Source organism: Anolis carolinensis, chromosome 1 (genome assembly GCF_035594765.1).
Source record: "Anolis carolinensis isolate JA03-04 chromosome 1, rAnoCar3.1.pri, whole genome shotgun sequence".
Taxonomy (NCBI): Eukaryota; Metazoa; Chordata; class Lepidosauria; order Squamata; family Dactyloidae; genus Anolis; species Anolis carolinensis.
Window position 1 is genome coordinate 355,257,310 of NC_085841.1, and position 507,949 is coordinate 355,765,258.

Here is a 507,949-nt window from a genome sequence, read left to right on the forward strand (position 1 = left end):
ATGCATCTACACGATAGAATTAATGCAATTTGACAACCACTTTTTCTGCCACAGGTCAATGCTATGGAATTTGTCATTTGGGATTTGCACCTGCACTCTTTGGCAGAGAAGGCTAAAGATATTGTAAAACTACAACTTCCACGATTCCTTAGAATGTGCCATGGCAGTTAATGTGGTCTCAATCTGCATTAATTCTCTTATCTACACCCTTAACGATGTAACCACTTGTGGAATTTATTGCATGGTTTTTGTACCTGGTTTTTGACTCCTGTTTTTATACCGGGCTGTGGCGCAGGCTGTTGAGCAACCAGCTGCAGCCAGCTGCAATGAATCACCCTGACCAGGAGGTCATGAGTTCGAGGCCAGCTCGGAGCCCCGTGTTTGTCTTGTCTTTGTTCTATGTTAAGGCATTGAATATTTGCCTTATATGTGTAATGTGATCCGCCCTGAGTCCCCTTTGGGGTGAGAAGGGCGGAATATAAATACTGTAAATAAAAAAAAAATACTTTAATATTATAATTATTTGCCATACCTACTTGTAAAGTAGCCCACAAGAAAGTGGTTCACTAGCAAAACCAGCAAGAAATCGGTCCATTAAGAGTACCTAAAGCTCTTTTAAAGAGATATTTCCCCCTTAAATATTCTTGCTGGTAGTGTAGAGTCCTGTTGCTGAAACCTGTTTCCATGAGAACAGGGGCTGAAGTTAGAAACCAAATTGAGAAATTGTTGAAGCAAAGAGCTGAAACCGTGGAACAAAAGGAAGATACACCAGCCGGGCCACTGAAGGCTATGCGGGCCAGTTCAGACATTCAAGCAGATTCAAAGGCTACATTTTGCTTCTCCCTTGATTTTAACATTTTGGGCTTCAGGGGTATAATAAAAGTGTTGCATTTCCCCCTACAACACACACCCATACACCAATGAACCTTTGCATGTAGAAGAACAAAGTAGAGTTTGGTTGAATGGGTTACAAGTTGCAACATATAAGGACTATATATGATTCAGATCCAGGGTGTATCTTCCTATATGCATCTAATTAGGATCTGGGAGGTGCATCCACGTTGTAGAATAACTTTAGTTTTATACCACTTTGACTGCCCTGGTTCTAAACTACAAAATCCTGAGAATTGTAGTTTGGTGAGACACCATCACTCTTTGGCAGTGAAGGGGAAAATACTTGTGAAACTACAACTTGATGATTCCATAGCAGTATTTTATTTATTGTGTCAGAAACGAACTGAGGGTACAGTTGTAATGTATTTAAACAAAGTTTAAAGACTTGGCATTATACTAAATGTCCTTTGATCAGTAGCTGGCCACTTGGAGTGTCTCTGATGTTGCTATAAGAAGGTCCTCCATTGTGCATGTAGCAGGGTTCAGACCACATTGTAGTAGGTGGTCTGTGGTTTGCTCTTTTCCACACTCACATGTTGTGGACTCCACTTTGTGGACCTATTTCTTAAGTTGGCTCCGCATCCCATGGTGCAGTCTGTTCAGTGCTTTCCAAGTCGGCCAGTCTTTTGTGTGCCTGGGGTGGAGTCTCTCATTCTGTATCAGCCATGGCTTGAGTCTCCGTAGCAGTGAGCAATGGTCATTCAAGTGGTGTCAAGCTGCATTAATTCCACAGCATAGATGCATCCAGAGTCATAGTCAAATTATCAAACCTGCCCTTCTGCAATGGACTATTAAAGATGCTGAAGTTACTTGGGGGACAAAGCTCTTAGTCTTGTGTCACTCCTTTAAAGTTCAGACTAAAACTTGGTGTTGATTCAGTGATGCAATGGAACGGAAGCCACTGCTTTGAGTTGTAGTTCTTTCCTTCCATCCTTGCTTCGCTTGACTTCATTTCTTTCTAGCTGTCTTCTGGAAGTTGGGTAGAACTCTACTTTCCTCACAAGAATGGGAAGACAGTCAATGGTACCTTTTATAATTACTGTAAGGCGTCTTGACTCCCAATCTGGGAGAGAAGTGGGGTATAAATCCAATAAATACATTTGCCAAATGACATCGATGAGAGCAAAGACTTCAAGGGCTATCTCCCTAGGCATGTGTCCTCACATCCCAGATTTGATTTACCGTATATACTCGAGTATAAGCTGACCTGAAGCATTTATATTCTGCCCTTCTCACCCCAAAGGGGACACAGGGTGGATCACAGAATACATACCGTATATACTCGAGTATAAGCCGACCTGAATATAAGCCGAGGCACCTAATTTTGCCACAAAAAACTGGGAAAACATTGACTCCAGTATAAGCCGAGGGTGGTAAATTTCAGAAATAAAAATAGATACCAATAAAAATTACATTAATTGAGGCATCCGTAGGTTAAATGTTTTTGAATATTTACATAAAGCTCAAATTTAAGATAAGATTGTCCAACTCTGATCAAATCATTATTCTCATCTTCTTCAATGTAAATGTGCTTATGTATCCTTTTAATAATAAAAGAGTAAAATAATACATGTAATAATAAATAGAGTAAAATAATAAATGCAATAATAATAATAATAATAAGATCAGAGTGAAATAATAAATGTATTATTAATAATAATAGTAATAATAATAATAATAATAATAATAATAGAGTAAAATAAATATAATAGTAGCAACAATAATAGAGAAAAATAATACATGTAATATACCAATAATAATAGAGAAAAATAATAAATGTACCATATATTCTTGAGTATAAGCTGACCCAAATATAAGCCAACCAGGACCCTCACCCGAGTATAAGCCGAAGGGGGCTTTTTCAGTCTTAAAAAAAGGGCTGAAAAATTAGGCTTATACTTGAATATATACAGTAATAGTAGCATTTTTCTTCTCAAGAATCACTGGTACTTCTCAGAATATATACCAGTGTGTGTGTGTGTGTGTGTGTAGTAGAGCATTCTCAGCAAGCCCTTCAATTTACAATGCTCAAGATTCTCTGGAAAAAGTGACCAAAGTTAACACGTGTATAAAGCTAATACCATACATTTGTGGTGCCATTATGTCTATTAGCTACAAAGACAAATCTGCCTTTTACAGATTGTTAGGGAGATCTCCAAAGAATTATGGCAATTTAGTTTTTCAGAATGTACCAGGATTGTTTATTAGAGATCCTTCATTGTTGTTATATATATATATAAAAAAATGCTTCCCCACATATATTTCATGAAATCAACCTGGGTGGGTTGAGAAGAGGATCAAACACATTCCTCGATGCGGGCTATGAGCCAAGTATGAGATTGTTGTTGTTGTTGTTGTTGTTGTTGTTGTTGTTGTTGTTGTTGTGTGCATTCAAATCATTTCTGACTTATGATGACTCTAAATGCAGAATTATTTAGAGAGGGGCTGTGTTTCCATTTCTCTAAACCCAAGAGAGTGTGACTTGGCCAAGGTCACCCAATGAGATTCCCGGCCAAACAAAGAGCCATGTTTACGTTTGTCACTCCAGGTAAGCTTTAGGACCTTGGCCAGGCCTTGTGGCTGGAGGTGTGCTTCTCTGGGCACTTTCCGGCTTTCAATAGGACAAAATAGAGCTTTCACCTTGTTTCTTTTAGACACAACAAGCCAACTCACTGAACTATGTCACCCTCTTTATATTCCCTGTAATGAACAAGGAGGCTGAAACCCTGATATGTTGAACCACAAGAATTGCTGGAAGGAAGAAGGAACACAGAGCATGGCAACAGTTGAATCCAACTAGTTATTTCCAAGCTATACTTAAGCTTTGCTAGATAAGGGGAATTTCAAAATAGAGTATAACTAGCTAGGTTTAAATATAACTAGTTATTTCCAAGATCTATTACATCTACCCATGTACCTGCTTACCTATCTACCTGCATACATGTATTTTAAATTAAAATAGGGATAACTCAGTGCAACATTGCTGGGAGAAATACATATTTCCCGAAATTAAGGAAGGAATAGAAAAGATGGGGGTTGATCAAATAGTCTATGTGCAAACCCTGGCTGCTCTTTGAAAATTTCAAATATTGCTCAAAACTACAGTGTCCCTTGGTGTCTATTTGGGTTTGGTTCCAAGTCCCTGCCAGGATGCCAACATCTGTCGATGCTAAAGGCCTCTTATATACAAAGGTATAGTAAAATGCCCAGGTGGTGCAGTGGGTTAAACTGCTTAGCCGCTGAACTTGCTGACCAAAAGGTCGGCAGTTTGAATCTGGGGAGCGGGATGAGCTTCCACTGTTAGCCCCAGCTTCTGCCAACCTAGCAATTTGAAAACATTCAAATGTGAGTAGATCAATAGGTACTGCTCTGGCGGGAAGGTAACGGTGTTCTATGCAGTCATGCCGGCCACATAACCTTGGAGGTGACTATGGACAACGCCGGCTCTTTGGCTTAGAAATGGAGATGAGCACCAACCCCCAGACACGATTAGACTTAATCTCAGGTGAAAATCTTTACCTTTAGTAAAATGATGTCCATTATACAAAATCAAGGACTACCTTTGGGATTTTTTTTAAAAAGCCATGGAAGATTGAATTGATGAATGCAGAATCCATGGAGGGCCAACAGAAATGTGGTCACTTTCTAGTAAAGCCTGTTCCACACATTACAAGATGAATTACCTGTAAAAAAACTTAATATGTATAGGAGCATTGCACACTAGTAGAGTCTATACTTAGCCGATTCAGTTTCTTCCCTGATGTCTTCATCTAAAAGGATGAAGCAGCAGGTGATCAGAAAAATCCCAGCCTGAAATCCTGAAGATCCACTGCCAATCAAGCAGAACAAGAGTGACCTTCTTCGAAGATCTTATGAACCAAGAAAAATTGGATAGCTCAGTGTGCATGGATACCTTTACATTTGTCCAACCATTTGGATGGGTGGTGTCAGTGGCAGTGCGGTCGCAAACCTGCTCTGGGTTTTAGTATGAATAAATGATTTATTCAAGATGCTGAATTCTGTATTTGAAGAAAGTTCAACTCATTGGGTGGCTACTTTAAATTTCAGTCCAAAAAGCAAATCACTTGCATTGCAACCACCAGCCTCCACTGCAATGAAACCCCCCTTGTTCCATAGTCTTTTTTGTAATGCAGATTGAAATCCTACCACCCAACCGCTCCAAATCCAAATAATAATAAAAAAGAAATCTACAGTTTCTGATAAGGCAGAGCAGATGCCAGTTTTGCAGTCAGAAAGTGCCTACAGCTTGTAATAGATGCAATTTCTTGCAATCACAAAATGTTCCTGACCTTTTGCTGGTCATAAAGCAAATGTACCTTTACTTATGTCAAGTAACATCAAATTTTCTCTCCTGTTGACTTAGAAGAATGAAGCTATACACCATCCAGACTAATAGGAAATTTGAGCAAAGTATTTGACTAGAACGTCGCCGTTTAAGGCTTTAATGGCCACAGCTCTGTCTCAATTTTCTTCCTTAGTGTCTTTTTTTTTCCTTTTTCTTTTTTGTCACATTCACATTCAAGGATTCGTAAACAAGCAGAGAGGGAAAATGTTCTGTATATCAGCTGGAAAGGAGACATTTATAATGATGGACTTAAAGATGCACTGCACAAACCATATATCTGAATACAAATGCTCTGCCAGCATAAATACAACGGAAATGTAGAAATATATAACTTAAATGTACAAGTTACCATGTGCCGAGGAGGACAGAAACTTGGGTTCCCTGATTGTTCTATCCTTGTGTTGTCTCCTTGGTTGCTACCCTTTCTGTAGCATTCTGTACCCAATATGCTCAGCATCTCGTCATTTCTTTCTATATATACCTTATTTTTTAGGATGTATCTACAGTTTTGAGAAATGAGAAAGAATTCTTCTTCCAATATTTATTTTCTTCAATCTCCAAATTTCTAGCATCATAGAGAATGACGCGCTCAAAAACAGTCATACCTGAAAGGTCAAAGGAAGATGGCCAAGATGATCCAATGATCCTCAATGCTTTTTTCCTTGAGAAGAGTTCTGCTCTTAGAGTCCTAATGGAAGTAAACACATTCACAACTGTGACATCCAATTGGGTGTGTGCAACTGAGCTCCACTTGATCTCTTAAAGCAATGGCAACTTGATAGGTAAATTGCTATTCTTGAGATTACTTTCTTGACCTTATTAAGTACTTTGTTCCCACTGTGTTACCAGCATACTTGCATGCATATCCACACTATCTGCTTTGAACTGGATTATGTGAATCTAACTTTTTGTCTAACTTTTGTTTTGTGTATTGTAATATGTATTTTATGGAAATATGTTTTAATATGTGTTTTTAAATGGTTATGTGGTTTGATTATGTATTTTAGCAATGTTGTAACCCGCCTCAAGCCATGAAAATAGGCAGGTAGTAATAATAATAATAATAATAATTATTATTATTATTATTATTATTATTATTATTATTAATTTTTAGCACTGATTTCCATATGGAGTTTGGTTTGGACAAATGTTCAATAGTGGCATTGAAGAAGGGAAAAATCATTTAAAGTGAGGGCACAAATATGCCTAATGGCCAAACGATAAAGTGTCACCAGCTAGAGGCCTATAAATATCTGGGCATATTGCAGCTGAACAACATCAAGCATGAACATGTGAAAACTGTGGTCAGCAAAGAATACACACAAAGGGTCAGAAAAATTCTCAAAAGCAAGCTCAATAGAGGCAACACCATCAAGGCCATAAACACCTGGGCCATACCTGTCATAAGATATACTGCTGGCATTATAAATTGGACACAGGTGGAACTGGAAAATTTGGACAGAAAAACAAGAAAACTGATGACCATTCATCATTCACTGCACCCTCGCAATGATGTTGACCGGCTCTATCTGCCTAGAAGATCAGGGGGCAGAGGACTCTTACAAGTAAAACAAGCAGTCAAAGAAGAAGAAAATGCCCTGGCAGAACATGTAAAGCAAAGTGAAGAACCTGCTTTGATTGAAGTCAAAAATCAGAAACTCCTCAAAGCACAGCAGACAAAAAACCAGTACAAGAAAACTGCACTACAAACTAGAGCTGACAGCTGGCACAACAAAACATTGCATGGAAAGTTCCTTGACAAAATTGAAGGAAAAGCTGATAAGGAGAAGACCTGGCTGTGGCTCATGAATGGGACCCTGAAGGAGACAGAAGGCCTGATCCTTGCAGCCCAGGAGCAAGCCATCAGAACAAAGGCAATTAAGGCCAAGCTCGAAAAATCAGTTGATGACCCAAAATGCAGATTGTGCAAGGAAGCTAACAAAACCATTGGTCATATCCACAGCTGCTATAAGAAAATTGCACAGACAGACTACAAACAGGCACAACTATGTGGCCCAAATGATTCATTGGAACTTATGCCTCAAGTACCACCTGCCAGCAGTAAAGAACTGGTGGGATCACAAACCTGCAAAAGTATTGGAAAATGAGCACTCAAAGATAGCGTGGGACTTCCGAATCCAGACAAAGTTCTGGAACACAACACACCAGATATCACAGTTGTGGAAAAGAAAAAGGTTTGGATCATTGATGTCGCCATCCCAGGTGACAGTTGCATTGACGAAAAACAACAGGAAAAACTCAGCCGCTATCAGGACCTCAAGATTGAACTTCAAAGACTCTGGCAGAAACCAGTGCAGGTGGTCCCGGTGGTGATTGGCACATTGGGTGCCATGCCAAAAGATCTCAGCCGACATTTGGAAACAATAGACATTGACAAAATCACGATCTGCCAACTGCAAAAGGCCACCCTGCTGGGATCTGTGCGCATCATCCGAAAATACATCACACAGTCCTAGACACTTGGGAAGTGTTCAACTTGTGATTTTGTGAAACGAAATCCAGCATATCTATCTTGTTTGCTGTGTCATACAATGTCATTGTGCCAATAATAACAATAGTTATGATTATTATTACAATTTCATATAATCCAATTCAAAGCCAATAATCTGAATTTTATATGGTAGTGTAGATCCAGCCTAAGAAAATTCTAAAGGTGCAAATAATCATTCATATCCTCCAATCCTAATGACATCTCACTTTTTCAGATGCTTTTAAAATGTCCCAGCATTTTTCTCTTCCTCCCACTTTCCCAACTGCTCTCAGTTTAGTTCGTTAGCTGGAAATTGAACTCAGAAGGAGGAGGGGAAGGAGTCCTTCTCTTCCCAGTTGGCTCAGACGGCACAAACAACTCCTAGCCTGTGTGTTCTTTCCCATTAATGATGTTTGCAATTTTGATGTTGCTTCATGACACATCACGGTTTGTACTGGACACCAAAGTCCAACTTTTTCTCCACCATGGAAAGAGAAAATTATATTTTATGTGTAGACTAGCTGTGCCCGGCCACGCATTGCTGTGGCGAAGCATGGTGGTATGGGAAATAAAGTATTGAGGAATTGGTGGTAGTTAAGGTAAAGTGTAAAGGTTTATCCCTGACATTAAGTCAATTATAAATGGGTTATATAGCTGTGTGGAAGGGCCTTGAGTGTACACTGCCATATAATCCAGTTAAAATCAGATAATCTGTATTTTATAGGCAGTGTGGAAGAGGCCTAAGTGAGGCCTAACTCTGCCTGTCCCCTGGGCTGAGTGGGTTGCTAGGAGACCAAGTGGGCAGAGCTTAGCCTTCTAACTGGCAGCAATTGGATTAAAATAATTATTCCTCTCCTTCTAATTAGGACTTTATTTTTCTTTTCTTTGTGTTGTATGAACGTAGAGGCATGGATGAGGGGTTGTGTTGTCAAGTTTAGTGTTTCTGGGATGTGCAGTTTTGTTGTTTTGTCCTAGGCCAAAATTTCATTACCCTTTTATATATATAGATTTCATATACAGTAGAGTCTCACTTATCCAACATAAACGGGCCGGCAGAACGTTGGATAAGCGAATATGTTGGATAATAAGGAGAGATGAAGGAGAAGCCTATTAAACACCAAATTAGGTTATGATTTTACAAATTAAGCACCAAAACATCATGTTATACAACAAATTTGGCAGAAAAAGTAGTTCAATACGCAGTAATGCTACGTAGTAATTACTGTATTTACAAATTTAGCACCAAAATATCATGAAATATTGAAAACATTGACTACAAAAATGCGTTGGATAATCCAGAATGTTGGATAAGCGAATGTTGGATAAGTGAGAATCTACTGTAATCCAATTCAAAGCCAATAATCTGAATTTTATAAGGCAGTGTAGATCCAGCCTAAGAAAATTCTAAAGGTGCAAATAATCATTCATATCCTCCAATCCCAATGACATCTCACTTTTTCCACAGCTTTGGAAGCCACTGCTTCTGCCCATGAATGGTACCCACCCAATGGATATTATGTAGGCACCAGCCAGCTCTGCGTGGAAGCACTTCTCTTTGGAATCACAGAATGATTGCTTTCGCTCCCTTTGGATTGAGGTCCAAACAATGAGGCTTGATGGTGTCCATGTCAATCAGGAAGTGGCTACATTCTGGAGCAGAGTCCAAATTTCTGGGACTGTCCAGGGTGCTGAACACTGTCCCACAAATTAAGCAGTGCACCTTGAAGAGCTTCTCTAGATCAGTGGTTCTCAACCTGTGGGTCCACATGTGTTTTGGCCCACAACTCCCAGAAGTCCCAGCCAGTTTACCAGCTGTTAGGATTTCTGGGAGTTGAAGGACAAAACATCTGGGGACCCACAGATTGAGCACCACTTCTGTAGAGTTAGAACTTAAACCCAGAATGGAATGAGCACTACCACTCTCCCATAAGGTCCAAGAAGAGAATTTTTTATATTTTAACATTTTGGAATTAAATCAGAGACAAGTTGTGTTATTCTCTGGGGCAGGAGGATGGAGACTATAATATGTTAAGGCAGCATTAGCTGATAAGGTGGCCAGTTCGAAAACAGAACTTGATAGAATAAGGAGAAAGAAAATCTATCAGGTACTGCAAATGGCTACTAATAGGCTTCTCACAGAAAAAGGAAAGGGAAGAAAAGAGTACTTCAGCTAGCAGAAAAAAGGGGGGAAAGTCTTTCATACCTATTTTTTCTACTTTCTCTCCTCTGCTGAAGAAAATCATTAAGGTCTTTTAAACAATCCTTAAGCATTAATTACCTCCCTCCCTCTCTCTCTCTCTTTGCTGATTTGGGTACATAAACAGACTGAATTTTTGCTCACAAATTGGCGGTTTAAGGAAAAAATTGTGGGGAGGGGGCACAGAAAGAGTGTGAGTGGCTAGTTCTTTGTGTTGTTGAAGGCTTTCATGGCCAGAATCACTGGGTTGCTGGGAGTTTTCTGAGCTTCCAGAAGCATTCTCTCCTGATGTTTCACCTACCTCTATGCCAAGCATCCTTAGAGGTTGTGAGGTCTGCTGGAAACTAAGCAAGAGGGGTTTATATATCTGTGGAAAGTCCTGGTTGGGAGGAAGAACTCTTGTCTGTTTGAGTCAATGTTGCAATTGGCCAGCTTGATTAGTATTTAAAGGCCTTGCAGATTCAAGGCCTGGCTGCTTCTTGCCTGAGTGAATCTTTTGTTGGGAGGTGTTAGCTGGCCCCGATTGTTTCCTGTCTGTATTTCCCCTGTTTTCTGAATGTTATTCTTCATTTACTGTCCTGATTTTAGAGTTTTTTTTAATACTGGTAGCCAGATTTTGTTCATTTTCATGGTTTCCTCCTTTCTGTTGAAATAGTCCACATGCTTGTGGATTTTAATGGCTCCTCTGTGTAGTCTGACATGGAAGTTGTTAGAGTGGTCCAGCATTTCTGTGTTCTCAAATAATATGCTGTGTCCAAGTTGGTTCATCAAGTGCTCTGTTATGGCTGATTTCTTTTGCTGTGCCTTTCATGTAATAATAATAATAATCATCATCATCATCATTATCTTTATTTCTAGACCATCCTCTCTCCCCAAAGGAACTCGGGGAAGTTTATAGACACAAAACAAAGAGGCAAACATTCAATGCCTCAAATGAGTACAAACACATCAAAATAATACAAGATAATGTACAGTAACAACAGTAATCTTACAACCAAAAATTAAGAATTGAGATGAAAATAATAAAAAACAATGTTCCTCGGTTCATCTTTGGACAATGCTGCGTTTGATAGTCCCTCTGTAGACTTGCCCACAGCTGCATGGGATACGGTAGACTTCTGCAGAGGTGAGAGGATCCCTCTTGTCCTTTGCTGAACGTAGCATTTGTTAGATTTTCTTCGTGGGTCTGTAGACAGTTTGTAGGTTGTTGTGTTTCTTCATCAGCTTCCCTATCCGGTCAGTGGTTGATGTATGGTAAGATGTATGGTTATTGTACATTTTCCAGGCTGTACAGCCATGCTCCAGAAGCATTCTCTCCTGATGTTTTGCCCACATCTATGGCAGGCATCCTCAGAGGTTGTGAAGTATATTGGAAAACTAAGTATATAAGGAAAACTAGGCATTAGGGGTTTATATATTTGTGGAAGGTCCAGGGTGGGAGAAAGAAATCTTGTCTGTTGGAAGCCAGTGTGAATGTTATAATTAATCACCTTGAAATCCACAAACATGTGGACTATTTCAACAGAAAGGAGGAAACCATGAAAATGAACAAAATCTGGCTACCAGTATTAAAAAAAACTCTAAAATCAGAATAGTAAATAAAGAACAGCACTCTGAAAACAGAGGAATTCCAGACATGAATCAATCAGGGGCAGCTAACATCTCAGAACAAAGGATTCCCCCAGGCAGGAATGATGCTTACAATGCTATTTTTACAATGCTATTTTTTTGTGTCAGGAGCAACCGGAGTTGCTTCTGGAGCGAGAGAATTGGCCGTCTGCAAGGACGTTGCCCAGGGGACGCCCCGATGTTTTGATATTTTACCATCCTTGTGGGAGGCTTCTCTCATGTCCCCGCATGGAGCTGGAGCTCATAGAGGGAGCTCATCCACGCTCTCCCCGGGTGGGATTCGAACCTGGCAGCTTTCAAGTCAGCAACCCAACCTTCAAGTCACAAGGCTTTTATCCCCTAGGCCACCAGAGGCTCCTATTAATGCTAATCAAGGTGATCAATTACAACATTCACACTGGCCTCCAACAGACAAGATGTGGGCAAAACGTCTTCTAAAAACATGGCCATACAGCCCGGAAAATGCACAACAACCCAGTGATTCTGGCCATGAAAGCCTTTGACAACATATGGTAAGAACACTTTTCCTCTGGGTAGATTTTTGTCTTTACTTTCAAGACACTAGTTCTTTGTGTCTTGAAGACTGGCACCTTATTCCTTAAACCAAAAAATGTTATTTGCACCCTAAAGATATCTGAGTGCTGCATGTTTTCCCACAAGAACAAAGCAGACACTTCACAAGAAATATAAGCAACATTCATATTGTGGAAATACGTCTTCTTTTATCCAGATCTTACTTGGGGGGAGACAGATTAAAAGGTGAAAAATACGGAACAGGTTAATTAAACACTGGCTTTGAAGCAGATAGCTATTTCTCCCTAAAGCTGCTCCTCAGAATGCCCTTCGTGCTTTCATTCCTTGATCAAAATTGGGAAAGCATTGTGAGAGAAAGTGATATCTCCCCACACTATTGTTACAGCAATTTTTCTTTGGGTTGCTTGTTGACTTTATGCTTCCTTAGAAACTATAGCACTTTCTTTGTCTCAGGAAAGGAGGTCCAGAAGTCAATTAAATCCAACTCCTACCAGCCTGTAAGGGCTTTGCACGTAACCTTTAAAGAATGAATAAAACCTCCTTGTCATTTTGGAACCGGAATTGAGAATGGGCAAGTTGAAGCATAGTTGTTGCTTCTTCAAAAAAAAAAAAAAAGCAAATGAGTGAAATAGTGAGGCAACAAGTTTTCTTAGACATTTTCTAGTTATATCACTAGATGTAGGCTGAGCATCCTTTATCCAAAATACAGGGTGTTTGAAAAATAACTCCCTAGTTTTAATGTAAAACACATTAAAACCAGGGAGTTCTTTTTCAAACACCCTACAAAACTATCCACATCGCTGGCTCAGATAGTGATAGCTTTGCTTTCTGATGATTCAAGACACACAGACTTTGTTTCATGCACAAAATTACTTAAAATGATGTATAAAATTCCTTTCTGGCTACATGTGTAGGAAGTATATGAAACACAAATGAATTCTGTGTTTAAGTTGGGTCTCATCTCCAAGATGTGTGTATGTGCAAGTGCAAGTATTTGTAAATCCAAAAATTAAACTCCTAAATGCTAAACACGGTCTCAAGCATTTCAAGAAAGAGATACTTAATTTGGTCAAGCAACTAAAAACATTATAAGAGTCATACTGGATCAGATGGAAGGTATATATAGGGTCCTCCAGGTGTTTTGGACTTCAACTCCCACAATTCCTAACAACTTCTTTATCTTCTCACATTTGCACGTTTTCGAACTGCTAGGTTGGCAAGGAGCTAGGGCTGACAGACGGGAGCTCATCCCACCTTGCAGATTCGAATTGCCAACCTTCAGGTCAGCAGTGAGCGGCACAAGGGTTTAACCCAGTGGTTCTCACCCTGGGGTTCCTAGATGTTTTTGGTCTTCAACTCCCAGAAATCCCAACAGCTGGTAAACTGACTGGGATTTCTGGGAGTTGTGAGCCAAAAACATCTGGGGACCCCAGGGTGGGAACCACTGGTTAGCCCATTGTGCCACCACAGCTTGTAAAACTACAATGACAATTATTCCACCTATGTTATGGGGTAGCAACTACCTAGGAAGAATGAGGCCCATTCTGTTGGTGATTGTAATATGGGTGAATGATGTTTTCATCAGATTTGGGAGGTTTAGCAGTAATAATAGTATTTTATGTTGTAATAGTGGTTTTTCACTAAACTACAAGTCCTAGAATGGTATAAGATGGAACCATGGCAACTGAAGTTGCTATAACAGAATAGTCTGGACACACTCAGAATTTTCACAATTCTGAACAGAAAATCACCCATTTGGAAGTGCCAAGAAACCCCAACCATTTGTATGAAGATATTTACACCAGTGTAGGGACGCACAAAGATTTGGGCCAATAGTTGATCTATACTGACAATTATCAAGAGATTTAACAACAGAAAAGATGGCCACTTATCAGCACTTGTGGTTTTGTACTGAATCATCAGGATTTGTTGTGTGTGATGACACAAAATAATTCATTTTTCTGGAGGAGACAGACTCCCCACTTCTGATTTGGAGCTTAACGGATCTTGGCATCCTTTTCCAATGGACACAATATCTTTTTGAACACCTTTTACATCAGTTTTATTCTGAAAAAAAGAAAAAAGGCTTCTTTTCACTCCAAATTCAGCTAAACTCAAGATATTTCAGCCACTCATTAGATGTGCTATAATAAGACCATTGGCATATTGTTGCCATTGACAATCATTCACACCTATTATCTTTCTATTGGCTGAAAATATGTTCTCCATGGAGGGTCCTCAGACTCAGTTTCAAAGTGTCTGGTGGATCTGAAGTAGAAAATCATCATTAATTAATGTTGGAAGTTTAAGTAATTAATCTTCCCGTGTTGTTCAGCAATTCCCCTCCCATGTCGTTCCATAATTTCACCCCCAAAATCAGCACTGAAATTTTTGAATCTTATCAACCAGGGCCTTTTTATAATGCCTAATATTTTTATAATCATGTTTGGTGCTTATTTAAAATATTATTTCAAAAATTCTTAGAACAAGGTGATGTGATAATTTTGTATTATTTTCTCCTTATTAATGTGGTGTTGAGACAAATAGGTGGAAAATCTGATCATTTTGCCTTAAATCCTCATCTGAATTGGGTTCAAACTTTGCATTTATTCTTCTCCAAACAATAAGATTTATAATTTTGGGTAAATTGATTGCTTGGTGCTGACAACTGCATGCCAAGATGAGTATTTTCTTTGGCTCCCATCCATGGAGCAGCAAGTGAGCAGGGATGATGGATATTTTTTACTATTCTGTGCAGTATTTTCAATTTTCAGAGGCATGCTGCCATGGAGGAAGAGACAATTGGAAAATCTGTTGTTGAAGGCTTTCATGGCTGGGATCACAGGGTTGTTGTATGTTTTCCCGGTTGTATGGTCATGTTCCAGAAGTATTCTCTCCTGACGTTTTGCCCACAACCTCTGAGGATGCCTGCCATAGATGTGGGTGAAACGTCAGGAGAGAATACTTCTGGAACATGGCCATACAGCCCAGAAAACATACAACAACCCAATTGGGAAATCTCTCCCCAGAAAAAGGATTTCAAGATTTTATCTAAAAATCTTTTTATGTTAAAGGTCTTGGAATGGAAGCTTCATGCAATATAAAAACTTTTTTTCTGGCTCACTTTGATAAGCTGGGCAAAAGCCCTACCCTGTTACCACTACTGGCAAGGCCCTGCTGGTTTCCTATGAGGAGAATGGCTCTACTGGCTCTTCCTCATACTGATACCATAGGAAATTATGGTAAAATTTGCACTACATCCCAAGTAGTCATAGAGTGCATTTATGCAATAGAGTTAATCCAGTTTTTTTATATAATGTTTTTTTATTGTGGTTATAAGTAATATATACAGTGAAAGCGAGGAAAACATTGGTGTAGGGATTGAGAGATAAGAGTATGAGATGAAACAAAGGATTTGAGTAAATAGAAGATCAAGTTGGCAAGAGAAAAAAAAAGAGTTAATCCAGTTTGACAATAATTTAACTCCCATGGCTCAATGCTGTGTAGTCATGGAAATTGTAGTCTTGCCAGTTGTAACCTTCTCTGTCTCACAAACTACAATGCCCATCATTCTATAGTATTGACCCATGGCAGTTCAAGTGGTGTCAAACTGCATTGATTTTATGGTGTTGATGCCCCAATTGTGTTCCATTTCTGGGCTCAGTCCCCCTTCAGTGTGTACAGAACAGTAAGACCCCCTTAACTACAGAACCCATACCTGCCCTAAAAGGCCCCTAAAAGGCCCACTGAGCAACCTCTCTTCTTTCCTATAAGAATTATTGTGCAAACCTTAACTGATTTGCTGATTTAATACTCTGAGTCAGTCTATCTGTTGAACTAGTTGTCATCTATTTTATTTTATATTTCCATCATCTGCATTATATTAAACTGCAGAACCCATACCTACAATTTCACATACCTGTCCCCAAGGAGAAAATATCTCTCTAGGAATTTACTAGATGAGCCCCCAGTGGCACAGTGTGTTAAAGCACTGAGCTGCTCAACTTGCAGACCAAAAGGTTGCAGGTTCGAATTCGGGGAGCAGAGTGAGCGCTCGCTGTTAGCTGCAGCTTCTGCCAACCAAGCAGTTCGAAAACATGCAAATGTGAGTAGATCAATAGGTACCGCTCCAGCAGGAAGGTAACAGTGTTCTGTGCAGTCATGCCAGCCACATGACCTTGGAGGTGTCTACGGACAACACCGGCTCTTCGGCTTAGAAATGGAGATGAGCACCAACCCCCAGAGTCGGACACGACTGGACTTAACATCAGGGGAACCCTTTACATTTTACCTTACCATGTGATTCTATGGCATACTTCCCCAAAAGTTTAGAGTTGTGTTGAAGGCCCTAGCAAACTTCTGGAGGAGCTATCTCTTCAGAAATCTCTAGGCTCTCCCATTCAACTCAATGGTGCTCAGTTATATCAGTTTCATGTAATCGTGGTCCAGCCAGGAATGCATTTTTCATGGAAACAGAGTTTTTCCCAGTTAGTCACACTGAGGAATCATTTTATGCAGAGTGGTAGGAAAATGTCATAAATGAACTAATATAGAGTTTCTTGAAACAGAGGATTTAATTTTCCTCCAGTCTTCTTTAACAAGGAGGGGGCACAATGGAGCCATGCAGATGTAGTTGGATTGCAAATCCCAGAAGCTAAAATATCTTTTAGGAATGAATGTTGGGACTTGCAGTCCAACAGCTTATGGAGAATTACAGTTTGCTCCCATCTGTTCTATTGAATGCCAAGCTAGAAATGGTGATAAACATCCTGTTGTCTCTTGAGGGACTGCTGTATGAAACCCCCAAAGAGGGACAATTTGGGCCTTTCTTGAGCTCCAAACATGGAGCTCAGGAACTGTATTCAAAACCATTTGGGATGGGAGAGAGGGAGAGAGGGAGAGAGAGAGAGAGAGAGAGAGAGAGAAGTGATTTTGAAAATTATTTTCTGACATTAATAGGGAGAAGGTAATAAGCCATTGTCCTTTCCTTGTGCTGGACCCAGCTTTATACTGTGATCAATATGGCAGAAAATAAGATTTCCTTGATTACTCTTTGAAGCATAAAATAAGGCCTCTTACTAGTAAATTCAGAAGTTTCTTAAATAACTGGGTAGCCTTTGTGCTCCTTCCATTTTGGATGTTATTGGGTAGTTTAGAGCTGTTTTAGCTTAATCATTTTTTGACAAGGTAAAATACCACTATTACTGTTGAACACTTTCTTGACAGAAGGCTCTATTTCACAAATTAGATTTTGGATTACATTGGTTGGTCAGCAAGATATGTCAGGCATTCTGCCCTCTCCAAAGCAGCACACACAAACCCATATACATACCAGTACACACACATATGCAATTAAAATACAAGGATGACATATCGTGCAAAAGTATATTAATTGTTATCCATGTCTTTCTTGTTGCTCTGATGATAAATCCTTGACCATTCTACACTAATCTATTATAGGACTATGATTCCACCTGAATTTCCTTGACTGTATCCTATGGAAAATAACATAATAATCTCATTCTGTCAGATCTTAGAGTCTGGCCCTGAATCTCCAGCTTTCATGAATCATTTCCAAGTGAGGTAAGAGTGTGCAAATTCTCTCTTTTTGGTGGACTCACCTGCAGGCAAGTAGAAAGGCAAGTGTGCAAGCAAATATCTAGCTTGCTACAATACACAAGGCATTACCGTCATCAGATCCTCTGAAGATGCCACAGATGCAGGAGAAAATGCACAGATGCAGGAGTGATTCTGGCTGTGAAAGCCTTCGACAATACATAACTGATCTAAGTATTTTGGACACTATCAAGTAGCATTTCCTTATAGTTAGCTTCTCTCTTCCCTCCCAATCATTGTTGCACCAGGACTCTTCTTCTCTCCTCTGCATCCAATTTTGGGTCCTTCCTTATCCCACCTGCCCAAATAAGTTAGAACACTGCACTCATTTCTTCTTAATCTGGGGACATTTGCTTTTGTAAAAAAAAATTCTCTCTTTAGTAAAGATTTTCAAACAGGAAAATATGTGGAGATGTCCCTATTTTTCAGGGCCCAGGATAATCCTAAACCAGTAATCTTAATGACAAGCAATACCTACCTAAATTCGCTCTTCAGTACAATGAATGGCGCAAGAGTCCTGTCCCTTTCTCACTTACCCCCTCCAGTTGGCTCAGTATACATCCAATTTAATTCTAAAACATGTCCTTAGGGGATTTTAGGGTTGTTTGCTAAGGCAGTTCAGAGGGAGGGTTGAAGATGTAACAGAAGAGGAATTAATAGGAAAGAACAGTAAACCCATCCATGATTTGGCTCTAATCCACATAGTAATGTGAAATCTAACTTTGTGAGATCATATTCTTTAACTAACCTAGCCATCTTGGTGTAGTGGTTTCAGTGCTAGACTAGAAGACTGAGTATTATTGAAAAATTGACCCCCTCTAATAATAATTACTATAAATTTACAAATATTTTTAGAGCTTGGCTGGGTTTCAGCTAAGCTCAGCCCCAGCCTAACCCCAAACATTCCTGGGAGAATTAATCTAACAATTTACCAAGCCTAAAACTGGTTTTGACAGAAAACCCCTCAGGCCATTATCTGCTTCCTTTCTCTCTTTTCCCCTCTTTTCCCTCTTAATCAATGAGATCAATGATATCATGTTTCCCATGACTAGTTCAAGAGCTGTCATTTTTGCTTGAGTATCTGTATCTGAAATGCTTGGGACCAGAAGTGTCTTAGATTTCAGATTTTCTCCCCAGATTTTGGAGTTTGCATGCATTCATATTTTGGATAGCCAAGTCTATACATAGAATTATCTTTCATATGCACTTTATGTATATAGCCAGAATATAATTTTATACAATATTTGAATAATTTTGTGCACTGAACAAAAATGTGCATACCATCAGAAACCAAAGGTATCATTATCCCAGACAATTTCAGACTTTGGAATAATTCCAATTTTGGAAATCCAGATAAGAGATGATTAACCTATAAGATATTAAGGTTTAGAATGGTGGAATTTGGAGGTGATGATAGTGGAATTCCTTGCAATAAAAAGTACTCTTGTACCCTGTTATTCCTTAGTGAAAACTGTAATATGTGAAGGAGAGCTGCCGATATAAAGATATGGATCTGGTAGCTGTAGTCAGTTATTATTAAATATCATGTATTTTCAGACATGTGTTCCTTCCTCCCCAAAGGTTGTGGAGGAGTCACATATTGGACAAATAAGAACTTGTCTTTTTTCTGTAATCACTGGAGAGATGCTGAGCCAAACATTTGTGATTTCTAGCCCTGCGTATGTTGGTTTTTGTACAAGGGGGGGATCTGACAATCGATAAAATCTTAAAGGCGTTGAAGAAAGCAATGAAGTAGGCAAGTGTTATCTCCTGTACAACTCAACTTCTTGACAACAACAACAAAGAAAACACTTGTTTATCTCTCTTCAGCCCCAACTTTTCTGAAAGCAAACCACTCCAAAGCTAAGTTGTTGACAAGTGTTTGCATTGAGCATTGAACAAAGCCGGGCTTCTTCAAGAGGTGTGGGTGGGTTGGAAACAACTCAGCCACTCCATGTGTGGCTTTGCAGCTCTCCTCCTTGTTCTCACCCGGGTAGTATCATATCCATCCTGAACTTTTCCTTTCTAATCCGAATGACATTAAACTTCCTTTAGTTGAAGAGTTTTGTCTAAGAGGAGTGATTATACTGTCTGTATAGACATTCAGTCAGCCAGCTGTCCAGAAAAAAAGAGCTATGAGATTATTTCTTTTGAGTAGTCAGTTGAAGATGGTTGAGTAAAAGATATTGGTTTATCTTTTCATGTTCTTCAGGTAGCATTGCTCAGTGGACACAAACTTGGACAAAGAATGGCAGATGGCTTTAATTCAGGGGGGAAATGAAAAGCGGAGCTAGAGGATGAGTGATCCCTGGCTCGACAGTAGTACATTTTGAAAGGATCTAGGAGCCTTAGTAGACTACAAGGTGAAATAAGACAGCAATGTGATGTGGCCACTAAAAGTTGATGGGATTCTAGCCTGCATTGATAAGATCACAGTGTCTGGAATGAGGAAAATAATGGTACCACTGATTTGGTCAGACCTCACCTGAAAACAGTGTACAGTTCTACGTACCACAATCCAAGAAGGATATTGAGAAGCTGGAAGGTGTCCAGAGAAGGTTTGGAAGCCAAGCCCCATGAGGAGCAGCTTAGGGAGCTGGGTATGTTTAGCCTGGAGAAGGCTGAAAAGGGGCATGATAGCTATGCTTAAATATTTGAAAGGATGCCATACTGAAGAAGTATCAGGCTTGTTTTCTGATGCTTTAGAGCCATAGGACACAAATGGAGCAATGGATGCAAATTTCGGGAAAAGAGATTCCACTTGAACATTAGGAAGAACTTCCTGACAGTAAGAGTGGCTCAACTCTGCTGCCTCAGAGAGTTGTGAGCCTCCTTCTTTGGTGGTTTTTAAATAGAGGCTGGATGACCATCTGTCGGGGTTGCTTGGATTGTGTATTCTTACATGGTAGCAGGTTGGACTGGGGTCTCTTCCATCTCTAAGAATCTCCTCCTGGTTTTAGTCTGAAATTTTGAGGAGCTATGCAACATGTTGAAGCCTATCTCCCAAAGAGATAATAGCTCCTTTAAAGTTCTGACTGAAAACAGTATCAGATTTACTGTCCATCAGCCTTAGATAAGAAAAGAAATTGTTTTGCTAAACATAGTAGCGAAATGGTAAATTTTGAAACAGAAGTCCCCTCGATTATATTTTCTCCTCATGCTGGTGCTGAGTCAACCAGCCTACTGTGCAAGTTTTCATTATATATACCCGTGTTTCCCCGAAAATAAGACAGTGTCTTATATTAATTTTTGCTCCCAAAGATGTGCTAGGTCTTATTTTCAGGGGATGTCTTATTTTTCCATAAAGAAGAATTCACATGTATTGTTGAACAAAAAATGAACATTTATTATATACTGTACAGTAGTTGTCATCACAAACCAACATAACCAGACAAACTCTGAATCCTTGTTACTACCATTATTTCCATGTGCAACTGGTATGTACATTTACCAATCCTACATGCTCTGGTGTTCTGTTCGGCGGGCATGCTTCCAAACAAAAATGTTGCTAGGTCTTACTTTCAGGGGAGGCCTTATATTTAGCAATTCAGCAAAACTTCTACTAGGTCTTATTTTTTGGGGATGTCTTATTTTCGGGGAAACAGGGTATATATAATGTGTGTGTGTGTATATATATATACACACATATATGGTCGCAGGTTCAAATCCGGGGAGCGGAGTGAGCGCCAGCTGTTAGCCCCAGCTTCTGCCAACCTAGCAGTTCGAAAACATGCAAATGTGAGTAGATCAATAGCTACCGCTCTGGTGGGAAGGTAACGGTGCTACATGCACGTGACCTTGGAGGTGTCTACGGACAATGCCGGCTCTTCAGCTTAGAAATTGAGATGAGCACCAACCCCCAGAGTCAGACATGACTGGACTTAATGTCAGGGGAAACCTTTATCACACACACACACACACACACATATATATATCCATAAGGCAAACCTTTTTATTGCCATTTTATTTAATGGGACTTGAGCATGCACAATCCTGGGGTTTGTGATTAGATAACAAGTGACTCTAAATTCTTTGCCAAGGCAACAAAGTACTTTACCAAACTACAAATCCTAGGATTCCATGGAAAGGTGTCATGGCAACTAAAGAGGGGTCAAACTGCAATATGTGTGCTGTGCAGATACATTATTTAACTTTAATCTATTGCAGTCTTGTATTAGTTCACAGCAGTTTAACATTAATGCAAAATGTGTTAGAGTCCAGAGAGAAGAACGAACACCAAAATACAGGATTGCCTCTTTAATTCAGGCACACACACACAGACATACACACAAAACCCTGAAAGTGGAGGTAGATAATGTTATCATTCCTGCTAATCCTAGACCAATTACAATTTCTAGCATTTAACATTATTAAATTAGCTATTCTATTGAACCTTCCAGACCTCAGAAATGATCTATCTTATTCATAGGGTGTGAAATTGCTAAATAGTGTTTGGGGAGAGCAGGCCAAATCTCTCTAACAGTTGGCAAAAGTATTCTCTCTGAAATGTTGGCCCAGTTCAGTTTTGACAAACAGTTACAAAGTTTGGCTGGCTTTATGAGTTGTGAAACTTTGAACTGAAAACTTGGCAAAGTAGGAAGGATGGCAGGAGATCCATGGGGAATCTCAGCTTCACAATGACAACCTCCTGCCTCCTTTGCTCATTAATTAATTAATTAGGGGTACTGATTTTGCCGTTTTGTTGCATTTAAAATGGCTTTTCATGATAAATTATATTCTTATGTTGGATTAATACACATATACACACATATATAGTGTGTGTGTCTGTCAAAGTATTATGTGTGTTGGTTTGTCTGGTTTGTACCACAAAGGCTCCTCCGTGACTTCATGGATCTGGACCATGCGTGGCACACAATCCCTTCATTACTCAATTTAAAATACCTAATTGAGGAGTTTGAACTGTTGTATGAATGCATGTCATTTGCACTCTTCCAAAAGTGAATGTCAATATGCTTGTAACACTATTTTACCTATCAAGTCTACTCAAGTTTACTACTAACCCGAACCACACCTTTTGAGCCCAGAGCTGTAATGTCATGAATGCAGAATTACAAAAAAAAAGTTAGCGAATTGCAGATATCCGTGAAGAATTGAACCTAACAATAGTCCTAACTGAAAGGTAAAGTGAAAGGAAAGCGAACATTTTTTCTTTAGTTGGGAGACTATGACCACTCCATACTGGACTCTACAAAATGGAACATTATTTTACACAGAGACAGAAATTATTATTATTATTATTATTCCTAGCATATCATTTTTGCTCTATAATTGCCATCTGCTAAACTGTCACAGTGGGGATGGTCTCTTTATTGGCTGCAAGCTTCAGATTTAAAATCTTGCGTGATTCAGAGCGGAGGATGGACAATATCCTGCCAGTCTTCCATCTCTTGCTAATGTGTTATCACGCTTTTCCTAGGGGGAGAAGCCATCCATTTATGACCATTTAGTATTTATTCATGTGGCTTACTTTCCTTTGAAACACTTTGTTCCTATGTTCAATATGGGGCAGGCTGGCTTTAAATACATCCTTTTCAGTAACATCATTTTGTCTTCAAGCTGGTGAGTTATTTCTCTGTCCTGGCCTATCTGGTTTAGCATACGCTCTCCGGGCGCAGACTCTCTAACCGCGGTCCTGGCGAAAATCACTACACTAGGATTCTATACCATTGAGCCATAGCAGTTCAAGTGGTGCCAAACTGCATTGATTTGAGAGTGTAGATGTGCCCCAGAACTCAGAACCCTCTCCATCCAGTGATCACCAATGCAAAGAGGGATTGTTACAGGGATCTTGCTTTCAAAAGTTCCTGGTTGGAATGTCAGTCTGCATTGAACTGTGCTGACCATAGAATGCAATTTCAAACTACATTTTATGGCAGTGCAGATGGGGACTAAGACTGAATCTACACTGCCACACAATGCAGTTTCAGAATGCAGATTAACTGTATTGAACTGGAGTATAGGGTTGTTGTGTGTTTTCTGGGCTGTACGGCCATGTTCCAGAAGTATTCTCTCCTGACGTTTCACCCACATCTATGGCAGGCATCCTCAGAGGTTGTGGGCGAAACATCAGGAGAGAATACTTCTGGAACATGACCATACAGCCCAGAAAACACACAACAACCCTGTGATCCCAGCCATGAAAGCATTCGACAACACATTGAACTGGATTTTTTTTTTCGTGTCAGGAGCAACCTGAGTTGCTTCTGGAGTGAGAGAATTGGCCATCTGCAAGGATGTTGCCCAGGGGACGCCTGGATGTTTTGATGTTTTACCATCCTTGTGGGAGGCTTCTCTCATGTCCCCGCATGGAGCTGGAGCTGATAGAGGGAGCTCATCCGCGCTCTCCTCAGGTAGGATTCGAACCTGGCAGCCTTCAGGTCAGCAACCCAACCTTCAAGTCACAAGGCTTTTTATCCTCTAGGCTACCGGAGGCTCCAACATGAACTGGATTATATTTACACTGTCATAAAATCTAGTTCAATACGATTAAACTGCATTATTTGGCAATATGGATGGGACCTCAGTGGCAGCTGTTTACTTTCATGTCAGTGGGATAGTGGCCTATGTTAGTCCCAGTTTCAAAGGCACTTAAATAGGGTCAGACTTTGAATATTGCCTATTGGTCTAACACCCAAAATGGACTAACTTCCTCCACGATCAACCTGCTGATAGAGAAAGCAGAGCAATATAGAAATCAGAATATCTAACAGGTGGAAAATAAGAGCCTTTAAACCATGATTTAGAACTGCTGTTCTAAACCATGATTTATGTTGCATTGGAAGAAGTGGGGTCCATGAAGGCTTCTGCTAGAACAGCGTTTCTCAACCTGGAGGTAAGATCCCTGGGAGGGGGTTGTGGGGGTGTTTCAGAGGGGTTGCCAAAGACCATCAGAAAGCACATATTTCTGATGGTCTTAGGAACCCAAATCCCTCCAGTATTTTCTGTTGGCCTTGGGGGTTTTATGTGGGAAGTTTGGCCCAATTCTATCGTTGGTGGGGTTCAAGGGGCTCTTTGATTTGACCATATGTGTCAGTGCCGAGGAAAATACAACAGGCACTTTTGTGTACTTAGGACTCCCTCCATTCTGATACCAAAGATCATTATCTGGAGCTTTCCATGTTCTTCATCTGAGCAAGTCAAACTGTTCCCATTTTCTGTATTTTAGTTTCTTTAATGGGTTAGAAATTAAAAAGACACAACCATAGCTAAAAGGTACAGGGAGTTCTCCCCTGCTCCCGCACAATATCCACATCTACAATTGCCAGACTCATATGTGCTAATATTGTGCTCCTCCAAGTTATTGTCAACTTATGGCGACCCAAAGGCAACCCTATCACAGAATTTTCTTGGCAAGGTTTGTTCAGAGCTGGTTTGACAGAAATCAGTCTCAATCAATCGACTTCAATGGATACTCAAGAGTGCAAGTCCAGTCAGCCTTTCTTGCCTCATTGTGCTTTTTGTGTAGGTTTTCAAACATTTAAGAGTTAAAAACGACCCATATATATGCATACACACACACACACAATTTAAATGGGCATATCTAAAAATCTAGATCAATGACCCATACATATTATCAAATTTTTAGAAACTACATAAAATACCTTAGAAGGCTTTGCTTCCAAATCTTTTATGATTGTGGTTACCCTTCTCTTGCCAGTATCCTTCTTAAATTGTGGTGCCCAAAAATGGACACAGGAATATTCCCGGTGAGGTTTGACCAAAGCAGACTATGACTTCCCTCAGTCTAGAGCGGGCATGGACAAAGTTTGGTCCTCCAGGTGTTTTGGACTTCAACTCCCACAATTCCTAAAAGCTTAAGTGGCTGAGAAGGAAAAGGAAAGGGCCTGAGGCTGTTAGGAAACACCTGGAGTACTGAAGTTTGCCTGGTCTAGACACTAGATTCCTATGCAGGTTAGAAAAGCATTGACTTTTTAGCCGCTGCTTCACACTGTTGACTTGTGTTCAGCTTATGGTCCACTGTGACTCCGAGATCCCTTTCAAATGGATTGCCTGAAGTAACCTGTCCTATATAAGTGCATTCATTTTTATTGCCTATACATTTTTCTCCCTGCTGATATTTATTTTGTTAAATGTGTTGCCAAAGTCTTTCATGGCCGGAATAATTGGATTGTTGTGAGTTTTCCGGTCTGTCTGGCCATTTTCCAGAAACATTCCTTCCTGACATTTCGCAAAGATCTATGGCAGGCATCCTCAGAGGTTGTGAGGTCTGTTGGAAACTAGGCAAACGGAGTTTATATATCTGTGGAAGGTCCAGGGTGGGAGGAAGAACTCTTGTCTGTTTGAGGTAAGTGTGAATGTAGCAATTGGCCAGCTTGATTAGTATTGAATAGCCTGACAGCTTCAAAGCCTGGCTGTTTCCTACCTGGGGGATCCTTTGTTGGGAGCTGTTAACTGGCCCTGATTGTTTCTTGTTTGGAATTCCCCTGTTTTCTGAGTGTTTTTCTTTATTTACTGTCCTGATTTTAGAGTTTTAAACAAATACTGGAAGCCAGATTTTGTTAACTTTCATAGTTTCTTCCTTTCTGTTGAAATTGTCCACATGCTTGTGGATTTCAATGGCTTCGCTGTGTAGTCTGACATGGAGGTTGCTAGAGTGCTTCAGCATTTATGTGTTCTTAAATAATATGCGTTGTCCAGGTTGCTTCCTCAAGTGTTCTGCTATGGCTGACTTCTCCAGTTGAATCAGTCTGCAGTGCCTTTCATGTTCCTTGATTTGTGTCTGGGCAATGCTGCATTTGGTGGTCCCTCTGTAGACTGGTTCACAGCAAAGGATTCCCCCAAGCAGTAAACAGCCAGACCTTGAAGTTGAAGGGTTGAGTGAATTTTTTGTTGGGAGGTGTTAGCTGGCCCTGATTGTTTCCTGTCTGGAATTCCCTTGTTTTCAGAGTGGTGTTGTTTGTGATATTTTATGTGCTTCTACTGTCTGTGGCCCTCAGAAAACAGAGGATTTGCCAGACTTTGATGATGGGAATACTTTGTTGGGAGGTGTTAGCTGGCCCTGATTGTTTCCTGTGTGGAATTCCCTTGTTTTCAGAGTGGTGTTGTTTGCGATATTTTATGTGCTTCTACTGTCTGTGGCCCTCAGAAAACAGAGGATTTGCCAGAGTTTGGTGATGGGAATACTTTGTTGGGAGGTGTTAGCTGGCCCTGATTGTTTCCTGTCTGCCCAATTTTTTGTTGGGATTTGTTAGCTGGCCCTGATTGTTTCCTGTCTCCCAATTTTTTGTTGGGAGGTGTTAGCTGGCCCTGATTGTTTCCTGTGTGGAATTCCCTTGTTTTCAGAGTGGTGTTGTTTGCGATATTTTATGTGCTTCTACTGTCTGTGGCCCTCAGAAAACAGAGGATTTGCCAGAGTTTGGTGATGGGAATACTTTGTTGGGAGGTGTTAGCTGGCACTCTTTATATAGATTGTTTCCTAATGTTCACATCAACATCCTTCTAGAGCTAGACAGTTTTCTCCCTGCTGATGTTTACTGTGTTAGTTTTGTTGTAGGCTCTATTCTTTGGCTAGTAAAATAAGACTACGTCAAAGGGATCGCCATCAGTTGACAGGCGACTTGAAAGTCCCCAGTAAGCAGGGAAGAAGTGGCCAAGGTGAGGCTCAGGTGCTCCCAGGCAAGGAGGATGCCCAGGTTGGCAACCTTTCCCTCCTCCCTGCTTGTGGCCACCAAGGCAGAGTCTCTCTCCTCTTGGGCATCGGGGCTGGCACTGCCAGGGAGTGAGTCACGCCAGCCTCCCCAATTTATTACGGCAAAGAGGAGGAGGAGGAAGAGGAGGAGGAACTTAAAGCAAACTCCTGCCTTCGCTGGGAGGGATGGCGAAAAAACACGCGCGTGGGTTGCGGACGCGCGTGTGATGGTCGCGGATCCTTCCGAGGCTGTGGGGCTTTGGGAAGAGACGGGGAGGCATCAGCCACGATCTGGCCCTTGGGGGGAAACAGCCAGGAAAAGGCGAAAGAGGAGAAGCTGAGGAGGAATCCTGATGCGCCTCCACTGCGCACTCCCAAGCTCTCCGGTAGTAGGTAAGTCCTTGCTTCGGATTCCTGTTGGGTTCCTCTGTGATTATTACACCAACGACTTGGAAAAGATCCCTTTAAAATCATTAGGAATTGAGATTCGTTTTGGAATAACGTAGTGCATGGATTGATTTTTTTCCCCCAAAAAGCGCAAAGTAACCTTTCCTCTGTTTTGGAACTCTGCTTTTCCAGAAAGGAATCCTGGAAAAGGCGCAGAAGTTTGTTTCTTGCTTTGCGTTGAGCATTTCTGGGTGGCAGGGGGTTGGACTAGGTGGCCCTTGTGGTCCTTTCCAACTCGACCATTCTTTGGACTCCAGGGTGTGAGTGCGATTTATTTTCCCCTTGAAGAGAAGGTTGCATGAAGATAGCAGATGCGTTTGAAAACGCTGGCCAAAATGATGGAGAAACTGGAGAGATTGGGCAGCTAGTAAAACTGGGTTCGAGGAGCCCCGGTGTCGAAGTGTGTTAAAGCGCTGAGCTGCTGAACTTGCAGACCGAATGGTCGCAGGTTCAAATCCCGGGAGCGGAGTGAGCGCCCGCTGTTAGCTCCAGCGTCTGCCAACCTAGCAGTTCGAAAACATGCCAATGTGAGTAGATCAATAGGTACCGCTCGGGCGGGAAGGTAACGGCGCGCCATGCAGTCATGCCGGCCACATGACCTTGGAGGTGTCTACGGACAACGCCGGCTCTTTGGTTTAGAAATGGAGATGATGAGCACCAACCCCCAGAGTCAGGCATGACTGGACTTAACGTCAGGGGAAACCTTTACCTTTACTAAAACTGGGTTCATCCTAAGCTCTGAGCAACTGAGCCTATCAATGTCTTGTGGTGGTGTTTTGTCCTCCTGTGTTATTGGCAGCCCCATGAAGGAAAGACCCCAAAATATGTACAGTAGAGTCTCACTTATCCAACATAAACGGGCGAATATGTTGGATAATAAGGAGAGATTAAGGAAAAGCCTATTAAACATCAAATTAGGTTATGATTTTACAAATTAAGCACCCAAACATCATGTTATACAACAAATTTGACAGAAAAAGTATGCAGTAATGCTATGTAGTAATTACTGTATTTACAAATTTAGCATCAAAATATCACGATGTATTGAAAACATTGACTACATAAATGCGTTGGATAATCTAGAACGTTGGATAAGCAAATATTGGATAAGTGAGACTCTACTGTACTTAGAATAAACCCCCTTGCATTCTGTGGGACTTACTTCTGGGAAAGAATCTTTAGGATTTCAGCATGAGCCACAGATATTTCTTGGTGTCTACAGTCCACTCTTTTTAGGAATGCCACAAAAAAGATTAGTATAATTGGCCTGCTGTGAGTTTTCCAGGCTGTTTGGCCATGGGCCAGAAGCATTCTCTCCTGACGTTTTGCCCACGTCTATGGCAGGCATACTCAGGGGTTGCGAGGTCTGTTGGAAACTAGGCAATATCTGTGGAATAATGTCCAGGGTGGGAGAAAGAACTCTTGTCTGTTTTGAGGCAAGTGTGAATGTTGCCACTAATGATCTTGATTAGCATTGAAAAGCCTTGCAGCTTCAAAGCCTGGCTGATACCTGCCTGGGAGAATCCTTTCATGAAACCATGTAAATGAACAAAATCTGGCTACTAGTATTAAGGAACTCTTAATTTAGGACATAAAGTAAATAAAGAACAACATTCTGAAAATGGGAATTCCAGACATGAAACAATCAGGACCAGCTAACACCTCCCAACAAAGGATTCCCCCAAGCAGGAAGCATCCAGGCTTTGAAACTGCAAGACTTTTCAATATTAATTAAGGTGATTCACTGCAACATTTACATTTGCCTCCAACAGACAAGAGTTTTTTCTCCCACCCTGGAACTTCCACAGATATATAAACCTCACTTGCTTAGTTTCCAATAATCCTCACAACCTCTGTGGATGCTTGCCATGGATGTGGGCAAAACATCAGGAGAGAATGCTTCTGGAACATGGCCATACAGCCCAAAAAACTCACAGCAACCCAGTGATTTTGGTTATGAAAGCCTTCGACAACCCATTAGTATAATTGCTTGCTTAATTATTAATTTTATCAATTGCCCTTACATCTATTTATGTCTTTTCAATTTCTGATGCTGCTATATGGAAGTGACATCCTGTAGTAACCGATAGTAAGAGAGTGCTGTGCATGATCCATCCAGTGTTATGCACTTTGTGTAGTAATCCTATAGACACTTAACTGGCAATAAACTTTGTTGATCCCAATGGGTTTTATTTGAAGGGACACACACATGATTGCACTAATTTCCAGTGATTTTAATGGGAGATTTAAGCATTTGTTTCATTCTCATCCAATGAGAGCAGGATTCAAAGCCATAGCCATATTAGTCTGGATTATAAGTATGCAAAGGGATCTTCGGGCACCTTTGAGACTGAGAAAAAGCAGTTGGTAGCAGAACCTTTTGCAGACTTGAGTCTACTGCATCCAGTGCAGAATCATGCACAGCTACAAGATCCCTTTGCATTTTATTCAAAAGAGTAAACTCCAAGTGAATCATGCTCATAGGACTGGATCTAGAATTTGCCTTCTGTTCGTTGAATTGTTTTGCTCACAAAAAGCGGTTTCCACTGATTTTGGGGATGCTTGCTTCCTCTGTGTATCACAATCCACCATTGATGATTGTATACATGTTTTTAGGGTCTAAAGGGGAGGAGGGTCCTTTTTTGCCAACCCAATTGCATGTACCTATATCTATATCCAAGAGCCAGCATGGTATGATCAATTGAACATTGGACGGTGACTCTAGAAACCAGGGTTCAATTCCCTGCTTAAGAACGGAAACTTTGAATGACTTTAAGCGAGTCATACATCCAGAAAAATCCCTGGCTGTACATTCACTTTAGGGTCATCACAAGTTGGAAACATCTTGAAGGCAACAACAACAAACATCGGGATCTAAACTCCACTGTATAATTTCTAATGAGAGAGTGGCACACTGGAATATCCTTTCCTTGACACTCTCATATCTGAATTTCAATGTGTTTTGCTTGGCCAGACCAATTGAAAAACTCTTTGCCCATGATAAGAATTCTCATTTTGATTACAATTCACAAAGCAATGGATTGGAACTAATGAAAAAGAGGTTCCACCTAAACATGAGGAAGAACCTCCTGATGATAAGAGCTGTTTAACAGTGGAGTATGTTGCCTTGGAGAGTAGTAGAATTCCTTTCTTTGAAGGCTTTCAAAAAGAGAATGGATGGCCATCTGTCTGGAGAGCTTTGCTTGTGTTTCCCTGCATGAACAGAATGAAGATGAACTAGATGTCCTGTGCAGTCTCTTTGAACTCTGTAATTCTGTGATTCTATATTTCTGGCTTGGAAGCATTAATCGTATACACTTCACAAAATAATATTTTGACGTTATCTCTCAGATTTATTAATCACTATGTGTTGTCGATGGGCAAATCTACCATTTTCACTTTCTCCCATTTTTTAAATCTTAGGCTTTTGATGTCTTGATGGCTTGTTCGTGAAGAAATGTGTAGATTTTGTCAAATAGTGATTTTTTAAAAAAAGAAAAGGAAGTCCTTCAAAAACCTCTAAAACAAAACAACTATTTTTTTTTCTCTGTGAAGGGGAACATGATGTACTTCCCTGACATGCAGCTGTTAAGGACGAGGAGACTATCATGGGAAAAAATACAACCCTAAACCATCCCCAGAAACTCGGTAGACTACACAGGGATTCAAACCCAATCTCTACAAAGATAAGCGTCCAAAGCTTTCTGCCGATCAGATGGTCGGTTTGGCTTTCTTCACCAGTCAACGTTTAAAATCTTTAAAATAGGGCAATTAGAGAATTTTGAAAACTTCTAATGAAACAAATCGTAATAAACTCATTCCTATAGTTTACTACGGTGGTGACAGTCTCATATTGAGAACATTTAGTTTCTTCCACACAGCCATATAACCCAGATATCAAGGCAGACAATCCAGAATATCTGCTTTGAACTGGATTATCAGAGTCCACACTGCCATATAATTCTATTTTATGAATACAGTAGAGTTTCACTTATCCACCATAAATGGGCTGGCAAAACATTGGATAAGCAAAAATGTTGGATAATAAGGAGGGATTAAGAAAAAAGCCTAAACATAAAATTACATTATGATTTTACAAATTAAGCACCAAAACATCATTGACAGAAAAAGCAGTTCAATACACAGTAATATTATATAGTAATCATTGTATTTACAAATTTAGCACCAAAACATTGCAACATTTACTACAAAAACATTGACTACTAAAAGGCAGACTGCGTTGGATAATACAGAACACTGGATAAGTGAAGCTTGGATAAATGAGACTCTACTGTAGATACAAGGAGTTCCCCAAGTAAGGTTTGTCTTTTAGTGCAAAATATACTCAGTATTTATTATTTACCAGTTTGCCCTCTAATAAAAATATTCATTCTGGAGTTTTTCTTCAGTCTAAAGCAGGCATGGGCAAACTTTGGCCCTCCAGGTGTTTTGGACTACAACTCCCACAATTCCTAACAGCCGGTAGGCTGTTAGGAATTGTGGGAGTTGAAGTCCAAAACACCTGGAGGGCCCAAGTTTGCCCATGCCTGATCTACACTAATTGCAATCAAATGTTTGCCTTTTCAATTATCCCATTGACTCATTGAATCATAAAAGGTAGAAATAGAAATGACAAATGACAAATAGCTGAGTAGCATTTCAAAAAGTTTGGAGAAGTCTGAAAAACAGTCTCCTTGGAATATACCGCACAGGATCAAACGCTATTTGGCAAGATATCATGAGAAAACAAATGCATTTCCTCAGCCTAAAATCAGCTTGTTAGTTTTCCTGATTTAAGGAAACAAAATAAAAACTGGTCAAGTACAAGAAAACAACACATTATAAGGTTTGCGTTATACACGTTGAAATGCCAAAATGTGCCCTCTAATTTATTTGTTTGTCTAAGACACTACTAAACTGCCCTTGGAGGCAATATCTCCAAGGCAGTTCGAATAGAAATATCTTGGTTTAAATCCAATTGCTAGTCAAGTAACCCCACAAAATCAATGGGATTTACATAAGTGATAATGTAACACTTCAGCAATCAGCGAATGATCTAATGGCCATCCTCAGTTGGATTTATCGATTGGATTTAGTCCATTAAACACATCATTTATGTAGAATGGGTTAAAGGACATTAAAACCTTTAATCTGAATTTTATTTCAGAGTTTTAGCTTTGCTATTTTTTTTTTCATGTCAGGAGCGACTTGAGAAACTGCAAGTCATTTCTGGTGTGAGAGAATTGGCTGTCTGCAAGGATGTTGCCCAGGGGATACCCGGATGTTTTGATGTTTTTACCATCCATGTGGGAGGCTTCTCTCTCTCTCTCAAAAAAAGCTTTGCTATTTGCTTATAGGATCAGATTGCTCTCTCTGAGTTATCTTTTAAATTAGGTTATCGAGCAATATATGTATGATTTTGAAACCTCATCTAATAATTTTACATCAACAAATCCAAACCCTAAAGAAAAATATAGTTGGTGATACTAAAACCTGTCAATTTTTATCAAATGAAATTGCCAGAGATTTTACTCACTTGCTTTTTTAACAAAGCAACAAAAAATACTGTCCAAAGAAACACATTCATACACACAATTTAAAACTAACTTGAATTCTAAGTCATGTTTATTCAGCAGGCATTCTTACCATATATCAAGGGAATCACTGACCACATAGGGAAGCTGATGAAGAAACATAACCTACAAACTATCTACAGACCCACTAAGAAAATCCAAAAAAATCTACGTTCAGCGAAGGACAAAAGAGATCCTCGCACCTCTCCAGGAGTCTACCATATACCACGCAGCTGTGGACAAGTCTACAGAGGGACCACCAAACACAGCATTGTCCAGACATGAAAGGCGCTGCAGACTAATTCAACCAAAGAAGTCAGCCAAGCGGAGCACTTGAGGAACCAACCTGGACACAACATATTATTGGAGAATGCAGAAATGCTGGACCACTCTAACAAACACCATGTCAGACTACACAGAGAAGCCACTGAAATCCATAAGCATGAGGATAATTTCAGCAGAAAGGAGGAAACCATGAAAATGAACCAATCTGGCTACCAGTATTTAAAAAATACTCTAAAATCAGGACAGTAAATAAAGAACACAACTCAGAAAATGGAGGAATTCCAGACATGAATCAATCAGGGCCAGCTAACACCTCCTAACAAAGGATTCCCCCAGGCAGGAAGAAGCCAGGCCATGAAGCTGGATTAGCCATTAATGCTAATCAAGGTGATTAATTACAACATTAACATTGGTCTCCAACAGACAAGAGTTCTTTCTCCCATCCTGGACATTCCACAGATAATATATAAACCTCACTTGCTTAGTTTCCAACACACCTAACAACCTTTGAGGATGCCTGCCATAGATGTGATTCTGTTGTGATATCATCTTTGCTATCTAATTTTTTCTTTCCTAGATGCCTTTGTTTAGTGAATGCTATGTTAAAGATAAATGACGTAGCTCCTTGACATTAAAAAGGAAAAAAAACCCTACTGCCTCTCAGATTTTTAGAAGCTGAATATAGAAAATACACAATATAAGTATTTCCATTATATTTTGCTTTTGAGTCATCTTCCTGGCTGCTGGGACCTTACTAGGATTGACTGAACAAACAACTTCATTCATTATGTCTGTCTCTTTAAATGTCCTTGATTTGCCTATGTATCTGACTAACTTTACTTTTATATTTAACTTATATATAAACAATTGTCGAGGGAAAATATACCAGTCCAGAAGACATAGTTAAAAAGACCAAAAAATAGATCCCAGAACAAATCATTCCTGAAGTAAGGATCACTAAAGTGAGGCTGTCATACTTTGGACATATCAGAGCAGAAAAAATGTAAAAATGTAGTGAAGTGAAAAGTTGTAACAAAAGACACCAGATCTGAGACACCAGATTGGATCAAGGCCATGTTCTCTTTGCTAGACCATCACCTCGCTGTCTGTATCATCACTGCCACATCAGAAGGCCATAGAGCATCATCTGAGCTCCTGGCCAGTGCAGGTGCCTCATGAGGATATCAGCAGGGGAACTTGGGTGACCAGGACAAAGGAGGGAACCTGGCTCTCTTTTTTCTAGTCATATGGGCATGTCATGCCCCGACAGAGGCATTTTTCTGTTTTCTTCATTGAGCCTCAGTTGTTCCTTTAGTTAAAATGGGTTTAATATGTTGTCGAAGGCCTTCGTGGCCAGAATCACAGGTTTGTTTTGTGTTTTCCAGGCTGCATGGCCATGTTCCAGAAGTATTCTTTCCTGACGTTTCGCCCACATCTTTGGCACGCATCCTTAGAAATTGTGAGGTACCTCACAGCTTCTGAGGATGCCTGCCATAGATGTGGGCGAAACATCAGGAGAGAATACTTCTGGAACATGGCCATACAGCCCGGAAAACACAAAACAACTCCTAATGGGTTTAGTTCCTTTTTGTATATTTTTCTGTGGGATGTAACCTTTATTAGACTCTGTCCCTTTAAGAAACTCCCCAGAGGTGATGATTGCAGTCCTCCTCAGCAACCCTTTTGCAGTTGGGCAGTCTAAAGGGGCCAAGGAGCCAAGAGGCTGCGACATCTTCTACGTCTAAGGTTTAGGAAACTAAGTCAAAAGTTAAAGAAACTCAGTCAAAGTTTAAGAAGCAAAGGTTGAATAAATTAAGTTTGAGACTTGGAGAAGCAAGCTTGAAGTATTAAGGGACCAAGTCTGCAGTTTAAAGAAGAAAAGAGACTTAACGGGAGGTTGTCGGCGTGGGGGTGTCAGTGTGCATGCTGATGGGTGTTTTCAAACTCCATTGATCATCTTCTCCAGCACCCTGATGAATTGGTTGCAATCGGCTGCCACACCAATTCCTCTTCAATGTCAGATTCAAAGACAACTGTAGGCTGAAGTCCAAACATTTATTTCAATATCTATAATACATATTTACAAAGCATAGCAAAAGCCATCGCTCTGAGCTGGCATTCTTCTATAGCCTCTTGCCTCGGCAAGCACCAGCTCAACACACTGAGATAAGAAAGCACATTCCTCAGTCCGAAGGAAGTTCCGACCTCCAAATGCCGGAAATCATGCCTGATATAGCAGACTGTCAGTCAAAATTAGCCTGCTGTTAACTGTTTCATTACTGAAACACACACTCTTGCAAAACAGCAGAAAACACTTGATTTACATTTCATACACATACATCCATAATCCAACAGAGGTGATAAATAATAATAATAATAATAATAATAATAATAATAATAATAATAATAATAATAATAGTAATATAATAAAGGGGACTCAGAGTGGCTTATAACAAAGTTAAAGCCAGACAAAGGACACAGAAAAGAGGCTAGAAAAAAAGGATCTCTTTGGAAGAAATCATGAGAAACCCAGTTAAGTTCCAAGCTTCCATCTGTTCCTTCAAGTAATTGTTAGTCAGACCCTGGGAGGAGTTAGAGTACTGATCTTCAATACAAGTAAATTATTATTTTTGTTTACTGTTACACCTTTTGTTGTGAATTTCCAGCTCTGTCTTTGCTGAGAATAGGGCACCTTAGCTCGGGGAACAGAACAGGGCACCTCTCCTGATTGCAGCACAGAGCATCCACAATGGCCAGAAGTTCACAATCTGTGGCCAACTGGGATTGGCAACACTGGCAAAGGGGATTTAAGCAGTGCCCCATGTTGACAGTGGGCCAATCTAGATGGGAACCAATCCTGCAGTTTACATTGACCCCAAGCTATGGGGTTCTGACTTCTACTAATGTGATGCTCAGACAGATTGACCCAGTTTAACCCACAATATTTATGGGAAGCAGAGAAACATTGTGGTGACAGCCAGGAACTAAGTCGGGGTGATACTGGGTTATAATGCCTGTGTAGATGAGTCCTGAAATATTTTTAAAATATGTGAAATAGTAGAACGGTGGAATTTTTATTGGGATTATCCCAGCCAAACTGGGAAATTGGAGGCCATGTTGTATTTGTGTGTTATGGACAGGTCCTTACACTCTGCCAATGTGTAGGATCGTGATTAAAATGATCTGCCAGTGTTTGAGTACTATGATGTTTGAACTGGGTGAATGAGTGGGACACTTCGTTTTTCTACTTTATTCAGCAGTGTCTTGGAGATGGTTACGATCCTTGACATACAGCCTCCTAGGCTTTGAAATTCTATGATTTGGCAAATCCTGATAACTGTGTTATATCTATTACAAATTTATTTAACTCTGTTCAAATAAAGAGATGTCCCTTGTCCTGGATGTGAACTTTCTAGCCACTCTTTCTTGCAGTTTTTATTGGGCTTACAATAATCACTGTGTGAATGTTTGTTCAACAGCAAAGTAATTCCTCTGATGATAAGGGTCAATGTTATTATGAAAGCAGTGTGGACGTCTTGGCTGGGTCAAAGAGAACAAAGTCTAAATTTAGCCAAGTGTGTTTGCTGGTTCAGCTTAATGTGTAGTGTTGGTGTCTTGCCTAAAAGTTCAAGAAAAATAGGGAACAACTAGGGATATCTATATGTTAGGAACCAATTCTGATATTACATCCTCCTTCCTTCAATAAAGACTTTGAAAATTAGGCAGATAGAAAGCAAACAGAGACAAAATCCTGGATGCATTTTGGAAGACGTTTGGAAGTTCAACATGTTATTATTTATATAGGCAAGTCTGACATGTGGTCATTTCATTTCACTTCTTGTTAGTTTTGAATAACAGTTTGCTGAGACATGCTCTGTCCTTGTTTCTGGCACTGCTGACAATTTTTTTGTTCCAGAAGTAGTGCCCAAGAATGTATTTTCTTCATTCAGTGAGTTATAGCTGTATTTCTATTTTAGAGCGAATTGATAGTGCTCCATGACCTGAATGGATATAGATAATCCATTTGTGCCACCATTCAGGTTGTGTTGTCCTGAGGGCCCAGATCAAATAACAGCGATTATAATCCACTGGCTTGTTGAAATAAATAATGAATCCTTGAACCAGATCTGCGTGTTTTGTACTATGCCATGATTAAGGACACCCAGATTTAGCTGCAAGAGGCAAATGCCTCACGTTTCGCATTGTTATTGCTGTTGTGTGCCTTCAAGTCACTTCTGACCAATGAGGATCCTAAGGTAACCTTGTTAAGGGATTTTCTGGGGCGAAGAGCGCATGACTTGCCAAAAGTCACCCAGTGGGTTTCCATAATTGAGCAGGAAATTGAACCCTGGTCTCAAGAGTCAGCATCCAATGTTTAAAGTACTCTGCTGCATTGGTTTTCATTGCACCATCTCTCAACGTAAACCATCATGAATGCTACAAAATATAAAGCCAACCCAAAGTGTAAAATGCAAAGCCAGGATGGAGGGGGAAATAATTTCACACCACTAATGTTTATGTTTTGCAGATTAAGCATTTTGGGATGACTGTTTGAAGAAGAGACATAGGTATCTTTCTCACTCCAGCAATGTCCCTCTGTGCCTCGTCTCACAAGGAATGTTCTCACTTGCTACCGTCGCTTCAAGGTCACGGATGTAGCAAAACGGAAGTAAAGAGCTCCTTGTCCGAGCTTGGCTCTCCTGCCATCCCTTTCAGCTGCAGCCCTTCTGCCCTCACCGTCGAGCACAGTCCGATTTACATCCCTTCCTCTTACATGGAGAACAGGCATGACTATTCCGCCATGGCCTTCTACACCCCGGCTGCCATGATGAACTACAACATCCCTGGCAACTTCAGCGATTCAGAGAGCACGGCCCTGAGGCAGACAGCAAGCCCAAGCATGTTGTGGTCAGGCCCTGGCCACATCTCTCCTTTGACCTTACATTGCCAGTCCTCAGTTTTATATGCTGAGCAACCCAAAAGCCCATGGTGTGAGGCAAGACCCATGGATCATGTCTTGCCTATGCACAGGTAATTTATTTATTTATTTATTTACAGTATTTATATTCCGCCCTTCTCACCCCAAAGGGGACTCAGGGTGGATTACAATGAACACATATATGGCAAACATTCAATGCCAACAGACAAACAACATATATAGACAGACACAGAGGCATTTAACTTTTTTTTTCCAGCTTCACGATTCCGGCCACAGGGGGAGCTGTTGCTTCACTGTCCACTAGTGGCTGTACTTCCTCATTCCTTTCCTCGTGTTTTGCTGGCAGTTTTATGATGTTGTAAATTAGTTAAATTAGCTTCCCGCATAAAGCGTACCTAAATTTCCCTACTTGACAGATGCAACTGTCTTTCGGGGCTGCATAGGTCAACAGCAAGCCGGGCTATTTAGTGGTCGGGGGCTTAACCCGACCCGGGCTTTGAACTCATGACCTCTCGGTCAGTAGTGATTTATTGCAGCTGGTTACTAGCCAGCTGCGCCACAGCCCGGCCCTCCACAGCCCGGCTATAAAAGGTAAGGTTTTTTGATCAACAATTGGTCTCTGTTTTTACCTAGCTCGTTCCCAACCTGTCATGCTATCTTTTCCAACCTGGTGCCCTCCTGGTCTGTTGAGCTAGAGCAGTGGTTTGGGGGCTACATTAGCCCACCCTTGAGACCTTGGAAGACCACATCTCTCTGTTGCACTCCTGCCAAAATTACACTTTTTTGCCCACTAAATGATCTCCAGTGGATGAGTGGGGCACAATTACTGCATCTCACCCTCCGTCTCCTTAAAGTCTAGGATTTTGGAGTGTTAGTAGACCACAAGCTGAACATGAGTCAACAGTGCGATGCCGTAGCTTAGAAAAGCCAATGTGATTGTAGGCTGCATCAATACAAATATAGTGTCTAGATTGAAGGAAGTCATAGTACTACTCTTGTTCAGCTTTGGTCAGACTTCACCTGGAATACTTTGTCCAGTTCTGGCCATCACAAAACCCACATTGATCAATTGTCTCATTCAATACATTTATTCAAGTAAAGAGAAATTAAGAAACAAGTATCCTGTTTTTAAAATAAAATTATCCAATAACTAATCTCAGGATCTTAGGAGTGATTCACTGAAACATTTTTGAAGCAGTGTTTCCAAACCCTGGTCTTCCAGGTGTTATTGTTTGTTTGTTTATTTATTTATTTATTTATGGATTTTGTTTTGGATTTCTGCTCAAAGAATCCCTGATGACTAGTCAAGGCAGCTGATATTCCTGGGAGCTGAAGTCCAAAACACCTTTACGAATCACTGTTTAAAAGGAAATCCCCTTTCCTGGCTCAATACCCATGGTGGGATTGGGTTGCCTCTACATTATTTGTAATTTTTTTTACATATAACGCATTTGAGAAAAGTTTAGAGTGTTTGTAAAATTTACTTTTGGACTAATTCCGAGAAGCCTGAAACCAGCATAGACTTGCTGATTGGCAGATTCAGTATCTAGAGTCTGGGAAAGCAACATTTCCAACTTCTAAACAGATCTTTGTGATCTATCAGAGTGGCTTTGGGCCAATTGCTTTTAGTCTAATGTCCCTTACAGGGTTGTTGTGAATAGAGGTGCTGGAGGTGAGATGTTATTGACACAAGTCAAGCCCTCCTTGGTTTTGCTATGAGCTACCATTTTCTAAAAATCTCGGTAAATCAGAGAATACAGATAATTTGTCTGAACTCTTCTTCTCTCCTTCTTCTGAAGGAAAAGTGCAAAAGGTCCTCTCATATTCTTCCAAATGATCCGCCAGCACACTTTCTCCTTCGCACTGGCGCTTCTCCGTCTGTTTCATTTCTTGTGGTGGTGTCTTAATCCTGTGTTCATGACATTAATTTATTGCCATGGAAACAATGATTGTGGTATTGAAAATTCATGAATTATAACTTAAATGAAAGTTCAAAAGATGTGAAGAGTATGAACTGTAAAGGAGCCAATCCCTCCTTTTCCTTGATTAAACGAACATAGGCTTATATTTTATCCCCCCCCCCCCTTTTTCAATGATGGATTTTTGTTTCAAATATGACAGGCCAAACTTTCCTTGAGTTGGAAGAAAATCTAACTGACACATGGACCTTTAATTAAGACTCCTTTTTTGTGAAACCTGGAGGCAATTGCCATAATCTAGAGCTTCATGTGCGCAAGGGGGTCCTGTTTGCAGAAGCTCCCTCACATTTCATTTCTATGTAATGCAAAGAATGGGAGCCAAAATAACCTCTCAACTAGCCTCTGGAGGATGGATAACAATGATGTGGGTATGGCCATGTCCCACTATGTCACTGTCCCTCTGGAAATTTGAGGCAGGCAAACATTTTTCCCAGCTGAAAACAGACTATGACTTATCCAAGTTGCTGAACCACTTTCCAAGTAGGGTTGTTGTTGATGATGTTGTTTATTCATTTCTACCCTGCTTTTCTCCCATTGGTGGGATTCAAAGTGGTGTACAACATATAAAATTCATAAAAAACACATCAGACCACAATGCATAATCAGTTAAACCATCATATTCTGATATAAAGCCCAATTAACATATCATATTAGCACAGATATGGGCAAAAATTGGCTCTCCAGGTGTTTTGGACTTTAACTCCTACAAGTTTTAGTCTGTAGGCAGTTAGGAATTGTGGGAGTTGAAGTCCAAAATACCTGGAGGGCTCAAGTTTGCCCTTGCCTGGTTTAGCACCTTAGTTGTTGTTGTCACTGTTGTTTATTCGTTCAGTTGCTTCCGACTCTTCATGACCTCATGGACCAGTCCACACCAGAGCTCCCTTTTGGCCGTGGCCACCCCCAGCTCCTTCAAGGAGACCATTTATTTATTTATTTATTTATTTATTTATTTATTTATTTATTTATAGTATTTATATTCCGCCTTTCTCACCCAGAAGGGGACTCAGGGCGGATCACATTTTATACATATAGGGCAAACATTCAATGCCCATATACACATAAAACCGAGACAGAGACAGACGCAGAGGCAATTTAACCTTCTCCTGAGGGGATGTTCGATTCTGGCCACAGGGGGGAGCAGCTGCTTCATCATCCACTCTGACGGCACTTCCTCAGTCCAACGTCGTAAATTAGTTAAATTTGCCTCCCCACTTTTTTTTTTATAAATGGTACCTTATTTCCTACTTGATAGATGCAACTATCTTTCGGGTTGCTAGGTCAGCAACAAGCAGGGGCTATTTTTAATTTTTAAAAATAAAAATAAAACCATCCATCTTGCCCTTGGTCGGCCTGTCATCCGTTATCCTTCCATTTTCCCCAGCATCATTCTCTTCTCCACGCTTTCCTGTCTTCTCATTACATGCCCAAAGTACTTCATCTTTGCCTCTAATATCCTTCCCTCCGGTGAGCATTCGGATATTATTCCCTGGAATATGAACTGGCTGGATTTTCTTGTGGTTATTAATGTGAAAAAGCTAGAAGATGCTGCAGCCGTTTGCTTTTGCCTGATTCCACTGGGAAGAGTCCCCTCCTCTCCCTTGATGGGTTATGTGAATACAAACCACTTTTGCACATTATAGCAATTGAAGTAATCTGAGGACAAAAGGACAAAGTGGAAGAGGGAGAAATAGTGAGATTTTAAAAGCAGATGAAAAAGTGGTATAGTAGAGAATTCATCATAACCACCTCTGCCAGATCAGGATAGTATGAGGAATGGAAATTGATAATGCCACAAGAAGGATCAATTCCTATTGGCAGTTTGTATCCACTGAGGTGTAGTTCCAGGATCCCCATAGAGAGCAAAATCCACAGATGCTCAAATCACACCAAATACAGGGTATTTGAAAAAGAACTCCCTATTCACCATTTAATTTAATTGGTGAATAGGGGTTTCTTTTTCAAACACCCTGTATAATGACATAGTAAAATGGTGTCTCTTACATAAAATCACAAAATCAAAATCTTCTTTTTTGAATGTTTTTTAAAAAAATATTTGGATGGATGATTGTATCCATTGTTGCAGAATCTGTGCATACAAAAGGCCAGTTGCACATCAAATGTCATGGTTCAGCTTTTAAGGACCTCACTATTAAATTGGTGAAGATGGGGTTGTAGGCACAAAAACCTTCTTCTACAACAAATTTGACAGTCTTTTTGTTTGGCTGTAACATGGCCTCAACCCCATTTCTGCAATAAAGAAATCAGGTTGGTGATGAACATAAAATAAGGGCAAGGTTTTAGATCAGAAAAAACATATTTAGTTCTTTTGTTTGTTTCCTAACTTCTCTCCTCCTCTCTGCCTCCAGAGAAGTGCTGAAGCGGAAGGCCAGTGGCAGCGATTGTACCAGTCCCACCACAAACAGCCCCAGTTCGAAAAGGGATGCCCACTTCTGTGCTGTGTGTAGTGACTACGCTTCAGGATATCACTATGGGGTCTGGTCATGCGAAGGCTGCAAAGCATTCTTCAAAAGGAGCATTCAAGGTAGGAGAAATGGTTTTGCCCAGAGAAGGGTTTCACTGGGAACTGAAAACATAGTTTGTAAAAAATATACACTTGTGGTTGATGGATCCCATTTGTATTTATTAGATGATTAGATGATACCAAATTGCGAGGTAAAGCTAATACCCCAAAGGACAGGATCAAAATAAAAAATGACCATAACAGATTAGAGAGCTGGGCCAAGACTAACCAAATGAATTCACACAGGGGAAATGTACAGTACTTAAACCTAGGTAGGTAAAGGTTTCTGGTGACATTACATCTAGCCGAGTACGGCTCTGGGGGTTGGTGCTCATCTCCATTTCTAAGCTGAAGAGTTGGTGTTGTCCGTAGACACCTCCAAGGTTATGTGGCTGGCATGACTACATAGAGCACCGTTACCTTCCCATCAGAGCGGTACCTATCTATTCACATTTGCATGTTTTTGAACTGCTAGGTTGGCAGAAGCTGGAGCTAACAGCGGGAGCTCACTCCACCGGATTTGAACCGTTGACCTTTTGGTCAGCAAGTTCAGCAGCTCAGCAGTTTAACCCACTGCGTCACCGAGAGCTCCAACTTAAACTTAGGCAGAGAAAATGAAATGTCTTGAAAACAGTCCATGGTAATGGGATCTAGTGGTAGACCACAGGCTGAACATGAGTCAACAAGTCAAAGAAGCCAATATGATTCTAGGCTGCATCAGTAGAGGGGTATAGTGTCTACATAGTGCCTACACAACCTGCAGCCCTCCTGGAGTTTGGGACTTCAGCTCACAGAATCCCTTACCATTTGACAAGTGGGCTAGGGCTTCTGGGAGTTGGAGGCCCAAACATCTGGAGGGCTTCATGTTGTGCAGGCATGGTCTAGATCAAGGGAAGTGAATGGTTGGACAGATCTCACCTGGAATAATCCTGTGTCCAGTTCTGAGCCCCACTGAATAAGAGGGATATTGAGAGGCTGAAACATTTCCAGAGAATGGTGATCAAAGTGGCAAAAAGCCTGGAAACTATGAATCCCTATGAATCCTGCTTATGTTGAGGCTGGAAAACAAACAATTAAGAGGGGGCATGATAGCCATGTTTTAATGAAAGGATATTATATTGAGGTGCTGTTCCAGAGACTAGGACACAGAACAACAGATTCAAACTACATGAAAGGAGATTTCACATAATCTTTAGGGGAAAAAATCCAGGTGGCAAGGGCTGTTCAACAGTGGAATATGCTGCCGCCGCCTCAGAACATAGTGAACTTTGCTTCCCTGGAGGTTTTAAACAGAGTCTAAAATAGATGGCCATCTATTCTAGAGTGTGTATTCTAGACTGTGTATTCATGCATGGACTGGATTGGACTGGATGACCCTTGGGGTCTCTGCCAGTTCTGAGTATGGAAGTGAATCTATTCTGTGTTTTAGTCTGAACTGTAACTTATTTTAAGGATAGGTTCCAACACTTTGAATAAAGGTAAAGGTTTCCCCTGACATTAAGTCCAGTCATGTCTGACTCTGGGGGTTGGTGCTCATCTCCATTTCTAAGCCGAAGAGCCGCATTGTCCGTAGATGCCTCCAAGGTCATGTGGCTGGCATGACTGCATGGAGCGCCGTTACCTTCCCGCCCGAGCGGTACCTATTGATCTACTCACACTGGCATGTTTTCAAACTGCTAGGTTGGCAGAAGCTGGAGCTAACAGCGGGCGCTCACTCCGCTCCCGGGATTTGAACCTGGGTCCTTTCAGTCTGCAAGTTCAGCAGCTCAGTGCTTTAACACACTTCGCCACCGAGCCTCCTAACACTTTGAATAGTTTCCTTTTAATTCTTTGTACTGCTGTATTGACAAGGGTTTCACCAGCTACCACTGGATATGAAGTTGAGTTACTTAAGATAGAGAACATCTAAGGGGAAAAACAACAACTGCAGCATTAAATATTTTCTGTAATGGGTTGATTAATCTATATTTTAAAACTAGACTTCTTGTTTTCAATTGAAGTGCTCTCTCTCACCATCCAATTTTAGATATCTGTTGAGTTCAGCAAGCCATCACTGAAGTATAGGCACAAAGTTCCACAACCTGAACTCAACAGTATGTTCCCAATTTATCCTAAGGTTTGCGTTTGCTCAGAAGCAAATCTCTTTGCCTTCAATGGGAACATAACCCTTTCAGATGAATACATTTCTATAAAAATCCAGGTATAGGAAGCTGAGGTTATTAAGAAGAGCAAAATGTTTACCTGACATATGCTTTGGTCACCTGCACTTTAGAACAGAACATGATAACCTTCTGAAGGCCATGACATATGAAGAGACCTAGCAGGACAACATTTTTATCTTTTTTGTTCCAGGGCACCTTCGATAACAATCAGCCTTCATTTCCTGGAATTGAGCCCACATCTGTTCAGGGCACACCATGGCTTTTCATATAAAATTAGTCATGTTATATTCTGATTTTCTGGTTATATCAAACAGCCTTTTTTCATATTTTCAACTGTTTTTGTTTTTTTTAATTGCCAGTACGGATTGATCCCTCATTTTATCTTTTTCAGAGGCAAACTTCCTAGACCACTTCTAAGAGTGAAATACTAGTAGAAATCACACTGTTCCTATATGTTTCATGGGAGCCCATGCATTTCACCTGCCTCTGAAACATACAAGAGTTGCCATTTTGGATAGAGGATTTGGAAAGGAATATCATCTTCTACTCCAGTGGTTCCCAAACTTTTTTGTCATGCAACCTTTCAGAAGACTTTTGTTTCCCCGCAGAACCAAAACTCTGTCGCTAAGTATTATGTACCCACAAAGTTCTTCCATCTTTCATCTACTTCTGTCATCTTAGTGTTTTGTATAATGTTTCCCCTAAAATAAGATATCCCCAGAAAATAAGACATAGTAGAGGTTTTGCTGAATTGCTAAATATAAGGCCTCCCCCGAAAGTAAGACCTAGCAAAGTTTTTGTTTGGAAGTACGCCCGCTGAACAGAACACCAGAGCATGCAGGATCGGTAAATGTACGTACCATAAAGTGTTGTACATGGAAATATTGGTAGTAACAAGAAATTCTTGATAGGAGTTTGTCTGGTTATGCTGGTTTATGATGACAACTACTGTACAGTATATAATAAATTTTAATTTTTTTGTTCAACAATAAATGTGAATTCTTCTTCATGGAAAAACAAGACATCCCCTGAAAATAAGACCTAGAGCATCTTTGGGAGCAAAAATTAATATAAGACACTGTCTTATTTTCGGGGAAACACAGTAGCAGGCCTGGAAATAAAGAGATTGAAATTTCATTTTTAAAGCAAAGATACAATGTATTTCAATAAGACCTTCCTATTCTGGCACAGGCATTTAAAAAGCCATTGTAAAGATTTTTTTTAATGGAAACCCTGTGATGCTATTGTGGAGCCCTAGGGTTCCACAGAACACAGTTTGAGAAACGCTGTTCTACACAACTATTAAAACATACAGAAGCCCTTGCCTGTAATTCACCTGACAATCTGAGAGAAGTGGAATGTGAGAAACACTTCTACCCGAATTCAATTCTTGCTAAATTTTGCCTGCTCCACACTCCCCTCATTGGTCTCCTCCATGTAGTGGCATCAGCAAGGCTTTGTATCACCCAAAACGCAAACTCATGGCTTTCTTCTCATACCAGACTATACAGCAGCACTGTAGGTAAAATACCAGAAAGTATGATAAACGCAGTGACTACGAAAAATATAGCAGCAGTTAGGATTGTCTGTTTTAACAGAAGGCTAGGGAATCATTCACACTGCAAAACTGCAGTGTGGAACCCTGGGACTGGTGGTTTAGGGAGGAGGGCTTAGATTTCTCAACCAGAAAGATCTAGTGTAGGCATGGGCAAACTTTGGCTCTCCAGGAGTTTTGGACTTCAACTCCTACCGGCTGGAATTGTGGAAGTTGAAACACCTGGAGGACCGAAGTTTGCTCATGCCTGTTCAAAACACCTGGAGGGCTGAAGTTTGCCCATGCCTGTGCTAGTGCCTCACCAAACTGCCAACCCCAAGTTTCTATAGAATAGGTATTCAATCTTCCCTAGTTTAATTGTTTTCTCATACTTGATCTACTGTATGTACAGATTGCATATCCCTTATCTGAAATGAGACGAGGCATTTTGGACCCCCCCCCCCCCCCGATTTTGGAATGGTATTTGTATATAATGTACATATTTATTTATTTATTTATTTATTTATTTACAGTATTTATATTCTGCCCTTCTCACCCCGAAGGGGACTCAGGGCGGATTACAATGAACACATATATGGCAAACATTCAATGCCAACAGACAAACAACATATATAGACAGACACAGAGGCATTTCACATTTTTTTTCCAGCTTCACGATTTGGGCCACAGGGGGAGCTGTTGCTTCACTGTCCACTAGTGGCTGTACTTCCTCATTCTTTTCCTCGTGTTTTGCTGGCAGTTTTATGATGTTGTAAATTAGTTAAATTAGCCTCCTGCATAAAGCGTACCTAAATTTCCCTACTTGACAGATGCAACTGTCTTTCGGGGCTGCATAGGTCAATAGCAAGCCGGGCTATTTAATGGTCGGGGGCTTAACCCGACCCGGGTTTCGAACTCATGACTTCTCGGTCAGTAGTGATTTATTGCAGCTGGTTGCTAGCCAGCTGCGCCACAGCCCAGCCCTACATATTGAGATACCTTGGCAATGGAATCAAGATCTAACCATGACATCCATTTATGTTTCTTATATACATAGTGCCAGATTTAGGACAAGTGAAGCCCTGACTAGTTAAGTTATGAGACTCCTTACTTGTAGACATAAACTGCCTGCTTTGTGGCACACTCCCATAGACTATCAACTCTATCATTATGTCTGGAATCACTCTTGAACAGAAAGCTTTCAAATTTAGAATTGCACTACATAAGCAAAATCCATCATAAAAAAAATTGGGCAGGAAGAGGGCACATTGCTTAAGCACACCAAAGCACAATGGTAAATCCAGCACTACCTGAAGATAATTTTATACAAATACATTTAATTTTGTTGTGTGGAAGGAAGTGTCTGTGATCATTAAACCATCAGAAAGTAAAATTGTCATTCTCTCAGCCGCCTATGTACACATTTTGGGGCATTTTGTATTTTTGGATAAGAAATACTTAACCTGTATCAAGATGCAGTGAGGACGATGCCTTCCCGAGGAGTCCTACCTCTGCCTCATCCATATGGCTTCTCCCTGTTCACTTGCTCTAACCCTTTGGGCTCAAACCTCATCACTGATTAAATAGGAGTTAGGAAACTTTTATGCCCCTTTCATGACAAATAAATATCCTGTTGCCTTGATCATGAAGGTGAAAGGAAGTACGGGGTTGTTTTGCAAGGCAGCTGGTTGACCTTTTTGGATTTGTATATGATCTATGTCACTGAGATATTATTTGTCAAATCAAGGACACATGGTCTATTCCAGACTTCGCAGACTGTGTTCATTGCAACCACACTGGCAAGCCAATTTCACTGGGAAAAGGAAGCCTTTCACATGGCAGCAATGATGGGCCTAGACAAGTCGGATTGGCAGCTCAGGATGGCCCCAGGTGCTGAAGCTTTGGGATCAAAGCCTGGGTCTTAGGAATGGCCCATGTTGGTGTCATTAAGTGTTATGGATTAAGGAGAGAGAATAGTAGTTCACTTCTTGTCATTCACACATTTCCTCTCTCTTTTATCTCCAAATATATTTGAAAATTAGGACAAGTTGAAGGATCTATTTCCAAATTAAGGTGAAATCAGGGGATTATTAGGGAAATAAGTGAGGAGTCCCCGGTGGCACAGTGGATTAAACCGCTGAGCTGCTGAACTTGCTGACCAAAAGGTTGGTGGGTTGAATCCAGGGAGCGGGGTGAGCTCCGGCTGTTAGCCCCAGCTTCTGCCAACCCAAAAAATACAAATGTGAGTAGATCAATAGGTACTGCTTCAGTGGGAAGGTAATGGTGCTCCATGCAGTCATGCCAGCCACATGACCTTGGAGGTGCGTATGGACAATACCGGCTCTTTGGATTAGAAATTTAGATGAGCACCACCCACCAGAGTTGGACACGTCTAGACTTAATGTCAGGGGAAAACCATTACCTTTACAAGTGAAGTAAGGAACATTTAATCTAGTTTGCTTGTTTTCAGGTGAATACAGAGCAGTATGGAGGGAGAGTCCTGGCACAACTTGGAGAGAAGGTGGAAGTTAACTAAGTACATACATAGAACTCCTTGCTTCTTATAACTTGGTTTTGCAAGTTGAAGAAATAAATTAATTTAGCCTCCAAACTGTAGCAAACTGTGGCTCTCCTAGCTGAGATGGGGACTTGCAGATACAGACAGTTCTATCCTTTGCCCTGAAATTGAGTTCATTAAAACAGGAGGGTTTGCACCTTGATTCCTGTCTGGAGATGACCCACGAATACTGGAATCTTAGGGCCTGGCCCTAAAATCTGGTAATATTACAAGCAGCACAGCCACAGTCAGGAACTATTTTCCATGTTACAAATAATCATATTCAGCAACATATAGACAGATTAGATAGATAGAGATATGCATAATCCATTATTTTGTAACCCCCCTGCAGGACACAACGATTATATCTGTCCAGCAACAAACCAGTGTACAATAGATAAAAACCGGCGTAAAAGTTGCCAGGCCTGCCGACTCCGGAAATGTTATGAAGTTGGAATGATGAAATGTGGTGAGTTTATGCCTTTGTGGCCATTTTTGCCTGCAAAATGTGTCACTTATGTTTTACTTTCATTATTGATAATGGTAGATTGGATCCAACAACAATAATTTAAGTTTCTTCTTCATGGCTCTTGAGACTGCCTTGAGAGGAAATTGAGTGAGGTATCATTCATATGCATTTTCATTATTGCTGTTATCTCTTTCTGTCCAGAACAGTTGTTCCTTTGTACGTCCCTCTTCACCATTTTTCTTTTTGGCAGAGGAGGCCATATGTAGCAGAAAACGCATGTAGAGGAATTTCTCATGGCCCAAAAGTCACAATTAACTGAAATAGTATAATTGTGCAGAATGACTGATAAAATTGGAGAAATGATTTAAGAATACTTATGGAACATTATGGGCTTAAATATCAAGGGGGTCAAGACCTTCTGCCAGAGGCATTTAGGGGAGAATAAGGCATGCTTCTGTGGAAGTGTAGGTGGGATTCAGGAGGGACGACACACAGACTGTGAGTTTTAAAAGTTATTTTAAGTGTATTTATTATATCTTAATCTGGGTTTTACGGTATGACTCCTAGACTGACAGAATCGGTGGCCCCGTTTTCTCTCTCCTTGCATCTGACAAAATATGTCCAACTAGGAATTTTCTAGGATCCCTACATGATTACACCTTTTTTCCAGATTTTGGATTTCCTGTTTTTGCATACACTTGCATAATGAGATATCTTGGCCCTAAGTCTAAACATGAAATTCATTTGTTTCATATACACCTCATACACTAGGCCTGAAGGTATTGTGAGCCCTCACTATCTGCTGGGGTTTGGTTCCAGGACTCCCTGTGTATATCAAAATCAATTGATGCTCCAATCCCATTTAGTACAATGGCATAGACAAAAAATGTCCCTTCTGTAAACTGGCAACGTCAAGTTTTGTTTGGGGGTAAAGGGAATATTTTCATGCCAATGATGGTTGAATCCATGAATGCAGAAGGACAACTGTAATCATATTTACAATATTTGTAATAATGTTGTGCATGAAACAAAATTTGTGTACATTAAACCATCAGAAAGCAAAAGTGTCTTACATGATATGATCTTTTCATGCTGATGTTTATTGGGTGGTCCAGTATTCCTAATAGAAAATCTTCTGGATTAAAGAGTATTTTCTATTTCTGTATTTTTTGGATCATCTCGCATAATTGTTTCCCAAAGACACAAGCTTTATTTACTTGAGATATGTATGTCAAGTAAATAAAAAAAAATTAAAAACTTAAAAGAAGAAAGAAAGCAAAGATGTCACTATCTCAGCCTTCCATGTAAACAGTTTTGGACTTTGTTATACAGTAGAGTCTCACTTATCCAACATAAACGGGCCGGCAGAACGTTGGATAAGTGAATATGTTGGATAATAAGGAGAGATTAAGGAAAAGCCTATTAAACATCAAATTAGGTTATGATTTTACAAATTAAGCACCAAAACATCATGTTATACAGAAAAAGTAGTTCAATACGCAGTAATGCTATGTAGTAATTACTGTATTTATGAATTTAGCACCAAAATATCACGATGTTTTGAAAACATTGACTACAAAAGTGCGTTGGATAAACCAGAACATTGGATAAGTGAGTGTTGGATAAGTGAGACTCTATTGTATTTTGAATTTCAGAATTCTGGATAAGGGATGTGCAACCGGTAGTTTAAGTATTTTTTATAAAACATATCATCACTACACATTCACAACTAAATTCACAATGCCTAAATTTGCCTAGTGAATCAGAGACCAATTTGCTTTCTCTCTATTCTGCTTGTATACATATAAATAAAACAACTATTTCAAGGACTCATTGGAAGGAAGCTATTCTTTGTAAACCTGCCCTTGAAACCTGTCATCATTTGAGAGAATGGTTAGCATTTAACAATAATAAGAAAAACATTATAATAATCTAGGAAGTAACAATCAAACATTTAAAGTGGGAAATGATATCTGTAATTTTAGATTTGAGGACAGGTAAATCAGGATCGGTGATTGCCTCCATTGAAGCTTTAAATAGACCTAATGCACAGTATTCTTTTCAAGGTTTAATAGTCGCAAATCACCAACATACTGGTTGGAATTATCCTTTCACTGCTTTCAAAGGACAATTGGTGGTGATGAGTTGGTGCACCAAAGCACTGTGCCAGAGCCAGGTTTCGGTCAATGGAGGTTACTCAGACATTAGATCACACAAGGTGAGCAAAAATGTACACAGGGAAGCTATGGATGATGGATGTGCAAAATGCTACCACTTTCAGAAGGGAAATGGACATCAGGAACAGCTTGGAAAAGTGATCTTTTTGGATTACAACCCTCAGCCATGTTTACTGGGGATTTTGGAATTGGTGGTCCAAAAATGCAATTCTTCCAAGCTTTGGAAATGGGAAGGTCAAGCACTATATCTAAAAACATTTCCTGAGAAAATTAATGCATCCAGTTAGCTGAATTGGAGACTTAACTTGATTTTTTTTGGAAAAGATGGTAATGCTGAGGTATTAGCATCTGCCATGGCTCAAGGCTGTGGAATTCTAGGATTTGTTGTGTTGTGAGTTTTTTTTGGCATAGAAGACTAGGTGCTTTGTAAAATTACAACTCCCAGGATTCCATAGCATTGAGACATGGCAGTTTAAGTGGTGTCAAACTGTATTCATTCTACAGTGAAGATACACACTCAGTTGTAGATTTGACTGTGCAGTGTCACAAATTTGCTGCCAAGGTATCATTGTGCAGCCAAATGATCTTGCCCAAAATTTAGTTTAAGCATACTCCGATTATGCTTGACACTTTAGATCAGTGGTTCTCAACCTGTGGGTCCCCAGGTGTTTTGGCCTACAACTCCCAGAAATCCCAGCCAGTTTAACAGCTGTTAGGATTTCTGGGAGTTTATGGCCAAAACATCTGGGGACCCAAAGGTTGAGAACTACAGACTAGAGAGTGTTGTTGTATGTTTTCCGGGCTGTATGGCCATGTTCCAGAAGTATTCTCTCCTGATGTTTCACCCACATCTATGGCAGGCATCCTTAGAGGTTGTGAGGATGCCTGCCATAGATGTGTGCGAAACATCAGGAGAGAATACTTCTGGAACATGGCCATACAGCCCAGAAAACATACAACAACCCCGTGATCCCAGCCATGAAAGTCTTCGACAGACTAGAGAGTGTTGGGATAAGAGACCAAAGGCCTCATCATATGGAAGTTTTCCTCTGTTTCTACCCATTTCTACACACTTCAAAGATGGATTCCCATGGAGCCCTTCAAGCGACACAGGACTACTTCCAGTGGTTGCTCCTGGAACTCCACCCGCGCAGCATATAGAAACATGAGGATTTCAAAGAAGGGCAGAAATAAACTCCACTTCTTTGCTTGAGCATAGAAACGCTTAAGACTGGTATTTTTTCTTGTGATAGGAAGTGGTAGATTTGTCTGATTACTTTGTGACATTTCAGTGTGGGTGTTGATGTAGGCTAATGCTCCTCCAATTTCCATTAGTGGTTTAAAGATAGTGTGGGTCCCATTGTGTTAGGGATTCCTCTTCTTCAGAAGAGGAAGGGGAGCAGGAAAGTCTTCATGAATCTGAGGGTGAGTTGGAATCTGAGGAGGAGATTGTGCAAGTACCCACATTTCAGGAGAGGCGAAAGGAAACAGAGCAGAGACCTCATTCAGCTAGAAATGCTGCTGAGTAATTGGGAACTGCCCTAGTAGCTGTGAGGGGACTCAGGGCTATAAAGCAGAAGCAGGTGCAGCCAGCTTTTGCTGCTGACAAACTGACTCTAATGCCTAAGCCTTCATTCCCCTTGTGCCTGCTTCGAGTCTGCATCTGGGAAACTGCTTCTAAGGATTTATTGCTGTTTCTTTGTCTGAAGTAAGACTGCTATTTGATTTGGGAATTTATCAGAGACCAAGAACTGTGTTTGCCCTAAGCCTTCCTTACTTTCTTTTGCATTATTCCACTGAGTGTGCTGTTCTTTATGTTTTGCTGAAGTAAAGCAGTTTTCATTTACTTACCATAGTGTTTTAATGTTGTTCTTGAAAGACAAAACAGGACACATTGAAGGAAGTGTTTTAAAAAGTGTGCTGGTCTCCTTTTGTGCAAGGGGCTTCAGGGGAACAAGCTCATGGGAAGTGGTGCCTCAAAAATGATGCCTGTTTTAAAGTGTGCTGCTAACTTTGAAATTGAGCTAGAAAGGGGAGGAAAAGATCCTGTGTGATAGAGGTGGGTAAATTCTCCATCTTCTTTAAAGATGAAAAACCATGAAAAACCAATGAAAGAACACGGTTCCACCCACTCCCTTTATGGGATGAAATCCCAAGTCAGAACAAGTCCCCTCGGGTGAGAAGGGCGAGGTATAAATAATTGAAATAAATAAATAAACTCAGGCTGGATCTACACTACCCAAGGATCTGATCCCAGGTTATCTGGCGGTGTAGCCTCATATTATCCAGTTCAAAGCAGATATTCTAGGATCAGATATAGGGCACTGTAGACTGAGCCCCGGTTTGTGATTTTGATTTTCTAGGTTGTGTTGACAGCAAGTGAGTATAGCATTGATTAAAATAATGGCAAATTGAATACAGGATCAATAAGGGTTCAAGAGTGGAGGAGAATTACAGGTGTTAATGAGCACTGCTTACGGGACAAATAGGTCTTTTCATAATGATTAGGCTTCATTGAGAGAATCAGGTTTGAACAGTGGACAACAACTCTGCAGAAAAGGGTTTGAATCCCTGCGTGGCCATGAAAACATCCTGGGTGACCTTGCGCAGGTCATACTCTCTGAGGCCCCATCTACACTGCCATATAATCCAGTTTCTGAATTCAGATTATCTGATTCAAACTGGATTATATGGCAGTGTAGACTCATATAACCCAGTTCAAAGCAGATAATCTGGATTCAGAAACTGGATTAAATAGGGGTGTAAATCAAGCCTCATCCTTATAGGAAGGCAAAGTATGTCAAGAAAACCTCATGATAGACTCACTTTAACATTGCCTCAAATTGAAAATGACTTGAAAACACCCAGCAATACAACAAAAGGCTTTATTTGAAAAACAAATGAAATTGTGACATATTAATTTAAAATTCCAGAATTGAGTAGGTGCACTTAGAGATGAGTAAATGAATATGAATAACTAAGCAATGTATCCTAACAGATTTATATGGATATTTCCAACAGCGTTTCACAGTGATCAATTATCGAAACATTTTAGTTGCTGGTTCCATAAGGAATTGTTGTGGCTTGTTATAATCGCCAGTTCTTCTCTTTTCTCATCATGAGGCAATGAATTGGAATAAAGACTCCAAACCTATTTTATTTTAATGGCTGTCACCCTGGGGATCTTTAGATACAGGGTGGGATACAAATACTGAAATAAACAGAGTTTGTTCTTTGGTGCTTTGAAGCAAATCGTTTATGTTCTGGTGCTTGGATATCTCCCTGAAGATGAAAATGCTTTAACTTCCATGGCTCAGTGTTAGAAAACCAACCAGATTCCTATTGGATTTCACTTGGTTTGAGGGTGCCATCCAAGAGGGAAGGATGTGGAATGGGGTTGGCATGTAATGCCTTCTAAATCAGAAGAAATGTCTCAGAAGGAAACCCATGCTGAGCAAAAGGAGGGTGCCAAGAAATATTTCTTGGGTGTCCACCACCAGATCAGCTTTTGATTTTCTGGCAACCAGCGCAGTACCATACTTTGCGAATGAGTAATCGCCCTTGAGTGGGAAAAGGAAAGATTGACAAATTGGAGCCTTTTAAAAAGGCTCAGTTGCCATTATGGATAGCTTTAAATGCCAAGAATATCAACCCTTGTGGCATCTGCAACTATAGATGGACCAAGCGTGTAAAAAAAAACTTGGCAGTTAATCCTCAGCAGTGAGTGGCTAAATCCTACTGGGAATATATCCATTATTCAATGATGCCAACATTTTAAATGGTGGTCAACATTTAACTGAGAAGGCAACGACAACTTTGGGTGTGCTGAAAAACTTCCACTTTTCCCAGCTAGCATTGCAGGACAACACAACGGGACACACCTACACTGTTAAATTAATGCAATTTTACACCACTTTAACTGCCATGACTCACTTCTATGGAATCATTTGCATGTTCTTTAGCCTCCTCTTCCAAAGAGTGCTGATGCCTCACTAAACTACAAAGCCCATGATTCCATACTGTTGTGGTGTCAACCTGCATTAATTCTACAGTGTAGATGCACGCAGGGTTGGCAGCAGCTTGGAGAAAGTTCCCATTGTACACTTAATTTTGGTCCAGACTTGCACTCCAGGTGCCACTGTCACTAGAGAAGGGGGCCAGAGCAAGGATTGTTCTTTGGTCCCAGTTTTCCTTTGCAACCCAGGGATGTTAGGTAGATTTGGGCAAAATGATAACATTCCCCTCCTAAATATGAATTTACCCCTTAATGAATTTTTCTTCCAGTCGGTAAATATGTTGCACTGCAGATATTAAGGCATTGAAAACTGTTCAGATCTAGAGCTGGATGAAAATAGGGAAGCATATTCAGATATGCACCAGCACCCAAGGACACTACAGGAACCACATCCTTTCCAATCTTGGAAACTCAGCAGGGGTCATCTTGGAGCACACTGTGGAATTAATGCAGTTTGATACCACTTTAAGTGCCAATGCTCAGTGCTATGGAATCTTGGGATTTGTAGTTTTACAAGAGTGCCAAAGTCTGCCAAAGAGTGCTGGTGTCTCACTGAACTTTGTCTCCTATGATGCCATGGCAGTTAAAGTGGTATCAAAACTGCATGAATTCCACAGTGTAGATGCACCCATGGTTAGTACTGGATGGGAGACTGCCAACAAATACTAGGTGCTGTAAGGCTATGTTTCAGAGGAAGGACTTAGCAAAACCACCTCTGAGTATTCCTTACCTAAGAAAACCTCTATGAAATTCTCCACAATTAAGTCATTAGGCAACTTGAAGGTACATAGACACTTACACATGTGTAATATTACAGGTTATGTGAAATGAGGTAATGTGAAACATACATGTTTAGACTTGGGTCCCATCTCTGAGATGCCTCATTATGTAAGTACATGCAAATACATGCCAAAATCCAAAACACTTCTGGTCCCAAGCATTTCGGATAAGGGAGACTCAACTTGTATAACATTACATGCCATCTTCTTAGGTGGAATCTTGGCCATTACTAGATGCTTGGCACAAAAGAAATGATATTGGGTTAAAGAAGATACTATGATGAAAATGCCCTGTATCCCTGAAACTTTAAAAACTTCAGGTTCCAGAAGAGAGCGCTGCGGGTATCGGATTATTCGCCGTCATCGGAACTCAGAAGATTCTTTGCATTGTGTCAGCAAAGTGAAGAAGACCAACGAGACCATCATCCAAATGAAAGAGGTCCTCGTCAACACCTTGACCCCAGAGCAGTTTGTGTCCATATTACTTGAAGCTGAACCTCCCAACGTGTTGGTGAGCCGCCCCAACAAGCCATTCACAGAAGCCTCCATGATGATGTCCTTGACAAAGCTTGCTGACAAAGAACTCGTCCACATGATTGGCTGGGCCAAAAAGATTCCCGGTGAGTATTTTTCTTTTGATTGTTTTTTTAATTTAATATTTTAAATTATATTTATGGTTTAATACAGTCCAACAGCAGTCATGCAAACTATAAAAGACTTAGTACTTTGTAACGCTTACTAAGAGGTAGTGACGTTGCTGCCAGCAATGCTTGGTTTAATTGATCAAGAAAGTATATTTGAAAAGGGAAGCGTCTTATACCTTTGGAAGAGATGCTGTTGCATGAACTCTGTGGTCAAATGGAGTGAAACAGAAATTGTTCAGGGCTCTAAATGAACAATTACATAGTCTAAATCCAGTTATTAATTTCACCAAATTTCTCCTCTCATCCCTGGAGACATGTACACATATCTTCTCCATCTGAGCCAGGAAATGACCTTCCAGATGACAGGGTGATTCTCTCTGTCCTATTTATATCTCTTTGTGTTTCCTTTCTTTTATTTCCAGGTGCCCCAATTCAGTTCCTATCCAACATAGCTGTCTCTGTTTTCCACTTCCCTCCTCTATCCAGTCATTTTTCTGTACTGTATGGCTTTTATGGGTCCTTATAGGATTTTTCCTCTTAATCATATCTTTATTAAGCACATATACAACTCTTTCCTACACCATTCCATCTACAATATCTGGCTACTTAAAGGAGGGGTTTGATGAAACACAACTTATGTTGATAGATTTCCTTTAGAAAGACTTGTCCTGTAGCCTAAACATACTCTAAAGCAACCCAAATACTCCAAGGGCACAATAACCTGATTGAACTTGGAAACTAAGTAGCGTCAGCAATGGTTCATATTTGGGTGGGAGACACCCAACAATGACCAAATTACATTTCAAAGGAGGGAACAAGCAAAACCTCTTCCAAGTATTCTTGATCTAAAAATCCCTGTGAAATTAATGGGGCCGCCATCAGTTGATAAGTGATTTTGAAGGCAGAAATACACACATCTTCTAATTTCATGGTTTTCTTGAGATTGCACCTACATTTGATTATGCTAAGCCATTTTTGATGTCTGTGGGATGTGGGAATGTGAAAAATAATTCAATGTTTTATTCTTTTTAGTTTCCCTCCTGTTTTTATGGAGCCATTTATATTATATCTACATTAAGTGCAGGAAGATTTCCATCAGAAACAGCAAGAGTCATGTTAGAACAGAATTCAAAACTGCATACCCTTCAGCATTTCACAGGTGAAAACCAGGACAAGCAATGAGATGACAAAGTTATTAATGAAGGACATACAAGATAGGAAAGGCTGCAGCAATTTTCTTTTGTCTAATAAACTGGGAAGGGCAAGTCACCCCTTTCTTTCCTCTGTTCTCATCTTTTCTCCTCCTTTGTTGTGTTAGCTGAGTAGTACAAACACTTTAATCCTTTAAACTGTTTGCAGCAGTTGAAGTAGGCTGAGGACAAAGGAAGAGGAGTAGAAAGATACTAGGACAACTGTCTGATAAAGGGAAAATATAGAGGATTTATTACAACTGTCTTTGCCGAAATCATGACTATTGAAAGGAATGAAACTGATAATGCTCAACCATATCGGAAAGGGCAAGGCTAGTTACATCACATTAGCTGTATTATCTTGTCTGCCGAGGACCACATGTACAGTATATGTATGAACAGATATCCAATTCTATAGACGTTTTTTCACATTCAAGTAGGAGAACATGATTAGCCCCTCTTGTTTAATTTAGTAATGTGGGCACAATGAACAAGATTGCTCCAAAATTGCTTTTTAAAAAGTGTAGCTAGAGATGTATAGTTGAGAACATCAGAGTACACTTATTTATTTATTCATTTATCGTGTTGGAAGCAAATTGAGAATACAATTATAATGTATAAAAAAACCACAAACAAAGTTAAAAACTGATTGAGGTTCCGGGTTTTAACCTGTCACTTTTGGACTCTTACTTGCTGAGGTGTTCCTGCAACTATCTATGTAGATCGTAGGAAGCTATTTCTTGATTTAAGGTGTTGGCTTGCTGGCTGATATCCAAACAGAGGATGGGTCAGACATGTCAATGCCTTGGTCCTTTCATTACTGGCTGCTACTTCCTATCAGGTGGTGCAATACCGGCTAAACGGTATAATTTTTTCAGCGGTGTAGGGTGTAGACATCCTGTGATAATGCGGCATGCCACATCAGAGTACACTGAGATATATCTAGTGCTGGACTCAAGTCAGCAGTATCCCCAGCAACCTGACAATTGTGTAGTCTGGCAATTTCCACATTTTGTAAGGTGTGCAAAACACATACACAGCAGGACAAAATGAAAACGGCCTCTTGCGAATGATGCAAAAGGTAAGAAATACAAGGAGAATATTATCTCTTCTTTAAAGTCTCAAATGAAATTTAAAGTTGCCAAGGTTCTGAATGAGCACCCTAATGAAAAGTAATTTTAGGTTGATCATTGGAAAATGCCTGGCATTTGTGCTCAGCTGGGAACAGAGTCCATTTTCACATCTGAGCTACTATCTCTGCTTCTTTTGTCACTCAAAGCTCCCTTTAGTAAAAAATGTATCTAGTTTCGGCTTGATCCCCCCACTTTTGTACAGGACATACTGCTGTTCAGGATATTAATTTTCTCTCCGACAAGGTGAAAAATCTCCCTGGGTTGGATCTAGTATTAGTCATACCTGAAGCAGACCCACTGAAATCAATGAAACTTAATTTAGCCATGACTAATGCAAATATCAATGATTTCAACTAGTTTATCATAATAAACATGACTAGATCCAAAACTCTCTTTTCACAAGTTGTCATCTCTGGAAATATGCCTTGCAATCCCACATTGGTTTTTCTCCCCCTTAAAGCTAGTTTTCAGCACATTTTTTTAAATAGAGGTTTTAAAATCAAGTTAGCTATCACTGTTTACACTGCTTGTAAACTGTGTAAAGCTGGGGAGATGTCAGGATTACATAATAATGCATTTAATGCTGTAATCATTCATGTGATTTTAGACCACAAAACCAAATAAACAAGTATAGGATGGAGGTTATTAGCCCAGCAGTGCTGCTTGTGAAATAGACCTTGAGGTTGTTGATGATCATAAATTCAACATGAGCCAGAAGTGTGATGTTGCAGCAAAGAAGGCAAATGCCATCTTAGCCTGTCTTTTAAAAAGCATAGTTTCCAAGTTGAGGGAACTAAGTCCCATTGTATTCTGTTCTGTATTAGTCAGGCTTCATCTGCATTCAGTTTTGAGCAACTCATGTTTAAAACAGTTTTAGGGAAAGGTAACGAATAAGATAAGAGGCATGGAGAACAAATATGAGGAGAGGTTGAAGGAGCTGAGCAGGATCAGCTTGGTCAAGAGAAAAGTGACATATACACATTCTTTAAACCTCTACTCCATGAGAGGGTAGGATCACGTCTAATAGCTCTAACTTGCTGGAGAGCGGATTTTGATTGAACATTAGAAGGAACTTATTGACAGTAAGAGCAGTTCAGCAATGAAACTAGTTGCCTAGAGAAGTGTCAAGGTCTCCTCTGGATGTCTTCAAAAATAGGCTGAACACTACAGCTACCTAACTGGGATTCTCTAGATGGAGATCCTGTATTGAGTTGGACTAGGTGTGTCATGAGGTGTCTTCCAACTATATGATTCTATAGTTCCATTGATCTTTACTGGAACAGGTATTCATATAGGGTCCTTCTCATTTTAATCCACATATTTCAAAAACAAGTTGACTTGTAATAGTTTCCTCACTGCAATTAAAAACACAGCCATAGTTGCAACACTTGACGCATGAAATCTGGGCAAGGAACATGATGGCAAATATGTTTGAAGAACATACAAGTTTCCTATTCATTGGGAAATGAGATTTCATAGTATCCATAAGGATGATGCAACCAGTTGTTGGTAGCCAACCGATGCAGCAGTGGTCAGTAGCTAGTTACTCAAACAGATGGCTAGTGAAATCTCATTTCCCCGAAATTTCTCTCTTATAAAAAACATAGTTCCTCCCAAAGCTGCTTTCCTTTTGATTTTTCTTTGAAAGCCAGCACTTGTAATTTATTAATTATACACACAAGATCCCCAGATTTCATGGTCTGGTTTTCTTCTCTGTTACTCAAGACAAAGGGGAGGAGTCCCAGGGTGAAAGCACTTTGTCTCTTTGATGTGTAATCTTGGCCCTAGTGATTCCTTTTTAGTTGAAAGACATACTCTGTGAAAATTTGCCTGATGTTTCATGTCCTGGGTCATCTCTAAATCTCAGGTTTTTGCACTGAAATCTCATGGCTCAAAACAGTCTGGACCTGGCAATCCTATATTTTCCATGTGTAGCTTGTCTTAATGTTTCTTCAGCTTCTGTCTTCGCTTCCACCTCTTATCTTTTGATTTTTAAAAAGGTCCACTTTTCACCTCTCTGGGCTGCTTTTAGCACATCACTAGAACAACAGGCTGCACTTGACTCATTCCCAGTTAGTTTCATGTTCCTGCACTTGCGGTGTAGCACGAGGGGAGAAATTTGGAGGATTTTAGAGGGCTAATTTCCCTATTCAATTTTCCAGACGGTTTTGTGGGTCCCTTAAATATTTAATGATAATTGAATGGGCTATATATATATAGTATAGCATCCTACCGGTAAGGTAAGGGTGAGAATCATCCAGATCCCTAGAGGCTGTTGGACTGCAACTCTTTGAAGCCTAGCCAGCACTGCCAATAGAGAAGAATGCTGGGAGTTGCAGTCCAAAAGCATTTGGAGGAATGCAGGTTCCCACCTTTGCATTAAATCTGAGGAGGGTCTTTCTACATAAAAGCGTGTTCTAATCTAAATGTACTTCTGTATAAAACAGTGATCTACAAAATACACCAATATTTTGATAGCTCTGTACAAAGGGGGACATTTTTGTTGACTATATTACCTTCAGAGAAATTCAGCCAAGGGATTCCATGCAGAAATATGTACTGACAGTGTGAGCAAGCCTTGTGTTAGTTTTGCTATATGTAATGTATATCAAATGTGTAGATGAATGTACAAACCAAGACCCATGTGTGCCCCTTGAACACCCATGTATATTGCATGTGCAATGGATTTCCATGGACAACTCCAGTATTGTGCACAATGTCTCTACAAGAACAACTCTAATTCTGTGATCTTGACTTGGAAGCAAATGTCCTAGATTGAATGAAAATTTCCAAACACTTTGACAGGGAAACTTACCTATGTGTAAGACACCAACAGGATTTGAGCTGCTGTCTCTTGTGTTAGGTCCAACCCCTTGGTCAATGCAGGATCTTCCCCTATAACAGCCTCATCAGGTAGCTTTCCAGACTCTTTTTGAAGACCTCCAGAGGGGAAATCTATTGCAGAACCGCTCCCATTATCAAGATGCTTTTTCTAATGTTCAATCCAAATCTATCCTCCTGTAACTTAAAACCATTAGACCCAGTTCTGCAAGTCTTTCATTTAAGTAAAAAATAAATCCACAGTCCAATGGCAGATACAGTCCAATGGCTTGGTATAGTCCATTTGGAGGTAAAAATGGGGCTACACCAAAACTGTCCAAATGAAGCAGATCTGTCTGTAGTGTAATGACACTCTCTTCTATGTTTTCCAAGGTTTCATAGAGCTTAGCCTGTATGATCAAGTGAGGCTTTTGGAAAGCTGCTGGTTGGAAGTGTTAATGGTGGGTCTGATGTGGAGATCCATTGACCATCCTGGAAAACTCATCTTTGCACCAGACCTAGTCCTAGACAGGTAAGACAATACGTCTGGAGGGACTGTCTTATTCTGTTTATTTGTTATAGTTTACTGACATTTCAACAGACAGGAGGATTTGCAGCTTTAAAATATTAGTTTGAAAATGGTAGCATTTGAGACTTGCCATTTTTGAAACTGGGGATCTCTATAATATAATTGTACACAATGGAAGGAAGTGATTTATTAGAAGCGGTCTCTAAGCAATTGCCTCAATTCCAGTATTTTGGAATTGTCCTGTATTGTAAGTTGTTTTCAAGTTGGCTCCAACTTAGGGTAACTTTATGAATGCAATATCATGTGTACAGTCTCCTTAGTGCAGTTTAATACACTTTAACAACCATAGTTGAAGCCTATACAATTGTGGGCGTTATAATTTTACAAAGTATTTAGCCTCCTGTGCCAAAGAGTACTGGTGCCTCATCAAGTTACAAATCCCAGGATTCCATAGTATTGAGCCATGGCAGTTAAAATGGTGCTGAACTGCATTCATTCTACAGAGTAGAGCTGTACTACTTCTTGTCATCAACAGCCCAAACACAGGACTATAATTTCCTTTCTTAAATCAGTGAACCTAATGTGTGATCTCAGTTTTCTCCTATTACTTTCCACTTTGCCAAACATTTTGTCTTTTACAGTGAGTTCCACTGGTAATTATAAGCCCAAAATATGATAGCTGATATGGTAGCCAGTGCAGCTCCTTAATACTGTATGCCATGAAATTCCAAGTTGTGCCAGTTACAGTTTTGACCACTGCTTACTGAAGCCAAACAGACACTAAACTGTTTCAAGGGTGCATGCATTTTTTAATTTTAAAAAATCATATTGTACTGCTCTGTTTTTTTAATGGTGACTCACAAAGCATACTTCAAGGAGTTGCGATAAGTAAGAACATTTGGCTGGCATTTATTATCACAGATATTAATGCATTGCATAACTGGTTTAATATTCACAATCCTTACCTTTTCAATAGTATTGAAAAGACATAGGGATCACAAAAATGCCTGAATCCTGACTTAGAAGGTAGCAGACGCAGCAGACGCAGGGGATCTGTTCTCCTGTCAATCGAGAGTCAGCAAAATGACATTCCCTCCCTGTTCCATAAGTGATCTTGAATGTGACAGCTAGAAGCACAATCCATTTCATAATTCTTAACACCAGAGATTGCTTGTGGGAGTGGGATGGAAATGTGAGTGGGATGGAAATGTGAGTGAGCTGTTTCCCAGTCAACAGGAGAACAGATCCCTGTTGCTTGCAGCAGCTTCTGCCTGGTAAATCATGATTGGGAGAGTCAAGCTGGAGTATATTACTTAACTACACAACTAAGATAGTTATTTTACTGAGTAGTACATGAAGAATGCCAAGCCATCATTTTTATAGCATGAAAAGCCTTTTGGAGCATCAAAAGCCCGAACAGAAATGTATGTCTCTGAAATAGCAAAGTGAGGACATAGAAAAGATAAAATAGTCTCAGTATATTAATTATAAAACATCCCCTCCAGCATTCCATAGATCCAAACCAGGGTGCATGGGGCCAAACAACACCAAAGTATAGTCAAGATAGCCAAAGCTATTAATGTGGAAGAACATAAAAACTAGGATATGATGCAGTAGTTTACTTTTGCTTGAGTCTACTGGGAAATGCAAGACTCTGCACTCTCTTCTCTCTCCTGCTGAGTTATTTAAGTGCAAATGACTTTTGTCCTTTGAAATCAGCTTGTAGTAACTCAAGGATATAGTATACAACCACATTTTGCCCAAAATCTAGTATGTCTAGTATGCATAAGGTGCAAACATACTGGATCAGAACAAACAACTCTGGGGGCCATGCAGATATACCCTCACAAAAGCTTCAATCATGACTGTAGATCGAAAAAGCTAATGCATATCAGAGCATGAAAAGAGATTTTGAAGGAGATAATATTGTGGATTCCTCCTAACCCTCTGACAATTTGCAATTTAGGGACGAGGGGAAATGCGTGGAAGGAATTTTGGAAATCTTTGACATGCTCTTGGCAACAACTTCAAGACTGCGAGAGCTGAAATTGCAGCACAAAGAATATCTCTGTGTCAAGGCGATGATCCTTCTCAATTCCAGTGAGTAGACATGCTGCAGTCAATGTCAAGCTGTGCTTATTATCGAGACAAAAAGTTGGGCGGTGGGACTTGAAATATCAACGGACGCAAGAGCCATTAAGGCGAATAGAATAAAAACACCCAAAGTACTTTTGCCTCTTCGTCTTGTTATAATGATTTTCTGACGGAGGCACAGAAATAACACCTAGGTCACCATGATGTAGCATCCGCCGTGCTATATTTTTATACCTTGTAAAGGACTCTTGATAAAATAATATGTGACCCAAGACTTATTACATCACCCTCTTGGTCACCCACTCAAACACAAGCGTGATACCTATCAGCTTCTCTCATCCCATCCTGTCCCATTGCCTTATTCCTGTTAAGGAAGGAAAATGATATCTCCAAACTCTGCATCTCTTCTACACTGGAGTTGGCAACTGTAAAGAATACGGGGGCTAATTGGGATCTTTGCATCCTTCAACATTTCACAGATGAAAACCAGGAGCAAAGTAGCCAAGTAATGTCAGAGTGCATCCAAAGGTAATAAAGTTGAAGGACTCAGAATCTAGGAAAGGCTGTAGTAGTTTGCTTTTGTTTGAGTCTACTGGGAAGGGCAAGATTAGCTTTACAATTGGTACTTAGTTTGCACAAAATGGAGTAACCCGATGGTAAAGGGGAGAAATGGGATGAGGATAAAGAGAGTGGGAAATTTTAAAAGCACCTGAGAAAGTGGTCTGAGTGAGGGCCAAATTGGAAACAATTGGAAGGCGTTGAAAGGCTGTGTCCCTAATTTTGGCAACTTTTTTTGCTCTCCTTGAGCCATTTTATTCTTTATTTATTTACTTACTTATGGGTTTGTGACCTCTTGCTATCCTAAAACAACTCAGAGAGGATATCAGAGTGAAATTACTTTTCAATATCTCCTGTAGAGTCAAAGAAATCACATTTCTTCAATAATTGGGGAAGACTGAAGACCACAAAAACATGCAAACTTCATTTTCCCTACCCTTTAACTAGTTCTAAACAAATTGAAGCAGACTTCAGTGGGTGTAATATTTCTTTGTCTTGATTCATCTGAAAACATTGCTTAAAATATGGCTAAGATCTTCATCACTTTCTCAGCAAATACCTCAGGCGTTTCCTTCTGAAAAGACTGAAGTGGAATTGCTGTGATAAATCACTATGTGTCTTTAAACTTCTCCTTGGATTTGTTTCTATGATATGTAATATTTATGAACACTGATGAACAATTCAGTGCCTTTAGGAAATGCAGACTATTACATTTAATGTAATGTAATTACAGTAGAACCCCCATAACTGTGGAATTCATATCTGAGGTCTCACTTTGGCTCACAAGGGATGAAAATGGTCTCTCTGGGAATTTTGTCAATCCTCCAAGCAATTTTGTAGAATGCTTTCGCTCATATAGAACTGAGCCCTTGAATAACTTCTATAAATGGAAGCTTTTAAGAGTCTCTCTTTTCCAGTTTTTCTCTTGCCTTTTCCCAGCTTCACCCTTTAAAGAGAATGCTGTGGAGGCAGTGGTTTGCAGCATATTACTGAAGGATCTTCCCAGCTTATTTGTGTTCTCAGCATGTTTGTGTTATCTGCATATCCACCTTCAAGTCACTTGTCAATTTATGGTGACTTTATGAATTCAATCTAGTTTTCTCAGGCAAGGAACACTCAAAGCTGGTTTTGCCAGTTCCTCCCTCAGAAAATCTAGTCTATAGCACTTAGCATTATTGGTGGTCTCTCTTCCAAGTATTAATCAGAACTAACCCTGCTTAGCTCCCCAAATGAGACAGGAACACATGCCTTTGGAATATTTAAGCCCTGGTCATCTGCATATCTTCCAATATTTCACAAATGAAAACTGGGGCATGTATGGTCAGGCCAGATCAGAGTGTGGTCAAAATGTGATATGCATGAATGCCATGCAGAATGGCACAGATGAGCAGCTTGGCTTCCATATCCCTCTGCATCAGACAAAATTGGCCAGGGGAAGTTATGCATATGTAAGTAAGGAACAGGAAGGCGATCACAGTTGTTAGCCCACCAGAAAATTTTGGTAGAAGATGGTAGCTGTGAGATGGTTAGCCCATAGCAGCAACTCACCAAATTTCTCCACCTCTGATGCAACTAGTAGGAAGTGAGATAGGCCAATGGCATGATTTAGTATAAGGCAGCTTTATAAGTGTGACAAGTTCACTGGACTTTATCCCTTTTGAACAGTTGTTGCTGTATATCTTGAAGTTAACACTGATGTGTGGTGACCTTATCATAGGAGAGTTGTTGTTGTTAACTTCATTTTTAGCCCACTTTTCTCCCCATATGGACTCAAGGTGGCTAACAATCATATAACACAACCTTATAAAATTAAAGTAAGGCAAATGCACTTTTTAAAAAAAAATGAAATATTTATGAGTAGACGTAAAGTTAAAATACAATAAATACAATAAACATTATATGTAAAGCTCACCCCCTCCCTCCAAAATCACACACAGAACCTCCTCACAGTGAGTCCCTCATCCTTCTCTCCCAAATGCCTGATAGAAAATATATGTCTTAACTTGCTTGCGAAAGACCAGAAGAGCCTGAGTTCCACAGTCTGGGAGCAGCCACCAAAATGGCCCTCACTCGTGAAACCACCAAACCCATTTGAGTGGGTGGTGGGACAGAGAAAAGACATAGACCCCTTCTACACTGCCATATAGTACAGATTATCAAATCAGATAATCCATATTATCTTCTTTGAAGGGGATTATATGAGTCTACACTGCCATATTCAAAGCAGATAATTTGGATTTTATATGGTAGTGTAAAAGGGGCCTGGTAGAGTTTTCTTAGCAAGATTTATACAGAATTGCTTCGACCATGCTGGGAGATTTTAATTTACCCAAGGACCAATGGATTTCTATAGCTGAATTGAGATTTGAGCCCTGGTATCCCAAAATCCTAATTCAGTCTCCAGTTGCTACACCACATTTGTTGTTTTTTTGAGCAAGACTATTGCTCAGTGAGCTGTGAATCCTAATTCTTGGTCCCCTTTTTGGCCAGGCATGTTTCCATTGCCATCCACAACGGAAGAACCTGAGAGCCACAGGAAGCTGAACCACTTGCTCAACTCTGTGACTGATGCCTTGGTGTGGGTCATTGCGAAGAGTGGGATTCCCTTGCCACAACAGACAACTCGCCTGGCAAATTTGCTCATGCTGCTTTCACATGTCAGGCACGCAAGGTACGGCCATCATATAGAGTCTTGCAGATTCTCTTTAATTTACATTTGTAACCGTGGCAAAAAAGCATATCTTTGAGTTCATTTTAGATGGCCATTTCTGTTTATTTCTGTTGGAGATTTAAGTGAGTTGTTGGCCAATGTATTCAGGTGTCCTGGGTAGCTGTATCAAATTGAGTTTCCTGCCCAAGTATCCGGTCTGTATTGGTTCACTACTTCTTCAAAGAGAGATACAAAAATTCATCTTGATGGAATGGTAGTACAGTAAAGTAACTTCTAATAAGTTCTGGGAAAACCCTACTTTCATATGATATGGAGGAAAAGAGTTGGTTATATCTCTGTGTTGGAGTATTTGAGCATGTCCCATACTGTTATTGTGTGGCTACAAGATGTTTCCAACCTACAACTCTAAAGTGAATTTATCATGGGGTTTTCTTGGCAAGGTTAATTCAGAGGGGTTTGTCTTTGCATTCCTCCAAGGCTCAGAAGGTGTGACTTGCCCAATGTTACCCAGTGCATTCCCACTACTGGGCAGGGATTCAAATGTTATTCTCCAAGAGTTGTAATCCTCTGTATTGTGCTGGCATCCCATAGCCACGTTAAAAAGCTTTGATATTGCCGGTTGATGTGAAAGTGAAATTTGTTCTCCCGTGATTCACATGTATAAACAGTCATTTGAAGCAGAAGTCTTTGAATTATGGCATGCATGCGTGAATTGGGGTTTTCCACTCTATGAACTCAACCATTGTGGCAGGATGTGTTTGCATGTATAGCACAGTTACTCCTCTTTTGTGTGGGTTAAGGACCCAGGACCCGGGACCCAGGACCCAGTGGAAAAAACAAGATTTTTTTTAAATATAAGAGAACACTTCTAGGAATCTCTAGGTCCCCCATGGCTAAACCTTGGGGCATTTAGGCTCTACTCACATTCAAATGCAGTTGGTGGGTCAAGTGCATTTTGCATTATGAGTCTGTGTCATCAACATTTTAGCTAGACTCTAGAAAAGTTCATAGACAGCTTTGAAGCTGTGCTGAGTTATTCTTGGCAGAACCGCAAATGCTGGTATTTCTGTTGGATTTGTAAAATAAAATACACAAGATAAATGCTATCTCTCTCTGAAGCACGAAACCTTCACATTCAGAATTCCTGCTTAGGAAATAGAAGGTCTGGTTCAAGTTGATGTGATATGGCCCAGCCTCAAGGCCAACCAAGAAAATACCTCCCATAGTGCTTTCAGAAAAAAACAATGTGTCAGACTGTTTGGATAAGAATAATGTATTCTTTATCTCTCTCTCTCTCACACACACATATACACAATTTTTTTGTGTTCCACAAGATCACCAAAATACTTCATCATCTTATGCTGCTGAGGTTTTCATAAAAACAAAATTGCCTTGAAATATCTGGAAGGGAAGGGGGGAGCAAACTGAAAAATATCAAATCACTTTCCTGGAATTGTGCTTTGCCCTTATTTAATACCACAGGAAACTAAAGATCTTGCTGTAACTCAAAAGATTTGATCAGAAGTGAAGTCACTTCTGACTTCCTATTGCAGTTTCCATAGCCATGGAGTTAAACATTGCCCATTCCAAATGTGTGCACGCATGCACCTTTAAGTGTGTCTCAACTTATGGCAACCCTTGAATTTCATAGGATTTTCTTAGGCAAGGAACCCTCAGAGGTAGCAGCTGTCTTAATCAATTTCAGACCTTTTTTTGCTTACTGTCTAAATGAGAGTAGTGTTGGTGCTGGGTAGGCTCCTTTTGGAAGAGTATTCCATAACCAAAAGGCCACTACCAAGAAAGCCTTATAAGATTTCCTTTGTAGCTCTTAATCAAAGGAATATGTGAGAGAAAGCCTTGCTGTATGGTCTTTTAAGACATTAAGCTTAATTGGTCCACTGTACTAGAAAGAATAGACATCCTAGGAAACAAAGCACTGGATTAAATTTTGGCTGCGACCCTACATCAAAGACATAAGAGTGTAAATGTATACACATGGAATTATGTTTGCACATTGGTGAGCTGCAAAACCATTCAACTGAACATATAAACATAAACAATGGCAGTCACAGCATGCATCTGCATTTACAATGTGCATCCACAGTTGTAATGCCTCAGTGGCACTCATGTACAAAGTGCCACATGTTCACCTGTTTTAACTGCTTCAAATGAAGGCGGGCGTGACACTGACATCATCCACAGTGCAGAATTATAGCAGTTTGACATCATTTAACTACTGTGGCTCCATCCTGTTCTGGCTGACCTCTTTGCTTTCTTTTCAGTAACAAAGGGATGGAGCACCTTCTTAGCATGAAGTGTAAGAACGTGGTCCCCGTCTATGACTTGTTGCTGGAAATGCTCAATGCTCATACTGTCCGAAATCACAGGAAAACACCCATTTCCAATCTGGAGATTAGCCCGTCAGAACAAACAGAGACGACAGATGGCATGCAACTCTGATTTCACAACAGAAACGTCAGAAGGGCACACAGTTGTGATTTTACAATGAAGTAGAACTCCAGAGAAGTGGAGAGAAAATGAATTTCAAGATTTAAAATGGAGGTATTTGGTGATTTGGGTTTTTTTTTTCAAAGAAGGAACCAGTACCTGGAATTCTGTTTTGAAACTTCCGTGATTTTTTAATAGGACACATTTGGATCTTTTTAATGCTGCTTTGCCTGTCATCTTAGGTTGTCCTGCAACAGCCTTGTGGGGTTGAAATGGCACAACCTGCCTCTGATTTTATCAAAAGTTGTACTTTTGGAGTGCCTTCGAAAGGAAGACTATATTGAAGCGTCACATCAGCCTTAAGCTTTATGATACCCTCGTTGGGTGGCAGAGAAGTTTTCTTTTTTCTTTTCTATTTAAAAGAAAGAAATGTGTACAGCACATAGGTCGAGGATCCTACTGCAAAAATCCAGCAGGTGCAGAAAATAGAAGCAACTTCTGCTAACAAGTAACTGAAAGATTTAAGATGTTGCTTTCCATCCATGAGTCACTCATAGCAATCTGTACAATAGAGCCAACTGGGTGACTACTGTTCCCATTAGAAAAGTGTGCTGTTTCACTTGTTAACTGCAGTGACATGTTTCCCTATTGTGAAATCCCGCCTTCAGTAAATATGAGAATATGGAGTAAATGGTCCTATTTAACTGAAAGCCCCTGGCCTTGGGATAATTTGTCGATTGGTATATTTGACAATATGGACTGGGAGCTTTCCTTTAAAAAAAAAGACCTGGTTTGTATCAGCTGCTGAGAGATCAATCATTTGAGTGGGCATTTTTGTTTCCTGCTATATAGCTTATGTGGTGTATTGCTGGTGCAAATGAATTATTTACTGTGAATATTGAGAATTTGTGAATTATGATTTTATGTTTTAATTATACAGGATCGAGATTATTGTGATGGTTTTAATAATGAATAAGGAGAAACAGTTGTCTATACATGTATTCCTCCCAAAGGGGAAAAAAAATACAGCATAGGAGGTAAACTCTCACTTAGTGGAGCCTTAAGGGAATGTTAAGTGGTAGTTTCATGCATTTCCCGATATATGCACACATATCTCTTCCACTAACAAGAATTTCCCAATTCACTTCAATGGATGAGGCAACTGCACGCACAAAAGCAGAAGTGGCACAGTGCAAGTCCTGACAGTGTTAGTGAATGTGCAAGTGTGCCTTGTTCCTTTTTCACACAAGAGCACATACAGCACTCTAGAGTTCGTGGAGTGAACAGGAGCAGGTATGAGTGTGTTCTCTCTTTTTTGTGAATACACTTTGGATAAAGAAGAGAAAACCTATATTTAGGCCTTATTGGGAGGCCATGGGGAGAGGAGGGACCTTTTCTGATTGTGCTTTGGTGCTATGCGCCAAAATTTTTCATAATGCACAAAATGATATAAACTTTCCCCTGTTGCTTTGTTCTTTGGGCAATTCTTTCACAATTTGAGACTTTCTTTTGCAAAGCAAACAAATATAACATTGTTTTCATACCAAAATGGTAGCTAGAATCCCGTTAGTGACATATGCAAGCATGCATATATTTTTTGGGATTATTGCAGAAATCGGTATTCACATCCTGCCTCAGCAATGACCAAGGGTTCACCATTTCATGATGATGGCTCTCCTATGGCCATTCAGTGGTTTGTGGAAAGTGTAGGGAGCCAGAGTGGTGTCTGCACATGAACTCATGACCAAAGGCAAGGTAGAAGCATAGAATCATAGAATGGGAAAAGACCCCAAGAGCCACCCAGCCCAAACCCCTGCCATGAAGGAACACACAATAAAAATTCCCCTGACAGATGGTCATCCGACCACTGCTTTAAAACCTCCAGAGATGGAGATTCCACCAGACTTCAAGGGAGCATATTCCACTGCCAAACAGCTCTTACCATCAGGAAGTTTTTCCTGCAATTAGAATTCATTGCTTTGTATCCTAGTTTCCAGAGCAGCAGAAAACAAGTCTGCCCCCTTGTCAATGTGACTTCCTTTCAAATATTTAAACAAGGCTATAATGTCCTCTCTCATGATTCTTTTCTCCAAGCTAAACAAACCCAGCTCCCTCAGCTGTTCCTAGTTTCCAGGCCTTTGATCATTTTGTTCGCCCTTCTCTGGACACGTTCCAGTTTGTCAATATCCTTCTTGAATTGTAGTGCCCAGAACTGGACACAGTGTTATTCCAGATGAGGTCTGTTGAAAGCAGTATAGAGTGGGACTATGACTTCCCTTCATGTTGACACTATGCTCCAATTGATGCAGCCTAGAATCACATTGGTTTTTCTAGTTGCCATATCACGCAGTGACTCATGTTCAGCTTGTGGTCTACTAAAACTCCTAGATCCTTTTCACATGGACTGTTTTCAAGCCAGGTAATTAAATCGATCCCCAGGATCTCTGGACGACCTGAGGAAATCGTGAGAAATTTTCTGAATAGCACGTATCTGGTTATGGGGACCTAGCCAGATGTTTTGCCATCTCCCTGTTCTCCACCAGCTGTTGAATCATAATAATAATCTTTATTTATACCCCACCATCTCCCTGAAGGGACTCGGCAGCTCATAGAAGCACTACAAGTACCAAACATAAACAATACATAGAATTATAGACTATAACTATAGGCAGGAATAAGAGGTTAAGCAGCTAAATGGTGAGTCTTGAAGCATGATGGTGTTCTGCCTGAAAAACATTAATGCTATGCTCAGCAGTGTAGGATTTCAGATAATTTTTTGTGAAGAAAACAGCATATTTGGCACAAAATGCTATGTTTTCTGTGCAAAAATCTTGGTTTGGCCACAGCAAACCCCACAATATTTCACAAATGAGTTCTTCGCACACAAGAAGTCCCAGATTACAAAATATTGGTGCAGTTGATCATTTTTTCACAGGTGTAACTTGATGTGCCAAGACATCAATATGGAAAAAAATTCTGAGGATTCTTTTACATCCTTTGGCAGGGCTAATTCCTCAGTGCCCAAAGTGTGGAAATGGTACAATGGTTGGGATTTATGTTAATTTATGGGGGAAAAATGTGTAGATTTCATATGTAAAGGCTTTTAACTGAGCAGTAAGCACCGTTTACAGTAAAGTTCCCTAAACTTCTGATAAGTGCATTGCTTTTTGTTATGAAATGAAGATTGAAGGTAGCCATTATCCCAACATTTGTGTGTGATTGTTGTTGCATTTTAAATGGTCCTCTATGGGACAAGTGGAATACGTAACCTGGAATAGACAATCTACTGCCTAAATGTCTTCAACTGTATGTCCTAAAATCTCAGAGCATTGGTTATGTTGGCAGGGATCAATGGGAGTCCTAATCTAAGGTACCCCATAAGGATCAGGTGATCTGTTCTAGTATAAATACGCATCCTAATAATATATGGGTCTTCATGCACAGAATAGATATCAAAATGAATCCATTAAAATTTAAGGTACTATAGTCTGCAGGGCTGTTGCTTTTTATGCAACAGGCTAACAATACGCATCCTAATGATATATGGGTCCTCGTCCACAGAATAGATGTCACAATAAAAAGGTAAAGGTTTCCCCTGACGTTAAGTCTAGTCATGTCCAACTCTGGAGGTTGGTGCTCATCTCCATTTCTAAGCCGAAGAGCTGGCGTTGTCTGTAGACACCTCCAAGGTCATGTGGCTGGCATGACTGCATGGAGCGCCGTTACCTTCCCGCTGGAGCGGTACCTATTGATCTACTCACATTGGCATGTTTTCGAACTGCTAGGTTGGCAGGAGCTGGAGCTAACAGCGGCTGCTCCCGCCGCTCCCGGGGTTTGAACCTGGGACCTTTCGGTCTGCAGCTCAGTGCTTTAACACACTTCGCCACATTCTATAGATGTCACAATATATCAATTAAAATTTAAGGTACTATAGTCTGCAGGGCTGTTGCTTTTTATGCAGCAGGCTAAGAATACGCATCCTAATGATATATGGGTCCTCGTCCACAGAATAGATGTCACAATAAATCCTCTAAAATTTAAGGTACTATAGTCTACAGGGCTGTTGCTTTTTATGCAACAGGCTAAGACGGCTTCTTTATCCCATGTAGGTCAGGTATGAATTTCCCGGCACTGTACAAGATTAGAGTCTCACATATGTGTTATTATGTGGGACTCTAATAATTTTTTTATTAATCGTATCTTTCAGATTTTGGTGATTCAGCTAATGAACATATGGAGCTACCTTATACTAAGATCATTGGTCCATCTAGTTCAGTATTATCTACCCTAACCAACAGTGACTTTTAAAGATCTCAAGCAGGGGTCCTTCATGGTCTCATTTGGAGATGCCAAAGAGCTAACAAAGGACTACCTCTGTGCAAAGTACTGTATAGACAACATCACAATGTTACAAACACTCTATCCCTGTCCATACTTGTGTTGACCTCCAGTTTCAGACGAAAAAACATTGATCTGAATACAAAATGTGAGCTGAACCACTAAACAAAAACAAAGATGGCTAATCAGACTGAGCAGTCACACGCACATGCAGCAATGTTTTATTAACCACATTTACAATTCCTTTTTTATTTAAGAAGCCCACGTGGGACAACAGTGACATCTGTTCTTTCTTCATTAATGCAGAAAAGGCATCTTTATGTGTACACACAGTGTGATGTCCCTACACCTGTTAAAATATTATGTCTGGGCAAGCAATGGCAGCCTTGATACTCCGAATCCGAAAGAAATTAAACAAAAAAACAAGCAGCTCACTATGCTTGCTCACTTGGTAATAGATTGCTTGTCATGGATCACAGAATAAATATGGGTGAAATATTAAATGAAGAACTGATGGGGAAAGGCATAATGTATAAAAAGGCAGTGAAAAGAAAAGGATTCTACAAAGTGCTTGAGAGTCCAATACTCCGGGGGAAATGTAGGCTAGGATCCTGTTGGTAACTTTATAATGGTGGCTGTGTATTTTAGGACGTTGCGGATGGATTACAACCAGATTACGATTGAGGAAGAAGCCATATAACCATTGTGCAAACTGTTGTACACTTTTCAGGGTGCTGTGTAAGTAATTTTTTCCAGGCTCATATTGGTTGATATACAATGAGTGTGTGCATCAGCTTGCTTAGTAATTTTTTGTACAGTGAAATATACAATCAGTGTAGTACATTTACACATAACTACTCTGGTATACCTTTATCCTATGTAATGCTTCTGCTGCATCTTGGACACAAGCTGCTTTGGGCCAATTGAAACCTACATCATCATCATCGCCAAAAGGCCTAGAAACCATATCTCATGAGGAACGGCTAAAGCAGCTGGGTAAGCTTAGCCTGAATAAAAGATTAAGTGGTAACATAACAGACACATTTAAATTTTTGAAGGGATACCATATTGATATAAGTGTCCTTCAAGAATTAAAAATTTGCAAGGTATCCTTTATCAAAAGGAAGCATGGTTTTGGCCTTTTACTCCATATAGAATGCATAGTGTATCAGATCATGAATAAGCTGAAGGCCCGTTAGGATGCAAAATGTGAACTGATGTTTTATTTAATTTAAGTAACTCCAGTCAGAATGAAATGCTCTCCCAAAATGTTTTTTAAAATCCTGCTCCTTTTTCCAAGTTTGGGAAGTTTTCTTTAAAGGTAAATCACGTTGTACATGTTTTGGGCAAATCTTGTGAGGACTTATGTCTCTTTAAATAGACTTCCATCTCTGGGGATTAACATTTGGCAGTTCTGTAACATCCATATCCAGTAAGAAGCTGCTGCTATGGGAACCAGCAAAATGACCAATGCACACTGGAGCACCATCTCTTGCTAGTATCTTATTGCATATCTTTGCAATTCACTGAGTTTCTTTGTGCCTTTGCTATGTAGCTAAGTTAAGTTACATTACATATTTCAACTAATATTTTCATAAGTTGATAGCAGTGTACTGAAAACAACAACACAAATATTTTGAAAAAAAGTACAGTATTTAAAAACCAACATAAAAGCAATTTCAAGACCTAGGAAAATAATATTTATTTGTAACAAAGGTAACATTGTAGGATAATACTCCTAGGTAGCCATTGCTATATTTGTGGTGTCCAGTCTCCTTCTTTTGCTGTGTTTCTGGCTTCAAAGGCCAGAAAAAATAATCTGTGGACTTCGGTAACACAGAGGTCAGTTCATATATAAGGAGATATTGCTTCAGGTACCCGACTTTGAAGGTAAGTGGTTGTTTGAATAGTGGAAATCGAAATGGAGTGGGAACCAGAGATATCCTCAAAGACACAAAGCCTGGCTTTTAATTTAGCATTGCCAGCAATAGTGTTCTAGTGTATTCCTTGACAATGTGTCTGCCTTGGTTTTTAATTTTTAGAGGGTTTGCAGTGATAAGCAAAAGTATTAGTAATAAAACTGAAATTCGCAGCACTTGTTTCGGCTGAAGTGGGTTCTGTTCAGCTCAGAGGTGTTTCCGCTGTAAGCTTCATTCCATGCCGGCAGTGTTTGGCCAAACAAAAGATAAATATGAATATGTGCACCTTCTCTGTTATTGGATTTAAATCCAAAAGTCTTTCTTTGGTGCCTTCCAAGTATTTCACAAAAACATGCCAAATAGAAGAGTGGATGAAACCGGAACCTTTCTCTGCTGCTTTTGAGTAGAGTTTTGGTATTTTTTTCCAGTGGTGTTTTTGATTATTGTTGGCTGTAACTGATCAATAAACTGATATCTTGTAAGGTGGATTTCTTTTTCATCATAAGTTCCTCCCACTGGGGTCAAATACTTAGAGTGGGTGACTGCTTTACTTTGTCTTTCTTATTATTCTGATATGAACATTTTCTGTATTTAAACCTGTGCCTGGTATCGACACTTCCTCACATAGGGATCTCTTGACCTATGAATGTTGATGGCTTGCTACCCCAGGATAAAGTCTTTTGTCACTAAATAAACATACTAGGGAATTGCAAGAAAACTACTGTTATCACTGTTATTATTATATTTATTTATATCTTACTTTTCTCTCTTGAGCAAGACCCAAAAAGAGTCAGGACTGCTCCATCAGTCTTGATTCCTACCACCATTCCTTCCAAAATTTTAGAAATTTAAAAAACCGTGGATGTATGTGGCCAAACAAGATTAGAGTGTTGTCAAGACAGTAAAAATAATTAATGAGGAAGACCCTGCAAGTTAGCAGAGGCAATTTGCCTTTGCCTGAACCCACTGGGAAGAACAAGATTACATTCTCTCCTCTCTTGTCCTTTCCTCTCTTCCTGCTGAGTTAATTAAGAGAAAACTCTCTTTGAACAGGGTTTGCAGTCAATTAAATTATCTGAGGACAAAGGGGGAAAGTAGTAGGAGAAGGAGCAAGAAACTGGGACAATTTGAAACAAAATAACAACAACAACAACACTATTTGTATACCGCCCTATCTCCCAAGGGGACTCAGGGCAGATCATGGTACACATACACGGAAAACATTAAATGCCATTTGGACAGACAGAACAGAACAGACAGAAAGGAAGTATGTTGTGTTTGAAGTCCCACTTCAGTGCCTTGGAGGATGTGCTCAGATTTAGCCACCCCGGGGGGGGGGGGGGGGCTGTTGCTCCATTCGCTATGACAAAGAGGCATCAGGACTTCCTCCTTCCTTTTGGTCACCGATCACCAGCATTTTATGGAGTCGTAAAACCTCCCCCACTAAATTTGAAGTACCTAATTTCTCTACTTACACCTCAGCTGTTTTCGAACTGCTTAGGTAAACAATGAGCAGGGCTTGAAAGTCGGGTGCTCACCCCAACTGGGCTTCGATCTGGCCACCTTTCGGCTGGTAGATCTTATTACTGCTAGTGATTTTATCCACTGTGCTACAACTCGGCCCCTAAAAAGTTGGATGGCAGAGGAATTATTATTATTATTATTATTATTATTAATAATAATAATAATAATAATAATATTTATATTCTGCTTTACCTCTCCCGAAGGAGTCTCAAAGTGGCTTTACATAAAAGCATTAGCATACAATTTAAAATATACAAATATGCAAACATTAAAACATAATAAAATATAAAAAGTATTTAAAAATTCAGTTAAAATCCATGAAAATATTTTCAATGTAATTGGATTCATTCCTGACAAATCTGGATAGTTGGATGGTGTGCACCACTGCTCTACAATATATGAAAATACCTGTAATATTTGCTGCCTCTCAAGCTTGATAACATGATGCTGCAGGAAAATGAAACTTGGAATAGGCATGTAACTCAATGTCACATATGATTTCAAAATGGATATTCTGTTAGATTGCAATTCAGCCTTTGCTGATGGATAAAAGTGGGAAGGAAGTGCAAGACTGCACAAAGGCCCTTTTCCCTACAAATCCATGGTTTTTTGTTTGTTTGTTTGTTTAGCATGAAAATATCCCAGGGATTTTTAAGTGTTTCAGAAGTCCGATCTTCTTCCATGCAAAAAATATTTGCCAACTGGATATTTACGTGAATCAGTGCATATATGCTATGAGCTATAATTGTAGCTATAGTTATACCCTTACCCTGTTTTTATGCACTTATCAATATTATATTTTCAATGTGCTTTTAATATATTATAAACTCAATTGTTTTATTTCAGGGTTTAATCTAGAAAGAAGAAAAGTTTCTATCAAAAACAAGTAGCTTCTATCTTTCTCTTATGATGTAATAGCCCCAATTCCATAGTGTAATTCCAAACTAAGTGCCCTCCTGTTTAATACTGATCATTTCAGGAGAACTCCAAATGAATCTCAAAAGGCTAAAATACCATCTCTGTGTGTCAATGTTTTACAGTTCCTTCGCTTCTATAACTCTTTTGTTATTTTACTGCTTAATGGGGACAAGTTAATGCACTCGGGTTCACTCCAGAACAGTCATCTTCAGAAAATGCCTGCTAGTCAATCAAATCTTTGACAATTTTGGTCATCCTTCTCTTGACATCCAGCTTGTCTATTTTGTTGCAGGCCCCGCATTCGGCTTTAAGATTTTGCTTGTAGGTTGGGAGGCCTCTTTTTTCTTCAGGGCTCACATTAGGCGTTGAGTCTTGACAGTATATTTGGAGGATGGCACTTTGCTTCAGGCCTCATGTTGGGCTGTAATTTCTGCCAGTATAGGCAATCCCCGAGTTACAAACATCCGACTTACAAACGACTCATAGTTAAGGAGGGGGGCGAGACAACAAGAAGTGAGAGAAATTTACTTCTTGGAAGGGAATTCCACTCCTGATGGGGAAAAGTTGTCTCCACTGAAGCTCTATCACCATTCGTTTCCACAACAAACCAATTTTTTTTCAAAATTCAATTATCACAGGCACAGAAAGTGAGGGGAAATTTTCCGAATAGAGGCACAGACAGCAAAACAAACACCACAAGGGTGGGTATTAAACCCGTCCTTATCCTATCCACTATATGTGTGTGTGTGTGTGTGTGTTTGGCTGGAGTTACACTTTAAAATGTGCCTGTTCTGACTTGCAAACAAATTCAGCTTAAGAACAAACCTACAGAGCCTATCTTGTTCAAAGCCTGGGGACTGCCTGTAGATGTGAAGGACTCCATTTGGTTTCAAACCTCACGCCAGACTAAGCCTTTGCTAGAATATTGGGAGGCCTTCATTTTGTTAAGGCCACGTGTTAGGGCTTGATGCCTTTTCCAGTATATTTATTTTCAGGCTGCATGTTCAGGCTTTGATCCTTTGCTGGCATATTTGGAAGACTCCCATTTTGTTTCAGGCCACAGGTTCAGGCTCTATAACTTTGGTGTTATATTGGAAGGCCTTTCTTTGGTTCCAGGCCATATGTTCAGGCTTCAAGACTTATGATGGCATATTCGGATGATGCCACTTTGTTTTCGGCCTCATGTTAGGCTGTAAGCCTCTGTTAATATATTTGGAGGACTCTTTTGGGTTTTAGACCTCATGTTAGGCTGTGTATTTGGAGGTGCCCATCTCATTTTAGGCCTCCATTTTGTTCAGACTTCATGTTGGGCTTTATGCCTTTGGGTTGTTGTCGCCTCAGGCTGGGGCCATTTTGGAGGAGGCCATGTGGTCTTCCCCTGTATCTGAGAGGCCCTCCAGGTTCTGCCTGGTCAGGCTCATGGCCTGACAAACTACAAGGCATCAGATGTGTCTGTTCTGGCCTCAGACCAAGACACAGACACACTATTAGAAGTATAAATCTTCATTATGTGGCTGACTGCCTGGTTTGGGGTGGGTTTCCCGACTGTGGCCTTCAGGCCTGTATTTTCACCTCATGGTAGGCCTCATGTCCTAAGTGCAGGATCATGGATTCTGGGATGTCAGGGAGCAAAGGTTTGGCTCAGGCAGTGCTCAAGGCTGCCATTGAAATCTTCTCTTTAAAAATACATGAAGACCAATGAAATCAGGATTTCTGCAAAACTTCAGTGAGGAAGACTATTGAATAACATAGGCAATCAATATTTGAAATCAGACAGTTCCATTTCAGTCCTTCGAGCCTCCCCTGAAAGCCCACCTTCACTTCAAATGCGAAAAACCATACGAAGGTAAGGCATGATCACTCCTGAAGATAAGAACATCTTGTACTGGGAAATGAATGTGCTATTCTAGTATCCTACTTCCAAAAATGTCTTTTGCATTAGCAGTGCCCTAAATGCAATCACCCTAGATGGCTTTTGCACCTTTCTCATTACTTCTTTTGAATATGGAGTCTATGCTACGAAGTATGACATCTTCATGCATGGAACTGATATCTGTGGTTTCATCTGAGAAAATATGTCCACTCTCAATATTTTCTAGGCCCTCCAGGCCATTCGATGACATGCTTCTGCTGGAAGTTGACTACAGAGTCATGCTGGAGGACCTAGTCATGACAAGAGACTTGTTTTTAGCTTTGAATGTGTTTTAATGGAGTTTAACTGTGAATTTTTAATACTGTTTTGTTTAATTCTGTTTTAATGTTTGCATATTTGTATATTTTAAAATTATGTGGTCATACTTTTAATATAAGTTGCTTTGAGTCTCCTGCGGGAGAGATAAAGTAGGGTATAAATAAACATAATAAACATAATAAAAAGATGATAAAAAAAGAGAGGTGTCCTTTTTAGGAATTTCCTAAAGTGCAAATCTATGGGAAACTTCTGTCAGAAATTTAGTTCAATAGGGTTGGCTATCACTGCGGTTTTGCATATCCACACAAAGTCCTAAAACTACTCCCCATGGATACGGGAGCCATACTACAATGCTCGTATGAGTAACGTGATATTATGTTGGACCCTTTCTTCAGCACATGCCTCATGTTTCTCCATTTATCCTCCATTGTTCAGGAATTGATGTGCAATTTATGATCGATCTGAATGACCCTATCTTTACATCATGGACTCAGCTGTTTCCCCCTTTTCTTTATACATGTGAGCCACTGACTAGCATCAAAATGATTGTGTCCTTGAATTATTAATTTTTTTAAAAAATGGAATACTGTACACAGTTCAAAGATTAAACTTAAACATTTTTTATTAAAAGCCACAGGCTTACACGGTAATCAACACAAATTACATTTAGGGTTTTTTTTTCATTCTTTAGAAAACTTTGAACAATAAACCCCACCTCTCCATGCAAATTTCTTTTTATATACATATATATTGAAAAACATAGTAAAAAAGACCTCAGACAAGGCAGCAGTTTCTAAGTACTAAAATCTTTCTCTTGGAAATATATACATTAATTGGAGTATGCTGCTAAATTATTTAGAGTATAACAAATATTCTTTTAAAAATTAAACCTCTCCCTGCACAGTACCAAAATACAACTGTAGATTTGTGATCTCTGTTCCTGCCATTGGAAGGGCTTCTCTTCACATTATGAGCTATGGGCTCAGTCCATCAGGGCACCCTTAAATGCAAGACCCATTGCAATTAAATTGCACTGTTCCCATTACTTTTAGTGATGCTTATCATTCTGGAAGATTGTGGGAAATGATAATTAAGTAGGGAAGTTATTTTAATGCTAACATAATACCACTTTTGTCATTCAGTGGATCATCCACCATAAAGGTTGTTGACCAACCGATCACACATTGTGCAAAAGTACCAGGCATTTTTGCTTACAGTTCAAAAATATATAGAAATAGCATTTTTTTCTGTACAAAACTACAATTAATTAACACTCAATCCCCTCCCATCTCAAGTATTGAAATCGCTAAAGAATCTATATGGAGACTAAGGTCACACTCCCTTGTGTAGACAGCAGAAAATTAAGATGAAGGTAAATCTTCTTAGTTACTGTCAACTGCAATAGAGATTTTAAGGTGGGATGTTCATTAGTGCCAATGGACTCTGATGGGAAGTCACAGAGCAATTTCCACTAAGTGAACTCCCGGGGCTTATATTAATGGCACAAAGAGAGCACCCAGGGAGGAAAATTAATTTTGGTTGCGTGCAAAAGAAATGGAGAAAGGAGGGATTTTAAGTTGGCGGAGGTCCGTTGATGTAGCGCAGCATTGGATAGAAAGACCGGGCAAAGTTGTTGGCATGTGTACAGCTGTAGTCTTCCTCGGAAAAAGGGATCAAGGAAGCCAAAAGCAACAGGAGGAGGAAGAGCAGCTGGAGAGGCAAGGCGGCTCGCAGAACCCGGTAAAAGAACGAAAGGGTCTTGGGACCAGCAGGATGGGCTTCATCACCATCCTCCGATCTGCAAACATAGAAAACTTTGCTTAGAGAGAATCACTTAATCATAGAGTTGGAAGAGACCCCAAGGACCATCCAGTCCAACCCCATTCTGACATGCAGGAAAACATAATCAGAGCACTCCCAACAGATGGCCAACCAGCCTCCGCTTAACAGTCTCCAGAGAAGGAGACTTCATCGGACTCCCATGCAGCACATGTCACTGCTGAATAGCACCTTTGTTTCACACGATATTGGACATTTATACCATCATTTCCTCTTGGGTTGTACCCTCCCAGGGAGAGTTTCTACAGTTGATTAGCTCCTTAGGATTTACTCAAACAAGAGAAACAGGCACAATAATTGCACTATACATAGTATGTTGGTTATGCCTTGGCTGTCAGGTTATTATTGAACTTCAATGTTCTTTTTATTCATTCAAGTAAGGAAATTCATAAAGCCATACCTAATATTGCTGCTGCTCTTATTCTCCAATGATTTCTGCCTGTCGCCCTGTGGATGTTTAATATATAAATATTATTGAGAGGGGAGAAAATACACAAAAAATGTAAACTGCAAGCAACAGCTATTTAATATCCCAAAGGACTTCTGTACAGGAGGAACTGTAGCTGTAGAAGAATTGCTTTCACAAATACAGTGTCCCATAAGTTTCCATGCATAGGAAAAGTTAACAAACCCTGATTATATTTAATATTATATTTTATATTTTAAATATTATATATATATACACACACACAGAATTTCAGGCACCCTAAAATTTGTAATGAATATTTTGTAAATAAAGGTACATTTAACTACAATTTTCCATTTTCCTCTTCAATGGAAACTTCTGGGACATCTTATCCCACTTTTATTTCTCTAAAAAGAGAGACAAAATGGCTAACACTAAAAATGATACAATGTAAATTTTAAAATCTAAAAAACATACAAACATTAAAATAGAATTAAAGAATGAACTATTAAAAATAAACATTTGAAACCATTAAAATCTATAAACATACTTAAAATACTGATGTTCAAATAGCCAGAATGTTAATGTTATAATAATTATTGCTTTTATTTGTTACCCGTTTCGCCTCATGGCTCAAGGTGGGATACATGTAGTTTAAAACATGCATAATCAATATAGTACTATTAAAATGCATATATTAAAATATTGGGAGACTAGGGGTTAAAACCACAATCGGGTATGGGAACCCAGTGGGCAGCTTTGGGCAAGTCACACTCTCTCGGCCAAAGGGAAAGGTAGTAGCAGACCTCTGAACACATCCTGCCAAGAAAACCCAATGATAGTGTTACCATATATCAGTAATGATTAGAAGGCATAAAAAATGATTCGGCCTTTCCCGTCACTTCTGGGATCCTAGGAAATATGTTTGTACTCCACCCTGTAATATGGGCATACATTATGGTGATTCCCATGAGTTTTCAGATTAATACAGGAGAATTGGCAAATTGCAGAAAAATATTTAATGACAGGTGTGGGACAAAGACTAAATAAAAACAGCTTGCCTTATGCCTGTAGGTGGAAGGTTTCTCTGAGAGCTGGTGATACCTTCCAGAATCTACTTCACTCCCTTGCATCTGAAATGCACTTATGTCCTGGAGCAAAAACAGCATGAAAAGTTCTTATGTGTTGCAAAAATTTACACCATAGGTTTATTAGCCCTGCCAGGGGATATAGATTTAAGCCCAAACTAAAAGCCATGCTCACCTGGCTTCCTTGTGAAACCTTTAAATCTTGTGAAACTCCTTCAAGGAGCTGTTTTAGTTTCTTCCCAATGACATGGACCTTCTCATCAGCTTCTGCATAATCTCCACCTGATTTGTCAAGCAAATGAGTGGCGATCTCCTGCAGAGTGTTTACTTGAAGCTGCCTTTCCAGAAGTTCGTTTTCTAATTGCTGAAATGGGAAAATAGCAGCAACCATTGAGAGATATAAGATAACAGCAGCTATAATTGTATTGAATCATTAGCCCAGGGCTGTGTGTGTATTATGACAATTGGCAATTTCATTTATTTATATTTAACCACATACATATAATAAAATAGAACATGACCCCTTACTCTAGGGAGCCAGCAAAAAATTCTAGGATCCCAATCACCATCATCATATGAAGTGACTCCAAACAAAAGCTGTTTCTCTGATGATACCCCTATTTTCTACCTACCATTAATTCCTTTCGACTCTCCTGTATGTTGTGAGGATCAGCATTTGGATCCTTAACCTGTGCGTGATGTCTGCGTGTCTCTGCACAAGCCAGCCACAACAGAAGTTTCTGGTTCATCTCATGGAAATCCTGTGGAAACCAAGCCAGAGAAGGACAAGTAACATGTAACTGTGTTTCTTCGAGTGGTCCTCTGTGAAGTCACACAGTTGAGTTTACTCTGCCTGCACACGTTCAAATGGAAAAATTGTACAAGCTCTGCCTTGAAACCTTTACCTGGCATTGAAGGACATGTGCCAGTTTGTCTTCTTGTGTTCTCCTTGAATCTTTGAAAGAGTGCTTTAAGGCAATCCTCATGGAAGAGGATGTAGGTGGAGCAGCCGTAATCAAGGGTGTCAACCTAGCCAAACCTATTGAGGCTGAAGCAGACTGTGCTGTAGATGAGATCTACTGTTTAGGAGGACCTGGCCTCAATTTTGAGGTCTTTGAAGCCTTAGATGAAATTGCAGATGGCATAGCCGATGTTCATGGGTCCAACGCTTGTTGGTAGACGAGAGAGCAGAACCTCACTTCCCTGTTCTTCCTGGCTTGCACTGGCATGAGCCCACAATGTGGCCTTCTTCAAGGCACTGGAGACATTTCAAGTGCCCATTGCTATCGGGCATCTTAGCAGCGCATTAGCTGCATCTTTTGAAGTGCATGTTGACATGATGGAAAAGTCTGAGGAGTACGACAACACAGAGAGCCAAAGCTCCTAACAAGCTGTTTCAATGGTGGATGAAAAGAAACTGAGAGGCCGCTGGCTAGGGCACCCCTTATGCCCTAAAGAGGAGTAAATGGGGTTACCACCAAATTTTAAAATGAGAGCTTGTAAAGTTTTTCCATTTAAGCCTGCACAAGTGGAGTAAGCCCAATAATGTGATTCACAGAGGCCACGAGGAAGAAGTATATTGATATTTTATCACACCAGCTAAACAAGAGATGCACCTTGGCATTATGACAGCTAGATTAGGTTAAATTGGATTAATTTGATTAGATTAGTTCCCAAACTTTGATTTTCCAGTTGTTTTGTGCTTTGACTCCCAGAAGCCCTAGTCAGCTTGGTCAACCGTCATGAATTCAGGGAGCTGAAGTCCAAAATGTTTTGAAGACCAAACCGTTGGAAATACCAGGTTAGAGGGAAACATAAATTGTAATCAAATGAATACATTTTATGTTCTATCAGTCTAAGTAGGTCCATGATTCCAGTGGTGGCAATGAAATACTTTGCACTACCATTATAGTACAGGAAAATTTTTATTATTTATTGAAATTTTTGAAGGAGTTGAAGTTGGACAGTATTAAAATTAAGGAGCCGGAATCAAAGGTTAGGTATAATGACTCCATAGTCCTGTTTGCTTATCCAGCAATCCAGTAATCCCACATCAAGATTTTTTTGTGAATCTGTACTCAGCAGCATCTTAAGAATGCGAGGGTTGTCCAGAAAGTACATTACATTTTGGAATTAAAAATGAACAAAGTATAGGAAAAAAATTATTATATGTAGTTGAAAGCCACACTTAAATACTACTTTTCAACATAGTCGCCATTCAAATTTAGGCACTTATCATAGCGATGAATGAGCTTGGCAATTCCTTCCACATAAAATTCTGTTGCTTTCGTCCTCAACCAGTTGGTCACTTCTTTCTGCAGCTGCGCGTTGGAAACAAGTGGTAGTCGCTCGGTGCAAGGTCCGGATTGTACAGCGGATGAGGAAACAACTCCCACTTAAAAGATTCCAGAACTTCACGTGTGCGATTTGCTGTGTGGGGCCGGGCACTGTCATGAAACAGCAAAATCTTCGTGCTCAACTTTCCCCTACGTTTGTTTTGGATCGCTCTTCTAAGGTTTTGCAAAGTTTGGCAATACCTTTCTGAGTTTATCGTTGTTTCAGGAAGTCCACAAGAAGCACACCTTTCCTGTCCCAAAAACCAGTCGCCATAACCTTTCTTGCCGACATTGTTTGCAAGCATTTTATCGGTTTTTGGGGAGAATTTGTGTCCCCCCACTGCATTGACTGCAATTTTGTCTCACAGTTCACATGTTTAATCCATGTTTCATCACCAGTTACGATGCAATCAAGTAGTGAGTCACCATCGTTGTGGTAAGAGTCCAAGAACGTTAACGCTGCAGCCATACACTGATTTTTGTGGGTTTCTGTCAAGAGTTTTGGTACCCATCTTGCACAAAACTTGTGTTAACCGAGATTATCAGTGATGATTTCGTCTAACAAACTTTGAGAAATTTGTGGAAAACTAAGCAAGAGTTCCGTTATTGTGAACCTTCGGTTTTCTCGGACTTTTGCATTGACTTCTTCAACAAGTTTGGCAGTCACTATGGTGGGTCTTCCACTTCGCTCTTCATCGTGAACATTTGTTCGGCCATTTTTAAATCGAATACACCATTGACGCACTCCACCTTCAGTGATAATGTTGTTCCCATACACTTCACAAAGCTGCTGATAGATTTCTATTGGTTTACAGTTTTTGGCAGACAAAAACCTTATTACTGCACATACCTCACAGTTCGCGGGATTTTCAATTAAGGCAGACATTTCAAACTGCCACTGCAACACAACGGGATACAACACGAACCACTCACTATCACGGCTAGATGCCGGTTGAGTGGCGTAATACCCTGACACCAAGATGGCCGTCGTAGCCTGGACCCTTGCGCATACAGACGAAAACGTAATGTACTTTCTAGACAACCCTCGTAAATGGACTAAGATAGGACAAAATGATCGTTCTATTTACCTGGCAGTGCATTAGAGCTTCCTGCAAACCCTTTCTCCAGTTCCCCATTAAGAGGTTTGCCTTCTCCCAGCGAAAATTGACCTGTCGAAGTCTGTTTTGAAGTTCTTTGGACCCGGTGCTATCTGCCTGCTTGAAGTCCTTGCTGGTCAGATTGACAGACAGCACAAGGGCCTTATAATTATCAAAGGCTTTAAGCATATCCTGGTGAGGAAGAAAGAGTTTTGTGTCAAGACAAACGAATGAATGAATAAGGAAGAGAAGAAATATGACATTGGAAGAATCTCTGCACACATCTTTTCTTGGGTGGATGGGTGGGAATTTATGAAAGGGGTTCTTTGAATGTGAGTTTCCTGCTTCTTGACGAGGGTTTATTTATTACAATTTATTACAATATTTATATCCCGCCCTTCTCACCCAACAGGGGACTCAGGGTTGGACTGGATGGCCCGTGAGGCCTCTTCCAACTCTTATGATTCTATGAAGCTCCTAAAAGTTCTTTCCGGTAAATGGATAACAATCAGATTAAACTATTACTCAAACAGCAATATCAGCCCAGAACCTAGCATTACTTTTAAAGAAGTAATCCTTTTATGTACCTCATTACACAGTCACCTAAATGTAATCTCCTATAACTTTATTGCGGTTTTAGTTACTCATATTCAAACAGTATTGTAATTTAATGATCAAGGAAGCAATGGCCCTTAGTCTGCAATTCTAGAACAGGGGTTTTATTATAAGGGTTTCTTAGTTGTTGAATATATGAGACAAAACTGACAGGCAGAAGTAACTTTTAGGCATTGTAAGACATTAGAATTTAACAAGCAGAAGTAATACTTAAAGGTAGACAACTTGATAGAATCTTAATGTTTTCCTTCTTGAAAAATAATAGAGAAGAATGAAATATCTGATAACAGAATTATAAATGAGCAAGCTGGAAGTCATATATAACCCTTTGCTAGTTAGTTTTAGATAGTAGTTGTAGTAAAATGTACATTTGTTTGTATGTTTGTTTTGCATTATTACCTTAGATGTAGTTTTATACTGTTTAAAATGGTATGTTAGCAAAAATATTTCAAAAATAAATCAGGGGATGTCTTAAGAGATATTCACAGGATCCCACTTTACACCAAAAACCAAATTTAAAGCATCTTGTTAATTTCATTAACATTTTTCTTAATAAAGCAGAAAGTACAACTGGGTACATTTTAATTATGTACATCTGAAAAGCAATCCATACTTATATATTTATAGCAAGGGTGGGAATCATGTGCCCTTTGGATGTTGTTTGGACTGCAGATACTAGCAGCTTTAGCAACACAGCCAATGATGAGGAATACTGGGACTTGCAGTGCAACACTGCCTGATTCACAGTATAGTTGCATATGAAATCTTTGTCAGTATTCACTAGTATTTTTCTACCAAGTCTTGATATATAATTCTCTAGGTCATACCTCCAGCCTATTTCTATTCTTGTAAAGAACACATTTTTGCTATATTGGAAAGGTTTCACAGAAAGCCTATCACTGCAACCCTAATCCAAAACAACCATCAACTCACCTTCAGCTTCTTAACCCTCTGTTCTATGACCTGGATGCTGTTGGCTGGACTTTCCTCCTGGAGCCCTTCCAGCTCTTCTTCCATGGTGTCCAGCCAAGCGTTGATGGTGGTGAGGTCAGAGTTCAGCTGCTGCCATTGCTGCAAATTCTGCTTCATTCTCAGCTTGTTGCTCAGATCTTGGGCTTGAAGCAGCTCCCATCTCTCCATGGAGCCTGCATTTAATTACATAATTACATGGAAAAGGTCTGAAATCTGAGAAGACTATAATTTTAGGGCTTTGAAGTTTCTGCGACATATGAACTGTATTGTTGTTGTATGCCTTCAAGTTGTTTCCAACTTACGTTGAGCTTGGGTTTTCTTCGCAATATCTGTTAAGATGTGATTCTATGGTAGTTTATATATTTACATACTTTTGTTTATGCCACACCATGAAGAATCCCCCTACAACAGGGTGAGGAACTTTGAAAGACCTGGGAGTATTTCTACCTCACGGTCCTTTTCAAGCCATATGTAAGGTAAAAATGATGGAAAAATAGAACAAAACTGGAAATAACCAGAAGTCCACTTCTGGTTTTGAAAAACAGTTTTAAAGGCTATAGTACAAGAAGAGCCTGTGACTTATTTAAAAAATGAAAGACTGTTTCTGGATGCTTTTAAAAGCAATTTGTCTTTCAGAAATGTGATTTGAGGCTTCTGAAGCACAAAACAGTTTCAGGGGTCAGGTGCAGCCCTTAGACTGACCTTTGTCCATCTCTGATCTAAAAGGGTGATGGAGCAGTAGAAATGCAATAAATGATTCTATCTCCTCTAGTATGCTATATATATCTCCTCTAGTATGCTAGTACTAGGAAGGGGAGCCACAAGAAGTATCAGGAGCTATAGGCTATACTCAGAGCAAGGGTGTAGCAAGCCATCTCTGAACATCCCTTGCCTAAAGAAACCTTATGACATTCATGTGGTCACCATCAATCAAGAAGGTATACAGAAATCAGCAGGTAAAATATACCCAGAAACAGGACATATATTCTAGAGATATTCCTGAATGACCCCATAGAATAGAATAGAATAGAATAGTAGAGTTGGAAGAGACCTCATGGGCCATCCAGTCCAACCCCCCGCTAAGAAGCAGGAAATCGCATTCAAAGCACCCCGACAGATGGCCATCCAGCCTCTGCTTAAAAGCCTCCAAAGAAGGAGTCTCCACCACAGCCCGGGGGAGAGAGTTCCACTGTCGAACAGCTCTCACAGTGAAGAAGTTCTTCCCCCACTTACAAACATACACACAGACAAACATGGAGCCATGCATATTACTCCCCTCTTCAGCCTGGAAAAGCTAGTTTCTTTGAACTACAATGTCAAGAATCCCCCTCTACAACTATTGCTCCTTCCATTCCCCCAAAACACTGTGAACATACCTGGCTGTTTCTCAACTGCTGAAACACCAATGATGTTGGTGTCTTGGGTGTGTTCAGTAGACAAGATCCCAGGGATCTCTTTTATGCTGTCAATACTTCCAGTGCTCAGTTGTTTTACCTGGAATATGGCAACACAGAAGGGAAAGAAAGACTAATTGTAATACTTGCATGCTAGTAACTTATCACTAGATACACAAACAATGTCTTCTTTACCCTGTTCAACCACTATTGTAATTATGGGCTAATACTTTCTGAATACAGCGGCAAATTTGTGAAACTGGTAAGAACACCTAAGAGCAATCGCATCTCATTGTCATTAGGGAAAGAATGATGCTTTGTAATGTGGAAGGCAATCAGAAAGAGGAAGATCACATTACAAGTGGATAGTCTCAACCAAGGGAGCCACAGCCCTGAATTTGGAAGACTCGAGCAGGGCGACTTGGAAGTCTCTTATCCATGGAGTTACCATGGGTCAAAGCCAACTTGACAGCAATTAACAACTATAGAAACAGACATCTGGCACCAAGAACAACAAATCATCTGGACCTACATGATACTTTTAGCTTCATCAACTCTATGCCTCTCCTAGGTCCTTCTGCCCATGAAAAAGGCCCACAACCCACAGCTCAATACTTAAAGCCTTGCTATCTTGAAATGAACTTACATAGCCTGGTTTATAAGGAGTGCTGGTTTCTGGGTTGTTTGTTAGGACACTCCTTACCATCTCCCTTTGGTTATACGGATGTTTTCGACATGCTGTGCTTTCTGGAGAGTGCCACGTATGTGTTTCAGAGGCAGATGTTCCTGCTGCATGAGATTGCAAAATAAATATACAGAAAATAGGCTATTAGGGAACAGGATAAGTCAGGGACAAGATTATTATTTTTAAAATAATGAATTAAAAGCATTCTGCAGAAGAGAGAGAACCAAGTAATGATATGGGGGGAATGAGTTTCGCCATTCTCCTTGCAAAGCATGCTTGTTTGCAAACATATGTCAGCAGTGTTTCGGGGGCAATGAAATGACAGCCATGCAGTTATGGGGGTGCTTTCCTCTGCTATTCCTGAAAATGCCTGTAGGCAATATGAGAAGAGTTAATAAAAGGCTTGGAAATATTAATGTTTTGACTATGACTCATAGAATTCCCTAGCACAGGGGTTGGGGAATTTTGGGAATTGTAGTGCAAAAGATAATATATTCAATGACTGAGGGTAGCTAGGCTGAATGAGGTGACCACTTTGGTTGGCACATCTGGTAGAGAAAATAATTCAACTATTTTGATAATTATCACTCTGGCCAAAGTACATTTTGGTGCCTGAATTGTTAGTTCTGTTTCTGGGTATATTTTACCTGCTGATTTCAAAAATGGCATCAGGTTTTCCCTTATCAGCTCTAGTTTTTGAGATACAAAACCTATGCCATCCACCAGTTTTCATCTGCTCACAGAAAATCATGATAACCACATCTAAGAAATTAGAGAGGATGTGGTCTATCCAATGCAATTTTCTGAATCAGTTCCTCAAATAACCCCAAGAACAGTCCTAAAAACCAAGACACCAATAATCTGTTTGGCTAGGCTTTGTAATTTTACTTCACTAGGAAGGAAAAATGAACCTATTTGGATTTTTCTGCCCTCAGGTAACAAAATCTCTTTGGCCACCTCTGCTAGGAATAAGGCCCCTGAGTGATGCTGCAAGCATGCCTACACCAAGTAAAGAGTCAAAAAGCGACTCCTTTGATGGAGCTGGAGAAACGCTCATTCTGGATGCCAGGTACAGGTACAGAAAGAAAGCTCCAGGCTGCCCAATGAGAACCAAAGTCTTGAAAGGTCAGCTAAACTGTAGTGGACACAATGAAAACCATTCATTTCTGGAGACTGGACATAGGAAGATTTAGTTTAGACTCATTCACACATCTAAGTGGAGTGTTTATGCTATTGCTTTCAGAATCTTCCAGGCAGAAAGGGCAATGAGGATTCTGGTAGTTGCTGAGCCTCTAAAATTATGTTTCCAAGCTGTAACTATAACCACCACTGTGCTGAAATGAAGAAAACTCAGAAATGGTGTAAATCTTGATTCATGTAGAAACGTATGTAGATGGTGCTGAGAGTAAAAAAAAACAAAAAAACAAAAAGGAGATCCCACCATGAACCAACTGGCGCATGGTGTCAACAAAAGCCAAGGGAGGTCAGACACTTGCATATGAGAGCGGAGTGAGGAGCATAGCGTGCGGCACAGGGGAGACTGTCATGTTGAGCACATGCAGTAGCAGTGCCTACCAGAAGCTGTTCTCAAAGCTTTTGTGGTCATTTTAAGATATGCCTCAGGATGCTCAGGGATTTCTACATCTGAAACAAGAATTAACGTCACCGGTTGCTATACTGGACACAGAAGGAGTCCGTTCACCCTCCCTGCATCACCCCACAGTAATTTATTGTAAATTATCGACTTGGCTAAAATGCCCTCATGTTCTGGTGTTATTTTTCAAATAGTAGTGAATTGCATTGGCTTTGGGAACTTGACAAGAAGAGTTTAAAGGCAACAGCCCTTTCTTGCTCTTTGTCTCCCTAGCAGATATATTTCTTTTGAATACTTGGGGTCCATTTAGACATCATTAGCTTGGCATAAAGATATATTCTTTGAATCTGTTTAGCACTTTTCTTAGCGACTTATTTTCTTGGGTATTCAAGGGAATGGGAAACAAAGCAAGACAAAAAAAGTAGAATTATAGAGTTAGAAGAGATCATAAGGACCATCCCTTTCTGCCACGCAGGAATACAATCAAAGCACTCCCGATAGATGGCCATCCAGCCTCTGCTTAAAAGCTGCCAGGCAAGGTGCCTCAACCACACTCCAAGTCAGCATATTCCACTGCTGAACAGCTCTTATTGTCAGGTAAGGAGACAGCCCTATGGAATTGGTTGTTGGGAGGCATTCAGTCCTTACCGTGCATGTGATTTCTCGCTCCACCACCTCTTTGCCAAATTTTGTTGACAATAAAGGTGGAGGCATTTTTAGAAATGTCAACATACAGATCTCTCCCATAATGATTACAGCCAGACTCTTTTAAAAAAATGAAAAAATGACAATACGATTTTGAGGCTTTGTCTTGAGTCTGGAACTGATGGTGCATGTGAGAATGTATGGATGTGAATTGGTAAAAAATATCCAATGCGAAAGAGATCTTTCCTGTGCATCCCCTCATTGTACCTCTAGGGCTTTTTGCACCCATTTATAGCTTCTTCTTCTTGTAATAGATTACATTGAACTCTGCAGATGTCCATGTAAAGACTATGAGAGCAGAACACACGAGGATGAAATATGTGCAAAGCCACTCACAACACAATACTCTTCTTTTTCCTGATATTGCCTCCTGATTGACTGCAAAAGCCCTGCTGCACATAACAAAGAATGAGGTGAAAAGCCATTGGGGTTGGACCATGTCAGCCTGGAGATGGAGGAAGACACCTTGCTTCCCTGAAGAATGCAAGTCGGCATTTTGAGGAAGACCACAGAAATATTTTCACCCTTCTGTGCTACTTTTTGCACACTTAAAAGTTTTTAGGAAGATAGGAAACTGCCTTATACCAGGCCACATTATTCATCTATTTAGCCCATCCTTAACTATTTTAGTTTGCAACAGCCCTTTGCAAACTTTTTTGAAATGAAAGACACCACAGATAGAACCTGGAACCTTTTGATATGAAGCCTGTGCTTGATTACTATGCTGTGATCCATTCCTGAAAGGATATGTGTCAAAATACGACACACAGAGATGACCTGTAAAATGAAATGGTTCAGTCTAAAATATAGACAGATGAATCAATTTTAGTGTGTCATCTTTCCAGTCTTTAGTTTTTCCACCTGTTTTTCAAGAGTTTCTGATTTTTTCATTTGTCTTCAGTTCTGATAATGGGATTAAAGTGGACTTCAAATCAAATACAAAAATAAAATTGCACACAAAAAACCTTTTGTATCCTGTTCTTCATTTCTTTATATAAGGACTTTAACACAGAAATTTGCCTAGTATACATAGCATGGCAAGCATTTTCCTATGAAAACAATGCATTTAAGTACACCCCCTTTGTATCAATATACATCCCCCCACTCCCACTGGAGAACAGCACCAGAAAATGTGAAAAAGAAGAACTGAAGGATAAATATGGCATTTTGGTTCCCATGTCGATTATGAATCAGGAACTTTTGCCTGAGAACCAAATAGATTTATTCCTAAGCCATAGGTTCAGAAGATTCCTACTTCATTCTGCACAATACAATATGACCCTCTTATCCAAAGACTCAGTATCCACAGTTCTACTTGCCGATCCCCCCCCCCCCCCCCAAATGCCCACAGAAGTGTTTGTGAGCCTTCTAGGTCAGTGCTTTTTTATTTGCTTCTGGCTCAACTATTATCAAAATATAGAGATCACTATTATTTGGGGTTTCAGGTATCCATGCAATGTCTTGAAATGTATCCCATGTGGATATGGGGGTCATACTGTGTACGTACAGAATGGGCATTCCTGAATTGGAAAGATGGAAGAGCTCCTGAGCGGAAATGCCTTTAAATGACTACATTGCAAAGAATCCAATATTTAAAGTTGGGCGATTGGATTCTCTGCGTGTGTCTGAATGAAAGTTCCCATTCCCAGAAGAAATTAAGAGCTACATGGCGAGAGGCAGCTTACCCGAGAGTGCACTGTAGTATGGCTCTTCTTCCTCATCCTCTGGAGAGGAAGAGCCCCCCACATCTCCTGTGTGATCCCACTCCAGAGGGATGGAGTCCACACTAACAGGTGTCTCACAGCCCGACCTTTCGTGACCCACGGCGGGGGGCAAGAGGTGACAGAGAGAATGCTGGGGTGGTGGGACATCCAGTAAAGCTTTCTTGTGCCACGGATCGTGATGCACCCCTCTTGCATCTTCTGCACCGGCCTTATTTTCAGATGACTGCTTTTCATCTTCTGCACCCTAACAAGAGAAGAGCAAAACAACCCAGAATTGAAACTATTGTTTTCCTACCAATGCCACAGTAGAAGGGAGAATCCACCACACTGCATGCTTCAATTCAGCATCACATTCCCTTTGCTTTGGCCTCATCTACACTGACCATTTGAAGCAGTCTTGAGCTAATTTCAAAACATGATGGCAAGACAGCACCTCCCACAAAAGGTTGCTGCAGCACATGTTAAGGGCTTTAAATTGATATAAGCAACGTTGGGGAAAAGTCCAAAAGAAAGCTCTTAATGTACCTTCAAATGTAAACCATACTGCAGGGTGAAATCAACTCTACAGAACGCAAATCATTGTACAGACCCCCAAAGTACTCTATTGATGTTCATAGGGACAATTTGGAGGGGGAAATTTTTAAAAAACCTCACATTCCTCATGGCTGTCGAGCCACAAAAACTGTAAATCCTGGAGCCAGTTCAAGAGTGATTTCTGTGGTGGTCTCTGGGCATCAAACTAGTTCCAGAATATCTTATGTAACTATTTGTACAGCAAAACTGCTTTCTTCAATGCCAGCTTGAAAGTGACGTAAGTGGCCATCTTTCCCCAATTCAGCATCACATGTTCTCTTACTCAGATGTCTTCATTTATCACAGATCAAAATGTATTCTGTTATTATCAAAACTCTGGGAAACACTTCCTTAAACCTTTTAATTCCTGATTCCAAAGAATTTTGATAGGCAGGATTCTGTTGCAGAAATTTGGACACTTGTTAACATATTACTTTAATTTGAACTTGAAACCACTCAAAGAGTGTCAGCTAGAGTGTAGTTTCCAGTGGGGATATAATGAGGACATTGACCCCCTAAATAAGATTATGTCTCTCCAAGATGAATTTTTCCAGCACTCTTCAAATTGCTGTAACTTAAAACCTCACTTAAACATTCAAGAAATACAGTCAATGCATTCAAAGTACTAGCAAGGGGGGTTGAAGACAGCTAAGGGAAGAGTTCTTGTTGTGGAAAATATTCCATGTCTCACTCTCTGTATAGCTAGAAATCTGGAGAGTGAAGAAAATGTCCATAAGAGCCAAAAGATAATACTGCTAGCTCTTACCGAATGCCAGTTTGCCAGTCTCTGATGGAATCGGGAGACACGACCAAAGACATCCTGACAGTATTTGTGGAGTTCTTCTAGTTCTTCTTCAATCACAACAGCATCTGATGGCTCACTTTTCTGAATCAAATGCTCCCCAAATTCAGTGAGCTGGTCAATCTTTTTGGCGTTGAGCATTATTTCCTGCTGGAAACCCTGTTTGAAAGAGAGGTGAGAATCTGGTCTGAACCTTCCTGCTCAAGATGGATGGCCGATAAAACAAAGTCACCCTAACTACTGAATGCCACAGGAAGGGAAGGTGAAATAAACAAGGTCTGCCATAAGTTGGTGGTGGGTCACCTGTGGGATTGTTAGATTGCGGTTCCCATAAACTCTGACTACACAGGAGATGGTAAAATGAGCACCATCTCTGGCCCAATAAACCACGGAGAAGACATTACATGCAATTCCTCCTCTTCTTTAGGCCCTGGGACTTATGTTTCTGCATTTCCTAATTAGCTGAGCCAGGAGCAAAGGATGATGGGAACTGCAGTTCAACCTCTGGAGGGGTGTTTTTTGCTCACATTTGCCTACAGATGCCTGTTACAATTTCCTGTATTTTGAAAATGTGGGAATGAGGAACAGAAAAGGATATCTCTTGGCTCTAAGAGAAGATTTGTAATTTGGCAGCTAAATAAAGTTTATGGTTATTATTTTGCATTATTTGGTATTACTTTTGAGCTGTTTGTATTTGCGTAGGGCATTTAATGTTTGCCTTTTTTCATGTGTAAACCACCCCGAGTCCTCTCGGGGAGAGAAGGCGGTCTATAAATAAAGTTATTATTATTAATTATTATTATTATGACAGAACAAATTTGGCAGCAATAAATGAAAATACTTTGAGAAGTTGTCAGGCTAAGGGGGTCTCCAGGTATCGAAGTCATTAAAATAATTAGTAGATTATATATACACAGTTTAAAAAAATTGAGGATGAAGAGAAAATTAGCAGAACACAGATTTATTATGGAAATAATTTTTGTTTTATACATTCAAAAAGAAATACCTACATTTAGCTGCCGCATTTTGTCATCGAAGTTACTTTCTGAGAAATGCTCCACGTTTGTCAGTTGCAGGTCCATTTCAGTCAACCACACGAGGACACTGTCCTTTGTGCCCACAAATTCTTCCCATTGAGTGGTAAAATTCTGAATGCAACCACAGCACAGAGTTAAGAAACATCAACAAAGTGCTTTATAACCTTCAAACCTGCCTCTTGATTTACACACATGGTGTCCTTACTGAATATTTATCTACTCTAATTCCAGGTGGAAACACAGCCACCCTTCTCAAGCTACAACGGAGCTTCCAGGTTGTGGGTATTTCATTAGTTGTTTAATCTGAATCTAATTATGACATTTATGCTCCCCTTCTGTCATCCATGGAGCAAAAAGGCAGCAAATCACATGATCTAATTTAAGATACAACAGTTAGCAGCACAAAAATCTTCATGTGTGAACCAATTTTCAGACCCACAACTCTGGTTTTATTGATCCCATGTGTTTGTACTTAGCTACTGAAGCAATACACAAAACAGTGATACTTGGAGAAATTTCCAAGAACTTTGGTAAGTTAATTGAGGAAGAAATTGAATCTGGCTATATCAGGCATAGGCAAATTTGGGCCCTCCAGGTGTTTTGGACTTCAACTCCCACAATTCCTAACAGCCAATGAAAGTCCTGGAGGAATTGTGCCCAATGAATTATTGATAATCCAGCCCTTCTTCTCCCCATTTCCTTTGCTCAGAGGAATACGATGCAGCTTCCAAGTGATGTGCTTCTCTGTAAGAAGCTGCTGATCATGCAACAAGCAGGCGGCAGTCACCTTAAGTCTCCTGAGAATGGCAGCAACACGTCTCTGCAAGTTGTCCCAGCGCTGGTTGCCCTCATGCACCATTTGCTTGAGTTTGCTGGCTGAATCTGTGCGGTTTTCCCGGGCCAATCGCCGGTATTGCTTATTGATCAGCTCCAGCTGAGTCAGCCGTTCATGGATTTGCCGCTGAAACGCCTGAGGTGAAAACATAATCAATTCTTAACAGAACAAAGATCTTTAAGAAGAGAAAGACGTAAATCTCTTTTCTCAAGAAGTTAAAGAAGAACAGAAGACTACAGGAGGTACGTCATACTAATTAATCAATTCCCAATGGCGGCATAATCTAGGTTATAGGAGGGCAATTTCTACCACATCAGATTGTTTCATATGGTTGTAAAAATCTGAAATATCCTAATATCCCTAAATGTATTGAACATATTACCATTTTCAGGTTATATAATATACCGTATTTTTCGCTTTATTGGACGCACCGGATGATAAGACGCATCCAGGAACTAAGGGCAAAATGGGGCGATGTGTGCCGTGCGCGCGCGCGCACGGCACACATCGCCCCATTCTCCCTGCCTGGACGCAGATCCAGATCTGCGTCCAGGCAGGGAGAATGGGCACATTCTCCCTTCCTGGATGTGTCGGCAGACGCATCCAGGAAGGGAGAATGGGGCGATGTGTGCCGTGCGCGCGCGCCATTCTCTCTGCGCGCCCCATTCTCTCTGCGATGTGTGCGTGCGCGCGCCCCATGCCTTGGCTTCCCTTTTTCTGTGTCCGGGCGAAATGAATGAAGGTCCTTAAGTTCGGGGGAGTTCTTCCTCGCTTTGGGAGGAGCCGGAGAAAGAGAAAGAAGGGAAGGAGAGAGGGCAGCGCGGAGGAGATTGTCTGGCAGCCGAAAAGAAAGGAAGCAAGGAAGAGGGAAAGTTGAGGCGAAGGGAGAGGGAGGCTCAGGCTGGGGTTGTTTCCCTCTCCTCCTTCTTCTTCAAGGGTTAAGTTGAGGCTGAAGGAAAAGGACAGACACAGAGAGGCTTCCCTCTCCTCAGGAAGCGATGTGGGGCGAAGTGTGCGTGCGCGCGCCCCATTCTCTCTGCCTGGATGCGTCTGCCGCATCCAGAATTGCGTCTGCCGACGCATCCAGGAAGGGAGAATGGGCACATTGCGTTTATAAGACGCACTGACTTTTCCCCTCTATTTTTGGGGGAAAAAAAGTGCGTCCTATAAAGCGAAAAATACGGTAGTTGTCAACCTTCCTTTGTTTCCAAAAATTCTTCCCATTAATCCGTATAGTTGTCAACTCTCTTAATATACAGTAGAGTCTCATTTATCCAACACTCGCTTATCCAACATTCTGGATTATCCAACGCATTTTTGTAGTCAATGTTTTCAATACATCGTGATATTTTGGTGCTAAATTCGTAAATACAGTAATGACTACATAGCATTACTGCGTATTGAACTACTTTTTCTGTCAAATTTGTTGTCTAACATGATGTTTTGGTGCTTCATTTGTAAAATCATAATCTAACTTGATGTTTAATAGGCTTTTCCTTAATTCCTCCTTATTATCCAACATATTCGCTTATCCAACATTCTGCCGACCCGTTTATGTTGGATAAGTGAGACTCTACTGTATGTCACCACAGAATTATAGATTTGGAAGAGGCCAGAAGGGCCATCCAGTCCAACCCTTTGTTATGCCTGAACACACAATCAAACCACTCCTGACAGGTGGGCATCTAGTCTCTGTTTAAAAATATCCAGAGAAGAAGACTCAGCCACACATCCATTTCAGATTGTTTCATATAGTTATTAAGGTTATGAAATATCTCAAGATTCTTACATATACTGGTTACACCACCATTTTTGTCAGAGACAAACCACCATGCCAATAAATACACTTTTAAGAGACAACCCAGAGAACTGATAAGGCACTTGTGGGATGAACAAATATGGAAAAACAAGAAAAATTTCTACCTCAAACTTCTTGAGCTCTTCCTTAGCATTTGTGTATGAAACCTCAGAAGAGTTAGGATATGCTGCTGTTTTTTCTGCTGTCTTCAGCCAATCTTCAAAGCGAGAGTAATCTTCTAAAAACCTCTGCCATAGGCACCAAGTCTCCTCAATTCTAACAGGGAAATAAGCAATATTTTAGAAATTGCAGAAATATTCTTCAAAAAAACCACTGAGATGAGAGTATGAACCTCTTCATAAATGATCAACAGTTTGTCCATCTCCTTGCTGTGGAAATGAACAAACTAAACTAAGCTACACTTGGAGCCATTTCACAATATCAAATCATAACAGTTCGATTACACTTCAAATGCAATAGTAGTAACATTGAAATCCTCTTTTAATTTTGATTGCAATACAGTTCTACAGCCAGAGTGGTGCAATTGTTTCTGTGATGGACAACATCACAGGAGACCAGGACTTGAATCCACACTTGGCCACAGAAACCTTTTAGGTAACCTTGGGCAAGTAATATTCTCTTAACTTCAGAGAGAGACTAAAGCAACCTCCTCTGAATAAATGACCCATGCATGATTGTTCTTTTCAAAACAGATCCTTTGTACCTTTTTGGAGATGTTGCCAAAAAAAAAGAACAAAATAAATAATTTTTAAAAAAAAACATGCTTTCCCCCTCTGCCATAAAAGAAAAATATTGCTGTCTCTCACTTCATTCGCCTTTCCATAGACATGGCACAGATGTTTCTCCATCGCCGGTCCAAGCTCCTTGTAGTCTGCTGGATGGAGTCGCACTCAGTCTCATTGGCACAAGCATCCGAATCATGCAGCAAGACCTCACAGATACTGAACACCGATTCTACACCTGCGCTGTGCTGTTCAATGTCCCGCTGCAGGTCCTATAACCAAGAACAAAGGGCCATCTCCAGTCATGGGGTTACAAGTAATCATCTCTAGGATCCGTTTATTTGTCATTTTAGCCACCCACAAAATCCATAGAACTCCTCTCCAGCACTACATCCCAAATGAGTTGCTCAAAAAACATTAAAATATATCTACGGCTCTTTAGTTTCACAAAAGAATTGCACTCGGGAAAGATAAAACCTGGTAGGGCTGGTTTGCTTCATCCAAAGATCAACACAACTGTCTACATTTTAGGATTATTGATTTTTCCACAGGGAGTGACCATGTTCCAGAAGTTGCCACTATAGTATTACTCCTTTGCTATTTTCAACAGGAGGAAAGCTTCCATCTCCTGCCATTTTTTTCTTTCTTTTTTCTTCTATATTCCTTTTAGACGCTACCATAGTCCTGATTTGTCTGCCCTGGCAAGGTCAAGGTTAAATCAGTTGCTGTTTGATGGTTTATATATCAGTGGAGCATTAAATTTGCTCTAAGTTTTAGTCCTTCAAATTTCTGAAGCTAAATAGCAGAAACTGGGCAACAGAACTCACAATGTCTGGAGCTCTCAAATTTAGACTCAAGTCCCAAATGGATTTAATGTGTCACTGACACAGAAGTCATTAGCATCCACTGGGTCAAACGACATGGGGAACATCATACTTAGTTTGGCCCTTAGCTGGTGCTCAGTACCTTTTAAGCTCTTTCACCTCCCTTTTTACATTGTCTCTATCAAAAGCCAAGGTGATGAAAAATGGGTGCTAGAATATTGTAGAATAGATGCCTAGAATGTTGCATCTCAAAGGGCTGAAAATAAAATTATTGGTTTGTTCATAGCGGGTACAGGAGTATTTTGCCAGTGACAAAACCTGTTTTTAGCCCAAGGACTGAATTCTAATTTGGAAAGGGGTTTGAGGTAGTGTCATATTTTAGCTATGCATGGCATTAAGGGCATGGTACAGGGACAGATGTAATTCATCCCTATTCAGAGATATTCTCTACCTCTTGCATAAACCACAGCTCTGTGCATATCTACTCAAGGTGATCACTAATATAACACCAGCATGGTGAAGTGGCTTAAGTGTTAGACTGTGATGCTGGAGATCAAGTTTTGAATCCATGCTCGGCTATGAAAATTCATGGGGTGACCTTAGACAAGTCACATTCTCCGAGCCACAGAGGAAGGCAAAAGCAGAACTTCTCTAAAAAAATCTTCCTAAGATAGGAATCTTCCTATGATAGGTTCACCTTATGCTCACCATAAGTAGGAAATGACTTGAAAGCACACAACAACAACAACAACAACAACAACAACAACAACAACAACAACAAAATTTGGAAATGACTTGAAAGCACACAACAACAAACAAACAAACAAACACATATTCTCAGGATGCAAATCAAAATGCACAGAATTGTGTGCCTATTTGTGAGTTAAAACAATGCACTCTGAGGCTGCAAACAACAGTTTCCTAAGCTGCAAATCAAAACTCTAATCAGATTTATGGAGTTTAACATTTTTATGCATTAAATTGGCACTGCATAGAGGCCAGTGCTTGGGAGAAGTTATTTTTCAAAACTACAATTCCCAGAATCTACCAGTTCAGAAATCTGAGAACTTCCCAAACTCCTGGCATAAGCTCTGAAATGTCAAATCTTCAAGATAAATAGTCAAACCAACCACCAATCACAGAGACACCCTCTTTTAGATGATCTGCCCTTCCGTTCCCTGACCTGCTGTTCTGCAAGCCTCTTCTGTATCTCTTGGTCATCACAGATGTCATAAACAACGGGCTTGGAGAGTTCAGACTCAATGCGGGCCAGCCAGGTGCGGAGATTACTCATGTTTTTGTCCAACTGCTGTATGAATGTAAAAGTCTCCTTCAGCTTCTTCACCCTAGAGACCGGGGGAGACAAAGGACAAAAGCAGAAGTTGATGATGAAACATGCAAAAAGGGTATAAAATGAACCTTATACTCTGCTTTCTGTCTTGCTTAAGTGTGTTTTCCAAGGTTCATCTACTTTGCATGTCAAATGAACATGGATCGTCCTGGATGTCAGCAATAGATAAAAGAACTGCCTCTCCTTGAACCTCCCTGGCATCTGACATTGAATGAGATTCAGAGGATGCTTGGGCGGGTGCATTAATTTCTTGGGCAGGTGTCATTTTAGTGTAGGAAATGGTGTGTGCTTTTCACACATGCTATGATAAGAGTCCAATGCAACAGGTTCCTAGTTTGTTGGAAATGTGCACACACAGAAGCAGCAACTGATAATAGGTTTAACAAAATAAACACCTGGGTATCCACGAGACATAATTATGGTCCAACAAAAATGTAAGTGGTGCAGCAGGCAGGTCCTGGAAGAATTACATTTTTATATTATATTAATCTATCCTGCCTTTTCTCTCTTTTAAGAGATTCAAAACTCAACTTTTGGGTGCTCCAGTTCACAAACATTAACAATTTGTCAATTCTCAGAGGTAAGAAATATTTAGGCACGCTGAGGTTTGCTACGTAGGAAATAGTTCCAGAAATATTTCTTAAACAAGTGCAGATGTGTAGATAATGAAGCTGGACAGAAGAGATGCTTAGAGAATGAGGCATCTGCCTTGGAGAGGCTGATTTTGGGTGTGACTGAATATCTTAGCTGCCAGAAGTAGGCAAAGGTGGCTGTGAGATTTTCTGCTTCAGGTGTCAAAATAATATAAGTGGTAAAAGTGCCCAACCTCCATCAACTCAGCCATATTACACTTGCTATGCTGGCATTCCTAATAAAGGAGGAGCTCCAAACCATATCTTAAGATACAAACAATGCCAAAAAAGCACAGTCTCCAAGCATAACCATGGAGGAATTTGTTGTCATTATGAAAATTGTGTTATTAGTTCTGATGGAAAAGCAAACCCCAAATGGAAAGCCAGCATGGTGCCGTCTTCAGTTTGCTCCCCCTTGCATTGCTTCGTAAGGCTAATTACCTCTGCAGACAGACTGGCCTAATTAACTAATTTCCTACATATGTTGACTGGCATTTTATTAGATCCCCTCCATGCTCACCACAAAACCAAAGGAAAATAAACAGGATGGTTGAAGAACCCTTTTTAGAATGGTGAGATTAAGCGTCAAGGATCCTCAGCAACTTGGGTGAGAGATCACAAAAGCATTCATGTGTCAGTCAAATATGTAAAACATGCGACTCTGGAACCTGAGAAAAATATATGTTCTGAAATCTGGCAAACCCAACTTCCCCTAAACCGATTGCATTGATATAGATCAATGTTGAGAGAAGAAGGATATAATTCCTCTTTCATTCCCATCTTTCTTAGTATTGATAAGGAGTCCACGCAATCTCCAACAATGTTAGATGCTGGTTTAGGGTCTACTATCGACCCTCAACAATTGTGGTCTTAATTCATATTCTCCCTGTAAGAATTTCTAGGAATTTTTTTTTAATTTCTAAGATTTTTTTTCCGAAGAAAAATGAACTACTTCACCTATGTGATTTGTTGGGGAAATCATTCAGTACTGTTTTGTATCAACTGGAGACACTGAACAAGAAAATTGATCATCTTTTCAAGGGAATTTCCCTGATTGCGAAAAACCCTTCTCCTATAGACACTATAACAACTGTACCAACCAGTTCTACTAACATTAATGAGGAACTAAACGCTCTGGAAGACCATGGAAAAATAAAGCTAGAGGAGCAGAAAGTAGTTAATAGGTCAGATTTGGAAATGGCCAAGCATGGGGATGGGCTATTATCTGGGAAAGAGGGTCAGGGGAGGGTGGCCTGGAAGGAAATTAATAGAGTCTACCAAAGGACAAACAACACACTGTCCCCAGAACTGTTTGGACAATCTCGAGATACTTCCTGCAATCTGTTGCGAACCAACAAGGTGGCAGTGGAAGTCTCAGACTCTATGCTAAATAGAGGCAGATGGACATCAAAGCGAGCTGTCCAGATATCTCTCTCTCAAATTCTTTCTTTGAGCCGGTCGGAAGTGAAGATCAAGACCATTGACTGGCTTCGCAGAGACTATCAATCTTGGAACCGCTCCTTATGTCTTCTCATTGGGCTGGAGGATAGAATGTTACTGGAAGAACTGTTTTTGTACGGGCCTAAACTCCAACAATGGGGTATCATTCTTAAGAGGGTATTAGTAGACCCAGTGATCCGCCCCCTAGACATTGGGCTGTCTCGCGAAATACAAGAGTCTCTAATTTCAAGCCATGTCTGTTCTACCCCCCAGCCCTGTCATCAGTCATTAGCTGTGCCTAGTCCCCCTCCCACATTAGATGATGTTATCATATTAGATTACTCCTCCTCTCTCATACCAGCGGAGATAAGCCTCTCTTTTAAACAATCAAATACACTTGGAGGCCTTTCATCCCAGGATAGCTGACTATCCCCTTCAAATGGCAATCTCAACAAGCCAATCCCTCAGGAGGAAGAGGGTTCTCACGGGTGGGGCCCCATTGAGGTGGTGTGGGGGAGAAGGAGGAACGGTCACCAACGACCCAGGGAGAAGCGCAACAGAGTTATTGCGACCCTGGAGAGGAATAGGTGTGGTAGTCTTCAGGACAGACCCCTCAACCTTAAGGTCCTGCTTCTGAATGCCAGATCCGTCAATGGTAAGACAGCTATCATCCAGGATTTGATCCTGGATGAGGGGGCGGATCTGGCATGTATTACCGAGACATGGTTGGATGAACCGGGTGGGGTGAATCTCACCCAGCTGTGTCCACCGGGTTTCGGGGTCCATCAGCAGGCCAGGGTTGAGGGGCGGGGAGGAGGAGTTGCGGTGATCTTCCGGCAGTCCATCGCCCTGATCAGATGCACCGTTCCACAATCTATGAGGTTTGAATGTGTCCTGCTGAAGGTGGGAGCCCGAGACAGCTTGGGGATTCTGTTGGTGTACCGTCCACCCCGCGACCCAGCAGTCTCCCTGTCTGAGCTAGCAGAAGTGGTCTCTAATGCGGCCTTGGTCTCCCAACAACTCATAGTTTTGGGAGACTTTAACATCCATGCCGAGACCACATTAACAGGTGCAGCTCAGGATTTCATGGTTGCCATGACGACCATGGGGCTGACTCAAGTTATATCTAGGCCCACACATCAGGCGGGACACACGTTGGACCTTGTCTTCATTGTGGACGGTGGGACAGTCAGAGTGGAAGAACAAAACATCCTTCCATTGTCATGGTCTGACCATCATCTGATCTGTTTAAGTTTCGCCGTATCTTCTAACCTCCGCAGGGGTGGTGGACCCATTAAGATGGTCCGCCCCAGGAGGCTGATGGATCCAGATGGACTCCTGAGGTCTCTTGGGGATCTTCCTGTTCTGGAGACTGGCGATCCTGTCGATGTCCTGGCTGATCGCTATAATAGTGAGCTGGCTAGGGCACTTGACACGATCGCTCCCGAACGTCCCCTCCCGCTGCGTAGAGTCACGTCAACCCCTTGGTTCACTGAGGAGCTGGCCGTGATGAAGCGTACGAGGAGGGGACTAGAGTGCATCTGGAGAAAATCTCAGGATGTGTCCGACCAAGCACGGGCTAAAGCCGCTATTAAGGCTTACTCCGTGGCTCTGCGAGGAAAGCTTTCACGACTGCCCGCATAGCGTCTGCAGCCAATAGGCCATCGGAGTTGTTCCGAGTTGTTGGGGAGCTCCTGCGGCCTCCTGAGGCCCAGGAGCTTCCCGATGACCTGGCGACTCGGTGTAGCGATTTCGCATACCACTTCGCAGGCAAAGTTGCTCAGATACGTCATGAGTTGGACTCCAGCTTGACTGTGGTTTCAGCGGAAGTAACCGAGGCACCTGTCGGTTCGATCTTATGGGATTCTTTCCGGCTTGTTCTTCCTGATGACGTGGAGGGGATTCTTGGGTCTGTGAGGGCGACCACTTGTGCTCTGGATCCTTGTCCCTTTGGCTGGTTAAACTGGCCAAAGATGGGTTGTTGGAGTGGTTTGTGGCTATAATAAATACCTCCTTGGGTCAAGGGTCATTTCCATCCTGTTTTAAGCAAGCGGTGGTAAAACTGTTACTAAAAAAGACCTCGCTAGACCCATCGGTTTGTGACAATTACAGACCAATCTCCAACCTCCCATTTTTGGGCAAGGTTCTGGAGCGGGTGGTTGCCACGCAGCTCCAGGAGTTCCTCGATGACACTGATTTTCTGGACCGCTCGCAGTCTGGCTTCAGGCCTGGGCACAGTACTGAGACGGCTTTGGTCGCCTTGGTGGATGACCTCCGTAGGGAGCTGGACAGGGGGAGTGTGACCCTGCTGGTTCTCCTGGATATCTCAGCGGCTTTCGATACCATCGACCATGGTATCCTTCTGGGGAGGCTCTCCAGGGTGGGGCTCGGGGGCACGGTTCTGCTGTGGCTCCAGTCCTTCCTGGAGGGTCGTTCCCAGATGGTGAAGCTGGGGGACACCTGCTCGGACCCCTGGCCATTGACCTGTGGGGTTCCGCAGGGGTCTATTTTATCCCCCATGCTATTTACCATCTACATGAAACCGCTGGGAGAGGTCATCCGGAGTTTTGGAGGGCGTTGCCATCTCTACGCAGATGACACGCAAATCCACTATTCCTTTCCACCTGACTCCAAGGAAGCCCCTCGGGTGCTGAACCAGTGCCTGGCCGCTGTGGCGGACTGGATGAGGAGGAACAAGCTGAGGATCAATCCTGACAAGACAGAGGCCCTCCTGGTCAATCGTGCGTCGGATCGGGGTATTGGGTGGCAACCTGTGCTGGACGGGGTTGCACTCCCCCTGAAACCACAGGTCCGCAGTTTGGGGGTCCTCCTGGATTCAGCGTTGACGCTTGAAGCACAGGTGTCGGCGGTGGCTGGGAGGGCTTTCGCACAACTCAAACTTGTGCGCCAACTGCGACCATACCTCGTGAAGTCTGATTTGACCACGGTGGTCCATGCCTTAGTTACCTCTAGACTGGACTACTGTAATGCGCTCTACGTGGGGCTTCCCTTGAAGACGGCCCGGAAATTACAATTGGTCCAACGCTCGGCAGCCAGATTAATAACGGGGGCGAGTTACAGGGAGAGATCCACTCCCCTGTTTAAGGAGCTCCACTGGCTGCCGTTTATTTTCCGGTCCCAATTCAAGGTGCAGACTATCATCTATAAAGCCCTAAACGGTTTGGGACCCACCTACCTCAGTGACCGTATTTCCTTTCATAAACCTGCCCGATCTTTACGATCATCCGGGGAGGCCCTTTTAGCACCACTGTCTTTATCCCAGGCCCGCCTTGTGAGTACAAGGGAGAGGGCCTTTTCTGCTGTGGCCCCCCGATTGTGGAACTCACTGCCTACTGAAATTAGGCAAGCTCCCACGCTGTTAGCTTTTAGGAAAGACTTGAAAACATGGCTCTTCCGCTGTGCCTTTGGTGAGTAACTTCTGTTATTTCTGTGTTACTCCCACCCCGAACATCTATCCTCTAGATTACCCCACTTCCATATGTCCCTGCCCACAGTGGAGTACCCCTATGTCCCTCTCACCCCAGGTTTTATCTCTGTGTTCACGTGGCCTGCCCTTGTTTTACTGTTTTTTTATTTCTTGATGTTGATGCATTTATTGTATTTTTAATGGTGCTATGTTATGTTGTTTTATATTTTGTTATATTGTATTACTCTGGGCATGGCCCCATGTTAGCCGCCCCGAGTCCCCGTTGGGGAGATGGTGGCGGGGTATAAATAAAGTTTTATTATTATATTATTATTATTATAGGTCCTCCAGTGCAACTCTATCATCAATGCCTGCCAGAGGTTGACCATTGAGGCTGGATCTACACAGCCATATAATCCAGTTCAAAGCAGATAATCTGTATTTTATATGGCAGTGTATATCCAGCCAGTTACACTGGAGGCCACAAGAGATGCCTAGAGAAAACACTTCTCTAGGCATCTGTAGATGCTCCAGGCTGATTTCACGGTCAACTTCTGGAAGAAGGTTCACTTTATAATGATCTTTGCTTCAAATGCTCAGTCTAATGGGAATTTAGGACTCTACTATAGTTGCAGATAGCTCAGTGCAGCAGGAGCCTTTACACCTTATCATCTGAACCTTGAAATCTACTGCTATTTTAGTTTCCAGTCTGTCACGACCCAGGCTGCAGAGCACCAATAACCATACACAGAGGCCAGAATCTAACTAATATCTTTATTGAAGGAATATATAAAGTTAATAAGAACAAGTGTAGAAAATAGTCCAGAAATAGACCTTTCAGGAAAGGTCAGAAATAGTCCAAAAAAGCAATGTCCAATAGGAAATATTAAGGTCCAAAGTTGTAATCCAATAACCGAAACACTCACTTTGCCAAGCAAAGTGAGGGGAGATGACAAGGTCCTTTAGTCCATAAAACTTGAGCGTGGCTAGGAAATAACTTGATACTTGAAACAAGGCTTGAACGTGGAACAAGGTAACTAGGAACAAGAACAAGGTCCGTGGGATAACTTGGTAAAATCCGTGAACAAGGCAAGGATTGATCCTGGGAAACAAGGCAAGGTCCGCAGATAAACAAAGGCTGGGAAGCAAGGCGAAGGCTGGATAGCAAGGCAAGGCTTGGGCAGGAGCGAGGCTTGAATCGGAGCGCGCTGTCCAGACACAACTCGCTCCGTAGGCTGACGAATTGACTCCGCGAAGTTACTACGCGGGCAAAACACCTATATAGAGTCTAACTTTCTCACCGAAGCCGTTCTCTGGGAAACAGAAACGAAAGCTAAACTCCGAGACCAGATGTTAAACTCCTTAAAGATTCTCACGAGAAACAGTCTTAATTGGCAACATTCTTAGCTGCTATCCTCGCACTCCTGCGCGAAGCTGATTCCAAACTTCTCTGTTGTTTACAAAACTCCCGGCGCAAGAACACGGGAGAAGTAGGCTCTGGGGTTGTTTGACATACTTCTGGGACACAACTTTCTTGCAGGTGCAAGGTTCCCAGATCTGCCTGGGGAAGATCTGGCTGAGAGGAATCCAGTTCAGACTGGGAAGGTAAAAAACCCAAGTTTTCATCTTCAACAGGGATTACAATGTCCTGAGCAGGACTACAAGGCCCATGGGTCATCACACAGTCCATCTTACCAGAATATAGGCAGTCCCTGAGTTACAAACTTACATATGACTCATAGTTAAGAATGGGGTGAGAGAAATCTACCACTCGGAAAGGAAAGTCACTTCTGAAAGAGTTATCATGGGAAAAAGGTGTCTCCATTGAAGCTTTATCACCAATCCTTGCTTCCACAACAAGCCATTTTTTTTCCAAATCCAATTCTCACTGGGAAAGAAAGTGGGATGAAATCTTCTAACAGGGAAACTGACAGCAAAACAAATACTACAGGGGTAGTATTTCCCTATGCTGTCCAAAGCTACATATATATTTGGCTGGAGTACTTAAAAATGTACCTGTTCTGATTTACATACAAATTCACCTTAAGAACAAACCTACACAACCTACCTTGTTTGCAACTTGGGGACTGCCGGTACAAAGAAATCTGTTATACACCTTAGTTATATCCTATTGGGATTATTGTAACTCTCTTTATATGAAGCTGCCTTCGAAGAGAGTTTGAAATCTTTAGCTATCCAAAGAGGTGCAGCCAGGTTGTAATGATTTCATTAATTGACTGTGTATTCTTGTACAGTAGAGTCTCTCTTATCCAACCTTCACTTATCCAATGTTCTGTATTATCCAACAGAGTTAGCTTTCTAATACTCAATGTTTTTGTAGTCAATGTTTTCAATACATTGTGATGTTTTGGTGCTAAATTCATAAATACAGTACAGTAGAGTCTCACTTATCCAACATAAACGGGCTGGCAGAATGTTGGATAAGCGAATATGTTGGATAATAAGGAGGCATTAAGGAAACGCCTATTAAACATCAAATTAGTTTATGATTTTACAAATTAAGCACCAAAACATCATGTTATACAACAAATTTGACAGAAAAAGTAGTTCAATACACAGTAATGCTATGTAGTAATTACTGTATTTACGAATTTAGCACCAAAATATCATGATATATTGAAAACATCGACTACAAAAATGCGTTGGATAATCCAGAACGTTGGATAAGCGAGTGTTGGATAAGTGAAACTCTACTGTAATTACTACATAACGTTACTGTGTACTGAACTGCTTTTTCTGTTGATTTGTTGTAAAATATGATGTTTTGGTGCCTTGAGTCCCCTTGGGTGAGAAATGCAAGGTAAAAATGTTGTAGATAAATAAATAAATAAATTTGTAAAACCATAATGTAATTTGTTACTTTTAAATATTTATGTTTGTAAATTGCTTTTGAGTCTATTTATAGTTTACATTTTACCATTTGTGCATTGCAATGACATGGAAGTTTATCTGTACATGTTTTCTTTGGAAGCTACTTTGAATCCCAGTAATGCTTGGTGAATCTTCCCAAATTAGGAAAATATGTTGTATGTGCGCATATATGTGTCCGTCCATCTATCTGTCTGTCTGTCTGTGTGTTGGTGTTGACCAGAGCTGTTGTACTGGCTTCATCATTGGCTTAGGAATTTGGGAGACCTGGGTTTGAAATCCTATTCAGATACAAAAATCTTCTGATCCTTCATGGGCAAGTCACACTCTTGCCCTTAGAGGAAGGGAAAGGCAGACCTCTTGTAAACATATCTTTCCAAGAAAACCTCATGATAGCTTTGCTTTAGGGTTATCATAAATCATAATCCACTTGAATACACAACGGAAACAACTCAAGAGTATGTGTGTGGCAACAGCAAAAAAAATGGAGCATATGCTGACCCAACCAGTTGCCACTAAGAAGTATATCTCTTCTGTTTTTTCGATATCTGAATAATTGTATAAAGGTACTTAGCGCTGGCACTAGAACATTATTTTTTTAAACCACTGGCAGTGATTTTATTTATGTCACTCTTTATCAAGAATAGTTTAGGTCGCTTTCAAAAATTTATCCAGTTTAGAGTTTATATGAGAAGCAATCTATACATTCTCACTGAAATGTACTGGGTAGCTTATATTTAATTTTGCGTTGCTAGCAATTGTTTCTCTTTAGGCCCACAACCATCACATTTATTCAATTTTTGCCCTGCCATTCTTTTTAGAAGCTATCAAGGTGACATATATGATTCCTTATCACCATTTTATTATTGCAGCAAAACACATGAAGTAGTTTAAATGGACAGAGAGAGACTGGAGCAAGATCATTCAGTCAGCTTCATGTCTAACAAAAAATTGCCTTACATGAATACAGTACTGGCTCTTATTATTTTTGCAACCACATTTTTCAGTTATATAAAACAGACCAGTAGGCTTGGAATCATTGGTTTGCAAATCAGACAAGATGAAATGGCTACAAAGCATGAAGAACAGATAACCATACTGTACCTTTTGTAATTCATTTAAAAAAATTCACTGGCAATGCCATCCTCAGTGTAAAAATAAAGGTTTGTGTGTTTCACTTTGATGGAGGATAACAGATTTTATTGCTGTATCAGTATGTGTTTCAGTATAGAGATCATCGTAATGAGAGAGCTGATATTTTATTTAGTGTTGATAAATAGGGTGTGAAATTCAAGCACCAGTGCTAATCACCATGGCTGAGTATAATTACATCTGCAGCTCTTAAAAAGGAACAACCAGCCATTTGGATCTGTAAGCAGTCTGAGCTTTCTAAATGGCAGACTGTATATCCTTCTCTCACAACTCCCCAAAAGGCTGAAAAGATATACATCACTGGAAAGCATCAAACCCAAATCTTATAAAGGTCTGGCTTTTGTATTTTAAAGAGATGGTAGATTTAACATGGCCCCCTAATAACAATGTAGGCAGCATGCCACTCCAACCTTTGTGCCAATGGATTCTACTATAAACATGATATGCAATGTTTAACACAAAGAGAAGGGCTGCAAAATAAAAGAAAACACACTCTCCAAATTAAAATAAACTAGAAGCATCATGTCTTTTCATTCATTTACTTACACTGCAGCAGCTGCTAAGCTATCTGACAGCGGTGGAAAGAGGAAACAGTTAATCTAACATGGGTGGGGGTAAGTCAGCCCCTGAATGCCATTTATTCCCGGCTCTATGGTCTGCAATCGCCCACCCCAATCTTCCCTTTGCCTGTCAAAGACAAATTTACCCATTGCGCACACACACACAAAGACACACACACACATCCACCCAGGCTGGCTCTCGGTCTGGGTCCATCCCCCAAGACGGCTGCTGCGTCTTCTTTTTTTTCTGTCGGCATTATGCATTTCTATTCTCACCCGATCCTTTGACCAGCAGAAAGGCACTTACTGTTTATAAGGGAAAACCATTCCTTATAGCTTTCTCAACCCGAAGCTGCACGGCAGAGCATCTAAGGGAGCACACACAGCACTCAGGGAAAAGGAAACCCCTCCTCTACAGATGCCCTATTTAATAACACTACCTTAACAACTCCTATAGAAAGGAAAGGAGAGAAAAAACACAGACCTCTTCCCTTCCGCCTCTTCTAAGCCCCCAGGGCAGGGAGTTAGATGCATGGATACACAGAGACACACACTCATGCACACAGATGGATTCACACTCCCTGAATATCTTTGCTGCAAAATGAATGCCACTTTCTTCTTTTCTGCTGCATTCTGACTTGTCAATAACACCCCACTATTCTCAAAACCTTGAAACCTGGCAAAGTAATATCGGAACGGCTTCATTCCTGTTCACCAGAAACAATGTGGGATGTGGTGAAGGTAAAGATCATCCTGAGAATGTGATGAATGGTAAATGATGGAATTACCATTCTCTTTAAAAGTTAATTTACAAAAAGTGCTGCCCAGGACAACTGTAGATGATCAATACTTCTCTATCCGTTTTGGGTCCGTTCAATTATTCTCTGTTCAAAAACATATATAAAGAAATGGAGCAAGGTAAGAAGTATATTAGCTCCATGGACCACATCAAAGGTCTGAAAGAACTGAAGCTGTAGCCTTTGTCAGTTTGAATATTGCAAATGTATTGCAGCAAGAAAAGAAACTCAGGCAACCCTATTATAGAGTAAGTTGCAATTCAATATCTACAGCAGGCTTCTTACATGTTTGCACTCATGACCTCTTTTGACCTGAGGATTTTTTTTACATGATTCCAGGTATATAGGTATATAATTTAGATACACTAATCAAACACTTACTGATAACAAATCGACATTTGCAAGGCTTGCTAAATAGGCTGATTTTCCTTTTTATGAAGTACAGCTGAAGCATCTTCTGCTGAGTCCACTGTAAACACTGAACAACAGATTCATTTAAATGACTAATATGGCCACTAGGTAACATTCAGAAACCTTTTACTGTTTCCAAAGTTTTCAGGTCCCCAACACCGAACTAAGCGGACCCTATTTGGGGTCGGGGCCCACAAGAAGCAGTTATAGTTTTTCCTTGGCACCATTTATTCAGAGGTTTGCTGCCATTACTTTCCCTTAAGGCTGAGAGAGCTGACTCAGTAAGTTTCAGTGGTTGTGGAAGAGTCTAACATTCAAACCACTACCAACCAAGCTGACTTATCCTACCAACATTAAAGAAGAAAGAAAATCAGATGCAGAAATAACTCTAAAAGGCAAAGATAATGCTACAAAAGGTATCATTTCCCATGATGATGTCCGCATCACATTTTGAACCTGCCCTTTTCATTTTGTCATTGAGGGGAAAACTAAAAATAATAAAAAAGCAGACTTTAGGTAGAGACTTGCTAAATGTCATATTTCAAATTTAGCATTTATTCAGCATTACAATCGGTGTGAAGGCAATGGTTGGGAGAGACATTTAAATTATGCAGATTGGCATAATTTTAGTTCATCTGGTATTTTACAGTCTTTGTTGTGAGAGTTCATTTTTTAAACATTTTCTTACAAGAGCAGAATTTATGGCAGGCAGCATAATATGGATAGAGGATAAGAGGTCTCATGGTGATGGAAGCTGATTCTTAGGAGAAATGAAACAAAATAATGGTATTCCCAATGTTGTTACCCCAAAACATGACGATCCCTAAGGAAACCAACCATGCTATGGCCCTCATCTTACTAACAAACATGCAGATACTGCTATGCTCTTACGCATTGTCTCCAGCTAATTTTAACAGAGAAAGAAAACAAATGATAAGGTTGCCTTAAAGCTTAGTGTCACCATAGATCGGAAAATACTTAGAAGTCACCCAACAAAAAATGCTGCAAATGCAATCAAAAAGATTTTCTTTGTGGGACAGATCCACCCAATTTCCCATCTTCTCCCCTTTACAGTACTCTAGATTTCCAATCTCTGGCAACTCATAATGCCACCTATCAGGGCTGTTAAGCTATGAAATCTTCAGAAAAATTAGAAGTCCCCCCCCCCCCCCAAATAGTCTTTGATTATGGAACTGCATAGGTAACAAGTCCTGATCTGTACTATATTGGTAAAATGTACATTGTTCTGAGCTTCTCATACATTCATAACACCTGCCAAGCACATAGATTAGGGAATGCAGACACTGTTTATCTTATTGACTAAACAGCATGGTTGAATTTTGTACAGCAGTACATGACTTTTCCCAATGAATACATAACACTTACATACTAATACAACAGGGCAAAGGAACTATAGCCCCAGATTCTATCTGATCTTGGCAGTTAACTAAGATCAGCCCTAGTTGGTAACTATATGGGAGACCATTAATAAATACCAGATGCGTTAGGCTATATTTCAGAGGAAGGAAGTGGCAAAAACACCTCTAAGTATTCTTTGCTTAAGAAAGCCATATGAAATTCATAGGACCATTGTAAGTCGGCAGGCAACTTGAAATCACAAAGACACACATATCCAAAATGGATAGTTAGTTTACTTTGTAAGTGTAGTGTGAAGAAGCAAACAAAAAAGGAGGAAAAAGGAAGGTCTCTTCTTCAAGTGTTTGAAATCTTACAATCTAAATTTAAAGACTGGGAAGCCAAACAAAGAGAGAGTAAAAAGGTAAAATAATGAAAGATGAATGTAAGTAAAATAATCTTACACACAAATTAAGATAAAATCAAGGAAGTGACAATATGAATAGGATTGCACAACTTATTTGAATAGGAACCACTGATTTAGGTGGCAGTGGCCAGATCAGGACAGCGACATAGTGGAAAATAATTAATCCTTTACTTCTCTCATGTTCCTAAATCTACTCAGAAGACTTTTTGAGAGCTTTTGAAATGGGCTCCCATTGGTTCCAACAGAAGCTTTTCCTCAATTACAGGTAGAGTCTCACTTATCCAAGCCTCGCTTATCTAAGCCATTTTTGTAGTCAATGTTTTCAATATATCACGATATTTTGGTGCTAAATTCATAAATACAGTAATTACATCATAGCATTACTGTGTATTGAACTACTTTTTCTGTCAAATTTGTTGTATAACATGATGTTTTGGTGCCTAATTTGTAACATCATAACTTAATTTGATGTTTAATAGGCTTTTCCTTAATCCCTCCTTATTATCCAAGATATTTGCTTATCCAAGCTTCTGCCGGCCCGTTTAGCTTGGATAAGTGAGACTCTACTGTAGTCACTATTATAAATAGCAAAGACACTCCTCAAATTCTCCAGCCAGCATGGTTCGGAGATTCTGAGAATTGAAGTCTCTATGAGTAATATTTACAGGGCCTGGCAAATTTTACTGCAAGCACTCTCCATTGCATTACGATGTAGTGAAACTACAGTTACATTAACCATAGCCACCCTTTTTCCATGCCAGTCTGCTTTGGATCCCTGCTCTAATTCTTTCTTACATAATTAGTGACCTTTATAAGGAATTCTGAAATATTCCCAAAACCAAAATTGTGGCTGAGGTAACAACACCCTTGCTTTCCAATTGTTCAATATACACAAACTTGGTTTTATGTGCAACATTTTTTAAAACAATGCATGAAATTACCCACAGGCTATGTATATAAGGTGTTCATGATACATAATTGAATTTCAGGTTTAGACTTGGGACCTGTCTCCAAGATATCCCATTATGTATGTACAGTAGAGTCTCACTTATCCAACATTCTGGATTATCCAACGCATTTTTGTAGTCAATGTTTTCAAAACATCGTGATATTTTGGGCTAAATTTGTAAATACAGTAATTACTACATAGCATTACTGCGTATTGAACTACTTTTTCTGTCAAATTTGTTGTGTAACATGATGTTTTGGTGCTTAATTTGTAAAATCATAACCTAATTTGATGTTTAATAGGCTTTTCCTTAATCCCTCCTTATTATCTAACATATTCACTTATCCAACATTCTGCCAGCCCGTTTATGTTGGATAAATGAGATTCTACTGTATATGAAAATATAGGTATTCCAAAAATCCAAAAAATAGTAATAATCTGTAATCCAAAGCACCTTTGGTCCCATGCACTTTGGATACATGATACGGTAGAGTCTCACTAAACGGGCCAGCAGAACATTGGATAAGCAAATATGTTGGATAATAAGGAGTGATTAAGGAAAAGCCTATTAAACATCAAATTACATTATGATTTTACAAATTAAGCACCAAAACATTATGTTTTACATCAAATTTGACAGAAAAAGCAGTTCAATACACAGCAATGTTATGTAGTAATTAATGTATTTACAAATTTAGCACCAAAACATCACAATGTATTGAAAAGATTGACTACAAAAACATTGACTACTAAAAAGCAGACTGCCTTGGATAATCCAGAACATTGGATAAGCGAATGTTGGATAAATGAGACTCTACTGTACTATATATTTTAAAAATAACGTATTCTCATCACATCTGGCCCTTAGATCAGCATGAAAAAAACTGGCTTAACAGAAGAGTACAAAAGGATGTCATGCAGATGCATTGCAAGAATCAATTTGCAGGAGTGAATACAACTCCAAAACAAACTGGAACAGCTGACAACAGGTTTTTTTTTTTTTAAATCTGCTATGGCATCACAAATCCCCCCACCCCAAAAATCCAAAATATTGTTATGTGAAAAAGATTCTCAGAAGCTTCACATGAACTCATAAATGTATTACATGTATAACAGAACAGATGTCCATCCATCCAGACATGATTATCTTCTAGCTGCTGCTTTCTTTTCCCTAGCTATACCCTGAGTTCCCAGCACCCATCCCGGTGAGATGCACTCCCTCCTCCAGCTGCTTCCAGGCCCAGACAAAGCCTTTGTGAAAGGCACAAGCCAAGCATGCGTCTGCATAATGGAAATGCTAAAAGGCTTGATGCAACTGGTACCATATGGCAAAGCTGAGCTTGTCTCCATGAACCATGAGAAGCATGTCATGGACTAAACACCTAATTTCTCCATCTGTCTCAAGGCATTTATTAGTTTAAGGTGATGCGAGTTGTTTACTGCAATGCACAGATTTAGCCAAGGGCTTTCTGTTTTGGTGCCACTAAAGTGTTTCCAAGATTTGCTTGGTGCATCACAGGTCAAGGGCAGCTTGGATCTCAAGGGGAGGCATTTTGCTGTTGCTAATACAGTTGAAATTTGATTACCTGGATGGCCCTGCTCTTTGTTTCCCAATCCCCACATGGCTATAGAAAGGAGTGGCTTCTACCTGGATTGATACCGTTCATAACCATCTTAACTGATAACAAAAATATCATCTTAAGACAAAGTCTAGCTCTTTGGTGCTAACACTATAATGCTTTCCACTCCTATATGATTTTTACTACCCTTCTGAAGCCATGTAGTAATCCACTACCCCTTTTAGGAGCCAACCCAGGATTTTATCAAAGTGTGCTTATTGTCTATTGGTATATGTGATTTTATTTGTTTATGATTTGTTTTTATTGTTGAGTTTTATATTGCTTGTTGCCTGGGCTTGGCCCCATGTAAGCCGCCCCGAGTCCCCTCGGGGAGATGGGGCAGGGTATAAAAATAAAATTATTATTATTATTATTATTATTATTATTATTATTATTATTATTATTATGTGAGTATCGAACATTTGCACAATCCATTTTGTGCTTTTACAGTTGGCCCAATAAAGGTTTTTATGTTTTTTTGGATTTCGTTGTACATAGTTAGTGATTTTGTACCTACTATTATGGCAATGTCTGTCTCTGTCCCTAACATTTAATTAGGGCAAAATGCATTAGGGCTCTGCTGGAATTGACATTTGTTGCTGCTGTTGTGCGCTTTGGAATTGATTCTGACTTATGGTGACCGCGAGGTGACCCTATCACAGGGTTTTCTGGGGCTGAGGGTATGTGACATGCCCAGGGTCACCCAGTGGTTTAAATGGTGTTGAAATCCCTTGCACTATCACTTTACGACAGCAAATTTGCTATTACTAATTAAGATACCTTTTCCACTTACGAAGGAGTCAGTTGGACAGGAGAAAAACAGAGGAGTCAAAGCCTTGGCATACTGACTCCACAGCCCTGAGACATGCCAATATCTTTAGCACCATCACTACTGGAGATGGATGCATCCTCCAACTAGGAGAAAATTGTGAATCGTTAAGATACAGAAAGTAGTACATTTTCTGTCTCCTTCTTGTTTAATTGGCTGCTGGAAAATAGGCACATTTCTCTTGCTAGAAATCTGAACCCAGATAGAAAACGTAAGGTGAGGGCTGCACTGTATCAACTAAGTTTTATTGCTGTGTATTTTGAAGTTGTTTCTGAATTATGGTGACTTATCATGGGGGTTGCTTAGCAAGATTTATTTGGAGGGGATTTGTTAATGCCTTTCCCTAAGGCTGAGAGAGTGTGATTTGCCCATGGTCATTTAATTGACGTCTGTGGTCAAGCAGCAATTCGAGTCCTGGTTTCCAAGAATCCAAGTCCAATATTTAAATAACTGCACAAGATGGGCTCCCCAAGTAATCTCTTAAGAACCACTCAATGAAATAAAATTCTGAATAAAGTTTTGTGTCAGTGAAATAATTTCTCTACATTAACTGATGGCAAAGGTAAACACATTTTTCTCCATTTTAAAAATAAAGAAATGTGTTCTCAATGCCATGCATGAATTAAGAGCTATGTCGCTATACACTTACCCAGAAACGCCTTTCTTACTTATTTATCTACCTGCTAAAAGTTAATAATCTTGTGTTGAGTTCTTTCCTATCTTCCCTAAAACCGAAACAGTCTGCACTGTGTTTCTTTTCTTTTGCTAGCTAATGATGTGTGGGAGAGGCAGACAAACATATGATGGGATAGTGTCAAGACAAAGGAAAAGCTATCTAAACATTACACAGAGAGGGATGAAATAGCAACACAGAGGCTCCATCACAGCAGCAACTCTGAGCAGAGCATGTTTGGTTCCCTTTCTATGTTCATTTTGGAACATATAACATTTATTTACAGATAATATCAGAAGGTATGACCCAGTGTAAATATCAAAATCCTGTCATGAAGGCTTTATTCACACCAGGGATACACCTACTGTGGTGTTTGTGTCAAAATTACAGCATTGTAAAAACTGCTATCCATGAAAACTCATACTGAAATATATCAGTAACAGGCCAACATAGCTATGTTGTTGAAAAGCCTGTCTAAGAGAGTTATTTCCCCATTGAGTATATGCTTAACAGTAGGCTTCAGTCAAGTAGTCAATAACAACACCCCTGGCAAACTACATCTGCAACATTCACAAATTAAACATCAGACATATGGCTAAAAAAATACAAGATGGAAGCATTACTAAGGGCTTTACGTGTCACTTTTTCTGTGAGAATCTATGCTGTTGGCCATCCATGCACAATACCATTTTGAATTCTATACTAATCAGTGAAGCTCAGCATTTTCTTTTCTTACCGTCCTCCAATGACGTCAAAGAGATGTTGCCACCGGTCATTAATTTTATTGAGTTTCTCATCAATTTCAGCCACTCTGCTCTTGTTGCTGTCCTTGATCAGCTGGTCCCCCATTTGCTTGAGAGGAAGTAGTTTGTTTTCACTGAACATGTTGATTTCTTCCATGCAGTCCTTAAAAAAATTGATTGTACTTATTATTCTTAAGAAAATGGGGAAAATGATTTTTGTACAGGATGGAACACTGGATATTTGCGATATATTGGGATCCAACTAGGCAAGAGACTACACATCTACAGGAGGACTAATTCAATTTTTCCCATCTATGGTGAAAGTGAAGCAAACAGAACAATAGTTTCTAATGTGAAAAAAACCAGGTTCCTATACTTTCATCTCCAAACTTTAGTCAAAGAACATGGATTGTATTAAGCACAATTTTCTTCTTCCATTCTGTTTGTATTCATTGGAGAAGATGGATGTTTATTTCAAGCAATGGTGTAGCTTTTTGATAAATACCGTATTTCTTCTACCACCAACAAAAATACATAATATACACCTGCAATTCTAAGATGCGCTGCATTTTTAGAGATGTTCATATGGGGGGAAAACTGTGTATACCGTATCACATTTCCCTCTGATGTCATCTTGTGAGAAACTAAACCAGTCAGAAGATGATTGAGTGTAAGATGAGGAATTGGGATTTCAGCACAAATATTAAATATACTGTGAAGAGGATGTTGGTCCTAACATTCATCTGTGTATGGGAAATAGTGGACATGTATCTGAGAACTAATCCTTAGTTTGCCCTGCAAAGGTGCTCAACTGAAGTGTTTTCTAAAAGGTAATACTGAAATTAAGTCCCCACTTCCAGCAACTTACTAATAATTCATATTTTCAATTCATTTGTCTGCACAAAAATATCAACTTCAGTCACTGACAGCCATATACAGATATACACAGGAAGACAGATAGAAAAAGGCTCCACAGAGTTCTCTTTACTTGATCACTTCGCTTTTAAAGAAAAGCAGAGGACCAAAATCAAAAACTTTGAAGGCTTACACTTGTGGCTGTCTGCTGCTGAAGCTTTATTACTGGCAAGGTGAGTTGCGCATTTGCAAGCCCTTCAATGCAGCAAAGGGACAAGAAAACTTGTCGGCAAGAATTAGCTCACCTTCTCCAACTTGTCTATCATGTCTTCAATGCTGATGTCGCCCGACTGGAGCACTTTGCTCTCCATCTGCACCAACCAAGAGCACAGCTCTTTGTTCTTTTCGTTGAACACAAGCCAGGCGTTAAGTCGGTCCTCTATCTCTTGCTTACGCAGAGAAACCTATGGAAAGGGAGACATATGACAGCTGTTTCACTTGCAGGCAAAGCTTTCAAGGTTAGGCATAACTAAAAATCTGCTACAGTGTTCTTCCAACAATTGATGGTGTCAGCAGGTTTTACAACAAAAGGGTGCATACTCAAACTCTTTTTAATTGTTTAAGAAAGAAATATCTTTTCAGATTTAAAATCTTTCTGCTACTGGTGAACGAGACGATAAGCAAATGCCCTGCATCTATCAATGTTTATTATTATTATTATTATTATTATTATTATTATTATTATTATTATTATTATTATTATTATATGTTTGGGACGCTGTACTGCTAGTTCAGTAAGGAACACTATGGACAAAAATCTTTACTATGTACGTGTTTTGGAATACCGGTAGTAGTGCTAATTCTTTGATTCAGGAAAGACTACATCCAGATACCTTCAAACAGGTCTGTCATGTCACTTAGATTTGACTGTGGTTACATGTGCATATAGTCTTGGCTTCAAGGTTAGACTTATCATCTTGAGGGAGAACACAAGCACCACAGATGGACATGGAAACCACTGGAATGAAACTAGAGCATTTAGCAGAACATGTGCATTCTGAAACAGCAAGTGTTTATCCAGACATTTCATATTACAAGCAGTCCTCAGATTACGGACAAGATAGGTTCTGTAGGTTTGTTCTTAAGTTGAATTTCTTTGTAAGGTTTTTTTTTGTGAGTCAGGAGCGACTTGAGAAACTACAAGTCGCTTCTGGTGTGAGGGAATTGGCCATCTGCAAGGATGCTGCCCAGGGGATGCCTGGATGTCTTGATGTTTTTACCATCTTTGTGGGAGGCTTCTCTCATGTCCCCGCATGGAGCTGGAGCTGATAGAGGGAGCTCATCCGTGCTCTCCCCAGGTTGGATTCAAACCTGGCAGCCTTCAGGTCAGCAACCCAACCTTCAAGTCACAAGGCTTTAACCCACTATGCCACCGGGGGAACAGGTACATTTTTAAATGTAACCCCCAAAAAAGTACTTGTTTAGCTTTGAATAATATAGGGAAGGGTTAACACCTCTGTGGTGCTTGTTTTGCTGTCTGTGCCCTTGTTCAGAAGATTTCGGTCCCTGAGATAATTGGATTTTGAAAAATGTGGTTTGCTGTGGAAACAAGGATTGGGGATAAAGCTTCAGTGGAGACACCCTTCCCCAATTGTATCTCTTCCAGGAGTGCATTTCCCTTCCTAGAGGTAGATTTCTCTCATTTCCTGTTGTTTCACCAATTCTTAACTAGGTACTCTTTGTAAGTCAGCTTGAGGGACTGCCTGTATATCCAAAATGACCACTGCTTCAGACTTCAGAACTACCACCATGAATGCTGGTTCTGCCTCCCACCCCGAGATTTCCCTTTAGGATGATAATAATAATAAAACTTTATTTATACCCCGCCACCATCTCCCTGTGGGGACTCAGGGCGGCTTACATGGGGCAGAGGCCCAAACAACATAGAACAAAACATAGGCAACATAATACAAATCACACTATAAAAAGATAAAACAGTAATACAGTATATCAATTAAAACAAAAACACAGGATATGATCACGTGTCCTATTTTACAAGTTCTTTATTTGAAGACTGCTCTTTGACAGGCTGCTCAATCCAAGTCTGGTATAAAGATAAAAGAAACCTAAAGACACCAGATCCTGTTTGATCTTAAAAGCTACGTAGAGTCAGCTCGGGTTACTACTAGGATGAGAGACCCATTAAAAATACCAGGTGCTGCAGGCAATATATCAGACCTGAATGCACATACAAAGAAAGCAAGGTGGCCATCAACACTTGGTGTCTCGGCCTTTGACAGGGCAGGCACACTGATCACATCATTAGAATATTTTCTGCTACATTTGGATTTTGTATTCCCAGTTAAATTTGCATTTATATATAAAAACCTGTATATGCATATTTTATGCAAACGTCATCTGGTTTATTTTGTTGTTGAGATTATAGTAAAGTCTCACTTATCCAACATAAACGGGCTGGCAGAATGTTGGATAAGCGAATATGTTGGATAATAAGGAGGCATTAAGGAAAAACCTATTAAACATCAAATTAGGTTATGATTTTACAAATTAAGCACCAAAACATCATGTTATACAACAAATTTGACAGAAAAAGTAGTTCAATCCGCAGTAATGCTATGCAGTAATTACTGTATTTACGAATTTAGCACCAACATATCATGATGTATTGAAAACATTTGACTACAAAAATGCGTTGGATAATCCAGAATGTTGGATAAGTGAGACTCTACTGTATTCACTTCCTTGCTATTACAGTTACTGGAGCATCTAAGCTGTCACTCATCTGTTCTTTCCTTATTGTTGTTATTGCTATTGATGATGAATAGAAATCCGTCATGCTTCCCCACCTGCCCTGGTTTACAGATGGCTGTAATCTTTTCCATACTGTGATGGTGATTTTAGCCCCTGCCTGTGCTAAATCCCTGACCTTTGTATCTCCCTTGAAAGTGTCTGGTCTGTTTGTTTTCCAGCCTCTTCCATGGGAGCGTCTGCCTGGTTAATTCTGCCATTCTCCAGGACAGCTGCACCGGCATGCTTTGAAATGCTTGCAGTGGCTGGGACTATTTCATCAATTGTATCTAAGCAATACATTTCTGTTATACTCTCTATCTTAGACTTATCTTTGAGATAGTAAGTGGGGTTCTTTTGTCCCTGCAAATATTTCATCCCTCAATATTTTCAAGCTTAGTTTGATGAAGCATTTGCTTGAAGACTATTTGGTTGTCTACCTACCTATACACCCATCCATCAATCGATCCATCCAATTAAAGCCCTGGGTGTCATTAGACTGTTATGGGAATATGTAAAACTGTATGATAGGACCCAGAAAAATGCAAATAATTCCTCTTGCCCTAATTTTCCAAAGGGCCAACCTCAGATGGCTTAATACTTAAGACTTTAATATAACTGTACATGGCATATGAAGAAGGGGATTTATATCCAGGAAAGCTCATGCTAAAATAAAGATCAGTTATTCTTAAAGGTGTTGCCACATTCCTTTATTCTCCTTCCTTCCTCCATTTTACAAATACACTTGAGTAATATTCACCTGATACTTCCCAAATGAACCTTGTACTCCTTCATTATCTCTATGCAACAAAACCAAGACCACATGCTGATCCTGTTTTTATGGCCACATATAGCAAATGGCAGACCCAGATGGACATATCTCCTATCAATACTGAAAAAAGCATCCAGCTGGAAGAGTGTTGTGATGCATATGAGGATGCACATTCCAATGGGCATCTGCTTCCTTTATGAATAAGGAAAAGTGTATTTAAAGCAAAAGGCCAGAGTGAATCGGCCTAATTCAAGGTAAAACACACAATGAAAAACGTTTCTTTGTACTACACATAGATTTAGGTCAAGCCATTATAAAGTGTTTCCATACAAGGCTGGATTACAAATTTTGCAGCAAAGTAGGGTTGTCTAATTATGAAAATTGGTAATTGGACTCTAAAGGATCAGGGTCAAAGGATTTATTTCTTGCCATTTGATAAGCTTCCTCAGCTCTACGATGGCGAAACCAAAGAAAGAACATTTCCTGCTTGAACCTGGTTCTTGCAATATATTCATTAAATGGCTATAGGAAATGCATTCCCTCATTGTTTCAGTGTGTTCTCCCACTGGGTATAATAATATGGACCTGCTTTACAGGGTGATAGGATGCATGTAATGTACTTTGAAAACAAGAAAGAAGAAAGCAATATAAAAATATTGACACTTTGTGTCAACAACAATCACGTGTCTTAAGGCGGTAAATTCCTGCAGAAAGGCATCCAGTATACATTGTTTCACTGTTTCCATTTCATATTTATTTAGGTCAGCTCTCCTTTTTCAGGTAAAAATGTAAGACAAGCCATGCTGGATCAGACCAAAGGCCCATCCAGGGATGTATCCACATCACACAATTATGGGAACACTGGTTACCACTTTAACTACCATGGCTCCATCCTGTGGGATCCTGGGATTTGTACTTTAATGAGAGATTTGCACTTGTTCATTTAAGATTTTTTAAAAAGAGAGCTCTAACCATTTTAAAACTACAAATCCCAAGATTCAAAATGGTGAAGTGACAGCAGATCAAGTTAGATATGGCCTTGTAGGTATGAGTAAATCCAACCTCAGGATTCTTTTCATATCATGACAAAACAGAAACTTCCCACTTGGGCATACAGCCTCTGCTATAGAATGGATTGTTGTTATAGTGATCTATGATTTCCATCATCCCAAGAACTGACTGAGGCGTGACTGATTCTTATTTTGGCTGGAGATGATGGAAGACGCAGTCCCAACCCAGTTGTGGAATACTGGTCCGCATACGCATTCCTTTACAATGTAATCTTTAAAGTCAGTAGCATTGCCATTAGGTCATATTTCACCTGAACCAGACTAAAACCCAGAACCTTAATCAATAGCTGATGTTGATGAGAGACTCACAGAAGACTGGGTGACTTGGAAGGATTAGATTGCAGAGCCAACCTTAGGAAATAGGGCTACAAGTGGAGTCCACGACATGCAAGTGTGAAGAAGAGCAAACCACAGACCACCTACCACAATGCAGCCTGAGCCCTGCCACATGCACTATGGAGGACCTTCTTATAGCTGGCACTACAAGTGGCCAGCTACTAGTCAAAGGGCATTTAGTATAATGCCAAGTTTTTAACTTTGTTTTCAAATACATTACTTTGTGTTTTCAAATACATTACAACTTGTACCCTTGGTTCGCTTCTGACACGATAAATAAATAAATAACCTGAACATGAAACAAAGAGGCTAGGATGGTCTTACCATAAGAATACACACACACACACACACTGAACGCATAGCCCTTTTCTAAACAGATGTGAATCAGATAGAAGTTGGATAGAATTACTTCCTGCTAAAGGTATAGCTATGCAGTGCAATTTGATGCATCTTTACTCAGAAGAAAAGGCCTACTATGTACAGTAGGATTTGGATGTATGGATGTTCAATTTCATTAATTTACATTCTACTCTTCAGTATAATTCTAGGACAGCTCAATAAAAGAAAGTAGAGCAGAGTCCCGCTTATCCAGTCTCTGCTTATCCAACATTCTGTATTATCCAACGCAGTCTGCCTTTTAGTAGTCAATGTTTTTGTAGCCAATGTTTTCAATACATTGCAATGTTTTGGTGCTAAATTTGTAAATACAGTAATTACAGTAGAGTCTCACTTATCCAAGCTTCTGGATTATCCAAGCCATTTTTGTAGTCAATGTTTTCAATATATCATGATATTTTGGTGCTAAATTCGTTGAACTACTTTTTCTGTCAAATTTGTTGTTATAACATGGTGTTTTGGTACTTAATTTGTAAAATCATAACCTAATTTGATGTTTAATAGGCTTTTCCTTAATGCCTCCTTATTATCCAAGATATTCACTTATCCAAGCTTCTGCCAGCCCATTTAGCTTGGATAAGTGAGACTGTACTGTACTACATAACTTGTAGTTGAACTGCTTAACTAATTGAACTCATTAACTTGTATTGAACTGCTTTTTCTGTCAATTTGTTGTAAAACATGGTGTTTTGGTGCTTAATTTGTAAAACCATAAAGTAATTTGACATTTAATAGACTTTTCCTTAATCCCTCCATATTATCCAACATTTTTGCTTATCCAACGTTCCGCTGGCCCATTTATGTTGGATAATCGAGACTCTACTGTAAGATACAAACAAACCCAACAGCACTTAGGGTGGAAAATTAACTTTGAAAGAAATGTAGCTGCTTGAGATCAAAAACATCACTTAGAGTTGGCACCAGGCAGGCCCCTCTCAAAAGAGAATTCCACAAACCACATGACATTCTGTATTTGGCTGGAGAATGACTTCAATAGACTGGCATCCACGTAAGAGGGGCACCCCTGGCATCCTACAAAATGTGGCACCAAGTCAAGGAGAAACATGGGCTTTCAAAAGAACATTTACAGGACGGAGGGAAAGACTGTTATTACTCCTGACATGTTTCTGACCCTCTGCCTGAAGTGCATTCACAGGCTAATCTCTCTCCACAATCAAATTTGAAAAGCTTAGCTGCCTTTGCACATAAGGAGGGGGTGAGGGAAGCCGCCACCTGAGAAGCAACAGCTTCTTCCTCTCTTGTGCCCCCTCCTCCTCCATTCCAGGCTGTTTTCAGCAGCATGCTTTCACAGTTAATCTTTGAACAAAGACTCCCAGGACTGCCCTGTTACCTTGGTTCCACCCTGTCTGTGCCAGACTCCTATACATTCCCTCGCCTAAAAGTTTTTGGAACTTCTGGGGAACTTTGCCCAGACAAAGAAACAGAAATAAAATGGAGACTCTCGTACTCTGTGCCTTTTAAAAAGCAACTCAGGAACCGCTGTTCCAAACAGCAGTGGATTAGATCCTATAAAAACAAATTCTCATTCCACAAAAGAGCGTTCTTTCTACAAAGCCAAAGCATCTGCAAAATATCGTTCCCTTTGCTTTTGTTGAAGTCTGGCTGTGAATGAAGCTCTACGGCGTGCGCCACTTACTCTGAGACAGAGCTCTTCCCACTGTCTGTGCAAATGCTGGACTTGCTCTTTCAGCACCATCACATCTTCCGCAAGGAGGTAGTGAGCCAGATCCGCGTTCCTGGTGCCAAGCTCTTTCGCCCTTTGATTCCAGTTGGCAAGGGACTGCTCCAGGTCCTGCATTGAAATACACCAAGAGGGTAGGAAACAACAGTCCTTTCTAAGCAAGTTCCTGGGAGGGATGTTGAGTGTGTGTGCCTCTCTCTCCATGTGTGTATGCCCCCCTCTCCAAATCTTTGGGTTAATCCTTTGAGGAGGAGGGGGAAAAGGGGAGGGGAGGAGGGAAATCTGCATATACAAGTGGGCAGGAGAGCCGGCTTAGTGTTAATGTTGGGATCCAGTCTCTTGACACAACAGAAAGCATCTCATTTTTCCATAGATTCTCAACTCCGCAACATCATGCATATACCTGCACTTTGAATGTTTTACTCCCATGGATGCATCTAAGGAAATAGAACATGAGAAATCACATGCTAAAATAAATCCATCAGTCCCAAAAGCACCAAAAGATCCCACCCCTTTGTTTCTCTACTTTTCCATTTGTTATTCTTTGAAATGAATGAGGAGGAGCAAATGCAACTGTTTGCTGAGTTTTAGCATCAGTAAAACTTTGACCTTCCATTAAGTTGCAACAAGAAATCTTAGGAGTTTAAAAGAAAGAAAGATGGGAAAGAAAGCTTTGTAATTTAATCTGTAATTTGCATGGAATTTTAAAAAAAACTTATGTTAGAAGGAAAAATGTAAAAATATTTCACTATGAAGGAGGGACAAAGTACAGTAGAGTCTCACTTATCCAACACTCGCTTATCCAATGTTCTGGATTATCCAACGCATTTTTGTAGTCAATGTTTTCAATAAATCGTGATATTTTGGTGCTAAATTCGTAAATACAGTAATTACTACGTAGCATTACTGCGTATTGAACTACTTTTTCTGTCAAATTGGTTGTTAAACATGATGTTTTGGTGCTTAATTTGTAAAATCATAACCTAATTTGATGTTTAATAGGCTTTTCCTTAATCCCTCCTTATTATCCAACATATTCGCTTATCTAACGTTCTGTCGGCCTGTTTATGTTGGATAAGTGAGACTCTACTGTAATTGTATGTGGTTGTCTTCAACCCAAAGGATGGAAAGTCACTATAACAGGATGGGTGGGTGGAGGAAATGGCTTAATTAGGAACAATTACTGTATGAATATTAGAAACTATTCTTCAAAAATGCATTTGTATATATGTGTGTGTATAGATTTTTTATTTTGTGTACAGATTTTTGTTGGGGTTGAGGCTAGCATAGCAGGTTAAACCACCAACTATAGAAGATCCTGCTGACTGGAAGGTTAGCAGTTCAAGCCCAGGTTGGGGTGAGCTCCCGCTGTCAGTCCAACTTCTGCTTAACTACCATAGCAGTTTGAAAACAACAGTGTGAGTAGATTAATAGGTACTGCTTTGGTGGGGAGGTAAAAGGCGCCCTGAAAAACATGCTGGCAAAAATCCAACCAGGAAGGCGTCCATGGATGACAGGCTTCTCGGTGTGGAAAATGAAACAACAGCACCTCCCCATGGCTGAGTCGAGCACAGCCAGATCCCAGAGATGAAAAAAGAGTGTCTTTGCCTCTGTTTATGTACTGTCTGTCTCTGTCAATTGTATAAAGGCATTGAATGTTTGCCTGTACCTGTAATCCGCTCTGAGTCCCATCGGGAAGATAGAGCGGAATATTAATAAAGTATATTATTACATTATTATTATTGCTGTTCTTTTAGATAAATGTGCAAATTGGGGCATTCAGAGTAACATAGTTTTTTTGTTTGGTTTTTTTACATTCCTGAAATGTCATAAAACTTGGTTTTTCCAATTTGAAAACGGAAGTCCATGAATGTTTCCTGGACGTTTACTCCCAAGCAAAGATATATGCATCAAAAACTTTTGAATATACTTCAAGATGGGAGTTTGGAAAATTGGGCGACATTCTAAGTGGTCTTCTAAAACAGCCAACTGTGCATTTTTAATTTTTACTCCTATTTTGAACACACACCCTTATTACATCAGATCAACCCTTTGGGAGGATTAAAACTATTTTAGAAGATTCAGAAGTGTGGATCCCATGCAAAAATGACTGGAGGAAGGGAAACAACATTCAGAGAATAGATGGCAGTTTCCCCACACCTGTTTCAGTCACAAGCACCAAAGCATAATTTGGCAATGGATCCACTTGATTTTTCACTTGCAGTATGAGGCTGACTCTGTTCTGCTTTTGCAGTTTGCATGACTGAACATATATAGTAGGGAAATGGATGCTTGTTCAGACATTAATCCAACTACAGGCAGTCCCCAAGTTCTGAACAAGATAGGTTCTGGAGGTTTGTTATTAAACTGAATTTGTATGTCAGTCGGAACAGGTACATTTTTAAAGTGTGTCTCCAGCCAAATATATATATGGATAGCATTGTGAAGGGTAAACACCTCTGTGGTGTTTGTTTTGCTGCCTGTGCCCCTGTTCAGACGATTTCACCTCACTTTCTGCCCCTGTGATAATAGGATTTTGAACAATTTGGCTTGTTGTGCAAACAAGGACAGATGATAAAGCTTCAGTGGAGACACCTTTTCCCCATGATAATAACTCTTCCAGGAAGTGATTTTTCTCACTTCCTGTTGTCTCACTCCCCTGTTCTTGACTAAGAGTCATTTGTAACTTGGGGACTGCCTGTTCACTGCCTTCCCCTTTTAAAGAAGTTTATATATTAATTAATTAAACCATTTATAGCTTGTCTTTTGGAAATCTGAGCCCCTGGTAGTTCAGTGGATTAAACCACTGAGCTGCTGAACTTGCTGACTGAAAGGTTGGCAGTTCAAATCCGGGAAGTGGGGTGAGCTCCCGCTGTTAGCCCCAGCTTCTGCCAGCCTAGAAGTGCGAAACCATGCAAATGTGAGTAGATCAATAGGTACCACTCTGGCAGGAAGGTAATGGTGCTCCGTGCAATCATGCTGGCCACATGACCTTGGAGGCATCTAAGGACAACACCGGCTCTCCGGCTTAGAAATGGAGATGGGCACCACCCTGCAGAGTCGGACACGACTAGACTTAATGTCAACCTTTACCTTTACCTCTGGAGATCACGAAGTAGTGTGTAGCAAAATCATAATTGATGAATTAAAAGAAAGTAAAATAAATAAAGCCCCCCAAGTTACATAGATGACAAATATATTGTCAAAATGGATATGTCAAAACCAATTTGAAACAATGTATATAAATATTTTGTAATCACACATATCAATAAATAGATATGTGTTTGTGTCTATGTGCCTTCAAGTCGCTTGTCAAACTATGGCAATTTTATAGGGTTTTTTAAAACAAGGAGTACTGAGAGGTGATTGGGCCAGTTCCTTCCTCTGAAATAGAGCCTACCTAGTGCGTAAAGTAAGGCAATGTTGGCTGAATGGAGAATTTGTGCCCTTTCTTTCACTAATCAGAACAAAACTGCAGACTGTCTTTAGAAAGCCTTGACAAAACTATTTCAGGGAGAAAGTGGGTGGAATGGGGATCCCACAGACATTCTTAAAAGCTTGTGGCTCAGCAGAGGAATTATATCTTGTTTACAACAGGGAAGGACAGGCCTCAGGATGATTTGTAGCATATTGCCAAAAGTGATGGTTGTTGTGTGCCTTCAAGTCATTTCCAACTTATGGTGACCCTTAGGCGAACCTATCATGGTGTTTTCTGGGCAGGATTTGTACAAAGTGGCTTTGACTTGGCCTTCCTCTGAGGTTGAGAAGGTATGATATGGTCAAGGTGATCCCGTGGGCTTTCAAGGCTGACCCTGGTCTAGCGCTCAAAACACTATCGTATATGACTTTGGCTCTCATAAATTCTCTATTGTTTTAACTGCAATAAAAATGAAATGGCTTATGATTTTTGTTAGGGAAAACTACCCAAAATACAGCAGAGCATCCAAAATATGCAAAACACAGGATAGTTATGGTTTAGCATTCAGCTTACAGCAAGCAGAGTGTGAAGTGCCAGGTGGCTGTAATGAATTTAGAGCTTAGGAGGCAAAGATCCAGAGTTCAATCTTTAAAAATCATCAAAAATAATTACATTTCTTCATAGTAAAGAACTGGGTCCTAGCTATTCTATAACTCCATCTCTTCTAGGGTTTCAAAGCGGGGGGGGGGGGGGGGGGGAAACTCCAAGGTACTACATCTTTCTGATACACACAAGCAGAAAGAGATCACAAAGCACACAGCACATTCTCTATATACTAAGACAGTGATGGGCAACCTTTTGTGTGTGTCAAAATTCACCAAAAACCCTAGCATGACTTGGGTGGTGTGTCACTTTGAGGAAAAAACCCCATAATTTCACAATATGTATAGTTTAAATAACAAAAATATATAATTGTAATATTTAACTGTATTTAATAAATCAAAAACTATTTACTACCGTTGTTTCCATGCACAACAATCTATGGTACCTCTTACAGTTTCCACGCTGATTTCCCTCTATTCTAGTTTCAATGTAGTCATGAATAATGAATAATACAATAATAATATAATAGTAATAATATGACAATATACTATAATAATAGAATGATATAATAATTTTATATATATATATATATATATATATATATATATATATATATATATATATATAAATGTAATGTGCATAATTCCCATGGACTAAACAACAAAACCACTGGACCAAATCACATCAAATTTGGCCACAAAAGACATAGTCATCCAATCAATCTGCATGCGGCAGCGTGTCAGCAAAAATGGCTAGGTGTGTCAGTGTTGACATGCGTGTCATAGGTTGGCCATCACTGGCTCAGGAGGTGAACAGTTCAATAGTTAAACATTACAAAAATAATTACATTTCTTCATGGTAAAGAACTGGGTCCTAGCTATTCTATAACTCCATCTCTTCTAGGGGTTCAAAGCAAGGGAAAAAAACTCCAAGGTACTACAACTTTCTGATACACATAAGCAGAAAGAGATCACAAAGCACACAGCACATTCTCTATATACTAAGATGTAAAAAGCCAAAGTCAGAAGTAAAGGCTTGCAGTAGAAATGTATCCATTCTACACAACCAATCAGAATGAGAGCAGAAACAGAGAGGAGAGAAGAAGAAATTGATATATTCCAACTGTCATACAGGAGACATGGGGGGAGGTAAGCCTTTCATCATTTTAAAATGTATTTGTTATGCAATGCTTTTGACACAAAATAAATAATTCCAAGCTAACTCCTCCTCACTGAGGACTGGGGACTTGGGCAGTGTGGGGTTAAATCCCAACAATGACCGCCCGCATCTTGCAAATTGGGCTACTGAAACACAGAACATATAGAGCAGTAGTTCTCAACCTGGGGTCCCCAGATGTTTTCAGCCTTCAGATCCCAGAAATTCTAACAGCTGTTAAACTGCCTGAGATTTCTGGGAGTTGTAGGCCAAAAACATCTGGGGACCTCAGGTTGAGAACCACTGATATAGAGCAACCAGGTAGACTCTTGTTTTCTTCTTTCTGAAAAGAGTGTGAGCTTATTTTTCAGTTCTGACCCTGAAAACAAATTTGTAAATAAAGAATGCACTCAAAGGTAGCTTGATGTTTAATTCTAATGGTATGTATTTTGCAGCTGACTCTGAAGTTTGCCTCTGTGTGTGCATGCATATGTGTGTATGTACACAATATGGATCCCAGAAGGAGGAATATGCCTTCCTGGCTCATACATTTTCTCAAAGATGACTGCATGCACTTCTAATTACAAAACCACTGCATCTTCTTTTTGTTGCCGCTGCTGTGCTTTCAAATTAACTCAGACCTATGGCAAGCCCAACCTAGGATTTTCTTGGCAAACTTTATTCAGAGAAAGTTTGACATTCTTGCCTAAAGTCAGCCAAATAGTTTCCACAATCAGGTTTTGAATCTGATTCCTCATTTCATGGCTGAGCATTTAAATCACTAAATCATGCTCATGGTTCAACATGTTTCACCAATTTATATTAGAACAAATCCCTTTAGTCATAAGGGGCAGAAAAATACTCCTTCCACCAGACATTCGAAAATTTTACTCCCATGTTTTATAACACCGAGAATTGTGTCCATTCAGGTTATATAAATCCTTTGACCTATCCAATGAGCAACTCATTTAGGAAAGAGATTTCCTCACGTAAGTGTTTGTATGAATTAAAGGAAAGTGGTTTCCTAGGAAGAGGAAGTCACCACTTCCTAGAAATATTTGAAGTCTCACCATCCCTGGGCAAAACTGATAATCTATCAGTTTACAAAAAACCAAGCTAGGGATTTTACTGGGAATTTATCATCTCAGTACCTTGACGTGTTCTTTGGCTGCCTGCAGGTCATCATGTTCTCCTGGGAGAGGATTTTTTACTTCTGCCTTGAGCTTTTGAAGATTGTGGCCTAACTCTTCCACTTGCTTTTCACAATTCTCCCAAGTCTGTAATTCCAAAAATGAGGAAGAATGAATTAATGAATAGCATTAGTGGCTTAAAGGATTGGGCAAAGCTGGTAGCACCTAAGTATGGAGATCATGAAATCATCAAGTCCAAATAGACCACACATCCCGTTCAACTCTCTAAATCGCAAAAAGATACAATTAAAGCACTTATCTCCTCGAACTCTAGGTTGGCCATAGACGCAATCCAATTGCTGGAATCCCAACTACAGCAGACCAATAGAGTCAATGGGATTCAAACAAGTATTGGTTTATCAGTGGGCAGTAGATTTAACAGGCCTACTCCAGTTTGAATAAGCAGTTGGACTTAATGTAGTTGGCACTAGTAGTGGGAATGATGAAGGCCTCTAGTTGTTGATGGACTATAACTCCCAGGATCCCATGCCAAAAATAAGTTGCAGAATGGTAGGAGCTGCAGTTCAACATCTGGAGAGCTGCATGAATTAAGCCCACATTGCTTGCTTTACAGGGAAATTGCTTCTTTTTGAAGAGCTGCTAATTTTAGGTCTTTTCTCATAGGGTTTACCATATACAGTAGAGTCTCACTTATCCAACACTCGCTTATCCAACGTTCTGGATTATCCAACGCATTTTTGTAGTCAATGTTTTCAATACATCATGATATTTTGGTGCTAAATTCATAAATACAGTAATTACTACATAGCATTACTGTGCATTGAACTACTTTTTCTGTCAAATTTGTTGTATAACATAATGTTTTGGTGCTTAATTTGTAAAATCATAACCTAATTTGATGTTTAATAGGTTTTTCCTTAATCTCTCCTTATTATCCAACATATTAGCTTATCCAACATTCTGCTGGCCTGTTTACGTTGGATAAGCGAGACTCTACTGTACATAAGAAAGGGAACAATGCAAAACAGAACAGGAGCCTTAAAGTTGTCTATCACCATTTAGCACCTCAGTAGCAGTATCAATGTGAACACACACAAGGTCATTACATTTCTATTTAAATTATATATAAATTACATTTGGGGAAGTAGGCTTAGTCTGCAAAAGTTTATGCTACCAACTTTGTTCTCTCAGTTAATCTCTAAAATGATACATATTTAAATTACAGCCATTAATTCTGTCATCGGCATTTGAATCTCTATAGAGTGTGAATAGCTTTCGCAAAGATTCCTTGCCAATGCAAGAATCTTCAACCATCCAGATTTTCAGGCTGTGCTTTTCTAAATTGTCTCCAAATGCTCCAAATACATTCTAGATCTCTATCTCCATGGATACCTGAAGCATCAAAAAGTGCCAAACTCTATATTTTTTGACCACAAGTGACTGCTAAAACTCAATTCTCTAACTTTAGTCAATTATAGTCAGAAAATACAGGGTTCAGTATAGAATTAATGGGGGCATGGAATCAATGGCTTCTCTGGCCAGATCTCCCCAACACACTATCCACTACCAACTATCCTCTTGTTGTATTCTCAGATGCTTAAGTCAGGAAGTCAATGTCCAGTTCAAGCACACACTAGAGCAGTGGTTCTCAACCTGTGGGTCCCCCGATATTTTGGCCTTCAACTCCCAGAAATCCTAACAGCTGGTAAACTGGCTGGTATTTCTGGAAGCTGTAGGTCAAGAACATTTGGGGACCCAGAGGTTGAGAACCACTGCCCTAGAGTCATGCTTGAAGACCAAGAGATGCCCAGAAACACTTCTGGGAGTGGACAACACAAGTAAGAGAAACCATGGCACATAAAGTCCGCAGATAAGGGGTTCTTCTTATACTATAGCAAGTTTAGGCAAACTTTGGCCCCAGGTATTTTGGACTTCAACTCTCACAATTCCTAACAGCATATCAACTTTTAGGAATTGTGGGAGTTAAAGTCCAAAACACCTGGAGGGCCAAAGTTTGCCCATGCCTATATTATAGGATTATGGAAATTCTAAACTATCACTGGGCACTGGTACTAATAGAAATGATTGAGTTATGCAGAATGTACCTCTATAGTGCTTTGAAGTTGTTTTGTCATCTTCTCCACTTGAAGTTGTGTATTGCCCCAGCTCTCCTGCAACTGGCTCATCTCGTGTTGAATGGCAGCTTTTGCTTCACGGGCTGCCGCCCCAAGTAAATTTCTACCCATGTCCAAGGCCAATGAGTACCTGTTTTGCCATCTCCGAAGAAGGATTTGTTTGTTCTAAAAAGAAGCCAATTGAACATGTGTAAACCTTAATCATCCAACGTTTACATATTTCTATGAAACAATAAGGAAAAGGGCTGCACATTATTAGCATGAAAAGGATCCTCTTCAGAACAGTCCTTTCAAGAATTTCCATATTAATTGGTATTTCACACCGGCCTTCTAGCTATTTGGAATAGTAAGTTTTAAATATTAAATGAAATTATATTTACATTGTTTTTTCTATAGTACGTCAGAGAACCTATATAATCCCTTCTTCCTTTTGTCCTTACTTTCTCAAGCAGACCAGACTGAAAGAGGAGGAGGTATGTTTCTGGTCCAAATAAATTCCTACAATAAGTGTAGATCCAGGATTTGAAACCATGTCTCTCCAGGTCTAATTTCAACATTAACTATACCACACAAGTTCATTGAGACACATTGCTGTTTTCCTGTTTAGTGGTGCACCTAATGATAACAAAAAGAGATCTAACCTTGAAATCATGACTCAGAGTCCTAACTTGGTCTAAGCTGTACTTGTCCTGGCTCTTTGTAGCAGCTATGAAGCCATTTGTATCTGTGAGAAATCTTCTGAGGTCCTGAGACAAGGTTGTGAATTTCTGCCACTGCTTTACAAGGGTATCAATTTGGCTCTTTCTCTTCTGAGCCATGTGGACGACACTTTGCCATTGTTCCTTCAACACGGTGAGTTTGGAGATAAACTCGGTCCTGAAACAGTGGGATAAAGAGGCATGACTAACAATTGCTAAGGCTAGCTCTGCTGCAGAGTGTCATGAAAGGAGAGCAAATCAAATCATAAATAAATTATGTAATACAGGGCTATTGTAGTTCTACTGCTAGGAGGCAGAGAGAGATCCTTAAAGATTAATCTGTCTCAGCATCTCAAGTAACTGAGTTGATCTTGGAAAATATATTTACTTGATAGGGGTTTGAAACTGTTATTTGGTGTATAACCCCAAGTATGATACAGTAGAGTCTCACTTATCCAAGCCTCGCTTATCCAAGCCTCTGGATAATCCAAGCCATTTTTGTAGTCAATGTTTTCAATATATCATGATATTTTGGTGCTAAAGTCGTAAATACAGTAATTACAACATAACATTACTGCGTATTGAACTACTTTTTCTGTCAAATTTGTTGTATAACATGATGTTTTGGTGCTTAATTTGTAAAATCATAACCTAATTTGATGTTTAATAGGCTTTTCCTTAATCCCTCCTTATTATCCAAGATATTCGCTTGTCCAAGCTTCTGCCGGCCCATTTAGCTTGGATAAGTGAGACTCTACTGTATATGAAATTTTCAGCCAAAAAATCAATTCATACATTAGTAAGAACTTTCTGACAGCAAAAGATGTTCGATAGTGGACGAGATTGCCTTGGAGTATGGTAGACTCTGTTTCTCTTCAAACAGAGATTGGATGTGTTCCAAGGGCAGTATTATTGCCTTACAAGGGGTTGGACTAGATGGCTAATGCCATCTTTATGCTTCTTTGATTGCTTTTTGAATGTATGGTACTTTCCACCTATTGGATATGAAGGGAGCCCAGGCAAATGTTTCAGTTACTTTTGGGAACCATCCTCTTAGACTGGGTTAGGTAAGGTGTGGCTCTCCAAATGTTGTTCGACCATAATTGCAACAACAATAACAATACACAGCTTTTTTAAAAAATGCTATTGTTTTTAACCTGAGACACACCCCTTTAGGAATCTCTAGATCTTCCAGCATAACTAACTCTTTAAACAGAAGTTGATTAGAGAGTTGATCTGGAGGACCTAGAGAATTCTAGACAAAATATATGAATTAAATCTGTGGGTAATCAAATCTGCAAAACCATAAATGTAGAGGGACAACTGTATGTATACATGTATAAGTGGTTATACATGCACATACATCTAATGGCTTTGTCTGACAGTACTTACATATACTTCTAAAGGGACAGTTATACCAACTGTATTGAATTATAGATTTTGGCAAGAACTGGAAGATCAGCTGGTCCAGCCCTCTCTAACTACAGTTTCTCCAGATGAGTTAGACTACATCTACTATCATCCCCAGCTAACAAAGTCATGATGGCCGTGGTGGATGGGATTTGCCTTCCAGCATTTTAGGTGGATTCCAGGTTGGGGAAGGATAACCTAATCTAATGAACGCAACAAAATCCAAAACCAAAAAACCAGGAGCAGTGATACCTAATGAACACAAATACAGGCTCCTCCATACCAAACAACTTTTATAGTACCTGCCGTCTTAGAGGTAAGCCCCATAAAGTTTGAAGTGGCTTATTCAAAGGTAAGCATGTCCAGAATTACAATATGAATAAATTAGATTTTCTTACCCAGAAAAATGAACATTACTAATAGAAAATAGCAAGTATTTTTCATGACACAAAAATGTCCGTAGTGGTTTTCACTAAGCCACTGCTCAAATTTAGGGTTTAAAAAGGTTATTTCTTTGGATGACAGTCACGCTGGCTAGGGACAGTCTTAGCATGTTATTAAAAAAGTAACTTTTCGATGCTCATCTTGGGAATAAGATAAGTATGGTTTTGCCTCTATTCAGCCTCAAGATTAACTGGTCCAGGTACTGTCATTTATATAATTTCTCCTTTTTTATAACTATTAATTCTGGACTCAGGATGCCTCTCTACACCTTCCACCTTGACAGTAAATACCAATCAAATAAAATAATGTTACCTGTTTTCTGCTTCTCCTGATTCAAGCATTTGCAGAGCTTTGGACATAATACAGTTGAAAATCTGCTGATGAACAGAAATCTCTGCTTGCAGTATCTGTAAACATCAGACAAAAATTGTATTATTATTATTACATGCTGTTCATTAAAAAAGGTTAAACCATGGTATAAACAGGGCACCTTAAATAACCAAAGTTTGTAAAGAATCCTTAGAAAACTCACAGCCTATCTGGGTTCCTTAGGTAAGCCTAAATCAAAGTCCCAAATAAATGAAGAAGAGACTTGAGAACATATTGCAAGTTGCTTCTGGTACTCTGCGGTGGCGCAATGGGTTAAACCCTTGTGCTGGCTGAACTGCTGACCTGAAGGTTGGGTTGCTGACCTGAAGGTTGGTGGTTTGAATTCGTGAGATGGGGTGAGCTCCTGTCTGTCAGCTCTAGCTTGCAGCAACATGAAAGAAGCCTCCCAGCAGGATGGTAACACATCTGGGCAACGTCTCTGTAGACGGCCAATTCTCTCACACCAGAAGAAATTAAAGGAGTCACATTGAATCACTGAACCAACACTTAAGTAAATCCCTCCATTTCAATGGCTCTCTTCTAAATGCAAGGAAAAGGGTCACAGCATTATTTGGATCAGGCCTCAAATCTTCAGGAACATTACCTCATATTCTCTCTGCTGCTCCTTCAGCCTCTCAGTTGTGCCTGCCACGTTCTCTTTCAAACCTTCCTTCATTCTCTCCAGGAAATGCACCCAATTTTGACATTGTTGGAGAAATGCTTTGTCATCCGCCTGAATGGTTTGCAGCTCACTGCAATTTAAAAAAGAGAGAACAAAATCAATCAAAAAAGAGAACAAAATCAAACTCAGCTATCTTTTTTCAAATGAGTTTTAATCCTTATCACCAACCACTGTTCGAAACTGCATTATATGGCCAGTGTAAATTCATATAATGTAGTTCAATGCAGTTAAACTACGCTATATGAGTCAACACTGACCATGTAATGTACTTTCAAACTTCCTTATATAGCAATGTAAATGGGGTCCTAATTACACTTAACACATTTGCTACTTAAAGAAGGTAAGTCCACCATCTATCACTGAAGTCCCATTGACTTCAACGGATGTACATATTGGATGTATACACCACCTTTTCCCCAGGTTGGGATCTGAATTTGGATTTAAGCCTTTATGAATGACTAACAATTAAAGCATTCAAAGTTCTTAAAATGAAAACTCTGATTTGACTTGATAGGGTGAGGAATGTGTAATGGGAAGAAAGAGATATTAGACGGATTGTGTTGTGACTGCGCCTTCGGGGATTATGGTTGATGGTGATGGAATTCGAAGAGGAAGAAAAAACCCTCGTGATGAGGGTTCACTGGAGGAGTTGCGCAGGAAGCGTCTTAGAGAGTTATATGGGGGATCTTCTGAGGAAGATTCAGATGGGGAGATGGATGCTGAGGAACAGGTGGTGGCTGGGGAAGCGGGCACTGAATGGGCACAGCCACCGGAGATGTCTGGGGATTTGGGGCCTATGGATACTTCTGAACCTGGGGTTTCTGCAGGAGCTGATCCCAATTGGGATGCTTGGAGAAGGGAGGATGGTTCTTTAAGTGTTCATGGGGCTAAGTGTGGTCAGGATGATTGGGACTCCGACGAATTGCTAGGTACTCCAGATCCACGAGCTCTAGCTGTGTGGAGTTCAGACTCTGAGTAGATTTCGGACACCTGGTGTTTGGGTGTGAGTGTTTGGTCACCCAGGAAGAAGGGGAATAAAATGGGAATGTTTGGCCACTGCACTTTGCGTGTGGCAAGGTGTTGCTGAGGCGCCATTGGGATCTCTGTGTTTCCATGAAGACTGGACCTGGACTATGATTTGAATCTGCTGTTATCACCTAGCTTGGCTCTCGCTGTGTCTTATCGTGGACCTGTTTTGGATGACTGCACCCTCTTCAGACCTTGGATCGGAATTTGACCTTGCTACTGCCTTTGCCCTGTGATTGATGACTACTATCGGCTTTTGACTCCTGGCTTGCTCTTTGGACACCGCTGTTATCTCCTGACCTGACCTTGGAATCCCGGATGACGTCTTTTCACCATCCTTTTGGAGCCTTCGGCTTTATCCACATTGTGGAAGCAGTCTACTGCATTCTTGGTTTGTTTGTTTGTTTCCTGACCAATTTGGTGTTTTCTTTTGGGAATTGTTCCCTTGAAAACTACAGAGCCGGCTGGCAGGGCTTGGACTCAGAAAGTGCAGTTTGCACTAAGTTTGTTTAGCTTGGTTTTTACCTGCTTGTGTTGCTGAATTATATTTTTGTTTGAACTGCCCTTGTAGCACTGATAGTGAAGTGTTTCAAGGTTTTTTCTGTGTTAACATTACTTTTTGGCTTATCTGCTGAATAAACTCTATTTTTGTTCGCTAATTGGCGTCTGACTCTTGACAGATTCAGTTCCCAGAAAAATGCTTTTCCAAGGCAAATCACCATCTGAAAGTGAGATTTTCCCCTATTTTTAAAATAATAATAATAATTATTATTATTATTATTATTATTATCACTTATATTATCAATTTATTGACAGAAAATTACAAGTAACATTTGCATTTCATTCTAGCAAGATGTTTTAATTGTGGTGGATGCTAGTTAATAAGGATATAAAGAGTGATTGGTCATTTGATGGAGAATGAGCTTATTGATGGAGCCTTTGTGTTTCATGATAGCAAACCTCTGAAAACTTGGGGTTGGGGGACAAAAAAAATGAGAATGTATGTAGCTTTCATGTCCTAGCTGTAGGTTACCCCAGTGTAATTGTCTAATCAACTTCCACACAACAAGGAAACAGTCATTGTAGTTTGTACAGAACTGACACCAATAACCTCATTTCACCTTGGCCAGGAGAAAAAAAAAGACTTTTCATTCTTACATGTAAGAGAATTAAAGGGAAGCATTTATAGTCCTAATACAAAGGTCTTAATATATGATTTGGAAAACAAGAACCAAATTCAGACTCTGGGTTTCAAGTAACACACTGTGAACATCCAATTAAGGCCCAATAGAGAGGATGGCAAGTCTTTTTACCTGCATTGTTCCAGGACCATGGCTGTCTTCTGGGACCACTGCCAGTTCAGGTTTTGCAAACTCTTTGCAGTGACATCGCTGAGAGGTAACTTAAAACTGACTTCGTTCAGAGTCTCCATTTCAGGTGACAAAGCAGTGAGGCCCAACATCTGGCTCTGAAAAGGATAAGACTATATCAGAATATACTGGGAACACCAGCTTCTTTGGGTTATTTGCAAATGCTCTTCCATACAGGGTGTATAAGGGAGGCATTGCTTTAATTTGTGTGGATTAGAAGGTAAATCTCCAGATATGGCTACCCGACAAGTGAAAGTATGCATGGCATGAGAGGTGGTTCACTCAAGATCTTGTGCTGGAAGGACTGCTGACTGAAAGGTTGGTGGTTCGAATCCAGGGAGCAGGGTGAGCTCCCATCTGTCAGCTCCAGCTTTCCATGAGGGGACATGAGAGAAGCCTCCTACAGGATGGTAAAACATCAAACATCCGGGCATCCCCTGGGCAACATCCTTGCTGACGGCCAATTCTCTCACACCAAAAGTGAATTGCAGATTCTCAAGTAATTCCTGACACGAAAAGGAAGTACAAAAATGCCTTGCTAACTTCCCAAATTAGCTGTCTACAACTTTATACAGGGATCCATTATTTTTAGTTATGTGGGCGTTTGGAGTTTGGTAAGGGTCTTTTGGGAGGGGTGAGGGTAACCTCAGGGCTACAAATTTTGTCCACATGAGCCACATTATAATTGCGTCAATTTAGACTTACCATGAAATGGTCTGAGCCATCATCTTCTTGATTTAGATGATCTTGTGCTTCTGTATAACCTTTAAGGTGGTTTTCCAGTTTTTCTAGACACTTCTCAAACTCCTCTAGTTGCAAAAGGGCAAACTGAGGAAAGAAATTTATATGTAAGTGAACAAAAGAGAAATGAAGAGTTCCTCAGGGGCCATTCCTTTTACAATCCATGAATTACATTTAATTCTTACACATTTTGTTATAATCCTGAGAACACTCCCACCACCCATGGCATCATAATTACAAAAGCCAACAGGATCTTGGCCAAAATGTAATTTGAACCTTGACGCCACATGCACCTTAATGTTATCACTCTTTGGCAAAAGGCATTTTCCAAACATGTTAGGAAACATCATGCAAACACATATCCCTCCTTCCCTTTTATGGAGGCACTTAACAACTGGATGTTAACAAGATCCAGCTGTAAGTGCTTTAGCACAGAGGTTAAGCACCAGCTGCAATAAATCTTACCAATCAAGAAGTTGGCTGTTCGAAGCCCAGGTTGGGTTGAGCACCTGACCTTTAGCCCAGCTCATTGCCCATCTAGCAGATCGAAAACAGCTGTGAGTAGTTAAATAGATACCTTTTAAGCAGGGAGGTATTTCAATGGCACCATAAAGGAAATACCAGAAAAATGCTAGCAATCAAAAAAAGGAGGAAGTCTGTGAACAGGGCTCTTCGACATGGAGGATAGAGCACAGCACCCCTTTCCCGCATGGCCAGAATTAAGCACAACCTCCAGGACGCCGAATATGGGAAATGCCTATATGTCTCTATCTATTGTCTGTCCTGTCTGTATTATGAATAACTTTTCAATAACTTTAAAACATAGGTTCTTTTTATTGAAATTTCAGGGTGAGAGGTAAATCAAAACCTTTACAGAACAACAAAGAACAACATTTAGACATACAGACATACAGATACTATGCAACTACATTGGATTTACAAACAACCTACAGTTACATTGGCTAACAAAGGAGGGGTTACATTTTCACTCAGCATTCACACACAACATGCATCCATCTTCATGCATACAAATATTACCATATCCTTTCTCACTTCTTGGAGAAGCACCAGCTTAGGCCAGACCCAGCTTCCACTGCAGCCTTCCAACACATAGTTCCAAAATGCCTAAACACCCAAACTCCAAAATGCATCCTTTCCCCCTAAGAACAGTGCCAAGAATCAGGCCCCTGTTTCCATATAGCAGAACTGACTCCCTGCAACACATTATGACTCCAAAATTCACTCCTTACTCTTCCCTTGAGAAAAGGAGCCCCAAAAGTGCCCAGAATCCTGCTTTCCCATAGCAGACCTGACAGATACACAATCTTTCTCCTTCTCAAAGGAGCAGAGCATAGCGAGTGAACAGTGTCTCTGTCACACTTTCTGGATCATCATGAGAACACTTATATAGCAAAATGTTGCTGATGTTGTCTTAAAGTTGTAAATAAATGATAGACGTCTTCCATCCTGGAATATCCTGGCTCCATCTCAGTTTCCTGGACCAGATGTTGATCCTTCTTGATTGATGTTGGCCTTGTGTTGACTTCCTTCTTAACAGTTGTAAACATTTCCTTAACTTGATGTAAACATTTCTCTTATAGCTGTCACCATTCTTACCACAGTTTACCAGGCAGACAAACTATTTCAGTTATCATTAGCAGGTTTTAATTACAATTCAGCAAGCAGGTACTTAGTCATTGCAAGCCTTAATCTTAGAACTCTGTCTTCAAAATTATTAGGTTTCATTCATTCATCTTCCATACAATTCCATTCAAACTATTTATCATATTTTTGTCACATTTGTGTATAACGGCACTGAATGTTTGCCTTATATGTGTTCTGTGATTGCCCCTGAGTCTTTTGCAGGGTGAGAAAGGCAGAATATAAATGCTATAAATAAAACAAATAAATCAACCTTCTGAGAAATACCTGAAATTCACTTGCTTTCATCTGCAACATCTTTTCCAAACGGGAGGCCCTTTGAAGTGGATGGAGTTTCTCCAGAAGAAGAGGCTGTGATGTTGGCTCTACCAGCTGAACAATTTGATCTGCCAGCTCAGAAACCTGGAGGCTGCTCCTTTTGAGGTTTTGAAGGCCACGTTGTAGCTTCTAGAAGGAAGGCAAAACAGATTTAAAAGACATATTTGAAGAAATTATTTAGATTGTAAGCTGACAATGAGCAGTCTCCAGAGCCAACAATATACAGTGTCCGGCTCTCACTGTTCACTTTCTGTGCCCAGTCTCAACATCAGAGAATGATGGCTTTAATGTCCATTGGATGATGACTTAACTCTAGGTTTTGCTCTGAACTATCAGCTTTAGTCAGGTAGAAGCTACCTGATGTCCTGAACCTATACTGGGCTAGGCTTCAACCCCCTGGATACCTCCTTTAAGGTGTGACCTAAAACATGGAAGAGATTCCCCACAGAAGCCATCAGTGGTCATTGATCCCACATGTTTCCTGCCTTCTGTACTCTGTCAAAAGAAGGAGCAAATTGAATATTCTCTTTTAAGTAATATTGATAGCACGCTTTTTGTCACTCTAGACATTAACTTTGCATATCGAGACATTTCTGTGTGGTAAAATAAAATTAAAATTAATTTCTCTATTAATTTCACCAATGTGACAATAAAATCAACCTTTAAATATGAAAAAAAGAATGAATCACAAGTAAAGTAAGTACTCTAAGCAAGGGCAAGAGGGTTCAAAGAAATTATGTTTTAAAGGGCATGTAATCCATGGTTACAAAAAAAATTGTATAAAGGAGAAAAAACTTTTAATTATATTAGGCTCTTTTAGAGGTGATTTGACAGCAATTCACTAAGTTTTATTGGATACTATTAGCAATATCATACCTAACAAAAGAAATTACTGTTTAAAGATGCAATGTAATAAATTTACAAACAATTTCAACTTTCAGAAAAGGCATATACCACAAATTTACCCAGTGGGACACAAAAAGGGCTAACTCTAGCCAGCAAATATCTCAATAGAAAGCACAATTAGAAGGCATATAAACAGGAGGCTTCTCTCAAGAGGAGAGGAATTCCAACAAGCTGCTGCTATTACTGAAAAGATCCTGCTTAGGTTTATAGCTGCATAACTGCAAGCAGAACCTCACTTGATGATCTTAAAAGGAAACAACCAGAACAGCCATAAAGCAGGAAAAATTAGTCATGGAGCCCAATAATATGTATAACGACTCAGAAGTAAGACTATTTTGTCCAATGGTGCTTACTCTCTACCTCTACTAGGTCTTATTTTCAGGGAAACAGGGTATGGATTTTCCGTCTATGGATTCAATGACCCCTTTGAAGACCATGACGCTGATGTGGCTCTCAATGAAAATGGGTTTGAAATGCCTGCATTAAGTGGTTTAACTCCCCTTGACTTCCTGTGTGTAGGTGATTTATGATACAAAGAGAATTAATATGCTCAAAGCAATTTGATAAAGTTGGTACCTTGGCAGTCTTTCTGTATGGGTGGAGGAAGGGGATGAAGAATCTCTTCTGAAGTGTATAATTTTATTCATTTTCACTTAACACCAACTACTTAGAAAATCGTGCTTTTTGGGGAAAGAACCACAGCTGTGCTGTTAATGGGCATGGAGCAGGAATAAAATGTTAATTTACTGTCATTAAGGATAAATTTCGGCAGTGTAACTCATGCATGCCAGGCCCCTTAAGCCCTTTCCTGCTTTGCAAGCATGCCCTTCAGTCCAAATAATTCTTTTATATATAAAGCAATCCATCTTTTAATTTTTTCCCATTAGACTTCCATGCGAGTTATTAAGGTTGCAAATGTATTTCTATCCATTCCGTTTTTTAAAAAAGCCTGCAGAGAACTTTACGGCCAGTTACCTAAAACTGTTAGCAGAGAAAGGGGGGAAAGGTTAGACTTAAAAGCACATCAAGTGGCCAAACGGATTCACAAGTGAAAAGAGTGTAACATCTTTTCCCCACCACCCCATCCATTAGGGCTCTTGGTTGGTATTATTCTTTACAAAAGAGAGAATAATTGTTTGGTTCTTCTCCACGGATATTGGGAAGGGACTACTATTAGCACCAGGTGGACTTAAAAGCGCCTTTGTATCGGGCAAAATTATCCTGGTTTTTCTTTATTGGAAGAGAGACACAGAATGGTTCCCCTGCAAAGCTTCTTCCGGATGACATCTAATAAAATAGCCGAAGTTTTTCCATGAATGCTGCACTACTTAGGGCCATGTTTTGCAGTCTTCTGCTTAAGCAAATGGGAGGAAAACCCTTAACATATTCCACCTGAAAAACTTCAGTTCAGACTCTAAAATAAATACTCTATCTGAAAAACGTGAATGTGGTGCTGATGAAATCCAAATCGATTTGTTCCAAGTCTTAGTTCACATTTCAAAGGATGCTTCCAAGATGCTGAGCTCTCTTCCCAAAAACACATCAAGCACTCACTCAGATACCCGACATTAATGTCAAGGCTTAGCTCAATCCAAATCTTGAAAATGGATTGATCTATTCACAGCCCAACCCAAAAGAAATGTCTTGGTGTCTTGCTTTTTAGGCCTGTTCCTGGGGTTATTTCGGGCACAGATTCAGAAAACTGCATTGGGTAGATTGCATCAGCTCAAGTTTCTTAGATATGGTTATCATGGTTCTCTATGGGCAAGCTGATAGCAATTGGTAAGGGGAAACTAGTGCCATTTTTGGAATCAGCAGGTCAAATATACATAAAAACAAGGCTCACATTTAAGGTATTAACATGTGTATTGGCCAGTGTTATGAGCAAAACATGCACTTTTCACTGAGCTGTCATCTCTTGTGCTTTCTGTGCTATCATTCAAGGGTGAGCAAGAGTAGCACGTTCAGGGTTATTTTTATATATCAGCATCCTCTAGAGCTTCATGGACTACTGAAAAATAAAACCAAAATGGAATTCCAAAGTGACCCAGGGTCTACCTCTCAAAGAAAGAGAATATTTTAAATATGGGTAATGATGAGTTCCATACCCCTTTATTATTTGAGAGTTTATCAAACTTTGAAATGCATTTGCATACATTTCCATACTTTTAAAATTATGTATGGCATCTTCAGGTTGCAAAGAGGCCGGATTTTAAATTAGCTAAATAGAGGTTGAGTGGGTCTTATAGCTTTCATTTCCATTATCCTATTTTTCCCCCTTTTTAATTGAATGTTATAATCATAATAATCACAATAGTACTTCCCTTTCTTTAATATTTACCTTCCAAATCATCCTATATTTTTTCCTCCCCTCCCTCCTTCTCTTTTCCTCCTCAGCAACAGTATATTTCTACTAATTTTGCAGATCCAGCCACTGGTAAAGTCTTTATATTTTCTCTTTGATGCTATCATTGGCTCCTCCATTTTTCACCCAGCCGAAAAACTTTTCATCTATTTGTAATGTCCTTCTGTTTATTCGTTCTTTTTACATGCTTAGTCATAATTCCTGCAATGTCTAACAACGCTTGATCATACATATAATCGTTCCAGTTACTTAATGTCCATTTTGATTTGTCTCTCCATCCTCTAGCGATCACCATGTGTGCTGCTCTTATTGTTACTTTAAATAACTCCGGGCAATTGATTTTTATACTCGGGTGTTCCAACACTCCCCATAGTAGCAAGCCATTATTAATTTGAATTTTTATCTGTAATATCTCATGAATTTTTCCTTTTATCATTTACTTCAGAACACTCCCACCACGTGTGTGAATAAGTACCTTTTTCTTTATTACAATGCCTTTCCATTATCCTTCTGCATATTGTCAACCAGACCTTACAATGCCATGAACCTACCTTCACATCCTGTGATTTCTCTTTGAGGAAGTCTCTTGTACAGCCTGCAGGTATGTTTACTGCCAAAAGGGAATTGCACTGTTCTTCATGTTTGTCCAGTTTGGCAGACACCTCAGCATACACACCAACATACGATTTCCAAAAGGGCAAATAAGTTTGTGCTTTCTGCAGTTGATCTTCAATTTCTTTGTTTATCAATGCCCATCTATCAAAATAAGAAATCAAATACTATCATAGAGAGTACTTCATTCATCTTTTCCTCTTCCCTAGTATCATTAAAATAATAACTTTAAAAATCACCACTGGCTCATTCATAACCAAGAACAAAATCGAGTAATGTGTTCACTAAAATTATGAAAAATATCACGAACTGTTTGGTTTTACCTGTTTCACCGTGTCTTCCTAAACAAACCTACTCAGGAGCAAGCCTCTGAGTTCAATGGTACTTTTCCAAGAAAATATATAGTGGATATATATAGGAGAGGCATAAGGGCTTGAGTGTTGGGTGACAATCTGGAGACCAGGGTTTAATTCCCCACTCAGCCATGAAAACCATTTAATGATATTGGGTGGATTATATGCTCCCAAGGCCCTTCCAGACATGCCCTATGTCCCAGGATCTGTTTATCTGTTTTCTGTTTATCCTAGATTATCTGGCAGTGTGGACTCATATAATTCAGTTTAAAGCAGAAGACCTGGGATAAGAACCTGGGATATAGGGGCCTGTCTGGAAGGGCCCCCAGTCCCATAAGGAACCATAAGTCGAAAATGACAGGAATACATGCAACAATAAACATAGTCTTAAAATTATACAACTAAACAGAGGTCATAAAAAGGTCCTGACCACAAAGTAAAGTATTACACACACACACACACACACAATCCTTGAAAATGGCTGGAACAACTAATTTTGCAGACCACAAAGGAAGGAACTTTAAATATCCCCTTCAGACGCATTGCTCCATTGTTGATGAAGACTGTTGATATTTGGAGTGAAGGCAACTTTACCCTATGACAACCTTATGATCGAGAAACCTTTACAAACTCTGGAGCCCAACAGCAAACTCATGGTTGAGCTTCTTTGACTGAGTCAATTCACCTTTATTTAAGCGAAATAGTAAGCCAATATTTCTTAACCTGGGACCCTACCATACGTATTGGACTACTGAACTTATCACTCCAGACCAGAATGTTCACTGGCTAGAACTGACACAGAGAGCAGCATAACACAGCTGGAGGACAACAATGGATGAAAACTGCTTGGAAAGCAAGACATCCAGATGTGGTTGTCAGAGTGTCTAATTTGATTTTCTTAGCATCTTGCAGGTGGGTATGGGCATATCTTAGAGATATCTTATGGATGAACCTGTTTTGATATGGCTTTCTAGATGCTGCTGGACTGTAAATCCAAGTACCCCCAACCTGCACAGCCAAAGGTGAGAAGTAACAACAGTTACAATCCCTAAATATCTGGAAGATTTCATAATTCTCACTTGCTCTATTTTTTAAAAAAGAAACATGTATTCATAATACCTTGTCCGTGCCTTTTGGTGTTTCTGTTCAATAAGCTGTAAAAACAAGGGATCACACAGCTTCTTAAGGTTATCCACAGTAGCTTGGAGCCTAGCCCAGATTTCTTCATCATTTTCTGTTTTATCTTGGAGACCCTGGAAAGAATTGCCACAGAGTTTGTTATGAATCTGAAAGCGCGCGTATTATTTCTCTGTCTGTTCAAGATGGCTTACAGCACGATCAGCAAAGACGATATAAATAAAAACACACAGGGCAGCCTCTAGTACTTAGTGACACAGGAATGAGGAAGTATTGCTTAGGCAAATGTGCCTCTTTTTGGATGGACACAAGGGACAATTCTTTGCACTGCATCCACAATATTCCCATCCCACTAGCAGCTGTCAAAACCCAAGAGGGGCTACTGTTGACTCTATGGCAACTTCCAGGAGAAACATACTATAGAATCACCTGAAGGACCTAGCAAATTCTTAGAGAGAACATGCTAGCATAATGAAACCATAGGTATGGATTCCATGGTTATGGGGGTCTTATTATATAACAAACTATTGAAAAACAATTGAATTAAAACAATTAAAAATGAACAACTGACACAAGGGATGTATCAAGCACTAACCCATTAAAAGCCTGTTCTTCAGCCTCTGGCAATTACCAAAATTATCTGGGGAGGAAAGGTCTCTGCCTATCAGCAGAAATAAAACAGGCAGAGGGACAACCTAATCCAGGGGTCCCCAAACTAAGGCCCGGGGGCCACATGCGGCCCTCCAAGGTCATTTATCCGGCCCCCGCCCTCGGTTTTAGACTTAGGCTTGCCCTAAGTCTGAAATAACTTGAAGGAACACAACAACAACAACAACAACAACAACAACATTAACAACAGCAACCATCCTAATTAACTTGACTATCTCATCAGCAAGAAGCAGGCCCACGCTTCCCATTGAAATCCTGGTAGGTTTATGTGGGTTAAAATTGTTCTTATTTTTAAATGTTGTATTGTTCTTTCGTGTTGCGCATTGTAGATGGTAAACGGAAGCTCTTACGTGTGCCCATGAGCCCAGAGTCACCCTGCAGAACAATGATGCACCACTCAGATTTGCAGAACAAATAATACAAGGACTTTACTAATTCTAAGAGATCCAAAAAACAATAGTATTCACAATGGTCCCTCTGATTGCTTACAGAAACCCAGCAGTCATAAACAGTCCTTTTTCAGTCCATAAATCTGCTTCAGTGAAGAATACAGTTCTGGTTCTTCATCCTCTTTTCCCAGTAGCAAACAAGGCCTCAGAAATAGCAAGGACTCTCTAAGTACACAGCCATCTTCCCCAGGCAGTACTTAGTCACCACACAGACTCACACTGAACAAAAACTTGTTCAAACCGGTTCTCCAGCAGCAGAACAGAAACAGTTTCAAATTGAATTACAGGTCTTTGCAGGTTCAGCCAATCGGCTTCATGCACTTCATTTTCCAGTTAACACACAAATATAGCACAGTGCCTTTGCAAACCATAACATTTTGTTGGCCTTTTTTTGCACTACAAATAAGACATATGCAGTGTGCATAGGAATTTGTTCATATTTGTTTTTAAACTATAGTCTGGCCCCCCAACACTCTGAGGGACCGTGGACTGGCCCTCTGCTTAAAAAGTTTGAGGACCCCTGACCTAATCGCTCTTGAAAAGCATTTCTGCAATCTGGGAACAGACATCTGGAAGACACTCCTTTTTGTTTTGATGTTTTATGTTTAAAGTCTTTCCTTTGTCTTTCTGAGCATGTAAATGATTGCACCCAAGCATTTACTGTACTCGACTTACCTGGAGATTTGCTACTTGGTTTTTTACAGTCTCAAAGGTAATCACTGCAGGCTTGCTGTGCTCACTGTAATACAAAGCTCTTGCAAGCATCTGCCTGACTTCTCCCCAGACTTCATCATATATTCTCCAGTTCTCCAAAGCAGATTGTGTCGAAGTCTTCAACTGCGCAAGCTGCAAAAACACAGAGGCCGCACTTGGAAGCAGAACTGACATTTCTGGTTTACAAAGTACACTGATGCATTTACACTTGAAACCTGGTAATGGGGCACCAGCTGTTAAAAACCATGGGGTACCTGCTGTTAACATTTCTTTCCAGTGCTTCCATTCTAATACACATTGTCTCCACCCCGCAAAACGTATATAGATATTTAACAAATTGATATATAACTATTTTCAGAGGTAATGATACATACTTCAAACCAGACACCAAAAGCAGGGAGGAGACACTCATGTAGATTTATGTATGAGAGTGAAGTCTCAAAATTATTCTCATTATCAACTCAATTCGAGGCCAAAGCCCTGCCATTCTGGGAAGCCTGGTTTCAGGAAGACTTACAGGAATAAATATGCGGTTTTATTGCCTTGCTGCTGACATCCCAGCAGGAACGCTCACAGATTCAGCAGCTCCTGAAGAGCCTTAATTTACAAAAGGAACAGACAGCTCAGCTGCGAGCTCTAGTTACATGAAAGCTGAAAATTGCTATGAAATTGTTTTGGATTTTTGTTGACATTTCAGATTCAGCATAGCTTAGATACAGGCTCCGTAGTACTATAATGGCTAGAGTTTCGCTATGCAGCTCCAGAGTTTTAAATCTTTGCTTATTGTCTTACTATATGGAAAAACTAGTATTTTAAAAAGTATTTTCCCTGTTGGGTGAAGGAGCTGAGCTCCTAGTGGAGCCTACTTTAATGACAAAAGCCTCAATACCTGGTTTGTGGGACTGCTGGAAATAATATTTATCATATGGTGTTCCAGACCTTGAGAGCTAATCCCAAATGCGACTATATTTGATTCTTTATGTGACAAATCTGTTGGTCCTGACCTTTGGTATGGCCTTCATACTATCCTTGCCTAGTTGTTATTTGACCTAGACTACTTTCAAAAGCTGAACTTGGCTGTCATTTCTTCTCCCCTGCTTTACCTGACCTGTATTATTATTATTGTTGCTGCTGCTACATTTATACCCTATTTTCCTCTCTTAACTGAAATCCAAAGCTGCTAAGTCCCTCTTTCTTTGACTTCCACTTAGCTTTCTGAGTATGAAGCTTACTTTCTCAAATTGCTTCCTGTGCCTTTGTTTGCATCAATTCCGGACCATTGGGACCACCCTGCTTGGAAATAAGACATTTTGTCCCTCGAGATGTTGTAAGGACTACTACTGCTATAAGCCCTAGCTAGCACAGCCAATGATAAGAGATGATGGGTGAAGCAAGCCAGTGATATCTGAAAGGTTATCTAATCTATCTAGCTTCTGTTGCCTACTTAGACTGTCTTAGATATATAGTATGATAGTCACCAGTGGGAAAAAGTGCACAATTTCTCCTTTTCCTCCACTCAAGGATGTTTTTGGAGTTTGGGAGAAAATTAAAAATGAGAAAATCCATCATGGTACTAAAGATAGGTGTATTAGTGTCCACCTGGCAATGTTACATTCAGCAACAACAATCGCCTGACTACCAAGCCAGAATATCAAATCCTAACCTGGCAATCATCTACTGGCTCAGTCAGTAACTACTGCACAGGAACCAAAAAGATTGTACACAGAGACAGTCCTTCATTTTTAAAGATTGTCCAAAATCAAAGCATTTACCTGGTTGCATACATTAGCCCTCAGTTCCGCCAAATGATTGATATCTAACACAGGCTTCTCAGAAGCTTTGGTATTGTGTTCTACAAGTGCATACATTTGTTTCAATTGGTCCACATCCTTTGATTTAGCTGCAAGCTCATTTTCTACCTCCTGGAAAAAGGGATCAGGAGAGGGAAAGGAATGAACATTCTTCCCTGTGCATAATTTTAAACATGTTTATTGGTAATTAAGTCGACTTCAGCTTATGCAGATCTTGTGAATGAGAGACCTCCAAGAGTCTTGACCCTTAATTGCTTTGTTCAATTTAGTAATCTTTGTTTCTAAGGAAGATTCATGCTTGGTTTGCTCTGGATCTGGTCAATTGTCTCTGTAGCAGTGCATGGCATAGAAGCCTTCTCCAGCGTCACATTTCAAAGCTGTTCCACCTGGTTTGCATTCTCCTCTGTCCAGCTTTCACAAACATAGACAGAAATTGGACACATTGTGGTCTGGATGATTCTGATTTTAGTAATAAATGACTCCAGAGCTAATTCTATTTTCTTTTAAAGTGCTAGTGATGAGGAACTGAAAATATAGATTTTTAGACATATATTGTATGCACATTAGAAGCACTGAAATGTAGAAAAACCATGCTGTCTCTGTACCAGGCACTCATACACAGACACAAAGAAGTGCAGGGGTCTGTGTAAATGTACAAGCTGGGAAAAGGGGGGCCTGTTATCTATACATTCCAGTGTGAATTGGTTCCTAGTACATTCCAATGGAAGGAGAGCAGACTTTTGACAGGTCAAGTGTGGCCTCTTGATGGATCTCTCTTTTGGTGTCTGTGACTTGCTACAATTTTTAGAGTGCTTAGATAGGAAAATGCTGATTGTGCATATTTATGCCCATGTATGTAAACATGTGAAGTGATGTACTGATGACGAGATGTATGTAGAAGCATGTTCTTTGTCTGAAAATGTATAAAAGGCAATGTCAACACCTTGATCGGGGCTCTGGTTTGCTTTTTGGAAGAGATTCCACCTCCAGAGATTAATAAAAATAATAAACCGGACTTTTTGGCCTTTCAAAGGATCTCTCTTGGTGTTATCTCTCATGTCATCCAAATCACTAGCTAGGTTTGTCAAGATTATATGGGACAGAGATCCTGTACCTTCAACAGTTGAGAGATGTTAAGCAGGAGGACATGTTTCAATCCATAATCAATGTCTACAACAGTAAACAACTGCAAAGTCTAACTTTCTATTCAGTGCCTGTTCATCTAGCTTACTTTACAAGGATTTTGATAAGACAGGTGGGGAGAAACACTGTATTCTTGAGCTCCTTGGGAGAAAGGTGGGGTATAAATGGAAGCAAGAAAAAGGACAAATAAGGTAGAGCAACTTATAAGGAAACTTATAAGTAGATAAGGAAACTTATCCAGGCCTTTGTAAAGCTCTGGATGCCATTAGGGCACTGAACTGCAGTAAGTGTGGAGTCTAAATCAGGTCTAATTTAAACCATCTGAGTAACAAACGTAAACATATTTTAATGGCACAGGGAGCCCTTGCTCCTTTCTTTAATCAGAAGCAGCATCATAAACTGTGCAAATTCATATCAATGTGCTTAATTTGAATAGGGGGCAAAATTCATGGTTTTTCATGTTGTGTAATGTACAATATGGCACAAACTGAATAATTATTTTATTTTCCAGCTGTTTCCTGCATAATCCTGGGTGCGTTTTAAAAATAAAATAAATTTGCTTAGCTTTAAAAAAAATAGAATTTCAATAAAAAAATCTTGGCTTTTGTTTTTTCCTACTGTCTTTTCTCTCACTAAGAGTTTCAAGCTGTCATTTATTTATTCTCAAGCCTTCTTATTAGCTAGTTGGAAAAGATCTCTCTGTCCTTCTTCTTTAGTAAAACATTGCAGGGAAGAAATAGTCTAACTACCTGCTACTTTTGCAAAAGAAGAGAAAGGGAGTAACCATAGCAATAAAGCAAACTATACTACAAGGAAGGTGGAGGAAACCATAGCGAATGTGGCTTGCAAATTTTCCTTTTGGGGAAAAATTGTTAATTTCTTGCACTGCAGAAGAGTGGATGGCTGGCAAACTGAACCGGGTTCGGTGCTGATAGACCAGGCATGGCCAAACTTGGGTCCTCAAGGTGTTTTGGACTTCAACTCATGAATAATATCAGCAAATAAATAAATTAGAATAACTTTATTGTCATTGTACATCATACAATGAAATTAAATAATGACGAATAAACTAGTAACATTGATTAATACAGTAGTCTCACTTATCCAAGCTCAACGGGCCAGCAGAATCTTGGCTAAGTGAATATCTTGGATAATAAGGAGTGATTAAGGAAAAGCCTATTAAACATCAAATTAGGTTATGATTTTACAAATTAAGCACCAAAACATCACGTTATACAACAAATTTGACAGAAAAGTAGTTCAATACGCAGTAATGTTATGTTGCAATTACTGTATTTACGAATTTAGCACCAAAATATCACGATATATTGAAAACATTGACTACAAAAATGCATTGGATAATACAGAACCTTGGATAAGCGAGTCTTGGATAAGTGAGACTCTACTGTACATTAATAAAATTCAAATTCATTCAATTATTTATTAGCAAGCAAAAAGTCATTAATTCACCTGAAATGTATATCCTAATCACATACCGCCTGCTTACCTTACAGAATTCTGATGTATCCTGTGCAAAGAAAGAACTTGCTGGCTTCTCTGCCTCACTGAGCCGGCTGCTTTGTGCTTCTAGCCAGCTGCCTAAGGATTGGGCTTTGCTTTCTTTTTCAGTAACAGACTCCAAAATGTGTTCCAATTCCTTTATCTGCAATATGAATAGTTCATTATGATTGGAATAATATGTGACAACATGTCATTTCAAAACTTCTTCTTTGAGATGGAAAAATACAGAGCAAGCATAGGTCCCTATGATGGTACCCATCATCAGAAAACAAGCTCACTCTATCTTCTACATGACATTCCTCCAGATAGCTAAATATGGCCATAATGTCTCTACTCAGTCTTCTTTTCTCTAAGGTAAACATACATACACAGATGCTAAATTATTTCACATAGGATTGTTAATGTTCTTCCTGAACTTTGGTGCCTAAAATTGTGCTGTCCTTATCACACTGCACAATTATAGTGCTATAAGTCCACCTTAACTTTTTTGGCAACATCCCTTGGAAACATGGGATTTGCAGTTTTTTTATTTATTTATTTATTTATTTACAACATTTATATCCCGCCCTTCTCACCCGAAGGGACTCATGGAGGCGTACAAATTGGCAACAATTCAATGCCTGCACATAATTAAAACAGCAATGACAATCCAATAAAACAATTAAAACAATATAAAAATATAAAACATATGATTAAAATCCATTCCTCCAAAATCCTCGTGCTGTAGCCGTAAATCAGTCCGGGGTCGTCTTTTGTCATTTAATCTTTGAAAGCCTGGGCACATAGCCATGTTTTCAGGGCTTTTCTAAAACTCAGAAGGGTTGGGGCGTGCAGTATTTCTCTGGGGAGGGTGTTCCACAGCCAGGGAGCCACCACCGAGAAGGCCCTGTCCCTCGTCCCCACCAGCCATGCCTGTGAGGCAGGCGGGACTGAGAGCAGGGCCTCACCAGATGACCTTAGGGATCTTCCTGGCTCATAGGAGGAGATACGTTCGGACAAGTAGATTGGGCCAGAACCATTTAGGGCTTTATAGGTCAAGACCAGCACTTTGAATTGGGCTCGGTAGCATATCGGCAGCCAGTGGAGCTGGCTTAACAAGGGGGTGGTATGCTCCCTGTAAGCTGCCCCAGTTATTAATCTGGCTGCCGCCCGTTGTACTAGTTGGAGCTTCCGGGCCGTCTTCAAAGGCAACCCCACGTAGAGAGCGTTGCAGTAGTCCAAACGAGCTGTAACCAGAGCGTGGACCACTGTGGCCAAGTCAGACCTCCCAAGGAACGGGCGCAGCTGGCGCACAAGTCTTAGTTGTGCGAAGGCTCCCCTGGCCACCGCCGAGACCTGGGGTTCCAGGCTCAGCGATGAGTCCAGGAGAACCCCCAGACTGCGAACCTGTGTCTTCAGGGGGAGTGCGACCCCGTCCAGCACAGGCTGTAACCCTATTCCCTGTTCGGCCCTACGACTGACCAGGAGGACCTCTGTCTTGTCTGGATTCAGTTTCAATTTGTTCGCCCTCATCCAGTCCGACACAGCAGCCAGACACCGGTTCAGGACCTGGACAGCCTCCTTAGTGACAGGTGGGAAGGAGTGACAGAGCTGGACATCATCTGCGTACAGATGACACCGGGCCCCGAAATTCCGGATGATCTCTCCCAGTGGCTTCATGTAGATGTTGAACAACATGGGGGACAGTACTGAACCCTGCGGGACCCCACAAGTCAATGGTTGTGGGGCCGAGCAGGCATCCCCCAATGACACCATCTGGGAACGACCCTCCAGGAAGGACTGCAGAACAGTACCTCCGAGACCCATCCCGGCGAGGCGCCCCAGAAGGATACCGTGATCGACGGTATCGAAGGCCGCTGAGAGGTCCAGCAGAACCAGCAGGGACACACTCCCCCTGTCCAGTTCCCGGCGTAGATCATCTACTAAGGCGACCAAGGCTGTCTCGGTACCATGCCCCGGCCTGAAGCCAGACTGTGCCGGATCCAGAAAATCGGTATCTACCAAGAATGCCTGGAGTTGTGCAGCCACAACACGTTCCACGACCTTGCCCAAAAAGGGGAGATTGGAAATAGGCCGAAAGTTCTCCAATTGAGTGGGGTCCAGTGATGGCTTCTTCAACAGCGGTTTGATCACAGCCAATTTCAGGCTCGCTGGAAATATGCCTTCCCGAAGGGAGGCATTCACCACCACCTTCACCCACTCGACCAATCCCCCTCTGGCTTCTCTCACCAGCCAGGATGGGCAGGGGTCTAGGATGAATGTGGTAGCCCTCACCTCTCCAAGCACCTTGTCCACGTCCTCAGGCTGAACCAATTGAAATGAATCCATCAAAATAGGACAAGCAGGTGCTCGTGTTACATCCTCGGAGACTGCCATTAATATGGTGTCAAAGCCAGAACGGATCAAAGCGACTTTGTCCGCAAAGAACCGAGCAAATGCTTCACAGCGGGCTGCCGATTTGTCAGGGATCCCGTCTTGAGGGACGGGATATAACAAACCTCTGACAACTCGAACAGCTCCGCCGGACGGTTCTTTGCTGACGCAATATTAGCTGCAAAGAAAACGTTCTTTGCAGCATCTATTGCCGCGGCATATGCCCTAAGATAGGAACACAGCCGTGTTCGGTTTGGCCCGCTTGGCTCCGAATGCCACACGCTCTCCAGTTCCCTCTTCTTTCGCTTCATCGCTGCCAACTCCTCAGTAAACCAAGGAGATGCTTTAGCTCGGGTACTCGAGAGGGGACGTTCTGGAGCGATCGTGTCTATTGCCCTAGCCGCCTCCTTGTTCCAGAGGGTGACCAGAGCATCGACAGAATCACCAGCCGAGGTGGCGGGGAATTCCCCAAGAGCCGTCAGGAATCCATCCGGATCCATAAGCCTCCTGGGGCGGACCATTTTAGGTCCTTCACCCCTGCGGAGGTTGGGGGGCACAGTGAGTCTAAACCTGATCAGGTGATGGTCGGTCCATGGCAACGGAGCGATGGTGAGCTCCTCCACACCGCCACCTTCCTCCCATGGGGAGGAAATGGGAGAGGCATTTATCATTCTCAGCTGAGGAGTTTTCGCATTCTACAAACTACAAGTTCCAAGATTGCACAGAATGTAGACACAGAAGTTAAAATGGAATCACAGTGCTAGAATTGTGTCATGTGAAAGGTCCCCCAGAAACCAGAGTCAGTGTGATACATGATACATCTATGCTGCACTTTTAAGATTCCTAATTTGCAGATTTAAATTCAGGAAGCCAGCAGATTAAGGATTCCCAACATAATTCACTCTGTTGTTTCAGAATGTAAAGTGAGTGGTAGACTCTGTAAAAGCTAGTGTCTCCATGGACTTGTTGTTTTCAATTTGTTTTCAGTTCTGAAAAACAGTAAGCATCTGCTTGCACTATCTAACAATTTTTTTCGGTTCCTGGTTTGAAAGTGTTATTTCCTATTTAATTGTGCAGTTCTTACTTTGAAAGTAGTTATCATATTCTAGAAATTTCATTTTTGTGGCTGTCACAAACTATGTTGAATTGGTTGAGACTCTACGGGATACTCATTGAAAAACTAGAGCAAAATGTACTGCAGGATGTCCCACCAAACAAATTTTTTCTGTTTAATAAACTTTTTTTCATGTTTTTATGACAGACCCAATTAGGAAATGCCATTTATAACCCAGGAACAAAAATCATGTTACATTGTGTTATTTGTCAAATTTTAAGATGGAATCAGGCATCGCAGATGAAACACTGGAGACAATGACTGAGCACAAGGGCACTGTGAGTGAGAAACCAGAACATGGATGGAGGCTCAAATATAATTAGATACATGCCAAATTCCAGCCATATTCTCCTCTCACTGCACTGCCTATGATCATTATGGAGAGTGCCTTGACCTCCAGAGTTGATAGGAAAGGACCATGAAGTATTATTGTTTAAGCAGGTTTCAACTTGTATACCTTTCAAAGTAATTCCCAACAATGCTGGCTGGGATTGATGATGCTGTTTTATGTTATGTTATTTGTCTTTTGCAATGTTATTGATTTTATTGAGTTATGTTTTAATCTATGGTTGGTTTTAAACGCTGTTGGATTGGGCTTGTTCCCCATGTAAGCCGCCCCAAGTCCCTTTGGGGAGATGGAGGCAGGATATAAATATAGAGTTGTTGTTTTTGTTATTATTATTATTATTATTATTATTATTATTATTATTATTTGAAACCCAACAAGATGAGTCCACAGCAGACACTCTGCTGGCTGTTGTACAAGTGTCTAGGGCTGTGTGATGTATTGGCGAATAATGCTTGCAGATACCAGTAAGGTAGCCTTCTGCAGCTGGCAGATGGTAATTTTGTCAGCGCCAATTGTGTTCAAGTGCAGGCCAAGGTCTTTAGGCACTGCACCCAGTGTGCCGATCACCACTGGGACCACCTTGACTGGCTTGTGCCACAGTCTGTGCAATTCGATCTTTAAATCCTCATATCGTGCCAGCTTTTCTAGTTGTTTCTCTTCAATCCTGCTGTCACCTGGGATTGCAACACCGACAATCCATACTTTGTTTTTTAACACGATCGTGAGGTCAGGAGTATTATTATCATCATCATTATTATTATTGGATTAGCTGTCCATCATATATGGAGGCCACCATACTGGGTAGCAGGCAAACGTTCCTAGATACCATACACTTCAATCAGATTCTTTCTATTCCAGAAACAATCCTTCTAAAGGAAGAAGTAGCACGAAATCCTTAATTCTGAATCACTACTCATTCATTTCCCCAACAGTAGGCATGGCCAATCTTCGCCCCTCCAGGTGTTTTGGACTTCAACTCCCACAATTCCTAACAGCCTATTGAAGTCCAAAACACCTGGAGGGGCGAAGTTTGCCCATATCTGCCCAAGAGGCTTTGCATATGCAGAACTCTTACAGAACTTGCTTTCAACATCAGAAGCCCGGGGCTGTGGCGCAGACGGGAGAGCAAACCAGCTGCAATTAACTGCAATCAATCACTCTGACCAGGAGGTCATGAGTTCAAGGCCCGCTCGGAGCTATGTTGTTTGTCTTTGTCCTATGTTAAAAGGCATTGAATGTTTGCCTATATGTGTAATGTGATCTGCCCTGAGTCCCCTTTGGGGTGAGAAGGGCGGAATATAAATGCTGTAAATAAATAAATAAGTTGTCATCTGCCAGTTGATATAATCAAGGGGTCCAGATCCAGTGGAATTCTCCCTCCCTCTACTACTGAAAGGTGGAAAGAAAGGCCCACTGATTGAAGACGCCCATGCAATTTCTCATGCTGTTCAATGGGGTCCTTAACCTCCTGGACCTGACTTTCGGAGATGCAAAGTGAGAGGAAGAAATCAGCCAAGAGGAGTGAAGGTGGTTCAGCATGAATATAGAGTCAAGAAGTATAAGAACAGAATTGTAAATGATGACCAGACCTTTTCGTTAAGAGCCCCTTGTAGCTTGTGCCACTGCAAATTCATCTCCCCCAGACGCTCTGCGAAGGCTGTCCTCTCGTAGCGCTTGCTTTCAACATCACAAGTCGTCATCTGTAGTAGTGACTGGTTGACATAATCCACTACCCACTGTTTGAAATTCATTTCTAACAGATATTCCTGAAAAAGTAAACACAACATCCAGCCTTCAAAAGCTATTTTTACCTGTAGAAAATACATTTTCCCTGGTGCTCGGAAAGGCATTAATGCATAGAAAAACTAAAACCTATAATTTCGGTGACTGCATGGCACAGTGCTTTGCTAATAGTTACAGTATATGTGAGACTTAAAGGTTAATGCACTTCCCAGCTTGTTAAACTACCAGTCTAATAATAATAATAATAATAATAATAATAATAATAATAATAATAATAATAATAAAAACTTTATTTCTAGTCCGCCCTCTCTCCCCAGAGGGACTCAGGGGGGTTAACATACATATAAACGGCAAACATTCAATGCCACAATTTCATCATTAATATCAAAAGTATAAAATGACAATAACATACACATTATAATAAAAAATTAGTAAATTTTTTTACACAGGACACAATGTGCATTATGTTATGAGCATAATACAAACACAGGGCTGTTCTAGTAAACTGATATAGCCATCCAATGCAAACGTGAGTATGCTGGTCCTTGTTTGTGATAAAACTGTGTAACTGTTCATTTTTAATACTATTATATTGAATTATATTTTAATGTTTGTACACTTTTAAGTTATAAATTGTATTATATTGCTTTTACTGTAGGCCATTTTGGGTCTCTTTTTTAGAGAGAAAAAGCAGGGTGGTAATAATAATAATAATAATAATAATAATAATAATAATAATAATAATAATAGCAGCTACTGTTTCCTTAGGAGCTGAGTAACGTTTTCTTAGTGCTCCAATGTAAAAAAGATATCCGTTCTGGCCACCGAAGGGAAAGCTCCTGCATTGTGATTCCTCATGCAGATTATTGTATTTCTACTTGTCATAGTATTAGCTTCTAGAAAAGTCATTCTTGTAGTATCTTACCTTGTATTCTTTAAGCAGGTTTTTTACTTGGCCTGCAGAACTCTGCAGATCAATAGTAGCCTTGTTGCTCTTTAGTTGGTCAATCTGGTTCATCCAGGCAGTCAATTCTGTGATGGCCTCATGAGATGGCAGCTTTGCCATCTGGAGCTGGAAAGGAATTATGGAATCATTCTAATGTTCATATTTGAAGGTTTGATGTTTGCGGATTTAATTAATCATGAATGATGCTTCTTTATGCTTGTATGTTATCTATTCAATGGTGTATTCACCCATGCTTTCTTACGTTAACAAGATGTGTGCATGGTATGGTCCTTACTTTTCAGGAGAATTATGCTTCCTGGAGGTTTTCTTTTTAAATGGAATGTGACCATTACATATCTTGTTTGTATGCTTAAAAGCTGTGATTTTACTATGGGATGGTGCAGTGGGAATTGCAGAAACAACCGAGGAAGAAGGGGCTGAATGTAGCCCATCTGTCTGTTGGGTCCTTGCATAGAGTGCCTTTATTTGTTCCCTTTTTTCTGTTAAGTGGCACATCTCCCTCCCTGTCTGACATGGAGGCACAGCCTTTTAAATTCCCTACCATTGTTCTTGGAGAGTGTTCACAATTTTAAAATGAAGCAAGGATTTGACAAGTGCATGAGCTGAAATGGGAGCAAGGGAAAAGTATTCACTTGAAGGACTGTGAAGACTGCTGAAGGAATTGTCAGGCACATCCCAGAATATGAAATCAATGGGACTTGAGCACATGCACTTGTTTGCAGGATTGCATCCTTTAGTTTTATGCAAATTCTTGTAATCTTTGATTCATAAGAAAGCTGCAATACTGGTAGATTTTACTTAGGCAAGATGATAGTTAGGGAAGCCTTTGAATACAAGCACGATTGAGCTGCATAATACAGAAGCACTAATACTGGGCTCTTGGTTTTATTTTTATTTTTACCTGGTGAAACTTCTCTTGGATGCCTGGCAACTGGGTGGTCAGATCAGCCCACTTCTGTTCATACTCTGTCAAGGACGACCGCAGCACCGCAGAATCTGATTCCTTAATAAGCAAGAGCTGATTGCCAGTGCTCTGCACTGATGACATCAAGGAATATTTTTCATCAATTTCTTTAGTGAATTCCTAAAGAGCAGGGCAAAAAAAAAAAAAACGCAAGAAAAACAGGGAAGAGTTCACAAAGACATAAGTGAAAAAAGATGATAAAATATAAGGAAAAGCTGTTGCTTGGATAACCGTATTTTGCTTGCTTATTTGTGAGACAGTGTAGTGCAATAGTTAAGGCAATAGACAGGGACTTGGGAGATATAGGTTCAAGTCTCCACAAAGCCATGGCACCGTTGGGTAATTTTAGACCAATTGGTTTCTCAAAGGATTGGTGTGAAAGATTAATGCAAGTGTGACTAAGTAATCAATAATAATAATAATAATAATAATAATAATAATAATAATAATAATAATAATAATAATAACAACAACAACAACAACTTTATTTATACCCCACCACCATCTCCGGTAGGGACTCGGGGAAGCTTACGAAATAGCACACAATGGTGCCATACAACATATAAAATGCAGTACATCAACATTTAAAATCAGTAACACATTTACATAAAACCGACGTATAAAATTAACAAAAGTAAACTCTATTTAAATAAAAGAATGAAGTAAAATGTGGCTATAGTTATTAATTTAAAAGATCCAGTAATTTGGAACAGATACTTTTTAAAGTATAACTCCAGCCAAACACATATATTAGCTTTGGATAGCCTAGGGAAGATGCTATTTTATTTATTAATTCATGAATAAGATGCATGTTTCCAAAAAGGTTTTGAGAAAAGAAGGCACATTTATAGAATATATGTCTATCAATGGCTAACAGCACAGCTGAAAATGGAACCTCTATGTTTGGAAGCAGCATATTCTGTGTACTAAATATTGGGAATACATAAAGGGAAATCTTTAAAACGATCAGTACTGAAAACACAGTTCTAGACTATATGGAATGTTGGCTTGATTCAGCAAGACAGTTTCTGTGCTTTCTAATAATTATCTACTACACAAAAACGACTCAACTTACAAGCAAGCTCTGTAAATTGTCTCTGACGGTGCTGAGCTCCTGGGATGCATCGAGCGACTGCTCCTTCCAGTCATTCACACGCTGTTGAGCTACTGCCAACCAGCGATCCAAATCCTTGGATTCTCGGTTGTAGCTGCAGAAACAAATCAATGTTGGAACTAGAATAAATGGCCAACACTACAGACCGTCCAATCCTATATCAGGCTTCAAAGGTGGCTGAGAATCACATAAATCAACATGAAGCAACCAAATGGTTGTTGTTTAAAGCAGCAATTACTATGTGGGCCAGGAATTGTGGCCTGCTCATCATCGATTATTATTAGCATGATGGCTGGTGTTCATGGACCAAATAGTATCTGGAAGCCACCTAAAGTGATTTCACAGGAACCAGGCTGAAGATTGTAGAGAAATCAATTAACTGTGAGCTGCTATATCTAAGTTTCAGAATTCAAATGAATTGGTTGCAAAGATGTAAAAAGCTTAAAACTTTTTTATCTCAATAGAGGTGACCAATCCATAACCAGAAGCTGTAGGTATCTTCCACCTGACTTTATGCTCCTCTCCATGCCTCTGCTAATCCCCAAAATTGTCTCTTTGCCACCAAGTTACGAGTTTCTTAGATGGATTTCTTCCACCATTTTAATTAGGCAAAAATTCCATAATAAAATCAGTGGTTTCCTTTAAAAACAAGATGTATTAGAACAGATTTGTGTTTTTAGAAGTCCTTTGAAAGTGCAAATATGTTCTAATGTCCACTTACTTAAATTCCCATAGTTGTTGTTACCATTGTTTAAGCTGGCTTGAGGCTGTACATCAGGTTTCTGTGTTTGACTACAACTACCATCATCCCCAGAGAACTGAACCAGCCTTCTATAAAGTGAAGAAAGTAATACATATCACACCTACCTGGATAAGAGTCTGAGTAAACGATCAAGTCTCTCTAGCTCATGGCCAACTTTTTGAGAAAGAGATGCCCATTGCTCTTGTAGCTTTCCAACTTGGCTTTCCAATTCAGGACAGTTCAGAAGCTCCATCAAATCCTTCCCTTCTTTCACTAGCTGACCATACCTGGCCTTTTCTTTTTCAATATTCTTCTTGATTTGCTAAGAGAGAACATGATGTGGAGTAAAAATGAGAAGTACGGTTATAAGGTGTTCACAGGTTATTTCCCTTCAGTTTCTCACACATGCCATCCATTTTAGTATGGAATAGACAGCATGGGTGAAGCAAATTTCATTTATCATCCAATATAATTTTATCACTCTTAGCAACCAAAGTATTTTATGACAAAAGTCAACAAATTCTGTTCACAACTAAGAGGAGATTGGCACTCTATCATGCTGTCTAATATATCCTGTTTGGACCACTTTTGCTTCATCAGTCTTTACCACACTCAAATCCTTATGGGTCTCTAAAACAAAGTATATCTTATTTTAAGGCCCTTGAACTAGCAATGACCTTAATGGTTGAATGAAGTGTTTAAGTATACTTTCACTGTATGCCTGGATTGATTTCAGAGCTGGTATAGTGTATAGGCTTGAGTGTTGGGCTAGGAGTCTGGGAGACAAAGGTTTGAACCTCCACTCAACCACGGAAACATGCTGGGTGATCTTGAGCAAGTCACACTCTCTCAGCCTAAGAGCATGGCAACGGCAAATCTGAAACATCTCACCAACACCCCCTCCCAAATGAGAGGGTTGTTTTAAACCAGAAGGCATATAAAAACAACATATTATTAATAACAATCTATATATTAAAAATGTAATGCACGTTTGTAGGACTGAGTAAAAAACAAAACCACTGAACCAAATCACACCAAATTTGGCCACAAAAGGCATAGTCATCCAATCTATGTCTTTCAAACAAAAAACCTGGAAAATAAAGTCCAAATTAGAGAACGAGGAAGAGCCATTTTCAACCCTGGTTGCTGGTCAGAAGGGTAGGTCCTGCCCCCTTTAGGCCCCACCCACTTCATCTCCTATCAACTCCCTCAGCCACAATGGCACTGGGGTACAGCCAGGATTCAGGCTTTTAAGGCTGCATGGCTATTCACTGCTATTCCACTTGGCCAACAAAGCATTCCCATAAGCCACAGCAACGTGTGGCCGGGCACAGCTAGTAATAACAACAACAACAACAACTTTATTGTTGTACCCCACCTCCATCTCCCTGAAGGGATTCAGAGCGGCTTACATAAGAAAAACAATCCATACATTTAAAACACAATATAATAACATAGTTATAAAACAACATAACATGACAATTATTAAAACCAAGATATCAATTGCTATGCACAGAGGGTGATTAGTGCAAAACTCTGAGTAAAGTCCGTGAGTAAAATAGAGCTGGGCGGGGGAGGACAAGGAACGGATCGCGTTAAAACACTAAAGCCTATAAAATGGGGGACAATATTAAAATGTAGCATCGTTTCAAAACAAGATACATGGCTAGTGGCTTCTTCACTCAAAAGGGTATCAGAACATCCAAGTTTTTAGACTCCGGCGGAAGGTGGACAACAAAGGAGCCAGTCTAATCTCCCTGGGGAGCGAGTTCCAGAGTCGGGGAGCCACTACTGAGAAGGCCCTCTCTCTCGTCTCCACCAACCGTGCTTGAGATGGAGGTGGGAGCGAGAGAAGGGCCTCCCCGGAAGATCTTAGGGCCCATGCGGGTTCATAAAGGAGGAGGCGATTGCGGAGATAAGTAGGTCCCAAACCGTTTAGGGCTTTGTATGTGATAACCTGCACCTTGAATTGGGCCCGGAAACTTATCGGTAGCCAGTGGAGATGTTTAAACTTTGTTTGTTTAAATGGGGCAACAAACATAATGCAAATTACACATTCTAAAAATACCTGGAGGAGTTGAGTTCTTTCCATCAGCCTTTCCTCTGTTCCTTCCACCAGACTCACAGAAGGGACCTCAGAAGAGAGTGCCTCCAGTTTTTGACAGAAGGACGCATAACTCTCGTCAAATTCTATCCAGTCCTAAGAGAAGGAAATACAGCTTTATGAGAATATATTACTGTACACAAGGTAAGCAAATTTAAAAGAATGTCGTTGTTCCCGTAGAGTTTAAATATCCCTTTTCAGAAATGTTTGGGACCATAAGTGTTCTGGATTCTGGATTCCCCTCAGAGTTTGAAATATCAGATGGGCTCAAGTAAACACAAGACTCATTTATGTTTCATATACACCACAGCTTCCTACGTCACCTGAATCAGATAGAAACATACAGAAAAAGGATCCTTTTGATAAAGCAGAAACTTATGCCTTCCTCAAGAGGATAATTCTTCTTCTTAATATGAACTGAGAGCTGCATGCGACACTCTTTGCAACAGATCTCTATATATTTCATGCAATTTGGAACCCATTTCTTTACCTGTGATAGCATTTCCAGACAGGTTCCGTGTTGGATCGCTTGCTGTTCCAATGAATCGATATTCTTTTCCAACTCCTTCCAGGATTTCTCTCGCTTTTGTAATACTGAAGGTGCCACTTTTTGGGAGCACATTTGCACAAGCAGCATGTGAGTCTTAAGGTTACAGAAAAAGCTCTGCATCCAGAAAGGAAAAGAGACATTAAGTATAGATCAGTAAGCTCATTTTAAAAAAACCTCGATACAATTAATTTCCTTACAGATGGATTACTGAAATTAAAAGACTTCTTATGCTGTATAGGTGCCTGGTGGGATCTTTTACTTCGTAATAATCACATTTACTTTCTTTATATGAAATTTTTGATTAAAAATAAAAGTGTATATTTTTTTATAATGACAAGATGCTCACCATATTATGGAAATGCACAGGAAGCAACCACAGTTGTTGTTAATTATTGTATAGACTTGCTTAAGGTAAAAGTAAAGGTTTTCCCCTGACATTAAGTCTAGTCGTGCCCAACTCTAGGGGTTAATGCTCCTCTCAATTTCTAAGCCCAAGAGCTGGCATTGTTCGTAGACACTTCCGAGGTCGTGTGGCCAGCATGACTGCCTGGAGCATTGTTATCTTCCCACCACAGCTGTACCTATTGATCTACTCACATTTGCATGTTTTCGAACTGCTAGGTTGGCAGAAGTTGGGGCTAACAGTGGGAACTCACTTTGTTCCCTGGATTCAAACCACTGACCTTTTGGTCAGCAAATTCAGGAGCTTGGTGGTTTAATCCGCTGTACTACCGGGGGGGGGGGGGCTCCATAGACTTTCATACAAGCTGGAACAATGTTTTGCCAAAAAATCGACCCCAACATCTTAGGTTGACTTATAAATGGGACATGTTGTAAGTATGCATGAAAGAGCTTTCTCAATGGCTGCTCCAAGGCTGAAGAACTCCTTCTCGCGGGAAGCTTGGTTGACCTCCATTCTGTTCTCTTCTTGCTGGGCAGGTAAAGACCTTCTTATTTAATCAGTCTTCAAAGGATTGGGGCAGCAGTTGTGCAATAGGTAATCTGTGTTTTTAATTGTATTACTTTAATGTTTTTAAATTATTGTTGTAATTGGATTGGTTGTTCAATGCTTTTAACTACTTTCATTTAACTTATACGATAACCTGCTTTGGGTCCCATACTGGGAGAATGGGAGGGGGCCCTGCAAATCATAAACAATGACTGATTCAACTTGCTGTTTGTTTTGGAACAAAGTGAGTTATTTCCCAATTTTGACAGGAGAATACTTGGTTCGCTGAACCCAGGTAGCAATCACTGTGGAAGCAGTTTGCTTGTTCGTTGTTCCTCCACTTTTGCAGTTTTGACTTCAGGATTTGGTTAAACATGTTTTCTCTAGAAGTATTCAAGTCAGAGTTTTCCAAGGATTTCATCTTGGTGACACATCTTTAAACATGCATCATTTTGCAACACAGTCATTCCGTTTTACTAGTAAACTGGAGGTTAAACCAACCAGGCCGGGCTGTGGCGCAGGCTGGTGAGCAGCCTGCTGCAATAAATCACTCTGACCATGAGGTCATGAGTTTGAGGCCAGCCGGTGGCAGGGTAAGCACCTGTCAATAAAAAAATAAAAAATAGCCCCTGCTCGTTGCTGACCTAGCAACCCGAAAGATAGTTGCATCTATCAAGTAGGAAATAAGGTACCACTTATAAAGTGGGGAGGCAAATTTAACTAATTTATGACATTGGAATGAGGAAGTGCCATCACAGTGGATGATGAAGCAGCTGTTCCCCCCTGTGGCCAGAATCGAACATCCCCTCAGGAAAAGGTTAAATTGCCTCTGCATCTGTCTCTGTCTCGGTTCTATGTGTATATGGGCATTGAATGTTTGCCCTATATGTATATAATGTGATCCGCCCTGAGTCCCCTTCGGGGTGAGAAGGGCGGAATATAAATACTGTAAATAAATAAATAAATAAATAAATAAACCTCTTATAAAAGATATAGAAACATACATGAATTGTAATAATGAAATGTATGGCGGATGTATATCTCATGAAAATCTTTTGATTGAGATATTTTTAAAAAAATATATGATTTGTAAGATTATAACATACGTTTCCAAGATTTATGTCATTACTCTTTCACACTACACACTTACACACCGCAGCTGACACAGTGATGTGTTGTGACAGTTTGGAAAGCTGCGATCTAGGTCCTCCAGTGTGACTCTAAGGCTAACTTCTAGACCTAGTGATTTCTAGAGATAACATCTTTCTAGAGATACCAAGGTGCTGGTTTATAAAGCTATTGTCCTCCCAACCCTGTTATACGCCTGCGAGATGTAGACTGTCTATTGACGTCACACTCAACTCCTGGAACAATTCTATCAGCGTTGCCTCTGAAAAATCGGGCAAATGTCTTGGGAAGACAGGAGGACAAATGCCAGCGTGCTGGAAGAAGCAAAGACCACCAGCATTGAAGCGATGCTCCTACGCCATCAACTCTGCTGGACTGGCCATGTTGTCTGAATGACCGATCACCGTCTCCTAAAGTAGTTACTCTACTCCCAACTCAAGAATGGAAGACTGAATGTTGGAGAACAGGAAAGGAGAATTAAAAATGGGCTTAAAGTCAACCTTGAAAACTGTGGCATAGATACTGAGAATTGGGAAGCCCTGGCCCTTGAGTGCTCTAGCTGGAGGTCAGTTGTGACCAGCAGTGCTGTGCAATTTGAAGAGGCACGAATGGAGGGTGAAAAGGAGAAAGATGCCAAGAGGAAGGTGCGTCAAGCCAACCCTGACCGGGACTGTCTTCCACCTGGAAAGTGATGCCCTCATTGTGGAAGAACATGCGGATCAGGAATAGGGCTCCACAGTCACCTCCATATCCACTGCTAGGACATTACACTTAGAAGGCCATCATACTTGGACGATGAGGGATTGCTTAAGTAAGTAAAGTAAGAAATATCTAGGTATTTCAATGAAATTTTATGGTTTAGCTTCCAGTGAAAGTTGATCAAAGAGTCATGCTAGAAAACCTAGGAATCCATGGACAGATGTTCTCTCAAGCAAAAAAGAAAAATAGCAATTTTTAAATTTGTGGTTTTTCACTTTTGTGGTTGCTTTGTATTTCTAACCCAGTTAATATGGATGGATTACATGCACACATATATAATCTAATAAGCATGCAACCACCAAAGCTGAAGAATGACTGCTTCGCAAGATGAGCCCCTAGCTTTGTATCTCTGACCAACAGAGCAAGATATTACTTTCTTCATGACTTCTACAAAGAGCATTTCCATACATAACTTGCTTCTCATACTCTGTTGAGATGTAGCCATTTTTCTACTTCGAAGAGACAAAATTACAGCCATTTTTGTCTGAGAAAAACAGAAGTGACTAACTGCTTCTTTTAACTTAACATTCAAAACATTTAACTAAGGAATCATTTCATGTTTATGCAATCTTTCTCCTGTGCAGTTTGCACACATTAAACTTCATTAGCAGGGCTGCATGTTATTTCTGGCAAAGTAATTATAGCAGTGGGTGGATTTCATGATTATCCTTAATGGAGTCCACCCCACTTTCTATCTTTTCTATGTTTGTGGTGGAATTATGTGAAAAGCTCCTAGTAACAAGTAAACATGAAACAAATGAATCACCATACTAATCACATCCTTATTTGAATAGTGGACTTCATCTATATCTATATCTTTGTATCATTTACAGCTTGATTTTCTTCCAAAGAGCACAAAGTCACACATACTAAGTGTTACCAATCAATCTCCCATCCAGCTACTGGGCTAACCTCGCCCTTCAAACAAGGGAAATTTGTCATGAAGTTGCTGGATTTGTTGCTGCAGTTTCTTTAAATGGGCAAACAGATTTCTGTTGTCCCAGACTATTTGAAATTGGAACAAGTAAACAGAGGTGGCAAAAACTTTTGTATGTTCTTGGACCAACTTGGAATAAACCACAATGGGATATGTTGGTGTCTCATTTGCACTTTTGGACTCTTCTGATCTGGTCTAAAGACACATGTCTTCTCACAAAATAGGTCACAACACAAAATAGGTCACAACACGGTCCAGCTTGGAACCCCCAGTGGCGCAGCTAGTTGAAAACTACTGTGCTGCTTGACCTAAAAGTCAGCAGTTCGAATCTGGGAAGTGGGGTGAGCTCCTGCTGTTAGCCCCATGCAGTCATGCTGGCCATGTGACCTTGAAGGTATCTATGGACAAAGCCGGCTCTTCAGCTTAGAAATTGAGATGAGCACCACGCCTTAGTGTCGGACACGACTAGACTTAATGTCAGGGAAAACTTTTACCTTCACCTTAAGGTCCAGCTCAGAGCTCCCATGAAGCCTTTACTTGCCAGGAAACCAAAGACTGCTTCATAGGTACAAAAGAGAACTATTACAAGAGTAATTTTCAAAGAAATGGCCCTGTTAGTCTCTTGCAGCATAAAAAAGTAGAAGGGGTGGTGGTGGAAAAACATAAGAAATGCGGTGGCACCTTTAAAACTAACTTGTTTTTATTTTCTCTTGGTAGGGCATCTGAAGAAGTGGGTGTATATCCATGAAAGCTCATGTTAAAATAGAGGTCAGTTAGTCTTATAGGTGCTATAGCTAAGAATGAGAAACCTCTACAACTTTAACTGTATATTGTGATCACTTTTAAGATACGGCTTCAGAACTAAGATAAGTTGCTTTTTATTGAAGGTCCCAGAATTCCCAAGCTTTAAGCTTTAATCCAACAATCATTTTTTCCAAGTTTTGAGTTTCTTTGTTATTTAGCAGGTTGTACAAAAAAAAATCCACCATCTTAAAGTGGAGAGGATTCACACCTTTAAAAGTTCTTTGAGCAGAAAGATGTTACCTTATGATTTTTAAGGTGAAACTGTAAATTAGCCTGGTTGGTAGCTTTCAGGCTGGATATCTGAATAATTTTCTCTCGCCCAAGATCTGTGAGCTCTGCTAGTCCTTGTAACAAAACTTCATACTGTTGCTCGCTAATAAACGGAGATGTTAGCTCCCTCTGTTTGGCTCTCAAGATCTTCCAAAGGTCGTCCAGCACTTCCTGGAAGTAAAACAAGTTATATCAAGTTAAGACAATAGTGTTTGGAAGAAGATAGTAGGAGAAAAGGAAGAGTGCATTCGAGATGAATAGACTCAAGTAAGCCACAACTCTTGAGTTTCAAGAATTGAAAATGGCTCTTGATAGGATGATTTGAAGATCTCACATTCACAAGATTTTCCATAAGTCAAAGTCAACAACAGCATTTAACAACAAATGAGCAAGCAAGGACTTCTCAGTGTTATGGGCCAACATGCTGATTGTGACTTATGGCCACTCTATGATTCAGTGATCTCCAAACAAACTCAAGTTTTCCATTCTTCTCTGTTTTGCAGACACAGAGACATGTGTCAATCCATTCTAAAACCTATACATTTTGTCTTTTTTGGCTGTCCAGTGAAAGCTTATTCCAACATATTTAATGATATATTATCATAAGCCAATGATAACTTTGCTGACCATGCTAAACATTGTTACAGTTTACCTCCAGCGATCTCCTCTTCAACCAGACTCTCTCTGGACTTTCAGGAGGGAAGTACCACTGAGAGGATGGCACTTTGGAGGCCACTGGCTCAAGGCCCTGAGTACCTACAAACATCCATATCCCCAATAACTTTTTCCAAGGGAAAATCGACTAATTATAGTGACCAGATGGGTGCCACAGCTTAATGAACATCTTCAGGCAGAAGCATCTAATTCAAATTTCCACCTTTCCTGATCCAGAGCATCAGAAGGTTGGGAGATGATATATTATTGTTGATGTGGTAGCTACAAAGCTTCATATTGTATCTCATTAATACATTGAGATGTTAGCTCCTTCTGTAGAGCTTACAACAACCTCCAGCCTCCTTCCCAAAACTGAGGTTGAGAATGAGTTCATTACACAAAACAGGCAAATCACCATTTCAACAAGACAACAGTGTCTTTGGCTGGAACTTAATATATGACATTGTTCTTCTCTCATCTCTATCCAGGTTGGAGATAGCTGGAAGTTTCTTTTACAAACACAAATAGTTTGTTACTGATCACCTTTTGTAAAAGTGCCTTCCAGTGTTCTCCCCCTGCCAACCCGCAGGAATCAACAGAAGACGACAACTCCATGTGAAAAGTCCCAAGCAAATCCTGCTATAATTTTAATGTCCTGCCTTGTATGATAAACTCATCAGTATGGTCAATCATAGAATCATAGAATAGTAGAGTTGGAAGAGACCTCATGGGCCATCCAGTCCAACCCCCTGCCAAGAAGCAGTACATTTTCTAAACCTTGGACTCTTTTATGCTAAAACCCAGCTTGTTTTGTTTAATATAGTTCACTTTGACAACAATTGACAGTTCTAAAGGCATAATAATCATTCAACATCTTTACCTCTAATTTATCTACTTCATGGACTAGGGCAACAGGCAAAGGAAGTTTTTCTCCGTGATCTCTTAGTTTAGCTATCCGAGTCTCAAAGTTCTGCAGTTCCAACTCATAGTCTTTTGTGATCTGAATGAAACAATGAAATGATTAAAGCAAGGCATGGTATTACTAGTAGGCTGTGATATTTCTAAGGCAACTACAGGATGAAAGATTTTTGACAATCTGTGATGTGGGCAGGATCTTGTGGTTTCCCAGATCTGGATTCCCACTGCTTATTGGAACATCTTATCAGTTCTTCCCAGAGAGAAATCAGCCATAATAAGAACATTAGGACATCTGAAATTATAACATCTGAAAGCTATGTCCTGCCATCATAGGAGCCTGCCTGAAATTTTCAGAAAAGGAGCCCTATTTTCTGCAACAAAAAATGGAGGAATGAAGGTGGAGGGGGGAAAAAAGAAATGTGGCAACATCTTTTAAACTAGTCATTGGTTCTTACTTTTTCATGAGCATTTGTGAATATAAAGCTACTTCTTCAGATGCAGTGCAGGCTGATATTAAGCTTCCAGTATAAAGCATATTTATGCAGTAGTGGGACAAAATCTTGCCCTTGGGCAGGATAAAACAGGTCTTTCAGAACTTTACAATGGCAAGGTAGTGTTGATATGTGAAAGCAACAAATCTGTTTACCAAAAGTCAGCTTCCCAGGGTTCAAAACCCTGAAAAGATTTGTTGTTGCTGTTGTGTGTACAGTAGTGAAGACTCTTGTTTACCGCCTTTTGTACTTCTTAACTTGAACATTCTGTATATTTTAAAGCTCTTTGTCATGGCCTTTGGCCAGCACAACAAACATACTGAACCTGACTTTTGTATTAATATACATAGCGTGCCCATGAAGCCATTGCCTTTGTTCACACCCTCTAATTTTTTATGCCTCCTCAAAGGAGGACCTGTTGCATGTCCTAAGAACACAAGAAGTTGGTATGTACACATAAGAGGGCTCTCTCATTAGCAACGCTCTGATGTGAAACTCCCTGACCAAAGAAGTTAGGCTGGCTTCATCTCTTTTGAGTTTCTAGCAAGCTGCAAAAATATTACTGTTCTACATGGCCTTTAATGTTTGGAATTGCTCTACTTTGACGGCATTAAACTATGTTTTAGGACTGTTTTTTAGAATGATTTAAAAAGTTTTAAAAGACTAGCATGGTGTCCTTAGTTGGTTTAAACAGCCGATTTTAAGTAGATATAACTCAATTTAATGCTTAATGTTTGTGTATATTTATAATTATTTTATGTCCTGGCATGCAATGCTTGCCGTATATATGTTGTGCTCCGCCCTGAGTCCCCTTCGGGGTGAGAAGGGCGGGATATAAATGTTTTAAATACATAAATAGAATATTTTAATGGTTTTTTAAGATGCTTTAGATCAGTAGTTCTCAACCTGGGGTCCCCAGATGTTTTTAGCCTTCAACTCCCAGAAAGCCTAACAGCTGGTAAACCGGCTGGGATTTCTGGGAGTTGTAGGCCAAAAACATCTGGGGACCCCAGGTTGACAACCACTGCTTTAGATGTTTTCCTATTATTTGTTCATTATTTGGGGCTTAGAGGTGATACAGAAATATATTACATTTAAAGAAACTAGAAAATCTGCTGAATCAAGTGGTTTATAAAGTCTGGCATTCTCTTAGTAATTCTGCTCAATTTGATGCTGTAATGATGAGGACGACGGTTTCCATGCCCCATTATTTTCGGTTTGTAATTGTTAACTTTTTGGACTATAACTCCCAGACTCCCTCAGTCAGCTTTGCCAATTGAAGGATTCTTTTGAATCATGGTCCAAAAGGGCAACAAATGCTCTGATTCTATGTCCATCTGCATTTGACCTGAACACAGAATATTTTAGGAATTGTGCTTATCACAGTGCCATCAACCTCCCATAGTTGGAGGGGGAATCATAAAATTATTTTTGGAAAAACAATAGCACCCCGAAAGAAAAAAGGAAATTAGGTAAAATTGCTCAGCACTGGATGGCTGATTGGGCTTTATTTTCGTATTTCCACTAATTACCTGAAGCGTCATGGAAATGTCATGGCTACTCGTTGCACCAAAGGACTGTTGCATCACGGATTTCTTCTTAATCAACTCATCATACAATTCCCTGATTTCATTCTGTGACAAAGACAAGGAAATAAACCCAAAGTGAACCTAAAGGTACATTGCACAGAATGGTGGGGTAATTAAACTGCAATTTGGCTGTATTGCTTAATCAGAATCATTCTCTGTGCACATATATATACATCCAGAAAAGAAGTGGGATGGGAGGAGAGAAAGCGTCCTTTAAAATATATATAGTTACATTTGCAATCACTTGCTCTTTGCTAATGAAAAATAAAAATGACACCAAGTTTTATAATCATAATTTGCTTCAGGCTTGGGCCCTTCATTGAAGACAAGGGTTAAGTTGTCCCCATGGAGACATAAATTAACACAAAACTATAAAACAATGTGCTTAAACACTCGTATTGTGTGTTTTCCTGTGCATCTGTTTGTGTGAGTTTTATGGAGAGCTTACTCTTTTGTTTATTCATTACAGCAGAGATAGTGCTACTATCAGGTTGAATGAAGAAGCTGCCTCAAATGTCAGATTTTGATATGATGAAAAGCCAGCAGTGTTATTCATTTTATGATTACTGAAAATAGCAATAGCAAAAAATTAAGACTATTAAAGAAAACCAAGGAAAAAGTGCAAAACCAAACATAATGATCACCAGTGATTTCTCTAACTTTACAGTGGATGATAAAGACACTGATACAGTCAAAGACTTTCTATAACACTTGATCAGTCATAAATCAGAATGGAGACTGCAGTTAAGAAACTGGAAGGAGCCTTAAGACTTGGAATGACAGCTATGAAGTGAATTAAATACGAGTCCCAAACATGAAGATATAAAATTGAATACCAAAGTCAAAATTCATAAAATTCAATGCTTGTACAGTAGAGTCTCACTTATCCAACCTTATCCAACGTTCTGTATTATCCAATGCAGTCTGCCTTTTAGTAGTAAATGTTTTTGTAGTCAATGTTTTCAATACATTGCAATGTTTTGGTGCTAAATTTGTAAATACAGTAATTACTACATAACATTACCGTGCATTGAACTGCTTTTTCTGTCGATTTGTTGTAAAACATGATGTTTTGGTGCTTAATTTGTAAAATCATAATGTAATTTGATGTTTAATGGGCTTTTCCTTTATCCCTCCTTATTATCCAATATTTTTGCTTATCTGACATTCTTCTGGCCCGTTTATGTTGGATAAACAAGACTCTACTGTATTCTCAAACGAAAGGACTGATTCCCAGTTAGTACACAGGATATAAAACAACATTTACTACAATTTTCCTAAGTGCTCCCACATGCTAATTTCAGCAGGCACAAAATGGGTGGATGTGATGTTAGGTGGGAAATGCTAAAAAGACAAAGAGTGGCTCTTGTGAGAAGTGTCTTTAAAGGATGCAAGAAAAACATGAAAACTCAACCAGGCAATACCTGATAGAAACTGTAACGGTCCAAGTCGGTTTTCATACATTTGCTCCTAGAAGCAGTGGCCGCTTCTGTCTGTTGTAGCCACGCCTGCAAGTTGCTAAAACACTGAGAGAATCTCTCAGGGTTACCACCAGCGGAAGTGATCGACTTCAAAAGATCTTCCTTTTTATCCCCAATATCTGCATGAAGCTTTTGTAGTTCTGCAGAAAGAGTCTGGGAAGAGATAAGATAAAAAGCAAGTAAATATGGTTTTGTAAAAGGTAGCTGAGGGACCATCAGGATTCAACCTGTTCAGTAGAAAGAAAAAAATTCACAAATAAAGTGACATGTGAAGTCAAGCAACATCAGAGTGTGTCTGTGATGGCAAATGTTATTAATGAGGAAGAATATACATGCTTTTCTCCTTCTATTGCCCATTGATTTTATTGTGTGCAAACTACTTTTGCACTGTGAACAAAGTCTGTGGCAATTTTAGGAAACTGAAGATAATGAAGGAAGGAGGCAGGAAAAAGAAGAATTGGGATATTTTCAAACCAGCTGAAAATGAGGGTAAACAGCAATACTTCCTTCTGGACTTGTCCACCTGTTCCTTTGGAGGGAGAATATTCAGCACGTGATGCTAGTATTTTGTGTACACCCCTTTATTTGTGAAAAAACTTAACTATCAATGGGACCAGATCATTCTAATTTGAATACAATGTGTCCCTGAACATCAGCCAAGTTCTGGCATCCGTTCTGCCCTTTTGAGAGTTTAATGGAGTGTGAATATGGAACGCATATTGTACACTGTAGGGCCCTTGTCCTGATGCAATAATTAGTCTGGATGTTACAAAGGAAATGTACTGCAGCAATAACTGGAAACACAATTCCTGGTATTCATTTCAAGTTTCAGGCAGTTTTAGTTTGGAGCCGGGCTGTGGCGCAGGCTGTTGAGCAGCTGCAATAAATCACTCTGACCATGAGGTCATGAGTTCGAGGCCAGCCCGTGGCGGGGTGAGCACCCGTCAATTAAAAATAAAAATTAGCCCCTGCTCGTTGCTGACCTAGCAACCCGAAAGATAGTTGCATCTATCAAGTAGGAAATAAGGTACCACTTATAAAAAAGTGAGGAGGCAAGTTTAACTAATTTACGACCTGGAATGAGGAAGTGCCGTCAAGAGTGGATGATGAAGCAGCTGCTCCCCCCTGTGGCCAGAATTGAACATCCCCTCAGGAGAAGGTTAAATTGCCTCTGCGTCTGTTTGTCTCGGTCTCTGTTTGATGTGTTTATGGGCATTGAATGTTTGCCCTATGTGTGTATAATGTGATCCACCCTGAGTCCCCCTCGGGGTAAGAAGGGCGGAATATAAATACTGTAAATAAATAAATAATAAATAAATTGTGCTCCTTCTCTATCAACACATAGGCTGCTTGATCCACTCAGGAAAATCATTTCGTCTAATGTGCCTCTTAAAAGCCAGAAACAGAAAAACTAAGATGTATGAAAGACTTAGAATTTTTAACATTATACAGCACGGACTTCGTATCCATAGAGGACACGTTCCAAGTCCCTGCCATGGATACCACAGCCTTGAGCTGTGGCAATTAAAGTGGTGCCAAACTGCATTAATTCTACAGTGTAAATGCACCCTCAATCAGGGAAACCACAACCCTGGGTTGGCAAGATCTGAGCTGGTTGACAGGGTGACTTGGAGGACTCTCAATCATGAGGTTGCCATAAATAAAAACTGACATGAGAGCCGTTAACAACAATTCTGTGGTTCTGAGCTCCAAGAATGCAGAAACACTCTCATGTGTTCCTACCTCGTAGAGTATCTGTTGCACGGGAGCTTCTTCGCTGGTGAGTGCGGAGGTGCTTAACATCTGCTCCATGTTATTTAGGCAGCGGCTGATGGCCAGGAGCAGCTCAAAGAGTTTCTCATCCAAGCTCAACGAAACATCCCCTGCTACATTTTCCTGGAAGACAAGGAGACAAGAAATCCTCAGCTTTTTCCAGAGCTAGACAAATATGTAGAAATACCATATAAACCAGCTGTAAGTGAACATATTAAGAATTCCATTGGCCTAGCATTGTACAGAACAGTTACTGTCCCTATGGTAGAATCACGATTAGCCACATGTGAATGTTCCCAGAATAGGTAAGATTTATCATGTCAACCTTTCTTATTGGAATCCACAGCCATGGTCTAAATCAAGGAGAATTTGTGTCCACCTGCCCAAATTAGGTCTGGGAGAGGACTTTCTGAAAAATGGGACATGGTCACAGTTGTATGAAAGAAATACAGCTGGATACAAGTTTTGTTATGGACATAGTGTTTCCGCATGGAAAGTGCATCTTCAAGAATTCCCTCTGTTGAACTCCCCTGTTGAATCTTTTACAGTGAAGAAACATGCAGGATGTGTTTTTCAAAACACAGAGCACTTTAGAAAACAAGCTCTATGAGAAATGACTCAGAGAGATGGATATATGTAATCTGGAGAAGGAAAAACTAGTGTGTGGCATGATAAAAAGGTAAAGGTTTCCCCTGACGTTAAGTCCAGTCATGTCTGACTCTGGGGGTTGGTGCTCATCTCCATTCCTAAGCCGAAGAGCCGGCGTTGTCCGTAGACACCTCCAAGGTCATGTGGCCGGCATGACTGCATGGAGCGCCGTTACCTTCCCGCCGGAGCGGTACCTATTGATCTACTCACATTGGCATGTTTTCGAACTGCTAGGTTGGCAGGAGCTGGAGCTAACAGCGGCCGCTCACGCTGCTCCCTGGATTCGAACCTGGGACTTTTCGGTCTCCAGCTCAGTGCTTTAACGCACTTCGCCACCGGGGCTCCATGTGGCATGATAGCCATCCTTAAATCTCAGAAGATGAAGCAAGTTTGTTTTCTGAAGCTCCACACATGGGAACATGAACCAATGAAGTGAAAATATGAGGAAAAACAATTCCACTTAAACATTAGGAAGCACTTCCAGAAAGCAAAAACTGTTCAACTGTGGAACAGATTGCCATAAAAGTAGAAAATTTTCCTTCTCCAGAGATTTCTAAACAGATGTTTGATAGCCATCTTTCTTTTAAACAGAGGTTTGATGGACATCTTGCTTTAGTTAAGTATACCTGTATGAGTAAGAGATGGACTAGAACAGGCATGGGCAAACTTTGGCCCTCCAGGTGTTTTGGACTTCAACTCCCACAATTCCTAACAGCCTACCGGCTGTTAGGAATTGTGGGAGCTGAAGTCTAAAACACCTGGAGAGCCCAAAGTTTGCCCATGCCTGGACTAGAAGGTTCATGTGGCTCCTTCCAACTTTGGGTTCTGATGTCTCACATTCCCTGTGTAACACAGAATCATAGAATCTGTTGGAATGAGGAAGTGCCATCAGAGTGGATGATGAAGCAGCTGCTCCCCCTGTGGCCAGAATCGAACATCCCCTCAGGAGAAGGTTAAATTGCCTCTGCGTCTGTCTGTCTCAGTCTCTGTTTGATGTGTTTATGGGCATTGAATGTTTGCCCTTTGTGTGTATAATGTGATCCGCCCTGAGTCCCCTTCGGGGTGAGAAGGGCGGAAAATAAATACTGTAAATAATAAATAAATCACAGAATCATAGAGTTGGAAGAGACCTCATGGGCCATCCAGTCCAACCCCCTGCCAAGAAGCAGGAAAATTGCATTCAGAGCACCCCCAAAGCACATGAATATACATATGTGAATGTAGGGAAGCAGAAACAGGTATTTCACTCTGCTGATGTTGGATCTTGTCCACCAGTCATGTTGGTCATTAATGTAACTGAGGGGGAAAAGATGAGTGTCCTACCTGTATCTGGCTTAGGCTGCCAAGTTCTGCGGTGTACTTTTTCAGCTCCTCAACGGTTGGCGTTTTCACACTTGATGTGGCACCCTTGGGCAGAATATTTATTTTGGTAGAGATCTAACATTTGGAAAAGCAAAATGCATTTAGACAAATGCTCCAGATTAAACTCATGGTGATACATAATGTTCTTTCGACACAAGAAAACACCAGTAGTAGATACAATTTAAACCAGCGTAATCGTGATTACAGTCTGGAAATTACGGGCTCCATTCCTAGCAGCTGGCTTGAAATCTGCTAACAGCTAAAGCCTGGCATTTATCATGCCTATGAAAATTTTGCACTGGTACATATAACTGAAAGCTCAGACGTGATTTTTGCACATTCCTTCTTCTATGCATATGCACATTGTGACTGGGAAGTCACAATCTTCTGTAATATCTATGTACACATGCAGATTTAGCAACAACAAAAGCACAGCAATGCATATGTAGTTTTTCATGCTATTTCCTAAACAATAGCTCTTTCCATTGAGGAAAAAGAGGTACAGTAGAGTATCACTTATCCAACATAAACGGGCCGGTAGAACGCTGGATAAGCGAATATCTTGGATAATAAGGAGGGATTAAGGAAAAGCCCATTAAACATCAAATTAGGTTATGATTTTACAAATTAAGCACCAAAACATCATGTTAGACAACAAATTTGACAGAAAAAGTAGTTCAATACGCAGTAATGCTATGTAGTAATTACTGTATTTATGAATTTAGCACCAAAATATCACAATGTATTGAAAACATCGACTACAAAAATGCATTGGATAATCCAGAACGTTGGATAAGCAAGTGTTGGATAAGTGAGACTCTACTGTATCTGTAAAACACTGGCAGTCTGAAGGCATATGCATACATTTAGCTAGAAATAATGCCTCCAATTCAAATGTATTATTCTTTATGTGATTAGGAGAAAGAAGAAAACAGGACCAATCTACAAACTGCACCTATCAGAAGGTGGCAAATACAATACTTGCTGTATTCCCTGATTTTCCACCCATGAATACTTTGAAATCCAAAAAAGTGGGGAAATAATGACATCTCTAAATAAATGGAACTCTGTAACTAAGAAGTTATCAAGAAATAAGCTCTGACACATGTGGTGGCATGAAATGCCACACAAGTATTCTGTGGCCCTAATAGCAGAATTTCTCAATACATTATCTTTGTGAGTGTTATCCTAATTTGATAAACATACTAACCTGAGGTTCAATAAGCTCAAAGTGAAGAGGACTCTTCTTGCACAACAGCTGTTCTTGCAAATATTGCCACTTGTCACCCGTTTGATCCTTTGGCGTTAGAAAATTGGGCTCATCTTTTGAAACTGGTGCCTCGTGGCTGGATTTTCACAATATTGGCATTGTGAGGAGAGCCAAAACAATCAGGAGAAAAACCAATACAAGTCATTGAAACTGTTGTAATTTCAGAAAGACATTATTTACTGAACAAGCTTTCATCAAACAAAAATGCAAGCTTTCATCAAACCCAACAATTTGATCACAAATATATTTGCTCTTGGAGCCCCTGGTGGCACAGTATGTTAAAGTGTTGAGCTGCTGAACTTGTAGACCGAAAGGTCCCAGGTTCAAATCCGAGGAGTGGAGTAAGCTCCCTCTGTCAGCTCCAGCTTCTGCCAACCTAGCAGTTCGAAAACATGCAAATGTGAGTAGTTCAATAGGTATTGCTCCGGCGGGAAGGTAACGGCGCTCCATGAAATCATGCCAGTGGCCACATGACCTTGGAGGTGTCTATGGACAACACCGGCTCTTCAGTTTAGAAATGCAGATGAGCACCAACCCCCAGAGTCGGACATGACTAGACTTAATGTCAGGGGAAAACCTTTACCTTTACCTATATTTGCTCTTAAATAAGGGATTTCAAGCAAATCGACTTCAGAACCTGCTTCTTACATTTCCTGTGCAGCAAATGAACAACCTAGTACGAAATTATGTATAGTTTTAGTATGCATGTTGTACAAAAAGTTATGAAAAAATCTGGAAGGGAAAGCAAATGCTTACGGCAGCCAGTATTTCCTTTATTTATATGGTCCTGACATGACATGGCATTCTTTTCTTTTTTGTATTAGTAACATCCCTAAAATTAGTGGCTCCTTGGCAGCTCCCAGCATCACATTGTGGAACAGTATTAGTTCTTTACCTTGGTTGCAACTCCAAATTTGTGCTGTGTTCAGATTGTGGCTGCATCTTCCCCACATACACTTCAATGAAGTCAATCAGATTGCTTTGTTCAGAGAGTTCTGAGAAGAGCTCCTGCAAACAGAAAAAAACCCAAAATGTGAGAAGTGGGGGTTTGACAAAATTGACATTTTGCCAGGTGCAGTGGGTTTCAAATTAGACACCCTGAAAATCAGGTAATGGGTTCTTTTTCAGCTTAGAGCCATTAGTTAAGAAAGAAGATGGAGTTATAAAAGAGTTAAACTGGGTCTAAATTAGTCAGCATCCTGCCACTTGATGAAATCAGAGACGAACGTGGACCTCCCACCCACCTCTTTTTTTTTTCATTACAACTCTCAGAATCCCAAATAAGATGGTGCCTCTTTTCCATGTGTAGAAATGGATAGTAGTGGCAATACTGTCCCAACACAAGCAGTGGGAATGGATTCTCTTGAAAGGATGTCATAAAGAGCAGGGTTGTTTTCTGCTGCCCTGGAAACTAGGACTTGAAGCAAAAGTACGATTTTTTGTACGAAAGGAACATACACAGCGGGCCCTCCAAGGTCATTAACCTTGTCCTACCCTAAACTTCAGATTTAGGATTGCCAATAATGAACAGCAAAATGCTTCACCAAATAACAAAGAGGCAAAAGGAGAAATTACCTGCTGGTGCTGTAAACCATTTGTCTTGCTGAGCACAGGTCTGTCTGAGGAAATGAGTGGAAATATACTGGAAAGACCAAAGCAGAGATGTTGTGAGGAGATCTCCGAGGTCTTTTCTCCAAGGCTTCCCTGTTAAGAGATGGGACATGAAAGAATTTCAAGAGAAATGTGCAGTATTTTGAAAGACAGGGAAGTTATCTATGCCTCTATTTCTGCCTCACTATGGGTTCACATTCTTTGAGGAATAGGTTCCCAGCCAAACTGCATTTGCCTGAAACTGCAAATATAACCAAACACAATTAATTTACCTGATTTCTGATCCCAGCATGCCACAGAGTTGCCCTGAAGGATCCAGAATTTTCTACAGAGGTGTCTTCTCTAAGAATTTTCTATGTTCTCCAGTCTCTATGATAATTTAACACCTTTATTCCACATGTGTCAAACTCAAATCCCTTGACCGAATCTGGCCCGTCATGTCATTTTATGTGGACCTCCAAGGGGCTGGACTCCAACTCTTCATTAGATACCATGACTAGAGTTGATGGGAGTTGTAATAGTGGAACATTTGGAAGGCTGTAGTTTAGTCAGGATACTGGGATTTGGATTTAGATACACAACTTTGGCTATGATGTCTGAGTTTAAAGTGCCCTTCATCCTTATTCCAACCTCAGAGCCACAAGTGCTACAGACCTGAACTGGGTAAACCTAAAAAGTACTGACCACTGTCAACAAATTATAGTTGGCCTTCTGTATCCACGGATTCGCCATCCGTGGATTTAATGGACTTCTGAAAGCAACCATAAGTTTGATGTGGCCCTCGATGAAATGAGTTTGATACCCCTGTCCTAGAAATACCATTTTCTCTGCGCACAGGTAAGTGAAACTACAGATATTGGCTCCCAGTTAATATACTAAAGCCTCATTATCACCTCGTCTTAAGTTTGCCCTAAGTTGAAATGACTTGAAGGCACATAACAACATGGCATTTTATGTATTTGCTTTAAAGTTTTTTATGATCAAGTTTTTAATTGCTGCCTTATTTTAAGTGTAAGCCTCCTTGGGTCCCATAAATGGAGAAAATTGCTGCATTAATTAAGCAAATAAATACAGACATTTTAATAACAGTTGGCTTTGATCTTCCAACGTTTGGAGACCATATGAGAAATAGTTGTGTTTCACTGTCAAACTCATGTAGCTCATGTATGTCTCTTTCTTGGTCTCTCAAGCTTCTTCATCACTTCTATAGCAGTGAGAAAAAGAAATGCTTGCAATGGCAAGTCTCAGAATTCTTTCATGCAGTACTTACAAAAAGGTCATCCATTGTTTCTGTAATTGGTCTTCTTCTTAAGGTGAACAAGTTGTCAAAGACATAGCCTAGGCTGTGCAAAAGAAGTCTACTGAACACAACACCCCATTACCGGCACTGCTGGGGAGGTAATGATGGGGTAAGCTTAATGACAGAGAGCACATATTCCAGTTTGTTTGGGGTCATTACTCATTTCTGACTTCTTTACACAATTGGGCCTTTTTGGGGTGACCTTTATATAGAAAAGGGTTTTTTTTGGGAAGTTTTCTTTGCACTTGGAGCATATCTATGAAAATATCCAAGCCAGCAAACATGTTCAGTCCAGATTGGTTTCAGAGTAGTAAAACTATGATGGGTTCCTACTCTCTCTTCTGTTGTGATACCATTTATGGTATTGCCTTCCTTGGAAGTGGTCTTTGCAAAAGCAAAACATGTGGTTTTTATTAAAGCTATAAGAATGGTATATATATATATATATATATATATATATATATATATATATATTAAAAAAAACAACTTAAATGTATATACTCTCATGTAGGTTTTAACGTGTGTTTTTATTAAAGCCTTTGGGAACCACTTTACTTTTTTCAAAATATACATTGGGGTGACTAACTGTGAGCTTTGGGAAGCTAGTACTCTGTTGTTGTTGTTGTTGTTATGTGCCTTCTAGCCATTTCTGACTTAGTAAAAAGGTAAAGGTTTCCCCTGACGTTACGTCCAGTCATGTCTGACTCTGGGGGTTGGTGCTCATCTCCATTTCTAAGCTGAAGAGGCGATATTGTCCGTAGACACCTCCAAGGTCATAGGTCCGGCATGACTGCATGGAGCTCCGTTACCTTCTCACCGGAGTAGTACCTACTGATCTACTCACATTGGCATGTTTTCGAACTGCTAGGTTGGCAGGAGCTGGAGCTAACAGCGGCTGCTCCCGCCGCTCCCGGGGTTTGAACACAGGACCTTTCGGTCTGCAAGTTCAGCAGCTCAGCGCTTTAACACACTTCGCCACTGGGGCTCCTATATTTCTGATTTAGGGTGACCCTATCATGGGGTTTTCTGGGGCAGAGTGTGTGCCAGTGGGTTTCCATGACTGAGCAGGGAACTGAGCCTTGGTCTCCAGAGTCAACGCATGCTAACATTTTGCTGCAGACCCCAGATATTTTTTTTTTTTGGGTACCTACAACAACAGAATTGAACCTCCATATGCAGTCAGGAACACAAACTTTTAGCCTATATTCCTCATCCATATCTCTTAAGTCTTCCATTTGGGAAGACAAACAGTGAGAAGCTGGACAGAGGGGCAATCACAAAAGGGTGCCTTATATTCAACCTGGAATAATGCTGCACTATCCCAACAAAAGGGAATTTTTGCCCACTCCATGACTTGCTCAGCTTTGTCAACAGCCTAACATTGCTTATAAAATTGCAGCACTTTTATTAGACTTGTATGCATACACTGATTAACTGCATTAAGACATCAGGAAGCATGGTCACACCTCCTTGTCACAGAGACTATGGCCATGATCCTTGGCTTTACTCAACATACATGGAACTGTAGGGAGATGGATTGGGTCCAGCACTCCACATTGGTCCTCTACCTCTACATACATTCTGAATGTATCTTGACATTGCACAATTACGGCAACATCATAGCACTTTAACTGCTATGATTCAATCCTAAAGAATCCTAGGGTTTGTAGTTTGGAGGAGATACTTAGCAAGTTCCAACCCACTCTCTAGCATAAGAGCTTTCTGATAGAGAATATAAAATACTTCATCAAGCTACAAATCCCAGGATGTACTGTTTACCTGGGGAAATTGCTAGGTTCTGCTTCTTTTGATCAGGATTCATTAATATACCTGGAAACATTTGTGAATTTAACATACATTCACAAAGGTCATCCTGCAAACATGGCAGACAAACAAAAATACATGTTTCCTGCAAAGGCAGTAGTGTTTGTTTTACCTCTTCTTCCACATGTTTATCTTGGAGCATGCCCTGGACTTTTTCCAAGCTGAGCTTCACATCTCTAAGCTTCAGGGAAAGGCTCTCGGCTTCTTCCTGGAGGTTTGGGCGATCGCTGGCAGGCCTGTCTTTGCAATTTTCCAATAGACACGTCACTTTCTGTTCAATCTCTGATAACATGATCTGGGGAAGTCAAGCAGTTAATCATTCATTCTGTAGTGACCTTTACTTGCTAAAGTGACCATAAGTTAATAGGCTAGAAGGAGGGCTGGCAACAGTGGCCAGAGGGGACAATCCAAAAATGGCTCATGTTTCCTTTCCTTCGGGACTTTTTAGGGGTGGGAAAGCATTTTTAAAATAGTTTAAGTTTTCTACCAAGGGGGAAGACAAAGAGATATGCAGATATTTGCAAACTTTGATGTGATATTGCTAGTGTCTCTGTAGTTTTTAGAACAAGATTAGAGCAGATATAAATTGGCAGGAGTTTCGGGCTCCCAATTATCCAACAACGGAAGCATGTAATTCCACCCCCACATCTTCCTGCAATTTGATCAGTGGAAGGTAGAACATGAGAAAAAAAATAGGAGGGAAAGGATTTGTATGATACTGATTCCAACCATAAAATCATGAGCATGTCCTCAAAGGGATCCTGTTCCTGAATTGGTAATATTTCTGCTCACACAGGTTTGCACACAGATTTATTTAGTGGAGCTGAGTTCTAGTTAAAAAAAAAACAAAATACTAGAACCATCTGTCAGGGTTCTTTGAATGTGATTTTCCTGATTCTTGGCAGGAGGTTGGACTGGATGGCCCCTGAGGTCTTTTCCAACTCTATGAATTAATGATTCCATGAAAGCTGGTTACATCCTCTCCATTAAGTCACTGCAATTCCATGACAGTAATCAGTTCCCCTCTACTTGCAACAAACTACAGCCATATATCCCGTCTCCTGGCCATGAAGAAAATATGGCAGCATGTCTTGTGTTCTGGAGAGTTATCTTCTTAGAGTGGGAGACATGTGGTACTACTATGTGGTTGATGTAATACACTTTTCTGCTGCCCTGAAGACTAGGACGTGGAACAATGGCTTCAAACCACAGGAAAGGAGATTCCACCTGAACATTAGGAAAAACTTCCTCACTGTGAGAGCTGTTCAGCAGTGGAACTCTCTGCCCCGAGTGTGGTGGAGGCTCTTTCTTTGCACGCTTTTAAGCAGAGGCTGGATGGCCCGTGAGGTCTCTTCCAACTCTACGATTCTATGATTCTATGATTCTACTTCACCCAAACAACATAGCATTGCAACCTGAAAATTCTGTATATGCACACATGTGCCCTCAAATTGCCATCCTCATGAATTCCTCATGATTTCTTTTAGCGGAAAGTGATTTTTTATAGTCTTTCCTTTGTAATATAGCCTACAACATTTGGTATTCACTGGAGGTCCTCCACCCAAGTGCTAACCAGGGCTGATCCTTCTTAGCCAAGATCAAATGGAATCCGGTGCCTTTATGGCATTCCCATCAATGTACAGTAGAGTCTCACTTAACCAAACCTTGCTTATCCAAGCTTCTGGATTATCCAAGCCATTTTTGTAGTCAATGTTTTCAATATATCATGATATTTTGGTGCTAAATTCGTAAATACAGTCATTACAACATAACATGACTGCGTATTGAACTATTTTTTCTGTCAAATTTGTTGTATAACATGATGTTTTGGTGCTCAATTTGTAAAATCATAACCTAATTTGATGTTTAATAGGCTTTTCCTTAATCCCTCCTTATTATCCAAGATATTCGCTTATCCAAGCTTCTGCCGGCCCGTTTAGCTTGGATAAGTGAGACTCTACTGTACTTTATCAATGTACACACACTTCACATGGTGACAGAATAAGTAAACCAAATCACTGTCCTGAAAAGCCTGCAATCTAAATATTTACATTAAGGGAGGAGAGTGGGAAGAAAGGAAATACAGTTGGCAACACTAATAGAGCACAAGGACCACATTTCAGAAATGTGGAAAATATGGAATACATCTAGAATCTTATAAGAAAGAACTGGAAGTCCTGGGTTGGCCTGTAGAAGAGAAGGCATGTGGCTCTACAAATATCCAATGGGAATTCATGAAGAATATGGAACAAACTTGTTGCTCCACTGGGCTATTAAAAGCAATGAGTGGAAACTAACAGAGTTAGAACAAAACTGCTAACTGTAAGATCGGACATAAAAAGGACAGAGATGGGTAGTGTCATATCTCTCGTGTGAATTCTTAAAAGGATGTTCTAAAGAAACAAATAATAATAAGAAAACAAGAAGCTTGTGGTGTCTGAGACTGACAGAGAAAGGAATGACAGGCACATAAAAATGTCTGAAGTGAAGACCTCAAGAGAGAAGAGCAGAGCCTATGCAAAGTTTGGAAGGGGAAGACACTTAGAAGGTGCCTATAGATGCGTCTACATAGTTGTAATGCAATCGGGCACCACTTTAATTATCATGGCTCAATGCTATAAAATCCTGGAAGTTGTAGTTTGGTGAGGCACTAGGATTCTTTGGCAGAGAAGGTTGAAGACATTTTAAATCTACAGTTCTCATCATTCTATAGCATTGACCCATAGCAGTAAGAGTGTCAAATGGCATATTTAGGTTGCAAGTTGTGATACTGCATTAATTCTACAGTAGACTTGTGCATTTTGGCTGAATCTCAATCCGTTTCTGCTACTCAAATTTGGGGGGGGGGGCAAAAATGGGCATCTCAAAAATGGGCAGACACTCAAATAGCCATTTTTGGTCCACAGCTGAAAAACCTGGCTAGATCTGGCCCATTGGTGGCAATGAGGGGGCTTCGTGGGCTCCCCTTTCCTATTGTTTTCAGGGCTATCGGTATAAACAATCACAATTGAAGGACACATCTGCCACTGCTGGCCCACCAAGTTTCAGAATGTTTGGGTCATCCCCAGTTTTAGCATTTTTTTCTTTCTAGAAATAGTATCTCCCAAAAATGTATTCCCCGCTGTCCCCACTCTGTCGCTTCTCCAGGAGCAGCAACACAACACCATTCCTTCCGGCTAAATGTCAAAGATGCACCTCCACATCACATACACAGCTCACTATTACACTTTCTTTACTAATAAAAACAGCAGAAACTTCTTCCAAAGCTTTTGCATTTTGCATTTCTTCTTCTCACAACATACTGGAAGAAGCCAGCAGCCCGCAAGCAAGCAGCATGGACTCTTATTAGAAAAACACTCCTGTATGATCCAGAAATTATTAGGTATTGGTAGTAAATTTAGGTAGGTAGTTCGGTAGTTTTTCTGAGAATGAGACTTTGTTGTTTGCTGGAATTCCTATAATTATTAATACAGTAGAGTCTCACTTATCCAAGCTAAGGGCCGGCAGAAACTTGGATAAGCGAATATCTTGGATAATAAGGAGGGATTAAGGAAAAGCCTATTCAACATCAAATTAGATTATGATTTTACAAATTAAGCACCAAAACATCATGTTTTACAACAAATTTGACAGAAAAAGCAGTTCAATACACAGTAATGTTATGTTGTAATTACTGTATTTACGAATTTAGCACCAAAATATCATGATATATTAAAAACATTGACTACAAAAATTGCTTGGATAATCCAGAAACTTGGATAAGCGAGGCTTGGATAAGTGAGACTCTAATGTAACAATAATCTTTTAAAAGTACTACTTTTATATATTATATATTAGGTGTAATGTTACTAATAATATTACCATAAAATTATATAGTACAATATAGTAATTTAATGCTTTAATTCGATGTTTTAATACCGCGTTGTGTTTTTTCGGTTGCTGTATATATATTATTATTGGTTTTTGTTATTGTTCTTTGATGTTTCATATTTTATTTTATCATTTTTTGTATCTGATTTTGCTGTAAGCCGCCCTGAGTCCCCTTCGGGGGAGATGGAGGCGGGATATAAATAAACTTCTTCTTCTTCTTCTTCTTCTTCTTATTATTATTATTATTATTATTCTTATTATTCTTATTCTTATTATTATTATTATTATTATTATTATTATTATTATTATTATTATATTATGCTATGCTAATAATATATTGTATGTACATTTGATTTTTAAGCCGCTCTGAGTCCCCTTTGGGGTGAGAAGAATGGGATATAAATGTAGTAAATAAATAAATAAATAAATTTGATGAAAGAGAGGAGGGAGGAGAGATAAGAGAAGAAACTAAAGGCTTTAGTAGAGGCTAATGGGTGACTCAAAGCTCAGAGTCACCCTAAAAGAAAAGCACAACCACCCACAAGTCCCCAAATGCTGTGAACCCACCCACACTTTCAAACTCCCAATTCCACTAAATAAAGAATCAAGAAAATAAAGGAAAATAAAAAAGATTCAATGCTAGAGAGAGGCCAAGCCAAAAGCTAAAGCTGAGAGCAAGCGGCAAAGCAATTGGACCGAAGCACCTCTCTCCAGAGGCAGGACACAACTAAGCAATGGAGGCACTTGCCCCACTAAATAGACACAGCTTGCATAGGACACGTCACAACGTTCTTCTACTGTGATTGGCCCAACATGCAGGTCTCAAAGGGAGACGTCGTGTGATTATGCGGCAGGTTCCCAGCATGCTGTGTGCTCCCAAATAGAAGCAAAAATAGCTGTGACCGGCGACATGGGCCATTTTGGGTGGCTGTGCCCTTGCCGTTATGGCAGTCCAGACAAGCCAAACAAGCCGAAGAAGTCGAAGACAAACGGTCAAAAGGAATCCGTGCACAAGTCTATTCCACAGTACAGATGAACTCTTAAGTCCTGAACTACAAAAAGGAGTGAAAAAAAAGTTTTTCAAAGACCTTCTCACAGCAGCTAAAGTTATTGTTGCTTCCTTTCAAAGGGAGCTGAGTAAAGAATTGCATCTCTACTAGAGATTCCTCCTATGTAATAAAGTATGAGATAAGCAGGCCTGCTGTACTGCCCTGTGTGACAATAAAGAAGGGCTAGAACCGCAACCTTTGCGATAAATTACCCAGGTTCTCAGACAGGAAAAAAATAAGCACCACAATGTCATGAACGATCGAAAGTAAGTATGTTTTTGTACAAATTATATAGTAATGGGGAGGTGAAAGGCAACGTGAAGCTAATTGTAGGCTTGTCAAGAAATCGTACCAGTTCGCAAGATTTCAGTAAGACCTACCTATGCATGTTAAAGCCCATCTTCAAAACAAGAAAAAATTGAGAAAAAAACATTTGTGGTTTTTAAAACTTTTCCACTCAGGACCTGAAATTTTTTTACGTGACCCCCCCCCCCCCCCCAGTATATAAGTACATAAAATAGGATAAAAATCAAACATTTACTGATGAAATCAGCATTTACAAGGCTTGCTAAATAGGCTGATGTCCCTTTTCAGGAAGTACAGCTGATACCTCTTCAGCTGAGTCCACTATAAGCACTGCACCTTTTGGATAACAGATTTGAGTAAATTGGTGGCTTACAGAAACCTTTTAACTGTTGGCAAATTTTTCGCGACCCCAACACTGAGCTAAGGGAACCCCATTTGGGGTTGGGATCCACAATGTAAGCATCAGTGATTTAGATGACAACATCTAGATTATGAAAAAATGACCTCTAGCCATTAAGTGTTTGGAAGCATTTACTTTTGTGATTGCAACTCCCAGGATCCCTAGTCAGTCCAGATAGTGGAGGAATTTTGGTATCTGCTGGCTTGCTATACTGAATCCAGTGATACCCAAAGCCATTGTAATCTCATTCTGTGAATGAGAGGGAAAGGTGAGTTGTTTCATGAGATAACGACACCAGTGAACTTTGGCCAGTTCGGCTTACCTGGCACGCAGCAAGACGCTGCTCCACCGCTTGCTGCATTTGACCAGTCTGGGCTTCTGACCCCAAGGACTTCTTGGCCTCTTTTATCCTCATTTCCAGCTCTGCAATTTGTGCCTGGCACACATGGAGGACCTGCACAGGGTCAGACTCAGATCCATCGGAGTCCACAATTTCCTTGGATTCTTGAAGCGATGTCCGAAAGCATTCTGGAGCATTTGTGACTTCAGTGGAGGGTTTGCCCTGCAAGAAAGACAATTCAAACTTAGGAAGAACTATGAACTACAGAGCAGTTAATTCATAAAGCAACGTGAACTGGCAACTGCATCTTAATTGGTGGATTATGGAAGAACAGGGAAAAGCAAATCAAAGAAAAAGTAAGCCCAACCACCGGACAAGTCATATAATCTGGTGCAACAGGTTTGCATTTACTCAGGTAGTTCTGAGCACACAGGAAGTCAGTGGGCTGACTCATTGCTCATTAAGCGGCTATCCCTTTGAGATAGGCAGAGGTGTTTTCTAGTGCGTATAAGTAAAGGTTTCAGGTAGTGCATTTCAAAGCCGAACCTACAGGGCAATATGTAATGTTTATGCATTGCTTTTGAAATAAAAATTTAAGCTGAAAAGACGATGTAGTCTAAATCTCTACAAAAAGGATATGTATCTTCAGCACTGGAACCACTGCATGAGATTGATATTTTTATAATGATTTTTAACACACATGATTTGCTAAAAAGGTTGGAATCCTAAAGTTCCCTCTCTATCTTCCTTCAGGAAACAACTGAAGACTTGGATGTCTTTGGAGATACAGTCATTAATTAATCAGCCCCAGATGGTTTTTTAATAATCTATCCTGTATTTATCACAGTCTTACCATTTATGTGTTTTAAATGTAATTTTTTATCCTGTATTGTTGTTTTAATTGATATATTATATTACTGTTTTATCTTTTTTATATTGTGATTTGTACTACCATGTTTCCCTGAAAATAAGACAATGTCTTATATTAATTTTTGCTCCCAAAGATGTGCTAGGTCTTATTTTCAAGGGATGTCTTATTTTTCCATGGAGAAGAATTCACATTTATTGTTGAATTAAAAAATGAACATTTATTATATACTGTACAGTAGTTGTCATCACAAACCAGCATAACCAGACAAACTGTGAATCCTATCAAGAATTTCTTGTTACTACCATTATTTCCATGTACAACTGGTACGTACATTTACCAATCCTGTATGCTCTGGTGTTCTGTTTGGCAGACGCTGGGCATGCTTCCAAACAAAAACTTTGCTAGGTCTTACTTTTGGGGGAGGCCTTATATTTAGCAATTCAGCAAAACCTCTACTAGGTCTTATTTTTCGGGGATGTCTTATTTTCGGGGAAACAGGGTATGTTGTTTATATTTTGTCCTTATGTTGTTTGGGCCGTTGCCCCATGTAAGCCGCCCCGAGTCCCCACGGGGAGATGGTGGTGGGGTATAAATAAAGTTTTATTATTTATTATTATTAAAGTTAGAAGAGACCACAAGGGCCATACAGTCCAACTCCATTCTGCTATGCAGAAACACACAATCAAAGCACTTCCAACAGATGGCCATCCAGCCTCTGCTTAAAAATCTCCAGGGAAAGAGACTCCACCGAACTCCCAAAAAGCAGCACATTCCGCTTTCAAACAGCTCTTACCACCATGAAGTTTTTCTTAATGTTTAGGTAGAATCTTTTTTTCTTCTTCCTGCAATTGGAATCCATTGCTGTATGCCCTAGTTTCCAGAGCAGCAGAAAACAACTTTCTCCTCCTCTCAGATATTGAAACATGACTATCATGTCCTCTCTCAGCCTTCTTTTCTTCAAGCTAAACATACCCAGTTCCCTCAGATGCTCCTCATAAGGCTTGGCTTCCAAACCTTTAATCAGTTTCATTGCCTTCTCTGGACAGACAGAGCTTCTCAAAATTCTCCTTGAACTGTGATGCCCAGAACTGGACACAATATTCCTGGTGACATTGCAGTGTTGCATGCTTTTGTTAAGAACCTCCAGCCGAATGGACACTGTGCGTTCAGCCCTTATTGGGCAAATGGTGTTTTATTTTATCCACTATGGGTTTTTTTTAAAGTTGTACTATAAATCTTAGGCTTCCCACTGAGATGCTGAAGCCTCTTTCTTGTTCATGAGTGGTGCCAATTTGTCTACAGACTCAGTGGCACTTCAAGAATTAAATTCATTGTTACTCTTTCTCTCTCAAGCTCTCTTTTATTAGTTGATTTATAGTGTTTCCTGCTTAATTGTGGTTACTACTTAATTTATTGCCCACAGCACACAGTGACTAGGAATGGTAGGTGTGCCAATGTGTAACTACAAGTTAAAGGATTGGATCGTGCTGTACTCACACCCAGCCAAATGCCGTAGGACACCCAGGATAAGTATGCTTAACGAAACAAGTCCACCTGAATATGCAGAATGGTATAACCTAAATTATGTACTGGCATAAAGGTAGTATGTTTCTAAAATGAGAACGTTTAACGAAGGATTTTTATGTCCTTTGTGTGACTTCACTTCATACTTCCAAAACTCATTTTCAGGAAATTATTATAGGTTGAGCATCCCTCCTCCAGAATTTTGAAATCTAAAATACTTCACATGGGTGGCTAAGATACTGATAACTTTGCTTTCTGATGGTTTAGTGTGCACAAATATTACAAATATTGTATGAAATTACCTTCTGGTTACATGTATAAAGGTTGCACATGAAACATACATGACGTTCATGTTAAGACTTGGGTCTCATCTCCAATTCATCTTACTATGCACTTAATATGAACGTAGAAATATTCCATAAATACAAAACTCAAAACACTTTTAGGTCGCAAGCATTTCAGACAAGGCATAATCAACGTGTGGTGTGTTTAGGAAAGTTGTCCATTCTATTTTTCCCATTAAAGAAGATTAAATTGTCAGGAGATTCCACCTGAACATTAGGAAGAACTTCCTAACTGTAAGAACTGTTCAGCAGTGGAATTCTCTGCCCCGGAGTGTAGTGGAGGCTCCTTCTTTGGAGGCTTTTAAACAGGCCAGATGGCCATCTGTCGGGGGTGCTTTGAATGCAATTTTCCTGCTTCTTGGCAGGGGGTTGGACTGGATAGCTCACAAGGTCTCTTTTCTATGATTCTATGATTAATTTTCCAACAGTGGAATCTTTTTTTTCTAGTCACTGCTCTTTCCTATTTGGTATGTTGCAGCACAACCATATTGTAATAGAAATATAATGGGATAGATGCATATATACTTCATCATCATCATCATCATCATCATTTAATTACTTATTAATCGCCCTCCATCCACGATGCTCTAGGCGATTTACAAGATAAAATTGTAAAGGATAAAAATACATACATACAAATATTGATTAAAAAATATTAAAATAGATTAAAAGCTCTAGTAAAGAGCCATGTCTTGAGTGCTAGGGTAAAAGGCCCCAACTCACGCATGGCTCTCATGTAGGGCGGCAAGGCATTCCATAAGGCAGGGGCAGAAACAGAAAAAGCTCTGTGCCTGGTCCTTTCCAAGTGCACTTCTCTAGGACCCGGTACATAGAGTAAGTCTCGTTGGGATGGTCGTTGCGACCTCCAATGATGGGAGAAGGAGAGACGGTCCCTAAGATACGATGGGCCCAGGCCGTAAAGAGTTTTGAAGGTCAGAACTAGCATCTTATATAGACCACGGTAATCAGTTGGAAGCCAATGCAGATGCTGCAGCACTGGTGTTATGTGGCATTTCATGGGTGTTCTTGGGAGTAGCCTGGCTGCCGCATTCTGAACTTGTTTAGTATATTCTTTGGCTCATAACTGCTGGTCAGCATGGCTGGATTCTTCTACTCCAGGTTAGGGTTTTCTTACTCAAAAGCAAAACAAAAGCCAAAAAGATGGCATATCTGTTGGAAAGACAAGCAAGGATGGACTTCGGTTCCCTGTCTTTCCTTCTTTTTGGTTCAATTTATTGCACACAGTAACTGGAAATAATGAGTGTAATAATGACTGTTCAATAGTTAGATGATCTGCCTGATTTTTAGTCTCTTTAAGAGAGAAAAAAGCAGTATATAAATAAGTACAGTAGAGTCTCACTTATCCAACACTCGCTTATCCAACGTTCTGGATTATCCAACACATTTTTGTAAACAATGTTTTCAATACATTGTGATATTTTGGTGCTAAATTTGTAAATACAGTAATTACTACATAGCATTACAGCGTATTGAACTACTTTTTCTGTCCAATTTGTTGTATAACATGATGTTTTGGTGCTTAATTTGTAAAATCATAACCGAATTTAATGTTTAATAGGCTTTTCCTTAGTGCCTCCTTATTATCCAACATATTCGCTTATCCAACATTCTGCCGGGCCGTTTATGTTGGATAAGTGAGACTCTACTGTAGTTAGTAGGAAAAGAAGAAGAAATCTTAAATTTTAAAGCGTTGTCCAAAGTCCTGAGCCCATTTTGGGGACAAGGTTCAGATCCTTGGAAAGTTTCTTCAAAGTTAAGATTCAAAGGATTTCTGCTTCGGGGATTGGGAAACACCACTGTTTCTGTGGAGTAAGATAACTGAGAATGTGTGTCCAATTATGGTGCTATAGCCCAGTCTTTGAGTATCTTGACTCAGTCTTATTATTGCCTTTTGAAATTGTTTAGTACACATTAACAAGACTCTTTCTGCATGTATACTTATTGTTCTACATGTAACAGAAAAGTAACAAAAAAGACAAATTCCTTCCCTCCAAGTGCATACAAGTGGGCATCCATAATGAATATGAATGAAAGGTGTAGCAAAGCTGTCAAGGAAGGTAAGCAAATACAGAGTTGTATACCTAGTAAGGCTGTGGAATATTTGGCTAATGTACATAAATCCTCCCTTCTCTATGTCACCAACCAATGTCGTTATGCGTTATCAGAATTGAATACATTGTCAGCTGCATTCTGTAGCAGTCAACACCTCATTTCTAAATATTTTGAATAGGTAGTTGACATGGGAAAGGCCTCCTAGGGCTATACATTATAAGGACAGACAATGGCAGAGATCCTACAACAAGGAGACCAAGGGTAACTACACACTCACAGAGTCATATAATTGTGCGTTAGTAAATTGCAACATTGTGTAACTGAAAATGCAGACAAGTATGAAATGTGTAATGGAAACACACAATGTACTATGTGCTTTTACAATACACAATGCACAACAGCATGAAATGACAGCATATGAACAACTCAGCTTTCACAACCTTTTTGCGGAATATAGGCATCACGTCATGGCCAAAAAAGTTCAACTACATGCCCAAGGGACCTTATGGATGTGTGTATTACTATTGTGTGTATGTCATAAATGCCAGCTTATATATGTAGGGAAGTGAAGAAATACTTTTTGACCATCATAAACCTTTAACAAGCAGAAAGAACATGCTTTAAAAAATGTTTATAAAAATATATCAAGCATGGGCAAACTCTGGCCCTCCAGGTGTTTTGGACTCCAACTTCCACAATTCCTAACAGCCTACCGGCTGTTAGGAATTGTGAAAGTTGAAGTCCAAAACACCTGGAGGGCCAAAGTTTGCCCATGCCTGGGCTATATTAAAGTCTCTGGCTTTGGAGGACAAACAGTTGGACAAACAGCTCCCTTTGCTCCAGTTAAGAGACATAAATAAGTTGGCGACTGTCATATTCTCTTGGGATAATAAGATGCAGCATTTAACAATGTGCTTCCCTTTCTCGGTCTTGAATTTCCAAAGATTTGGCTTCTGTAGATAGCAACAAATTCTAGCAAGGAATCTCTCTTTCTCCACAATCTCTATCATATGCAGAATTTTGCAATCTTTTCACATTTCTCCCCTCCCCTGCCTTTTCTGGAAATTACAAATAAGGATCATTTTCTGATGGACCAATACACTGAAAATCTAAATTTAGGGAATCTTTCACTGTTATATAATAGGCTCTTGGTATCCATCAGGACTTGGTTCCAGGACCCCTTGTAAATACCTAAATCCATGGATGATCAACTCATATTATATATAATGGCATAGTAAAATTGTGTCCCTTATATAAGATAAAGTTAAGTCCAGTCGTGTCCGACTCTGGGGGTTGGTGCTCATCTCCATTTCTAAGCTGAAGAGCCGGCGTTGTCCATAAACACCTCCAAGGTCATGTGGCCAGCATGACTACATGGAGCGCAATTACCTTCCCACCGGAGCGGTACCTATTGATGTACTCACATTTGCATATTTTCGAACTGCTAGGTTGGCAGAAGCTGGGGCTAATAGCGGGTGCTCACTCCGCTCCCCGGATTTGAACTTGCAACCTTTTGGTCTGCAATTTCAGCAGCTCAGCGTTTTAACACACTGTGCCACTTATATAAAATGGTAAAATCCAAATTTGATTTTGGGGATGCTTAAAAAAATACTTTCAAGCCATGGATGGTTGGTTCTGTGGTTCAGAATTCATCAGTATGGGGGGCTGATTCCAACAGCTCTCTTTCGGCATTTTCCAGAAGTTCCAGAATGTAATTCTCACAGCAATTGCTAGCTAGGATTTGATGGAATTATAATCCAAAACATCTGGAAGGCACCAGGTTGAACAAGGCTGTTTTAAATATTTGATCTTTTTATATACTCTATAATAAGAACCTGTGTGATTATAGGCAGAGTAGCAGTTTTCAATTTCATTTTTTATTAGAAAGTAATTTTCCTGGAAACAACAATCCCATCATTTTTGACATTGCTTGATTCTTCCACCTACCTTCATCTGATTACCACGATTTTCCTCCTCATTCCATCTTCTGTGAAAGGACAAGGCGTTGCTCTCCCGGTCAGGTTTAACGTGCATGTCTCTGGGCTCATCAGCATCACCCTGCTGCAAAGCAAAGAAATGGCGAAAAACAGTTTTCTATCCTCTTTTATGCTTTTTTCTATTACAAATTATTCCAAAACAGCCCAATTCTTGTTTGTTTGTTTTTTTAATCGAGCAGTCAGAGTAAAGGAACTACGCCCAGAACAAGGAGTGACCCATGGGCAAATATTATAATGACCCTTGTGGGAAGCCAAGATTTAAGATACGTAAGAGAGAAAACACATTTTAACTGCCATTCTCAATCATGTGTGTATGTATGTGTGTGTGTATATACAGTAGAGTCTCACTTATCCAAGACTCACTTATCCAAGGCTCTGGATTATCCAAGGCATTTTTGTAGTCAATGTTTTCAATATATCATGATATTTTGGTGCTAAATTTGAAAATACAGTAATTACAACATAACATTACTGCGTATTGAACTACTTTTTCTGTCAAATTTGTTGTATAACATGATGTTTTGGTGCTTAATTTGTAAAATCATAACCTAATTTGATGTTTAATAGGCTTTTCCTTAATCCCTCCTTATTATCCAACATATCCGCTTATCCAAGCTTCTGCCGGCCCGTTTAGCTTGGATAAGTGAGACTCTACTGTTTATATATATAGTGATTTTGCATCCATTTTTGGTTTCTTTCTTGTAATAGCAATCTAGACCGAAACCTACAACATAAATATGTTCCATACTATCAATGCTTACATCAGTCGTTCTTTGGCTGAAACAGCCATTATTTTTCACCATTAGCTACGCTGGTTATGATTAATGGAAAATGCAGCTCAACAACATCTGAAAGTGTTCTTTGCCCCTACTTTCCCCAACTTGTTAATTAATTATCCCTTCCCATTAACTCCTGTACCTTCCCCACATTGCAATCTATTTTATTTTTTTCTTGGCAGGCAATAAGTAATTGCAGTAAAAGAGTGATAACATCAACAAATTAATTTGGTCTACTTTAGCAGCACCACAACATTGGAAAGCCAATGCAGAGAGAGACAACTTTCTTGGATCAGTATTATTCTCACTCTAAATTGTTAAAGGCTTTCAAAACCTTTTACAAATCCGCACTTCCTCGCTGCTGAAGGAGGCAGTACTTTTTGTTAGTGCTGAATGTTTATAGGAAAACCACAAGATGGTTCATTCTACAGCCTTAGTGCCAATAAAACCCACGCTGTACTTACGGAATTGTGGAATGAACGGTCTTCAGCTTCTTCAGCCAAGGAAGGCAAAAAGGATACCGACCCTCGTTTCTTTGGCTATAGAATATAAGGCGAAATACACCCCAGTTATTTCTGTTTTTCACAGTGCCAAAAACAGGCAGCACATTGCTACCAAAACCCAAATATTTGTGTCTTGTCCTCCTTGATGCCCCAGAATATGTTATTAAAATGCAACATATACCATATGTTACCAACATATACTAGGCAATTTATGGAATAGGAAATGAGAAACAAATAGTACTATCAATTGAGTCAAAAGTGCCACTAAATTCTGAGAGGGGTTAAGCAGGAACTCAACAGAGGGATTGTATTTTAGTGGCAGCTCTAAAATAGAGTCCAGGCAAAAATCTTCTCACATTTTTATGAAATCACTGCATTCTATTGCTCCGTTTTAACCCTGTTGGACCCCACCTTGAGCTGCAAGAAGGGACAGGTAATACATTTATTATTATTATTATTATTATTATTATTATTATTATTATTATTATTATTATTATTATTATTATTACATTACCTGCCATGCTGCACCATCTCCATTTTCCTCTGACTCTTGCGATTCCTCAGTGTCATCCTCCAGATCAGGTTGCTCTTGCTGCTTGTGAAGCTCCATCAAAGAGTTCTTCATAGACATCAGAATGTCCTCTTTCTTCTGGCACAGTATGGCAATCCGTTGCTTTATCTCCTCCATCTCCACGCCCTAAGGAACAATGAAGTTCATATTTGACATTTTTTAGCACATATGGTAAGGAAATAGCAAACAGACGATGACATCTTACTGAAGTACTATCTGTCTGGTTTCCATTGGCTTTCCTCTTTGATCCAAAGGCATTCCTCAGGGCTGCTGAAAACCTGAACAAAGGTCTCAGCATCAGAATCAAAGCCTGATGAAAGTGCTGAGAGTCAGCCATAGATTAAAAGGAAATGATCAAGATTCAGTAAGAAATATTACTCTGGACGTTCCCTCGGCAAGTCAGGGTTAAGGGAATTCCTACTGGCCAAAAGCCAAGACCTTCCAAAGAACTAATCGAGACAGATTGACTACTATAATAACACTTCCCCAAAAAAAGTTCCTTTTTTACATAACGTAGAAGCAACATGAGAAAGTAGTACAATCTGCCTGATTTTTACAGGAAAAGTCCAAAACATCCTGGGAAAATACAGCCAACCATCTCCAATGAATTAATTATACATATAAAGTAATGTGTAGGTAGCTGTCATTCAACACAATATTCTGAGTGTTGTGCATTTAGTTAAGATTTTATGTCAAAAATTATGGGCTTTATGTTACAAAAAATGTTCCGGGAAGTGTAACTAAAGGTAATGCAATTAGGAACACTGATGGCATTTGCATGGTTCAGAGCCAGTGTGGCACAATGGTTTGCACATTGGACTGAGGCTTTGGAAATCAGGGCTTGAGTCCCTCCTTGGCCACGTAAACCCAATGGGCAAACCTAGGCAAGTCACACTCTCTCAACTCCAGAAAACCCAGAGATAGATTCATTTTAAGGTCACCATAAGTTGGAAACGACTTGAAGGCACACAACAAAAATGACCAAATTACTTCCTAGTTTTTCACCTTTACAGCTTTAAATATTTGTACTCATCTTTTTCATATTAATACATTTATTCCACCTTTATAGCTTGAAACACTTGTGCTCATCTTTTTTATTTTATTTTAATCAGTGTATTCCACCCATTACTTCATGCAGGGCTTTTTCATGTGTACCCTGCCTTTCTCCTCATATGGAACCACAAATATAAATAATATAACATGCTATTCTATAACATCCTTTTCATGATATAAATGTTATTCTAAATTGACCATCTAGGTAAAAGGAACAAACAAGAGTTTAGGTGTTTTACATCTTATGAACTGAACTGTAGTCCATGGAAAGCTTAGTTTTGTGGTCTATGAAGTTTAGTACAAGACACTAAGCTGTTTTTCCCCTGCTATGGTTTAATATTTTGCCATTCATACAACATACATACATAATTGAAAGAATGCACAAGAACATTTTGTGACCCATTACAAAAATTGCCAGCTAGATAATTTGTGGACAGTCAGAAATGCGACCTGGATAAAGTATGTATAATGGGAAATAAAGTTAACCTCACAAACATTAATAATATGTTTTAAGTTTAATATGTCAGAATGAAGCATTGTTGGTGACCTACACATTTGGCCATGATGCAACATCCATATTAAGTTGAAGGTTGTGGAAGCGGAGTTAAACCTGCAATACTCATGCAATGCTGACATCCTGTTGGTGACTTATACATGCGGTTGCACTTTTTTTGCCCAAAGAGTAACATCTATATTAAGTTGAAGATTGTGGAAACAGAGTTGAACATGAAATGCTGACATCCTGTTGGTGACTTAGACATGTAGTTGCATTTTCGGACCATGGTGTAATGCACAAATTGAGTAGAAAGTTCTGAAAGCGGAGCCGAGCATGCAATGCCACTATGCCTGTGGTGCCATTATGGATGGTGTGTGCAAATGTGAACCGCTCACTGCTCCTACGGATGTACACCTAATACAGCACATTTGTGCCTTTCACATTTGTTGAACATTCACATACAATTTTGCCATTCCCCAATGCACAACAGTCATATAACTGTAAATGTAAAGTTACATTCCATCTCCTTTAATTTGGGCCAAAGAGTCGTAATCCTCACCTCATTTTGGGGCGCAGCCTCACCAGGCCATGGGAAGTCTGCAGACGATTCACCCAAGTCACTCTTTGGGAACAGGAGCTGTTTCACACAGTCCGTTTCTTGCTCGTTGGCTTCAACCTCTTTCACAATTGGCTACAAAACCAATAATAATTATTAGTCATTTTAAACTAGAGAGTGGAACACATTATCTCATAAACCATCAAACGCCCACAACTATTCAGCCCACACCTGTTTACAGGTAAGAGATGGTTTAGCACAACAATGTGAAACAGCTGTAACATGTGTAGAATGAACATAGGCAACAGCTTTATACCAAGTAAAACAACTTAGCCCACTATGGTAAAGGTAAAGGTTTTCCCCTGACGTTAAGACCAGTCATGACCGACTCTGGGGGTTGGTGCTCATCTCCATTTCTAAGCCAAAGAGCCAGCGTTGTCCGTAGACACCTCCAAGGTCATGTGGCCAGCATGACTGCATGGAGCGCCGTTACCTTCCCGCTGGAGCGGTACCTATTGATCTACTCACATTTGCATGTTTTTAAACTGCTAGGTTGGCAGGAGCTGGAGCTAACAGCGGGCGCTCATTCCACTCCCGGGATTTGAACCTGGGACCTTTTGGTCTGCAAGTTCAGCAGCTCAGAGCTTTAACGCACTATAGTCTCGATAATAAGCCATATTTTCTGATGATGGAAAGTTTGCAAGCAAAATGTGCAAACCTTTGTGTTCAACATGCAAAAGGCTAAAATAGAGGAGGGCACAGAGTCCAAAGTAAAGTACATCACACACTACTCTGGGGAATAGTCAAAATCAAGTTTCCATTTTTGGTCATTTTGAGGCCCATTTTCTTCCATTTGGAGGAGATGAGGTGTTCCACAGCTACCCACCATTACTATGAATGATGACTGACCACTTTGGGACAATGTCTACTGACAAAAATAGCTTTTGGGAAGTGTGGAGGTATCAAACATGTGACCTGCCAGGTGTTTTGGACTTCAGCTCCCAGAATTCTGGCCATTGGACAAACTGGCTAAGGCTTCTGGGAGTTGGAGGCCAAACATCTGGAGGGCCACAAGTTTGACACCTCTGGTTTAAAGGATCAGAAGTCACATTATATCCATAGCCTGGAGTTTCCCCGTGCCTCTTCTACAAATTGAATATATAATAATAATAATAATAATGATGATGATGATGATGATGCAATATCAAAGCATTGTCCCCAATTTAGCAGATCAACAATTGCACAAGGCATAGTTTCTTTTTACTCTGGACTGTATAGGTTGTGTCAGGAATACACTATTAATTGGCCATGCTGACTCCAGGATTCTGGAAACAGAAGTCATTTTTAAAAACTCTGACAGCCATGTTCCCAGATGTCAACTTTAAAAGCACCAGACATATTCATTGTTGTCTTCCCTTTGGTTAGTCAAAATAAAATATCTGGCAGTCAGGAGCATGGTTTTCCTTTGTCACATTCTTCTCATTTTTAGTGAATATTTACAAAGTATTTCAGTGGTTCTATTTTTACCTCAAGCAGTGAATTTTGTGTCTGGGTAATTCTTTCCAATCTCTTCAACTCTTTCAGGAGATGTTTCATTCTTTGGAACACACACAAAGGTTGCACCCTCATATTTGGTAACTTTAAGTTTTCTTCATAGGATTGCATTTCCATAAGTTGGTTTTGCATAGCACTGATATGGACCATGATAACCTAAATCAGAAGATATAGAACCAATACAATGATGAAAAAATTGAATGAGAAGGAAAAGAAAAGAAAAGAAAAGCATGTAAGTAAATAATATAATTGCAGTAAATGACTGAGAAAGGAAGAATGTACCGTATATAGTATTTATATTTGTATTTATATTTTTACTTTTTAATATTTATATTTTATACTGTTTTGAAATTTTATTGATACAGTCATTCTTCCACATTTGCTGGTTTAAATTTTGCAGATTTGATTATTTGAACGTGAAAAGGTCTACTGTAGTTTGATGACATGTTTAACTTCCGTATGATGAGAATTTTAACTGCATTGGTTTCAACATTTTTATGCTGCTTTGATTCCAAAGACTGGGAATGGTCAATATACAAAGAGCAGCAACATTAATAACAACAACAACAACAATGGGGTGCAGTGCCAAAAGATCTCAGCCAGCATTTGGAAACAATAGACATTGATAAAATTACGATCTGCCAACTGCAAAAGGTCACCTTACTGGGATCTGCGCGCATCATCTGAAAATACATCCTAAACATTTGGGAAGTGTTCGACTTGTGATTTTGTGATACGAAATCCAGCATATCTGTCTTGTTTGCTGTGTCATACAATGTCATTGTGTAAATAATAATAATAATAATACACCTGGCATCACAACAGTGCTTTGGGATATTAAAAGCTTTTCCAGAAATCCAAACCACTACATATATAATGGGTACGGGAATGCTGCTGGACTACAAATGTTCTTGGACTCCAGTTCCCATTACTCTGATGGCCAAGGCTGATAGGAGAGGGAGCCCAGCAACATCTATAGGGCAGTGCTGGTCCCAGGCACCTGATTCCAGATAAACTCAGAACAACTCTGCGTCTGCACATTATTAGATGCTATGCATGCCATTGCCTACTATCTGTCCTGCACTTGGTGTCCTGATCCCTGCTAATACTTGCATGTGTTCACTGAAAGTAACATCTATATTGTCATGAAATGAAGAGAAAGTGAAATGAAGAACTGAGAAAGTGGAAGGTTCTTCTCCAGGGAATCAGGAGGCAAGAATGCTTTTCCTCCCCATGTCTTGGGGGGCAATTTGTTAGAGGAAACTAGTTGTTTCAACTTTAGTGCTAAAGCAAAGGCACTCTGAAGAGCTAATAGGATCTTATCTGTTCTTAATGGCTGAGGCATCAGTAGAGCAACTATGGAGGGGGGCATATTAAAGCATCCCCAGAAAATGTGCTGCCGAAGGCTTTCATGGCCGGAATCACTGGGTTGCTGTGAATTTTTCTGACTGTATGGCTATGTTCCAGAAACATGCTCTCCTGATGTTTCGCCCACATCTATGGCAGGCATCCTCAGAGGTTGTGAGGTCTGTTGGAGACTAGGTAAGTGGAGTTTATATATCTGTGGAATGTCCAGGGTGGGAGAAAGAACTGTTGGAGGCAAGTGTGAATATTGCAATTGGCCAGCTTGATTAGCACTTGATGGCTTTGCGGCTTCAAAGCCAGGCTGCTTCCTGCCTGAGGGAATCCTTTGTTGGGAGGTGTTAGCTGGCCCTGACTTTTTCTTGTCTGGAAATCCCCAGAAAAATTTGGAGAGTTACACTCCTTTACTACATCAGGCCCGCAACATCAAAAATTGTTTGTCCACAATATCCTTTAGATGACTTGGCAGCATTTTTGCCATGAAATTAGACCTAGGGAGGCCCTTTTGTTGTTAAAGCAAATAAACAACAACAAAAAGGTTTTATCAAAGATTGTCTAAACACTCTGAATACAGAACCCTGTATTCCAGGTTCCAGGACCCCTTGTGGATTCATAAATATGTGGATGCTGAAGTCCCATTATATATAATACTGCAGGAAAATAATGTTCCTTCTATACATTTTAAAACTGTGTATGGTTGAATCTCTGGATACAGAATCCATGGACAAGAAAGGTCAACTAAATTGAAAATTATAACTTGGAGCATATTGTCGTAGGCTTTCATGGCTGGGATCACAAGGTTGTTGTATGTTTTCCGGGCTGTATGGCCATTATCCAGAAGTATTCTCTCCTGGCGTTTTGCCCACATCAATGGCAGGCATCCTCACAACCTCTGAGGATATCTGCCATAGATGTGGGCGAAACGTCAGGAGAGAATACTTCTGGAACATGGCCATACAGCAGGGAAAACATGCAACAACCTTGGAACATATTTACTAACAAGGAAATCGTCAGCGATCAAAGGGGCATCTTTGTATTGGAGGTGACAAAAATTGAACTGGACCTCTTGTGAAGACCTAAGTAGCAGAAATTGTGAAAGAGGCTTCTCAACCCAAGATCATGGTGAATTGGTGCCAGTTAGAGTTCATAACACATAGAAGAATATCTCTGTTTTAATATTAGTTCCCTCTGCCAGTGCTGTTTAACAAAACACTTCTACTCACCTGGCCGTGTTTAAGATGCTCCTTAGGAGAAAAATCGAGCGTGTCTTCTGAAGGGGACAAGATGGTCTTGATTTTGTCTACATCCTTCTCCATTTTTTTCACTTCAGATTCAACGGCTTCCACCTCCTACATTTTTAGAAAAACACCCACAATTCTTAGCACGTTCCCCATGAAAGACAATTAGTAAAAAAACAGAAAAGACCATTAATGGAAAGGAAACCTGGTCTTGGTGTGGCAGCCAAACACTCAGCTTCATTCGGACATATTTTAAAAGCCGTACAACCCATGAGTGTGACAACAATCAACTTTCTGGCTGTGACCACTTTTCTCCCATAGCCCTAAAAAAATTCTGTTTCTCTCAAGTAAACCTTTTGTTTTCTTGTTAGTTTGAGGGGAATGATATCTAAACAAGGTCACAACAGGCATTAAACACATTACAGATAACACTAATGACTTGAGCTAGAATAGGCATGGGCAAACTTGGGCCCTCCCAATTTCTCAACATCCTCTCCATTGTTTTTTCCTTGCTGAATTTCAGACTTTATAATCTCATTGAGGCAAGGACTTGACTTTCCGAAGTCTGTAAAGTAGCACTCACTTTAGTAATGCTAAATCGTAGCAGTGATAAATCGGTACTGTAATTTATACAGTTGACAACATTATCTTTAGACAACCCGGACTTACATCAGCCAAATGCTGGATATGTGGAAGAATGCCCATTATCTTTTCCTGTAAGGCTTTAACTTCCTTGCCGACGTTATTCAGCTCCCGCAACAGAGCATCGGTTTCGACTAAAGTGGACAACTCTTCCAATTCTGGATAAATGGCACTGAGAAGGGTTTCCTTTTGTTCTGAATCTTCAAATGCAATCTAGGGGAAAGGAAGAAAAATCAATATATAAGATTATCTTATATACCTATCACAATGCATGAAGATGCACTGCAATGTTCCAAGAAAGTAACTGTAATTTGTGCAAATGTTTTTGAGACTAACATAATTCAATGCAGTTCTTTATGTATTCCACTTATTTATTATTTATTTATTTATTTACAGTATTTATATTCCGCCCTTCTCACCCCGTAGGGAACTCAGGCGGATCACATTACACATATAGGCAAACATTCAATGCCTTTTTAACATAGAACAAAGACAAACAAACATAGGCTCTGAGCGGGCCTCGAACTCATGACCTCCTGGTCAGAGTGATTCATTGCAGCTGGTTGCAGCTGGCTTGCTCTCCCGCCTGCGCCACAGCCCGGGCCCACTTCTTCAGATGCATGAACAAACCCTATATATATGTTATGGTTGAGCCTTATGGCTCCGATACTGGGAGACGTGGTCGTAAGACTCCTCGGGAGTCAGATACTCTCGAGGAGCGAGAAAGGAAGCGGCTGCGGGACTTATTTGCAGAACCATCTGACGAGGATTCCTTTGAGGGTTTTACTGAGAGAATGGAGGAAGAGATGGTTAGCTCAGAGGAGGATGACATGGAATGGACTCATGTGAGGGAGGATTTAGGTGCCACTGGCAATGATAGTATGGAAGGCGATTGGGGACCTTCAGGATTAGACCCGTGGACAAGCTGGAGGGATGGGACGGGATCCACAGCTGGGGATGCTGTGGGGCGTAGTCAAAGGTGTTTCAGTTCTGATGAGGAAAGTGATGAGGAAACGCCTGGAATTAGGGTAACAGCTGATAGTGATGAGGAGCTGTAAACTGGCATAAAATGGGGTTTGGAAGCAATGGCTAATTGCGTTGGGCAAGGTAATCTGGACGAACGCTTGGGCTCTGTGTGGGAAATTCCTGAAGACGGGTGTGATTCGTTTGCTGACTACGTAAGTTACCAAGGACACTGGGCATAGACGGCGGGAGGAACTGTGTGGGCTTTTGTTGTGCAACCTGTGCTTAATCTTAATAGCTTGGACCTCCGTCGTCTTCTTGACGAACGCCATCTTTTTATTCTGGACTGACTGACTGACTGACTGACTACGGCCTCGGACTCTCCTTCCTGTGATTATCGTTGGACCTGGTGAACTACAAACGTCTGTACCTGCCTTACGACCTTCGGACCGGATTGGAACTTCGCTGACCGCTTCTGCCCTTGAATGCTGCGTTTGTATCTGGAAATTGCTTGCTGTGTGGAGGAGTAACCTCTTAGTTACTCAAACATAGCTTTTGGCAGCAGAGAAGCATCTGCTGCCAGTTTTTTGTATTCCTTTGAACCTTTTGTTCACCAGCTTTTGTTTGTTTTAGTCCCAGGCTGAAGTAAGCTTTTTTGGTTTAACCCGGATTAAACTCCGGTTTAATCCAGTTTATCTTTTGAACGTTTTCCTTGTGTCTTTTTACTTTTTAAGGCCAATGTTTGCCTAGCCCTTGTCTTTTACGGGCATTTTTGGTTCTGTAACTCCAATAAACTTTGTTATATCTTATCTTGTGGCGTTCTGTCCTTGACAATATATATATATATACACACACACACACACACACACACACACACACACATATATACATACATATACACACACACACACACACACAGTAGAGTCTCGCTTATCCAACATTCTGTATTATCCAACGCAGTCTGCCTTTTAGTAGTCAGTGTTTTTGTAATCAATGTTTTCAATGCATTGTGATGTTTTGGTGCTATATTCGTAAATACAGTAGTTACTACATAATGTTACCATGTATTGAACTGCTTTTTCTGTCAATTTGTTGTAAAACATGATGTTTTGGTGCCTAATTCGTAAAATCATAACGTAATTTGACCTTTAATAGGCTTTTCCTTTATCCCTCCTTATTATCCAACATTTTCGCTTATCCAACATTCTGCCAACCCGTTTTTGTTGGATTACTGAGACTCTACTGTATATGTATGTATATGTATGTATGTATGTGTATGTATGTATGTATGTGTGTGTGTAATATATATATATGTGTGTGTGTGTGTGTGTATATATAGATAGATTTACACACACACACACATATATACACACACACACACACACACACACACACACAAACACGGCAGAAGGGAAAATATCCAAACTGAAATACCCCTAAAGCCTTTCAGCTTGCCCCTGGTGGAACAATGAGTTAAACCGTTTTGCTGACAGGACTGCTGACCGAAAGGTTGGCAGCTCGAATCCAGGGAGCGAAGTGAGCTCCCGTCTGTCAGCTCCAGCTTCTCATGCGGGGACATGAGAGAAGCCTCCTACAGGGTGGTAAAACATCCGGGCATCCCTTGGGCAATATCCTTGCAGACAGCCAAATCTCTCACTCCAGAAGCGACTTGCAATTTCTTAAGTCACTCCTGACATGAAAAAAAAATGGATCTCCTAGTAGCAGCTTTTAAACAACAAATAAATTAAAGGGGCACACCACAAATCCCAATTCACTAGCAGAAGATGAATCAGGGAAAGTGGTTGAAACACGAATTTTCATAGCAGTTATACATTTAAACCCAGTCCATTTTAAATGTTGGGATTTTAAATTTACATTTTATTTGTATTTAAATATATGTATTTGTATTGTAGTTTAATCCTTGCACTATGTCTTTTAATATATGTATTTTGTAATGGTGTGTTTTAATGTATATATTTTATGGTAATACGTCTAAACTCTGTTGTGCCCCATCTCAAGCTATGACGAGAGACAGGTAAGAAACAAACAAATTATTATTACTATTATAATAAAGGATTCTTCTCTTGACAATACTTTGTTTTCTTTACAAATACTAATGCACCAGACAAACACTTTTTTCTCCTAAACATGTGTCCACATTTACCTGGAGTGAAGTGGCATATTTAGTCAAAGTTTTTGCAGAGTCGCCTTGGCATTCCTCTGTGAGCAAATTATTGGTGCTTTCAATCCAAACCTGGGTGCTCTTCAGCAGTTCATCGCATTCTTCCATCTTGCTAGAAGCCTTTAACATGAAACAGAAATTACATATTACCGTTGCATCAGTTTAATGCACTGGGTTCCACAGTTACTGCAAGCTGCTGCAAATACATTCTCATCATGAGTAAGCCAAGCAGTTTGCTTATGGCATCTGAGCTAAAAATAGCCTGTTGATGATGGGTTCAGTTTCTGGTTCACTACTTGAAAGAGCTTAGAAAAGTTACTTTTGGACTGCAACTCCCAGAATCGTTCTCTTAGTTTGGCTGGAAGATTCTGAAAGATGTAGTCCACAAAAAGGTAACGTTTCCAAGTTCTGCTATTTGAGAACTGTTCTGCCTCTCAAGATATATATTGTTATAATTGGATAGTTATGCAATTAGGCAGCCGCCAAAAACAGGGACATGTGCGGTCAGAAAAAATCCCCTATCCAAATGGCAGATAATCAAAAGTGATGTGGGTTGTCATTCAATAATACCTCGGGACCTGAACTGAGGAAAAGCTAGAGTACTGAGCGCTATGTTTAGCCTGCAGAAGAGATGACGAAGAGGAGACATGATAGCCATGTATACATATGTGAGGGGAAGTCACAGGGAGGAGAGAGAAAGCTTGTTTTCTGCTGCCCTGGAGACTAGGACATAAAACAATGGCTTCAAATTACAGGAAAGGAGATTCCACAGCTGGGCTGTGGCGCAGGCTGTTGAGCAACCAGCTGCAGCCAGCTGCAACAAATCACTCTGACCAAGAGGTCATGAGTTCGAGGCCAGCTCAGAGCCTCCATTTGTCTTGTCTTTGTTCTATGTTAAGGCATTGAATGTTTGCCTTATATGTGTAATGTGATCCGCCCTGAGTCCCCTTCGGGGTGAGAAGGGCGGAATATAAATACTGTAAATAAATAAATAAACAAACATTAGGAAGAACTTCCTCACTGTGAGAGCTGTTCAGCAGTGGAACTCTCTGCCCCAGAATGTGGTGGAGGATCTCTCTTTGGAGGCTTTTAATCAGAGGCTGGATGGCCATCTGTCGGGGGTGCTTTGAATGTGATTTTCCTGCTTCTTGGCAGAATGGGGTTGGATTGGATGGCCCGTGAGGTCTCTTCCAACTCTACGATTCTACGATTTTATGTAAAAATGTATATAGCTGGCCCTCTATATCCATGGATTGTCCATTCACAGATTCAATGTCCCTTTGAAGTCAACCATGAGACTGATTTGACCCTCAATGAAAAATGGATTTGATACCTCTGCTATAAACTTATTGCAGTTAACATCACATTAACTGACATGTCTCAATGTCATGGAATGCAAAATTTGTGGATAACAGAAAAGAACCAATGGTTAGCACAAGCCATGATTTATACCGACATGCAAATGTTCTCCAAGGAATGCACTCTCCGTGCATTTCTTACCCTGTTTAAGTTTGTAGTTCTACGTTCAGCCAGCTGTGAGACTCGCTGATATTGCTGCAGAGGAATCATCAAGCGATCCATCAGATCCTGAGCCTGGCAGGGATCTTGCTCGATTATGTCCTGAACTTCTGCATCCAGCTCATTCATTTTGTAATGCCAAAGATCGAGCAGATCCCAGATTCTCTGCAGGAGAATAGATAAAGCCCATTAGCAGACAAAAGAAACTTTCTTCCATTGTGTAATCTGTTTACAGATGCTCCCAACAGCAGTTTAACAATGACACAAATGTAAAAAAAAGAGTACCGTAAATAACAAATGTAATGTGCAGATGGCATAGTCCTGATAATGACAAACCCATTAAGCTCAGTTAGAACTTAAAAACTGGGATCAGTAAATTAATTATAGAAGTAACCAAAGGGTGTGGGAGAGATCCAGATTCAAAACTGGGAGGAAACTAAAACTTCACTGGTTTGCTGTGAGTTTTTCAGGTTGTATGGCCATGTTCTAGCATCATTCTCTCCGAAAGCATCACTGAAAATATATGGGATTTAATGATATGTTTAATTTAAAACCGCAAAAAAAACCCAAAAAGCAACCCGTGGGAGACTTCAGCTAAAAGGAGGAGAAAATGGAAGGGGAGAAGTTACCTTCTGGATCTCTTTGGCTTTCTCAATGCCCTCGCTCTTCTGTTGTAACATGTTTTCAACAGCTTGAAGGCCTTTGTTAATGTCTTCAATTTTTTTATCTGTAATATAGCGAGGGGAGTTCTTCAGGAGTTCATCGCTGACCTGCCATGATTTAAAAAGAAATACTGAAAAGCAGTGCAATGGGAGAGAAAGCAACAGAAACTGCTCTTCAGAATTATGATCCAAGGTTCCTTCTTTTAATTCTGAAAATGTTCATTAATCTTTTTCATCAAAATACCTGAGAGTGCTTCCCTTTCACCTTAATGTCATTCATTTATTGCCGAATTCTATTTTGATTCTCAGAGTTGTAGTTCAAAACTGAAACTTTTCCAAACTCTGGTTGTCGTTTCTAAGAAACTACTATTCAGTGGACAAAAGTCTGAAGGTCAGGCTGCCATGATAATAAAATGCCATTGATGGCTGTATCCTTCCTAAATTTGTCCCAATCTCCTTTCAAAGTAATTCATGATTGTGGTCCTAATTATATCTTCAGCCAATGAATCCCACAATTCAGGCATTTGTGTTATCTTAGAAATCATATTTTCAAAAATATAAATGAAAGGTTTTCATGAGATATGTTGTGTCCCTATACATTTTGTCTTTACATTATAAGTATAGGTATAAAGGGTTGATTTAATCTCCAGTTTGGGGTAAAACTGAATTACTGTGTTGCAAAATGATGCATGACTAAAAATGTGTCACCAACACAACATGTTTGGAAAACTCTGGTTCAAATGTTTATAGACTTTTTAAAATTTAAAAAATAGGATTTTCTATGTAATGGTTCCAAAACTTTTTATTGATACATTTTTTGTGGTTTCACTTTAATCTATTCAGCAAAACACAGTTCCTGTTTTAATCTATGTTGGAATATGGTGAAGTTCTCTGGATGAAAATTTTAAATCTCGCTCTTAAACCAGTGATTCCCAAACTATAGTTCTCCAAGTGTTTTGGACTTTGACTCCCAGGAGGCTCAGCTGCCTTGGCGAACAATTAAAGGTTCTTGGAGTAGAAATGCATAAACACCTGGAAAAGTTTGGGAAACACTGTTCTAAGTCATATATCCCAGTAGTCTATGTGGATCCAGAGCTGTTAATATAGAATCATAGTGCTATAATTGTGAAGTGTGAAAGAACCCAGAGAAATTTGGCTTGTTTGCTTTCAAGGAAACCATCTACCATTTTCAAACAGAAAGTGTGACAATGTTCTACATAATGCAATTTAGAGACTGCAGAAGAATTCATTGTATTTATTTATTTATTTATTTATTTACAGTATTTATATTCTGCCCTTCTCACACCGAAGGGAACTCAGGGCGGGTCACATTATATATACATATAGGGCAAATATTCAATGCCCATCAACACATCAAACCGAGACAGAGACAGACAGACGCAGAGGCAATTTAACCTTCTCCTGAGGGGATGTTCGATTCTGGCCACCTTATTTCCTACTCGATAGATGCAACTATCTTTCGGGTCGCTAGGTCAGCAACGAGCAGGGGCTATATTTTGTTTTTAATTGACGGGTGCTCACCCCGCCACGGGCTGGCCTCGAACTCATGACCTCATGGTCAGAGTGATTTATTGCAACAGCTGCTCACCAGCCTGCGCCACAGCCTGTCCCCTAGCTTTCAATTGAAAGCCAAGATGGGTTTCTGGAATCTGCATGGCAATCTAGTGCATGGGTTGCTAAATACTTAGAAATATCCAAAGCTGCTGCTGTTGTTGTTAGGTGCCTTCCAGTCACTTCCAACTTACGGTAACCTTAAGGTAATCCTATCATGGGTTTTCTTGGCAAGAGATGTTCAGAGGGAGTTAGGTATTGCTTTCCTCTGGAACTGAGTGTGACTTGTTCAAGGTTACCCATAGGATTTCTATGGTTGAATGGAGTTGAAGTCCCAGTACTCAAACTATTACATCAGGGGTGGGCCAATTTTGGCCCTCCAGGTGTTTTGGACTTCAACTCACATAATTCCTAACAACCAGTAGGCTGTTAGGAATTGTGGGAGTTGAAATCCAAAACACCAGGAGGGCCAAAGTTTGCCCATGCCTGTACTACACCATACTTGGTCCATCCCAAGCTGATGTGCTGTTGAAGTTTTTCATACATAGTTCAAGTCAATGTCCGGGCTGTGGCGCAGGCTGGTGAGCAGCTGCTGCAATAAATCACTCTGACCATGAGGTCATGAGTTCGAGGCCAGCCCGTGGCAGGGTGAGCACTAGTCAATTAAAAATAAAAAATAGCCCGTGCTCGTTGCTGACCTAGCAACCCAAAAGATAGTTGCATCTATCAAGTAGAAGATAAGGTATCACTTATAAAATGTGGGGAGGCAAATTTAACTAATTTACAACGTTGGAATGAGGAAGTGCTGTCAGAGTGGATGATGAAGCAGCTGCTCCCCCCTGTGGCTAGAATCGAACATCCCCTCAGGAGAAGGTTACATTGCCTCTGCGTCTGTCTGTCTCTGTCTAGGTTCTATGTGTATATGGGCATTGAATGTTTGCCCTATATGTGTATAATGTGATCCGCCCTGAGTCCCCTTCGGGGTGAGAAGGGCAGAATATAAATACTGTAAAATAAATACTGTAAAATAAAATGTCTGGATTAGTGACTACTCAAAGCTCTGAACAAGCCACCAACAACTTTGCAAAGAACAAACAGACAGTGACTGCAAGAGACCCAGATTACGTCAAAACAAATTAAAGTGGCTTTTTACCTTTTCTTCCAGGTCTTTCAGTGTTTCTTTGCAATCTTCCAAGTGCGTTTCAATCTCCACAGGAACTATCGTATACATGTCAGCATACTTGATCCGTAATTTCTCCATGATCCGCTCAAGAGTTTGCTTCTGAGGACCGATGACTCTCTGAATCTCCTAAGAGATAGAAGGAATTAACAGCAGTTGCCTAGATGGTTCTCACCGTCTTTCGGGGGAAGTAACTATAACCAAGCTGTATTTTGACTACGCAGTCAGGCAGGGTAAACCTGAGAGATGCTCACTTTTGTTTAGTCACAATGCTTTTCAATTCACCAAGAATACATTAAAACCTGATACCATTTCATTGTCCTCCCAGGTCTTGTTGACAAATGAAATAATATATTGAACACATAAAAACACCTCTGTCATTAAGCTCCAGAGGGAAGGCAAATGAAGAACCAGCCAAAACAATTGCCAGAAATTAGTTTCTAGTAACAATAAAGCACAACTAAAAGCAAAATAAATGGAATATTCACTTTTGTGTCATCCTAATGAAAAGACCAGTGCAAAACAGCCGGGTCCCATTCTGTGCGGAGAGTATCACTTTCATGAAATAAAAGGAACTTGACAGTCGACAACTATTTGTGGCCTAGAAATTTAATCTGATCTACATCCTCCAAAGAAAATAAGCCCCATGCCAAATTTTCTTGGACCTCCCGTTAACAAATTCCTTTTATTTGCCATCATATAGAGTATCCTAATTTTGAGGCATTTTAGTACTGATATGTTGGATTTTGATGTCCAAGCCAAAATATTGCACAAAAGAAAATGAGAGAGGAAGAGAGAGGTTGACAAACCAGGAAAAAAGTATTATTGTAACAGTGCTATGAAATAACAGCTGGAGGTTCCAGCAATGGATTCAAATTGCAGGAAAAAAGATTCCACCTAAACATTAACAAATCTTCCTCAGAGAAAGAGCTGTTTGGCAGTGGAATATGCTACCGCCTGATAGAATGGTGGAGTCTCTTTCTTTGGAGGTTTTTCAGCAAAGGCTAGATGGCCATCTGTCAGGAATGCTTTGATTGTGTGTTCCTGCACGGCAGAATGAAGTTGGACTAGATGACCCATGTGGTCTCTTCCAACTCAACTTTAAAGGAGGTAATTACAGGGTGCTAAAAACCATTCCCAAACAATTTCAGTACAATGGACAGATCATCAAAGTCCAGAATGGATCATCAGGAACTACCAGTAGCTATTCACTCCATGTTTCAGTAATGCAATTGAGACCCGTTCTACACGGCTGTATAAAATCCAGATTATCTGCTTTGAACCGGATTATATAGCAGTGTAGACTAAGATAATCCAGTTCAAAACAGATAACGTGGGTGTCCTGCTTTGATAACCTTGATTATCTGGCAGTATAGAAGTGAATAGAGCTGAATAAAATCTCACATTATCTGCTTTGAACTGGAATATATGGCAGTGTGGACTATGATAACCCACTTCAAAGCCGATATTGTGGGATTTTCTGCCTCAATATCTTGGGTTATATGGTTGTGTGGAAGAGCCTGAGTCTAGACTGGGAAAGTAGAATATATTTGTTTTTCATTTCCCCCTAAGAATGGGACCTTAAAAAGGTAACTATTTTTAAAAATGAAAAAAATTAAAACATACAAATACTAAACAATAAAATAGAGTTAAACCAGTTAAAATATTCAATTCAACAATTCAGTTAAAAGGCAATTAGAATCATAGACTTGGAAGAGTTGGAAGAGACCACAAGTGCCACAAGTATGTTTGGGAGTAGAGTTTAGTCATGGCACAATTGGTTGAGAATTGCAACTCTATTAATAGTTGTGCAGACATAAAGCTTATTTTTACAAGTTTAGCAAATTAAAAAGAGAAAGAAAGAAAGAGAATGTTAAGTACATTGATGGACTGCCATTTAAGAACCACCCATTCAAAGTCTTATTTCCATTCCAAATTAAAATAAAATGATAGTGGTAAGGAGTATATCCCAGAAAAAGAATTGCCCAACTAAGCGGCTATCATAAAAGAACCTGACAGCAGATATTTTACAAACCTCAATTTTTGCTGCCTTTTCATTAAGGGTTTCTCCATCTACGCTGTGGAGCAAAGAGAGTGTATTCTCTAATGAACTCTTCACGGCATGTATTTCCTCATTAACTTTGGCCCGGTCTTCTTTTTCCAACTGCACAGCATCCTTTTGCTTTTGAACCTTTTCACGGATCCTGTAAATATTACATTTGGAATTTTATTAAATGAAGGCATCTGTGGAAAACAGCATCTGAACTCAAAAGGTACATATACAGTGTAGAATGAATACAGTTTGGCACCACTTTAATTACTACAACTCAATACAATGGAATCCTTGCAGAGATTGAGGGACCAAAAATGTCCATTTCCAGAGCTGAATGAAAATGCAGATGGGCATGCAGACATGCACCAGGCACCAGATCCTATTCAATGTTGATAGCTAAATAGGCTCATTCTTAGGGTGCATCAACACTGTGGAATTAATCCAGTTTGGCACCAATTTAATAAGGCCCAGTGTTATGGAATCATGACAACTGTAGTTTTATAGGGTCTTTAGGCTCCTCTGCCATAGAGTGTTTGTGCCTCACCAAATTACAATTCCCAGGATCCCACAGTACTGAGCCATGGCAGTTAAAGTGGTATCAAACTGCATTAATTCTACAGTGTAGATACATCCTAGCATACTCCAATGTCTGCACTTTCCAAACGTATTAGATGGTCATTCATCGCAGGATGATGAAAGATGTAGTCCAAGACATCTGGAGTTCAATACATTTAGGGGAGAGTAAGTGCCATGCTACCACTCTCTAGGTTTTATTTATTTATTATTTATTTGCAGTATTTATATTCCGCCCTTCTCACCCCGAAGGGGACTCAGGGCAGATTACAATGAACACATATATGGCAAACATTCAATGCCAACAAACAAACAACATATATAGACAGACACAAACATTTTTTCCAGCTTCACGATTCTGGCCACAGGGGGAGCTGTTGCTTCATTGTCCACTAGTGGCTGTACTTCCTCATTCTTTTCCTCATTTGCTGTCAGTTTTATGATGTTGTAAATTAGTTAAATTAGCCTCCCGCATAAAGCGTACCTAAATTTCCCTACTTGATAGATGCAACTGTCTTTCGGGGCGCATAGGTCAACAGCAAGCCGGGCTATTTAATGGTCGGGGGCTTAACCCGACCCGGGCTTTGAACTCATGATCTCTCGGTCAGTTGTGATTTATTGCAGCTGGTTACTAGCCAGCTGCGCCACAGCCCGGCCCTGATGTTTTATCAATCTAAAACATCAAACATTTCATGCCAGTCCATTTTATATAGGTTTCTCATTTTTGAAAAAAAATATTGATTTTATCTTGGGATACTGAGCTTTTTATTGAACATGGATTTTATCTTCTACCAAAGACAGAATATTTCAACAAAGACATGCAAGATGTAGTCCAGAGCAGGGCAAAGCAATCCCCAGGCCCTCAAAGTTGCTCACCCTTGATTTATACTTACTCTTTGATCCGCTCTTGCATGGCCTGAATTTCATGCACAACAGGAATGTCTTCTTTCTTCCCAGGAGGGCTTTCGGGGACACCCAGGATGCTCCTTAAGCGCTGAAGGATCAGGCGCAGCAACAACTTCTCAGCATCCAAGCTTTCCTTGTAATAGTTTGCACAATCCAGGAATTCATCCAGCTCTTCTTTAGTGGCACTTTCCTTTTCTTTTGGGTTTTCAGGCAGTTCGTCCTGTAGATTGTCTAGAATGATTGTTTCTCGTTCCATCTAAAGAAGCCACAGCAGGAGAGTGAACCAATTGAGCTATTAAGGCCATGATCTTATGAACACATTTTCCTAGAACAAAGCACCATCAAATCTGCACTATCTCAGATTTCATTCTGAGAAACATGCTTAAGATTGCTTTAGATAAATCATTTGATGTAACAGAAAAATATAATGGCTTAAGATTATTATTATTTATTCCCTATGCAAATCAGTTTATCTATATATATAAAAGGGTAATGAAATTTCGGCCTAGGACAAAACAACAAAACTACACATCCCAGAAACACTAAACTTGGCAGCACAATCCCTCATCCATGCCTCTACGTTCATACAACAAAAAGAAAAGAAAAATAAAGTCCTAATTAGAGGGAGAGGAATAATTGTTTTTATCCAATTGCTGCCAGTTAGAAGGCTAAGCTCCATCAGGGGAAAACCTTTACCTATTACCTTAACTACCACCAATACCTCAATACTTTATTTCCCATACCACCATACTTCGCCACAGCAACGTGTGGCCGGGCACAGCTAGTGTACATATATATAGTGGGTTACCAGAGAATAGAAGGCTTTATATTATAGCAGCAGCAAAAAATATAGCTGTCTCCACTCTTTCAGCTAGTCCACAGCTGGCTTTTATAGAAAAACCTTTGCAGAACAATATTTTTTCTGGACTTATTAGAAATTTGGTACAGTACCATTAAATCTAGCAGATTTCACACCTACTAATATCAACTTGCGGGGCACCAAGATACAGCAGCCTACAAAGTTTGTAAACTGACCTATTCAGGAATTTTAAAATAGACTTAACAATGAACAGTAATGATGGCATTTGTTGTTATTGTTTGCCTTCAAGCTATTTCAAATGTATGGTAACCCTAGGATGAAGCTATCATGGGCTTATTGGGGAAAAGATTTGTTCAGAGGGTTTTGCCATTGCCTTCCTATGAGGCTGAAAGGTCATCCCATGAAAAGGAATTTATATCCCAGTTCTGTGGCCTCCTAATCCAAAACTCAAATCACTATACAATGCTGACTCTCCAAATGGTGAAATTATACATTTGATGAAATTTGGATATAAATTTAACTTGCAGTTTTCTAACATTTTACTTAAAACTGACTTTATCCATATTTACTCGAGTGTAATGTGTCATCGAATCTAATGCACATCTCAGTTTTCAAAACCCTGAAACCAACATTTGCTAACAATATAATGTGCAGCAGCAAAAACTGCACTTTTTGTATTATGGCCATTACAGTTGCTGCCTGCTTAGAATTCTTTCTTTAAAAACAAAAGTGTTGAAGCACCAAAGCTCCTAGCAATAGAAAAGAAAACTCTATGGTGTAGAAAGAATCTACTTTAACTGCCTTGGCTCAATGCTATGGAGTTATGGGGCCTGTAGTTTTACAAGGCATTGAGTCTTCTCTATCAAAGAGTGTGGATGCCTCAACTAACTACAAATCCCACTGAGACATGACAATTAAATTACAGATGACATCCTTCAAATAGGAACTCCAGATCTCCTATTGCTTTGGCTCAGCACGAAGATGACCATATTATGCGAATCTAATGTGCACCCTAATTTTGGGAAGGTGATTTAGCCAAAAAAAAGGTGTGTGTTAGATTCAAGTAAATATAATAACCTGTTCCTTTTAAATAATGACAATGTGGGTCTTGGAAATATAACTGTAACAACTTTCCACACTCCGAATGGACAGAGAAATTATAGGTTACTAGCTTTGCCCGGCCACGCGTTGCTGTGGCTTGTATGAATCCTTTGTTGGCCAGTTGGAATAGCAGTGAATAGCCTTGCAGTCTCAAAGCCTGGCTGTTTTCTGGAGTAGCTGGAGCTTTTTGTTGTATGAACGTAGAGGCATGGGTGAGGGGTTGTGCTGCCAAGTTTAGTGTTTCTGGGATGTGTAGTTTTGTTGTTTTGTCCTAGGCTGAAATTTTATTACCCTTTTATATATATACTAGCTGTGCCCGGCCACGCGTTGCTGTGGCTTAGTCTGGTGGTGTTGGTCAGTCTACATTAGGTTGTATTTATGCTGTGACCTCCACCCTTCTTTATACTCACATTAGTAGTAGTATTTGAAGTCTGTTACCTTCTTCAATTTTTGTGTTGATTGATAATTGGTTGAGATCCCTGTTCTCTTTGGTTTGTTGTTAGTTGCAATGTCTGTTTCTGCTGAGTGTGGTTTATATTTTTATTGTGGTACAATAGTCCTTTTTTTGTTTTGCCTGTGTAGGTGTTTATTAATATTGTTGTTGTTGTGGTCATGAAGGTTGGATAAGTTAGATGCTACTGTATTGTTTTTTGGAGGCCCAGTGTAGCACTGACTGGCCTCTCAGCCTCAGTGCCTGGCTGTTTCTTGCCTGTGATGGTGTTGATTCTCGTTGCTGTTGTTGTTGTCATTGTTATTATTGTAATTGTTTTTTTGGAGGCCAAGTGTGAATGTAGTGATTGGGGAGGTGGATGAGTTGTGTTGTCAAATTTTGTATTTGTTATAGTCACAATGCGTTGTTGTGAGTTTTGTGGGTCCGGATTGTGGTTTTGTGGTGTAGTTGTGTTGTTACAACCGGGAGAAAAGGCTTTTGTGTTGTGTTGTCAAGTTTTGTATTTCTGGGGCGTTTAGTTGTGTTGTTATAGTCACGATGCACTGTTGTGAGTTTTGTGGGTCCGGATTGTGGTTTTGTGGTGTGGTTGTGTTGTTACAATCGGGAGAGAATGCTTTTATGTTGTTGCCAAGTTTCATATTTCTGGGGCATTTAGTTGTCTTGTTATAGTCATGATGCGTTGTTGTGAGTTTTGTGGGTCCGGATTGTGGTTTTGTGTTGTGGTTGTGTTCTTACAACTGGGAGGCAAGGCTTTTGCGTTGTGTTGTCAAATTTTGTATTTCTGGGGCGTTTAGTTGTGTTATAGTCACGATGCGTTGTTGTGAATTTTGTGGGTCCAGATTGTGGTTTTGTGGTGTGGTTGTGTTGTTACAACCGGGAGGCAAGGCTTTTGCGTTGTGTTGTCAAGTTTTATATTTCTGGGGTGTTTAGTTGTGTGCCAAGTTTCGTATTTCTGTGGTGTTTAGTTGTGTTGTTATAGTCACGATGCGTTGTTGTGAGTTTTATGGGTCCGGATTGTGGTTTTGTGGTGTGGTTGTGTTGTTACAACCTGGAGGGAAGGCTTTTGCGTTGTGTTGCCAAGTTTTGTATTTCTGGGGCGTTTAGTAGTGTTGTTATAGTCACAATGCGTTGTTGTGAGTTTTGTGGGTCCTGTGTGGTTTTCTGGTGTGGTTGTGTTGTTACAACTGGGAGGCAAGGCATTTGCATTGTGTTGCCAAGTTTTGTATTTCTGGGGTGTTTAGTTGTGTTGTTATCGCATGATGCGTTGTTGTGAGTTTTGTGGGTCCGGATTGTGGTTTTGTGGTGTGGTTGTGTTGTTGTAACCTGGAGGCAAGCCTTTTGCATTGTGTTGCCAAATTTCGTATTTCTGGGATGTTTAGTTTTGTTGTTATAGTCACTGCGCAAACAACTTTATCATTTTATATATATAGATATACTAGCTGTGCCCGGCCACGCGTTGCTGTGGCGAAGTATGGTGGTATGGGAAATAAAGTATTGAGGAATTGGTGGTAGTTAAGGTAAAGGGTAAAGGTTTTACCTTACATTAAGTCCATTATAAATGGGTTATATAGCTGTATGGAAGGGCCTTGAGTCTACACTGCCATATAATCCAATTAAAATCAGATAATCTGTATTTTATAGGCAGTGTGGAAGAGGCCTAAGTGAGGCCTAACTCTGCCTGTCCCCTGGGCTGAGTGGGTTGCTAGGAGACCAAGTGGGTGGAGCTTAGCCTTCTAACTGGCAGCAATTGGGTAAAAACAATTCTTTCTCTCCCTCTAATTAGGATTTTATTTTTGTTTTCTTTTTGTTGTATGAACGTAGAGGCATGGATGAGGGGTTGTGCTGCCAAGTTTAGTGTTTCTGGGATGTGTAGTTTTGTTGTTTTGTCCTAGGCCGAAATTTCATTACCCTTTTATATATATAGATAGGTTATACATACTGCAACTCCATCCCTGAATAGAAGAGGCATGATAAAGCAGTCTAAATAAGTATTTATTCCAGGATTTGGTTCCTACAGTGGCCCAAAAATTGATTATGAAGCACTGCCTAAGAATTATAATTTTTTTGTGATGTGTTGTGAAGTTCCGGCATATATGTAAGTTCTCTATCTGCTTCAACAAGAGAGCTGAAAATGCTTTGAGGCATTGCTGAGCATATCAAGGAAAGTACATAAAGTATAGACAAAGGGTCACAATTAATATGTTACTCCTACTAACATAATGGTGGGTGATGGCTTCCACAGAATTGGAATAAGAGTTGGAACGGGCCAGCAAGAGCCAACTAACCAATCTGCTGTTATGTAGAAATCTTTAACTACTGGGAGATGCCCATCTAACTTCTGTTTAAAGACCTCCAAAGAAGAAGAGCCCATTGTCCTTCAAAGTAGTTAAATCTTGCAGAGGCAACTCTTACAGTATGGAAATTCTTCCTTGTGTTCTGTTTTTAGCAATATGAATTAACTGATTTGTTTCTATATTGTATATTTATAATTTTACTTGGACCTGATGTATACTGTATGTTGTGTTTATATTGTCTGTTTGGCTAAGGCCAATTGGCTGATCAATAAAAGGGTTACACGTGATTTGTTTCTAGCTTCAGAAGCAGTAAAACCAGCTCACTCCATCATCTAGAAGTCTTTCTGATCCCCCAGTTCTAGATCCAGATTTTGAGGACTAAAGACAGGATTGCATGCATGCCATGAGTATACTCTGGGATTTAGCTAAAGTCCTAGCCAAATATTATATTAATTTGACTTAAAATAGTATGTCAGCCAACAACCTTGAAATGTGTTGTCGAAATCATGGCCGGAACCATTGGACTGCTGTGAGTTTTCCAGGCTGCGTGGCCATGTTCCAGAAGCATTCTCTCCTGACGTTTCACCGACTTCTATAGCAGGTATCTTCAGAGGTTGTGAAGTCTGTTGGACTTCAGGACAGTAAACAAACAGGGGAATTCGAGACAAGAAACAATCAGGGCCAGCTAATCATTTCCCAGAAAAGGAGTTTCCCAGGCAGTAAGCAGCCAAGCTTTGAAGTTACAAGGCCATTCAATGCTAATCAAGGTGATCAGTTGCAACATTCACACTTGCCTGCAACTGACCTCACAATCTCTGAGGATGCCTGCCATAGATGTGGGTGAAGCGTCAGGAGAGAATGCTTCTGGAACATGGCCATATAGCCATGGAAAACTCACAGCAATCCAACCTTGAAATGGTTGGCTATTTGAGAGGTAGGGGGTGAATCCAAAAGACTCACTTCTTCACTGATGGATTTCCATTCTTGGCTCTGTTCTTCACATGTGCCCTCCCATTCTTTTGCAGCATTAAGTAGATAAAGCCACTTTAGCCACAGTGTTGACGCAACGGTGCACATCAGCAAGCCATCGCTTTCTTTGCACATCAAACTCAGGTGTCCTGAATCTTGCCTCAGCTTCATGAGATCCTCTTCGGTTGAAACAAGTCGGGAAACCTGCATCTTTAAGGAAAAAGGTACATAAACAATAAGTTCTCACAATTTATATGGCAACTATATGGCATTACTACTTAAGAGAAAGTCCTGTTGAGTTCAGATATGTAAACATAAGCCTGTAGCCTTTTTTCCCTTTCTTTCAGAGATCATCATGTCACCTTCAAGATGACATGAGGTGCATCTATACTGTAGAATTAAAACAATTTGACACCACATTAGCTGCCATATCTCAATGCTATAGAATTAGCCTTCTCTGTCCTTTAGCCTTCTCTGCCAAAGAGTACAGCTGGCTCGCCAAACTACAAATCCCAGCATTCCATAGCATTGCGCCATAGCAGTTTGAGTTGTGTCAAAATGTTTTCACTCTACAATGTTAATAAACAAAATAATATAACAAAAATGTTACAAATACTTTAAAAAACCGCTAAAAGTAGAATAGAAACCTGCAATCATTAATAACCACTAGTAATTCTGACAGCCAATTTGAGCAGAGTATGACTACTTAAAGTTTATTATAATTATTTAATAAAATCTTTCTATCCTGTTCTCAGGGCAGCTTGCAATAACATCAAAATAAATAATAACAATAATGACAAACAATTTGAAATATATTCAATCATCTATATTTTTAGGTTTTAATTGTATTACATTGGTTATACTGTAAGCCACCTTGAGCCTCTTTTTAGAGTGAAAAAGTGGGGTATAAATAATAAGGATAACAACAACAACAACAACAACAACAACCACTACCACTACCACCACCACTAGATTGTAATCCGGGAAACTCTCATTTAAAAATGCCAATCATACCTCAATGTTCACTCACTCTAAACAAAGTTAAGCATTACTGTTATTATTATCCTTACCTTGCTCTGTTCTGACAGTTCTAAAGCTTCTTTATAAGACACTGGAATGTGGCCCATAGCTTTCTGAAGAACCTTTATCACATCATTAAGATCAGCACAGATCGAATCTTTGGATTTTTTGAAGTGTTGGTATTTTTCCAAACATCTATAGATGCAATAGTATAAAGAAAATAGTTAGAAACATATCAATTTTGTTCATATGGTTGACCCATACACAGATTTTTAAACACTAGTATAAACTTAATGTGTGTGAAAAATCCCTGCAAAAGTGGAAAAACTGTGAATTAAAAAAAATCTAAGTTTATTTCCTGAGAAAACACCTCTTTAGAGATCTCTAGGACATAGTTCAGATCTTCCAGCATGACTCTGCTTCTGCTAGTAGTTAATCACATAATAATAATAATAATAATAATAAGAAGAAGAAGAAGAAGAAGAAGAAGAAGAAGAACAACAACAACAACAACAACAACAAAACAATAACCTTTATACACCGCTTTAGCTCTCCTGAAGGAGACTCAAACCAGCTTACATTAAACTAGAATTGAACTGCAGGACCTAGATAGGTGTCTGCTATAAATCTCCAAGTTCTCCATCATGATGCTATGGTTATACCTGGAGAACCCAGAGATTTCCAGAGAGTACATATTAATCAAGTCTGCAAAAGTTAAAATAACTAATATAGAGAGGCAACTGTAGTGTGAAAGGGCCCCGGGTTTACCTCGGCTTCATGTTGTCTTTATTTGCTATCAATATGACTCTATGAGTGAGAGACCGTCATGATCCTTTCATCAACAACCTCATACATACCTTTGCTAATAACAGATAATTAAATTGAGAAGGAGCACAGCTCAGTGATAAAACATATTGTTAGACTAAAATACCCTAAAGGAAACTGATATTGACTGATCTTGGAAGCTAATCCGGGTCAGTACTTAGATGGGAGATTGCTGTTGCCTATATTTAGGAGGAAAGTAATGGCAAACCATCTCCAAACCTTTCTTGTCCAAGAAACACCTATGAAATCTATCAAGTCACTATTAATCAATGTGCAATAAGAACATTTACAGTGTACTTTACTAGTTACATTACATTGGGGCATGGCTGATCCATCATTCATTGACCTTGGGCCAGTCACTTTTTCAAGTCAGGGTGATATATTGGTTTGGATATTGTGAGATCATGATTCAAGGCAATGTTCAACAATGGAAACACATAGTTGCTCAGCTTTCGGCGGGGGGGAAATGCACTCTGAACAAATCCTGCCAAGAAAACCCCATTACAACTTCTCCTTAAATCTTCCTAAGTCAGAAACTACCTGAAGGCAGGTCACAATAACTCATATATTTCAGCGATAAGGCCCAATTGCCCACATCCCCAGGTAGAGTTTGGAGAGGCTCCTGCTGGAAATCTATAAACAAAACTGTGCTAAGCAATCCAAATGTCCAACTAAGTACTGATAAAGTTCTGATATTCATGAATTGTCAAAAAATGTTGACCTACCTCATCAAATCAGATCTTCTTTTTTGAGCCTTTTCTGCTACTATTAAGTTCCCAGCAACAAGTTCCCCGAGTGTTTTTTGCAGATGCAGATTGGCTCTTTGTTTAACTTGCTTTTCCAACACAGAAGTCAAAGCTTCCACTTCAGTCTTTGCAGCCTCAAACTGCTCTTGTGTCTGGAGAATGGGGAGGAGAGATTCCTCTTCCAGTTCATCCAAGCTGAGCGCAGGACTAGAAAGAAGGTCTTCACACTGACGAAAGAGACCAGCAGCTTTTTGCACAGCTTCACTGTAACACCTCACAGTCCCAAAGGCTTCATCTATGGCATCCTGCATACGGAAGAACAACAGTTGAAAGAAAAGGCACACAACAAGTCAGTACAGGACAAAAAAGTCAACTTTTTCTACCAAATCTTTTTCTGTCCTGGACACTGATATTTACCAATGCAGCCCTACTTAAAATCCTGCCGGGCTGTGGCGCAGCTGGCTAGTAACCAGCTGCAATAAATCACTACTGACAGAGAGGTCATGAGTTTGAAGCTCGGGTCGGGTTAAGCCCCCGACCATTAAATAGCCTAGCCCGGCTTGCTGTTGACCTATGCAGCCCCGAAAGACAGTTGCATCTGCCAATTAGGGAAATTTAGGTACACTTTATGCGGGAGGCTAATTTAACTAATTTACAACATCATAAAACTGCCAGCAAAACATGAGGAATGGAATGAGGAAGTACAGCCACTACTGGACAGTGAAGCAACAGCTCCCCCTGTGGCTGGAATTGTGAAGCTGGAAAAAATGTTAAAACGCCTCTGCGTCTGTCTATATATGTTGTTTGTCTGTTGGCATTGAATGTTTGCCATATATGTGTTCATTGTAATCCGCCCTGAGTCCCCTTCAGGGTGAGAAGGGCGGAATATAAATACTGTAAATAAATATCAATAACTTTTGCTAGTATAATTTGAGTCTCCCTTACCCAGAAACCCAAAATCTGAAATTATACAGAAGCATAACCTTTTTGCTGCCAAATGCACACTTCTGTCTTTTGGGAAAAGGAACTAGAACAGGCATGGGCAAACTTGGGCCTTCCGGGTGTTTTGGACTTCAACTCCCATAATTCCTAACAGCCGGTAGGCTGTTAGGAATTGTGGGAGTTGAAGTCCAAAACTCCTGGAGGACTGAAGTTTGTCCATGCCTGGGCTAGAAGATACATATCCAGCATCTGCTGAGCTTTTCCTCAAGGAGTTATGATGGAGGAAATAATAGTGCTAATAGCATGTCTGTCTGTGGACACTACATTACATTATCCTACAGTACAACAGGGCCCCATATCCGCAAGAGAAACATTTTTGGATTTAGTGTAAACACAAAATCCCAGATGACAGCAATCCTACTGAAATGGATGATTCCAGGAGAAGCATAACATGGAATCATGTTGGAAGAGCTAGACAGAATGTATTTTTTCAGGCATTGGTAAGGGAAATTGAGAATACTGGTCCTGCGGATAAGAGGATTACTGTAATTATTATTAAATATATTAACTATATTAATATGTTTTTCCCCAGTTTGAGATATAAAGTGGATAAGTACCATACGCAAAAGTCAGACCTTCCTCGATAAAAAAAAACAACTCCCCGAAACACAGAGGAAACATGACACAATTTGTATAGACCTCACATAAGTCCAGACAAATGAGCTATGATATTTTTGTTTGAAACAGTCAAGGTGTACAGAGTCAACGGTATTAAAGCTTGGAAAGGTTTTTGACTAGAAATCTTCAGTAAGCATGGGCAATATTTTCTGTAGTTCACTATGGCTGGCAAATTGGGTAATGGAATCCCTCAAAGCCATATCCAAGCTCTTACACTTTAGGATACATTGATCATAGTGTCAGTTTTCTATAGTAAGTTAGTTCTATGGCATTATGCAGATGGATCTAAGAATGGACAGCCCTTGTAGTCTTTTTGAACTAGTCTATGATTCCATAGGAGTTCTTGTTATTATGGCCAAATGTGTTAGCTGTTCAATGTACAGAAAGAGCCTGCTTGTACTAGTGACCCTATCTGGAGACATCTGGGCATCACCTGGGTAACGTCTCTGTAGACAGCCAATTCTCTCACACCATAAGTGACTTGCAGTATGTTCTCAAGTCGCTTCTGACACTATAAAAAAAGTGACCCTATCTGATACGTTTTGCATGAACATGGCAGTCTGAAACTCGTGAAAGATATGAAGGCTGAGAATGAACTGGAAGAGTGAATTTTCTTCTGCTGCCAAACTGTTTGTACAGTTCTTAAAGTGAAGATGAGTAAAACTCATGCACTTTGATTTTCAACTTGCTTCTGCACTATGTAATCCCTGGGAATCTGTCTTTCTGTAGCCTCTGCTTTTTAAGGAGGGGGGCAACCCAAACCAAATGCCCCATTTAACAGCAATGGAGTATGTGACCAATTGGCCAGGAATATGTGTTGTCGAAGGCTTTCATGGCCGGGATCACAGGGTTGTTGTATGTTTTCCGGGCTGTATGGCCATGTTCTAGAAGTATTCTCTCCTGACATTTCGCCCACATCTGAGGATGCCTGCCATAGATGTGGGTGAAACGTCAGGAGAGAATACTTCTAGAACATGGTCATACAGCCTGGAAAACATACAACAACCCTGGCCAGGAATGGTTTCAAAAGAACTAATTTGGGGGCCCAATTCTAACATTTGCTCTGAGGGAATGCAGGGCCCATCAGCAAAAGAACCGGAATGCTTCTCTGCCATGTGCCATCTGCTGCATCGTTTACCACCAATAAAGCTTATCTTATAGCAAGAACACATATCAGTGTTCCTTACCAAATAACTCCTGGAGAGATGTGGAAATACACCCAGTTCCAGAACAGAACATTTTCCAGGCTCTGGATGTGACCAATGAATCACCCAGGACTACTTACCCTACGTGAAGCAATATCAGCTTTCAACTCTTTTTTCAGATTTCTCAGTGTCTCTAGTTCTGTCCCCAAAATATCAAGGAAGGGGCTTTTTTCTTCCTCAGACTCTCTTTGTAATAACTCTTCCACAGCACAACATTCTGCTTCTGCTGCATTTTCAAGCACTTCGCAATACATCCTTTCACAGGGAATCATCTGAATCTCCAAGTCAAGCAAAAGGGGCTGTTGGAGCTCAGACTGAATTTGCTTTAAGGTCACCAAACTGTGATTCACAATGCTCCGAAGCCCTTGTTCAGGTTGAAGCTTTTCTTGAGCAGCCAACATCCTGGATTCGATCATCTGAGTTACTCCTTCTATTTTTGCCCTCAAGCTCTTTATTTCCTGCATTTTGGCCTCTTTGAGAGGGATGGAAAGAGATTCATTTTTATCTAATATTCTGAGTGCCTCCTGAGTTAAGCGTTTGCCATGCTGCACTCGCCAGCTCAAAATCTTTTCTGGTATCAGATTGGTTTCAGAGGTGACATCTGAACAGTCTTTCAGGGCATTGCAGTTTCTCTGTATATTAGATACAATAGTCTCAGCTTCATTAAGTGCCGTTTGATGTCTGTCGTACTCTGTGGAAAAGCTCTCAAAGCATTTGACCCTCTGCTCAAGGTGATTTTTCATTTTGCACAGCTGGCTTTGCAATTCTCCAAGGCACGATGCATCCCAGTTCAGACCCAGAAATTCCCAGATCTCCTTGTATCTGTCTAGGTTTGTCAAACATTCCAGAATTGATATAGTTCTTTCTCTAAGTGCATTCCATTTACTCTTAAACTCTTGATTCATAGGGAACAGTTTCTTTTGATCCAGTTCCAGCTCATTACACTGAAGGCAAAGGCTGCTGAGATCCCGCTGAAGTGCTATGATTTTTTCAGATAATTTTTCACAGGTATCTATCTTGTTTTGTACTGTAAAATCCTTAATCTGGATTAGCCTGAGGGCTCTTTTTGCTCTGCTCCTGAAGCTTCGTAAACAATCACTGAGAAATAATTGCTCAAATATTTTTAGCCCCTGAGGTGGATCTTTGCAATTTGCATCGACTAATCCTTCCGTTTCCTGAATCTCCTGAGAGAGCTCTTCCGAGACAACTTGCCATGGATCCATCTCGGACTCGACACTTGCTTCGCCTGCATCGAGTCTGGACATGCTCTCCGCCTTCCAAAGTTGGCTCTGAGCTTTTTCTACATCTGCAAAAAGCTTTTGTCTCTTCTCAAACTGTGGTTTCAGCTGCTGCACCCTCTGAACCAATTTCAGCACGAGACGCCGGTGACAGGTTTGCAACTCACGTGCAAGGAGGCCGAGAGCGGAAAATTCCCTGGGCACCAGCTGGGGAGCGACAAGACGGGCTTCCTCCACCAGCTTCATAACAGCCGACTCTTTCTCTTTAGCAACATTGATCAGAGCCTGGCAGCTTTGGATCTGCAGCATCAGCTCACCTGGGAAAAGCGCTGCCTTCTCATCAAGCTGGAGCTCTAAGTCTCTTGCCCATAAAATGGCCTCTTCGATCTTCTTGGCAATTTCCGGCCTGTGAGAATAGTTGCCCATCATCTGGACTTCCTCTTTCGGAGTCAGCTGCTCCAGTTCATCCACTTGGTTCTGCAAATTGTTTATTTGACTTTCGAGAGCTGTTTTCCCTGCATCACTCCAAATCCTTTTCATCTGCATTTCAATGCCTCTTCTCAACAAACAAACACTGTGTTTGAGCATTTGTAGTTCTGGGCCCATCAGGGCTGAGCACACAGAGTCTCCTCCATTGGGTGCATCCAAGCCTGTTCGCAATCGGTGCTGCTCTTGGATCTTATTTTGGAGATCCTGCATTTTGTCTGTAAAGAGCTTGAATTCATCGGCTTCTGCCAAAACCCAAAGCTGTTTCTTTTGAAGCGAGTCTTCCATTTGCTGCCACCATCTCTCTACTTGATCCACTTGGCTTTCTATTAATGCTTTGTCCATCTTGGTTAGATGTCTAGATAGACTTTCTTGTTCAGTTTTCAGCTTGTTCAGAAGTACTCTCTCGTCTTCTATGGAGGTCAAGCACTTCTTAATGTTCTCAAGGACAATGGTATCCTCCATTGGTCCCCTTCTGTTGGAACAAAAAGAATTAAAATGTATTTAATATACTTTTTCTAGAGCTATTTTGACCAGTACATATGGTCTAACAAGAGGTTAGAAACACTGCTTCTTAAACTGTGGGTCCCAACCCCAAATGGGATCACCTTAGTTCAGTGTTGGGGTCACAAAAATGTGGTATCTGACCCATTTATACAATTTTTTTCAGCAACAACAGTGTTTACAATGGTCTCCGCAGCACATGCTTCCCCTGTACTCCACAAAAAAGAAAAATTAGCCAGTTTAGTGATCCTTGGAAATGATTATTTATTATCAGTAAATGTTTGCTTTGACACCTAGTTTATATAGTCACAGAGAAGGATGTGAATGGAAAAAGTTTCAAAACCCCTGGTTATAAGTACATGTCATAAGAAACAACTAAGAAGAGACATGACTTATATTGTTCACAATTTCTACAACAAGAGTAGATACAATTATGATTTAACTGTAGTCAGAACAAATAGATGTCCTAAGACAGGTTAAGCTATGAGTGATCCCTGGCCATGCCATGGAAATCCGTAATCAAACTTTCAAGATTAGAGAGAGGGTAATTTTCATGCCAAAATGGCCCCAAGCTGCTTACAGAAGTGGTGGCTGGCTTTCCGCCCTCCCGCTGCTATCTTCAGCCCAAAACTGGCTGAAAATCATGATGAGAAGTGATGTGACTTCAACATACCAGTGAAGCCTCAGGGAAAGAGTTAAAATCCTACTCATTCCCTTGTTTATCCCTGCTTTATGTCAGCATTTGCAACTTCCTTCTAATGAAATCATTTTAAAAAACCAATCTCCAATCCTTTGTTCTTGCCTTTTGATCTTTTGATTTCCCTCGTCTTCTGTATCAAGAAGGTTGCTGGCTGGAAAAGCATAACACCATGGATACCCATAACCTTTCTAGTTTGGAAGCTAAATAATATTATCCTGGTTGGTCCTTGGATAGGATCTCCAGGTAAGGCTAAAAGAGAATCCTATCTGAAACAGTCTGAATCAGTGTAAAGTGGTTTCCTGTGCTCTATGTACCTGAAATGCATACAGCCTGGACAGAAAGTTCATGTTCCTAAAATCATAAGGTCCTAGAGGGTCAATCCAATTTGAGGGACTAATACAAAGCTCATCAGGTCTTCTTCATGCCTTCTACCTGGGCACCTTATTGCTGTGAACGTCCATAAGCTAAACCTTCACACAGCAGTAGTAATCCTCATCGTCATCATCATCATAACCTACATCTGATTTTCCCCCTCAAACTGGTGTTCAAATTTAGGATTATATTTCCCACCCAGCATGGGAAGTGCCCATGTTGCTCAGGGAATTCTCAGATTTGTAGGGTATTTTCCAAGTTTTGCCATTGATGTATAAAAACAACTCATGTACTCACATTTTTAGGTTCTCTTTTTCTGCCGAGAAACGTTTCATTGAAGATTGGACAGCAGCAAAGCATTCTTGATAGTTATTAACTAAATCCAGCTGTTCTTCCTTGGCCTTTTTAACAGCCATTAAATCCTGCAGCAGTTTATCCCACCTGGAAGAAGCCACATGTTGTGGATCTGACTTGCTTCTTCCTCCAGCTTTTGCGTGCTCTCCTTGTAACAGTGACAAAGCTTCAGCTCTCTGTTTTTTCAGATGAGCACACAACGACTGCAACAAAAATCCAAACAGAGAAGTTTCAAAGTAAATTTAATGTAAGGAAAACTTTCCTCTGATATGTAAGAAAATCCATTTCTTTTGGATAGGAAGACAGAGAGTAATTTTTCAGTGGCAAAAAGTGCACCTTTCTGGGCCTGCAATAAAGTTTTGTGGCTGAAATGACTACATGAAAATGGTATCTCCTTCTACAAGCTTTCCTAAGCTATCAGATCTTTCATGAAAGATATTTCCTTGGCCATGCCACCATGAGAGGTGTATGTTTGGTGGGGACACAGAAGAAGGCCTTCTTGATGGTTGCTCTAAGGCTCTGAAATTTCCTCCTACAGAAAAATGTATTGGCTGCCTCTGAAGCCAACACAGGTAAGATTTGTCCAAACAAAAAGCAGAAATAAAGCAACTCTTTCTGCTTTTTGTTTGGACAAATCTTCAGCCATAAGATTAAGGCAGTGGTTCTCAACCTGTGGGTCCCCATATGTTTTGACCTTCAATTTCCAGAAATTCTAACAGCTGGTAAACTGGCTGGGATTTCTGGGAGTTGTAGACCAAAACACCTGGAGACTTACAGGTTGAGAACCACTGTGTTAAGGCTTTCATACATTTTTCTTGGTGGTAAAGCATTCCATTGTGTTAAAGAAGGACAACATGGATTTCAGATTGCATGAGACCACAGCAAAATCATGGTGAATTGAGGAATTGCTACTTCCATACCTCAATTTCTTTGAGATGATCATTCACCAACACAATATCTAACTCTGCAGTCCGGAGCTTCATCTCATTGACCTTTCGTTCCATCTCAGCATATTCCGTAAGGATTTTGTCTTCAGGCAAAAGGTTCTTCTGGGAAACTAGTTCTACTCCTGAGACCTAGAGACAAAAAAAGTTTCTGAATAAATGCACCACTTTAATATGTCTTAAGAAATACTGAGACATATGATGCTTCTGCCTCCACCCCAGTTTTATTGTTACCATGGTCCAAGGTGGTACTTTAGGCTGAGATTTTCACAGAGATTTTCAAAGTGTGTGGGTGGGAGGAATTAAACTTGCCTCTTCCTAATCCTAGACTGACACTCAGTGGTGGCTTCAGGTTCCCATGCCATTGGTGAAATGAATCCACTCAAGATTTTAATCCAAACTTTAATGGCAATAAGCAAGAACTGAACCTATTTTGAGGACCGGGTTGTGTAAACTGAAAAAAATCTTTTGAAGTTCAGACTAAAACTCATGATGTGAAAGCCACCACCAACCAGTGTCATCTTAAACCCTCAGACCACATGGGTTCCTTGTAAAGCAAAGAATGATAGTATAGCCAAACCCAGGCACAATCAAGCTGAAGCACATAAAACGGGGATGTGGAGGACACACACACATATATCTAGTGTCTCCACCGATATGGTAAATTAATCACGAGCACATAATTCATTACAACCCTGGTATCCATTGAACCGATATATGAGGTTTCACTTATCCAGTTTTGCTAATTTGCTTATTTGCCCATTCAAATAAGTACCTTCTGCACTAGCTACAACTTATTCTTGTTTTGCCATTCTTCCCAATGAAAATGATATACTGTATATACTCAAGTATAAGCCAACCCGAATATAAGCCAAGGCACCTAATTTTACCACAAAAAGACCAGGGAAAACATTGACTCCAGTATAAGCCGAGGGTGGTAAATTTCAGAAATAAAAATTACATTAATTGAGGCATCAGTAGGTTAAATACTTTTGAATATTTACATAAAGCTCAAATTTAAGTTAAGACTGTCCAACTCTGAGCAAATCATTATTCTCATCTTCTTCAATGTAAATGTGCTTATGTATCCTTTTAATAAGAATATAGTAAAATAATACACATAATAATAATAATAATAATAATAATAATAATAATAATAATACTAAATACAGGAAAATAATACAAGTAATAATAAATAGAGTTAAATAATACAGTAGAGTCTCACTTATCCAACATAAACGGGCCAGCAGAACGTTGGATAAGTGAATATGTTGGATAATAAGGAGGGATTAAGGAGAAGCCTATTAAATATCAACTTAGGTTATGATTTTACAAATTAAGCACCAAAACATCATGTTATACAACAAATTTGACAGAAAAAGTAGTTCAATATGCAGTAATGCTATGTAGTAATTACTGTATTTATGAATTTAGCACCAAAATATCACGATGTATTGAAAACATTGACTACAAAAATGCGTTGGATAATCCAGAACGTTGGATAAGCGAGTGTTGGATGAGTGAGACTCTACTGTAAATGCAATAATAATAATAATAATAATAATAATATCAGAGTGAAATAATAAATGTATTATTAATAATGATAATAATAAGAGTAAAATAAATGTAATAGTAGCAACAATAATAGAGAAAAATAATAAATGTAATAATACCAATAATAATAGAGAAAAATAATAAATGTACCATATATTCTCGAGTATAAGCTGATCCAAATATAAGCCAACAAGGACCCTCACCCGAGTATAAGCCAAGGGGGGCTTTTTCAGTCTTAAAAAGAGGGCTGAAAAACTAGGCTTATACTCAAGTATATACAGTACTTTGGCATTATTTCAGATATCTGTGCAAAGTCCGGGAACATGTATGGGAAGAAGTGTTTTGAAACTACTTGCTGCCAGACTGCTGCCTTCACATTCTTCCCTAACACTTAGAAACTGGGTAGAAAAACAGCAAGGAAAATTAAGTTATGGAAAATGGCTAAATTAGATGACAAACTGCCAATGTTCAGTAATGGCATTTAACAACGTGCTTCCATGAAGCTGCGCAACAACAGAGAATATTACAGCACTCTCTGGGGAGAATTGTCTAATGGACGAGGGAGTGGGGCTAGCCCCCCTTATTTTCCCATTCATTACTGGCAAAGTGATGGGAGGCATTTCCGAATAGCCGTGCATTGCTTGCAATTTCTTTTAATAGCCAAGTCAAGCTTGTGGAGACGATTGTCATCAGCTGCCGTTTGTCCTGATCTCTGCAACCCCTGTCCATTCTGGATTGTTAAGTCTGGGAAATTGTAGGCATCTACCCAACTGCCTTTTACCTCCCGATAAATGGATGAATGTGGTGAGTATGAAGGGGAGATGAGGGACAGAGAATGAGGACACCAAAAAAGAGGGAAAAAAGCCCTATGACCTTTGCAGGATAGTTTTTGAAATGCCAATTGCTTTCTTAATGGAAAGAACTCACATGGTAAAAGAAGAAGAGAATAAAGGGGAAGCAAAGGTCAGAGAAAACCAAATGTATACAGCAGAATCTCCCCGTTAATGTAAGAAAGGAGGGTGTTGCTTAGAGCTATCGTAAAAGTCTGTAAATCTGAAAGTTCTCTTTTTATCTTGCTGTAATCCTATCATTCCTCTGTTGGGGTGCATAGGATTTTTTCTAGAGACTTTGGCAGCCAGAGAAAGGCACTGTACAAAAAAGTATTGAAACTGGTGGGTTTGGGGGGGGGGGGGGGTACAGTAGTAAATCTGGCTTAACTAATTCACTTGTATTTTATCTTTCTCCTAGAAGGGAAATCCAAAGTTGCGTTCACGGTTAAAACAAGGTGTGACTAAAAGCTTTTACGACTGTCAACAGAGTTGAAAGACAAATAATACCATTCTCAAATGACCTGGGCGCCGCCGGGTCCCCAAGCTAGTATATATATAATTTTGGCTCGAATTCCACTTAAAAATGTACCTGTTCTGACTTACATAAAAATTCATCTTAAGAAAAACCTACAGAACTGATTTTTTCCCCAGAACTTGGGAACTGCCTGTAGTCCAACCCATTGGCAGTGCAATAATCCAGTACCAAAGTATCCTTGAAAAGTGACAATCTAACTTCTGTTTAAAAAATTCTTTAAAAAGGAGTATCCACCATATTCTACAACTGTCCACTGTTAGGTAGCTCTTACTTCAGCATATTATCTGTATGTTTAGAGAGAATTTCCTTTTTTATAATTTGAATTCATGGGTTGTCGCTGCATCTTCTCGGGTGGAAAAATGAAAGAAATCCATTGCAACGTCTATATGACATCCTTTAAATATATAGCAATATTATCATATCACCTCCTTGTCCTCTTCTGCAAGTTAAAACATGCCTAAGAATACATATACACGCAGCTCACTGTCCATTGACACTCAGCTATGATCAAGAGCTAACTCAGCCAAGCTCAGAAGAAAAAGAGCACCATGACATCCTCTCCACTAAACGGAAACATCCCAGAACATCAACTCTACTTACCCATGTTACATTAGGATATGGAAAGGAATAGAGCAGTGGTTCTCAACCTATGAGTCCCCAGGTGTTTTGGCCTACAAGTCCCAGCAATCCCAGCCAGTTTACCAGCTGTTAGGATTTCTGGGAGTTGAAGACCAAAACATCTGGGGACCCACAGGTTGAGAACCACTGGACTAGAGCAACAAGAGAGGACCTTTCTGGGACCCCTGTTTATAGTAGAGACCACGGAACCAGGATACTGGAAAGTATAGATGGAAATGTAGAGTAGTACTACTCAACGTGTGTTGTCGAAGACTTTCGTGGCCAGGATAAAAGGGTTGTTGTATGTTTTCTGGGCTGTATGGCCATGTATTCTCTGCTGATGTTTCACCCACATCTATCCTCAGGATACCATGGTCGATGGTATCGAAAGCCGCTGAGATGTCCAAGAGAACCAACAGGGTCACACCCCCCCCCCCCCCCGTCTAGGGGGAGTGTGGAGGTCATCCACCAAGGCGACCAAAGCCACATCTATGGCAGGCATCCTCAGAGGTTGTGAGGTATGGAGAAACTATCATGTCAGACTACACAGAGAAGCCATTGAAATCCACAAACATGTGGACAACTTCAACAGAAAGGAGGAAACCATGAAAATGAACAAAATCTGGCTACCAGTATTAAAAAAAACCTCAAAAATCAGAACAGTAAATAAGGCGCAACACTCAGAAAACAGAGGAGTTCCAGACATGAATCAATCAGGGGCAGCTAATGACTCTGAACAAAGGATGCCCCCAGGCAGGAAGAAGCCAGGAGATGAAGCTATTCAATGCTAATTAGGTGATTAACTACAACATTCACACTGGCCTCCAACTGACAAGAGTTCTTCTCTCACCCTGGACTTTCCACAGATATATATAAATCTTCCTTGCTTAGTTTCTCCATACCTCACAACCTCTGAGGATGCCTGCCATAGATGTGGGCGAAACGTTAGGAGAGAATACTTCTGGAACATGGCCATACAGTCCAGAAAACATACAACAACACTACTCAAAGTGATGGTCCATTGACCAGTGCTAGCCACAAATGTTTGACTGCTAACATGTAGCAAGTTTCCAGGAAACAAATCAACAAATGGAGACAATAGGAAGATAAGGCTAACACACACACATACATTAGATAGGCTGCATAAAACTATTTTTAAATTAAAGAACAACGATCAAGAAAAATTATGGGTGAAAAATTAGAAAAGCATATCACAACAATTATATGTATTGCATAAAACTGGAATAACTAGAGGTTTCCCCTTTGAATTCACTTACTGTTCCACATTCTTGAAATTGTTTTTATCCGTATTGTTATTATCTGTAATTGTTAACTTGTTTTATATAGTACTGCAAATATTATAGATGTTTGGCTGAAAAGCTTGATTTACAATTATATTCCGATTTCATATCTGTATTATATCTTCTTTCGTATTTTTTCAGAAGGCAAATCCTTGGTAGGATTGTTTTGAATCTATTCATGCCATGACATGTCATGTAGATCAATGGTGCTATATAGGTGATGAGGATAACAATGACTAAAAAGAAGGGGGAGGAGGTGGCGACAAAAACAGGAAAAAGGAAGCTCATGTTGAATGTTTACTATCTTAAACAACACTTACTGGTCTTCTTTCTTGGACTTCCATTGCATTGTTCTCTTCAGCATCAAAGAAAAGTTTCTCTGTTGTCTCTTGAGTTTGCCCATCATCAGAAAAAAGGTTATTTTGTTTGAAGGCATTGTTCCTAGTCTCTTCTTCCATGTTCCCAACTTTAATTTTAAGATGCTTCTTGCATATACTGTGTGGTGCATCCATCTCATCCTTAATACACATCTCCTCTTTGAGGATTTCAATGTCAGCTATAATCCCCTGAAGTGTGTCTTCAATTCGACAAAGAGTATCTTGCTGTATCTTAAGTGAAGAAGATAAACAGAAAAGAATTACAAGGTGTTTGAACCCACCAAAACTCCATTGTTGACCTCTGTAAAAAAAAAAAGCAGAGGAAAACCCATTATACTGGACCGTGATTTCAGAAATATCCTCGCTGTTGAAATGAATGGAAAGACTTTTAAGGAAGAGTCTTCCATATATATAACAGTATTCACTCAAAAATATTATTGGATTAAGATACAATGCTGCAACTACAAAAAACACACCATATTCATGAATGATATACTTCCACCATGGGTACCTGAAAGCCCAACTACAACTGAAAACCATTAAATTATCTGACTTCTAGTTCCATAGAGATGCACTGGAGGACCTGGAGGATCCCAGAAAAGTATCTCTAGCAATTTGGTAGGTCCTCCAACACAATTATATGGTAACTTCCAGGCAAAGCATGGCATAGAATCGTGCTAGATATGGGTGGTGTGATTACAGGGATCTTCCTGCAGAAATGCTTTTCTAATAAAGACAATGCTAGCGATTCATTACTCTGCTTTCTTCAGCAATGATTCCAGATCGAGTCTGGAGGCATTAGCTTTCTTGAATGACTGAGTGAAACTATCCTTGAAAATGTCACTCAGCCCTCCACATTTTCTGGGGTTTGGGGCAAAGGACTTTCACAAAGGTGCAACTATATAGTTGGCTTCTGCTAGTACAGGCATGGGCAAACTTGGGTCCTCCAGGTGTTTTGGACTTCAACTCCCACAATTCCTAACAGCCGGTAGGCTGTTAGGAATTGTGGGAGTTGAAGTCCAAAACACCTGGAGGACCCAAGTTTGCCCATACCTGTGCTAGAAGATGATCACAGAGTCATACTGGAGAACGTAGTGATTGAATAATCATATCTGTAAATAATCAAATCTGTAAATGTCAAAGCCACCAATGTGAAGGGATAATTTTGCTGCAGTACCACAGTCTACAAGGTATTGCTGTTGTTAAAGTTTATTTTGAACAGCCTCTAAGCAATGGCAAACTTCTTCTGAAGAAACCTTTTCAAGAAAGCCTTGTGATAAAGTCACCATAGGTTTCAGGTGACTTGAAGACACACAGTAACAACATTTTTAACAGGATATCAGGTTGTAAAATCATTGTTTTATAATAGAAAGGCCTCCAGACCTGCTTTGGCTCTTCATCGTTGGGATCCCAGAGCTCATCCAGAGTAGCTCTCAGGTGGGCCATCAGCTCTTTGCAACGCTGGTATTCTTCTGCATGGCCTTCTAAGAGTATTGCTGTACTCTGAAATTCAAGCAGTTCCTACACTTTAATATAATAATGCCCAATGCGGATAAAAATTACAAGTATTTTCATCAGAAGCTAAAACACATTGGTTTTTTTCCATACAGTTTGTAACAACCCACTACACTCTTGTTGCTGTCCTCTTGTGTACAGAACTGTAGTTTGTAAGGGTTCCTCTGATTCATGGGGCTTTTTCACACATTTTAATTGTTATGGTTCCATTTCAGTTTAGGAAAAATATTATTTTAAATTATCAGCAAGAGAGTTTTAGTACCTCCCCAAACTACAAATCCAAGGATATCACTGGATGTGGCCATGGCAATTAAAGTGGAATAATAGTGCTATACAGTAATTGTGCAATATGAAACTTCCTTGATCTCTGTCTTATAGTTATTCAACATACAGAGCACTGTATTTTTTTGGGGGGGGGGCATTTAGATATGCAGCAACTGACCTACAATGAACACATGCAACTAGAATGAAGCAATCAAAAATCAGGTGTATCCTTTGATTCATTTTTTATAGAAACATATGAACTGGACCAACCTAAGAATCATCTATTCAAAACCCTTATTTGTGCAGAAACACACAGCGAAATCATAATTAAGAGGTGGCAATCTAACTTTTGCTTTAAAAGCTCCAACAAACGAGATTAAGTACTTTCATCCAACAAAAAGAACACATTTTGGAAGGAATTCCAGCTCCCAGGATATCCCTCTGAGGCATTCAGAGGCTTGTTAATCCAAAAAAGAAACATTTCCAAAGTTTGGAATAAACAGATCTTGTCCCTTTGCACTCAATGAAGATGCATCTTAGGGTTCAGACAACAGCCTTATGGAGTTTCTGTTTTAAAATCTAGAACTCAGCAGATGGGTGTGATACTGACCTGTAATCGGTTTACAAGACTTCCGTGGAGTTGTTGCAAGGCCACCAATGATTCCTCTGAGAATGAATCATCAGTGAAAACCCCGAAGGAACTGTGCTGCCTTGCTAGTTCATTTAAGAGTAAGGTTAAATCTTCAGCTTCCTCTTGAAGGGCTGAATAGTTGGAAAACTGACTTTGCATCTCCTCAGAGTCAAGATACAGATCAAGACTTATTTCTTGATTTTGTGTCTCAGAATCGCATGGCACTGCTCTTGCATCATCTTTTCCCCTCCTCTGTTGCTTCCTCTGTTGCTGGAGTTGTTTTTGGTGCCTAAGTAAAAAGAGGGGATCAATGCTGATTCAACTGCTCCGTAAAAGGATAATTTGTTAACAATAATGATTAATTTATTTTATTTATTTATTATTTACAGCATTTATATTACGCCCTTCTCACCCCGAAGAGGACTCAGGGCGGATCACATTACATATATAGGCAAACATTCAATGCCTTTTAAAATAGAACAAAGACAAGACAAACATAGGCTCCGAGCGGGCCTCGAACTCATGACCTCCTGGTCAGAGTGATTCATTGCAGCTGGTTGCAGCTGGCTTGCTTTCCAGCCTGCGCCATTACCCAAGTGGATTCCAAAGAGGTCCTAGACAAAGAAGGATAGTTCATTTTATGGTGGTGGTGGTGGGGGGGTGGGGGTGGGGGGAATTGAAGGAGGAAAACAATTTTCCCCATTTTGCTGATTATTCCCTCCTCCCCCTTTCCCATATCATAACCAGTGGCTGTTTCGAGGACTGTGACATGAGTAGGGAAAAGTAACAGAAAAACAAGGGAAAATTGTTTAACCCCTTTAGCCCCCTTCCCCCATAAAATGGACTATCCTGCCCTCTCTTGCACCCCCTTGTGGCATCCACCCAGAAAATGCAACAGTACTAAACTATCATAATATAAGGTTTTCCAAGCCAAATAGATTTTTATTACATAGATGAAAATTAAAAAGGCAAAGAAATCAAAACAGGAGCAGTAGGCATATCACATCCGTTTATGCAAAAACCCAAATGTATACAACAGCCTTCCCCAAACTGGTGCCCTTCAGAGATTTGCACTAGTCTCAGCATACTCGGGCAACCATGCTGTTCTACTCAAGGTTAACTGAAGATTACTGATACAGAACTTGGAAAATCACTTTCTAGATGGTAACTCCTCAGTCTTCAGAAACTTAAGTATATACCCTGTTTCCCCGAAAATAAGACATCCCCTGAAAATAAGACCGAGTAGAGGTTTTGCTGAATTGCTAAATATAAGGCCTTCCCCGAAAGTAAGACCTAGCATAGTTTGTGTTTGGAAGTATGCCCGCCAAACAGAACACCAGAGCATGCAGGATCGGCAAATGTATGTACCATAGAGTGTTGTACATGGAAATAATGGTAGTAACAAGAAATTCTTGATAGGATTCACAGTTTGTCTGGTTATGCTGGTTTGTGATGACAACTACTGTACAGTATATAATAAATGGTCATTTTTTTGTTCAACAATAAATGTGAATTCTTCTTCATGGAAAAATAAGACATCCCCTGAAAATAAGACCTAGTGCATCTTTGGGAGCAAAAAATAATATAAGACACTGTCTTATTTTCAGGGAAACATGGTATATTTTTGTCTGGAGTTACACTTAAGAAATGTACATGTTCCAACTCACAAACAAATTCAACTTCAGAACAAACCTAAAGAATCTATCTTGTTTGTAACTTGGGGACTGCCTGTATTCAGAACTCTAGGCCTGAAAGTTCTGATATCTCACTAAACTATGCATCCCAGGATTTCTCAGGATGCAATCATAATTGGCAAAGAGGAATCATATTGCTATTTCTCTTGCAGAGAGAAAAGGCGGAGAATAAATAAACATGAACATAATAATAATCTCTTTCATCCTCTCCACTTTCCCTTCCTTCTTCTCTTTGCAATTCCTCTTCTCAGGGACAAGCCGAAAGCAAGAGGGGGTTGGGGAGGCTCAGGCTCACTCTGCTCGAGAGTCAGTATTTGTTCTTATATCTCACCTCCTTGTCAGCAGTGAGCTTAAGAAAGCAGACCCAACAAGGAGCTAAATGAGAGGAAAGCAGGAAGAAGAAGAAAGAAAACTGAGCCCCCTCCCAAACTCTTCAGAGGGATGCAGAGCAGCTCTCTTGCAAGTCTTCTTTCTAATAATGAAGCGAAAGCAACAGAGGGGGGAGGCTCAGGCTTGCTTTGCATCACTTTGAAGAGTTTGTAAGGCTCTGCTCCAAGGAGAAGGCGGTCTTTCTCTCCACCTCACCCCATCCCCATACTTTTGCCTCTGCCTCATACTTGGGAAGAGACTCCTCAAGAGGGAGAAGAAAGAAGGGACAAAAGAGAGGAAGGCTGTGTTCTCCTTTGGGCAGAGCCTTCCAAACTTTCCAAACAGATGGTGCTTTGGGGCTGTGCGTTCAACAGAATCAGGTTGGCAGTGGGCAAAAGAGAGCCATCATCATCATCATCATTATCATTTAATTACTTATTAATTGCCCTCCATCCAAGATGCTCTAGGCGATTTACAAGATAAAATTGTAAAGGATAAAAATACATACATACAAATATTGATAAAATTCACATAGATTAAAAGCTCTAGTAAAGAGCCATGTCTTGAGTGCTAGGGTAAAAGGCCCTAACTCACGCATGGCTCTCATGTAGGGCGGCAAGGCATTCCATAAGGCAGGGGCAGAAATAGAAAAAGCTCTGCGCCTGGTCCTTTCCAAATGCACTTCTCTAGGACCCGGTATGTAAAGTAAGTCTCGTTGGGATGGTCGTTGCGACCTCCGATGATGGGAGAAGGAGAGACGGTCCCTAAGGTACAATGGGCCCTGGCCGTAAAGAATTTTAAAGGTCAGAACTAGCATCTTATATAGACCACGGTAATCAGTTGGAAGCCAATGCAGATGCTGCAGCACTGGTGTTATATGGCATTTCATGGGTGTTCTTGTGAGTAGCCTGGCTGCCACATTCTGAACAATACGGAGCTTTCGGGTCGTGGACATCGGAAGGCCAACATACAGGGCGTTGCAATAGTCCAGCCATGTAGGTGGGCAAAAGAAATGTGGGCCCCTCATGGATTTTGAGGGTGGCATGGGGCACCAGGAAGCCCACAGGTTGGATGCTTGGGGGCTACTGCCATTATGTCCCACCAGCTGGCTGGTGGAAGTGGGGGAAGGTGCAAAGTGCCCAATTTTCCAGCAAAGGGTGAGGTCTTCAGGGGCCCTGTGCAACCCAAATACCACCCTGGAGAAGGCAGGTCTGAAGCCAGGAAAAATTGCCATGCATTGTCCGAAATTGCCTTGTATGATTCTGCGTTACCCACCTCAGACATTCAGTAGCCAGATGGATGGTGCTCTCCCACTGATTTTGGACATCAGAAAGCATTTGCTGAACGGCTTCATTGTTGCTGCCACTGGCACTCTTGACGTTTTCTCCCAGAGCGGCAACATTTTCTAGTTTGGCATTGCCTTCCTCTTTCAGCAAAACAATTTCCTGCAATTATAAGAAAAGCAGCATGAGAGTAATTAATTTCATTCAACAGTTCTGATCTACCACAATTTTTTTAAAAAGTGGAAAGACAACTTGATATATGAGCTGGCAATAGGACCTACTGTTCAGCTTCTAGCTAATGTTAGATGGCATGATCACAGCTCTGACACGTAAACTGATTACCAAATATGGTCGGAAACAGTCATAAAAGGGCAAATGAAATGGGAATTGTGGTCTGTTTTCTCTTGGATTTATTGATTCAATCAAAGAAACCATGGCCATGAGTTTTCAGTACGTGAGCAGCTGATGACCAGACCTCTTAGACGTCTGCCATTCAAAGGCTCACCATAAGTCAAAGCTGGTTTGGCAGAAAATGGCACAAAGCCAACGACAGAAGGAGGAAAAATATCATGGGTGCAATGGTGATGAAGGAGGCATACTAAGAGCCAGTAAATGTGTCTACTTTCCCACACCATCTGTCCAACCCTGGAAGAACTGCAGTTACACTCATAGTACATCACAGAATTTCTGCATCACGACATTGGTTTGAAATGAGAAATCCAATTCAGGTTTAACTGAGAGAAGTTTGGCACAAGGCTAAAATCATCCGTGGGAAAATGATCATCTTTTCCAATATAGTCAAAGATGTCTTGTACATTAACGTACCTTCAATTGGCATAGCTTTTCTTCCAAAGATGTCTTTGAGTCTTCAGAGCTCAGCCTGAGGACCAACTCATTCATGTTTTGCACCCAGGAGAATACATTTTGGGCAAGTTCTTCAAAATTCTTCCCTTCTGCTGATAGTACCTTAGAAACCCCAAGGTTTTTACGTATATGTCCAAGCAACATCTTGTACTTGCTGACAAGCTGAGCAGATTCTAGCACCACTTCATCGCAGGTGAATCCAGAGCTTCTCAAAGAATTGATCAGCCAAGCAAAAGAATCAAATGACTCTCTGAAAAGTAATAATGAAAAGAAAGATAGGATTTTTGTATGTCTTTCGGGCTGTGTGGCCATGTTCCAGAAGTATTCTCTCCTGACGTTTCACCCACATCTATGGCATGCATCCTCAGAGGTTGTGAGGTATAGATAAACTAAGCAAGGAAGGTTTATATATATCTGTGGAAAGTCCAGGGTGAGGGGCAAGAGACAAAAACCTTTCCAATGTTAATTAGGGTGATTAACTGAAACATTAATGCTGGCTTCACAGTGACAAAGGACTCTTGCCACACCCTGGACTCTACACAGATATATATTCTTTCCTTTCCTTACTTAGTTTATCCATACTTCACAACCTCTGAGGATGCCTGCCATAGATGTGGGCGAAACGTCAGGAGAGAATACTTCTGGAACATGGCCACACAGCCCGAAAGACATACAACAATCCTGTGATCCTGGCCGTAAAAGCCTTCGACAACATAAAAGAAAGATAGACAACGTATTATTTATTCTCACTTTGAGTCTCTGTTCTGGAGAGAAAAAGTGGGGTATAAAAATATTAATAACTGCAATGGGTCAAAAAGGTCAGATAATACTATGGAACATATTTTTTGTTCCTAGGTTATAAATGTCATTTTCTAATTGGTTCTATCATAAAAACATGAGAATGGATTATTAAACTGAAAAAACTTTGTTTTTGCAGGACATCCTGCAGCACATTTAGCTATAGTTTTTCAATGAATATCTCACTGAGTCTCAACCAATTCAATATAGTTTGTGACAGCCACAAAAACTAGGTTTATGGAGTATAACAACTACTTTCAAAGTAAGTACCACACAATTCAACAGGAAATAACTCTTTCAAACCAGGAACAATTTTTTCCCAAATTTTGTTACATAGTGTAATAGAAAAACCCTAAAAGTGGCCAGAAGTTTGATGTGCAAAACCATAGAAAACAAGTGTATATTTCATTAGAACTAGCACCAAAGGGTGTTACAAAGGATAAAGAAAGTGGCTACAACTATGGTAGGTTACCTCTTTTTCAGTAGTGTTTGATAAAAGTGTTCATATTCTGGCCTCTCTATTTGACTCTCTTGCAGTTCCTGAAGATGCAGCCATTCTGTCAGGCTGCTGCAGTCATCTTCAAGCCTTCAGAAACAAAGTTCAGAAATCAATAAAGTCATTAAGTAAGTTTTAATGATACAGTTGTATACTCACTGGATAGCAGGACAAAGCTCATAAAAGATATTGAACGCAATCTAATAAACCTTTCGGTTTTGAATCAGGACAAAAAAAAAAAATACATGTGTAGCATTACTGTCTCCAAGACAACTTCTTTTGCTGACTTTCTCTTGGAAGCAACACTTGAAAGTCCATAAAAAGGTCTCCCCTTCTCAAAGCTGTCAGTCCAGCCTCTAAGTTGCTAGATATTGAGGGGGTGGGGGAAGGGGAAACCATGGCATGACAATGACCAATTAGGTATTAAACATTCAGACATTCGGCTCAGAAATTTTGCTTGTGGCCTCCTCAGAGGAATATGTTTGGCTGCAATGTTAAACACGATGCTGGAATAGATGGATTTCCATTTTGATCAGGAATGGCTTCAATTCTTACTAGTCCAAAACCTAGACCATTTTCAACAGGCTCAAATAAACAGGCTCAAATTCTGTGAAGTGCATATTGTTTATGTACAAATGAGGCCTATGTTTATGGAGATTCCCTTCTTGAATATTTAACAACAACAACCACAACAACAATGCATTTGCTACTCTCCTCTCCTCATGACTCAGGGCGGGCACAACACAGTGAACATATATCACTATAAAATACATACCATAAAATACATGCATTAAAACACACCAACACAACATACATACATTAAAAGACATAGTGGAAGGATTAAAATACAATACAAATACATATATTAAAATACAAACAGAATGTATATTTTAAATTGTCAGTTTAAAACTGACTGGGAAGGCCTGCCAGGACATGGCACCAAACAAAATACTTGGTGCCTAAGGCGAAAGAAACAATGGCACACCTTCTTACATTCCATACAGAAAAGCAGATTAGACAACCAATGTAACCTTAGTTCAGAACTGGTGTGGAGGGCAGCAGAAACATTGTTGACAGACCTCCAAAAGGACAGATAAGCTTAAGATCAGCTTGGAACTGTTGCTGTGGTTGTCACCTCACACAGCCAAATGGTTCGACCAGCCCTATTGTGAACCTTATTGTGCTTTAAACATCAAACTAGAACTACCTGCTTCATACTGGTATTGAATACCTAAATTGTTGTTTTCTTCTATTCAAGTTAATGTTGACGTTATGAGTTAAGTATCCTTTATATGAAATGCTTGGAATCAGAAGGATTTCTATTTTTCCCCAGATTTGGAGAATATATGTGTGTGTGTGTGTGTGCGTGTGTGTGCGTGTGTGTAATATATATATATATATAAAACCATGACATACTGAGATATCCAAGAGATAAGATCCAAATCTAAACATGAAATTCATTTATGTTTCATATTACACTTTACACACGTAGCCTGAAGGTAATTTCATGCAATATGTTTACTAATCTTGTGCATTAACCGCTTTTTTGTATGCTGAAACATCAGAAAGCAAAGGCATCACTATCTCAGCCATCCATGGGGACAATATTGGATTTCAGAGCTTTTCTGGTTTCAGAATTCTGGCTAATGGATGTGCAACCTGCATTTTTAGTGTTGACTCCTCATTACCAAATTTGCTACTGGAACTTCATGGAACGTGGGACCAGTAAAAGCACCAGGGCAAAAAGATGTCATTTCTTTTTAAAGCCAAGTCCATAAAGAACCTGTTTTTAAAAAAAAAAAAAAAAAAACCAAGTGCTGAATCACACTTCTAGGAGATTCCTAGGAAAATAATGCAGGCAAAATAAAAGAGAACACATGTTTTTCCGAAGCTTGCTCTAACCTGAAATTAAAGTTTTGTTGTTGCACTGCTGAAGTCTCTTGTCATAGACCCAAATTTGATTATAGATACGGTGCAGCAGTGAACACAGAAAGAGACATACACATGTTGCTCAACCTTGAAATAGTCAGGAAGCTTGATATTTGTGTTTCAATGAAGAATTGCAAGTGGATCTTAAAGAAACTGAGCCCCGTGCATTTGAGTTTCTTACCTAGCAAACCGCTGCAAAGAGATGCAGAGCTCCTCTTCTTCTGCCTGACATCTGGAAGTTACTTTCCGCAATGCCACGTCTTTGTCCCTCACCCAACTGCTCAGCTGGCCGACAGTTGCTTTGGGCAAGTAGTGCTTCACTTGGCTCAAGAGAGTTTTCACCTCCTGGATATCCCTGTCTTTCCCTTCAGAAGTGAGGAAGCTCTAGAATAAAAAGGAATCACAGTCTGTGATGTGATCTGATTTGTTGTGCACTGCAGCACTTTGGCCCCAAATACACTGCCATATAATACAGTTTGGAACTATATGGCCAGTATAGATGGGGCCTTTGACAGAATAATTGCAGATCCCAGTAAGGTGGCCTTCTGCAGCTGGCAGGTGGTAATTTTGTCAGCGCTGGTTGTGTTTAAGTGCAGGCCAAGGTATTATTATTATTATTATTATTATTATTATTATTATTATTATTATTATTATTATTATTATTACAAAGGCCCCAGGGGTCTTCCACTGAAATACTGTTAAGTTTATGTTGGTCAAAATTGTTCTTTATTTTAAATCCATCCATCTTTCTTTCTTTCTTTCTTTCTTTCTTTCTTTCTTTCTTTCTTTCTTTCTTTCTTTCTTTCTTTCTTTCTTTCTCTCTCCCTCCCTCTCTCCCTCCCTCTCTCTCTCCCTCCCTCTCTCCCTCCCTCCCTCCCTCCCTCCCTCCCTCCCTCCCTCCCTCCCTCCCTTCCTTCCTTCCTTCCTTCCTTCCTTCCACTACAAACAATATATTAGCAGTGTGCATAGGAATTTGTTCATCTTTTTTTCCAATTAGTTCACACAAACATTTCCCATCCACATCTACCACCATCCCGGTCCATCTATAAAATTTCAAATTGCAATGCGGCCCCTGTGTCCAAATGTTTCTTGGGGCTCCACAAGAAACTTTTCCTTCAAAAAGGGTTCCAAACTTTAAAAGTTTGAGAACCCCTGGTTTAAATGAAAACTCAAGGATACTTGCCCCACTTGAGGCTTGGAGCCGCCAACCTCCAGTGATAGAACTGAAATTTAAATCAACTAGACTAATTACTCTCGTAATGATGGATGATAAGAGTGAAAATCAAGCATGTTTTCACTTTAATCCAGAAAGAAAAGAGCACTATTTTCAATCTTTGGGATACTGAGACAGAGGACCCTGTGTCAAGTAAAAGCCTTACCCTCAGCCGTTGAATTTTGTCTTCTAGCATCTCCTTCGTTTCTGAGGTTTCAAAACACTCCTCCAGAGAGAGCTGGGTACTGCTGAACCAGTCATCAAAATTCTTACATTGATCTGCAGAGAGATACAATTTAATATGACTTGGGACGTAATGGCATGATATAGGGTTAAAAGGGAGAGAGAAAAGACACCGTATACAGTGTGGTTTTGAATCACAAAAATCATAGCTTTGGAATGATTTTCAAACTCTGAATGGTTGAATCCGTGGGTATGGAGAGCCAATTGTATACTTACAGTTCAAGAGAGTAGTGAAGTGATCCTGAAAGATTTGCTTCTTTGAATTAAATAAGTCAGTGACACTTTTAAGTTGCTCCTGTAATTCAGTCACTTCAGGGTTCAAATAACCCGGCCCTTTTTGAAGTGACTCCACGTGGTGTTTTTGTTGTAGAATCTTATGATGGAGATCCTAATTAAGAAATAAAAAAGGCAAGTTGAGGGGAAGCTTATGTAAAAACTTTTAAAGTATCTGATAGATCTCAAACCAGTAATATTCATAATAATAAGCCTTGATCCACAACATTTTCTGAATGGATTCGTCTTCATGTCACCTAATGATTTATGGAGATTTTGTGAATTATATAAGGAGTTTCTTAGACAAGGAATACAAATGGCTTTCAGAGGAGGGTCCTCTTCAAGAGAAAAATCTGGATAAAATACAGGCTGGTGAAGAAATCTTCTTCTTTATTTCTTGACAATAAGCAAACCCTTTTGTGAATAAATAGTAGCTGATATGTAGCTGAAATTATTCAGATCCTATTTTTAAGACAGGTTTCAGCTCCCTAATCTATGCAATTGTAAAGCCAACAGGAAACTGAAGGTTACCTGGGAAGGCCAAGAGCTTGAACACTACTCCCACCCTAAATATCTCAGTGTCACCTTAGGCCAAATGCTAACATTTAGGAAACACAGTGTGAACACCAAGCACAAAGTAGCTGCACACAATAACATCCTGTGGAAACTTACTAATAGTGCATGGGGTGCAGACCCAAAATTATTAAGAACATCAGCCCTGGCTTTGTGAGTATGCCTGCCCCGTCTGGCATAAATCTGCCCAGGCGAAGCAGGTGAATACAGCACTGAATGAGACATGAAGAATAATCTCAGGATGTCTCAAACCTAGATCTGTTAATAGACTTTATAAGCTAGCTGCCATTGCTCTACTCCGATGTGTAATGGGAAGTTGCTGCCAATTGCAAGAGAAATAAGGTTGAACACTGTGAAAACCACCCACTGTATGGCTATCAGCCTCCTCTCAGTAGACTTAAATCAAGGAAAAATTTCATGAGAACCGCCACTCCTCTAAATGTTCCTCCAGTAACAGCAAGAATATCCCTGTGGACAGCAAAATCGGGCAATTCCAAGTAGATGTCCCCCACGAGGGTCTTCCCCAAGGGGCAAACCAAGAATGGGCAACTTGGAAGTCCCTGAACAGATTCAGAAGCGGAGTTGGCAGATCAAAAGGCAACCTGGCAAAATGGCACAATCTATTCTAGAAGAATCTTCCGCCTTGTGCGATTGTGGAGCAGAACAAATAACTCGGCATCAGTATGCTTGCATACAATGCCCTGCCTCATGCTCAGAGGAAGAAAGCTATAGACTTATTTATTATTTATTTATTTACAGTATTTATATTCCGCCCTTCTCACCCCGAAGGGGACTCAGGGCGGATCACATTACACATATAAGGCAAACATTCAATGCTTTAAACATAGAACAAGGACAAGACAAACATAGGCTCCGAGCTGGCCTTGAACTCATGACCTCTTGGTTAGAGTAATTTGTTACAGCTGGCTGTTGCTGGAAGTTGCTGTTGCCCAATTTTGGTCTAAAATTATTTAACAGCTTGTGATCCCTTTATTTTGTAAGTTTTAAACATATCTATTATGCAATGCTTTTGACATGAAATAAATAAAAGCTCCTTAATTAAAACTGAATCTTTTTGAGCAGTAAATATACTGTCAATTACTGTAAACTGCCATATGTATTGCTGTATTTTTATTGAACTTCTACCGTTTTTAGGATTTCTACAAATAAGTAATATGGTATGAAGAGGAGAAGGAAGAAAAAGAAGAGATGAAGAAGTTGTTGACAGTTCTGCAATCCTCTATCCATACTTCCACTTCACAAGTGCAAGGAGCAATAAAAGTTTTTAGTTTCCTTTGTGGGTTTTGGAGGACTTCTAAACACATCGTTCACGATGGACCATCAGAAAAAATACCATTGGTATAAACCGGAGAAGTGGAAATGAAGAGTTTGTGTGTGCATCTTTGGAGTACCTCCAATTTAGTAAAGATCTCCAGAGTGTCAGAAGGAGACAAAGCTTTCAGAAGCGATTCCGTCATTCCAATCTGCGTCTTGGCCAGGTCAAGGTCTCCTTTTAGCTCCGCTGTATTGCCATTGAGTTCAGCGGGTATTGACTTGTTTGGTAAGTGCTTTCTTATTAGTTCCATTTTGTTCAAAAGAGAGGATTTGATGACCTGGAAAATGGGAAACACAGAGGCAAGGTTAGAAGTTCTCTTGGCCTATTTTCCTACTGTATAAATTCACAAAAGGAAGTTAGAGAGAATGCTACTGCTATTCGTACTTATCCGCCTTCTCTTCAAAATGATGGTTTTCTTCTGTTTCTGAAAATCTTTTCACATATTATATATTTTTTTAAGGTGCAAAGCCTAAGACTCCTTAAAGGTGACCCCACTTGTTACAAACTCTGTGGAGCCGCTGCTAAAAATGGCATCTTCCGTCTGCAGTGCTCCATTGATTCTCCATAATATTTAGTGAAACTTGCCGTTGTGATAAAATGTTATCACAACGTGAGTTTCTATGTTCTCAATAAGTATTTACCGTATATACTTGAGTACAAGCCGACCCAAATATAAGCCAAGGCACCTAATTCTACCACAAAAACTGGGAAAGCTTATTGACTTGAGTATAAGACGAGGATGGGAAATGCAGCAAGTACTGGTAAATTTCAAAAATAAAAATAGATACCAATAAAATTACATTAATTGAGGCATCAATAGGTTTAATGTTTCTGAATATTTACATAAAACTGTAATTTAAGATAATAAGATAATAAGACTTTAATAAGATAAGACTGTCCAACTCTGATTACTTATATACTTTAGTATAAGCCAGCCCAAATATATGTTGGCCAGGACCCTCACTCGAGTATAAGCCAAAGCGGGCTTTTTCAGCCCTAAAAAGGACTGAAAAACTTGGTGTATATTTGAGTATATAAGGTACTTTAAGAGCAGAGTAGGTGATGTGGCTCACAAAAGTCACTTAGTCCATGGTTTCTTAAACATTTCCACTCAGGACCCCTTTATGCCTGACAAATTTTTATGTGACTCCAAGTACAGTAGAGTCTCACTTATCCAACACTCGCTTATCCAACGTTCTGGATTATCCAATGCATTTTTGTAGTCAATGTTTTCAATATATCATGATATTTTGGTGCTAAATTCGTAAATACAGTAATTACTACATAGCATTATTCCGTATTGAACTACTTTTTCTGTCAAATTTGTTGTATAACATGATGTTTTGGTGCTTAATTTGTAAAATCATAACCTAATTTGATGTTTAATAGGCTTTTCCTTAATCCCTCCTTATTATCCAACATATCCACTTATCCAACGTTCTGCTGGCCTGTTTATGTTGGATAAGTGAGATTCTACTGTATATCGATATATAAAATAGATATAAAAATCAGATATTTATTGATAACATATCAGCATTTGCAAGGCTTGCTAAGCAGACTGACTTTTCTTTCTGAGAAGGACAGCTTAAACATCTTCTGCAGACTCCATTGGAAACACTGCACAACGGATTCATGGAAATGTCTAAAACAGCCACTAAGTGCCACTCAGGAAAAAAATTGGGACCGCAACATTGAGCTAAGGGGACACCGAAAGAGAACTTCTTAACTTCTTAAGAGTTTAAGGCACAGTATAGTTGATGACATGGGGGAGAAAGAATGTATGACTTTCAGGGTCATCAAAATCATACATGCAGGGAAGGGACAAGAAGGAAGGCTCACCAGGATGGACACAGCACCAGGGATGTGTTAATAAAAATACATTTCTGCTGAAACACTGTAAAATATTTTATAGACAGTTAAGTGTCACTTCCTCTGATTAAATGGCCAGTGTAGATGGGGCCAAACCACTGCTTTCTCACCTGTAATTCAAGTGGAGGTTCACTGCCGTTGAGGAGAATTTGAATTTCAGCCACCTTTGTGTCAAATTCTTCCAAGTTCTTCTCCTGGAACTCTATACCAGCCTGTAACGCAAAGAGAAGAAAATGCATTATGCACCAAGCAACAAAACTTAAGTTGAAATTAATCCTGATTCCAACAGTAAGAAGCAAATGGAGATAGTGGTCTCTTAACATATCTAGTGGGAAGAATGTGTATGAATTTTGAAAATTTGTACACCTTTCCTTCATTGACTTGGGTCGCGGCTCTGCTGATCCATTTGGCCCACTTAGTGGGATTTGAAGCACTATTCTGGCATCTTGTTTGCTCAGTGATATGGCTAATTTGATAGCCTATCTATTGGGTGAATCCTAATCTATGACTTTTCTGTTGTGTCCCGGTGCATTCACAGATATCTTTTTGAGAGTGTACATATGATCAGTAGTGGAAAGAATGCAATGCAGCTTTAAGTTGTATACTATTATTGACTCATAAAGAGTTTCGTTTTGCACATTTAATATTATCTAAAAGACTGAAGTCATTAGCCAAAGGAGGGATGATTGCACTGGATGGAGCTGATGAGAAATATGACTCCTGTATCTTTAATTATTGCCGAAGAGAGGGAATTTCAGCAAGCATTGCATGTTACCTGACTGCATTACATCACTGGTCAACTCTTATCCAACTACTAAGCAAGTCTGAACCTGCTTAGCTTACAAAATTGGATGAAAATGAGTGTCTCCGTGGTGGTCTACTGCTTCACTATTATCAGCACTATTCCACAAGCTTTACCAAAGTGTTGCAATTGTATCCCCAGCAAAATGAAGCATGGTTATATGATGCACCAGAAGTTTCCAAAGCATAAATATAATCTATCAGCAGTGAACTCTGAATAAAAGGCACATTTTGCATGCCAAAGACCCAGTTTCTCCAGCATCACTAGGGAGGCGTGGGAAAGATCTTTGTCTGAAATCTAAGAGCCACTGCCAGTCAGAGTACTGAACTAGATGAACCATTGGTCTGACTCAATACAATTCAAGGCCAGGCAATGTATAGGCATTGGACTCTTATTTCTTTTTTAACCTGTCAACAATCTAAACAAGAAATTATCATTCCATTAGATCTACATGTAAGGTCTGTTATTTATTTATTTATTATTTACAGCATTTATATTCCACCCTTCTTACCCCAAAGGGTTCTCAAGTCGGACCACAGAACACATATATGGCAAACATTCATTATACAGTCAGGACAGACAACAGATAGAGGTACATAGGCATTTCCCATCTTCGGCGTTCCGGAGGTTGTTCTTGATTCTGACCACCCGGGGGGGGGAGGGTGCTGTCACTCCATTATCCATGTAGAAGAGCCCTGTTCATAGACTTCCTCCTTTTTTTGATCGCTGGCATTTTTCTGGTATTTCCTCTATGGTGCCATTACCTATTTACCTACTCACAGCTGTTTTCGATCTGCTAGGTGGACAGTGAGCTGGGCTAAATCTCGGGCATTCACCCCGACCCAGGCTTTGAACTGCCAACCTTTTGATTGGTAAGATTTATTGCAGCTGGTGGTTAACCTGCTGTGCTAAAGCCCGGCTTTAATTATACCACTTCTCCCACCCCAAATACAGGCTGAGATCCTGCATGGGACGTAAGGCTATAATGCTGTAGTACAGGGGTTCCCAAACTAAGGCCTGGGGGCCGGATGCGGCCCATCGAAGCAATTTATCTGGCCCACACAGTACAAGGGCAGAAGGGGGTTGGGCTAAATGGCCCAAAGGGTCTCTTCTTCTCTGACAACCCTTATTATTATTATTATTATTATTATTATTATTATTATTATTATTGAGGCTGGGTGGCCATCTGTCAGGGATGCTTTGTTTGTGCTTTTGGTGCACAAAGGCAGAAGGAGTTGGACTCAACGGCCCAAGGGGTCTCTTCCAACCCTTTTTATTATTATTATTATTGTTATTATTATTATTATTATTATTATTATTATTATTATTATTATTATTATTATTATTAAAATTGAGGCTGGGTGGCCATCTGTCAGGTATGCTTTGATTGTGCTTTTGGTGCACAAAGGCAGAATGGGGGTTGGACTCAGTGGCCCAAGGGGTCTCTTCCAACCCTCTTTATTATTATTATTATTATTATTATTATTATTATTATTATTATTATTAACATTGAGACTGGGAGGCCATCTGTCAGGGTTGCTTTGCTTGTGCTTTGGGTGCACAAAGGCAGAAGGAGGCTGGACTCAGTGGCCCAAGGGCTCTCTTCCAACCCTCTTTGTTGTTATTGTTGTTGTTGTTGTTATCATCATCATCATCATCATCATCATCATCATCATCAAGGTTGTATTTGTTCCCATTTTGTTTGTTTTACTTCAAAATGAGGCATGTGCAGAGTGCATAGGAATTTGTTCATAGTTTTTTTAAAAGAAACTCTAGTCCGGCCCTCCAACGGTCTGAGGGACCGTGGACTGGCCCCCTGTTTAAAAGGTTTGGGGACCCCTGCTGTAGTAGCTACTCTCCACCACCTGATGTGCCCCCCTAAAACCCATCTCAAAAGCCAGGCATCTATATCAAACGGAGAGATTCGGTTATATTGTCAAGTAGGGCAGCAGTACCTTCTTGCCCCAAGGAGTTGGGACAGGACCAAGCAGGAGTTTCTGTTTGTTACACCATTGAGAGGGGAGAGGTTAGATGCATTATTTTTCAATGCTGTGTTTTCCAGTTCACAGGACTCCTTTATTCAGTACAGGGGCGGTTCAACCGCAAGGCAAACTAGGCAGTTGTCTATGGCGCCACTGCTCCTGCCTCCGCAAGGAAGGAGGTCATCGCTTTGGGGAGCAGAGAAACGCCGCTTGTCTGCTCCCCAAAGCGGTGAACGCCTTCCTTCTCACCCCTTCCTCAAGGCCAGGTTTCCGGGCTGCCTGGCTATGTTCCAGAAGCATTCTCTCCTGATGTTTCACCCACATCTATGGCAGGCATCCTCAGAGATTCTGAGGCCTGTTGGAAGCTATGTAAGTGGGGTTTATATAGCTGTGGAAAGTCCAGGGTTGGAGAAAGAGTTCTTATCTGTTTGAGGCTAATGTGAATGTTGCAATTGGCCAGCTTGATTAGCATTTAACGGCCTTGCAGATTCAAAGCCTGGCTGCTTATTCCCTGGGGGCATCCTTGGTTGGGAGGTGTTAGCTTGCCCTGATTCTTTCCTGTCTGGATTTCCCCTGTTTTCAGAGTGTTGTTCTTTATTTAGGCTTTTCCTTAATCCCTCCTTATTATCCAACATTTTCGCTTATCCAATGCTTTTATTTTTCAGGGACTGGTTTGGGGGGGGGGGTGTGCCAAAATTCTGTTTGCCTATACTTGAAAATTACCTTGGGCTGGCCCTGATTCAGTATCACTGCCTGAGCTTTAAGGTGGGTTTGAGGGGCATTTGCAGTCATGGCAATGCTGCCATGATTGTAAATATGGATACAGAACAGTTACATCAAGCATGGGCAAACTTCGGCCCTCCAGGTGTTTTGGACTTCAACTCCCACCATTCCTAAGAGCCTACCACCTATTAGGAATTTTGGGAGTTGTAGTCCAAAACACCTGGAGGACCAAAGTTTGCCCAAGCCTGAGTTACATGGTTATAAGTTTAGCTAATTACATCATGAAAGTATCTGAAAGGATATATGGGGGTGCTTTGAATGCGATTTCCTGCTTCTTAGTGGGGGGTTGGACTGGATGGCCCATGAGGTCTCTTCCAACTCTACTATTCTATGATTCTATGATTTCTGTGTGAGATAGTAAGAGGGGAAGCCACTTCACCTAGCAACAGCCAATCCAGTGACATCATAGAGGGCCACTTCACCTAGCAACAACAGCCTTTGCTGGACAGAGAGAGAAAGAGAGAATCTGTGAGCTTTCCCTCCAACTCTACCTTTTTCCAAGATTGTATTACTTGATAGAGCGTCTCCATGAACCTTACCTCCAACTCTGCCAGCTCCTTCTCGGTCGGGCTGCCATCTTCTAAGTTCTTCAGCTGTGCATTTGACCATTCCTCAATCAAGCTAGACAAATTAAGGAGCTTGTCCCATAAAGCCAGAGCTCTTCCCAAACTGTCACAATAGTTTTCAGTCCGTTCATTGACCTGGAAGGTTTAGCAGAAGGAGTAAGAAGTAAGAAAGAAAAAAAAACAAGCCCGAAAAGCGTTGCAATCAAGCAACTTCATCTACGAAGTGGAATGAAGGGTGGAACGAAGCCAGGCACATCAACAGGAAGGGGGAGGGGGATAATCCAATGTGCCCGTTGGATGGAGACACTTTCTTACCAAATACAGCTTTGGATATTACCATATCAAAGACAGACAGCAGCTCCCCGGGTTCTAAAGACAGGTCTGGCAAGGTGGTTTTGGCTCATCAGATTTGAGCGTCTCCCAAAAATGTGTCCCGACTAGTCTGTCGGTGAGGCAATGCCCAGGCAGATGCAGCCGAGATTCGGCGTCTTTTACTAGCCTTTTGAGAAAAGCCTTTTCTACAGCCTATTCCTAAGATCAGCTGTCACCGCAAAGCTTCCAGGCAGGCTTCGCAATATATACATACATATATAAAATATAAAAATCCCACAAGTCTAGATTCCCCAGAATGATCCCTTACGGGAAAGCTCACAGCTAACATCGGATGGCAAGCCATACCGATCTGACACCCAATGTCACACACTTTGCCCATTTTTAACCCTTACTCTTCTTTTATGATTCTCCAACATGCTGTGTTTATTTTATCCAAAATACTACCCGTGAGTCAGAATCAATTAGTGTAATGCATAGCAGATCAGACCACCCCAATCATTTCCTTTTTACATACATCCAGCCATCTGTCCACAATAGCGTTAGCCTCATTCTCGAAGGGCGGCTCCTCAAAGCTCTTAATTTTGTTCAACTGGGACTGAAGGTTTTTGCAGATCTGGTTTATTCGGTCAACATCTTCCGAATGATTATTAAATTCCTGCTTTGCCTTGTTGACCTGGGGGAAAGGGAGCAGATGAATTTTGGAGTGCATTGTACTAAAAGCAAATTCCAAGTGAAAAACAAACAAACAGAAAACACATCAACTTGTCTCCCTGTGTTTCTCTGTCTCTGTGCAACATAGTGCCATTAGTTCCTATTTTACCATCTGTATACCAGCTTCCTAAGATCCACAGAGATACTCGCAGGAATGCTCAGCAAGCAAGAGTCCAAAAGTGGCAGGCTAAAACCCAGAACTTCAATACATGGCTAATAGCAGATGAGAAACTCCCCCCTGGGCACATAGAAGGCTGGGTGATTTGGATGGCATGGGACAGACTGTACTTTGGCACCACAAGATGTAGAGCTAATCTTAAGAAATGGGGCTACAAAGTGGAGTCCACAACATGCATGTGTGGACAGGAGCAAACCACAGACCACTTACTACAATGCAGTCTGAGCCCTGCCACATAGACAACGGAGAGGTCTTTCTCACAGTGAAACCAGAGGAACTCTAAGTGACCAGCTTCTGGGCAAAGGAAATGTAGTATAATGCCAAGTTTTTAACTTTGTTTGTGTTTTTAAATACATTATAACTGTATCCTCAGTTCACTTCTGACACAGTAAATAAATCTGTATTTGATGTAACAACACAGTACAAAAATAAAATTAGAATGATGCATTGCACTGAGAGGTTTCTCAATTCCCAATAAGAAACAAAAGTAATAATAATAATAATAATAATAATAATAATAATAATAATAATAATAAACTTTATTTCTAGACCGCCCTCTCTCCCCAGAGGGACTCAGGGCGGTTAACATACATATAAACGGCAAACATTCATTGTCACAATTTCTTCATTAATATCAAAAGTATAAAATAACAATAACATACACATTATAATAAAAATTCCACATTAGAAAAAAACCCAATAAATTTAACCATGACAGTCAGTAAAAACATTATTGCACAGAGCGAGTGTATACCTGGACCAAGTTAAGTTCCCGGGGATGTTGAGTCCAAAATAAAGCCAATACAAGATTTATATTTTTCTTCTGCTCTTCTACATGGTATAACTTGTCAACTAGGCCCCATAATTTAAATTTCTATGTCTTACATATTTTTCAAAGTTTGCATCAAGACGGCAAACAAATTCAATCAAAACATTTGGAAAGAATTTGAAATTTAGAACAATAAAACATCATTTAAGCAGGTTCGAAGCATATCAAAGAATTTTAAACAGTTAAAACTAGCTGGGTTGCCTTGAATTTTCCTAGCTGTATGGTCATGTTCCAGAAGCATTCTCTCCTGATGTTTCGCCCACATCTATGGCAGGCATCTTCTGAGGTTGTGAGGTATGTTGGAAACTAGGCAAGTGGGGATTATATATCTGTGGAAAGTCCAGGCTGGGAGAAAGAGCTCTTGTCTGTTTGAAACAAGTGTGAATGTTGCAACAGGCCACCTTGATTAGCACTGAGTGGTCTTGCAGCTTCAAAGCCTGGTTGTTTCCTGCCTGGGGGGATTCTTTGTTGGGAAGTGTTAGCTGGCCCGGATTGTTTCATGTCTGGAATTCCCCCGTTTTCATAGTGTTGTTCTTTATTTACTGTCCTGATTCTAAAACTTTTTAATACTGCTGGTCAGATTTTGTTCATTTTCATGGTTTCCCTCTTTCTGTTGAAATTGCCCACATGCTTGTGGACTTCAATGGCTTCTCTGTGTAGTCTGACATGGTAGTTGTTAGAGTGACCAGCATTTCTGTGTTCTCAAATAATATGCTGTGCCCAGGTTGGTTCATCAAGTGCTCTGCAATGGATGACTTCTCTGGTTGGATTAGTCTGCAGTGCCTTTCGTTTTCCTTGATTCGTGTTTTAGCGCAGCGTTTGGTTATGTAGATGACTTCAACAAAAAGAGGAAACCATAAAAATGAACAAAATCTGCATAGGAGTATTTTTAAAACTCTAAAATCAGGACAGTAAATAAAGAACAACACTCTGAAAACAGGGGAAATCCAGACAGGAAACAATCAGGGCCAGCTAACACCTCCCAACAAAGGATTCCCCTAGGTAGGAAGTAGCCAGGCTTTGAAGCTGCAAGGCCATTCAATGCTAATCAAGGTGGCCAATTACAACATTAACATTTGCCTCTAACAGACAAGAGCTCTTTCTCCCACCCTGGACATTCTACAGATATATAAACTCCACTTGCCTAGTTTTCAATAGACCTAATGACCTCTGAGGATGCCTGCCATAGATGTGGGTAAAACATCAGGAGAGAATGCTTCTGGAACATGGCCATACAGCCCAAAAGACTTACAGCAACCCAGCAATTCGGGCCATGAAATCCTTCGACAACACATAAAACTAGTTCATCTCCTTCATAATTGCCACCTCATAATTCATGGAACAATAAAGGTAATTAAAGGCAAACAGTTAAAATGCATTAACCACAGTGATAAGAACCACCACCATAAACCACAATTCCGCTTTTAAAAAACCACAAGTTTAAAAGTTTTTAAAAAAATACAACCCACACATTTAAAACAGTAAATTACAGACACAGCTCCATGTGCTGGAACCAATTAAAAACCAAATGCCCTGATAAAGAAAAATGTATTTCTCTGCTGGTGGGAAGACAGCAAAGGGGGCCATTCGAATTTCCCATGGAAGGAAATTGCATACAGTACTTTGGGACAACTACTGATATGGGCCTCTCCTGTTCTCACTAAACTTGCCAACGATAGAGGAGAGACCAAGATAAAGTCTTCCCCTACAAATCTTAAAATTTAGGCTTGTACGGGGAGATATATAATCTGGATCCCAGCCATACAGGCTTTAGCGATCATAACCGGGACTATGAATTCTACTTTGGTATAAACCTGAAGGCAGTGGAGATGTTATATGCTCCCTATAACCAGCCTGGTTGCAGCATTTCAGCTTCTTTCCCATTTTGATACTTTATTCTAGGTCTGCATCTACACCAGGCATGGGCAAACTTCGGCCCTCCAGGTGTTTTGGACTTCAACTCCCACAATTCCTAACAGCCGGTAGGCTGTTAGGAATTGTGGGAGTTGGAGTCCAAAACACCTGGAGGGCCAAAGTTTGCCCATGCCTGATCTACACTGTAGAATTAATGCAGTTTGACACCACTTTAACTGCCATGGCTCAATGCTATGGAATCCTGGGATTTGTAGTTTGCCGAGGCTCCAGCACTCTTCGGCACAGAAAGCAAAAGACTATGTCCAACTACAGTGGGCTGAATTAATTTTCCACTGTACCCTTACACTTGAAGACACATACATATACTGTATATACTCGAGTATAAGCCTAGTTTTTCATCCCTTTTTTTAAGACTGAAAAAAAAACCCCTCGGCTTATACTCGGGTGAGGGTCCTGGTTGGCTTATATTTGGGTCAGCTTATACTCGAGAATATATGGTACATTTATTATTTTTCCCTATTATTATTGTTATTATTACATTTATTATTTTTCTCTATTATTGTTGCTACTACTAAATTTATTTTACTCTATTTTTATCATTATTATTAATACATTTATATTTCACTCTGATCTTATTATTATTATTATTATTATTGCATTTATTATTTTACTCTGTTTATTATTACATGTATTATTTTCCTGTATTTATTATTATTATTATTACATTTATTATTTTACTCCATTTTTATTACTTTTATTATTTTCCTGCATTTATTATTATTATTACATGTATTATTTTACTCTATTATTATTAAAAGGATACATAAGCACATTTACATTGAAGAAGATGAGAATAATGATTTGATCAGAGCTGGACAGTCTTATCTTAAATTTGAGCTTTATGTAAATATTCAAAAACATTTAAACTACTGATGCCTCAATTAATGTAATTTTATTGGTATCTATTTTTATTTCTGAAATTTACCACCCTCGGCTTATACTGGACTCAATGTTTTCCCAGTTTTTTGTGGTAAAATTAGGTGCCTCGGCTTATATTTGGGTCAGCTTATATTCGAGTATATACGGTAATCTACATGTAGAATTATAACAGTTTGAAACCACTTTAATGGCGGTGGATCAATGCTATCAAATTACTGGAATAGTTTGGTGAACTGCATGAATTCTCCACCTTAGATACTCCCTTATGCTTGAAGACACGTATAACTCTACATGTAGAGTTGTAACACTTTGAAACCACTTTAATGGCCATGGATCAATGCTATGGAGTTTGTGGGAGTTGTAGTTTTACTATGTCTTTAGTCTTCTCTGCAAAAGAGTGCTGCTGCCTCACCAAACTACAACTCCCCAGACGCCATAGCATTGCATTTCTATTCAAAACTAAAACCTGCTTTGCAAGGCTCCATGGTAATTTTGCAATATAATGCAGTAAAAGCAATAAAGTAATCAAGCAACATATTTTCCCAAGAAGGGCCATATCCCCATTGATAATTAACTATAGTCCCCTTCTATGCTTAGAACAATGATGGGCAACCTTTTGCACTTGGTGTGTCAAAATTCACCAAAAAAAAAACCTAGCATGACTTGGGTGGTGTGTCACTTCGAGAAAAAAAACGTAATTTCACAATATATATAGTTTAAATAACAAAAATATATAATTGTAATATATAACTGTATTTAATAAATCAATAACTATTTACTACCATTATTTCCATGTACAACAATCTATGGTACCTCTTGCAATTTCCACGTTGATTTCTCTCTATTCTACTTTCAATGTAGTCATGAATAATGAATAATATAATAGTAATATAATAGTAATAATATAATAATATACTACAATAATCTATATATATATATATATATATATAAGGGTAATGAAATTTCGGCCTAGGACAAAACAACAAAACTACACATCCCAGAAACACTAAACTTGGCAGCACAACCCCTCATCCATGCCTCTACGTTCATACAACAAAAAGAAAAGAAAAATAAAGTCCTAATTAGAGGGAGAAGATTAATTGTTTTTATCCAATTGCTGCCAGTTAGAAGGCTAAGTTCTGCCCACTTGGTCTCCTAGCAACCCACTCAGCCCAGGGGACAGGCAGAGTTAGGCCTCACTTAGGCCTCTTCCACACTGCCTATAAAATACAGATTATCAGATTTTAACTGGATTATATGGCAGTATAGACTCAAGGCCCTTCCACACAGCTATAGAACCCATTTATAATGGACTTAATGTAAGGTAAAACCTTTACCCTTTACCTTAACTACCACCAATTCCTCAGTACTTTATTTCCCATACCACCATACTTCGCCACAGCAACGCATGGCTGGGCACAGCTAGTAATAGAATAATAATAGAACGATTTTATATGTGTGTGTGTGTGTGTAATGTGCATCATTCCCATGGAGTAAACAACAAAACCACTGGACTAAATCACACCAAATTTGGCCACAAAAGACATTAGTCATCCAATCAATCTGCATGCGGCAGCGTGTCAGCAAAAATGGCTAGGCGTGTCAGTGCTGACACACGTGTCATAGCCTGGCCATCACTGCTGTAGAAACTGCCTTCGAACCACAGAACCCCATCCCATAATTTTATAAATGGAGAATGCAATGCCAGCTTTCATTTCCCATTTCAGATTGAAACAGATGTTTACAAAGTGCTGAAACAGTGACCCCTAGTGCTTACAACTGGACCACTACCATTAATGAGGTCTTTGTTTTCCGGGCAGACAATGAAGCCTGTTCTCTAGCAGATACAGCAAGAGAAAGTAGGACAAAGGTCTCAAAGCAACACATTAGGGGGGAACTTCTCCTCCTAGGCTCTGGATGGGAAAAATAAACCTGGAATTTTGCAAATTTTTTGAAAAGGAATGCATGGACGAGTCTTTATTTCCGTCATCGGCAGAAAAACATAGACAACACAATAACATGCCACATTAAATATTGAGTGAAATTATATAAATTGAAGAATACATCAAATATTCAGAGTGAAACAATATGACTTGAATAAAACAAGCAAGCCTTAAATCTCAAGTCAGCAGATGTGGTTCCTGTTGTATAGATACTGTTGTATCTATCTATCTATATATATAAAAGAGTGATGGCATCAGGGCAGCGGACAAAACAACAAAACTACAGGCCCCCCAACCTCAAAATTTCACAACACAACCCATCATCCATGGCTCTAGGTTGATACAACAAAAAGAAAAGAAAAATAAAGTCCTAATTAGAGGGAGAGGAATAATTGTTTTTATCCAATTGCTGCCAGTTACAAGGCTAAGTTCCGCCCACTTGGTCTCCTAGCAACCTACTCAGACCAGGGGACAGGCAGAGTTAGGCCTCACTTAGGCCTCTTCCACAGATTATCTAATTTGCACTGGATTATATGGCAGTGTAGACTCAAGGCCCTTCCACACAGCTATATAACCCATTTATAATATTATATTATCTGCTTGGCACTTGATTATCTTGACTCCACACTGCCATATAATCCACTTCAGTGTGCATTTTATACAGCTGTGAAGAAGGGGCCTCATATAATCCAGTTCTAAGCAGATAATATAAGATTATAAATATACAGTAGAGTCTCACTTATCCAACATAAACAGGCCAGCAGAATGTTGGATAGTGAATATGTTGGATAATAAGGAGGGATTAAGGAAAAGCCTATTAAACATCAAATTAGGTTATGATTTTACAAATTAAGCACCCAAACATCATGTTATACAACAAATTTGACAGAAAAAGTAGTTCAATACGCAGTAATGCTATGTAGTAATTACTGTATTTACAAATTTAGTACCAAAATATCACAATGTTTTGAAAAAGCGTTGGATAATCCAGAATGTTGGATAAGTGAGTGTTGGATAAGTGAGACTCTACTGTATTAGATATTATCCTATCTAATCTAATTTTATGGCAATTGACTTGGATAAGTTTTCTAGCGATAGTGAGAACTGGGAGCTGCCTAATAATGATGTATTAATGTGTGTGTCAATTAGTATTAAGCAAATATCAGTTAGTCTAATTGATGTTTATACAGCTCTAACGAAGTATCTATATATTTCGTAAAGTGTCTTTGTGTGATATGTCTGATTATATTTAAAATAAAAATACAGTTTATAAACAAATATAAAGCAGTAGGTTGCTGTGGGTTTTCCGGGCTGCATGGCATGTTCCAGAAGCATTCTCTCCTGACGTTTCACCCACATCTATGGCAGGCATTCTCAGAGGTTGTGAGATCTGTTGGAAGCTAGGCAAGTGGGGTTTATATACCTGTGGAAAGTCCAGGGTGGGAGAAAGAACTCTTGTCTGTTTGAGGCAGGTGTGAATGTTGCAACTGATCACCTTGAATGGCCTTGCAGCTTCAAAGCTTAGCTGCTTCCTGCTCCTCAGGAAGAAAGTCTAAAGCAGAGCTTTCCAAATTGTGTGTTGTGACATATTTGTGGGTCAACTGCAATGTGTAGGTTTGTCATGCGAACGTAATGAGAAATGATCATGGGAAATGTATGGTTATCTTAAAATCATATATTTTAAATATATAACTGAAGGGTTTTCATGAAATATGTTGTGTCCCTATACATTTAGTTATTAAGATTTAAATATAAATCCTTATCTCTTAGAAGGAGTTTGTTCAACCTCTAGTTTGCCAGTAAAACTGAATTTGTATGTTGAAATGAGGCATGTGCCACCAACATGTTTGGAAAGCTCTGATCTAAAGAGAAGATGAAGACTCATGTTTCAATATTTTAAAGGAGGGAATAAGCTTTTGACTATGGCAACAGCAAAAACTTTGTGCATCCTGTACACGAGAAAATGCTGCTAGAACACAGCTCGGAAACCACACAACTCTCCAGTGATTCCGGCCATGAAAGCCTTCAACAATACATACCCTCAATCGGTCAGTGATGAGTGTCACAGCAGTTCAAAACAGGCACCAAGAAAAGCTTGATTTTAAAAACCTGACTATATTATGCTAATGATCATGCTAATAATCACACTAAATTATATGCTAAGTAATCACACCATATAAATGAGGCTAATTACACCACTAAAATTCCCTCGTTTGCATAACTTAGCCTTCAACTAATAATAAGATGACAAAATGAACAATACCAAACACTAAAACTCTTTCAGCCATGAAGATTTTAGTAGCCAGTTCTTTGATATCCCGATATTTAAATGCAGCCTTTCCCAACCAGGTTCTTCCTAGATGCCTTGTGCTAAAGCTCCTGGATCCATTAGCCACACTTTCAGAGGATGATATCCAAGAATTGGCAAGTACAGTACTTTGTGACTGTGCATTGATTATTTTTTGCCTTGTTATAACAATACGTTTCCACCCAGCACAATTTTTTTTTTCCGTGTCAGGAGCAACCGGAATTGCTTCTGGAGTGAGAGAATTGGCCGTCTGCAAGGACGTTGCCCAGGGGACGCCCGGATGTTTTGATGTTTGTACCATCCTTGTGGGAGGCTTCTCTCATGTCCCCGCATGGAGCTGGAGCTGATAGAGGGAGCTCATCCACACTCTCCCCAGGTGGGATTCGAACCTGGCAGCCTTCAGGTCAGCAACCCAACCTTCAAGTCACTTAGTCCACTATGCCATCTGGGGGCTCACCCAGCACAATCAGTATGAACACATGCCAGCCAACTTCTTTCCCTCTTGTATTAATCAGATAAGAATGATTTAATAATATCCCGAATGCTGAAGCTTTTCCTCTCTCTTCTTCTTCTGCGCTAAAATTTGGGAAGAGGAACCTGATAAAATCTTTGGAAGACTGGCTTGCTTTGCTCCCTTTAGAAAGCCACATCACCATGTGCAATTATTGTGATCCACTGGGTATATTTGGCTCACCGTATTTGCCAGGGTTTAGGGGTGCCATGCCTCTATGACACTGGAAAAATCACAGCTATATCTGGGCTCTCCAAATCTTACCTTTAATACTGTTAAAACACTTTTAACACATACAAATAGTACAGGACATGTATCTTATGCATTCATGACTCAATTTTGTTTAGTTTCCGTTGTGTTTTCTAGTCTAAACGCATTATTAGAATTCATGTAGTGGGCCCCACAACTCCAAACCAGTATGATTTAAGTGTTGATGGAAAACTTGCAAACAATCAAATCTCTCAAAGTTAAATCCACAAAAGTAAAGGTTCAACTGTACTAAACTTGTGCAACAACAAGTAGGGGAAAGATGAACTGAACCACCTAAACTGGGCTCTACAGTCCAATGGAGACTCCACCACAGACATCAGAAGAGCTGCAAGGCCAAGAATAAGCCACAAGAGTAAAGACAAAGATCCACCCAGAGGAAAAGTGTTCTTATAATAAATCAAGGGAACCACTTACTGCATAGGCAAGCTAATGAAGAAACACAACCTACAAACTATCTACAGACCCACCAAGAAAATCCAACAAATGCTACGTTCAGCAAAAGACAAGAGGGATCTTCTCACTTCTGCAGGAGTCTATTGTGTACCATGCAGATGTAGACAAGTCTACATGGGGACCACCAAACGCAGTAGTATTGCCCAGACACCAATCAAGGAACATGAAAGACACAGCAGACTAACTCAACCTGAGAAGTCAGCCTTGGCAGAGTACGTGATAACCCAACCTGGGCACAACATATTATCTGAGAACACAGAAATGCTGGACCACTCTCACAACCACCATGTCGGACTACACAGAGAAGCCATTGAATCCACAAACATGTGGAAAATTTCAACAGAAAGGAGGAAACCATGAAAATGAACAAAATCTGGCTCCCAGAATTAAAAAAAAATAAACTCTAAAATCAGGACAGTAAATAAAGAACAACACTCAGAAGACAGGGGAATTCCAGACAAGAAACAATCAGGGCCAGCTAACACCTCCCAACGAAGAGTTTCCCCAGGCTGGAAGCAGCCAGGCTTTGAAGCTGTAAGGCCACTGAATGCTAATCAAGCTGGCCAATTGCAACTTTCACATTTGCCTCAAACAGACAAAAGTTCTTTCTCCCACCCTGGACATTATTCCACAGATATATAAACCCCAAGTGCCTAGTTTCCAACAGACCTCACAACCTCAGAGGATTCCTGCCATAGATGTAGGAGAAACGTCAGGAGAGAATGCTTCTGGAACATGGCCAGACAGCCCGGAAAACTCACAGCAACCCAATAAGGGAAAGGTTTCATGAAATCGAAAGGCATACATGGGCTTCCTTTTGTATGAATTCTTTTCCAGTGCTACAAATATAATAGACAAATCTGGCTATTCTTTCACCCAGCTATTTTTTTCCTTAGCAGTCCTATAAAGTGCTGAGTACAGAAGACCCCTCAATTGTTCCATAGCACCACATTTGAGGAAATCAAATTAGGATCAAATTAGAATAATTAGCACCAAATTCTACAACTTCTGTTCCAGTTGCACAGAAGCACAGAAGCTAGTTCCCTTATAAGGATTTTTAAAAACCTCACCTTGGCAGTTATCCTTTGAAGGTTCGCTTTCCCCATGTAAGACGTTTGCTGGGACAAGACATGTTCCTGCTTCAGAATGATGCTCATGAGGCAGTTTTTGCAACTGTGATACTTCTTCAAGAGCTCCATCACTCGGCCACAGTGTTCCAGCCTATTGAGGAAGAACAAAGACAAAATTATTAACCTATTTATCAGACTAAGCAAGACTGGCAATGCTTGGTTGTTGCTGTTTTTTCCACAGTATATCAAGGAATTTGGTTTTTAGCAAACAGGGCTGTGGATATGAAAAAATGCAGACGATCATGGCCAATATTATTAAATGGCAGTAACATCAATATGCATGTTTTGGTGTGTCAGAATTCACATCTTGGCCATTTACTTATATGGGGCACACAATTGTAGACTGGGATTCATGGTGCCAGATTATCCATCGTTTATGTATTCAACATCTAATAATTTGAGCTTTTACTTAAAAAGGGGGGAAAAAGCTGTTTTCAAACTGCTTAGTTGGGCAGTGAGCTGGGCTGAAGGTCAGGCGCTCACCCCAACCCAAGCTTCGAACTGCCAACCTGTCAATTGGTAAGATTGATTGCAGATGCCGATTAACCAGCTGTGCTAAAGCCCAGCCCTCTGTAAGTTTTGTTGAACCCAGTGGGACTTATGTACAAGGAAGGAAATATGTATTAAAGGTAAATGTAAATGTTTCCCCTTGACATTAAATCTAGTTGTGTCTGACTCTGGAAGTTGGTGCTCATCTCCATTTCTAAGCCGAAGAGCCGGCGTTGTCCGTAGACACCTCCAAGGTCATGTGGCCGGCATGACTGCATGGAGCGCCGTTACCTTCCCGCCGGAGCAGTACCTATTGATCTATTCACATTTGCATGTTTTCTAACTGCTAGGTTGGCAGAAGCTGGGGCTAACAGCGGGCGCTTGTGGACTTTCGGTTCACAAGTTCAGCAGCTCAGTGCTTTAACACGCTGCGCCACCAGGGGTTCCAACATATATAATATATGTATTCGTCGTCTCATTCGTTCAGTCATTTTCAACTCTTCGTGACCTCATGGACCAGTCCAAATATATGTATTATGCAATGTAAATATACAGATCCCCAATGAATAAATTCTTACAATAACTAAATATTCCTTGCTAGCTTGTCTATTCAACAATTTATCTACGGCTGCCAGATTCCATTTCTTATTCCTTTAAAACTTAATATTAATTTTTTTGGTCAGCCTTCCTATTTTGAGGCAAGCCATAATTCGGAAATAATTAGTTCTTTGTGAAGCAGTTTACAAAGCATATTTCTAAATATGCCAAAATGACTGAACTGAAGCTATTGTATTTTGGACATACATGATATAACATAAGATATTCTAAAATAGGACCATATTCAATAAATTGGAGGACAAAATGAAGGAAAATGAAGGCCACCTTTCTTCCTTTGTCATCATTATATTCTGATATCTTACTTTGTACATTCGTTTGAAAGTACAGTAGAGTCTCATTTATCCAAGCTAAACGGGCCGGCAGAACCTTGGATAAGAGAATATCTTGGATAATAAGGAGGGATTAAGGAAAAGCCTATTTAACATCAAATTAGGTTATGATTTTACAAATGAAGCACCAAAACATCATGTTATACAACAAATTTGACAGAAAAAGTAGTTCAATACGCAGTAATGTTATGTTGTAATTACTGTATTTACGAATTTAGCACCAAAGTATCATGATATATTGAAAACATTGACTACAAAAATGCCTCGGATAATCCAGAACCTTGGATAAACGAGTCTTGGATAAGTGAAACTCTATTGTATATTGTTATTTCTATGTGTGACATACTGAATTCTAATGTAATTGTTATAAGCAGTCAGCCTATACTGTCATGTATCGTATCATAGAATCATAGAATCATAGAATAGTAGAGTTGGGAGAGACCTCATGGGCCATCCAGTCCAACCCCCTGCTAAGAAGCAGGAAATCGCATTCAAAGCACCCCCGACAGATGGCCATCCAGCCTCTGCTTAAAAGCCTCCAAAGAAGGAGCCTCCACCACGGCCCCGGGGAGAGAGTTCCACTGTCGAACAGCTCTCACAGTGAGGAAGTTCTTCCTGAAGTTCAGGTGGAATCTCCTTTCCTGTAGTTTGAAGCCATTGTTCCGTGTCCTAGTCTGCAGGGCAGCAGAAAACAAGCTTGCTCCCTCTTCCCTATGACTTCCCTTCACGTATTTGTACATGGCTATCATGTCTCCTCTCAGCCTTCTCTTCTGCAGGCTAAACATGCCCAGCTCTTTAAGCCGCTCCTCATAGGGCTTGTTCTCCAGACCCTTAATCATTTTAGTCGCCCTCCTCTGGACGCTTTCCAGCTTGTCAACATCTCCCTTCAACTGTGGTGCCCAAAATTGGACACAGTATTCCAGGTGTGGTCTGACCAAGGCAGAATAGAGGGGGAGCATAACTTCCCTGGATCTAGACGCTATTCCCCTATTGATGCAGGCCAGAATCCCGTTGGCTTTTTTAGCAGCCGCATCACATTGTTGGCTCATGTTTAACTTTTTGTCCACAAGGACTCCAAGGTCTTTTCGCACACACTGCTGTCAAGCCAGGCGTCCCCCATTCTGTATCTTTGATTTCCATTTTTTCTGCCGAAGTGAAGTATCTTGCATTTGTCCCTGTTGAACTTCATTTTGTTAGTTTCGGCCCATCTCTCTAGTCTGTCAAGATCGTTTTGAATTCTGCTCCTGTCTTCTGGAGTGTTAGCTATCCCTCCCAGTTTTGTGTCATCTGCAAACTTGATGATCGTGCCTTCTAACCCTTCGTCTAAGTCGTTAATAAAGATGTTGAACAGAACCGGGCCCAGGACGGAGCCCTGCGGCACTCCACTTGTCACTTCTTTCCATGATGAAGACGACGCATTGGTGAGCACCCTTTGGGTTCGTTCGCTTAGCCAATTACAGATCCACCTAACCGTAGTTTTGTCTAGCCCACATTTTACTAGTTTGTTTGCCAGAAGGTCGTGGGGGACTTTGTCGAAGGCCTTACTGAAATCCAGGTACGCTACATCCACGGCATTCCCTGTATCGACCCAACTCGTAACTCTATCGAAAAAAGAGATCAGATTAGTCTGGCATGACTTGTTTTTGGTAAATCCGTGTTGACTATTAGCAATGACCGCATTTGTTTCTAAGTGTTCGCAGACCACTTCCTTAATGATCTTTTCCAGAATTTTGCCTGGTATTGATGTGAGGCTGACCGGATGGTAATTGTTTGGGTCGTTCTTTTTTCCCTTCTTGAAGATAGGGACCACATTCGCCCTCCTCCAATCTGCTGGGACTTCTCCCGTTCTCCAAGAACTCTCGAAGATAATTGCCAGTGGTTCTGAAATAACTTCCGCTAGTTCCTTCAGTACTCTTGGATGTAGCTGGTCTGGCCCTGGGGACTTGAATTTGTTTAGAGTGGCCAGGTGTTCCTGGACAACTTGTTTCCCTATTTGGGGTTGGATTTCCCCCAATCCTTCGTCCATTCCATGTTGCTGAGGTTGAAGATGGCTTTCTTTTTGTGAGAAGACCGAGGCAAAGAAGGCATTAAGTAGTTCTGCCTTTTCCCTGTCCCCTGTCGCCATCACCCCATCTTCTCCTTGCAATGGCCCTATCGCCTCCTTTTTCTTCCTTTTTCTACCAACGTAAGCAAAAAAGCCTTTTTTGTTGTTTTTTATGTCCCTGGCAAGCCTGAGCTCATTTTGCGCTTTAGCCTTGCGAACCTTTTCCCTACAGGTGTTGGCTATACGTTTGAATTCTTCTTTGGTGATTTCTCCCCTTTTCCACTTATTGTGCATGTCACTTTTGAGCTTTAGCTCAGTTAGAAGTTCTTTGGACATCCATTCTGGCTTCTTTGCACTTGTCTTATTTTTCTTCTTTGTTGGCACTGTTTGCATTTGCGCCTTGAGTATTTCACTTTTGAAAAACTCCCATCCATCCTTAACTCCCTTGTTTTTTAATATCGGCGTCCATGGAATGCCGCTCAGTAATTCCTTCATTTTTTGGAAGTCAGCTCTCTTAAAGTCCAGAAAGCGTGTTTGACTTGTCTTAGTTTCAGCATTCCTTTGTATTGCAAACTGCAGGAGCACATGGTCACTTGCCCCTAAGGATCCAACCACTTCAACTGTATTGATCAGGTCTTCCACATTTGTTAAGATTAGATCAAGAGTTGCTGATCCCCTTGTTGCCTCTTCTACCTTCTGGACCATAAAATTATCTGCAAGGCAAGTGAGGAATTTGTTGGACTTTGTACTCTTGGCTGAGTTTATTTTCCAGCAGATATCGGGATAATTGAAATCGCACATGACTACTATATCTCTTCTTTGTGCCTGTTTGGTCAGCTGTTGACAGAAGGCTTCATCAAGTCCTTCATCCTGACTCGGAGGTCTGTAGTAGACACCCACGACAAGATCTTTTTGAGTCCCGGTTCCCTTGATTCTTATCCAGATGCTTTCAAGCTGGTTTCCCGGATTACAGTCTTGCATTTCTTCTGCAACGTAACTGTTTTTGACATATAAAGCTACCCCCCCTCCTCTCCCCTTTGTTCTATTTCTGTGAAAGAGGTTATAGCCCTCAATGGTTAAATTCCAGTGATGGGAGTCATCCCACCAGGTTTCAGTGATGCCTATGACATCGTATGTGTGGTGCTGTGCTAGGAGTTGGAGTTCGTCTTGCTTATTTCCCATGCTCTGAGCATTAGTGTAAAGACATGTAAGCCCCTGTGACCTCCCCTCGAACTGTTTATTTGGGATTATTGTGCTCTCTCGTAAAAAGGATCTGTTATCTTTGAGGGCTCATCAAATGTAAACTCACACTGGATTAAAGCCTTGAGTAGTCTCACCATTCCCAATACAGAGAAGACATGAATATGCACAGGATTACAACATTAGAAGAGAACCAGCATGGAATGGAACATTGGCTGGCCAGGAGTCAAATCTCTGCTCCGTAATGGAAATCCACTGGGTAACCTTGGACAGGTCTCATGCCCTTCTATATATATAAAAGGGTAATGAAATTTCAGCCTAGGACAAAACAACAAAACTACACATCCCAGAAACACCAAACTTGGCAGCACAACCCCTCATCCATGCCTCTACGTTCATACAACAAAAAGAAAAGAAAAATAAAGTCCTAATTAGAGGGAGAGGAATAATTGATTTTGTCCAATTGCTGCCAGTTAGAAGGCTAAGCTCCGTCAGGGGAAAACCTTTACCCTTTACCTTAACTACCACCAATACCTCAATACTTTATTTCCCATACTACCATACTTCGCCACAGCAACGCGTGGCCGGGCACAGCTAGTAGCTTTATAAGAAGGCAATCACAATCTACTTCTGAACAAATCAAGACAAGAAATCTTTCTGATAACTTCACCTTAGGGTTGCCAGAAGTCACGACGAACTTAAAGTCACACAACAATAACAACAAGTCAACAGCCTAAGTATCCTACTTTTCAGAAATGGAGAGCTTGGTTTCCTTCCATAAATCCTCTGTACGACTCCACTGGTGCTTGAGCTCTTTCTGGGAAAGACAGCTGGCCGTTTCACTTAAAGAACCCATGTCTGCAGCACAGCGATCAAACATCTGCTTGAGTTCAGCCAATGATTTCAACCTGTGCCATTGGAAAGAAAAGAGGTTGTGGTCAAAGGTTATTTCAATGTTATTACTCCATTCTGTGATCTGACTGGTCTCTGGGTTGATTAAATGTCTATATATTTTCTATACAAATGAAGAGACTGATTTATGCAAGTTCAATGCCACTAACTTGGAAGAACCATCTCAGATATGCTATAGCCCAGGCATGGGCAAACTTGGGCCCTCCAGGTGTTTTGGACTTCAACTCCCACAATTCCTAACAGCCTACCGGCTGTTAGGAATTGTGGGAGTTGAAGTCCAAAACACCTGGAGGGCCCAAGTTTGCCCATGCCTGCTCTAGAATCATCATTTCTAGATACTATAGCAAGTGTAATGAACAGTATATTTTGCAGTTCCTAAAAAATACTCAGCTAAATATAAATTTTATGCCTTCTGTCTAATAGTGCAAAAGATCTTGGAAAAAAATATGGAAAAGCATATTTCGCTCACCTTTGCTGAACGGCATGGATTGTCGGATCCCTCAAGCCTATCTTACACATTTTATCACGTATCTCTTGGATGTTTTTATAGAGTTCGTTGCTCTTTAGTGGAAATTCTTCCTGGTTCTGGACAACCTGGTTCTGCACGTCCTGGTTCTGGACAACCTCCAGTGTCTCCGCAGAGCTGGCAGTTGGGATTCCCTTTGCACAGAAAGTTGCAACGAGTTCTTTGAAGCTCATCTTTTTACCCGAATCTGGGTCTTCCAAGCGGATACGGGCACGTGTCAACCTGTCATCCAGAGATCTGGCCTCTTTCTGCATCTTCCATACCTCTTGTTGGACAAGGCACTCTGTGGGTTGCTGAGGATGACTGAGGGGGTCTGAGGCCTCCACGGGCCCACTCACCTTCCTCAGGTACGTCTGGAAAGTTTCAAGATCTTGCAAGATTGTTTCAACTGTGTGTATCTTATGTCCCAGTTCTTCCAACTGCATTTTGTATTGACTGATCATGGTGCTTGCCACTTGCCAGTCTGCTGGGTCAACCGTCCCTCCTGTGGGGTTGTTTTGCTTTTTCTGGTTGCACCACTCAATACATTTTACTATAGATGCCTGCATATTCTGACAGATAGGAAAACACAATAGGGATAGGTAGTACTTTACAACTAAATTCTTGAAATGCAAGTGGACATCACAATAGTCTAGAAATATGTATAGGCAACTTAATAATAATAATAATAATAATAATAATAATAATAATAATAATAATAATAATAATATCTGGTGGCAGAGGACTCTTACAAGTAAAACAAGCAGTCAAAGAAGAAGAACATGCCCTGGCAGAATATATAAAGCAAAGTGAAGAACCTGCTTTGATTGAAGTAAAAAATCAGAAACTCCTCAAAGCACAGCAGACAAAGGATCAGTACAAGAAACCCGCACTACAAACTAGAGCTGACAGCTGGCACATCAAAACATTGCATGGAAAGTTCCTTGACAAAATTGAAGGAAAAGCTGATAAGGAGAAGACCTGGCTCTGGCTCACAAATGGGACCCTGAAGAAGGAGACAGAAGGCCTGATCCTTGCAGCCCAGGAGCAAGCCATCAGAACAAAGGCAATTAAGGCCAAGATCAAAAAATCAGCTGATGACCCAAAATGCAGACTGTGCAAGGAAGCTGACGAAACCATTGATCATATCCTCAGCTGCTGTAAGAAAATTGCACAGACAGACTACAAACAGAGGCACAACTATGTGGCCCAAATGATTCATTGGAACTTATGCCTCAAATACCACCTGCCAGCAGTAAAGAACTGGTGGGATCACAAACCTATAAAGGTAATGGAAAATGAACACACAAGGATACTGTGGGACTTCTGAATCTAAACTGACAAAGTTCTGGAACACAACACACCAGACATCACAGTTGTGGAAAAGAAAAAGGTTTGGTATGTCGCCATACCAGGTGACAGTCGAATTGATGAAAAAACAACAGGAAAAACTCAGCTGCTATCAGGACCTCAAGACTGAACTTCAAAGACTCTGGCAGAAGCCAGTACAGGTGGTCCCGGTGGTGATCGGCACATTGGGTGCCATGCCAAAAGATCTCAGCCAGCATTTGGAAACAATAGACATTGACAAAATTACCATCTGCCAACTGCAAAAGGCCACCCTTCTGGGATCTGTGTGCATCATCCGAAAATACATCACACAGTCCTAAACGCTTGGGAAGTGTTCGACTTGTGATTTTGTGATAAGAAATCTAGCATATCTATCTTGTTTGTTGTGTCATACTATGTCATTGTGTCAATAATAATAATAATAATAATTTTATTTTTATACCCCGCCTCCATCTCCCTGAAGGGACTCGGGGTGGCTAACATGGGGCCAAGCCCAAGCAATTACAATAAAACAAGATAAAATACATACAGGACACATGACAATGTCCAATAAAAATGCTTATACAATTAGATAGTGAAACAAAACATAGTAACAATAACATTATAAAGCAGAATATAAAAAAGAATACAAAAAATAGAACGAGGGCGAGTTGGCCAAAGTGCGAGGAGTGAAAATTGTAAAACTCGTGGATGAAGTAGATAAAGTGCTGCATTTAGTGGGAGGCTCGGGTGGAATAAACAATGAGGTTATTCTCAGCTGAGAGATGAGTGAAGTGCATAAGGAAAACAATTGACATTGGGACAGGGCCTGACATGGGAATTAGTTATTCATTCAGTTATTAGTTATTCATTATTCAAAAGCTTTATTGATTTACATCTTTGTTTTTGCATATTGTGTTAGTTATGTGTTCAGTAAACACATATGCACCCAAGCAGAGGGTATATAATACAATGCCTAATTTAGCTTGGGGAAGGATAAGGGGCATGATTTGGGGAGGTTGTGGGTGGGATTGAGGGAGTGGCTGTGAGCTTTAAAGCCTATTTTAAGTGTATTGATTATATTTTAATCTGTTTTTAACACAATGTACTATTTAATTGTTTTTTTAAACTTTTAGAGAATTATTTAATCATAGAGTTGGAAGAGGCTTCATGGGCCATCCAGTCCAACCTCGTTCTGCCAAGAAGGAGGAAAATCACATTCAAAGCACCCCAACAGATGGCCATCCAGTCTGTCTTTAAAGGCCTCCAAAGAAGGAGCCTCCAAGACACTCCGAGGCAGAGAGTTCCATTGCTGAACAGCTCTCACATTGAGGAAGTTCTTCCTAATGTTCAGGTGGAATCTCCTTTCCTGTAGTTTGAAGCTATTGCTCTGTGTCCCAGTCTCCAGGGCAGCAGAAAACAAGCTTGCTCCTCCCTATGACTTCCCCTCACATATTTGTAAATGGCCCTCATCATGTCTCCTCTCAGCCTTCTCTTCAAGCCCAGCTCTTTAAGCCGCTCCTCATAGGGCTTGTTCTCCAGACACTGGATTATTTTAGTTGCCCTCCTTTGGACACATTCCAGCTTGTCAACATCTCCTTTCAATTGTGATGCCCAGAATTGGACACAGTGTGATTACAGGTGTGGTCTGACCAAGGCAGAATAGAGGGGTAGCATGACTTCCCTGGATCTAGATAGTATACTTCTATTTATGCAGGCCAGAATCCCACTGGCTTTTTTTTTTTTGCCACCACATTACGTTGTTGTTTCATGTTTAACTTGTTGTCCACGAGGACTCCCAAGATTTTGATATTGTGCTTGTTAAACCTGTGGAATTGCTAACTACTTTGAGTCCCCACGGAGAGGAAGGCAGGGTATAAATAAAGATAATAATAATAATAATAATAATAATAATAATAATAATAATAATAATAATAATAATAACTGACATTCACAAATTAGTAAGCTGAAAATGAACAGTGTAGTAGTTAGTAATTAGTATCAGTGCCAATTTGCAAGAAGCAATAAATGTGGGAAGTGTTAGCAACAGCTGTCTTTCAAGCCACTATCCATCCTTTTCTGTCTGCTAATACAGTAAAGTCTCACTTATCCAACATAAACGGGCCGGCAGAATGTTGGATAAGCAAATATGTTGGATAATAAGGAGGCATTAAGGAAAAGCCTATTAAACATTAAATTAGGTTATGATTTTACAAATGAAGCACCAAAACATCATGTTAGACAACAAATTTGGCAGAAAAAGTAGTTCAATACGCAGTAATGCTTTGTAGTAATTACTGTATTTATGAATTTAGCACCAAAATATCACGATATATTGAAAACATTGACTCCAAAAATTCGTTGGATAATCCAGAATGTTGGATAAGCGAGTGTTGGATAAGAGAGATTCATACTTCTGAATGAGAAACAGTGGTCAGGTTTCCAGATAAATTGAAAAGTCCTGTCAAAAGCTTTGTAAAGTTACTTCTTTTTTATAAATCTAGAATCTCCATGGATTCTCTGTTATATTCAAAAAGTAACTTTCCCAAACTTTGGGGAGAAAGTAGCTATGAGAATACTTGACAAAACGTGGAAGGGTTAAGCACTCCTCTTCCTCTCTGCTACTTCTTTCCTGGAAATGTTCCTGGTACCATTTTGCACAGAACCAATGTTTGCAATGTGCAAACATAAACTAGTAGGGGACTGGGTCTTTCAAGTTTCAATGCTTTCTACAAATGGCCATCCTGAAAGCCAACATGAAAACACAATTGAAACTTAACAGCGATGCTTGATGGAAGGTTTCTGCAAATACCAAATAAGGCACACTGAGATTCCAAGGCACATGAATCATAAAAAACACCAACCTTCACTTTTTTATGTGGAAGATCCCTATTCAATAGCAGGCCCTGTGGTATGTCCTTTTTGCGAAGCTGTTCTTCTGAATTGCATAGTTGAATCAGCTCATTTTCAACTGGCAAGACAAGGGCCAAAACGGTCCTTAAAGATTCCATCCTATAAAGTCGGAAAGAGAAACAAAGACTCAGCAAGGAAATGGCCACTTAGGCAGCACAATGGATAAATTGCCTTGGGTTTCCTCTGCTAAGCAATTCCATGAAGGCTCTGCCCAAGATTAGCCTTTATTATGGGGTATGGAATCCTGCATTCTGGAAATCTCATTTTTCTAGGTACCTCCTAGGTTTGGAATGCAAACACATTTGCTCTCATCTAGGCAGTAAAGTGAGACATGAATTAAATAAACAAAGAAATACATACAAGTAATTTTAATTATTCATAGAAGCTTTGAGGAGGATGTAATCAAAGGAACCAAAGTATTTATCTCTGACCATCTGTCTTCTATCAGAGATAAGATAGCAATGCACATAAGTGGGCAGAACATGTCTGAGCAGGAACAGGGAGTGTCTGGCAGAAAAAGGAAATAGTTAGTTCATGCTCATATTTCCTATAGCCACATCCATGATATCACCCATATACTAATTCTAAAAAAATGCCCAAGATCCCCTTTGATTCAGTCAGTGTTTTAGTCAGTGTCAGTTACTGCTACTTCTGGAAAAATGTTTGGACAAACATGTATATGTGTTGGGGAAGTTTGGAAAAACCCTTGAGTTTTTCACCTGAGGATTTAAGATACTCCCCCCTAAACTGTAAATCCCAGGATTTCATCGGATGCATCCACAGCAGCTAAAGTGAAATCATACCACTGAAACTGTAGTGTGAAAGTGCTTGAATACGAGGGTTGAATGAAAAGTAATGCTTCCACCTTCGTAACTCCTCAGCAGATGGCAGTACTGGTATGTGGCAGGTACTGGCTTGTTCAGTAGACTCTTCTCTAGTTCCATTTGGCGGGAAGCCTTGGCATTGAACGGTTGTGTTGTTAAAGTGCGAAGTATGGAACCCTGCGTGGACGGTCAGTCAATGCATCTTAAGCAACGGGCAGTCATCAAATTCTTGACAGCAGAAGGTGTCATCCCAAAGGAGATTCATCAGAGAATGCAAGCTGTTTATGGTGATTGTGTTGATGTGAGTACTGTGCATCGTTGGGCGAGTAAGTTTAAAGATGTTGAGGTGGGAACATCTGATTTGTGTGACAAAAAAAGAGTTGGATGTCCTGTGACAGCAACCACAGGGGCCAGGCTGTGGCGCAGGCTGTTGAGCAGCTGCAATAAATCACTCTGACCATGAGGTCATGAGTTCGAGGCTAGCCCGTGGCGGGGTGAGCACCTGTCAATTAAAAATAAAAAATACCCCTGCTCATTGCTGACCTAGCAACCCGAAAGATAGTTGCATCTATCAAGTAGGAAATAAGGTACCACTTATAAAAGTGGGGAGGCAAGTTTAACTAATTTACAACCTGGAATGAGGAAGTGCCGTCAGAGTGGATGATGAAGCAGCTGCTCCCCCCTGTGGCCAGAATCGAACATCCTCTCAGGAGAAGGTTAAATTGCCTCTGTGTCTGTCTGTCTCGGTCTCTGTTTGATGTGTTTATGGGCATTGAATGTTTGCCCTATGTGTGTATAATGTGATCCGCCCTGAGTCCCCTTCGGGGTGAGAAGGGTGGAATATAAATACTGTAAATAAAATAAATAAATAAAACCACCGAGTTTCACAAGCAAAAGGTGGACAGCTTGATTCAGGACGATCATTGTATCACTCAGAGAGAAATTTCAAGCATAATCAGCATTTCACAAGAACGAGTGAGTCACATTATTGCTTTGCTTGGCTATCGGAAGATCTGTGCACAATGGTACTGTGAGATGCTGGTTGCAGAAACAGAGTGTCAACTTCTTCCGTGATGGCTTCAGAAAACTTGTTCATTGTTGGCAGAAATCTATCCAATTGTCTGGTGATTATGTGGAAAAGTGAATAGTGGTAGTTAAAGAGCACATTCTAAGGATTATTTCTGTGTTTGATTTATTAAAATATTCCCATCCAAACCCAAGTAATGAAGGTGGAGGCATTACTTTTCATTCAACCCTCATACAACTGCAGTTATTCAGGACATCACGCCTTCATGGACATCCCATCAAAGTAAGCCATTCCTTCTTTCTGCTATTATAATATGCTGGATGTACCTTTTATTTAAAGTTGACTGGAGCTCTTTCCATTCTCTGCACAATTCTTCCTGAGATTGTTCAAAGGCGTCAGGTTTCCCCATTTCACCCGAACTCTTTTCTAGCATGATACACATGGATTCAAGCACTTTCCAGGAAGACTCGCTTTGACTCTCCAAGGCCTAAAACAAGACAGGATTGCATGACAGGTGTTTCTAAGAGATGACATATATCTAAAGTTGAATATATAACAGGAATGTGACCTTAAAACATCATTAAGGTTTCAGAGCGTGTCTTAGTATGCTATCTGAAATAAGACAGTGTACAGCCTTTTGTCCATTTGATACCACTTTAACAATCTGACAAGTGAGGGAAGGATTTCAAGATCTTTACCTCTAACTCATTCAGCTTATTCTGGAGACAAGAAGCATCTTTTATGTCAAGAGTAAAAGCAGGAGCTATATTCTCTCTAACACTGCTTAAGTGAAGCTTCAATGTATGTCTTGCTCGGTCATAACTAGGAGAGAGAGAAAAATTAAGCACAAAAAATTATGATGATGCCATAGCAGCAGCAAATAGAAACCCAAGGCAGGAATCCCCCTTGGTCTAATATATATTATGTCTTTTAAAAATCTATTACAGTATTATTATTATTATTATTTCTTCACAGTCTATAAGGTTGGGACATAAAGGGTTTGGTTTCTATCCAAGAACCTAGAAATCAGGGAGGTATCATCAGATAATGTGGTATTTTAGAAGTACCAGTAATCTATTTTTTTGTAACTGTGCTATTTTAATGCTATGAAAACGTCAAAGAATAAGTCAGGCTGTTTGGAATTGCTCCCAAAGCGGTTTTAAAACAATCTTCTATTTTTATTATTTTTGTTGTTGTTGTTACAGTTACAACCCTTGTTACATGTTGAATATGTAATAAGCCCTCCAGCCATCAGTGGATACCTGAAACCGTGGCTAGTGATGAACCACATATATTGAGACCCGTAAACACTTCCTAGAGAGGGTTTTGGATATTTTGAAGCGTGGGTAAGTGAAACAATTGACACTGAATCCTTGCATAATGGAACGATATTATACATCACTTAAAACAAAATAGCAAAAGTTTGTCAGGTGTCTAGAATTGTACAATTTTTTTTTTACTAATATGTTTCTATGCATACTAATATGTTTCCCCCCTGTGGCCAGAATCAAACATCCCCTCAGGAGAAGGTTAAATTGCCTCTGCGTCTGTCTTTGTCTCTGTTCTATGTGTATATGGGCATTGAATGTTTGCCCTATATGTATATAATGTGATCCGCCCTGAGTCCCCTTCGGGGTGAGAAGGGCGGAATATAAATAGTGTAAATAAAATAATAATAAATAAATGTGCAAATGTCAGTTTTATGAGATCACGTATTTTGAGGGGGCAAATGTAATATGGCGACATGATGCAGGTTGCAGACCCGTTCAGAGAAAAGGGGAGGCTAAAGAAAGGAAGCAAATACTACTTTTGCTTGCAATTTGAGATTGTCATATCGAAGTCGCATGGTGCAGGTGGCAAAAAACATCCTTAAAAACCAGCACCTCAAGTATACAGGGTGCATACACCTAGCTTAAAACTTGAATGCTCCTAGGAGCCCCCGGTGGTACAGCATGGTGAACTGTGGCCGGGCTGTGGCTCAGCTGGCTAGTAACCAGCTGCTATAAATCACTACTGACCGAGAGGTCATGAGTTCGAAGCCTGGATCGGGTTAAGCCTCCGACCATTAAAAAAAAATAGCCCCGGCTTGCTGTTGACCTATGCAGCCCCGAAAGACAGTTGCATCTGTCAAGTAGGGAAAATTTAGGTACGCTTTATGCGGGAGGCTAATTTAACTAATCTACAACACCATAAAACTGCCAGCAAAACACAAGGAAAAGAATGAGGAAGAACAGCCACCAATGGACGGTGAAGCAACAGCTCCCCCTGTGGCCGGAATTGTGAAGCTGGAAAGATGTTAAAAATGCCTCTGTGTCTGTTTAAAACTGAATGTTGTTTGTCTGTTGCCATTGAATGTTTGCCATATATGTGTTCATTGTAATCCGCCCTGAGTCCTCTTCGGGGTGAGAAGAGTGGAATATAAATACTGTAAATAAATAAATAAACTGCTGAGCTTGCTGACTGAAAGGTTGGTGGTTCAAATCCAATGAGTGGGGAGAGCTCCCGCTGTTAGCTCCAGCTTCTGCTAACCTAGCAGTTTGAAAACACACAAGTGTGAGTAGATCAATAGATACTGCTCTGGAGGGAAGGTAACAGCTCTCTATGCAGTCATGCCAGTCACATAACCTTGGAGGAGTCTACGGACAACACCAGCTCTTCAGCTTAGAAATGGAGATGAGCACCAACCCCCAGAGTCAGACATGACTAGACTTAATGTCAGGGGAAAATCTTTATCTTTACCAGAAGCCTCCCAGACATAGTAATCTGTTTCAAAACAAAATATTTGCTTCCCCCTACCTTGTTTTAAATTGGAAGTGCTAGAGTTATGCATTTTTCTGGAATACAATATACTATATTTCAGCATCATAAGTAGCACCAAGAGGCAGGAGACAGTTTTGAGTGGCACGTTGGGGTATCAATATGATAGCTGCTAACTCATAAACGTTGTGATTAATCTTTTTGTAAAGCGTTTGTTGCTGGGGTCTTCTATGTTTTAAATCAGAAGAGGGAAAATTCCAGGAGTTGAAGGAATGCACTGCCTACCTCCAGAGAAGCTTGTATATGAAATAATATACGGGCTGTGGCGCAGCTGGCTAGTAACCGGCTGCAATAAATCACTACTGACTGAGAGGTCATGAGTTCGAAGCCCGGGTCGGGTTAAGCCCCCGACCATTAAATAGCCCGGCTTGCTGTTGACCTATGCAGCCCTGAAAGACAGTTGCATCTGTCAAGTAGGGAAATTTAGGTACGCTTTATGCGGGAGGCTAATTTAACTAATTTACAACATCATAAAACTGCCAGCAAAACAGGAGGAAAGGAATGAGGAAGTACAGCCACTAGTGGACAGTGAAGCAACAGCTCCCCCTGTGGCCAGAATCGTGAAGCTGGAAAAAAATGTTAAATGCCTCTGTGTCTGTCTATATATGTTGTTTGTCTGTTGGCATTGAATGTTTGCCATATATGTGTTCATTGTAATCCGCCCTGATTCTCCTTCGGGGTGAGAAGGGCGGAATATAAATACTGTAAATAAATAAATAAATAAATTGTTAAATGGTTAGAACACCAGACATTAGTCTTCCATGGCTGAAAAGAGATTGGAATTGTGGTCTCCCAGGGTCCGAGCCTAACAATCAAACAACTGGGTTGTTGTATGTTTTCGGGCTTTATGGCCATGTTCCAGAAATATTATCTCCTGACGTTTCGCCCACATCTATGGCAGGCATCCTCAGAGGTTATGAGGTACCTCACAACCTCTGAGGATGCCTGGCATAGATGTGGGCAGAACGTCAGGAGAGAAGGCTTCTGGAACATGGCCATACAGCCCGGAAAACATACAACAACCCACAAGCAGGGATTTCTGAAGATGCCGGGCTGAAATTTGGCCCCCATGGCAGGCGGGAAAGGCCATAGGTTGTTCTTGGCTGAGACTTGCACATCTATGTCCATCACAGACTGAAAAGTACCTCTCTTTTAACACTTCTAGATCCAAGCTTTCATCTTTTCTACTCTTCTTTGCATGATGTCCTCCATTGTGAAGTTTCTCTTTTGCTTCCAATTTTATACCGGAAATACTCGCTGGGTTCTTGGGGGGGGGGGGGGGGGAGGAAGAATTGAAAATCTATTTAAATGACAATTGATAGTAAATACAATTAAAGCCTAACAGTTCTAAATTGGGGAAGGGGGAGCATTTCAACTTTGAGGCCTAACAACATTTATGGAAATATTGTTCAAATATGAAAACTAGAAGATTAATTAGAAAGCTTAGAAAGCTTAGAAAAGTTACTTTTTGGATCCAAACTTTAGTTTCCTTCAGCCATGATGGCAAGAACAACTATTATTATCATCATTGTTGTTGCTGCTCCTACTGTTTTTGTTACTGTTATTATTCTGATTAAATAATTAAATTTGCAAGCAATAAAATCTGCAGAAGTTAAGCCCACAAATGTGGAGTGCCAGCAGTATAATACAATATAATTTCTGGGTTGCTGCGAGTTTTCGGAAATGCATGTCCATGTTCCAGAAGCATTCTCTCCTGATGTTTCACCCACAACTATAGCAGGCATCCTCAGAGGTCGTGCGGATTGTGAGGATCTCTGAGGATGCCTGCCATAGATGTGGGTGAAACGTCAGGAGAGAATGCTTCTGGAACATGGCCATACATTCCAGAAAACTCACAGCAACCCAGTGATTCTTGCCATGAAAGTCTTCGACAACACAATATAATTTCTATTTGCAAAATACTTTTGCCAGTCCTACCCAAATTTCACATTGAAAGCAGTCCCATGAGTACCTTCAAATGCCTTACCTTTTCAGCAGAAATACCATCATAGGGAGGTTGAGAAGATGCCTTTTCTCCATTGGCAGAAGCTAGCACTTTACCTCTGGATTTTAAAAATAAATAGATTAGTGCAAAACAATAAAAATGCAAACTTGTCAAACAGTGTATTTTATGAAGATCCATATATATGACTACTAAGATCTCTAGGTAGCTGAAGTATACTTCTCTACTTTCTGCCACAAATTACAAATTACAAAATGATCTTTTCTTGACCATATCAATTTGAGATTGTCTTACAAATCTATTGGTCTATTCTTAGTAAGATTTGTTCAGAGGAGGTTTGCCATTGTCTTCCTCAAAAGGTGAGAGAAAGTGACTTGTCCAAGAGCAGGCAGTAGCTTTCCAGGGCTGAGCACAGATTTGAATCCTGATCTCTCTGAATCCTAGTCCAACAATCAAATCACTGGCACACATGTTTTATATGTGAGGCAAATTACCCATGACAGGTAGCTTAGAGATGCTGAAACTCAAAAGGAGGTCATAAGGCCTGCCACTTAATAGCACTTTCTGCACATATACACACCTTGACAACTTTCCTTCTGTGGGGAAAAAGGGCATGGGGTCTTTTATCCTGTGCATAAGAAACAACAGGAGATTGGAAGATATATTTCTTGAGACTAGTGTTCCCAAAATATCTCCATTGGGCATGCTAACAGGGGTTATGGGAGTTGTAACCCCAAAATAGTTTTTACAAGATCTGGAAAAAGCCTGCCAGAGAGAATGACCAAAATAGTACAGAGAAGAACTAATCATCCCTTCCTGTTCTCGGTCCTCAGCCACTGTACAAATATACCTGTATGTACATTGGTGATTATATAAGTTGGACTCATGTTCTCGCACTCCGTGCTTTGGACTATAATCTCCCAAATACCCTAAGGGAATATGGCCTGGGTTGTTTTGTGTTTTCTGGGCAGTATGGCCATGTTCCAGAAGTATTCTCTCCTGACGTTTCGCCCACATCTATGTCTGGCATCCTCAGAGGTTGTGAGATATATACCTCACAACCTCTGAGGATGCTTGCCATAGATGTGGGCGAAACGTCAAAAGAGAATACTTCTGGAACATGGCCATACTGCTTGGAAACACACAACAACCCTGTGATCCCAGCCATGAAAGCGTTCAACAACACATGGAATATGGCCTGTTTCTATGATGTCTGGAGGAACCCTACTGCCTCAATCCCAATCTACCCCATGGGTAGATACCATATCATCCTCTTCTACAGGGCACCACCATCCATTAGTGGATTACCAATTTCTAAATGAGCTTGTTCCTCATTCTACCAAGTTTAAGAAAACTCTCCTGCTTAAAGTAAAAATATGCTGGAATATTGGTTCTCAATCCCGTGGCTGATCTGATCCGCCACTAAAATGTAGCCACAAGAATGTCCCTAAAATTGAATTCAACCTTTCAGTTAATTATTATTATTATTATTATTATTATTATTATTATTATTATTATTATTATTATTATTATTTTATTTTTATACCCCGCCTCCATCTCCCCAGAGAGACTCGGGGCGGCATACAAATATAGAATGAGCATACAATGGTATCAAGTACCAAAAAAACCCTGTAACTAAAATTAAAAGCATAAAATAAAATAAAAAGTTGAAATAGTTTCTACATTTCTCTCTCTCTGGGTGCATACAGTCTGATTGAAAAGTCCCAGATCTGATTCATATTACAGTAGAGTCTCACTTATCCAAGCCTCGCTTATCCAAGCCTCTGGATAATCCAAGCCATTTTTGTAGTCAATGTTTTCAATATATCGTGATATTTTGGTACGAACTTCGTAAATACAGTAATTATAACGTAACATTACTGTGTATTAAACTACTTTTTCTGTCAAATTTGTTGTATAACATGAAGTTTTGATGCTTAATTTGCAAAATCATAACCTAATTTGATGTTTAATAGGCTTTTCCTTAATCCCTCCTTATTATCCAAGATACTCGCTTATCCAAGCTTCTGCCAGCCCATTTAGCTTGGATAAGTGAGACTCTACTGTAATTCCAATTGTGTGTGTATATGCTTTTTAGTTGGTAAGAGCTATTCAGTGGTGGAATATGCTACCTCAGGGTATGGTGGAGTTTTCTTCTTTGACTGGATGGCCATCTGTCGTAGGTGTTTTAATTGTGCATGGAAAACTGGGGCTGGACTGGATGACCCTTGGAGTAATTCCTAACTCTATAATTCTGTGATCCCAGTCACTTGTTGACTTATGGCAACACCAAACTGGTTAAAATAAACCAACCCAGGAAGCTAATATAAAAGCACTCAGGACGGACGGGAGCAAAATCTAGGACTTTCTGGGTTTTCCCAGTTTAGTTATTAAGCTAAGCCTAACTCACCTTCAGATGATCTCATACAACATCAATACAATCTGCACCAGACACAGCTATCTATAAAGTCTCCATAAAGCGGTTCCAAAGCGGTTACTGAAAATATTTACCCTCTTTTGGATGAAAGGTCCTCACAGGCCCTGGACACCAGAGCATTATACACAGCTGACGCACGTTTCTGAAGGTCTTCTTTCCTCTGCTCATATTCTGCAACCAGCATTTTAGTTTCAGATTCGTTTTCTTCTATGGCCAATTTCTCACTCATCATTTTCATTGCTTGTAAGCAACTGTTCAACTTGCCCATCCTGCCTTGCTGAGAAAACATGTCCTAAACGGATAGAGAAATAAAACAATCTCCATATGTTGGATACATGAAATCTTTCTTAACTGGATGTTGAAAGACCCTGCAATGCTATTCTAAAACATTTCTTAGAAACGCCCCAAATAAATAGTTAAACCAACACTACCAAAACCTATTTGTTTGATGCAGTAAACGAGTGTGCCAAAGTCGCCATAAAGTCACCTTAGATTTCTCTTTAAAATATGAATTTCTAGCTCATACATTTCATAATACAGTAGAGTCTCACTTATCCAACATAAACCGGCCGGCAGAATGTTGGATAAGCGAATACGTTGGATAATAAGGAGGCATTAAGGAAAAGCCTATTAAACATCAAATTAGGTTATGATTTTACAAATGAAGCACCAAAATATCATGTTAGACAACAAATTTGGCAGAAAAAGTAGTTCAATACGCAGTAATGCTATGTTGTAATTACTGTATTTATGAATTTAGCACCAAAATATCACGATATATTGAAAACATTGACTACAAAAATACGTTGGATAATCCAGAACGTTGGATAAGCGAGTGTTGGATAAGTGAGACTCTACTGTATATTGTAAATGTCTGCTGAAACTTCAGAGGCAAATAAATGGCTAAAGGGAAGGAAACAGTATGCTGCTTGGGAAGAGATCCACCTCATCCCAAGATAAGAAAAATGCTTCAAAATAATACCAAAGTAAATTACATATACTAAAGGAAATTAGTGCTTAATTCGCACTAGTGACTTACCAAGGTAAACGTCTATTAGTCCTAGGGAAGAATTCTGAATTATGGTGGTAGAGGTAATTATTATTCGAGCCTGGAGTATACACAATTATGATCACAGTTGTGGCCATAACATTAAAATGTGTCACGATTTCCTTAGGCAAATATTATCTTTAATCATCCTATCACCCCATTTCATTTGCTTATCATACTATATTTTACATTAACAAACAATATGGTTTCATTCTTGGCATCTCAAACTGAAAAGGCTATCAGGGAGTAAAAAAAAAAAAGATGTCTCTCTCTCTCTCTCTCTCTCTCTCTCTCTAATTAAAGTCTTAGAGATTTGCTGCCAGTCTGTGTGAACAGTACTGGCCTAAACAGATTGTTATTCAGACTTCTGGGTCTCAATTATTCTAGAATGTAAAACGGTTTTATAATCTAAGCTCTGTTCCTGAGAAGCCAAAAAGAACAAAACATCACAATGGAAAATACCTCGTGTTCTTCAAGAAGTCCCTTAGTTCTCCCAGCATTAAGCAGCCTCTTCTCTTTATTTATCTGCTTATTCAGCTTGGTAAACATTTTATTCAATTGCCCTCTTTCAACTTCCATCTTAAACTGCATATAGGATATGATTTCTCTGCGAGCTGCCTGTGGAATACAAAATGCATGTCAAAAATATCAGCAATTGATAAAAAAAAAAGGACGCAAGAGAACTATTTTGAAGGGCAGAGTCAGAATAGCAGTTTGATATCACAACACCTGGGCATACGACTGAGCATCCAAAAATGTTCCTCTGTATTGTTACATGTATTTTAAGTCCTCTGTATACATGGATCCTGTATTCACAGATTCAACCACCCACACCTTGAATATATATATTTATTTAAATCCCAAAATATATTTATTTATTTACAGTATTTATATTCTGCCCTTCTCACCCCGAAGGGGACTCAGGGTGGATTACAATGAACATATATATGGCAAACATTCAATGCCAACAGACAAACAACATACAGTATAGACAGACACAGAGGCATTTAACATTTTTCCAGCTTCACGATTTCGGCCACAGGGGGAGCTGTTGCTTCACTGTTCACTAGTGGCTGTACTTCCTCATTCCTTTCCTCATGTTTGCTGGCAGTTTTATGGTGTTGTAAATTAGTTAAATTAGCCTCCCGCATAAAGCGTACCTCAATTTCCCTACTTGACAGATGCAACTGTCTTTCGGGGCTGCATAGGTCAACAGCAACCTGGGCTATTTAATGGTCGGGAGCTTAACCCGACCTGGGCTTCCAACTCATGACCTCTCAGTTAGTAGTGATTTATTGCAGCTAGTTACTAGCCAGCTGTGCCACAGCCTGCTTTGACATTTTATAAGGGTCACCATTTTACTTCACCATTGTATCTAATGTGTCCTGGACACCCCCCCCCCCCCAAATGCATTTTGTTATCCATTCAGAGTCTGGGACAAAACCACAGCAGATCTCAAGGAACCACTATATACTCAGTCTTCTCATTACAAATGAGAAGGCAACCAAAAACAAAATCCTCAGACAGAAAAAATGCCATACCAAATAAGTAATATGACAATAAAATGATACAGATATCATTATTTGACTGAAGGCTCAAATAATGGCAGCCAGTTAAGGATATAATTAAGTACACAAATTTAAAAAAAAAACAGCTACATTCCAAACTGCAGTGAAGGAGAGGTAAAGTTACCATGGGGATATAAACACATCAAATACAAGAGGCTCTAGGTGTGAATGATTTTCAGTGTTAAGAGTCTCTGCAATTCTAGAGATTTTGGGACAGAAGGAAAAGTTCACTGGGGGCAGACTTTTTATTTTATGGAGAAAAGCCCCTACTTTTCCACCATCCCCTGTAGTAATGCCCTTGCTTTCTGGTCCCACTGTTCAACAGCCTTGCATAGAATAGAAGGTAAGCAACTAAGGCCTATGTTTATACATCTGACATGTACACGTGCTCTATATCGAAAGGAAATAGAGTTATGGTGGAAAAGCCTGCAAAGATATAGGAAATAGATCTACTCCACTTCTGTGATGCACAGAGATCATGGTTCCTACACATGTTTATTTACTCAAGAGAAGCTCTGGTGATGAAAAAGCTGTGGCAACTTCCCCAGGGCTACCTGGTGGAGCTTCATGGTTGAGCCAGAAATTGAACCCAGGCCTCCCAGGCTGAAGGCAATTATTCTAGCCACTATGACATATACCGGATATCAGAAATGCCTCCAAAATCAAATGTAATGATAAAGTCCTCAAGTGGTTTCTATCTGATTAAAACAGCTTTCCTTCTCCAGGTACATTTTCTCACCTCCCATCTCTCACGGACATCTTTGCTCTTTTCCTCCACCACAGCTTTGTCGTGAGCGGCTGAAATGTCTTTCAATTGTTCTGCAGCTTTCAAAAACTCGCCAAGGATGCTGGCATCCAAGATGCTAAAAGCTTCCTGGAAGACAGTGGCATAAAATTATGGAGCGGTAATTAAAACACAAAACCTGCCTAAAAATAGATGAATGCCTGGAAGGGACAAGGGCTCTTTCTGAGCTGTGAGTATTACAAAGCAAAGCATGTGCGACTGGCCACCTCTAAAGGAGGAACAGAGTTTGAAGAAGCTCATTTGGACCGATTGCTGGAGACAAGGAGCCCATTCCTAGCTGGCAATCAGTCAGGCTCAAATTAATTCCCTTTTCCAATTGCAAAAGCAGAGCTGGTAAATATATTTTCTTCAACTACAATTGCCAGAAATCCCCAGAAGTGTAACTGTAGCACATGATGATCCAAAAGAGATACTTCTTTCTATTTGCAATATAATTGTACTTTTGTGTCTCCTAAACTTTGCAAATGGAAATATGTATATATCAGGGAAGACGTAGAACATAGAATATAATAATAATAATAATAATAATAATAATAATAATAATAATAATAATAACAACAACAACTTTATTTTTATACCCCGTCTCTATCTCCCCAAAGGGGACTCAGGGCAGCTTACATGGGGCCAAGCCTGAATAAAAACAATAGCAATATAAAACACAACAATAGACAAAAAACATGCACAATTATAAAAATTTAAACATTAGCCAATAAAAACAAATGACAAGAACTAATAAAAACATGGATTAAAACGGAGAGGTTGTAAAAGTAGACTGGGTAAGGTGCACCATATAAATATTGTAAACACGAGGTGACTGATAAAGTGCTGCAAATTCTTGGAAGTGCAAATTGGGATGGGAATAGACCCTGTGTCTTTATCAAGTTGACATAGGTAAAAAGTGCAAACCGGTACAAGAATGGTCACAGATACAGATTGCTATGGGGATGAGCCTCTAAAAAGACAAGATAGTAAGATTTGGCATGCAACCAGTGTTAAGTCTATTCAGCTTGAGTTTCTTTTTGCATTAGCCGTAAACTGTGTCAAATTGTAAAACCATTACATAAAATGATTAATAACAAAATACAGTGTGCAGCCTGTATTAATCTATTTGATTTAAGTTTCATTATGAACCCAAAGTCTAAACAAGACATTCATTTATGTTTCATAAAATTACACCCTACACATTTTATTCCGCATTCCAAAATCCAGCTGCAATAAGGAAATATGCACAGTAAAAAATGAAAATATTCAGTGAGTTCCAGATAAACTGCTCCTGGTATAACAAAATATTTTTTTTTAAAAAAAAACAACAGTAAGAAAAAGACAAAAGAAATACAGTAGAGTCTCACTTATCCAACCTTTGCTTATCCAACATTCTGGATTATCCAATGCAGTCTGCCTCCCACCCGGATCCACAGCTGTTTCTCTAGGCAGCAAGGACTGAACATTTTATGAATTTAACTTCCGACAACGTTATTACTGTAAATTCATTTTATGCAATTCTATCTTTATTTGTAGTCAATTTGTTAGTAGTCAATGTATTTGTAGTCAGTGTTTTCAATACACTGTGATGCTCTGGTGCTAAATTTGTAAATACAGTAATTAGTACATAACGTTACTGGGCATTGAACCACCTTTTCTGTCAATTTGTTGTAAAACGTGGTGTTTTGGTGCTTAATTCGTAAAATCATAATGTAATTTGATATTTAATAGGTTTTTCCTTAATTTCTCCTTATTATCTAACATTTTCACTTATCCAGCGTTTATGTTGGATAAGTGAGACTCTACTGTAGTAGGAAAACCCTGGAGATGACAACATCAGGAGATCCTGTCCAAATCTCATAAAGAAAGCATGATAAAAGTCTCATTCTGGGAGCATAATTCAAATGCAATGCATTGGATTCTTTTTTAATATTCTTTGTTTTCTATTTATCTTTAATAGTCAGGAGGATATCCCTCTTATAACATGTATGAAGGAGTAATGGGTTAACTCACCTCATATTTGGACATTGATCTCTCGGGACCTTTTTCACGGCAAAGCTGTTGCATCGCTTTCAAAACAGTAGCTTCCAGCTTCTTATGAGAATCCTCAAAGTTCAGTTTGACCTCTTGTTCTGACAAATATGCTTCAGATGCAACGGAATCAGTGCAAGGCGTAGCTGGGGAAATCTAGGAAATAAAAGGGACAAGAAAACAACAACAAAAAGAGATAGATCTTTAGTACAATTCTTTTTTAACCAAAGGTTTTTTCCCTTTCTCTCTGGATTGTAATGTCCTAAAACATCTGTTGACACATCTCTATCAAGGGCAACAGATGAAACCTTGAACCCTTACTAAAATTAAACTTCTTGTTTCTTTAATAAGAGAAGACAATCATTATTTGAAATATTGATACTTCAGATACTGCAGTCATTATCCAGCATTTGGTCAAGCTACTGAACACTACGTGGATATACTCATTATCGAAATCATAGATTTAAAATGGGCTTGTAAAATACAACCAAAAGCTAGAAACTTTTTTGTGACTTTTACATGTTTCTTCTCCTCTGGAAGGGGTTGCACATTTTTCTCCAATGCAGAACATTTGCAGTCAGCTCAAGAGGAAATGAGCATGTGGTGCCATTAGGTATACAGATACTCATGTGCATGAGAATGCAAATCTGCACAAACATTTAGGAACACATTAAGTTGCATGATGTTGCCAGGATGCAGCATCACAAGAAAACAGGATTAGAGAATATTGTTCTATCTGTGTAAAAGGGAAAGCTTACACACTTTCAGTTAAAACACTGCTTCTTAAACTGTGGGTCCAAGCCCCCTTAGTTCAATGCTAGGGTCATGAAAAATGTTCTGATCACCATCTAGTGACTATTTTAGACATTAACATGAATCTGTTCTGCAGTGTTTACATAGAAAAGAAAATCAGCCTGTTCAGCAAGCCTTGCAAATGCTGATTTATGATCAAGAAATATTTGATTTTTATATCTATTTTATATACCTATATACATGGGGCCACAAAAAATGTATTGGGCCAAAAGAGCCCGATTGGAAACATTTAAGAAGCCCAGAGTTAGAAGATCTCTCTTATAAAATGGCATCCCATGCTGACATGCCGGCAAAACACGACCAGAGATTATGATGACGACGACGACGATGATGATTAGGAATAGTTGGTAACCCTAACCAGATTTTTGCAAGGATTAAATTATGTCCAGGGATTTTCCCAAGACCCTTTATCAGGCATGGGCAAACCTCAATGCTCCAGGTGTTTTGGACTTCAACTCCCACAATACCTAACAGCCTACCAACTGTTAGAAATTGTGAAAGTTGAAGTCCAAACCACCTTAATGGCCAAAGTTTGCCCATGATTGTCCTATATAGACAAGTTTGCTTGGTCCAGAGCAGTGGTGGCTTCTATGTCAGAGAGGCAATTAGTCCGCTCTAAGTGTTAATCTGAAATTTAATGGAAAACTCCAGGACACTGAACTCTATTTGCAATTTTCAAGATTTGGATAGCTCCACTAAAGTTCAGAGTGAAAGCTGGAGTGGATTCATCAACCTGCTGACCTGAAACTCACCGATCACCATTGGCCTGGAGGCAGGACTGACCTTAAGTGGATGAGCATGTGCCTATTCCTTCTGTCCCCTCCATTCGTGTATTGAGATATATAAGCCAAACAAGTGCAGGGACTTAAATCTGAATGCTGTAAATAATTTCAGTTCTGAAACTCTGGTTCCCACAAGATAAACAAATTATTTACCTTCATATTCTCAAGAGCCTCATCTGAGACATTCAACTGATGCCCAGGCATGTCAACAATGTCTGCTTTCACTGGAGGAGAATCAACATTCTCATTGTTGTCAGACGTTAAGCCCATCTCCTCCTGCTGCATCTTCAGCAATCTCATCTCCTAAACATCATATAATATTAGTTATAGCCTCCAAGTTCTACATTTTGTTCAATAATCTCAGGAGAAGTTGCTTGTATCATTAAAAATCCTCCTAGAATGTATATAGGACTGAATGGAAAGCAAAGATTTCTTTCCAGCTACAGATATAAAGTTAATACAGCAAAAGAATGAATAAAGTTGTCTGCAGCCATGATTTTAACCTCATATATATTATGACAAGGTGGAAATGTGTCCTAGCTTCTTTTAGACTGTGTCTCCTATAATCAATATTTATGCAACCTAGAATTGATGGGAACTGCAGTCACACAATCTCTGAAATTATGTATATTTATCAGCCTTGTATGAAACATGTAGGAGTTTTGATAGCTATACAGTAGAGTTTCACTTATCCAACATAAAGAGGCTGGTAGAACGTTGGATAAGCAAAAATGTTGGATAATAAGGAGGGATTAAGGAAAAGCCTATTAAATGTCAAATTACATTATGATTTTACAAATTAAACACCAAAAGATCACGTTTTACTACAAATTGACAGAAAAAGCAGGTGAATACATGGTAATGCTATGTAGTACAAGTAGGGTCTCACTTATCCAAGCCTCGCTTATCCAACATTCTGGATTATCCAAGCCATTTTTGTAGTCAATGTTTTCAAAACATCGTGATATTTTGGTGCTAAATTCGTAAATACAGTAATTGCAACATAACATTACTGCGTATTGAACTGCTTTTTCTGTCAAATTTGTTGTAAAACATGATGTTTTGGTGCTTAATTTGTAAAATCATAACCTAATTTGATGTTCAATAGGCTTTTCCTTAATCCCTCCTTATTATCCAAGATACTCGCTTATCCAAGCTTCTGCCAGCCCGTTTAGCTTGGATAAGTGAGACTCTACTGTAATTACTAATTTCTATATTTATGAATTTAGCACAAAAACATCCAATATTGACTACAAATAAAGATAGAATTGCATAAAATGAACTTACAGTAGCAACATTGTCGGAAATTAAATCCATAAAAAGTTCAATCCTTGCTGCCTAAAGAAAGAGCTGTGGGTCGGGGCGGGAGACAAACTGCGTTGGATAAGCGAATGTTGGATAAGTGAGACTCTACTGTATTTCTCACCCAACCTGAAGATGTCCACAATGGGATCTTGTATTTTGGGGTGAAAATTATGTGCTCTGCTACTCAGCTGAACCTTTGAGTTTTTCAGGTGACTTTGAACGATGATCTTCCTAGTCTAAACCTAACATCTCTTACCAGTGTATTATGTGGGTGTATAGTCTGGATAAAGTAAAGTAATAAAGAAGGAAAATATCAGTGACAACTCACAAACTGTGTCTTCTTTATAAGTTTGGCCCATTTTGTGTTCAGGTTTTTGAGTTCTGCCGAAACAACTGATCCCACTTCCTCGTTGCTGCATTCAACCAGAAAGTTCCCGGCTTCATTTAAAGATCCGTGTCTAGAGTTCCAGGCTGCCAGGGTCTCTGTGGGAACCTATGGCGTCACAACACAACAGATAACAAACAATGCTTACTGCCCATCTCTAAAGTGCAAAACACATTTAAAATGGAGGGGTCATGCAAATGTACCTTTTTGGGGTGTTCTTTCCGTGTCTTTTCCAGCCATTCTTTTAGTAGTTGGACATTTTCTGTATAGATGGCCCAGGATGATATTTTCTTTTGCAGAGTTTCGTTCACATTGTATATGTATTCTTTGCACCTTGAAATCTGAGATTCTAGCATCTTGAATTGTTTGTTTATGTCATCAGGATCAACTCCTAGAATTTATACAATACATTATCATTGACCATTTATATAGTAGAGCACTATGTTCATCCAACCTTGGCTCATTTTGCAATTATATGCAAGTCACCAATTATACCCATTTTACAGATGAGAAACAGACACCAAAGGAGAGTGACTTCTAAAATCAGTTCCATTTTTGCTGAGTGACGGCAACAATTATGTAAGATACTAGCTGTGCCCAGCCACGCATTGCTGTGGCAAAGTGGTGGTGGTATTGGTTAAAAGATGTTGTGGAATTTTTATTTGACGTTATTTGTATTTTTTGAATTAATTTTATTGTAACTTATCTTTTTTATTTATTATATTTTATTATTTTGTTGTATTATTTTTAGTTATTTTGTTATAGTATTTTATTGTATTAATTTTTTAGTGTTTTTAATTATTTTTATTGTATTATTTGTATTTATTTTATTTTTATTTTTTTATTAACACTTGGCTGAGTAGGTTGCTAGGAGCTTAGCCTTCTAAGTGGCAGCAATTGGATAAAAACAATTATTGCTCTCCCTCTAAGTAGGACTTTATTTTTCTTTTCTTTTTGTTGTATCAACCTAGAGGCATGGATGATGGGTTGTGTTGTCAAATTTCGAGGTTGGGGGGCCTGTAGTTTTGTTGTTTTGTGGGTCGCCGTGATGCCATCACTCATTTATATATATATAGATTAAGTGGCCCTTTTTGCATTAGCTGGAAAAAAAGATCAGAAAGAGAGAGCTAGATAAAATTGCCACAAATGGCCAAGAATTAAATTGACTTTCATGTCAAAAATCCATCTATAACATGAAATGTGTTCATTCTTTATATAAGTTTGACAACAAATTTGGTTAGAATATCTGTACTTTTTTATCCTGAACGTTCTGTTCTCTACATTTTTGGCTTTCTATGATGCCCTTTGGTTAGCACAATAAACACATTGATTGATTGATTGATTGATTGATTGATTGATTGATTGATTGATTGGAAAGAGAGTATCTTGCCAAAGATTTTTCAGTGAATAGGTTAGTGATCAGGGACTTGAATCCACATTTAAGTTTCAACTAGAGCAGAGTGAAAAAAGTGCTTATTGTGCCAGACTTTGATTTGGGAGATCTGGGACCTCCTACTCAATTTGTTTTGTGACCTTATCTACCAAAAACCTGATCTAACTTGAGGGTGAAGTAGATATGAATAATATACACTTCTCTGAGTTCATTGGAAGAAAGTGGTGACCTAAATGCAAGTCATAAGTAAATATATACATTAGTTTGAAAGGAGGACACTGCGATAAAAGTGGCTGTGAATGACACCTGTGGCCTTATCCTCAACATCCATGCATTAGTGTGAACATTTGAAGTGAGCAAGCTTATGTATGTAGAAAGAACACAATTCTCAAAGAGAATAGGTCTAATACACTCTGACTCCACCTCTAACGGCCATGTAAATATGAATATACCTGTGGTTTTACCAATTAATCTGAAGAAGTGGATTGAAATCTACGTAAATCCATGCTGAAATGATGTAACAGACTAACACAGCTTTCTCTTTGTGAGGAGTACTGGGTGACTTTAAAATGTTTTAGCATTAGAATACAGTATAAAATCTCAGTGGTATCAGATTATTCATTCAATTAAGATTCTGAATATATCCTATGAGAAGAATAAATAGGATGCATGAAACTAATTATTATATGTAACAGAACTATGTGCATTTGGCTGCAAGTTTCATCCATTGTTTTCTGGACCTGTCCTGTTCAGTTTTACTGTGACAAGCATCACAATAGTTTTTGAGCCATGTACTATCTTATAGAACTGCCTGAACTTAATTCAAGAATAAAAATGTGTCTTGTAGTGAGTTGATTAATGGGAGAAAGACATTATTTGAACTCGGTTCTGGAAAATTTCCACTTCTTCAAGGACTGGCAAATTTACTGATTTCTAGGATTAACTTCATTTGTAAATCATTCTGAGCTGAGCCTTTGTGGCTGAAGAGCAGAGAATAAATTCTTCGGAAGTTGTTTCTCTTCAAATATATTTTTATACTTTCAGAAATCTTGGAAGAGTTCTCCATATCTTCTGAACATTGTAATGCATATGTATTGTAGTTCTGTCCACATAAGCAACAGATAAAACATTAAAAATTGGATTAAAAGAATACAGATTAAGCACTTATGAGCAATTACCAGTACCCAAAACAGAAGTCCTGATGAGTCTGTTCTTCTTCTTTTCACAGGTTTTAAATGCCACTTCTAGTTGACTAACAAATCCCTTTTCTTCAATAAAATCCTGTTCAATTGAAAAAAGAATGAATGCTTGCTAATAAAGAAATAGTTATACAATTCTGTTTTGAATTTAGAAACAAAAAAACCCTGAAAGGTAGGAGGGGAAAAAAATAAAACACTTTTCTATTTGTTTGGCATTCTCTCTGTTTATGATCTGACTCAACAGCCCTCCTTCATATTTTCTTGTCTTGTCTTGTCCTTGCTTTCTGAATTATTACGCACCACACTTCGGGGAATATATGTACACTTAATTTATGTCAACATCTTTGGCTGTTACAGAAGCTGCCGTGATGCTTTTCTCCCTCAAAATATTCTATGACTGATATATGGCAAACAGAAGAGAGACCTTGGATGAGGCCAAATGTATTTACTTGATTTTTAATTTATATTCTGCCTTCCTCCCAACAGAAAATGACAAGACTGTGAATTAGATTCTGTTCACACCACAGAGAATCAGTTGCCAACGGAAAGCTCCCTAGAGTGTGATGGCATTTTCCATCTTTGGCAACTCACATATACAGAAGAGTATTACTGCTGGTACTGAAGCTGAAAAGGCCATCAAGGAGCTCATCCACATGACACTATTATAGTGTAATAATCCCACTTTAACTGCCATGGTTTCATCCTATGGAATCCTGGGTAGGGCAGAAGTGCTAGCAATCCTCAACCCAAGGCTGAGAGACAAAGTGAAGGCATTTGTTGACAGAGAAAGAATAACAAACGGCAATGTCCATTGGGTTAATGTCATTTTTTTATTGTGTCAGAAGCAAATTGGGTCACTTCTGGTGTGAGAGAATTGGCTGTCTACAAAGACATTGCCCAGAGGACATGCAGCTTGGAGGCTTCTCTCATTTCCCTGCATGGGAAGTTAGTGCTGACAGATGGAAGCTCACCCCACCTTGCAGATTCGAACTGCCAACCTTCAGGTCAGCAGTTCAGCCGGCACAAGGATTCAGCTCATTGTGCCACCGTGGCCCAAAGTTAATGTCATGAAAAGCCATTAAGATTAGTTCTGGCCTGGTTTGCAAGGTGAATTAATATCCCTTGCATACATATTCTGAAGTTCATTGCAGCTCAGAAAGGATACTGATATGGCAATGGAATTCTCTTCTCTAGGGCACTTTTCTTAAACCTAACTATCCCCTTAGCTCAATGTTGGGGTCCCAAAAAATCCGGCAACATTTAAAGGTTTCTGAACATCGCCTAGACCAGTGATGGGCAACCTTTTGCGCTTGGTGTGTCAAAACTCACCAAAAAACCTAGCATGACTTGGGTGGTGTGTCACTTCGAGAAAAAAACCATAATTTCACAATATGTATAGTTTAAATAACAAAAATATATAATTGTAACATATAACTGTATTTAATAAATCAAAAACGATTTACTACCATTATTTCCATGTACAACAATCTATGGTACCTCTTGCAGTTTCCATGCTGATTTCTCTCTATTCTAATTTCAATGTAGTCATGAATAATTAATAATATAATAATATAATAGTAATAATATAATAATATACTACAATAATAATAGAACAATAATAGAATGATTATATATCTATATATATATGTATATGTGTGTGTGTGTGTGTATACACACACACACACACACACATATAATTCCCATGGAGTAAACAACAAAACCACTAGACCAAATCACACCAAATTTGGCCACAAAAGACATTAGTCATCCAATAAATCTGCATGTGGCAGCAAAAATGGCTAGGCGTGTCAGTGCTGACACGCATGTCATAGGTTGGCCATCACTAGCCTAGACCTTTACACAGCAACAATGTGCAGCAAATGCTTAGCTGTACTTCATCAAAAAAGGAAAATAAGCCTGTTAAGCATGACTTGCAAGTGCTGATTTATTATCAGTACACATTGTTATACTGGTATATCTGGAGTCACATAAAGATTTTGCAGATGGAAAGCAGTCATGAGTGGAAAAAGCAACACTGTTCAAGAGCATTTTGAACAGTGGTTGAATGGGCATCTCATTTGTGTATTCCTATGTGGCAGGCATTTGGACTAGATGCCCTTCTGGACCCTTCCTGTCTTTGAAATGAGATTAATGAACCTAAAATAGGGACTGGATGGGACTGTTTGAGATAAGCCCCTTCTTTTCTTTCCAATACTGCACTAAAACATATTGGGAGAATCAAATTGCTGTCAAAATTTTAGACTTTAAAGAATGTAGCATCCTTGTTTGGGAGGGGAATATAACATTTTTCCAATCTGCTGCTGTGAACTATCTATCTATAGCTTTACAGTGACATCTACTGGATGTCTATTTTAGCCTGAAAGCTGATTAATTCACCTAATAATAGTTACAATTACAAATGCAGTTAGAACCAAAAAACTGGATGTAATAATACACAGCAGTTGTTACTTTTTTATCCTGCCTGATATCCAAGGATCTCAAGACAGTCTACAATAAAATCAATTCAAAAAGTTTTAAAACAATGTAACAAGTAATATATAATCTTAGGCATAGGCAAACTTTGGCCCTCCCTCCAGGTGTTTTGGACTTCAACTCCCACAATTCCTAACAGCCTGCCGGCTGTTAGGAATTGTGAAAGTTGAAGTCCAAAACACCTGGAGGGAGGGCCAAAGTTTGCCTATGCCTGTTGTAAAATGTGACTCTACTAATACACTGAATAGTTTGCATCCTCCAAACAAACCAAACACATGGCAAGCCAGACATTGGGTAAAGACTTACCTGCCAATCTGAAAGGAGTGACTCAATCTCTTCTTTGGTCCCATACTTGATGTGCCAAATGTTCAACTTAGAGATCAGTTCCTCCAAGATAGCTGAGCAGAATAAGTTGTAGTATTCCACAAGGATGCTGTAATCCATCGTCTGAATGTTGTTGAACCTGAAAACCAGCCAAAACACTTATTTATTGAAGATGAGACAAAACTGACCAAATGCTATCTTTTTCATTATGCAAGTCCCGAGTTTTCAAATGTTCCTTTTTAAAATTGCATCTCCCAGAATTGTCCAATCAATATAGTGTCATCCAGTCCAACCCCCTGACGGGAAGCAGGAAAATCTCATTCAAAGCACACACACCCCCGACAGATTTATTTATTTATTTACAGTATTTATATTCCGCCCTTCTCACCCCGAAGGGGACTCAGGGTGGATCACATTATATACATATAGGGCAGACATTCAATGCCCATATACACATAGAACCGAGACAGAGACAGACAGACGCAGAGGCAATTTAACCTTCTTCTGAGGGGATGTTCAATTCTGGCCACGGGGGGAAGCAGCTGCTTCATCATCCACTCTGATGGCACTTTCTCATTCCAACATCGTAAATTAGTTAAATTTGCCTCCCCACTTTTTATAAGTGGTACCTTATTTCCTACTTGATAGATGCAACTATCTTTCGGGTTGCTAGGTCAGCAACGAGCAGGGGCTATTTTTTATTTTTAATTGACGGGTGCTCACCCGCCACGGGCTGGCCTCAAACTCATGACCTCATGGTCAGAGTGATTTATTGCAGCAGGCTGCTCACCAGCCTGCACCACAGCCCGATTAGTTCTTCTCTGTACTGTTTTGGTCATTCTGTTTTGGTCATCCCCCAGCCTCTGTTTCAAAGCCTCCAAAAAAGGTCAACATTAATTTAAAAAAATACAGAGTGAAATAACATTTTTCAGTCTTTTGTAATTTGACATACCCTTCAAAGTACACCAAACTAAAATTCCCATCACCCACACCCACCATCATCAAGAGCAGCAGTCAAGTCCATCAGCAATACTGCTCTCCAGCCAAAGAGTTGTCAAATTTGGTAAAAGCAATCATTTATCTGCAGCTAAACTCCAGCCTCCCACCCTTTGTGGTTGATAAAAGGAGGAATATGACAACGACTAACCGTTTTTTAATTTCTTCCAGCTTTTGGTGAGGTACCAGTGGCATGCTTATCTCATTTCTGTTTTCGAAGGACAGCAGGGACTCCAAGTGCTGTTCAAAATAGGCCATCAAGCCCTACAAGAAAGAGCACAATCCATACGTTTTCATAGGAGAAAAAGAGCATATGGTGTGATAGCTTAAGCGGCTGCGGGGGGAAAGGAAGGGGCCTGAGGCTGTTAGGAATGGTGGGAGTTGGAGTCCAAAACACCTGGAGGGCCCAAGTTTGCCCATTCCTGAACTAGCCCTTCATTTGATGAGTCAATTCTACATGGGAGTCACTTATGCAGTCTGATACATAAGACTTGGCAGCAGTGTGCACGTGGTTGAGGTTATCCTCTCATGCACCTCCTCCATTGGCACGCCTATTTTTCCCAGACTTAATCACTTGACCTTTTCCCCTCCGTGAATATCAGCTTGCAAAACTGCAATTATGCTCTAGACGCCTGCCCTAGAAAACAGCACAAGTAAAACTATGCCAGCAGTCTGTTTTAGCTTCCTGGTTAAGGCAAGAGGACCAAGACATTTCAGCTGATTCATCCCAAATCTAATAAAAGTATTTATAATAACTCCATCTAATTTAGATGAACCACCAGAAGCAAGACCTCTGTCACTGGATTGCTATAAGTTCTCCAGGCTGTATGGCACTGTTCCAGAAGCATTCTCTTCTGACATTTTGCCCACATCAATGACAGGCATCCACAGAGATTGTGAGGTCTGTTGGAACTAGGTACGTGAGGTTTATATATATCATCATCATCATCATTTGATTACTTATTAATCGCCCTCCATCCACGATGCTCTAGGCAATTTACAAGCTAAAATTGTAAAGGATAAAAATACATACATACAAATATTGATAAAATTAACTTAGATCAAAAGCTCTAGTAAAGAGCCAGATCTTGAGTGCTAGGGATATATATACAGTAGAGTCTCACTTATCCAACATAAACGGGCTGGCAGAACGTTGGATAAGCAAATATCTTGGATAATAAGGAGGGATTAAGGAAAAGCCTATTAAACATCAAATTAGTTTATGATTTTAAAAATTAAGCACCAAAACATCATGTTATGCAACAAATCTGACAGAAAAAGTAGTTCAATATGCAGTAATGTTATGTTGTAATTACTGTATTTACGAATTTAGCATCAAAATATCACGCTATACTGAAAACATCGACTACAAAAATGCCTTGGATATTCCAGAACCTTGGATAAGCGAGTCTTGGGTAAGTGAGACTCTACTGTATGTGGAATGTCCAGGGTGAGAGAAAGAACTTTTGTCTTTTGAAGGTAGGTGTGAATGTTGCAATTGACCACTTTGATTAGCACTAAATGGCCTTACAGCTTCAAAGCCTGGCTGCCTCATGCCTGGGGCAATCCTTTGTTGGGAGGTGTTAACTAGCCCCGATTGTTAGCTGTCAGGAATTCCCGTTTTTTGAGTGTTGCTCTTTATTTACTGCCCTGATTTTCAAGTATTTAAAAAATACTGCACTGCAGACTGATTCAACCAGAGAAGTCAGCCATAGCACAGCACTTGATGAACCAACCTGGACACCAGGGCTGTACCCAAGGGAGGAGGGTTTAGGGATTCAACCCCCCCCCCCCTGTAAATTTTCAGATATTTTAAAAAAAGCTTGGTTTTAACTGGTGAACTAAATCCCCATCTGTTTTGAGTGCCCACTGAAGTTTATTAATGGAGCCTGATTTCTAAATTATTTTGCGTTATGGAACTACTCTTCATGATTCACTAAAAATAAAATTCAACCCCGCCCCCCCAAAAAAATTTCAGCAATCCCTCCATTTTTTTCTGGCTATGGCCCTGCTGGACACAGCATATTATTTGAGAATACAGAAATGCTGGACCACTGTAACAACCACTATGTCAGACTACACTGAGAAGCCATTGAAATCCACAAGCATGTGGACAATTTCAACAGAAAGGAGGAAACCATGACAATGAATATAATCTGGCTACCAGTATTAAAAAAAACTATAAAATCAGGACAGTAAATAAAGAACAACACTCAGAAAACAGGGGAATTTCTGGCAGGAAACCATCAGGGCCAGCTAACACCTCCCAACAAAGAATTCTCCCAGGCAGGAAGCAGCCAGACCTTGAAGCTGCAAGGCCATTCAATGCTAATCAAGGTGGCCAATTGCAACATTCACACTTGCTCAAACAGACAAGAGTTCTTTCTCCCATCCTGGACATTCCAGAGATATATAAACCCCTCTTGACTAGTTTCCAACAAACCTCACAACCTCTGAGGATGCCTGCCATAGATGTGGGTGAAATGTCAGGAGAGAATGCTTCTGGAACATGGCCAGACAGCCTGGAAAACTCATAGCAACCCAGTGAATGCCTTTGACAAAACAAGTCTCACTTCCCTTGAGAGCTTTTGGACTACAAATCCCAAAATCCCCCAGGAGCTAGATGTCACCATACTAGATGTGGATTCTGAGATCTGCAATCCAAAAGGCTTCTTCCAAGCACTGCTTCTCTCTTATGCCCCTTATCTAATTCTTTGCCTCTTTTTCTGAAAACATAAGAGGTTCCGCAGTGCCTCTACATTTCATTACTCTCAAGATGAAATAGGGGAATCATTATAACCTTTCTCAATTCCTAATTAATCCATTATTAACTCCTAATTAATCCTTCGTTAATCTTCCTTCTTGGCAAGTCAATTAGCACATACCCCAACAGGCATGACAGCACATGCTTCACTGCCCCCAGTTAGGGGGAATTAATTTCCTTTCCCCAACTCCTTCTGATATTTCTTTCTTGGAAGTTAGATCCATCAGTCTGTAACAATGCAATTTAGCATTGCATGCCTGTTCATTAACACCCTTGGAAAGTAGGAATGAGTGTTGTTTTCAATCAATTACTCCTGAGTTATAAAACTGGGAGCTAAATTAATGTTAGTTTTATCTAGAGCAGACCTACTGGGATCAATGGGTTTTTAATTGTGAATAACAAGTCCTATCCATTTTAATCAGTTTGCTCAAAGCAGCCTTTATATTAGATTTCACCCGTCATCTTTGGTTATCTATGCTCTGGGTATAGTATCTACACTATAGAATGAATGCAGTTTGATACCACTTTAACTGCCTTGACTTGATGCAATGGACGCACAGTAATTGTAGTTTTACAAGGTCTTTAGCCTTCACTGCCAGAGTGCTGGTGCCTCTGCAAACTACAAATCACAGGTTTCCACAGCATTGAGCCATCAAGGAAGTGTAACTGTGTAACTGTGTGTATTCCATTTTTCACATTGTCATCTCACACAGGCGCTTTCGCTTGTATCATTTCTTATATACTAACTGTGCCCTGCCACGCGTTGCTGTGGCCAATTGGAATTGCAGTGAATAGCCTCGCTGCTTCAAAGCCTGGCTGTTTTCTACATAGGATATCCTTGCTAGGCCAGGTTGAATGAGATGGAGTAGCCTCGTGGTTTCCAAAGTCTGGCTTTGAAGCTGCAAGGCTGTTCAGTGTTAATCAAGGTGGGCCACAAAGGGGTTGATATATGTGTGGAATAACGTGCAGTGTGGTAGAAAGAACTGTTGTCTGGTTGAGGCAGGTGTTGCCATGGATCTCCTTGATTAGCATTGAATAGGCCTGCAGCTCCAAGGTCTGCCTGGTTAGTACTTCGAAGAATCCTTTGCTGGGACGTGTAAGCTGGGTGTGATTATTTAAGTTGTTTAGCATTGAATGGTCTTGTAGCTTCCAAGCCTGACTGCTTCCTGCGTGAGGGAATCCTTTGTTGGGAGGTGTTAGCTGGGCCTGGTTGTTTCCTGTGTGGAATTCCCCTGTGTTCTGAGTGTTGTTGTTTATTTAGTGTCGTGATTTTAGAGATTATATTGTTGTGTATTGTTATTAGAGCACAGTAATTATTATACATTATATTGATAATGTTATATGATTAGCCTGGAACAGTATTATATGAGGCCCCTTCTACACAATGGTTTAAAATTTAGACTGAAGTGGTTTTTTGGTTTTTTTGGTGTGGCCTAGGAGGCAGCCTGGCTTTGAAGCTGCAAGGCTGTTTAGTGTCAATCAAGGTGGGTCACAAAGGGGTGCATTCTGGTTTTTGGGGGTTTTTTTGCCCCATGGAGGTTAGGGGTGTGTAGTTTGTTTGTAAGAACGTAGAGACGTGGATGAGGGGTTGTGTTGTCAATTTTCTAGGTTGGGGGGCCTTTAGTTTTGTTGTTTTGCTCAGTGGAGCGATGCCATTCTCCTTTTATATATATAAATTGTGTTGTCCGCACTGCAGCCTAAACTTTGATATTTTCAGGGTTTTCAAAATATTCCTGGAAGCGGGTTGCTGTGAGTTTTCCGGGCTGTATTCCATGTTCCAGAAGCATTCTCTCCAGACCTTTCATCCACATCTATGACAAGCATCCTGAGACCTCACAACCTCTGAAGATGCCTGCCATAGATGTGGGTGAAACGTCAGGAGAGAATGCTTCAGGAACATGGCCAGACAGCTTAGAAAAATCACAGCCATTCTGGCCATGAAAGCCTTTGAAAACACATTCCTGGAAAAGTCAAATTTTCATGTCTGATTAGCAAATTGCCTTCTCCATTCAAGTCAAGTAATGTCACGCAACACAACATACAGTAGAGTCTCACTTATCCAAGCTTATCCAATGTTCTGCATTATCCAAGGCAGTCTGCCTTTTAGTAGTCAATGTTTTTGTAGTAAATGGTGCAATGTTTTGGTACTAAATTCTAAATACAGTAATTACTACATAACATTACTGTGTATTGAACTGCTTTTTCTGTCAATCTATATATATAAAAGGGTAATGAAATTTCGGCCTAGGACAAAACAACAAAACTATACATCCCAGAAACACTAAACTTGGCAGCACAACCCCTCATCCATGCCTCTACGTTCATACAACAAAAAGCACCAGGCTTTGAGACTGCAAGTCTATTCACTGCTATTCCACCTGGCCAACAAAGGATTCCCATAAGCCACAGCAACGTGTGGCCGGGCAAAGCTAGTTTGTTATAAAACATGATGTTTTGGTGCTTAATTTATAAAATCATAATGTAATTTTATGTTTAATAGGCTTTTTTCTTAATCCCTCCTTATTATCCAACATTTTCGCTTATCCAAGGTTCTGCCGGCCCATTTATCTTGGATAAGTGAGACTCTACTGTAACACTATAATCTGCCTTGAGTCAGCTCTTTTGGGGGAAGGCAGGATATAAATAAACTAATACAATAAAATACAACAATAGTTCACAAAGCAGAACACAAAAATATTTCCCATTTATTATAATGGATGCTTTCTCTTAGGCTTTTTCTTAATGCCTCCTTATTATCCAACATATCAGCCGCTCTGAGTCCCCTCGGGGAGAAGGGCGGGGTATAAATGCATGTAATAAATAAAGAAATATTCGCTTATCCAACATTCAGCCTGCCCGTTTATGTTGGATAAGTGAGACTCTACTGTATATATGCAAATAAAATATTAATGATCAATTGAAACTATTCGCTGTTAGCTCCAGCTTCTGCCAACCTAGCAGTTCGAAAACATTCAAATGTGTGAGTAGATCAATAGGTACTGCTCCAGTGGGAAGGTAACGGCACTCCATGCAGTCATGCCGGCCACATGACCTTGGAGGTGTCTACAGACAACGCCGGCTCTTCGGCTTAGAAATGGAGATGAGCACCAACCCCGAGAGTTGGACATGACTAGACTTAATGTTAAGGGGAAACCTTTACCTTTACTATTCAAATATAAGCACTACAGAAGCAAGGAAACTGTAAACAATGCCATTATATCTGCAGAGCCAAGGAGAGAACAAATCAAACATCTCATCTCCAACTCCTAGCACAGCACCACACATACGATGTCATAGGCATCACTGAAACCTGGTGGGATGACTCCCATCACTGGAATTTAACCATTGAGGGCTATAACCTCTTTCACAGAAATAGAACAAAGGGGAGAGGAGGGGGAGTAGCTTTATATGTCAAAAACAGTTACGTTGCAGAAGAAATGCAAGACTGTAATCCGGGAAACCAGCTTGAAAGCATCTGGATAAGAATCAAGGGAACCGGGACTCAAAAAGATCTTGTCGTGGGTGTCTACTACAGACCTCCGAGTCAGGATGAAGGACTTGATGAAGCCTTCTGTCAACAGCTGACCAAACAGGCACAAAGAAGAGATATAGTAGTCATGGGCGATTTCAATTATCCCGATATCTGCTGGAAAACAAACTCAGCCAAGAGTACAAAGTCCAACAAATTCCTCACTTGCCTTGCAGATAATTTTATGGTCCAGAAGGTAGAAGAGGCAACAAGGGGATCAGCAACTCTTGATCTAATCTTAACAAATGTGGAAGACCTGATCAATACAGTTGAAGTGGTTGGATCCTTAGGGGCAAGTGACCATGTGCTCCTGCAGTTTGCAATACAAAGGAATGCTGAAACTAAGACAAGTCAAACACGCATTCTGGACTTTAAGAGAGCTGACTTCCAAAAAATGAAGGAATTACTGAGCGGCATTCCATGGACGCCGATATTAAAAAACAAGGGAGTTAAGGATGGATGGGAGTTTTTCAAAAGTGAAATACTCAAGGCGCAAATGCAAACAGTGCCAACAAAGAAGAAAAATAAGACAAGTGCAAAGAAGCCAGAATGGATGTCCAAAGAACTTCTAACTGAGCTAAAGCTCAAAAGTGACATGCACAAGAAGTGGAAAAGGGGAGAAATCACCAAAGAAGAATTCAAACGTATAGCCAACTCCTGTAGGGAAAAGGTTCGCAAGGCTAAAGCGCAAAATGAGCTCAGGCTTGCCAGGGACATAAAAAACAACAAAAAAGGTTTTTTTGCTTATGTTGGTAGAAAAAGGAAGAAAAAGGAGGCGATAGGGCCACTGCAAGGAGTAGATGGGGTGATGGTGACAGGGGATAGGGAAAAGGCAGAACTGCTTAATGCCTTCTTTGCCTCGGTCTTCTCACAAAAAGAAAGCCATCTTCAACCTCAGCAACATGGAATGGACGAAGGATTGGGGGAAATCCAACCCCAAATAGGGAAACAAGTTGTCCAGGAACACCTGGCCACTCTAAACGAATTCAAGTCCCCAGGGCCAGATCAGCTACATCCAAGAGTATTGAAGGAACTAGCGGAAGTTATTTCAGAACCACTGGCAATCATCTTCGAGAGTTCTTGGAGAACAGGAGAAGTCCCAGCAGATTGGAGGAGGGCGAATGTGGTCCCTATCTTCAAGAAGGGAAAAAAGAACGACCCAAACAATTACCGTCCGGTCAGCCTCACATCAATACCAGGCAAGATTCTGGAAAAGATCATTAAGGAAGTGGTCTGCAAACACTTAGAAACAAATGCGGTCATTGCTAATAATCAACACGGATTTACCAAAAACAAGTCATGCCAGACTAATCTGATCTCTTTTTTCGATAGAGTTACGAGTTGGGTCGATACAGGGAATGCCGTGGATGTAGCATATCTAGATTTCAGTAAGGCCTTCGACAAAGTCCCCCACGACCTTCTGGCAAACAAACTAGTAAAATGTGGGCTAGACAAAACTACGGTTAGGTGGATCTGTAATTGGCTAAGCGAACGAACCCAAAGGGTGCTCACCAATGCGTCGTCTTCATCATGGAAAGAAGTGACAAGTGGAGTGCCGCAGGGCTCCGTCCTGGGCCCGGTTCTGTTCAACATCTTTATTAACGACTTAGACGAAGGGTTAGAAGGCACGATCATCAAGTTTGCAGATGACACCAAACTCGGAGGGATAGCTAACACTCCAGAAGACAGGAGCAGAATTCAAAACGATCTTGACAGACTAGAGAGATGGGCCGAAACTAACAAAATGAAGTTCAACAGGGACAAATGCAAGATACTTCACTTCGGCAGAAAAAATGGAAATCAAAGATACAGAATGGGGGACGCCTGGCTTGACAGCAGTGTGTGCGAAAAAGATCTTGGAGTCCTCGTGGACAACAAATTAAACATGAGCCTACAATGTGATGCGGCAGCTAAAAAAGCCAATGGGATTTTGGCCTGCATCAATAGGGGAATAACGTCCAGGGAAGTCATGCTCCCCCTCTATTCTGCCTTGGTCAGACCTGGAATACTGTGTCCAGTTTTGGGCACCGCAGATGAAGGGAGATGCTGACAAGCTGGAAAGCGTCCAGAGGAGGGCAACTAAAATGATTAAGGGTCTGGAGAACAAGCCCTATGAGGAGAGGCTTAAAGAGCTGGGCATGTTTAGCCTGCAGAAGAGAAGGCTGAGAGGAGACATGATAGCCATGTACAAATATGTGAGGGGAAGTCATAGGGAGGAGGGAGCAAGCTCGTTTTCTGCTGCCCTGCAGACTAGGACACGGAACAATGGCTTCAAACTATAGGAAAGGAGATTCCACCTGAACATCAGGAAGAACTTCCTCACTGTGAGGGCTGTTCGGCAGTGGAACTCTCTCCCCCGGGCCGTGGTGGAGGCTCCTTCTTTGGGGGCTTTTAAGCAGAGGCTGGATGGCCATCTGTCGGGGGTGCTTTGAATGCGATTTCCTGCTTCTTAGCGGGGGGTTGGACTAGATGGCCCTTGAGGTCTCTTCCAACTCTACTATTCTATGATTCTATGATTCTATGATTCTATGATTCATAAATCAAAGCACTGGTGCATAAAGCCTGGGAAAGTGACTTTTCAGATAACAGCTTCCAGAATCTGTCTTGTAATTATAGTCCAAAATGTAACTTTCCGAAGCTTTCTGAGAGTGGGAAAGAAGGCACAACAGAGAGAGAGAGAAAACAGAATGGCGTGTCTATGTGACAAATATCACACTTCACTGCTGCTAACCTGGAGGGATTTCATTCTTCCTTGAAGGACATCTATTGCTTTGCAGCGATGGTGGGAATCAGGGAGATCTTCAGCCATCTGGTGTTCTACATCTTGGAGCCACAACTCAATGGTATCTAAAGGCGGAGGTAACAAACGGTCCAGCTCTCCTTTCCATTCATAAATCTACATTAAGAAAAGACAAAGATGTCTAGTTTGTACAGGTTCTGTTATTTCATCTTTGCATACAAACCTTCTCAATGTTGTTACTAAGGAACCAACTGGAGGTCTGAAAGTCTAGACCAGGCATGGGCCAACTTGGGCCCTCCAGGTGTTTTGGACTTCAACTCCCACAATTCCTAACAGCCGGTAGGCTGTTGGGAATTGTGGGAGTTGAAGTCCAAAACACCTGGAGGGCCAAAGTTTGCCCATGCCTGGTCTAGTTAATTTACCTGTTGGGTTGCAATTCCCATTACATCCAGTCCAGTCCCAATCAAGTGATGGGACTGGTCATTCTGTAACACCTGGGGACCCAAATTGAGCAAAAACCAAAGCACTGTCCATTATGTAAAAATATATATAGTTGGCCTCTGTATTCACGAATTTTCTGTCTGTAAATTCAACAGCCCTTTGAAGGTAACCATAAGGTTCAATGAAAATGAATTTGACACCCTTGTTATAATGACACGATCTTTAAAGAAGATGTAACATTTCTACAGTTTTGGAAAAACCTTTGGAGGTTTTTAAGCAGAACCTGGATGTCTATCTGTTAGGAGTGCTTTGATTGTGTCTTCCTGCATGGCACAATGGTGTTGGAGCAGCTGGCATTTGTAATCTCTCCCAACTCTATGATTTCTTTGGTGAACGGCTACAGTTCCCGCAACCCTCTTCAAACTGTATTCAAAATATACCATATATACTCATATACCCGAATATAAGCAGAGGCACCTAATTTTACCACAAAAAAACTGGGAAAACATTTACTCCAGTATAAGCCGAAGGTGGGTAAATTTCAGAAATAAAAATAGATACCAATAAAATTACATTAATTGAGGCATCAGTAGGTTCAATGTTTTTAATATTTACATAAAGCTCAAATTTAAGATAAGACTGTCCAACTCTGATCAAATCATTATTCTCATCTTCTTCAATGTAAATGTGCTTATGTATCCTTTTAATAATAATAGAGTAAAATAATAAATGTAATAATAATAATAAGATCAGAGTGATCTTATTATTACAGGGCTCAGGCTGTGGCGCAGGCTGTGGCGCAGGCACATTGTGCAACATTTCTATCCCGCTTTTCTCAACCCCGGAGGGGACTCAAGGCAGACTCATGATTGCTTTCTGGAAAAATGTCTTGAATGTCCATGGAGAGCAGCTGCAATCAATCACTGCAATCAATCACTCTGACCAGGAGGTCATGAGTTCGAGGCCCGGCTCGGAGTCTATGTTTGTTTGTCTTTGTTCTATGTTAAAAGGCATTGAATGTTTGCCTATATGTGTAATGTGATCCGCCCTGAGTCCCCTTCGGGGTGAGAAGGGCGGAATATAAATGCTATAAGTAAATAAATAAATAAATAATGTAATAATAATAATAATAATAATAATAATAATAATAATAATAATAATAAAATAGAGTAAAATAAATGTAATAGTAGCAACAATAATAGAGAAAAATAATAAATGTAATAATACCAGTAATAATAGAGAAAAATAATAAATGTACCATATATTCTCGAGTATGAGCTGACCCAAATATAGACCAACCAGGATCCTCACCTGACCATAAGCCGAGGGGGGCTTTTTCAGTCTTTAAAAAAGGGCTGAAAAACTAGGCTTATACTTGAGTATATACAGTAACTTTTTTCAGCTTCTGGCCATTCAAGGCAAGGATGAGATACATTAAACACCCCTAATGACCTGTGAGGATAGGATGTTCCATGCTTCTCTCATCTGCAGTTGATCTTCACTCAGCTCCAAAGGTTTCCTTTTAGAAGCCAAAACAGGCAGGAAAGCTTTCTTCTCCTCATCAAATGTTTCCATAAAAGACATCATCTCCTAAGAAAGAAGATATATATGCTCACATTTTGCGTCACATACTTTCACAGTAAAGGAAGAATTAGGCGAGAGGGGAAGGTAATCTCAGTCACTCTAAAAGTATGGTAAGGAGCACAAAGTATGGTAAGGAGTTATTTGGACCATGGTCCAAAGGTTCGTCATCTCTGCTTCAAGAAAAGATGAATCACTAGATAGTGGTTATTTAAATGAAACTATCATGTGGATAAGCAGTAGCCTAAATACCCTAAAGTCGCCCACCAGATATCATCTGATTTTGGAAGCAAAGCAGGGTCAGTCTTGGGTAGTACTTGGAAGAGAGACTGCCAATACAGTAGAGCAGAGGTCCTCAAATTTTTAAAGCAGAGGGCCGGTCCACGATTCTTTAGACTGTTGAGGGGCTGAATTATCATTTGAAAAAAATACGAACAAATTCCTATGCACACTGCACATGTCTTATTTGTAGTGCAAAACAACAACAATGAAAGAACAATGCAATAATTAAAAATGAAAACTATTTTAACCAACATAAACCTATCAGGATTTCAATGGGAAGTGTGGGGCCTGCTACTGGCCAATGAGATAGTCAAGTTAATTAGGATTGTTGTTGTTGTTGTGTGCCTTCAAGTCATTTCAGACTTTGGGCGAGCCTAAGTCTAAAATTATTTATTTATTTATTTACTACATTTATTTACTACATTTATATCCCACCCTTCTCACCCTGAATGGGACTCAGAGCAGCTGTATGTACATACAATATATTATATTATATTATATTATATTATATTATATTATATTATATTATTTATTTATAGCATTTATATTCCGCCCTTCTCACCCCGAAGGGGACTCAGGGTGGATCACATTACACATATAGGCAAACATTCAATGCCTTTTAACATAGAACAAAGACAAACAAACATAGGCTCCGAGCGGGCCTCGAACTCATGACCTCCTGGTCAGAGTGATTCATTGCAGTTAATTGCACTGGCTTGCTCTCCCGCCTGCGCCACAGCCTTATATTATTAAGGTAAAGGTTTTCCCCTGACGTTAAGTCCAGTCGTGACCGACTCTGGGGATTGGTGCTCATTTCCATTACTAAGCCAAAGAGCCGGCGTTGTCCGTAGACACCTCCAAGGTCATGTGGCCAGCATGACTGCATGGAGCGCCGTTACCTTCCCGCCAGAGCAGTACCTATTGATCTACTCACATTGGCATGTTTTTGAACTGCTAGGTTGGCAGGAGCTGGAGCTAACAGTGGCCGCTCCCACCGCTCCCGGGGTTTGAACCTGGGACCTTTCGGTCTCCAGCTCCAGTGCTATTAGCATAGCACAATATTAGCATTATATATTACTATATTGAACTACACCACTATACTGTAATATTATATGTAATATATAACATATAAACAATATTATTAAATGTTATTATTAGTAGTATTATATTGTATAACATTATAATATTTTATCAATATTATATGTATATACAATATATTATATTATTAAAACTGATATAAAAATATTATATTATAAAACTGAGGGTGGGGGCCAGGTAAAAGACCTTGGAGGGCCGCATCCGGCCCCTGGGCCTTAGTTTGGGGACCCCTGCAGTAGAGTCTCACTTATCCAAGCTAAACGGGCCGGCAGAATGTTGGATAAGCAAATATCTTGGATAATAAGGAGGGATTAAGGAAAAGCCTATTAAACATCAAATTGGGTTATGATTTTACAAATTAAGCACCCAAACATCATGTTATACAACAAATTTGACAGAAAAAGTAGTTCAATACGCAGTAATGTTATGTAGTAATTACTGTATTTACGAATTTAGCACCAAAATATCATGCTATATTGAAAACATTGACTACAAAAATGCCTTGGATATTCCAGAACCTTGGATAAGCGATAAGTGAGACTCTACTGTATGAGGAATGTCCAGGATGAGAGAAAGAACTCTTGTCTTTTGGAGGCAGGTGTGAATGTTGCAATTGGTCACCTTAATTAGCACTGAATGGCCTTGCAGCTTCAAAGCCCAGCTGCTTCTTGCATGGGGGAATCCTTTCTTGGGAGGTGTTAACTGGCCCTGATTGTTTCCTGTCTGGAATTCCTTTGTTTTCACGAATTTACGAATTTAGCACCAAAATATCATGATATATTGAAAATATTGACTACAAAAATGCAATGGATAATCCAGAACCTTGGGTAAGCGAATCTTGGATAAGTGAGACTCTACTGTAAATCCAAGGTGCTGTATGTTATATTTCTGAGAAAGGAACTGACAAAACCACCTGTGAGTAATCCTTGTTGAAGAAAACCCTATGGAATCCATGAGTCACCTCAAATATCACCACTTCAAAAAACCTGTCAAAGCAAAAACAAACTACAGGAAAGGAGATTCTATCTGAACATTGGGAAGAACTTCCTCACTGTGAGAGCTGTTCAGCAGTGGAACTCTCTGCCCCGGAGTGTGGTGGAGGCTTTTAAGCAGAGGTTGGATGGCCATCTGTTGAGGGTGCTTTGAATGCGATTTTCATGCTTCTTGGCAGAGGGTTGGACTGGATGGCCCATGAGGTCTCTTCCAACTATGATTCTATGATTCTATGAAGCCTGCAAGGCCGGTGGCTTCTAGAGGACAATGATGGGCCATGCTTCATCAAAATGGTGCCTTAAACTGGGACTTCAAGTCACTTCCAATTCTAATTGCAAACCCCATTTCAGTGAGGAGGACTTCAAGTTTCTGAGAAATCAAAACTAGGCCCTGAACTCACCAAATTCTAATTGCAAACCCCATTTCAGTGAGGAGGACTTCAAGTTTCTGAGAAATCAAAACTAGGCCCTGAACTCACCAAATCTTGCAATTGTGATACAAGACAACCATCATTCAAAATGACAAAGAAATGACGAGAAAGTAAGAAGGCAGAACTCTGTATAGCATTGTTGTACAGAGTCATGGAAAAATGCAAAACCCTTGATTTAGTCACATGAATGTATTCCTTGAGATCATTTCTTATCTCTAAATGTATGAAATGTGCCAAGAGAACTTACTTTGTATTTCTCATAGAAGGGTGCATTGTCAGTTTCAGCCTGCAACTCTGTTAACTTCGTTTCTTGAGCTTCCAGCCAACTCAAGGTCTCGTTCGCTTTCCCCTGGGAAACAGAACAGAAAGTTGCAAACATGTATCTCAACCCTCCCAAAAATTCCAGCCGTGCATTGTTGAAGAACAGGTCACCCTGTCAAAGATACTCTCAAGGAAGTTCCCCCTTTCAGAAAGGACTGCATTTCAAACCTTGTGAAAGCGATGCAAGAACTCGCACCAACATCATTTTGGAACCTGCTTTGCCAAATGAGCTGATGTCAATGGCAGGTACTGTGGGTTTTCCCTCATGTCAACTCCCCTATTACAACAGCTTCACTGGCTGCCAGTTTGTTTCTGGGCACAATTCAAAGTGCTAGTTATGACCTATGAAGTCCTCTATGGCTCAGGTCCAGACTATATAGCAGATCCTTCAACTAAGGGTCAGAAAGCATCTGTACTACCCTATTTCCCTGAAAATAAGACATCCCTTGAAAATAAGACCTAGTAGAGGTTTTGCTGAATTGCTCAATATAAGGCCTCCCCGGAAAGTAAGACCTAGCAAAGTTTTTGACTGGAAACATGCACAACAAACAGAACACCAGAGCATGCAGGATCGGTAAATGTACATACCACAGAGTGTTGTACATGGAAATAATGGTAGTAACAAGAAACTCTTGACAGGATTCACAATTTGGTTATGCTAGTTTGTGATGACAACTACTGTAAAGTATTTTATTTATTTATTTATTTATTTATTTATTTATTTATTTATTTACAGTATTTAAATTCCGCCCTTCTCGCCCCAAAGGGGACTCAGGGCGGATCACATTATACACACATAGGGCAAACATTCAATGTCCATAGACACATCAGAGACAGACAGACGCAGAGGCAATTTAACCTTCTCCTGAGGGGATGTTCGATTCTGGCCACAGGGGGGAGCAGCTGCTTCATCATCCACTCTGACGGCACTTCCTCATTCCAAGTCGTAAATTAGTTAAACTTGCCTCCCCACTTTTATAAGTGGTACCTTATTTCCTACTTGATAGATGCAACTGTCTTTCGGGTTGCTAGGTCAGCAACAAGCAGGGGCTATTTTTTTATTTTTAATTGACGGGTGCTCACCCCGCCACGGGCTGGCCTCAAACTCATGACCTCATGGTCAGAGTGATTTATTGCAGCAGGCTGCTCAACAGCCTGCGCCACAGCCCGGCCCCTTTTTTTGTTCCACAATAAGTGTGAATTCTTCTTCATGGAAAAATAAGACATCCCCTGAAAATAAGACTTAGCACATCTTTGGGAGCAAAAATTAATATAAGACACTGCCTTATTTTCAGGGAAACAGGATAGTTACTGCTCTAATCTTTTTTCTTCTCTTTTTGCACCTTTTGTCCCATTATTGTAAAGACACTCTAAACAGAGCTTTCTGATATAACAAGAAACCTCTGAGTCTATATGAAACAAGCAATACATCATACATTTTTTAAAAAAATTGTAAATGAAAAGTTTTCATGAGAAATGTTGTTATTACAATTTATGCCTGTGTCCATATGTCTTATAAGAGTTTTGTTCGATCTCCAGTTTGCTAGAAAAACTGAATTACTGTGTCGCAAAATGATACATGTCTAAAAAATGTTTGGAAAGTTCTGCTCTAAAACATGCTCAGGATTCTTGAGGAATCTTCACCCAATGAATATTCTGATCTCACCAAATTTAGTTCCAAAATTAAAGATTTACATACCTGCATTTCATCTTCAACTACAGGTAAACTTTTGAAATACTGCAGAAACTGAGCCACATACGTCATGATGGACTTTTCATCTGGATTGGTGACATCAACATCTATGAAGTGGAAGAAACAGTTTAAACATTCCTAGATTGCATGATTTATTATTATTTATTTATTATGTGCAACATTTCTATCCCGCTTTTCTCAACCCCGGAGGGGACTCAAGGCAGACTCATGATTGCTTTCTGGAAAAATGTCTTGAATGTCCATGGCAGATTCCCCTTTTTCTCCTTGATCCCAGCTTCTGGGTAGTGAGAGAATGTAGAATTATAAAAGCAGAACTATGTGAATATGAAACTGGCCACTGGATTTTAGAAGAAGATGAAAGAACTCATGTTAAAACCCTTGTGCTGCTATTAACAGAGTTCCTCCCAGGCTAAATACAAAGTGACCAATGGCAAAGTAAGGATGAAACAAAATAGTTACCTTCAGGTTCAAGCAGCCGGGGAATATTTAGTTTCTTCTCTGCAAGATCAAAGGCCTCCTTCAGATTCTCTTGGTTGGACCTTCCTTTTGCTTTCTCCACATCAACCAAACCTGGACGTAAGGCATGAATGACAGCTAAGAAAGCCAACCCATTTCTCCAGCTGGATTTGAAATCTGCAACACTGACGGAGCCATGTCTGTACCAAAAAAATATAATATAATATAATATAATATAATATAATATAATATAATATAATATAATATATTCAAAGCATCCATCAAGTTACTCCTGTAAGCAGTGGTGAAGTTCCATCAACCATGAAAATCTGGATCAATTTATCTCGCTGTACCACCATCACCATGTCACAACTTTACAAAGTTACTTTTTGGGCTACAACTGTCCAGGGAAAATGTTGCCTGAAGATTTCTAGAGATCATAATCCAAACAAGTAACTTTTCCAAGCTCGAAGAGTCATATACTGTGTGTATACTTTGCAAGCCTGGCTTGTTCTGGATATCCTGAACTACAAATCCCATTCTCCCAAGGTAGAATGTTATAGTGCAACAACAGAGGAGGATTGGGGAAATTTAGGGAAAGCTAATTCATCATTTGCCCTTTATTATTTAGGGCCACATCACACCATGCTGCCATTGCACTTTATTCCACTTTCGTTGCCACAGTATCCTGAGATTTGAAGTTTAAGGAGGGGCATTTTGAATTCTCAGCCAGAGACCTCTTGGACCTCACTAGACTACAAACACCAGAATTCCATTCAATGTTAGTAAAGTGGAATATACGAGGGTTATCCAGAAAGTAGATTACGTTTTGGAATTAAAAATGAACAAAGTATAGGAGAAAACATTTACCAGATGCAGTTGAAAGCCACACCCAAATACCACTTTTCAACATAGTCGCCATTCAAATCTAGGCACTTCTCATAGCGATGAATGAGCTTGGCAACTCCTCCCCTACAAAACTCTGCCGCTTGTGTCCTCAACACAGCATTTTGGTGACGATGCGCAGCTGCAGAAAGAGGTGACCTGCTGGTTGAGGACGCAAGCGGCAGAGTTTTGTGGGGAAGGAGTTGCCAAGCTCATTCATCGCTATGATAAGTGCCTAGATTTGAATGGCAACTATGTTGAGAAGTGGTATTTGGGTGTGGCTTTCAACTGCACATGGTAAATGTTTTCTCCTATACTTTTTTCATTTTTAATTCCAAAACATAATCTACTTTCTGGATAACCCTCGTAGCTTTACAACAGTGTAGCATAATAAGGATCTTAGTGTAAGCCACTTGAACGGCACAATGGGATAAATTCAATTCCTGGGATACCTTGTATTTACTGGTGATCTCTCTTCCAAGTGAACTCAGTGAAATCAATAGGACTTAAGTCAATTAAGTTTGGACTCCGCCTAATGTATCTCTGACCATGATTTCTCAACCTGCAGTGATACATCCACTGCAAAGAAATTCAGATATATTCGACATAAATGCCACTCATGTTCCTTCAGACAATGTGTTTCTTTGTTTGAGAACAGAGCCATGCCCAGAAGGGGCATCCATGAGTCAGAACTAGTCCTGGCAGAACAGCGAATTTTAAAAAGTGGTTTGCATACTGCAAGTAAGTGGGAAGGTGAACAAAGACCTAACACTTTGACTGAATTCAGTGATCTCATGGGTTTGAAATGTGTTTACAGAGTTTGTGTTCAGCACTAGTAGAGGTTGAGAAAGTTACTTTTTAATTCTTTAAAATCCTATAAGACCCTTGGCAGCTTGTTGAGCCCTATCCATTGATGACAGTAGTTGAGAAATTCTGCGAGTTGTAGTTCAAAAAAGTAACTCCCTGAGATTCTGATCTGAACACAAACTAAATCAGGCACTTGAACTAGGCACAAAATTCCTTTTATTGTCTACAACGTAATTATAGAAATGAGACAGTGCTGACCAACTTATTCTGTTAAGACATGAATAAAGCTCTTTTCCTCATACAAAATCTTATCACAGCAGGCCATTTGTTGCAGTCTTCCCTCATGAGGACTACAGTAGAGTCTGGATTATCCAACGGGCCGGCAGAAAGTTGGATAAGCGAATATGTTGGATAATAAGGAGTGATTAAGAAAAATCCTATTGAACATCAAAATAGGTTATGATTTTACAAATTAAGCACCAAAACATCATGTTATACAACAAATTTGACAGGCAAAAGTAGTTCAATACGCAGTAATGTTATGTTGTAATTACTGTATTTACGAATTTAGCACCAAAATATCACGATATATTGAAAACATTGACTACAAAAATGCGTTGGATAATCCAGAATGCTGGATAAGTGAGTGTTGGATAAGTGAGACTCTACTATAGTTGAGTATTCAGCTCACAGCAAGCAGAGCCTGAAGTGCCATGTGGTTGTAAAAGAATTTAGAGCTTGGGAGGAAAAGATCCAGACTTGTAAAAGGTTTATTTACAAAAATAATAACTACATTTCTTAATAGTAAAGAACTGGGTCTGAGCTACTCTAACTAATCCCATCTCTTCTAGGGTTCAAAAGAGAGGGGGAAATCTCCAAGCACTACATCTCTCCTGACACACAAGCAGGGAGAGATGTAAATATAGAAGTCAAAGACAAAAGGCATGCACCTGTGAAGTATCCATTCTACACAACTAATCAGAACGAAAGAAGAAACAGAAAGGAGAGAATAAATAGATACATTCCAACTGTCATTCCTCATTGAGGACTGCAGACTTGAGCAGTGAGGGTTGAATTCCAACAAGAAGAAGGCAAAGCAAAAAATCCTTCTGAACAAATCTTGCCAAGAAAACCTTGTGATAGGTTCACCTTAGTGTCACTGTAAATCATTAATGACTTAAAGCAGGGGTCCCCAAACTAAGGCCCGGGGGCCGGATGCGGCCCATCGAAGCCATTTATCCGGCCCCCACGGCACAAGGGCAGAAGGGGGTTGGGCTAAATGACCCAAGGGGTCTCTTCTTCTCTTACAACCCTTATTATTATTATTATTATTATTATTATTATTATTATTATTATTATTATTATTATTATTATTATTATTATCATTGAGGCTGGGTGGACATCTGTCAGGGGCAATACTAATGGCTTTTGGTGCACAAAGGCAGAAGGGGATAGAACTAAATGGCCCAAGGGGTCTCTTCCAACCCTCTTTATTATTATTATTATTATTATTATTATTATTATTATTATTATTATTATTATTAACATTGAGGCTGGGTGGCCATCTGTCAGGGATGCTTTGCTTGTGCTTTTGGTGCACAAAGGCAGAAAGGGATTGGACTCAATGGCCCAAGGGGTCTCTTCCAACCCTTATTATTATTATTATTATTATTATTATTATTATTATTATTATTATTATTATCATCATCATTGAGGCTGGGTGGCCATCTGTCAGGGATGCTTTGCTTGTGCTTTCGGTGCACAAAGGCAGAAGGAGATTGGACTCAATGGCCCAAAGGGTCTCTTCCAACGCTCTTTTTTATTATTATTGTTGTTGTTGTTGCTGTTGTTGTTGTTATTATTATTATTATTATTATTTATTATTATTATTGCTTGGTGGCCAACTATAGTCCGGCCCTCCAACGGTCCGAAAGATCATGAACTGGCCCCCTGTTTAAAAAGTTTGGGGACCCCTGACTTAAAGGAACAAACAACCAACACCATAACTAAACTCTTGACCTCCTTAGACCCATTGATAGCTAGCAAGAACAAGACAGAGCAAATGTAAACTGCTGAAATTTCCTTTTCCATGCTACTATTAAAAGTACAAGAGTCATATCCTCTTTTTCTTTACTCTCTATTCTTATTCATTTTTTATGTATGCATGCTGAATCAAGACACAAAGAGAGCAGTGTGTTAACCCTGTTGCTTCTGTTTCTGATTCCATTGCTTTCCACATGGGACAGAGTAAAAAAGACAGGATGGAAGAAATTCCCTTATGCACAGATGCTTTCTATTATGGGTTTTTAATGGGCAGTCCTATGCTAATCTCAAAATTCCATATGACAGATCTGAGATTAAAATGGAATAATCTATATATATAAAAGAGTGATGGCATCAGGGCAGCGGACAAAACAACAAAACTACAGGCCCCTCAACCTCGAAATTTGACAACACAGCCCATCATCCATGGCTCTAGGTTGATACGACAAAAAGAAAAGAAAAATAAAGTCCTAATTAGCGGGAGAGGAATAATTGTTTTTATCCAATTGCTGCCAGTTACAAGACTAAGTTCCGCCCACTTGGTCTTCTAGCAACCTACTCAGCCCAGGGGACAGGCACAGTTAGGCCTTACTTAGGCTTCTTCCACTCCTGACAGATGGCCATTCAGCCTCTACATAATAATGATGATTATGAAGATGATAATAATAATAATAATAATAATAATAATAATAATAGAAGCATAGAATCCAAGAGTTTGGAGAGACCCTTAAGGGCCATCCAACCCAACCCTTTCTACTATGCAGCAGGACACAATCCAAGCATTCACAACACATGGACAACGTACAAATACTATACAATACTACACAGGGACATAGACCCCCCTCTACCCTCACCACTTTCACAGTACACAAACAACCAAATGCATACTAAACATAAAGACAACCATACAACAGACATTCAATACCACCACTACCTCAACAACTTCTCACCAACACCACCAGACAACGCCACAGCAATGCGTGGCCGGGCACAGCTAGTAGTGCTATAATTCTGTAGTGTGAATGGACCATAGAACCAGTAGGATGCAATTTCTCCTTTCTCCTGATCCACGGGTCTCCCAGCTTTTTAAGGAAAATGTTCTAAAGAGAGTCTTCCATTGTTTTAATTCTATTGTTATTTTACATGTCCTTTTAAATTGCTGTAACACTAATATTTAATTTTATTTTAATGCTGAACTCCAGCACATTTTGAACTACATTGAAATTTGTAAGATGCTTCCGGTCCCAGTTTTTAGGAAAAGACGGGACATAAATAAAGTTAGCAACAATAATAATAAATAACATGTCTCTGCCTTCAGAAACTCTTCTTCCAGAGCAGATTTTTGGACAATGCAGAGGACTTGACCAGAAACAGGAAAGGAAAATAAAATTCTGTTGTACTATCAGATGTCTACTAGAGTCAACTTTGGTTTAAATGTTATTATTTATTTATTTACTGAATATATATATATATACCTCTTTTCTCACCCCTGGGGGGACTCAAAGAGGTTTACAACATAATAGTGGAAAAAATTCAATGCCAAACACAACACGGAAAATTAAATCATACAGTAGAGTCTCACTTATCCAACACTCGCTTATTCATGTTCTGGATTATCCAATGCATTTTTGTAGTCAATGTTTTCAATACATCGTGATATTTTGGTGATAAATTTGTAAATACAGTAATTGCAACATAACATTACTGCGTATTGAACTACTTTTTTCTGTCAAATTTGTTGTATAACATGATGTTTTGGTGCTTAATTTGTAAAATCATAAGCTAATTTGATGTTTAATAGGCTTTTCCTTAATCTCTCCTTATTATCCAACATATTTGGTTATCCAAGGTTCTGCCGGCCCGTTTACGTTGGATAAGTGAGATTCTACTGTATATCTAAATAGTAAACATTTAACTGTATTAAAATCAGTAAGACCATTAAACATAAGATCTAAACAACATTTAGACATTAAGGCAAGAATTAAAACACCTAATACAGTAGAATCTCACTTATCTAAGCTAAACGGGCTGGCAGAACGTTGGATAAGCAAATGCTGGATAATAAGGAGAGATTAAGGAGAAGCCTATTAAACATCAAATTAGGTTGATTTTACAAACTAAGCACCAAAAATATCATGTTATACAACAAATTTGACAGAAAAAGCAGTTCAATATGCAGTAATGCTACGTAGTAATTACTGTATTTACGAATTTAGCACCAAAATATCACGATGCATTGAAAACATTGACTACAAAAATGCGTTGGATAATCCAGAATGTTGGATAAGCGAATGATGGATAAGTGAAACTCTACTGTATAAACATTAAAATCACATAATCCAAAATCGTAGACCGGGGCTATTCCAATTGGCAATTGCACATATTTCCTATTTGTTTCTTGAACTGAATTATTTTAGTGGCCAAAAGCTTGCTCCCACAGCCATGTCTTTGTTTTCTTTCTGAAGGCCATGAGGGAGGGTGCTGTTCCAGAGCTGAGGAGCCACCACTGAGATAATTTCAGAGCCGAGGAGCCACCCCTGAGAAGGCCCTGTCTCTCATCTGCACAAACCACATTTGCGAAGGAGGAGGGACTGAGAGCAGGACATCCCCAGAAGATCTTAGCCTCCATGATGGTTCATAGATATGTTCAGACAGGTAGGCTGGGCCGGAACCGTTAGACCTAAGCATTATCTTCATATTCGCAAGACCAGGATAAAATATATCCTCTCTATGCATTTTCTAGGGTCACCAGATGATTTTATGTTATCTTTCCACCAAAATGTCTCTGTGTCTTGGAACAATTTCTCCCCGTAGAGATGTTCAATGTGTTGTTGAAGGCTTTCATGGCCGGGATCACAGGGTTGTTGTATGTCTTTCGGGCTGTGTGGCCATGTTCCAGAAGTATTCTCTCCTGACGTTTCGCCCACATCTATGGCAGGCATCCTCAGAGGTTGTGAGGTATGGAAAAACTAAGCAAGGAATGTTTATATATATCTGTGGGAAGTCTAGGGTGAGGAAGAACTCTTGTCAGTTGGAGGCCACTGTAAATGTTCCAGTTAATCACCCTAATTTGCATTATATATATCCCACAGATATATATAAACATTCCTTGCTTAGTTTTTTCCATACCTCACAACCTCTGAGGATGCCTGCCATAGATGTGGGCGGAACGTCAGGAGAGAATACTTCTGGAACATGGCTATACAGCCCGAAAGACATACAACAGCCCTTTCCACCAAAAGTACCAAAGAGCCACCCTAGAGTAGTGATGGTGAACCTTTAAGAGACTGATTCCCCTGTCGCTACTTACTTAGCGCACTGTTCCTTTGCCCACAAGAGCAATGCTTTCTTGGCTGATATCTTCCATCGCTCTTTCGCTTTTGCATTTCTTTTAGCCGGAGGGCTTTCTGTGGGAGAGGTATTGTCTGTGGCAGCCGGAGTCTCCACAGGAGGGTGACCGTACCCACCAGCCAGAGTCCAGGCTAACTCTTCAATCTGCCCAAAAGATTCAGAAATAAAAAATATATTATTTATTTCCGGTATTTCTACCCACCCTTCTCCCCTGGGGGACTCAGGGCGGCTTACAAATTGGCAACACAGTGCCATCACATCAACAATACAATACAAAAGGCATTAAAAACTAAAAACTTTTAAAACATTATAAAAACCAATATACAATAATAAAACATTACCATACACCAAGGTAATGTCCTTTCATTCACTAGACCTTGTTAAAAACTCCACTTAGCAGCTATCATCAAAAGGGGGAAAGAAGGATGAAAGCAAATTTGCAGTGATGATATTGTGAGCAAATTTTTTAGCTCTAGTAAGAAGAGCAGTTTTCAAAGGAGAAAATGCCTAGTAGAGGGAAGTCTTGCCAAGGCTTCTTTCAGAGGGAAGTCCTACCTAAGCTTCTTTCAGAGGGAAGTCCTACCAAGGCTTCTTTCAGAAGGAAGTCCTACTAGGCTTCTTTCAGAGGCAAGTCCTACCTAAGCTTCTTTCAGAGGGAAGTCCTACCAAGGCTTCTTTTTAGAGGGAAATCCTACCAAGGCTTCTTTCAGAGGGAAGTCCTACCAAGGCTTCTTTTTAGAGGGAAGTCCTACCTAGGCTTCTTTCAGAGGGAAGTCCTACCTAAGCTTCTTTCAGAGGGAAATCCTACCAAGGCTTCTTTCAGAGGGAAGTCCTACTAAGGCTTCTTTTTAGAGGGAAGTCCTACCTAGGCTTCTTTCAAAGGGAAGTCCTACCTAAGCTTCTTTCAGAGGGAAGTCCTACCAAGGCTTCTTTCAGAAGGAAGTCCTACTAGGATTCTTTCAGAGGCAAGTCCTACCTAAGCTTCTTTCAGAGGGAAATCCTACCAAGGCTTCTTTCAGAGGGAAGTCCTACTAAGGCTTCTTTTTAGAGGGAAGTCCTACCTAGGCTTCTTTCAAAGGGAAGTCCTACCTAAGCTTCTTTCAGAGGGAAGTCCTACCAAGGCTTCTTTCAGAAGGAAGTCCTACTAGGATTCTTTCAGAGGCAAGTCCTACCTAAGCTTCTTTCAGAGGGAAGTCCTACCAAGGCTTCTTTTTAGAGGGAAATCCTACCAAGGCTTCTTTCAGAGGGAAGTCCTACCAAGGCTTCTTTTTAGAGGGAAGTCCTACCTAGGCTTCTTTCAGAGGGAAGTCCTACCTAAGCTTCTTTCAGAGGGAAATCCTACCAAGGCTTCTTTCAGAGGGAAATCCTACTAAGGCTTCTTTTTAGAGGGAAGTCCTACCTAGGCTTCTTTCAAAGGGAAGTCCTACCTAAGCTTCTTTCAGAGGGAAGTCCTACCAAGGCTTCTTTCAGAAGGAAGTCCTACTAGGATTCTTTCAGAGGCAAGTCCTACCTAAGCTTCTTTCAGAGGGAAATCCTACCAAGGCTTCTTTCAGAGGAAAGTCCTACCAAGGCTTCTTTCAGAGGGAAGTCCTACCTAAATCCCTTACTTATTCTTATTACAGTCATTTTCATTGGCAGAACAAAATGAATTAGAACAGATTTGAAAAGCATTTCTGCAGATGAAAACTGGCACAGTCAGGGTTTTAAGATGTGGGTATGCAGATATCAAATTCAAAAACTCTTCTCCTCCCTTTTTTATTAATACTCACCTGAAAATGCAAAATGATTGTCCAAATAAGACCAAGCACAATGGATGGTTTCCCTTCAACAATATCAGCAACATGGATATTGATGAGTTTGATCTGGAATGACAAGTTTTTGAACAAGAACAGGAAAAATTTATAGCTCTAGCTTGACATTTCTAGATATAAAATACAGGTAACTGGATAGATATATTCATAAATATTTTTGTTCTTTTACAGCAAGAGAAGTAAGCTCGGGTTAGGAATTGTGGGAGTTGAAGTCCAAAGTTTTCCCATGTCTGAACTAGAGCATGTATCACAATGTGGGAAGCAATATTAGCACAGTAACATAATTATGGCGCCTTGTAACTTTTCCTTTATTTGGACTCCATTGCTGTATCCATGCTGCAGAATAATATCTGTTTGACACCACTTTAACAGCCATAGACTAATGCTATGGAGTTTGAGAATTTGTAGCTTTCTAAGGTATTTATCCTCCTCTGTCACAGAGCTCTAGTGCCACAACAAACAACAAATCCCAGGGTTCCATAGTTTTAAACTACTGTAATTCTGCAATATTGGTGATCTCTATAACTAACACTTAAGTTAGGTTAGGTAAGTGAAGGTTTTCCCCTGACATTAAGTCCAGTCATTCCCAACTCTGGAGGTTGGTGCTCATCTCCATTTCTAAGCCAAAAAGCCAGCGTTGTCCGTAGACACCTCCAAGGTCATGTGGCCGGCATGATTGCATGGAGCACCGTTACCATCCCGCCAGAGCGGTACCTATTGATCTACTCACATTGGCATGTTTTCAAACTGCTAGGCTGGCAGAAGCTGGGGCTAACAGCGGGCGCTCAGTCCACTCCCCAGATTCGAACCTGCGACCTTTCGGTCCACAAGTTCAACAGCTCTGTGCTGAGCCACCGGCGGCTCCAACACTTAAATTAAATGATCTAATAAAAATTGCTCCACTGATATTTTGCAGCAGATTATAGTGGAAGTATATGAAAAAACATAATAATCTATGGCTTTCTGAATCAAGAATTCCCAAAGACTGAATCAATTGATTTTCTGATGATTTCAGCACCCAAGAAAACTCAAAACCTACTGAAGATCAGAATTAAACTGACCGATTGGTTCGATAGGAAAGTCAAGGCATTTTCAATGTTGCTTCGGCACTGGAAAGTTTTGAATCCTTTTTCACGTGGCTATGCAAAAAAGAAAAAGAGAAACAATAGAATCTGTATTAGTTATGAGCCCAGTCCTTTTTATTTCACATTTCATAAGATTAAATAAAATGGTACAATGAAAGTACTAATGAATGGTTAATTCACCAGTCAAGAATGTACTACTGTATGGCTGGATGATCTCATACAGAGCAGACCCATCCAATCAATTATTGACTGATAAGCCAACATATAGATGATCCAATTGATTCAGTGGTTCTGCTCTATTTGGAATCAAGAATAGGAGTCAGACCCATATGAAATCATTATACATATAGTAGGCCTGCATATTACATGAGGGATCCATTCCAGGACCTTTAATAAAGTATTATTGTTGTATAATTTGGCACCCAATTTTTCTTACCTGAATGAACAATACCTTGGGGGTTTTGGCCAAAGCATACCATAGAACAATTCTGAAGGACATAGAAAATGCCTAGAGATGTATTCTGTCTAGGCCTCCAATGCTATTTTTTTTTTGGTCAGACAGAAGTTAACCACAGAATTGTCCTAGAAAAATTTCTGTTCCTGATTTGAAAATTTCCTCTTTAATTGTGTGGTTGTTACTTTGAAAGTACTGTATATACTTGAGCATAAGCCTAGTTTTTCAGCCCTTTTTAAGGGCTGAAAAAGCTCCCCTCGGCTTATACTCGAGTGAGTGTCTTGGCCGGCTTCTATTCAGATCGGCTTATACTTGAGTATAAAGGTATTCAGAGTTGGACAGTCTTAACTTATTAAAGTCTTATTATCTTAAATTACAGTTTTATATAAATACTAGCTGTGCCCGGCCACGCGTTGCTGTGGCAAAATATGGTGGTATGGGAAATAAAGTATTGAGGAATTGGTGGTAGTTATGGTAAAGGGTAAAGGTTTTCTCCTGACATTAAGTCCAGTTGTGTACGACTGCACACTGGATCATATGGCAGTGTGGAGTCAAGATAATCCAGTTCAAAGCAGATAATATAAGATTATAAATGGGTTATATAGCTGTGTGGAAGGGCCTTGAGTCTACACTGCCATATACTCCAGTTCAAATCTGATAATCTGTATTTTATAGGCAGTGGGGAAGAGGCCTAAGTGAGGCCTAACTGCCTGTCCCCTGGGCTGCGTGGGTTGCTAGGAGACCAAGTGGGCGGAGCTTAGCCTTTTAACTGGCAGCAACTGGATAAAAACAATTATTCCTCTCCCTCTAATTAGGATTTTATTTTTATTTTATTTTTGTTGTATGAACGTAGAGGCATGGATGAGGGGTTGTGCTGCCAAGTTTAGTGTTTCTGGAATGTGTAGTTTTGTTGTTTTGTCCTAGGCCGAAATTTCATTACCTTTTTATATACATAGATTCAAAAACATTTAACCTACTGATGCCTCAAATAATGGAATTTTATTAATATCTATTTTTATTTTCGAATCTTACCCGTAGCTGCTGCATTTCCCACCCTCGTCTTATACTTGAGTCAATAAGTTTTCCCAATTTTTGTGGTAAAATTAGGTGCCTCGGCTTATATTTGGATCGGCTTATACTCGAGTATATACGGTAGTTGTTATTCTCCAGAAACTTCATTTTTGTGGCTGCCACAAACTATGTTGAATTGGTTGAGACTTGATGAAACATTCATTGAAAAACTATAGCAAAATGTGCTGCAGGATTTCCCGCCGAAACAAAGTTTTTGCAGTTTAATAAACTTTTCCCATGCTTTTATGATAGAACCAATTAGGAAATGACATTTATAACCCAGAAACAAAACTCGTGTTACACAGTGTAATGTGAGGAATGCTGAAAGGCGCAGTTCAACAACACTTGGAAGGTGGATCCTGCCAATTGCTGCATAAATTCATTCCAGGTCTTACCAGCTGCTCTCCAGAAAGGACCTCCAGCAAATCCAAAAGTGCGTGACCCTTTCCGATGTCCACATACAAATCCAAGATAAAGGAAGGTGGTGAATGCTGCAAAACATGTACCATATTTAAATTTGGGTTATAAAATGTTGTATTGCCACTGCTATTTATACAATCAATGTATGATTTTTCTGGTAGGCATTGTGAGAAGAGGATCTCAAGTTATTCAAGGAATTCAGCAACTGGAACTACATACCCCACCTTCTACGAAAAATAATATTTTTATAGGATTCCAAGAAGCTACGGAAGAATTCTCTACCATTCTGTTGGTTCTCAGATATCACCTAATGGCTGAAGTACTTCAAGGTGTGGGACCCCTTTGTGGCCAAATGCCTAAACTGTGCCTTAGTTCACACCACAGTTTCCATTATAGTGACTGTCAAGTAATATATGAGGAACAACAGGATTGCACTTGAAACCTGTTGTTGTTCTTATTGTTGTTTTATTTCTTACAAAGCCTCAGGGTCTGGCCTAGCTGCTCCTTCCAGGAAATTTCTTTGTGGGGAAAATCAAGGTGCTTTTGTTTCATTCATCTTCGAGCTACCTCACAGCTTTCAAGATCAACACACCAGCCAGATAACTAACAATCTCAGATTATGGGCATCACTACATTAAAGGAAAAACTTATCTTGGTGAACTTGTAAGACATATCTTAGATCAGAGCTTAGATGGGAGACTATCAGTGCATACCAGATGCTCTAGGCTAGATTTTAGAGGTAGAACTGGCAAAACCTTGCCTAAGAAAACCCAATGAAATTCATGGAACTACATACCATAAATTGACAGGCACATACACACATGGGACTTCAACATGCTTTAACCCAGTGGTTCTCAACCTGTGGGTCCCCAGGTAATTTGGTCAGCTGACCAGCTGTTAGGATTTCTGGGAGATGAAGGCCAAAACATCTGGGGACCCACAAGTTGAGAACCACTGCTTTAACCCAACTCTGTGTAATGTGTTGTCAAAGGCTTTCATGGCCGGGATCACGGGGTTGTTGTATGTTTTCCAGTCTATATGGCCGTGTTCCAGAAGTATTCTCTCCTGACGTTTCGCCCACATCTATGGCAGGCATCCTCAAAGGTTGTGAGGCTCTGAGGATGCCTGCCGTAGATGTGGGCGAAACGTCAGGAGAGAATACTTCTGGAACATGGCCATACAGCCCAGAAAACATACAACAACCCCAACTCTGGGTACTTTTGCTTTTTAGACCTGCAATCTTGAGATATGACCTGGTTCTACCATTGAGAACTTTAGACCAGGGGTCCCCAAACTAAGACCCGGGGGCCGGATGCGGCCCTCCGAGGTCATTTACCTGGCCCCCGCCCTCAGTTTTATAATATAATATATTGTATATACATATAATATTGATAATAATATTATAATGTAATACAATATAACACTAATAATAATACCATATAATAATATTAATTATATATTCTATATTACATATAATATTACTAATAATATTACGGCATAGTGGTATAGTTCAATATAGTAATATATAATGCTAATATTGTGCTATGCTAATAATATAATATATTGTATGTACATATAATTTGTAAGCCACTCTGAGTCCCCTTTGGGGTGGAAGGGTGTGATACAAATGTAGTAAATAAATAAATAATAAATAAATACATTTTAGACTTAGGCTCGCCCAAAGTCTGAAATGACTTGAAGGCACATAACAACAACAACAACAACAACAACAACAACCCTAATTAACTTGACTATCTCATTGGCCAGAAGCAGGACCACACTTCCCATTGAAATCCTGATAAATGTATGTTGGTTAAAATTGTTTTTATTTTAAAATATTGTATTGTTCTTTCATTGTTGTTGTTGTTGTTGTTGTTGTTTTTGCACTACAAATAAGACATATGCAGTGTGCATCGGAATTTGTTTGTATTTTTTTTTTCCAAATGATAATCCGGCCCCTCAACAGTCTGAAGGATTGTGGACTGGCCCTCGGCGTAAAAAGTTTGGGGACCCCTGCTTTAGACAGTTAATTGTGTGTGTCCTTGAAAGGGAAGTGCTTGGGATGACTTTTGGAAATTTATATTCTAGTTCTCACAAAGCATTAGATTTGTTTGTGCCAGTCTTTCCCTCTCTCTTATCATGGTCTACTTGATCCAGTTGCTATGGGGATGAAGTGGGAGAAAAGAAAACCACCTATACCAATACTGGAAAAGTGGGAAGTCAGAAGCTGATTATAAAATTATGCTGGAGGACCAACAAATGTCTAGAGAAGTGTTCTTTCTAGATATCTCTAGGCCCTCTAGTACAACTCCATAGCAGAGGACAACAACAGAATTACACTGGAGGACATAAAAATTCTTAGACAGAAGATTAATCATATCTGTAAAAATTAAACCCGTAAATCTGGAAGGCCAGCTGTACATTGTAGAATTAGTGCAATTGATACAAACTATGATGGCAAATGCTATGGAATAATGGGAGGTGTTGTTTTACAAGGTCTTAACCTTCTCTGCCAAAGACTGCTGGTGCCTCACCAAACTACAAATCCCAGGATTCCAGAACACTGAGTCACAGCAGTTAAAGTAGAGTCAAACCGAATTAATTCTACAGTGTAGATCAGTGATGGCCAACCTATGACACGCGTGTCAGCACTGACACGCCTAGCCATTTTTGCTGACACGCTGCCGCATGCAGATTGATTGGATGACTAATGTCTTTGTGGCCAAATTTGGTGTGATTTGGTCCAGTGGTTTTGTTGTTTACTCCATGGGAATTATGCACATTACACACACACACACACACACACACATATATATATATAATCATTATTATTCTATTATTATTGTAGTATATTATCATATTATTACTATTCATTATTCATGACTACTGTACATTGAAACTAGAATAGAGAGAAATCAGCGTGGAAACTGCAAGAGGTACCATAGATTGTTGTACATGGAAATAATGGTAGTAAATAGTTTTTGATTTATTAAATACAGTTATATATTACAATTATATATTTTTGTTATTTAAACTATATATATTGTGAAATTATGGGGGGTTTTTTCTGGAAGTGACACACCACCCAAGTCATCCTAGGTTTTTTGGTGAATTTTGACACACCAAGTGCAAAAGGTTGCCCATCATAGGTGTAGATGCATCCTTAGTCTCAGTGTCCCTCAACACATCTCCTTTTGCATTCCTTCTAATGCAATGCTCGTTATAACTGACCCCTCCCCACCCTCTTTTCAGTGTAATTACTCAGCTAAGAAACAGTTATTTAACCCAGGGAAGAAAGGATTATTGCGTTATTGTTAATTCTGGATGGATCTTAAGGAGTCATTCCCCTTCATCTCCTATCTCTTTACCTTTTCCAGCTGCGAGTTGATCCAGCTTGTGAAGGTTTTCTTTTGGGTATTCTCTTGCTCCGCTGTGTTTTTTAAAAAAGAAATAGAAGAAATGTCCACGAGTTAAAAAAAGATTATTTAAAAGTCTTCATTATCCATCAATATTTATTCTTGCACAGCTGTGGAAACAGAGTAGATCAAACACATTTGGACTGATGCCTGATACTTCCCAGCTGGTCATTTGTGGGGAACTGGAAGAAAAAGGCAGATTTCTGGCACGTGAAAATCTAGCCCAGCTATCGGTATTTCAGTGTAAAATACTGTAAGGGATGCCTCTGAAGTCACATAGTGCTTGTAAAGAAAGTTGAAAGGTTTATAAGAGATGTCTGAATTCCCATGGTGTGATGCACATATGTTTCCTTTGCCCTATGGACACTTCCAGTCAAATAGATTGTGCAGAAATTTGAAATGACCTACAAAACCTGTTTGCCAGAGGGAATTAAAATGGAATAAACGTGTATACACACAAGCAGCAGCCCTGCTTTCAATTTAACTTTGATCACAGTATGTTAGGGAGACAATTATCAGTCTCCAGTGCTCTTCGGCTTGACCTAAATTCTATATATACATTATTAAAAAGTGGTACTCATTATTCCCCAATGAATTTCATATGACAAACGTCAGCTTAGGTTGAGAAGTGCATAACTGCTCTTGGAGAGAGATGTCAAGGAATTCCTGATAAGCCAAGAAACTCTCTGGCAATTACTCATCTTTTAACCTAACTTCCATCACATTGAAGGTCTGAGGATAATGTTTACACAGGCAGAACATCCCTTACTCAAAATCCTTGGACCAAAAGTGTTTTGGATTTTGGAATTTATTTTGTGTGATTTTGGAATACCTATGTTTGCATATTCATACATACTGAAATATCTCACAGATGAGATCCAAGTCTAGGTGCAAAGTTAATTAATTAATTTATTTATTTAGTTATTACAACATTTATATCCTGCCCTTCTCACCCGAGAGGGGACTTAGGGCGGCTTACAATAAACACACATATAAAAATTATACAATACAGTAGAGTCTCACTTATCCAACATAAACGGGCCAGCAGAACGTTGGATAAGCGAATATGTTGGATAATAAGGAGGGATTAAGGAAAAGCCTATTACACATCAAATTAAGTTATGATTTTACAAATTAAGCACTAAAACATAATGTTTAACAACAAATTTGACAGAAAAAGTAGTTCAATACGCAGTAATGCTATGTAGTAATTACTATATTTACGAATTTAGCACCAACATATCACGATGTATTGAAAACATTGACTACAAAAATGCGTTGGATAATCCAGAACGTTGGATAAGCGAGTGTTGAATAAGTGAGACTCTACTGTACACTATAAATCAGATTAAAAATTATTAACTTACATCAACATTCATAAAAACATTCTAAAATACAAATGGGTGTGTTCAAGTTCAAAAGACTGGTTCTGTCAATTGAGTTCTGGTGTATGTTTCATTTGAACCATATATACATATCCTGGAGGTAAGTTTATACAATATTTTAAATAATTTTGTGCACAAAGCAAATTACAGACAGTATCCAAGTTCCAAACAAGATAGGTTCTGTAGGTTTGTTTTTAAGATGAATTCGTATGTAAGCAGGAACAGTTACATTTTAAAGTGTAATTCCAGCCATATATACAGTAGAGTCTCACTTATCCAACATAAATGGGTCGGCAGAACACTGGATAAGCGAATATGTTGGATAATAAGGAGGGATTAAGGAAAAGCCTATTAAACATCAAATTAGATTATGATTTTACAAATTAAGCACCAAAACATCATGTTATACAGCACATTTGACAGAAAAAGCAGTTCAATATGCAGTAATGCTATGTAGTAATTACTGTATTTACAAATTTAGCACCAAAATATCACAATGTGGACCATATTGGATTTTATAGTATTTCGAGTTTTAGGATTTTGGAGAAGGGATGAGAGTATAAATACAGCTGCTAAAGGGAAGTCACTGTTTTAAAATTAATTCTTCCAATTCGCCTCAAGAACTAATTTGCATTCAAATAAGATACAATTCTGAGATACAAAAGGGAGACACACACTGAAGGACTATGGTTTACAAAAGGATTAAAATATGTACAAGGCTGCAAACATATGATGTCAATCAACACTAACAGAGAAATATCACCTAGAATGTCTCACACAATCAGAGCTGAATACTTAGTAAGTCAGAGACAGAGCCTGCAGACTAATAATAACTTTATTTTTATATCCCACATCCATCTCCCCACAGGGACTCGGGGCGGCTAACATGGGGCCAAGCCCAAGTAATCACATTAAAACAGGATAAAATACATACAGAACAAAACAAACATCATCAATAAAAAATAAACAGAATAAAAGACCATATTAAACAGTAATGTAGTTATTAAATAAAAACCACCATATACGAGCGAAACAGCAATTAATAAAAGAGGACTGGGCAAAAGTGCGAGGAGTGTATAATTAAAAACCTGATGAGGTAGATAATAAAGTGCTGCAGTGTTAACTGGAGATTCAGAGGTGGGGTAAATGAGAGACTATTACCAACTTGGTAAGAAAACCCGATAACAGGTTCATTATGTGGTTGCCATAAGTCAGAAGTTACTAGAAGACAAACAACAACAACAAAAGCAATATGGAGAATATATAACACAGCCCAACCATAAAAAAATATCGGTGTCTTGATTTTAGGCCTGTTTCTGGGGTTCTTTGGGGTGCTGGTTCAGAAAATTGCACTGGATAGTCCACACCAGCTCTAGTTTCTTAGATATGGTTATTATGATTCTCTGTGGGCAAACAGATGGCGGTTAGTAGATGGCTTATGTTTCGTATCTCAAAAACTACAGCTGATAGAGGACACCATTTTTGGAATCAGCAGGTCAAATATACCCAGACCCATGGCCAACATTTGAGGTATCAATATCTATGTTGGTCAGTTGCCATAACTGGTTGTTGAAAGGGTTACATGGGGTCTTTAGTATCTCCTTGTGTTTGGTACCACCTACCGTGTTTCCCCAAAAATAAGACAGTGTCTTATATTAATTTTTGCTCCCAAAGATGCACTAGGTCTTATTTTCAGGGGATGCCTTATTTTTCCATGAAGAAGAATTCACATTTATTGTTGAACCAAAAAATTGAACATTTATTATATATTGTACAGTAGTTGTCATTACAAACCAGCATAACCAAACAAACTGTGAATCCTATCAAGAATTTCTTGTTACTACCATTATTTCCATGTACAACACTCTATGGTATGTACATTTATCGATCCTGCATGCTCTGGTGTTCTGTTTGGCGGGCATGCTTCCAAACAAAACCTTTGCTAGGTCTTACTTTCGGGGGAGGTCTTATATTTAGCAATTCAGCAAAACTTCTACTAGGTCTTATTTTCTGGGGATGTCTTATTTTAGGGGAAACAAGGTACCCACTGTGGATACAAAAATCTGTAGATGCTCAAGTCCCATTATATACAGTGACGCAATAAAGTGGTAACTGTTATCTATAGTTTGGATCTATGCTGATATATAGCACAATTTGAACTGCATTATATGGGTAGATCCAGCCTAAAATGGTAAAAAAAAAAATCAAATGAGCCTGGAAGGGCTTGAGGTTCTGTGAAATGACAGGAGTCTATAGCAAGGTGTGACTACAATCTGTATAGTGCTTGATGCATGGCAACATTAAATTTTGTTTTTGGGATTTTAAAAAATATATTTGAGCCATGGTTGCTAGATAGAGAAGCCATGGATATGTACGGAGAGAGTGACAGAGGAATGCATGATTACAGGCTCAGAAAATGTCACATAAATGCCAAGTGTATCCATCATTATCGTTGAACATTCCTTTAAAAATGTTTCTAGCCCTCAGGGCTGTTAAGAGATATTTTGTAACATCTATTGAATCCTGGAACATGTCAAGATGTATTGAACAGGAATTCCAGTGTTGAGGGCAGCTCCCAATTCTGACAGACATCCAATCCCAAATGATTGCCTGCTTGATTGCGCAGAACAGGCAAAAATATGCAGAAGTTTCAGTTATACCAGGAATGGGCAAACTTCAGCCCTCCAGGTGTTTTGGATTACAACTCCCACAATTCCTAACAGCCGGTAGTCTGTTAGGAATTGTGGGAGTTGTAGTCCAAAACACCTGGAGGGCTGAAGTTTGCCCATGCCTGAATTATACAGTTGTGGGATTTGTAGTTTTTATTATTTTTGCAGTTCATAGAATTTAGCTGTCCTTAGCACCAATTTCAGATTTATCTTGACACACAATTTTGATTTAGATACAAACTGGGGTCAACCCCAACATTTTATTTTTCAACATTTTGACAAAAAAATTTATTGAAAATTTTGTGTTTAGGGTTAGAAAAGAAATATGAATTAGCAAGTAATAAAATTTTCACATCGGAAGTGGGAGAACACTGATTGTTTATAGGAAAGTAGGAAATGAGATATAAAAAAGAAAATATATATGAAAAATATATAGTAAAAAGACAGAAAAAATAGAAAAAATAATAATAGTAAAATGGAAAAAAGAAAAAAAATATATGTTGACTTCCATCTAACTTTAACTGGTTCGTCATAGATTTTTATATGTTCATAAAAATTGGTAAATCACCACATCCCCTTTGTCCTCATCAGTCTCTAAGATTGTATCTGTTTCAGCAGATAGGGTCAAATTTCATTTGTTTAAATGGTCTTTTACCAGGTCCCAGTTGGTTTCTTTCTTTGGTAAACCTTGGCTTGGAGGTAACCAATATGTAAGTTTATCCATGTTCATTTTTAAGAAGTCACAATTCAGGACTCCTCTAAATAGGAGTTTTAGGATGGGTCAATTTTCTAAATTATATGGCGCATTTACTAAGGTAGCAAGTTGTAGCATTTTTCTCTCCTTCTCCTCCAACATTTTTAATAGAAAGGGAGAACAATGCTTAGTGAGGGAAAACAGAGCTTGCAAAAATTGCTTTTTTGATATCATTAATTCCCATTGTATTCTATCCAGCATAATTATCTGCCTTTCTGGTTGTGGTCTTCCAGGAGTTGCAATCTTTTAAAAAATGTAATTTTACAATCTCTAGGAGATATGTAGATATTCTTTCCTCGTTACATGTGTGATCATAGCTGGGATAAGACCGATAGAGGGAGCTTTTTCCAGCTGACAATAAGAAGGCCTGTCACTGACTTTGTAAACATCAAAGATGGAAACAGAGCCACATACTTTCTATCTAAAAACAATGGAGGGAAAAAGCAGAATACTAATAATATCCCTGTGCAAAACATTCCAAAAACATTTTTATGAAAAGCACCACTGCAATCGCAAATACATAAAATATGTTCCTTGCCAAAGTAAATAATGTGAATTTGAGATGTGCTCTGCTTCACATATAAATTGTCATCTTAAACTCTGGGTGCGCAAAGAGCATCCCCCCAGTTGTTTTTGACCTGCAGCTCCCAGCATTCCTCAACATTAGCATTGCTGGCAAAGACATCTGAAAGCTGCAGCCAAATAAACATCTGGAGAGCTGCAAAATTCCCCTTCCTGTGTTAAACAGGCTTGAAAGGAAACAAAACCAAAAGAGCTCATTCAAATTTGCCACAAATAAGACATGCTTAACACTAAACTAGTGTTTGTTTGCTTTCAACATCAGGGGCACTTGAAGTATTTGGGGTTTCTTTTGATAGCTATATTTGTGTCAGGACTCTTTGTTTTTAAACTGCCAGGAACATTCAGGGAGGCGACGGTGGTTTGAGCTTCATTTGCATGTTGTCAACATGAATTATGCAAACAGCCACCAAGGATTATCTTGCTCCCCATTCAAAGCCAGGATTATATTATATTAGTGAAACCCTTCTCGGCCTGAAAGCTAAAAGTTCACATTTGATCTTTTCTGTTCACAGCGTCTCGCAAACAGGGCATTTCCCAACAAAACACAGGCATGTAACATGTTTTAGCCAGGCTTGAAAATGTTCCTGTTTTGGACGACAACTGCCAGAATGCGATTTCCTGCTTCTTGGCAGGGGATTGGACTGGATGGCCCATGGTCTCTTCCAACTCTATTATTTTATGATTCTACGAATAGCCAGTGTGGCATTACAGTTTTTGTAACAGATCTCTTGAAATTCCCACTTAGCCATGAGGCCCACAATAATAATAATAATAATAATAATAATAATAATAATAATAATAATAATAATAATATTATAGTGCACAGACAGACTACAAACAGAGGCACAACTATGTGGCCCAAATGATCCATTGGAACTTATGCCTCAAATACCAGCTCCTAGCAGCAAAGAACTGGTGGGATCACAAACCTGCAAAAGTATTGGAAAATGAGCACACAAAGATACTGTGGGACTTCTGAATCCAGACTGACAAAGTTCTGGAACACAACACACCAGACATCACAGTTGTGGAAAAGAAAAAGGTTTGGATCATTGATGTCGCCATCCCAGGTGACAGTTGCATTGATGAAAAACAACAGGAAAAACTCAGCCGCTATCAGGACCTCAAGATTGAACTTCAAAGACTCCGGCAGAAACCAGTGCAGGTGGTCCCGGTGGTGATGGGCACACTGGGTGCTGTGCCAAAAGATCTCAGCCGGCATTTGGAAACAATAGACATTGACAAAATTACGATCTGCTAACTTCAACAGGCCACCCTACTGGGATCTGCACGCATCATCCGAAAATACATCACACAGTCCTAGACACTTGGGAAGTGTTCGACTTGTGATTTTGAGATATGAAATGCAGCATATATATCTTGTTTGCTGTGTCATAATAAAATAATAATAATAATAATAATAATAATAATAATAATAATAAGAAGAAGAAGAAGAAGAAGAAGAAGAAGAAGAAGAAGAAGAAGAAGAAGAAGAATGGGATTTGCTCACATCATCCAAAAATACATCACATAGTCCTAGACACTTGGGAAGTGTTCGACTTGTGATTTTGTGATACAAAATCCAGCATATCTATCTTGTTTGCTGTGACATAATAAAATAATACTAATAATAGTAATAATGGTAAAGGTGAAGGTTTTCCCCTGACATTAAGTCCAGTCATGTCCAACTCTGGGAGTTGGTGCTCATCTCCATTTCTAAGCCAAAGAGCCGGTGTTGTCTGTAGACACCACCAAGGTCATGTGGCCAGCATGACTGCATGGAGCGTCGTTACCTTCCCCGCAGAGCGGTACCTATTGATCTACTCACATTTGCATTTTTTCAAACTGCTGGTTGGCAGAAGCTGGGGCTAACTGCAGGTGCTCACTTCGCTGCCCGGATTCAAATCTGAAACCTGTCGGTCCACAAGTTCAGCAGCTCAGCGCTGTAATACGCTGCGCCACCAGGGACCCCAATAGTAATAATACTTTATTTATATCTCAACACCATTTCCCAGAAGAGGTTTGGGGCATCTTACAAAAGCACTAGTAGTGCAACAATTACACAAAATGCAATAAAATACATATAGATAAACATATAAAAGATCAATGGAGATTTACATAACTAATTTTACATAAAACTTCATAAAAACCTCTGCTAATGTAAAAGATTTAGTAAAACGCCGCCATAGCTGTGGATATAAAATGAGCTGTAATCAATATCAGTCACATAAAGTGCTAGAGTGAGATGAATCACTAGATCCTCGAGCTTTAGACATTTGGAGTCCTATTCATGTTCAAAGGGCTGCTTAAAGAGCCATGTTTTCAGGTTTGTCTAAAAACACTGGAGAGTGAGGGCTAGCCTAATTTCTCTAGGGAAGGCATTCAGGTCAGAAACTACTTGAAGGATCACAACAATCCAAAAACGTAAGGAAAATTTTCAGTGTTACTCAGAAACATTTCTTCAAGGCCTCCAAATGGTACTTCTCTAGTCACGCTTGTTTTACCTGGACTACATAGCCCATAGTTCTTCAGCACTCGTTTTCAACATCAGTGGAAACTAAATAGCCAGCCTGACTTTTCTTACTGGGAGCTTCATCCTCAAGGCAAGATCTTTTGATCCCTTGGAGATGCTCTTTAGACACCAGCTGGATGTAAAGATTGTTTAATATTTAGCTTTAACACTGACAAAATATACATTTTTAAGTCTAAGGGTGCAGCTACACAGTAGAAATAATGCAATTCGACACCACTTTAACTCCCATGGCTCAATGCTATGGAATTCTGAAAGTTACACATTCAGAAATCTTTGGCATTCTCTGCCAAAGAGTGCTGGGTGCCTCTGCAAACTACAACTCACAGATTCCTCAGCACTGATCCATGGCAGTTAAAGTGGTGTCAAACTGCATTCATTCCACAATGTAGATGCACTCTAAATCCTGATTTGAGTAAATCCATTCAATCAGTGGGATTTTCTTACATGTTGACTCCTCATTCAACAACTAATCTGAAGCTGCAAGGCTATTCAATGCTAATCAAGGTGGCCAATTGAAACATTCACACTTGCCTCAAGCAGACAAGAGTTCTTTCTCTCACCCTGGACATCATTCCACAGATATATAAACCCCACTTGACTAGTTTCCAACAGACCTCACAACCTCTGAGGATGCCTGCCCTAGATGTGGGTGAAACATCAGAAGATAATTTATTTATTATTTATTTACAGTATTTATATTCCACCCTTCCCATCCCAAAGGTGACTCAGGGCAGATCACAATGCACATACACATGGCAAACATTCAATGCCATCAAGGCCCAGGCTGTGGTGCAGGCTGGTGAACAGCCAGCTTCAGCCAGCTGCAACAAATCACTCTGACCAAGAGGTCATGAGTTCGAGGCCAGCTCGGAGCCTACGTTTGTCTCGGTCTTTGTTCTATGTTAAGGCATTGAATGTTTGCCTTATATGTGTACTGTGATCCACCCTGAGTCCCCTTCGGGGTGAGAAGGGCGGAATATAAATACTGTAAATAAATAAATAAATAAATAAATAAATAAATTAGCCATACAACATATTTAGGTAGACACAGGGGCAATTTAACATTTTCCAGCTTCTGGCTTCATAAGGGTAAGCTCGATTCTGGCCACAGGGGAGCTGCTGCTTCACCATCCACTTGTGACACTGAGTCCTTGATGTACATCCTCATTCTTTCACATGCTGCTGGAAGGTTTTATGGTGTCATAAATTAGTTAAATTAGCCTCCCTGCATAAAGTGGTACCTAAATTTTCTACTCAACAGATGCAACTATCTTTTGAGCTGCATAGGTCAACAGCGAGCTAGACTATTAACGGTCGAGAGCTCACTCCGACCTAGGCTGGCTTCAAACTCATGACTTCTCGGTCAGTAGTCATTTATTGCAGCTGGCTACTAACCAGCTGCACCACAGCCCAGTCCACAGAATGCTTCTGGAACATGGCCATACAGTCCGGAAAACTCACAGCAACCCAGGGATTCCAGCCATGAAAGCTTTCGACAACACTACTAACCAAATAGATCTATTCTAGTTGTGACAACCAACAGGACCCCAACCTCTGTGAAGCACAGATAAGGCTGCCCATCCATCTCTTACTACATCACCCTGATAATGCTTCCAGCCAATTCAAGCTTACTATCAGGCAATTGCCATGAACAGGTGTTGAACTATCTGCCACAACTTCTCATTTGCCTCTTATCTGGGCTGCTCCCTACAGCTAAGATGCTGTCCCATCATCTGTGTTGGAGGGATATTCAATCATCAGACTAGGATGTTTTTCTACTTAGAATGAGAAAGAGAACCATCTTGCAGAAAAATGTCTCAGGTCAGAGCGATATGGCTTCCAGCCCCACAACAAACATCACTTCCATCATGTTTCCATTCACTCTCAGTTTTAGTGTCTCCTATGGGATTTGGTGACATTAACTTTGGGGGAACTACAGTGGAGTCTCACTTATCCAAGCTAAATGGGCCGGCAGAAGCTTGGATAAGCGAATATCTTGGATAAGAAGGAGGGATTAAGGAAAAGCCTATTAAACATCAAATTAGGTTATGATTTTACAAATTAAGCGCCAAAACATCATGTTATACAACAAATTAGACAGAAAAAGTAGTTCAATAAGCAGTAATGTTATGTTGTAATTACTGTATTTATGAATTTAGCACCAAAATATCATGATATATTGAAAACATTGACTACAAAAATGGCTTGGATAATCCAGAAGCTTGGATAAGTGAGACTCTACTGTACTTCTCGAAATCTCCAGCTACCACTGCCAGTATATTCTGGGAACTATAGTTCATAAGTCACTTTCTGAAGCTCTACCTATTTATTATTTTCATATTAATCTAATTTTAAAAAGAGGACTTTTTTGGCCATTCTGCAGAAGAGCAACGATTGTAACAACAGGGACCTAATTATTAACAACCTCTTTTCTTCCTGAGATTTATATCAAAGGGATGTTCTACTTTGTTTTGCTTTTTAATGAGCTCTTTTTTACACATTTCCCCCCATTTCTATTAATATTTATAAGTTGCCTGCTGACTTATGGCAACCCTATGAATTCAACAGGATTTTCTAAAGCAAGGTGGTATTACCAATTCCTTTTAAATATATCCTACAGCACCTGCTATTCATTGGTAATTAATACATAAAGGGGAAAAACAGTAATATAGAAGAGTTTGCTTAGCCCACACACATTGCTCAGCAAAAATAAATTCTATTATTTTCCCCAAGTTGCAACGGCAGTTTTCTTGTAATCAGTTGGTTAATGTGAATTCCTTTGGCCTAGAAACTTTTATGGACTTGCCTGCTTTAAGTTTCAAGAGTTTAAGAAATGTACTTTAAAAAGTTACAGAAAGGAAGATTCTGAGGAAGCAACAGTGATGGTGAAAGCCATGGTCAAAATCCTGCCACCTATCAAACCCTCAAATTTCAATCTGAAAGCATTATACTTAATTCAAAAGCCAGTGTGATAGAGTGGCTAAAGTCTTGGAGTAGAACTTGGAAAAAAGATTTTAGTTCATTACTGGTCCATGAAATTAACTAGATAGCAATAGGTCAAATCTATTCTCTCAGCCTAAACAATGTTATTGTGATAATAAACTGGAAAGGACAGCCATGTACACTACTTTAAGCTTAAAGGAGAAAAGTAGATCTGGCATGGGCAAATTTTGCCCCTCCAGGTGTTTTGAACTTCAACTCCCATCATTCCTAACATGTTAGGAATGATGGGAGTCGAAGTCCAAAACACCTGGAGGGCCAAAGTTTACCCATGCCAATGCCTGTGGTAGATTATACTTGTAAACACTAAAACTGAAACCCGGAATGTTAATGCCTTTTTAGCTTAGCATATAAATGCAGCCATGACTTCTGCCCTGCTTCTTCCACAGTCCCACTGGCCTACTTCGGCACAAAATATACTTCTATTTCTGTTCAGCCACAAAACTAAGACAAATACAACAAACAGTGATATGTAATACCCCCCAGTTCTTGTTTTCCAAACAAAAGAATCAGTTTAAAAGTTTCTGCAGTGGATGAATTTAAGAACTGGACATGTATGGAGAAAGACTAGTTGAGCATCCTCCAGTCAAAATGTTTGGGACCAGAAGTGTTTGGGATTTTTTTTTTTCAGATTTTGGAATACCTATACAGTATTTGGATATACAGCTAGCCTTTCTGATTTGCAGATTTGACTACTATTCATGGATTTAATTAATACATTCTAAGTACAGTAGAGTCTCACTTATCCAAGACTCGCTTATCCAAGGTTTTGGATTATCCAATGCATTTTTGTAGTCAATGTTTTCAATATACAGTAGAGTCCCACTTATCCAAGCCCCGCTTATCCAAGCCTCTGGATTATCCAAGCCATTTTTGTAGTCAATGTTTTCAATATTTTGTGATATTTTGGTGCTAAATTCATAAATACAGTAGTTACAACATAAGATTACTGTGTATTGAACTACTTTTTCTGTCAAATTTGTTGTATAACACGATGTTTTGATGCTTAATTTGTAAAATCATAACCTAATATGATGTTTAATAGGCTTTTCCTTAATTCCTTCTTATTATCCAAAATATTCGCTTATCCAAGCTTCTGCCGGCCCGTTTAGCTTGGATAAGTGAGACTCTACTGTACCATAATATTTTGGTGCTAAATTTGTAAATACAGTAATTACAACATAACATTACTGCGTATTGAACTCCTTTTTCTGTCAAGTTTGTTGTGTAACATGATGTTTTGGTGCTTAATTTGTAAAATCATAACCTAATTTGATGTTTAATAGGCTTTTCCTTAATCCCTCCTTATTATCCAAGATATTCGCTTATCCAAAGTTCTGCTGGCCCGTTTAGCTTGGATAAGTGAGACTGTATTTCCAGATCTCCTAGCACTTCTGTTAGAAATTGACCACAGAATTGTGCTAAAGATCCCTAAAAAAGAATACTTATCTGTTCTCAGCCACTTTGAGCCTCCTTATAGAGAGAAAAAGCAGGATATAAAGAAACATAATAATAATAATAATAATAATAATAATAAGAAGAAGAAGAAGAAGAAGAAGAAGAAGGACGAAGAAGAAGGACAAAGAAGAAAGACGAAGATGAAGAAAGACGAAGAAAGATGAAGAAGAAAGAAGAAGAAAGAAGAAGAAGAAGACGACAAAGAAGACGAAGAAGAAGAAGATAAAGAAGAAGAAGAAGAAGAAGAAGAAGAAGAAGACGAAGAAGAAGACGAAGAAGAAGACGAAGAAGAAGAAGAAGAAGAAGAAGAAGAAGAAGAAGAAGAAGAAGAAGAAGAAGAAGAAGAAGAAGAAGAAGAATTCATCATTACTAGTAAGTCCTCTATTGCACTAGAGAGTCACACTGAAAGACAAAGAGATTTCTAGAGAGATGTTCTCTCGGGCTGAAAAGGGATTTTTTATCCATGGTTTTCCTACATTCATGGAGCTCCTGTGCCTTTAACCCAGGCACAAGCAAACTTCGGCCCTCCAGGTATTTTGGACCTCAACTCCCACAATTCCTAACAGCCTACCATCTGTTAGGAATTGTGAGAATTGAAGTTCAAAACACCTGGAGGGCCGAAGTTTGCTTGTGCCTGCAAATGTGGGCAGCTGACTATACTTATATAGCTTTGAGATGAGACCCAAATCTAAACACTAAATTAATTTACGTAGTGAATTTTGTCTGATAATTAGTCTGGTAATTTTATCTGGACTACTTTAAATAATTTGGTGCATGAAACAAAATGTGTATACACCGAACCACGAGAAAGCAAAGGTGTTATTCTCTCAGACCCACATAGACTATTCTGGAGTATTTGGAATTTCAGAAATCCAGATAAAGGATGCTCAGATCTGTATGTTAATTGATCTTGGTACTGACAGACTAGCTGAAGTGGAGTATTTGTTTAAGTCACAGAGAGTTGAATGATTCTGCTTCTCCTTGAAGGATGAGCTTGTGTTTATCGGAAGATAAGAGCCTGAAAGCTGAGGAAGTGACATTGATGAAGTGAAGAACAAGGGAGACACATATGGAATGCCACATTTGGAAGCAATGCTCTCCTTTATTCTCTCCTGTTCCTTTGTCAAACAAGGAGGCCAAGGTTAAATCACAGACAAGTAGCTATTGTTACACCTTCCCTCTAAGCTTAGACTATTTACTTTTGGAGATTTAATTTAATATTTGAGGGGGGAACCACACTTTGCTGTATTGCTACACCTTCTGTAGAGTTTCATATGTCTTTGATCGCTGAATGATAAGTTTGAAAAAGATAAAGATCTTCAATAGGCGCAGCCACCAGATGGATTTCCATTATATCCGAAGAAAAGAAATATGGAGCAAAAGAAAAGATGGGAAACTTGGTTTTATCACATCTATTCAACAAAGATTTGCAGTTGCCTGGTGAATTAGACAAAATATAAGTAAAGTAAATGTGAATGTTTCCCCTTGACATTAAATCTAGTTGTTTCTGACTCTGGAGGTTGGTGCTCAGCTCCATTTCTAAGCTGAATAGCCGGCATGGTCCGTAGACACTTCCAAGGTCATGTGGCTGGCATGCCGAAGAAGTACCTATGGATCTACTCACATTTGCATGTTTTTGAACTGCTAGGTTGGCCGAAGCTGGGACTAACAGTGGGAGCTCACCCCGCTCCCTGGATTCAAACCACTAACCTTTTGGTAAGCCAGTTCAGCAGCTCAGCAGTTTAACTCGCTGCACCACTGAGGGCTCCAAGACAAAATATAGTATGGCTATATGACGCCAATTGGAGTCCCACTGATGGCGGGTGGTTGGTGGGTGTTTTTTGGGGAAGTCTTACCATTATCTTCCTCTAAAGTGGAGAGTGTGTGCCAGTGCCAAGAACATTAAGTAAGTTTTCATGGCTAAGCAGGTCTCTCAGAATCCAAGTCCAGTACTTGGATTCTCACTAGGGATAGGTAAAAATTGAATGTTATTCCCACACATAGATATATAGAATTACAGAATCAGAGAGTTTGAAGAAACCCCAATGGTCATCCAGTCTAACCCTTTCCCTTGCAGGAACATGCAATCAAAGCAGTCCTGACAGATGGCCATCCAGTCTCTGCTTTAAAACCTCCAGAGGAGGAGACTCCACAGAACTCCAAGGAAACATGCTCAACTGCCAAAAAGCTCTTATCATTAGGGAAGTTCTTCCTACTGTTTAGGTGGAATCTTTTCCTGCTATTTGAACCCATTGCTCCATTGTGTCCCAGTCTCTAAAGCTGCAGAAAACAAGCCTGTTCCCTCCTCAATGTGACATCCTTTCAAATATTTAAACATGTCTCTGTTCTCATCTCTCAGCCTTCTCCTCTCCAAAATAAGCATACCCTAAGCAGCTCCTCATAGATCTTGTGTCTGTTATATAGGGTATCTGTCACACAACAGTTTACCTATTTAAGAAAGAAGGGTGAAAATGTTCAATGAAGAGAAACAGAAGCTGATAAATATTTATCTCAAGGGCTTGACTTTTATAAGTTTGCACATTCAATCATATTTATAGTGATGACTTAGGGTTGCCAATGTTTTCTTTAAAGGTCCCTCATCTTTGACATCTACCCTGTTTCTCCAAAAGAAGACCTATCATGATTTTTCAGCATTTCTGAGGATGCTTGAAATATTATCCGTATTTCAAAAATAAGCCCTAGATATAGTTCAATTTAAAAAGTCAATTTGGAAAAATACAACTGACCCTGAAAACAAGCCCTAACACATCTTTTGTAGCAAAAATTAATATAAGACCCTGCCTTGTTTTGGGGGAAACAGGGTATATGGCAAGAAGGTACACCATGACCCTCTGTACAAGGAACAGCTTTATTGACCAAATCTGTCCAATGCATATGAGAAATAATTTAATTTCAGTTTGTTTCTTGGAGGGGAATGCTAATACAGTGTTGCCCCCCCCCCCCCAGTATCTGTGGAGAATATGTTCCCAGACTTTGCATAATAGCAAATGCTATTGAAATGAAGGGCTTCTGACCCAATAATACCATAGTGTCAAGCCAGAGGACCTAGGAAATGGTTAGTGAGTACATGCTTAGTCAGACATGGACAAATGAATCCATGTACAGTAGAGTCTCACTTATCCAACATTCACTTATCCAACATTCTGGATTATCCAACTCAATTTGCCTCCTGCCCCGATCCACAGTTGTTTCTCTAGGCAGCAAAGACTGAACTTTTTATGGATTTAATTTCCAACAATGTTGTTACTGTAAGTTCATTTTATGCAATTCTGTCTTTATTTGTAGTCAATGTAACCAATTTTTTTAGTCAATGTTTTCAATACATTGTGATGTTTTGGTGTTAAATTCATAAATACAGTAATTATTACATAATGTCACTGTGTATTGAACTGCTTTTTCTGTCGATTTGTTGTAAAACATGATGTTTTGGTGTTTAATTTGTAAAATCATAATGTTATTTGACGTTTAATAGGCTTTTCCTTAATCCCTCCTTATTATCCAGCATTTTTTCTTATCCAATGTTCTGCCTGCCCATTTATGTTGGATAAGTGAGACTCTACTGTATATTGTCGTTATATTCGTCCTCGGGATCATTTTTAAATGAAAGTAGAAGATAGCAGAATGGACATTTTCCTATCCCTGCTTGCAAAGCTTGGAAAAATTACTTTACTGGACTATAGCTTCTCATACCTGTCAGTCACATTTGCCATATTTTAAAGTTTCCTTCAGATCTCCTAGGCATAGCTCCAGTGGCCATCAATTCAAAGCCATGATGCAGATGGAAATTAAAGCCAAACGCAGCAAGGCATTAACCTCCATCCAGGCCACCCAATGCCATTTCAATCATTGCTACAGCTGTTCCCACTTCCCTTTATGTTCAGCATGGGCATCCTCTTTTTCCATACTGCTCTCCCCTGGGACTTAATAGTTTTACAAAAGCTTAGATTCTTCCATCATGTGATTCATTAAAAGGGACTGTTTGTGTCTATGGGGAGGATGAATGGACGCTTTGTGTCAGAGGATTTTAATAAGGCTCTAAATGACCTTGGATTTATTTTGCCCTAGTGGCTCCCACAATGTAACTGACCTAAAATAAATACATTCTACTAAAGATACAAGACTATTTGGAAAGAGAAAGGTAACACTGTTCCCATTTTTATTCCTTTGTTTGTTTCTGCTCCTACAATCTGGGATGGCACCAATTCTCAAGTAAGGATGCTGATGAAATTCTTCAGACCCACATTCCTCAGTGGATTTGAGGATTGTGAAATGAACAACATTCATTGGAGGAACATTTGATTTGGAGGCAAAGGGTCCTCAATCAAAGCTTAGAAGAGTTACTTTCAGGATTATAATCTTTATAATCCCTAGATAGAATTGGGTAACCATGGTGACTAATGGATTCTAGGAGCTGAAATCCAGAAAATAACAACCCCAAACTCCACAACCTAGATTTGGGTGCAAATCATGGAGCGCCATTAGATGTTGCAAGGAGGGGTGCATGGTTTTGTCTCTTGAACTGGGCAATACTAGGTTGGGTCGTCAAATGGTTTCAACTGGGAGAAAGCAGTTTCCTATTTTCCCTTACCATCTTTCTAGAGTTGCATCAAGTCATTAACAACCTGTCATTCTATTTGTTTTTATCTCCAGATTTTGCTCTGATGAGCACAAACGGCTTCCAACTTTTTTTGCATCTTGCCTTCTTCTGCACATCACCTCTGTCTTAACATCACAGAACAAAATGTGGCAAAGCCATAGCAATCATCCTTTTGTGCTACGATTTAATCTGTGCACTCATGAGCTTTGATTAAACCAATGTGAAAAAAATGAATTACCAGTCACAGTCATGGAATAATATCATGTTTCCTTGTTGATTTTTTAAGGTTAATCTCTGTATGGGCATGGTGCTAACCAATAAGTGCGGGGGGACTAAGAACTGGAGACAATGTGTGTTTTAAGTCCAAAATTATTTTATAATTATGTTATAGTATCATAGGAATGAAAGTAGAAGCCCTAATGTGTGTGAACTCATGTCTGCTTATTTATAGCAATTTCATACAGTTTTCTTAGGCAAGGAAGGTGAGTGCCTCCTTCTAAAATACTGCTCACAGAACCTGCCATTTGTTGGAGGTCTACCATCCAAATACTAACCAGGGCTGATCCTGCTTAGCTTTCAAGAGAAAAAGGAGTCTAGTACCTTGAAGCCCTATTGTACAGATAAGTAATTAAGTCTTTTGACAAAAATGGCAATGGCATAACAAAGATCCACCCAAAGGAAAAGTGTTCTTACCAAACATCAAGGGAACCACTGACCGCATAAGGAAGCTGATGAAGAAACACAACCTACAAACTATCTACAGACCCACCAAGAAAATCCAACAAATGCTACGTTCAGCAAAGGACAAGAGGGATCCTCTCACCTCTGGAGGAGTCTACCGTATACCATGCAGCTGTGGAAACATCTACATAGGAATCACCAAATTCAGCATTGCCCAAACACGAATCAAGGAACACAAAAGGCACTGCAGACTAACTCAACCAGAGAAGTCAGCCATAGCAGAGCACTTGAGGAACCAACCTGGACACAGCATATTATTTGAGAACACGCTAACATCCACCACGTCAGACTACACAGAGAAGCCACTGAAATCCACAAGCATGTGGACAATTTCAACAGAAAGGAGGAAAGCATGAAAATGAACAAAATCTGGTTGCCAATATTCAAAAACTCTAAAATCAGAACAGTAAATAAGGAACAACACTCTGAAAACAGAGGAATTCCAGATATGAATCAATCAGGGGCAGCTAACATCTCTGAACAAAATATTCCCCCAGTCAGGAAGAAACCAGGACATGAATCTGGCAAGGTCATTAATGTTAATCAAGGTGATTAATTAAAACATTCACACTAGCCTCCAACAGACAAGAGTTCCTTCTCACACCCTGGACATTCCACAGATAAATAAACCTTCCTTGCTTAGTTTTTTTTCCCCAATATACCTCACAACCTCTGAGGATGCCTGCCATAGATGTGGGCGAAACATCAGGAGAGAATGCTTCTGGAACATGTCCATACAGCCCGGCAATGGCGTTTGCAGGGACTGTCAACAACTGATCTTCATAAGCAGTGATCTTTGACTACAATCAAACCAAGCTGTAGTTATAGTCAAGCTTATCTGAAGTCAAGTTCCAGCAAATTAACTAAAACGTAACTTTTGAGTAGCCATGTGCAGAATTGCATTCTTTGTCTTTACCGATCTTCTTAAATCAAAGCCAAGATCTAACACTGCCGGAGTTCCTTGGTTTTAGAACTTTCTGGGTTTGTTTTACCTTCTCTCCCCAAATTCATGCTCAAGAAAAGGGAAAAGAAAGACAAGAGGATATCCCAACTTTTAGTATGATTAACACTTGAATGGTCTGAAGGGCTTCAGATGTTTAAATTTTGCCCTGAATTCAAAGACAAGTCAATAATTCAAGGAGCACAGAGCAGTGCTGGCTTCCATATCACTGAGGTTGGTGGGCACTAGAATTGGAATCTGAAGGAGCTGTCTAAGGTGCTAAACCCTATTTGCCAAAATAGGTTCAGTACCTTGGACAGTTCCTTTAACTCTGGATTGAAACCTGAAGGAAACCCATTGTCCCTGACAAGGAAAACAGAGGCTAACATTGAACAGTTTTTTTCGTGTCAAGAGCAACATGACAAACTGCAAGTCGCTTCTGGTGTGAGAAAATTGACCATCTGCAAGGACATTGCCCAGGGGATGCCCAGATATTTTGTGTCGGCTTCTCTCATGTCCCCACATGGAGCTGGAGCTGACAGAGGAAGCTCATCCGCGCTCTCCCCGTCTGTCAGGTCTAGCTTGTGGGGACATGAGAACAGCCCCCCAGCTAACACAACCCAGCATCCCCTGGGTAATATCTCTGTAGACAGCCAATTCTCTCATATCATATCTCATTGATAATATTATGATGTAATGCAATATAATAATAATGATACACTATTATAATTGTATATTTATATTACATGCAATATTACTAATAACATTGCAATATAGTCGTATAGTACAATATAATAATATATAATGCTTATGTAGTGCTTATATTGTGCTATACTAATAATATAATTTATTGTATGTATATATAACTTGTAAGCTCTTGCGGCTCTTGCATAAGGTCTGGTACATAAGGAATGGCATGGGCACTTTGCATTGTTTTAAACTTTGTATATTGTATTTTATGACTGTTTTAAGTGTTTTAACGTTTTAGTTCATTGTATATCAGTGTAACGGCATCAATTGCCAATTGTAAGCCGCCCTGAGTCCCCCCGGGTGAGAAGGGCGGGGTATAAATGATTGAAATAAATAATAAATAAATAAGCCGCCCTGAGTCCCCTTCAGGGTGAGAAGGGCAGGATATAAATGTCGCTAATAATAAATAAATAAATAAATACCAGAAGCAACCAGTAGTATGTTCTCAAGTCACTTCTGACACAATAAAGAAAAATGTAAGCCTATGGTCAACAGCAGGCAGAAGTGCTAGTGATTCCTAGATAGGTGTTCTCGCAGGGGTAAAAAACAGCAATTTTCAAATTGTTTTTTCACTTTCATAGGAGCCCTGTGCTCCAACCCCACCAAACATGGAGAGCTGATTGTATTATCTTTCACAAGACTTAAATTACAGACCTTTCCTGAGAAGTTGTGTGCTTGCATACAAGGCTTTTATCTAGGACTTATCCTGTCTAAATCAGAGCTAGGAAATGCAACTCGGGTTGGCCAGTAAGTGCAGCCAGGAAGCACATTACATTTACACTGGTCATTCTGACTGGTGCATTCTGGATATTGTAATATTCAGAAAGTAGCTTTTTAAAGTTCTAGTTCAGATGATATTACAGTAGAGTCTTGCTTATCCAACATAAATGGGCCGGCAGAATGTTCGATAAGCGAAAATGTTGGATAATAAGGAGGGATTAAAGAAATGCCTATTAAGCATCAAAACATCATGTTTCACAACAAATTACAGTTGAGTCTCGCTTATCCAACATTCGCTTATCCAACATTCTGTATTATCCAATACAGTCTGCCTTCTAGTAGTCGATGTTTTCAATACATTGTGATGTTTTCGTACTAAATTTATAAATACAGTAATTAGTACATAACGTTACAGTGTATTGAACTGTGTTTTCTGTCGGTTTGTTGTAAAACATGTTTAGGTGCTTAATTTGTAAAATCGTAATGTAATTTGATGTTTAATAGGATTGTCCTTAATCCCTCCTTATTATCCAACATTTTTGCTTATCCAACGTTATGCCGGCCCGTTTATGTTGGATAGGCGAGACTCTACTGTAACAGAAAAAGCACTTCAATACACTGTAAAGTAATTTAGTAATTACAAATTTGGCATCAAAACATTTACTACAAAACACTGACTACTAAAAGGCAGACTGCATTGGGTAACACAGAATGTTGGATAAGAGAAGGTTAGATAAGCATGATTCTACTGTAATTACTGTATTTATGAATTTAGCAGCAAAACATCACAATGTATTGAAAACATTGACTACAAAAACATTGACTATTAAAAGGCAGACTGTGTTGGATAATCCATAACGTTGGATAAGCGAAGGCTGGATAAACGAAACTCTACTGTATTTGTAAGTGTGACCTTTCTTTTATTTATTTACAGTATTTATATTCCGCCCTTCTCACCCCGAAGGGGACTCAGGGCGGATCACATTACACATATAAGGCAAACATTCAATGCCTTAACATAGAACAAAGACAAGACAAACACGGGTCCGAGCTGGCCTCGAACTCATGACCTCCTGGTCAGAGTGATTCATTGCAGCTGGCTGCAGCTGGTTGCTCAACAGCCTGCACCACAGCCCGGCCCTTTTTTGCTCAAAAGGAACTCAAAAAAGCTCCTCCATTCTTTCTCCATCAAATTAAAACATTCAGTCTATCAAGGAGAAAAGGATAGAAGGTCAACACAATGCCTTCTGACTAGTGACAAAGGGCATCTGCCTGGAAGCATCCAAAAAGAACAAGGAGAAAACAAGAGTTCAACATCCGCTGTGCTGATCTGCCATAGAAAGATTGGCCAAGTGCCTTCCAGGAACTGACAGAATGGAAATAATATTTCATGATCTCATTATTTCTGGTTCCATGCTGGTATAACAACACCATAAGATGAACAGCGTGTGATTGCCTTTTTAAAATGATGTGTGTGCACGCATTATTTACATAATATCCAGCATTTTCATACAGGAAAACTCAACCATTTTCCTACAGATTGGATAGTAAGTTTCTTCCACTAGGCATTTCTGGGTGTTTTCGTTCTCTCTTTGATGACAGCACAGCCCATTCAAGGGAACAGCTTCGACTTCAACAGCTGATTTGTTTCAATGCCTGTCGCATCAGCACCCGATCATGAGAGTTAAATAGGTTAAGAAGGGGAATTACGCTCTGGTGATGGTGCGCAAATTGGATCACAGCAGGCGTGGAGGGTAAATCCTGCACAGGCATGTTCAATGGCAGCTCACACCTGCCCCCCCACATCCCATCCCATCCCATCCCATCCCACCCCAGCCCAGTCCGTCTTTTCCATCTCACCAGCCTCTTTGGCACGCCAAAGCTTAGTAGCCATGGGGATAAAAGGAAGGAAGGTGTGTGAGGAAGGAGATCCTCTCCTTCAATCCTCGCCCTGAAGGACTCTTCCACCCACAGGGCTGCAGGAGGTCACACAGAACAGGGTTTGCCTTGGGGTCATTTCCCATGGAAGACATGGCTAACTATAGCCGTAAGATCATGCTGACCAGCTATTTGAAAGGGAACTACCCCGTTTCCCCTAAAATAAGGCATCCCTAGAAAATAAGACCTAGTAGAGGTTTTGCTGAATTGCTAAATATAAGGCCTCCCCTGAAAGTAAGACCTAGCAAAGTTTGTATTTGAAAGCATGCCCGCCGAACAGAACACCAGAGCATGCAGGATTGGTAAATGTACATACTATAGAGCAGGAGTCCTCAAACTTCTTAAGTTGAGGGCCAATTCACAGTCCCTCAGACTGTTGGGGGGCCGAACTATGATGAAATAGTCCAAAATTAAGATTGTTGTTGTTGTGTGCCTTCAAGTCGTTTCAGACTTAGGTCAACCCTAAGTCTAACGTTTAAGACAGAGGCCAGGTAAGTGACCTTGGAGAGCCTTAGTTTGGGGACCCCTGATCTAGACGATCTCATAAGACCATAGGTAAGCGAAGAGACCCCCAAAGACCATCTATATGGTCTCATAAGGCCACCAGAAGACCATAGATAAGGAAAGGGACCTCAAAGGCTATCTAGATGGTTTCACAAGACTATAGGTAAGGAAAGTGACCCTCAAAGGCCATCTAGATGATTTCATCAGGCCACCAGAAGACCATAGGTAAGGAAAGAGGCCCCAAAAGGCCATCTAGACGATCTCATAAGGCCAGCAGAGACCATAGGTAAGGAAAGGGACCCTCAAAGGACATCTAGACAATCTCATAAGGCCAGAAGAAAACCATAGGTAAGGAAAGGGACTTCAAAGACCATCTAGATGATTTCATAAGGCCAGAAGAAGACTATAGGTAAGGAAAGGGCCCCCCAAAAGCCATCTAGACAATCTCATAAAACCATAGGTAAGGAAAGGGACCTTCAAAGGCCATCTAGACGGTCTCATAGGACCATAGGTAAGGAAAGTGGCCTCCAAAAGCCATCTAGATGGTTTCATAAGGCTGTAGCTAAGCAAAGAGGCCTTCAAAGACCATCTAGACGACCTCATAAGACATAAGTAAGCAAAGAGACCTCCAAAGACCAGGCAGACTTAGGTCAACCCTAAGTCTAAAGTTTAGGACAGGGGCCAGGTAAATGACCTTGGAGGGCCACATCCAGCCCACGGGCCTTAGTTTGGGGACCCCTGCTATAGAGTGTTGTACAGTACATGGAAATAATGGTAGCAACAAGAAATTCTTGATAGGATTCACAGTTTGTCTGGTTATGCTGGTTTGTGATGACAACTACTGTAGAGTGTATAATAAATGTTCATTTTTTTTGTTCAACAATAAATGTGAATTCTTCTTCATGGAAAAATAAGGCATCCCCTGAAAATAAGACCTAGAGCATCTTTGGGAGCAAAAAATAATATACTGTCTTGTTTTAGGGGAAACACGGTACAGGCAATCCCCAAGTTATGAACAAGTTTGTTGCCGAAGGTTTTCATGGCTGGAATCACTGGGTTTCTGTGAGTTTTCTGGGCTATATGGCCATGTTCCAGAAGCATTCTTTCTTGATGTTTCACCCACATCTATGGCAGGATTCCTCAGAGGTTGTGAGATCTGTTGGACACTAGGCAAAGGAGGTTTATATATCTGTGGAAGGTTCAGGGTGGGAGAAATAACTTCTGGAACTTATGCCCCAGAAAACACACAACAACCCTGAAATAACACTTGTCTGCTGGATGCAAATGGGAATGTGGCAATACATCACCTTGATTACTATTTAAAGGCTTTGCAGATTCAAGGCCTGGCTGATTCCTGCCTGGGGGAATCAACAACTATGCCAGACTACACAGAAAAGCCATTGAAACCCATAATCATGTGGACAATTTCAACAGAAAGAAGTAAACCATGGAGTCTGGCTACCAGTATTAAAAAAAATCTCTAAAATCAGGACAGTAAAGAGCAACATTCTGAAAACAGGGGAATTCCAGACATGAAACAATCAGGGCCAGCTAACACCTCCTAACAAAGGATTGCTTGTGGATTCCAATGGCTTCTCTGTGTACTCCCTTGCCTAGTTTCCAATATATCACACAATCTCTGAGGATGCCTGCCATAGATGTGGGCAAAACATCGGGAGAGAATGCTTCTGGAACACAGCCATGCAGCTCTGAAAACTCAGAACAACCCAAAATAAGAACATTTTTTCAATTGTTTAGCCATTTATAATTCCTCTGGTGCAGCGTGTTGTTACGAACAACAAAAAATCATTGACTATCGAAAACTCTGCAGACTTATGAAACCAACCATAATAATAACAACAATACACAGAGACCTAGCATATCAAGAAAAAGGGTGTAACCTATTCTTCTCCTATACACCTCCTTTTCTGTGCAGGGCTGTGGTTGTTGGATCAAGGTGAATTCAATCACATGAGCTACACCCAGTGTATAGCCAACAAAGGTTTACCATCTTAATATGGCCACAAAATCAGTCTTTCCCTCAGGTTGGTCGCATAGCAGCTGAAGAGTATTTAGGAAAATGCAGTGAGTCACTGTGGAATCTCTTACCTGCTTCTTTTGCCGCCCTTGGCACCTACAGCTACATTTCTGCTCAAGGAGGCAGGTGTGGTACCTTTATTAGCAAAGAAGCCACACCTGAAACAATTTCCTTTTCTAAGAAAATTATGAGGGGGGGGGCATTGAATCTGGTAACTAAACACTGGTGGTGCTGCACCATAGCAAAGAGTTTTTCTACATGGATTTGTATCATCATGTCAACAAAAGGATTTGATGGTTGAACGAGGCTTGTGCAAACATGAGTGTATAGGAAGGTATAAGCACATTTAAAGAGACTATGAGTAAAATCCACATATCCCTTCTCATATAAAACAGACAGAACATCAAATCCCCCTACTAACCAAATGATAATAAAATTTTAAAGGCAATTTATGCAGATCCTCTATTTTAGTAGTTTCCAATCTTTGAGCCTCCAAAACTTTCAGGAATTCTGGGCGCTGAAGTCCAATAAAAACAGAGTACCAAGGGTTGGGAAGTATTGTTCCATACTATTCATTGTAGGGTGGAACATATATGGATTTTTCTCATGGTGCTTCCAAATCACATATTGTTCTTACTGCAATACACCTAGACAGAGGCAAATGTATATAATTATAATTACACCAGCGCTCAGCATTCATGCTTTATACTTAGAGTGTACTTGTAATTGTAGGCCGAGGCTAATAACACCAACATGAACAACAATTCACCTGCTAGCCATAGACAACCGAACACCCTACACAGGTTAGTCAGTGGGCTGGTGAAGAAGAGATGGATAGCTAATTTCCTGCGGAAACTTACTAATAGCGCATGAGATGTAGACCCAAAATTAATAAGAACACCAGTCCTGGCCTTGTCTTACTTAACTGCTGAGTACGCCTGCCCTGTCTGGCATAAATCTGCCCACATGAAGCAGGTGATTATAGCACTGAATGAGACATATAGAATACTCATAGGATGTCTTAAGCCTACACCTGTCGATAGACTATATAAGCAAGCTGGCATTGCCTCCCCCCCCCCCCCAATGTGTGACGGGAAGTTGCTGTCAATTGTGAGAGAAATAAGGCTGAACACTGTGAAAGCCACCCACTGTATAGCTATCAGCCCCCTCCCAGTAGACTGAAATCAAGGAAAAGTTTCATGAGAATCATCACTCCTCTAAATGTTCCTCCAGCAACAGCAAGAATATCCCTATGGGCAGAAAAATCAGACAATTCCAACTGAATGGCCCCTTAAGAGGGTCTTTTTCAAGGGGCAAACCAAGAATGGGCAATTTGGAAATCTCTGAACAGACTCAGAAGCGGAGTGGGGAGATCAAAAGACAACCTGGCAAAATGGCACGACCTAGAAGAATCCTCCACCTTGTGTGATTGTGGAGCAGAAGAAACAACTCAGCCTCTGTACTCTTGCCCAAAATGCCCTGCCTCGTGCACAGAGAAAGAACTGCGTAAAGCTATAGACAATGAAGTTGCTGTCGCCCGTTTTTGGTCTAAAACTATTTAGCTGCTTGTGATCCCTTTATTTATCAGTTTTTAAACTTATTTAAGCAATGCTTTTGACACAAAATAAATAAATAAAGTCTTTGGAAACATTATAGTTGTATTATTCTAATTCCTAGAATCAACCAGTTTACAGACCATGCTGGCCGTGGAATTCTGGAAGTTGAAGTATATAAAGCGGGAATTATTCCAAGCTCTGCACCATCTGCCCTCCATCAGACAGCTTTCTTTCAGTGCAAAACAGGTCTCCTCCACAATTTTAATGGAAATATAGGGTGCCTACCAGAGAGAGAAGTAGATCATGCCATCATATCTACGTTTTTTTTTTCCGGTCAGGAAAAACTTGAGAAACTGCAAGTCGCTTCTGGTGTGAGAGAATTGGCCGTCTGCAAGGACGTTGCCCAAGGGATGCCCAGATGTTTTGATGTTTTTACCATCTTTGTGGGAGGCTTCTCTCATGTCCCTGCATGGAGCTGGAGCTGATAGAGGGAGCTCATCCGTGCTCTCCTTGGCTTGGCAGCCTTTAGGTCAGCAGCCCAACCTTCAATATCTATGTAACTACATGAATCTGCATGATAGAAGATCTATGCATGTATACGTGTGTGTGCGTGCTCGCTAAGACTATTAGTTGGTCTTTCTATGTTGTTTGCAGAGGAAAGAGCTTCTTTTGTCTCACAGCCAGCACAAAGGCCACTATCCTCTTAACCTAGCTAGTAAAATGAAAGTACACAACAATATTTTTGCTGGCTTATTACAAGGTCAAGGTGTCTCACAAACAGTCTCAGTAATCCTTACAGTAAGCTCCTCGCATTATTATTCCTATACTGCAAGTGAGAGGTGAAGCTGAAGGGCAACCCTTTGCATGTGGCATCTACAGGTTTCCTTTTGTGAGATTTGGACTGCAGGCTTCCCAATTTACAGATCACACTCTTAAGGGATCCAGAGCAATCTGCCTTATACAGAACCAGACCAATAGTTCTGCAGTAACCCAGGCCAGAGGTTTCTTCCTGGATACAGATGATTATCTATATCTGATTTAAATCTGGTTCCAGGCCTGGATATGGGATGAAAAGAAGCTAACTGGGCATTTCTACATTATGTCATTTGGCACAGGCACAAACCCTCCTGAGATATAGAGTGGAATATAAATGTTTAAATAAATATTTATTTAGTAGTCCAAGGCTGCACTGCCTTTGCAGAAAGGCTCCGTGTGAGCCACAACTCTGGCTTTCAGGGCCAATGGCACAACACATAGCTGGCAATACTCAACCTGCTGGCCACATGCACACCTTCACTATCCTGTTCGAATCCCACCCGGGGAGAGCGCGGATGAGCTCCCTCTATCAGCTCCAGCTCCATGCGGGGACATGAGAGAAGCTTCCCACAAGGATGGTAAAACATCAAAAACATCCGGGCGTCTCCTGGGCAACGTCCTTGCAGACGGCCAATTCTCTCACTCCAGAAGCAACTCCGGTTGCTCCTGAAACAAAAACAAAAAAAAAACTGTCCTGTTTTGCAGCTCTAATAGCTCTACGTGTCTCCTATCAAATTTGTTGGCCAAATCTGATCTGGTGAAAACAACTCAGGTACCCTGTATGTCTCATTTCTACAGTAAGTTTAGGAACATACTCCCCATGGGATCATATTGTATACTCAGAGAAGAGCTGAGCATTTTCCTCTGAACTGAAAAACAAGGTTTGCTATGTGTCGCAAGGAGACAACCACATCTTTTAATTTGCAGTGATGAGGAATCGCAGTTGACTTGCCATGCTGCAGCACTGTTTGAACAGAGATAAGGATGAAATTCAGCAAAGGAAAGTACGACGGAACAGCAAATAACGCTGGCCCTCTCAAAACACTAGTTTAAAGCAGGGTTTCCCAAACTGGACTTCAGCTCCCAGAAGACCTGCTCATGGGTCACAGCAGCTGAGGCTTCTGGGAGTTGAAGTCCAAAACATTGGAGATCGACAGTAGGGGAATCTCTGGTCTAAAGCTTCAGGAATCCTTTGTTTCATAATCAGCATTGCAAAAAGGAAACCTCTTGGTGGACAATGGAATCAAAGGCATGAGTAGTGTTGCTCTGCTCTTCAACCATGAGCATCAACCTGAACACAGCCTGGAAAAGTTACTTTTTTAAAACAGAACTCCCCAAGCCCATAGGCAGCATAGAAGTCAGTTTTCCACGCATGATATATTGTGATTCCTGTTTTGTAAATAAAACCGAGAATATGCATGCTTTACAGTAGGGCAGGCAATCATTCAGTCCTCAAGATGTTTTTTGGACTGCAGCTCCCAGCATCCTTAGCTATAGGCTATACTGGCTAGGTCTGCTGGGAGTCACAGTCCAACAGTATCTGGAAGGCTACATGATTCCCAACGCTGCTGTAAGGAAACCTCTATGATTTTGCTACTTCTCAAGCTAGATTTGATTGTGAAATAGGATTTTTGACTCACTGTTCATTCACTGAGCTACTGTCCATACCTGCACTGAATTTATTACATTCAGAACCCCCCTTTTCTCCAATGAGCCCAAACTGAAACAATTAAAACTCTGCCATTCCATTTTATTACGGCTTAACCTGCCTGGAAGAGACAGCTAAGGCTGCAAAAGTATACCTAGCCCATGTATGAATCATGCCCACTTCCAGATTTTGTAGGATAGCAAGTCCCAAGAGCCCCACCCAATAGTACATAATGCTGAAAGTTGTTCTCTAACAACATTTGAAAAACCACCTGATTTCCATTCCTGAGCAAATCCAGGTTTATTTAGCAACCCTCAGTACCAAAATACATTACAAGTAACATAATACTACCTTACCCATTTGCTGAGGAGCACACCACACTGAAGTGTTTGCTTTACAGTAGAAATAGATAAGATTTCTCAGCAAACACATTTTCAACTGATCCAAAGATGTTGTGGAAGACCAGCCAGAGTGCTGCATTGAACTTCATTCTCTTTGTATACTGATATTCCAGATTAACATAATCATGTCTTTGAATTCTATCTCTAAAATGAGTGATGTTTCTGAGTAGACAAGCATATAATTGCACTACTAGTAAATGTTCGAATTATTTCACAGGAAGTTTTCAATGTACATTCGACCATGCAAAAAGTAAACCATTCAAAAATCCAAAAAGCAAATCTTGTGTTTGCCATTATATATAAAGGACAACACTTTACTATGCCAGTGTATATAAAGGGACTTGAAGATCCATGGATTTTGGTATCCAAATGGGATCTTGGAACCAAACCCATCACATACCAAGGGCCCACTATAGTAAAAACTGCAAATAATTAACAAAGGGAGGTAAATGTCCCATATCAGCTATCTACTGGTTTGTATCCAATATTATCCCTACTGGCTCAAGAAGAAAGCTATCATCCAAAACACATAGAAATCATTGGGTTGGGGAAATTAGTCATGTACAAATACCTTAGAAGGCATTAAATGAAGGTTCAGAAGCAGCTGGACATGGATTACAAGTTGTATGGAAGAAAGCAACGATCAATCTAGAAACCATAGTAGTCAACTATTTGTGGAAGCATACAGTTGACTACCAAGGAAAGCAGGGTGAGAACATGTATCTACTACTATTTTGGACTACAGCTCCCAGAGTCCCTGGACATGCTGACTAAATAATTCTAGGACCAATAATCTAAAAATTAATTTTTCACCCACTGCCAAAAAAAAACTACATTAGATAGACCAATAGAGACATTCTTCCATTAATGTTTCATTCTATGCCATATAAATTGGGTTGCTCGGGTTGAAACTGGAGACAGTTCCTGTACTTCTAATGATTGTGTAAAAGAGGGAATTTCAGCAGATGTTGTCTGTTGTGCAACCAAGTAACTAGAACATTTGTTGAAAGTCCCTCTTTCCCATAATTATTAAATACTCAGGAACTAATAATAATAATAATAATAATAACAACAACAACAACAACATTGGGTGCTATACCAAAAGATCTCAGCCAGCATTTGGAAACAATAGACATTGACAAAATCACGATCTGCCAACTGCAAAAGGCCACCCTACTGGGATCTGCGCGCATCATCCGAAAATACATCACACAGTCCTAGACACTTGGGAAGTGTTCGACTTGTGATTTTGTAATACGAAATCCAGCATATCTATCTTGTTAGCTGTGTCATAATAAACTAATAATAATAATAATAATAATAATAATACTTTGTTTGTAGACTGCCCTATCTCCCCGAAGGGACGCAGGGCGGTTCCCAGCATATATGGCAAACATTCAATGCCCAAAAGGGAAAACATACAAATTACATCAAAACAGATCACATCAAGCAATATATAAGCAGCATAACTTTAAACTTAGTAACAGACACAAATAGCCAAAGATAAAACTGAAATGACCCATACAAACATAAATGCATAGTATACATTTATCACTGGGTAAAAAACATCTAGAAACTAATAACTAAAATCTTATAGAAAGGTGGAACAATTTGCAACAACCAAAAGCCTGAGGTTAATTCCAGTATCTAGGCAAGATTTAACATATCTAGGCTAGGATGTAGGTTGAGGTGTGTTAGTCTTCCCTGTGTGGAAGACATTTCCATTTTTCATTCTGGCAACTCTACGCACAAGAGATTAAACCAGGCATGGGCAAACTTTGGCCCTCCAGATGTTTTGGACTTCAACTACCAGCTGTTAGGAATTGTGGAAGTTGAAGTTTGCCCATGCCTGGATTAAACTATCCCTGAGAAGATGTGCTGAACCTACCTTGCAACGAATAATGGAGGTCATCAATATCCGTAAAAGACTGCTCTTCATCAGACGGTGATATTCTGGTAAATTCCATGTTTTGAAGCCCTTGGAAGTCACTGTGAGCGCATTTCAGCAACCAAACTGGAAGAAAAGACAAAGAGAACAATGAAAATTGGAAGCGTAGACAGTTTCTCCTACAAAATCAATACTTGCAAAGAAAGAAAGGAAGAAAAAGAGAAGGAAAAACAAGAGCTTCTGTTTTCTGGCACAACGTTTTAAGATATTTCTTTTGGATCATTGACTATGCCTTCTTTTTGAATCACAAAGTCGTAAAGCTATCCTTCTGGGTGCTGTTTCTTACAGCTGGCTCACCCTCATGTCTGGAAAAATGCACTGCTGTAAAACAAGAAAGGGATCTGCATCCAAAGATCTCTGGCGAAGATTTGAAGGAGAAAGTTTAGAAAGCGGATGAAGCCTCCTGGGGTACTTTCAGCCCGTGTGTTCCTACCTACCCCGAGGGGCCTTCTTTTATTTTCCTCTCTCTCCCCCTTGTTACATCTTTCCCATTAGCGAGTTCTTGCCTTGGTCAGCAATTATTACAGCAGGTTGGAAACAAAAGGAGCTGAGCTGACAAAAGATTAAGACAGTAACCAAGAAAGAGACACTGTCTGACATGGCAAGAACAACCTTGCTGTATCTGTATCTTAGAGACCACAATGGACCTCTTTGCATTTCATGTGCAACAAAGTTTATTTTTGTTTTTCCCAACAACACTCTCAACACTCTTCCCGTCCTCCAGTCTCATCTATTTTAACAAATTCACATTTTAACAATTACATACAATGTCTTCCAAATTGATTCTTGTGAAAGTTCATGGTCACCATTGTACATAAAATAGGTTTGTGCAGTTGAGCAGGGAAATTTTAAAACACATACACCATAAACTTGCTGAAAAGGTGGACTGGAGCCAAAGAAATCTGAACTTGATCCAACACACAAAGCAATAAATCTGCATCACTCCCTATTGTGGTAGATGCCCAGTTCACGCTGTTTATTGTAAGTAATTGCTCTAAATTAATTAAGACAGCCTTGAGAAATGTACTCCTTCATTTCTGTTTATACATTCCCATATAAATCTTGTTTATATAAATGACTCTAGAAATGCCTTTTGTCACGATCCATGGTTATCTGATGGAACATTTTGCTTCAAGATGCTCTAATGGAAATACTGAAAAAAAAATAACAAGATACATACATGAAGGTCAGATATAGATGTCAACTTGGCTTGATAAAGATTTATTCGATTTATTTTTAGAAAAAGATTAAGTATCCTCTGGTCCACTGTTGCAGAAGGTTAGAGAATGGCAAAGATCTTGGTTGTATTCACAGTCAAGTCTAAACTATGGCTGAGTATGATATATAGAAAGGGTAGGGCTCCTCCATACTACCTTATGGGATGGCCACAAAAAGATCAAAAATTATTCTCACTGCGGCCCATTCACACATCACAATTCTAGCACTATCATTCCACTTTAACTGTGATGGAATTCTGGGATTTGTAGTTTGGTGAAGAACTAGAGCAGTGGTTCTCAACCTGGGGTCCCCAGATGTTTTTGGCCTATAACTCCAAGAAATCCCAGCCAGCTTACCAGCTGTTAGGATTTCTGGGAGTTGAAGGCCAAAAACATCTGGGGATCCCAGGTGGAGAACCACTGGACTAGAGTGTTCTAGCTGAGAATCCAAAATAGCCCCCCCCCCCCCACACACACACACACACACTGCAAATCCCAAGATTGCAATGGATGTTGCCATGGCAGTTAAAGTGGAATCCTAATGATGTAATTCAGGGTGTATCTACACCAAGCATGAGCAAACTTAGAATCATAAAATCATAGAATCATAGAGTTGGAAGAGACCTCATGGGCCATCTAGTCCAACCCTGCAAGAAGCAGGAAAAATTCCTACCGGCTGTTAGGAATTGTGGGAGTTGAATGCAAGATACTTCACTTCGGCAGAAAAAATGGAAATCAAAGATACAGAATGGGGGACGCCTGGCTTGACAGCAGTGTGTGCGAAAAAGACCTTGGAGTCCTCATGGACAACAAGTTAAACATGAGCCAACAATGTGATGCGGCTGCTAAAAAAGCCAATGGGATTCTGGCCTGCATCAATAGGGGAATAGCGTCTAGATCCAGGGAAGTTATGCTCCCCCTCTATTCTGCCTTGGTCAGACCACACCTGGAATACTGTGTCCAATTTTGGGCACCACAGTTGAAGGGAGATGTTGACAAGCTGGAAAGCGTCCAGAGGAGGGCGACTAAAATGATTAAGGGTCTGGAGAACAAGCCCTATGAGGAGCAGCTTAAAGAGCTTGGCATGTTTAGCCTGCAGAAGAGAAGGCTGAGAGGAGACATGATAGCCATGTACAAATACGTGAAGGGAAGTCATAGGGAAGAGGGAGCAAGCTTGTTTTCTGCTGCCCTGCAGACTAGGACACGGAACAATGGCTTCAAACTACAGGAAAGGAGATTCCACCTGAACATCAGGAAGAACTTCCTCACTGTGAGGGCTGTTCGACAGTGGAACTCTCTCCCCGGGGCCGCGGTGGAGGCTCCTTCCTTGGAGGCTTTTAAGCAGAGGCTGGATGGCCATCTGTCGGGGGTGCTTTGAATGCGATTTCCTGCTTCTTAGCAGGGGGTTGGACTAGATGGCCCATGTGGTCTCTTCCAACTCTACTATTCTATGATTCTATGAAGTTCAAAACACCTGGAGGGACGAAGTTTCCCATGCCTGCCCTACACTGTAGGATTAATGCAGTTGAATACCACTTTAACTGCCATGGCTCAATGGTACGGAATCATGGAAGATACATTCTCTGTAGGTCAACCATAACTCTATGGCCAACATCTAGTAGACATCGAATGACCATAGGAACTAAAGATGCTTAGTGATAACATTTTAATCAAAAACACAATCAAATCTGCAAAAGCTAAACTCACAAATGTGGAAGGCCAACTATGTCAAGCAGCTGTTCTCTAAGTTTGTTGTTTTCTAGACACTTAAAAGTTCTGTTAATGAAGAGCTGCCATGACAAAATAGCTCACCACCTTAAACTAGTTATAAAGAAGCTGGCAGAAATAGAATTTAAACTTAAAATATTGTCAGATAGGATTGGAAGCTAAGTTTCCACCTACTAAGACAGGGGTGACAAACCCATTTTCATTGAGGGTCACATTGAACTTGGGTTTGCCTTCAAAGGGCCATTGAGTCCATGGATGGAGAGTCTGTGGATAAAAAGGACCCAATTTGGGTCCCCAGATTATGTTGAACAACAACTCCCATTGCTTTTGATCATCCAACATGTGGACATAGGATAATGGGAATTGCAACCCAACAGCAATTGGGGAAAGTTTAAAGGACTTTTAAAGTCAGGCATCATATCCACAAGCCTTATAATCTAAATTCAAACCCAACTCTCCTGACTAAACAGAACAGCAGCCTCTCATATGTTACTGTATCCCAACTCCCATCAGGTCTGGTCATGTGATGTCTAATGATGAAGAATATAGGAGTTGTAGTCCAGCATCTGGACCAGGCATGAGCAAACTTTGGCCCTCCAGGTGTTTTGGACTTCAACTCCCACAATTCCCAACAGCCTACCAGTTGTTAGGAATTGTGGGAGTTGAAGTCCAAAACACCTGGAGGGCCAAAGTTTGCCCATGCCTGATCTGGAGGGTCATATAAAATGACATGGAGGGTCAGATTTGGTCCATAGGTTTTCAGTTTCACACATGTGTACTATGCCATACTACTAAAACTCTACGGTATGGTGTTACAAGAAGCCTCTTCAATTTGTTTGCCTTGATTATTTATTTATAATCCAGCCAAGAAGACTTTTTATTTCTTGTCTGTGTGGCTAGGCTTTTCCATACATGCAAAGAACATTCCCAGCAATCGACTGTTAAGCTTCAAGAAAGAGTCCAAGTTGGAAGAGATAAAACGGCAGATTTGTTAAAAGCTTTGCACCACTGGCTTCTGGTTTCATGTTTAATGTTAAACAGAGACTGTGCCTGTTTTATTTTTGGGCACACGAGAAGCAACAGAGGCAGGATAAAACTGCTGCCAGCTATTATTATAAAAACTTATTTTTTGTTGTTGTCATAATCGCAGGTCCGATCTCCACATGAAGCAGCAGAACCAAGTGATTCTGTTTTTCCTGGGCCTTAACCAAATTATTCTGCCCAAGGGGAGAAATGATATTGCACGTTTGGATACTCTGTCATACGAGAACAATAACAATTCCCCAAACACAGGATATTAGCATATCAAGGAGATAACTAACCTAAATCCCCCCCCCCTTTTAAAGCACACCAGCTATCTACATGCCATCAATATATTTTCACAAAAGATCCATTTAAAAGAGAGCTTGAAAAACTACTTTTTACGGGAAATGCCTCAGAAATCTCTTCCCTAGTCAACACAGCAAATGATCATGACAATTGGAAAATTTTGGAACTTGGACTCCAAGAAGTAACATTTTCAAGCTCTTATTTAAATATACAATTGGCTCAAATCTAGGGGGAACAATAAAGAAAAATATAGTATACTGTCTGATACTAACAGTATGGTTCTTAAGCTTATCTGTACAGTATGCCATCTGTATCCACAGGTTTTGCATCCACAGATTTCACCATCTATGGCTTTAAAATATTTTTAATTTGTAAAGCAAACCTTGGTTTTGCCATTTTTTATTAGGGACATCATTTTATTATGCCTTTGTATATAAAGGGACAAGTTACAGGCACATCTAGGAGTGAGCCTATAATGCCATATTAAAGTCACCCCACTGGTTGTCAATTTGTTCCCAAGCAAAGTACAAAATATCACAATGTATTGAAAACATTGACTACAAAAACATTGACTACTAAAAGGTAGACTGCACTGGATAATCCAGAATGTTGGATAAGAGAATGTTGGATAAATGAGACTCTACTGTATTGATTTTGGCCTTTAAAGCCCTAAATGGATCCAGATTACCTATAGGATTGTCTTCTCCTGTACAATCCAACCCAGTCATTTTGGTCCTCTGGATTTTCCATTTATCCCAACCAACCAAAGCCAACTGACCACCATCAGTAGACCCAAGGCTGTGGAATGATTTGCCGACAAATAAACCAATTTAAAACACAAATGAAGACCTGTATTTTCCGAAAGACCTAACCGTCATTTTTTAACTGTAACTTTTAAATATAAATTCTGTGTTTCAATCTTTGTTCTATGCACAGTATTTCAATATGTGTCCTCCATAGAAATATAAAATGGAATGTATTTTAACTATGTTGTGCCCCCACCTCAAGTCATAAGGAGAGGCAGGAGTAGAGCAAATTATTAGTATTAACATTGAGAATCCATGGATTTTGGTATTCATGCAGGTCCTGGAACCAAACCCCAGTGGAGACCAAAGACGCCATATAGATGGAAGAATGAGAAAGAGCACAACCTTCCTGGCTCATATCACTTTTAAAGTTTGGGAATCCCATTTCTGAATATCATTGTTTTTCGAAAGCTAACCTTGGACAACACATTAGCACCTGACACCTTGATGACAACTAAGTTCACATCTTTTTCTTTCCAAAAATAATGCCCAAAGGAACTTTGTGGATTTCTCCACTCAATACCAAGAGTGGATGGTCATCTGTTGGGGCTACTTTGATTTTGGGTGTTGGGCTGGATGGACCTTCCATCCCTTCCAACTCTTTTCTATAACTCCTGCTGTTAAATGTGGGGGTGTACTATAGTGGTTTGAGCACTGATCTCCAACTCCGGAGATCGGAGATCGGGGTTTGAATCCCCCTCAGACATGAAAATCCACAGGCACAAATGAAGTCAATGGGAACCTCTTTTGAAAAAATATTGCTAAGAAAACCCTCCGATAAGAGTCTCCTTAAAGTCATCAGGGGTCAGAAATGACTTGAAGGCACACAACAGCAACGACAAATGTCTAATTATCTTTGTGATAAAGACATTGCTTCCAAGTTTGGGTGAGAGGAAAATATTACCCCAGATAGCAAATCACTGAGGAAACAGTATTCTACCTATCTGGTCTTGGTCCGATTTAAATGGAGAAACCATGGCAGCGACCTTTAAAGCAAAAGAAAAAGCAGAAGGCAGGGAAGGGGGAAGCAGATGCTATAAATGTGACGGGAAGATTAGCTCTGCCAGTGAAGTGGGCAGAAATATTGGAGTGTGTAAATCAAACATAAAAAGAGCAAGATTGTATTGATTCCAAAAGAAGTGAAGGCGCCTTTGTATTGCCTTATGTTTGACATGGAAGCCTGCCAGCATTAGATAAATGGACTTGCTGCTGGAATCCTTATGGGAGGTGAGTACACATCGGTCAGTCTTTGCTTGTGTTAAACAGATCCAGAGCTTGGGAAAGCACCCTTGCTTCCAGACCACAGCTTCCAGAATCTCCCAGTCACTTTGGCCAGTGGTCATGGTGACCAAAGCTGAGTATGTTCAGTTTGGAGTAGAAAGTTTGAGAGGGAACATGATAGCCATGTTTAAATATTTGTAAAGATGTCACATTGAGAAGCAGGCAAACTTGTCTTCTTCTGCTCTAGAGACTAGGATACATAGCAGCTGATTCAAATTGCAGGAAAGAAGATTCCACCCAACATTTGGAAGAACATCCTTATGGCAAGAGCTCTATGGCAGTGATGGAGTCTTGTTCTCTGGCAGTTTTCAAGCCAAGGCTGGATGGCCATCTGTTGGGAGTGCTTTGATTGTGTCTTCCTACATGGGAGAATGAGGTTGGATAGCCCTTGTGGTCTATTCCAACTCTATGATTCTATGATCCTTGCCATATACATTAAATCACCCTACCTGTTGTGACTTTGACCAGAAAATCTATCCTTGCCTTTGATCTTTCATACAGAACGTGTTTCGCATTTTGACACCTGCTTTGTATTTAATTCTTGGAATCCATGTAGGTGAATACCCATAAAGCTGAAAGTGGTACTCCTACATATAGATTTGTGGCAGGAGTGTTTTAGTTGTAAATTATTTCCATTGTCCCATGCCCTACAAAATTACAGATTTGCAGATTGAAGGGAAATTTCATTTGGGAAAACAGAATTCTAACTGGGAAGGAAAACTGTCATTTCTCACCTAGATGTATGCTTGGAAGCATTACCAAATAAAAAGTATTCCCTCTTTTAAGATGGTACACTGCCATTGCAGTAGCACACAAATTAAGGATTCATTCATCAATGTCCAACAAAACTTCTCTGGGTAATCCAGCACCACTTTATGGAAGTCCTCCATTTCAATGTGAGTCACTATTACCTGCAGTTTCATGTATCCATGTGAAATCTAGGAATGTAAACCCCGTGAATTTGGGGTCATAATGTACTTTATTACTAAGGATCTTTATCTTTAAATCTTGCTTCACATATACTTAAAATTATTATTATTATTATTATTATTATTATTATTATTATTATTATTATTATTATTATTATTATTATTATATATTATGACACAGCAAACAAGATAGACATGCTGGATCTCATATCACAAAATCACAAGTCGAACACTTCCCAAGTGTCTAGGACTGTGTGCTGTATTTTCGGATGATGCGCGCAGATCCCAGTAGGGTGGCCTTTTGCAGTTGGCAGATCGTAATTTTGTCAATGCCTATTGTTTCCAAATGCCAGCTGAGAACTTTTGGCATGGCACCCAGTGTGCCAGTCACCACCGGGACCACCTGCACTGGTTTCTGCCAGAGTCTTTGAAGTTCAATCTTGAGGTCCTGATAGCGGCTGAGTTTTTCCTGATGTTTTTCATCAATCCGACTGTCACCTGGGATGGCAACATCAATAATCCAAACCTTTTTCTTTTCCACAACTGTGAGGTCTGGTGTGTTGTGTTCCAGAACTTTGTCAGTCTGGATTCGGAAGTCCCACGGTATCTTTGCGTGTTCATTTTCCACTACCTTTGCAGGTTTGTGATCCCACCAGTTCTTTGCTGCTGGCAGGTGGTACTTGAGGCATAAGTTCCAATGAATCATTTGGGCCACATAGTTGTGCCTCTGTTTGTAGTCTGTCTGTGCGATTTTCTTACAGCAGCTGAGGAGATGATCAATGGTTTCATTGGTTTCCTTGCACAGTCTGCATTTTGGGTCATCAGCTGATTTTTCGATCTTGGCCTTAATTGCCTTTGTTCTGATGGCTTGCTCCTGGGCTGCAAGGATCAGGCCTTCTGTCTCCTTCTTCAGGGTCCCATTCGTGAGCCATAGCCAGGTCTTCTCCTTGTCAGCTTTTCCTTCAATTTTGTCAAGGAACTTTTCATGCAATGTTTTGTTGTGCCAGCTGTCAGCTCTAGTTTGTAGTGCGGTTTTCTTGCACTGATATTATTATTATTATTATTATTATTATTATTATTATTATTATTATTATTATTATTTGCTACACAAGATTTACATTATTTGCTACACACAGCAAACAAGATTACTATGCTGGCTGTTGTATTAGATCACATGTTGGACACCTTCCCAAGTGTTTAGGACTGTGTGATGTATCAGGGAATAATGCATGCAAATCCAAGTAGAGTGGCCTTTTGCAGCTGACAGATGGATATTATTATTATTATTATTATTAGTTGTTGTTGTTGTTGTTGTTGATGATGATGTTGTTGTTTTTGTATCCAGCTTTTTCACTCTAAAAAGGAGAATCAAAGTGGCTTAAAACTCTTGCCCCATTAGATAGGGGCTTTATCCAATTAAAAATGTCATCAATTCATGTATCGCAGCCTCCCTCAGGGTGCATGCCTCCATATGCCATAATCCCTTGTAAACAGCCATACAGGCTTATGGTTGATTAAAAAAACTGGAGTTCAGAACATCTGGAGGGCTCTACAATGAGAGGAAGGTGGCATTCAAACCAATTAATTGATTTAATTGTGTAGCCTATAAATAAAACCCATCCCATCCAGCAGACCTTTGGTTAGTAATCCAATGAAACAGCGTGAAACTCCAAACTAAGGGTTAGAAAGAAAACACAGCATGTGAACTGCAAATCAATATTTTAAAAAGGCAAAAGGAGAGAAAGATACGATCAAGGAGGAAGCAATAGTGGGTTATCCTTGAGGACAGAAACTTCCCAGCCAAAAAGGTCAGAAAATGTTACAGTCCAAAACCCTATATAGTCAGACTCAGCAGGAATACCAGCTGAAGTACTCCATTAGTTGAAATCCAAGAGATATAACATTTCTGAAAGAAAAAATACTTCTGTTATAGGGTGGCTGACAAAAACACGAGCAACTAATAAAATGAAGGCAGCTAAGAATGAGTCTTCTAAATGCTCAACTTGCTCCTTCCACCTCCTTGCTGTGGCATCTCTCTCCTTTAAAACCACAGAACATCCTTCAATGGAGCCAACAGCTTCTTTAGGTCTTGGTCCCACCCAAGGACAAAACCAGCTCCAAGACAGGAAAAGGGAGGAGAAGGGTGCCAATTAAGACCAACATTAGCTTGGCAGGTTGACAAAACAGGATAAACGAAGAAACCCAGGCCCTTTCCAACAAATGTGCCTGTTGCGTTGTGTTTGGCCATTCCCTAAAGAAATGGGTTTTGACTGCCAAAAACATAGGGAACATAATGAAGGTGTGTTTCCAGTGTTTCCTTGTTTTTGGTTGCTCCTTTCCGGCACCCATGAGAAGGAAGAGGATTGAATGTGTTTAATAAAGGTAATAAAAACATTTCTAGGAAAGTAGGGAACTGAGAGTGCTATGTTCACTAAGACAATGAAAGCACTGTATGTATTTGGAAGGAAGAGTTGACAAAACAGACTGAAAAGACAAGGAATTTTGCAATCAGGATGGCAAAATCTTTGCGAAGAAAATTAAGTGTCCATCTACATTGTAGAACCAATGCAATTTTGACACCCCTATAACTGCCATGGCTCAAGTCTGTGGAATAATGGGGGTTGTAGTTTGGTGAGACACTAGTGAAGTAGAGTCTCACTTATCCAACATTCTGTATTATCCAAAGCAGTCTGGTTTTTTGCAGTAAATGTTTTCAATACATTGCGATGTTTTGGTGCTAAATTCGTGAATACAGTAATTACTACATAACGTTACCATGTATTGAACTGCTTTTCATGTCAATTTGTTGTAAAACATTATGTTTTGGTGCTTCATTCGTAAAACCATAACATAATTTGATGTTTAAAAGGCTTTTCCTTAATCCCTCCTTATTATCCAACATTTTCACTCATCCAATGTTCTGTCAGCCTGTTTATGTTGGATAAGCAAGACTCTACTGTACTTTCTAGCAGAGAAGGCTAAAGACCTGGTAAAAATACAACTCCCACACTTCCATAGCATTGAGCCATGGCAGTTAAAGTGGTGTTAATTCAAAAGTGTAGATGCACCTTACACTTGGATGGGCAGTTATGAATGAACTAAATAAAGTTCTCAAATACGGAGATGTAATTGAAAACCAAAACCCAAGATCACACGTGCCAACTGATTAGCATTGTGGTGCTAGAGGACCACCAAAAAGATTTGGATCCATTAATTTGTCCTTTTGGTGGTCCTCTAGAACCACGAAGTCTAGCACCAAATCAAGTCTGAAATTGATACTAACATACTTTGGACATATCATAAGATCACATAACTTGATGAAAACGATAGTACTGCCATGTAAAATTAAAAGCAGTAGGAGAGGGGAAGTTGACAATAGAGCCTTAATCTGCAAGACCTCAGCAGGACTGATAATTAGAAGTGTCTCATTAATAAAGTCACTGTATGTTGAAATATATGGTGACCATACAGGTAAATAACAAACAAGAAGAATGGTAAATCTTGTTTCTATTTTATGTTTTTTGAGTCTGAAAGAATTCTCTGTGTACCAATGCCGGTTCTGTTTCTACAATTTCGATATCAAGGCGAGACAATACATTTCAGGTACCTGGACAACCAACCCAACCATCCTCTCAAATTTCTACAATAAACTGCAAAAAATCTTTTAAAACAAGTAGGAAAAGCTTGTAAAAAGCTTTTGTTGTTTCCCACTCAAGGTTGGCTGCTAATCAGGAAAACCTGAAAACATGCATTTCCTACTTTTTAGATGATTTTTTGTGTGGGTTGCTGCTGAAATTTGGCAATGAAAGCTACCAAAATTCAACAGTGTGGGAGCATTAGATACAGCAGCCCATGGGAAACAGTGGACAGAAATCAGCCACCAAACTTGACAAAGTTGCTCACACTTGGTATCAACAATAACACATCAAGAAGACAAGGCATGGGAATATCAGGGAAGGACAGAAATTATTATTAGTATTAGAAGTAGTAGGAGTAATAGTAGTAGTAGCAGTATTTCCCTGTTCCACCCACCCAAGAGCAAGTGAGATAGGAATAGTAAGTCATCCAAATAGTAATAGAGTGCAGCTCCCATAAATCCTAGCAAACAAAGCTAGTAGTGAGGCACCATAGGAATTTGTGTCGTCAAAGGCTTTCATGGCCGGGATCACAGGGTGTTGTGTGTTTTCCAGGCTGTATGGCCATGTTCCAGAAGTATTATCTCCTGATGTTTCATCCACATCTATGGCAAGCATCCTCAGAGGTTGTGAGGTCTGTTGGAAACAAGTCAAGTTGGGTTTATATATCTATGAAATGTCCAGGGTGGAAGAACTTTTGTTTGTTGGAGGAAAGTGTGAATGTTGCATTTGGCCACCTTGATTAGTATTGAATAGCCTTGCAGCTTTGCAGCCTTGCTGACTTTCCTTTTTATGAGGTACAGTTGGAGCAGTGGGATTTACTTACACGTTGACTCCTCATTCAACAACTAATCAAACATGCTTCCAAGTTGCAAGGCCATTCAATGCTAATCAAGGTGGCCAATTGCAACATTCACACTAGCCTCAAATAGACAAGAGTTCTTTCTCCCACCCTGGACCTTCCACAGATATATAAACCTCCCTTGCTTAATTTTCCAATATACCTCACAACCTCTGAGAATGCCTGCCATAGATGTAGGCGAAACATCAGGACAGAATGCTTCTGGAACATGGCCATACAGCCTGGAAAACACACAACAGTACCATAGGAATTGTTGTAAGCCTATGTTGTAAAGGCAACTGAGACTATAAACATTCAGATTTTTGAACTTTATAGATATTTTCTATTTCATTATACTGGAACATCACAGAGAGCTTGCCATAAGTTCAGATAATGTAGAGAATAAGGAATATAATATGAGAAGCACATAACATAGTTCCTAAGAGATGAAGATGTTGAAGTTTTACCAGAATAATTAAGATGTTGAGGGAGCAGTTTATCATTTATCAGCCACCGTGATGACCATATATTTTACTATTAATTCTGTTTTGTTTTCTACTAGTTGTGGTTGCCATGTTTTCAGCAAGGATGAGGTGTTATATGGAAGGCAGCCAGCCTTCCAATGCCAGCAACAGCAGACAGACCTGCTACAAACAGAGCCATATGTGAACCCTCAAAGAAATACTTTTTCTGCCAAAGAAAAGGTGAATTATCTATAGCTGAAGTCTGCAGGAGCAACACTTTATTTTTATGTAAAAGACAACCTACACTGTTTCACTTTATTTTTAAAAAAGAACTATTTTTCAAAGTCTGCAAATGATTTTGCTCATTTCTAGTTTTGTTTCGTTTTCACTTCATTTTTTCCCTTGTTCTTAAGTGGTTTGGGGGCAAAAAAAACTAGCCTCCCCATCTATTCAAGTTCTCCACCGCTGATCTTAAACCAGTGGTTCTCAACCTGGGGTCCCCAGATGTTTTTGGCCTTCAACTCTCAGAAATCCTAACAGCTGGTACACTGGATGGGATTTCTGGGAGTTGTAGGCCAAAAACATATGGGCACCCCAGGTTGAAAACCACTGCCTTAAACTGAACACCCCCCCCCTTCATAAACTGTGATAAATATGATAGTTTTGACATGAAGACAAGTTGTTCTGGTGAGATGAGAAAGAGGCTTCTTGGTGGCTTTTTCTCGGGCCTCTTCTACACTGCCATATAATCCAGTTCAAAGCAGATAATCTGGATTTTATATGGCAGTGTAGAAGCTGCCTAGGATGGGGAATTCCCTACCAAAAAAGCCTCGCTTGGTGCCCTTCCTGCTCTCTTTTCTCTGGCAAACAAGAATCTGTTTGTATAAACATGCCTTCAGCAATAAACTGATTAAGACAGAAGGTGTTTAGGGGGCTGAAGAACTAGGGGAGTGGCGGCATATAAGTTTGAATAATAAATAAATAAATACAAGTGGTTTGAGCGTGGTCACAACTCTGGAGACCAAGGTTTGATTCCCTGCAAGGAATGTTTAACTGTGATTTTGCCCATTCCATAATCTGAAATATTGCATACGGCACTGGCAGTCTCCCATACAAGTACTAACCAGGGCCAACCCCTCTTTGCTTCCAAGATCAGATGGGAACTCAGGCCTTTACAGTACAGTATTTAGTCTCCCCAAGCATCCCAAAATGCCAGCTGACTATTTGGCATTAAGCGAAGACAGGCCCCATCTACACTGCCATAGAATGCAGTTTGAAGTGGATTACATGGTTAGTTTCCATGCATGGGCAAACTTCAGCCCTCCAGGTGTTTTGGACTTCAACTCCCACAATTCCTAACAGCCTACTGGTGACTGAGGAGCCCCAGTGATGAAGTGTGTTAAAGCACTGAGCTGCTGAACTTGCAGACTGAAAGGTCCCAGGTTCAAATCCCAGGAGAGGAGTGAGCAGCCACTGTTAGCTCCAGCTTTTACCAACCTAGCAGTTCGAAAACATGCCAATGTGAGTAGATCAATAGGTACCGCTCCAGCGGGAAGGTAACGGCGCTCCATGCAGTCATGCCGGCCACATGACCTTGGAGATGTCTACGGACAACGCCGGCTCTTTGGCTTAGAAATGGAGATGAGCACCAACCCGCAAAGTCAGACATGACTGGACTTAACGTCAGGGGAAACCTTTACCTTTAATGCAGACTGAACTGAATTGAACAGGATTATATGAGTCTATACTGTCATATAGTCCAGTTCAATCTTCATTATAATGGAAGTGTACACGGAGCCACAATGAGTGCAGTCAGAGGTAGCCAACTTATAAATCAAATCTTTCATAAGAGATCACTTGCACAGTGACTGTCTAACTCATTTCAGCACGTCCTTGAGTTCAGTCAAAAGCTGACGGGGTCAAGGCAAGATAAGGGAACAGGAAGAAAAGGGGAGAGGATGGGCAGAGAATGTGGAGCATTTCATATGAAGCCAAGTTTACAGGTTTTAAAAAGGAGAGGTGGAGGGATATAGCAACAACTTTAAAACTATAGACTTTGTGCTCTGTGGACAGAAAGCTGAGTCACAGGCAGATGTCAACTGAATTCCTTGGAGTTTCAGCCAAAGAGTGTGAAAAACATGGAAAAGTGTGGTTTTATGCAAAACCAAAAATGGAAGCTTTCAATCTCTCCAGCACCATCAATGCCACATGAAAAAGGGGAAACAGGAGCAAAAAAGAAAACATGCAGGCAAGCCTAAATCCTGCTATAGCACTCATACACAGAGAACAGTATGTCTGAATTGGCTTATTCAACACTAAGCTTCCCATGTTACTTTTCTTTAAACGAAACCAGTTAGTTGTAATTCCAAAGTCAGTAGAGTTGCCAGTTCAGGATCTTTCTTGCCAAAACCTGAAATTCAGACATACCATCCAGCAATGACAATGTATGTTACGGAAGCAGCATAGTGTAGTGGTTTGAGCACTGGAATACAACTCAAATCACTGTTTGGTTATGAAATTGACTGGGTGTCCTTGGGCAAGTCACATAACTCTCAGCCTCAGAAGTGAATGATAAACACTTCTGAACACAACTTTCCAAGAAAACTCAGTGATAAGTTCCTGTTAAGGTCAGAAACAACTTGAGGAAACACAAAAAGAACAACTTTCATCCTGGGTTGATTAGGACTGCATCTACACTGAAGAATTAATACAGTTTTCTACCGCTTTAACTGCTCTGACTCAATGCTATGGAGTTCTAGGAGTTTGGTGAGGAACCAGCCCTCTTTGGCTGAGAAAGCTAAAGACCTTATAAAACTGCAACTCCCATGATTCTATAGCATTGAACCATGGCAAAATACTGTCAAACTGCATTAATTCTACAGTGTAAATGCACCTTGTATGATCCATTTAGAAAATAATTACTATCCTGCAAAATGAGCCTGTCCTTTGCATTTTTAGATGAACCAGAATTGACACGACCAGACTGGTGGCTCGATTACATGCCTACTGGGCAGGCCCTATGCATTTCCAGCCTCCAATGATTGTAATTACATTTATTTCCCCTGACACATTCAACTGCAATCAGACTAGTGTGCTCTGGAGACAGCAGTTAGGGAATGGTCGCCCTAGGGCTCCCTACCACCCTGCTCATTAATCTGTAATCCATACACAACAATAATGAGTCCCTTCCTGTCTTCATTCAAAGTCAGTCTGAATAAGTCTGCAAAGGGATCTTTGGGTTTAATTGACAGAAGTTTGTAGCGTAAGACTTTGCAAACTTAAGCCTACTTCAACAGATGACATACAAGCAACTTACCACTTTCGCTGGGATTCGGGGCACAAGGACCCATGTGAAAGTGAAAAATCAGAAATAAAGAAATTGCTAATTATTTTACCTCTCTGATAATTTTGAGATCTTCTGGTACAGGCCTAGGCAAACTTGGGCCCTCTAGGTGTTTTGGACTTCAACTCTCACAATTCCTAACAGCTGGTGGAAGTTGATGAGCAAAACATCTGGAGGGCCCAAGTTTGCCTAGGCCTGTTCAAACATGACTATAGCGTCAAATTTTGCTTGAAAATGACCATATATTCTCACTTGATTCTCTCTAGACATCTCTAGGCCTTCAAGCATGACCTGAGAAATTGGTCATGGGGTCACACCGGCAAAATTAGAGATAGCATTTTAATCAAATCCACAAAAGTCAAAACCATAAATCTGAAGGGACGATTCCACTTTATTGTAGCAATCCTCTCTTGAAACTACAAGAAACATCATTACCACAATCATTGTCAATTTACAACCGATTAAGACCAACAAAGATTGCCCCACGCAGGAAGCAGCCAGGCTTTGAAGCTGCAAGGCTTTTCAATGCTAATCAAGGTGGCCAATTGCAACATTCACATTTGACTCAAACAGACAAAGAGTTCTTTCTCCCACCCTAGACATTTCACAGATACAGTAGAGTCTCACCTATCCAACACTCGCTTATCCAACGTTCTGGATTATCCAATGCATTTTTGTAGTCAATGTTTTAATACATCGTGATATTTTGGTGATAAATTCGTAAATACAGTAATTACTACATAGCATTACTGCATATTGAACTACTTTTTCTGTCAAATTTGTTGTATAACATGATGTTTTGGTGCTTAATTTGTAAAATCATAACCTAATTTGATGTTTAATAGGCTTTTCCTTAATCCCTCCTTATTATCCAACATATTTGCTTATCCAACGTTCTGCTGGCCCATTTATGTTGGATAAGTGAGACTCTACTGTGTATAAAATCCCGCTTGCCTAATTTCCAACAGACCTCACAACCTCTGAGGATGCTTGCCATAGATGTGGGCGAAATGTCAGGAGAGAATGCTTCTGGAACATGGCCAGACAGCCCGGAAAACTCACAGAAACCCAGTGATTCCAGCCATGAAAGCCTTCGACAACAGATTAAGATCATGTTTCACAAATGCTCAAACTTACTGGCAGGTATCACCATAATAATTCCCTGATTTCTTTTCACTTCTCGTATTTCTATCTCTCGTTCCCATTTTCTCCCCACACCCTAATCCTTTCCCTGGAACAATGTGGGACACTGTCATCGTATTTGCTTAAGATTAGGCTGCCAACAAATGGGTCAATGGTTAGCTTTACCATTACTATACATGTCAGTTCCCCACATTCCAGTGGCAGACAGGTGTGTCCAGGTAGGTCATCATGCCTCCTTGAGGTCCTTCCCTTCTCTGGCTAAAAGCACCTCAGGCACAGGTGGAGATTTACACCAGACCAAGCATTTGTGGTGCAATGAGAAATACACCTGTTTTTGCTAAAAATATATAATTACGTTAGGAGCTGAAGACTGGCTATAAATTTTAATGAGGAAATTATATCACCCTGGGGCCCTGTTGGCTTACGAAGTGTAAACAAGCGTCTTTAAGTAAATAAATAAGATTAGGCTCTTCATTCCTCCCGGCCCCTCCCAACATTGCTGCTAGCGTTGCCAACTAACCAGCCTGGCTTTCTATTGAGGCTTTAAAGACATGAACTTCCAAAAAAAAGATTAAAATTTTCACAACAGAAACAAACGAGGAACTGAACTAATCCTCAAGTGGAGCCTGGTCTAATCTTGTACTCTTTGGGTGGGGGGAGGCGAGCTTCAAATGTAATTTTAATTACAGTTATTGTATTTTGACTATATTCTAACTTTATAGCTATCTACAAATATTAAATTGCTTTTTATATTTTTTGTATTTGCCTTATTTAAAATATTTATTAGTTTGTGGGATATGATTGTTGGGTGCCTTGAGTCCCTACGGGGAGAAAGGTGAGATAGAAATAAAATAACAACAACAACAACAACAACAGGGTTGCTGTATGTTTTCCAGGCTGTATGGCCATGTTCCAGAAGTATTATTTCCTGACGTTTCACCCACATCTATGGCAGGCATCCTCAGAGGTTGTGAGGTACCTGAGGATGCCTGCCATAGATGTGGGCGAAGCGTCAGAAGAGAATACTGTCATACTGGAACAACAATGATTATTTAGTTTAACCTTAACAGTTTTTGGCAGTTCTTTGTTAGAGCATTTCCAATGTCAGCTGCTTCTAACCTAGTGATTTTATTTGAACTGTTTAATGCCAGTGCTAATGCTTTTTGGTGTGTTTCTTTGCCAAGTACTTTTGCATTTTTATATTGCCATTTGTTCAGATTTATTTTATTTTTTCTTTTTAATATAAATATGGACACTTTTTTAAAAAAATAAGAGAATACTTCTGAAAAATGACCATACAGCCCCGAAAACATACAACCCTGTGATCCTGGCCATGAAAGCCTTCGACAACACAATAATAATAATAATAATAATAATAATAATAATAATAATAATAATAATAATAATAATAATATTGTCTTTAAATATGCTTCATACCACTTTAACTGCCATGGTGGAGTGCTAAGAAATCTAGGGAACTATAATTTGGCAAGGTCTTTAGCCTTCCCTCTCAAATAATACTGGTGCCTCACCAAATTACAACTTACAGCATTCAATGGTACTTAGCCATAACAATTCGGGTGGTATCAAACTGCATTCATTCTACAGTGTAAATTAGGGTTGTGCACAGATTTCATTTCCTCTGTTTCCTTCAGTATCTTTGGTACTTCGGGAGCCCGTAACGGTAAGGGCCGGCCCGGTACGAAAACCAGCCTGATACGAAAGCAAGTGGGAGCCGACCTCAGCTCCTTCTCCCCTATTCGACATCACAGTTGAATCTTTTTGATTTTCCTTTATTTTCTTAATTCTTTTTAATTAGTGGGATTGGTAGTTGGGGACTTGAGGGACGGTGAGTGGGGTGTGCACACCTGCGTTTGTGGGCTTGGAGACAGAGAGTCACCCTTTAGCCTTCTTTTTCTCCTTCCTTTCCTCTCCTTCAGAAAATACTTCTAAAAATTATTATGATTACAGTAGAGTCTCACTTATCTAACACTAACTTATCCAATGTTCTGGATTATCCAACGCATTTTTGTAGTCAATGTTTTCAATACATCGTAATATTTTGGTGCTAAATTCGTAAAGACAGTAATTACTACATAGCATTACTGTGTATTGAACTACCTTTTCTGTCAAATTTGTTGTATAACATGATGTTTTGGTGCTTAATTTGTAAAATCATAACTTAATTTGATGTTTAATAGGTTTTTCCTTAATCTCTCATTATCCAACATATTTGCTTATCCAACGTTCTGCCGGCCCGTTTATGGTGGATAAGTGAGACTCTACTGTATTAACAATAGTAACCCCAGCAAACAAAAAGAGAAGCCTACCTCTTTTCTAGAGTAGAAAGTAGAAACAGCTTCAAGTAAGCAAAACTGGCAAGCAAAGGGATTGCAGGCACTGAAAATTGGATTTTTAAGGTAGTCCAGGGAGGATAGAGCTATTGAGCTATAGGTCATAGTTCTTTCTTCCTTGGGCCTCCCTAAAATGCCTCTTGGAAAGCGGTGTGGTGTGCTGTTGAGAGTGAGAAAGCACGCACATCTGCCTCTCCTGTAGCCATGCATCTCTCCTCTAGAGTAGAAAAAACAAGGTCTCCCTAAAGCCTCTCCTCTAGAGTAGAAACAGGTAAGAAGCCTCCTTAAAGCACACGCGCCTGCCTGCAGCCGAGCGCATCTACGATAGAGTAGAAACAAACAGCTTAAATGCCTAAAATGACGGGAAGGGGAGCCTGGGGACCCCCCTCCATAATGGGCCGATAGATAAGGGATCTTTCGGCACCCCCAGAGCGAAATCAGATATCTGCCCTCCCGTATTTGGGAGGCTTCCAAAAAATGGATCGGAGTCCCCACCGAAAGCTGGGACATGAAACGGCTCAAGATTTACCTGGATTGCACAACTCTAGTGTAGATGCACTCTGGGTTTACATACACTGATGTTGAAAATTGTGTGTAGTATCACCCCTGGTGGTGGCGCAGTGTGTTAAAGCGCTGAGCTGCTGAACTTGCAGACCAAAAGGTCTCAGGTTCAAATCCCGGGAGCGGAATGAGCACCCACTGTTAGCCCCAGCTCCTACCAACCTAGCAGTTCGAAAACATGCCAATGTGAGTGGATCAATAGGTACCACTCCGGCAAGAAGGTAACAGCGCTCCATGCAGTCATGCTGGCCACATGACCTTGGAGGTGTCTACGGACAACGCCGGCTCTTCGGCTTAGAAATGGAAATGAGCACCAACCCCCAGAGTCAGAGACGACTGGACTTAACATCAGGGGAAAACCTTTACCTTTTTTATCACTACGTGGCTCTTCTTACTTATCTTCTACCTGGTACTTGTTTATACACTTTCTTACTTGTCAAAGAAAACACAATCCAGAGCTACAAGAGAAATTTAAAGAGCCTTCTGAAAGGAAATACTTCAAGCTCATTGCTACAGTCTTACAAAATAAATTGTTCTTTCTTTTCTTATGGGGTCCTCCAATATTCCATCCTCTGAACCCCATCAATACCAGCAACTAAAGTTTTCTGTGTTTCTGAATATTCCTTCAAATCATCTGTCAATTTACGGGAAATTTCATACTATTTTCTTAGGAAAGGAATCCCCAGAGGTGGTTTTGCCAGTTCTTTCCTCTGAAACGCACCCGTTGGCATCCCATCCATGAACTTACCAGGGCTGATCCTGCTTAGCTTCAAAGCTCAGACAGGATCTTTTGGGAGGATAATCTTGTCCTGTATTCATCTCAGGCCCCTATGAAAAACGGTTGCTAAACATGGTTCAAAAACCAGCAATCTTGTTTTCTCTCGCATCTTAAATTACAAATCCAAGTGAATGATTTCAACAAAGGACGCTTTTCTCGGCCTTTTATTTCCATGCCAGGAAGAAGCTGCACCTGCTCAATTTTGCATGTCAGGCACAGAAGCGAGCACATTTCAAAAGTTGGCAATTCTGTTTGGACGGCGGGAAGAAAATTATGCTTCTAACTATCTACACACGTAATGCAAATTTAATGACACTGCAGTTATATCTGTGAACGTTTAGGATTCACCTCAAAAGAGATTCATTCACATTCATTATATTTAATGCTGCTCAAATGGGGCATTTGTTCTGCTTTTTCCTCTACAGTTTGGCTCAATCTCAGGCAAGAAATCCAGCTCGTACAATGCCGTTTATGGAATTCATCGTTAAGGCGGGGTTTCCCAAGACTCCTACGACTTTCTAACATTTTTTATGTTCGCTTATCTAAATTAAGGACACAGTAATCCAGTTGGAGTACAAGATTTTTACAATTTAGCAACACAATCCAAGACAAAAAGTACTAAGTCAGAGTTGATTCAAAATGGGTGGGGGGACAAGAGAGTGAAACATTAACAAACTTAGTTAGTTCCTGCCTTGAAACACAAGGAGGCCTGCCAACAACTAATGACAGAAAGTATTTTAAGATCATTAAGTCACCCAATAACACTGTTTGCTTCTTCAATTGTTCCATTGTGCCTGGATTTGAAAACTCAGTTCAGATTTAACGTTCATGGCTCCTAATCCATGTTTTTAAAATCAGAAATGTGTTCTATATTTTTTTGAATGTTCATCTCCTTTTTCGTTCTTTCTTTCTTCTTTTGCATGCAAATGTCAACTCCCATCCTCATTGCCTTCTCATCCAGTAGCTGGTTGAAGCTTTTTAATAGCATTTGTATTGGGAGAACGGTGAAAAGGCGTGGAAAAAGGAAACTTTCAGAGTCAGGCAACTATGAGCCAGGACACAATGTAGCAATAGATTCAAATGACAGAAAACAAGATTCCACCTAAACATTAGGAAGAAGTTCCTGACGGTAAGAGCTGTTTGGCAGTGGAGTATGCTGCCTGAGAAAATGGTTGAAACTCCCTCTCTGGGGTTTTTTAAGCAGAGTCTGGATGGTCATCTGTCAGTAGTATTTTGATTGTGTATTCTGCAGTGGCGCAGTGGGTTAAACCACTGAGCTGATGAACTTGCTGACCAAAAGGTCATCAGTTTGAATCCGGGGAGCGGGGTGAGCTCCCACTGTTAGCCCCAGCTTCTGCCAACCTAGCAGTTTGAAAACATGAAAATGTGAGTGAATCAATAGGTACCACTCTGGCACGAAGGTAATGGCGCTCCATGCAGTCATGCCAGCCACATAACCTTGAAGGTGTCTATGGACAACGTTGGCTCTTCGGCTTAGAAATAGAGATAAGCACCAACCCCCAGAGTCGGACACGACTTAACTTCATGCCAGGGGAAAACCTTTACTGTTACTTATTCTTACAAGATCGAAGGGGAGATCTGGATGGCCTTTGAGGTCTCTTCTAACTTTGATTCCATGATTCTACAGTATGTCTGCTGCAAAAAGTGCAATACAGCGGGCAACCCGACTGATGAGAGACCTTGCAAACTCAAGATTGACAACAAAATACCAACACTCTGACGACAAGTACCAAAGAACCTGTATTCCGCTGCCCCATTTTTAATAACAGGATTTTCAGATGTATTCTGTTGTAGACTCCCACATGTTAGAACCCCTCCACTCATATCCCCAAATCTTTTATTCCTACCATCTTTTTGAAAATAAAGGAGCCCCGGTGGCGAAGTGCGTTAAAGCACTGAGCTGGAGACCGAAAGGTCCCAGGTTCAAATCCCGGGAGCGGTGTGAGCGGCCGCTGTTAGCTCCAGCTCCTGCCAACCTAGCAGTTTGAAAACATGCCAATGTGAGTAGATCAATAGGTACCGCTCCAGCGGGAAGGTAACGGCACTCCATGCAGTCCTGCCGGCCACATGACCTTGGAGGTGTCTACGGACAACGCCGGCTCTTCGGCTTAGAAATGGAGATGAGCACCAACCCCCAGAGGCAGACATGACTGGACTTAACGTCAGGGGAAAACCTTTACCTTTACCTTTTGAAAATAACGGAAGAATGTGATACTGATCAGGCAATTTTTCTGGTTGAACTTTGTCTTCTGTTTAGAAAAGTCTGCCTCACACGCTTTTCTCTACAGTGTATCCATTTTCTTTAAAATATTTGCTTTTATGGTTTTACTATTTTGCACTTATAAGAATTATAGAGCAGTAAGAGAACAAAAGCACTATCCAGTCCAACAGTCCGTTCCATTTATCCACACCATGGAAAAATAGTGTTTCTAAGAATTTGTTAGGTCTTCCGGATGATTAATTGGTATGCGTCTTCCCGAAATTACGATACAGTAACACTGGAAGACCTAAGAACCCATGTACCCACAGTTTCAGGGAATCGTGATCCATCTAGGAAGGTATCCATGGATATAAGGGTCTTACTATATCTAACAGACTATGATAAAACAAACAGAGAAATAACACAATCTGTTAATTAATTATTGTAATTAATTATTCACTGAAGAGAGATGTGAAGAGTGGCTCATTTGCTAAATTTCTTATTCAGTGCCACAGTACACAACATCCTGTTTCCTTCCCGTAGCTTAAACGTATTTAACTTTGCATTTCATATTCTCCAATTTAGGATATAGCTCACAGGCATTAACCCCATAGTCTCTCAATCTATCTCCCATTCACTCACTCTCTCTCATGCAATCTCTTTGGATTTAAAGTGGCTACACACTTGAAAAGACATGAAGGCACACTCATGATAGTAAATCTATTCCAAGCAGAAACTGATGTCTTCGAGATAGAAAACTATCCTGGCAATGTAAAGTGTCACTGCGGCATACCTCAGTTAGCAACGCCTCTAACAAAGATGTTTCTTTTTGCAAAGTCTTTTAACGCACACCCAGCCCCCTTTCTTTCACATCACTTTTCTAGCTGGCAGGTTTTTTAGCAGCATCAGGACAAGGTGAAAAATGATTGGAGAAACACAGACTTTCAATGTGGGTTTGTAGCGGTGCATCTGTGATAACAATGCAAGGGAGTCTACTTTAGCTGATGCAACTGCAGCTGTGTGTGCCTACTTACAACAGGCATGGTGAACAGCAGCTGTCTCCCAAACTACTTTGTTGATGATCTATGGCAAACCTAATTATCACACAATTTTCTGACTTTCTCAGGATCACCCAATGGATTTTCATGGCCAAAGGGGGATTCAAACCCTGATCGTCATAGTCATATTCCAACACTTAAACTGTGCTTGCCTTAATAACAAGCAAAAGAGAGATAGAAGATGAGAAAGCTGAGAAACCTGCCTTGCCAGCTAACCCCAGCACGTTAAAGAAGCACAGATCTATCAGTTTGACCAGAAAATTGAAATCATATGAAAAAACAAAATAAATACAGTCATCCCTGGATGCATTTTGAAAGAGGATTTCATGTGGTTTCTGGGTTAAAAAAAGATGTTTTACTCATGCAATTCTTATCTGATCTGGATATTTATTTTCATATATATATTTGTAGTTGTTGTTTTAAACAGAATGTTTGCTGGAACATGTCGAAGTGCTCTTCCTTTCTGTGAGCATATGTTGGAAATACTAAAGAATTTCAGCTGATGATTTTTAGATTGCTATAGATTGCTATAGATTTTTAGATTGCTATAGATTTAGATTGTATGTTTGTATAGATCGTGAAGAAGTTTGGATCCCTCTGAAAGAAAATGATGTTTCTCAACATTTGGTTGTCCTGATGTATAACTCAGAACAAGAGAACAGATACTGAGAAACAGAATTGCTTTCAATTGGTGGTGAGGGTGGTCAGCACTTTATCACTCTACCTGTTTAAATTGCACAATGAAGACATTATATATAAATGAAGATTAGATATGGGGGACGGAGAAGTGAAAATCAGAGGAAGGAACACCAAGAATTTTAAATATGCAGACAACCCCATGTTATTAGCAGTGTAGAACAATTACTGAAGAAATACTTCCAGCACACACCAACAAATGTTGACAATAAGCACAGAATTTGAAACAAGGAGGAAACAATAAATCTAGCAGAAAGACAAAAGAGAGATATAGAGGGATTGACAAGCTTAATCCTTAACGGACTGTCTAGTATCCATTTTTTAGAATCATAGAATAGGTTGAAGAGACCACAAGGGCCAACCAGATCAATCCCATTCTGCCATACAGGAACACACTATCAAAGCCTTCCCGACTAATGGCCATCTGTCTTCTGTCTAAACACCTCCAAAGGAGGAGACACTACCAGACTTCCAGGCAGCAGATTCCACTGTAGAAGAGCTCTAACCATCACAATATTCTTCCTAATGTTTAGGTGGAATCTCTTTTCCTGAAATTCTGCTAAAGAAGTCATCTCCAGGAACACAATTAGCAGGTATACCTGTAATTGTCCTTCAGAGCAGAACAAAAGAGCATTATTATAGTATTGTGAGAAATAAATAGAAAGAAGGTTTCAAAGGACAATAGAGGAAAAGCACAGGGAGAGAAAAGATGAGGAAAATTCCAGCTCCTGAAGTAAAGATTGTTGACTAACTGAGGATAATAGTGGGACAGGACTACTATTGTCCACATTATTCCACTGGCCTTTCCCATTGGAAAGGGATATTAACTTTGGGAATGGATTTGGGGTATGGATCCAGTACCAGAATAAGGTTCAGGTTAGAAACATCCAACCCCTCACTTAAGAGTGAAAATAAACCAGGTGCGTTAAGTTGTTGTGCGCTGTGCTGAAGTCCCTAATGAAAGCACATGCTTTATCTAGGCCAGGAGCAGGAAACGTTTTTCTTGGTAAGTTGGCCACATACATCAGAAACAGTATGTCTTGAACGATGTTGACTTTGGTATTTAATTTTAAACTTTTATAAATGAGGAACTTATTTAGTTTCCTCGTGGCTGAACTTCCAAGCAGGTCCCAGATAAGATCTAAAGTCAGCATTATTCAAGACATGTAATTTCAGATATCTGTATGGTTATGAAAGCTGGACAGTGAAGAAATCTGACAGGAAGAAAATAAAGTCAATTGAAATGTGTTTTTGGAACAGCACTCTAAACATTACATGGCAAATGAATTGGTCTTGGGTCCAGTCAAACCTGTCATTAGATGTGAGAATGGGTTTCCATGGCCAAATAGGGACTTGTTGCCTGATCTTCTAACAGTTCAAGTCCAATACTCAAACCACTATAGCACACTGGCAGTTTATCTGAAGGATACATCAATGCATCTGAGAACCTGGTTGGTAATCCACAAAAGCTCACCCTAAAAATACACCTGTTAGCCGTAAGGATACCATGAGACTCCTCTTTCTTCTTCTTTTTTTTTTACCTTCCTACCACTCCTTTCTATAGTGTGAGAGAGTAGTTCACTTATTGTTTTTAAGATGACATTTACAAGTATCTTTATAACGTTTTGAGCTGGTCTGTAATTTCATTGATGTGTGTGCAGGCTAGTTGTAACCTGCTGCCCAGTTTCGGGTTTTCTAAGGCAGCAGTTCCCAAACTGTGAAAAAGTTTTAAAATTCAAATTTAAAATGGATTTTTTAAAAAACCATAACTGGATTTAAAGTCTCTGTAATAGTTACAATTACAATTACTTCTATCAGGGATGTAGTTACTAGCTACATATTTCAACATTTGACAACAAGAGCGATTCATATGTAGTTGATTTTTTCAAGTTGATTCTACATTTCTTTTTGAATTTTTCCTGTAGTTTGTTGAGCTAAGAGACAGTTGGGATATTGGGATATTATTCATAAAATATCAATCATGAAATTTACTCAAAACTAATCATTATCTAGGACAGTGGTTCTCAAACTGTGCTCCTCCAAGTGTTCTGGACTTCAGTTCCCAGAAATCCCAGATAGTATTATAGTTCTATCTGTATTTTATTAGGTCCTTATTACCTATGCACTTAATTCATCATTTTATCCTTGCATTGCTGCTCCAGTTTCTCCACCTATGTAGATGATAGATCTGTGCCTGGTGGTTGACTGATATTATTAACTGTTATAGTATTCTCGTTTTATATTGTACCACTGTTTTTATCTTTTTATACTGTGAATTGTATTTATATTGTTGTTTATTTTGTTTAGTTATGTTGTCTGGGCCTCTGCCCCATGTAAGCCGCCCCAAGTCCCCATGAGGAGATGGTGGCAGGGTATAAATAAAGTGTCTTCTTCTTCCTCTTCCTCTTCCTCTTCTTCTTCTTCTTCTTGACACAACGACATAATATGACACAGCAAACAAGATATATATGCTGAATTTTGTATCACAAAATCACAAGTCAAACACTTTCCAAGCGTTTAGGACTGTGTGATGTATTTTTGGATGATGCGCACAAATCCCAGTAGGGTGGCCTTTTATATTATTATTATTATTATTATTATTATTATTATTATTACATCCCAGCCAGTTTACCAACTGTTAGGAATTGTGGGAACTGAAGTCCAAAACCTCTGGAGTAGCAGCTTGAGAAACTCTGATATACGAAATTGGGAGAAGTATTTGAACTAGCATAAAATGATCCAGAATATATGGAGTCTTTTTCACTGGAGGTTTTTAAGTAGAGGATGGATGGATTTCATTGAGTATTCCTATAGGCAGAATGGGACTGGATAGCCTTTGGGGTAACTTCCAACTCTAAGGGCCCTTCCAAACAGTCATATAACCCAGAATATCGAGGCAGAAAATCCCACAATACAGTAGAGTCTCACTTATCCAACACTCGCTTATCCAATGTTCTGGATTATCCAATGCATTTTGTAGTCAATGTTTTCAATATATGATATTTTGGTGCTAAATTCGTAAATACAGTAATTGCTACATAGCATTACTGCGTATTGAACTACTTTTTCTGTCAGATTTGTTGTATAACATGATGTTTTGGTACTTAATTTGTAAAATCATAACTTAATTTAATGTTTAATAGGTTTTTCCTTCATCCCTCCTTATTATCCAAGATATTCGCTTATCCAACGTTCTGCCAGCCTGTTTATGTTGGATAAGTGAGACTCTACTGGATCTACTTTGAACTGAGTTATCTGAGTCCACACTGCCATATATTCCAGTTCAAAGCAGAAAATGTGGGAATTTTTTCAGCTGTGTGGAAGGGGTCTACATTTCTATGATTCTATGGCATTTTCTATGGCAAATCAGAGATAGAGGTAGGGTTCTGTGGAAATTAAATGTCTTCTGAAGGGTTCCCAGACCAAAAAAAAAATTGGGACTGCTGCTTTAAGTTGCCATGAGAGGAATGGTCCCAGTACACACATTTCTTATATTGCTCTGTATAACAAACCCCCTTACTAGCATATGGAAACTATTTCCCTGACTTTGTCATTCCAAAAAGCAGACGTATCCTTCCCCATTCATTGTAAGCCCCATGAAACCTCCTAAAAGACCAGAATCCATGCTTCTAAAGCTCATTTCCCATTTTCAGAGAGAAGCTAACAGCTGTATTCCAACAACGCTCCCATTTCCGGTGTCCTCCTCCACAGCTGGCTGCTCCACAGCACCAAACTCAATCTCACAGCATCTCCTGCCCGCAAATACTCCTAGAGATTCAAACAATAAAACAAACCACAATGTCACATTGCAAAACAACACCACATGCTTTGTTGTTGCTGCTGTTTTGGTTCCAGTATCTACTCCCTGGAGCCCTGGAGCTATGCAAGGTTTCGGCCCCTTAGAAAATATTGCCATAAGGAAGAGCACAGAGGACTGGAGGAGTTCGTGCTTGAGATTTTTGGAGCAAACAGGATATGTAAAGAAGAAAATTAAAAAGTTAAGGCCACATCACTAAGTGCAATGTAAAGTAATACACCTAGGCAGAAAGACATGAAATACACAGATACAGAATTGTGGACACCTGGCTTGAAATAGTCCATGCGAAAGAGAGGTCCCTATATCCCAGGATATGATCCCAGGTTATCTGCTTTGAACTGGATTACCGTATATACTCGAGTATAAGCCGACCCGAATATAAGCCGAGGCACCTAATTTTACTACAAAAAAACTGGGAAAACATTGATTCCAGTATAAGCCAAGGGTGGTAAATTTCAGAAATAAAAATAGATACCAATAAAATTACATTAATTGAGGCATCAGTAGGTTAAATGTTTTTGAATATTTACATAAAGCTCAAATTTAAGATAAGACTGTCCAACTCTGATCAAATAATTATTCTCATCTTCTTCAATGTAAATGTGCTTATGTATCCTTTTAGTAATAACTAGCTTTACCCGGCCACGCATTGCTGTGGCTTATGGGAATCCTTTGTTGGCCAGGTGAAATAGAAGTGAATAGCCTTGCAGTCTCAAAGCCTGGCCGTTTTCTGGAGTAGCTAGAGTTTTCTGTTGTATGAACGTAGAGGCATGGATGAGGGGTTGTGCTGCCAAGTTTAGTGTTTCTGGGATGTGTAGTTTTGTTGTTTTGTCCTAGGCCGAAATTTCATTACCTTTTTATATATATAGATAGAGTAAAATAATACATGTAATAATAATAATAATAATAATAATAATAATAATAATAAATACAGGAAAATGATACAAGTAATAACCAATAGAGTAAAATAATAAATGTAATAATAATAATATCACAGTGAAATAATACATGTAATAATAATAATAATAATAATAATAACAATAATAATAGAGTAAAATAAATGTATAGTAGCAACAATAATAGAGAAAAATAATAAATGTACCACATATTCTCGAGTATAAGCTGACCCAAATATAAACCAACCCGGACCCTCACCCGAGTATAAGCTGAGGGGGGCTTTTCAGTCTTAAAAAAAGGGCTGAAGAACTAGGCTTATACTCGAGTATATCAATCTCCAATGCCAGATCACCTGGGAAAAGAAAATAATCTGGGATTACCTCCTAGGATATAAGGACAGTAGAGGGCCCCTTCCACATAGCTGTATAAAATCCACATTGAACTGGATTATATTGCAGTGTGGACTCAGCTAATCCAATTCAAAACAGATGTTGTGGATTATCTGCCTTGATATTCTGGATTGTATGGCTGTGTGGAAGGGCCCTTAAAGGGCCGGAGTCTTAGTAGACCACAGGCTCAACATGAGGCAAAAGCAGGTTAAAAAGTCAATGCAATTCTAAAATGCATTAATAGGAGAATAGTGTCTCAATCAAGGAAAATATAGTGCCAATATATTCTCCTCTGTTAAGATCTCACCTGGAGTACTGAATCCAGTTTTGGGCACCACAATTCAAGAAGGAAACTGACAAGTTGGAACTTGTCCAGAGAGGTAAAGTAAAGGTTTTCCCCTGACGTTAAGTCCAGTCATGTCTGACTCTGGGGGTTGGTGCTCATCTCCATTTCTAAGCCGAAGAGCAGGCGTTGTCCGTAGACACCTCCAAGGTCATGTGGCATGACTGCAGGGAGCGCCGTTACCTTCCTGCCGGAGCGATACCTATTGATCTACTCACATTGGCATGTTTTCGAACTGCTAGGTTGGCAGGAGTCCAGAGAGTCCAAAATGATAAAGGGCCCCAATGTGGGGCAGCTTGGGTAGATTTATCTTGGAGAAGAAAAGACTGAGAAGGGATGTGATAGTCATGTTTACATATTTAAAATGAAGTCACATTGGGGGGAGTATCATTTTTTTCTGCTTCTCTGGAGACTAGGATGCGAAGCAATAGATTCAAATTTCAGGTAAAGGTGTCATATTTTGTTTGTCAGCAGAATATGCTGCTTCGGGGTGTGTGGTGGATGGAGTCTCCTTCTCTGGAGGTTTGGATGCTTGGATGGCAGGCGTGTCCCTACGTGTCCTGCCTGGAGGGCCATTGGGGTCTCTTCCAGTTTAATAACTCCATGGTCCTATGTAATCACGACTGCCCCCTCTTCAGAATAATGATGGCATGGCCAAACTTTGGCTCTCCTCCCAGGTGTTTTGGACTTCAATTCCCACAATTCCTAATAGACTCTAACAACCACCATGTCAGACTACACAGAGAAACCATTGAAATCCACAAGCATGTGGACAATTTCAACAAAAAGGAGTCAACCATGAAAATGAACAAAATCTGGCTAAAGGTAAAGGTAAAGTAAAGGTTTTCCCCTGACGTTAAGTCCAGTCGTGACTGACTCTGAGGGTTGGTGTTCATTTCAAAGTCGAAGAGCCGGCATTGTCCATAGACACCTCCAAGATCATGTGGCCAGCATGACTGCATGGAGCGCCGCTACCTTCCCGCCGGAGCGGTACCTATTGATCTACTCACATTGGCATGTTTTCAAACTGCTAGGTTGGCAGGAGCTGGGACTAACAGCGGGTGCTCATTCTGCGGGATTTGAACCTGGGACCTTTTGGTCCGCAAGTTCAGCAGCTCAGCGCTTTAACACACTGCGCCACCAGGGGCCCCATCTGGCTGCCAATAGTAAAAATCTCGAAAAGGACAGTAAATAAAGAACAAAATTCTGGAAACAGGGGAATTCCAGGCATGAAATAATCAAGGCCAACTAACATCTCTCAACAAAGGATTCCCCCATATAGGAAACAGACAAGCTTTGAGCCACCCTGAGTCCCTTCGGGTGAGACGGGCAGGATATAAATGTGAGAAATAAATAAATAAATAAATTTGAAGCTGCAGGGCTATTCAATACTAATCAAGGTGGTCAACTGCAATATTCACACTTTTTTTTCCGTGTCAGGAGCAACCGGAGTTGCTTCTGGAGTGAGAGAATTGGCCGTCTGCAAGGACGTTGCCCAGGGGACGCCTGGATGTTTTGATATTTTACCACCCTTGTGGGAGGCTTCTCTCATGTCCCCTCATGGAGCTGGAGCTGAAAGAGGGAGCTCATTCGCGCTCTCCCCGGGTGGGATTCGAACCTGGCAACTTTCAGGTCAGCAACCCAACCTTCAAGTCACGAGGCTTTTATCCCCTAAGCCACTGGAGGCTCCTAATAGTCACACTTGCCTCTGGCAGACCCCACTTGCCTAGTTTCCAACAGACCTCACAACTCCAGAGGATGCCTGCCACAGATGTGGGTGAAACGTCAAGAAAGAATGCTTCTGGAACATAGCCATACAGTCCAGAAAACTTATAGCAACCTAGCTGGTAGGCTGTTAGGAATTGTGGAAGTTGAAGTCCAAAACACCTGGAGAGAGGGGCAAAGTTTGCCCATGTCTTGAAGAATGGATGTGTGTAGGCCGGACTGTGGCACAGGCTGGAAAGCAAGCCAGCTGCAACAAATCACTCTGACCAAGAGGTCATGAGTTTGAGGCCAGCCCATGCCTTGTCTCTGTTCTATGTTATGGCATTGAATGTTTGCCTTTATGTGTGCAATGTGATCCGCCCTGAGTCCCCTTCGGGGTGAGAAGGGCGGAATATAAATGCTGTAAATAAATAAATAATAGATGTGCGCAAGGACTGAACAATTCAGTTGGGGCACAAGTCTGCACCACCATCAGATGCATTTCTAGCCAGTGGTTTACTCAGTTTGGGATTCAAGACATCTTACAGCATATGATGGTGGTAGGCGCAGTGTGTTAAAGCGCTGAGCTGCTGAACTTGCAGACCGAAAGGTCCCAGGTTCAAATCCCAGGAGCGGAATGAGCGCCCGCTGTTAGCCCCAGCTCCTGCCAACCTAGAAGTTCGAAAACATGCCAATGTGAGTAGATCAATAGGTACTGCTCCGGCAGGAAGGTAACGGTGCTCCATGCAGTCATGTCGGCCACATGACCTTGGATTTGTCTATGGACAATGCTGGCTCTTCGCTTTAGAAATGGAGATGAGCACCAACCCCCAGAGCCGGTCACGAAAATTTTTACCTAACCTACAGCATATAAACACAGGTCCACATTCAAGGCAATGGATTCAAACTGAAGGACAAGAGGTCCCACTAAACATTAGGAAGAACTTCCTGAGAGTAAGAGCGTGGGGCTGTGATGGCATCTCCTTCAAGGCAGGTGGTTAAGCAAAGAATGGGGGGTGGCCTGTGTCCCTGCGTGGCCAAAGGGGGTCTGGCTGGATGGCCTAGGGGTTCCCTCCCTCCTTGGCTCCCAACACCTCCGGCAGGAGAACAAAGGCGGCTCCAGACAACAAAGACCGCCAGGTAGAAGCCGCGGCCAATCAGAGGGCAGGAGAGGCGAGGCCCCGCCCCGAAAAGAAAGGGAGGGGGCCCAACGAGAGGGGAAACCCACCCCAGGAAAGAATGGAAGGAAGGAAGGAAACATCCCTTGCAGGTTATGCAGCCCTCCAACCCAAAAGTGGGGAGGAAAACCCCTCTCTTCCAAAGGAAAGACAGGGAGGGGTGCCCTATCTCCATCTTTTCCTTCTTTCATGCCCTGTTTGTCCACTTTCCCGCCTAGAAGACGGACGAGAGGAAGGAAGGATGGAAAGGAGGGAGGAGAAGGAGAAGAAGCAAGGAAAGAAGGAGAAGGAAGTAAGGGAGAGGAAGGGAAGGAAGGAAAGAAAGAAAAAGGAAAGGGAAGAGGGAGGAGAGAAGGGAAGGAAGGAAGGAAAGAAGGAGAAGAAGGAAAGAAGGGAGAGGAAGGAAGAGTAAGAAAGAGAAAGGAAAGAAGGAGAGAAGGGAAGGAAGGAAGGAAAGAAGGGAGAGGAAGGAAGGAAGAGAAAGAAAGAGAAAGAAAAGAAGGAGAGAAGGGAACGAAGGAAGGAAAGAAGGGAGAGGAAGGAAGGAAGGAAGGAAGAGAAAGAAAGAGAAAGGAAAGAAGGAGAGAAGGGAAGGAAGGAAGGAAAGAAGGGAGAGGAAGGAAGGAAGGAAGGAAGGAAGGAAGGAAGGAAGAGAAAGAAAGAGAAAGGAAAGAAGGAGAGAAGGGAAGGAAGGAAGGAAAGAAGGGAGAGGAAGGAAGGAAGGAAGAGAAAGAAAAAGGAAAGAAGGAGAGAAGGGAAGGAAGGAAGGAAAGAAGGGAGAGGAAGGAAGGAAGGAAGGAAGAGAAAGAAAGAGAAAGGAAAGAAGGAGAGAAGGGAAGGAAGGAAGGAAAGAAGGGAGAGGAAGGAAGGAAGGAAGGAAGGAAGGAAGAGAAAGAAAGAGAAAGGAAAGAAGGAGAGAAGGGAAGGAAGGAAGGAAAGAAGGGAGAGGAAGGAAGGAAGGAAGAGAAAGAAAAAGGAAAGAAGGAGAGAAGGGAAGGAAGGAAGGAAAGAAGGGAGAGGAAGGAAGGAAGGAAGAGAAAGAAAAAGGAAAGAAGGAGAGAAGGGAAGGAAGGAAGGAAAGAAGGGAGAGGAAGGAAGGAAGGAAGAGAAAGAAAAAGGAAAGAAGGAGAGAAGGGAAGGAAGGAAGGAAAGAAGGGAGAGGAAGGAAGGAAGGAAGAGAAAGAAAAAGGAAAGAAGGAGAGAAGGGAAGGAAAGAAGGAAGAGGAAGGAAGGAAGAGAAAGAAAGAGAAAGGAAAGAAGGAGAGAAGGGAAGGAAGGAAGAGAAAGAAAGAGAAGGGGAAGGAAGGAAGGGGAAGGAGAAGAAGGAAGGAAGGAAGGGAGAGGAAGGAAAGAAAGAGAGAAGGGAAGGAAGAAGGGAAAGGATAAGAAAGGAGAAAGGGGAAGGAAGGAAGGAAGAAGGGAAAGGATAAGAAGGGAGAAAGGGGAAGGAAGGAAGCAGAAGGAGTGATGGGAAAGGAATAATTGTAACTGGTTTAATTGTTTTTAATGCTTGATACTTATATATTCCTGGACGTTATTATGCTTTGTGTGATGCTATGCTAATGATACTATATATATATATATATATATATATACATATATATATACACACACACACATATATATATATATATATATATATATATATTCTATATATAACATATTGTATATACATATAACATTGCTCATATTATAATGTAATTCAATATAATACTAATAATAATATAATATCAATTATATATTCTATGTAATATTACTAATAATATTACAGTATAGTGGTTTGGTACAATATAGTAACATATCATGCTGATATTGTGCTATGCTAATAATATAATATATTGTATGTAGGTATAATTTGTTAACCGCTCTGAGTCCCCTTTGGGGTGAGAAGGGCGGGATATAAATGTAGTGAATAAATAAATAAGGGGAAGGAAGAAAGGAAGGAAACAAGCAAGGAAGGAAAGAAGGGGAAGGAAGGGGAAGGAAGAAGGGAAATTGAAAGGAGAAGGAAGGAAGGAAAAAGAAAGGGGAAGGAAGGAAAGAGAAGGAAGGGAGGAGAACAAGGAAGGAAGGAAGGAAGAAAGGAAGGAAGCTTGTGCTCAGCGCTCAAGCTTCCAAATATGAAGAAGCAAAGCAAAGGGAAAGATGAAAGCTAATGAAGCCACATTCCTTCGCTCGCTCCGTTTGCGCGTTCGGTGGTTTTGCCTTTTGTTTCCCCCAAGTTGCCTGTTTCTGCCTAAAGGAGAGATTGAGGGCAGAGGGATGGGAAGGCGGACCAGGGAGGCGACTGACACTCCTCCTGCTGCCAGGGGACCCTTGCGAAGCCCCTCCACCAAGAAGAAGAGGACGCGACTCACGGGTCTTCTCCAGGCGCTCCTCGCTCTTTCTCTTGGAGTCAGTCCTCTCTCGCCTTCCTTCTTTGCTTGCTTTTCTTTCTTCCCTCCCGGCTTTGGCTTCAAGAGCGGCAACTCCGCCCCGGTTTTGCTTCCTCCGCTTCCAAGCGCCAAGACGAAGAAGAAGAGGAGGAGGAGGAGGAGAAAGGCGGCCGTTTGGGAAAGCCTAGATCTCGCCCTGCCTCCAAGGGAAGGGAAGGCGCGCCGAAAGCAAGGAGCCTCTCCCTCCCTCCCTGGCTTGCTTCCTCCCTCCTGGGCTGGGCCTGGAGGGGCTTTTCCTCGCCTCCTCCTCCTCCTCCTCCTGCTCTTCTCCCTCCCCCTGGATCTGGGCAAACAAACAAACAGCACGTGGCCGAGGCCGAGCAGAGCCCGCCTCCGGAGGTGGGTGGGCAGCAAAAAGGAAAGAAGGGCTCCTGCATTGTAAGTGGAAAGCTCCTGGCCACCGCTTACACTGCCATCACCATAACAAGCAGCAGCTTCAAGCCACAACTCTTGATTAGTGCTGGACCTATAGATATATTAAGAAAATCAGTCTGTTTATTTGTCCCACAAAGACTCCTCTGTGACTTGATGGATCTGGACCACACTTGGCGCACAGAACCTTTCATTACTCAACTTGAAATAATTGTGGTGTTGGGGTTGTTGTATGTTTTCCGGGCTGTATGGCCATGTTCTAGAACAGGGGTCCCAAACTAAGGCCCGGGGGCCGGATGCGGCCCTCCAAGGTCATTTACCTGGCCCCCGCCCTCAGTTTTATAATATAATATTTTTATATCAGTTTTAATAATATAATATACTGTATATCCATATAATATTGATAATAATATTATGTTATACAATATAATACTAATAGTAATACCATATAATATTAATTATATGTTATATATTACATATTATATAATAGTATAGTGATATAGTTCAATATAGTAATATATAATGCTAATATTGTGTTATGCTAATAATATAATATATTGTATGAACATACAGCTGCTCTGAGTCCCCTTCGGGGTGAGAAGGGTGGGATATAAATGTAGTAAATAAATGCAGTAAATAAATAATTTTAGACTTAGGCTCGGCCAAAGTCTGACATGACTTGAAGGCACACAACAACAACAACAATCCTAATTAACTTGACTATCTCATTGGCTAGTAGCAGGCCCACACTTTCCATTGAAATCCTAATAGGTTTATGTTGGTTAAAATTGTTTTTATTTTTAAATATTGTATTCTTTTGTTGTTGTTGTTGTTGTTGCACTACAGATAAGACGTGTGCAGTATGCATAGGAATTTGTTTGTATTATTTTTTCAAATGACAATTCGGCCCCTCAACAGTCTGAAGGATTGTGGACCAGCCCTCTGCTTAAAAAGTTTGGGGACCCCTGTTCTAGAAGTATTCTCTCCTGACGTTTCGCCCACATCTATGGCAGGCATCCTCAGAGGTTGTGAGGTATGGAGAAACTCAGCAAGGAATGTTTATCTGTGGGAAGTCCAGGGTGAGGGCAGAACTCTTGTCAGTTGGAGGCCAGCGTAATGTTCCAGTTTGTAAACCCTAATTTGCATTGAATGACTACATCTACTAGCTACTTTCTGCCTGGGGGCATTCTTTGTTAACTTCCCCTAGCTCCCATGTCTCAGAGTGTTGCTTCTGAAAAAATATGCTGATGACCTTGGCCTTACAACACAAGCAAAAGATTTTGAAACAGTTGAAAAGCAACTCACCAATGCCTTGAAAGATCTCTCCAGCTACTACAAAGAGAACCACCTGAAGCCTAACCCTGCCAAGACACAAGTGTGTGCTTTCCACCTACGTAACCGCGAAGCCAACAGGAAACTGAAAGTTACTTGGGAAGGCCAAGAGCTCGAACACTGTTTCCATCCTAAATACCTTGGTGTCACCTTAGACCGAACACTAACATATAGGAAACACTGCATGAACACCAAGCACAAAGTAGCTGCACGCAATAACATCCTGCGGAAACTGACTGGCAGCGCATGGGGAGCAGACCCACAAGTAATGAGAACATCAGCCCTGGCCTTGTCTTTCTCAACTGCAGAGTATGCCTGTCCTGTTTGGCACAAGTCTGCCCATGCAAAGCAGGTGGACATAGCACTGAATGAAACATGCAGAATCATCACGGGATGCCTTAAACCTACACCTGTTGATAAACTCTACAAGTTAGCTGGCATTGCCCCTCCTGACGTGCGACGGGAAGTTACTGCTAACGGTGAGAGAAAAAACGTCGAACATTGTGAAAGCCACCCACTGCATGGCTATCACCCTCCTCCCAGTAGACTCAAATCAAGGAAGGGCTTCATGAGAACCACCACTCCTCTGGATGTTCCTCCAGCAACAGCAAGGGTGTCTCTCTGGGCAGCTAAACCTGGCAATTCTAACTGGATGGCCCCCCAAGAGGGTCTTCCTCCAGGGGCAAACCAAGAATGGGCAACTTGGAAGTCCCAGAACAGACTCAGAAGCGGAGTGGGCAGATCAAAAGACAACTTGGCAAGGTGGCACTACCTGGAGGAATCCTCCACCTTGTGTGACTGTGGAGCTGAACAAACAACTCAGCATATGTATGCTTGCCCACAATGCCCTGCCTCATGTACGGAGGAGGAGTTGTTTAAAGCTACAGACAATGCAGTTGCTGTTGCCCGTTTTTGGTCCAAAACTATTTAGTTGCTTGTGATTTCTTTTTTTTAACGTCCATTATTTGAAATGTATTTGTTGTACAATGCTTTTGACATGAAATAAATAAATTCTGAAAAAATCTGAGACAGGCAGGAATTAGCAGGGCTTTGAAGCTGCAATGCTTTTCAATGCTAATCAAGGTGATTAATTGCAGCATTCACACTTGCCTCCAACAGACAAGAGTTCTTTCTCCCTCCCTGGACCTTCCACAGTAGTGGAACTTTGGTGCTGGAGGGAAATCCTGAGAGTGCCTTGGACCACAAGAAGATCCAACTAGTCCATCCTCCAGGAAATAATGCCCGGCTGCTCACTGGAGGGAAGGATATTAGAGGCAAAGCTGAAGTATTTTGGCCACATCATGAGGAGACAGGAAAGCTTGGCGAAGACGATGATGCTGGGGAAAATGGAAGGAAAAAGAGAGGCCAACCAAGGGCGAGATGGACGGACGGTATCCTTGAAGTGACTGGCTTGGCCTTGAAGGAACTGCCAACGGCCGAAAGGGAGCTCTGGCGTGGACTGGTCCATGAGGTCACAAAGAGTCGGAAATGACTAAATGACTGAACAGCAGCAGGACCTTCCATAGATATATAAACCTTCCTTGCTTAGTTTCCAATATATCTCACAACTTCTGAGGATGCTTGCCATAGATGTGGGTGAAACATCAGGAGAGAATGCTTCTGGAACATACAGTCCGGAAAACTCAGAAACCCAGCTGTGGTGTTTCAACTACAATATCCACACTGCTTCACTGCGGACTCTGAAAATAAATAATGGCACAACAGAAGAAAAATTAGGAATTGGCCTCTAGGTGCAGTATTTACCGTATTTGCTTAAATCTAATGCTCACCCTTTTTTTGGCTAAATTACCCTCCCAAAATTAGGCTGCGCATGAGATTCCCATCATATAGTAATTTAATGTTGAACCAAATCAAAAGGGGGGAAGGTACTTCAGGAGCACCTAGAATTCCTATTTGAGGGACCACATCTCTAATTGCCATGGCTCAATGCTACACAATGCTGGGATTTGTAATTTGGTGAGGCATCAGCATTCGTTGGCAGTGCCCATGATCCCAAACTACGGCCCCATAACCTCATAGCATTTTAACGAGGGAATTGTAAGCAGGCAGCCACTGTAATGATGAGCACCCTTTTTGGCCAAATTACAAACAGTGCACTTTGTAAGAGGCCACTCAGTGCTAATCAAGGTGGCCAATTGCAATATTCACACTTGCCTCCAACAGACAAGAGTTCTTTCTCCCACCCTGGACATTATTCCACAGATATACAAACCCCACTTGCCTAGTTTCCAATATATCTCACAACCTTTGAGGATGCCTGCCATAGATGTGGATGAAACATCAGGAGAGAATGCTTCTGGAACTTGGCCATACATCCTGGAAAACTTACAGCAACCCATTGATTCCGGCCATGAAAGCCTTTGACAACAGTGCACTTTTTGTGCATTATATTTGCCAGCAAATACTTTTTTGGTTTCAGGGTTTTGAAAACAGAGGCCCCTTCTACACTGCCATATAATCCAGTTCAAAGCAGATAATCTGGATTTTATATGGCAGTGTAGAAGGGGCCTGAGTTTCACATTAGATTTGATGGCACATTAGACTCAAGTCTAATGTGCTAATACAGGCGCCCCATGCAGTCATGCCGGCCACATGACCTTGGAGGTGTCTACGGATAACGCCGGCTCTTCGGCTTAGAAATGGAGATGAGCACCAACCCCCAGAGTCAGACATGACTGGACTTAACATCAGGGGAAACCTTTACCTTTAAATACAGGTATATATACAGCACTCAGGTGCAGCCACAAGAGATCAGTAATACAGATCACATGTGTCAAACCCAAGGTCTGTGGGCCAAATCTGGCTCACTCTGTGCTTTTTTGTTGTCTTCCAGATACTGAACTACAACTCCTGTATTTCTCACAATTAGACATCATGACTAGAGTTGATGGTAGTTGGGATACAGTAGCATCTGGAAGGCTACAGTTTGCTCTGTTTAATCAGGAAAGTGGGGTTTGGATTTAGACACAAGGCTTGTGGGTATGATGTCTGACTTCAAACTGTCCTGTAACCTTTCTCCAACATCAGAGCCACAAGTACTACTGGGTTGCAATTCTATAGCTGACTATAGAACCACACTGGAGTATCTAGAGATTATCAGAGATAGCATTTTAATTTAATACATGAATAATCAGAGAGTTCCAGGGAACTAAATTCCAAACTCTTCTGAAATTCCGGCTATTTCCCATGAACAGGGCCAGTGTGATATTTCTGCTTTTGCCTTTGTCTCTCTGTTTAGCTTCAGGCAGCTAGTTCACAGATTGGACAGTCAATTAAAATGAACTAATTAAAATGTTGCCTTGGAGGCAAATAGGGTTGCTGGAGATTCCTCACATCCATGGACTTGTTCCATATTTCAAAGCAGACACGCCACCATAAAGTGTCTCAGCAGAGAAACCAGTGCAAGTAAATCAAAATGAGGAAGGTGTGGGGCTGAGTTGTATTACACCACAAACTTTCACCAAGCAACACTGAGTCTGGGAATTTCAGCTTCAAATAATGCTGTTTCTATGACTGCACCTGATTGATCTGAGGGAAAATGGCCCACATTGCAAGTGATGTGCACTGTTTTTTTAAAAGTTAAATGTTTTAAGCACAGTTAAACCATAAAACACAACAGCAAAGAATAACAACACCTGAAAACAATTAAATCACATATACAATTTCAAGTACTAAAACTCAAAGTATAAGGCTACCATAGTAAACAGCCACACTTTGACATACAAATCCATGATTTTTAAAGGATTTCCTTAGACAAGAAGTATTCAGAGATAGTTTTTTTAGTTTCCTCTTAAATAAATCCAACAGTACCTAATACTTGTTAGTGGTCTCCCATCCAAGTAATAACCAGGGTTAACACTGCTTAACTTAGTTTCCAAGATCTAATAGCTTTTTAGGTATAAGACCCCATGACATTTTAATATATTTCAGAGGAAGGAGTTCAGATAATTTCTGACTTGGATGCTATAATTAATACTGTTCTGGATATAACCTTGGTCTTGCTTGTCCAGTGTTAATTGATAATTTTCAACTTTTATAGCCTGGGGATGTGAGCAGGACCCTTGGAGAAGTGAGAGACATCATGGGTAGTATAGATCCTTGCTCATCAAAGAGGCCAGAGGAGGACTGTTAAGAGTTTAATTGTGTTTTAATGTTGACTTTTTGTGTATTTTTTGTATGTAAGCTGCATTGAGTCCCAGTTTTGGAGAAAAGACAAGATACATATCATAGCATCATAAAGATGGAAGAAACCTCTAGGGCTATGCAACCTAAACAAATCCTGTCTTACAGGAAGACACAATCAAGACACTCCCAACAGATGGCCAGTCAGATTCTATTTAAAAATCTCCAAGGAAAGAGATACCACGACACTCCTAGGAACTGTCATCCATTGTGGAATAGCTCTTACTGTCAGGACATTTTTCTTAATATTCAGGTGGAATTTCCTGCAGTTTGAATCCATTGCTTCAAATCATCATCTCTGGAGCAGCAGTAAACAAAATTGCCCCAACTTCAATATGGTGTCGTTTATAGTATTTAAAAATTGCTGACTATTGTGTCCTCTCTTAACCATCTTTCCTCCAAGCTGAGGATGTCGAATTTCCTAAGCAACTTCCCATACGGCATGGTTTCCAGAATTTTAGCATTCTTCTGGACATGCTCCACTTACCAAAAATCCCAGCTTCCGTATAAATTGAGCAGTGTATACACTCTGGGCTTTAACTTGAATTTTAAATATGCCAACAAAAGGGTTAAAATTATTAAATAATAGGGTTCAGCACTTTGGACAGCTCTCATAATGTTCAGAATAAACCTCTGTATTCCAGGATGATCAGTCCATTGGCATAGAAGCCACTGAGCACAACTAGTCCATTTTCAGATGTCTCTTCTTTTTCTCCACTGCTTCATTCTTCTCTTACTTGTTAGAAGGGATTGTTTATGTTTCTTAGAAATGGGGGCTAGGATACTAAATTTGAGATACCTAAAGGCTGAGCTTGAAAAAGTTACTTGGAGATATCTAGTCATGGAAACCATGCATTGATCAGCCTAGTAAACAGCCAAGAATAGCAGTGACTATACTTTCTGTGGAATTTGAGAGTTATAGTCCAAAAAAGTAACTTTTCCAAGCTCTTTCTTTATGCTCTTCATTCCTAGCAACCCATTTGTTTGGAGGCATCAATGACCGCCTCTTATCTGAGTTGCTAGCCTCATTTTCACCCTTAGTCATGGAGTATTAATGTTAGCAGGACTCATCAGCTGTTGCTTACTTATGGTACTTCCTTTTTTACATCATTCTTTTTCAGCCAAGGGACAGGAAATCCAAGGAGGAGGCAGAGCAAGCTATAACCTCTCATTCTGGCATGGAGACTGCTGTCTGCTTTTTTCAGCCTGACAGCTATTTTTAACAAGCAGTCATCTGTCCCTTTCTACATAGGGAACAACTATGATATTTTAAGATGGGTTTCATCACTTGTGGAGCTTTGGAAAAAAATCTGTTCTTCATCACAGAAAAACAAACAAACAAAAGATGTAAAGTTTCCCCATGCATATTTTTTCTTCAACTAAATAACTTACGTTAAAGTTGTTTTAATAGCATTGGAGATAGCAGTGTCTTCCTTGAGTCTATCCATCTCTGATGAAGTCATTCTCTTTTCTTATTTCCCTTCACTTTTCTCACCATTGTTGTCTTTTCAAACAAGTCATGTTCTCTTATGATATGTCCAAAGTATGATAGGCACAGTTTCTTCATTGAGTATTTAGGCTTGATTTACTTCTACGCCCATTTGTTTTATACTGTATTATGATGTTGTTTGCTTTATATTGTTTTATGATGTTGTTTTACAAACTTTATTGTGCTATTTTAAACTACTGTATATACTCAAGTATAAGCCTAGTTTTTCAGCCCTTTTTTTAAGACTGAAAACGCCCCCCTCGGCTTATACTCAGGTGAGGGTCCTGGTTGGCTTATATTTGGGTCAGCTTATACTCAAGAATATATGTTACATTTATTATTTCTCTCTATTATTATTGGTATTATTACATTTATTTATTTTTCTCTATTATTGTTGCTACTATTATATTTATTTTACTCTATTTTATTATTAATAATAATACATTTATTTCACTCTGATCTTATTATTATTATTGCATTTATTATTTTCCTGTATTTATTATTATTATTACATGTATTATTTCACTCTATTATTATTAAAAGGATACATAAGCACATTTACAGTGAAGAAGATGAGAATAATGATTTGATCAGAGTTGGACAGTCTTATCTTAAATTTGAGCTTTATGTAAATATTCAAAAACATTTAACCTACTGATGCCTTAATTAATGTAATTTTATTGGTATCTATTTTTATTTCTGAAATTTATCACCCTAGGCTTATATTGGAGTCAATGTTTTCCCAGTTTTTTTGTAGTAAAATTAAGTGCCTCGGCTTATATTTGGGTCAGCTTATACTCGAGTATATACGGTATATTGATCAGGCTTGTCCCTATGTAAGCTGCCCTGAGTCCCTTCAGGAAGATGGAGACGGGATATGAAAATAAAGTTATTATATTATTATGGTTTGTCTTTTTTTGGCAGGTCATGGTACTATAGTGCCTTCCTCCAGAACCTAATTTCAACTGATCTAACCTTTCTCCTGCCAACATCTTTGTTAGATAAAGAGGTTTTTTTAGAAGTCTCAGTGTTAGAAGTTAAGACATTTTGCTTCCTGAGCTATTTGAATGAGATGATTTCCTGCTCCCAGCATTCCACTTAAAAATAAAACTGGATGAGCGGTTGATTTTTTTTCCACCTAGCACAATTAACAGGATTGTATTTTCCACTAATCTGAAGGACACAGGACAGATGGTGTGGTTCATCTCCCTGTATGAAGTTGCAGGGACCATAATACTCCTCTGCTATAACATTTATAACACAGTGCTCCTCTGGTTGACAATTTGTTTCCACGTACAATTCACAGGGCTGGCTATGACTTAATAAAGCCCTATTTTGCTCAGGACCAGGCTATTTTTCAGAACTTGTCTCTCTGTATGAACTGGCCCAGGTTCTGAAATTATCAGGAAAGGTCCTTCTCTCAGGTCTCCTCTGTCATAGTCATGTTGATGGGAACAAAAGGTATGACCTTCTCTGTGGCTGCGGCACCAAGGATGACACTTTTGGTCATTCAAACTATCTAACCCTATTATTACTGCTGACTATGAGGCATTCGTGACTCTTTAATGACACCACCCACAGGCAAAATCCTTTCTATTATTATTATTACAACAACAGGTTTTTGAAAAGAAAATGTTTAAAGAACAGGCTAAGCATTGCCTTGAATATGCCTCTAGAGCAGTGGTTCCCAACCTGTGGTCCATGGACTACCAGTGGTCCCCAAGAACTAAAATATGGTCCATGGCATCTCCGTTACTACACCATTGCAACAAGAGCGACTGGTCTTGTGAAACCCTCTTATAGTGCCGAGGCAATGGGGATGTTGAGAGGGAAGAAGCTGACTATCCACAAAAGGCACGACAACAAGCCTCCTGATTGCTGCTTCTCCTCCTCCTCCCTCCCCCTGAGCGAAGCCATTCCATGTGGCACATAGAAGTGGGGACACCTTGGTGTCTTCATTTTTAGGCCTGTTCCTGGGGTTATTTGGGGTGCTGATTCAGAAAATTGCATTGGATAGACCACATCAATTCTAGATTATTAATTATGGTTTTCTGTGGATATGCAGATGGTATATGTTCTGTTTATCAGAAACTAGAGCTGATGTGATCTATCCAATGCAATTTTCTGAATCAGCAGCCCAGATAACCAAACTGAATTTAAGTTGACCAAAAACTGATTCGTAACTGTTTTGGTACTAATATTGAAGAGTGATACCTGATGAAAGTGGTCCGTGGTCAAAATAAAAGTTGGGAACCACTGCTCTAGAGAGAATTCAAACTCAACTCACACACTCTCAGCCCTAGGGAACCTTGTAATAGGGTCACTTTCAGGTTGCCATAAGTTGGAAATGATTTGAGGGCATGAAACAAAAGAAGTGTTGTGCTGTTTTAAACTATGGCATGCCCATAGAATCCTCAGAAGAGAGATTCTATGCCTATAAACCTAATAAAAAGCAACACATCCTAATGCTGCCAAAAAAACTCCAGCTAGACACAGGGAAAGGAGGAGCTGGGCTAACCTAAAAGGCCTTTGTGAAAAGGAGCTTCTTGTCAAAGCAGTAGTTAATTAAATTATGCCTGTACCTAAGGGCAATGCAAAGCTTTTCAGGAACACTGTAATTAGAAGGTGTGTAATAGAAAGCACTGGTAAATATAGGACTTATTGTCTGTCTGTTGTACATAATATTTATTTAGGAAGTAGTGCAGGAAATCAACCTTGCTAGTCTCATTATGTTGTGCACATATTCAGGCTGACCACAATCATACATCAAGGAAATGGAAGATCCCTTTTCACTCAAGGAGTTATATGACCATTAAGCATTCGTGATTGCAACACCATTACACTGAAAGAGCAAACAAATCTGTAATCCACAATCACAATGTGCAGCTGCTGCGGTTGTATGCCTTCATGTCGATTCTGACTTAAGGCAACCCTACCTTATGGATTTCTTGTCAAGATTTATTCCGGGGAAGTTTGCAATTCTTCCACTGCGGCTGGGAAAATGTGATTTCCCCAAGATCCCTAAACAAGTTTTATCAAGCTCTGCTCAAGTCATCACCTCCATTGAAGCAGGAATATTGTGATAGGTCACTTGGAACTGGAATTAACCGTAAAAGCCAATGAACTGGTTCAGATTGGAAACAAGGAAGGAAAGATTGTTTCCTGAATGTTCCTATTTGTAGCATAACAACAGCACTGGTTTTTGTTTTTTTTCTATTCTCCTCTTCTTGCATCTTGTGTTAGAGGAAGGACAGGACAAGGAAAAAGTATTTTATAATACAACCTCTGTATCCATAAGGGATATGTTCCCGAAATGTTCCAAGTGGATACATGAAACTGTGGATAATAGCAAACCCTATTGAAATGAAGGACCAACAGGCCTCAGAGTTGCATTTGAGGACCTAGAAAATGTCTTGAGAGGAGAAATTTTTTAGATGTGGATAAATGAAATAATGGGTCCTGCAGGTACTAAGAAAAACAGAAAGGGATCTTAGAAACCATGGTAAGATCAAAAAGGATACTGTATATGTATATGTGTATGTATGTGTGTGTGTGTGTATGTATGTGTGTGTGTGTGTGTGTGTGTGTGTGTATATATATATATATATAAAATCATCAAAGGAATTAAGAAATCAATTCAACCATCAATTATTTATTTATTTATTTATTGTGTCAGAAGCGAATTGAGGGTACAGTTATAATGTATTTAAAAACACAAAGTTAAAAACTTGGCATTATACTAGATTTTCTTTGACCAGAAGCTGCCCACTTAGAGTGCCTCTGGTGTCACCATCAGTTGACAGATACACAACACTTTTATAGTCACAAAAACATTCAAAACAAGTGGCTTACTGGATGTTTTAAACATTCATTTTTATTGTAGCTTTACACACAAACACTAAACATTATTTGACATTCAACAGACATACGGTACATATTAAACAGACTCTCTGTTTTCTATGAGAAAGAGAAACATACGAATACACAATACCTTATACCTGGTATGACATAACATTTAACATATGGGCCCGGGCTGTGGCGCAGGCTGGTGAGCAGCCAGCTGCAACAAATCACTCTGACCAAGAAGTCATGAGTTCGAGGCCAGCTCGGAGCCTGTGTTTGTCTCTGTCTTTGTTCTATGTCAAGGCATTGAATGTTTGCCCTATGTGTGTATAATGTGATCCGCCCTGAGTCCCCTTCGGGGTGAGAAGGGCGGAATATAAATACTGTAAGTAAGTAAGTAAGTAAATAAATAAATAAATAAATAAATAAATATAGTTACACTAACATTACACTGTGGGAGAAGAGCGGTATATAAATCAAATAAATAAATAAATAAATACCTTAATATTAAACTAAACATATTTGGGGTTGTTGTACGTTTTCCGGGCTGTATGGCCATGTTCTAGAAGTATTCTCTCCTGACGTTTCGCCCACATCTATGGCAGGCATCCTCAGAGGTTGTGAGGTACATTTCAAATATATTTGAATTCCAGTTGTCTCCTCATTGGCCTCTGTTAATTATTAAATGTGTCCCCGCTGTCCACAAATATACAACTTACTTCAATGTGTAACTTAAAAATGAACAATTCTTGGATATAATGGCACAAAAAAAGATACAACATGTGACAATAATGAAATATAATAGAAATGAAGGAGATTTCAAACTTTATGGTTGATGTTTCCAGAATATCAATGAAAATAAAATGATCACCACATGGTTAGACATGGTTAGAAATGTTAGACTAGGACTTGGGGCTGGATCTATGCTGCCATATAATACAGTTTCAGAATGCAGATTAACTGCATTGAGCTGCCTTACTTGGCAGTTCAATGCAGTTAATCTTCATTCTGAAACTGCATTATATAGCAGTGTAATTCCAGCCTGGGAGACCACGATTTGAATCCAAGCTCAGCCATCAAAAAACTCACTGGGTGACCTTGGGTGAGTCTCACTCTCTCAACCTCAGATGAAGGCAAAGGCAAACCCTCTCTGAACAAATCTTGCCAAGAAAACTCCATGATAAATTTGCCTTAGGTTTACCATAAGTCAGCAATGGCATGAAGGCACCTAGCAGCAACAACACAAAATCCATATACACAAATAATATCCTAGATAGTTGTTGTCAGGGCAGCTTCTGGTCTTAGAATGATTATTTCCACTGTAAAATCTGCAAAAAAAAATTAGCGTTGGAATTCATTAACCTCAACAATATTAGTTTCTTGTCTTTTCTGTTTATTTTAAGGTTGTGTTATTTTCTCTGACCCCATTTGTCAGTCTTCATTTGGATGTAAACATAACATAAAAAGTTAATAGAACATTGCAACCATAATTTCTCATACATATGCAGAAGGGGGGGAAGCATGAAATGGTTTGTAATATACTTTTGTGGCCATTAAAGTTATTGCTTTTATTGGTAAAGCGTCTGTTGGAATTATACACCCATCCATCTATTTGACATAGATCCCTGTATGGTTATTACTATGTTGTTGGGTTTATTCGAAAATAAATAATTATTTATTAGGCAAAGAATTCATAAGGTCACCATAATTTGACAGGTGCCTTGAAGGCAAATGTATAAACACACATACAAACTGACCCTTCCTTCTTGTTTTAAGTGCCTTCAAGTCAACTCTAACTTTCTACGAACCCAACAGAGTTTTTGTGGCAAGTTTTCTTGGCAAGGGGCTCTAAGGCTGAGACAGGATGACATGCATGAAATGACTGTGGGTTATCCATTATAGAGCAGTAATCTTTGCCTTGGTCTTGTTGGAGTCCTAGCGTGCATCTACACTGTCAAATTAATACAGTTTGATAGCAATGTAACTGCCATGACTCAATGCTGTGAAATAATTGGAATGAAGTTTTACAATGTATTTAGCCTTCTCTGCTAAAGAGTGCTGGTGCCTTACCAAAGTGCAACTACTAGGATTCTATAGCATTGACCAATGGTAGTTAGGGTGTGGTGGTGTTAAACTGCATTAATTCTACATTGTAGATCAGGCACGGGCAAACTTCGGGCTTCCAGGTGTTTTGGACTCCAACTCCCACAATTCCTAACAGCCAGGAGTTGAAGTCCAAAACAGCTGGAGAGCCGAAATTTTCCCCGTGCCTGTTGTAGATGCACCCATAAGGGTGCCAAGGGACTCTTTGCTGATTTTTCCAATAACAACAATGACATCTAGTGGGGAATTTAAAAAATCATCATGTTAAATCAGATAGCCATGTTGGTCTGTTTCAACATAATAAGGGGAAAATAAGGACAAAATCATAGAATCCTAGAGTTGGAAGAGACCTCACGGGCCATCCAGTCCAACCCCCTGCCAAGAAGCAGGAAAATTGCATGTTGAGGAAGAAAAAAATCTAGCAGCAACTTTGAGACTAGGCAATTTATTTTAGCCTGAGTTTTAGTTGATTTCAATCCACATCTTGAGGCAACTGATGGGACTTGGAACTAAGCCATAAGTATATACTGTAACGGCGTTCCATGCAGTCATGCCGGCCATATGGCCCTGGAGGTGTCTACGGACAACGCCGGCTCTTCGGCTTAGAAATGGAGATGAGCACCAACCCCCAGAGTCGGACACGACTGGACTTAACGTCAGGGGAAAACCTTTACCTTTACCTATATACTGTATTGTACTCCACAAAAGGTCATTTCAAAATAAATAAAAATAAATCGGATTCAAACGTGCTAATTGCACCTTTTTCCATTTTTATTTTAAAATACAGTTATATCGGAACATTTTCTAAATTTTAATAAGGGCCTTAGAAAAATGTTCTCCGCAGCGTTCAGCAGGGTTTATTTAGAGAACTGCAGTTCCTTCACAAATCTAATACTATTGTTATCAAAACCTTGGGACCCCGGAAAGATTCCAATACCTGCAGCTCAAGGAAATGCCAAGAAGGGCCCCAGTATTGAATCTATGGGTGACCTTTCTCCCAGAAACCCAGTTCAGCTAACCTCTTCAAATGACCTCTAGCCTGAATCCACAAGTTGCACAAACATGTATACAAATACTAGGGTTGAACACAGTTCAAATCCCAACATCCCTTCAGGCATAATCCTTTAGCAATACAGTAGAATCTCGCTTATCCAACATAAATGCGCCGGCAGAATATTGGATAAGCAAAAATGTAGGATAATAAGGATGGGTTAAAGAAAAGCCTATTAAACATCAAATTACGTTATGATTTTACAAATTAAGCACCAAAACATCATGTTGTACAACAAAGTCTGCCACTTGTTTGGGAGCGTGACTGCACTTGTGTTGTTGTTGGGTGTTGGCCCGCTGAGAATTGCTGCTTAGAGAAACAGCTGTAGATCCAGGCAAGAGGCAGACTGTGTTGGATAGTACACAACGTTGTCCTTGTCCCTTCCTGGGAACCAGTTCAAGCATGTCAAGTCAACATCCATTGCCACCCATTGTTTCGCCAGCCCAGATTCATCGTCCCACCTGCTCTGGCAGGAACACAGACATTAACACACATCAACTGGGCTTCTTTCCCCCACATACCCAAGAAGCAGCCGCAAAGTTCAAACTTAGCAATGGCAGTTTATTAAAGCTATCTACACAAACACAAGATGGTCTATGTACAAAGAAAATATGTCCAAATAGCATATAGTATTATTAAAGTTCCCCGTACAAAGCTCAATTTGGCAGTACCAGACAAAATGAAAAGGAGCAACAGCTCTAACACAAAAGTTATCCAAGTCTGATATTGGTTCCAATGTATTTAGGCTTCAGGGATACATAGTCAATGAAAATATCTTCCAAACAAAGTAAACAGATGGTTGGTCATGTTGCTGTATACTGGAATGAAGAAAATAATGATGGAGCACCGCTCTCAAGAAAGTCTTCGCATGTAAAGTCCAAATAAAGTCCCAAGTCTACAGGGGTTCCCGGGTATTTTTGTACCCTGTTTCGGGGATAAAATCCCCTTCTTCAGGAGTTGGTATACTCAGCAACAATGAACTTATATATAGTGCCTAATTGCTTACAAGGAATGACTCTGCTTGTGGTGATCTCAACTGTGAGTGTACTAATAATACTATATGCTATTTGGACATATTTTCTTTGTACATAGACCATCTTGTGTTTGTGTAGATACTTTACAAGTATTCTGGGATCTTGTATACCCGTAGTAGTTTATTAAAGCTCCCACCGGACCTGGAAACCAATCAGACGCAGTGGCAGATGGTGCGCCTCAGCCAATCAAAGTGCGAATCCTAGCCTTCACTAATCCGTACCAACCAGCATTCGAGGCAGCAAAAGTCAATTGTTTTGAATAGTTATCAAATTCCTATAAATGTCTCTCTGTGTTTCCATTACCCTTATGTCAGATTTGAGAGCACAGACTCTCCTGGCAACAATTTTGGACAAGTGAATAAATGAGAAAATGAGACCCATTTGTGTCTCATTTGATTTTTGGGGCCTACATATGCTGGGACTCTGAACCCACAGTTTAGGGAAGCTGAAATCACATATCACTATAGTTCCACTTTAATTCCCATGGTTATATCCTGCGGAATCCTGGGAGTTGTAGTTTGAGGAAGCACTAGAGCAATGGTTCTCAACCTGGGGTCCCCAGATGTTTTTGGCCTTTAACTCCCAAGAATCCTACCAGCAGGTAAACTGGCTGGGATTTCTCGGAGTTATAGTGTGATCGAGGTGACCCCCCCCCCCCAGGACTTTGTAAAAGATAGTTCAAAAATCAAGACTTTATGTTCTATATTTCATATTTATAGTAGAAGGTGATTGAGACTTTTTGCTGGAGTTTACTGTGGTTTACTAAAACTCTCTGCACAAAAGGTGTTTGACCTTTTAGCCTGAGGCAAGAGATAACAACTTCATGAATTGTAAAATCATGCTGCTAAAACTCCACTTTTATGAATTTCCATGCTGGGTTCTCCAGATGTTATGAACTTCGTTCTTATCAAATATTTTCAATTGTTTATATCATTCATGATTCCCCTTTATGAAATGTAACTCACTTTTATGAATTCTCCCTTATTTCCATGAAATCTATCTATCTGCCTATATGTATTTGTACTCTTTGGGATCCCCGGAAAATATGTATTTTTCCCAGCCTGGGTTATATTCCAACTTTATTTTATTTTTCATTTTATTTCATATAATTGTCAAATCATGAAATCAAATAGGAAATATTTTGAACTCAACATGAACCCCAGAACCTATCCCATTTCCTATGACCCAGGCTTCCTTTCCCAAAAACAAAAGGATAATCTGCCACCGCTAAATCCAATCAAATTCAAATTGCATGGACAATATAGGGCTTGAGTCACCGAATTCGGAGTGTTGACCTAAAGGAGATTCGCCCCAAGGCAAACATTGTCATATCTCACCCAAAGGAAAAACCAGGACACCTCAGGAAGGCGCCCTGCAGAGCCTGTCAATATGGCTCATCACCACCCATCTTTGCTTCCATCTCTGACACCCCAAGGCATATCTGAAATCTGTATACGTGACAGAAACCCAGACATCCTTGATTGCTGCCATTAATAAAATAAGCACCCTTTAGAAATCAGTCTAGCAGTCTGCTGGTAAGTCGAATGATCGCTACCAGAGTCCTCTTCAGCTGAATTGCTCAATAAAGACTCCTTGGCGGATTTTCCTTCAACTTTGGCGGACCTTCTTCATTTCGGCTTCAGGTTGTATTGCGGCTCGTATTTTCCTTTTGGCTCCGTCAAGGTCTGTTCTCTCAGGACTGGATCGGGTCTCTCCTCAAGGGCCCCGATCCCCTAAAACGCGGTCGACAACAATAGGGCAAAAACATCTGAGGACCCCAGGTTGAGAACCACTGCACTAGACAATCCTAAATGCCTCGCCCTTAACTGCAAATCCAGTGATTCCATTTGATGCAGCTATTGCAATTGGAATAATAATACTAGACAATGACTGTGTGTTGTTGGCCCTCCGCATTTAGAGATTTAACATTTGAGGATGTTGTTATATGTTGATTTGATGTATATGGTCTCTGTAGGACTCTCTAGGTTCTCCTGTGTGGATTTATGGACATTAGAGTTTTGCTGGCGGGCATAAAAATATCTCGAGAATCTCTAAGTCCTCCAACACAACTCTATGTTTAATTTCTAGTAAAAAGGAGGTTACATTTATAATGCATGTTTTTTTCCAGTTTTGCAACCCTAATCTTAGCAAATGTGGAGGGCCACATTGAAAACAGTATTTTAGAGATAACATAAAGCTATTGTGAGTAATAGTCACAGTTTTATTCTCCATGAATTAGTCATCTTTTTAAAGCTGTCTAGGGTTAGATTTACACTGTCCTATAATCCAGTTTAAGAATACAGATTAATTTCTTTGAACTAGATTATGGGTCTACACTGCCATATAATGCATTTCAATCTAGTTAACTTGTATTATATGAGTCTACACTGACCATATAATGCAGTTTCAAACAACACTGCACAGCAATGCTATTCATTTCTGAAAGTTGGTGTGATGATTGATGGCAGTGCACATAGGCATTTGATCCTACATTCATAAATTGCTTTTGAAAAGGAAGATCCTGAGGCTGTACAGAGTCAGAATAAAATACATACCCACATAAACACACATATAATATCAATTATATACGTGTGGACTGGAAGATCATTCACTGCCATTCGTTGTTAAAGTTTAAAGGAAATAAACTGGTGTATATTACCAGATATATCATAGCAGCGTGTCTGCATGTTTTCTGGTCCAGTCCACTTTGTATTTTTCACAGTCCACCAGGGGGCTTAGTAGTACAATAAATACGGTATATTTGCTCCACAAGTTACTATTGTTGCTTTAAAATTTTACAAATTATTGCTCACAAATCTGAGCAAGCAAAAAGTATCAAAAATATGGTACACAATAAATCTATTTGAAAAGCTGGTATTCTCCTCTTTGAGCCTCTAAGGGTGTATCTACATTGTAGAATTAATACAGTTTGACACCACTTATAATCATAGAATCATAGTTGAAAGAGACTGCATAGGCCATCTAGTCCAACCCAGTGCCATGGAGGAAAAATACAATCAAAGTACCCGTGACAGATGGCTCAAAGCTTTGGAATCATAGGAGTTGTAGTTTTATAAGGTCTTTCCTCTGCTCTGTCAAAAAGTTGTAATTCCTCAACAAACCATAAATCTCATCATGGCAGTTAAAGTGGTGTCAAACTAAATTAATTCTGTATTGCAGATACACTCTTGGAAAGGTATTTGCATTGCAACATTAATATATATATATTCTTTCCTTTTCTTTCCTATGTCAGGCAAGGGAGGAAGGAAGGAAGGAAGGACAGTTAGAAGCCCTATAACCTAGGGTTTCCCCCCCAGATAATGTAAGGAAGACCTTCATGGTATTCATTCTTGTGTTTCTGACATATAGTGACTCAAAGGCATCATTTTCTTGGCAAGATTTGTTCGAAGAGTTTTGCCTTTGCCTTTCTCTGAGGCTGAGAGTGTGTGACTTGCACAAGGTCATTTCGAAAGGTTTCATGTGGATTTGAACTATAGTCTACAATCTTAATCCAACATTCAGACCATTATATCATGCTGGCTCAATACCCATAAATTATATTTTGGGTATTATAAAGCATTTTAACTCAAAGAAAGGAGCAGAAAAAGAACAAAAAGATTAAAAGGTGATAAGTCTTTTAATTACTGTAATAACTATCTAAATTCTTTTTTCAGCAGGAGCATCTCCCAGTATCCTTTCTCATTTGGCCTATTAGTTTTCAGTACTTTTTGACCTTTGGGCATTGCTCAAAAATAGTATCTTACATTATAATAATCTCTCATGATAATAAATACCACAAAGAGACCACACCGTGCCTGATCCTGGACACTAAACAGAGTTAGCTAACATCTCCCAGCAAAGGATTCCCTCAGGTAGGAATCAGCCAGGCCTTGAAGCTGCAAGGCTTTTCAATGCTAATCAAGTTGATTAATTGCAACATTCACACTTGCCTCCAACAGTCAAGAGTTCTTTCTCCCACCCTGGACTTTCCACAGATATATAAACCTGCCTTCTTTAGTTTTCCATAAACCTCACAACCTCTAAGGATGCCTACCACAGATATGGGTGAAACGTCAGGAGAGAATGCTTCTGGAACATGGCCATACAGCCCGAAAAACTCACAGCAACCCAGAATTAGCCTTGGTTAGTACATGTATGAGAGACTGCCAATGAATACAGTAGAGTCTCGCTTATCCAACATAAACGGGCAGGCCAAATGTTGGAAAAGCGAATATGTTGGATAATAAGGAGAGATTAAGGAAAAGCCTATTAAATATCAAATTAGGTTATGATTTTACAAATTAAGCACCAAAACATCATGTTATACAACAAATTTGACAAAAAAGTAGTTCAATACACAGTAATGCTATGTAGTAATTACTGTATTTACGAATTTAGCACCCAAATATCACGATGTATTGAAAACATTGACTACAAAATTGTGTTGGATAATCCAGAACGTTGGATAAGCGAGCATTGGATAAGTGAGACTCTACTGTACTAGGAACTGTAGGCTACGTTTCAGAGGAAGGAATTGACAGAGCTACCACTGAGTATTCTTGGCCTCAAAAAACCCTATGAAATCAAATTAACTGCACACTTGAAGGCACATAAACACATATACACATATGATCTGGCTCCATTCATGCCACACATGCTAATGTAGGCTTTCCATCTTCAGAAGAATTTAGTGGTTCAAACTTCATTATATGGTAAGTGAAGATCCACATATTGCAGTTTAACTTTGGGTCCTTTTCAATCCAAAGTCAGGTTCTCATTCAGAATAAGTAAGTGCTCTGTGTGAAGGTTGCACAGTGGAAAATGTATGCAATGTACTCAGCGTATATGCTGCCAACTCTTCTGCTCAGGAAAGGGGCACAAAGGTCCTTTCATTGTGACAAAGTTGATGGAGTTCCGGCACAAGCTGCCCGTTAAAGGTTAAGCCCTTGGGGCCCAGCCACATGTGACTAGACCTCTTGTTTATTTATTCAAGCACGGGAATCTGGCCACGGGAGACTGCTAACGCTTGCTGACAGTGGCACGAGAAAAAGGGGTATTTTTCCTACTCTCAAATATAGGGAAGGGCATTTTCCCCCTCCCTAATTTTGTAATCACCATATGTGAATCTTCTCATTTCTAGGTATAGGTAAAGGTAAAGGTTTCCCCTGACGTTAAGTCCAGTCATGTCCGACTCTGGGGGTTGGGGCTCATCTCCATTTCTAAGCCAAAGAGCCGGCGTTGTTCATAGACACCTCCAAGGTCATGTGGCTGGCATGACTGCATGGAATGCCCTTACCTTCTCGCCGGAGCAGTACCTATTGATCTACTCACATTTGCATGTTTTCGAACTGCTAGGTTGGCAGGAGCTGGAGCTAACAGCGGGTGCTCACTCCGCTCCTCAAATTTGAACCTGGGACCTTTCGGTATGCAAGTTCAGCAACTCAGTGCTTTAACCCACTGAGCCACCGGAGGCTCCAAGGTATAGCTTGAGGTAATTAATGATTCATCATCAATTCAATCAATCACTGGATTGATATTCGTTCATTCTCCAATAATAATAATAATAATAATTATTATTATTATTATCTTCATTTCCATCCCGCTTTTCTCATCCCGCAGGGGACTCAGGGCGGCGTACAACATACATTTAGGCAAAAACTCAATGCCTCATTATATAAAGCAAATAAAACATAACATAACATCAATAGAAATAATCAACATATTAATACAATTTAAAACAATTAACATTAAGATATTGAAACATAAAAACAGCATGTAGATACACCCTACTAGGCCCCCCCTCTCCTCGTCATGATCTTAAGGCCTTCTTTGGCGCTCTTGGATGGTGCTGGGAGATTCTACATGGCTTACAACAATAACATTAAAGCATTTATTTATTTATTTATTTATATTCCGCCCTTCTCACCCTGAAGGGGACTCAGGGCGGATCACATTGTACACATACATAGAAGGCAAACATTCAATGCCCATATACACATAGAACAGAGACAGAGACAGACGCAGAGACAATTTAAACCTTCTCCAGCTTCCAACCTCCTGAGGGTATGCTTGATTCTGGCCACAGGGGGAACAGCTGCTTCATCATCCACTGTGACGGTAACTTCCTCATTCCAACATGGGTGATTTTTATGGTGTCGTAAATTAGCCTCCCCATATATAAGTGGTACCTAAATTTCCTACTTGATAGATGCAACTATCTTTTAGGTTGCTTAGGTCAACAACGAGCAGGGGATATATATATTTTTTAATTTTAATTGCTGGGTGCTCACCCCCAACACGGGCTGGCCTTGAACTCATGACCTCTTGGTCAGAGTGATTTATTGCAGCTGGCTGCTAAACAACTTTCCAAAACACAGACAAAACTCTTCCAGGGCTTTCCACACAAACAGGGGACAGAGAGGGGAGGGTGACACTACCATTCCCCCTTCCCGGGCTGCCTGAGCCTGCAGAGAAGGAATGGCTTGGGGACTTCCTCTTTGGTGTGCCTTGGTGATCCCAAGAGACAGTCCCCCAGGTGCCATACCTGGAAAGATGTAAACCTTCTTGGAAGGTCTGCATCTTTTTTGAGGATTATTTTAACTGGAATAAACCTATATTTCCAGGTTTATTCCCTGTTTAACCGCATGAGCTTGGGGTGTTGCCTGGATGACCAGGCAAAAGCACCCTATACACTACATTATTTATTCATGCACAGGAATCTGGCCACGGGAGACTGCTAATGCTTGTTGACAGTGGCACGAGAAAAGGGGTGCCATCAGGCCTGTAGCGAGGGGGGGGGGGTTAGGGGTTCAACCCCCCCCCCCAAATTTTTCAGGTTATAAAAAAAACCTGGTTTACTCATGAATTTTAACTGGTTAACCAAATCCCCATGCTAAGTCTATGAGACACAAAACATTAAGAGTCCCTCCAGGCACTATTTCAAGCAGATATTGACAGGTTTGTAGCGGGGAGGGGTGTGTGCTAGGGATTAAACCCCCCCGCCCCCCAAATTTTCAAAACCCCTCCCGAAATTTTTTTCTGGCTATAGCCCTGGGTGCCATTGTCAGTAGATGGGATCCCAGTGCCACATGCAGTAACACAGTGGCCCATCTGTACTGAACACTTGGGACTTCCAATGTGATTTTATGTTCAGCTTCCAATGAAAATTAACCACAGAGTTATGCTGGAAAGTGTTTCTAGAAAGTGTTCTGCTCTCGCAGGTTTTTTAAAATAGCAATTTCTTTATTCATATTTGTTCAATTTCATGTGGGTCTTAACCCCCAGCAATTGTAGATGGCTGGCTGTATTTATTTTAATCTTTTCACTGAAGATAAGAAAAACAAGGTTTCTCCTTTTGGTGTGCCTGCTGCAGTCTGATTTCCATAGCCCCAACTAGGTCTCTTTGCTTTGATTTATTTTCAAAGTGATTTGACCTGCCCAAAGTCTTTTGGGTCATGCTTTAATAAGCAAAATAACTCTGATCAACCAACTACAAACAATCCCTTTTTACTTGGAGGCATGTCCAACCTCATTCAGTTTTCTCCTTAGTATGGCTTCACTCAGCTGAACGGAGCCTCCGGTGGCCTAGGGGATAAAAGCCTTGTGACTTGAAGGTTGGGTTGCTGACCTGAAGGCTGCCAGGTTCGAATCCCACCCGGGGAGAGTGCGAATGAGCTCCCTCTGTCAGCTCCAGCTCCATGCGGGGACATGAGAGAAGCCTCCCACAAGGATGGCAAAACGTCAAAACATCCGGGCGTCCCCTGGGCAACGTCCTTGCAGACGGCCAATTCTCTCACTCCAAAAGCAACTCCGGTTGCTCCTGACATGAAAAAAAACCTCAGCTGAACATGTTTCAGAAATGTGTTGGATTTCCATCATTCCCAGGTCAGCTGGCTTGAGGAAGTGGGAACTATAGTGAAATGCCTCCAGAAAGCCCCAGGTTAGAGATGGCTAGCTTGATATATCTACAGTATCTGCAGTTATAATAATTTTGATCCAACCTTTCCAGCAAAAAATTGCCTCTTGTCATGGTTAAGACTTTTTCTAATTTAGTTAAAATGAAAACTTGGAATTGAATGGGGGGTTTTTATCACAAGTCCCAGAATTTCTAGCCAGGAAGAGTGCCATATATTCCAACCTGGCAGAAACAATTTTGAATAATCCTTTGCCATGTCCCATTTTCTCTCTCATTATCCCATTTTTTCTCTTTGCTTACTTCCTCGGCTTATTTCAACTGGATTACTTCAATTGCTGCAAAATGACTCCGAAATCCAAAAGTGGTTTGCAAAAGCTTTCTCTTCCTAGTAGGCTCAGACAAAAGCAAACCATTTGGGCATTCTTCCTCACTGCACTGCCTTCTTGACTACACTCTGATATTGCATGGTTCCAAGTGTCCTAGTTTTCATCTTGGAAGGTGTTGTAGGGTGTGCCTAAACTACAGTACAACCCTGGTATCCACGAGACCAGTATCCACAGTTTCATTGACATGCGTTCCCCCCCCCCCTCCAAATTATTCCACCTAGGCATTTTCTACATGGATATGATACCATCAGAAGCTGACCATAAAACCACACTGGTTGACCTAAAATAATTCATTCCATAGGTCACATAAGACAAAAAGGCCTGCTCCTTAATCAAATATTTTAAGTAGCTAACTTTTTGTTCTTGCCTAGAACAAGTGCAAGAAAAATAACTTGAAGCTATGGAGCTGGGTTCCTGCTATATGGCTGTAATCCAAGAATGCCATCACAGCTGGTCTGTGGGATTAAGCAGGAACACAATCCATATGCTTTTGTAAAGCATTTAGTAAGTGAGTGAAAACCACCCACAAAAGTCCATTGAGTACAAAAAAAATGGTGAGAGAGGAAGAGGAAAGGAGGAAATATTTAATAACTGAACTTAAGATTTGTTGAGATGTTTCTTCTTGTGCTGGGAATACTTTATTCACTGAACAGCCAGAAACCATAGACTTCTAAAGAGAGAGAGAATATATAGATTAGACTGTAAAATGTGCTTGCAGATTGGAATGTGAGAAGTGTTATTTATAATTTGTTTGGCATGACATTTTCATCATTTGGTTTATTAAAGTAATTGCTTCTCCAGACAAATCTATATATATAAAAGAGTGATGGCATCAGGGCAGCGGACAAAACAACAAAACTACAGGCCCCCCAACCTCGAAATTTGACAACACAACCCATCATTCACGGCTCTAGGTTGATACAACAAAAAGAAAAGAAAAATAAAGTCCTAATTACAGGGAGAGGAATAATAGTTTTTATCCAATTGCTGCCAGTTTGAAGGCTAAGCTACGCCCACTTGGTCTCCTAGCAACCTACTCAGCCCAGGGGACAGGCACAGTTAGGCTTCACTTAGGCCTCTTCCACAGATTTTAACTGGATTATATGGCAGTGTAGACTCAAGGCCCTTCCATACAGCTATATAACCCATTTAGAATCTTATATTATCTGCTTTGCACTTGATTATCTTGAGTCCACACTGCCATATAATCCACTTCAGTGTTCATACTAAACATAAAGACAACCATACAACAGACATTCAATACCACCACTACCTCAACAATTTCTCACCAACACCACCAGACAATGCTGCAGCAACGCGTGGCCGGGCACAGCTAGTGTACATATATAATAGGCTTTAAAAATATTTACCGGTATTTATTTATTTTGTTACAAAGGGAGCTACAAAGTCTTGAACTATAAGGAACATCTTTGGTTTTGCCAGTATTCTATAGGGCAGGGGAAACAAAACCAAAACCAAAAATATCAACATTAGAAAACCATGTCCTGGATCTAACATGATCAGATACAGTACATTGTCTGTCATAAAATTCTTTTTGTTACATAGACTAGAATTAGTTTCAAGAAAATATATTTTATTGATAATTCTGAAAGAAATATTCCATAATAATAATTTGACTTCTTACCTGTCACTCCTTGTGGCTCCTATTTCTCTCTCTTTTAATTTTTTTTCAGAGAAAATGGGATTTTTTTTCAAAAAAAAAATTCCTGGGCCTTCACAACTCTGTTTTGAACAGAGAGGTTGGGGGATTCTGGAACTTGTTGTCTTTCCTAAGCTCTGGATAAGAGCCAAGCTGTCCAGTAACCTTGAGCTTTGTGAAGGCTTCTGAATTCAAGCACCGCTGGTCCAGGGCCAAGTTAAATTTCATATGTCAATAGTCTTCTACCTTTTCAGATCTGACTCATCTTTGAAATTTGCATTGCTTCCAAGAAGGAATTATATCATATTTAAGAAGATGAGAAGTGCCATGCTGGATTGGATCAAAGGCTGGACAAAATAAAAGTTCAACAGGGACAAATGCAAAATACTCCACTTAGGCAGAAAAAATGAAATGCAAAGATACAGAATAGGGGACGCCTGGCTTGACAGCAGTACGTGTGAAAAGGATCCTTGAATCCTTGTGGACAATTAATTAAACATGAGCCTACAATGTGATGTGGCGGTAAGAAAGCCAATGGGATATTGGCCTGCATAAATAGGAGTATAGTGTCTAGATCCAGGGAAGTCATGCTACCCCTCTATTCTGCCTTGGTCAGGCCACACCTGGAATCACACTGTGTCTGGGCACTGCAATTGAAGGGAATGTTGACAAGCTGGAAAGTGTCCAGAGGAGGGCGACTAAAATGATCAAGGGTCTGAAGAACAAGCCCTATGAGGAGCGGCTTAAAGAACTGGGCATGTTTAGCCTGCAGAAGAGACGGCTGAGAGGAGACATGATAGCCATGTATAAATATGTGAGGGGAAGTCATAGGGAGGAGGGAGCAAGCTTGTTTTCTGCCACCCTGGAGCTCCACATGGACAGCCTGCTCTTTGACATGTGGCTCTTTCCTTTGGATATCTTCCTGTTCATGGGGTAGAAGCTGAGAAAAAAGAGGAAATATTTTAACTATAGTAGTGGTTCTCAACTTGTGGGTTCCCAGGTGTTTTGGCCGACAACTCCCAGAAATCCCAGCCAGTTTACCTCTCTTCAGAAAAAGTGTTGCATTATGCAAAAGGTCCCTCACATTGGGACTACTGCCATATATATATATATATATATATATATATATATATATATATATATACATACACACACACACACACACACACACACACACACACACACACACACACAGAGAGAAGCAACACAAATCATTTCAAGTCAAAGCTCTCATCTTGAGATTCCTCATGAGATCTGGAAATCTCACCAGAGTATCATTGATAGTGGAGGTGATACCTAAGCACTGATTCTGAGTAATAGCAAATGTAAGCCATTGTTGAATCAAGGAAGATTTTGGTTAGATGATTATGATAAGATATGCCTATTATTAAGAAAATTAAACAACAGAGTAAAGAACTGATAGGAGAGTAGTCGATAAATGTCTGTGACTTGGGAGGGGGGAAGGAACGTGGATGAGATGGGATACTGTAAAAATTTAGACTGTGAGTGATTGATACATTATGTATCAATTTTGTATATAATGTACAAAAAGAATAAAAAGTGTTTATGACAGACTATCAGAGCAGGATGACTCCAACCTCCACCCATTTATCCAGTACTTTTTAAAGATGCCTAAACCGGTGGCTCAGTGTGTTAAAGCGCTGAGCTGCTGAACTTGCAGACCGAAAGGTCCCAGGTTCAAACCCGGGGAGCGGAGTGAGCACCCGCTATTAGCTCCAGCTTTTGCCAACCTAGAAGTTCGAAAACATGCAAATGTGAGTAGATCAATAGGTACCGCTCCAGCGGGAAGGTAAGGGCGTTCCATGCAGTCATGCCGGCCACATGACCTTGGAGGTGTCTACGAACAACACCGGCTCTTCGGCTTAGAAATGGAAATGAGCACCAACCCCCAGAGTCGGACATGACTGGACTTAACGTCAGGGGAAAACCTTTACCTTTTTACCTAAACTGATTAATGCAAGAGGACCAAATAATCTCACGTGTTGCACTCTAAAGCCACTGGTAGGACAGGTGAGATACTAACCTGAGTAATAATAAGTTGAAACATGCCCTGGATTGCATTTACAGAAGCAAACACATCATGTCACTGAAATATGCGTTGCAAGTGATGCTCCCACCTTCCTGTGTCACCAGTTTCCTCTCCCTCCCTTTCGCTTTGATGCATGAACAGGCTTTATGAATAATTAAATCGCAGGGGAACAGGGCTGCTGACCAATAAAAAACCCCCTTGTTTTTAAAAGTGAAATGAAAGCAAGAAATGTAGCGTGACTGAGCTGCCGTCAGCTAAAAACCACATCAAAAGAAGGCCGCCTCAAAGGGAGGAGAGCAGGAGCATGAGAAGGGAACCCAAGATGGTAGCGGTAGCCCCAACTGTAATCCATAAATCCTCTGCTTTTGTGAGGTTTTAAGAACTGCCCTTGCTGGTGCTGCTTGTTTAAAGGAAATTAAAGCCATTCATGGTTAAATTGAGACCAATAAGGCTGGCAAGATAATGCTACTTAGTGACAACTCATTGACTTGATGTATTTGCAGAAAGGAGGAAGGAAAGCAAATGGAAAAAAGGAAAGAAAAACCCACTTCTTCACCCTGTAATTCGTTCAGAGGAATGGGCTGATATCTATGAAAGCTCATGTGGAAATAAAAACCATAGTGGGCTCTTGATAATGGATGGGATTTGGTTCTAGATTCCTCCTACAGCATAGATTATAATTATTATTGTCATCATTATTATATTTATTTATATACCACTTTTTTATCTTAGTCCTCATCTACCCTGCTATAGAATTCAGTTTCACAATGCAGTTTAACTTCATTGAACTGTATTATATTACCTGTGATATTTTAGAGATTTCAGCTAGGGCCGTGGATAAGGAAGTCTGTGCCCGATGAGCTTCCACTAAACCATATTAGCTAGGACTGAGGACAAGCACTCCGGGTTGAAGGCAAAAGCTACAGAGGTTTATTACGCTTTGCCTAAATAGGATGCAAGTACAAGCAAAAAAGGCACAAGCAAAAATTCATTGGAAAACACAGGACATTTTATGTAGTTCTTTTTTTGTATATAATTTTTATTAAGGTTTTCAGGAAAAAAAGAAATTTTACATAAAATAAGTGGATAAGGTTAAGAGAAGGAGTACAAGAAGGGAATGAGCATAGGAATGAGATAAATAGGGCTAAATATAGAGTTAGGAGTTAGGGAAAAAAAGGTAGAGGGTTGTATTTGGTCTTCCATCCTTGTCTTCACGGGGTTCTCGACTTTAATAATCTTTTATTTATATAGTCCTGGTTGTTTTCTTTATTTCCATTTCAAGTCCTCAACTTTTAAATCTCTTCCTTGCATTTATTCATGTATTCTTTGAACTGTGTCCAGTCTGTTCTCTTTATAGATTGTCCTCTTTGCACTTTCAAATAAAAAGTTAATTCATCCATATCTCAAATTTTTTCCATTTTTTCCTGCCAATGTTCTTTCGTTGGCGTCTCTTGTGATTTCCATTGTCTCGCATATACTATTCTTGCTGCCATATTCATATACGTAAATAGAATATCTTCATTTAAGTTAAAGTTTGTATCCGAATCTTTTAGTCCTAATAGATAATATTTTGGTTTAATCGGAAAGGATTTTTAAAGATTCTGTGTGTATTATTTTCCAAAATTTGGTGGTTTCAGTACATGTCCACCATACATGGAAGTATGATCCAATGTGATTTTTGCATTCCCAGCAAGTATTTTGTGTGTTCTTATACATTATACCTAGCTTCTTTGGTATAATATACCACCTATGAAACATTTTCATCCAATATGTAGTTCTGACAGCTATTCAGGGATTGGCCAGAGGTTCCCCTGATGTCACAGGCAGAAGGAAGAGATTTCCGTGGTGGGAAGAAGAACAGCTGGTGGTTGGACAGTTTAAAGATTCGGTTTGTTTTAGAGATGGCCCCTGGGCGGACCCAAAACTGGGGGAAGTGATGACATGGGTATGCAGATGATTCCTTCATTATCTTAAGTGTCCTGTTCCATTGAAACAAAGGAGCAAAACTCAAGAAGACAAAGGTGGCAATCTCAAATGACCAGGGGCTGGGCTATCTAGTCAGAAGGCTTATGTAATCATATTGTTGGTGCATCAAGCCAACCTGTTAGGGATTCCTCTTTTTCAGAAGAGGAAGGGGAACAGGAAAGTGTTCATGAATCAGAAGGGCAGTTGGAGTCTGAGGAGGAGATTTTGCAAATGCCCACTTTTCAGGAGAGATGAAAGGAAACAGAGCAGAGACGTCATTCAGCTAGAATAGCTGCCAGAAATGTAGCTGAGTAATTAGGAACTGCCCAGGACTATAAAGCAGAAGCAGGTGCAGCCAGCTCTTGCTGGTAACAAACTGACTCTTCGCTCTCCTTGTGCCTGCTTCAAGCCTGCCTCTGGGAAACTGCTCCTAAAGATTTATTTCTGTTTCTTTGTCTGAAGTAAGACTGCTATTTAATTTGAGAATTTATCAGAGACTAAGAACTGTGCTTGCCCTAAGACTTCCTTGCTTCATTTTGTATTATTCCACTGAGTGTGCTGTACTTTTATGTTTTGCTGAAGTAAAGCAATCTTCATTTACTTACCACTGTGTTTTAAGGCTGTTCTTGAAAGACAAAACAGGACACAACCCTTGTCAGGATTGCCTTCCATCTGGAAATTGATGTCCTTATTGCGAAAGAACATGTGGATCAAAAATAGGTCTCAACAGTCACCTACAGACCCACCGCCAAGACCCTTGGAAGGCAATCATACTAGGTGCCGAGTGATAGCCTATGGTGATGATGGTAGTCATATTTGTTTAGCCTTCTCTTCTATGGGAATGGCAGTCTCAAGCCTTAGACACAGACAGGTAAACAGCTTAGGTTATCGTGATGACAAAAGAATCATCTGCTTCACATATATACACAAAGGATTTGACTTTATCTGGCTTGGGAGATCACTAGAAATGTTTTTGTTAATTGTATAGCGATTTCTGTTCCCAGGAGCTTATGCAAACAGGGGCATGGCGACTGTGGGTGCCTTCAGGATGCATTTGATACAAGTTTATACATTTAGAAATTGACACAGTATACAATCAATACAAGTTACACAGAAATATCATTTTTATAAATTTATTAAAGGCTTTAAATTTGATAGCGTTTGGGGTACAGCTGGTGCTAGGTCCTTCCAAAATGGTTAAAGTGCAGTTAAAGTGCATTGTAGAAGTGCTTTATATGGCAAGGTAGATGGGGCCTTAATGAGCCTCAAAATGGTGAAAAACAGTAAAAACATTACAATTTAAAACCTAAAGGCTATAAACATTAAACCAGAATTAAATTTAGTACTATCTAAAAATGAATGATTAAAAGCATTAAAACCAATTTAGATGCACTCTGAGTAAGCTTTCTTGGGGTAGACTTTTAAAACCCTTTAATTCACAGATAATAAGAAACAAAAATCTGTTCAGAAGCACTAATAAAGCTCTTTAACATCACATTCTAACCTTAATCAAAACCGAGTAACAACAGAATTGATAACATCTAACTTGTGAAAGGACCATATGTGGTGTGACCTTTTGATTGTGTATTTTTAATCCAATGCCCCCAAAATTTTAGGATGTTTTTAAGATGTTTTTGTTAAAAAAAGATGTTTTTAAGATGTTTTTTAAATTGTTGATTTTAGCCGGTTCTTGTAAGCCGCCCTGAGCCCTAGGGGAGTGGCGGCATATAAGTTTGAAAAATAAATAAATAAATAAATAAATTAAATAAAATACAATAAAAACACAAAAAATGTTGGAAAAGTGTTTTCATTACAAGAAGGTGATAAGGGCTCCTTTGAACAGTGTGAGACAAGTAAAGCTTCAAATAGTGGTACGGCCACTTTGCAAATGATTGTGTGACTCACCCAAATGTTAATAAATGTTTTTTAATAGTTGGTTTCCCTTTATTGCTGCAGGTGTAGAGGGACACACCTTGTGGCTGTGACATTTCACCTTGAAGTGGTTTTACACAGTACAGTCTGTAGTTGTCAAGGCTGTTGAGTTCACCCAAATACACTCACATAACAGGGCAATGTTAGTGATACTGATCTGGACTGTTTTATTTACTCTTTCTTTTATTAAGTGTGTAGGTTGTTCCTGTTTTCAAAGAAAGCAAATAAGCTCTACCAATCTCTATGGGTGCTGGTTAATGGAGAGTCTACTGTACTTGTCATTACTTTCTTTTTTGTTTTCACTTCCATGAACAATAGTACTAGATCTCTCAGACAGAAAGCATACTTTAGGGAAGAGGTCAGGAAAAAATCACTGTTTTTGCTAATAGTTATGCTGGCTGGGGATCTGAGAAGTGGCATCCCAAAGTAGCTTTCCCAAGCTCTCCTTCAAAACGTAAGATAAATTATTAAACCCTTTAGAGCAGTGGTTCCCAACTTTTTTTTGACCAGGGACCACTCTCCAACATTAGTACCAAAAGGGTTACAAATCAGTTTTTGGTCAACTTTAGATTCAGTTTGATTATTTGGTGTGCTAATTCAGAAAATTGCAATGAATAGCTCACATCGGCTCTAGTTTCAGATACAGAACATATGCCATCCAGTATCACCATCTGCTTGCCCACAAAACAACATATTTAATAATCTGGAGCCACAGACCTTATTTTAGATCGTGATACTGGATGGCCCACAGGTTGTGAACCACTGCTTTAGAACAAATAGTAGTTATTTCTCAACAGGCACTTAAGATCTAGAAGTATTTGCAAATACTGTGAAAATATATGTCCTCTTCTGTCCTCCTTTCTGGTGATGCATTTCCTCTTTTTTCAGTAATGCCCCTTCAAATCTGAACTTTAATAAGACTGTATATGTAGATCCAGAGCTATAGAGATGGGGCAAAATGAAGACGTTCCTTCCTGTAGAATTTTGTTTTAAATCCTCAACTAAAGATTTAAATTTCTCCAGTGTTAGTGTTAGTATATTTTATATGTGACTCAAAACTATTTTCCTTCCAATGTGGCCCAGAGAAGCCAAGAAAAATTGGACATTCCTGCATTACACTATCTATTTCATACCACCATACACTTTCATGCCACTTTTAACTTCCTTGGCGGATCCTTCAAAAATCTGGAGTTTGGTACATTATTAGATCTCCAAGCACTCCATTCCACAAATTAAAACCTGGGCCCATGTGGCAAAGCAACTTGGTTAAGGTGACAGATGATATTCCCCAAGATGAAAACGCAAGCAAGCAGAAGCTATAGCAGTTTGCTTTTACTTGAGGCTCACCTCTATCTGTCCTTTCCTCCCTGTACATTAATGAAGTGCAAACTACTTACTCACTTTGAAATCAGTTAACAACAACTGAAGTAAGCTTAGAACAGAAGGGGAAAGTGGGAAGAAGAGAGATAAACTGGGAATGTTAAAAGCAGCTGAAAAAGTAGGATGAAAGAGGATTGATCTGGCCTGACTGTATTGAATTGAGACAGTTGGGACAGCTTGGAGCTTCCTTGCATAGGATTCTATATAACAAATGAAACGAACAATCCCAAGATTCAATAAGGAAATAGACTGGTATCAAAGGGCTACAACTGCGTAGTGTTTAAGAGTGTTGCTCTGAAGCTTCAAGGTCTATTTACTGGTTTCTGATAAGTTTAAATTGGATGGGCCGCAGAACCCTTCAAAGAGACAACAGATGCTCTTACACTGGAGAATTATTACACCCAGTAACATATTAAAAGGATGGATCGTTCTTTGTGACACCTCAATGTTCAGGGCGATCCTTAAAAGAATCCTGGGCATTGCAATTTGTCTTGGGAAGTAATAAACCACAAGTCTCCTCTCACAAAACTACCTTCCTGGATGAGATGGACTTCTATCCTTTGTAAGGAGTGTCAACAAATTGCAGATAATTTTATAGCTGGCTTCCTGGGAAACGTTTAACAATTTCTCTGCCTGTGTAAACAGTTTCTCCAGCTGTGGCCCTTTGCCTCAAAACCAGGAAGAGATGAGTGTAGATATATTACACAAACGAAAAACAAACACTTGGCAACACTTTGCCAAATTCTAAAGCAACCAATAAATAGTTACTTAGTTGCTTTGAGTTTTTTTGCACTGTATGGCCATGTTCCAGCAGCATTTTCTCCTCTCCTTTTCTTTTCACGCTCCCTTTTTAATCTATACCTCAAGATTACATGAAAGGCTCTCTGGATTTTGTTAGAGCAGAACTAAGCTTATAGAAAACATCAATGTCAAACAAGGGAAGTAGAGAAGCAAGGTTCCTGCAGATTTGCTGACACAGTTCTTTTAATTAGGGTTTCTATTTCCTTCCCTATAACACTGAATTTGAAAATAGCAGTTATGACTTTAACAGATTGAGAGATGCCCCATCTACATATAATGCAGTTTGAAACTGCATTATATGGTCAGTGTAACTCATATAATGCAGTTTAACTTCATTGAACTGCAGTTTATGAGTCTACACCAGGCATGGGGAAACTTGGGCTCACCAGGTGTTTTGGACTTCAATTCCCACAATTCCTAACAGCCTACCAGCTGTTAAGAATCATGGGAGTTGCAGTCCAAAATATCTGGAGGGCTGAAGTTTGCACATGCCTGGTCTACACTGACCATATAACACAGCTTTAGACTACATTATATGGCAGTGTAGATGGGGCCTCAGTTAACCAAGTAGATGCATTCTTGGGTGTTACTTCTTTAAATTGTGGTACCACAGGTGGAAATAAATACAAATAGATTCCTATACCACAAAACAAAAAGCAGCTCGTTTTGCCCAAAACTCACAATATGCACATGTGAAATGAATCAACCAGGTCAAGTAAGGTAAGGCTGCCATAAGTACAAAAAAAAAATTAGGCTTCTTGAGACTACCTAGACGATTCTTCCAAAATGCATCCAGGACCTCTTTTTCTTTTACCAGTCTTCATCATTATTATGATTTCTAATCTAAAACATCTAATCTAAAACATGTATGGCATTCCTATAAAATAGGCTTGCCTATTCTCTTTCTCCATTTCATGAATGCTTTGTAAAGGACTCTGGATGGAGATATGTTTATCTTCCGTGTTTTCGGCTATAGTGTGCTTAACTATAATTGTGGTGGCGCTATGGATTAAACCCTTGTGCCAGCTGAACTGCTGACCTGAAGGTTGGAGGTTCGAATCTGTGAGATGGGTGAGCTCCTATCTGTCAGCCCTAGCTCCCCATGCGGAGACATGAAAGAAGCCTCCCAGCAGGATGGTAACACATCCGGGCGTCCTTTGGGGAATGTCTTTGTAGATGGCTGATTGTTTCACACCAGAAGTGACTTGCAATTTCTCAACTCGCTTTGGCATGATAAGCAAACTATAATAAAATCCCATCTCCCCCACTCCACTATCATCACCACCTTAAACTTCATTGTATTGTTTATTGTAGAGATATGCAGCTGCAACTTTACACTGAATATCTGTGTGTCTCCAGCCCTCTTTCACAATGCTCTCAATGCTGATGCGGTTTTAAAAAAGTCTTCCAGTTAGACAGAGAATGAGAAAAAGGGGGCTGGACAGCCATACAAAGACTTTGCAAAACAAGTAGACTCTAAAAAACATTAGTCTAACTCCATTCTGCCATGTAGGAAGACAGAATCAAAGCCCTCCTGACAGATGGCCAGGAACTGACAGTTTCTGTTTAAAAATCTCCAGAAAAGGAGGCAACTTCATACTCCGACACAGCAGCACATTCCATTGTCTGATATCTACATTCCTGAGCACTTGGTATTTTTATTAAGATCTCATAACATCGCAGTTGCATAACCTGCAAATGTGAAAAGCTTCCCAAGAACACGGGCAATTTGAGAGAAATTTCAATACTAGTGTAAATATCAAAGAGAGGAGAAGAATGAGAAGAAATGAACAAGGAACGAAATGTGGGGGAACACAATTCACAGATTTAAGTTTTAGTTCGGGAAAGAAGCAAATTCTGCATATTGTTCCGCAACAATCCTTGTTGTTGATAGCAGCACTGCGTGATGATGAAGCAAACTCATAAAACACAAACATAACACATTCCCCCATTTAAGTCCACCATCAAGATAAAGTTAATTGCACTCAGAGCCTATCGAGATAATGAAGAAATTTCTGACACTCTTAGGTGTTGTTGTACAAACTTATTTTATTTTGAAGGGTTTTTTTCCCATTCTAAAGTACTCCCAGGGAACTCTTGGCAATATAATGGACTTTTAGTTTCCATCCATCTCTCAGGCCAATATTTCCAATTGGTCCAATATTTCCTGAAATGAAATTTACCTCCGCAGGGCTGTCTATTTGTGTTATACCAGAACTAGCTTAGGTGCCATCAAGGAACACAATGATCAGGGCCAAGATTTAACAGAGATAAAGCGAAGGGTAGAAGAAGAATGCTAGCAATAAAAGCAAATGATCTAATGCTTATCTTGGACAATATTGCTAAAGCACTTTGACTGTAACTCTTGAGGGCTCAATGGATATTATTGAAAGACAGCTTTTATCTGGGAAGACAAGAGACACAAGGGACTAAAGAAAGACTTTGCATGAACAGGTAAAAGCAAAGCAAAAAGAACCACAAAGTCTCACTATGTCCAAGGACATTTTCCCTTTCTGGATAGAATTGTGTTGATTCCAATGGGGGAATAACCACTTTATTTGTCAGATTGGGGCTGGTGGTTCAGACTCATATAATCCAGTCCAATGCAGTTAATCTGCATTCTGAAACTGGATTATACAGCAGTGTAGATCCAGCTATAGTGGTATTATATTTTGGTCAATACAATCAGATGTTAATCAGACTGAAGAGAACTGGCATAGTGTAGCAGTTTGAATGTTAGACTATGGGTGCATCTACATTGTAGAATTAATGCAGTTTGATACTGCTTTAACTGCCATGGCCCAATACCATGGAATCATGAAGGAGCCCCCAGATGGCGTAGTGGACTAAGTGACTTGAAGGTTGGGTTGCTGACCTGAAAGCTGCCAGGTTCGAATCCCACCCGGGGAGAGCATGGATGAGCTCCCTCTATCAGCTCCAGCTCCATGCGGGGACATGAGAGAAGCCTCTCACAAAGATGGTAAAAACATCAAAACATCCGGGAGTCACCTGGGCAACGTCCTTGCAGACGGCCAATTCTCTCACTCCAGAAGTGACTCAAGTTGCTCCTGACACGAAAAAAAAAATGACAAGCTGTCATTTACAAGCTTTTTAGCCTTCTCTGCATCATCAAACCATAAATCCCAGGATTCCCTAGCATTGAGCCATAACAATTAAAGTACAGTAGAGTCTCGCTTATCCAATGTTCTGGATTATCCAATGCAATTTGCCTCCCACCCAGATCCACACCAGTTTCTCTAGGCAGCAAGGACTGAACTTTTTACGGATTTAATTTATGACAATATTGTTACAATGTGTTCATTTTATGCAATTATATATTTATTTGTAGTTGATCTGTTAGCAGCCAATGTTTTTGCAATCTAATGTTTTCAATACATTGTGATGTTTTGGTGCTAATTCGTAAATACAGTAAATTACTACGTAACATTATCGTGTATTGAACTGCTTTTTCTGTTGATTTGTTGCAAAACATGTTTTGTTGCTTAATTTGTAAAATCATAATGTAATAGGCTTTTCCTTAATCCCTTCTTATTATCCAACATTTTTGCTTATCCAACGTTCTGCCAGCCCGCTTATGTTGGATAAGTGAGACTCTACTGTAGTGCCAAACTGCATTACCTCTACAGTGTGGATGCACCCTGTCATTGTAGATACCAGAGTCTGAATCTGCATGAAAACCTGTTGTGTGACCTTGGGCAAGGCACACTATCTCACACTTGGAGGAAAGCAATGGCAAAGCTCTTCTGAACAAATCTTGCCAAGGAGACCCTGGGATAGGATAGGGTTGCCACACGTCGGCAATGAATTGGAGGCACACAATGACATATTGTACTAATGTCATAGTTCTCCCACAGCTAGAAAATCTGCTGGGTGCTGCTCAAATACTATTGTGAGTTTTCTTATCAATAAGATAAGTTGCACCTAAATACCGCCAATGACTTGCTGAGAAAGGGATGGCCAAGGTTCAATGGTGACATGTATGAAATCTTTGCAATGGAGAACCGCCCTGTTGAAACATGTGCCACTGACCCAGCTTGAAGTGCAAACTCAGCTGCTGATTTGATGACACAAGGTATTTGGACATCGCAGAAGTCAGTGCGTGGGTTAGTTTTACTTCTAGTAACCATTGGATAATTATTATAAAAAGAAGAGATAGGAGTTTCAGTTTTCCAAGGTGAGAAAAACACACATTAACTTCTGGCCCAATCAACGGGATAGTTCCTCAGACATAAAACCGGGGTTATCTGTCAAGTTGGGTTTCATTCATATTCTTTCCCCCAGTATTAGATTTGTAAATTTTGATTCTATTCAAGTTTTCTTTTTCCCCAACATTATACTTGCTCTATCCTGTTTCCACAATGGTTTGCATTTTTCTGAAAGGTTTAGAAAGTACTATAAAAGAAACAAGCAACAGGACTTCTGATGCGGATCCCAGAAAGACAGAAAGGGGGAGTAGCTTTATATGTCAAAAACAGTTACGTTGCAGAAGAAATACAAGACTGTAATCCGGGAAACCAGCTTGAAAGCATCTGGATAAGAATCAAGGGAACCGGGACTCAAAAAGATCTTGTCGTGGGTGTCTACTACAGACCTCCGAGTCAGGATGAAGGACTTGATGAAGCTTTCTCTCAACAGCTGACCAAACAGGCACAAAGAAGAGATATAGTAGTCATGGGCGATTTCAATTATCCCGATATCTGCTGGAAAACAAACTCGGCCAAGAGTACAAAGTCCAACAAATTCCTCACTTGCCTTGCAGACAATTTTATGGTCCAGAAGGTAGAAGAGGCAACAAGGGGATCAGCAACTCTTGATCTAATCTTAACAAATGTGGAAGACCTGATCAATACAGTTGAAGTGGTTGGATCCTTAGGGGCAAACTGCTCCTGCAGTTTGCAATACAAAGGAATGCTGAAACTAAGACAAGTCAAACACGCATTCTGGACTTTAAGAGAGCTGACTTCCAAAAAATGAAGGAATTACTGAGCGGCATCCCATGGATGCCAATATTAAAAAACAAGGGAGTTAAGGATGGATGGGAGTTTTTCAAAAGTGAAATACTCAAGGCGCAAATGCAAACAGTGCCAACAAAGAAGAAAAATAAGACAAATGCAAAGAAGCCAGAATGGATGTCCAAAGAACTTCTAACTGAGCTAAAGCTCAAAAGTGACATGCACAAGAAGTGGAAAAGGGGAGAAATCACCAAAGAAGAATTTAAACGTATATCCAACACCTGTAGGGAAAAGGTTTGCAAGGCTAAAGCGCAAAATGAGCTCAGGCTTGCCAGGGACATAAAAAACAACAAAAAAGGTTTTTTTTGCTTACGTTGGTAGAAAAAGGAAGAAAAAGGAGGCGATAGGGCCACTGCAAGGAGAAGATGGGGTGATGGTGACAGGGGATAGGGAAAATGCAGAACGCTTAATGCCTTCTTTGCCTTGGTCTTCTCACAAAAAGAAAGCCATCTTCAACCTCAGCAACATGGAATGGACGAAGGATTGGGGGAAATCCAACCCCAAATAGGGAAACAAGTTGTCCAGGAACACCTGGCCACTCTAAACGAATTCAAGTCGCCAGGGCCAGATCAGCTACACCCAAGAGTATTGAAGGAACTAGCGGAAGTTATTTCAGAACCACTGGCAATCATCTTCGAGAGTTCTTGGAGAACGGGAGAAGTCCCAGCAGATTGGAGGAGGGCGAATGTGGTCCCTATCTTCAAGAAGGGAAAAAAGAACGACCCAAACAATTACAAACAAAAACTGGTCAGCCTCACATCAATATCAGGCAAGATTCTGGAAAAGATAATTAAGGAAGTGGTCTGCAAACAATTAGAAACAAATGCGGTCATTGCTAATAGTCAACACGGATTTACCAAAAACAAGTCATGCCAGACTAATCTGATCTCTTTTTTCGATAAAGTTACGAGTTGGGTCGATACAGGGAATGCTGTGGATGTAGCGTACCTGGATTTCAGTAAGGCCTTTGACAAAGTCCCCCACGACCTTCTGGCAAACAAACTAGTTAAATGTGGGCTAGACAAAACTACGGTTAGGTGGATCTGTAATTGGCTAAGCGAACGAACCGAAAGGGTGCTCACCAATGCGTTGTCTTCATCATGGAAAGAAGTGACAAGTGGAGTGCCGCAGGGCTCCGTCCTGGGCCAGGTTCTGTTCAACATCTTTATTAACAACTTAGACGAAGGGTTAGAAGGCACGATCATCAAGTTTGCAGATGACACCAAACTGGGAGGGATAGCTAACACTCCAGAAGACAGGAGCAGAATTCAAAACGATCTTGACAGACTAGAGAGATGGGCCGAAACTAACAAAATGAAGGGACAAATGCAAGATACTTCACTTCGGCAGAAAAAATGGAAATCAAAGATACAGAATGGGGGACGCCTGGCTTGACAGCAGTGTGTGCGAAAAAGACCTTGGAGTCCTCGTGGACAACAAGTTAAACATGAGCCTACAATGTGATGCGGCAGCTAAAAAAGCCAATGGGATTCTGGCCTGCATCAATAGGGGAATAGCGTCTAGATCCAGGGAAGTCATGCTCCCTCTCTATTCTGCCTTGGTCAGACCACACCTGGAATCACACTGTGTCCAATTCTGGGCACCACAGTTGAAGGGAGATGTTGACAAGCTGGAAAGCGTCCAGAGGAGGGCGACTAAAATGATTAAGGGTCTGGAGAACAAGCCCTATGAGGAGCGGCTTAAAGAGCTGGGCATGTTTAGCCTGCAGAAGAGAAGGCTGAGATGAGACATGATAGCCATGTACAAATATGTGAAGGGAAGTCATAGGGAGGAGGGAGCAAGCTTGTTTTCTGCTGCCCTGCAGACCAGGACACGGAACAATGGCTTCAAACTACAGGAAAGGAGATTCCACCTGAACATCAGGAAGAATTTCCTCACTGTGAGGGCTGTTCGACAGTGGAACTCTCTCCCCCGGGCTGTGGTGGAGGCTCCTTCTTTGGAAGCTTTTAAGGAGAGGCTGGATGGCCATCTGTCGGGGGTGCTTTGAATGCGATTTCCTGCTTCTTAGCGGGGGGTTGGACTAGATAGCCCATGAGGTCTCTTCCAACTCTACTATTCTATGATTCTATGACACAGTTCATACATACATACATACATACATCTATATCTATATCTATATCTATCTCTCTCTCTCTCTATATATATATATATAATATATAAATTAGGTGGAAGAAGAAAAAAGAAGAGAAAATAAATGTGGAGCAGCTTTAAGATTTTGTTTTTTTAAAAAAAATTACATGTGTTTTTGTGGATATAAACCCACTTCTTCCGATGCAGTACCATATGGTAACCCAGGTATAAAGTATATTTACACTTGTGGGAACGGGATGGAACAGGATAAGATTGTGTGCTTTCGAACTGGTGCTGATGTTTCCTATACCTTGCCCTCAGTTACAACTAGGCCAAGCTGCTGGGAAAAATACATATATAACATCACCACAGCATCAGCAGCAAATACATATATAACATCACCACAGCATCAGCAGCAAAGTCCTCAGGTCATTTGAGGAAATGTTATTAACTTTTTACACCGAACGAATGAAATATGGCTATAAAGAAGACTAGGGCCCTTCCACAGAGCTGTATAAAATCCTGCATTATCTGCTTTGATCTGGGTTATATGGCAGTGTGGACTCAAATAACCCAGTTCAAAGCAGATATTGTGGATTATCTGCCTTGATATTCTGTGTTATATGGCTGTGTGGAAGGGCCTTTGGTCAGCTTCATGCCCTTCAATGATCCCAATTTGGCAGAGAGAGCCCTAATTAATTATAGTAGAGTCTCACTTATCCAACATAAACGGGCCGGCAGAATGTTGGATAAGCGAATATGTTGGATAATAAGGAGGGATTAAGGAAAAGCCTATTAAACATCAAATTAGGTTATGATTTTATAAATTAAGCACCAAAACATCATGTTAGACAACAAATTTGGCAGAAAAAGTAGTTCAATACGCAGTAATGTTATGTAGTAATTACTGTATTTATGAATTTAGCACCAAAATATCACAATATATTGAAAACATTGACTACAAAAATGTGTTGGATAATCCAAAACGTTGGATAAGCGAGTGTTGGATAAGTGAGACTCTACTGTATTTGTTTTTCCTTTGTTTCTGGCTGCTTTTAAGATGCCCCACTTTCTCTTACCTCTCTTCTCAGCTTAATTCAGTTGCTGCAAATTGGGTTCAGAGTGCAAAAGAAGGTTAAGTGAGCAATGCAGAAAGGTGTTGCCTATCCAAATAGGTTCAGGCAAAAGCAAACAACTGCAGCAGCCTCTCCTAGACTATTTTGTTAAGCAATTTCACCTCTGCAAGATCGCGGGTTTGAGTTTCTGGCATGCCAAAGCCCCAAAAACAAAATAAGAAAAGGACGGGTTGAAGAGAAGGGAACAGAGGTGTTTATTCACCTTGACCAAAGCAGAGTCTGTGTTTCAAAGACTGACATAAAAGCAATTGCAAATATGCAGATTTATTTATAACACTTTGACAGTGATTTGAAACAAAGGATTTTGTTGGGTGCTGATTGGTCCAGACTGGGACCAGCTAGGATCCACTTGCTGGTTGAATAAGATGTGCAGTATGCCATTGTTTTTGATTAGCTTGCAGATCTGGTGGGCATTTTACCCAACGGTCACTGCTTAATTCCAAATCTTGCAGTTGTTTTCTTGGTCTGTGCATGAAGAGGGGCATACAGGTTGTGTGTTAATAGGGTTAATACAGTAGAGTCTCACTTATCCAAGCCTCGCTTATCCAAGCCTCTGGATAATCCAAGCCATTTTTGTAGTCAATGTTTTCAATATATCGTGATATTTTGGTGCTAAATTCGTAAATACAGTAATTACAACATAACATTACTACGTACTGAACTACTTTTTCTGTCAAATTTGTTGTATAACATGATGTTTTGGTGCTTAATTTGTAAAATCATAACCTAATTTGATGTTTAATAGGCTTTTCCTTAATCCCGCCTTATTATCCAAGATATTAGTTTATCCAAGTTTCTGCCGGCCCGTTTAGCTTGGATAAGTGAGACTCTACTGTACCTTTGTTTCTGTTCACCTGGAATGAGACAATAGGTTTCAGCTGGCCAAACAATGGGTGCTAGGGGTGTTGACACAGCCTCAATGGATTCCCATGGAGGGGGTCTGATAAAGTAATTGGAATTGGGAAGTGTTCCCAGGGATAAAGCTTGATAGTATCTTGGGAAACACCCCATGGCTCTTCCTAAGACCACTGTGAAGTTCCTGGGTAATTGTGAAGAGATTATGTTTTTATGTGGTGCAATTGTAATATTTAGTTAGCTTTTATCATTTCAGATATCTGGCTTTAATTGCAGAGGAGGAATATCACATGCTTCCAATGCTGGTTCAGGCGGCGCTTCATGCTGTGGCGGCATGCTCTCCTGTGTATGTTGCAGTGACTGCAAGGAGGGAGTGTGAAGACTCGGACACTGAGTGAAACAGACCTTTGGTCTGGCAGCTCTCTTTCTGCTCTTAAACCATCAGCTATTGCAGAATGCAGTTCTATCATTTCTGCCCTTGCTTTCTTTGGAATTATACCAGCGAAGCTTGAAATGTGTGGAATTTGTTCAATCAGCACCAAAGAAAAGGAGCAAAGTTGAAATGTTTACTTTGGTTGCATAGTCAGTGAACTGTGCTTTTCTCCTTTATAAAGATTTTGAATAGGTGGGTAGAGTCCCTTGGGATGAACGGTTGAGCAAACGGGTGCATCCATGCCATAGATTAAATGCAATTTGACAGTACAGTAGAGTCTCACTCTCACTTATCCAACCTTCACTTATCCAATGTTCTGTATTATCCAATGCAGTCTGCCTTTTAGTAGTCAATGCTTTTGTAGTCAATGTTTTCAATAGACTACAATGTTTTGGTGCTAAAGTCGTAAATACAGCAATTACTACATAACGTTACTGTGTATTGAACTGCCATTTCTATCAATTTGTTGTAAAACATGATGTTTTGGTTCTTAATTTGTAAAATCATAATGTAATTTGGTGTTTAATAGGCTTTTCCTTGGAGCCTCAGTGATGAAGTGCGTTAAAGCGCTGAGCTGCTGAACTTGCAGAACGAAAGGTCCCAGGTTCAAACCCCGGGAGCGGAGTGAGAGCCCGCTGTTAGCTACAGCTCCTGCCAACCTAGCAGTTCGAAAACATGCAAATGTGAGTAGATCAATAGGTACCACTCCGGCGGGAAGGTAACAGCACTCCATGCAGTCATGCCGGCCACATGACCTTGGAGGTGTCTACGGACAACGCTGGCTCTTCGGCTTAGAAATGGAGATGAGCACCAAGCCCCAGAGTCAGACATGACTGGACTTAACGTCAGGGGAAACCTTTACCTTTACCTTAGGCTTTTCCTTAATCCCTTCTTAATATCCAACATTTTCGCTTATCCAATGTTCTGCTGGCCTGTTTATGTTGGATAAGTGAGACTCTACTGTACTTTAACTGCTCAATACAATGGAGTTGTGAGAGTTGCAGTTTTACGAGGTCTTTAGTTTTCTTTGTCAAAGAGAGATTGTGCCCCACAAATCACAGGATTTCATAGCATTGAATCAGTTGAAAATGCATTAATTCCTACAGTGTAGATGCACTCAACAGCAGCATTGGAAAATAGAGCTGGAAACAGAAAAGAAGCGGAGTGAGATACTGGGAGAAGAGCAAAAGTAGATGTTTCTACTGGAAGTAAGATACTGGAAGGTATAAGTGGTTCCTGCTGGGAATTTTTGTTTTCAAAGTACAGGAGTATGTCATTTATTTGCAGCAACTAGTTACCGGTAATACTATTGTTGACCTATTAGGCAGGGCCGAGAGGCAAGGACTTTGAACTCTTTCCACCTGTAACAATCCACCACTTGCCGTATGCTGGGTACTACCCAAGCTATGTATGCTGGAGTAATCTTGATTGAAGAGCAGTTCATGGACATAATGGAATAATAACACAGTAGAGTCTCACTTATCCAAGCTAAACATGCCAGCAGAATCTTGGATGAGCAAAAATGTTGGATAATAAGGAGGGATTAAGGAAAAGCCTATAAAACATCAAATTAGGTTATGATTTTACAAATTAAGCACCAAAACATCATGTTATACAACAAATTTGACAGAAAAAGTAGTTCAGTACGCAGTAATGTTATGTTGTAATTACTGGATTTACTAATTTAGCACCAAAATATCATGATATATTGAAATCATTGACTACAAAAATGCCTTGGATAATCCAGAACCTTGGATAAGCGAGTCTTGGATAAGTGAGACTCTACTGTATATATGCAGAATGTTTTGAGCATGCAAACAGCTACTTATTACTGCTGTGTGAAACATTGGAAGTTCTGTCATGTGGCTCTAACCTTTGTTATAAATCTTTTTTTTAAAAGACACATCCCAAATTCAAAAGTAGGCAACTTGTTTCCTGTTGTCTGATGGGAGGAGGAAGCTTGGAGAGGTTAGTTTTTGGACCACAGCTCCCATAACTCCCACAGAGCTGCTGACAGACGTTTTAGGCTAAAAATGCAAAAGCAGAAGTCAGGTCAATTGGTGCGAAGTACTTTATCTTCTAGTGTCTCACTGTTGCTGTCATGCCTCCTAAATCCCTGTCGGGACACTTGGATACCTTCCAACATTTCACAGATGAAGAGTGGGAACTGTGTATCCAAGCAACATCAGAGTTGGATCAAAAGGGCAATGAGTTAAATATATTATCAAAACACCAGAACACCAAAACAGACTCCAAAACCTTTGCTCTAATTGCACCCAAAAAACAGAGACTGCAAATAACCTTTTCCCCAATTCCAGGCGACTTCCAAATGAACTTGCCAAAGTTGCACAAGCATATACACACACACCAGGGAATATTTATTTCCAAAATTTATTTATTTACTACATTTATATATCGATCTCCTCACCCTGAAGGGGACTCAGAGCGGCTTACAAATCAAATGAACATACAATATATTTCTAGCATAGCACAATATAAGCATTAAAGTACTATATTTTACTATATAATTATATGGTAATATTATTTGTAATATTACATTTAATATATAATATATAATTAATATTATTATATTGTATTATTAGTAGTATAATATTGTATTCCATTATAATATTATCAATATTATATGTATATACAATATATTATATATTTATAAATTATTATAAATCCCATATCCCATCATTTGGACCAGGAAGAAAGGGATTTATTCTGTAAATAAATTACAATCCTAAATTTGCCTAGGAATAGTGTGTGTGGCAGAATGAAAAATCATGCGTAGTTCACGTTTGACCAGTCCACATACTGGCTTGCCAGAGAAAAGATGTGCCATGCAGATGATCCATAAAGAACAAGAAGTTGAAAGAGATTCAAACAGTCTTTAAATGTTCATGTCTTCTTTTCAGCAGCCCAGAAGCAAACCTCTCTTGGTAAAGCGCCTGCACAGAAAACTACATGTAATGTTGCCAAAACTCCCAGGCTCAGTTAGCTCCCTGGGTGTAACCCAACCAATTAGCTTCGTGCTTTGCATTTTCAGTTAACACACTCACCAACTGATTTTTACATGCTTGAACAGTGTGGAAGGGGCCGGTTTCAGGTTGAGCTGCCATGACTTTTAGGCCCACCACTAAATAAAATCCAATATTACCTGCTTTGAACTGGAATATATGGCAGTGTGGACTCAGATAACCCCGTACAAAGCAGATATTGTGGGTTATTCTGCCTTGATATTCTTGGTTTTATGGCTGTGCCGAAGGTCCCTAAGTCAGGACAAATTTGTCATGGTTTGCAAAGATACTTTGCGTGTGTTAACTGGAAAATCAAATACAGTAGAGTCTCACTTATCCAACATAAACAGGCCAGCAGAACGTTGGATAAGTGAAAATGTTGGATAATAAGGAGGGATTAAGGAAAAGCCTATTATTTACAGCATTTATATTCCCCCTTCTCACCCCGAAGGGGACTCAGGGCAGATCACATTGCACACATAAAGGCAAACATTCAATGCCTTGACATAGAACAGACAGAGACAAGACGCAGGCACCCGCCTGGCCTCGAACTCATGACCTCTTGGTCAGAGTGCTTTGTTGATTTGTTGCAGCTGGGTTGCTTTCCAGCCTGCGCCACAGCCCGGTCCTAATTAAGCACCGAAAACAACATGTTTTACAACAAATCAACAGAAAAGGCAGTCCAAAACATAGTAACGTCATGTAGTAATTACTGTATTTATGAATTTAGCATCGAAATATTGCGATATATTGAAAATATTGACTAAAAAAACATTGGCTACTAACAAATTGACTACAAATAAAGATAGAATTGCATAAAATGAACTTACAATAGCAACATTGTTGGAAATTAAATCCATAAAAAATTCAATCCTTGTTGTCTAGAGAAACAGGTATGGATCAGGGCAGGAGGCAAACTGCTTTGGATAATCCAGAACATTGGATAAGTGAATGTAGGATAAGTGAGACTCTACTGTACATGAAGCCGATTGGCTGAGCTTGCAAGGACCTGGGGAATCGTTTTGTAACTGTTACTGTCCTGCTGCTGGAGAACCAGTTTAAACATGTTTTGTGTGTGTGTGTCTACTGAGTACTGACTGGAAAGAAGATGGCTCTGTACTCAGAAAGGCCTGACTATTTCTGAGGCTTTGTTTGCTGCTGATCTTCACTAAAGCAGATTTATGGACTAAGGAAGGACTGCTTATGACTACTGATTTCTGTGAGCAGTCAGAGGGGCTATTGTAAATAAGTAGAGTCTCACTTATCCAAGCTAAATGGGCCGGCAGAAACTTGGATAAGCAAATATCTTGGATAATAAGGAGGGATCAAGGAAAAAGCCTATTAAACATCAAATTAGGTTATGATTTTACAAATTAAGCACCAAAACATCATGGTTTGCAACAAATTTGACAGAAAAAGCAGTTCAATACATGATAATGTTATGTAGTAATTTACTGTATTTACAAATTGCAGTAGAATCTCAATTATACAACATAAACGGGCTGGCAGAACGTTGGATAAGCGAATATGTTGGATAATAAGGAGAGATTAAGGAGAAGCCTATTAAACATCAAATTAGTTTATGATTTTACAAATTAAGCACCAAAACATCATGTTATACAACAAATTCGACAGAAAAAGTAATTCAATAGGCAGTAATGCTACGTTGCAAATACTGTATTTACGAATTTAGTACCAAAATATCACGATGTATTGAAAACATTGACTAAAAAAATGTGTTGGATAATCCAGAACGTTGGATAAGCAAATGTTGGATAAGTGAGACTCTACTGTACTGTATTTACGAATTTAGCACCAAAATATCACAATATATTGAAAACATTGACTACAAAAATGGCTTGGATAATCCAGAAACTTGGATAAGCGAGGCTTGGATAAGAGAGACTCTACTGTACCATTGTTCTGTTGACCTCTTGGACTTAGTAAAAGTTCCTGGGTTATTTGTTCTGCAAAGCTGAATGGTGCACCATTCTGCAGGGTGTCTCTGGGCTCATAAGGGCTTCTATCTATCATCCACAATTTTCAACAAAATTCTCAGATTTCAGGTTGAACTGCCATGACTCTCAATACTATGGAATAATAGGAGCTGTAGTTTAGTGAGGCATTAGCACTATTTGCGGTATTTGCAACTACATTCCCCAGGATTCTGTAGTCATAGCAGTGGAAGTGGCAGCTGTCCATAATGGGTGGATTCTCAAAGCTCTAATAAAGAGGCCAGGCCAGCTGCGAGCGTTCTGCGCATGCGCTTCTCTGCTGGCCCGCTGGCTCGCGCGCACTCTGTCAGCCCCTCGCGCGCGCCCACGCGACTGGCCCCCGCTTTTTCTCCCCTCAAACAGCAAGGAGCAGGGCGCATGCGCGGCGCTGCTCCCTGAGGAGAAGGGAGGCTGAAGGAGGTCGAGAGATTGTGAGGGAGAAAGAAAGAAGCGGCGGGATGGAGCCTCGCTCGACAGACTGACCGAAGGAAGGCCACCTTTCCCTCCTCTGTGGCTTGTGACCCCCCGGGGACCCCTTTCTCCCCCTTCCCTGAGGTAAATATCGCTTTGGACCCCCTTTAATTTACAGCCTTTCCCCTCAGCCTCCTCTGTGGCCTAACCCTGACACCCCAAACCCTCACTGCCCCACTTCGGTCTCCTTTATTTCCCCTTTTAAATCCCCCCACCTCTTTCTAGTTTGTCTTTCCTCTCAGCCTCGCTTGAGGTCGGACCCTCTGCCCCACACATCCAAGCCCCATTGCTCCTTCTTCCCTCCACGCCAGTTTCTCTCCTCATGCAAACTCCTTTATCTTCAGCTTCTTCCAGTTGACTTCCCACCAAACTCTTTCTCTACCCCACCGTTTGCACCCCTAACTTAACCTCCAAAACCCTCATTGCTCCTTCTACTCTTCAATCTCTTTTATCCCCAGCTTCTCCCACTTTCCAGTTGAGTTTCCACCAATCTCTTTCTCCACCCCTGCTTTTTGCACCCCTAACCTAACCTCCAAAACCCGCACTGCTCCTTCTTTTCAGTCCATTTTCTGCCCCCCTTCAGTCTCCCCAGCTTCTCCCACTTTCCAGACTCCATGCAGTAGTTGCTCCACTAATCTAATTTTTCAACTCCTTTAACAACCCCCTTCTTTTAGTTTGTCTATTCTCTCAGCTACAGTTGTGGTGTAACCCTCCTGCCCCACACATCCAAGCCCCATTGCTCCTTCTTCCCTTCGCTCCTCTTTCAATCTCTTTTATCCTCAGCTTCTCCCAGTCGACTTTCCACCAATCTCTTTCTCCACCCTTCCCTTTTTTGCACCCCTAACCTGACCTCAAAAACCTCACTGCTTCTTTTCAGTCCATTTTCAATCTCTTTTATCCTTCATTTCAATCTCTTTTATCCTCACTTGCCAGTCAACTTCCCACCAATCTTTCTCCACCACCCTCTTTTTGCATCCCTAACCCAACCTCCATAATGCTCATTGCTCCCCTTCAGTCTCTCCTTCACTCCAGTTTCTCTCTTCTTGCAAACTGTTTTATCCTCAGCTTCTTCCAGTTGACTTCCCACCAAACTCTTTCTCCTTCTTCACTGCTTCTTCTTCTCTTCAGTCCATTTTCTGCCCCCCTTCAGTCTCTTTTATTCCCAGCTTCTCTCACTTTCCGGAGTCCATGCAGTAGTTGCCCCACTAATCTCCTTTTCCAGCTTCTTTAATAGCCTTTCTTTTAGTTTGTCTTTTCTCTCAGCCTCATTTGTGGTGTAACCCTTCTACCCCACACATCCAAGCCTCATTGCTCCTTCTTCCCGACACTCCAGTTTCACTCCTCTTTCAACCTCTTTGATCCTCAGCTTTTCCCACTTTCCAGTGGAATTCCCACCAATATACTTTTGCACCCCTTCTCTTTTCTCTTTCCAGATCTCTGTCACTTTCCAGTTGAAACAGACCCCCCCTCCACATCCCCAAGAGAAGCCAGGTTCCCCATGCTGTTTGCTTTGAGGAAGTGGAACTCATGACTTCTATCCCGCCTCCTCTTTAGGAAATTAAATAAATAAAATATAAAATCAGATTGCTCCTTATGTTCTTCCAAATCTCTTCCTGGGTGTGACACTGCTTTGCTATTTCCTCTTCTCACCAACTCCCCCCTCTTTTTCTCTTTCCCCGCCTTCCACCCAAATTAACCCACATTTTAGATATACTGCACTTGGTCGGGGTTGTCTCCTGGTTGAGAGGCCTTCCAGCATGTCCCAGCTGTGTCGCCTGGTCGCTTACCTGCAGGATCCAGAGAAAGTTGCCACTTTCCAGCGGCTCTGCGGCGTGGAAGCACCCCCAAGCTGGGGCCCTGGCTTCTCAGCCCATACGGAAGAATCGGAGACCCTGGTGGCCAATGGAAGCTGTCCCACTGGCCAGGCGGAGGGCGAAGGGGCAGACCGACACCGGTTCCCTGGGGCCTCCAAGGTGGACGAGAAGGGCGAGGGGTGTCACTTGAATGGCATGAAGAATGGGGTGTTGTCTGTGGAAGACTGTGCTGTGGAATCTCAGCAAGAAATGAAGAAAGAAAAGCAGCAGGGCTGGGTTTTCAAACGGCAGCCTCGGCGCAACTCTCTCACTGGAGAATCTGTATGTCAGGACTTCTCAATCCACAGCCCCCTTCTTTATTACCTGTTCAGCCTGGGTACAGAGCTGGGCAATGAACTTTTCTACATCCTCTTCTTCCCCTTCTGTATCTGGAATCTGGATGCTTGGCTGGGCAGGAGACTCATCATCATTTGGGTTTGGGTCATGTACCTGGGCCAGTGTACCAAGGATGTTATCCGTTGGCCAAGGCCTGCTTCCCCACCGGTGGTGAAGCTGGAGATTTTCTACAACTCAGAGTACAGCATGCCCTCTACTCACGCCATGTCGGGCACTGCCATCCCCTTGGCTCTTCTTTTGTTCAGCTATGGACGGTGGCAGGTAAGAACGATGCTTTTCTATTTTAAGATGCCTGGTCAAAGTTGCTGTATTAATGGTAAAATAGTTTGATGGAAATGTAAAAGAATGCTTACTCCAAAAATGCATGAACAATTGGAGAGGGAAAACTCCTTTCCTACCAAGTAGGTTTTCAGTAATGAAGAAGATTATGTAGTCATACATATGCTAATAACCTGCTTTTAAAATTATGGACTTTCCTTCAGTATGTTCTCCAACAAAGTTTCTTGCTGTACTTTTCTTTATACATTCTGAACGTGTTATCTTTAGCATTATACTATATGGGAGTTAGTCTGGAAACCAGATGATATATATATTCCATTTAATTATTGGGGGGAAAACTTATTTGCTGTAAGAGCTGTTTGATAGTGGAATAAACTTCTTGGGAGAATGAGATTCTCTTTCTTTGGAGGTCTTTAAACAGAATTTTTATGGGCATGCTTCTGCAGGGACTAGAGTAGGCGGCTTGTGCAGCCCCTTCCAATTTTAAGATTTGGTGGTGCTATGATTCTATTTAAGCCACTTGAGGATTTAAAAACAAATTTCATATGTTGTCTTTCTTCTATCAGTTGTAAATCTGAGATATTTTCCACATTACCCAGAAAAGTCAGAATTATATCAAGTTATAATAAACCTGGATAGTCCAATAAAATAATTTCCCAACATCCTCTTAAATCCTATTTGTTTCATTGCACTTGCATAGAATATGTTTTTCATTGAAGTAAACCAAGCTTGCAATCTTTTTCAATTCAGAATCAGTGCTTAATTTGAAGAACCATGGTTCAGTTATATTGATATGGAGTGGTAATGCATAGGACTGAACTTTTAAATTGATAGTGCAATCCTATGCATGTTTTATTGGATGTTCTGCTATATTGAACTGAGGTATAATCCCAGTGCTGTAAAGAGTGTAGCCTTTTATCTCTGTTTGCACTGCATATGAATGTGGTGACTTTGGCTCTGATTCTGTGCCTGTTATGATCAATTAGCCATATTCAACAGGGAAGTAGTCTTGTCTGAGATATTTCGTATGTGCCCCCATCAGAAAATGCTGTAAGTTAGTTCACTGGAGCCTTAATAAGCATTCTTATGACGGTATGATTGTACAGATGCTTATATGTATTTTCATCATCTGTATATGCAGAAATAGCTCCTTTATTTGGATCTTTCCTACACCGATGCACTGCAAGATTTCTACTTCATTTTATTGTTGTCTTTTATGTTGTTGTCCTGTGATGTATTTGTATCTCACTGATAACTATCTGTTGGAGGTGGCCACAGTAGGAATGTATCAGATGGAAAAGAAGAAATTAGTGCCCCGTATTATTTTTTTGTTTGTGATTTTAGACAATTCTCTACTGCATGTCTCGCTAGTTTATCAATTACATTTGTCTAGGCTTTTTTGTTATTTTTTTTCTTGATAAACCATAATAATATTTTAATACACTTAGTTTCATCAGCCCTATCGTATTACTGAAGACAACAGCAAGATCAGTGACTAATAGATGAATGTTATAAAAACATATTGTAAAAGAATGATTGTATACAGTAGAGACTTTTTCTGTTGGCAGAACCTCTCTGTTTATATCAGTTGCCATAAGAACATGTCCCCTCCCTTTGGCTTTGTGGGCAGCCCACCACTTCACCATCTTCTAAGTTTACTTTTTTTTTTTGTCTTTGGCACATATAATACACCCATTGTGCTTAATAGATGTGAACGTAATTTGAAAAGGTATGTCAGGAGACCAGAAAAAGAAAAGATTTGGATTATGTGAATCATAACTGGAGAAAAGCAGATAATTAAAAAACCCATGTTAGATCACATCAGAGACTTGTCTAGACTAATATTTTGCTCACACAGTGCCCAATCAGTTGCCTGTAGGATGTTCCATTAAAGTGGATTGAGGGCATTAAACTCTCTTAAATAGGACCATCCACCTGCTTGTTTTTATCTTATCTGCAAGAGGAAATGTTTTAATGGGAGCAGTATTAGAAACATGGTGAGAGGCATTTGTTTGGGATGACATTCTGAGGAGAATATTAACCAGTTGCATTAGATATTACTGGTTATACTGCATGAAGATTTCAAACTCAAAGTAGCAAATGACACATCGAGGTAATACCTGGAAGGTTATAGCACATATAGATGTCATCAGTGTTGCATTGTAAGAGAAAAGGCTCCATATATAGCTTGCTCAAATGGTCATGGGACTGTATCCCCAGCACTAAATTAAAGGATTACTGATGTTTTTGAATCAGTTAAAAATAGATTGATTATATTTATCTATTCTGATGAGACAGTATGACTCTGTTCCCGACAATGTATTGCCTGGTAATATGTAGTTTCTAGAAGAATTTATATAAAATATTGTGCTAGATGTTAAATAAAATTATTATAATGTATTGATGAATCACAGAAATTAATGTTTGCTAATATAAATGTATAATTAAATCTCAAATCTATCTCAAGAGATACTACTACAATCCTGTCCCCCTTTCTTTTTTAATGCTTCGGTAGACTAAAACAACAATTTCTTCATAAACTGCTGATAAATAATTACCGTATTTTATCGCATAATAATTGGCATTGCATAATAGTTGCACACCCATTTTTTTGGGTACCACAAATTGTATTTTAGTTTTCCTCAAGTAATAGTCACACTCCATTTGAAGCTGATTCTACTATCCTTTCTCCGAAGGCAAGGCAGTTTAAAAACTACAAAATGGGGGTCTTTGAAGCTCCACTTTCTTCTTCCTCTGAGGCAGTGGTTCTCAACCGGGGGTCCCCAGAAGTTTTTGACCTACAACTCCCAGAAATCCCAGACAGTTTATCAGCTGTTAGGATTTCTGGGAGTTGAAGGCCAAAATCATCTGGGAACCCCAGGTGGAGAACCATTGCTCTGAGGTAAGGCAGTTTAAAAAACTTGAAATGAAGGTCTCTGGAACTCAGATCTTTCTTCTTTCCTCCTTTCTTTAAAGAAGTCCATTCCAGGTTTTATAAACTGCCTTGCCTTGGAAGAAGATGGAAGGAGAGAGGAGGGAAGAGTGCAGCTCCAGAGACCTTCATTTAATAGTTTTTAAACTGCTTTGCCTTCAGAGAAAAAGGAAGGAAGGAAGGGAAAATCAATCCCAAATGGCTCTACAGTTTAAAAAAATCAAACAAACTGAAATTGAGTTTTTGTTTGAGGCTGGATCAGCCCCGCCACACCGACTTTCATTAAGCCAAAGAGCTTAAACCCCCCCCCAAAAAAGAGCTTTAAAAACCCCAAAAATAACAACAAAACCCCACATAGAATTTTTTTCCTTACGTATTAGTCAGATCCCCTTTTTGATTGAAGGGGGGGGGGAGTGCAACCATTAAGTGATGAAGTATGGTAGTTTTCCTATTTGGAATGGTTACAACAATAGAGGAAATTATTACTGCTATATAACAACTGTCTGTCCATATGCTGAATTTAGAATTTATTCCCAGCTGCACCCATTCAAATTTTTATTACATGTTAATGAATGCTAAAAACTACGATCCATATTTGCATATGAAAATCTAGTACAGTTAAATTGAAACCACTTGGACAACTCTTGTTCAGATGGCTTAAAATGTTTGACCTTGTGTCATGGGTATTATTTCCTTATGAAACTATTGTTCTGTCATAATGGCTGTTGGCAATAAATCTAAAATGAAGAGCAGGTCTTTAAGGAAGTTTTTTTCTTAATGCATCCAATCAAGATTGCACTATGGATTACAAGAGGATGTAATAAAACGGACGAGGGAATTTCCCACTAGTACTGGACAGTCACACAAATTACTACAGATATGTAAAAAGGGCCGAATGCCACTCCAATCACTGTCCTTAATGAACACATTTATAATTAGATCTTTTCCCAGTGATCACTTATAATCAAAACACTGATTGCTGCCAGGCAACAGTTTACTGGTAAAGTACTTCACTTTCTGCAGGTTTAGCTGTTGATTCCAGGCATGTCTGTGTGTTTATGCTTTCAAGTCACCTGCCATCTTATGGCAACTCCATGAATGTTAGAGGGTTTCTCTTTTGGGAAATCTCCCATCCAAGTAATAACCAAGGCTGGCCGTGCTTAGCTTCTACGATCAGATGGGATCTGGTGCTTTGATGTTATTTAAACAACTGATTTCAGTCATACTTAAAGAACACAGAAATATCAGTAAGATTAATTAAGGCTGTAATTCAGTGTGTGCATTCTTAAGCTCCACTGGAGAGCCAACGTGCTATAGTGCTTTAAGTACTGGACTAAGATTCTGCGAGACCAGTTTTTAAATCTTGCTGAGCGATGCAAATCTACTGAACAACCTTTGGGACGCCATGCTCTCTCAGCCTTAGAAGAAGGCAGTGACAACCTCTCTGCACAAATCTAACAAAGAAAACCCATGATAGGTTTTCCATAAATTGGAAATAGCTTGAACGTAAACAGCAACATTACAACTGAGTAAACAGGTACTTTAAAGAAAGAAATGGACGAAACCACCTCTGAGTATTCATTGCCTAAGAAAACCATATGGTTGGCAAGTGACTTGAAGAAATATTACCAATTGGATGCCAAAGAAGGTGAAACAAATCTGGCCACTAAATAGTATAAACAGTATGCCATCATTAATTATTCATAAGACTGTAGCTCTTTTCTAATTAAGAGCAGAATAGTTTCAGAAACTCAGTCTGGGAAATTAATAAACTAACAGCATGTCAAAGACTACAGTACTGAATCATCAAAGGATAAATCATTAATATTTATCTTCAGAGTTTTTTTAATTTGGATTCTTTTTATTCTACCAGTCTAATAGAAGCACAGTAATAATACAGAAGATTGTACTTTTACTAAGAAGAGGAATAGAGAAGGAAGGGGGGAAGCAGAATAGTGACAAGTCATATTTTCAAAGGCAGTTACATATTTTAATTTGTCTGTGTGTGTTTAGAAAAGGACCCTGCTTCTTGTGCTCATTTTTGTTATAATGGCAAATTATATTTTCAGGGTTTCTATATTTTGTGGGGAGCCTCCGGTGGCACAGTGTGTTAAAGCGCTGAGCTGCTGAACTTGCAGACTGAAAGGTCACAAGTTCAAATCCGGGAGCGGAGTGAGCACCTGCTGTTAGTTCCAGCTTCTGCCAAACTAGCGATTCGAAAACATGCAAATGTGAGTAGATCAATAGGTACCGCTCCGGCAGGAAGGTACCAGCGCTCCATGCAGTCATGCCGGCCACATGACCTTGGAGGTATCTACGGACAACACCAGCTCTTCGGCTTAGAAATGGAGATGAGCACCAACCCCCAGATTCGGACACGACTAGACTTAGCATCAGGGGAAACCTTTACCTATACTATATTTTGTGGGTCAGCAACCTTCTATTTGTACTCTAGAAGCGCTTATCAAAATACTGACAGGTGTGTTAAGTACTTTTAAAAGTCCACCAGTGAAGCTGCTTGAACAATGATAGTCATCATTTTTAAAAAAAATGGGTAACCAAGTGAAGGATTTATAAGGATTTATAAAGAAGATTTGAAAAAGATTTGTAAAGAAGAAATAGAAGATTTTTCCAAAAGTAGTTGTTTACATACAGTAAAATTTCATCAAACACATTCAACTGGCAGATGTTCCTTTTGTTTGGGGGGGGGGTTGTTTTCCTTCAAGTTCTCTGTTGACTTAAAAAATATTTTAATAGCATAATCTGTGAATAGGTAATAGACAGCTATTGTGTATACACAATGTAAGTAATAGTCTTTCTATATTATCTGTTCATGTCTTTTACAAAGTTATTCTTCTTTCCACATTTTCTCCTCCCCCCCCCCCTCAATCCTCCTACCACATTTTCCTCTATATTTTTATCTTTAACCATGTGTATCTAAGTTCTCTGTTAACTTATAGTGACTTCATGAATTTCTTGATGTTTCCTTAGGCCAGGAATGGCCAGAAGTGGTTTTGCCAGTTCCCTCCTCTGAAAAATATACCTGGTATATATTGGTATTCTCCCATCAAAGTTCTTACTAGGACTGACTCTGCTTTGCTTCTAAGATCAGATGGGTTATGGTGTATTTAGGGTGTTGAGGCCCCTTTTGTACTTCACTTCATTAAGCCTATGTGCTTCAGATAGTGTTGCTTGGTTTAATTCTTTTTTCCATTTAGGAACTAGCTTTGTGTCCTGCTTCTATTTCCTGTTTTATCTCTTTATAATCACATGATAGGGAAAATGGCATCGTGTCTTGTGGGATAGTTTTCTTTTCAGTGCTTGTCTTGTTACTTGTAATGGTTCTGAGATTTTTTCTTCTAATTTTTTTTCTTTTCTGAATGCAGTTTGAATATGAGCCAACTTTTCTCTCTCCGCCCTGCATAAGATTGTATTCTATTTCATCATACTTGTGCCTCCTTCTTGCCTTAGAATTCTACTGTCCTGTTTTGTATGGTAATACTTGTGTCTTTCAAAATGCTAAGGCAAAACATATGCAAAGTAAAACTTATGGTTCCTAAGTTTTTGGAGAGTGAAACAGAAAGTGTACATAATGTTCATGCTTTAAAAAATACCCTAAGCTACTACTTTTATTTTGAAGGGAAAGTTCTATGGTGCTTCAGAACAATCCAGACAGAAGTTCCACAGCAGTGCCACTCAACATTCTCACAAAAAACCTCCCAACACATTTACCTCTCTGCAGTTTACTGCAAGCAGAACATTTAGATAAAAATAGTAGCAAGGAGAAAAGCACTGTTAATTATGACACTACTGTAGCATCCTGATTTGGATCCCACACAGCTGCCTTTCCTTCAAAAAAGTGACACATAGGAGCACATTTAAATACACATTAAATGTGACTGTTCAGGCACTGACTATAGTGTGGTCCTTAGGCATAACTAGGGAGAGGACTGCATACTGATCGTAATTGTTATCAAGACATCTACATACAAAGTAATGGTAAAGGAGCCTGGCCCAAAACAACCAAATTTAAATCCAGTTGATAAGGTATTTGTCTGTTCCCTTTCTTTAAGAGCTGTATCATATCACATAGCTAATTGTGTATTTTAGGCAACACTCTCAAACATGTATCAGTGAAAAAGTTTTTTAATGTTGAATAAGTTTAGCTCAGCACTGAGGGTGAGACTCCAGGTGATATAAAATGAACAATTTCAGTACATTTAAATGCCAATTTTATTAAGAATTTAAGTTAATATTGGAAATAAAGCAATTGTTAGTAAATGTTTTGAGTTTGAATTACCCAAACATACCAAGTGTGGAACACAGATAGCTTTCTCATATAAGCAAGGGTAGTAGTTCATGCTTGGAGACTTCATGGCACAGGTTGTTGTTGGACTGAAACACTGACCATTCTTTATTATGCTGACTGGGACTCTTTGGAGTTTCAGTCAAAGAGAGCTGCACAATTTTCACCTCTGGGACAGGGTATTCTCATTGTAAAACATTCATATAATCTGGAATAAGTGTAAATTTAAGTTCAACCTACTTTGTGCAAATTGGAGTTCTTTCTTTGCTATTCTGTGTAGAGTAGTATGGGATGTGGGTGGGATGAAGGCTCTGATTTCAAGATTCTTGTTATCCCTGCTGATCTGGAAAGCTGTTGGAAAACATGTTGATACAAAAGGCATGTAATCTGGATCTCACCCCATATATCTATCTATATATGTGCATGAATATATGTGCCTTCAAATTACCTGTTGGCATATGGCAGCTCCATGAATTTCATAGACTTTTCTGAGGCAAAGGATAGACAAAGGTGGCTTTGCCAGTTCCTTCCTCTAAAATATAGTCTCCAGCACCTGGTGTTAGTTGATGGTCATCCAAATACTAATCAGAGCAAGTCTTGCTTAGCTTCTAAGATCAGGTGGGATCTAGTATACTGCCATGGAAAAGTTTTTGTTTTTTTTAGTGTGGAGACAGATTAAACCTATGAGTCTGATGTGACCAGATGCCCATATGTTCATCCGAATTTATTTGGATCTGATGTAAATGCGAATTAGTGCTATAGGATTTCAGTGGTTAGGTACAAGTAGAAGGAATTATACATTTGGGGTTTTCTGGTACAGCTGTTCTTAACACTTCATATGTTAAATTTCATCAGTTGGTACCAGTGAATCTTCTGTCATTAAAAAGCTCTTTTTTAATTGATCATCTATATGGTTACAGCTGTGTTCCAATCGGTACATTTGTAGGGAGATGCTTGTATATAAAGCTGTTGTCCTCCCAACCCTGTTATATGCATGAAAAATGTGGCCCATCTACAGACATCATACTCAATACCTGGAACAATTTCATCAGCATTGCCTCCGAAAAATCCTGCATATCTCTTGGGAAGACAGGCAAACAAATGTCAGCGTGGGTTGTTGTATGTTTTCTGGGCTGTATGGCCATGTTCCAAATGTCAGCGTGATGGAAGAAGCAAAGACCACCAGCATTGAAGTGATGATCCTTCAACATCAACTTTGCTGGACTGGTCACGTTGTCCGAATGCCCAATCACTGTCTCCCAAAACAGTTACTATTCTCCCAACTCAATTACAGGAAATGGAATGTTGGTGGACAGGAAAACAGATTTAAAGATGGGCTTAAAGCCAACCTTAAAAACTGTGGCATAGACACTGAGAACTGGGAAACCCTGGCCCTTGAGCGTTCTAACTGGAGGTTAGCTGTGACCAACAGTACTGTGGAATTTGAAGAAGCATGAACAGAGGGCGAAAGGGAGAACCATATCAAGTCAACCCTGACCGGGACTGCCTTTCACCTGGAAATTGATGTCCTCACTGTGGAAGAACATGTGGATCAATAATAGGTCTCTACAGTCACCTATGGACCTACTGCCAAGACACTACACTTGAAAGACAATCCTACTTGGACATGAGTGATCGCCGATTATGACAGCTATGTTCATCCTCTGTTTATCATCCATGTCAACCTTTAAAGCTGTAAAAATTAAAATAAATAAAAACAAATAATGGCAGGAGGTTGGACTACATGGCCTTTGTGGCCTCTTTCAACTCTGATTTTATGAAATCAGAATTCTTGTGATGAACCATGGGCCTTGTAGTCCTGTTCAGGACATTGTAATTCCTGATGAAGATGAAAACTTGGGTTTTTTACCTTCCCAGTCTGAACTGGTTTCCTCTCAGCCAGATCTTTCCCAGGCAGATCTGGGAACCTTGCACCTGCAAGAAAGTTGTGCCCCAGAAGTATGTCAAACAACCCCAGAGCCTACTTCTCCCGTGTTCTTGCGCCGGGAGTTTTGTAAACAACAGAGAAGTTTGGATTCAGCTTCGCGCAGGAGTGCGAGGATAGCAGCTAAGAATGTTGCCAATTAACACTGGTTCTCGTGAGAATCTTTAAGGAGTTTAACATCTGGTCTCAGAGTTTAGCTTTCGTTTCTGATTCCCAGAGAACCGCTTTGGTGAGAAAGTTGGACTCTATATAGGTGTTTTGCCCGCGTAGCAACTTCGCGGAGTCAATTCGTCAGCCTACGGAGCGAGTTGTGTCTGGACAGCGCGCTCCGGTTCAAGCCTCGCTCCTGCTCAAGCCTTGCCTTGCTATCCAGCCTTCGCCTTGCTTTCCAGCCTTGTTTATCTACGGACTTTGCCTAGTTTCCCAGGATCAATCCTTGCCTTGTTCCACGGATTTATCAAGTTATTCCACGGACCTTGTTCTTGTTCTTAGTTACCTTGTTCCACGTTCAAGATCAAGTTATTTCCTAGCCACGCTCAAGTTTTATGGACTAAAGGACCTTGTCATCTCCCCTCACTTTGCTTGGCAAAGTGAGTGTTTCGGTTATTGGATTACAACTTTGGACCTTAATATTTCATATTGGACATTATTTCTTTGGACTAATTTTGACCTTTCCTGAAAGGTCTGCTTCTGGACTATCTTTTACATTTGCTTTTACTAACTTTATATATTTCCTTAATAAAGATATTAGATAGATTCTGGCTTCTGCGTATGGTTATTGGTGCTCTGTAGCCTGGGTCGTGACAGTTTGACTCCGCCACCCTAAGCACCAATTAACCTTGGCCAGAATGTCTACCGGAACCGTACCCGGTGGGCAGCCACTGAGCTACACCATCAGCAAGGACGAAGTGGATCGCATCCGCGACAGACTCAACGCCCAGGATGGAGAAATAAAGGGCTTGCGGGAGCGCGGAATCCGTCTCCCGGCCATGGCGTTGCCTACCAAGTTTACTGGAGAAGCTTCCAAGGTTCATGTTTTCCGTCGCCAATGTCAAGCTTATCTAGAGGCCCGTGATGCCGAGTTTCCCCAAGAAGACATCAAAGTGGCATGGGTTTACAGTCTTCTAGACGGGCCAGCGGCCAACTGGGCGACGGCACTGTTCGACCAAGCCTCTCCACACCTAAGATCAGCACAACATTTCTTGGACCACCTCAAGGAGACTTGGGGAATCGAGGACAATTTGGAGGCAGCCGGCCACAAACTCCGTCGCCTTTTCCAAGGAGACAGACCTATGTCTCAGTATATAGCCGAGTTCCGAGTGCTGGCCCACAACACCGGCTGGAACGATGTAGCCCTCAGAGGACAATTCCGGGAGGGTCTCAACATTGAAATGCTGGAAGAAATCTCCAAGGTGGATCCTCCCCAGACCCTCGAGGCACTCATTGATCAATGTTTACGGGCTGAAGTCATGATTGCCAACAGGAAACAGTGGGTTCGAGGCCAGGGCAGTAGAGCCGGGGCAAAACCCCCCGCTCCCGCCAGCGTTCAGCCACGTCCAGCGTGGAGACCCCCACCGCCAACCCCATACCCCAGAGGAGGCGAGGAGGTGCCGATGCAGTTGGGCAATGTGCGTCCCAGACTAGATGCCGCCGAGAAGGCCCGTCGTCAACGCTTAAACCTCTGTTGGTACTGCGGGAACGGGGGCCACTTCGCCAGAGAGTGCCCAGCCAAGGGGAAGCCTGCCGCCCGGCTTGCGGCGGCGTCCTCCACGGAGACGAAGACGTCTGAGCCGACTGGCACACAGCCGGCGGGGGAAGCCAACGACCGGGTGTAGAGAGGCTCGCCAACCCGGTCAAAAAATCCATTCAAGAGCCGCCAACCGGGGTCCTGTTCCTTCTCGTGGTCACATTATGGTCAGCAAAAAGGGGACCCGTCATGATCCACGCCATGATAGACTCTGGAGCTACCAACAACTTCATTGATAGAGAGTATGCCGACTCTCTGGGATTACAATATCATGATTTCAAGAATGCCCGTGTGGTGCAAGCCATAGACGGCCGCCCCCTCAAGACGGGCCCCGTAAGTCAATGGTCGGAACCCACCAGGATGTGGATAAGAGAACATATGGAAGAGATTTCCTTCTTTGTTACCGAGGTTCCCCATTTCCCTGTGATTTTGGGAATTCCATGGCTGACTCTCCACGACCCTAACATCTCCTGGTCCAACAGAGAACTGCAGTTTGCTTCACCGTACTGCCAAAACCATTGCCTCGTAGCCAAGGTATGCCATGCCACAGACACCGAGCCCATCATCACCTTGCCAAAGAAGTACTCCGAGTATTGGGATGTATTCAATGAGAAAGAAGCCGAGAAATTACCCCCACATAGACCTTATGACTGTGCCATTGACTTGGTGGAGGGGGCCCCGATCCCGCGAGGGCATCTCTACTCCCTGACTGAACCAGAGCAAGAAGCTCTCAGGGAATTCCTAGAGACAAACCTTCGCAAGGGATTCATCAGACCCTCTCAATCCCCAGCCGCCTCTCCAGTGATGTTTGTGAAGAAGAAGTCAGGGGAACTACGATTGGTGGTGGACTACAGAGCATTGAACAATATCACCAAGCGGAACAGCTATCCCCTGCCCTTAATCTCGGATCTACTGGATCGGCTTCGAGGAGCCAAGGTTTACACCAAGCTGGATCTTCGGGGGGCTTACAACTTAGTTCGCATCAGGGAAGGGGACGAGTGGAAGACCGCCTTCCAGACCAAATTCGGATTATTCGAGTCCCGAGTTATGAATTTCGGTTTATGCGGAGCCCCCGCAACGTTCCAGCATTTTGTCAATGACATTTTTCAGGACTATCTGGACAGGTTCTTGATAATCTACCTGGACGATTTTTTGGTGTTTTCTAGATCACAATCAGAACATGAGAACCACGTCAAAATGGTGTTACAACGATTGCGGGATCATGGACTTTATGCCAAACTGGAAAAATGCGCCTTTGATCTACAAGAGGTAGATTTCCTTGGTTACCGCATCTCGCCTTTAGGGCTCTCCATGGATCCAGCCAAGGTTTCAGCAGTATTGGACTGGCGGGCGCCAACTAACAAGAAAGAGGTGCAGCGTTTCTTGGGGTTCGCGAATTATTACCGCAAGTTCATTCCAGATTTTGCCCACTGGTCTGACCCAATCACTAGCTGCATCCGTGGAAAACAGCCCTTCCGCTGGACTGATCAAGCAGAGAAAGGGTTCCAGCAACTAAAGAAATTATTCACGTCCCAGCCAATTCTACAGCACCCAGATCCTGGAACCCCTTTTGTTGTGCAAGCGGACGCCTCGGATGTGGCAATTGGGGCTGTACTCTTACAACCGGTGGGAGACCACCTTCATCCCTGTGCCTTTTACTCCCGTCAACTAACCACACCAGAGAAAAATTATACCATTTGGGAAAAAGAACTACTGGCCATAAAGGCAGCTTTTGAAACTTGGAGACATTGGCTAGAAGGGGCCAAATTTCCCATTGAAGTCCACACTGATCATCGTAATCTAGAACACCTAAGAACTGCCCGCAAACTAAACCAGAGGCAGCAACGTTGGGCTTTATTCTTTGAACGTTTCAACTTCCAGATCCATTATGTGACCCCAGCCCAAACCAAGCAAGCAGACGCCCTGTCACGTAAACCGGAATACGCTGCAGGACGCAAGGAGACCTTTGAATCCCAACTGCTACAACCCGAGAACTTTGCCACGCTCACGGTGGGGAACACCAAATCCATTCCCATTGGTTCAACTTCCCCTACTCCAGGACCCATCTGTGCTCAAGAAATCAGGGCTAGTCAGCAAGCAGATGCCTGGGCGCAGGACCAACTTCGCCAAGGTCTGCATTTTCCCTTTTCGCTTAAAGATGGGCTGCTCTGCTATAGAAATCATGTTTATATCCCACCCGGACCGGGCAGGGAAAAAGCGCTTCGCCTGTGTCATGACTGCAAACCAGCAGGACACTTCGGACTATTTAAAACTATGCATTTGATCCTAAGGGATTTTTGGTGGCCCAAGATCCGCAAGGATGTAGAAAAATATGTCAACACCTGCCCAGTATGCCAGCGCTCCAAGATACGAAGGGAAAAGCCCTCAGGGCTTTTACACCCCCTTCCTACCCCATCTCGCCCATGGGAAATAATTTCCGCGGATTTCATCACTGACCTACCACCTTCCTGTGGATTCACCACGATCTTAGTGGTGGTGGACCTTTTCACCAAGTTAGCCCATTTCATTCCCTGCGAAGGCCTCCCCACGGCCAAAGAAACTGCGGATCTATTTCTTCAGCATGTTTTCAGACTACATGGATTGCCCAAGAGTTTAGTCACAGACCGTGGATCTCAATTCACCTCTCGTTTTTGGAAGGCACTACAAAAACTACTGGGCATAGACTCTCGCTTATCTTCAGCTCATCATCCCCAAACAGATGGGCAAACGGAGCGCACCAATGCCACTTTGGAGCAGTATCTTCGCTGTTATGTAAACTACCAACAGGACAATTGGGCTTCTCTGTTACCACTGTCTGAGTTTGCTTACAATAATGGAGTTCAAGCTTCTACAAAAGAAACGCCGTTCTTTGCAAACTACGGCTTCCATCCACGTTTCTTTCCCCCTGTCATTGAAACTTCAGAAGTTCCCGCAGCAGAGGATTGGCTGCAGGAACTCACAGCGGTGCAACAACTTTTGCTCCAGCAACTGGACCAAGCCAAAGAGGACTATAAACGCCACGCTGACAAACACCGCCAGCCGGGCCCTGAAATCAAGGTAGGAGATCGGGTTTTTCTGTCCACTCGCTTTCTGCCCTCCCACCGCCCTTGCCGGAAGTTAGATGCCCGTTTCATCGGCCCCTATCCAGTGGTGGCGCAATTAAACCCCGTGACTTTCAAACTCCAACTTCCGCGTTCAATGCGCATCCACCCAGTGTTTCACCGTTCCCTGCTCCTTCCGGCGGATGGTGTGCGTCCTGATACAGACCAACCGGCCCCCCCTCCTGTTTTGATGAATGGGGAGGAGGAGTTCGAGGTTGAGGACATTTTGGATTCTCGCTTTCATCGCCGCCGCCTACAATATCTCATTGACTGGGTGGGTTTTGGGCCTGAGGAACGCTCTTGGGAAGACGCCTCCACAGTCCATGCTCCTGATCTAACCCGTCGCTTTCATCTGACCTATCCCACCAAACCGCGACCTCGCGCCTCGGGGAGAGGGCCCCAGTTTGGGAGGGGCCTTGAGGAGGGGGATAGTGTGATGAACCATGGGCCTTGTAGTCCTGTTCAGGACATTGTAATTCCTGATGAAGATGAAAACTTGGGTTTTTTACCTTCCCAGTCTGAACTGGTTTCCTCTCAGCCAGATCTTTCCCAGGCAGATCTGGGAACCTTGCACCTGCAAGAAAGTTGTGCCCCAGAAGTATGTCAAACAACCCCAGAGCCTACTTCTCCCGTGTTCTTGCGCCGGGAGTTTTGTAAACAACAGAGAAGTTTGGATTCAGCTTCGCGCAGGAGTGCGAGGATAGCAGCTAAGAATGTTGCCAATTAACACTGGTTCTCGTGAGAATCTTTAAGGAGTTTAACATCTGGTCTCAGAGTTTAGCTTTCGTTTCTGATTCCCAGAGAACCGCTTTGGTGAGAAAGTTGGACTCTATATAGGTGTTTTGCCCGCGTAGCAACTTCGCGGAGTCAATTCGTCAGCCTACGGAGCGAGTTGTGTCTGGACAGCGCGCTCCGGTTCAAGCCTCGCTCCTGCTCAAGCCTTGCCTTGCTATCCAGCCTTCGCCTTGCTTTCCAGCCTTGTTTATCTACGGACTTTGCCTAGTTTCCCAGGATCAATCCTTGCCTTGTTCCACGGATTTATCAAGTTATTCCACGGACCTTGTTCTTGTTCTTAGTTACCTTGTTCCACGTTCAAGATCAAGTTATTTCCTAGCCACGCTCAAGTTTTATGGACTAAAGGACCTTGTCATCTCCCCTCACTTTGCTTGGCAAAGTGAGTGTTTCGGTTATTGGATTACAACTTTGGACCTTAATATTTCATATTGGACATTATTTCTTTGGACTAATTTTGACCTTTCCTGAAAGGTCTGCTTCTGGACTATCTTTTACATTTGCTTTTACTAACTTTATATATTTCCTTAATAAAGATATTAGATAGATTCTGGCTTCTGCGTATGGTTATTGGTGCTCTGTAGCCTGGGTCGTGACAATTCTCTTATTAGCAGAAAACAATTATATGTGCTGAGCAGAAATGTTATTGTTTTGAAAATTAAAAGGCAAAAAATATAAACAAGATTTCAGTGGTAATATTGGTGATACACCCGACTCTAAATTTTTGTGAGGGAGCTGCCAGCCATTGATTGTAGAACTGCACAAGTGGACCTAGAAGTACCTAGAGAGTTGTTTTTTTTGTATGTATACAGGGCAGTAGCGGAGGTAGAGTCAAATACAGTAATCAAATACAGTACACAAAGGAGAAGATTCTCTTTGATGTGGGCACAGCATAAAGCTGTGCCAACATAATTACACTTTGAGTCTAATCATGATGTATTTTTTCTGGGAGAAAGCAACCGGAGCCAACATAAGGAAGCATTGTATGTTTCACCTATGATTGCTCAGTAGCTGTTTGGTTTAGGAGGTGTAGCCGATCATGGTACAGTCCAGCTCCCATTGAGTAGTTAGGGGAGAAGCAATTCACAGATAAGTAAGGGGTGCCTCCTGTATAACATTTTCCCCTCAAACCTCAGCTGATGTAACTGCTCTGGCTATAAAAGTGAAATTAATTGAGAATATTTAGGCCCTAGGTTGCTGATCAAATCTTAAACACTGAGTTATTTTTACTTTGACTAATAATAATATGTAGCAAGTTTTTCAAGGGTTAAGAGCACTAGATTAAAATGATAAAGAAATAAATGAGAAGTGTTTAGTTTTTTTAACTTTATCTAATAACTTCAGGAAACCCTTAATATATCACTGATTAGGGACAGTAGATTAAATATCGCATGACTTTTTATAGCCTTTCATCAGCTTTGAAAATGTCTTCCCTGATATTCTTTACTATTTCTTCCTCAGCCAGATTCTAAGACTGAAAATGCATTTTTGAGGAACTGACAGATACTTTTGGAGGTGATAAAAAAACAAAGCTAGGTCCTGGGTGCCTGCCATCTGTCTTGTGACTAATCCCCTGTTGTTGTACACTGTAGCAAATGTTCTTCATCTTTTGAAGGGGGTTGAAGCCCTATCTTGTATAGTGTAACATTCTGTAATATTTTAACTAAAAAGCCTTCCTTGCTCTTTATTTAGAATTAGTTGGGATTTCCCCCCCCCCCCCCCCTATGTATTTAGAGCCAGTAGTAGTTTGATTATTGGACTATGACTCTGGAAATCAGGATTGAACAATCACTCAACAGTGGAAGCTTTTGGGTGATCTTGGGCAAGACATATGTTCTCAAGGCAAAGCCAAACCCCTTTCTTAACAAATCTTACCAAAAAAAAACTTCAGGATTTCATAATTCAGAAATGCCATGAACATGCAGAACAACACACAGTTCAGATATTAACTGCACAAACCTTGAATAGATTAATAAATATGGATGGTTTGTTTAAGTTTTTATAGCAAAAATAAAGGACAAAGAGTTGTTAGGTTTAAAATATTGGGGTTTTTTTCTAATTGCCTTTCTGGTTTGAAACATTGATTGCAACCATCTGTGCATTAACTGAGGAGCAAACCCAGTGAAACTGATTTACAGTTGTAGGATCAGGTTCTCTGTTTTGTAGATATTCATCCCAAAGTGTGTGACTTTTAGAAGTAAAAAGTCTGATAAACATAGACATTTTATTTAATCTTGTGAGTCATTCTATTTGTATTTAGAAATGTCTTTGATCTGCCAACCTATTTATTTAATTTTTAAACTACTTAATAATCAAAGTTATTAGGTAACAGCACACTTAATTACAAGTACAGTAGAGTCTCGCTTATCCAACATAAACGGGCTGGCAGAAGGTTGGATAAGCAAAAATGTTGGATAATGAGTGATTAAGGAAAAGCCTATTAAATGTCAAATATTATGATTTTACAAATTAAGCACCAAAACATCATGTTTTACAACAACTCGACAGAAAAAGCAGTTCAATACATGCTAACGTTATGTAGCAATTACTGTATTTACAAATTTAGCACCAAAATATAGCAATACAGTAGAGTCTCACTTATCCAACACTCGCTTATCCAACGTTCTGGATTATCCAACGCATTTTTGTAGTCAATGTTTTCAATATATCATGATATTTTGGTGCTAAATTCGTAAATACAGTAATTACTCCATAGCATTACTGTGTATTAAACTACCTTTTCTGTCAAATTTGCTGTATAACATGATGTTTTGGTGCTTAATTTGTAAAATCATAACCTAATTTGATGTTTAATAGGCTTTTCCTTAATCTCTCCTTATTATCCAACATATTCGCTTATCCAACGTTCTGCCGGCCCGTTTACGTTGGATAAGTGAGACTCTACTGTATATTGAAAGGATTGACTACAAAAACATTGACTACTTAAAGGCAGACTGCATTGAATAATACAGAATGTTGCATGAGCGATGAGTTGGATAAGCAGGTCTCTACTGTAGTAAAATTATGACTAAAGACAATATTGCTAAAAGCAAAAATGGAAACACTGAAATGTAAGCACATAAGTGACATTGGAGAGAGTTTTTAGCATGATTCCCTGAAAGAAATATCTTTCTTCTCTTTTCAATAAAAACTGAGTGGAAGTCTTTAGATCAAAAAGTTTGGTTTTAGAAGGTATTTATGGAAGTATGGGATCTGACTGTTTGCTTGCTTCATTCCTCCATATAATAATAATTGAACAAAAATCTTGTGTTGTCGAAGGCCAGGATCACAGGGTTGTTGTATGTTTTCCGGGCTATATGGCCATGTTCCAGAAGTATTCTCTCCTGACGTTTCACCTACATCTATGGTAGGCATCCTCAGAGGTTGTGAGGTATGGAGAAACTAAGCAAGGAAGGTTTATATATATCTGTGGAAAGTCCAGGGTGAAAGAAGAACTCTTGTCAGTTGGAGAGCAGTGTGAATGTTGACCAGTGTGAACATTCAGACTGGCCTCCAACTGACAAGAGTTCTTATCTCACACTGGATTTTCCACAGATATATATAAACCTTCCTTGCTTAGTTTCTCCATACCTCACAATCTCTGAGGATGCCTGCCATAGATGTGGGCGAAACGTCAGGAGAGAACACTTCTGGAACATGGCCATACAGCCCAGAAAACACAACAACCGAACAAAAATCTTGCTGGGCAAGATTCTTACAGTTCTTGTACATTTTTATTTTTTTTGTATTGTGTGATTTTTTTTGCAAAAATATACAAAAATTGGTTTTCACAAAAACATTTTTGTACAAAATATTTTTTTTGTTTTAAAATGTTCTAAAATGTTGGGATTGCATGAAGAATTATTCCATAAAATGTTCCAATTAAAAAGGAATCAGACAGAAGTTAACTATTTTCTTACCAACCTGTTAAGATATTTTTCTCACTGAGGGTGCTAACATTTCATACCATTCCTGCTATGTAAAAGATAGAGAAAAGAAAAGAGTAAAGTTATAAAGGGACTGGATGATGGTTGTCTCTTCCATGGTTCTATCAAAAATTGAGAGAAGGAAAAATGAAGAAAAAGACAGTTTTTCCACTTTGGGTACCTTATTTTTGCTGGAGACCAATTTGAAGAAATAGTCAAGGATATTGACAGATATAGGGGTTGAGTGATAATACTAGTGTGTGTGTGGGGGGGGGGGGAGGCTCACCAAGCATTAAAGAAATGTATTTGAATCTTACAGCAGGGCATTGTAGACCAACATCTGAGACTGTCAAATAAAGTTATTGTTGTTCAAAATAACTAATAGTAAAGAGATTATGTGCATATTAAACTTTAGCCACTATGGTAGTGGTTCTTAATCTGGGGTCCCCAGATGTTTTTGCCCTTCAACTCCTAGAAATCCTAACAGCTGGTGAACTGGCTGGGATTTCTCGAAGTTGTAGGCCAAAAACATCTGGGGACCCCAGGTTGAGAACCACTGCACTATAGGAAGTTCTCATTTGCTGTACTCCTAGTTAGATTACAGCAATTGTTTTTGCAAGATGTGGTGATATCTACTGTGTTTCCCTGAAAATAAGACAGTGTCTTATATTGTGATGTCTCATGGGCCATGTAGTCCCGTTCCTAGTACTATTGTGGCAGACGAAGAGGAAAACTTGGGTTTCCCACCGATTCAGCCAGAATCGGAGCCCCTGCACCTGCAGGATGTTTGCCCTCAAGAAGTCAGCCAAACAAGCCTTGGGCAGAATTCTCCCCCGTTTTCTCGTAAGGATAATTATAATAGAGATAGAGGCGCTAGGGAGGCGAATCGCCGAAGCGCCAGAATCGCTGCCAGACAATTAGCTGATTAAACCTGTTTTCCTTGGGAAATCTTAAGGAGTCATGCATCTGGACACAGTTTGGGTTTCACTTCTTGTTCCCAAGGGAAAGTGTTCCTTGGCGGGAAAACAAGATCCTATATAGGTGTTTTACCGCAAGAAAATCCTTGCGGAGTCAATTTGTCAGCTTCAGGAGTGAGATCGTGTGTGGACTACGCTACTCCAGTTCCTTGTTTCTAGGACCAAGTTCCAAGCCTGCCTTGTTCCCCGGACCTCGCCACAGACCTTGTTCTTGCTTCTTGCTTCTTGTTGCCTCGTATCAAGTCTTGTTTGCCAAGAATCTAGTTTGTTTCCCAGCCTTGTTGTCAAGCTCCATTGGACTAAAGGACCTTGTCATTTCCCCACACTTTGCTCCGTAAAGTGTGTGTTTCGGTTATTGGATTATAACTTTGGACTCTAATATCACATATTGGACATTGTTTTCCTGGACTAAATTTGACCTTTCCTGAAAGGTCTACTTCTGAACTATATTCTTCACTTGTTTTTATTGACTTTATATATTCCTTTAATAAAGATATTAGATAGATTCTGGTCTCTGCGCATGGTTATTGGTGCTCCGCAGCCTGGGTCCTGACATATATTAATTTTTGCTCCCAAAGATGCGCTCGGTCTTATTTTCAGGGGATGTCTCATTTTTCCATGAAGAAGAATTCACATTTATTGTTGAACAAAAAAAATGAACATTGATTATATACTGTACAGTAGTTGTCATCACAAACCAGCATAACCAGATAAACTGTGAATCCTATCAATAATTTCTTGTTACTACCATTATTCCCATGTACAACAATCTATGGTACGTACGTATGTTTACCGATCCTGCAGGCTGTAATGTTCTGTTTGGCGGGCATGCTTCAAAACAAAACTTTGCTAGGTCTTACTTTTGGGGGAGGCCTTATATTTAGCAATTCAACAAAACCTCTACTAGGTCTTATTTTCTGGGGATGTCTTAATTTAAGGGAAACAGGGTAGTAATGTAGCAGGGGAATGATCACATGAATTGAGGAGATGGCTATCAATGAGTACTAGACATCATGACCATATATCTCCAGGGTAGCATGAAAGCAACAGTAGCAGAGGATTTTGACTTGTAGCTTTTTTAGAAGCATCTGATCAGCCATCCTAAGAAAGAGGATGCTTAAGTAAATTTGTAAACTGGAGGGAATTTTGGGCCCATCTACTCCAATCCCTTGATAAAGGCAAAAAAAAAAAATCCATAACTGGGGCATCCCTGACCTATCTGGTTCTGCTTGAAGATCTCCAGCAATGGAAAGCTCACCAACTCCATTAAATGTCAAATTGCTATTGTTTAGACGCTTATTCTGATGTTCAACCAGAAGAGGCACCAGAGCAGAAATGACAAAGAGAACCATGTTCAAAATTGTTTTCTCACAGTGGTCAACCAGGTGTATTTAAACAGAATGTAATTGCAATGAGATATTCCAGTTGATGCTTGCCAGCAAGATAAAGAGGCATACTACCTCTGATCCTGGAAGTAATGTACAACAATGATAATTAATAGTGATTGATGATGTTATATTCTTTGAAATTGTCTAATCTTCTTGTCAAGTTCTACAAGTTAATATACATTAATCGCCATATAGTGAATTTCATTCTTGAACAGTATAATTCGTGAGAAGTATTTTTGTATCCTTATGTGCAATAGCCCCTTAGGTGTTTAGGGGGCTCATATATTCTTGTAGTGTCTGAGCCTAACATAAACAAGTTTTGCTTCTGCTGAAATACTTCATTTGGGAACTTTCAGAACTGAGGAGTTTGTCAGGAATTCCACCCCCTCTGTAAATATCTCAACCAAACAAGCTTCTGTCCACAACATTGACATTGTTCAGTTACTTTTCCTTTAGCTGGGTAGTTTGGCGTCTTTGCCATCTCTAGTGCTTTTTCTTACTAGTTTTCTTCATTCTTTGTCATTTATTTTCTCTGTGTGTTTGTGTGTGTGTGTGTGTATCATTTCAGTTTGCTTAGCATTTCCCATTTCATCCTCCCTCCTTCCTCCCACCCTCTTCTTCAGTTCTGTGGCTACCATCTGTTAACCCTGTATTTTATATAAATGGAAAAATTCACTCTCTGACTGGCATTCCATTTGTTTATTTTGTCTGGGAGAGGAACATATTGTGCATAAGTATTACAACTATATGGGGTTGTAATACTTGTAATATTTAATGGCCTATTAAGAGAGATCCCTTTAAGTATCTAAAGAGGCTGCCTCAAAGGTGTCTTTGGAATGGATGCTGCTTTTGCTTCACTTTCAGAATCATGTAAAGGAAGACAGCACGGTACCAACATTTTCAATTTCACCTTCTCTTTCATTTCTGTATGTTGATTTCACCCTGACGTTTCTGTTGGTTTTGACTAACAGTTTCACTTCAATGGCTTCTGCTAATAAGCTGCTCCCGCTTTCTTAGCAGAAGGGGATGCCTCTTCAATATTGAAAACAGAAGGCAAGATGTGTTGTCGAAGGCTTTAATGGCTGGGATCACAGGGTTGTTGTATGTTTTCTGGGCTGTATGGCCATGTTCCAGAAGTATTCTCTCCTGACATTTCACCCACATCTATGGCAGGCACCCTCAGAGGCAACCTCTGAGGATGCCTGCAGATAGGTTGCTGTCTTCTTCGATAGCAAGAGACCTAGTACAATCTATGGAAACAATAGGTTTCTCATTAATGGTGGCCGGTCCTACTCATCGAGCTGGACACACCTTGGACTTGATTTTTAGAATTGGAATACAAGTGACTCTATCTTCAGTTTTAGAGATTCCTTGGTCTGATCATTACATCCTGAACACCCAAATAAAGAGTCCACCACCACAGCGTCCAGAGACTGAACAAATTTTCGCGTGGCCGAGGAAGCTGATGGATCCTATTAGACTTTTGATTGTCCTTAAAGAACTGGATTATACCGCTGATTCTCTACATGAACGAGTGGAAAATTGGAATAAAAATCTATCAACTGCCTTAGATATACAGTAGAGTCTCGCTTATTCAACGTAAACAGGCTGGCAGAACGTTGGATAAGCAAATAATAATACGATAATACGGAGAGATTAAGGAAAAGTCTATTAAACATGAAATTAGGTTATGATTTTACAAATTAAGCACCAAAGCATCATGTTGTACAACAAATTTGACAGAAAAAGTAATTCAGTACGCAGTAATGCTATATAGTAATTACTGTATTTACTAATTTAGCACCAAAATATCACAATATATTGAAAACATTGACTACAAAAATGCGTTGGATAATCCAGAACGTTGGATAAGCGAGGCTCTACTGTAGTTGCCCCTAAACGGGCTTTTCGCCCTTGCCGGAATAGATCTCCATGGTATAGAGAGTACACAAGTGAAATAATATTTTATTACTTTAGTGGCAATTAGGTTTATTTTATGACTTGCATCAAAACGCAAGTTATACATGTGTATAACTGTATGCTCTCACTGTCCAACAAAAGCTGCTCATCTAACCCAGCAGATTTCATGGAAGGAGAGTTTGTGTATGAGATTTCTGTTCATATTGTGTGTTAGTAACTTGGTAATTTAGTTGCAAGTTTGTGCACTTATTGTTATATTTATTTATAACTGCTTTATCTCCCCAAAGAGGACTCAAAATTCTTGAAATTATTTCTATATCTAAAAAATATTCTCTGCATACACTTGGCCAGTTTTTAAGCATATTGTCTTTGAATAATTTATTTTCTCTGCAAAGAGATAAATACAAACCAACCTCTTTCATTTATGTATGGTATCCGTTCTTCAAAATGCTTGAGATCAGAGGTACGGTATTTTGGATTTCAATATTTTTTTGATTTTGGAATATCCATATTTCATATATGTACATTATATGGCTCAATAGGCCAATAATATTTTATGTATCTGCCAGGACTACCAAAGAAAATACCTTGTGATAATTACATGTGTATGTGTGTGTGCGTGCGCGCGTGTGCACACACACACACACACATATGCCAAAACTCTGATTTACATACGTGTATTATATTTTATTGATTTTTTTGCACTTGTATGTTAGAACATGGGTTTTGTTATCAGAGTATGCATGTAAAGCTTCAAGAGAAGTCACTAAGGTCACCCATGGACTTCATGGCTGTGGGGATTGAACTTTAGGTTTTCCACATCTAAGTCAAACATTGCTTCAGAATCTGGTCTAGTACAGATGTAATACTGCTATTAGGGAAAGGCCTTTTCAGTTGTACAAATAATGCAATTGCTCCCTTTATAAACATGTCTGGCTAGTGTTTTCTATTATCTTTTAGGTAATGGGGAACACTGCTGCACTTAGTTTTCATGCTGTTTTATCTTCTTTAATTGCCAGTTAATGCTTCTGAATGTTTTCTTTACTTGCCAGTACTGTACTTAAAACAGTACTAAAGCAAATTGCAATAGGAGTCCCTATTGATCATTTTTATCTATCACTGGTTTAGCATGTACCTTTTTAAGTTTGGAATTTCTATTTTATATAATGTTTTGACAGTTTCCATAATATTTTTATGGTATTGTAATGTCAACTGTCTGAAAGTAATTACAGTATTTTGAAACGTAGTAGTTCTATGTTGAAAGTAAACATTCTATTAGAAGTGACTTGTCAATGAAATGTCAATTTCTAGCAGGTTCAGTATATTCTCTCTTTTTCTCTATTTGCCTTCCCCAGTATCCTTTGATGTATGGACTGATTCTTGCCATCGCCTGGTGTTCACTGGTTTGTTGCAGTCGAATATATATGGGAATGCATTCTATTCTGGTAAGAAAAATGTTCCAAGTAATATATTCTGAACCATCTTATTCATACAAGAGGTGTTCTTTTCCTGCTGTATTAGGGGCTTATGTGTTTTCTGTGATCTTATCTGTTCAAGGAGCTCCACTGGCTGCCTTTTATTTTCCGGTCCCAATTCAAGGTGTATACCATCACATATAAAGCCCTAAACGGTTTGGGACCCACCTACCTTCGTGGTCGTATCTCCTATCACAAGCCTACACGATCCCTTCGTTCATCAGGGGAAGCTCTCCTGTCCCCACTCCCGATATCCCAGACCCGCCTTGTGGGAACAAGGGAGAGGGCCTTTTCTGCTGTGGCCCCCCGATTGTGGAATTCTCTGCCCGCGGAGATTAGGCAAGCCCCCACACTAGCAGCCTTCAAGAAAGACTTGAAAACATGGCTCTTTCGCTGTGCTTTTGGAGAGTAACCATTTTATATTTCTTTTCCGTTGCTCCCCCTAATATCTATCCTCCAGAATACCCCACTCCCTTATGACCCTGTTCGCTGTGGTTTTTATTTTTATGTCTTTCTCACCCCGAGTTTTAACTTAATGTTCATGTGGTCTGCCCTTGTTTTTATTGTCTCCTTGTTTTATTTTGTAATGGATATTATTTACTGTATTGCTTATTGTATTGTGTTGTGCAGTTCTTTTATATGCTGTTTACATTGTATTGTTTTGGGCATGGCCCCATGTAAGCCGCCCCGAGTCCCCGTTGGGGAGATGGTGGCGGGGTATAAATAAAGTTTTATTATTATTATTATTATTATTATTATTATTATTATTATTATTATTTATTCTTTGAGGAAATTGGTTTTAATAATATATTTCAGATCAATCTTCGTTTTATTGAAATATTGAAAGTTGTATTACATATAGCTATAGCAATTCTCTCTGACCTCAAGTCCTAGTTAAAATAAAGATCTGCTGTTGTAGGTCCTTGAGGAAGTTTGAACCCTAGAAGGGTGTCAGGGTCAAAAGAGCCGGCTGTTATTTTTGGCATCTTTAGGAGTCATGAATTCTTTATCAGCTAGCCTTCCTTAAGACGGCTTCCCCAGAGAAAGGTACAGACCAGGCCAGTTCAAACCTACATTAACTCTACAGCATGATTCAGTATTATGTGAATGAACCTGCTCAAGCAACTCTTAAAGCTATTAAAGTGTACTAGAGGCAGTGAGTAAAATATTTGCACCTAGTTTTAAACTAATTGGGAGTTTCTTGCTACTTTATCAAACTAAGAGGCATTGGGTTGCATTGAGTTTTCTGGGCTGTATGGCCATGTTCCAGAAGCATTATCTCCTGATGTTATGCCCACATCTATGGCAGGCATCCTCAGAGGTTGTGAGGTCTAGAGACATTGTCCACTTTGTATGTTACATAACTTGTTCTGTGGTGTAGATGGGAGTGACTGTGGTCCTGCCTAGTCTTGCCTTTGGTTCATCTCCCCTGCTGCTGATATGTAGGGCTTACTGTTTTCAAATGAGAGAACATGGCTCTTCATCATGAAAAGTCATAGTCATTCTATAAAAGAGAATTATAAATCAAAAAAAGAAAAAGAATTATAAATCAAACCTTTTTTAATTTATTCATAACTTTAATTTATTCATAGTTTGGAAGTTTTGTTTTTGATTTTAATTTCAATTGCCAAAGGAGGTGAAAAGACTTGTGGATGGTCAAAAAGGCTCATTCATATAACACTGTGTTAAGGGCAGATGCATTCAGGCAAGCAAGAGTGAAGCAGTTTTGCTAGATCCTTTGTCGGAGCACCTGGCATTCTATACCTCTACCATTCACATACTAACCAGAATTGACCCTGCTTCACTTCCAATGTCTGATGGGATCCAGTACCCTGAAGGGGTTTATGTGGCCCTATGTTCTTCATAGTTGCCCAACCCTACTGTACAGTGTGCATAAACCCACAGTGCAGCTTTGCAATGTCATAAACCAAATACTTTCTCCCCTTTGAGCAGCATAATCTTAATGGGATTGTGGGCTTCTCTCTAGATTTATGCATTACTTCTGGAAAAAAGTTTTATCATGCCAGTCCTGTGTTCTTCACTGAGTATCTGGGGTTTTTGCTAGTTTTCTTCCTCCAGCCAATATGCCCCCCCTCTTTTACTGACAGTTGTTTGTATAGGGGCTACATAGCAAATTCGCACAAACACATGAATAAGACAGAACAAACTCAACATTAAAGTCTATAATTATGTAACCACAAGAAAAAGTATTGTAAAAGCTTTCTTAATAGCCTGATAAACAATTTATGGGAGTTTGCATTATAATTGATAATAAGCATGCTTTGAATATTTGCAGGGTTTAGACAGACAGTACAGTTTTGGAGATATGAAAGTACTGTTGCCTTCTTGTCTTTTTTATTTACAATTGGCATGGGCAAACATACCAGTTTTCTGTATTTTGTAGCATAAGACAAAGTACTAGGCCATATCAAAAATCTTCCTTTTAGAGCATCAATGATTCTATGGATAGAGGGGTTTTTTCATCGTTTAGCCCAGCAGTTTTCAAAGTTTTTTTGGTCATGGAACCCATCAGAAGATATGTTTTTCCCTTTGAGGAACCCTAACTCTGTCTCTGATTTTACCATAGAACCTTAACTCTGTCCCTAAGCACTATGACCCACAAAGTGCTTCCTTCTGTTGTCTTCTTCTACTGCCTGGTGTTCTGTATAATGTAAGCCTGGAAATAAAGAGATTTAAATTTCATTTTTAAAACAGAGGTACATTTAATTTTAATAAGGCCTTCATGCTCTTGCATGGACTTTAAAAATATGTAATAAAGATATATTGTGCTTTTGCAGAACCCTAGGATTCTGCGGAACACAGTTTGGGAACTGCTGTGTTAGCTATATAGACATATACTAGCTGTGCCCGGCCACGTGTTGCTGTGGCGAAGTATGGTGGTATGGGAAATAAAGTATTGAGGTATTGGTGATAGTTAAGGTAAAGGGTAAAGGTTTTCCCCTGATGGAGCTTAGCCTTCTAACTGGCAGCAATTGGATAAAAACAATTATTCCTCTCCCTCTAATTAGGACTTTATTTTTCTTTTCTTTTTGTTGTATGAACGTAGAGGCATGGATGAGGGATTGTGCTGCCAAGTTTAGTGTTTCTGGGATGTGTAGTTTTGTTGTTTTGTCCTAGGTCGAAATTTCATTACCCTTTTATATATATAGATTGCGATTAGGACTGACATATCACTGACCCATTTTTTCTTCCTTGTTTTATCTGTTGCTTTAGAATTGTGTTAAAAGATTTGAAGTGGTAAAAAACTAATTTCTTTTTTATCAATTATTTTTAAAACAGTATCAATCTGCCCTTTCTTCTCCCCCCCCCTCCTTTTTTTGTAACAGGATGTCATTGCTGGATTCTTTTATGCAATCCTCATTTTGGCTGTCTTCCTTCCAGCTGTGGACCTAGTTGACAGCTTCAATTTAACCTGCAAGTACGCGCCACTTATTATCATCAGTCTCCATCTGGCCTTGGGGATTTTCTCCTTCACTCTAGACACCTGGAGCACATCACGAGGGGACACTGCTCAAATCCTGGGTTGTGGTGCAGGAGTTGCATGTGGTTCTCATGTCAATTACCTGTTGGGTCTAATGCCAGATCCTTCCACAGAGATGCTTCCAATCATGACTCCCTCTTTCACTGTAACTATCTTGGGAAAAGCCATGCTGCGGTTATTGATTGGAGTGGTGCTTCTATTGCTAATAAAAACTGGCATGAAGAAGATTACCATCCCACTGGCTTGTAAAATCTTCCGTATTCCTAGTGGTGATATCCAACAAGCTCGGCAGCGTATGGAGGTTGAACTGCCTTACCGCTATTTCACCTACGGAATGGTCGGATTCTCACTGATTTTCTTGATTCCATCCCTGTTTCTCGTAATGGGACTGTCTTGATGCTGGTATTTTTTTTTGGTGTGGGAAAAAGAGAAACTGAATGACTTGAGAGTTATAGAGGTGTTCTACTGTACTGTCTCTGTTTAAAGTAATGCCAGGCAGAGAGACTCAAATCTTTTCTGCCAAGGTAAAGACTTAGCAACGTTAGGTCCCAGAGAAATGCCATGTCTAGTCTTGTAACAAAATGTATTATGTGTGTGAGTGTATAATGATGTCTTAGACTATAAATGTACCCCCTTTCTCTCAATTTGAATATGTTAAAACAGATGTTTATAACTGATCCAGAAATTTCCTCTATGGTCAGTTTAAGCCATTGCATATTAAATTATTTGTTTCTTTGGACCATAAACCACTACAAAGGAAAAGTTTGTTTTCTTTGTACCACTGCACTCCCAAATGTTTTATGCAGGAAGGAAGCTATTCTATTGGATCAAATTTTAAAAGAGATCTAGCTTAGAAAAATGGCATTTTAGATACTTAGCCATTTACAGAACAATTTAAATTTGTAAATATATACCAGTTACATCCAGGTACTGTATTTTTATTTTTGGCTTGATAATTGTGCCTTTTTGTTGCTAAATTAAAAAGCACCATATACTGTGATGTGTATATACATATATATTATATATATAAAAGCCCATGACTATTTTAAATTTTTACTGAATTAGGCTGATATTTTAAAATGTGACTAGTTGCATAATTAACAAAGTAAAGATATTATCTTCTGCATCAAAAATATTAAAAGGAATGAGCTAAAACTTATATTGGAGTTCACTAGCTATGAACGAAATGCTTAATTCCATTTTGTAGATATTTTTAAGTGCTGCATTTGTTGTTGGAAGATCATATATTTTTCTGCTGATTTATCTTAATTTATAATATAGCTATGCTATGTCCAAAAGTATAAAAGAGGGCTAAAATTACGAATCTAGACATGTAAGTGTAATACAAGTTAATTATTCCCATATTTAAACATATGCAAAAGTTGCACAGCTATGAGTTGTGAATTGTGGTTCCTAGATTATCTGTCTGTTTAGTCACATATAAACATCATTCTATGATGTTGTCAATTTTTCCTCTGAAGACATACTTTACTGACCAAAGTTGGATATATTGGTGGATATTATATCTAAGATAGCACAACTTAATGTACCTTGTGGGTGACATGCTGGTTGGAAAAAAAACAGTGAGAGGTGGGGCTAAGCATTGGTTTTTTGGTGATATATGAGCTTGACCTTCTGGGAATTAGCCTGAAATAAATACTCTGAACTGTAAGAAGCAAGACCATAGAAGTAAGAGCATATTCACTCACTATTTACTCTCATGTAGACTTTGTCTACATGAGAGCAAATAATGGAAATAAATAACTGTACCATTTCTACGCAGAGCAGAAGCAGAATTTCAGTACCAACCCCTATCTTCAACATGTATACATTCACCTAGTTATCTGTACCAAAGGTTATGTTTTGGGCTACACTTCCAGAATACAGCCACATGGCTGCCCACTTTTTCTAACTCTTATCTCTGTGGTTCCTAAATTCATTCAAACTGATTACCAGAGAACGATCCCCCAAAAGTGCCATCTACAGCTAGTCAAAAATAAATATATGTGTACAATTTATAGATATGCAGGGGTATATAAATGGCTAAATGGACATTCAGTAGTCAGTACTCTGAGGTCTCATTCTCATTTTACAGATGTTTTCTGTACAGCCAGTTATGTAGACAAAGCCTTCATTGAACTAAAAAAAATGGCAGTATTGATTTATCTTGTGTCTGTGGAAACCTCAAGGCAGTAGTGTGAATCACATGGCCCTTTGTATGTTGTTGGATTGCAACTCTCAGCATTGCACTCAATTGGCTTTGCTGTCTAGGCCTTGCAGTTTACCAACATCACTACACAATGTTCCTACCTGCCTTTCAGCCTAAATCCAATTGTTTTTTCCCACTTGGAGAAAACCTTTTGAATCATTAGCATATAAATATTAATTTGCCAACTTTCCAGTGATTCAAAGGGTGTGCTATTCTAATTAGAAGTAACAGTTTGGTTTAGGCTTCAAATTTTTGCAACAGTGCACTTTTTATCTTGGTGGTATAAATTCGCTGTTTCCAGAACAAGTTTGAATACTGAATATTTTCTAGGACTTTCATTTCTTCTTGGCTATGCGATTTTTGAAACTGATTTAATACAAGCTGTATGGCCCACATCTATTAAATCCAATAGATAATGTGTTTTTAATGCACTGGCATATGGTGTTCTATTCAAGTTTTTCAGGAGTTCCTAATATGATATTTTTACCCTAAAATAAAACTCATATTACATGTCAGCTTCATTGGTCCATTGAGGAGAAAAGCTCAAATCACGTTATATTATTATTATTAGGACAACTGGGTGTCATAATGTTGTTGGGGTGGGGGTTGAAATATTGTAAAATTCTTCATTAGACTGGAGGTTAAAAAAAGCAGAGGGCAACAGCTTGGCATAGCAAAGTCTGTGGCTTTTAAAAGTATTCAGCGGACAGGATGAGTTATGCAGCAATGATTGGATTAACCTCATTGAACAGATTGCAAGGTGCACCTTGGGATACTGAGACAAGGAAGAACATATTCAGCAAGTCACTGTGTGCTCATGCTTGCTTTCTCAGAAATAATCTTCACAGTACGACTGGGACTGTAGCATAAACAATCCAAAGAACAAAAGTACTCATATTTCTTGAGCAAATTACATTTTAGCAGCATTAAAAGATTGAATTAGTCATTTACAAATGGTCAGTGGTTGGGATGCAAGTTAGATTCAGGTTAAATTCCCGTGGATTTCCCCCCATTTTGAGTAGCAGGCACTGAACCATGCCAAAGTGCTTTTGTATGTTCCTTCAGTTTCAAAAAAACTATATCATGGGGTTTTGAAGCGTTCAAACAAGGAAACATCAATGTCTTAAGTTCATGGAAATAGTTTCATTAAAGCATGTCATCACAACCACCAATTGCAAATATCGGGAAATAATTGAAGGGTTACTACAATCAGAAATAGGAAGTGTCTTTTGTAAACAGCTTATCATACGATGAAGCAACATCAGTTTATAATGACAGAAAATATGCAATTTCAAGTTCCCTTTGACAATAGAATGTGCATAAAATTGGATGCTTTCTATTCCTTCTCAGATTAAATTCATCTTCAAAAAGACCACAAATCACCCATGCCTTATTAGATATTTGGACAAAAAAGTAGAATTACTAGATTTCATCTTTGGGGTCCACGGGTCAACAGTGATTCAGAAAGCGATTGATAATTACATTATTCTGTGCTTAAATTCAACCGTTCTTGGAAAGCAATTGGGTTGCAGATATATTTTTCTTGCATCCTTGTATAGTAACTGTATTTAATCTTAAAGGAAAGCACAGGAATAAGATAAAATAATAATTTTAATTTCTGGTTCTGGTTTCCATTGAATGGCTTGACTATTCTAACAAAGAATGTTGATATAAATAGTTGAAAGGGCTAAACAGAGAATGACTTTTTGAAAGTAAATAACTTCCAAAACTATGACTTTTTCCCCATGTTGTTTCAAGTAGCACTATTATAATCATTAATGCAGAAAGAAACTGTTTCACTGAAAGAACTGGTTTTATTGGTTGGATATTAATATGTAAATGATGGTGTCCAAAGTTTTAAAAGCATGCACTGTAGCATATTCTACTGTTACTCTGTATTATTTTTTACACTGCCTGTAAGTCTTTCAAAATGAAATATCCCATCCACATTTTAAGTTTGGTCTGTATTATTTTGCTTTAAACTGGTACTTGGAAGTCTTAATCATAGATCTCCAATCATTTATATGATTTGAAAATAAAATGAAATATTTGAGTGTGTAATTTCATATACATGGGTACTACTGATCCAGATATGTTGCAGTGTGAATTGGGCCAGGTAGAGAAATGAGGCTCTTAGAGATCATAATCTACGATTTGGCATTATCACTGCTTCAGCACACTTTCATCAAATTGCACTCCCTGAGTGGTTCCATTACTTTGAATTATACCGACAAAGACCTGATGGAATAAATATTAGTAATTATAGAACATATTCATATAGCTTTCAAAGAGTGGCAACAGAAGGGTTGATTTTCTGATGTAACTTGCAATAAAGTACAGCTGTGTTAATGGCATTTAACATTTTTGAAAAATGACTCAGCAGGAGAGTCTCCTGCATTAACACTTTTGGTAAATTGAAAAACCGTATATATATTCTGGAATTTCAACACCCTGCTGCACGTTTAATTTCAGGTTACAAACAATTACGTCATAAGTACAATGTTAAAAAGACTTAGATTTAGCATTTTTTTAAAAAAAATCTAAGACTACCATTATAGATCATTTAACTGCCACAAGATAAAACAGCCCAAAAGATCATAGAATCATGGAGTTGGAGTAGACCACATAAAATCATAGAATTGGAAGAGACTTTGTGGGCCATCCAGTCCAACCCCCTGCCAAGAAGCAGTAAAATCATATTCAAAGCACCACTGACAGATGGCTATTCAGCCTCTGCTTAAAGGCCTCCAAAGAAGGAGCCTCAACCACACAAGTCATTCAATATTAGATATGCATATGAAAAAAGAAATCATAGCCTTAAAATTAATACAGAAATGTTCTATCACTATTTAGATATTTACATTCTGGTATAATTTTAGTTCAATTTCAAAATGGTTTTATTTAGATCTCATATACAAATTGAGAAAGATAATGTATTTGGATATTAAATTAGAGAGCGCTTAAAGACTTGATTACAGATCAGGGTAAAATATGAAGATCATTTTTTCTCACTAACTCAGGGCAATGAGATAAGGAACATTTATCCTAGCCTCCATGCTAAGGGAGCCAGCAATAGTGTAGTGGTTTGAGCATTGGACTGTGGGTCCAGAGATCAGGATTCGGATCCCTACTCAGCCATGGCAACCCATTGTGTGACATTGGGCAATTCCCACTTTCTCAGCCTCAGAGGGAAGCAGAGACAACCCCCCTCTGAACAAATGCTGCCAAGAAAACCCTGTGATTGGTGTGCCTTAACTTGAAGGCAGAAGACAACAACTTTTCTCTAGGCAAGTGTGGATGTGGGACAAAGTGGAGGGTGAACCCTGTACTGCAATGTTTGGGATGGAAAGAGAAAGTTAATTATATATACACACAACCTACCGGTATATCCCGGCATTCCCTGGGTTAGGCATTTTATAATATTGTTTATTAGAAATACTCATTGTTTGATTTTCGTTTTTAGTAATTGTCCCATTAGACAATGCATGCCTGTATAATCAGTTCTTTTAGAAAATTGTTCAGCTTTGGATTACAACTCCCATCCTCTATCTGCCCATCCCAAAACCCCACCAGCATTTTAATTTGGATCATGAAAAGTATGTATCCCAAGTTTGGTCCAGATCCATCAAGCCATGTAAGGAGCCTTTGTGGGTCAAACAAGCAAGGATGCATAATTTGACTTTTAATATATAGATAACCAGTCCCCACCCCCAAAGCATTTGCAAGTTGCAGAAATAAATTCTTCCTTGAAAATAGCAAGCCGCTAATTGAACTAGAAGTTTGCACACAGCCCTTTCCACTTCCCCAGAGCTGAGTCCACCAAAATCAGAGAATTTACACCATCATCTTTAGCTTGGAGATGAGTGATGACCACCAGAGAATCGGCTCCAAGCCCTGAGATCTGCTGCCCCTGCTTCAAGCTGACTAAACTGAAGAGAGTAGCCCCAATGCATAAGGTATACCATATTTTAAAGCTCTTTTTTTCAGGGCAAGTTGGGGCACTTCCATACATATGGACCCAACCCCTTGTGTCTTGTGCAATCCCTATGTTAAGTTTTGCTTTTAATTTACACATTTTAATTTAGAATGGTGCATAGATGGTTCTTCTAGATTGTTTTCACTCCCTAAGGGTTGCAGGTAGGTTGCAATCCAGAAGGATCCTATTTCCACCCTCAGTTACTCTTGAAATAATTTGAGGAAAGGAGAAGAGCAGAATTCAAAAATAAGTTTTTTAGGATTCATCTGGCACATTTGGGCAAGACTGGAGGCCCTTCTTTGTGGCTTTGTGGCATGGCCCATTAAGATCAAAACTATGAATTCAAATAGTCCCTCTTCCCCGTCCCTACCCCCCCCCCAAAAAAAATAATATTTGAAGAAACAAGACTGCTGCTGTTTTGTCTTTCGCGATAAGCAATGCTATCACTGCATACTCTCAAAGTGTCCCAATTTTGTAGGGAAAGACATGATAAATCCTCTCCCATCCCAATTTCTTAGCAACATTTTAAATGATGGAGTTTCTTTCCCCCAACCCCAATTTTTCCTATTTGTCCTCACCTTATTTCCATTGAATGCAAACTGACTCCAAAGTGGGAAGGTAGTCTGAGATCATTTAATTCAGCCGTGGGTGGAATCTTGGCCTTCCCAGTAGGTTCATAGCCTCACCATACATTGAAGACAACTTGATGGCAATTAATAACAAATATTTTATTATTATACACATGACCTTCCCAGATGAAATGGCTTTCTATCTAGTTAAGACTAGTATCGGCCTATATATCCCAGCACCTGTTGACAGAGGCCAATCCCAGCTGTGCCAAAGATCGGTTGAGATAAGAAATGATACACACAATGTACAATGACTTATAACTAGCTTTGTTATTGTTGCAAGATGTTTCCAATGTATGGCAATACTCAGGTGACCCAATTATGGGGTTTTCTTGGAAAAATTTTGCTTTCTCTGAAGCTTAGAGTGTGATTTCTTCAAGGTCAGCAAGGGAATTTCTATGTCTTAATGGAGATTGAACCCTGGCCTCCAGAGTCCGATTCCCGTGCTTAAAATGCTATACCATGCTAGCTCTCTAGTTAAGAGTAAATCACAGGATCTGGCTCTGGATCCTGGCATCAGGAGTAAGGACCCTTTGTCATCTACTGTAGTTCTTCCCTTGCTAATTTCCCAGAGGGAATTATTCCCCTTCCTTCACACAAAAAGAATGCACAGAATGTGGATATTTGGTCCAGATTAGGATTACACCACACCTATACCCTCCATAAGGTAAAGGTAAAGGTTTCCCCTGACATTAAGTCCAGTCGTGACCGACTCTGGGGGTTGGTGCTCATCTCCATTTCTAAGCCGGAGAGCCGGCATTGTCCATAGACACCTCCAAGGTCATGTGGCCGGCATGACGGCATGGAGCGCCCTTACCTTCCCGCTGGAGCGGTACCTATTGATCTACTCACATTGGCATGTTTTCGAACTGCTAGGATGGCAGGAGCTGGGGCTAACAACGGGCGCTCATTCTGCTTCTGGGATTTGAACCTGGCACCTTTCGGTCAGCAAGTTCAGCAGCTCAGCACTTTAACACACTATGCCACCAGGGGCCCCTATACCTGAGTATTAATCTAAGCCACTGCTTTTTAAATTGTGAGTCCCCATTGCAAATGGGGTCCCCTTAGCTCAATGTTGGGGGTCACGAAAAATTTGGCAACAGTAAAAGTTTTCTGAATGCCACCCATTTACACAAATCTGTTAGCAACAATGTATAGTGTTTTACAGTGGACTTCACAGAAAATTCTGTATTCCTAAAAAGAAAAGAAATTCAGCCTGTTTAGCAAGCCTTTCAAATGCTGATTTATTATCAGTAAATGTTCGATTTGTGTATCTATTGTATAGATATCTGGGGTCACGAAAAAATTCTCTGGCGGAAAGGAGCCACAAGTGGAAAATGTTTAAGAAGCCCTGATTGAGACTGAGCCCCAGTTGCCAGCAATTTTATTTTTTAAACAACTCAAAGGCCACTGCAGGTTTTGTTGATAGCACTAGTCTCTAATTTCTAAGCTTCTGTACATCATTTAAAATGCATTTAAATGTTACTTTAAAAAACAGAACTTCCACAATCCCCAGGATTCAGCTCTTAAGTCCGGAAGCCCAGGTTTTAACAGTGACCATTTGCACAGTTAAGGTTCATGTGCCATCCATATATGTTCCTAGAAGCACATGGTCTAGTTACATTCCATCTAGGTCACTGTAGGAGAGCATTCAGAAGCTTCAACTCGTCCAAAGAACTGCAGCCAGATTGTCAAATGGGGACAGCTAAAGGGAACATTCAAACCTCTTGTTTCAATAGCTCCACTGGTTTCTAGTTTATTTCCAGACACAATTCAAAGTGCTGGTTATGCCCTTATTTGGCTCTTATGAAACTGTTTGTGTTTTGAGATATTCTTGGGAGGCTCTTTTCTCTGTCCCATCTCTCTCACAGCAACATCTGGTGGGAATATGAAATGTCTTTTTGGTGGCTGCCCCAAGGCTTTGGAGCTCCCTTCCCAGAGAAGTTAGACTGGTACCTTCCTTGCGATCTTTCCCACATAATTGGATATTTTCTTTGCTTGGCAGGCCTTTGAGGATTGATAGCTTACTTTGTTTTCTTTCTTTTTTTAAATTAAGAGGGGGTTTTTATGGGGTAATTTAATAACATTTTAAACTTTTGGATGTTGTGAATGTTGAAGTATTATATATACACACACATACTTTTTCCAGCAATAGAATCATAGAGCTGGAAGAGATCACAAGGGTCATCTAGTACAGCCCCCTACCATGAAGGAACACACAAAGTTTCATTACACAATCTGTAAAATCAGTCATTTTCCGCTTCATCACAAGACACACATTAAAACGAAGTTCCTCTTCCTCCCCATACCTAAAAACAATTTTAAAATGTTAAAATGAGCTTCCCACTTCCTGCCTTAAAGACATATGATGAACACATTATTGTCATCCCCATAACATCTGAAATAACTTCTTTATTCTTTCTTTTGGAGATTAAGTAGATTAAGAAGATTAAGATTTATTCTATTTTATTATCAATATTTTACTTAATCTTCAAAACCTGTAAACATTTTGATTTTTTCCCTTTATACAAATGGGTCCCATTCTTTTGAAAATTACCAGTTGATCTCTCCTTTAACAAAGATGGTAACTTGTCATTTCTGGCAATGAATGTTGGAGTATGTTTAAATGTTGTGAGCTGCCTTGAATGCCAAACTCTGTGTACTGCTGGATATAAATAAATACAATAATGGCAGTGATGGAATTGAGCACTGATTGCGCTGTTCAGTTCTTGAGCTGAATGACAATTTTGCTGTGCAAAATGCATCCAAACCTTCAAATATTCCATGCTGGGCAAAAATGATGATGTGTTTCTACAGGGGAACCCAGTTCTGGTCTAGGTAGTTTGGCTCTCTTTTAAAAGGTGTCACTGGGTAATCTCATTGTTTTAAGGCTAGGACCTGGAAGAGAAGATTCAAATCGCAGGAAAAGAGATGCCATTAAAACATTAAGAAGAACTTCCTGAAGGTATGAGCTATTCGACAATTGACTATGCTGCTTCCTGGGAGTTCAGTGGAGTTTCTGTTTTTGTTTAAAGCAGAGGCTAGATGACCATCTGTCAGAGATGCTTTGATTGTGTGTTCCTGCAGAATGGGGTTGTACCGGATGGCCTTTGGGGTCTCTTCCAACTTAGGCTCTCCAAGTCGATGAATCAACTACAAATCCCAGGATTCCATTTGACAAAAAAACCGCAGTGAAAGTGGCATCAAGCTTCTATAATTCTGCAGTGTGAATGTTCTCCTACCTAGAATGTTGACTCATAAGTCTCTGATGATGAAACCAAAGGATCTCCATTAGGAAAATTAAAATGTGCCATTTAGCAAGACTATATGCATCAACCTCATACATTTTTAAACACAGGAGCTACTGTTCCAACTGACTCTGTGAAATATTCATCATGGGAACAGCAAGGTAAAGACTTTCCAGCATTCTCCGGCTGTGATCCATTTCTGATCGTAGTGCGAGACACCCAGACGGACACATGGAATTAAATTGCTGCAGGGTCAGCTTTGTTTCGGGGAGGAGTGTGCATTAATTGAGGAAAGGATAGCAGCAAAATGCTAACATGTCTGGTTCAAGGAAGGCAGCTGAGTCAGTAAAACACTAAAGGTAAAGAGCTAAAAATTAGTACCTGTGTTGTCGTGTAAGGCAGTGGTTCTCAAGCTGTGGGCCCCCAAGTGTTTTGGCCTATGACCCCCAGAAATATCAGCTAGTTTACCAGCTGTTAGGATTTCTAGGAGTTGAAGGCCAAAACATTTGGGGACCCAAAGGTTGAGAACCACTGGTGTATGGAATGGCTGGAGCACCTGAGACTAATTTAGTCTAAGAGAAGTGAGGGGGGGGGGGGGGAGAGAGGGAGATTTAGGAAAGTAAATCACTGAGAGGAGCTAAATTCTCCAGGTGTGCCCCAAATTGTCAAATGCTCCTGTTAAAAAGGCTGCTGTGACCTGGAGCACAATATGGGATCAAACTTCTCATCCTAGACTTTCCTACAAACAAAGACCTAATTGTTTTGGTTCCATTCCAGAATCGACTCAGCTCTTTATACAGGCCTAATGTTGGGGAATACTGTGAATTTTGGGCCAGAACAAGGCCATGCTAAGCAGACTCCCAGGAGTCCAAAGCAGTGAGCCATTGCACTTAAAGTGTCAGACTGCATTAATTCTACCTTATAAATCAGGCATGGGCAAACTTGGACCCTCCAGATGTTTTGGACTTCAACTCTCACAATTCCTAACCGCCAGTAGGGCCCAAGTTTGCCCATGCCTGTTATAAATGAACCACTTGTCCAAGCCTATGTCAAGTTGGCTCTTATCCTGGTGAGATGCCATGATATAATATGTCGTCTATTGTGCATTTGTTTCAACCTGCCCAGTCCCCTCGAGGCCCAAGATCCCAAAAGATGCCGTAATTGAAGGGTTCAAGGATTTTGCCGCAGCCTCCCTTCTGAACGGAGTTTCTTAAATAGATCTTATGTTACAGATTGGATTGAACTCTTTCAGCATGAGACACAGAAAAGAGGCCAGGTTGGACACGATTTGGCACAATGGGCAGAACAGTCTGGTTGACCTGGTGAAAGGAAACTTCCTATGTCCCTATGCCATGATACAGGATTATTCGCTGAGTTGCCCAAAGGCACTGCCAGGGTGAAGGAATGGGTTTATGGAAAATGGAAGGTGCCAGAAATCCCATCTGTCTTCCTCCTTTACCCTTCTTTTCTCTTTATCTCTCTCCTCTTAGTCCCTTATTTGAGGGCTAGCAAGCGTGCCCGTTATAGGGCAGGCAGAAATCCTTTATTATACAGGATTGGCCTTATTTCAGTTTTTCCTTTTACATCTTCCAAACAAGAAACCAAGAATCCTACATCTTGGGATGCAGTTCCTTCCTAAAGATCAAAATCTTTGCATCGTGTAGTTTACGGATATTTGCCATATGTTAGCTATAGAAAGAAACACATGGCAAAGTCAACTGAAATCAATACTTGCATTTGGTGTTTAGGCAGAACACAACCTGTTACTAGCTACATCCTGCTTGACATGAATTTAATTTCTCTCATTTTGCTATTTTGAAAATCTGACAGTCCTTAGGGCCTTGGGGGTGTAAGGAACAGGAGTGGCAGGATAAATCCCATATCCTGCCCCAGCAAGCCATCTTCATCTTCTCTGCATGGAACAACCGGTAGCCAAGGACTCGGAGAGCGGATCGTCTGGCATGCCAGGAGTTGTTCCAGTTTTTATTAGCACTCCCTGCCGCCTCCGTGGAGGGAGGCGTGGGCACAGGTTTTCTCACCTGAACTGCCTTGCCAGCTTCCCTCTTGCGAGCAGAAATGAGATGATCCTGAGCCACAGGGGTTTTCTCATAAAATCCTGCACCGACTTGTTCTCAGGTGTTGAGAAAATTTGTATTGTGTGAACCAGTGAGACTGGTCTGTTTTTCCTTCCCCTGAAATATTCAGCTGAATGAAAATGTGGGGTTTCCTCCTCCTCCTCCATCCTATTTTGCAATTTACATTTGCAAGTTCAGGTTTTAGACTAATATTTAAAGTAGTTATGTTTATATCCAATTAGCACACATCTGTGGTTCCAATCCGGGGATTGGGGTGAGCTCCTGCTGTTAGCCCCAGATTCTTCCAACCTAGCAGTTTGAAAACATGCAAATGTGAGTAGATCAATGCAAAACATTGCAGATTCTTCCAACCTAGCAGTTTGAAAACATGCAAATGTGAGTAGATCAATGCAAAACATGCAAATGTGAGTAGATCTGGCGGAAAGGTAATGGCGCTCCATGCAGTCATGCTGACCACATGACCTTGAAGGTGTCTACGGACAACGCAGGCTCTTGGGCTTAGAAATGGAGATGAGCACCAACCCACAGAGTCAGACATGACTGGACTTAATGTTAGAACAAAACATTTCACTTTTCCTAGCACATATACCGGGTGTTGCATGGACATCATTGGGAGCATGTCACGCCTTTCCTTCCTTCTTTCCTTTTTTTTTCTTTGTATACATTGAGCCATCAAAAATCAAAGGTGTCCCTATCTCAGTCTCCCTATGCAGGCAATTTGGGAGATATGGGTTATTCAACCCGTATTTAAAATTGCTTAAAATCATTTTTATCAGCTGAATGTGACTCTGAGATTTCACAACACAGCGTGGGATAGAAATATTCAAATATATTAATTAATTAATGTCACCAGCAGACTTTAATATCCCAAGAAGCAATGACATGGCCAGCAGATTCACAATAAGGAATGAAGAAAAAAGTGTCTTCTCCAATGAAAGGTGGGTGAAATAATATAGATAACATTTCCTTCTTATACAGTAGAGTCTCACTTATCCAACATAAACGGACCGAGAGAACGTTGGATAAGCGAATATGTTGGATAATAAGGAGGGATTAAGGAAAAACCTATTAAACATCAAATTAGGTTATGATTTTACAAATTAAGCACCAAAACATCATGTTTAACAACAAATTTGACAGAAAAGGTAGTTCAATACGTAGTAATGCTATGTAGTAATTACTGTATTTACAAATTTGGCACCAAAATATCATGATGTATTGAAAACATTGACTACAAAAATGCGTTGGATAATCCAGAACGTTGGATAAACGAGTGTCGGATAAGTGAGACTCTACTGTATATGTCTAGTTGGGTACCCAGGTTGTTTGAAAAAGTACAAAATGCACAAGATTTTGGGTGAACTACAACTCACATAATGCCAGGTTAACCCTGAGAAACTCCATCAGTACTTTGTGATGTTGGGAAAATTTGCTCTGGATGCATCATGGGTGGGGTTCTGTGTGCTCTCTGGCAACAGGGTAAACTACAACTCCCACTATGGTGAGCCAGTCCCCTCAAACCCCTCCAGTAGGTTGAGTTAGTCATGGGGATTTTGTGTGCCAAATTTGAACCAGGTCCATCATCAGTGGAGGTCACAGTTTTCCTGACTGTGAGTGAACTACAACTCCCAGAAAGGAAGGTCAGTTCCCCCCAAACCCCTCCAGTAATAAAATTTCAGCATATCAGGTATGTGTGCCAAGTTTGGTCCACATCTATCAGTGTTTGGGTTCACAGTGCTCTTAGGATGGGTGAACTACAACTCCCCCAAGTCAAGGTGAATTTTCCCCAAAGACCTCCAGTATTTTTGATAGTCTGTGTGCCAAGTTTGGTCCAATTCCATCTTTGGTGGAGTTCAGAGTACTCATGGATTGCAGGTGAACTATAAATCCCAGTATCTACAACTCCAAAATGTCCAGGCCAATTCCCCTCAAAACCCACCAGTATTCAAATGTGGGCATATTGGATATGCATGCCAAGTTTGGTCCAGATCCATCATTGTTTGGGTTTATAGTGGATGTAGGTGAACTACAACTTCTATAAATCTCTCCAAAGGTCCATCATTGGTGGAGTTCAGAGTGCTCTTAGATTGCAGGTGAACTATATATCCCAGTCCCTACAACTCCTATAAATCATAGTGAATTCTCTCCAAACCTCTCCAGTATGTTCAGTTGCTGATCAATTCCTCTGTGTTCCATAGAAAAGAATAGGAAAGGGTTATGGAAGAGGCAGTGGGTGGGATTATGCAAATTCCACACCAATTGAGAGAGTAAGAAACACTGGGATGTCTGTGGTGGAGGAAACACATACAATCTAGGATGAAATTGTCCCCATCTGAAAGCCTTCACTTGGGTGGTGGGCAGGATGGTGTTTGTGGGAGACTTTGGCAGAGATCTTGGACATGTTTATGGTGCTCGCTATAACTGCAATGTCATTGATGTTTAATTTTAAGGTATTTATTTATGTGCACATTTTATTGATGCATTGTGTTAACTACTGTTTTAAATCACTGTTTTTATGATGTTATGTTATGCTGGGCACGTCTTTGTTGTAAATCACCCCGAGTCCCTTTGGGGAGGTGGTGGCGGGATACAAGAATAAAGTATTATTATTATTATTATTATTATTATTATTATTATTATTATTATTATTATTGACACAACGACGTTGTATGACACAGCAAACAAGATAGATATGCTGGGTTTCGTTTCACAAAATCACAAGTCGAACACTTCCCAAGTGTCTAGGACTGTGTGATGTATTTTCGGATGATGCGTGCAGATCCCAGCAGGGTGGCTTTTTGCAGTTGGCAGATCGTAATTTTGTCAATGTCTATTGTTTCCAAATGCCGGCTGAGATCTTTTGGCACGGCACCCAGTGTGCCCATCACCACCGGGACCACCTGCACTGGTTTCTGCCAGAGTCTTTGAAGTTCAATCTTGAGGTCCTGATAGCGGCTGAGTTTTTCCTGTTGTTTTTCGTCAATGCGACTGTCACCTGGGATGGCAACATCAATGATCCAAACCTTGTTCTTTTCCACAACTGTGATGTCTGGTGTGTTGTGTTCCAGAACTTTGTCAGTCTGGATTCGGAAGTCCCACAGTATCTTTGCGTGCTCATTTTCCAATACTTTTGCAGGTTTGTGATCCCACCAGTTCTTTGCTGCTGGCAGGTGGTACTTGAGGCATAAGTTCCAATGAATCATTTGGGCCACATAGTTGTGCCTCTGTTTGTAGTCTGTCTGTGCAATTTTTTTACAGCAGCTGAGGATATGATCAATGGTTTCATCTGTTTCCTTGCACAGTCTGCATTTTGGGTCATCAGCTGATTTTTCGATCTTGGCCTTAATTGCATTTGTCCTGATGGCTTGCTCCTGGGCTGCAAGGATCAGGCCTTTTGTCTCCTTCTTCAGGGTCCCATTCGTGAGCCAGAGCCAGGTCTTCTCCTTATCAGCTTTTCCTTCAATTTTGTCAAGGAACTTTCCATGCAATGTTTTGTTGTGCCAGTTGTCAGCTCTAGTTTGTAGTGTGGTTTTCTTGTACTGGTTTTTTGTCTGCTGTGCTTTGAGGAGTTTCTGATTTTTGACTTCAATCAAAGCAGGTTCTTCACTTTGCTTACTATACAAAGTCCCAGAATACTTGTAGAGTATCTATACACACAAACGAACGATTGTCAAAAAGTTGCTGTATATTTGATTGAAGAAAATAATGATGGAGCACCGCTCTCAAAAAAGTCTTCAAAAGTAAAGTACAAATAAAGTCCCAATTCTCTACAGGGGTCCCGGGTATTTTTGACCCTGTTTCAGGGGAAAACCCCTTCTTCAGGAGTTGTTAAACTCAGCAACAAAGAATTTCTATCTAAAACAAAACATAGAGTAACAAGTATTTTACCAGCAGTATTAACAGAAGTAAAAGTAACCCATATAACAGTATATACTTACATAGTGCTAAATGCTTTCACTAAGTGACTCTGCTTGTGGTGATTTCAACTGCGAGTAATTCTGGAGGTTCACTCAAGGGTTTTTAAAGAGTACTTGAAGGTTTAAAGGAAACAGCTAAAATTAAGTGATTCATTAAGTCCCTGAGGGGAAAAGGTTTTAAACTTAAAGATCCAGTACATTTCCCTTTGGGATAATAGTTTTTCCAAGTCCATGAAAGGTTTTTGAGAGATGCATTCCAGAACACAAAATTTAAATGAGGTAGGTGAATGTTTGTATTGGGTGAAGTGTGAATATAAAAGAGATTCTGTAGATAAATTTTTGATTCTGGATTTATGTTCAGAGATTCTGATTCTCAAGGATCTGGTTGTTTTTCCAATATACCAGAGATCACAGTCACATGTCAAGAGGTAGATTACATTGTTGCTATTACAAGTAGAAAAATGTTTTAGTGTGGTGCCCACTTTGTTCCTATGATTATATATCTCCTTAGTCTTCCAAGATTGAGGACAACACTTACAGTGACCACAAGGATAATGGCCTCTCAGGGTGCTCTTTGGTGTACTAATAGGAGTGGTTAAATCTGTATGGATTAAATATTCTCTAATATTTTTAGTACGCCTGTTTCCAAAAATAGGTAATTTATCGCAACCTGAAATATCTTGAAGAAGATGCCAGTGTTTTTTTATAATTTGGATTATGTGTTTGGAGTAATGTGATAATTCTTGTGTCCAGATAATTTGATTTTTAGTTGGTTTAGCAGATTCTTTCAGTAGGGTGGTTCTATCAGTTTTTTCAGCTTTAATTAATGCCTTTTTGATGACATGTTTAGGATAGCCTCTACTTCTAAACTCCTGGCTTAAGGTCAGGCTTTCATGAATGAAGTGTTCATTAGAGCTTGAGTTACGCTTTAGTCTAAGTAGTTGTGAAAATGGAAGATTGGTCTTTAAACCAAAGTGGTGGAAGCTGTTATAATGAAGAAAAGAATTCTTATCTGATGGTTTTCTGAAGTTCTTGACCAACAGTTTGTTATGATGTTTATACACAGTAACATCTAAAAAATTGATATGTGACAGGTTGAGATGACTGGTAAATTTAATAGACGTATGTATAGTGTTAATCCAATTAGAGAATCCTACTGCGGCTTCAGTTGTTTTAAATACTATGAATATATCATCAATGAATCGGCCATAGTATATTATATTAGAATAGTACATATTTAAAGATGGATTAAGCAATATAGTGTTTTCTAAATGTGCCATGAATAGATTGGCAATCGATGGAGCTAACGGACTTCCCATAGCGACACCGAAGGTCTGAAAGTAAAATTGGTTTTGAAAACGGAAATAATTTTTCTCTAGTACTATATCTAACAAGTCCATCAAGAAGTGTGTAGGTGGTTGCAACTTTGTTCTCCTACGAAGGATATTTTCTATAATGGTACGAGCCTCATCTAGTGGAATGTTAGTATAGAGTGAGGTGACATCAATCGTAACTAAAATGCTGTCCTCCTCAATATTGAGATTTTCTACGATATTAATGAAGTGCTTTGTGTCTTTAATGTAGGAATCACAGAGAGGGACAAATGGCTGGCAAAAGGAGTCTAGATATTTAGCAACTGGTTCCAATACAGAAGATGAACCAGAAATAATAGGTCGGCCTGGGGGTGGAATGATGCCTTTATGAATCTTAGGAAGAATATAAAAGATAGGTATCCTAGGGAAGTCATTTTGTAAGTATTTAAATGTAGAAGAAGAGATAAATCCCATGGATAATCCCTCTTGACACACCACCCTAATAAGGGACTGAATGTGTATAGTGGGGTCTGTTGCAATAGGTTGGTAGAATTTACTATTTGATAACTGGAGGTTGACTTCCTTAATATAATCTCTTTTGTTAAGTAATACTATAGCTCCCCCTTTTATCTGCTGGTTTCCAGACTACCTCTTTGAGGTTGCTCAATTTGACCAGAGTGGTTCTTTCTAATTCTGATAAATTTGAGTGGTATGGTTGTCTACGAGTAGTTAGCTTGTTAAAGTCCCTCTCTACAGCTTTTTCAAAGCATTTAATGTAAATGTTATCTGTGGAAGGGCAGAAGGTACTTTTGGGTTTGAAAGGATCTGTGGTTGTGTTGGATATGCTGTCTTTAAACATGTCTCTTAAGCGGATGGTTCTAAATAGCTTGAATAAATCTATTCGTGCTCGAAATGCATTAAATTTAGGGGTGGGAACAAATGATAGACCTTTGTTTACTATTGACCTTTCTACATCAGATAACTTATAATCGGATAAATTAACAATCAGGTTCGGTGTCTCCGATTTCGGTCCCTTGGAAAAAAAGTTGAGGATGAGGATGATGGTAGAGTCCTATTCTTATGTCTGGAGGATCTTCTTAAAGGTGGTGAGTCAGAGACTTCAGAGCTTTCAGTTGTCCTTCCTGGGTCTTCCTCGGTAGAGGAGTCTGTAAATTGAGGATGGAATCTGACTTTTCTCTTAGAGGAAACTTGATCTTTGTCCAATAACCATGGGTAGACTCGATTGGACTGGTAATCATGACGATCTCTTTCAAACTTTTTAATTTTAAATTCCTTCACCTGATTGTACAGGTCACTACATTTTTTGTCAAGAGTCTCCAACATGGTAGCAGAGGTTGTATCTTTCGTAATGTTTTCCATGAGATTGGTAATTTTATTTTCTCCATCCTTAATGGTGGCATTGGATTTCATAATCAATAATGCCATCAGATCCAAGGAACATTTGTTTAAAATTTTAACCCATTGTTGTAAAAAATCTTTATCTTCTTTGAACATGCCAGGTGGTTTATATATCCTTAATCCTCTGGGGATCATATTGTGTTTTATATAATCAGCTAATGTGGATGCATGGAGATCCAAACGAATGTTTCTTTTTTTCAATTTTTCTAAATCATAAAGTAAATTGCTGGTCTGGGAGGACTCAGCTGCTGGTACATGGTCAATGACCGACCTGTTTTTAGTAAGAGACATAATATCTTCTTTATCAAAGCTCAATGTACCGAGCCAGTCATCCATAGTGATATGGCTAAGTTACTATACAAAGTCCCAGAATACTTGTAGAGTATCTATACACACAAACGAACGATTGTCAAAAAGTTGCTGTATATTTGATTGAAGAAAATAATGATGGAGCACCGCTCTCAAAAAAGTCTTCAAAAGTAAAGTACAAATAAAGTCCCAATTCTCTACAGGGGTCCCGGGTATTTTTGACCCTGTTTCAGGGGAAAACCCCTTCTTCAGGAGTTGTTAAACTCAGCAACAAAGAATTTCTATCTAAAACAAAACATAGAGTAACAAGTATTTTACCAGCAGTATTAACAGAAGTAAAAGTAACCCATATAACAGTATATACTTACATAGTGCTAAATGCTTTCACTAAGTGACTCTGCTTGTGGTGATTTCAACTGCGAGTAATTCTGGAGGTTCACTCAAGGGTTTTTAAAGAGTACTTGAAGGTTTAAAGGAAACAGCTAAAATTAAGTGATTCATTAAGTCCCTGAGGGGAAAAGGTTTTAAACTTAAAGATCCAGTACATTTCCCTTTGGGATAATAGTTTTTCCAAGTCCATGAAAGGTTTTTGAGAGATGCATTCCAGAACACAAAATTTAAATGAGGTAGGTGAATGTTTGTATTGGGTGAAGTGTGAATATAAAAGAGATTCTGTAGATAAATTTTTGATTCTGGATTTATGTTCAGAGATTCTGATTCTCAAGGATCTGGTTGTTTTTCCAATATACCAGAGATCACAGTCACATGTCAAGAGGTAGATTACATTGTTGCTATTACAAGTAGAAAAATGTTTTAGTGTGGTGCCCACTTTGTTCCTATGATTATATATCTCCTTAGTCTTCCAAGATTGAGGACAACACTTACAGTGACCACAAGGATAATGGCCTCTCAGGGTGCTCTTTGGTGTACTAATAGGAGTGGTTAAATCTGTATGGATTAAATATTCTCTAATATTTTTAGTACGCCTGTTTCCAAAAATAGGTAATTTATCGCAACCTGAAATATCTTGAAGAAGATGCCAGTGTTTTTTTATAATTTGGATTATGTGTTTGGAGTAATGTGATAATTCTTGTGTCCAGATAATTTGATTTTTAGTTGGTTTAGCAGATTCTTTCAGTAGGGTGGTTCTATCAGTTTTTTCAGCTTTAATTAATGCCTTTTTGATGACATGTTTAGGATAGCCTCTACTTCTAAACTCCTGGCTTAAGGTCAGGCTTTCATGAATGAAGTGTTCATTAGAGCTTGAGTTACGCTTTAGTCTAAGTAGTTGTGAAAATGGAAGATTGGTCTTTAAACCAAAGTGGTGGAAGCTGTTATAATGAAGAAAAGAATTCTTATCTGATGGTTTTCTGAAGTTCTTGACCAACAGTTTGTTATGATGTTTATACACAGTAACATCTAAAAAATTGATATGTGACAGGTTGAGATGACTGGTAAATTTAATAGACGTATGTATAGTGTTAATCCAATTAGAGAATCCTACTGCGGCTTCAGTTGTTTTAAATACTATGAATATATCATCAATGAATCGGCCATAGTATATTATATTAGAATAGTACATATTTAAAGATGGATTAAGCAATATAGTGTTTTCTAAATGTGCCATGAATAGATTGGCAATCGATGGAGCTAACGGACTTCCCATAGCGACACCGAAGGTCTGAAAGTAAAATTGGTTTTGAAAACGGAAATAATTTTTCTCTAGTAC

At 40.0% G+C, this 507,949-nt stretch overlaps 3 protein-coding genes across 4 annotated transcripts; 2 read left to right on the forward strand and 1 right to left on the reverse strand.

The window, feature by feature from the left end:
- The first annotated feature begins 27,206 nt into the window (after positions 1–27,206).
- On the forward strand, positions 27,207–74,070 carry esr2 (estrogen receptor 2). Of its 2 annotated transcripts, none has more exons than XM_016991200.2 (9): positions 27,207–27,790; positions 38,231–38,733; positions 42,987–43,162; positions 49,747–49,863; positions 57,155–57,454; positions 63,015–63,153; positions 65,117–65,250; positions 68,293–68,473; positions 70,756–74,070. In XM_016991200.2, the coding sequence occupies exons 2-9, from the start codon at positions 38,291–38,293 to the stop codon at positions 70,931–70,933; spliced, it is 1,668 nt and encodes a 555-aa protein (XP_016846689.2). In that variant the 5' UTR covers positions 27,207–27,790; positions 38,231–38,290; the 3' UTR covers positions 70,934–74,070. The 2 variants fall into 2 exon arrangements, with proteins under 2 accessions (XP_016846689.2, XP_062824644.1); XM_062968574.1 differs by having other exon boundaries at positions 27,207–27,783.
- An 8,337-nt stretch (positions 74,071–82,407) lies between these two features.
- Positions 82,408–408,107, reverse strand: syne2 (spectrin repeat containing nuclear envelope protein 2). Its single transcript, XM_062967506.1, has 113 exons — positions 407,975–408,107; positions 372,846–372,971; positions 341,859–341,920; positions 338,466–338,561; positions 336,522–336,599; positions 335,419–335,511; positions 333,609–333,793; positions 326,567–326,763; positions 326,093–326,193; positions 324,320–324,421; positions 321,141–321,278; positions 319,239–319,403; positions 310,366–310,478; positions 309,201–309,357; positions 306,387–306,483; positions 304,013–304,200; positions 303,753–303,917; positions 302,273–302,422; positions 300,507–300,680; positions 298,446–298,580; positions 296,601–296,756; positions 295,165–295,382; positions 292,678–292,753; positions 291,836–291,954; positions 288,572–288,695; positions 288,200–288,360; positions 285,974–286,121; positions 281,745–282,352; positions 281,110–281,271; positions 275,624–275,774; positions 265,051–265,209; positions 264,177–264,338; positions 260,181–260,282; positions 258,278–258,478; positions 256,236–256,407; positions 255,943–256,055; positions 254,745–254,947; positions 252,611–252,724; positions 251,302–251,590; positions 250,469–250,638; positions 247,110–247,419; positions 246,104–246,223; positions 244,664–244,951; positions 239,482–239,637; positions 238,505–238,764; positions 234,988–237,106; positions 232,062–232,387; positions 230,562–230,706; positions 229,483–229,701; positions 223,844–224,112; positions 222,360–222,528; positions 220,298–220,453; positions 217,540–217,680; positions 216,893–217,075; positions 215,375–215,512; positions 212,275–212,460; positions 211,555–211,716; positions 208,979–209,161; positions 207,455–207,586; positions 205,290–205,472; positions 204,737–204,811; positions 203,447–203,560; positions 196,670–196,909; positions 190,835–191,017; positions 187,563–187,691; positions 186,883–186,995; positions 185,928–186,063; positions 184,679–184,792; positions 182,678–182,830; positions 180,878–181,087; positions 179,397–179,498; positions 177,336–177,455; positions 175,772–175,972; positions 170,895–171,068; positions 170,369–170,500; positions 168,426–168,622; positions 167,520–167,652; positions 166,382–166,564; positions 165,439–165,585; positions 164,360–164,536; positions 158,921–159,076; positions 156,232–156,381; positions 154,421–154,591; positions 152,610–152,743; positions 151,077–151,281; positions 147,204–147,383; positions 145,239–145,361; positions 144,477–144,631; positions 142,060–142,207; positions 141,399–141,493; positions 139,176–139,410; positions 138,505–138,699; positions 136,400–136,525; positions 130,028–130,183; positions 123,294–123,452; positions 122,127–122,296; positions 104,062–104,224; positions 102,139–102,326; positions 101,437–101,587; positions 99,466–99,648; positions 98,652–98,789; positions 97,606–97,800; positions 96,228–96,510; positions 93,819–93,887; positions 92,205–92,347; positions 91,541–91,658; positions 90,126–90,337; positions 88,569–88,769; positions 85,777–85,905; positions 85,320–85,508; positions 85,118–85,207; positions 84,051–84,097; positions 82,408–83,609 (listed from the first exon to the last, which is right to left on the reverse strand). Exons 2-113 carry the CDS (start codon positions 372,922–372,924, stop codon positions 83,384–83,386), a joined length of 20,244 nt encoding a protein of 6,747 aa, XP_062823576.1. The 5' UTR covers positions 372,925–372,971; positions 407,975–408,107; the 3' UTR covers positions 82,408–83,383.
- A 48,321-nt stretch (positions 408,108–456,428) lies between these two features.
- sgpp1 (sphingosine-1-phosphate phosphatase 1) lies at positions 456,429–491,374 on the forward strand. The gene is made up of 4 exons (XM_003214284.4): positions 456,429–456,688; positions 458,313–459,075; positions 483,483–483,572; positions 486,950–491,374. Exons 2-4 carry the CDS (start codon positions 458,362–458,364, stop codon positions 487,499–487,501), a joined length of 1,356 nt encoding a protein of 451 aa, XP_003214332.1. The 5' UTR covers positions 456,429–456,688; positions 458,313–458,361; the 3' UTR covers positions 487,502–491,374.
- The last annotated feature ends 16,575 nt before the right edge of the window (positions 491,375–507,949 follow it).

Excerpts from the sequence above, each read along its gene's own strand:
- sgpp1 (XM_003214284.4), top strand. The coding sequence starts at position 458,362 with ATGTCCCAGCTGTGTCGCCTGGTCGCTTACCTGCAGGATCCAGAGAAA. Across the intron at positions 459,076-483,482 it reads TCAGCTATGGACGGTGGCAG|TATCCTTTGATGTATGGACT; the intron begins GTAAGAACGATG and ends TGCCTTCCCCAG. Across the intron at positions 483,573-486,949 it reads TGGGAATGCATTCTATTCTG|GATGTCATTGCTGGATTCTT; the intron begins GTAAGAAAAATG and ends TTTTTGTAACAG.
- esr2 (XM_016991200.2), top strand. The coding sequence starts at position 38,291 with ATGTCCCTCTGTGCCTCGTCTCACAAGGAATGTTCTCACTTGCTACCG. Across the intron at positions 43,163-49,746 it reads CTTCAAAAGGAGCATTCAAG|GACACAACGATTATATCTGT; the intron begins GTAGGAGAAATG and ends ACCCCCCTGCAG. Across the intron at positions 68,474-70,755 it reads TCACATGTCAGGCACGCAAG|TAACAAAGGGATGGAGCACC; the intron begins GTACGGCCATCA and ends CTTTCTTTTCAG.
- syne2 (XM_062967506.1), bottom strand. The coding sequence starts at position 372,924 with ATGGAATTTACCAGAATATCACCGTCTGATGAAGAGCAGTCTTTTACG. Across the intron at positions 291,955-292,677 it reads ATGGTATTTCTGCTGAAAAG|AACCCAGCGAGTATTTCCGG; the intron begins GTAAGGCATTTG and ends CCCCCCCCCAAG. Across the intron at positions 151,282-152,609 it reads CACCAAAAGGCACGGACAAG|ATGGGCATTGATAAACAAAG; the intron begins GTATTATGAATA and ends TTATTTTGATAG.